The sequence below is a fragment of the Bufo bufo genome, chromosome 5 (genome assembly GCF_905171765.1).
Source record: "Bufo bufo chromosome 5, aBufBuf1.1, whole genome shotgun sequence".
Classification (NCBI taxonomy): domain Eukaryota; kingdom Metazoa; phylum Chordata; class Amphibia; order Anura; family Bufonidae; genus Bufo; species Bufo bufo.
The window spans coordinates 472,820,669-473,397,384 of record NC_053393.1 but is presented as its reverse complement, the minus strand read 5'-3'; the positions used below and the strand labels follow the sequence as shown (position 1 = coordinate 473,397,384).

The 576,716-nt window shown below is 44.6% G+C and overlaps 1 protein-coding gene across 3 annotated transcripts; it reads left to right on the top strand.

Annotated features, from left to right (window-relative positions):
* Positions 1-108,113: 108,113 nt before the first annotated feature.
* On the top strand, positions 108,114-523,181 carry PRKAG2 (protein kinase AMP-activated non-catalytic subunit gamma 2). Of its 3 annotated transcripts, XM_040434116.1 has the most exons (16): positions 108,114-108,541; positions 281,770-281,841; positions 286,032-286,314; positions 428,556-428,776; positions 444,293-444,344; positions 487,646-487,755; positions 492,877-492,958; positions 499,790-499,848; positions 504,211-504,256; positions 504,573-504,627; positions 508,815-508,941; positions 513,007-513,172; positions 515,785-515,822; positions 518,562-518,708; positions 520,139-520,232; positions 522,025-523,181. In XM_040434116.1, the coding sequence occupies exons 1-16, from the start codon at positions 108,449-108,451 to the stop codon at positions 522,054-522,056; spliced, it is 1,677 nt and encodes a 558-aa protein (XP_040290050.1). In that variant the 5' UTR covers positions 108,114-108,448; the 3' UTR covers positions 522,057-523,181. The 3 variants fall into 3 exon arrangements, with proteins under 3 accessions (XP_040290050.1, XP_040290051.1, XP_040290052.1); XM_040434117.1 differs by lacking the exons at positions 108,114-108,541; positions 281,770-281,841; positions 286,032-286,314 and adding an exon at positions 330,315-330,702; XM_040434118.1 differs by lacking the exons at positions 108,114-108,541; positions 281,770-281,841; positions 286,032-286,314 and adding an exon at positions 372,615-373,290.
* The last annotated feature ends 53,535 nt before the right edge of the window (positions 523,182-576,716 follow it).

Here is a 576,716-nt window from a genome sequence, read left to right as displayed (position 1 = left end):
ATGCAGCACTCTTAAAATTGCAAAGCTTCTGAAGCGTGATCATCGAACAATCAAGCGTTTCATTCAAAATAGTCAACAGGGTCGCAAGAAGAGTGTGGAAAAACCAAGGCGCAAAATAACTGCCCATGAACTGAGAAAAGTCAAGCGTGCAGCTGCCAAGATGCCACTTGCCACCAGTTTGGCCATATTTCAGAGCTGCAACATCACTGGAGTGCCCAAAAGCACAAGGTGTGCAATACTCAGAGACATGGCCAAGGTAAGAAAGGCTGAAAGACGACCACCACTGAACAAGACACACAAGCTGAAACGTCAAGACTGGGCCAAGAAATATCTCAAGACTGATTTTTCTAAGGTTTTATGGACTGATGAAATGAGAGTGAGTCTTGATGGGCCAGATGGATGGGCCCGTGGCTGGATTGGTAAGAGGCAGAGAGCTCCAGTCCGACTCAGACGCCAGCAAGGTGGAGGTGGAGTACTGGTTTGGGCTGGTATCATCAAAGATGAACTTGTGGGGCCTTTTCGGGTTGAGGATGGAGTCAAGCTCAACTCCCAGTCCTACTGCCAGTTTCTGGAAGACACCTTCTTCAAGCAGTGGTACAGGAAGAAGTCTGCATCCTTCAAGAAAAACATGATTTTCATGCAGGACAATGCTCCATCACACGCGTCCAAGTACTCCACAGCGTGGCTGGCAAGAAAGGGTATAAAAGAAGAAAATCTAATGACATGGTCTCCTTGTTCACCTGATCTGAACCCCATTGAGAACCTGTGGTCCATCATCAAATGTGAGATTTACAAGGAGGGAAAACAGTACACCTCTCTGAACAGTGTCTGGGAGGCTGTGGTTGCTGCTGCACGCAATGTTGATGGTGAACAGATCAAAACACTGACAGAATCCATAAATGGCAGGCTTTTGAGTGTCCTTGCAAAGAAAGGTGGCTATATTGGTCACTGATTTGTTTTTGTTTTGTTTTTGAATGTCAGACATGTATATTTGTGAATGTTGAGATGTTATATTGGTTTCACTGGTAAAAATAAATAATTTAAATGGGTATATATTTGTTTTTTGTTAAGTTACCTAATAATTATGCACAGTAATAGTCACCTGCACACACAGATATCCCCCTAAAATAGCTAAAACTAAAAACAAACTAAAAACTACTTCCAAAAATATTCAGCTTTGATATTAATTAGTTTTTTGGGTTGATTGAGAACATGGTTGTTGTTCAATAATAAAATTAATCCTCAAAAATACAACTTGCCTAATAATTCTGCACTCCCTGTATAAGGTTTTAGAGAAAATTCTACCCATGGGAATAACCCGGGAAATAAAATTTAAAGAGCCCAATAATGATTGTAGTTCTTTTAACGTACATTTAATTCTAGCCAACAATACATTGATGGAAATTTTGATATTATCGATTTTTTCAACGGGAATACTGAATTTAATTTTGGAAGTATTGATTGTGATTCCCCAAAAAGTTAACCTGTTAGTTTGAACACCGTTTTGTCATCTGCTAATGGAATATTAAAGTCACTAGTTAGTTGGAAAAATGTTTCAAGTAATAATTGACCGTTGTTAGTATCCCCTCTTCCCATGAAAAGGAAATTGTCTAAATAATGCATTATGTGACCATCAATGTGAAAAACACGAAAGGGTAAAACCCATCGGTAGAGCTCTGTCAAAGAAATATTGACCCTCAAATTGAAATCCAAGAGAGTTAAAACCTTTAGGGTGAATAGGAAGGAGTCTGAATGCTGATTTAATATCAGTTTTGGCTAACAGAGCATTCCTACCCATTTCCCTTAACTTAACAATAGCTAAATCAAAAGAAGAATAAGAAACTGAAACACTTTTGTCTATTTCGTTATTTAATGAATGATCGGGAGGAAAAGAAAGGTTATGAATTAACCCCTTAAGGACTTAGGGCGTACCGGTACGCCCTGTGTCCCGAGTCCTTAAGGATTCAGGGCGTACCCTTACGTCCTAACTTTAAATCGCGATTGCGGCGGGGGTTAATCGCAACAGGATGTCCGCTGAAATCATTCAGCGGGCATCCTGTCACAACGACGGTACGTGTCGGCAATCACTGCAAACCGCAGGTCAATTCAGACCTGCGGTTTGCGGCTTTTACCTTATCTGACGGGCGGCGGTGCCATTGGGTCCCCATGCGGCTGTAGGGGGGACCCGATGGCATGGAAGGCAGCACGATGTCTAAGGAAGGCATCGCGCTGCCTTCCGGTGATGAGCCTGTGAGATCCAGTTCCCTGGACCTCACAGGCCGGAAGCTGTATGAGTAATACACACAGTATTTACTCATACAGCCAATGCATTCCAATACAGAAGTATTGGAATGCATTGTAAAAGGGATTAGACCCCCAAAAGTTGAAGTCCCAAAGTGGGACAAAAAATAAAGTTAAAAAAAAGTTGAAAAAATAAAGTTTCCCCCCGAAAAAATTAAAAGTTTCAAGTAAAAATAAACAAAAACTGCATTTTCCCCAAATAAAGGGTGTAGTTTCTTAGATGGGGTCACTTTTATGGAGTTTCTCCTCTAGGGGTGCATCAGGGGGGCTTCAAATGGGACATGGTGTCAAAAAAAACAGTCCAGCAAAACCTGCCTTCCAAAAACCGTATGGCATTCCTTTCCTTCCGCGCCCTGCCGTGTGCCCGTACAATGGTTTACGACCACATATGGGGTGCTTCTGTAAACTACAGAATCAGGGCCATAAATATTGAGTTCTGTTTGGCTGTTAACCCTTGCTTTGTTACTGGGAAAAATTGATTAAAATGAAAAATTTGCCCAAAAAATTGAAATTCTGAAATTTCATCTCCATTTACCAATAACTCTTGTAGAACACCTAAAGGGTTAACGATGTTTGTAAAATCAGTTTTGAATACCTTGAGGTGTGTAGTTTCTTAGATGGGGTCACTTTTATGGAGTTTCTACTCTAGGGGTGCATCAGGGGGGCTTCAAATGGGACATGGTGTCAAAAAAACCAGTCCAGCAAAACCTGCCTTCCAAAAACCGTATGGCATTCCTTTCCTTCTGCGCCCTGCCGTGTGCCCGTACAGCGGTTTACGACCACATATGGGGTGTTTCTGTAAACTACAGAATCAGGGCCATAAATATTGAGTTTGGTTTGGCTGTTAACCCTTGCTTTGTTACTGGAAAAAAAAATTTAAATGGAAAATCTGCCAAAAAAAGTGAAATTTTGAAATTGTATCTCTATTTTCCATGAATTCTTGTGGAACACCTAAAGGGTTAACGACGTTTGTAAAATCAGTTTTTAATACCTTGAGGGGTGTAGTTTCTAGAATGGGCATTTTTGGGTGGTTTCTATTATGTAAGCCTCGCAAAGTGACTTCAGACCTGAACTGGTCCCTAAAAATGGGGTTTTTGAAAATTTTAAGATTTGCTTCTAAACTTCTAAGCCTTGTAACATCCCCAAAAAATAAAATATTATTCCCAAAATGATCCAAACATGAAGTAGACATATGGGGAATGTAAAGTAATAAATAATATTTTTAGAGGTATTACTATGTATTATAAAAGTAGAGAAATTGAAACTTGGAAATTTGCAATTATTTACAAATTTCTGGTAAATTTGATATTTTTTTTATAAATAAAAATTAATTTTTTTTACTTCATTTTACCAGTGTCATGAAGTACAATATGTGATGAAAAAACAATCTCAGAATGGCCTGGATAAGTCAAAGCGTTTTAAAGTTATCAGCACTTAAAGTGACACTGGTCAGATTTGCAAAAAATGGCCAAGTCCTTAAGGTGAAATAGGGCTGAGTCCTTAAGGGGTTAAACGGAAAGAGTTAGATTCTTTTTTAGGGACTAGGCCTAAAGGGGACAAATGAAAAATTTCAAATGGTGGGGCAGAGAATGGGCCAGCAACACGGCCTAGATCAATTTCTTAAAAAAAAATTTTTTTCACAATAGAAGGATTTAACTTAACGAATTTGAGGTTCTCGACCCAAAAACAACCAGTCCCTTTAAATTCAGGGAAATAGAAACCAAATGAAAAGCCACAAAATATCAACCTAGCCAGCGCTTTGTCTGGATAACATATTAACCTCACTGGAGTTGTTTCTTTTTCCTTGAGTGTCTTTTTTAGCCTAGGCTCCAGCTGAACCAAGCTTTTTGAAACACTTGAACACTGGGTGGCTTCTGCTACAAAAGGAACACTCGTGCCGATATTTGCAACTTGAGGCCCATTTGCAGTAATTTTTGTTAAATGCAAAACATAGGCCTCTCTTGCTGACGAAAATTTACATTCTTTTGCGGCAATATGAGATTTAGCCAGAAGCCAACATCCTTGGTTCCCCATTGCATGTTCGGATAAACCGACAGTTTCTGCCTGAAAGACTCATCATAAGAATTCCAAGCCAATCCACCAAAAAACTGCGATAGGCTTCCAGAATTGAATCCATATGATAAAATAATCCACAGCAGAGTTCTTGTTTACATTCTCCCAGCACTGCCGCATAAATAGAGAAAGCCTGTAACCATTTTAAAATTGATTTATTCTTTATGTTTGGGTCCTCATACTTATTATCTTTTATGACAGGGTTATTACCAGATGATGGGAGTAGGGAATATAAATCAATAAATTCCCAATTCCATATCTTGTCTTTTACAGTAAGTGACAGGTGGTATCCAAGTGGCGATACTTGGCATACTAAAGCCTCTTTAAGGCAGGATTGTTTTACACCCTCAAAATTCAGTATTTGAGGGTTAAATACCGAGACTGAATCCTTAGGCAGCCCTATAAATCTGTCAGTGCTTTTTTGAGGATTGACAGATGTCTTGTCAACCCAAACCTCAGTCAAGGATTGAGAATCCTCATTATTTGTGTTTGACATAAACGTTAAAAATTCATTAAATAAATATAATTTATCCTCAGTAAGGGCTCTTTCACACTTGCGTTCTTTTCTTCCGGCATAGAGTTCCGTCGTCGGGGCTCTATGCCGGAAGAATCCTGATCAGTTTTATCCTAATGCATTCTGAATGGAGAGAAATCCGTTCAGGATGCATCAGGATGTCTTTAGTTCCGAACCGGAAGGTTTTTTGGCCAGAGAAAATACCGCAGCATGCTGCGCTTTTTGCTCCGGCCAAAAATCCTGAACACTTGCCGCAAGGCCGGATCCGGAATTAATGCCCATTGAAAAGCATTAATCCGGATCCGGCCTTAAGCTAAACGTCGTTTCGGCGCATTGCCGGATCCGACGTTTAGCTTTTTCTGAATGGTTACCATGGCTGCCAAGACGCTAAAGTCCTGGCAGCCATGGTAAAGTGTAGTGGGGAGCGGAGAGCAGTATACTTACCGTCCGTGCGGCTCCCCGGGCGCTCCAGAGTGACGTCAGGGCGCCCCACGCGCATGGATGACGTGATCACATGGATCACGTCATCCATGCGCATGGGGCGCTCTGACGTCATTCTGGAGCGCCCCGGGAGCCGCACGGACGGTAAGTATACTGCTCCCCCGCTCCCCACTACTACTATGGCAACCAGGACTTTAATAGCGTCCTGGCTGCCATAGTAACACTGAACGCAGTCTGCAGGGTCTGTTCAAAAGATAAGTGCAGGTCCAGAGGTGGACATTATGCCTAGCGTTATGCCCCCAATGTATGAGATGGGACATCCCCTTTAACCACCTCCGGACCGCCTAACGCAGGATCGCGTTCCGGAGGTGGCAGCCCTGCGCACAGTCACGCATATACGCGTCATCTCGCGAGACGCGAGACTTCCTGTGAACGCGCGCACACAGGCGCGCGCGCTCACAGGAACGGAAGGTAAGAGAGTTGATCTCCAGCCTGCCAGCGGCGATCGTTCGCTGGCAGGCTGGAGATGTTTTTTTTAACCCCTAACAGGTATATTAGACGCTGTTTTGATAACAGCGTCTAATATACCTGCTACCTGGTCCTCTGGTGGTCCCCTTTGTTTGGATCGACCACCAGAGGACACAGGTAGCTCAGTAAAGTAGCACCAAGCACCACTACACTACACTGCACCCCCCCCGTCACTTATTAACCCCTTATTAGCCCCTGATCACCCCTAATCACCCCTGATCACCCCATATAGACTCCCTGATCACCCCCCTGTCATTGATTACCCCCCTGTCATTGATCAACCCCCTGTAAAGCTCCATTCAGACGTCCGCATGATTTTTACGGATCCACTGATAGATGGATCGGATCTGCAAAACGCATCCGGACGTCTGAATGAAGCCTTACAGGGGCGTGATCAATGACTGTGGTTATCACCCCATATAGACTCCCTGATCACCCCCCTGTCATTGATTACCCCCCTGTCATTGATTACCCCCCTGTAAAGCTCCATTCAGACGTCCGCATGATTTTTACGGATCCACTGATAGATGGATCGGATCCGCAAAACGCATCCGGACGTCTGAATGAAGCCTTACAGGGGCATGATCAATGACTGTGGTGATCACCCCATATAGACTCCCTGATCACCCCCCTGTAAAGCTCCATTCAGATGTCCGCATGATTTTTACGGATGCACTGATACATGGATCGGATCCGCAAAACGCATCCGGTCGTCTGAATGAAGCCTTACAGGGGCATGATCAATGACTGTGGTGATCACCCCCCTGTCATTGATTACCCCCCTGTAAAGCTCCATTCAGATGTCCGCATGATTTTTACGGATGCACTGATAGATGGATCGGATCCGCAAAACGCATCCGGACGTCTGAATGAAGCCTTACAGGGGCATGATCAATGACTGTGGTGATCACCCCATATAGACTCCCTGATCACCCCCCTGTCATTGATTACCCCCCTGTCATTGATTACCCCCCTGTAAAGCTCCATTCAGACGTCCGCATGATTTTTACGGATGCACTGATAGATGGATCGGATCCGCAAAACGCATCCGGACGTCTGAATGAAGCCTTACAGGGGCGTGATCAATGACTGTGGTGATCACCCCATATAGACTCCCTGATCACCCCCCTGTCATTGATTACCCCCCTGTAAAGCTCCATTCAGACGTCCGCATGATTTTTACGGATGCACTGATAGATGGATCGGATCCGCAAAACGCATCCGGACGTCTGAATGAAGCCTTACACGGGCGTGATCAATGACTGTGGTTATCACCCCATATAGACTCCCTGATCACCCCCCTGTCATTGATCACCCCCCTGTCATTGATCAACCCCCTGTCATTGATCACCCCCCTGTCATTGATCCCCCCCCTGTCATTGATCACCCCTCTGTAAGGCTCCATTCAGATATTTTTTTGGCCCAAGTTAGCGGAATTTATTTATTTTTTTCTTACAAAGTCTCATATTCCACTAACTTGTGTCAAAAAATAAAATCTCACATGAACTCACCATACCCCTCACGGAATCCAAATGCGTAAAATTTTTTAGACATTTATATTCCAGACTTCTTCTCACGCTTTAGGGCCCCTAGAATGCCAGGGCAGTATAAATACCCCACATGTGACCCCATTTCGGAAAGAAGACACCCCCAGGTATTCCGTGAGGGGCATATTGAGTCCATGAAAGATTGAAATTTTTGTCCCAAGTTAGCGGAACGGGAGACTTTGTGAGAAAAAAATTAAAAATATCAATTTCCGCTAACTTGTGCCAAAAAAAAAAAATTTCTATGAACTCGCCATGCCCCTCATTGAATACCTTGGGGTGTCTTCTTTCCAAAATGGGGTCACATGTGGGGTATTTATACTGCCCTGGCATTCTAGGGGCCCCAAAGCGTGAGAAGAAGTCTGGTATCCAAATGTCTAAAAATGCCCTCCTAAAAGGAATTTGGGCACCTTTGCGCATCTAGGCTGCAAAAAAGTGTCACACATCTGGTATCGCCGTACTCAGGAGAAGTTGGGGAATGTGTTTTGGGGTGTCATTTTACATATACCCATGCTGGGTGAGAGAAATATCTTGGTCAAATGCCAACTTTGTATAAAAAAATGGGAAAAGTTGTCTTTTGCCAAGATATTTCTCTCACCCAGCATGGGTATATGTAAAATGACACCCCAAAACACATTCCCCAACTTCTCCTGAATACGGCGATACCACATGTGTGACACTTTTTTGCAGCCTAGGTGGGCAAAGGGGCCCATATTCCAAAGAGCACCTTTAGGATTTCACAGGTCATTTACCTACTTACCACACATTAGGGCCCCTGGAAAATGCCAGGGCAGTATAACTACCCCACAAGTGACCCCATTTTGGAAAGAAGACACCCCAAGGTATTCCGTGAGGGGCATGGCGAGTTCCTAGAATTTTTTATTTTTTGTCACAAGTTAGTGGAAAATGCTTATTTTTTTTTTTATTTTTTTTTTCATACAAAGTCTCATATTCCACTAACTTGTGACAAAAAATAAAAAGTTCCATGAACTCACTATGCCCATCAGCGAATACCTTGGGGTCTCTTCTTTCCAAAATGGGGTCACTTGTGGGGTAGTTATACTGCCCTGGCATTCTAGGGGCCCAAATGTGTGGTAAGGAGTTTGAAATCAAATTCTGTAAAAAATGACCTGTGAAATCCGAAAGGTGCTCTTTTGAATATGGGCCCCTTTGCCCACCTAGGCTGCAAAAAAGTGTCACACATCTGGTATCTCCGTAATCGGGAGAAGTTGGGGAATGTGTTTTGGGGTGTCATTTTACATATACCCATGCTGGGTGAGAGAAATATCTTGGCAAAAGACAACTTTTCCCATTTTTTTATACAAAGTTGGCATTTGACCAAGATATTTATCTCACCCAGCATGGGTATATGTAAAAAGACACCCCAAAACACATTCCTCAACTTCTCCTGAATACAGAGATACCAGATGTGTGACACTTTTTTGCAGCCTAGGTGGGCAAAGGGGCCCACATTCCAAAGAGCACCTTTCGGATTTCACAGGCCATTTACCTACTTACCACACATTTGGGCCCCTAGAATGCCAGGGCAGTATAACTACCCCACAAGTGACCCCATTTTGGAAAGAAGAGACCCCAAGGTATTCGCTGATGGGCATAGTGAGTTCATGGAAGTTTTTATTTTTTGTCACAAGTTTGTGGAATATGAGACTTTGTATGAAAAAAAAAAAAAAAAAAATCATCATTTTCCACTAACTTGTGACAAAAAATAAAAAATTCTAGGAACTCGCCATGCCCCTCACGGAATACCTTGGGGTGTCTTCTTTCCAAAATGGGGTCACTTGTGGGGTAGTTATACTGCCCTGGTATTCTAGGGGCCCAAATGTGTGGTAAGGAGTTTGAAATCAAATTCAGTAAAAAATGACGAGTGAAATCCGAAAGGTGCTCTTTGGAATATGGGCCCCTTTGCCCACCTAGGCTGCAAAAAAGTGTCACACATCTGGTATCCCCGTACTCAGGAGAAGTTGAGGAATGTGTTTTGGGGTGTCTTTTTACATATACCCATGCTGGGTGAGATAAATATCTTGGTCAAATGACAACTTTGTATAAAAAAATGGGAAAAGTTGTCTTTTGCCAAGATATTTCTCTCACCCAGCATGGGTATATATAAAATGACACCCCAAAACACATTCCCCACCTTCTCCTGAGTACGGAGATACCAGATGTGTGACACTTTTTTGCAGCCTAGGTGGGCAAAGGGGCCCATATTCCAAAGAGCACCTTTCGGATTTCACAGGTCATTTTTTACAGAATTTGATTTCAAACTCCTTACCACACATTTGGGCCCCTAGAATGCCAGGGCAGTATAACTACCCCACAAGTGACCCCATTTTGGAAAGAAGAGACCCCAAGGTATTCGCTGATGGGCATAGTGAGTTCATAGAACTTTTTATTTTTTGTCACAAGTTAGTGGAATATGAGACTTTGTAAGAAAAAAAAAAAAAAATCATCATTTTCCGCTAACTTGTGACAAAAAATAAAAAGTTCTATGAACTCACTATGCCCATCAGCGAATACCTTAGGGTGTGTACTTTCAGAAATGGGGTCATTTGTGGGGTGTTTGTACTGTCTGGGCATTGTAGAACCTCAGGAAACATGACAGGTGCTCAGAAAGTCAGAGCTGCTTCAAAAAGCGGAAATTCACATTTTTGTACCACAGTTTGTAAACGCTATAACTTTTACCCAAACCATTTTTTTTTTACCCAAACATTTTTTTTTTATCAAAGACATGTAGAACTATAAATTTAGAGCAAAATTTCTATATGGATGTCGTTTTTTTTGCAAAATTTTACAACTGAAAGTGAAAAATGTCATTTTTTTGCAAAAAAATCGTTAAATTTCGATTAATAACAAAAAAAGTAAAAATGTCAGCAGCAATGAAATACCACCAAATGAAAGCTCTATTAGTGAGAAGAAAAGGAGGTAAAATTCATTTGGGTGGTAAGTTGCATGACCGAGCAATAAACGGTGAAAGTAGTGTAGGTCAGAAGTGTAAAAAGTGGCCTGGTCTTTCAGGGTGTTTAAGCACTGGGGGCTGAGGTGGTTAAGCATCCACTCTCTGAGGATATTATTCTCACTACCAAAAATAACAAGAAATGCCATCTGCCCAAAATGTTCTGTTAATAGTGTGGATACATTTCCCTGTTTTGGATATCTAGCTATATATAATGTATTACAATATCTGGACTACATAGCAGTTGAATAAACTTAGGTCTCACTTGAAGTAGGAAAAGAAGCTGGTAAGTAAGTACTTTGGCAGCCCTAGGCTGGAAATTCATACTTCAACACTGGATCCATCCTCACACCCCCACACTAAAATTATATTTGGACAAACATTATTACTTATTCGGAACAGAGTGGACATTGGTGAGGAAGAATGTAAAATAGAGAACATTTCTTTGGCAAACGGAGGATATTTATTGTAATAAAGACACATTTACATAAGAACATTTGTCTAATGGAATGGTACATTGCACAAACTTTATGGGTCAGTCCAACATTTATTTCAAAACAAGGATGACGCTGCTGAGAAATTATATGTGAAATCAGTGACAGCTAAGATGCTCCCATAAACAGTATCTGCCAACACATATCACATATGCATGGCCAGCTTAAAGGATGACTGTCATATTTTTTTTATTTGCTAGTTTATTAGAGCTAGGCATGTATACCTGAGTTAGTCTGTCAATGATTGCCAAAATAACTGTAATTACCTTATAATAACAGCTTTCATTAATGTCTCCTGTCCCTTTCCACTGCTCCCTTAAAAGACCGTTGCTATGGCTCATCTGTCTCCGGCTAGGAAGACAGAGGGGCGGTCCTTCATACTGCATGTCTAAATTAGGCTTCAGAGTGAGGAGGCGTGTCTCTCAGTAATCCAATCTGATTGGCTGGCAGGAAGTTTGTATGTGACCTGAGGGAATGCAGTTTTGGCCTCAGAGAACTGGCAGAGGAGCCATCTTGAGAAGATCCTCATAATGTAGGATTCAAAACAGCCGTAACTAAGGGGTAAACTCAAGAAAAATAGTGTTAAATTAAGAAACCAAAGATTGTTTTATGCATAATGCTGCAGCAGCAGTAACATATGCTAAAATAGATTTTTTTTAATGAAAATATGACAGTTATCCTTTAAAGGGCTTGATCACTTTTGTAATTGCATATAATTAAAAATGTTGCATAGCCACTGAGTTATTCAATACAATGTATCCGTATAGCACCACCTGCTTTTTTTTATTTTTTTATTTGTTTGTCCAGTTCACTGAGATGTACATGCTCAGTTTCATCCTTCAACTCCCTCCTGAGTTGTGTTTTCTTTATTAGTTTTTTTGTGTGTGTGGGGAGTGGAATTGGGTTTAAGGGGTTTTCCAAGAGTTTAATATTGATGGCCTAGTCTCAAAATAGGTGGGTTGAGGGTCTGTGTCCTGGCACCCCCACCGATAAGCTGTTTGAGCGGAGCAGCCTCTTCCTAGGCCAGTCCTATTCTTGTCTGTTTGGAGACAAGGACAGGCATCGTTACAATGTATCCACAAAAAATGGATGCAACACGGATGTCATCTGTTTTTTTTGCGGATCCGTGTTTTGCGGGCCGCAAAATACATATAGTCGTGTGCATGAGCCCTTAAGCTTAGCCGACAAGTTGCCTGATTACTTCCACTGGATCACCCAGTTATCTCATTTCCCTGCTTGTACATAAAGGATTGATTACAAATCCTTTGGAGACTTATGGCTTTGCTCGCAACCACATCATAAAAAGGAGGTACAATATTGATGAAATACAGACCAAAAATAACAAAAACCTCAAGCCAAAACAAATTACTTAAAAATCTGGTTCCTCAGCTCGTTTCCTCAATGGGTCTCAGTCCCAGTGTTTTAGAACAGCAGCTCTTTTGTTACAACTGCAGATGAATATTTACTCAGTGTTACAGCAACTGGTCTGTAGTGGATAGAGCCACACACATTTACACTTAAGTGAGGCTGAGAAACCTGACCAATGGTTAATGTATAATGCTGCCACAGTATAATAATCATTTATTTAGAAAGCGCCAACATTTTCTGCAGCGCCGTGCAATAAATTACAGGCTCCAGTGACGTACATTATAAACAGGTACAATGTTCAAAGAGAGAAGGCCCTGCATAAAAGCTTACAATTTATAAGTAATGGAGGTGGTACTACAGGAATGTTTGTTGCACAACTGTCCTAGCCAATATCAGCAAACAATATTTAACCCCTTCACGACCGCAATCTGTATATATACGTGATAGCTGCACATACCCCGTGCAGCTATCACGTGTATAGACGTCAAGCCAGCTCTTTAATCCAAGCACTGCAAAGCGCTTGGATTAAAGCTTCTGCCCCTGCCCTGGTGCTGTCACGGACAGCATACAGTGCAGTAATGCCGGCAAGGGACCAATCAGAGTGGCCCCTTGCCGGCAATCGATCCGATTGGTTAGTCTGTGCAGACTAACCAATCGGATCGAGGCAGTGTTAAAATGCCGGTTTCAGGCTCTGATCTGCGCTCTGCAGATCAGAGCCTGAAATCGGTAATGTGTCCTGAAGCCCCCGATCTGTGCCCCCTTCTTGTTCTTGTCCTTCTTATCCTGCCCCCGATGCGGTCCGCCCCCTCCTGCCCCGATCTGTGCCCCCTTCTTGTCCTTCTTCTTATCCTGCCCCCGATGCGGTCCGCCCCCTCCTGCCCCGATCTGTGCCCCCTTCTTGTCCTTCTTCTTATCCTGCCCCCGATGCGGTCCGCCCCCTCCTGCCCCGATCTGTAATAAGTAAAATGCTGTCCCCCCCTCCCCCGCTTCCAGCGCTGCCCCCTGCCCCCGATGCGGTCCCCCTTCTGTGTGTGATGGCGGCGGCTCCATTCCTGAGCCGCCGCCATCAGCAGCGCGTGTCAGCTCTATGCTGACACTGCTGTAACCCCATAGATGCCGCAGTAGCGGCATCCATGGGGTTAATAGAGGGAGAGTCTCCCTCTCTCAACCATCAGGGCTGCTGCGATCGCAGCGCCCGATGGTTGCCATGGCAACCGGATGCTTTGCAAAGGCATCCGGTTGCCATGGCATAGGTGTCCGGTGCTGCCACCTACAGGCATCTGATTGTATTATACTTTGCAATGCAAAAGCATTGCAAAGTATAGTACAACCATCAGCCCCACTGGATCTTCAAGATCCAAGAGGGAACTGATAAAAAAATTTTTTGAAAATAATAAAAGTAAAAATAAATAAATAAAAATGTAAAAAATAAATTTCCTTTTCCTATAAAAAAAAAAAAAACTAACAAAAACCACACATATTAGGTGTCACCGCGTCCGTAGCGACCATCTCTATAAATATATCACATCATCAACCCCGTCCAATAAACGCCATAAAAAATAAAAACGGTGTAAAAAAATAAGCCATTTTTGTCACCTTACATCACAAAAAGTGCAACACCAAGCGATCAAAAAAGGCGTATATACCCCAAAATAGTACCAATCAAACCGTTACCTCATCCCGCAAAAAAAGCCCATATTTAAGACAATCGCCCAAAAAATAAAAAAGCTATGGCTCTCAGACTATGGAGACACTAAAACATCATTTTTTTGGTTTCAGAAATGCTATTATTGTGTAAAAGTTAAATAAATAAGAAAAAGTATACATATTGGGTATTGCCACGTCCGTAACGATCTGCTCTATAAAACTGTCACATGACCTAACCCCTCAGATGAACGCTGTAAAAAAAAAAAAAAAAAACTGTTCCAAAACAGCCAATTTTTTGGCCACCTTGTCCCATAAAGTGTAATAATGAATGATCAAAAAATCCTATGTACCCAAAAATGGTACCAATAAAAACCTCAACTCTTTCTGCCCTTAATGTGTTAAAGAAAAAAATGTAATAAAATAGAAAATCTGCTAAAAAAGTGAAATTTAGAAATTTCCTCTCCATTTTCCTTTAATTCTCGTGGAACACCTAAAGGGTTAATAACGTTTGTAAAATTGGTTTTAAGTAACTTGAGGGGTCTAGTTTCTACAATGGGGTCATTTATGGGGGTATCTACTATATAGGCCCTACAAAGTGACTTCAGACCTTAACTAGTCCTTAAAAAGTGGGTTTTGGAAATTTTCTTAAAAATTTTAAGAATTGCTTCTAAACTTCTAAGCCTTGTAACGTCCTAAAATAAAATAACATTTCCAAAATGATGCCAACATAAAGTAGACATATGAGGAATGTTATGTAATAAATATTTTATGAGGTATCACTTTCTGTTTTAGAAGCAGAGAAATTGAAATTTAGAAAATTGCTAATTTTTATTTATTTTTGGTAAATTTTGGATTTTTTTCATAAATAAAGGTGATATATATTGACTCAAATTTATGACTGTCATGAAGTACAATGTGTCACGAGAAAACAATCTCAGAATGGCGTGGATAAGTAAAAGTGTTCCAAAGCTTTTACCACTTAAAGTGACGCATGTCAGATTTGTAAATTTTGACCTGGACACTGGGGCATCAATGACCTTTGGTCATGAAAGGGTTAAAGAGGACCCATTACTGTCCTGACATGTTTTAGTAAATATTTCCCATGAATTAAGAATTCTGGAGTATCTTTTCTTAGTATTTTTTTATTATGTTATTCCTCCTGGAAATGTATTGACAAGTGGTTTTACCATTCCCTTGTCAATGGGGCTTGGGGACGGGGGTACCAGCTCTTCTTAAGGAGACCTAGTGGCAATGCTCTATGGGAAGATAATATGCAAAGGGGGCCGCCTGAGCCCTCCTCATGGCTACCAGCTGGATACCTAAAGATCTAATGCTCTCAGTAGTAATTCATTCTAGGAGCATCAGGTACTTAAGTGCTCAGTTGGTGGCTTCAGATGCCCTCCTTAATTCCACTTAGCAAGCAGCATTTTGAGCTCCACTGTAGTATTTGGTTCTGTTGGGGTGGCATTTTGTGCCTATTTCTGTTGTCCCTTCCAACTTGTGTTCCCCGTCTTTTGTGAATTTGGACCCGCCTACAATATGGGGCCTCTCAGGTTTTTTTCAGGACCACTTTAAGCTCCCAGTTTGCCTCTGGGGGACTCTGTGCTGCTGGGAGCCTTAACCCTTAGGATACCAAGGTTTTTTTCATTTCTGCATTTTCATTTTTCTTCCCTATTTTCCTTGAGCCATAACTATTTTATATTTCCATTCACATAGCTCTATTTATTGCGGAACAAGTTGTACTTTCTAATGCCACTATTAATTATGGTATACAATGTAATAGAAGAGGTAAACAAATTCCAAATGCGGTGGAATTAGAAAAAAAATGCATTCTCTGGGTCAGTACCATTACAACAATACCCCATATGTATAGGTCTTTTATGTCTAAATAGTGTAAAAATTTATTTCAACTTTGAAAAAAAATATTTTTTTTTACATCACCATTTTCTGACCCCCATAACTTTTTTTTTTTATAGTTATATCTACTGAGCTGTGTGTGATGTTTTGATCACATTTTATTACATTTTTTGGGGTAAGAGAAGCAATGAAAAAATGGCAAATTGGCCATTTTGACAGTTTTTTTGTTATGCCATTCGCCGTATTGGAAAAATGTTTTATATTTTAATAGTACGGACATTTTTTGTCGCGGTGATATCCATGATGTTTATAATTTTTGTTATTTAGGTATTTCTTTTTTTATTATATGGAAAGGGGGGTGATTTAAACTTTTATATTATTAAATTTTTTATATATATATTATATTTTTTTAACTTTTTGGTAATAATTCTGAAACTTGTATTAAAGCGTACAAAATCCATTTATTTTTATTTTTAATTTTGAACAATCATGGATTTTTTAAATGCATTTATTACTGACTATTGCTCATCTGGCGGCCAAAATAAGAATTGCGGCTTCAATACCCTCAGCCTCTTCAGCGAGGCTGAGCTCATTGAAAACAATTACCAGCATCATCATTGGCCTCAGAGGATGCCGGTAAGAAGCCCGAAAGCGCGAGCCTACAGGTTTTTAACCCTTTAGATGCTGTGATCTTACTTGATCACGGCATCTAAAGGCTTTAATTACCGCGATCGGCATTATCGTGCGAGCGGGCGCCATGTTTGCCTATCGCTCCAGTGCCATACATGTACGGCACTGGTAGCAAAAGGATTAAAGGGGTTGTCCAAGATTTGTAAACCATGGCTGCTTTCTTACAAAACATCACCACCCCCTGGATTGATATTGCAGTTGGGCTCCATTGGATTCAATGGGGCAGACCTGCAATACTGCCAGGAGGTGTGCCTAGCCTAGGACAAAATGTGGGAATTTACTTGGACTACATTTTGGCCCCTTTTGTGAAGACTTTGCCGTCTTACATTAGGGACACAAGTGACCTCTTGGGTCGACTGGAAGGTGTCTGCATAGATGGGGATACTTGGCTTGCCTCTATCGATGTGGAGGTGCTATATTCCTCTATCCCACATCATCTGGGACTGAGAGCAGCAGAGACCGTCTTGTTGACCAGGGGCCGACAACATTATGCCCATAATGATCTGGTCATAAAACTTTTGGAATTCACTTTAACATGCAATTATTTCCTTTTCGATGGTGTCTTCTACCACCAGCTCAGGGGCACGGCGATGGGGAGCCCCTGTGCCCCGTTGTATGCCAACTTGTTCCTGGGCTGGCGGGAGGAGACAGTTGTATTCGGTGAATCGCTGGCCCATGTCGTCACACATGTGGGGACATGGGTCAGGTTCATCGATGACATCTTTCTGTTGTGGAATGGAGAGGCAGGCCAACTGCAACAATTTGTTGAAAGACTTAACATCAATGATGTGGGGCTACGGTTTACGTCTGAGGCCCAAAAAGACTCCCTACCCTTTTTGGATGTTGTTATAATGAGAGGGAGACAGGGCGAACTTCAAACCAAAACGTATAGAAAACCCACATCTACCAATGCTCTCCTTAGTTGGAACAGCCACCATCCCCTTCCACTCAAAAGGGGTATTCCTACTGGACAGTACTTGCGAATGAGGAGGAACTGTTCCACCATGAGAGAATTTAAACAACAGGCGGATGATTTACGTGAAAGGTTTAGGGAAAAAGGCTACCCCGAATCGACTCTTAGAACAGCTTATCAGAGGGCCTGCTCAAAGAATCGAACAGAACTATTACATCCTAACAAAATTGTGAAAGAGGAAAAACAGATTCGCCTAATTGGCACCTTTGATGGGGCCGCAAAAGAGGTACGTGAGGTTATATCCAAACATTGGAACATCCTTTTGCTTGATCCAGACATTAGGGATGTCGTTGCACCCACTGTCAATATCACGTATCGTAGGGGTCGATCTGTACGTGACCGCCTAGTACGCAGCCACTTCAGCGAGACCAACGACCGGTCAGGTGGATGGCTTAAACCACCTGCGGGTTGCTTTCGCTGCAGTGGCTGCTTTGCGTGCCCCTTTATCAATAAAGGATGTGAGTTCCAAAGTAATGTAACCGGCAAGAGCTATTTCATTAAGGGATTTTTAAATTGTAGATCTAAAGGAGTTATTTATAGAGCCACATGTCATTGTGGTATGGAATACGTGGGCAAAACCACACGGGAATTTCGAAGGAGGGTGGGGGAACATCTTGGAGACATCAGGCACAAAAGAGACACCCCATTAGCCAAACATATTGAAATCAGTCACAATGGAAACTATAGGGGTATTACCTTTATGGGCATCAAATTAATCCCTCCCCTGAAGAGAGGGGGTAACAGGGACAGGAGGATATTGCAGCGTGAGACTTGGTGGATATTTGAGCTTAAAGCTTCTAATCCTACCGGCCTTAATGAGCAGCTCTCATTTAGCTGCTTCATTGAGGAGGCAAGATCCACCCACTGATTCAGGACACTAGATTCATCCATTGACGTTGGGGTGAACCTACCTATTCAGTATACTCACCTGCAGTTCCATACCTGTCATGAATTAATCTTCCTGACAGGATAAACACACCTGTCATCTACCCAGTCTGTTGGCTACAGTATGCCCTACTCTGGTAGGATATATACACCGTTTATAGTCTCCTTAAAACAATAGCTCCATTGGACCATTTTTGGAGCTTGGTTACATCACTGTGCCCTTTATTTGAACCTTTATAAGGGCTACTAGGGTTTCATGTTGTTCATTTTATAGCGACATACCCTGGCTCTTACTCACTTGTCCATGTGTCCATATGGGATTGTTAGCTCCCAGGATCTCCTCCCCCACCTTCTTCCTCTCACTTCTTTTTCCCTTGCCCACGTATTAGTCCATATGGGACTTATTCTTTCGGTGATCATCATTGGTCAGCGATAGATATACTGTCCATTCAGTCCCCAGACATGTAAGATCTATATATATGGGGTGACTTAATTCATCTATCGATATGCATCATCTTCACACCATTGATATATACCCATCCAGCCTTTGACCATTTAAGTTGCTATTTAAATACCCTAGGTAGCGCCTCCTGTGACTGTACGGAGCGATGCACCTCTATCTGGCTATTCTAGCCGGAATACTAGGTAACTAGTGCAAGTGGAATTAGCCCACCTTCACATCGCCAGCAGTTTACCTTGGCATCCGCCCCCCTATTATTGCTGGACCTATCAGATATTGATGAGATACGGCCGCAATAGAATGGACGGCTTTCCGCCGCACCCGATCATGTGATTCCCGATAGTGACGTTACGGTATACGTCATGCGTCACGTGACTGAACATGTGCTGCGGGGGGAGGAGCCTATGCGATGCGCGAGGTTCAAAAAGGACGCCAGCGCTAGTTACCCGCTCCCACTGCCATACGCAGGAGAGGTGCGGACCGAGGATGCAAGCTAACTACCTGGCAAGCTAAGTACATCCTGATATATCGAGAGGACTGTCTTATTAATTGCCATAGCCTATAATTTAGGCTGTGACAGGCACATATTGTTTGTCACTGTTTGCCTGCGATCCTGGCATTGTTTGGTCCCCTGATGATCTGGCATCCGCCAGTGAAACGCGTAGGGACATTGTTTATTATTTTTTATTTTTTGTCTGCCTGCCCTAGCAAGTGACTGGTCTTTTTTGCTTCCGATGAAGCTGGGCAGTCAACAGATAGGTCGAAGGGCCATCTAGGGGCAGTCAGAGAGGGTTCTGTTTATAGTTAGGATACAGGGACACACTGAGGGGAAGAGACCCAGTATCTGTCTCCCTCTTATAATCTATCCCTGTTTTCTTCCTAACTCACCCTCTGAGTGAGCCAGTGTACACACCTCCTGGCTGCAATTTTTTCTCCCTACCAGTTAATCTTTGGTTGGCAGTTGTGTGCAACCTCCAAGTGAGGTATTGTTCATTTCCATTACTGTTGGGCCTATTATTTTAAAACGGTATTATTAAATAGATACATTTTAAGGCATTCCAATATTCAATTTATTTAGAATCTTTACTTTGGGCGCCATTCATATTCATTTTGTTTGACCAGCTTTAAACATAGGTTGTGTTCATCCACATCGTTTAATCCTGGCCCTGACTCCTAACCTTATGAGCAGACCCAGATGGTAGGTGGGCTCATACACAGGAACCTCGGACCCTGAGTCGCCCTGATGATCCCTGAATAAAGAAAGGTTAGGGGCTAGAGATGACCTGTTCCTCCAGAACTCAGAAGAACAGGAGTCTCACAGGCCAAGCAGCAAGGGTAAGGGAAGACAGTGAGCAGCAACTGGGTCGGCAGGTAAGAACCCAGTGAAACAACACACCGGAACAACAAGCACTTACCTGTTGCAGCAACAGGGTGGAACACCAGCACCAAGACTACCTGGACCCCCATGCGGACAGAATGCATGGTGGCCCCAGGCAGAGCTGTTCACTAACTTGTGGGTACTCCTCTGGGGAACCAAGGGACCCTCTCATCGAAGGCCCAGACAGACAGGGTAATGTCTAGCAACCATGCTGGACAACACATCAAACAGACTAGACATGGAACACAACACTAGACGTAAAAAACAAAACACACCCTGTACATAAACCCTCACCAAACATATGATAGGGAAGGAAGGGGAAAATACATGGATGACATTGGATGACCTCGATGTCTAACTAGGTGGCCCTCACACTGGACGGATGGAATATCCAGGGCAAGAGCATAGCTCCAGCACACACCAAGGCTGGAGTACTACTGACCTCACGCTCACAAGATTAAGTAGAGCCATGAGGCCACACCCAGAACACACCTAGCCAGGAAGTTAACCACTCCAGCACCAGACAGGGAAAGAACCAGAAGAAGGAGGAAAGCACAAACATGCTGCACCACAACGCGTTGCCCCAACCAGCATGCACAGCTAACGTGTCACGGCACACAACAACAAGACCGTGACACAGCCGTGACAGCTACTTTAAGGAGTTTTCCTAGAAAAATATGGTTTTAACAAGCTCCCCACTCCTTCTCCTCCAGGCCTACTGGACTCCCTCCCTGTGATCGGTAACCCTTATGTCATGACAAATGGTCACATGACACAAAGGAATCCAGTCTCTGACGCGGCCAGTGATTTGTTGTGGCGATGTCAAACTGGATGTTGAGATTAAAGGAGCCCAGCAAAGCATTGCAGGAGAAGAGGCGGGGAGCCAGAACCGAGGAGCAGGTAAGTAATTTTTCCTTTACATGTCTGGCCAAGTGGCAGAGTGCTTATCAACACCACCCCATTCTTGCACAGCCACATACAATGGGGGCATATCGCTAAGATACAAGTGCACCGTGCACACGCAGCCCCTGTTCCCATTAATTTCTATGGGGCAGACGGAAATAGCCGAGCCAGCGCTTGAAATGAATGGAGGGCGGTTGTGCATGAGCAGTGCGCTGTCACAACCAGACAGCTGAGAAGTTCTGACAGAAGCCTTTCAGAACCTCCTCCTTGAGTTTTCTTTGTTTTGGTTTTCAGTTCCTCATCTCGTTAGACTCTCTCAGCTGTCATGTAGTTGGACTGATTGCATCCCTTTAAATTCCTCCCCATAATGCATTAGTGTGCGGCTTATACAACTTCCTGGAGTGTGTGTGCATGCTGTTCCTATTCCCCAGTCTGCTACAAGATAAGTGCTGTACATTTATTTGTGATTTTCTGTTTGCTGGATCTCAGGTGACCCTGACTCCCTCCGTGTCTAGTGTAGGGAGCCGGTGGTCGTGTCCCCTCACTGTAGGGATTTCAGGTGTTATATAGTCGAGGTACGAGGATATGCGACCATCCACCTTTGTGGTGTTTGCATAGGCTGAGCAGTCAGGGAGAGTGCCAGGTCTCATGCAGGGGTCTCCCTTTTGTTCCTTAGTTTTGGATCCAGTGAGTCATAGATTCTTTTACATTGTCTTGTTTCCTGTACACCTTCCGTGACATTATAAGCCGCCCAAAACCGTCTCAAGCATGGATCAGGTTTCACTTTTGGCTGAACGCTTCCAGGGTCTTTCATTGGAGGTAGCTGATCTCCGTAAGACTTTTTCTCAGTTTCAAGTGACCGGTTCAGCTTGCGTTCATGGAGTTTGTTCTGAGCCTAAGATCTCGTTCCCGGATATGTTCTCCGGGGGTAGTGAGAATTTTGTGCGTTTTAGAGAGGCTTGCAAACTCCATTTTCGCCTTCTTCCCTATTCCTCTGGTGATGAGGAACGGAGGGTGGGGATCATTATATCGCTGCTCAGGGGTAACGCTCAGTCCTGGGCCTTTTCACTGCCGGAGGGGGCACGGCCCCTCCGTTCAGTGGATGAATTCTTTTTAGCCCTGGGTCAGATATATGATGATCCGGATCATATTGCTCTGGCTGAGTTTAGACTACGTCTGTTATGCCAGGGTAAACAATCCGCAGAGATATACTGCTCAGAATTTCGGAGATGGGCAGCTGATACTGGTTGGAATGATGCTGCACTCCGAAGTCAATTTTGCCATGGTCTTTCAGAGGGATTGAAAGATGCATTTGCCTTTCATGAGAGGCCTATCTCCTTGGACTCTGCTATGTCTCAGGCCGTTCGTATTGACAGGCGTCTTAGAGAGAGAGATCTCTCCTTCCTGTCATACTCAGTCCCGGGACAGTGCAGCGGTCTCATTCGGTGCGCAGGAATCTCAGTCGCTGTCAGCCCCTTCTGAGCAGGAGCCCATGCAGCTGGGGTTGATTGCCTCTGACAATAGAAGATTCAGCCCGCATGGGAGGGTTTGTTTTTGTTGTGGAGGTATAAATCATTTGGCAAATGTTTGTCCCTCTAGGAGATTCAGGCAGTTGATTGTCAATCTCATTGATAATCAATTTGCAATAACTCATGGTTTCCAGGTATGCACTTTTGGAAAGGATATTCCTGTTTTTGCTATTGATTCCGCTCCACTTTCTCAGAAATCATTAAAGGGCATAGTTCACAATATCCGTTTAATTGTGAGTGATGCTCATGTTGAGCATGTGTCATGTTTCGTCCTTAGCGGTTTGCCTACTCCTCTAGTGTTGGGGCTACCCTGGCTCACTAAACATAACCCCACTATTGATTGGCAAGCGAGGCAAATAAATGGTTGGAGTGACTTTTGCAGAGAGAATTGCCTCACGACATCTGTTTCTGAGGTTTCTACTAAGACTGTACCACCTTTCCTCTCTGAATTTTCGGATGTCTTCTCTGAGAGTGGAGTTCAGGATTTGCCCCCGCACAGGGAGTACGATTGCCCTATTAATCTCATCCCAGGCGCCAAGCTGCCTAAATCTCGTTTATACAATCTTTCCCAACCTGAGAGGGTCGATATGCGTGCTTATATCTCTGAGAGTCTGAGAAAAGGACACATACGACCCTCGAAGTCACCTGTTGCCGCTGTTTTTTTCTTTGTTAAGAAAAAAGATGGTTCTTTAAGACCTTGTCTGGATTTCAGGGAGCTGAACGGTATCACTATTCGTGACCCTTATCCGCTTCCTCTGATCCCGGACCTGTTTAACCAGGTTGTTGGGGCTAAAATCTTTTCCAAATTAGATCTAAGAGGGGCATACAACCTGGTCAGGGTCAGAGAAGGAGACGAATGGAAGACGGCCTTCAATACCCCTGAGGGCCATTTTGAGAATTTGGTTATGCCTTTTGGTTTGATGAATGCCCCAGCCGTTTTTCAGCATTTCGTGAACAGCATTTTTTATCATTTAATGGGAAAATTTGTATTAGTGTATTTGGATGACATTTAGATTTTTTCTCCTGATTTCAAAACTCATAAGGAACACTTACGTCAGGTCTTTCTCATCCTGCGGGAGAATAAATTATACGCGAAACTGGAAAAATGTGTGTTTGCGGTTCCAGAAATTCAATTTCTGGGGTTTCTTCTCTCCGCTTCTGGTTTTCGCATGGACCCCGAGAAGGTCCGCGCTGTGCTTGAGTGGGAGCTTCCTGAGAATCAGAAGGCGCTGATGTGTTTTTTGGGCTTTGCCAATTATTACAGGAAGTTTATTTTGAATTATTCCTCTGTTGTTAAACCACTCACTGATATGACCAGAAAGGGGATAGATTTTTCTTCCTGGTCGGTAGAGGCGCGTAAGTCCTTTTCTAATATCAAGGAGAGTTTTGCTTCCGCTCCCATCCTGGTACAACCTGATATTTCTTTACCCTTCATAGTTGAGGTTGATGCTTCTGAGGTGGGTGTGGGTGCGGTCTTGTCTCAGGGTTCCTCTCCTGCCAAATGGCGACCGTGTGCCTTTTTCTCGAAGAAACTCTCCTCCGCAGAGAGAAATTACGATGTGGGAGATAGGGAATTGTTGGCCATCAAGTTGGCTTTTGAGGAATGGCGCCATTGGCTAGAGGGAGCCAGACACCCTATAACCGTGTTTACTGACCATAAAAATCTGGCCTACTTGGAGTCAGCCAAGCGTCTGAAACCGAGACAGGCCAGATGGTCTTTGTTCTTTTCAAGGTTTAATTTTGTTGTCACGTTCCGCCCTGGGGTTAAGAATGTGAAGGCAGATGCGCTGTCACGTTGTTTTCCGGGAGGTGGGAATTTTGAAGACCCGGGTCCCATTTTGGCTGAAGGTGTGGTGGTCTCTGCTCTTTTTCCTGAATTGGAGGCAGAGGTGCAGGCAGCCCAGTCGGAGGCTCCTGATCTTTGTCATCCTGGGAGGTTGTTTGTGCCTCTCGCTTTAAGACACAAGATTTTTAAGGAACACCACGATACGGTCCTTGCTGGGCACCCGGGGGCAAGAGCCACACTGGATCTCATCGCTCGGAGATTCTGGTGGCCTGCGCTTCGTAAGTCGGTTGAGGGTTTTGTGGCAGCCTGCGAGACTTGCGCTCGTGCCAAAGTCCCTCATTCACGGCCATCAGGTCCTCTCCTTCCCTTACCCATTCCTTCCCGTCCTTGGACACATCTGTCCATGGACTTCATAACGGACCTGCCTCGTTCCTCGGGGAAGACTGTGATTCTGGTGGTGGTGGACCGTTTTAGCAAAATGGTGCATTTCATCCCTTTTCCTGGTTTGCCCAATGCTAAGACGCTGGCGCAGGCATTTATTGATCACATTGTCAAATTGCATGGTATTCCTTCAGTCATAGTCTCTGATAGTAGTGATGTCGCGAACATAAAATTTTCAGTTCGCGAACAGCGAACGCGAACTTCCGCAAATGTTCGCGAACTGGCGAACCGGGCGAACCGCCATAGACTTCAATAGACAGGCGAATTTTAAAACCCACAGGGACTCTTTCTGGCCACAATAGTGATGAGAAAGTTGTTTCAAGGGGTCTAACACCTGGACTGTGGCATGCCGGAGGGGGATCTATGGCAAAACTCCCATGGAAAATTACGTAGTGGACGCAGAGTCGGGTTTTAATCCATAAAGGGCATAAATCAACTAACATTCCTAAATTGTTTGGAATAACGTGCTTTAAAACATCCAGTGTGTGTATACGATCAGGTATGATGTTGTATCGATCAGGTAGTGTAAGGGTTACGCCCGCATCACAGACATTGACAGACCAAACTCCCCTTTTAATGCACCGCAAACAGTTCATTTGCACAACCGCAAACTCCCCATTTGCACAAGGTTGGATACCAAGCTAGCCACGTCCCGGTGATGTCATTGAAGGTTTCTTCCTCCACCCAGCCACGTACAACACCAAGGGTCCCCGAAAGGTCAATTGAATTGATTTTTCGAACGGGGAGATGGTTAAAAAAACGCTGGCTCCCTCCCCTTTGTTTTTATCCACGGTGACTGCGTCTGCGCCGTGCAATTTACTGTCACACCCGATATGAGTGGTATTTTCTGTAGTACTATTCTCATCAGTTTAATCCCTCTAACGTCCCCGACTCCCCAATCTGGGGGCCATTTATTAAACAGATTTTTCGGACGGGGAGATGGTTAAAAAAACGCTGGCTCCCTCCACTCTGTTTTAATCCACGGTGACTGCGTCTGCGCCGTGCAATTTACTGTCACACCCGATATGAGTGGTATTTTCTGTAGTACTATTCTCATCAGTTTAATCCCTCTAACGTCCCCAATCTGGGTGCCATTTATTGAATAGATTTTTCGAACGGGGAGATGGTTAAAAAAAACCTGGCTCCCTCCACTCTGTTTTAAACCACGGTGACTGCGTCTGCGCCGTGCAATTTACTGTCACACCCGATATGAGTGGTATTTTCTGTAGTACTATTCTCATCAGTTTAATCCCTCTAACGTCCCCAATCTGGGTGCCATTTATTGAATAGATTTTTCGAACGGGGAGATGGTTAAAAAAACGCTGGCTCCCTCCACTCTGTTTTAAACCACGGTGACTGCATCTGCGCCGTGCAATTTACTGTCACACCCGATATGAGTGGTATTTTCTGTAGTACTATTCTCATCAGTTTAATCCCTCTAACATCCCCAATCTGGGGGCCATTTATTAAATAGATTTTTTGAACGGGGAGATGGTTAAAAAAACGCTGGCTCCCTCCACCGATATGAGTGGTATTTTCTGTAGTATTATTCTCATCAGTTTAATCCCTGTTACGTCCCATATCAGGAATTGCCTTTTATGAAAAAAAATTTAGGCCGGGTACCTTCGACTGCCTTCACAGTGACAGACCAAACTCTCATACACTAAACTGAATTGATTTCAGGAACCGGGAGATGGAAAAAGCAGCTTGGTCGGTCCTCTTACTCCCAAATTGGGGCACTGCGCGTGCACAGAGCAATGTGCTGTGACACCCTATATGAGTGGTGTCTTAACTAGTACTATTGCTATCAGTTTAATCCCTGTTACGGACCCTATCCGGTCGAATTGATTAACCATTGTCGAATCCCCCATTGACATCCCCCTTATAAGCTGTGTAAAGCATATTTTTTAGTTTGGTTTTGAACTGCTGCATCCTTTCCGACTTTTGGTAATTTGGTAACATTTCTGCCACTTTCTGCTTATACCGGGGGTCTAGTAGCGTGGCCACCCGATCGCTTTTGGTCTGACCATAATGAAGCAACGGCCTTATCATCTGGGGTGTGGCAACATTGCCAACACACTTTTATAGAGGTGATGATGATTGCTTCATTGTGATACGCAAGCCCCTTCACCACAACAAGGTAACGATCACGAAGGGGAATTGACACTTGTATGTGCCTTTTTTTTTTGGTTTGTTTTTGCAGCCACAGTGCTGCACCATAGGACAGAAAAATTAGGCATGTACACATGCCTGAAAAATAATGGCACTGTTGCAGACGCTATTGTAGCAGCGGCCGGAAAAATTTATGTTTTCCAGGCAGAAAAGTGACTAAAACATTACGGCTTGAACCCTAGTTGGTGGTGGAGAATTCACGAAAGTCATCCGGTATGCAGACATTAAATACAGCAGCGTGGGGACCATTTTGAGGCCAAGGCATGTAATCAGGCCTTTTGTTAGTCAAACGTATCCCCCACTGTCAGTCCCTTCGGGATCCATGCCTCATTCATCTTTATGAAGGTGAGGTAATCAACACTTTTTTGACCGAGGCGACTTCTCTTGTCAGTGACAATGCCTCCTGCTGCACTGAAGCTCCTTTCTGACAGGACACTTGAAGCAGGGCAGGCCAGAAGTTCTATCGCAAACTGGGATAGCTCAGGCCACAGGTCAAGCCTGCACACCCAGTAGTGAAGGGGTTCATTGCTCCTCAGAGTGTCGATATCTGCTGTTAAGGCGAGGTAGTCTGCTACCTGTCGGTCGAGTCGTTCTCTAAGGCTGGATCCCGAAGGGCTGTGGCGATGAGTAGGACTGAAAAAGCTCCGCATGTCCTCCATCAACAACACATCTGTAAATCGTCCAGTCCTTGCCGCCGTGGTAGGAGGAGGATTACACTCACCTCTTCCCCTGTTAGATTCCCGTTGTGCTGTGACATCTCCCTTATAAGCTGTGTAAAGCATATTTTTTAGTTTGGTTTTGAACTGCTGCATCCTTTCCGACTTTCGGTAATTTTGTAACATTTCTGCCACTTTCTGCTTATACCGGGGGTCTAGTAGCGTGGTCACCCAGTACAGATCGTTCTCCTTTATCCTTTTTATACGTGGGTCCCTCAACAGACATGACAGCATGAAAGACCCCATTTGAACAAGGTTGGATGCAGAGCTTCTCATTTCCCGTTCCTCGTCCTCACTGATGTCATTGACGGTCTGTTCTTCCCCCCAGCCACGTACAACACCATGGGTCCCAGATAGGTGACAACAACGAGCACCCTGGGGTGCCTGCTGTGGTTGGTCTTCCTCCTCCTCAAAGCCGCCACATTCCTCCTCTGACTCCTCTTCCTCATACTCCTCTTCCAGCGTTGCTGCAGGTCCGGCAAGCGATGATGACAAGGCTGTTTCTGGTGGTGATGGTGACCACAACTCTTCCTCTTCCTCTTCACGCTCATCTACAGCCTGATCCAGAACTCTTCGCAGGGCACGCTCCAGGAAGAAAACAAATGGGATGAGGTCGCTGATGGTGGCTTCGGTGCGACTGACTAGGTTTGTCACCTCCTCAAAAGGACGCATAAGCCTACAGGCATTGCGCATGAGTGTCCAGTAACGTGGCAAAAAGATTCCCAGCTCCGCAGAGGCTGTCCTAGCACCCCGGTCATACAAATACTCGTTGACGGCTTTTTCTTGTTGGAGCAGGCGGTCGAACATTAGGAGTGTTGAATTCCAACGTGTCGGGCTGTCGCATATCAAGCGCCTCACTGGCATGTTGTTTCGCCGCTGAATATCGGAAAAGTGCGCCATGGCCGTGTAGGAACGCCTGAAATGGCCACACACCTTCCTGGCCTGCTTGAGGACGTCCTGTAAGCCTGGGTACTTAGACACAAAACGTTGTACGATGAGATTCAACACATGTGCCATGCACGGCACATGTGACAACTTGCCCAAATTTAATGCCGCCAACAGATTGCTTCCATTGTCACACACCACTTTGCCGATCTCCAGTTGGTGCGGGGTCAGCCACTGATCCACCTGTGCGTTCAGGGCGGACAGGAGTGCTGGTCCTGTGTGGCTCTCTGCTTTCAGGCAAGTCAACCCCAAGATAGCGTTACACTGTCGTATCCGGGATGTGGAATAGCCCCTGGGGAGCTGGGGGGAATCAGTTGATGTGCAGCCAGACGCCGCAGCAGAAGAGGACTCAGCCGAGGAGGAAATTAAAGAGGATGGAGTAGGAGTAGAGGAGGTGGCAGTAGGTCTGCCTGCAAGTCGTGGTGGTGTCACCAACTCCGCTGCAGAGCCACGCATTCCATGCTTGTCAGCCGTCAGCAGGTTGACCCAATGCGCAGTATACGTGATATACCTGCCCTGACCGTGCTTTGCAGACCAGGTATCAGTGGTCAGATGGACCCTTGCCCCAACACTGTATGCCAGAGATGCCATGACTTCCTTTTCAATGACATGGTAGAGGTTTGGGATTGCCTTTTTTGAAAAAAAAATTCGTCCGGGTACCTTCCACTGTGGTGTCCCAATAGCGACAAATTTTTTAAAGGCCTCAGACTCTACCAGCTGGTATGGTAAAAGCTGGCGGGCTAAGAGTTCCGTCAAGCCAGCTGTCAGTCGCCGGGCAAGGGGGTGACTTTGTGACATTGGCTTCTTATGCTCAAACATGTCCTTGACAGACACCTGACTGTGGGCAGATGAGCAGGAACTGCTGAAGGTGAGAGATGGAGTGGCGGGTGGTTGAGAGGGGGCAGGGAGGACAGCAGTGGTTGACGTGGCTGAAGATGCAGGACCAGGAGGAGCATGGTGGCTTTGAGTTTGTGTGCTGCTTGTACTCATGTGTTGATCCCATAGGCGTTTGTGATGTGAGATCATGTGCCTTCGCAAAGCAGTTGTACCAAGGTGGGTGTTGGACTTCCCACGACTCAGTTTCTTTTGGCACAGGTTGCAAATGGCATTGCTTTTATCAGAGGCAGACACACAAAAAAAATGCCACACTGCTGAGCTTTGCAATGACGGCATTCTAGTGGTGGCAACAGCATGCGTTGACTGGCGTGCTGTCTGGCTGACCCCAGGTGCCGATACATGCTGTCTGACTGTGCCACTAACTCCTTGCGACGACCTCCCCCTGCTTCCAACTCGTCTCCTCATTCTCTCTGTCTCCCCTTCAGAACTTTCCCCCTCTTCTTCTCTTCGAGCAGGCACCCACGTGGCATCCGTGGACACATCGTCATCATCAACCGCTTCACTTGTATCTGACACCTCAGCAAAGGAAGCAGCAGCGGGTACAACATCATCATCATCACACTGTACGTCCATGTGTGTAATCCTGCCTGACTGAGACATATCCCCGTAATCTACATCATCTGGCAATAATGGTTGCGCATCACTAATTGCATCCAACTGATGTGTAAATAACTCCTCTGACGGATCAAGTGAAGCGGCTGTGGTGGCTGTGGTGGTAGTGGCGACGGGCGGGTGCGTGGTAACTTGAGAGCAGGTGACCGAAGCTGAGTTGGAGGAGGATGGTGCGTCAAGGTTCTTAGCGGAAGCTGTTGAAGATTGGGTGTCCTGTCTAAGCCAGTCAACTACGTCCTCTGAATTTTTCGGGTTCAGGGTACGTGGCCTCTGAAAACTGGGCATTATTCCAGGGACAGTGGAAATCACAGCACCACGACCACGACGGCCCCTGCGGGGTGGCCTGCCTCTGCCTGTCATTTTTTTTTTAGATAAGTGGTACTACGCGTGCTAGGTACTGTGCCACCCGGTATGAGTGGTTGGCACTGGCAGTGGGCACACTACAGTCTGTGGAAGTGGGCCTGACACACACTGGCAGCAGGCAAGCAACTGAATTTAGACTACTGTCTAAAAATTAAATGCCTTATTTATCGGCAAGCTACTGTGCCACCCGGTATCAGTGGTTGGCACTGGCAGTGGGCACACTACAGTCAGTGGAAGAGGGCCTGACACACACTGGCAGCAGGCAAGCAACTGAAATTACACTAAAGTGTAAAAATTAAATGCCTTATTTATCGGCAAGCTACTGTGCCACCCGGTATGAATGGTTGGCACTGGCAGTGGGCACACTACAGTCAGTGGAAGAGGGCCTGACACACACTGGCAGCAGGCAAGCAACTGAATTTAGACTACTGTCTAAAAATTAAATGCCTTATTTATCGGCAAGCTACTGTGCCACCCGGTATCAGTGGTTGGCACTGGCAGTGGGCACACTACAGTCAGTGGAAGCGGGCCTGACACACACTGGCAGCAGGCAAGCAATTGAAATTACACTAAAGTGTAAAAATTAAATGCCTTATTTATCGACAAGCTACTGTGCCACCCGGTATCAGTGGTTGGCACTGGCAGTGGGCACACTACAGTCAGTGGAAGCGGGCCTGACACACACTGGCAGCAGGCAAGCAACTGAATTTAGACTACTGTCTAAAAATTAAATGCCTTATTTATCGGCAAGCTACTGTGCCACCCGGTATCAGTGGTTGGCACTGGCAGTGGGCACACTACAGTCAGTAGAAGCGGGCCTGACACACACTGGCAGCAGGCAAGCAACTGAAATTACACTAAAGTGTAAAAATTAAATGCCTTATTTATCGGCAAGCTACTGTGCCACCCGGTATGAGTGGTTGGCACTGGCAGTGGGCACACTACAGTCAGTAGAAGCGGGCCTGACACACACTGGCAGCAGGCAAGCAACTGAAATTACACTAAAGTGTAAAAATTAAATGCCTTATTTATCGGCAAGCTACTGTGCCACCCGGTATGAGTGGTTGGCACTGGCAGTGGGCACACTACAGTCAGTGGAAGAGGGCCTGACACACTGACTGGCAGCAGGCAAGCAACTGAATTTAGACTACTGTCTAAAAATTAAATGCCTTATTTATCGGCAAGCTACTGTGCCACCCGGTATCAGTGGTTGGCACTGGCAGTGGGCACACTACAGTCAGTGGAAGCGGGCCTGACACACACTGGCAGCAGGCAAGCAACTGAAATTACACTAAAGTGTAAAAATTAAATGCCTTATTTATCGGCAAGCTACTGTGCCACCCGGTATCAGTGGTTGGCACTGGCAGTGGGCACACTACAGTCAGTAGAAGCGGGCCTGACACACACTGGCAGCAGGCAAGCAACTGAAATTACACTAAAGTGTAAAAATTAAATGCCTTATTTATCGGCAAGCTACTGTGCCACCCGGTATGAGTGGTTGGCACTGGCAGTGGGCACACTACAGTCAGTGGAAGAGGGCCTGACACACTGACTGGCAGCAGGCAAGCAACTGAATTTAGACTACTGTCTAAAAATTAAATGCCTTATTTATCGGCAAGCTACTGTGCCACCCGGTATCAGTGGTTGGCACTGGCAGTGGGCACACTACAGTCAGTGGAAGCGGGCCTGACACACACTGGCAGCAGGCAAGCAACTGAAATTACACTAAAGTGTAAAAATTAAATGCCTTATTTATCGGCAAGCTACTGTGCCACCCGGTATCAGTGGTTGGCACTGGCAGTGGGCACACTACAGTCAGTGGAAGAGGGCCTGACACACACTGGCAGCAGGCAAGCAACTGAATTTAGACTACTGTCTAAAAATTAAATGCCTTATTTATCGGCAAGCTACTGTGCCACCCGGTATCAGTGGTTGGCACTGGCAGTGGGCACACTACAGTCAGTGGAAGCGGGCCTGACACACACTGGCAGCAGGCAAGCAACTGAATTTAGACTACTGTCTAAAAATTAAATGCCTTATTTATCGGCAAGCTACTGTGCCACCCGGTATCAGTGGTTGGCACTGGCAGTGGGCACACTACAGTCAGTTGAAGTCGGCCTGACACACACTAGCAGCAGGCAAGCAGCTGAAATTACACTAAAGTGTAAAAATTAAATGCCTTTTTTATGCAAAGTCCTGTGCCAGCCGGTATGAGTGGTGGGCACTGGCAGTGGGCACACTACAGTCAGTGGAAGTCAGCCTGACACACACTGGCAGGCAACTAACCTTAGATTAAAGTGTAAAAATTAAGTGCCTATTTTTTAAGCAAAGTCCTGTGCCACTCGGTATGACAGGGGTGGGCACTGGCAGTGGGCACACTACAGTCAGTTGAAGTCGGCCTGACACACACTAGCAGCAGGCAAGCAGCTGAAATTACATTAAAGTGTAAAAATTAAATGCCTTTTTTAAGCAAAGTCCTGTGCCAGCCGGTATGAGTGGTGGGCACTGGCAGTGGGCACACTACAGTCAGTGGAAGTCAGCCTGACACACACTGGCAGGCAACTAACCTTAGATTAAAGTGTAAAAATTAAGTGCCTATTTTTTAAGCAAAGTCCTGTGCCACTCGGTATGACAGGGGTGGGCACTGGCAGTGGGCACACTACAGTCAGTTGAAGTCGGCCTGACACACACTAGCAGCAGGCAAGCAGCTGAAATTACACTAAAGTGTAAAAATTAAATGCCTTTTTTATGCAAAGTCCTGTGCCAGCCGGTATGAGTGGTGGGCACTGGCAGTGGGCACACTACAGTCAGTGGAAGTCAGCCTGACACACACTGGCAGGCAACTAACCTTAGATTAAAGTGTAAAAATTAAGTGCCTATTTTTTAAGCAAAGTCCTGTGCCACTCGGTATGACAGGGGTGGGCACTGGCAGTGGGCACACTACAGTCAGTTGAAGTCGGCCTGACACACACTAGCAGCAGGCAAGCAGCTGAAATTACATTAAAGTGTAAAAATTAAATGCCTTTTTTAAGCAAAGTCCTGTGCCAGCCGGTATGAGTGGTGGGCACTGGCAGTGGGCACACTACAGTCAGTGGAAGTCAGCCTGACACACACTGGCAGGCAACTAACCTTAGATTAAAGTGTAAAAATTAAGTGCCTATTTTTTAAGCAAAGTCCTGTGCCACTCGGTATGACAGGGGTGGGCACTGGCAGTGGGCACACTACAGTCAGTTGAAGTCGGCCTGACACACACTAGCAGCAGGCAAGCAGCTGAAATTACATTAAAGTGTAAAAATTAAATGCCTTTTTTAAGCAAAGTCCTGTGCCAGCCGGTATGAGTGGTGGGCACTGGCAGTGGGCACACTACAGTCAGTGGAAGTCAGCCTGACACACACTGGCAGGCAACTAACCTTAGATTAAAGTGTAAAAATTAAGTGCCTATTTTTTAAGCAAAGTCCTGTGCCACTCGGTATGACAGGGGTGGGCACTGGCAGTGGGCACACTACAGTCAGTTGAAGTCGGCCTGACACACACTAGCAGCAGGCAAGCAGCTGAAATTACATTAAAGTGTAAAAATTAAATGCCTTTTTTAAGCAAAGTCCTGTGCCAGCCGGTATGAGTGGTGGGCACTGGCAGTGGGCACACTACAGTCAGTGGAAGTCAGCCTGACACACACTGGCAGGCAACTAACCTTAGATTAAAGTGTAAAAATTAAGTGCCTATTTTTTAAGCAAAGTCCTGTGCCACTCGGGATGACAGGGGTGGGCACTGGCAGTGGGCACACTACAGTCAGTTGAAGTCGGCCTGACACACACTGGCAGGCAACTAACCTTAGATTAAAGTGTAAAAATGAAGTGCCTTTTTTTTAAGCAAAGTCCTGTGCCACACGGGATGACAGGGGTGGGCACTGGCAGTGGGCACACTACAGTCAGTTGAAGTCGGCCTGACACACACTAGCAGCAGGCAAGCAGCTGAAATTACACTAAAGTGTAAAAATTAAATGCCTTTTTTATGCAAAGTCCTGTGCCAGCCGGTATGAGTGGTGGGCACTGGCAGTGGGCACACTACAGTCAGTGGAAGTCAGCCTGACACACACTGGCAGGCAACTAACCTTAGATTAAAGTGTAAAAATTAAGTGCCTTTTTTTAAGCAAAGTCCTGTGCCACACGGAATGACAGGGGTGAGCACTGGCAGTGGGCACACTACAGTCTGTGGGCCTGCAGCTCCTCACACACAGGCAGGCCAGGCAACTGCAATATGTATATAAAGGAAAAAAAAAAAGCAGACTAATGTTGCAGCCCTAAAAAGGGCTTTTTGGGGTGCTGTCAGGACGCTGTCCTTACAGCAGAGATCAGATGAGTCTTTCAGGACTGGAGTGGACACTGAATTCACTAGCCTAGCTATCGATTTCCCAATTAAATCAGCAGCAGTTACAGTCTCCCTCCTCTCACTAAGACTGCAGCTTCAGAATGAATCTAAAATGGATGCTGTGCAGGAGGTGGGAGGGTCTGGGAGGGAGGGTATGCTGCTGATTGGCTGGAATGTGTCTGCTGACTGTGAGGTACAGGGTCAAAGTTTGCTCAATGATGATGTATAGGGGGCGGACCGAACATCGCATGTGTTCGCCCGGCAGAGGCGAACGCGAACAAGCTATGTTCGCCGGGAACTGTTCGCCGTCGGATAGTTCGGGCCATCTCTATCTGATAGGGGCACGCAGTTTGTTTCCAGATTCTGGAAGGCTTTCTGTTCTCGGTTGGGGGTTCAGTTGTCATTCTCTTCTGCTTTCCACCCGCAGTCGAATGGCCAGACAGAGCGCGTCTGTATCTGGAGACATATCTGCGCTGTTTTGTGGCGGAGAATCAGGAGGATTGGTGTTCTTTTTTGTCCCTTGCTGAGTTTGCTTTAAATAACCGTTGTCAGGAGTCCTCTGATAAGTCACCATTTTTTGGTGCATATGGGTTTCATCCGCAGTTTGGGACTTTCTCGGGAGAGGGGTCTTCTGGTTTACCTGATGAGGACAGATTCTCCTCGTCTTTGTCATCTATTTGGCAAAAGATTCAGGATAATCTAAAGAGAATGAGTGAGAGATATAAGCGTGTGGCAGATAAGAGACGTGTGCCTGGTCCGGACCTGAATGTTGGTGATCTGGTGTGGTTGTCTACCAAGAATATCAAATTGAAGGTTCCCTCCTGGAAGTTGGGTCCTAGGTTTATTGGGCCTTACAAGATCCTGTCTGTCATCAATCCTGTTGCCTACCGTCTTGATCTTCCTCAGACTTGGAAGATCCATAATGTTTTTCATAAGTCCTTATTGAAACCTTATGTTCAACCCATTGTACCCTCGCCTTTGCCCCCTCCTCCGATTATGGTTGATGGGAATCTTGAATTTCAGGTCTCTAGGATTGTGGATTCTCGTCTTGTCTGCGGTTCTCTCCAGTACCTCGTTCATTGGGAGGGTTATGGTCCTGAGGAGAGGATGTGGGTCCCAGTGACGGACATTAAGGCCACTCGTCTCATCAGGGCTTTCCATAGGTCCCATCCTGAGAAGGTGGGCTCTGAGTGTCCGGAGTCCACTCGTAGAGGGAGGGATACTGTCACAAACAGACAGCTGAGAAGCTCTTACAGAAGCCTTTCAGAACCTCCTCCTTGAGTTTTCTTTGTTTTGGTTTTCAGTTCCTCATCTCGTTAGTCTCTCTCAGCTGTCATGTAGTTGGACTGATTGCATCCCTTTAAATTCCTCCCCATAATGCATTAGTGTGCGGCTTATACAACTTCCTGGAGTGTGTGTGCATGCTGTTCCTATTCCCCAGTCTGCTACAAGATAAGTGCTGTACATTTATTTGTGATTTTCTGTTTGCTGGATCTCAGGTGACCCTGACTCCCTCCGTGTCTAGTGTAGGGAGCCTGTGGTCGTGTCCCCTCACTATTGTAGGGATTTCAGGTGTTATATAGTCGAGGTACGAGGATATGCGACAATCCACCTTTGGGGTGTTTGCATAGGCTGAGCAGTCAGGGAGAGTGCCAGGTCTCATGCAGGGGTCTCCCTTTTGTTCCTTAGTTTTGGATCCAGTGAGTCATAGATTCTTTTACATTGTCTTGTTTCCTGTACACCTTCCGTGACATGCGCCCTCCATTTATTTTCCCAGTCCGTTCTCATTGTAGGTGCGGGTCCCACCTCTGGGACCCGCACCTATAATGAGAACGGACTGGAGAAATTATAGCGATATGCCCCCATTGCATGTGATGGCAAAACCCCTTTAACCTCTTCCGGACACATGACATACCGGTACGGCATGTTGTCCCGGTACTTAAGGACACATGACGTACCGGTACATCATGTGTATTTCCGATCACCACCGCCGCCATTGAGCAGGCACCTTGGCCGTGACCCCCCCGTGTCGACGATTTCCGCAAACCGCAGGTCAATTCAGACCTTCGGTTTGCTGCTTTTCAATGTTGCGGAGGCGGCTGGTGGCGGTGCCATCTGGTCTCCGTGGGGCTGTAGGGGGGACCCAATGGCATGGCGCTGCCTTCCTGTGACGAGCCTGTGAGATCCAGCCAATGCATTCCAATAAAGAAGTATTGGAATGCATTGTAAAAGATTAGACCCCCAAAAGTTGAAGTCCCAAAGTGGGACAAAAAATAAAGTGAAAAAAAAGTTTAAAAAATAAAGTTTTCCCCCCAAAAAATTTAAAGTTTCAAGTAAAAATAAACAAAAACGTAATTTCCCCCAAATAATTAAAAAAAAACTGGTAAAAAATAGAGGGAAAAAAAGTTGACATATTAGGCATCGCCGCGTCCATATCGACCAGCTCTATAAACATATCACATGACCTAACCCCTCAGATGAACACCGTAAAAAAATAAAAAATAAAAACTGTGCTAAATAAACAATTTTCTTGTCACCTTACATCACGAAAAGTACAACAGCAAGCGATCAAAAAGGCGTATGCCCACCAAAATAGTACCAATCTAACCGTCACCTCATCCCGCAAAAAATGAGCCCCTACCTGAGACAATCTCCCAAAAAGTAAAAAAAACTATGGCTCAGAATATGGAGACACTAAAACAAATTTTTTTTTGTTTTAAAAAAGCTGTTATTGTGTAAAACTTACATAAATAAAAAAATATATACATTTTAGGTATCGCCGCGTCTCTATAAAAATATCACATGACCTAACCCCTCAAATGAACACCGTAAAAAAATAAAAAATAATTGTGGTAAATAAACAATTTTTTGTCACCTTACATCACAAAAAGTGTAATAGCAAGCGATAAAAAAGTCATATGCACCCCAAAATAGTGCCAATTAAACCGTCGTCTCATCCAGCAAAAAATGAGACCCTACCTAAGATAATCACCCAAAAACTGAAAAAACTATGGCTCTCAGAATATGGAGACACTAAAACATGATTATTTTTTTTTTAAAACTTACATAAATAAAAAAAAAGTATACATATTAGGTATCGCCGCGTCCGTAATAACCTGCTCTATAAAAATATCACATGACCTAACCCCTCAGGTGAATACCGTAAAAAAATAAAAATAAAATTAACGGTGTAAAAAAAGCTATTTTTTGTCACCTTACATCACAAAAAGTGTAATAGCAAGTGATCAAAAAGTCACACGCACCCCAAAATAGTGCCAATCAAACCGTCATCTAATCCCGCAAAAATCATACCCTACCCAAGATAATCGCCCAAAACTAAAAAAACTATGGCTCTCAGACACTCAACATGATTTCTTTTGTTTCAAAAATGAAATCATTGTGTAAAACTTACATAAATAAAAAAAATTACACATATTAGGTATCGCCGCATCCGTGACAACCTGGTCTATAAAAAATACCACATGATCTAACCTGTCAGATGAATGTTGTAAATAACAAAAAATAAAAACGGTGCCAAAACAGCTATTTTTTTGTTACCTTGCCTCACAAAAATTGTAATATAGAACAACCAAAAATCATATGTACCCTGAAATATTACCAACAAAATTGCCACCCTATCCCGTAGTTTCTAAAATGGGGTCACTTTTTTGGAGTTTCTACTCTAGGGGTTCATCAAGGGGGCTTCAAATGGGACATGGTGTCAAAAAACCAGTCCAGCAAAATCTGCCTTCCAAAAACCGCGTTTCCTTCTGCACCCTGCGGTGTGCCCGTACAGCGGTTTACAACCACATATGGGTGTTAACAAAATATTGAGTTTTGTTTGGCTGTTAACCCTTGCTTTGTAACTGGAAAAAAATTGTAAAATGGCAAATCTGCCAAAAAAGTGAAATTTTTAAATTGTATCTCTATTTTCCATTAATTCTTGTGGAACACCTAAAGTGTTAACAAAGTTTGAAAAATCAGTTTTGAACACCTTGTGGGGTGTAGTTTCTAGAATGGGGTCCTTTCTGGGTGGTTTCTATTATGTAAGCCTCACAAAGTGACTTCAGACCTGAACTGGTTCTTGAAAAGTGGGGTTTTGAAAATTTCTGAAAAATTTCAAGATTTGCTTCTAAACTTCTAAGCCCTGTAACATCCCCAAAAAATAAAATTCATTCCCAAAATGATCCAAACATGGAGTAGACATATGTGCAATGTAAATTAATAACTATTTTTGTAGGTATTACTATGTATTATAGAAGTAGAGAAATTGAAACTTGGAAATTTACTAATTATTCAAAATTTTTGGAAAACTTGGTATTTTTTTTATAAATAAAAATTATTTCTTTTACTCCGTTTTACCAGTGTCAAGAAGTACAATATGTGACGAAAAAACAGTCTCAGAATGGCCTAGATAAGTCAAAGTGTTTTAAAGTTATCCCTACATAAAGTGACACTAGTCAGATTTTCAAAAATTGGCCTGGTCCTTAAGGTGAAAATGAGCCCGGTCCTTAAGGAGTTAAGTGTATATCTTTGACCCTCCAAAAAGTTGGGTGGTAGAGATGAGCAAACCAGTCAAGATTCGTTTAAAATTTTGAAAAATTTCGGTTCGGGCCGAACCAAAGTTTCTCCAATTGCCCTGAAAGTTGGTATATGAACCCCTCTAGCCTCCCGTGTCTCATTATTTTTTTTTAAGGAAAATGTGTTATCTCTTTTCATTTATTTTTTATGAATTTTTTTCCCTCCCTCCTCTCCAAGCTCTGGAATGCAATGACAACAATAGTAAATGATGTCTGAGTGACGCTGACATACATAGCAATGGATAGACGCACATTTGAAGGCATTAACTTACAGCGTTTAAAAACACACCGAGCATTTGTGCAGTTTTTTTCATATTCCAAAGATTCCAAAAATTGTCCTTTACCAGGGTCATATAATATTTAAACACAAATGGTGTTATGGGATAAACAAATAAAAAAATAAAAAGCATCCAAAAAGTGATGCCTTGACAGGATCGTAATGGTATGATGACAGCAGTGGCATGATGGATGGCGGCGACAGCCTCCGTACAGAACGTGATGGTTGGAAAATGTCAAAAGTGGCATGATGCAGGCCGCAGCAGTAGCCATATAGAATGTGATGGTTGGAAATTGGCATAAGTGGCATAAGTGGCATGATGCAGGCCGCAGCAGCAGTCTTACAGAGCGTGATGTTGGCATGTGGCATTAGTAGCATGATGCAGGTCGCAGCAGCTGTATAGAGCGTGATGTTTAGAAAGTAGGAAGAGTGGCATGATACAGGCCGCAGCAGCCATACAGAATGTGATGGTTGGAAAGTGGCATAAGTGACATGGTGCAAGACGCAGCAGCAGTCGTCCAGAACGTGATGGTAGGCAGACAGACAGCAACAGCAACTATTCATCGGAATCAGCTGGAGGAGTGTGAAAATGTTGTTTTTGATGCAGTAATCACGTATAAATGCAGCTTAGTTAAATTGAACCCCCCACAAAAAAAAATTTATTGCAACCATGTGGAAACTGAATAAACGATAACGGACGATTGAGATGTGACGCTCAATTTCTCAATTTCTTTAAATTTAACAATCCCCCCAAAAAAATTAAATTCCAACTGTGTGGAAATGGAATTCATGGAAATGGACGATTGATGCCTGACACAGGTAAATTGCGGCACTACCCTGTGTCTTGTAGTAATTAGGGTAGTAATTTAATTGGGTTTAATTAAATGCAACAATTTAATTGGGTTTAATTACATCCATATTGAAATGAAGTTCATGGAAACGGACCTGATGCTCAATTTCTTGTTATCACTCACAGGTAGAGATGGCCCGAATAGTTTGCCGGCGAATAGTTCCTGGCGAACATAGCTTGTTTGCGTTCGCCGTGGCGGGCGAACATATGCGATGTTCGGTCCGCCCCCTATACATCATCATTGAGTAAACTTTGACCCTGTACCTCACAGTCAGCAGACACATTCCAGCCAATCAGCAGCAGACCCTCCCTCCCAGACCCTCCCACCTCCCACCTCCTGGACAGCATCCATTTTAGATTCATTCGGAAGCTGCATTCTCAGTGAGAGGAGGGAAAGTGCTGCTGCTGCTGCTGCTGATTCAATAGGGAAAGCGTTAGCTAGGGCAGTGTTCTGTGTCCACAGACTCATTTGCTGTAAGGACAGCGTCCTGACAGCATCCCAAAAAGCCCTTTTCAGGGCTGGTACATCAGTCTGCTTTTTTATTTTTATTTTTATATATACATATATTGCAGTTGTCTGCCCGTGTATGAGAGGAGGGACAGTGCTGCTGCTGCTGCTGCTGCTGATTCAATTGGAAAGGCGTTAGCTAGGGCAGTGTTCTGTGTCCACAGACTCATCTGCTGTAAGGACAGCCTCCTGACAGCACCCCAAAAAGCCCTTTTCAGGGCTGGTATATCAGTCTGCTTTTTTTTAATATATACATATATTGCAGTTGCCTGCCCGTGTGTAAGAGGCTGCAGGCTCAGTCACAGACAGTACTGTGTGCACACCATTCATACAGGGTGTGACAGAAAATACATCGCAGATAAAAAAAATTCTATTTAATTTTTTTCTGTGATCTAATCCCATTTGCAAGCCCGTGTGTGTCAGGCCCACACAGACTGTATTGTGGCCACTGGCTAGTGGCTAGACGTCCACTTATACCGTTACAGGGTGTCATTTACTCACAAATACCTCGCAGATAAAAAAAAAATTCTATTTAATTTTTTTCTGTGATCTAAACCCATTTGCAATCCCGTGTGTGTCAGGCCCACACAGACTGTATTGTGGCCACTGGCTAGTGGCTAGACCTCCACTTATACCGTTACAGGGTGTCATTTACTCACAAATACCTTGCAGATAAAAAAAAATTCTATTTATTTACTGATGAGAATAGTACTACAGAAAATACCACTCATATCGGGTGGGGCAGTAAATTGCACGGAGTAGACGCAGTGACCGTGGCGTGGATTCAAACAAAGGGGAGGGAGCCAGCATTTTTTTAACCATCTCCCCGTTCGAAAAATCTACTTAATAAATGGACCCCAGATTGGGGACGTAACAGGGATTAAACTGATGAGAAGAGAGAACTACAGAAAATGCCACTCATATCGGGTGGGGCAGTAAATTGCACGGCACAGACGCAGTGACCGTGGATTCAAACAAAGGGGAGGGAGCCAGCGTTTTTTTAACCATCTCCCCCTTTGAAAAATCTATTCAATTCACCTTTCGGGGACCCTTGGTGTTGTACGTGGCTCGGTGGAGGAAGAAACCTTCAATGACATCAACGGGACATGGCTAGCTTGGTATCCAACCTTGAACAAATGGGGAGTTTGCGGTTGGGCAAATGGACTGTTTGCAGTGCATTAAAAGGGGAGTTTGGTCTGTCAATGTCTGTGAAGCGGGCGTAACCCTTACACTACCTGATCGATACAACATCATACCTGATCGTATACACACACTGGATGTTTTAAACCACGTTGTTAAAAAAAATTGGATTGTTAGGTGATTTATGCCCTTTATGGATTAAAATCCAACTCTGCGTCAACTATATAATTTTCCATGGGAGTTTTGCCATGGATCCCCCTCCGGCATGCCACAGTCCAGGTGTTAGTCACCTTGAAACAACTTTTCCATCACTACAGTGGCTAGAAAGAGTCCCTGTGGGTTTTAAAATTCGCCTGCCTATTGAAGTCTATGGCGGTTCGCCCGGTTCGCCCGTTCGCATTTGCAGAAATTCGCGTTCGGCGTTCGCCAACGGAAAATTTTATGTTCGCAACATCACTACTCAGAGGTAGATTGCTGCCGTACCCTGTGTCTTGCAGTAAAGGAGAAAAAGAAGTCCAACTCGATTAAAATGTTACCTTTATTTTTCAGTGCAGATTAAAAGCCAGTTACACTCCAGTCAACATGTTTCGGATCAAGGACAATAGCGATCCTTCCTGTGTCTTGCAGTAATCACATATATATGCTGGTTTAATTATATTTAACAATCCCCCAAAAAAAGTGTAAATTGCCACCGTGTGTAAACTGAATAAAAAGAAACAAATGATTGGGACTTGACGCTAAATTTCTCGTTAATACACACAGGTAGATTGCTGCTACACCTTGGGTATTGATGCAGACAGTGAGCATCAGTGGCAAGATGGGGCACCACCAGCAAGGCAAGGTCTATTCATCAGAATCAGCCGAAGGATTGTGAAAATTTCGGTATATATGCAGCTTAATTAAATTGAACCCCCCCCCCCAAAAGCACCTGCACTTCTGATAGCAGGCACAGACAGCCATAGCTCCTGTCTTCTCTCGCCCTGTCTGTCAGCTGCCTTGCTTGTCTGCCCTGATTGTCCCTATTCTACACAACACACACAATTCTTCTTTGGAATCCTAGCCTTTCCCTTTACTCTCCCTGGCAATAAGCTTGATTGATTTCTAATTGTCCCTGATTGATTTCTGACTCTCCCTGACTCCCTAAGATTGTTTTCCTGGCAGACACTAACACCTAACCACCCTCATTCACAGCCCAGCACAGAATGGCGTTCTGCTTGTTCTGCTAGGGCACCTCCCTGCCTGCTGCAGCACTGATTGGCTTATCCAGGCTGTCTGTCAGCCTGGGAGCCAATCAGGGTAAGCCCTCCCCCTACTTCCTCTCAGGGTGATGCGAGAACCCTTCTTTTTCCATCCTAGTGCTTTTTTCCCGCCAATATGTGCACCAAAATGTCTCTACCTGCTCTTTTAGTGGATTCATCCTAAACAAACCTGAAAATGTTCTGATTTTACTGCCATTCGAAAAATAGCAACGTTTGAAACTAACCCAATTTGTTCCGAACTGGTTCGCTCATCCCTGTTGGGTGGTATGCAATTGTAATTATTGTTGCATTTTCTTCGATGATTTAATGTTTAATCATTTAAAATCTGAGAGCGAATGTGACATCTGGAAGAGAAAACCTGAGATGACCTCACACTTTGAAATAAATGTTTTTCTAAATACTATGACTACCATCATCTGCGTTTGATCTAATTCCAGTTCTTATTCACCCAGAGAAGTCAACATCATTGTGCTGATAGTTATTATTTTTATTAAAAAGCTGTAAAAAAATATTACTGAAGCCCCCATAATTTTTTTTTAAAATTCTGGTTATTATAATAAATGCGGTGGATTTGGATTTGTCTGTTTCAATTTATTTTTTTGTCTGCTTTGAGAAGCTGTACGTTTGCACTACAAATGTATTTATTTTTTTAACCTTAACCTGTAATTAAAGGGTTCAAGGGTACTGCCAAATGTTTGGGTTTCTGGATGCAGTTCTGGTAACCAAAACTAGGAGTGAATAAAAATATAAATAGAAATCGTATCTGTTCTTTATACTTTCTCTACATTTATAATAAACTCCTGGTTTTGGCTTCCAAGACTGCACCAGGAAACCTGAATGTGTGCCCGTACCCTAAAATTATTGATGAGATAACCCCTTTCAGTTATCAGATGTGCACCTCAAAGTTGATATTTATACAAACCAGAAAACTCTAATGAGACTAAACTCGATACTTTCCCTTTAAGGCATAGTTTAGAATTTACACTTAGGCCTCTTGCACACGAAAATGCGGGCCGCAATGCACGAACACAATCCGTGGGGCAGCCGCAGCGGATCGCGGACCCATTCTCTTTAATGGGTCCGCGATCCGGCCATTCCGCAAAAATACAGGACATGTTCTATTTTTTGGGCGGAACGGAAGTACGGGACGAAACCCCACGGAAGCACTCCGTAGTCCCGTTCCATTCCGCATCTCCGGAATTGCAAACCCATTTAAGTGAATGGGTCCGCATCCATGATGTGGAATGCCCACGGAACGGCACCTGTGTATTGCGGATCCGCAAATGCGGTCCGCAATACGGCAACGGGAAGCACATGTTCCTGTGCAGGAGGCCTTATATAAAGTATATATGGTAAGATTTTGGGAACAACTACCCCTCCGCTATGTGCTTTGAAGGCATCCTGAGTTCTGAAAAGTAAATGTTTAATACCAAATGTAATCACATCTCACCAGAACAAAGTTAATATACAGGTGCATTAATGTACTAAGGATAAATGAACAGCTTTTGAGTTTACAGCAGCTTGAACTTGTCCTATTGAGAGGTTACTAGAGGTAAAATAGAGGTGTGCTACAGTGCCCCTTTAACCCCTTAACCCATAGCGCCATATATATAGAGCGTTATGCGTCTGCATGTGTATTAAGCAGGCCTCTGCAGCGTGCCCACTCCATACACTGTGGGTGCTGGCTGTATCATGCAGCCGGCACCTATCCGCACTGACAGGTAGCGGCGATCACACCGCCCCTGTCATTTAACCACTCAGCTGCCACGATCAACACTGATCGCGCCACCTGTGAGTGAAGGCAGAGGGATGCAGCTCCCTCTTTCTTTTGTTTGGAGCCCCAGCAGTGAAATCGCGGGGCTCCGATCAGTTGCCATGGCAGCCTGGACGCTGCTGAAGAGATCAAGGCCTGTCATGGTTTTATCCATACTGAGGTATGCATTAGGGACAGCTTAGAATGGAGAGAGTAAAAATCCTATTTACCCTAATAGATCTCTATCAGGGTGAATAGGAGAGGGGATCAAAAGATCCCATGTACTAGGAGCCTAAGGGGGCTAATAGTTAAAAAAGTGAAAAAATGTTTTTACAAAATAAATACACCAATATACTAAAAGTTTAAATCACCCCCCTTTCCCAATTTTACATATAAAAATATATAAACAATAAAAAAAATAGCATCCGAAAATGTCTGTTTTCAAATTATTAACTATTAAAATTTCCATAGCGGAAAAAAAGGAAAAACATGCGATTTGCTATTTTTTGGTCATCTTGTCCCCCCAAAAAATAAATAAGTGTAATCAAAAAGTCTTAGGCCTCTTTCACACGGGCGTTGCGGGGAAATGTGCGGGTGCGTTGCGGGAACACCCGCGATTTTTCCACGCGAGTGCAAAACATTGTAATGCGTTTTGCACTCGCGTGAGAAAAATCACGCATGTTTGGTACCCAAACCCGAACTTCTCCACAGAAGTTTGGGCTTGGGATCGGTGTTCTGTAGATTGTATTATTTCCCCTTATAACATGGTTATAAGGGAAAATAATAGCATTCTGAATACAGAATGCATAGTAAAATAGCGCTGGAGGGGTTAAAAAAAAAATTAAAAAAATTTAACTCACCTTAGTCCACTTGATAGCGCAGCCCGGCATCTCCTTCTGTATTCTTTCTTCAGGACCTGGGTAAAGGACCTTTGATGACGTCACTCCGGTCATCACATGATCCATCACCATGGTAAAAGATCATGTGACGTACCATGTGATGACCGGAGTGACGTCACCAAAGGTCCTTGACCTATAATGAATGCTCACCACAGGTCCTATTCAGTAAAGGAGACAGAAGGAGATTCCGGCATCGCGAGCAAGTGGACTAAGGTGAGTTAAATTTTTTTTTATTTTTTTTTAACCCCTCCAGCGCTGTTTTACTATGCATTCTGTATTCAGAATGCTATTATTTTTCTTATAACCATGTTATAAGGGAAAATAATAATGATCGGGTCTCCATCCCGATCGTCTCCTAGCAACCGTGCATGAAAATCGCACCGCATCCGCACTTGCTTGCGGATGCTTGCGATTTTCACGCAGCCCCATTCACTTCTATGGGACCTGCGTTGAGTGAAAAACGCAGATTATAGAGCATGCTGCAATTTTCACGCAACGCACAAGTGATGCGTGAAAATCACCGCTCATGTGAACAGCCCCATAGAAATGAATGGATCGGTATTCAGTGCGGGTGCAATGCGTTCACCTCACGCATCGCATCCGCGTGGAATACTCGCCCGTGTGAAAGGGGCCTTACATACTACAAAAATGGTACCAATAAAAACTAGTTTGTTAAGCAAAAAACAAACCCTCATACAGCTCTGTAGACCGAAATATTAAAAAGTTATGGTTGTCAGAATATGGCGATGCAAAGAAAATGTTGATTTTTCCAAAGTTTTTATTTTTTGAAAAGTAGTAGAACAAAAACAAAAAAATATTAAAGTTTGGTATTGCCGTATTTGTATTTAGCTGCAGAATAAGAACATCAGGTCATTTTTAGTACATTGTGAACGCTGTGATGTCAAAACCCCAAAAACCTTGCTGGAATTCTGTTTTCTTTTCAATTTTGCCACACAAAGAATTTTTTTCCCATTTTCTAATACAAGACATGGTAAATTAAATGGTGGCATTAAAAAATGCATCTTGTCCCGCAAAAAATAAGCCCTCATATACCGTATTTTTCGCTCCATAAGATGCACTTTCCCCCCCCCAAAAGTGGGGGGAAAATGCCCCTGCGTCTTATGGGGCGAATGCTTCCATTTTACATCGCAGTCTGCGACGCTGCAGCATCGCAGACTGCGATGTATGAGCCGGGAGAGAGGAGGGGCTGGAGTCCGTAACTTGGGGCGGGCCCGGTGCAGTCAGTGTACTCTTACACCGGGCCCCGCCGCTCACCGCAGTATTTAAAAACATGATTCCTTATCCTGTTATTAAGTTTAACTAACGCTGCGCTCTCCCATGTTCCCATTTCCCCCTGTATCCCCACAGCACTTACGAACACGCTTCCATAGCAGGCAGAGCGGACGGCACCAGTAACGTCACTCACTGACGTTGAGCGCCTGCTCCGCCCACTTTATGAATGAAGCAGGCGCGCAACGTCAGTGAGTGACGTTACTGGTGCCGTCCGCTCTGCCTGCTATGGAAGCGTGTTCGTAAGTGCTGTGGGGATACAGGGGGGAAATGGGAACATGGGAGAGCGCAGCGTTAGTTAAACTTAATAACAGGATAAGGAATCATGTTTATAGATAATTTGGTGAGCAGAGGGCCGGTGTATTTTGGGGGACACTGTTATGAGGGGGATCTGTGGATGACATATAGCAGTGTCATCCACAGATCCCCACACCATAACAGTGCCATCCACAGATCTCCCACCCCATAGCAGTACCATCCACAGATCTCCCACCCCATAACAATGCCATCCACAGATTTCCCACCCCATAGCAGTGCCATCCACAGATCCCCCATAACAGTGCCATCCACAGATCCCCCATAACAGTGCCATCCACAGATCCCCATAACAGTGCCATCCACAGATCCCCCATAACAGTGCCATCCACAGATCCCCCATAACAGTGCCATCCACAGGTCCCCCATAACAGTGCCATCCACAGATCCCCCACATGACAGTGCGTCATCCACAGATCCCCCATAATAGTGTCATGCACAGACCACCATTAATTCAAAACCCACCAAAAGCACACCTTTTGGTTAAAAATATTTTTTTCTTATTTTCCTCCTCAAAAACCTAGGTGCGTCTTATAGGCCGGTGCGTCTTATAGGGCGAAAAATACGGTAACTATGTGAACGGAAAAATAAAAAACTTATGGCTACGTGGGGAACGTGCCATGGAACGTGAGGAGGAAAAATCCTATATAAAGAAATATCACCCAGATACAGGGGAGTAGCTAAAGGCTCATGGTGGGCCCTAGTGCAAGAGTTTAGCTTGTCAATAAGGCCATGAGGCGGAGTGGCAATGGGGAGGAGAAGGAGGTGAAGCCGTCCTCCGACGGACTAGGCCAGTCCCTCTGTGTTCTGAGCACCTGATTTGCATAAGAAGGAATGCAAACCTTTTGCTGTAACAATACATCAGATTGCAGCCTTAGAGGGCTCATTTAATTCCCTGTGATCAACCCTACCAGGCAGTATACCTGGTTTAACCAGCTCCCGACCGCCTAACGCAGGGATGCGTCCTGCGGGCGGCCGGGTTATTCCTCCTGGACGCATCGGCGCGTCCTCTGGCGAGACGCGAGATTTCCTGTGAACGCGCGCACACAGGAGTGCGCGTTCACAGGATCGGAAGGTAAACGAGTTCATCTACAGCCTGCCAGCGGCGATCATTCGCTGGCAGGCTGTAGATGCGATTTTTTTAACCCCAGAAAAGTATATCAGATGCTGTTTTGTTAACAGCGTCTGATATATGTGCTACCTGGTCCTCTGGTGGTCCCTTTTGCTTGGATCGACCACCAGAGGACACAGGCAGCTCTGTAAGTAGCACCAAGCACCACACTACACTACACCCCCCCTGTCACTTATTAACCCCTTATTAACCCCTTATCACCCCATATAGACTCCCTGATCACCCCCCTGTCATTGATTACCCCCCTGTAAGGCTCCATTCAGACGTCCGCAAAACACGGACACCGGCAATGTGCTTTCCGCATTTTGAGGATCCGCACATTGCCAGAACTATATAGAAAATGCTTTTTCTTGTCCGGACAAGAATAGGACATGTTCTATAGGCTCTACAAAAAACGCAGTGTTCGCCCGGTCAGGCCTGATCTTGTGTGCACACTTGCGTTCAGTCCGCCCCACCGCAGTGACAGGATTTATTTTTTTTCTGATCACTGCAAAAACACCGTAAAATCGCTGCGGTGCTATAAAGATCACTTTTGAGGGGCATGGCAAGTTCATAGAAGATTTTTTTTTTGGCACAAGTTAGCGGAAATTTTTTCTTTTTTCTTTTTTTTTCTTACAAAGTCTCATATTCCACTAACTTGTGACAAAAAATAAAATCTCACATGAACTCACCATACCCCTCACGGAATCCAAATGCGTAAATTTTTTTTGACATTTATATTCCAGACTGCCTATACTGTGTGTGAGAAATATCTCTGTAAATGACAACTTTTTAAAAAAATTTATACAAAGTTGTCAATTTACAGAGATATTTATCTCACCCAGCATGGGTATATGTAAAAATACACCCTAAAACACATTGCCCTACTTCTTCTGAGTACGGCGATACCACATGTGTGACACTTTTTTGCAGCCTAGGTGCGCAAAGGGGCCCAAATTCCAATGAGTACTTTTAGGATTTCACAGGGCATTTTTATGCATTTGGATTCCAAACTACTTCTCACACTTTAGGGCCCCTAAAATGCAAGGGCAGTATAAAAACCCCACAAGTGACCCCATTTTAGAAAGAAGACACCTCAAGGTATTCCGTGAGGGGTATGGTGAGTTCATGTAAAATTTGATTTTTTGTCACAAGTTAGTGGAATATGAGACTTTGTAAGAAAAAAAAAAAAGAAAAATCTTTTTCCGCTAACTTGTGACAAAAAATAAAAACTTCCATGAACTCACTATGCCCATCAGCGAATACCTTAGGGTGTCTACTTTCCAAAATGGGGTCATTTGTGGGGTGTTTCTACTGTCTGGGCATTGTAGAACCTCAGGAAACATGACAGGTGCTCAGAAAGTCGAAGTGCGTAAATTCACATTTTTGCACCATAGTTTGTAAACGCTATAGCTTTTACCCAAACCAATAAATATACACTTATTGCATTTTTTTTTATCAAAGACATGTAGAACAATAAATTTAGAGAAAAATGTATATAGAAATGTAGTTTTATTTGAAAAATTTTACAACAGAAAGAGAAGAAGGTAAAATAAAAGGAGGTAAAATTCATTTGTGTGGTAAGTTGTATGACCGAGCAATAAACCGTGAAAGTAGTATAGTGCAGAATTGTAAAAAGTGGTCTGGTCATTAAGGGGGTTTAAGCTAGGGGAGCTGAGGTGGTTGATAGGGTCCATCATGGTGACTGATGCTCTTTAAATAAAGCAAAAGCTATAGCAGGAATTATTATGATATGTGCAGATGGAAGATTACTATACATCTTCATGAGGTTTGTAAAAATCTATGCAGATGCTGTAGAAACATCTTCTTTCAGATATATGGAATTGATTTTCAGTTGAAGAAATTTTTGCAACTAATCTGTGGCATGTGAAAATATCCTAACATATCTTAACTAGTGTTGCTCGAAAGTGCTCTGGTGCTCAAGTAGAACACTTTAGGATGCTCGGGTGCTCTACAGAGCACCCGAGCACAATGGAAGTCAATGGGAGAACCAGAGCATTAAACCAGGCACCCCCTGCTCTGAGGGGAGGGCGTCTGGTTCACAGGAAAAGGTCAGAAATTGATAGAAACACCACTGAAATGGTTCGGGAACAGCATGGGGAGGATGTCTGGATGCATCTTGGACTCCCAGGTCGCAGTTGGGAACTATGTTGTCCGAGTAGTACGCCACTTTTACAGACTGCCAATAATACGCACAAAACCGAATATAAAATCAATTTTAGAGGAAAAATTGTTAGGAAACATTCTTCCCTGTATATTTACTTGTATATAAAGTGCAAGTGCTGCCAAAAATTACAAGGAAGTGTAACACCCCAGACTTGTGTTACTAAACTCTTCTACCCCGCTACAATCTGTTAAGAGCATTAACATTGTCATCTGATGTAATTTTACATTATTTCCTCACAACTGTGCATTGAAAACCTTGTTGATTGTATGTTGCTGTAATTTCCATGTTCACCAGCAGGTGGCAGCAATGTTCTGGCAAGGACTTAAAGGGAACCTGTCACCTGGAAAAGACAATTTACACTAATCACAGTACCTTAAAGTATCTCTCATAGTGTGCCCAAAGATGTATTCATATCTTCTTTCTGCATTGTGCTGTCTCATAAAATCGACTTATAAAACTGTGTTTGGCACCTTTTTGAAGTCGTGCTGAAGGATATCTGTTCCGGGAACAGAAGGATACAAGCTTGAATTAACTCTTATGTATATATAGTATAAGTATTTTAGAAGTATTAAGATTATCTGTCTGTGTGAGATGTTGGCCGGGTGGTAAGTATACGGTCGCATCCCACTGTGAAATCATTCTGTTTCTATCACTGCCAACATGTAAACTTTGTTGCACGGTCTAGTCCCACAAATTACTTCCTAGTTAACACATGGATAGACAATTAGGCTAGGGTGAGTGAGAAGACACAACAGAGTCAGGAAGTTAATTCATGGCAAGGGAAAAAGTGTTTCAGTGTTTGCAATTAGAAAGGGCTTGTGTTAAACGTTCAGAAATGAACTGGTTAAGTTTTGTTGCCCTAATGATCTGTGTGTGTTTAAATAGTGACGATTTATAGTCCTAGGATTAGAGATTACAGCACTAAAAGATGGATAGTTAATGCATAAGTGTATTGATAATTGAAGTTAGAGAAATGAAATGAGCAGCATTTCTTATTTCAAGATGGAGGATTTTGAATCCTATAGAGAGAACAAAGTTGCCATGAGGCATCCCTTCCCCCACCACATTCCAAAATGTCACTTGTAGTCCTAAAAAAAAACCTTTCCTGTTTTCTCTGCAGTGTGCTCTCAGAGAGAACTCCCTCCCATCTCACCCCCCCCCCCTCTCCTGTGCTCAGGAATTCAACTAACCTACATATGGGGGTTGGGGGGGAGGGGGGCTGCTAATTGGTAATGCATGAGCAGAATGTGAAGATACTAACCTGTGTTATCTATAAGATATTCCAGACAGGGCTCCAGTATTGGATTGGATCTTTCCAAATTGTATGTTCCGATGGTTTAAAATGTGCCTGCAGTGATGGTGCTAATTGGAAGTGTCCACTCCTATCAATCTAAGGTTGCACCCATTCTAAGTCCTTATTCAGATATGAGTAAAAGTTTGAGTAACATTTGGGACAGCTGAACGTCTTGATGTATTGCTTTACTTCCCCTGTTTGAACACTCCTGAAATAAGAGACGCAAGGCAGAGGAAATGGAAGGGGTAGTTATATAGAATAAGGGGCGATGTGTATAACACTAAACCAAAAAAACTACATGGCATATAAGATGATTTGTTAATTTTAACAAAACGACTGTATGATTAACATGTATATTGTTTTACAGTGACAGACCATCAGCAATTCTGGGTGTGGTGTGAATATTTGCTTCCAGGAAAGCTGTGTTTGTCTGTGCTGCAAATTTTGGAATGTAACAAAGAAATTGTGTGATTGGGTGAAAGATACATGATTCAGTGGAATGTGAATGGGTGTGGCTCTGAGTTGTATGTACGTAGCAGAGCTGTGTGTGCAATTCATATTTTATGTGTAAAGGCGTGGTTATGAGCTGTTAATGAGAAAAAAAAGAGTACATGGAAAAATGTATATGAATGCGTATGGAGTATGATATTTATTTTTAAATATGCGCATTGAGAATTTTATTTTATTTTCTTGGAAGTTTTTGGTTTTTTATTGGTACCAACAGCATTGATCAAGCTGTACATTTTTATTTATTGAAGTCAATGAAAAGTTTTTATGGGCCCTTTGTGTGTTCATGTCTGTATTGTCAGATCTGTTTGTTTCAATGTTTGCAGTTACATGTTACATGTTCAGTGTTGTGCTTAACATCAGAGCTCTGCTCGTATGGACAGCCAGGATACTAATGGCAGAACAGAGGACGGACCAAAGCGTCCGACCAAAAGGGGTGGACTTAGGTGACTCAGAATGGGAGGAAGGAAATGTGAGCCCTCTATGGGAATAAATGGGGTACTGACAAGGACATACAGAACAGATTCCTTACCAGTAGAAACCATGGACAGGGAATACATCATGTCATGTCTTCAGCATTATACTAGATTGCCCAGTCAGCCTATTAGGGAGAGATTTGTTCATTAGGCTTGACTTGCAGGTATCAGCAAAGAATCAGGACATAAGAGTACACTCAGATCTCATTCCAGTCTCTACACCAGTGCCACTGATTCTTGCAAACATACAGGACCACCCAGAACTTAATAACATTAACCTTGCATTATGGTCCTCAAATGAATATGACACAGGATTCATAGATTGCACACCTTACAAAGCTACTGTGAAACCAGGTGTCATCTCAGTGTTCCAGAAACAATACCTGCTGTGAAAAGAGAAACTTGATGGACTTAGGCCAATGATAAAGGAATTCCTACAAAAGGGAATCCTGGCAGAGGTGATTTCACCCTACAGCATGCCCGTGAATCCAGTGACAAAGGCAGATGGTGCTGCCCGCTTTGTACAGGATTTAAGGGCCATCAACAACATCATTGTGCCTATAGCCCCTGTTGTACCTGATGTCACTCAATTACTATCTGCCATTCCAGCAGACGCTGTCTGGTTCAGTGTGATAGATCTGAAAAATGCATTCTTTTCTATCCCAGTTGATAAGATAACCAGACTACTTTTTGCTTTTTCCTTTGACAGACGTCAAACTGACTTGGTGCAGAAATGCCCCAGGGATATGCTGATTCACCTGTAGTGTACAGCATAGTCCTCCAAGCAATGTTAGAATCATGGTACCCCCCCCCCCCAAGGTTCTGTGCTGCTGCAATATGTCGATGATTTATTACTGTGTAGAATGTCAGCGGAGGCCAGCATTCAGGATGGTTTATCACTGTTATAATGGTTGTCAGGATGTGGTCACAAAGTGACACTTAAGGAAATGCAATGGTGTAAAATGCAGGTTGAATACTTGGGCTTTGTCCTCACAAAAGGTGAACGGAGAATCAGCACAGAAAGAGTCCAGTCTATTGCGGGTTTGGTCGCCCCGCACACCAGGAAAGAAATGTTATCTTTCCTTGGTATGATAAACGGTAGACAATGGATTCCTGATAGCTCCTATTATGACAATGTTTTGAGGCAAGCCACTCTGGAAGAAAATCCAGATTTGAATAAATGGTCTTCTGAAATGTACAATGCATTTGATTATCTGAAATGTTCGCTCATGTCGAGTCCAGGGCTGGGCCTCCCTGACTATAATATGCCCTTCCACATGTTTGCACGCCAAAATTGTAAAACCATGGCGGGTGTACTGACACAAGAAAACAGAGGCAAGTTGCGTCCTTGTGTGTTTTTCTCAAAGGTAATGCCCACCCCTGTTCAGGGGATGCCGGCATGTCTGTGTTCTCTTGCAGCCTGTGCTATGATGGTAGAGTTGACAAATTCTTTCACAATGTGACATTACACCATTTTGCACACCACTCATGATGTTGTAGGCCTACTCAAGGGCATCCACACTCAACACAGCAGGCAGCTGAGCTCATTGCACTCACTAGGACATGTATTCTACATACTGATAGACCTGTCACCATTTATACTGAGAGTAGGTACACACATGGGGTAGTGTGGGACCATGGTATTATCTGGCAGAGGAGAGGATTTACGGCAGCAGATGGTAAGGATCATGTCTCACAGGGCAATGCGCTGGCAGTTAAGGTGGCGAAATGAGTGGCCAAATGCAACCTCACAGGTTTGTATAACCATTGGGAGATGCCATGTTTGGCACCTCCAACCCCTGAGATGTTGCAAATGCTTACTGATCTTCAGTGGTATGCCACTGAACAGGAACAGCAAGACTGGTGTTATCCAGTATTGCAGAAAAATCCTGAGATAGGATTAGTCTGCGAAGAGGGGAAGTTATGCATTCCCCAACACAGTGCTTCCATCTTAATAGCACATTTCCACAGAGTAGGACATAAACAGCATTGAGATACTCATGGGTAGGCCTTTCCCCACACCATGGGCAAGACGCCCCCTGGTGGTGCAGGAAGGGGACTTGGACCTGATCAGGGAGGAGTATGTTAATAATCTGATCAAAGTCCTCAGTAAAACTGAAGAATAAGTTGCTTGTAAGTCTCCTTCTCTTTCACAGGAATCAACCCGTCCATTCCGGATAGGCGACCAGGTGATGATCAAGATCTTAAAGAAGGGAAAGGAACCAGGAAGCTTCACCTACGGACAACCCACCGAGGTAGTCGTGATCACCAGAACAGCAGTCCTCACTGAACAGTCGCCCACGTGGATCCACGCCACAAGGATTAAGTTGGTGAAGAAAAGAGAGGTACTAACGGGGGCAGACAGCCCTGACCTCCAACGAGGCCCAGAGGTACTAACGGAGGCAGACAGCCTTGACCTCGAAGAAGATACAGAAGGGGTACTAACGGAGGCAGACAGCCTTGACCCCCAACGAGATGACGCAGTCGGGAAATTCCTCGAGATGGCTGAGATGCAGTGCCTTAATAATTGCAGTTTTGTGTCTCCTACTTACTGTCCCATGGCTGTGGAACAGACAGATATACTTGAAAACAGAATGCAGAGGGGAAGACAGTCTATGCAAGACAAAGGAGAACTTATAGCTGTACCTGGCCAAAACTCTGAACTTATCTGACTTTTGTCTCCAAACCACTTTATCGGCATCTAACATTTTGGAGACATGTCTGGTAGCGGTCCCCACCCCACTAGATGTATGGACGGAGCTCCTACGTTCCCAATGGAATGACGCAGATATGGAGGATCATGATGTTAAATATGGATATGTAAATCCTTATCATGCTTGTTATGACTCTGCAAAGTAATATGATAGAAATAATTACAGGTCTTGTCACAGCAGCAGGAATATGTTATAACTTCACCTGTGATGAGACACTATTGCCTCCCTGCATACAAGCAAAAATGCAGAACAAGACTAAGCCAAATATTTGTGATAGAGATTTAGGTAGTTGTAAAAAAATAGTATCAGAAAAGAATATGCAATGTAATATTACAAAAACAGTACCTTCCCTAGACAAACATGTACCTCTACCAACAGGATGGGTATTGGCCTGTGGGAATACTAGTTACACATACATACCGGCCAATATTACAGAGGGACCCTGTACAATAGCTAGGTTGACATTAACAATGATACCACTATTTCCAGCAATGCAGATACGACACACGAGAGACACTTCCCTACAGTTACCAGAAAATTGTGATTATAATGTGAATCTCCTCTCTAGATTAGAATATATGAGTTTAGGGGTATCTTTGATAGGAGTACCAGGGTTGGCCATATATAACCACAGGACAATATCAAAACTTGCCTGTTATATGGTAAAACAGATAAATGTCACTAGTGCAGTTCTGCAAGATATGCTGCTGGATATACAATCGTATGAAAAGGCTATCTTGCAGAATAGGGCAACTATTGACTATTTATTGCTCCAGCATGGTGTAGGATGCTCAGCGTTCGCAGGGATGTGTTGTTTCAATTTATTAGATCACTCCCGTGGAATAAAAGATAAAATAGGCCAATTAGAGGAGATGAGAAAACATATAAAACAGGATGTTGACCAAGGTTGGTGGGACTGGCTTTTTGGCTGAGTACCTGACTTTGGTCAAATAAGATATGTTTTAGGAGTGGCACTCGCTGTGGTCGCTGCAATAGTGTGTCTCTGCTGTTGTCTGCAGTGTGTACCCTCCCTTCTTACCATATGTAAAAAATGTGGCCGAAAGAGGGGTACACTCAACATTCCTCTATACACCGGTAGAGGTAGAAGAGGTAAACCCAACCTCAACAAAGCCTTAGGATTATACTCCTGAAGGGTATATGGAATACCTAAAGGCTTACAAGCAAACCAAGGAAGAGCAGAGAAAGAACCATATAGTATATATATATATATATATATATATATATATAAGGTTCTAAGAGGGGATTTGATGGGATATATGTGACTCCATTTTGTCTTATTCAGCCATGTGTATTACATTTGGTCAGTGCACTTCCAATATCTCCCTACCCCCCCTTATGGAATGTGTGAAACTCCCTTAGCTGTTTCAAGGATACCCATACATTCCTTAGTTTGTAAGTATGAACAGTCCTAGCCATATAAGGCCATCTGGCTCAAGTGTCTGCTGGCCTATGTGTATATACCTGATTGGTCAAATGCTGTTACTATGAGTCATCTATTATGTTAATGCAGAAGTTTATGTGTGACCATACTATTGGTCAAATACTAATGCTAACATATGATTGGATGTCAAGGAAGCTCAACCCCCTCTATTATAACTGTTTGCCAGCTGTGAATAAACCAGAATGGGTTAGAAACTACACACGTTTCAGTGTTATCTTCTTCATTCTCCCGGTATCGGTTAAGACTTAATTCAAGCTGATCACTGAAATCATGTGTCAGGGACACACCGTTAGGCAAGAGAGTAAATTTTCCTAACAAGCACTACACTCAATTTATTGCAAGTGAGCCAGGATCCAGGAGTCCAGCCGAACCCAGGTAGGAGACACAGTTGACACCATTACCACTACCATACAGAGACATTACACCACTCTGGCATTCCTAACCTGGGGCGTGAGTTATAACATCCTTGAAGGGCCCTGTGACAGTACCCTGCACACGCGTCACGAACAAACTATAGACTATTATATGACTATTATACCCATATCCTGACCCACTGCATAATTTGGCGTCCATGTAACTGTACTACGGTCCTGCTCATTGCAGAAGAGGCACTCCGATACATCCTGTATATGACAAAAAGGAGGGCCTCATTCACATTGTGGTACAATTGTTCAGGTAGTGGGACTCCTACACTCATTCAAGCCTATGCACTAAGTGAAAGGGCAGGTGACCATCTAAAACATTAGGGGTGAGGGCCTGCTGCTGATCTGACCATCTAAAACAGCGGTTCTCAACCTAGGGGTCGCGACCCCTTTGGGGGTCGATCGGCCCTTTCCGGGGGGTCGCCTGAGGCTTCCTATTGTGGGTCGCCCGCACAACGGCAGCGGCCCCTTATCCTCGCGCACAGGAAGTGATGTCCTTTCACTGCCTGTGCTTGAAGGAGCCTGACGTCTGGACGGGTAAGTAGGGCCGCCTGTCTGCTGAGGTCCGAGTTTTTTCGTTAATGACACCTCCGCTGAGCACCACTGCCACCAATGATTTAATTGAGCCTGGCTAATTTTATTTTAATTATTTGGCTGAGCAAGGCTTAATTTATTTGGGGGGACATGAAGCACCGCTGATTTATTTATTTGGGGGACCCTGAGCACTTCTGATTTTTTTATTTGGGGGACCCTGAGCACCATTGATTTATTTATTTGGGGGGGGGGGGCCTGAAGCACCGCTGATTTATTTATTTGGGGGACCCTGAGCACTTCTAAATTATTTATTTGGGGGACCCTGAGCACCATTGATTTATTTATTTGGGGGAAACCTGATGCACCACTGATTTATTTATTTGGGGGAGACCTGAAGCCCCGCTGATTTATTTATTTGGGGGACCCTGAGCACTTCTGATTTATTTATTTGGGGGGGACTTGAAGCACCACTGATTTATACACCATGCTTCAATACAAAATTTCATTTATTTGTAATTAGAAATAAATATTTGACAATATATAACATTTTGTCTTTGTGATTAATTACTCTGCTTTAATTATGTTCAATATGTAGCAATAAAAATACATCCTGCATATCAGATATTTACATTACAATTCATAACAGTAGCAAAATTAGTTATGACGTAGCAAGGAAAAAAATGTAATGGTTGGGGGTCACCACAACATGAGGAACTGTATTAAGGGGTCACGGCTTTAGAAAGGTTGAGAACCACTGATCTAAAACATTAGGGGTGAGGGTCTGCTGCTGAGCTGACCCTCTAAAACATTAGGGGTGAGGGCCTGCTGGTGACCCTCTAAAACATTAAGGTGAGGATCTGCTGCTGAGCTGACCCTCTAAAACATTAGGAGCGAGGGCATCCTAATAAGCATGTTGATATGATGGAGGAGGAGGAGGGCAAGAAAAGGAAGATTGAACCATATACCCTTTTTTGTGGTGGAAGGGGTGCATGGGAATACAGTGTATTCAATACACCATAAAAGCCACATTTAAAGTGCCTTTATGTTCAGCCGCTTTCCTCTGGTGGAGTAGAGAAGTCAGGGGCAATACAGGCCTTGTTCATTTTGATAAGAGTCAACCTGTCAGCATTTTCAGTTGACAGGCGGATGCGCTTATCAGTTATTATTCCCCCAGCAGCAATACACTGCGTGCAGAATTATTAGGCAAATGAGTATTTTGACCACATCATCCTCTTTATGCATGTTGTCTTACTCCAAGCTGTATAGGCTCGAAAGCCTACTACCAATTAAGCATATTAGGTGATGTGCATCTCTGTAATGAGAAGGGGTGTGGTCTAATGACATCAACACCCTATATTAGGTGTGCATAATTATTAGGCAACTTCCTTTCCTTTGGCAAAATGGGTCAAAAGAAGGACTTGACAGGCTCAGAAAAGTCAAAAATAGTGAGATATCTTGCAGAGGGATGCAGCACTCTTAAAATTGCAAAGCTTCTGAAGCGTGATCATCGAACAATCAAGCGTTTCATTCAAAATAGTCAACAGGGTCGCAAGAAGCGTGTGGAAAAACCAAGGAGCAAAATAACTGCCCATGAACTGAGAAAAGTCAAGCGTGCAGCTGCCAAGATGCCACTTACAACCAGTTTGGCCATATTTCAGAGCTGCAACATCACTGGAGTGCCCAAAAGCACAAGGTGTGCAATACTCAGAGACATGGCCAAGGTAAGAAAGGCTGAAAGACGACCACCACTGAACAAGACACACAAGCTGAAACGTCAAGACTGGGCCAAGAAATATCTCAAGACTGATTTTTCTAAGGTTTTATGGACTGATGAAATGAGAGTGAGTCTTGATGGGCCAGATGGATGGCCCCGTGGCTGGATTGGTAAAGGGCAGAGAGCTCCAGTCCGACTCAGACGCCAGCAAGGTGGAGGTGGAGTACTGGTTTGGGCTGGTATCATCAAAGATGAGCTTGTGGGGCCTTTTCGGGTTGAGGATGGAGTCAAGCTCAACTCCCAGTCCTACTGCCAGTTTCTGGAAGACACCTTCTTCAAGCAGTGGTACAGGAAGAAATCTGCATTCTTCAAGAAAAACATGATTTTCATGCAGGACAATGCTCCATCACACGCGTCCAAGTACTCCACAGCGTGGCTGGCAAGAAAGGGTATAAAAGAAGAAAATCTAATGACATGGCCTCCTTGTTCACCTGATCTGAACCCCATTGAGAACCTGTGGTCCATCATCAAATGTGAGATTTACAAGGAGGGAAAACAGTACACCTCTCTGAACAGTGTCTGGGAGGCTGTGGTTGCTGCTGCACGCAATGTTGATGGTGAAAAGATCAAAACACTGACAGAATCCATGGATGGCAGGCTTTTGAGTGTCCTTGCAAAGAAAGGTGGCTATATTGGTCACTGATTTGTTTTTGTTTTGTTTTTGAATGTCAGAAATGTATATTTGTGAATGTTGAGATGTTATATTGGTTTCACTGGTAAAAATAAATAATTGAAATGGGTATATATTTGTTTTTTGTTAAGTTGCCTAATAATTATGCACAGTAATAGTCACCTGCACAAACAGATATCCCCCTAAAATAGCTAAAACTAAAAACAAACTAAAAACTACTTCCAAAAATATTCAGCTTTGATATTAATGAGTTTTTTGGGTTCATTGAGAACATGGTTGTTGTTCAATAATAAAATTAATCCTCAAAAATACAACTTGCCTAATAATTCTGCACTCCCTGTAAATACCAGCTCTGACAAAACGCTGACTCTTTTCCACAAGGACCTTCTTGTATTGCACCATTTTGCTAGTCCTCTCCACCACAGGAATGAGATATGAGAAGTTCTCTTTGTAGCGGGGGTCGAGAAGGGTGAACAACCAGTAATCGGTGTTGGTCAAAATGTGTATAATGCGTGGGTCACAGGAAAGGCAGTCTAACATAAAGCCAGCCATGTGTGCCAGAGTCCCATCCTCTTCCTCCTCTTCGGCCCATCCACGCTAAACAAATGGAATAAACCTGCTATGGGTACTACTCTCTGTAGCGTCTCCTGCTCCTCCTCCTAATCATCATCCAATTCGCGCTAAGAAGGCCAACTGAGGGTGGTCTAGCTATCACCCTGTGTACTGTCTTCCCCCATTTCCACCTCTTCCACATGCAAAGAGTCCGCCTTTATTGTGAGCAGCGAGCATTTCAGTAGACACAGAAGTGGGATAGTTATGCTAATAATAGCGGCATTGCCGCTCACCATCTGTGTTAATTCCTCAAAGTTGCGTAAAAACCTCACAGAGGTCAGACATCCATGCCCACTCGTCGCTTGTGAGCTGGCAATTGCAAGCGCTGCTGCAGCGTTGCCAGACCGGCGGCAGTTGTAGATGACTTTCGGAAATGAGCACACACGTGGCGCACCTTTACCAGTAGCTCAGGCAAATTGGGGTAGGTTTTAAGAAACCTCCTGAACCACTAAGTTGAACACGTGGGCTAGGCCCCAGTATGTGTGTGAGCTTGCCGAGCTCCAAAGCCGCCACCAAGTTATGGCTATTATCAGACACAACCATGCCTGGTTGTAAGTTGAGTGGCGAGAGCCACAGCGCAGTCGGGTCCCTTATCCCCTGCCACAGCTCTGCGGCGGTGTGCTGTTTGTCACCTAAGCAAATTATTTTCAGCACAGCCTGTTGCTGCTTCCCCATTGCAGTGCTACACTGCTTCCAGCTACTGACTGATGTCTGACTGGTGCTGCAAGATGAGAATTCAGAGGTGGAGGTGGAGGAGGTGGTGGAGGAGGAGAAGGAGGGGTTGCAGCCACTAATGTAGGTAGTGGCGGAAATCCTGAAGGAAGTAGGGCCCGCAATCCTTGGCGTTGGTAGCACCTGTGCCATCCCATGGTACGACTCGCTCCCGGCCTCCACACCCAGTGTGCCGTCAGGTAAATGTAGCGTCCCTGGCCAAAAGCACTTGTCCATGTGTCAGTCGTTAAGTGGACCTTCCCAATAACTGCGTTGGTCAGGGCACAGGTGATGTTAAGGGACACATGCTGGTGTAAGGCGGGGATGGCACACCGGGAAAAATAGTGGCGGCTGGGGACTGAGTAACGAACGATAGCCGCTGCCATCAGGCTGCGGAAAGTCTCAGTCTCCACAAGCCTAAATGCCAACATTTCCAGGGCCACCAATTTGGAAAGGTGCGCATTTAGTGCTATGGCCTGTGGGTGGGTGACTAGGTATTTGCGCTTTCGTTCAAAGGCCTGGGGTATGGACATATGTACGCTGAGCTGGGACACAGAAGTGTATGTGCTATCTGATGGTGCTTGCGAAGGTCTAGGTGCAGGGCGTGAGGCATCCGGGCCTGCGTCTTGGACAGGGGATTGGCCAGCACATAACACAGGGGAAGAGGAGGCAGTGGTGTGACCCACAGATACTGATTGTGGACCCAGGCGTTCGGCCCACCTATTAGGGTGCTTTGATGCCATGTGGTGGAACATGCTGGTGGTGGTGAGGTTGCTAGTGTTCACGCCCCTGCCAATTTGGTACGGCACAGGTTGCAAATGACAATTCATTTATCGTCCGCACTTTCCTCAAAAAAGCGCCAGACTGCGGAACACCTACCCCTTGGCAAGGGAGATTGCCGCAAGAGGGTGCTCTGGGGAACAGTTCCAGGCCTGTTTGGTGTGGCCTGCCTTCTCTCTTTTGCCATCCCACTGCCTCTTCCAGCCTGTTGCGGTGCTGCGGATCCCTCCCCCTCTGTACTGCTGTCCTCGCTTGGCTTGCTACCTTCCCAGATTGGGTCAGTGATTTCATCGTCCACGACCTCCTCTTCCACTTCCTCACTCTGGTCATCCTCCTGACTTGTTGACCTAACAAGAACCTCAGTTATTGACAACTGTGTCTCATCCTCATCATCAACCTCTTGAGACACTAATTGCCGTTGACTTATTGGCAACTGTGTCTCATCATCATCATTCATCTTGTGAAACACTAATTGCCGTTCCCCACCGTCATCTTCTTCTGACTGTGGATGCTCAAGAGTTTGGGAATGACGGTTTAATTGGCAATATTTTGGGGTGCATATGACTTTTTGATCGCTTGCTATTACACTTTTTGTGATGTAAGGTGACAAATAATGGCTTTTTTTACACCGTTTTTTTTTTTTTTTTACGGTGTTCACGTGAGGGTTTAGGTCATGTGATATTTTTATAGAGCAGGTTATTACAGACGCAGCGATACCTAATATGTATACTTTTTTAAATTTACTTAAGTTTTACACAATAACAGCTTTTTTAAAACAAAAAAAATGATGTTTTAGTGTCTCCATATTCTGAGCCATAGTTTTTATATTTTTTGGGTGATTGTCTTTGGTAGGGGATAATTGTTTGCGGGATGAGGTGACGGTTAGATTGGTACTATTTTGGTGGCCATTCACCCTTTTGATCGCTTGCTGTTGTACTTTTTGTGATGTAAGGTGACAAAAAAAATGGTTTATTTAGCACAGTTTTTATTTTTTATTTTTTGCGGTGTTCATCTGCGGCGGTGATCAGAAATACACTGGACGTACAGGTATGTCCTGTGTTCTTAAGTACCAGGACATCAGGGCGTACCTGCACGCCCTGTGTCCTTAAGAGGTTAAAATTATTTTTGGGTCTCTAACACCTTTCTAAACCCTGCCTGAAAAAAAAACAATTCCTGACCCTACACTATCTGTCCCTTTTGCTACAGCTCTCCCTGACTGAGCCGAACCACGTGTCATCGGGTGCTATATAGCAACCATGAATGATTGCCTGGCTGGGGAATTATAAGGATTGTAATATGGTTTTCATTAGTGTTGGGCGAGCATGCTCGGCTGAACACCATTTTGACGTCGGGCATCGTTTGTGGGGAAGTACTGGCACTCACTGTGATGCAGTAGCCATGTTGGTTACTGGCATTACAGTGATTGGCTGGTCGGAACGCGTCATCGGGTGGTATATAGCAGTGTTTCCCAACCAGTGTGCCTCCAGCTGTTGCAAAACTACAACTCCCAGCATGCCCGGACAGCCTTTGGCTACTGCATCACAGTGAGTGCCAGTACTTCCCCACAAACGATGCCCGAGTCAAAATGGTGTTCAGCCGAGCATGCTCGCCCAACACTAATGAAAACCATATTACAATCCTTATAATTCCCCAGCCAGGCAATCATTCATGGTCCAGTTCTACAGCACGGACAAGAAATTTGTAACACACCCTTACAAACTACACAAGTCAATGGTTTACTTTTCTTTACAGCATATTTCCAGACAGTGAAATGTCCACATTTGTTAAAAAGCTCATGTTGTCATCTTGTGCGTTTATGTCATGTTTCCAGGTATATTGACTTCTCTTGGAAACCCTGTAGAAGAAGCTGGTTCTGTCTTCACTTTTGTCACAATTCAGATAAACTTAGCACCATCATGTTACCAGCACCACATCTCTTTTCTTGTGCTGAAAGGGTAGATTCTGAAGGATGAGTTAAGATTAGTGTTGGGCGAGCAAGCTTCAGTGTAATTTTTTTCTTAGCCGCTGGTGACAGCGACAGTACCTGAGCTAAATCTCCTGTATAACGTTTGCGCATCATAAATCTCTGTGGCATTCAGTGTAATTTATTTCTTAGCCACTGGTGACAGCGACATTACCTGCGCTACATCTCCTGTATAACGTTTGCGCATCCTAAATATCTGTGACATTCAGTGTAATTTATTTGCGCATACTCTTACAAAACCTGCGCTACTGTACGTGTGACATACTTGCAAGCATATATACCATTTAATATGCAGAAGGCAAGCAGTAAGGGACGGGGAAGTGGCCGTGCTGCTGATGCTGCATGCAGAGGCCATGGCCCTGGGCACGGTGAAACTGTGCCTGCTGCCAGACAGTGGCGGATCCAGAGCCTGGTCTCGGGAGGGGAACTTCCAGATTATTTTCTGTCCGCCGCCACAAAACAATGGTGCTTATAGAACAGACTACACAGTGTAGAGGTATACTGTATATTGTGTGGCACCGTGTAGGCTATATGTGTATAAAAAACATATTTCACATAAAAAATTACAATTACTTGGCTTGGCCCTTGGGGATCTCGGACACCACTTCAACACTTTGGCTGGGGGGCTCGGTGGAGCTGATGTTGTGTTTTATCCTAATGAGAAAGATTTCATAATAAGGATTTGGAGAAGGGGCAGTGGGGTCGCAGAGCAGGGAGAAGCTGGTGCTGCTACTAGGGGGCTCATACCATGGGGGAGTAATAAAGCCCACCATAATGCAGTAAAAATAATTCTCCTTATAATGTGACAGTACAAAAAATACCCCCTTGTAATGCCCCCAGTTGAGCTAATGTCCCCATAGTGCCCCCATAATGTGCCAGTATAAAATACCCCTATATAGTGCCCCCAGTAAATGCCCCCATAGCACTCCTCTCCCCCCTTCCTCTTAGTGCTCTCCATAATGTACCAGTATAAAATGCCCCATATATAGTGCCCCAGTAGATGCCCTCAGTGTCCCCCATAATTTGCAAATATAAAATACCCCTTCTTAGTGCCCCCCGTAGATGACCCTATAGTACTCCTCTCCCCCCTTCCCCATAGTACCCACCATAATGTGTTCCAGTATAAAATGCTACTGTACAGAGCCCCCCATATAAAATACCCCTTCTTTGTGGCCTCAGTAGATGCCCCTATAGTTCCCACCAATAATGTGCCAGTAAGAAGTGCCCCCAATCATGTGCCAAAAAAATGTGCCCCAATCATGTGCCAGTAAAATGTGCCCCCATAGATGCCCCCCAATAATGTGCCAGTAATAAGAGCCCCCCATCATGTGCCAGTAAAATGTGCCCCCATAGATGCCCCCCAATTATGTGCCAGTAATAAGATCCCCCCATCATGTGCCAGTAATAAGCACCCCCCATCATGTGCCAGTAATAAGAGCCCCCATCATGTGCCAGTAACAAGAGCCCTTCTACATCATGTGCCAGTAACAAGAGCCCCCCCAATGTGCCAGTAACAAGAGGCCCCCCAATGTTCCAGTAACAAGAGGCCCCCCCAATGTGCCAGTAACAAAAGGCCCCCCAATGTGCCAATAACAAGAGCCCCCCCCAATGTGCCAGTAACAAGAGGCCTCCCCCAATGTGCCAATAACAAAAGCCCCCCCCCCCAATGTGGCAGTAAAACTATTGTACATATAAAAAAAAAAACACTTATACTTACCTCCATGTCAGCGAAGCGATGCAGGTCTCTTCCGGCCTGTGTCCCGCGCTGTACGGCTCAGGCGGCGGGATGACGCCATCGCGCCGCCTGCGCCGGCCTCTGATAGGCTGCGGCCTAGTGCCTGCAGCCTATCAGAGGAAGGGACACACCTCTCCCTCCCCTGCCGCAGCACAGCTATCTGTATCGCTCTCCTGAGGACAACGATACAGATGACTATGGAGATGAGCGCTTCCACAATCGAAGCGCTCATCTCCCTGTGCCCTGCGGAGGCCGCCCCCCACTTTCGAGCAGTTCGGCGGGGGGGGGGGGGGGGGGGCAATTGCCCCTTTGCCCCCCCCCCCTGCATCTGCCAGTGCTGCCAGAGCACAAGAAACACACTCATCCACGATACCTAGCTTCATGTCCCAGTTTGCAGGGCGGCGCAGGACACCAGGTGGTCGGTTGGATTGCAGCAGATAATGCTTCCAGTCGGTTAAGCACCACCCTGTCTTCCACAAAGTCCAGTCTCAGTAGCCAAGAGTCTGGTCAACAGAATCCTCACCCTGATCCTCCTTCCTCCCACCATGGAGAGTCTTGGTAAACAAGTGATCCCACACTCTGATATTCCGAGGAGCTATTTTCAGCGCCATTCTTTGATTTGGCCCTCTCGCCAAGCCCTCTTGAGGGACATGAGATCTTGTGCACTGATTCCCAAACTCTTGAGCATCCACAGTCAGAAGAAGATGATGGTGGGGAATGGCAATTAGTGTTTAACAAGGTGAATGATGATGATGAGACACAGTTGCCAATAAGTCAACGGCAATTAGTGTCTCAAGAGGTTGATGACAGTTGTCAATAAGTGAGGTTCTTGTTAGGACAACAAGTCAGGAGGATGACCAGAGTGAGGAAGTGGAAGAGGAGGTCGTGGACGATGAAATCACCGACCCAACCTGGGAAGGTGGCAAGCCGAGCGAGGACAGCAGTACAGAGGGGGAGGGATCCGCAGCACCGCAACTGGCTGGAAGAGGCAGTGGGGTGGCAAAAGGGAGAAGGCAGGCCACACCAAACAGGCCCGCAACTGTTCCCCGGAGCACCCTCTTGCGGCAATCTCCCTTGCCAAGGGGTAGGTGTTCTGCCGTCTGGCGCTTGTTTGAGGAAAGTGCGGACGATAAAAGAATTGTCATTTGCAACCTGTGCCGTACCAAATTGGGCAGGGGCGTGAACACTAGCAACCTCACCACCACCAGCATGATCCGCCACATGACATCAAAGCACCCTAATAAGTGGGCCGAACACCTGGGTCCACAATCAGTGTCTGCGGGTCACACCACTGCCTCCTCTTCCCCTATGTTACGTGCTGGCCAATCCCCTGTCCAAGACGCAGGCCCGGATGCCTCACGTCCTGCACCTGGACCTTCGCAAGCACCATCAGCTAGCACATCCACTTCTGTGTCCCGGCGCAGCATACAGATTTCCAAACCCCAGGCCTTTAAACGAAAGCGCAAATACCCAGCAACCCACCCACAGGCCATAGCACTAAATGCGCATCTTTCCAAATTGGTGGCCCTGGAAATGTTGCCATTTAGGCTTGTAGACACTGAGGCTTTCAGCAGCCTGATGGCGGCGGCCGTCCCTCGTTACTCAGTCCCCATTTTTCCCGGTGTGCCGTCCCCACCTTACACCAGCATGTGTCGCGTAACATCACCCGTGCCCTGACCAACGCAGTTTTTGGGAATGTCCACTTAACGACTGACACATGCACAAGTGCTTTTGGCCAGGGACGCTACATTTCTCTGACGGCACACTGGGTAAACATCGTAGAGGCGGGGAGCGAGTCGTACTCTGGGATGGCACAGGTGTTACCAACGCCAAGGATTGTGGGCCCTACTTCCATCAGGATTTCCTCCACCACTTACATTAATGGCTGCAACCCCCTCTTCTCCTCCTCCACTTCCACCTCTGAATTCTCATCTTGCAGCACCAGTCAGACATCAGTCAGTAGCTGGAAGCAGTGTAGCACTGCAGTGGAGAAGCGGCAACAGGCCGTGCTGAAACTAATTTGCTTAGGTGACAAACTGCACACCGCTGCAGAGCTGTGGCAGGGTTTAAGGAACAAGACTGAGCTGTGTCACTTGCCATTAAACCTACAACAAGGCATGGTTGTGTCTGATAATGGCCGTAACTTGGTGGCGGCTTTGGAGCTTGGCAAGCTCACACACATACCATGCCTAGCCCACGTGTTCAACTTAGTGGTTCAGCGGTTTCTCAAAACCTACCCCAATATGCCTGAGCTACTGGTAAAGGTGTGCCGCATGTGTGCCCATTTCCGAAAGTTATCTACAGCTGCCGCCGGTCTGGCAACATTGCAGTAGTGCTTGCAATTGCCAGCTCACCGACTGTTGTGCGACATGAGCACACGCTGGAACTCCACGTTCCACATGTTGGCCAGGCTTTGTGAGCAGCAGAGGGCAGTAGTGGAATACCAGCTGCAACATGGTCGTCGCCTTTCCAGTCAGCTTCCGCTCTTCACAAGCGACGAGTGAGCATGGATGTCTGACCTCTATGAGGTTTTTTACAACTTTGAGGAATCAACACAGATGGTGAGCGGCGATGCCGCTATTATCAGCGTAACCATCCTACTTCTGTGTCTACTGAAACACTCGCCGCTCACAATGAAGGTGGACGCTTTGCATGTGGAAGAGGTGGAAATAGGGGAAGACAGTACACAGGGTGATGGCCAGACCACCCTCAGTTCGTCTTCTCAGCACGAATTACATGATGAGGAGGAGGAGGAGCACGAGACGGTTGCCTCCGATAAAGAGGGTAGTACCCATAGCAGGTTTATTCCATGTGTTCAGCGTGGATGGGCCGAAGAGGAGGAAGAGGATGAGGAGATTGAGAGTCATCCTCCTGATGAGGACAGCGAAGTCTTGTCTGTTGGGACTCTGGCACACATGACTGACTTTATGTTAGGCTGCCTTTCCCGTGACCCTCTCGTTATACGCATTTTGGCCAACACCGATTACTGGTTGTTCACCCTTCTTGACCCCCGCTACAAAGAGAACTTCTCATCTCTCATTCTTGTGGTGGAGAGGACTAGCAAAATGGTGCAATACCAGAAGGTCCTTGTGGAAAAATTGCTCCAAAAATTTCCAGCTGACATCGCTGGCGGCAGAGTATGTAGTTCCTTGGGCAACCGAGGAGGAGAGGCGAGGGGAACACACAGCAGTTCCAACAGAGCCAGGGCAGCACTCTCCAAGGCCTGGGACAGTTTCGTGACACCCCGCCAGCACCCTCACCCTGATGCGTGGCCTAGTGTCACAAGGAGGGAAAAGTTTTGGAAGATGGTGAAGGAGTAAATCGCAGACCGTGTCAGCGTCCTCAGTGATCCCTGTGTGCCTTACAACTATTGGGTGTTCAAGCTGGAACGTGGAACGAACTGGCGCTCTACACCTTGGAGGTGCTGGCCTGCCCTGCCGCCAGCGTTTTGTCAGAGTGGGTATTTAGTGCTGCTGGGGGCATAATAACTGATAAGTGCACCTGCCTGTCAACTGATAATGCTGACCGGTTGACTCTTATAAAAATGAACAATGCCTGGATTGCCCCTGACTTCTCTACTGCACCAGAGGAAAGCGGCTGAACATAAAGGCACTTTAAATGTGGCTTTTATGGTGTATTGAATACACTGTATTCCCATGCACCCCTTCCACCACAAAAAAGGGTATATGGTTCAATCTTCCTTTTCTCATCCTCCTCCTTCTCCTCCATCATATCAACATGCTTATTTGGCTGCCCTCGCTCCTAATGTTTTAGAGGGTCAGCTAAGCAGCAGACACTCACCCAGTGGCGTAAATACCAGGGTCGCAGGGGTCGCAGTTGCGACCGGGCCCGGCACTTCAGGGGGCCCGGCCGCCTGTGGACCCCCCCAGGCCGCTGGCAGGGCCCCCACTGTACTCACATGTAATGGAGCGCTCTGATGGGGCAGAGGCAATTTCGGGCCCCATCAGATCGCTCCATGCCTCCATTACATGTATAATATGGGGGTGGGGGGGCCGGAGGGTCAAGGAAGAGGGGGGGGGGGGGAGCGCACTCACTCACTCACACGGCCGGGCAGTTCCGTTTCCATAGTGAAGCAGGGAAACCTCTCTGCTCCCTGCTTCACTGATCTGCTGGCCCCAGATCGCGCTGCTTGTTGTGGGAGGAGACCTGAAAGCACGGCAATCTGCCTCCTCTAAAAGGGAAGAAGGTAAGTATGTGTATTTTTTTTTCTAACTGCTGCAGACTAGGGGCAGGGGGTGTTTGATGGGCACAACTAGAGTGAGGGGGCACAAAAGTTGGCATCTCTACTGAGGGGCACCTAATCTGCCATAACTAATTTGAGGGGGGAACCTAATCTGCTATAACTAATTTGAGGGGGCACCTAATGTGGCATAACTACTGTGAGGGGGGCACATATAAAGGCATAACTATGAGGGGGCACATATGAAGGCATAACTACTGTGACGGGACATGTAATCTGGCATAACCAATGTGAGGGGACACATATCTGGGCATATTTACTTTGAGGGGGCACATAACCGGGCATAAATACTGTGAAGGGGCACATAATCTGGCATTACTACTGTGAGGGGACACATAATCTGGCATAACCACTCTGAGGGGGCACATATTTGGCATAACTACTATGAGGGGGCACATATCTGGGCATAATTACTGTGACAGGAACAAAGGTGGGCATAACTACTGTGAGGGGCCACAGGGTGGGCATTAGTACTGTGTGGTTGCACTTAGGGGAAATGTCCTAGATTACCCTGCTATACATTGGCATGGCTCAGTCTTACAGGCCAGCACAGCGCCCCCTGCTGGTGATTTCACAGGGGCAGTCACCATCCCTTCCTTATGTGATTATTCTTTTTTTCTCACCACAGGGACCTTGTTCTGGATCCAGCGGACATCACGCCGATACCAGCGACACCCTGGATGAGGTAGGACCAGATTGTATTAGGACTGGGTGAGTGTAGCCATGCATTGGGCTTAGGGCTCTTTAACAGGAGCGGATCCCGTGCGGGTAATCCACTGCGTGAAAGAGAGCCAAGCCCCGCTCCGGACAGCAGAGACACGGAGCATTAACATGATTGGTAATGCTCCGTGCCTCTCTGTGATCTTTTTACTACAAAATCACAGAGACATAAAGTTGTCACCGTGATTTTGTAGTAAAAAGATCACAGTCAATCATGTTAATGCTCCGTGTCTCTGCTGTCCAGAATGGGGCTGGGCACTCATTCATGCAGCGGATTACCCGCACGGAAAGAGCCCTTAGTAAGAAAATCTGCCGGTTCTTTGTAAAAATGTTTGCACTGTGGCCCATTACACTATAGTTACAACACTAGTAGGGGAGATAGTGGGGGGGGGGGGGGGGGGGGGGGGGGCGACGGGGAGGGGGCCCCCATAGATCAGTTTCGCACAGGGGCCCCATGGATTGTGTGTACGCCACTGCACTCACTTTAGAGGGTCACCAACAGGCCCTCGCCCCTAATGTTTTAGATGGTCAGATCAGCAGCAGGCCCTCACCCCTAATGTTTTATATGGTCAGATCAGAAGCAGACCCTCACTCCTAATGTTTTATATGGTCAGATCAGCAGCAGGCCCTCGCCCCTAATGTTTTATATGGTCAGATCAGCAGCAGGCCCTCACCCCTAATGTTTTATATGGTCAGATCAGCAGCAGGTCCTCACCCCTAATGTTTTATATGGTCAGATCAGCAGCAGGCCCTCGCCCCTAATGTTTTATATGGTCAGATCAGCAGCAGGCCCTCGCCCCTAATGTTTTAGAGGGTCAGCTCAGCAGCAGACCCTCGCCCCTAATGTTTTAGAGGGTCAGATCAGCAGCAGACCCTCGCCCCTAATGTTTTATATGGTCAGATCAGCAGCAGGCCCTCGCCCCTAATGTTTTATATGGTCAGATCAGCAGCAGGCCCTCGCCCCTAATGTTTTATATGGTCAGATCAGCAGCAGGCCCTCGCCCCTAATGTTTTATATGGTCAGATCAGCAGCAGGCCCTCGCCCCTAATGTTTTAGAGGGTCAGCTCAGCAGCAGACCCTCGCCCCTAATGTTTTAGAGGGTCAGATCAGCAGCAGACCCTTACCCCTAATGTTTTAGATGGTCAGATCAGCAGCAGGCCCTCGTCCCTAATGTTTTAGAGGGTCACCAACAGGCCATCAATCATAATTTTTCAAGGGTGTGTATGATGCCCTCCTTTATGTGTAATAAAGGGTGTATTGGAGTGCCGGTTCATTGTAATTTTTTGCAGCCCTTTCACTTAGTGCATAGGCTTTATGAGTGCAGGAGTCCCACCAAAGAGAGAACTCCTCATTGACATCCTTAAAACTAATGGGAGATATACACAAGGGTTGTCTTCATTGTTTGCATTATTAAGCTCTGTCTTATTTTTATATTGGCAGACAAGGCATATAGGCAAACAGACCATTCTTACATGTGGTCCTCCATTCAGTGACCAAACTTGGACAAACTAAGTAGCGCAAATTGCAATGCTCAGCTCTGCTTCATGAGACATTACTGCTGCCTTTGTTCATTTAGCTTTTTGCCTATGGTTCACCTGTTTTAAATTGCCCCCTATACTCCCAAAAGTATTCACATATTCACAGGCTACAGGGGGTTGTGCGCAGTGTATAGTCTGGAGTCCACTGACTGCTTGATGTGTGCTGATGGATTTGAGGTGCCCCATGGGTATTTCTGAAGGCACATTACGTTTTGCTGACAATAAAACCATATTGGAATATAATTTGCTCTGTTAGTGACCTATATATGAAAGATTGCCTTGTAGATTAAAAAGATGCAGTGCTATATAAGTTGTAGATCACTAGATCACTACCATATGTCAACATTATGGCCTCATGCACACGACCGTTGTTGTGTTCCGTTCCGCAAAATGGGGTTCCGTTGTTCCGTGATCCGTTTCCGTTTTTGTTTCCGTGTGTCTTCCTTTATTTTTGGAGGATCACCAGACATGAAGAAAAGTTAAAAAAAAGTCTAAGTCAAGTTTGCCATGCAAATGATAGGAAAAAAACGAACGCGGACGCGGATGACAATCTTGTGTGCCTCCGCGTTTTTTCACCGTCCCATTGACTTGAATGGGTCCGCGAACCGTTTTCCGTGAAAAAAATAGGACAGGTTATATTTTTTTGACGGACTGGACCCGCGGATCACGGACGCGGATGACAAACGGTGCATTAGCCGAGTTTTCAACGGACCCATTGAAAGTCAATGGGTCCGCAGAAAATCATGAAAAACGGAACAACGGACACGGAATAAAACAACGGTCGTGTGCATGAGGCCTATGTCTGAGCCATTATCGTCATCATCTCTAGAATCTGTGGAAACATCCACCACTACAGGGATCATTTTTAAGAATTATGGTAACCCCTCTATAGCCTGGTTAGAGTGGAGAAAGGTGCGGCACACATATGAATTGCACTGTTTAGCATCACTTCAAATGAAAGCTCCAAATACCATCCATTACAAACATAAAAATATATAACTACATGAAAGAAAGGATCAAAGAGCTACCTGCCATACTCATTGGGATGCCTGATACATCCTGGCAGCCACATGTGAGAAGAAAGGGCTGGAGATGAAAGGCAGGTGATGGACACCGCACTGGGTGTGATAACCCAGGGATATTATTATGGAGACCATACACTTGCTGCTGAGATCATTGCTTTTTTTGCTAACTGTAATTGTAGTAAAATAAAAGGTCACTAGTTCAGCGCTGCTTCCAATTTAAACTGCACCATTATTTAGCACAGATCATCTGGGATCTGGAATGTCACACCTTAAAGGTGTATTCTCATGGCACCAGAGCTCATGGTTGGGGGTGGAGGGTGTCAGACTCCAGCTGATCAGATATGGATGACCTATTTTGAGGCTAGTGTGCAGCAGGCACTGGAGGACCTCATGGTATCACAGTAGAAAGCACAGACTCCAGTGCTCCTCCATGTCCGGTCACACAACACAACATTTTTGAGTCAACTGCTGCCAAATAACATCCAGGTCATTCCACGTTTTGTACACTTTACGTTGTGGCTTATCACAACCCAACAAGGTGAGAAGAACATTACCACACAAGCCCTGTGCATTAAATGTATGGGTGCCTCCTGACTATACTACTCTATGTAGCACCCCTGGTGCTGTGTACTTTTCTTTTTCTACAAGCTATTCTGGGGATAGGTCATCCATATTAACAATACCCCATTAAAGGGGTTGTCTCACTTCAGCAAATGGCATTTATCATGTAGAGAAAGCTAATACACGGGACTTATTAATGTAGTGTGATTCTCCATATTGCTTCCTTTGCCGACTAGATTCATTTTTCCATCGCATTATATACTGCTCATATCCAGGGGTTACCACTGCCCTGTAAGGGCTCATGCACTTGGGCGTGTGTTCCCCGTGCTATGGACCATAAATAACGGTCTGTAATGCACAGGCACCATCTGTGTGCACGCTGTTTGCGGATCTGCAAGAGACGGTCCGCACTGCAAAAAAGAAATAGAACAACCCCTTTAACTTTTATGAAATCCTATAGAAATGAATGGAATTAGAGGCTCTGTTGTAGAGATAAGTGTGTGTTCCTATATGACAATGGTGTTATATCCTAGCTACATACCACCAATGTCTGAGGTGAGAAATCCCCTTTAGAGCCCTTTCACACGGGCTTTGCGGGAAAATATGCGGGTGCGTTGCGGGAACACCCGCGATTTTTCCGCGCGAGTGCAAAACATTGTAATGCGTTTTGCACTCGCTTGAGAAAAATCGCGCATGTTTGGTACCCAAACCCGAACTTCTTCAAAGAAGTTCGGGCTTGGGATCAATGTTCTGTAGATTGTATTATTTTCCCTTATAACATGGTTATAAGGGAAAATAATAGCATTCTGAATACAGAATGCAAAGTAAAACAGCGCTGGAGGGGTTAAAAAAATAATAATAATAATTTAACTCACTTTAGTCCACTTGATCGCGGCCTGGCATCTCCTTCTGTCTCCCTTGTTGAATAGGACCTGTGGTGAGCATTAAATACAGTTACAGGACCTTTGATGACATCACTCTGGTCATCACATGATCCATCGCCATAGTAAAAGATTATGTGATGTACCGGAGTGACGTCATCAAAGGTCCTGTAACTGTATTTAATGCTCACCACAGGTCCTATTCAACAAAGGAGACAGAAGAAGGAGATGTCGGCATCGCGATCAAGTGGACTAAGGTGAGTTAAATTAGAGGACCTTATAGAACTTATAGATTCTATAGAATCTTCAGATAAATGAGCCATTGGTGTAAAACTCTCAGACTTAGGTAGCCATATATTTCAAGTCCAAAATGTTTCGCTGACAACAGGCATTGATTGTAATTGTATTGTTACTCTTTATTGTTTGCCAATCGGGAATGCCCGAGGCTTTATGTTTACTGTATTTTGAAACATTCAATAAAAAACTTTTGAACCAAAAAGGTGAGTTAAATTATTATTATTATTTTTTTAAACCCTCCAGCGCTATTTTACTTTGCATTCTGTATTCAGAATGCTATTATTTTCCATTATAACCATGTTATAAGGGAAAATAATAATGTTCGGGTGTCCATCCCGATCGTCTCCTAGCAACCGTGCGTGAAAATCGCACCGCATCCGCACTTGCTTGCGATTTTCACGCAACCCCATTCACTTCTATGGGGCCTGCGTTGCGTGAAAAACGCAGAATATAGAGCATTCTGCGATTTTCACGCAACGCACAAGTGATGCGTGAAAATCATCGCTCATCTGAACAGCCCCATAGAAATGAATGGGTCGGTATTCAGTGCGGGTGCAATGCGTTCACCTCACGCATCACATCCGCGCGGAATACTCGCCCGTGTGAAAGGGGCCTTAAGCTTAGAGTGTGTTCATACATTGCATTTAGCTTGCATCTTGTGAATACCTTATACATAATACAAGTGGTTTTTATTCAATTGATAATTATCTAGCAAAGTAAGGGCTTATTCAGACAAGTAATAGGATGCCCGTGCATGTTCTGGCCGGTAGACAAGGCCAAGTTTAAATGGACCACACACAGATGGCGTCCATGTGCTGACTGTCTGTTTTTCTCGTGGACCCATTCACAGAATTACTCTTGCAGGAAAATCAGAGTTGGATGGCGAATGCTGCGATTTTCTCGGCAAGGACCTACAGTCCGTGCAGAAAATTGCTCATTTGAAAAAGCCCATTGACCTTTTGGCTTCACGGACAGCACTCAGATGGGAAAAATCATTGGTCTGAACGAGCCCTAAGAGAACGAGGAGTTTTATCAAAGCTTTTGCAAGCAGTAAGTGGAGGTGTCGCCCAGGGGCGGACCAGCCATAGACCGTACAGGGAAATTTTCCAGTGGGCCGATGTCCAGGTGGCTGCCCAAGCCCTCCTTAATGGCTGCTGGCCAGGTACCTATCAATCTGATGCTCTCAGCTTTAATTAATGCTAGGACCATCTGGTACTTTTGCACCTGGCCAGCAGCCACAGGTGCCCTCCTGAATTCAACTGTATCAATACCCTCAGTATGGTGATAGGGCGGTATTTTATGCTGCACTGTGGTGTTTGGTTCTGCAAGGGCGGTATTTTGTGCTGCACTATGTTGTTGCTGGCTCCACCTACTTCTGTTGTCGCTAATTTACTTATGGATTGTTTTGGCCCCGCCTACTTCTGTTGCCCCGCCTTCTGTTAATTTGGACTTGCCTATAACATGAGACCACTTTTCATTTTTTTCTAGGGCGATTTTAAGTTCCCAGGTCCGCCGCTGGTGTCGCCCATAGAAGACAATCACTTTCCAGCTCTCAAATTTTATTTTGGCAAATGAACGCAACAAAGTAATTGCTTGCTATTTGTGACTCTGCTATTTTCCCTTTTGACTAGACAAACCCAATGCAATTATGTATAAAATTTAAAAATGTTGTGATATTTACTCCATAACTATTCAACAGATGCTGATTCCATCTCTGGGAGCCTCACCTAATGGAAGAACAGGATTCTCATGACCCCCATTCAACGATTCATGGTGGATATTTTCCCTGTAGAAGAAAACGGGGCTTTATGACAATTATGGAAAGGGTCCTTTCCTATAACCGTTATAAGCTTCCATAGAGAGGGCCACACACTCCATTTTTCAAATAATTTTTAAGAGGAACCTAGTGTGAATGATTGACGGGTGAAGGAGGGGAGACCTATGTCATATCTTGTGGATCGGTCATTATTGTTTAAAATGGCAGTACCCCATTTAAGGCCCCTTTCACACGAGCGTGACGGATTAGGTCCGGATGCGTTCAGGGAAACTCGCACCATTTTGCAAGCAAGTTTACTCAGTTTTGTCTGCGAATGCGTTGAATTGTTCAGTTTTTTTTTCGCGCGGTTGCAATGCATTTTTCACGCGCGTGATGAAAAACGGAAGGTTTACAAACAACATCTCCTAGCAACCATCAGTGAAAAACGCCTTGCATCCGCACTTGCTTCCGCTTCACTGTAGCCCCTTTCACTTGTATGGGGCCAGGGCTGCGTGAAAAATGCAGACTATAGAACATGCTGGGTTTTTCATGCAACTCAGAACTGATGCGTGAAAAAAACCGCTCAAGTACAGAGACCCATTGGATTGAGTGGGCAAGGATTCAGTGCGGGTGCTATGTGTTCACGTCACGCATTGCACCAGTGCGGAAAACCCGCTCGTGTGAAAGGGGCCTAGGAGAGCCTGTCACCTCTCCTGGTTAGCTTCCCCATAAAATGACAATATTTTCTTGTAATCCTGCATTGCGCTGTTCTTCTGTTATTCCTCATAGAAGTGTGTGTTATTTAGATAAGGGATGTTTCTTTATACACTGTTACTGTCCAGTCTGTGCTATTAACGAGAATGGTAATACCTAGTATTCAATTTATCCCTTAACATTCAGGAAGAATAACAGAGGAACTGCACACAGCACAGTTATCTGAAAAGATGCCCCAGAATTGTTATTACATGGGGAATTAGTAAGCATTTACGAAAAAAGAGAGGTGACGGATCCTATCTGGTGTAGTAAAGAGAACGTATAAATGTGAACCATTCCGAATCTGCAGTGAACTGAATATTTACTGTATCAATTAAACGAGGCCTTATTTTTATTACACTTATTGTAGTGCTATACAATACTGCCCCCTGCTGGTCCAAAAACATTCAGTAGGAACTTTTAGTACAGTGAAGGACTCCAATGGTTTCCTGGCCAAGACCTGAAAAAACAAGATGCAAAAAACAATGAGGACCTCATGTACTTTCTGCTTGTACACCCTTATCTCACTCATCATTATACATGACCGCTCAATAAAACACCTTAAGCAAAGTAATCACATTGATTTACACCTTCAAATTTTTTTTTTTTCCCCTGCACATTTGGCTGCCTTTGTGGTCACTCAAGAAGAATATGGAACATCTCAGCAAGAAATGTATGGGTCGGGCCACATGGTCCAGTTTCCTGATGCATATTTGGAAGCCAATATCAGGAGTGAATTAACAAACAGAGAAGTTGTGACTGTCCTTAATTTGTTAAACGACATTTGTTATAATGCTAGTCTATGGTGTAACCTTGTGACATCCAACATGCTGCGACTGCGACACGAAAGTTTAAAAAAAGATGTATTTTTTGTGCGACTGTCGTGTCGCAGTCGCAGCATGTTGGATGTCACAAGGTTACACCATAGACTAGCATTATAAAATATGTTGCGCAACTTTACTGCAGCATGAATGTTGTGCGACACATGTTGCTGCGTAGTTGTACCCTATATGTCGTGTAGCCCGAGCCTTTTACTTTCTTTCCTTTTATGATCTACTCCTGATTTTGGCTTTGAGAACTGCATCAGGAAACCTGACTGTGTGGCCGTACCCTATGTGCTGCCATACAGAGGTGCTCGGCCGTAGTGTGAGACTAGTGTCATTTTATGGTGGAATTGTGGAGCGAAATGGCACATCTAAGGTGACAGCTCTTCCAAGCAAAGTTCCCCCCTTCCCACTAAGCCGCCCCCCTTTTTTTGAGCAAGTCAGGAAAAAGTGTAGAGACCCCAGCTGCGCCAATTCGCTCCCCTCTTTTGACAGATTTTAGGGCAGACATGTTGATAAATTAGGGCCTATGTGTGTACGCAGTCTAATTGATTTAATGCTGAACATTTGATACATGTGCTGCTACGCAGTTAAAAGCTATATAGTTTAATTTATATGATATTCTATATTTGGTCATATATTCCCATCTAGTGGTCATTTTTGGTATTGCACTTGTTTTTCTGTTATATCTGTGACTCATTTCTTTTCATTGCTCCACCCGTTCTTCTGTGTGCCTCACTTCCTGTTTCTTCATACTGCTCCAGGCATTTGCACAAGGTACACATGTATTCTCATGTATGCTTACAAAAGCATCATCTTTTGACCGCACAATACCAGAATCCATCTGTTCTGCTGTACTCTGTTATCTGGCTTACAGAATAAAGCAACTTACACGGATAAACTCGGTGTTGGTGAGTTCAAGCTATCTGATAAGGATTATCTGCAGTGATTATATCTGCTTATACAGGCCAGGCATAGAGGTCTCAATAGGGATAAATCGCTATTACAACAATCTGAGTCAGAATAGTCAAAAGATGATGCTTTTGTAAGCTTACATGAGAATACATGTGTACCTGTTCAATGCCTGCTGTGTATATATGTGTGCCTAATCTGCAATCAAGCTCAGTGCCATCCGCCATCTTGTGAAAGCACATGCTCGCACAAGCTTACTGCACTTCAAGTGAATGTTGAAAACTGTTTCTCTACATTGCACTGTGTTACCTCACCTGTCTAAGCTGCTGTTCGTCTTCTTAAAAAGACAGTACAATTTTTTGCTGTTCGTCTTCTTATAGAGACAGTACCATTTTTCGCTGTTTGTCTTCTTAAAGAGACAGTACCATTTTTCGCAAATCCGTAAAAAATGTTTAGACAAGGCTCTGAACACTCTTTTATGGCTGAACCAACGCAGATACATCATGCCTCTGAACCGGCAGACGTACAGGGAGCAGGTTCTGCAGATATTACCAAACAGAGTGTAAGACCCAAACGTACAATAAAACCAACATAGAAACTCAGAGAAAACTATGAAGCCATTAGAGATGAGTTCTCCAGTAATCTGTCAGACCTCTGGGACAGAACCTCACACCGCATGTCAGTTTTGTCACACTCTAATGATCAACCAGCTAAAATAAGAGACTCTATAAATCACCTATTTGCTGTGTATGTACGCTACTAGCAGCTGTCTGCAAAATACTCAGCCTTCTTGCAGGACTCTAATATAGAGGATTCTTTAGCAGAACTGACCAGGACTGATGCACTGAACCAACAAAGGGATCTCGCAGTGCAAAATGCTAAGCTTAAGGCAGAACTCCGCATAACTCAACTGCAGGAGACCAGATCTCACAGATCCACCACAACAAAGCGCACTGCACTTTCTTCCAGATTTTCTCGTTCCAGAAGATCAACATTAAGCGACAAGTTAATAGATGACCGCTCTGATGCCAAATCAAAAAAAGCGCAAAGCTCCTTTACCAGAAAGCAAGCAGAGATGGAATCTCAAATGGCAGCTCATCAAGCCAAGATGGAAGCTCAAAGCAAGGCTCTCCAAGCAGAGGCAGATTCACAAATAAAGATTGTGCAAATGGAAGGGGAGGAAGCAGCTTTCCTAGCAAGGCTGAAAGTCCTTGAACAAGCAATGGGACAAAGTACTAATTCAGACTGCCTTATCCCAGCAGAACTGAAAGATCCATCTGAACGCACCTATGAATACGTTCTAATGCATAACATCTGCAAAGATACAGAGTCATTTCCTGTACCTCCTACTAACAACACTGTTCTGATTCTCAACGCAGAGACATCTCAGCTCTATATGTCTGAGCCTCTTTAGGTCTACAACGCACGTAAATCTATGCAGCAAACAGGTGACTTCCAGTAATAAGCCGCAGCTCAAACCAAAGCCAGCACAAGCCTTAGAGACTACACCACAGTTAAACACTCATGCAACATCATTTTACCCTGGTAAACCTCACCCTACATCACCAGAGAATTTTCACACCCAAGGGGTTCCACAAGTTACTTTGACACCAAGGAGTGAGAGACCAGACATGAATGCCTTTGCCAGATACATGGTACGCCGTGAGTTCATTAACACCAGCCTCTCAAGGTTTGACGACTGTCCAGAGAGCTACAGGGCCTGGAGATCAACCTTCAAGGCTACTATTGCCAATCTCAACCTTACTGCTAAGGAAGAACTTTATTTGCTCATAAAGTGGCTGGGACCAGAATCTGCAGGTCGTGTTAAAAGACTCAGAACAGTACATGTTGATCACCCAGATGCAGGTCTTGTGGCTGTATGGTCAAGACTTGAGCAAGCCTATGGTAGCTCTGAAGCCATAGAAAGTGCTCTATTCAAGAGACTGCAAAACTTCCCAAAAATAGGGAACAAAGACTATCACAAGCTCCAAGATCTAAGTGACCTCCTCATGGTGCTAGAGTTGGCAAAGACTGACCCACATCTACCTGGACTAAGCTTCCTGGACAGCACTCATGGTGTCAACCCAGTGGTGTCTAAACTGCCATACGGCCTACAAGAGAAATGGGCACAACAGGGCTCAACATACAAAAGAGACTATAATGTATCCTTTCCTCCATTCTCATATTTCTGCAGGTTCATTAGTGGTCAAGCCTGGATGAGAAACGATACCAGCTTCCGCTTCAGTGAACCCAACCTGCCTGCTTCATCCTCACCATCATCAAGGTATGATAATACAGCAGCTAAACGTAGAGACTTAAATAGAGCTATATCTGTAAAAGGACAGACATCTCACCCTCCACAACCTCACCTACTGATCAGGGCATTGTGGATGACAGAGATAAAGACCCTAATCGTCAGTGTCCTATTCACAAGAAGCCTCACCCTCTTAAGAAATGTTGTGGGCTTAGGGCAAAGACTTTACAAGAGTGCAGGGAGATTCTCAGGAAACTTGGCATATGCTACAAGTGCTGTGCTTCTTATAGCCATTTTGCTAAAGACTGTAAAGTTGTCATCGAGTGCACAGAATGCGGTAGCGACAGACATGTGACAGTCATGCATCCTACTCCACTTCCAGACAACCCACAGCAGCTTCCTACCTCCACTCCTGTCTCAATTCATGGCAGGGAGCAACAAGGTCCTTCTTCAACCAAAGATAATGTCTCTTCTTCATGTACAGAAGTCTGTGGAGAAGGCAAGAACCACAAATGCTGTGCCAAGATATGCCTAGTCAAGATATACCCAAGGGATCATCCTGAGAAAGCTGCTAGGATGTATGCCATAATAGATGAACAGAGCAACAGATCCCTGGTTAAGCCTAAATTATTTGAGATCTTTGGCATAGAAGGTCATGCAACACCATATACTCTCACAACCTGCTCTGGTCATGTAGAGACCTTCGGCAGAAGGGTTGATGGGTTCATGGCCTCTCATATCAACGAGGAGGAGGGCATACCCACTCCAGTAGCTACATATCTACATATCACGTAGCTACATATCACCATCCTCATTTAAGGCACCTTGTTGATGAGATTCCTTGTTGATGAGATGTTGATGAGACAAGAGAGCTGAATTATTAGTCCTCTTAGGAAGGGACATTCTCAGAGTACAAAAAGTACGCGATCAGTGCGATGGGCCTGACAATGCCCCTTATGCACAAAGACTTGACCTAGGCTGGGTAATAGTGGGCGGTGTATGCTTGAACAGGATGTGTATGCCATCTGAGATCCACTCTTTCAAGACTTACATGTTGGGAAATGGATGTGCATCTTACTTCAAACAGTGCCCTCACCATTATGAAGTAAAGGAGAAGCTTTTTGACATCATCCAAGTACCCGATGATACTCATGTCATTTGTGATGACAACCTGGGCACTACAGTGTTTTGTACTACAAGTGAGGACAAAAAAATAGCCTTGTCAGTTGAAGACAGAGAATTCATCAAAATAATGGATAAGGAATTCTTTCAGGATGAGTCTAACAGTTGGGTTGCACCATTACCTCTTCGTGCTACAAGGGCCAAACTCCCAACTAATCATGAACAGTATTTATCCAGATTCAACTCACTTCAACGAACACTAAGGAACAGGCCTGAAATGAAGGACCATTTCATCGCCTTTATAAAAAGGATCTTTGACAATGATCACGCCGAACCAGCGCCACCACTTCAAAAACATGATGAGTAGAGTTGAGCGAACACCTGGATGTTCGGGTTCGAGAAGTTCGGCCGAACTTCCCGGAAATGTTCGGGTTCGGGATCCGAACCCGACCCGAACTTCGTCCCGAACCCGAACCCCATTGAAGTCAATGGGGACCCGAACTTTTCGGCACTAAAAAGGCTGTAAAACAGCCCAGGAAAGGGCTAGAGGGCTGCAAAAGGCAGTAAAATGTAGTTAAATCCCCTGCAAACAAATGTGGATAGGGAAATGAATTAAAATTAAAATAAAATAAATAAAAATTAACCAATATCAATTGGAGAGAGGTCCCATAGCAAAGAATCTGGCTTCATGTCAGCAGTGAATCAGTCTTCATGTCATAGCAGAGAATCATGCTTCACGTCACCCACCACTGGAACAGTCCATTGTCAGATATTTAGGCCCAGGCACCCAGGCAGAGGAGAGAGGTCCCATGGCAGAGAATCTGGCTTCATGTCAGCAGAGAATCAGTCTTCATGTCATAGCAGAGAATCATGCTTCACATCACCCAACATTGGAACAGTCCATTGTCATATAATTTAGGCCCCGACAGCCAGACAGAGGAGAGAGGTCCCATAACAGAGATTCAGGCTTCATGTCAGCGACTCAGCAGAGAATCAGTCTTCATGTCATAGCAGAGAATCAGTCTTCATGTCATAGCAGAGAATCAGGCTTCATGTCACCCACCACTGGAACAGGCCACTGTCAGATATTTTTAGGCCCCGGCACCCAGACAGAGGAGAGGTTCATTCAACTTTGGGTTGCCCCGCAATATAATGGTAAAATGAAAATAAAAATAGGATTGAATGAGGAAGTGCCCTGGAGTACAATAATATATGGTTAAGGGGAGGTAGTTAATGTCTAATCTGCACAAGGGATGGACAGGTCCTGTGGGATCCATGCCTGGTTCATTTTTATGAACGTCAGCTTGTCCACATTGGCTGTAGACAGGCGGCTGTGGAGTCAGTACGTGGAGGGGTGTGCACACGTACTGTTCCACCATGTTAGTGAAATGTTGCCTCCTGCTAACACGTTCCGTATCAGGTGGTGGTGCAGTTAGCTGTGGCGTGGTGACAAAACTTTTCCACATCTCTGCCATGCTAACCCTGCCCTCAGATGAGCTGGCCGTGACACAGCTGCGTTGGCGACCTCTTGCTCCTCCTCTGCCTTCGCTTGGACTTCCACTTGTTCCCCTGTGACATTTGGGAATGCTCTCAGTAGCGCGTCTACCAACGTGCGCTTGTACTCGCGCATCTTCCTATCACGCTCCAGTGCAGGAAGTAAGGTGGGCACATTGTCTTTGTACCGTGGATCCAGCAGGGTGGCAACCCAGTAGTCCGCACACGTTAAAATGTGGGCAACTCTGCTGTCGTTGCGCAGGCACTGCAGCATGTAGTCGCTCATGTGTGCCAGGCTACCGAGAGTTAAGGACAAGCTGTCCTCTGTGGGAGGTGTATCGTCATCGTCCTGCGTTTCCCCCCAGCCACGCACCAGTGATGGGCCCGAGCTGCGTTGGGTGCCACCCCGCTGTGAACATGCTTCATCCTCATCCTCCTTCACCTCCTCCTCATCCTCGTCCTCCTCGTCCTCCAGTAGTGGGCCCTGTCTGGCCACATTTGTACCTGGCCTCTGCTGTTGCAAAAAACCTCCCTCTGAGTCACTTCGAAGAGACTGGCCTGAACGTGCTAAAAATGACCCCTCTTCCTCCTCCTCCTCCTCCTCCTCCTGGGCCACCTCCTCTTCCATCATCGCCCTAAGTGTTTTCTCAAGGAGACATAGAAGTGGTATTGTAACGCTGATAACGGCGTCATCGCCACTGGCCATGTTGGTGGAGTACTCGAAACAGCGCAACAGGGCACACAGGTCTCGCATGGAGGCCCAGTCATTGGTGGTGAAGTGGTGCTGTTCCGCAGTGTGACTGACCCGTGCGTGCTGCAGCTGAAACTCCACTATGGACTGCTGCTGCTCGCACAGTCTGTCCAGCATGTGCAAGGTGGAGTTCCATCTGGTGGGCACGTTGCATATGAGGCGGTGAGCGGGAAGGCCGAAGTTACGCTGTAGCGCAGACAGGCGAGCAGTGGCAGGATGTGAACGCCGGAAGCACGAACAGACGGCCCGCACTTTATGCAGCAGCTCTGACATGTCGGGGTAGTTGCGAATGAACTTCTGCACCACCAAATTCAGCACATGCGCCAGGCAAGGGATGTGCGTCAAACCGGCTAGTCCCAGAGCTGCAACGAGATTTCGCTCATTATCGCACACCACCAGGCCGGGCTTGAGGCTCACCGGCAGCAACCACTCGTCGGTCTGTTGTTCTATACCCCGCCACAACTCCTGTGCGGTGTGGGGCCTGTCCCCCAAACATATGAGTTTCAGAATGGCCTGCTGACGTTTATCCCGGGCTGTGCTGAAGTTGGTGGTGAAGGTGTGTGGCTGACTGGATCAGCAGGTGGAAGAAGAGGAGGAGGAAGCTGAGTAGGAAGAGGAGGAGACAGGAGGCAAAGAATGTTGCCCTGCGATCCTTGGCGGCGGAAGGACGTGCGCCAAACAGCTCTCTGCCTGGGGCCCAGCCGCCACTACATTTACCCAGTGTGCAGTTAGGGAGATATAGCGTCCCTGGCCGTGCTTACTGGTCCACGTATCTGTGGTTAGGTGGACCTTGCCACAGATGGCGTTGCGCAGTGCACACTTGATTTTATCGGATAGTTGGATACTTGGAGAAGTAGTGCCGGCTGGGAACAACATACTGTGGGACAGCAAGTGACATGAGCTGTTTGAAGCTGTCTGTGTCCACCAGCCTAAATGACAGCATTTCATAGGCCAGTAGTTTAGAAATGCTGGCATTCAGGGCCAGGGATCGAGGGTGGCTAGGTGGGAATTTACGCTTTCTCTCAAATGTTTGTGAGATGGAGAGCTGAACGCTGCCGTGTGACATGGTTGAGATGCTTGGTGACGCAGGTGGTGGTGTTGGTGGTACATCCCATGTTTGCTGGGCGGCAGGTGCCAACGTTCCTCCAGAGGCGGAGGAAGAGGCCGAGGTCGGCAGCAGCAGAAGAGGCTGAGGCAGCAGCAGAAGAGGTAGCAGGGGGAGCCTGAGTGACTTCCTTGTTTTTAAGGTGTTTACTCCACTGCAGTTCATGCTTTGCATGCAGGTGCCTGGTCATGCAGGTTGTGCTAAGGTTCAGAACGTTAATGCCTCGCTTCAGGCTCTGATGGCACAGCGTGCAAACCACTCGAGTCTTGTCGTCAGCACATTGTTTGAAGAAGTGTCATGCCAGGGAACTCCTTGAAGCTGCCTTTGGGGTGCTCGGTCCCAGATGGCAGCGGTCAGTAGCAGGCGGAGTCTCTTGGCGGCGGGTGTTCTGCTTTTGCCCACTGCTCCCTCTTTTGCTACGCTGTTGGCTCGGTCTCACCACTGCCTCTTCCTCCGAACTGTGAAAGTCAGTGGCACGACCTTCATTCCATGTGGGGTCTAGGACCTCATCGTCCCCTGCATCGTCTTCATCCCTGACCTCCTGTTCAGTCTGCACACTGCAGAAAGACGCAGCAGTTGGCACCTGTGTTTCGTCATCATCAGAGACGTGCTGAGGTGGTATTCCCATGTCCTCATCATCAGGAAACATAAGTGGTTGTGCATTAGTGCATTCTATGTCTTCCACCCCTGGGGAAGGGCTAGGTGGATGCCCTTTGGAAACCCTGCCAGCAGAGTCTTCAAACAGCATAAGAGACTGCTGCATAACTTGAGGCTCAGACAGTTTCCCTGGTATGCATGGGGGTGATGTGACAGACTGATGGGCTTGGTTTTCATGCGCCATCTGTGCGCTTTCTGCAGAAGACTGGGTGGGAGATAATGTGAACGTGCTGGATCCACTGTCGGCCACCCAATTGACTAATGCCTGTACCTGCTCAGGCCTTACCATCCTTAGAACGGCATTGGGCCCCACCAAATATCCCTCTAAATTCTGGCGTCTACTGGGACCTGAGGTAGTTGGTACACTAGGACGTGTGGCTGTGGCAGAACAGCCACGTTCTCTCCCAGCACCAGAGGGTCCACTAACACCACCACGACCATGTCCGCGTCCGCGTCCCTTACTAGATGTTTTCCTCATTGTTACCGTTCACCACAATAAGAAAAATATTATTGGCCCAATGTATTGAATTCAAATTCAGGCCTTTTTTTACAGACACCTAACACTATCTGGCTATCTATTTAGGTACCGTATTACACTAAAACAGGCACAGCAGTAATGACAGATTTAGCAGAATATAAATTTGAGGCCTATTATTTAGGCGCTGGGTAACAGGTATACGTTTACGGACAGAATTAGACTTGGATATGCACAGTAGCGTGTGTGTGAAGTTATTGAGAATGACCCTATCAGCACCTTGAATCTAATATACCCTTTTAGGGATAGATTTAAAGTAGGCCTGATACAGCAGAAACCACTAATTTAGGAAATTGCTAAGTTGGGAATTGTATTTCAACCCAGAACAAAAACTGTGCTTTGACGGACACAAAATAACTTGACCAGCTACAGCAATAACCACAGATTTAGCTGAATATAAATTTGAGGCCTATTATTTAGGCGCTGGGTGACAGGTATACGTTTACGGACAGAATTAGACTTGGATATGCACAGTAGCGTGTGTGTGAAGTTATTGAGAATGACCCTATCAGAACCTTGAATCTAATATACCCTTTTAGGGATAGATTTAAAGTAGGCCTGATACAGCAGAAACCACTAATTTAGGAAATTGCTAGGTTGGGAATTGTATTTCAACCCAGAACAAAAACTGTGCTTTGACGGACACAATATAACTTGACCAGCTACAGCAATAACCACAGATTTAGCTGAATATAAATTTGAGGCCTATTATTTAGTCGCTGGGTGACAGTTATACGTTTACGGACAGAATTAGACTTGGATATGCACAGTAGCGTGTGTGTGAAGTTATTGAGAATGACCCTATCAGCACCTTGACTCTAATATACCCTTTTAGGGATAGATTTAAAGTAGGCCTGATACAGCAGAAACCACTAATTTAGGAAATTGCTAGGTTGGGAATTGTATTTCAACCCAGAACAAAAACTGTGCTTTGACGGACACAATATAACTTGACCAGCTACAGCAATAACCACACATTTAGCTGAATATAAATTTGAGGCCTATTATTTAGGCGCTGGGTGACAGGTATACGTTTACGGACAGAATTAGACTTGGATATGCACAGTAGCGTGTGTGTGAAGTTATTGAGAATGACCCTATCAGCCCCTTGAATCTAATATACCCTTTTAATGAATAGATTTAAAGTAGCCCTGATACAGCAGAAACCACTAATTTAGGAAATTGCTAAGTTGGGAATTGTATTTCAACCCAGAACAAAAATATATCCTTTGCCAGACAGCAGACAGTTTTACAATTGGCTGGCCACAGCTGAAACACCAGATTTAGGGTACTGCTATTTTGGCAATTGTATTTCACCCCTCAATAAAATAGCAAGCACAGCCAAGCCCCTGATGTAGCATATAGCCAAAAAATAACCACACTATTGATGGTTAAATGGACTTGGTGGCAGCTTGCCCCTGATGTAGGATATAGCCAAAAAATAACCACACTATTGATGGTTAAATGGACTTGGTGGCAGCTTGCCCCTGATGTAGGATATAGCCAAAAAATAACCACACTATTGATGGTTAAATGGACTTGGTGGCAGCTTGCCCCTGATGTAGGATATAGCCAAAAAAATAACCACACTATTGATGGTTAAATGGACTTGGTGGCAGCTTGCCCCTGATGTAGGATATAGCCAAAAAATAACCACACTATTGATGGTTAAATGGACTTAGTGGCAGCTTGCCCCTGATGTAGGATATAGCCAAAAAATAACCACACTATTGATGGTTAAATGAACTTGGTGGCAGCTTGCCCCTGATGTAGGATATAGCTAAAAAATAACCACACTATTGATGGTTAAATGGACTTGGTGGCAGCTTGCCCCTGATGTAGGATATAGCCAAAAAATAACCACACTATTGATGGTTAAATGGACTTGGTGACAGCTTGCCCCTGATGTAGGATATAGCAAAAAAAATAACCACACTATTGATGGTTAAATGGACTTGGTGGCAGCTTGTGCTGGCTCACCACAAGCCACAAAATGGCCGCCGATCACCCCAGAAAAAAGTGACTGAAAAACGTTCTGGGCAGCCTAAAAACAGTGAGCAATTGAATAGCAGCAGTTCAATGATCCACAGCTGTAGATCGATCACTGACTTAAGTGTGTTGGAGGAGTTAATCACTGCCTAATCTGGCCCTAACGTCGCAGCTGCAACCTCTCCCTACACTTGCAACAGCAGAGTGACGTGCAGCGATATGTGACCCAAGCTTATACTGTATAGAGGCTGGGTCACATGCTGCACTGACCAATCACAGCCATGCCAATAGTAGGCATGGCTGTGATGGCCTCTTGGGGCAAGTAGTATGACGCTTGTTGATTGGCTGCTTTGCAGCCTTTCAAAAAGCGCCAAGAAAGCGCCGAACACCGAACCCGAACCCGGACTTTTATGAAAATGTTCGGGTTCGGGTCTGTGTCACGGACACCCCAAAATTCGGTACGAACCCGAACTATACAGTTCGGGTTCGCTCATCCCTAATGATGAGTGCTGGTATATGCCTTTCTTCGGAGTGTATCATCCACGTAAGCCAAAAAAAAATCAGGATAGTATTTGACTCCAGTGCCAAGCATCAATGTGTATCCCTAAACGATGTTCTTCTCACTGGCCCGAATCTAACCAACAACCTTGTAGGCATACTTATGAGATTTAGAAGAGAACCAGTTGCCATAACTGCTGATATTGAACAGATGTTTCATTGCTTCATTGTACGCAAAGACCATAGGAACTTCCTAAGGTTTCTGTGGCACCGTGACAACAACATGGACAATGAGATTATTGAATACCGCATGAAAGTACATGTTTTCGGAAATAGTCCCTCACCCGCTGTTGCAACATATACGGTTTACGAAGAACTGCCATTGATGGAGAAAAGGAGTATGGCGCGGATGCTCGACACTTCGTTGAGAGAGACTTTTATGTTGACGATGGACTTAAAGGGGTTGTCCGAGTTATGAAAAAAAAAAATATAGCACTGAAAATCTGATGGGCAACAATATATAACTAAGCTAAGCAAGTTTCAGGCAAAAAAAAATATATGCAAGGTATGGAGAAAGAAGAGATAGGCGGCACTGCCAGACGTCACATATGTAATAATTACCCGGTCTTCAACTACCTGTCTCTTTAACACATTTTAGTGGTGCACAGCCTTGACAGCACGTATGTGAGGATATACAGAATGATAGAACAGGTGGAACTCACCAGCGTTGATAGATGGTTCCTTTATTCGTACAGAAGTTAAAAGATGAACACTTCGGGCTGGATCGTATGGTGCGGTAAGACACAGCTGGGGTCAGCAGCGACGGCCGTTTCACGCTAACTTGCACTTCGTCAGGCCAGTGACTTAGTAGCGCTCGCAGGCGCATCTTATACTTGTCACTGCGTCTGGTTGTCACAGCAACCAGGACGCTTAAACTTCCCTGCAGCCGCCAATACACTCAAGCCCAGCTGAATACAATAACATCTTTATAGCGGCAGAACTGAAGGTTAGATAAACACGCTGAGATCATTTCTATCATTGAGTCCCAAAGGACCTACGGCATCAGCTTTTATGATCCACGTGGATTCTTTCTGCAGGAGTGCACGGTGTCTGTCCCCACCTCGGGACCTGCTCTATCACTGCAAAGGAAAGACACTGCGGATTGCCTCCATGTTCATTGGGAACGTGCTCAATAAGCCTGGTACAACCCTTGCCTAATCAAGTAAACCACACAATTACTTCTGCAAGTAATGAATTGTGTGACAGGGTGCGAAACCCCACCAAAAGACAAGTATTTCTTTTGGTTGTTATAGTTGCAGAAGGAGCAATTCCCACATTTGAAATTGCCCCTGGGTCTCCTTGATGACAACCAATTTCTGGTCACTTGGTTCTTAAACCTGCTTTTTACAATTTGATCTTTTATTGTATGACATTTCTTGAAAGCTATGAGCAGTGGTGGATTACAATAGGGACGTTCGGGTCGGCAGCCCCGGGCCCAGCACCGCTGGGGGGCCCAACGCTGACCCGAACGCCCACATACTGCGGCGGGGCACGGGAGCGCATAGCTCCCTGTCTCGTCGCCGATCACCGCCATAGGCTTCAGGCCGCACAAAGGCCTGAGGCCTATGCGGTAGTGAAATCCCGGCGCAGGCGTGCGTGATGATGTCATCGCGCGCCTGTGTGGGGACGCAGCACTGCCTCATCCCGCTTTCCTCTGCGAGCCTCGCCCTGGACATAGCCTAGGTGAGTATTTAGCTTTTCATTTTTTTTCATTTTTCTTTTTTTCTTTTGATGTGCCTACTTTGGGGGACATGTGGGGGGTGGGGGACAAACAGTAGGACATATTAAGAGACATCGAGTACATGGGGAGGGGGAGAATGTGGGGGCTGTGGGGCCAAATTATTATGGGAGGGACACTACTATGTGGGACAGTGTGGGGGCAAATTATTATGGGAGGGACTACTATGTGGGGGCAAATTACTATATGGGGCAGTGTGGAGGCAAATTACTATATGGGGCAGTGTGGGGGCAAATTACTATATGGGGCAGTGTGGGGGCAAATTACTATATGGGGCAGTGTGGGGGCAAATTACTATGTGGGGGCAGTGTGGGGGAAACTATTGTGTGGGGACAGTGTGGGGGAAATTGCTATGTGGGGACAGTGTGGGGTTATTGCTATGTGGGGACAGTGTGGGAGAAATTTCTATGTGGGAACAGTGTGGGGTAATTTCTATGTGGGAACAGTGTGGGGTAATTTCTATGTGGGGACAGTGTGGGGTAATTTCTATGTGGGACAGTGTGGGGTAATTTCTATGTGGGGACAGTGTGGGGTAATTGCTATGTGGGGACAGTGTGGGGAAATTGCTATGTGGGGACAGTGTGGGGAAATTGCTATGTGTGGACAGTGTGGGGTAATTGCTATGTGGGGATAGTGTGGGGAAATTGCTATGTGGGGACAGTGTGGGGAAAATGCTGTGTGGGGAAATTGCTATGTGGGGACAGTGTGGGGTAATTGCTATGTGGGGACAGTGTGGGGAAATTGCTATGTGGGGACAGTGTGGGGTAATTTCTATGTGGGGACAGTGTGGAGTAATTGCTATGTGGGGACAGTGTGGAGTAATTGCTATGTGGGGACAGTGTGGAGTAATTGCTATGTGGGGACAGTGCGGGGTAATTGCTATGAGGGGACAGTGTGGGGTAATTGCTATGTGGGGACAGTGTGGGGAAATTGCTATGTGGGGACAGTGTGGGGAAATTGCTATGTGGGGACAGTGCGGGGTAATTGCTATGAGGGGACAGTGTGGGGTAATTGCTATGTGGGGACAGTGTGGGGAAATTGCTATGTGGGGACAGTGTGGGGAAATTGCTATGTGGGGACAGTGTGGGGTAATTGCTATGTGGGGACAGTGTGGGGAAATTGCTATGTGGGGACAGTGTGGGGTAATTTCTATGTGGGGACAGTGTGGAGTAATTGCTATGTGGGGACAGTGTGGAGTAATTGCTATGTGGGGACAGTGTGGGGTAATTGCTATGAGGGGACAGTGTGGGGTAATTGCTATGTGGGGACAGTGTGGGGTAATTGCTATGTGGGGACAGTGTGGGGTAATTTCTATGTGGGGACAGTGTGGAGTAATTGCTATGTGGGGACAGTGTGGAGTAATTGCTATGTGGGGACAGTGTGGAGTAATTGCTATGTGGGGACAGTGCGGGGTAATTGCTATGAGGGGACAGTGTGGGGTAATTGCTATGTGGGGACAGTGTGGAGTAATTGCTATGAGGGGACAGTGTGGGGTAATTGCTATGTGGGGACAGTGTGGGGTAATTTCTATGTGGGGACAGTGTGGGGTAATTTCTATGTGGGGACAGTGTGGGGTAATTTCTATGTGGGGACAGTGTGGGGTAATTTCTATGTGGGGACAGTGTGGGGAAATTGCTATGTGGGGACAGTGTGGGGAAATTGCTATGTGGAAACAAATTACTATGTGGGGGCAGTGTGGTAGAAATTACTATGTGGGGGCAGTGTGGTGGAAATTACTATGTGGGGGCAGTGTGGTGGAAATTACTATGTGGGGCAGTGTGGGATAATTGCTATGTGGGGACAGTGTGGGGTAATTGCTATGTGGGGACAGTGTGGGGAAATTGCTATGTGGGGACAGTGTGGGGAAATTGCTATGTGGGGACAGTGTGAGGAAATTGCTATGTGGGGACAGTGTGGGGTAATTGCTATGTGGGGACAGTGTGGGGAAATTGCTATGTGGGGACAGTGTGGGGAAATTGCTATGTGGGGCAAATTAATATGTGGGGGAAACTATTGTGTGGGGGCAGTGTGGGGAAAACTATTGTGTGGGGACAGTGTGGGGAAATTGCTGTGTGGGGAAAAATTACTATGTAGGGGCAGTGTGGGGGAAATTACTATGTGGGGGAAATTACTGTATGGGGACAAACTACTATATGGGGCAGTTTGGGGGAAATTACTGTGTGGGGCAAATTAGTATGTGGGGGAAACTATTGTGTGGGGGCAGTGTGGGGAAAACTATTGTGTGGGGACAGTGTGGGGAAATTGCTATGTGGGGACAGTGTGGGGTAATTGAAATGTGGGGACAGTGTGGGGAAATTGCTATGTGGGGACAGTGTGGGGTAATTTCTATGTGGGGACTGTGTGGAGTAATTGCTGTGGGGACAGTGTGGAGTAATTGCTATGTGGGGACAGTGTGGAGTAATTGCTATGTGGGGACAGTGCGGGGTAATTGCTATGAGGGGACAGTGCGGGGTAATTGCTATGTGGGGACAGTGTGGGGTAATTTCTATGTGGGGACAGTGTGGGGTAATTGCTATGTGGGGACAGGGTGGGGAAATTGCTATGTGGGGACAGTGTGGGGAAATTGCTATGTGGGGACAGTGTGGGGAAATTGCTATGTGGAAACAAATTACTATGTGGGGGCAGTGTGGTGGAAATTACTATGTGGGGGCAGTGTGGTGGAAATTACTATGTGGGGCAGTGTGGGGTAATTGCTATGTGGGGACAGTGTGGGGTAATTGCTATGTGGGGACAGTGTGGGGTAATTGCTATGTGGGGACAGTGTGGGGTAATTGCTATGTGGGGACAGTGTGGGGAAATTGCTATGTGGGGACAGTGTGGCGAAATTGCTATGTGGGGACAGTGTGGGGAAATTGCTATGTGGGGCAAATTAGTATGTGGGGGAAACTATTGTGTGGGGGCAGTGTGGGGAAAACTATTGTGTGGGGACAGTGTGGGGAAATTGCTGTGTGGGGGAAAATTACTATGTAGGGGCAGTGTGGGGGAAATTACTATGTAGGGGAAATTACTGTGTGGGGACAAACTACTATATGGGGGCAGTTTGGGGGAAATTACTGTGTGGGGGCAAATTACTATGGGGGGGATTACTATATGGGGCAGTGTGGTGGAAATTACTATATGGGGGTGTTGCTATTGGGGAGGCACTGTAGGGGCAATTCTATTATTTTTGGGGACACTATACAGGGATTATTGCCTGGAGCACAATTAGAGGGTGTTATTATTACTCGGGGCACTCTAGGGGACATTATAGCTGCTGTGGACACTATAGGAACATTTGGGGTAATTTATCAAACTGGTGTAAAGCAGAACTGGTTTAGTTGCCCATAGCAGCCAATAAGATCTCACCTTTCATATTTGACAGCTCTTTTGGAAATCCAGTTCTACTTTACACCAGTTTGATAAATGACTCTAATTATGTCTATTAGGCCTCATGCACACGACCGTTTTTTTTTACGGTCCGCAAAACTGGGGTCCGTTGGTCCGTGATCCGTGACCGTTTTTTCGTCCGTGGGTCTTCCTTGATTTTTGGAGGATCCACAGACATGAAAAAACTGTCGTTTTGGTGTCCGCCTGGCCGTGCGGAGCCAAACGGATCCGTCCTGAATTACAATGCAAGTCAATGGGGACGGATCCGTTTGACGTTGACACAATATGGTGCAATTTCAAACGGATCTGTCCCCCATTGACTTTCAATGTAAAGTCAGAAGTTAATATACCATAGGATCGGAGTTTTCTCCAATCCGATGGTATATTTTAACTTGAAGCGTCCCCATCACCATGGGAACGCCTCTATGTTAGAATATACTGTCGGATATGAGGTTACATCGTGAAACTCATATCTGACAGTATATTCTAACACAGAGGCGTTCCCATAGTGATGGGGACGCTTCTAGTTAGAATATACTTCAAACTGTGTACATGACTGCCCCATGCTGCCTGGCAGCACCCGATCTTTTACAGGGGGCTGTGATCAGCACAATTAACCCTTCAAGTGCCGCACCTGAAGGGGTTAATTGTGCGTATCATAGCCCCCTGTAAGAGATCAGGGGCTGCCAGGCAGCAGGGGGCAGACCCCCACCCTCCCCAGTTTGAATATCATTGGTGGCCAGTGTGCGGCCCCCCCACCTGCCCCCCCCTCTATTGTAATATCATTGGGGGCCAGTGTGCGGCCCCCCCTCTATTGTATTAATATCATTATTAATATCATTGGTGGCCAGTGTGCGGCCTCCCCTCCCCCGCCCCCCCTCTATTGTAATATCATTGGTGGCCAGTGTGCGGCCCCCCTCTATTGTATTAATATCATTGGTGGCCAGTGTGCGGCCTCCCCTCCCCCGCCCCCCCCTCCGTCGGCCCCCCTCTATTGTAATTTCATTGGTGGCCAGTGTGCGCCCCCCCCCCCGCCCGATCATTGGTGGCAGCGGAGATTCCGATCAGAGTCCCAGTTTATTCGCTCTGGGGCTCCGATCGGTAACCATGGCAACCAGGACGCTACTGCAGGCCTGGTTGCCATAGTTACTTAGCAATATTACAATATTAGAATCATCATACTTACCTGCTGGGCGGCTGCTGCGATGTGTGTCCGGCCGGGAGCTCCTCCTACTGGTAAGTGACAGATCAATGCGCCGCACAGACCTGTCACTTACCAGTAGGAGGAGCTCCCGGCCGGAGACAGACATCGCAGCAGCCGCCCAGCAGGTAAGTATGATGATTCTAATATTGTAATATTGCTAAGTAACCATGGCAACCAGGTCTGCAGTAGCATCCTGGTTGCTATGGTTACCGATCGGAGCCCCAGAGCGATTAAACTGGGACTCCGATCGGAATCTCCGCTGCCACCAATGATCGGGCAGATGAACACGGTCAAAAAAATAAAATAAAAACGGTACAAAAAAAGGTATTTTTTGTCACCTTACATCACAAAAATTGTAATAGCAAGCGATCAAAAAGTCATATGCCCCCCCCCCCCAAAATAGTGCCAATAAAATCGGCTAAAAACAAAAAAAAAACTGACTCTTAGACTATGGAGATACTAAAATGTTATTTTTTTTGTTTCTAAAAAAATAATATAGTGTAAAACATAAAGAAACAAAAAAAAAGTAGACAAATTAGGTATCACCGCGTCCGTAAGAATCTTCTCTATAAAAAAATGCCTCATGACCTAACCCCTTAGATCAGGCATCCTCAAACTGCGGCCCTCCAGCTGTTGCAAAACTACAACTCCCAACATGCCAGAACAGCCTACAGGTATCAGCCTACAGCAGGGCATTGTGGGAGTTGTAGTTTTACAACAGCTGGAGGGCCGCAGTTTGAAGATACCTGCCTTAGATGAACACGGTCAAAAAAATAAAATAAAAATGGTGCAAGAAAAGGTATTTTTTTGTCACCTTACATCACAAAAATTGTAATAGCAAGTGATCAAAAAGTCATATGCCCCTCAAAATAGTGCCAATAAAACCGTCCTCTCATCCCGCAAAAAATGAGTCCCTACCTAGGATAATTGGCTAAAAACAAACAAAAAAAAACTGACTCTTAGACTATGGAGATACTAAAATGTTTTTTTTTTGTTTATGAAAAGATAACATAGTGTAAAACATAAATAAATTTTAAAAATGTAGACATATTAGGTATCGCCGCGTCCGTAAGAATCTGCTCTATAAAATTACCCCATGACCTAACCCCTCAGATGTACACGGTCAAAAAAATAAAATAATACGATGCAAAAAAAGGTATTTTTTTGTCACCTTACATCGCCAATATTGTAATACCAAGCGATCAAAAAGTCATATGCCCCCCAAAATAGTGCCAATAAAACCGTCCTCTCATCCCGCAAAAAATGAGCCCCTACCTAAGATAATTGGCTAAAAAATTTAAAAAAACTGAGTCTTAGACTATGGAGATACTAAAATGTTTTTTTTTTTGTTTATGAAAAGATAATATAGTGTAAAACATAAATAAATTTAAAAAAAGTAGACATATTAGGCATCCCGCGTCCGTAAGAATCTGCTCTATAAAAAAAAAACATGACCTAACCCCTCAGATGAACACGGTCAAAAAAATAAAATAAAAACGGTGCCAAAACAGCTATTTTTTTGCAAATTTTCCATTTTAATCAGTTTTTTTTCCAGTAACAAAGCAAGGGTTAACAGCCAAACAAAACTTAATATTTATTACCCTGATTCTGCAGTTTACAGAAACACTCCATATGTGGTCGTAAACTGCTGTACGGCATGGCGCAGAAGGAAAGAAATGCCTTATGGTTTCTGGAAGGCAGATTTTGATGGTCTTTTTTTTTGGGCAAAAAAATTTCAGCTCCATTTGCCAATAACTCTTGTTCAACACCTAAAGGGTTAACAAAGTTTGTAAAATCAGTTTTGAATACCTTGAGGGGTGTAGTTTCTTAGCTGGGGTCACTTTTATGGAGTTTCTACTCTAGGGGTGCATCAGGAGGGCTTCAAATAGGACATGGTGTAAATAAACCTGTACAGCAAAATCTGCTTTCCAAAAACCACACGGCGCACCTTTCCCTCTACGCCCTACAGTGTTGCCGTACAGTACTTTACGGCCACATATGGGGTGTTTCTGAAAACCACAGAATCAGGGCAATAAATATATTGTTTTGTTTGGCTGTTAACCCTTGCTTTGCTACTGGAAAAAATAGATTAAAATGGAATATTTGCCCAAAAAATGTAATTCTCATATTTCATCTCCATTTGCCAATAACTCTTGTGCAACACCTAAAGGGTTAACAAAGTTTGTAAAATCAGTTTTGAATACCTTGAGGGGTGTAGTTTCTTAGATGGGGGTCACTTTTATGGAGTTTCTATTCTAGGGGTGCATCAGGGGGGCTTCAAATAGGACATAGTGTAAATAAACCTGTCCAGCAAAATCTGCCTTCCAAAAACTACACGGCGCACCTTTCCCTCTACGCCCTACTGTGTGCCCGTACAGTAGTTTACGGCCACATATGTGGTGTTTCTGCAAACTACAGAATCAGGGCAATAAATACAGCGTTTTGTTTGGCTGTTAACCCTTGCTTTGTAACTGGAAAAAATTGATTAAAATGGAACATTTTCCAAAAACTTCAGAAATTTTATCGCCATTTGCCATTAACTCTTGTGGAACGCCTAAAGGGTTAACGATGTTTGTAAAATCTGTTTTGAATACCTTGAGGGGTATTTTTAGGTGGTTTCTATTATGTAAGCATCACAAAGTGACTTCAGACCTGAACTGTTCCTTAAAAAGTGGGTTTTTGAAAATTTCAGAAAAATTTCAAGATTTGCTTCTAAACCTCTAAGCCTTGTAACATCCCCAAAAAATAAAATGTCATTCCCAAAATGATCCAAACATGAAGTAGACATATGGGGAATGTAAAGTAATAACGATTTTTGTAGGTATTACTATGTATTATAGAAGTAGAGAAATTGAAACTTGGAAATTTGCTAATTTTTCCAAATTTTGGGCAAATTTGGTATTTTGTTATAAATAAAAAGGAGTTTTTTTTACTCCATTTTACCAATGTCATGAAGTACAATATGTGATGAAAAAAACTATCTCAGAATGGCCTGGATAAGTCAAAGCATTTTAAAGTTATCACCACATAAAGTGACCCTGGTCAGATTTGCAAAACATGGCCTGGTCCTTAAGGTGAAATATGGCCGTGTCCTTAAGGGGTTAAGCGGCGTACCTCCACCTCAGTCTATGACTGTACCGATTGTGAATGCATGATCCAGGGGAATATACATATATCATAGGGCTCCATGACAAAAATTAGTAAGGGCCACCAACTGACATAAATTGTTCAATCTGCCCCATGCAGCTCTAAATCTCAACTTCCCTTCAAACAGCATATGAGTAAACTACCTACAGTCACCACTAGAGGGAGCTCTGTGTGTAGGAATGTATACACTTACCATTGAACTTGAAGGGCAGTTGTAAGAATCTCTTTGCTCTGAGCTCCCTCCAGAGGCAGCTGCAGGCAAAGGCAGTGGATCGATTTCAGTTCAGCAGTAGGCCTCCTGTCAAAACTGGCATCGGGCCCCATAGCACTTGTGTGGTTGGTCTCCATGGTAAGTGCACCTCTGATATAAGCCTCCCCTGCCCCACAGGCTTAGGAACCAGCTGTAGAGGAGACTTACCACCTCTGACGCCATGTCCCAATACCATTTGTATAGACTGTGAACAAAATTATGTTATGAAACCACTGAATGTTGTGCAGCGCCTATTAGAGACTGGAAATGTCAAAAAATTGTGGGGAAAATGTTCTGCAATTTTACTATACTTACCAGCTTTCTAAGTTGTCTTGAGGGACACTACAGAGTGTGGCGCGCAGAGGACCATGCAGCTTTCCTGTGTAGGCCATGTCTATTTTGTGATGCGTCATGCCCGTGTTTGTGACATGTCACACCCCTCTGGAGCAGGTATGATCACTGGGGCTGTGTCTGATGAAGTACTTTTCAGGCCTCTACGGGATTTCACCACTGGTCTGTCATCCCTGTCTCATACCCATTAAATATATATAAAATTATTATTCATTAAAAAAAAAAAAATCGCCGTATACATTAGCTAGATCTGTATGGGTATACATAGGAAAACAAATAACCGAACTTTTCACTGATTGTTCACAATATTAGGGCTCATGCACACGGGCGTACTTTCACCTGCATCTGATCTGCATTCATCTCAATGGGGCCACAAAAGATGTGGACAGCAGACCCGCGTTCGTTCTGTGGCCCTGCAAAAAAATTGAAAATGCCCTATTCTTGTCCATTTTGCAGACAAGGATAGGACATTTCTGCAGGAGTAAAAAAAATGGCGGCATGCACTCTGCCAGGATCCGCGTTTTACAGACCCGCAATTTGCGGCCCGCAAAACACTTACGGCCACATGCATGAGCCCTAACGGTATTTCTTCTTAATATTTAACTACATGCCTTGTCTGTGTGATTGGAATCCCTCTGATTCATACACAGTTCTCTGGTGATGATTGGGTTAAGGGCTCATTTAGACGGCCGTATGCTGTCTGCAAAAATGCGGATCCGTTTTTTTGTGGACAGTTCAGCATGTCCGCAAAAAACGGATTGCATTCCATATTTTTTTTACTGATCCATAGATTTCAATAGGGCCATATCCTGATTTTCACTGACAAGTATAGGACATGCTTAATTTTTTTGCTGAGCCATGGAATAGAAGAAAAGAGCCCCATAGAAGTGAATGGCACAGCATCTAATCCGCAAAAAAACGGATCTGCATTTTTGCGGACAGCATACGGCTGTCTGAAGGAGCCCTAAGGATGATGAGCAGAAAAAAAATCTTGACAGTTCATAAAACATAGTTTCTCCAGCGCCACCTGCTGACAGCATCCAGATGTGCAAGCTCGAACTGGAAGGATTTGCAGATTGCTCAGCCAATGTCACCAGCAGAGAAAATTCCGGCTTTTTATTCAGATAAGTTTCAATTACTCTCGTGATCCCGTCAGATTCTCAGACAATCTGTAGTTGTGATGAAAACACTGTAAGCAGCAGGTTCCCTTCACGTCCACTAGGTGGAGGCATTTATGGTGCAATATTATATCACAGATGCTCAGAGGCTGTATTAGTGTATCACACAGACAAGGGGGAAAAAGCTGAAAAGTCACCTGACAACACGAAAAGAGGTGCATATACCTCAAACTGATGCTGGTTATGATGATAACATTTATTTTCAGGATACAAACTATCTAGTAAGAGAACTATTAAATCGGATGTACAGGATTAGAAAAACATGGCTGTTATATTCCCAAAACAGCTCCACACCTGTCCATGGGTTGTGTCTGGCATTGAAGTGATTGGAGCTGAGCTGTAATACCGCACACAACCTGTGGACAGGTGTGGTGCTATTTTGCAAGAGAGCAGACATTTTTTTCTAGTACTGGACAAAGGGCATCTGTCAGCAGATTTGTACCTATGACACTGGCTGTTCTGGTACACGTGCGCTTGGCAGCTGAAGGCATCTGTGTTGGTCCCATGTTCCTATGTGCCTGCACTGCTGAGGGTACTTTCACACTTGCGTTTTCTTTTCCGGCATTGAGTTCCGTCCTAGGGGCTCTATACCGGAAAAGAACTGATCAGGTATATCCCCATGCATTCTGAATGGAGAGCAATCCGTTCAGGATGCATCAGGATGTCTTCAGTTCAGTCTTTTTGACTGATCAGGACAGAGTTAGGGCCCTTTCACACCTGCGTTCTTTTCTTCCGGCATAGAGTTCCGTCGTCGGGGCTCTATGCCGGAAGAATCCTGATCAGTTTTATCCTAATGCATTCTGAATGGAGAGAAATCCGTTCAGGATGCATCAGGATGTCTTCAGTTCCGGAACGGAACGTTTTTTGGCCGGAGAAAATACTGCAGCATGCTGCGCTTTTTGCTCCGGCCAAAAATCCGGAACACTTGCCGCAAGGCCGGATCCGGAATTAATGCCCATTGAAAGGCATTGATCTGGATCCGGCCTTAAGCTAAACGTCGTTTCGGCGCATTACCGGATCCAACGTTTAGCTTTTTCAGAGTGGTTACCATGGCTGCCAGGACGCTAAAGTCCTGGCAGCCATGGTAAAGTGTAGTGGGGAGCGGGGGAGCAGCATACTTACCGTCCGTGCGGCTCCATCCATGCGCATGGGGCGCTCTGACGTCATTCTGGAGCGCCCCGGGAGCCGCACGGACTGTAAGTATACTGCTCCCCCGCTCCCCACTACTACTATGGCAACCAGGACTTTAATAGCGTCCTGGCTGCCATAGTAACACTGAAAGCATTTTGAAGACGGCTCCGTCTTTAAATGCTTTCAGTACACTTGCGTTTTTCCGGATCCGGCGGGCACCTCCGGCAACGGAAGTGCACGCCGGATCCCAACAACGCAAGTGTGAAAGAGGCCATAATAGCGCAGCATGATACGGTTTTATCTCTGGACAAAAAAACTAAACACTTGCCTGAATGCCGGATCCAGCATTTTTTTCCATATGAATGTATTAGTGCCGGATCCGGCATTTAAAATACCGGAATGCTGGATCTGTCCTTCCGGTTTGCGCATACCGAAAAAAAAGGTGAAAAAAATAAATGCTGGATCCGTTTGACACCAGAAAGACGGATCCGGCATTTCAATGCATTTTTTTGACTGATCAGGCATTTTTAAGACTGATCAGGATCCTGATCAGTCTTACAAATGCCATCAGTTGGCATACGTTTTGCCGGATCCGGCATGCAGTTCCGGCGAAGGAACTGCTTGCCGGATCACTCTGCCACAAGTGTGAAAGTAGCCTTCAGAAAAATTAAGTTTTAATAAATAAGCCTCTAGGAGCAATGGGGGCGTTGCCATTACACCTAGAAGCTCTGCTCCCTCTGCACTTTATTTGATGAGGCCAGGAAGTGAAAACGTCATCATTAGAGATGAGCGAAGTTATAAAAAATTCGATTCGGCTGCTTCGCTGAAGTTCACAAAGAAATTTGACTCGTTGCCAATGACTTCATCACGAATCGCATTCCACTGTATGTAGTGGGTGCTATGATGGGAAACGACAATCACATTAAACCCCTCAGATGCCACATTCACCGTTGATCACAGCCTCTGACAGTCACATTGAGGCCTTTCAGGGGTCAAAAAAATATACATTCTCACCTCATCCATTTGCTTGCGGAGAGTCAGCACGCATGTGATTTGGCGCATTTTCTTTAATCAAGATGGCTGCAATGCCCTCTCCGCGAGAAAATGGATGAGGTATGTTTTTTTTTTCTACCGCCATTCCAGGAAAAATGTATTCATTACCACATGACTGTATTATCCTTGTATTATTATGATGCAATGTTTATAATTTCTGTATTGAGACATCACTGTAAGCATTATGATGTAGTGTTTATAATCTATGTGTGGTGACATCACTGTCATTTTTAGCCAACAGCTATGACATCACTAATTATTGAACAATCACTATGTGCGTTATCTATGTTCTGTGACATTATTGTGTAAATTACTCCCATACTATGACATCACTGTGAACAGTAACCCTTTTTCCTATAACTTCTGCCGAGCGCTGGCCCTCAGGGGAGGCGTGAGGTGGAGAGGATATGCCTGGTGATGGCTGCAGCAATAATGGTGGTGGCAGTCCTCCCAGTGGCTGCTCTAGCGCTCTCCTGGGCCGCACAGGCAGTGAACGGAGGGGTGCAACTCTTCTTCCTCTTGAGGCCCACCCTGGACTTTTGAGGTCTCCTACCTGGTGGTGGCTGGGGTGCCTTTGATGTTAAGAAGGAATGAGCAGTGGGTTTCAAGGTAGATAATGATAATCAGGTATGGAAACCACAGACCAGGGGGTCATTTATTAAGACCGGCGTTTTGGTGGTGAAGTTATTAAGAGGCGCCGGCCCCTACATAAGTTCGGCGCACCCAGTGCCAGTCTAAATGTAAGACAGCTTCCTTGCTGGCTTACATTTAGACTATTTTCTACGCCCCCAAAACTGCTGGCCCGTCCCCTTCCCCACCCATGTCACACCCACTTTTTTTTAGATCTGGCATGAGCAGTGCGGCGCAGACGGTGGAGCAAATAACCTTTGCGCTGCAATCTGCACCAGAAATACGCCTAATATAGGATTTCTGGATAATAAATGACCCCCAAAGTCTCTACTTTACTGAATAGATGACAGGGGTCACAAATGTATACAGCAGGCCCAGTCCTGAAGTCAGGGGCAGACTGGCCGATACCCATAAGGCCCCCCCAGGCCTCCTCACTGTTGCTGTCCAGGTACATACTACTGGGGGAACTATAGTGGTCATTATTAGAGGAAGCATTATTAGAGCCTCTACACCCGTATCCCTCATGATGCTGGCCTTAAAGCCATTGCGTCAGTCCTTGCCCGTACGGACAAAAGCACAGTGTTCTCTCAATTTGCACAGGAGTCCCTCCACCTGGTACTCAGTAATAATGTCTTCCAGTTTAACCGCCAATGGTACCGCCAGATACAGGGTACAGCAATGGGCACACCTGTGTCATGTGCCTTTGCCAACCTGTATCTGGCAGTATTTGAGGAGACATACGTTTTCTCCTTGGGTAATCCCTTTCTCGCATACATCCATAGGTTCCTTAGATACGTGGATGATGTGTTCCTGGTCTGGTCGGGCAGCGAAGAGCAGTGTGGGCTTTTTGTGCAGTACCTTAATGATATTAACAGTATGAACATGAAGTTCACCTTCAACTTCGGGGGCAGATGTCTGGATTTTCTTGACGTACATGTCTCCGTCGTTGATGGTCACCTGCACACAACAGGTTTCCGTAAACCCACTGCTACAAATTCGCTGCTCCACCAGGCCAGTTTCCATCCCTCTGCCGTCAAAGACGCGGTGCCCTATGGACAGTTCGTCCGGTTGCGTAGGATCAACAGCACCGACGCCGACTTTTTCAAGCAGGCACATCAACTTATGGGTAGGCTGCTGGAGAGGGGTTACCCAAGGAGGACCGTACTGGATGCATTGCATCGAGCGGCTACTCGCCCTCGATCTAGTCTCCTCAGGGATAACATAGGCGGTGATAAAGACGGAAAATTTGCTTTCGTCTTTAAATACAGCCCCGTAGCCGACATTATTAAACGGGCAGTACACAATAACTGGGACCTTCTGAAGCATGATTCATCTCTGGGCACAGTAGCTTCCAGCAAACCGCTCATTACTTTTAGGAAATGCCACACTTTAAGGGACAAATTGGTCCATAGCGCTCTTCGGCCACCTAATAGGTCCAACTGGTTACAAAGTAGAATCCCCACAGGTAACCACTAATGTGGAACTTGTTCATTTTGCCATCTGAACTCCCAAGCAAAAAGTCTGTCTCTAGGGGGCGTCACACATAAAGTTACACAGTTTATTAACTGTCGTACTCCTTTCGTGGTATACGTCATTTTATGTAGTTGCAACATGTTCTATATCGGAAAAACAATCAGGCCAATGCTTGAACGGGTACGTGAGCACATTAATTCGATCCGTACCGGACGAGGTTCTCCCCGCCTCATTGAACATGTGCGTGCAACTCATAATGGTGATCCCTCTGGCCTCTCCTTTGCTGGCATTGAGGCCGTGGGACCCATCCTTCGTGGAGGTGATCGCCACCGCCTCTTGCTGCAACGGGAGGCCAGATGGATCATCAAGACCAATGCCATGGGACCCCATGGACTCAATGACAAGAACGACATGGCTGTCTTTTTGTGACCGTATTGTCCCGCCACCTACTTAGTGCCGCTACCTCCATCACCTTACTCCAAACATTTTAGGTTATTTACACCCCCTTTTTTTGAGAATTCCCCATATAGTCTCCCCTCCATGCATACCTTCCATGCATCTAAGGTATCTGGATACTTCTTAACGTCCCTATATTTGACTCGGCTCCGGAAACTTGTTGCCCAATTTAAGAATGAATACCTTATTTTTTGCATTGTTTTGCTAATTGATACTTTTTGTACTAATGCCTTGTGTCTCTGTTTGTATTTGTTTTGCAGCTGCACACAGGGGAGGTCTGGGATCACCATAGTGACGCCAAGCATTTCTCCCTTTATAAAGGTTTATCCGTGCACCTGCACGTCATATCCGGCCTGAAGAAGCGCTATCTTTGCGCGAAACGGCCGCCGACGCACATTGTGGCCATCCCGCTCCCCTGCCTGCGCAGTATGCCGCTTCACTTGCAATAAAAGCAACCAGCAACGACCACCGGTGAGTGCGCGTCTCTCTCTACCTATTCATTGTTCATTATTAGAGGAAGTCCAGCATACTGAAGGTAGGGCTGGCTAGGTGCTGTGGCCCAAATCTCACCTCCTAAGCTCCCTGTGCCATATACATATTAGAGACAGTTGGAGGAGGACAGAACGTGGCAGCTATTGATGGCCACCACAGAGGTACAAGCTTCTGGGAAGGCATTTTGTGCTGCACTGTGGTATTTGGTTCTGTGGGATGGTATTCTGTGCTGCATTATGGTATTACTGACCCAGCCAACTTGTATTGGCCCCATCTGTTAGTTTGGACCCACCTACAACATTGGGCCACTTTTAGTTTCTTTTCCAGGGCCACTTTGTTTCCAATCCGCCCCTGCCTGAAGTATTTTACAAAGCAGGCTTTTCCCAAAAGGATGTCTATAGAAAGTGGCTATGATGGTGGTCCTCCCTGAATCTGTCTCTATAGATAGCAGCAATCTTCCCAAAAACGCATCAAAACGCATTGCACTCTCGCGGGAAAAAACTGAACAACTGAACGCAATCGCAGACAAAACTGACTGAACTTGCTGGCAAAATGGTGCGAGTTTCCCTGAACGCACCCTGAGCCAATCCGTCAGGCTCGTGTGAAAGGGGCCTTACAGGAAATCTGTTCTGGATAAGAGGTTGGTCTTCTCAAAGATGCGGTCTTTATGTCCTGCTCTAATCTGATGGCCTATTATAGGCTTGCAAGTGATCTCGGTGCACATGTTGCAGAAACGATAGGGTTAAAGCAGAGCTGATTGTTCTCCGGTAGACGGTGACGCAGCAGATGGAGGATTTTCATTGCTGGAAGTGCACAGTAATAAACTAGGATCCCAGGCTACTGCTTTCTGCATTTACTGACACGAAACTTGCATTCACTTCCTGTGTGTGGAGCCCATGGCTGAGCTGCGTGTTTTGGCGTCTGTCAGATGTAGGAAATGTGTGGCACCACCCCTCAGTGAGAGGGACGGATTTACAGGACTGTGCTGCTGATTTGTACACACTGGAAGTGACAGTCCTGAGCTGATTAGTGCATGCTGATCCCCAAGGGCTGCTTATTCCATGAACTCTCACAACTGGGTAGGGTGAGGTCCACTTGCTCCACAGAGGGGCGTGATCTGCTGCCAGCATGTTTGCATTCTCCAAAATGAAGGACTATGTACTTCTTTGCTGGTTAAGCTGCAACTAGTCACCTGGAATCTCTCGCTCTGGCATTTGATAGACCCTGGCAGTTCTCCACATCTACCGTGGTTATCAGGGGCAGCCACAAGTTGTCCAAAATTCTGTGGAGATAGATCAAAGAATGGGAAGCACAGCTATGGATACTAAGAAGAAGAAGGAGCTTTCCAAAAAGACCAGCAGCCAGAAGAGGAGGATGCTGAGGGTTCATATACCTGTAAGTATCTCCCCATGTGAGGACTCTGCATGTGTCTCCACATCTGGCCTCCTCCTTATCCTCTGGGCTTCCTTCACAGGTGGCCGCAGATCTTTTTTTTTTTTCTTACAGTTGTGTGTGACAAAAAATGTGGATCTCCCAGTTCTGAAGCATAGCATGACTCAGAAAGCAGTTTTTATGTTTGTGGAAGTTACCGACAAAACACTGTGGGCCTGTTTTGTCACATACTATCATCTTGCTGTTTATGGATCTTGTATAGAGTAACCTGCAATTCAGTCATAGAGGTTTATTAATAAAACCGCTGCCACTGGCAGAAGGGCCATACGACTGGGTATGTAGAAAGATTTTATTAAACAAAATCGGTGAATGTGTATCAGTCAATGGGCACTAGCAAATGAACCAAAATATAGTCAAATTTTGTGTCCAAAGCGTTATAGTCCAAATTCGCGCTGCTCGATATGATGACTGTCCTAAAATTCAATGAATAAGAGAATATGACCTTATCCGATAGTGAAAACGTCTGTAACAAAAATGGAAGATCCACGCTTGGATAAGGTCGTGTTTGTGGGTTCATTGAATTTTAGGACAGTCCTCATATTGAGCAGTGCGAATTTGGACTATGCAATAGGGCAGTGGTAGGCAACCTCCGGCACTCCAGCTGTTGTGAGACTACAACTCCCAGCATGCATACTTGCTCTGCTCAGAACTCTCACAGAAATGAATGTAGCATGCTTGGAATTGTAGTTTCGCAACAGCTGGAGCGGCGAAGGTTGCTGATCCCTTCGATAGGGTTTGACAGTACAGCAGGGTACCAAGGCTTTTCCTGCCAGTCTAATATGCAGGATATAGACTGCTTTATTATAGTAGTGTCTCCTTTGCAGAGTACAGACTGCTAGAAATTGCAGAACTTAGCTTGTAAGGGTACTTTCACACTAGCGTTATTCTGTTCCGGTATTGAATTCCGGTAAAGGGTCTCAATACCAGAAAAAACACATCAGTTTTGTCTAGATGCATTCTGAATGGAAAGCAATCCGTTCAGTATGCTTCAGGATGTCTTCCGTTCCGTCCCTTGTACGGTATTTGGCCGGACAAAATACAGCAGCATGCTGCGGTATTTTTTCCGGCAAAAATCCCGGAACTCTACCGCACTTACCGGAGCCGGCATTAATTTTCATTGAAATAAATAAATTGCCGCACCGCGGGATCCGGTTTTCCAGTCTGCGCATGCGCAGTTCTTTATAGCTTTAAAAAATTAAATAGCGGATCCCTCATTCCGGATGATACCGGAAAGACGGATCCGGTAATTTATTGCATAAGTCTAAAGGATCCGGAAAAAAAACCATATCTGTTTGCATACGGATTTCCAGCTCCGGCAGGCAGTTCCGGCAACGGAACTGCCTGCCGGATTCTAACAACGCTAGTGTGAAAGTAACCTTAACTGTGAATCAGGTGAATCTTAGGGAATCTGACATTCTGCAAAATGCCTGTTTTTGAATAACATCTGCTGCGAACAGAAGATTACTGTTACAATAACAATAATTGAATATAATAATATCTCATTGAAGTACTCTTTATGAAACACCCTAGGCTTTGTTCCTGGTGGCATCATTTGCTTTCCATCAAGGGTATTTTTGACAGCAAGAAAATTATAGACTACAGAGCTCTTCTTGCTGTGAAAAAAAAGTGGAACCCTAGCTAATATCTGACTGACCAATTATGGGTCAATTGGATTGGCCAGAATTGGAATCCATGTGAACATGGACCATGGTCAGGGACGTAACTACCATAGCGGCAGACCATGCGACTGCTATGGGGCCCAGGGCAAGAGGGGGCCAAGTCCTAGTTGGGATTATCTCCTCTTCAACTGGGGGTGAAAACTTGGTCAGGACTTTAACCTCTAAAGAAACAACTTTTAGCAAAGAAGGCAGTGGAAAAATGGCCCAAGGGTCATTGAAAGAGGTTTAGGCGGAAACCCTTCTGTCCTGTGTGGAGGGCCTGGTGTGATCCTTGTTATGGGGCCCTTACTTCTCTGTGTGCTCCACTGACCATGCTTATAGTGGTTATCGCACAAGTTAGGAAAACAATGTTCATAAAACCTACAGCTTGACAGTAGCATCCCCTTCTAAACCTGTAAAGCTTATATGATATGTTGTTTGCACTGATTACAACTTGTTGCATTTCTCATCGGCTTTTGACATTTACAATCATTGACAAAAAAATAAAATAAATAAGAAGTAGCTGTTGGAATCATGGAACTTTCTATTTGTGAATGTAATAATGATATATGGAAGTGATTACAATATTTCAGCAAAAGAATACATTTATTAGGGAAAACTGGACAATTGAAAGGAAGCTCTAGGCCGTCTCTAGCCTGGATACAAGATGATATACGGTTGGGCATGGAGGCATTCAGGTTCCTTATGGTATCCTGTGGCACATTTGCCCACAAATGTTGCGGCTGGGCCTGTAGATCCTGCACACTGCTAAGTTGGTTGCATGAATGCTCAGTTGGCGATAAATCTGGTGACCGGAGACATTCCTGGGAAACTCTTGCTGTGTGTGGGCGAGCATTATCCTGCTGAAAGATGCCATTTGGAACCCCAGCCATGAGAGGCACCACATGTGGTGGCAGGATGTCCTGCACATATTGCTGAGCTGGTAGTGTCCCTCGTATCACTACTAGGGGTGACCGACTGTCGTACTGTATGTGATGGCTCTCCAGATCATCACACCAGCAGTTGGGGCAGTATGTCACTCCATAACAAAGGCAGTAGTGAAGTGCTCACCACGAGGCCTCCATACTAAAACCCGACCGTTGTTAAATCTCAAACAGAACCTGGATTCGCTGCTAAAGACTATGTGGTTTCAGTCCGGGTTTCTCATTTATAACAACAATGCAAATAAAGGTGACAGTGGCTGGTTGGCAATGGCAGGAAACATGATGGGCACCATGACACCAAATTTCCTCCTGCTAAGCACCTGGAAATGGTTTGGGCAGAGACAGGGGTGTGTAATGAAGATGCCACCTGTGTCTGGATGGTGGACAACAAAACTGTGAGAGTTGCTTTGCTTGTTGGTGGATCAAACGATCCTCTCTGTTGGTGGTCTATCTGGGCCATCCGGAGTTTGTTTGCTGTGTGTACATGCCCTGCTCCCAACACCTCCTAGGTAAGAACGTCCTAGACGGGGGGCAATTAGTGGAAACAACTATCCTGCTTCTGTCAGTCTAATGATGCACCCCCTCTAAAGGTCTGTCAGCTGGGCACAATGGCTTCCAGTGTGTTGTAGAGGCATGTCTAGCAGTCAACGATCTCTCACCAAGAGGTACACTACCCAAAAGTACCTTCTGAGAGCCTTTTAATAGGGCAGTAGGGGAGGCAATTTAAAAATCTCTTGTGACAAGACCCAGTGTGTAATCAGACTACAGCTGTGATCATTTACATAACTGCATCATGCCGCGTTTTGCAGCAATTTGGCGTTTCTATCTGGGTGCATAATTTTGTTTTTGCACATTAGACTTCTGGCTGCACCCATTCTTCTCTGCAGGTTCGGCTAACAATACAATAATGTGTATGGGGACATTTAGAATATACTATAGGCATGTATACTGAAGCTCAATCATTAGAGCTCATTTAAAGGCGGCCTCCATTACCTGTCTGTAGCTGCCCCTCCACAGATTCTGGCATTGTGTTTTCTTTTTGCCAGCCTCTCCGTTCCTAAGCAATCGGAGCCTATATTTTCAGTTCCCGATATGTCATTTAGGCCATGGGAGTCAAGATCTTGAACAGGGAGAAAACCAGAGCCCTGATGCTGTGTGCGCTGATTGGACAGAGTCGCGGCTCTGGGTCACTCCATGCTGAGGATTAAGCCCCCTTGACAGTGCAGGGCCTGAACAGCATACTGAATGCTGAAAATACTAGCAGCGATTGCTTGGACACCAGGCGGCCTAGTAAAAAGAAATAACAGAACCGGAATCTGTGGATTGGTGGATACAGCCAGGCAGGGGTGGCCACCGTTTCTTCAGGACATGATATGTCCTCTGTAAATAATAGATTTGGGAATTGCACAGTAGTATAATCAGAAGAGCTTAGTTTCCTTGTGGAAGTATTCTGATGTTCTCCACTGTTGTCCTGCAGACTCCTCAGCAGACACAGGCTCTCATAAACAGCAGCCCATTGTCTGTTGATGGATCTGCAGGGCAACATGAGGAATTTTCCCTCGGCCATTCATGTTATTATTAGAACATTGCCACAATTGTTTGGGCGACGGCTACAATGTCACATTTACCTAATAATCATGTACTTTTGGCCTAGATGAATGGGTATGTTACTTCAATATGGGGGATGAGGGAGATACACATTAGACTGGCAGTTGATCCAGACAAAATTGTCACAGTCTTTCATCAAATATTTTATGTGTATTACTAGTTTAACAAGGGGTTTCCAGGGAGTGGGTGGAGGTCTTACTCCCGACACCTCTGCCGAGCAGCTGTTTGAAGAGGCCGTAGTGCTCCAGTGATTGCTGCAGCGTCTTCCCAGCCCAGTGACGTCATGTTCATTGGTCACTTCATTGGTCAAGCGAATGGGCCAAGGCTGCAATACCAAGTACAGACAGTATATATTGAATTGCGCCATGCTTGGCATGCTGTGAGGAGGCCGCCGCACTCACTGGAGCATGGTGGCCTCTTCAAACAGCTAGTCAGTGGAGGTACTGGGTGTCGGACCCCCTACCAGTCAGATGTTGATGACCTAACCTGAGGAAGAAAGAATGGAAGGCCACAGCAGCATATCCAACCAAGCTTCTTTATTGTGCGAAGTTCCAAGGCACAGAGTACAACTGACTAACCTGAAGAAGGACCACAAATATTTTCTTCCCAGAAAAACCCTTTAATATGATAACAATATTATATTAGGGATTGCTATTTAGGCAATTTCCAAAAAATCTTAAAAAACTAAAAAAAAAACATCAGTCAATTAAAAGAACCCAGCTCGAGGAGCGAGGAAAATCTGCAGCATTTTACAATAGCAACGAAGTGGATGCGATCTCAACAAATCTCATCCATGCAATACGTAAAAATGCCTCACTGAATCCATGTGGAAATTGAAATGCATTGTTAAAAGGGTTTTGATGCTTTGTACAATTCTTAAAATGGTCCCTTGACAATCAGCAGATCACAACGCGTCAGGGCTTTGCAGTGATCAGCTGTAATGTGTAGAGAATTCCGTCAGGAAGTGTTCAATTTTCCTGCAGCGCCACCACAGGGGAAATGAAGCATTACACCATGCTCACTCAAATCAAAGCACTCCCTGGAAATTCAGGAGAGAAAACTACAAAATCACATATTTTTGGGGATATTTTCTGCACTTTTTGGGATATTTTTTGCAAATGTGGGTTTTGCTTAAAAACTTTCTTCAGTATGTGAGCATTTTTGCCTCTATAGGGAGATAAATGTCTGGAAAAAACGCCCACAATTGAAACATGTTAAAGCAAAAACACCTCTAAAAACAAATGCGATATGCAAAAAAACCTGCCAGCAGTTTTCGTGGCATTTGTTTTGTGGCTAAAAAATGCCAAAGTAAATTTGTGTACCTAGAGCTTAAAGCCTCGTTCACATGGCTGTCTCCTTGATGTCTGCGACAAGATGGTCAGTGGGTTATCCGTGAAGAGTCCTTGTTTGGTCCTTGTGTCCATTTTTTGCACTTTGTGCGTCATTCACATGCGCCTCCAGGCTGAAAAGGAATTTTAAGAGCATCTCCTACCAATGGTCAATGAAAACCACTGTCAGAACACGGATGACATACAGGTTCTTCTAAAAAAATTAGCATATTGTGATAAAGTTCATTATTTTCTGTAATGTACTGATAAACATTAGACTTTCATATATTTAAGATTCATTACACACAACTGATGTAGTTCAAGCCTTTTCTTGTTTTAATATTGATGATTTTGGCATACAGCTCATGAAAACCCCAAATTCCTATCAAAAAAAATTAGCATATCATGAAAAGGTTCTCTAAACGAGCTATTAACCTAATCATCTGAATCAACTAATTAACTCTAAACACCTGCAAAAGATTCCTGAGGCTTTTAAAAACTCCCAGCCTGGTTCATTACTCAAAACCGCAATCATAGGTAAGACTGCCGACCTGACTGCTGTCCAGAAGGCCATCATTGACACCCTCAAGCAAGAGGGTAAGACACAGAAAGAAATTTCTGAACGAATAGGCTGTTCCCAGAGTGCTGTATCAAGGCACCTCAGTGGGAAGTCTGTGGGAAGGAAAAAGTGTGGCAGAAAACGCTGCACAACGAGAAGAGGTGACCGGACCCTGAGGAAGATTGTGGAGAAGGACCGATTCCAGACCTTGGGGGACCTGCGGAAGCAGTGGACTGAGTCTGGAGTAGAAACATCCAGAGCCACCGTGTACAGGCGTGTGCAGGAAATGGGCTACAGGTGCCGCATTCCCCAGGTCAAGCCACTTTTGAACCAGAAACAGCGGCAGAAGCGCCTGACCTGGGCTACAGAGAAGCAGCACTGGACTGTTGCTCAGTGGTACTTTTCTCGGATGAAAGCAAATTTTGCATGTCATTCGGAAATCAAGGTGCCAGAGTCTGGAGGAAGACTGGGGAGAGGGAAATGTCAAAATGCCTGAAGTCCAGTGTCAAGTACCCACAGTCAGTCATGGTCTGGGGTGCCATGTCAGCTGCTGGTGTTGGTCCACTGTGTTTTATCAAGGGCAGGGTAAATGCAGCTAGCTATCAGGAGATTTTGGAGCACTTCATGCTTCCATCTGCTGAAAAGCTTTATGGAGATGAAGATTTCATTTTTCAGCACGACCTGGCACCTGCTCACAGTGCCAAAACCACTGGTAAATGGTTTACTGACCATGGTATTACTGTGCTCAATTGGCCTGCCAACTCTCCTGACCTGAACCCCATAGAGAATCTGTGGGATATTGGGAAGAGAAAGTTGAGAGACGCAAGACCCAACACTCTGGATGAGCTTAAGGCCGCTATCGAAGCATCCTGGGCCTCCATAACACCTCAGCAGTGCCACAGGCTGATTGCCTCCATGCCACGCCGCATTGAAGCAGTCATTTCTGCAAAAGGATTCCCGACCAAGTATTGAGTGCATAACTGAACTTAATTATTTGAAGGTTGACTTTTTTGTATTAAAAACACTTTTCTTTTATTGGTCGGATAAAATATGCGAATTTTTTGAGATAGGAATTTTGGGTTTTCATGAGCTGTATGCCAAAATCATCAATATTAAAACAAGAAAAGGCTTGAACTACTTCAGTTGTGTGTAATGAATCTAAAATATATGAAAGTCTAATGTTTATCAGTACATTACAGAAAATAATGAACTTTATCACAATATGCTAATTTTTTGAGAAGAACCTGTATGTGTTCTGTCACCAGTTTTCCTCAAACCCATAAACTGGGCATGTTTGGTGTGTATCATTGACCACGAATTACCATTGCATCTTATGGGAGATTTAATCCGTTTTTGGAAGCCCCACATGACTTCCCCGATCTCTTCATGGGGGAGGTGTTCAGGCCCCAGGAGCACAGTGCTCTCAAAGAAAAGCTTCTCAGATGATGTGATCACAACTGACTGCGGGCTCTGAGAGGTAAAATGTATGTGATCGGTGTTATTGTCGATCACAGACATTAGCTCCAGGAGTCTGCTGTGTAAAACACCAGAGCGGGCTCCATCTTTAAAGACCCGTCATGTGCCATACATGTTCGGCACATGTTGGGAAGGGGTTACGGTAACTTATACACATAGGGGCGGCATTTTAGACCAGTTAGCCGCAGTTATGTAGAGGCGCCGGCTAGCTGTCTTACATTTAGAGTATTTTCTACACCTAAAACACCCGTCCCCTTCCCCGCCCATGCCATGCCTACTTTTTTAGAGCTGGCGTGAGCGGGGAAAAGTCGCAGATTGCAGCGCTTCAAGTCAATGGGGACGGATCCGTTTAACTCTGACACTATTTGGCACAATAGAAAATGGATCCATCCCCCATTGACTTTCAATGCCGTTCATGACGGATCCGTCTTGGCTATGTTAAAGATAATACAACCAGATCCGTTCATAACTGAGGCAGACGTTGTATTATCAGTAACGGAAGTGTTTTTGCTGAGCCCTGCCGGATCCAGCAAAAACTCTAGTGTGAACGTAGCCTTAGGCTTCGTTCTTCCTTTCCGTTCTCCTGCTCCGTTTAGGAGCAGGAGAACGGAAAGGACGGAGAAGGCACATAACTGAGCCAAACGGAGCCTAAGGACCCCATAGACTATAATGGGGTCCGTTATCTTTCCGCTCAGAAGATGATTATGGAGCGGAGACAAAAGTTGTGCGTGCAGGACTTCATCTTCTGAGCGGAAACATAACGGACCCCATTATAGTCTATGGGGTCCTAAGGGCTCCGTTTGGCTCAGTTATGTGCCTTCTCCGTCCTTTCCGTTCTCCTGCTCCTGAACGGAAAGGCTGAACGGTGATGTGAACGAAGCCTTAGCTGTGTATCTGCAGTACAAATCTATGGCAAGTTGCAACCCAGTATGCATGCCACAGTTCAGCAATCTCTTTAATATCTACCAAATATAGGCAATGTGTGTGACTGAGGGTTTGGAAACCATATTCCCATGTATTATTGTAGTTTGCTATGGATGCCTCACGTAAGCAGACAGTTCTGGGAAGACCATACAGTATAACTCTATTTCTCTGCATCAGAGCATATTGTCGGGCTGCATTCTTTCTGCATTGAGTTGGACTTTTTGGCTGTGAATGACTTATTACAATTGGAATGAGTCAATCATATTATATAACATTAGGAGCAGATTAATATAATTTAACAGGATGACAGTCGATGAAAGCCGCCAGAAACCTTATCCCTGAAAGACATTTTGCAGTTCCAGTCCAGCACAATTAGGCACAGAAAGCTCGTCTATGAGGAACTGACAAACATCAAACTTCCCTTTCTCCTGCAACTACAGAAACATCAGTTCTTTCATATTTGCAGTCAAATTATAAGAATATAATATGGATCTGGTGTATGGGTGATATCAGTAAGGCTACATGCACACGACCGTGCTGTTTTTTGCGGTCCGCAAACCGCGGATCCGTAAAAACGGACGGCCCATTGTAGACATGCCTATTCTTGTCCGCAAAACGGACAAGAACAGGACAAGCTATATTTTTTTTGCGGGACCACGGAACGGTGCAACGGATGCGGACAGCACATGGAGTGCTGTCCGCATATTTTGCGGCCCCATTGAAGTGAATGGGTCCGCATCCGAGCCGCAAAAACGGCGGCTCGGATGCGGACTAAAACAACAGTCGTGTGCATTTGGCCTAAAGATGACTTTGTAAAATTTTTATTTCATTTTGATTATTTTATTTCTACTAGAAGAATATTTTTTGTATGTGATTTGGGCCTTGAGACTGATAGAAAACAATAATCCCATGGTTTTCTGTCTTTACTGGCACAATAGGGTCAGTGTCATGGAAACCAGGATTGTTCTCATTGAGTCATTATGCAAATTATACTTAACAAGTTAAGATGTATTTTTTATGGGGACACTAAAGCCTATTCTATCTATAGTTGCTGTGCGGTCTACTACTGTGTGAACCTCCATTTCAGGCCATGGAGGACCTGACTGCCCTTCAGTACTTGTGTCACATCTTAAAGAGGGTTTTCCACACATCACATCTTAAAGAGGGTTTTCCAGGATGACAGTATTAGGCCTCATACACATGACCGTATCCATTTTGCAGGCTGCAAATTGCGGATCTGTGAAACACTGATACTGGCCAAATGCATGCCGCAATTTTTTTTTACTTTTTATTTTTTTACTCTTGTAGAAATATCCTATCCTTGTCCACAAAATGGACAAGTATAGGACATGTTCTATCTTTTTTGTGGGGCTGCGGAATGGACTGTTTACATCTTTTGAAATGAATGGGTCTGCATCTCATACGCAAAAAATGCGGATCAGATGTGGACCGAACATACGTGTGCATGAGGCCTTAACAGTATCCTTAAAGGGGTTATCCAATACTATAAGCTGCCCCCCCATATGCCGCGCCCCATTGAATATACTTACCTGGCTCCCCGCTCACTGCGTCACTCCTGGTCCCCGCACCGCCGCTGCAGCTTTTCCCCGTGTGCGGATGAAAACATCCGGGGTCGGGGGAAGTAGTTAATGGCAGACCGGGACAAGCCTCCCTAGCGTCATCCGCGATGCTAGGGAGGCTAATCCCCCTCCCGCTTGCCATTGGCTGCTCTCCCCCAACACCGGATGTTTTCATCCACGCACGGGGCGAAGCAGCAGCGGCGGTGCGGGGACCAGGAGTGGCGCGGGGAGCCAGGTAAGTAGAATCAGTGTGAGGGGCCCAGCATATGGGGGGCAGTTTATAGTATTGGATAACCCCTTTAACCCCTTGATGACCCAGGACGAGAATGCTTGTCCTCAAACGCCAGCACTTAGCGCTCGAGGACGAGCGCTCGAGGACGAGCGCTCTCGTCCTGCAGTCGTTCCTCCCCCCGCGTGCGGTCCCCCCGATCAGCAGCAGAGATCCGGCGGTTACTGACCGCCGGATCCCTGCTGCATCTACCAGCATCGGCGATAACGCCGATGCTGGTGGATTAACCTCTCATATGCCGCGGTCAGCGCTGACTGCGGCATATGGGAGGTTTGCGCTCCCTCACCTCATGCATCGAGTCCCCGCGCTGCTGTGGCGGAGACTCGATGGTTGCCATGGCAGCCCCAAGCCATTCCAAGGCTTGGGGCCTGTCATGTACGTCAACTAACAGTTCAATACAGCACAATACAGATGTATTGTGCTGTATTGAAACAAGGATCAAACCCTGTCCCATAGTGGAACAAAAAATAAAGTGAAAAAAATAAAGTTAATAAAATTAAAGTTTTACAAAAAAATTAAAAGTTTCGAGTAAAAAAAAAAAAAGCGTCCTTTTCCAAAAATAAAGTAAAAAAAATTGTAAAAAAAAGACATATAGACATATAGGGAAAAGACATATACACTGCGTGCAGAATTATTAGGCAAATGAGTATTTTGACCACATCATCCTCTTTATGCATGTTGTCTTACTCCAAGCTGTATAGGCTCGAAAGCCTACTACCAATTAAGCATATTAGGTGATGTGCATCTCTGTAATGAGAAGGGGTGTGGTCTAATGACATCAACACCCTATATTAGGTGTGCATAATTATTAGGCAACTTCCTTTCCTTTGGCAAAATGGGTCAAAAGAAGGACTTGACAGGCTCAGAAAAGTCAAAAATAGTGAGATATCTTGCAGAGGGATGCAGCACTCTTAAAATTGCAAAGCTTCTGAAGCGTGATCATCGAACAATCAAGCGTTTCATTCAAAAAGGTCAACAGGGTCGCAAGAAGCGTGTGGAAAAACCAAGGCGCAAAATAACTGCCCATGAACTGAGAAAAGTCAAGCGTGCAGCTGCCAAGATGCCACTTGCCACCAGTTTGGCCATATTTCAGAGCTGCAACATCACTGGAGTGCCCAAAAGCACAAGGTGTGCAATACTCAGAGACATGGCCAAGGTAAGAAAGGCTGAAAGACGACCACCACTGAACAAGACACACAAGCTGAAACGTCAAGACTGGGCCAAGAAATATCTCAAGACTGATTTTTCTAAGGTTTTATGGACTGATGAAATGAGAGTGAGTCTTGATGGGCCAGATGGATGGGCCCGTGGCTGGATTGGTAAAGGGCAGAGAGCTCCAGTCCGACTCAGACGCCAGCAAGGTGGAGGTGGAGTACTGGTTTGGGCTGGTATCATCAAAGATGAGCTTGTGGGGCCTTTTCGGGTTGAGGATGGAGTCAAGCTCAACTCCCAGTCCTACTGCCAGTTTCTGGAAGACACCTTCTTCAAGCAGTGGTACAGGAAGAAGTCTGCATCCTTCAAGAAAAACATGATTTTCATGCAGGACAATGCTCCATCACACGCGTCCAAGTACTCCACAGCGTGGCTGGCAAGAAAGGGTATAAAAGAAGAAAATCTAATGACATGGCCTCCTTGTTCATCTGATCTGAACCCCATTGAGAACCTGTGGTCCATCATCAAATGTGAGATTTACAAGGAGGGAAAAGAGTACACCTCTCTGAACAGTGTCTGGGAGGCTGTGGTTGCTGCTGCACGCAATGTTGATGGTGAACAGATCAAAACACTGACAGAATCCATGGATGGCAGGCTTTTGAGTGTCCTTGCAAAGAAAGGTGGCTATATTGGTCACTGATTTGTTTTTGTTTTGTTTTTGAATGTCAGAAATGTATATTTGTGAATGTTGAGATGTTATATTGGTTTCACTGGTAAAAATAAATAATTGAAATGGGTATATATTTGTTTTTTGTTAAGTTGCCTAATAATTATGCACAGTAATAGTCACCTGCACACACAGATATCCCCCTAAAATAGCTAAAACTAAAAACAAACTAAAAACTACTTCCAAAAATATTCAGCTTTGATATTAATGAGTTTTTTGGGTTCATTGAGAACATGGTTGTTGTTCAATAATAAAATGAATCCTCAAAAATACAACTTGCCTAATAATTCTGCACTCCCTGTAGAGATATTAGATATCGTCGCGTCTGTATCAACCAGCTCTATAAACATATCACATGACCTAACCCCTCAGATGAACACCGTAAAAAAAAAAAAAACTGTGCTAAATAAACAATTTTTTTGTCACCTTACATCACAAAAAGTACAACAGCAAGCGATCAAAATAGCGTACGCCCACCAAAATAGTACCAATCTAACCGTCACCTCATCCCGCAAAAAATGAGCCCCTACCTGAGACAATCGCCCAAAAAATTAAAAAAATATGGCTCAGAATATGGAGACACTAAAACATCATTTTTTTTGTTTTAAAAAAGCTGTTATTGTGTAAAACGTACATAAATAAAAAAAGGTATACATATTAGGTATCGCCGCGTCCGTATCGACCGACTCTATAAAAATATCACATGACCTAACCACTCAGATAAACACCGTAAAAAATTTAAAATAAAAACTGTGCTAAATAAACAGTTTTTTGTCACCTTGCATCACAAAAAGTGTAATAGCAAGCGATCAAAAAGTCATATGCACCCCAAAATAGCGCCAATCAAACCGTCATCTCATCCCGCAAAAATCATACCCTACCCAAGATAATCTACCAAAAAATGAAAAAACTATGGCTCTTAGACTATGGAAACACTAAAACATGTTTTTTTTTGTTACAAAAATGAAATCATTGTGTAAAACTTACATAAATAAAAAAAGTATACATATTAGGTATCGGCGCGTCCGTAAAAAAATTAAAATAAAAACGGTGTAAAAAAAGCAATTTTTTTAAATCTTACATCACAAAAAGTGTAATAGCAAACGATCAAAAAGTCATATGCACCCCAAAATAGTGCCAATCAAACCTTCATCTCATCCCACAAAAAATGAGACCCTACCTAAGATAATCGCCCAAAAACTGAAAAAACTATGGCTCTCAGACTATGGAGACACTAAAACATGATTTTTTTTGTTTCAAAAATGAAATCATTGTGTAAAACTTACATAAATAAAAAAAATTGTATACACATTAGGTATCGCCGTGTCCGTCACAACCTGCTCTATAAAAATACCACCTGATCTAACCTGTCAGATGAATGTTGTAAATAACAAAAAAACGGTGCCAAAAAAGCAATTTCTTGTTACCTTGCCTCACAAAAAGTGTAATATAGAGCAACCAAAAATCATATGTACCCTAAACTAGTACCAACAAAACTTTCACCCTATCCCGTAGTTTCTAAAATGGGGTCACTTTTTTGGAGTTTCTACTTAAGGGGTGCATCAGGGGGGCTTCAAATGGGACATGGTGTCCAAAAAAACTGTCTAGCAAAATCTGCCTTCCAAAAACCGTATGGTATTCCTTTCCTTCTGCGCCCTGCCGTGTGCCCATACAGCAGTTTATGACCACATATGGGGTGTTTCTGTAAACTACCGAATCAGGGCCATAAATAATGAGTTTTGTTTGGCTGTTAACTCTTGCTTTGTAACTAGAAAAAAAATATTAAAATGGAAAATTTGCCAAAAAATTTAAATTCTGAAATTTCATCTCTATTTGCCAATAACTCTTGTGGAACACCTAAAGGGTTAACAACGTTTGTAAGATCAGTTTTGAATACCTTGAGGGGTGTAGTTTCTAGAATGTGGTGATTTTTGGGTGGTTTCTATCATGTAAGCTTCACAAAGTGACTTCAGACCTGAACTGGTCCTTAAAAAGTTGGTTTTTGAAAATTTCTGAGAAATTTCAAGATTTACTTCTAAACTTCTAAGCCTTGTAACGTCCCCCAAAAATAAAATGTCATTCCCAAAATGATCCTAACATGAAGAAGACATATGGGAAATGTAAAGTAATAACTATTTTTGTAGGTTATAATATGTATTATAGAAGTAGAGAAATTGAAACTTGGAAATTTGCAAATCTTTCTAACTTTTTGGCAAATTTGGTATTTTTTAATAAATAAAAAATTATTTTTTTGACTCTATTTTACCAGTGTCATGAAGTACAATATGTGACGAAAAAACTATCTCAGAATGGCCTGGATAAGTCAAACCGTTTTAAAGTTATCACCACATAAAGTGACACTGGTCAGATTTGCAAAAAATGGCCTGGTCCTTAAGGTGAAAAATGGCAGGGTCCTTAAGGGGTTAAGATCAGCCATGAATATTAGATTGGTGGGGATATTGACTCTTAGCACCTCTACCGATCACCTGTTTGAAGGGGATTTGGAGTCAAGCATCTTTCAAAACAAGGAACAGATATAAAAATAAGGACTCCGTTTATATGTTTCCTATCTTTAGGATCCACTCCTGGTGTCACCGCTGTGTACAACTGGCTTAACAAACACACAATGAGAGCAGCAGTGCAGTATAGGCCTGATGTAGAGAAGATGAAGTATGCCTCAACAGATATACAATAACTTCAAGCTTCTGGGCCCCACTGCAGAATCTGTAACAAAGCCCCCCAAATATGTTAGCGGTGTGTGAATAAGACGCTAAAGGAGTTTTCTGAGACCCAAAATGCCCTTTCAAGCAACCATACAGGGCAAAATAACCAACTTACTTTGCCAAAACTGTACCGATTCTCCTTCCTGCCTGCGAGTCACACAATGCCACCAGAAAATGTTAACAGTCGACTGAACTTACTTCTTCTTCTACTGAAAACCCCTTTAAAGGGAACCTGTCACCACCATCTTGGTCTCCCGAACCTGCCAGAATACCTCACAGTTTTAGTTGTGTCCTCAATTATGTTTTTGGGTAGTTTGCCTGAAACATAAGTTTCCGCAAAACCACTTTATTCCCCCTGCGTGTTGTACGCATATAGACAATTTGCGGTCAAGGTGCCAGTGGTCTTGATGCTTCAAGTTATGCTTGCCAAGTGCTTTTCATACGTCTAAGTTAGGCCGAATGAACACGACCGTATTTTCTGTCCACAGCAGACCTGCATTTTTTGCAGATTGGATACAGACCCATTCAGTTCAATGGGGCTGCTAAAGATGCGGACAGCGCACCGTGTGTTGTCCGCATCCGTATATCCGTTCTGAGGCCCTGCAAAAAAATACATGTCCTATTCTGATCATTTTTTCAGACAAGAATAGGCATTTGTAACATAGTGCAGGAGACCTGCGGAAGGGGAAAAGGCGTGATGCACGCGGCCGGTATCAGTGTTTTGTGGATCTGTGAATTGCGAACGACAAAATGGATATGGTCGTGTGCATGAGGCCTTAGGTTGTTACTGCAGCATGTGTATGGATGTCTGCAAGCCTTATTCAGATATATGGGATTTTATAACAAATTGGTGTATCGCCACACAGTCAGGTTTCTTGATACAATTTTGGAAGCCAAAACCAGGAGTGAATTCAAAAAAGAGAAGTTGTATCTGTCCTTTTAATTTTCTTTCCTTTTATGATCCTCTCCTGATTTTGGCTTGGAAAACAGCATCAGGAAACCTGACTGTGTGACTGTATCGTAATACTGTCATTAGTATCTGATCGGCGAGGGTCTTCGGTGTCGGACCCCCACTGATGAGATACTGATGACTAGGGATGAGCGAACTTGTGTTTCTTCAAGTTTGCATACAAGGTTCGGGTTATCTAAGAATCCCGTTATGGATTCCGCTACCACAGACCATAACTTAAGGTCCAGGTAGCGGAATCCATAATGGGATTCTTAGATAACCCAAACCTTGTACGCCAAGCTTGAAACACAGGTTCGCTCAACACTACTGCAGACCTATCCTGAGGATATCAATATCTTGGAAAGCCCCTTTAAGAACCGTAGATCCCAGGAAGACTTAGCAGAAGGCCGTCTGTGACACACATTGTAATAGATGATGCCAAAGTTAGCGCACGGACTGCTTTCTGTGTCCACCCTGAGATCAGATGAAGCCAGCAGTTGTCACAGAATCAGTCAAACTGCTGTTGCAAGCACAGGCAAAACACTAGGCTTTTCAGACTCCTCTTTCCACATTTGTTGGACTCGAGCCAGATCCTGTATCTCTTGATTGGTATTGCAAAATAAATGGTGAGTGTTGAAATTTCTAGTTCTGTAAGAAGCTGCCGTCTGTGCATTTTAGTTCCTGCCACTAAACTGGTCTACAGCACAGCCCTAAAGGCACAATTACGCCGGCCGAGCAGCAGCCGATTGTCAGGAAGGAAGCGTTTCTTCCCAACAGTCGACTGCTCGCTCAGTGGAGGGGAAGAGCTGTATTTACCTGCAGCGGTCACCTCCACAGTATAAGGCCTCATGCACGCGACCGTATGTATTTTGCGGTCCGCAAAAAACAGATCCGCCACAAATACGGATGATGTCTGTGTGCATTCCGTATTTTGAAGAACGGAACAGCTGGTCCCTAATAGAACACTACTATCCTTGTCCCTAATGCGGACAATAATAGGACATGTTTTATTTATTTGGTGGAATGGAAATACAGACATATGGAAACGGAATGCACATGGAGTAACTTCCGTTTTTTTGGCGGACCCATTGAAATGAATGGTTCTGTATAAAAAATGGAACGTACACGGAATAAAATGCGTTTGTGTGCATGAGGCCTAAGGGCTCATGTACACGACTGCATGTATTCTGCTGTCTGCAAAAGACCACTGAATCAGCGGAAAGCCAGAAGGGTAAGTACTGCTGAAAGTGTATTCTCCCCACAGGTTAGCTGAAAGAGGTACAGACCAGAGAGCCTCTATATGGATGCAGTCAATTTTCATGTTCTCGCTTTTTATTCCCTGCCATAACTTTTTACTGTTACAACATTGCAATTTCCCTACCATAAGGTTTAACAGTGTTATCTCATCTTATCTAATCTCATCTTATCTTATCGTTCACGTAACCTGATATGGGCTCGTTTATTGTGGGACCAATAGTATTTTTAATGGCACCATTTAATTTACCATATCATGCATTTCAAAATGGGAAACAACTTCTTTGTGGGGGTGAGATTGAATAAAAGGAATTCTGCCTTTGTTTTTTGAAAATTTAATGACTGGAAAACACCACCATGCCATGACTACATAATACCACTAGCGAATTGAAGTCAAATTAATTGATTTATTTTCTTTTCAAAATCTGTTTGTTGTTTTCAAAGTAGGAATAAACAGCACAACAGAGGAAATAAACTCATGGTGTCAGTGCATAAGGTCATCACGGCAGAGCAAAGCCGAAAATAGTGCAAATTGGTACATTAATTAATTGTTACAATGCTCAATTAAAGTAAGCGGAGTTACGGAAATTTCGTTGTAACAGGTCTCAACACTCTAGAACTAGTAGAACACTAGAAACACTTAAGTAGAGAGAGTAGAGAAGGAAGGGATAAGAGACTTGGGGGAGATGATGGGGGGGGGGGGGCTTTGTCTCCTGGATGAGCCCTAGGAAACTGGTTTATTGGAATATCTGAGAAGGGACAACAAGGATAGTTGTGTGTGGTGCTCATATCTATTTAAAATAGGGGTATAGGTGTGAACCAATGAAGATAAGAGGGGAGCGAGCGAGGGGCTGGAGTCATAGAGAAGTCCCCTGTGGCGCGACCAAGGTACCCAAATACGGGAGAAAGCTTGATAAGACCTTGATACCCAGTGAGAAATCTCTTCAAACCTGGCTATGTGGTCTATCTTGTTTAACCAGTGTAAGATTGAGGGCATCTCTCTAGACTTCCAGTCTACAGTGTTCATTTTAGGACATGGTCAGATATCATAGTCAAGTATTAGAAAATGCCAGTGTGACACCTGACTCTGACACCTGACCCTGACCCTGATACTTGACCCTGACACCTGACTCTGACACCTGACCCTGACCCCTGACCCTGATACTTGACACTGACACCTGAGTCTGACACCTGACCCTGACCCCTGACCCTGATACTTGACACTGACACCTGAGTCTGACACCTGACCCTGACTTTGATATTTTGACTAGTCAGCGTCACAATGACTTTTAGGTTCATTGTACTTTTAATATGCTCAATCACATAGATTAAGAAAATTCTTCAGGTTGCTGTCTGAAGCTATAGCTCAATGGTTTAGAAGCTTGACTCACATGCAGTGATGAAATTTGGGGGGAGGGGTGGGGGGTGAATTTGGTTTGTAACTCTCTTTCCCATTCTCTGATGAAGTAAGGGACTGATGAGTTTTCCAGGGGAAGAGAATGTTTGTTTATGGTGGAAATTATTTTAGATGGTGTTTTCGTTTGTGTGCAAAGCCACTCAAACCAGGAGTAGGGCTGTGGCTCCCCATTTGAAATTAAATAAGGGTGAATATGTTCACATAAATATTTGTGTTGTTTCTCCTCTATTTGAGGAATATTTAATAAGTCTGCCATTTTAGTGGCAGGGAGAAAGGCGCCCTCCTGGTCAAGGAGCTTGGTGAGGAGGATGTTTACTTTCTGAAGTGCAGGGTGAACTTTCCCAGACTTAGGGCTTGTTCACACGACAGTGACGTGTTTTGTGGTTCGCAAATTGTGTATCCGCAAAACACAGATGCCGCCCGTGTGCCTTCCACAATTTGCGGAACAGAACGGGCGGCCCTTTATAGAAATGCCTATTCTTGTCCGCAAAACGGACAAGAATAGGACATGTCTTATAATTTTTGCAGGGCCACGGAACAGAGCAATGGATGCGGACAGCACACAGAGTGCTGTCCGCATCTTTTGCGGCCCCATTGAAGTGAATGGGTCCGCACCCGAGCCGCAAAAAAAATGCAGCTCGGATGCGGAACCAAACCACTGTCGTGTGGATGAGCCCTTATACTCAGTTGGTGAAAAATAGTCTTTAAGTGTAGTTAATAGGGAGGGGAATTTGGAACATGTCTTTCCATATTTTTATTGTAGCAGCGGGGAGTACTCCAATAGTTAAAGGTAATAATACTTTAGGAGACTCAGTGAGTATTAAGTGCCTCAGGTGAATCCAATCCTTGTGGCTGGGAGTGGGTCGTCTAAGCCAATTGACGATTCTAAACTAATTGATTTCAATCCGAATTTTAGGGAAAATTTGATTGGCTGCGAAGTTGAATTTCCTCGCTCTTTGTGGTAACAAATCAATTTTCCCTGAAATAGCGGTAAAAACTAAAAAGATACATACTTACCCATTTTGATTGCAGAAACTGCAAAATCTCACGAGGGGTGACACAATACTGGCGCACTGGCCAGGCACGTTGACGTCATCAGTGATGACGTCACTGCGCCCAGCGTTCTGTGTTTTCAATCAAGGTGGCCACGGCGGCCTCTATGTGAGCAATTGGATGGAGCTGAGTATGAATTTATATTATTACCATGATTAATCCCTAAAAGGCCTAAATTGTAGCATCAGATGTCGTGACCAGCGATAAATGCGGCATCTGAGGGGTTAAACTACGGGGGGCGGCGCTATCGCCGTTCCCATCATTGCACCTACTACTTACAAAGAAATGTGCTTCCTTATCATGAAGCGAATTTCTTTGTAAGTAGTAGGTGCAATGACGTCATGAATCAAAGTTTTCATAACTTCGCTCATCACAAAATCCCATGGTCCCGGTAACCAGAGAGGCCAGCAAATTTTCCTATAGAATGCAAGCACGACCACCGCTGATGGACAGGGTTGTCAACCAGAATTTTTCTTTTTTTCCGGACAATTTAACCCAAAATCATGGGCAGTCAACATTTTTAATGGATACATTGGAAAATCATAATGAATGATAAAAATTATTTGTTATGGCTCTTTCACACTTGCGTTGTTTTGTTCCGGCATAGAGTTCCGTCGTCGGGGCTCTATGCCGGAAGAATCCTAATCAGGATTATCCCCATGCATTCTGAATGGAGAGAAATCCGTTCAGGATGCATCAGGATGTCTTCAGTTCCGGACCGGAAAGTTTTTTGGCCGGAGAAAATACCGCAGCATGCTGCACTTTTTGCTCCGGCCAAAAATCCTGAACACTTGCCGCAAGGCCGGATCCGGAATTAATGCCTATTGAAAGGCATTAATCCGGATCCGGCCTTAAGCTAAACGTCGTTTCGGCGCATTACCGGATCCGACGTTTAGCTTTTTCTGAATGGTTACCATGGCTGCCAGGACGCTAAAGTCCTGTTTGCCATGGTAAAGTGTAGTGGGGAGCGGGGGAGCAGTATACTTACCGTCCATGCGGCTCCCGGGGCGCTTCAGAGTGACGTCAGGGCGCCCCACGCGCATGGATGACGTGATCGCATGGATCACGTCATCCATGCGCATGGGGCGCTCTGACGTCATTCTGGAGCGCCCCGGGAGCCGCACGGACGGTAAGTATACTGCTCCCCCGCTCCCCACTACTACTACGGCAACCAGGACTTTAATAGCGTCCTGGCTGCCATAGTAACACTGAACGCATTTTGAAGACGGATCCGTCTTTAAATGCTTTCAGTTCACTTGCGGTGTTACGGATCCGGCGGGCACTTCCGGAAAATGGAGTACACGACGCATCCGGACAACGCAAGTGTGAAAGAGGCCTTAGTAATACATGTCTATAGCTCAGTATACTGAGTGATGACACCTCATTACCTGCATTTACTGTGAGCTGTAAAATGATAGTTACTAGAGATAAGCAAATTTCATATTTTGAAATTCGTTTGCACTCTGTCTGGTGGTAAAAGCAGAATTGCGTTATGGATTCCGTTACCACGGACCATAACGCAATTCTATGCCTTTAGTGGCATTCCGTTATTCATTTTGTCATAATAAAATTCTATGGCCTGCATAACGGATCTGTCCCGTTTCCGTTATGCCGGGGAGTCCTCTCCTGCATTACAGAAATGGGACGGATCCGTTATGCAGGCCATAGACTTCTATCATGATGGAATGAAGAAGGAATGCCTCTAATGGCATTCCGTTATACATTCTGTCATAGAATTGTGTTATGGTCCGTGGTAACGTAATCCATAATGCCATTCTGCTGTTACCACCAAACGAGGCGCAAACAAATTTCATAACATGAAAAACGCTCATCCCTAATAATTACCACCAAAATAATCTAGTCAAGTATCCCAGGTAGAGATGAGCGAATCGAAGCTGACAAAGTGGAATTCGATCTGAATTTCAGGAATTATTCTATTCGCACCGAATCCAAATTTCCTTACGCTTCGTGGTTACGAATCAAATTTTTTTCCTAAAATGGCTGCTGCACATGTTAAGACATGGAGCAAGGAATTCAGGAAACAAGGGATCACCCACAATGCCATGCATGCAGCCAATCAGCAGCCAGCCAGTCCTGTGATGTCACAGCCCTATAAATAGCCTCAGCCATCTTGGATTCAGCCATATTCCAATGTACTTAGTGCAGGGAGAGACGTTAGCAGGCGCTAGGGACAGTGCTAGGAAAGACTTGAAAACTTTTATTTTGCTGAATAGAAGTTCAGGGAAAGAGCATTAGAAGTGTAGGGAAAGGATAGGGAGGAATTATTCCACAGTATTGAAGCAGAACAGGGTTCAATAGGGGTGTTTACAGCCTGGGTAATAGGAACAATCCTATTCAGGGGAGGATTAAGTGCATGATAGGCCCGGGGCTGTCTACCCAACTTGGGCCCCTCCCTCCATTTTAGTTTATTTATTTATTTTTGTATGAAGAGGCTGCAGTGCTTCATGGGCGCCAGAGTCTCTTCTTAGGCCATATGACATCTTCAGACAAAAAAAAAATACCCTAAATTGGGTCCTAAACTGAAAAATTTGGTCGCCAAATTTAAAATACATATAATTGTAATAAAAAAGACATGGAGGAGAATACAGCACCACATACCTCTTACATCCAGTGACATCTCCTGTCATGTAGACCTTCTCTTTCCTCTTCTCCTCCATTTGACCCAGACCACCATGGCAAATTCTTTCAGCCACATCTCGTCTCTACAGTTTGTAACACAGACACGTTAGATTTCTAAAATTTTCCATCAACCTCCTCATCCTGGTGTCCCCACAGTGTCATCCTGCCACCCCCAATACTGTGCCCGTTGTGCCCCCCAATGCCCCAGGTACTATACTGCTGAAAAAATAGTGACCCTAATAGACATAATTGGGGTAATTTATCAAACTGGTGTAAAGTAGAACTGGATTTCCAAAAGAGCTGTCAGATATGAAAGGTGGAATCTGATTGGCTGCTATGGGCAACTAAGCCAGTTCTGCGTTACACCAGTTTGATAAATTACCCCAAATGTTCCTATAGTGTCCACAGCAGCTATAATGTCCCCTAGAGTGCCCCCAGTAATAATAACACCCTATATTGTGCTCCAGGTAATAATCCCTGTATAGTGTCCCCAGAAATAATAGAATTGCCCCTACAGTGCCTCCCCAATAGCAAAACCCCCATATAGTAATTTCCACCACACTGCCCCCACATAGTAATCCCCCCATAGTAATTTGCTTCCACACAGTAATTTCCCCCAAACTGCCCCCATATAGTAGTTTGCCCCCACACAGTAATTTGCCCCACACTGCCCCACATAGTAATTTCCACCACACTGCCCCACATAGTAATTTGCCCCCACATAGCAATTTCCCCACACTGTCCCCACATAGCAATTTCCCCACACTGTTCCCACATAGCAAATTCCCCACACTGCTCCCACATAGCAATTTCCCCACACTGCCCCCACACAATCGTTTTCCCCACACTGCCCCCACATAGTAATTTGCCCCCACACTGCCCCATATAGTAATTTGTCTCCACATAGCAATTTCCCCACACTGTCCCCACATAGAAATTACCCCACACTGTCCCCACATAGCAATTACCCCCACACAATAGTTTCCCCCACACTGCCCCATATAGAAATTTTTCCCCACATAGTAGTCCCTCCCATAATAATTTGCCCCCCACACTGCCCCCACATAGCAATTTGCCCCCACACTGCCCCATCTAGTAATTTGCCCCCAAATAGTAGTCCCTCTCATAATAATTTGCCCCCACATAGTAATTTGCCCCCACATAGTAGTCCCTCCCATAATAATTTGCCCCCACATAGCAATTTGCCCCCACACTGCCCCAACTAGTAATTTGCCCCCACATAGTAGTCCCTCTCTAAATAATTTGCCCCCACATAGTAGTCCCTCTCATAATAATTTGCCCCCACATAGTAGTCCCTCCCATAATAATTTGCCCCCACATAGTAGTCCCTCCCATAATAATTTGCCCCCACTATGCCCCCACATAGCAATTTGCCCCCACACTGCCCCAACTAGTAATTTGCCCCCACATAGTAGTCCCTCTCATAATAATTTGCCCCCACATAGTAGTCCCACTCATAATAATTTGCCCCCACATAGTAGTCCCTCCCATAATAATTTGCCCCCACACTGCCCCCACATAGCAATTTGCCCCCACACTGCCCCAACTAGTAATTTGCTCCCACATAGTAGTCCCTCTCATAATAATTTGCCCCCATACAGCCCCCACATTCCCCCCCCATGTACTCGATTTATCTTCCCAAATATGTCCTCCTGTGTGTGCCCCCCCCCCCCAAAGTAGGCACATGAAATAAAAATAATAAAAATGAACAAAAAATGAAAAGATAAATACTCACCTATGTCCAGGGCCAGGCGCTTGCTCGCAGAGGAAGGCGGGATGAGTCAGGCGCGTCACAGGGCTGCGTCCCGGCACAGGCGCGCGATGACGTCATCACGCACGCCTGCACCGGGATTTTACTACCGCATAGGCCTCAGGCCTACAAGGCCTGAAGCCTATGGCGGTGATCGGCGACGGGACAGGGAGCTATGCGCTCCCGTGCCCCGCCGCAGTATGTGGGCGTTCGGGTCAGCGTTGGGCCCCCCATCGGTGCTGGGCCCGGGGCTGCCGACCCGAACGTCCCTATTGTAATCCGCCACTGATCCTATTACACCTTGCTGCACTGACTGCAGATCCAAATTGCAATTATACTGCTGCTCATTTCAGGTTTGCAATATCTCTGTAATTCCAGCAAACCGTTTTTGTTATTGGGGTCTTATTGGCCCTTTTGCAGTGAAGTTATATATGTGATCTAAAGCCTTTTTTTGTCGTGTATTAGTGGGGGGGGGGGGGGGGGAGAGGCTTACTAACCGTTGTGTGGTAAAGTGAAGAAATTACAGCCCTTTTTGGCGTGTATTGGTGGCAAAAAAAATATTATATGTTATATGTTCTAAAGCCTTTTTTGGCGTGTATTAGTGGGGGGAAAAATGGGCTTATTAGCCTTTGTGTGGTGAAGTGAGAAAATTACTGTCCTTTTTGGCATGTATTAATTTTCTTTTTATTTACTTATTTGATCTAACAGTATGTCAGACAGAGAAGTGACAGGCCCTGAACAAAAGGTGGGCCAGTCCTTGAGCCTGTCGGTGTCCGCCAAAGTGCACGGCAGCACTGACGTGTGGAGCTGTAACTACGGTCAAGGACAATATATGTCCTTTACGGCCCACTGGGTAAATGTGGTTCCTGCCCAGCCAAACCAGCAATTTAGCCACGTGACGCCGCTTCCGCCTCCACGTTCTCACGCCGTTGTTCCTGCAACAATGTCCGCCTCTGCCTCCTCATCCTCCATCTTGTCCTCAGCCTCCACTGCAAGGACAATTCACAATGCCCCACCAGCATACCACATGTGCAGGGCACTGCGGTGTCACGCTGTTCACACAGGGGAGGAACTGCTCCGCGTCCTTCATCAAGAAATTGAATCCTGGCTTTAACCCTGACAACTCAAAATCGGAACCATGGTGACCGACAACGGGAAGAACATGGTGTCGGCACTACGTCAAGGAGGGCTGAGCCATGCGCCCTGCATGGCGTGCATGTTCAATCTGGTTGTCAAGCGTTTCCTGAAATCTTCCACCCATCTGCAAGACATCCTAAAAATGGCCAGGAAACTTTGCATGCACTTCAGCCACCCGTACACCGCCAAGTACACCCTCCTTGAGCTACAGCGGCACAACGGCGTCCCCCAGCATAGGCTGATATGCGACGTTTCTACCCATTGGAATTCCACCCTCCATATGTTGGACCGACTGTACAAACAGAGAAAGGCCATAAACTATTTCTTGATACAGGCGGACAGAGGTACTCCCCTGTGTAACTTTGATGTTATGCCACACATCTCATGCCAAGTGCTCCTTCTTACACCCACCATCATAAGCAGGTACTGTTTGTACCACCCACCTCCCCACTCTGTCACCGGGTCACTCTGTGGTCTCCTGATGCTGCTGCCACCTCCACACTATGTCACCTTGCCACTCTGTGGTCTCCTGATGCTGCTGCCACCTCCACACTATGTCACCTTGCCACTCTGTGGTCTCCTGATGCTGCTGCCACCTCCACACTATGTCACCTTGCCACTCTGTGATTTGTATATTGGATGCAACTTTTATCCTTTTAATGCGCACATGGAGGAACAAAATGACGCGTTTCGACTCAAACACGAGTCTTTGTCAAGCTGTTGCATCCAATATAGCGAGTGCCGGCCTTCTTTGTTTTTGGATTGATGGGACGCCGACCCTGGACGCGCGCACCGCTCACTATATACACGGAGTGCCGGCTGAATTCTCTTCTGTACCCTCTCCACTCTGTCAGGGGGGCTCTACTTGTATAAGCTTTTAATAGAACAGGTTCTGTAGACATCTATGTGGAATCAGCTGACAACGCTGTAAAAGAAGTGCGCTCTTTCACGCTATAGTAGGATCTTGGGCCTCTGCACGGTTCTTTTATACCTGAGTTCACACTTTAGTTATTTGGTCAGTTTTGGCCCCATAACTGCCCAAAGAAGTGAAGTGTGCAGTAATTCTAAGAGCGACGCCTGTCATCTGCGTGTCATACTGACTCACAGTATTGTTTCACTACCACAGCAGACTCCCTATGTGTATTACTGCAAAGCACAGTGTTCTACACCACTATACAGGCTCTCTGCAGCCAGGAAACAGCTGTTTTTAACGCCATTTGACACAAATGAATTCGGATCAAATCGAATCTTTTTGGAAAATTCGGCGAACTGACCGAATCAAATTTTTGAGAAATTCACTCATCTCTAATCCCAGGCTTAAAAATAAAAAAATGTACACATCTATTTTTTTTTTCACAGACACAGGATAAAAGTTGTCTATTTTTATGGACTGTCCAGAAATTTCTCGACAGTTGGCAACCCTGCTGCTGGATTACAGGGTGGTCGTAACTCCTGGATATGAGCAGTGTATAATGTTTCCTGCCAGCAAAGGAAACATTATGGAGAATTACAATACATAAGAAAGGCTAGTTTTACACTAGCGGCAGGGCACTCCGGCAGGCTGTTCCAGCGAGTGAACCGCCTGTTGGATCTGTCCTGCCGCTAGTTCACGTGTGCCCCCGGACTGCTGCTCCGTCCCCAATGACTATAATGGGTGCGGGGCAGAGTTCCGGCGGCAGCACGGCAGCGCACGCAGAGATGCGGCCGGACTAAAAGTACTGTATGCAGCGACGGGGGACACACGGTCGTATGCAAGAGGCCTGAGAATGTAAATGTTTTCCTACCACAATGGTTTATGGGTTGTTACTAAGAAACATCACAAAACATTGATCAGCAGTGGGTCCTCACCAATGCTGATAACAGGCAGTTAAGTCCCATTTACCGTGTAATTTGGGGAACATATTGGGAGAGCTCTTCATATTGAAATGAAAGGGAGTAAAGCCTGTATTACACCAGCAGATTTTTCGGCAGATGATCGCTAAGGCCGAGTTCACACTTCAGTTATTTGGTCAGTTATTTCCATCAGTTGTTGTGAGCCAAAGCCAGGTGCGGGTCAAAGACACAGAACAGGTGCAGATCTTTTCATTATACCTGATCTCTGTGTAGGCTTCACTAATGGTTTTGGCTCACAATAAGGCCTCTTTCACACGACCGGATGGCTTTTTCAGTGTTTTGCGGTCCGTTTTAAACGGATCCGTTGTTCCGTTTTTTGTTTCCGTTGTGTTTCCGTTCTGTTTTTCCGTTCCGTTTTTCCGTATGGCATATACAGTATACAGTAATTTCATAGAAAAAAATTGGGCTGGGTATAACATTTTCAATAGACGGCTCCGCAAAAAACGGAACGGATACGGAAGACATACGGATGCATTTCCGTATGTGTTCCCTTTTTTTTGCGGACCCATTGACTTGAATGGAGCCATGGAACGTTATTTGCGGGCAATAATAGGACATGTTCTATCTTTTAACGGAACGGAAAAACGGAAATACGGAAACGGAATGCATACGGAGTACATTCCGTTTTTTTTGCGGAACCATTGAAAAGAATGGTTCCGTATACGGACCGTATACGGAACGCAAAAAACGCCGTGCAAAACGAAAAAAAAAAACCGGTCGTGTGAAAGAGGCCTAAAGGCGCATTTACACGAACGTGGTTTGGTTCCGCATCCGAACTGCATTTTTTGCGGCTTGGATGCAGACCCATTCACTTCAATGGTGCCGCAAAAAATGTGGACAGCATTCCGTGTGCTGTCCGCATCCGTTGCCCCGTTCGGTGGCCCTGCAAAAATTATAGCTCATGTCCTATTCAGACAAGAATAGGCATTTCTATAATGGGCCGCCCGCTCCGTTCCGCAAATTGCGGAAGGCACAAGGGCGGCATCTCTGTTTTGTGGATCGGTAATTTGCGGACCGCAAAACACGGCACGTTAGTGTGCATGAGCCCTAACTGATAGAAATAACTGATCAAATAACTGAAGTGTGAACTCAGCCTAAGGCCTCATGCACACCACGGTTGTTTTGGTCCGCATCCGAGCCGCCGTTCACTTCAACGGGGCCGCAAAAGATGCGGACCGCAAAAAAAATATAACATGTCCTATTCTTGTCCGTTTTGCGGACAAGAATAGGCATGTCTACAATGGGCTGCCCGTTCGGTTCCGCAAATTGCGGAAGGCACACGGGCGGCTTCAGTTTTTTGTGGATCCGCGGTTTGCGGACCGCAAAAAACAGCACTGTCGTGTACATGTAGCCTAAAGCGTTTGTAGTAATGTTCTTTAGCGATCATCTGACAGTCTAATACTGCACCCGAATGTTCATCGGGTAATCCAAATCTTTTGACGGGTTAAAAAAATCATTGTTTGGCTCTGCTTCAGTATCAGGATGAGCAATGGCATAACGATCGCTCCTCCCTATACTGAGGAGAAGATTGCTGTATGTAATAGCTAGCTAGCGAGCAGACAATTGCTGGGAAGAAACGTTTCCTTCCAGACAATCACCTGTTAAATCAGGCTGTCTAATACAGCCTTCACAGGGTCTGCTGGGTGCTTTTTGTAAGTCCCATTCATTTTAATGCAAATAATTAACCAGCAGAGAATGTCTTGAGATGGAACTCAGAGATAAGAATGAAAAACAGTAGTATCCTGAACCTAAGGGCTCATGCACACGAACCTATTTCCTTTCCCTGTCCATTCATTTCAATGGGTCCACACAAAAAAAACGGAAGCTACTCCATGTGAATTCCATTTCAGTATGTCCGTTCCGCAAAAAAATAGAACATGTCCTATTCTTGCCCGTTTGCAGACAAGGACAGGAATTGTTACAATGGATCCGCAAAAAAAGCGGATTCAACACAGACGACACACGGAAGTCATCCCTTTTTTTTTCGCACATCCGTGTTTACATACAATCGTGTGCATGAGCCCTTATTCTGCAGCAAATTTAATGCAACTCATTTTAACTCACTGTCGGCACAAATTATGGGAACTGTAAATGGTTTTTCAGTGAGCCTATCCTTTAAAGAAAATGTGTCATCAGAAAATGACCTATTGTTTAAATCAAGTTTTTATGTTAAACCGATTTTTTTTAAATAATTTTTGGGCTCATCTCTAGAACGGGGGCCCCAAAGTGAACGAGAGCGCAACGCGCATATGCAGCCTCCCTTTATTCATTTTTTCATTCAAGTCTTGACTTATTATTAGGCCTAGTGGTCAGTGGGAAAACGGCATGATTTTTATTTCCTTTAAATACAGATAGTGACATGGAAAATTAAAACAAATATAATTATGAATATAAAAAAATGTTGAACATAAAAACATGATTGAAACAATGTCACTTTCTGAAGAAGCGTTCCTTTCATGCCACAATTTTCACTTTTTTCCTCAATGTAAAAGGAATTTGTACATGAGTAAAATATAACCTGTACTGAATCTATTCACAAACCTATATATCAATCTTCCTAGCTCCTGCAGATCAGACACAATGCTCAACGTGACAGCTTCCCTTTACATTACTAATAACACTATTCACTTTTTATATGTAGAGTACATCTACGCTGACTGTGCATCCCTTATGTACTGTATGAACGACTCATAACACATTACTGAAACCAATGAAAAATCCGATTCCTCAACTTTTGAGCAGATCTACAATAGACTTACTCTATGATTTATCAAGAAAATAATGTTCATATCACCCAAAGAAAATGTATTTTTTGCAGAACTATCCGAGAGATGTGGCCAAACCTTTCTCCTCTTTTACTTACATTCCTATGCTTTCTTGAAGGGGTTGTCCGGGTTCAGCTCTCAGGCAGCCCCCCTTGACTTGAGCATCCGAGCAGTTCATGCTCCGATGCTCTCCTTTGCCCTGCGCTGAATCAGTCAGGACAAAGGCATTTTCTGGAGTTCCGGTGACGAACCGGGCTCTCCTTAGGGCTTCCAGGCGGAGGCTTCCACCCAGCAGATGGATGGGCTTTAGCGCTGCCCTAGCCTGTAAAACGGCTAGGGCAGCGCTAAAGCCCGCCCATCAGAGCCGGTGACGTCACCGAACACACTGCTGGGCGGAAGCCCCCCACCCGGCAGTGTGTTATTGTAAATAAAAGAGCCCTTGCCCTGCGCGATCCAGCTCAGAAACTGTGCTGCTCAGAAACAATGCAGCTGTATGAAGATGAGTGATAGCAGGAGCGATCGCTTGTTCTCATACTGGGGAGGTGATCAATGCATGTAAATACAACACTTCACCTCCACTAATGAGAAGGCAATTGTCAGGAAGGAACGCTTTCTTTCCCGGCGGTTGTGTACTCGATCGCTGCATGTAAATGATGCATACCATGCATAGAGCTCTATCCCATCATTACTGGTAGATAAGCAGACCACCGTTCTCCTGCAGCTGTGGCCTCCATGCACATTAGGCCTCATGCACACGACAGTTGTTTTTCTCGGCCTCCGTTCCGTTTTTTTTGCGGATAGGATGGGGACCCATTCATTTCAATAGGTCAGCAAAAAAATGCTGATAGTTCATCCGTTTGTGTTCCGCGTCCGTTGTCCGTGTTTCCCTTCAGCAAAAAAAATTGTGCATGTCCTACTTTTTTCACATTTGCGGACAAGGATAGGCATTTGTTACAAGGGATCTGTGGGGAAAAAAAACAGATCCTCCAAAAAAAACGGATGCCGCATTCGGTTTTTTAGCGGACGCACACTTTGCGGACGCAAAAAACAACTGTCGTGTGCATGAGGCCTTAGGAAGATACTATCATGTTCTCTGTTATTTTACCAATGATTTCTGTATTCCCAGCCCAGTCATTTATATTTAGTTATCATGTTACATGGACCCAAAAAGAGATGTTCTGATACATTTTTAATGTAGTGAGATTATTATTAGCTATACCGTACATAGACGCATGGAAAGGTAGCAGTGGGCTGTGCAGGACGCTTGTAGGACTTTTCATGTCCTAGATCTAATCCAGAAATTATTAATTCCGGCATTCACTTACTGTATATTATCAGTAATACGAATTCTGTGACATCCAGAATATACTATACAATATACTGTCTGACTATATATATCAAGTTACCCGTTTCCATGAACAGTTGCTTTTTATGGTAGCTTAAAGTTTGCATATGTTGTATCACCTGAAGAACTTCATAAAACAGTCTTTACCCTGCTGATAAAAGGAAGACAAGACGCGGAGTGATCAGAGGGTAAAGGCGGTATTACACTGCCAGATAGTCTACCAGAACTTCACTAACGAGCATTCATAGTAATGCTGATTAGCAATGATCTGGCAGTGTAATACTGCCGATTGTTCATCAGGCCATCCAGATTTTTAATCACACTTAAAATCATAGTTTGGTGGCAGCAGATCGTGCTGTCTAACAAAGAACTACACAGCATGGGGACGAGCCATGGCATAAAGATCGCTCCTCCCCATACTATGGAGGAGATCGCTGCAGGTAATAGCAGGATTGTTGGGAGGGAACACTTCCCTCCCAACAATCGCCAGCCGCATCGTTAAATAAAATAAAGCCCTTAAGCAGGGAAATTGGAGGCATTTAGTATTTTTTACTATGGCTACAGGGTGCTGTTTATGGTAGCCTGTAGTCTATGAATGGGATATAGAATTAACTCTAGACTCTTGAAGAAATACCTAAAGTGAGTCTGATTTTATTTCTTATTATTATGCGCGGTTTATATAATTTTTATAAAAGTTTTATAGCATTTGCAATTCTATATATGGTCCTCTTAGACTATGTGCATTTATGATACACAATCATGTATGTACCTGTAAATAATTCTAGACTATATTATGTAAAGGCAAAATCTTTCTTAGTAACTCATTTTACTTAATCAAGACAGCATTCGGGACAGTCTATTGAGAACATTCTTGGGGCTTGCAGCCAAGTTGTCTTTCTCAGGGAAACGCCCAGCATTCATATGCCTACCCTGTGCAGCCACCTGTGTAGTATGTTTGTCATTTCTTCTGGCCTACTGTGGTTTATAGAGAAATCATACAAACAAGGATCTTACAAAGTTTAGAAATTTTTAGGTATGGTTTCTGATAGGAGACATGGTGGACTTCTATATATTTGGAAGATCTGGTGCCTTCTGTTACGGGTGGTGAGGATCAAGCAGCCCCTGAAATGTGAATCATTTTTATCTTTGCTCTCTGTAATCAATGTTTTCCACTGATGAACATGTGTATTTGCTGATACCTTCTCATACCCGAGTTTGGAGCTCAAGTGGTAATTGTAGTGGTCGTAGTAGCTCTCAACAATCGGTTTAGTTTAGGTACAATAAGGCATTGTCAGTAGGCCGACAAGGAGTATGGATCGAACAATAATAGTCTTCACTCCGGAGAGGTGCAAAAGTCTACATTCACATATGCAGTTTGATCTGAAGTAGGGTTGTTTCGATACCAAAATTTTGATTCGGTTTCGATACCATAAAAAAGTATTGCGATACTCGATACCACGCAAAAAAAAGAAAACACCAAAAAAAGCTGCGTGCATTCCGCATTTTATGGAACGTCCAGCCCATAATAGAACAGTCCGATCCTATTTTTTGGGGGGACAAGGTGACAAAAAAAATGGCGAATCACGCAGTTTTTTTTAATATTTTTTCGGTTACGGCGTTCACCGCATAGGACATTTTTTTAATATTTTAATAGTTTTGACTTTTCAAACGTGGCGATATGTAATATGTTTATTTATTTATTGCTTATATATTTCATATGTAAAATTGATAAAGGGGGTGATTTATACTTCATATTTTGTTTTTTTACTTTTTATTTAATAACTATTCCCCCCCTTAAGGGCTAGAACCTTGGATCTTTTAATCCCTTGTCCTATTCACCCTAATAGAGTTCTATTAGGGTGAATAGGATCTTACACTGTCCCTGCTGCCCTATACTTTGTGCACACGGCAGCAGGGAGCTTACCATGGCAGCCAGGGCTTCAGTAGTGTCCTGGCTGCCATGGTAACCGATCAGAGCCCCAGGATTACACTGCTGGGGCTCTGATCAGAACCTGCCACTGCCACCAATGAAGAGGGGGGAGGGGACCCTGTGGCCACTGCCACTAATGATTTTAATACTGCGGGGGAGGGGGAGCACTGTGCCACCAATGATTTTAATACTAGGGGGGGTTGAGCAGAGGGGGGGCATTGCGCCACCAATGATTTTAATACTGGGGGGTTGAGAGAAGGGGGCGTACTGCACCATCAATGATTTTAATACTGGGGTGGAGGAGGGAGGGTGCACTGCGCCAGCAATGTTAATTAACATTTAATACAGGAGGCGGGTTTGGCTCCTGAGCGGTTAACTGCCTCTGATCGCAGCTCCTCGCCAGCACCCGTCTCCTGGTTTTGTATTAAACGTTTACTTTCATTGGTGGCGCAGTGCGCCCGCCCCTCTCTCCTCATTGGTCGAAGCAGCGGCACAGGGGGGAGGGAAAGAGTGCTTCCTTCTTTCCTGTGCTGCTGAGAACACGGAGCGTGCTGAGAGCAGTGCGCTCCATGTTCTCTGATACTAGACTGCGCAATAGCGAAGCCTAGTATCAAAAAAAGGCAAATCCCGGTATCGAGGTTTATACCAAACAAAAGTATCGATTGGGTATCAAAAATTCGATACCCAAAACAACCCTAATCTGGAGTCTGTATGAATGACTTTGTCCAGCCAAAAGCGAGAATTTATGCCAGAAAGTGGCCAGATCCCCTTGGATCCCATTATAGTCAATGGGAATCCGGCGGTGCGCGGCCCTATCAGGATATGGCAGATACAGTGAACTCCAGCCAGATCAGGCTGCAAGAGTTCACATTGCATATGTGAACTTAGCCTAAAGCATGGTTGGTACAGTTCACTTCACATGTAGAGGTTACAGCTCATAAAACACTTTAAGGTTACAGTTCTTGCTGATGGCGGATTTACACAGACTTCTAGGGCTTCTGAATATACTCAGATTCAGAGGGGACTAACTGCTTCAGCTTAGTGCGACAACCCCCTACACTGCTGTCCGGTGTGCTGTCCGCATCTTTTGCGGCCCCATTGAAAATGAATGGGTCCGCACCCGTTGCGCAAAATTGCGGAAAGGATGCAGACCCATTTTGCGGACATGTGAATGGGCCCTTATCTGGATCTCCTGCTTCGGAGACCTGCCAGTATATAGTACATGAACGCTGAAACTGGAAATGAGCAAAGTTTTAATAATTCGATTCGGACACTTTGGCGAAACTTTGACAAGAAATGTAGTTAATTATGAATTACTTCATCACCAATCACTTTCCGTTGTATGGATTGGGCGCTAACATCGCCCCCATCATTTAACCCCTCAGATGCAGTGTTTAATGCTGAGCGCAGCATCTTGGACTCACATTCAGCCTTTCAGGGGTTAAAAAAAATGATACTCACCTGATCCACTTGCTCGCGGAGAGCCCGTCCTCTTCTGTCTTGAATGAAGAAAACCTGCCAAAGGACCTGCACCGAGCGTGATGACGTCATCACGTGTGCCGGACATGATCAAGTGGTGAGGTCATCACCCTCACTGCAGATCCTTTGGCAGGTTTTCTTTAATCAAGACGGGAGTGGATGGGCTCTCCGTGAGCAAGTGGATGAGGTGAGTATAATTTTTTTTTATTTAGCCACCATTTTAGGAAAAATGTATTTGTTACCAGAAAGCGCTACGAAATTCGGCTTCATGACGAAACTAATTTTTCCTGAAATTCGGATCGAAGTCCACTTTGAAAACTTTGATTCGCTCAACACTAGCTGCAACCAGCGGTCTGCCGCTGAGGACATTGATTGGCTGCCGTGGTTGAATGGCGTGTCCTGACACATCACTGCTGCTGCGCTGCTTTTAAACAAAGAGTGGCAGTTAAACAGATAATGGCGCTGGAGAAAAGGATGAGTGTAATGTTTTTCATTTGAAGCCATTTTATTACTTGTCCGAGATTTTTTATGATCTTGGAGATCCCATTTAACGCATCACCTCTGTGACAAGCTTTAAAGTCTTACTGTCACCATCAAATTTACCTCTGGTTCTAAGAAATGTGACAGAACATGAAGCCGACTGTCAAATGTATACGATCCCCCTGAATATCCATTATGGTTATATCTCCTTTTAGTTCGTTACGGGCTACACATTGTAATCATTGCCTGCGCTTTTACTACTTTATAGAGCTATTTGTCATTCTGGCTCATGAAAGTGTTAAATGGTTATTCTCTTGGCTCTGGCGGCAAATAACTGATTTAATTGCAGTAAACATGTGGAATGTGCAGCAATGGAAATTTCCAGTGTCACTAAATGCAGATTCTTTGTTGGAATTTGCTTTAATATTGTACAGAATGCACCTTGTCACTTAAACAGCCAGATACTCCGGACTAAGATTTGGACTTAAAGAGGTATTCCAGTTAGTACAAGTTATCCCCTGGAGAGAGAATAAAGCTGCATGCACATGACGTATGTGTTTTGTGGTCCGCAAACCTCATATCCGCAAAACGGACATGGACTTGGAACAGACATACGAAAGCAGACAGAACACGGTGTGCTGTCTGCATTTTTGCGACCCCTTTGAAATGAATGCTTCCACGTCTGATCAGCAAACAATACAGATTGGAGGTGGAAAATGGGGGCGGATTGGCCATAGACCCTACAGGGAAATTTTCTGGTGGGCTAATGCCTAGGAGGGCCACCCAAGCCCTCCTCACAGCCACCAGCCAGGTCCATAATGATCTGATTCCCTGTTACGTACCTGGCCAGCAGCCGCAGTTGCCCTCCTGACTTCAACTGTATCGACATCCTCAGGACAGCTGTGGCGCAGGTGGTAGTATTTTGTGCTGCACTATGGTATTTAGTTCAGCTGGGGAGGTATTTTGTGCTATACTTGTCACGAGGGTGTCACAACCTATCGTTGACTCAGAAGGTCGCAGCGGGTGGCTACTCGCCCGATTTCAAGGGAACGATCCATGACCTAGTTGTGGGAATGGATTCCGGTCCAGGTGTCACGGATGAAGTTGCAGATAGCTGGAACTTATATATATATAAACGACCGACTGGCTTGATCCCAAACTAAGAAGCATATAGGTGAGCCCTATAAAACCCTAAGAGCTCTCCCTGACTGCTATGCACATGCATGGGTCTCAATGGTAGACTACTGCATGCCCACGTACCTAAGACTGTGTGACACCTGAAAACCCTATAATAGTGAGGGGACATGACCACCGGCTCCCTGCACTTAATACGGACGGAGTCAGGGTCACCTAGAATCAAGCCAGCAAGGAAACACAATAAAGGAAAAGACTTATCTTGAGCAAACAGCAGCAGCAGCCTCCAGCAGTGAACACTTCATCCAGGAAGTAGTATAAACCGCAAAGTGAGGCAGTATGGGAGGGAATATAAAGGAAGACGATTAGTCTAAATAAGTGACACCTGGCAGAAGGAAAGGAGATGACAAAGTGAAACCAAAACAAAGAACGTCATACAAGAGGTAGAGAAGAATGTCTGCCAGACCTTCTCACAGAACTGGCGGTGATACCAGGTTTTCCTGTTTTGGTTTACTATCCTTTTTGTCCTATCTAGGTATCGGTAGTTTTCCTTTCAGCTGTTCTGGGTCTGCCACTCCCAGACACTATTTAGTCTCTCTTCCTACTTCCCTTGTTGCCAGATATTGACCTTCCTTTCAGGTTATCTATTCTGACCTCAGATGGAGTTGCTGGAGCAGTTGGAACCAGTACGGTTGGATCTCCGGTCCTCTTCAGTTTGTTGTATAATGTTTGTCGTCTCCCTTCGGGGTTATATGTGGTGTTTGTGTTGTTTGTCCACTCCCTGTTGTTACCCTAGGTGTCAGTGGTAAGGACTAGTGCTCCTACCCCCCTACTCACTACCTAGGGCTTCTTCCAGGGTAAGTCAGGAACAAGGCATGTGATCAGCGTACAGGTGAGCAACCCGTCTAGGGACGTCAGGGTATCCAGGTGCCAGTGCTAGGTGAGTTAGGGGTCACCACTCCTCCCTCCCCCTTGTGTTAGGGCACCTGGTTTCCCTTCCCTCTGCGCCGCACATCTGGCACCTACCATACCAGATGTGATAATACTATAGTATTGCTGGTCCTGCCTAATTCTGTTGTCCCTTCCTAATTATGTTACATCCTGTCAATTTGGACCCACCTGCAATATAGGGCCACTGTTAGGTTTTTTCCAGGGCCACTTTTTAGTTCTCAGTCCACCTGTGGTGGAAAAAATCTATGGTCAGCTGCATGAATCCTAACTGTGGAGTTCAGCCACTGGGACCCAAACCGATCATGAGAACGGTGACCCTGTGTCCCCATTTGCATGGAGCGATGGTTGAGAATGCATGCACCAGCTGGATTCACAGCCTAGGGACTGTCTGAAATAGCTGAATGCTAAACTTGGCTAACTCCGACAGTCCCCTAGAGATGAATGGATCAGCAGTGAGCATGCTCACCCTGCTCATACAGGGAAACGGGGCTCCCGTTCTTTTCAGAATTAGGACTCCCACCATTTTAACAGATATCCCGTTTCCAGCGGACAGGCTTTACTTGTTCTAACTGGAATACCGCTTTAATCATACAAGAGAAAGGCACTGGATGCATCCAGCTGTGTAATGGTTTGCGACACCTCTTTCATGTGCTAAGCGAAATGAGTCCCTTGGCTACATTTCGACAAAAAGTAATTGTTATGAGAAGTAGAGGCATTTGCAAATAGTCAGCTGAAGAATGTCATTCAGTCAAAGTAGCGTGTTTTACATAACCATGCCACTTGACTGCAGAGTATGAACGACAGCTAGTACGGACATGATATAGCTGTGAGTGGTCACACTTACCTGAGGAGCAAGGACTAGCCGTGAATCATGTCTCTCTATAGTAACAATAGATGCTAATAGAGAGAATCTACCACAACCCTGACAGACCCCACTTGAAGTCCATGAGATGCATTAAAAACCAAAACTGTTTCCCTATACTCACTGCGTAAGCAATCCAGTATCACCTTTAGCGAAACCAATAAAGATACATAGATCAATTCCTAAATAACAAATTTTAACTCCATAGTCAATTATAGTTCAAATAATACTCAATTTTATTAATACTCACAGAGTCATAACCATTTCTGGCCCCACAGAAAATTTAAGAACATTTAAAATTACAATCAGACTGCGGGTATATGGCAATTACTGATACAAACATATAAAGTGCAAGTGCAACAATACACATGGGAGAATATAATCAGTGCATACAAGGTTTGTTATTCTGTCCACATAATATGGTCACAGAATCAGCGTTCCGATCCTGGATGCATGGGACATTGATGTCACGAGGGTGTCGAGGACCACGCCTGACTCCGTTATACCCGGGGTCAGGAAGTCGCAGCGGTTGGCTGCACGCTCTATTTAAGATAGGGCTGTTTTCCTTATGGTAGCTTTCTGGGTTTGCTTTGCAAACCCTTTTGGCTCACTCAGGGGTCCGTAGCTCCTTCTCCTCAGCTGTTCCTTGTCCAGCACTCCCAGACCTCCTTATATTCCTCTCTCACACTTCTCTGGTTGCCAGAGATAGAGCTTCCTGCCTGGACATCTATTCTGACCTTCTGGAGCTGTGTTGCTGCGTTCTCTGGTAGTTGGTCCAGAACGCTACCCTCCGGATCCCTGTTGGACCTTTGTGGTCTATTGTGGTCGCCCACCTGGGTGTATGTGTTTGTCTGTTTTGTCTGTCCTCTCCCTGGTGTTTCCCTCTTAGTGATAGTGGTGCGGACTAGCGATCCCACCGGCCCGTTCACTATCTAGGGCTCATATTAGGGAAAGCCAGGGTTTAGGCACGTGATCGCCGCACGGGTGAGGAACCCGTCTAGGGACGTCACGGCAGTCAGGTGCCAGCCGCAAGGTGAGTTAGGGGTCACCACCTTTCCCTCTCCCTTGGGCAGGGCTTTCCCTGTTTTCCTCCCTGTGCGTGACGTCTGTCATTACATTATCTCTGGCCCTTATTTTGTGTAGGTAAAAAAAAAAAAAAAATTTTTTTACCTACTTAGTATCCAGTATGGATCAAATTGCTGCTCTGTCCAAACAATTTCATGGCCTGTCTTTGGAGGTGGCAGGATTGAAGGCGTCGGTCCTCCAGCAACAGCAGCGATTGCAACTGACTGCAAGCCCAGCGGTTGCTACTGGTAACTAGGTTGTTGCGGAACCCAAGGTCCCTCTCCCTGACAGATTTTCTGGGGGAAGGGACAAGTTTTTGACATTCCGTGAGGCCTGTAAGTTATATTTTAAACTGCGCCCTTACTCATCTGGTAATGAAGATCAGCGGGTGGGGGTTGTTATTTCCCTGCTGCAGGGGGATCCGCAGTCCTGGGCGTTCTCTTTACCTACTGATTCCCAGGCTCTTCGGTCAGTGGATGAGTTTTTCGGGGCCTTGGGTCTCTTATATGACGACCCTGACCGAGTCGCACTGGCTGAATCAAGATTACGGAGACTCTTACAAGGAGAGCGGCCGGTAGAGGAGTATTGCTCTGAATTCCGTAGGTGGGCTACGGATACCCAATGGAACGACCCGGCTCTCAGGAGTCAGTTCTGCTCTGGGTTATCCGAAAGGGTTAAGGATGCGCTTGCATTATATGAGACCCCCTTTTCCCTTGATGCGGTTATGTCCCTTTCTATCCGTATAGAGAGACGCCTTAGGGACAGGTTGAAAAAACCGGAGCAATTGGTAACCCCTCCCAAGCAGCAGTTAGTCTGTATGGACTTAGACGAGCCTATGCAGCTAGGAGGAACTACTCGTCAGGTCCGTCCTCCTGAGGCTCGCCGTAGGCGTGGGGTTTTTTTTTTTTTGTGGGGAGAGGGGTCATTTCATTAATGTCTGTCCTTCTTTCCTCAGAAACAAAAGACCGTCGGAAAAACTACTAACCCCAGGCTGTGTGGAGGATGTCAGCCGGGGGGTATACGTTTCCTCCATACGTACATCGCAATTTGTGTTGCCAGCGGTTATTATTTTTGGTGATAAGACGGAGACTATTTCTTTCTTTCTAGACAGTGGAGCAGGGGTAAATTTGATAGATGCCCATTTTGCCTGCACTATGGGTTTGTCTCTCTGTACTTTACAGAGACCCATTCCCATATTCGCTATTGATTCTGCTCCCCTGTCTCAGAGAAACCTCACGCACATTGTTCATAATTTACACCTTCGGGTAGGGGACCACCATAACGAGATGCTTTCAGGTTATGTTCTGGAGGGGCTTCCCACTCCGGTAGTGCTGGGTCTTCCCTGGTTGGTAGCGCACAATCCAGTAGTGGATTGGCAGGCCAGGGAGATATTGGAGTGGAGTGAGCAGTGCAGAGAAAATTGCTTAAATAGCAATTGCTTAGTCGCCTCCATAACTACCCTACCTACATTTATTTCGGATTTTGAGGATGTTTTTTCTGAAAAGGGTTGTCAGAAGTTACCACCTCATCGTCCTTATGATTGCCCGGTTAACCTTATTCCCGGCGCAAAATTACCCAAGACCAGGTTATATAATCTTTCGGTTCCAGAGAGACAAGCCATGAAAGATTATATCTCCGAGAGCTTGGCTAAGGGACACATCAGACCCTCTTTTTAACCCGTGGCTGCAGGGTTTTTCTTCGTTAAAAAGAAAGATGGGGGCCTGCGTCCTTGCTTAGATCTTCGCGAATTAAATCGGATAACCATCCGAGACCCATACCCTCTTCCTCTCATTCCTGACCTGTTTAATCAGATTGCGGGTGCTAGGTGGTTCTCCAAACTTGATCTTAGGGGGGCCTACAATCTGATTCGTATTAAGGAGGGGGATGAGTGGAAGACAGCGTTTAACACCCCTGAGGGGCATTATGAAAATCTAGTTATGCCTTTCGGTCTGACCAATGCTCCTGCCGTCTTTCAACATTTCGTTAATGAAATTTTTAGTCATCTAATCGGCAGGTTTGTGGTAATATACCTAGATCATATTTTAATTTATTCGTCTGATCTGAGAACACATGAGGTGCATGTCAGACAAGTACTGCAGGTCCTACGGACGAATGAATTATATGCTAAAATTGAAAAATGTGTCTTCGCTGTTCAGGAGATACAATTCCTGGGTTATTTTTTATCTGCTTCAAGTTTCCGTATGGATCCTAGGAAGGTCCAGGCAATTTTAGATTGGGATCTTCCTGAGAACCTCAAAGCACTACAACGGTTCTTGGGCTTCGCAAATTTCTATAGGAAATTCATTAAAAATTATTCACTTATTGTAAAACCCCTTACTGACATGACTAGGAAGGGGACTGATTTTTCTAAATGGTCTGACGCCGCTAAAGTTGCTTTTTCCTCTCTAAAAGAGAGGTTTACCTCAGCACCTGTACTAGTCCAACCTGATGTCTCTCAGCCTTTTATTGTTAAAGTCGATGCGTCAGAGGTGGGAGTGGGGGCGGTGCTGTCTCAGGGTCCATCTCCTGGCAAATGGCGTCCTTGTGCTTTCTTTTCTAAAAAAACTATCTGCAGCAGAAAAGAACTACGATATTGGCAATAAGGAACTATTAGCTATTAAACTTGCGTTTGAGGAGTGGCGTCACTTCTTAGAGGGGGCAGTCCACCCCGTCACTGTGATTACGGACCACAAAAATCTTCTGTACCTCGAATCAGCTAAGCGTCTCACCCCTAGACAGGCTAGGTGGTCGCTATTTTTTACCAGGTTTAACTTTGTGATTACCTATCGTCCTGGGGCAAAGAACACCAAGGCTGATGCACTATCTCGTTGTTTCCCTGGAGGGGGTAATGTGAGTGATCCGGTGCCCATTCTTCAAAGAGGAGTGGTTGTTTCTGCGGTACACTCTGTTTTGGAGGGGAAGGTGTTTCAGGCCCAGGGGGACGCCCCGGTCTCTTGCCCCTCAGAGAAATTGTTTGTACCGTTGAACCTGCGTTTCGAATTATTAAAGAAACATCATAATTCGGCACTTGCTGGGCACCCGGGTAGTAAAGCAACCTTGGAGCTATTGTCTCGTCGTTTTTGGTGGCCAAGGTTGCGTCAGGATGTATTGGATTTTGTGTCTTCTTGTTCTACCTGTGCGCGCGCAAAAGTTTCACATACACGTCCTGCAGGGTCTCTATTACCACTCGTCATTCCCAATAGACCGTGGACACATCTGTCAATGGATTTTATCACTGACTTACCTTTGTCGGCGGGTAAAACAGTTATTTTGGTAGTAGTGGACAGGTTTAGCAAAATGGTACACTTCATTGCGTTACCCGCACTACCTAATGCCAAGACTCTTGCTCAGGTATTCGTCAGTGAAATCGTGAAGCTTCACGGGGTCCCCTCCGATGTTGTTTCGGATCGGGGTACCCAGTATATTTCTAAATTTTGGAAAGCTTTTTGTTCCCGTTTGGGGGTACACTTGTCCTTTTCCTCAGCTTTCCATCCTCAGTCGAATGGACAGACTGAGCGTACCAACCAAAACCTTGAGACATATCTAAGATGTTTTGTGTCTGAAAACCAAGAGTTGTGGTCATCATATTTACCGTTAGCTGAGTTTGCCATAAATAATCGTCGTCAGGAATCCACTGGCAAGTCACCATTTCTTGGTGCATATGGTTTTCATCCCCAATTCTGTACTTTCAAAGAGGGGGGGTCTTCTGGGGTTCCCGAAGAGGAACGGTTTTCGTCATCTCTTTCATCGGTATGGCAGAAGGTGCAAGCTAACTTGAAAAATATGGGAGGTAAATACAAATGCATGGCTGATAAGAGACGGTCGCCAGGTCCGGACCTAGGAGTGAATGACTATGTGTGGTTGTCTACTAGGAATATTAAATTGAAGGTTCCCTCTTGGAAACTGGGTCCTAGGTTTATTGGCCCTTACAAAATTGTAGCCATCATCAACCCCGTGGCTTTTCGCCTGGAGTTACCTCAGACTTTTAAAATTCATAATGTTTTTCATAAGTCGTTACTCAAAAAATATGTTCCACCTCTAGAACCATCACCGCTGCCACCCCCTCCTGTTGTCGAGGATGGTAATCTAGAATTTCAGATATCCAAAATTGTTAATTCTCGTCGGGTCCGCCGCTCTCTTCAATATCTGGTGCATTGGAGAGGTTACGGTCCCGAGGAAAGAATGTGGGTTCCTGCGTCTGAGGTAAACGCTGACAGGTTAGTTCGGGTTTTTCATGCCTCTCATCCTGAGAGACCTGGTCCTGAGTGTCCGGAGGCCCCTCGTAGAGAGGGGGGTACTGTCACGAGGGTATCGAGAACCACGCCTGACTCCGTTATACCCGGGGTCAGGAAGTCGCAGCGGTTGGCTGCACGCTCTATTTAATTTTTCCTTATGGTAGCTTTCTGGGTTTGCTTTGCAAACCCTTTTGGCTCACTCAGGGATCCGTAGCTCCTTCTCCTCAGCTGTTCCTTGTCCAGCACTCCCAGACCTCCTTATATTCCTCTCTCACACTTCTCTGGTTGCCAGAGACAGAGCTTCCTGCCTGGACATCTATTCTGACCTTCTGGAGCTGTGTTGCTGCGTTCTCTGGTAGTTGGTCCAGAACGCTACCCTCCGGATCCCTGTTGGACCTTTTTGGTCTATTGTGGTCGCCCACCTGGGTGTATATGTTTTGTCTGTATTGTCTGTCCTCTCCCTGGTGTTTCCCTCTTAGTGATAGTGGTGCGGACTAGCGATCCCACCGGCCCGTTCACTATCTAGGGCTCATATTAGGGAAAGCCAGGGTTTAGGCACGTGATCGCCGCACGGGTGAGAAACCCGTCTAGGGACGTCAGGGCAGTCAGGTGCCAGCCGCAAGGTGAGTTAGGGGTCACCACCTTTCCCTCTCCCTTGGGCAGGGCTTTCCCTGTTTTCCTCCCTGTGCGTGACGTCGGTCATTACAATTGATCTACCTACTGCCATAATAGAGTACATATGTCTAGCAGAAAATATTGCATACTGACCCAAAGTTTTGCCACAACCCGTCAGACTGTGCCCATGAGATGCATTAGTCACAACTACTGTAGGATTAGTCATACAAGGGATCTAGCACAGTGTTATGTCTTCCGTAATAAACTGAAGCAATGACAAAGCCTAATTTATCAGACTTGTTAACCACTGTCTGTGACATAAAACTCACATCTGTACAGAAAAAAAGTGATCATACATACAAATATCTAAATGACAAAACATAACCCAAGGTCAGAACTAAACTACAAGGAAAGCATGCAGAGCTTTAAACGGCATCTGTCAACAGATTTATGCCTATGATACATGTGCGGTTGGCAGCTGAAGACATCTGTGTTGGTCTCATGTACATATGTGCCCGCATTGCTGAGAAAAATGATGTTCTAATATATGCAAATGAGCCTCTAGGAGCAACGGGGGCGTTGTCGTTACACCTAGAGGCTCTGCTCTCTCTGCAACTGCCATGTCCTCTGCATTGTCAAAGCCAGGCAGTGCAAACAAATCTGCTGACCGATGCTATTGACATAGCATGGTGTCACGGCCTATGGTGTGCGCTGTGACACTGTTGCTACACTTGCAGTTGCCCGCGGCAACGTGTTGCTGTGTGTGCATTCGGTGGCAGTGTCTCGGCCTTCTGGGCGATTGCTGTGACATGGTTGCCACGCATGTTGTTGCCTGCGGCAACGTGTAGCTTTCCATGCTTGTGTGTGCACTTTCCCTTTAAGTGGCTTCCTCCCCTTGTCTGGTGTTGGAACGGTTAACTCCCTTCCTAGTGTTTTAACACTGGGTTTATGTGTGTGTGAGTGTGGCTGCTTGGGCTATTTAGCCTCTGCTGGATGCCTGAAGCTGAGGGGTACTCCAGCCATGGTGTATGCTGGGGTTATCCTCCTGGCATATTCCTGGTCATAGAAGATGTTAGAAGATGTTCTTGTGGTGTCTTATGTTATTGCAGCTATGGTGTCCTGGGTTCCTGTGTGGTTTGTGGTGTGTGCTGTGTCCTTTTATGTTGGTGTGGACACCAGCACTTGTGCACGGGTTCCAGTCAGTGTGTCTGTGGCAGGTAAGTGTGTTATGGGTGTCGCTTACCTGCCATCTCCATATGCTGTATGTGTTCCCCTCTCCTTGCAGCCTGGCCTCAGATAGAGACTCCTGTTCCTCCATGACTGGGATGAACAGGTTGTCTCTCCCCTGCTCCTATGTGAGGGATTACCAGGGCGACTTAGGGTTTCTAGGAATCCTGAGTGAGTCGTCCTACCATCGGGGTCCGCTCATACAGTGAGGAGTCAGGGAGAGGATTAGGGACGCGGTAGGAGGTGACCTGCTCCCTTATTACTCCTTTTGGCCAGGCTGATCCCCTTTACCCTCTGACACCGCACGGTGGGGGATTTCCCCCACTCCCCGGCTTGACAGTATGACCACAAGGGTGGCCCTCACTGGACAGATGGAATATGAAGACCAGGAGGATAGCTCCAGCATACACCATGGCTGGAGTGCCCCCCAGCTTCAGGCATCCAGCAGAGGCTAAATAGCCCAAGCAGCCGCACCCACACCCACATAAACCCAGTGTTAAAACACTAGGAAGGGAGTTAACCCTTCCAACACCAGACAGGGGGAGGAAGCCACTTAAAGGCAAAGTACACACACAAGCATGGAAAGCTACACGTTGCCGCAGGCAACAACATGCGTGGCAACCATGTCACAGCAATCGCCCAGAAGGCCGAGACACTGCCACCGCATGCACACACAGCAACACGTTGCCGCGGGCAACTGCAAGTGTAGCAACAGTGTCACAGCACACACCATAGGCCGTGACACTACCACCCCTCAAAGCCCCCCCCACCAACAAAAAAAAAAGGGGAACTAAACAGAACACCCAAAAAGACAAAAGGACACGGGGTGTAGGAGAAAGTAAGAGAATCAGTGTCAGCGCAAGCAAGTCTCCCAGAACTGCTGCCAGCCCCTGGAGCCACACACAGGAACCAGGGCGCCAGCCACCAAACAGCCAGGAGAGACCGCACTGATCACTGCGTCCACACTCAGACACGGTTCACACCAAGTTGCTGCCAGCATGCATCCCCAACCAGCATACACCAAAGCCAGTTCAACAAGGAATGCAGCCAGCCACCACAACACAAGCGACAGAACCACTGAGACATGGACGAGGGGAGACAAAACACAAGTGACGGTTCACAACTACTGCAACCTCAGTTACAGAGAACCGCACTGTTAACAGGGTTCCCCTTTCACCCTCCCTCCGGAGGATAAGCATGTGTGCCAGAAAACGGCAGGCGACACATGCTGGGCCCTCTTCCGAAGGCACCAAGCAAGGAGCCATTGTGGTCATACTGTCACGGCGGGGAGTGGGGGAAACCCCCCACCGTGCGGTATCAAAGGGATAACGGGTAGCTGCTAGGCCAGGACGCCGGGATCAGGGAACAGGTCACCTCCTAATGCGTCCCTAATTTTGACCCTGACTCCTAACCGTATGAGCCAACCCAGATGGTAGGAGGGCTCATACACCGGAACCTCGGGGCCCTACTAACCCTCAGGAAATCCCTGGACTAGGAGCAGGGTAAGACGACCTGTTGCTCCACAACACGGAGGAACAGGAGTCTCCACTGGCCAAGCTGCAAGGAGAGGGGAACACATACAGCATATGGAGATGACAGGTAAGTGAAACCAATAACACACCTACCTGCCACCGACACACTGACTGGAACCCGTGCACAAGTGCTGATGTCCACACCAACATAAAAGGACACAGCACACACCACGAACCACACAGGAACCCAGGACACCATAGCTGCAATAACGTTAGACACCACAAGAACATCTAACATCTTCTATGACCACAAGGGTGGCCCTCACTGGACAGATGGAATATGCCAGGAAGATAGCTCCAGCATACACCATGGCTGGAGTACCCTCCAGCTTCAGGCATCCAGCAGAGGCTAAATAGCCCAAGCAGCCACACCCACACACACATAAACCCAGTGTTAAAACACTAGGAAGGGAGTTAACCCTTCCAACACCAGACAAGGGGAGGGAGACACTTAAAGGGGAAGTGCACACACAAGCATGGAAAGCTACACGTTGCCGCAGGCAACAACATGCGTGGCAACCATGTCACAGCAATCACCCAGAAGGCCGAGACACTGCCACCGCGGGCAACTGCAAGTGTAGCAACAGTGTCACAGCGCACACCATAGGCCGTGACACATGGTGACATTTCAAAAGATTTTATGGGTGGGGTCTGGGCGCCGAGATCCCCATGGATCTCAAGATGGTTGAAGTGCTCACCCGAGTGCTGTCTCTAATCAGCTCGTGAAGAGACTGTCTTTCTAGTACCCATTGCTACCACAAGTTGCATACATTTCAAATAACACCTTTGTATATGTATATGTGCAGTGAGCCCCTGAGGAGCCGTTGCAGAGGATGGGAGTGGTAGTGGCCCTGATGAAGTGCTGTGTCATGGTGTACTCCCTCATGCTATAGCAAACTGGGGACCAGTGCAATGGAAATGTAATTTGAAGAATGATGCCAGAAAGGATTGTAACAGTCTTTTTTTATTACTGAAGTGCAAAATATAACTTCTGGTACATTCAATAGCAGTAGATTTCAAGTGAAGTTTCTGGCACCAGTAAAGGAGGTGTGAAGGCAGGTTGGATGGCTGCAATTTAGAATTGTAACTGGCCTAGTAGTAATCCTGTGTGATGGGTGTCTGAGCCGTAGTCCCTCACCTTCCTGTAGTGTCTGTAATGCAGTTTTCAGCTGTTCACTGTGCTGTCTTGTCTTTCAAGTGTTTTTAAGGCAGAATAAAGTTGATATCTCTGGAGAATCTGTAACAGGAGCAACAGCTCTGAAGTGTGATTCCTCTCCCTTCTGTATCTATCCAGCAACTCCCCCCTTCCCCCAGCCCTCTCTTACCAAGTGGGGAGGAGCAGAGTGGTTAGCCCTGTTTCTGCCAATCTTTTGTCATCCATATCCTTTGCTGGTATGCTTGGCCAAAACGTAAAATTGCAATGCATAAGGCTGCATTCACACGTCCGTGGTGTGTTGCGGACCCGCAAATTGCGGGTCCGCAACACACCAGCCCGGTGCCACCATAGAAATGCCTATTCTTGTCCGCAAGCTGCGGACAAGAATAGGACATGCTCTATCTTTTTGCGGAGCTGCGGACCCAAAATCGGACCCAAACAGAAAACAAAGAATAAAGGACAGATACAACTTCTCCTCTTTTCTGAATTCACCCATGAATTTGTCTTCCACAACTCCATCCATGCACATGTGACCATATTGTAAGATCCAAAAATCTCAACTTTTTAATTGCAACTTGTACTATGCACATCCATACAAGAAATTGTTTATCTCTATAAAGCCATACATTTGTTGAGTTTATGAGTGAGAACAAATATTAAGCAAATAAAATGTCCAAAGGTAGTCAGTCACGTCTTAAAACTTGGCTCCAAATCCTGGCAATCTCTGCCTTTCTGGATTATGTTTTGTTTTGGCTGTTTGGATTATTCATGTAGTAGAGGATTTTTCCCATTAACCCCTTCCTTCCCCTTCGAGCTGAACATATATATATTTCGACAGGGAGATGGCAGCTGCTTAGGAACTGTGTCAGCTGTAACAGGAGTGGGTGTCAGCTGTAACATACAGGTAACACGCGCTGCAATGGAGGAGATTGGTACGGGCACTGATCGCGGCTGTTTAACTCCTTAGGCTACATTCACACCTGCGTTAGGTGCGGATCCGTCTGGTATCTGCACAGACGGATCCGCACCTATAATGCAAACGCTTGTATCCGTTCAGAACGGATCCGTTTGCATTACCATGTTCATGATGATGCAAACAGATCCGTTTTGACTTACACTGAAAGTCAATGGGAGGCGGATCCATTTTCAATTGCACCATATTGTGTCAGTGAAAATGGATCCGTCCCCATTGACCTACATTGTAAGTCAGGACGGATCCGTTTGGCTTTGCATCGTCAGGCGGACATTAAAACGCTGCAAGCGTTTTGGTGTCCGCCTCCAGAGCGGAATGGAGGCTAAACGGAGGCAAACTGATGCATTCTGAACGGATCCTTATCCATTCAGAATGCATTGGGGCTGAACTGATCCGTTTTGGCCTTAGATGTTACAGTCAGTAGCTTATGCAGCATCTAAGAAATAATCTCTGTCCCACATCACAGGGTCTGATGGTTGCTATGGCAGGGCCTGCCATGTACTGTATGTCTAATAGGTGAGGTAGTAATTACAAACTTTAGCACTCCGATGGATATGGTGGTGATATCCTAGTATATTTTTTATTTTAATTTTTCTTATGCAAGGCAACTCAAAGTGAAAGTGTGACATTTCAGTCAATTCTGACCTTTTTCAAACACTATAATGAGACAAGATTACAAAATATATTAAGGTATTACAAACTAAACATAAATCAGTAATTATAGATATACATGAATATGTAAAGTCAAGTATCTGGCATATACACTCACCTAAAGAATTATTAGGAACACCTTACTAATACGGTGTTGGACCCCCTTTTGCCTTCAGAACTGCCTTAATTCTACGTGGCATTGATTCAACAAGGTGCTGATAGCATTCTTTAGAAATGTTGGCCCATATTGATAGGATAGCATCTTGCAGCTGATGGAGATTTGAGGGATGCACATCCAGGGCACGAAGCTCCCGTTCCACCACATCCCAAAGATGCTCTATTGCAGGGCTGGCCAACCTGTGGCTCTCCAGCTGTTGTAAAACTACAACTCCCACCATGCTTTGCTGTAGGCTGATAACTGTAGGCAGTATGAGCATGCTGGGCGTTGTAGTTTTGCAACAGCTGGAGAGCCTCAGGTTGGCCATCCCTGCTCTATTGGGTTGAGATCTGGTGACTGTAGGGGCCATTTTAGTACAATGAACTCATTGTCATGTTCAAGAAACCAATTTGAAATGATTCGAGCTTTGTGACATGGTGCATTATCCTGCTGGAAGTAGCCATCAGAGGATGGATACATGTTCTCATTCTGTTTACGCCAAATTCGGACTCTACCATTTGAATGTCTCAACAGAAATCGAGACTCATCAGACCAGGCAACATTTTTCCAGTCTTCAACAGTCCAATTTTGGTGAGATCGTGCAAATTGTAGCCTCTTTTTCTTATTTGTAGTGGAGATGAGTGGTACCCGGTGGGGTCTTCTGCTGTTGTAGCCCATTCGCCTCAAGGTTGTGCATGTTTTGGCTTCACAAATGCTTTGCTGCATACCTCGGTTGTAACGAGTGGTTATTTCAGTCAACGTTGCTCTTCTATCAGCTTGAATCAGTCGGCCCATTCTCCTCTGACCTCTAGCATCCACAAGGCATTTTTGCCCACAGGACTGCCGCATACTGGATGTTTTTCTCTTTTCACACCATTCTTTGTAAACCCTAGAAATGGTTGTGCGTGAAAACCCCAGTAACTGAGCAGATTGTGAAATACTCAGACCGGCCCGTCTGGCACCAACAACCATGCCACGCTCAAAATTGCTTAAATCACCTTTCTTTCCCATTCTGAAATTCAGTTTGGAGTTCAGGAGATTGTCTTGACCAGGACCACCCCCCTAAATGCATTGAAGCAACTGCCATGTGATTGGTTGACTAGATAATTGCATTAATGAGAAATAGAACAGGTGTTCCTAATAATTCTTTAGGTGAGTGTATATATGGATATATAGAAATCAAAGTATCAGGTATACACAATTCCTTGTACATATTAGTACGTAATAGAGAAACAATGCATTGGCGATCAAAAAAGTATCCTCATGTAATAAGGGAATATGCGAGGCAGCACAAAATGGCCCAGTATTACCACATTTGTAGGTAAGTGTGCTTTCATTGATTCTACATATTTCCGCATTCATATCTATAGTCTTAGTTAAGTATACTCAGTACATAGCAAATAAGCTGGATGCACATAAAAAATTGGAAAACAAAAGGATAAATAAAATGAAAAAATTATAAAATTGACAGACTTGATATAGTCCTGGAAAGCAAGTAAGGAACAAATATGCTGGACCAACATAGATCGGAGCCGGGTCCCCTAGAAAGAAATGTAACTTACCAAGTTGCCAATAGAAAATGGAGAGAAATCTGGGAAATTTGAAAAATCTGAGAATGAAGAAGGGCATTTATTAAAAGGAGAAGGAAGGAGAATGCGTAAAAGGAAAGAGAAAAGATATGCGAAAATGAAGGCTACAGTGGAGATGGCAAACACGGTGGGGATCCAGTCCAGATATTAATGCGTCTGTGAAATAAAAGAAAATGCGTTAGTAATCAGAATCAACATAAATATCTGCATATCAAATAAATGATGATAATTTATACTCTCTGTTCAAACCTCTAGGCTTCAAACTCTGAAGTTTGTGAATCCAGAATGCCTCGTGTTTTTTAAGAATCTGTTGCCCCCTCTTCTAGGCATAGCTACATGTTCTATCACTTGGAATTTAAGCTGGGAAATGTGGTGTTTGGCTTTGAAAAAAATGGTTTGAAACCGGAAGCAGGAGGTTTTAGCAGCATAGTGTCGATTTGTGTTGACAGACTCGATCCCTAATGCTTTTGGTGGTTTCACCCACATAGACTAGCCCACATGGACATTTCAGGAGATACACCACATAGTTTGATTCCCACGTATGGAAACCTCTAATCTGGAATTCCTCACCTGTAAGAGGATGATGGATTTTGTCTACTTTTTGGATATTGGAGTACTGGGCGCAATGCAGGCAGGGAAAAGTACCCTGTCTCAATGGGCCCAGTAAGCGCTGTTGTTTAACTGTCCTGTTAGAGCCAATGTCTACTCTGACCAATAGATCACAAAGGTTTTTGGGTCGTCTTGTACATGGTAAACAGGATGTCTGGAACTCTTCAATGTTAGGATGGGATTTTGTTAGAATGCTCCAATGTTTTCTGATAATAATAACTTTGTAGGAATAGGGGTAAAAGGTGTGTGCAAATGGTAGTGTTATTTTAGACTCTTTAGGATGCCTAATGATTGGTGACATACCTTCTTCTATTATTTTTAGTGGGTAACCTCTTTCTTGGAATTTAGTTGTCATCTCTCTTTGTCTTTTGAGTTTATCATCCTCTGTGGTAACTATCCTCTTAATACGTTTGAATTCGGATTTGGATAGTGATCTTTTGGTAGAGGGTGCATGGCAACTATTATAGTGAAGAAGGTTATTACGATCTGTGGGTTTGCAATAAAGGTCTGTAGTCAGAAAACTGTCTCTTTGTTTAGTGATTTGTGTGTCCAGAAAGCTAATGGTATGAGTGTCGTGATGTATTGTAAATTGAAGCTCAGGGTAGATGGAATTAAGGTGTTGATGAAATAGAAGAAGGCAGTCTACTCTAGGGGACCGTCCCATAGACAAAAAATGCCATCAATATACCTTTTCCAGATTTTAACATGTTTTGAAAAACAGAACATGTGGATATATGTACTCCTTTTCCACCCGGGCCATATATCCATTGGTATAGGGGGGCACTGCATGTGACCCCATTGCGGTCCCCTGTTTTTGGACATAGAAGGAGTCTTCAAACATAAAGAAATTTTCTTGTAAGACAAGTGTCAATAGATCAATATATAAGTCTGTGAGTTGAACTGGTGTGTTTGCTTCCTCTAGTAAGAGTCTAGTTGCCCTTATACCTTTGGTGTGATGTATTGACTATATAGACTATTGACATCCCAGGTGACTAGTTTACTTTAATCAGATTGAGGTCCCAATTGTCCGGTTAAATTCAGATATGTAGATGTGTCCAGTAGAAAGGATGGGGTAGTTTTAATCAGAGGAGTAAGGACTTTTTCAAGAAGAACAGACAGGGGTGATAGAGTCAGTAGAGGCAACTATAGGACGTCCAGGTGGTTTGTCAAGTGTTTTATGTGGTCTGTGTGCAGATTCCTTGCCCTTTCAGGTACTATAGTAGCAATGTTGCCACTATGAGAGGGGGAATACAGTTTGCAAAGTAGCATTTGTGAATGGTACAGTTTTTTCTCACGTATGAAAAAAACAAACAAACCCATGATCGTGGAGCTACAGCATGGGCTCACGAGATAGTATTGACTTATATATCCGATTAGGTAAAGCATGGGTAGGCTGAGCCCTAATATAATATATGGATGGGGGTTGTCACCATCAGAAAAGTCAGTTTAATGTGAACAGTGAACTAAGGAATCCAAATCATTGCAGGAGATTCCGTTTATTGCTTCAAGATGAACCACTTATTTTTAGTCTGCTCATGTACTGTGATCTTTGTAACACTTCGTCGACTGGCTACGTTTATTTTTTTCCACTGTTTATTTTAAAAGGCTTTTCTCAACTTTGTGAATCTCGTTGCTTTAACCGTCCGCTAAGAAAGCTTGTAAAATAATTAGTGTGTAATCCATGGGTTGAATCCTGTCCCCGCAGGAACCAATGTGCGTACTCATGCATCCTTGATATGTCAACTGTAATGGGATGCTGGGAATTAAAGCGCACAAGCATTTTATTATCTTAGGAGCTTTGTTTCTATATAAAACAAATCACTGCAGGTGGTTGAAACATATCAGCAGATCCTGGCCCATGCTGGGAATTCCTGTGCAGGTAGATTCCAATAGTGAGAATGAAAGGATGGGTGCTGCATGTGCGTTAAGGCTAAGGCTACTTTCACATCAGCGTTTTTTCTGGATCCGTCACGGATCAGCAAAAACACTTCCGTTACTGATAATACAACCGCCTGCATCCATTATGAACGGATCCGGTTGTATTATCTTTAACATAGCAAGGACAGATCCGTCTTGAACTCCATTGAAAGTCAAAGGGGGACGGATCAGTTTTCTATTGTGTCAGAGAAAACGGATCCGTGCCCATTGACTTATATTGTGTGTCAGGACGGATCCATCCTGCTCTGCATCACATTGCGGACAGAAAAACGCTGCTTGTAGTGTTATTCCGTCCCCGATGGGGACGCAACCAAACGAAACGGAATGTATTCTGGTGACTCCGTTTCGTTCAGTTCAGTTTTGTCCCCATTGACAATGAATGGGGACCAAACGGAAGCGTTTTGCCCCGCTATTGAGATCCTATGACTGATCTCAATAGCAGAAAGGGAAAGCGCAGGTGTGAAAGTGGCCTTAACTGAGGTTCATTCTTAACTTTGGGAAAAGTGTTTTTGACTTAAAGGGAACCTTTCACCTGTACTATGCTGGTAGCATAGTGTAGTGACAGATCCAGGGGCGTAGCTAATGGTTCATGGGCCCTGGTGCAAGAGTTCAGCTTGGGGCCCCCCTTCCCTCAGTGCTTTGTGGCCAGGGGCAGGAAGCACAAGGCCTTGGTGCTGCCCGAGGCAAAAATTGAAATGGCACCCCCTTGAGCCAGAGGTGTAACTTGACCAGCATGCACTTTCTATAATACTGGTTTCTTCTTATGCACCACAAGGGTCTTTGGGCCTCCTCAGGCTCCTGGGCCCGGTAGCAACTGCTACCTCTGCACCCCCTATAGCTACGCCCCTGCTGTCAGCTAAAAAACGCACCATAAACCACCAGCATTACCTGGCAGATGTTCTAATTACGTTTCTAAATTTAGTTTTCTCTTTGCTCTCTGATACGAGGGCGCCACAAAACTATGCGTGCTTCTGGTCCTGTTAGTGACGTATACGCGCTGCATTGTTTTGTGGTGTGCTCGTGCAAAGGTGAGCCTGCACCTGCACATTGAGCCACTTAAGACAAGTACACAGCAGCGGGGAACATTTCAGAGGCGCCGGTATCCCGACAATACAGCGCATGCGTGAAATTTCAAGCTGGATTTGTACATGAAATTAGAATGGATTCCATCAATCAAATGTGAAGGGGCATGAAGGGGGGAACGGTGAGCTGGACTTTAAAGGGAACCTGTCACCGGGATTTTGTGTATAGAGCTGAGGACATGGGTTGTTAGATGGCCGCTAGCACATCTGCAATACCCAGTCCCCATAGCTCTGTGTGCTTTTATTGTGTAAAAAAAACGATTTGATACATATGCAAATTACCCTGAGATGAGTCCTGTACGTGAGATGAGTCAAGGACAGGACTCATCTCGGGTTCATTTGCATATGTATCTGTTGAGGAACGGTTGAGATGTATGCATATATATCCATGCATGCCTGCAAACACGTGCGGGCATGTATGGTATATATGTGCATACATTAGACATAGCATCATGGGACGATGTGCACAGATGTGCCCAGCATCTGCGCACGTCTGCCCATGGTGATCCCCAGGGGCTCATGTTGGCCCCTGTGGGAAATATGTGTCCCCTGATAATGTAGGGGCTTGTTCCCCCTGATAATGTAGGGGCTTGTGCCCCCTGATAGTGTAGGGGCTTGTGCCCCCTTATAGTGTAGGGGCTTGTGCCCCCTTATCTGTGCCACCTTATATATCCCCTTATATAATCCCCCTTAGATATGATTAATGTATACATGTGTATGGATGTGCCCCAAGCATCAATACGCATGTATATTATATATATCCCCCCCCCCCCCCTCCTACAACTGAAACCAGGTGCATCAGTGTGAATGTGCCCCAAGCATTCACACCGATGCAATCTGGCTAATTACATCAGAATGACCAGACAAGGGTCCGGTCATCCTGATGGATACAAAGAGCTCAGATTCAACAGAATCTGAGCCCTTTGTTGTAATTATCCCCAGCGCCGCTGGAGATAATTACACATGATAGAAGAAGGGGAGAAGCCTCTCCTCCTTCTATTATGTGCATTCCGACAGTGCGATTACTATCGCACTGTCCGGAATGCGAGGTGCAGCAGGCGGGAGATCAAAGGCTTCTCCCGCCTGTCTGCAGCGCGTCCCCGATGTGCTGGCCGGCGCAGTGACGTCATATCACTGCGCCGGCCCACGTGGATGATGGGGGCGCGCACGCGCCCCCTGGTGGCGCGGGAGTGCGGGCCGCTGGGGGATAAATACCCGGCGGCCCCGGCACTCTGGTAGTTAGATCTGGGCCCCAACCTGGAAGAGGAGCGCGTCCTGCGCTCTGTGAGGAGAGGGCCCCCACCTTGAGAAGCGCATCGGCGCTTAGAACGCGGCCCCCACTCCGGCTCCGGACCCCCCCCCCCACCTGGTGAGCGCATCGGCGCTCAGGACAAACGCGCCCCCCCCCCCCCCCTTCCACTGACCGGACCCAGCCGCACCTACCCCCGCTGACCTGGAGAGGAGAGAGGATCGGGACAGGGCAGAGAGGAATGCAGGCAGTCCACACTAGCTGCCCTGCATTCTCCACCAGACCAGAGGAGTGGAAGACCGAGCAGTCGATCTGCTCCAGAGGAAGAATCGGGCAGTGTGCTGAGTCCTGCTCCTGCTGGATGGCTAAGTAGCACTGCCCCATTAACCCCTTCCATGCCCTGTTCTCCTGTCCTGCCCAAAACTCCTTCCCTGAGCCCCTGCTAGCATTAACCCCTTCCTGTTCCCTGATCCCCTGCTAGCATTAACCCCTTCCTGTTCCCTGATCCCCTGCTAGCATTAACCCCTTCCTGTTCCCTGATTTCCCCTGTGTGCTGGTAACCCCTGATGGACCCTGGTCCCTGCCTACTGTACACCCTGGCCCATGATCTGACCCTTGCCCCTAATTAACCCCTGGTGGTTACCCTGGTCCTCTGCAGAGCATGCCTCTGTTCTGCAAACAAATCCTTATAACCCTTCGTCATACCCCGTAGGGACAGTATATAGTCAGGTGGGGTGGATTGTTAATATACTTGTATGTGTGAACTGTCTAGTTAGTTGATGGGTGGAATTGGGAACGTGTAGTGTAGTTGAGTTCTGTATATTTAGTGCTGTATTGTAGTGTACTGCGTACGTAGTGTATTGTAGTGTACTGCGTGCGTAGTGTATTGTAGTGTACTGCGTGCGTAGTGTATTGTTAGTGTATTGTTTGGTGTAATAAATACTGTTAAACCAAGTCACGTGTTTCAGGTGTGGGAACAAAGGACACATTGCAAGGAATTGCCCTTGTGCAAGTAATTGCAATGTGTCCAACAGTATCAGCCAGGTAACAAATTGTGCAGTGGGGTCTAGTCAGCCTGGCCATAACGGGGTTACCTCTCGGCAGCATCACCAGCTGCTGAGGGGTCAGAGTGGCCAGGCTAGGCTAGGCAACATTTGACACCCCTGTACTATTTGTTACACCGTTTGTTCCCTGTGTATGTCCATGTTGTGTGTTTTTGTTATCTGTTTGTACGTTCTTCTTGATGTTGATGGTGGTAGTCCTTGTCTACGGATGTGTTCTACCATGCTGATTTATGTAGTGTTGTAAGTCCCGTCTGCTGTCTTTGTTTCATTCTGTGTCCCCTTGGAGTGGAACAGTGTTATACTGTGGATCGAGAACGTATAGGTTTGCGAGCAGATAATATCACACGGGAAATCCTGCTGGTCGGGAGAAGGCATGGACCTTCTCCATGCAGCACACAAAGGATGATGTGATATTATTCTGGGCAACCAGGGTCTCAGATCGATACGGATAACACTGTTGTGCTCAAGGTTTTCGGTAGGGCTGTGTTGCGCTGGGGACTGAGGCGGACAGACAACATTGGTGTAATCTTGTGCTGCGCACTTAATTCTAGTCCGAGCAGGCGGCACAGCTCTGATAGGGATTGGACGCAGAATGTTTAGCAGCAGAGTGTGGACTGTGTTCTTGTGTTGTGGGGTCCTGGGGAGCCGGGGCATGACTATGCCATTGGTTCTGCAGGCCTCCACAGGACGGGATCACAGGGGGAAGTCGGCCTGGGTGCACACGAGTGGACAGGGATGCGGTGCCATCAATAACAAGATGGTGCTTTGTCCACAGAACTCCAGTTATCCCAACCTAGTAGGGTGGCCATCCTTATCTGTTGGTGCAGAGGGATGTGCAGCAGAGGACTCAATCCTCTGAAGATAGGGTGTTCAGACACCAGTGTTGGGATGACGAGGGGTCCTGTGAGACAAAGGGCAGCCCAATACCTTTCTCTACCCATGGGTCAAAGGTATTGGTGCTGGAAATTTTCACATTAATTGCACTGTTAGGGGAGAAATTCCCCTGGGAGCGCCTGGTGTTTTCTTCTGCCATAGGATATGGAGCGGAAGAAAAACCTAGGAGACGCCACAGAAGAGACCAGCTATTCCCCCTGACACTGTTGTGAAGCTCCAGAGGATCCCACTGGATTTTGGCAACAAAGCGACCTCTGCCTAGAGGTGTTATAGCAATGAAGACTGCCACAATCCAGCGGGAGCATTATTTAGGCTCTGGAGGAAGACTTGGGAGACGTTCGGGTGGAAGAACTTATCACTTGTTTCACCCAGTGAAACTTCTTCTGGTTCTGGTCATCGTAATCGGAGGGTCAAGGGACTTATTGACCAAATACACCAGAACCAGACAGAACTTTACAGAACTATCCGGAGGAGGAGGCTCAGGACATAACTCAAACATTGTTCCTGTAGCCAAATATTGTAATAAATACACACTTTGTTTCCTATGAGGGTTCGGGACGTATAACTTGTACTACCCTGAAACCCCATAGCACATTGTATTGTACATGTATTGATTTTGTTTGTCGGTTGATTGCGTACCCATAGACACTCTAGGTACAAATGTGTGACAGCCTATATTCGGCTGTACACATTTGCATCCTATAGTCGTTTCCCATTGACACAGGGGTCTGCGACCTACCTGTGTCTTTGGAGGTGTAGAGATATGCCAGGTTGCATGAGTCTCTATGGGTACACACATTTAATGGAATTTGGTAGTGTTGGGAGGGATGTGACATGTATTTTGTGTGAATGCGGATAAGGTTAGGTCACGATAGGGACAGGCATCATTCATTTGCCACCTTGAACCCTGGAACGGTGAAGTTCTTAAGGGAAGGGCTGGAGGTGTAGTGTGGCGGAGGTGTTCTCCGCAGTAGAATTTAGGTACCATGACATCACCGCTTAAGAGTTTGACCTGCCTTGTAAAGACCTATTAATCTGTCCACGGGAGAACTGCACCCATCAAGATGGAAACAGACGTTGGATAGAAGAAAGTTGGGACAAAGACTGTAAGGGTGAACCCGCTCCAGAATTGGGGGGGGGGCGAAGATACCTGAAGATCGGCAGAATTACCGAGAGACTGTGGGGGTGTGGCCACTCCAAAGTGGGGGGGGGGGGGCAACACCAAGAGACTGTTATAGAAAGGTAAAGACTGTAAGGGTGAACCCGCTCCAGAATTGGGGGGGGGACGAAGATACCTGAAGATCGGCAGAATTACCGAGAGACTGTGGGGGTGTGGTCACTCCAAAGTGGGGGTGGCCGACACCAAGAGACTGTTATAGAAAGGCCAGTTAAAGACTGTAAGGGTGAACCCACTCCAGAATTGGGGGGGGGCGAAGATACCTGAAGATCGGCAGAATAACCGAGAGACTGTGGGTGTGTGGTATCCGAAAGATGTCAAGAAGAAGACGGTGTATCCTGTGGACGGAGGAGGAGGTTGCGGTGAAGGGCAGGTCGGAGGAAGCTGGATGAGGGATGTCTAAGTACCTAAAGATCAGTGTGCACTACAGTTCTTCCTGAACTTCCACCAAAGATGGGGTTGAAGGGGGGCAAATATATCTCAACCCGTTCCCCCATTATATTGTCGTATTATATTCCGACAACAGGGGGATTGTTGAGGAACGGTTGAGATGTATGCATATATATCCATGCATGCCTGCAAACACGTGCGGGCATGTATGGTATATATGTGCATACATTAGACATAGCATCATGGGACGATGTGCACAGATGTGCCCAGCATCTGCGCACGTCTGCCCATGGTGATCCCCAGGGGCTCATGTTGGCCCCTGTGGGAAATATGTGTCCCCTGATAATGTAGGGGCTTGTGCCCCCTGATAATGTAGGGGCTTGTGCCCCCTGATAGTGTAGGGGCTTGTGCCCCCTTATAGTGTAGGGGCTTGTGCCCCCTTATCTGTGCCACCTTATACACTGCGTGCAGAATTATTAGGCAAATGAGTATTTTGACCACATCATCCTCTTTATGCATGTTGTCTTACTCCAAGCTGTATAGGCTCGAAAGCCTACTACCAATTAAGCATATTAGGTGATGTGCATCTCTGTAATGAGAAGGGGTGTGGTCTAATGACATCAACACCCTATATTAGGTGTGCATAATTATTAGGCAACTTCCTTTCCTTTGGCAAAATGGGTCAAAAGAAGGACTTGACAGGCTCAGAAAAGTCAAAAATAGTGAGATATCTTGCAGAGGGATGCAGCACTCTTAAAATTGCAAAGTTTCTGAAGCGTGATCATCGAACAATCAAGCGTTTCATTCAAAATAGTCAACAGGGTCGCAAGAAGCGCGTGGAAAAACCAAGGCGCAAAATAACTGCCCATGAACTGAGAAAAGTCAAGCGTGCAGCTGCCAAGATGCCACTTGCCACCAGTTTGGCCATATTTCAGAGCTGCAACATCACTGGAGTGCCCAAAAGCACAAGGTGTGCAATACTCAGAGACATGGCCAAGGTAAGAAAGGCTGAAAGACGACCACCACTGAACAAGACACACAAGCTGAAACGTCAAGACTGGGCCAAGAAATATCTCAAGACTGATTTTTCTAAGGTTTTATGGACTGATGAAATGAGAGTGAGTCTTGATGGGCCAGATGGATGGGCCCGGCTGGATTGGTAAAGGGCAGAGAGCTCCAGTCCGACTCAGACGCCAGCAAGGTGGAGGTGGAGTACTGGTTTGGGCTGGTATCATCAAAGATGAGCTTGTGGGGCCTTTTCGGGTTGAGGATGGAGTCAAGCTCAACTCCCAGTCCTACTGCCAGTTTCTGGAAGACACCTTCTTCAAGCAGTGGTACAAGAAGAAGTCTGCATCCTTCAAGAAAAACATGATTTTCATGCAGGACAATGCTCCATCACACGCGTCCAAGTACTCCACAGCGTGGCTGGCAAGAAAGGGTATAAAAGAAGAAAATCTAATGACATGGCCTCCATGTTCACATGATCTGAACCCCATTGAGAACCTGTGGTCCATCATCAAATGTGAGATTTACAAGGAGGGAAAACAGTACACCTCTCTGAACCGTGTCTGGGAGGCTGTGGTTGCTGCTGCACGCAATGTTGATGGTGAACAGATCAAAACACTGACAGAATCCATGGATGGCAGGCTTTTGAGTGTCCTTGCAAAGAAAGGTGGCTATATTGGTCACTGATTTGTTTTTGTTTTGTTTTTGAATGTCAGAAATGTATATTTGTGAATGTTGAGATGTTATATTGGTTTCACTGGTAAAAATAAATAATTGAAATGGGTATATATTTGTTTTTTGTTAAGTTACCTAATAATTATGCACAGTAATAGTCACCTGCACACACAGATATCCCCCTAAAATAGCTAAAACTAAAAACAAACTAAAAACTACTTCCAAAAATATTCAGCTTTGATATTAATGAGTTTTTTGGGTTCATTGAGAACATGGTTGTTGTTCAATAATAAATTTAATCCTCAAAAATACAACTTGCCTAATAATTCTGCACTCCCTGTATATCCCCTTATATAATCCCCCTTAGATATGATTAATGTATACATGTGTATGGATGTGCCCCAAGCATCAATACGCATGTATATTATATATATCCCCCCCCCCCCCTCCTACAACTGAAACCAGGTGCATCAGTGTGAATGTGCCCCAAGCATTCGCACCGATGCAATCTGGCTAATTACATCAGAATGACCAGACAAGGGTCCGGTCATCCTGATGGATACAAAGAGCTCAGATTCAACAGAATCTGAGCCCTTTGTTGTAATTATCCCCAGCGCCGCTGGAGATAATTACACATGATAGAAGAAGGGGAGAAGCCTCTCCTCCTTCTATTATGTGCATTCCGACAGTGCGATTACTATCGCACTGTCCGGAATGCGAGGTGCAGCAGGCGGGAGATCAAAGGCTTCTCCCGCCTGTCTGCAGCGCGTCCCCGATGTGCTGGCCGGCGCAGTGACGTCATATCACTGCGCCGGCCCACGTGGATGATGGGGGCGCGCACGCGCCCCCTGGTGGCGCGGGAGTGCGGGCCGCTGGGGGATAAATACCCGGCGGCACTCTGGTAGTTAGATCTGGGCCCCAACCTGGAAGAGGAGCGCGTCCTGCGCTCTGTGAGGAGAGGGCCCCCACCTTGAGAAGCGCATTGGCGCTTAGAACGCGGCCCCCACTCCGGCTCCGGACCCCCCCCCCCCCCCACCTGGTGAGCGCATCGGCGCTCAGGACAAACGCGCCCCCCCCCTTCCACTGACCGGACCCAGCCGCACCTACCCCCGCTGACCTGGAGAGGAGAGAGGATCGGGACAGGGCAGAGAGGAATGCAGGCAGTCCACACTAGCTGCCCTGCATTCTCCACCAGACCAGAGGAGTGGAAGACCGAGCAGTCGATCTGCTCCAGAGGAAGAATCGGGCAGTGTGCTGAGTCCTGCTCCTGCTGGATGGCTAAGTAGCACTGCCCCATTAACCCCTTCCATGCCCTGTTCTCCTGTCCTGCCCAAAACTCCTTCCCTGAGCCCCTGCTAGCATTAACCCCTTCCTGTTCCCTGATCCCCTGCTAGCATTAACCCCTTCCTGTTCCCTGATCCCCTGCTAGCATTAACCCCTTCCTGTTCCCTGATTTCCCCTGTGTGCTGGTAACCCCTGATGGACCCTGGTCCCTGCCTACTGTACACCCTGGCCCATGATCTGACCCTTGCCCCTAATTAACCCCTGGTGGTTACCCTGGTCCTCTGCAGAGCATGCCTCTGTTCTGCAAACAAATCCTTATAACCCTTCGTCATACCCCGTAGGGACAGTATATAGTCAGGTGGGGTGGATTGTTAATATACTTGTATGTGTGAACTGTCTAGTTAGTTGATGGGTGGAATTGGGAACGTGTAGTGTAGTTGAGTTCTGTATATTTAGTGCTGTATTGTAGTGTACTGCGTACGTAGTGTATTGTAGTGTACTGCGTGCGTAGTGTATTGTAGTGTACTGCGTGCGTAGTGTATTGTTAGTGTATTGTTTGGTGTAATAAATACTGTTATATTTGTACCCTTTTGTGTAGCGTGTACTTGTTAGCGGTAGCGAGTTAGTAAGGCGCATGCAGTTAGCATAAGTGATCAGTGTAGAGCATAGCGAAAGTATTGTGTTGTTATTATATAAAGGCATAAATGGGCGGAGTTATCACTAGGTGGCTCCTCCCATTTATGAATATTAATTATCGATATTTGCATAAATATTGGTGATTAATATTCCCCCTTTACAGTATCAAATTGTTTTTTTTTGACACAATAAAAGCACACAGAGCTATAGGGACTGGGTATTGTGGATGTGCTAGCGGCCATCTAGCAGGCCGTGTCCTCAGCTCTATACCCAAAATCCAGGTGACAGGTTCCCTTTAAGCCAGAAAGCCACAGCACCCTTGACTTCAAAAACTTCATTTGCATGTGGCCTGCATGGGAATCAAGCTGTTTTTTCTGAGAGCAAAGAGAAAACCAAATTTAGAAACATGCTGAGAACATCTGTAAGGTAATGCTGGTGGTTTATGGTGTGTTTCTTAGCAGACAGCTTTCCTTTAATTTCTATACCCTAAATATATATTTATCTCTCTGCTATTTGTCAGTGATTAACCAGCTACTGGGAGATGCATAACACCTTACTGCTCGCTCTCATGTATCGTTCAGTTACCAGAGCTTCACTTGTAAAGCTTGCAGGGCATGCTGCAACAAGTAGTACTTCGAACAGCGGGAGAGAAACTGGTTGCTAGGGTCTCTGTCCAAAGAATGGAAGGACAGGCAAGCACATTCCTGAGTCTGCAGCAAGAGGGGAGATGAGAGGGGGCTTTACGGCGGCACATCTGTATTATAAAGTACTGTAGAGGGGCTAGAGGGCCCGGCGGCCGGCCAGAGGCTATTCAAAACTCACCTCGCGCCGCCAGCCACCGCACAGTCACTGCCGCCTGCCTGCTGCTTCCGAGTGTCTGACTGGGAGGGAGCCGGAGATGCGCGGAAACCACGCCTCCGGGCGGCTCCTCCTCACTCAATGTCTGCCTCCGAGGCCGCCCCCTCTGACACAGTCACGTGAGCTGCCTAATGCGCTGCGCCGTGCGCACTGCCCCCGGGCCCCGGCACTATTAGATCACATTTTGAATAGGACGGGAGGCGGTGGGGGGGCCGTGGGCCCCCCTGGCTCAGGGGCCCGGTCGCAATTGCGACCGCTGCGACCCCTGTAGCTACGCCACTGGACAGATCTGTTGATTTCAACGGTCTATCACGTTTGAGCTGGCAGTCAGTACTTTTATAGTACTGACATGCCGAACCTCACAGCACATGCCAGCACTGCAAGGGAGATGAGTCCAATGAGACTCGCTGAACCCCAACACCCCCCCTCCCCACACGCCTCTCAATGATGAGTGACATGAAAGAAACCTGACTTTCATGGTGAGGAGGCTCGGGAGGGGGGGGCAGAGGCCAGTGAGTCTCATTGGACTCATCTCCCTTACAGTGCTGGCGCATGCTGCGAGGTTTGGCATTAGAGATGAGCGAATTTTAAAAAAATTCAATTCGCCGGTTCGACAAATTTTTCTGGAAAAATTTGGTTCGATCCGAATAAATTCACAGCGAATTACATAAAAAAAAGTCTATTTCCTGGCTGCTGAGAGCCTTTATAGTGGTGTAGAACACTGTGCCTTGCAGTAACACACATAGGGAGTCTGCTGTGGTAGTGAAATATTACTGTAAGTCAGTATGACATGCAGATGACAGGCGTCGCTCTTAGAATCAGAGCATACTTCACTTATTTGGGCGGTCACGAGGGCCAAAACGGACCAAATAACTCAAGTATCAACTCAGCCTTACAGGTAGATGTTAGCGCCAAGAAGAAGTGCACTCCTTTTACACCCTCGTCTGCTGATTCCACATAGATGTCTACAGAAACTGTTCTATTTAACGCTTATACAAGTAGAGCCCCCCGGACAGAGTGGAGAGGGTGTCAGCAGTAAGTTTGTGTTGACTTCACTCATTAATTTTCCACATTCTCTGATCTGGCAGAAAAATTACCCAGAAAAAACGGATCCTGTCTGCAGAGCATACGCCTTCACTCGGTCAGCATTTGCTCAATAATCCATCAGTATTGCTAAAGTAAAAAAAAAACGGAGTGGATCTAAAACAGAGATGACACATGAATGGAATATTTGCATGTCTTCTGTGTTTTCTACCCACTCCTGCTTTTGGCTACCAAATCATAAGCCAATTGTAATGGGACCATACAGGTCTTACAGCTGCTACACAGACAGGATCCGTTGTGCATCTCGTTTTTCCTTCCTTTTGACAGATCAGAAGAAGTGTCAAATAAATGATGATGTCAGCCAAGCCGAAAGCCAAAATAGTGGACCAGTCATGAAGTGGGGAGGGTGGTAACAGCATGAGAAGTCCACAGAGTGGACCTATGACATAGTGGTGAGGTGAAAGCAGCACGAGGAGACCACAGAGTGGCCCACTGACAGGGTCTGGAGGTGACAGCAGCATGAGGAGACCACAGAGTGGAACAATGACAGAGTCTGGAGGTGGCAGCAGCATGAGGAGACCACAGAATGGCACAATGACAGATTCTGAAGGTGGCAGCAGCATCAGGAGGCCACAGAGTGGCACACTGACAGAGTCTGGAGGTGGCAGCAGCATGAGGAGATCACAGAGCAACACAATGACAGAGTCTAGAGGTGGCGGCAGCATCAGGAGGCCACAGAGTGGCAAGGTGACATACTGTGGAATTTGGTTGGCAATACCAGTACCCGCTGAAGATGGTGGGTGGAAGAAGGAGCACTTTGCATCAGATGTGTGGCATCAGGCGGGTAACAGCATCAGAATAGTAGCTGAGGCAGGTAGCCAGAAGAAACCGGTCTCTTTTGTAAAATTGTTGGTGTGGCACCATGGATGATCTAGTCTGATGCATCAGGCATTGGTGTGTGGAAATCCTGGCTGATCCACGACTGATTCATCTTGATGCAGTGTCCCACTATGTGCTATATATTTCTTGTTGGACTGAAATAGGCCACTATACGCTTTGACCAGAAAGAAAATAAAAAGTGAAGTGCGTATATATTTTTCTTGTCGTACGGAAATACGACCCTATACGCTTTCACCTCAAATAACTGCAACAGTGCAGTACATATATATTTTTTTTGCTGTACTGAAATATGACCCTATATGCTTTCACCAGAAATAACTGCAACAGTGCAGTACGTATAATATATTTTTTGCTGTACTAAAATACGCCCCTATATGCTTTCACCAGAAATAACTGCAGAAGTGAAATGCGTACATATTTTTCTTGTAGTACTGAATAAGATACTAAGACATAAGCCTCTAAGGGCTTTTCAACATAACACTTGCAGCCCAATAACAAAAAGCTGGAATGACAGAGCTGTCTAATGACTATTGGGATCCCCAAATAATCGTTCCCTGCACTTGTAAATCACTTTCCTATCAATGTCCCTAGCGCCTTCTGACGTCTCTTCTTGCACTAAGATGCTTTGAAATGATTCCTCCCTATCCTTTCCCTGCACTTAGAAATCATTTTTTCTGTCTGTTTTTTTCACAATGAGGTTTTTCCAATTGCTGTCCCTAGCGCCTTCACACGTCTGTCCCTGCACTCTGAACGCTGGAAAATGGCAGAATCTAAAAGGGCTGCCGTATTTAACCCCTTAAGGACCGGGCTCATTTTCACCTTAAGGACCAGGCCATTTTTTGCAAATCTGACCAGTGTCACTTTAAGTGCTCATAACTTTAAAACGCTTTGACTTACCCAGGCCGTTCTGAGATTGTTTTTTCGGCACATATTGTACTTCATGTCACTGCTAAAATTGGGTTAAAAAAGTTAATTATTTTGCATAAAAAAATACAATTTTTACCAAAAAATTTGAAAAATTAGCAAATTTCTAAGTTTCAGTTTCTCTACTTCTGTAATACATAGTAATACCCCCAAAAATTGTGATGACTTTACATTCCCCATATGTCTACTTCCTGTTTGTAGCATTTTGGGAATGATATTTTATTTTTTGGGGATGTTACAAGGCTTAGAAGTTTAGAAGCAAATTTTGAAATTTTCAGAAATCTTCAAAATCTTCAAAATCCCACTTTTTATGGACCAGTTCAGGTTTGAAGTCATATTGTGAGGCTTAGATAATAGAAACCTCCCAAAAATGTTTTTTTCAAACTTTATTAACCCTTTAGGTCTTCCACAAGAGTTAATGGCAGATGGAGAAACAATTTTGAAATTTCTATTTTTTGGAAAATTTTCCAATATAATCAGTTTTTTCCAGGAGTAAAACAATGGTTAACTGCCAAACAACACTCAAAATGGGTTGCCCTGATTCTGTAGTTTGCAAAAACACCCCATATGTGGTCGTAAACTATTGTTTGGCCGAACGGTAGCACATAGAAGGAGGGGAACACCATATGGGTTTTGGAAGGCAGATTTGGCAGGACTGGTTTTGTTTATACCATGTCCCATTTGAAGCCCCCTGTTGCACCCCTAGAATAGAAATTTCAAAAAAGTGACTCCATCTAAGAAAGTACACCCCTCAAGGTATTCAAAACTGGGTTTACAAACTTTGTTAACCCTTTAGGTGTTCCACAAGAGTTAATGGCAGATGGAGAAACAATTTTGAAATTTAAATTTTTTGGAAAATTTTCCAATATAATCAATTTTTTCCAGGAGTAAAACAAGGGTTAACTGCCAAACAACACTCAAAATGGGTTGCCCTGATTCTGTAGTTTGCAAAAACACCCCATATGTGGTCGTAAACTACTGTTTGGCCGAACGGTAGCACATAGAAGGAGGGGAACACCATATGGGTTTTGGGCGGTTTCAGCGGCGCCCCTAGCAACCAGACGCACCTGAAGTGGCTCCAGCCATCTGGCCACTCTTTTTGCCGATGCCCCCATGACTTGAGAAAGGAGTGATAAACTCCGAAACGCGTTGTCTACTGAACAATAAAACAGCTATTTCACCAAAAGTCTCAACTGAGGTCGTATTTTGTGCGCCAAAGAAATACCCTACTTTGTGCAAGCACACACAAACCAGCAACCATATGGGTTTTGGAAGGCAGATTTGGCAGGACTGGTTTTGTTTATACCATGTCCCATTTGAAGCCCCCTGTTGCACCCCCAGAATAGAAATTTCAAAAAAGTGACTCCATCTAAGAAAGTACACCCATCAAGGTATTCAAAACTGGGTTTACAACAAGGGTTAACTGCCAAACAACACTCAAAATGGGTTGCCCTGATTCTGTAGTTTGCAGAAACACCCCATATGTGGTCTTAAACTACTATTTGGCTAAATGGCAGGACATAGAAGAAGGGGAACACCATATGGTTTTTGGAAGGCAGATTTTGCTGGACTGGTTTATTTACACCATGTACCCTTTCATGTACCCTTGCACCCCTAGAGTAGAAACTCTATAAAAGTGACCCCATCTAGGAAACTACGGGATAAGGTGGTTGTTGTTTTGGGACTATTTTTGGGGTAAATTTGATTTTTGGTTGCTCTATTTTACTCTTTTTTGAGGCAATGTAACAAAAAAAATTAAATTCTAAAATTGTTTCTACATTCGCGATTTAGTTTTGTGGAACACCTAAAGGGTTAACATAGTTTGTAAAGTAACTTTTGAATACCTTGAGGGGTGTAGTTTCTTAGATGGGGTCACTTTTTTGGAGTTTCTAGTCTAGGCTACATCAGTGGGGGCTTCTAATGGGACTTGGTGTAAAAAAAAAAACTGTCCTTCAAAATCTGCCTTCCAGAAACCGTATGGAGTTCCCTTCGTTCTATGCCCTGCCGTGCGGCTATATAGCCATTTACGACCACATATGGGGTGTTTCTGCAAACTACAGAATCGGGGCAATAAATATTTAGTTTTGTTTGGCTGTTAACCCTTGCTTTATTACCGGCAAAATGGATTCAAATTGAAATTTTGCCCAAAAATGGGTGTTTTGCCACAGTTTTTATTTTATATTTTTAACACCGTTCATCCGAGGCGTTTGGTCAAAAGTTATTTTTATAGCGACGACTTTTACGCACGCGACGATGCCCAATATGTATGGCTCTCAGACTTTGGAAACACTAAGCAGGCATCCTAAAACTGCGGCCCTCCAGATGTTGTAAAACTACAATTCCCACCATGCCCTGCTGATGGCTGTAGGTTGTCTGGGCATGCTGGGAGTTATAGTTTTACAACATCTGGAGGGCCGCAGTTTGAGGATGCCTGCACTAAAACTAATATTTTTTGGGGAAAGAAAAATTGTTTCCGTGTCTCCAAAGTCTGAGAGCCATAGTGTTTTATGTTCTCTAGTGGACTGTTGGGGATTATAAAAATTTAGTACTCCATGGAAGTGTGATACTCCCTGAAGCAATTGATAATGCAGAGGCCCGGATGATCGGGGCACGTGTCACATTGAGTAGTGGTGTCCTTCCGTATCCCCCTCTTGTGACACACTCTGCACTTTTTTTGGGTTCGTCCCTTCTTTCCAGTATGGGGGACCACACCTGGAAAGTGTTGGCCAGGGACGATCCGGGCGCCTCCAGTTCCCGAGGTACTCCGGCCTGCTCTTTCCCGGTCCGAAAAGATCAGGGCCTTGAGGACTGCCTCATAGAACTGGAGGAATGTCCCTGTGCTGCCAGCGCTTCGGGATAGTACAAAAGAGTTGTACATGGCAACCTGTACCAAGTAGACCGCAACTTTTTTGTACCATGCCCGGGTTTTGCGCATGGCGTTATATGGCGTGAGGACTTGATCAGAGAGATCAACTCCTCCCATATACCGATTGTAGTCGACGATACAATCGGGCTTGAGGACCGTTGCCGCGGTACCTCGCACAGGGACAGGGGTGGTGCCGTTACCGTGGATTGTGGACAGCATAAGGACATCCCTCTTGTCCTTATACCTGACCAGCAACAGGTTTCCACTGGTAAGGGCACGGGTCTCACCCCTGGGGATAGGTACCTGGAGGGGGTAGGCAGGGAGGCCGCGTTGATTTTTCCGCACGGTCCCACAAGCTAACGTGGATCTGGCGGCAAGGGACCTGAACAAGGGAATGCTGATATAAAAGTTATCCACGTACAAGTGGTAACCATTATCCAGCAGTGGGTACATAAGGTCCCACACGAGTTTCCCGCTAACACCCAGAGTGGGGGGACATTCTGGGGGTTGAATACGGGAATCTCGCCCCTCGTACACACAAAATTTGTAAGTGTACCCTGAGGTACTCTCACAAATTTTGTATAGCTTCACGCCATACCTCGCCCGCTTTGTGGGAATGTATTGGCGGAAACTGAGTCTCCCCTTGAACGCAACGAGAGACTCATCAACCGCGACCTCCCTTCCAGGTACGTAGGCCTCCATGAATTTGGCCCCAAAGTGATCGATGACCGGCCGTATCTTATACAGCCGGTCATAGGCAGGATCACCTCGGGGTGGACATGCTGCATTATCGGAATAATGCAGACATTTCAGGATGGCCTCAAACCGTGTACGTGTCATGACCATACTGTACAGTGGGGTCTGGTATAGGACGTCCCCACTCCAGTATTGCCTGACACTGGGTTTTTGGACTAGACCCATATGCAGCAGGAGGCCCCAAAATGTCCTCATTTCGGCTGCACTGACCGGCTTCCAGCCACTGGGTCTAGCCAAAACTGAGCCTGGGTTTTGAGCGACGAACTGTTGGGCGTACAGATTCGTCTGCTCCACCATCAAATTCACCAGTGGGTTACTGAAAAAAAACCTAAAATAGTCTATTTCAGTAAACCCCACTGTGGGAATCTGGATTCCAGGATTGCCAGCAAAATCCGGAATCTCGGGCTCAAAGTCCACTGGGGGACACCAACTAAGTTCATCGGCAGGGGGCTCCGGTGGACTTATTTGGTGGGCCGGGAAACCAGTACGAACCCCAGGGCGGCTCGTACTAGGGTGGGCCACAGGATCCCTAGCCAGTGGGGCCCCTGGCTCCGCCTGGCGGCGTCTACGCCGCCTTGGTGGCTCATCGTCATCCGATGATGATGAGGATGATGCGGATGATAAAAGGAATGTGGGGTCATCCTCATCCTCACTGGGGCTCTCAGAGTCGGAGGCAATCTGGGCGTATGCCTCCTCGGCCGAGAACATCCGGCGGGCCATGGGTGTGTGTGAGTGTAGGTGTGCGTGTGTGTAAACCTTTATTATATGTGCGTCTGTGTGGGGGCAACGGGTGTTCGCGTACTAAAAAAGGCAAAAAAAAAAGGGCAAGTGTTAGGAAAAAAAAAAGTTAAAACTTGCTGATCAGCGGTACAACGCTGATCAGCGGTCGGTGGGGTGGTGGGGCGGGCGATGCGCTAACAGTGGACGGACGCTAAAAAGTGCCGGCCAGTCAGCGCACTCAGAAAAAAAAAAGTGGTGGTGGGGGAGAGGGAGGCTGGTGGGGGGGTGGAGGAGGCGGCAAGTGGCAGGGGGGGGGGTCTGGGTTAGGGTTAGATGGATAGATGGAAGTTTGGAATAAAAGTACTTTTTCTTTTTTTTTTTCTAACTTACTTTTCCCTTCTTTCCCTGCCTAACGGTGCCTCTCCCTCACTGACCCTAACCTACCTGGGTGGCGATGGGTGCAGGAGGGTGATGTATGCCGATTAGGGGGACGCAGGAGCTGGTGCTGGACGATGCTGCACGGTCAGGGTGCTGGACAGGAAGAGGAGGGGAGAGAGGAGCGCAGGAAGTTTGAATCTCGCGCCTCTCTCCCCTGCACCAATCAGCACCCTGGACAGCGGCGTTCAGCACCAGGGCCAGCACCGCCTCTCCAAATCCTCGGACTGCGATAGGTGGTGTATAATTACGCCACCGATCGCAGTCTTTTTCCGGTTCATCGGGTCACGGGACACCCGAATGGACCGGAAACGCAGAAAAACGCAGGTCTGAATTGACCTGCGGTTTTCTGCGATCGCCGATACGGGGGGGGGTCAAATGACCCCCCCCTGCGTTGTTACGGGATGCCGGCTGAATGATTTCCCGTCCCGTTCCGATTAACCCCCGCGGCGCCGGAATTCCGATTTTAAGTCAGGACGTACCGGTACGTCCTTGGTCCTTAAGGACTCGGGAAATAGGGCGTACCGGTACCGGGTTAAACGGCTGTGACATCACAGGGCTGGCTGGCTGCTGATTGGCTGAATGCAGGCATGTCAATCTGGGTGATCCCGCCTTCCCAGAGTTCCATGCTCCATGTCCTCAGTCCTCACACGTGTAGCTGCCATTTTAGAAAAATTGCGATTCGTTACCACGAAGCGCGAGGAAATTTGCAAATTGAATTTTTCCTGAAATTCTAAACGAATTCCACTTTGTCAGCTTCGATTCACTCAGCTCTATTCGGCATGTCAATACTATAAGTACTGACTGCCAGCTCAAAAGTGACAGTGATTGAGGGCAGCATCGTATATATATTATATATATATATATATATATATATATATGACAGGTTCCCTTTAAAAGATGTGTGTATGCATATGTATATGTATATATATATATATATACACATATAGTATAAGAAGAAGAAAACATCATATACATTCTTATGCCAATACATATTTATTATTTACAGTGGGCTATTGTGTTTCAAACAAATGATCCCCTATTTATTGGATAGGGAGAAGCTGTTACTTTGGTGGCGGTTCCAAGCCCTAAGAGCTCAGTGATCAATCACAAGAACGACGTAACCACGTCCTACGGTTGAAGAGAGTGATGGTCGAGCATGTGCAATACCACTCCATTCATATTTGTGGGTCTGCTGCAGATAGCCGACAGCACCCGACTATATCTTGCAATCTCATAGACTTTGAAGGGAGCAGTGATACTAATGCTTGACCATTGCTCCGTTCAGAGGCCAGACCCTCCACTAATCTAACAGTTATTCTGTATCCAGTTGTACTAACCTGAACACCCTATGAAGAGAAGATGATGTTCTTTGAGGGGTAATAAATGAAATTGTATGAACTACCTGTAAAATGTGGGAAGAATGAGGGCCACTGATGGCCAAATCTAGGTGTAGACTAAATGAAGTCTATGAGAGTTATGGAAACAATTAGTCCAGTATTAGGGGATTTCTGTTTTCTTGATAGGCAGGGTCCCAGGGGTGGGATTTGCACACTGTTTTATGGCTTATCCTGTGAATGGGAATCTACTATAAGCAATTACACAAATGTTATACCAGAGAAAGCAGCTGATGGTGGCTGTGCACGTCTCAGAGGAACCCACAATTTAAAATGAGCTCTGGGACCCCCACAAACATTTATCCAATCCTAAGGATGGACAATAGATGTTTGTCCCAAGGAAGAATTCTCCTACTGCCTATTTTAATTTTCCTATACCCATTCGAACAAGCCCATGTGCCTGTGTAAACAATTCCGAACATGCAGCTCCTTTGTGCTGATTGGATTAACATTTGATTACCAATCCTAAGGATAGACCATCAATGTGTGTCTGATAGAATTGCTTTAAAGAACTACAATATACCTTCTGAGGGCTCAAAGGAAGTTAGGCCTTATCCTGTAGATATGTTAGCTCTGCAGGTATAACCTTTTATGCATTGTTGAGGTTTTAATACTATGGTTTGAGTATGTAGTGGAGAAATTGTTCAATTTAGGTGCACAATCGAAACCACACAAATTGATACAACTGATTCAGTTAAAGCATTAATTAATGTAATGTTTTAGGATTAAAGGACATCTGTCAGCAGATTTGTGCCTATGACACTGGCTGACCTGTTACATGTGCGCTTGGCAGCTGGAGGCATCTGTGTTGGTCCCATTTTCATAGGTGCCCGCATTGCTGAGAAAAATGATGTTTTATTAAATAAAAATGAGCCTCTAGGAGCAACAAGGGCATTGCCGTTACACCTAGAGGCTAGGGCCAGGTGTGATGACATTTTCACTGCCTGGCCCTGTCAAACAAATACATCTAGGGGAGATCTAGGGGAAAATGCAGTATACCCAAACCTAGGGGTATGCACAATGAATATAAATAGTTTGGTATAGTTATATTATGTATTGCACTGTATTTTCATGTTATTTGGTCGCAAGAACCAGTAAGGATGGCAAATGGTTGCCAGGAACAGGGCTAACCACCCTGTTTCTCCCCTTTTGGTAGGAGTGGGCTGGTCCTGCTTCCTGCTAGGAGGGGGAGTTCCTGTTGAGATACAGTGAGGAAAGGAAGCACACTACAGAGCTCCTGCTCCTATGAAGGATTCTCGAGAGAGAACAACTAAAGTCATTTTCATTGAAAACTTGGGAAAACAGCAGAGTGAAAAGCTGAAGATCTGCATTAAAGACACAGCTGTAAGGTGAGGGACTACGGCTCAGACACCCATCACCATAACTACTACTAGGCCAGTAAAAGCTCAAGTCTAGACCATATTGTGGATATCTACACCTGCAAGAGTTAAGTTACAACCATCTAACCTGCCTCCATACTTTCTAACTGGTGCCAGAAATTCCACTTTGAATCTGCTGCTAGTAAATGTACCTGAAGTTATACTTTGCACTTAGTAAAAATAGACTGTTATACTTTCGCTTCTGGCCTCATTCTTCAAAACCATATTTCCACTGCATCGATCCCCAGGGAGCAATGGCCTGATAAAGTACATTGTGACACAACACTTCTTCAGGGCTACTACCACTCCCATCCTCTGCACAAGCTCTTCCTCTCACCACAGTAAAGTCATTATCTTTTATCAGCAAATACTTTATCCTCCAATGCTCAGCCATGTAGATTCTGAACCTTCTTGGCTCTTTCATTTCTCTCTCTTTTTTTAAGTACTGTAGATGTCAATGTTTTGCCAATTCCCAGGAGTATTGTTTTCTATTGTCAATTCCTTCCAGTCATTTGTAATTTGCAGAATAATTTATATCTCAGGTACAATATGCCTAGGATGCTTCAAAATATGCATGCCAACATTCCAAAATTCCACTGGGTGACAACTACAAATATTAAAAGACCTGTGTCTTCTGATTTTGTCAATGAATCTCCTTCAGGCGGCTTCATGGTTCTTTTAAATGATAAGAGATAAAATGAATGCAGTATTATTGTCAACCAATCATATCTGACCTTCCTTCAGTGGGCTGGAGATTGCCCACTCCCTAGGGCCTAGGAGATGCAAGCTGCTGTACATGGCACGGTTTCAGCCTCTCCTGTGCCTTAGACCTGCATCCATCGCTGAATTTGGCATCCTGCTCCAAATTTGGAATGGTCTATTATATAACAGCTTATGATAGGTGTGACCAGGCCAAACCTAAAGTTGCAATACCTGGCCCCGTCATCATGGAACAGAACAGCTGCCTACAGACAGTGATTTCTCAAGAGGGTGGATAGAAGCTAGCATAGTAGAAAACAAAAGAGTACATAAAAAAAAAAAAGAATAAATTAGGTACTAAGAATGATTTGAAGCATCTGCTGGAGACTCTCTGTGTTTCCATACGTTTGTGTAGAAGTATTTCTGTGTACTCTTAATAACAATCTACAGTAGAATATATCTATATAGTCTATTTTATCTTTTGTTCAAGCACTTCTGTATAGTGTGAGTTTTTATATTGATAGGATCTCGGGGCGGCCTTGTTGATGGAGTTGCTGAGTAGACATTGTTTTCCTGAGACATGATTCAGAGGTTGAACAGCAGGTTTAACCAGGGCTGTAAAGAAGGCAATGGCTATTCGAATAATGTGCTATAAATATATTTGTATTATATAATAATTGTTTATAGAGTGGAGGAAGAGAACAATTCAATCAGCTGTATGATGGATATTTCAGAACGTTATGGATATTCCTGTACTTGATTGGGGAAATTGTCCAGTTTTCTTATAAAAGTTTGGACAACCAGTCAATTCATGATAACTGTTGGATGCTGTAGAGACGATTTCCATTGTTCTGCTCTGTTAGAGGAACGGAATAATGGAAGAGCTCAAGTTAGCACATAACCGACATGCACAGAGCTGAACAGACCCCGTTGACTATAATGGCGTTCGTTCACCTTTCAGTTAGGGGGGTGTTTTTTTTTTTTTTTTTTTACCGGACAGAAAAGTCCTGCATGCTGGACTATTTTTGCCTGCTCTATTTGATGGAATCTGAGATGGAGGCGTGAACAAGCCCTTGTGAAATGCCAGTCTTTAGTAAATGTGCCCCATAATATATAATATATTGCTCATGCTAATGAGCAGTATAAGGTAGCAGTCAGATAAACATCTACCAGCCACAGAATATATAAAGCAATCAAAACCAAACCAGACTTAGAAAAATGATAACTAGTCTAACACATACTGTAGAGCATGTAGTGTGGATAATGACCAACAAGACAGCTGTACCCTGACATACATTTCACCAAGGTGATGCTGACTGATAACATCTGGGGTTAGGATCAAGAATCTCTATAGACCAGTCAAGTTAATCCTCACCAAAGTCATCAAAGCATTTTTTAAAATAGGATTTGCTTTTTCCATGGAACACTGCCCTAGTGAAACAGAAAGGTCCTTTTCCAAACCAATGCTGCATATTTGGAAGCTCAACATTTTCCAGAATGTCATTTTATCAGGATTAAGTTTTTCTCTCAAGAGAGTTTCAGGCCAAACCATGAAAGGAAGCTGAAGACCATTGCTCCTCCTCCATCGAACTTTACAGTTGGAAGTTGTTAATAGTAGTGGATTTTGTGAGCTTAAGGTACTTTCACACTTGCGTTAAACTTTTCCGGTATTGAGTTCTGTCCTAGGGGCTCAATACCGTAAAAAAAAAAAAAAAATCAGTTTCCGCATCCGGATCCTTCTACAAATGGTCTCCGTTTGCATACAGATTGCCGGATCTGCCTGCCGGAATCCAACAATCCAAGTGTGAAAGTACCCTTAGCCATATTTCTGTTGTAGAGCATTGTGTTTCCAATCTCAATAACAAGACCTATTGTTGACTGGAGCAAATCTACCAGAGCAGATATTTGACAAACTGACATGTTTGAAGGTAACATCCTACAGAATCTCACTCTTTCCGCTATCATTGTTTTTTCATGCTTGATTTCATGTGCCTTGTGGAACCCATTAATCCGAAGAGGTCTCCATATACTTTTGGCCATAGAAAGTTAGACCTTGAAAGGGTGCTGAGTATTGAAACAAGATTTGGTGAATTAGTAATCCTATCTCTAAGAGAGATAAGCAAAACAATAACGGTAAATTTGTCTGGCGATGAAATGCTGATGAAATATATTTTTGACAATTTGATCATTTCTACTCCATAACATATGATAGAATACACAGGCGTAAGATACACTATGGTCAGCGGACTCAAACTTTTACGAGTCCTATTTAACCACTCCAGGTGGTAGGAAACTAAGACTATAACTAGGTGTTCATTAAAGACCGATGGAAGACAGGATGGCTTTGGCTGCTAGGGACCCAGATTACATCTGCAGAGTAAGGTAGCAGATTACTGGTTCAAACTTGCCAGAAGCAGACCTCCCAGAACAACTATAGTCCGAAGTTCAGAGGCCAGAGGAAGCGCAAGGTGCTCGAAACGGCCGTCGCCAGCTGATCACTCAGCACACACGCCTGTATCCGCCCCAGCCTGCTGTTACTTTGTACTTGTCTTTCCTGGATTAAAGATATCTTTTTGCTACACCCGGGTGAGTGCCGCTATCATTTCTTCTCCATTTTTATAATAGTGCGAAGACTAGTTGACAAGCAGGGTAAAAAACAGGAGTGACAGAAAGAGCAAAATCAATGGTCGAGCTGTTAATCCAGAAAAACAGGCCTCAGTCAGATACCAAGAGTTCTAAAGAAGTAATAGTAAGAAGCACACTGTTCAAGACTCAAGACTTCAAAATAGAGAAATCACAGGCAAGTCAATTAGGAATCTGGAGTCTTAAGTCCGCCTAGCTCTGGGATTGGTCTGTCTTCCAGTCACACTGACAGATCAACCAGCCGGGACTTTGGTGATTGGCAAGGCAACCCTCCCAGCACAGCCATGCACAGGGATTTGGTTGGGTGAACTCCTAACAATATATAATTTGGGACATATAATTCATTTACTGTGTATTTGATCCAAGATTAGATTTTGTCCAAGATTAGAAAAATGTAAAAATAGTCTCTGGCCTCATTTTATGCAGATTGCACGCAGACCCATTCATTTCTATAGGGCCAAAAAAATGAGGACAGCACACGGATCTCATGCATTTGCTGTCTACATCCGTGCAGCCGAAAAATTGTAGCACATGTTCGATTCTTGTCCATTTTGAGGACAAGAATAGCCATTTCTATAACAGGGATTAAGGAACGTGCAGGACGCACACAGCTGGTGTCCATATTTTGTGGATCCAAGGTTTACAGACTGCAAAACAGCCATGGACGTGTTCACGAGGCCTTTCCTCTGTCCATGGGTTGTGTCTGATATTGCATTCAAGTGAATGGGGATGAACTACTAGACACAGTCCATGGACAGATGAAGAGCTGTTTCTCTGCACTTTGATTGACAAAGCCAGGTAAAAGATCATAACGCCTGGCTCTGTCAATCAAAGTGGAGAGGGTGTTTTAGTTGCAGAGAGAGCAGAGCCTCTAGGTGTAATGGCAACGCCCCCGTTGCTCCTAGAGGCTCATTTGCATAGGATAAAATATCATTTTTCTCAGCAATGCGGGAACCTATGAACATAGGACCAACACAGATGCCTTCAGCTGCCAAGCGCACATGTAACAGGTCAGCCAGGGTCATAGGTACAAATCTGCTGACAGATGCCGTTTAAATACACCATTGTGGTTAAACTGCTTGACCAAGACCATTAATATAGGACTTTTGACAAATCAGCCATGAAGAATGTCCTTGCCCAAGTCAAGTTATCTAAAGCAGAGTAAGTTGCCTCAGCTCATACGGCTATCTGTTTTAAAAATGGCCAAAGGCAATTAAAGTGGTTTAATCCCGAAAATTAAAGATTGTTAATTGGCGTCAGAAGTAGATTTAAGGAATCTGTCTTTGCTCATACATAGGCCATTTAACATTAAAAGGTTCAGTAATGATGACCCCCTTATTATCTTTTATTTCCTTTTCGTCAGTAATAACTATCATTGCTTCACAGTTATTTTACTATATATTAACTTTTAGGGTGGAGAAACTCAGATATCTCACAATATGTATTATTTTTTATTTTTGACAGCTTTTTAAAAAAGAAAAGAAAAAAAACTTCCCTAGAAGTTTTAGGATAACATTTAAAAAAAATGTCTTCTAGACGGTAAGGAATGAGTTCTGTACAGTGGTATACACATAGGAAAGAGTCCCTATCTAGTACTAGCACCACTGTCAGGACAAGGCGACTACCGCCACACACAAACAGGGATAGTGCAGTCTTAAAACTTCCCAGACCCACTATCCCTAACTACTTGCATGTTGACTTTGGGCAGTGACCCCACAACTGGGCAGCAGTCCCTACACTGAAATACATGCGTGGACAACAAAACAAGCAGGGAACCACACATAGACAAACAGGCAAAGAATAGTCGTTTGTTAAAGGATCAAAAACCAGACGGATGAAGAAGTACCAAAATCGCCAGAAGGAAATGAGACAACCAACACGTCAAAAAGTCAAAAACCAGGAGGTCAGTACAGTATCAAATAGCCAGAAGCCAAAGCGTCGTCATGAATTCACAAGCCAGAGGAGTCTTCAACAATACCACAAGGGAACAGCAGGGGGAGTCAGAGGACAAGAAATTCACCGGCACCTGCACAAACAGGAGCCGACCATATATTGTGCAGCTGGCAATCGCTAGCTGCTACCTGCTTCCCTGCGTGTCAAGTGGAGCTGACAGCTGAGCATGCTGATGCTCTGACGCCCTGATAGGCCCCTACATTGGCCTGAGGCTGGGAGGGCTGCCTCACCGATATGGTTCCACTGGCAATCGGACGCCACTGCTGCGCTGAGGCAGCGCCAGCCAGGGGAACTTTGACAAACAACCACCTATATGCATTGGTGCTTGTTTGTCTCCTTTCCATCACCGCACCTTTCTTTTCTAACATTGTATATTCTGTGGAGAGGAGATCTTTGCACAAGATCAATAGAACAACTTGCACAGCATGTTAGGGCTCATATACTAACATTCTACACCAGTTTTGTTCTGTAGAAAAGTAACAAATGATATTGCAAGTGCTGATTTGCAACAAAATTTGCAAATTCTTAACATTTTACAACACCCTTGCCACTTTTCCAAGAAGTGGGTAAGCTGTGGGCGGGAAGAGGCAAGCCATGGGTGTTACCTCCATAGTCCTGACTCCTTTAACACCCATGTGTACCAGAAAAATGGCACACATTACACCAGAAATCTACTCCAGTTCCTGGCTGGAATAATACTTCAGTTGTGGCATATGAACAGCAGGCAATGCAACAAATGTTTTAAGAAGAATGTGGCTCTTAGGGTACTTTCACCCTAGCGTTATTCTTTTCCGGCATTGAGTTCCGTCCTAGGGGCTCTATGCCGGAAAAGAACTGATCAGTTTTATCCCCATGCATTCTGAATGGAGAGTAATCCGTTCAGGATGCATCAGGATGTCTTCAGTTCAGTCTTTTTGACTGATCAGGACGAAGAAAATACTGCAGCATTCTGCGGTTTTATCTCCAGTCAAAAAAACTGAAGACTTGCCTGAATGCCGGATCCGAATGCATTAATTTACATTGAAGGGTATTAGTGCAGGATTAGTGCCGGCATTAAGTGTTCCAGGAAAACGCATGCGCAGACCAAAAAAAATGCAAATTAGATCTATACCGGATTCGTTTATCCAGATGACACCGGAGAGACGGATCCGGCATTTCAATGAATTTTTCAGACGGATACGCATCTGGATCCGTCTGACAAATGCCATCAGTTTGCATACGTTTTGCGACGGAACTGCCTGCCGGAATCCTCTTCCGCAAGTGTGAAAGTACCCTTAATAAATTAGGCGGATCTTCCACCAGACCATATGAAACGCCGATCTTAAATGACCCAAGTTGTGTTTATTTATATGGCCTAAACATGTCAAATAGGATGTGGCCTACTTTGTACCTCAGATTTTTGGGTATTTTATTTTATTTTTTCATTTTTACATTTATATAACGTTTTTATTTTTCTATTGACAAAGCCGTATGAGGGCTTGCTTTCTGTGGGACAAGTTTAATTTTTTAATGGTCCCATTTTGGAGTAATCTAATAGATTTCAGAAATTTTTGAAGGGTAACGGCGTGAAAAAAACACAGCAATTGTTTTTCAGGCATTGTTTTTATGGTGTTCATGCAATATAAGTGATATGATAACTTTAGTCTGCAAGAGAATGGTGTTTGAACAAGGCTGACATATAACAGAGCTACAGGATAATGTATAGTTTAATATTTCTTAAGGTTTTAGACTGAACATTTGTTTTTTTAACCACTTCCCGACCGCCCATTGACTGTAAACGTCCTTGGGCGGTCGGTTTATCTCTGAATCGTGCAGCTGCCAAGCGGGGGGCCCGCTGTCAGAGACAGCAGTGCACCCAGAGAGAAGGCAGGGACGGTTCCTCCTTTTCTAAAAATGCTCTTATTGTGTAAAATGTAAAAAAAAAAATATATATAGACATATTTGGTATCACCACGTCCGTAACAATTAGCTCTACAAAAATATCACATGATCTACCCCATCAAGTAAAGGGTGTAAAAAAAACTAAAATTATGCCAAAACGGTTTTTTTTAGTCACTTCACCTCACAGAAAACATGATATCAATCAATCAATCAAAGTCATATGTACCCCAAAATGGTAGCAATAAAAATGTCACCTCGTCCCGAAAAAAACAAGCCCTCACACAAGACTATAGCCATAAAAATGAAAGAAATATGGCTCTAAGAAAATGGCAACACAAAAACATGATTTTTTTTTCTAAAAATGTTTCTTATTGTGTAAAGTGTAAAAAAAAATAAAAAATAGACATATTTGGTATCGTTGCGTCCATAATGACCGCATCTAAAAAAAATCACATGATCTACCCCATCAAGTGAACGGTGTAAAAAAAAATTAGAAAAATGACACCAAACTGCTTATTTTGTGACTTCACCTCCCAAAAATGAGATAAAAAGCAACCAGAAAGCCAAATGTACGCCAAAATGGTGCCAATAAAAACTACAACTTGTCTCGCAAGAAATAAGCCCTCACGCAGCTCATTCAACAAAAAATAAAAAAAAGTTATTGCTCTTAAAAACCATGTCAGAAAATTCCATGTTAGAAAATCCAGATGTCACTTCCTCCCTTCTGAGCCCTGGCGTATCGCCAAATAACAGTTTACGACCACAATTGGGGTGTTACTGTATTCAGGAGAAAGTGGGTAGCAAATTGGGGGGAGGGGGGATATTCTCCTGTTATCTTTTGCAGAAAAAAAAGTTTGGGCCTAAAGCACCATTTTCTTGTAAAATAAAAAAAAATATTTTTCATTTTCACAAACAAGTATTAAAAATTCTATGAAACAGCTGTTGAGTGAAGTGCTCACTACATCCCTTAATAATTCCTTGGGTGGTGTAGTTTACAAAATGTGGTCACTTTTTGGGGGTTTTCACTGTGGGGTTACCTCAGGGCCTCTTCAAATGCAACATGCTGCCCAAAGACCATACCAGCAAAATCTGCCCTTCAAAAACCATATGGCGTTCCTTGACTTCTGTGCCCTGCCGTGTGCCCCAACAGTGGTATACGACCACATATGGGGTGTTTCTGCAAACTGCAGAATCAAGGTAATAAATTTTGAGGTTTGTTTTGTTGTTAACCCTTGATGTGTTCCAGGAAAAAATGTATTAAAATGGAAAATCTGCAAAAAAAGTGACATTTTGAAATTTCACCCCTATTTTGCTTTAATTCCTGTGGAATACCTAAAGGGTTAACAACATTTATAAGACCAGTTTTGAATAGTGTCATTTCTGAAATGGGGTCACTTATGGGTTGGTTCTATTATGTAAGCCACAAAAAGTGACTTCAGAACTGAACTGGTCCTTAAAAAAGTTGACTTTGGAAATTTTCTTAAAAATTTAAAAAATTGCTTCTAAAATTCTAAACCTTCTAGCATCCTAAAAAAATTAAATGACATTACTAAAATGATGCCAACATAAAGTAGACATATGGGGAATGTTAATTAATAAATATTTTATGAGGCATCACTGTCTTAAAAGCAGAGAGATTCAAATTTAGAAAACAGTGATTTTTTTCACATTTTTGTTAACTTTTGAATTTTTTTTATAAATAAAGGTAAAACATATTGACTCAAATTTACCATTAACATGAAGTACAATGTGTCACGAGAAAACAACCTCTGAATGGCTTGGATAAGCAAAAGCGTTCCAAAGTTATTACTACATAAAGTGACACATGTCAGATTTGCAAAATTAGGCCCCTTTCACACGAGCGTGACGGATTGGCTCCGGCTGCGTTCAGGGTGCGTTCAGTGAAACTCGCACCATTTTGCAAGCAAGTTCAGTCATTTTCGTCTGCGAATGCGTTCAGTTGTTCAGTTTTTTCCGCGCGAGTGCAATGCGTTTTGATGTGTTTTTCATGCGTGTGATAAAAAAACTGATTGTTTACAAACAACATCTCTTAGCAACCATCAGTGAAAAACGCATTGCATCCGCACTTGCTAGCGGATGCAATGCGTTATTCACGCAGCCCCATTCACTTCTATGGGGCCAGGGCTACGTGAAAAATGCAGAATATAGAACATGCTGTGATTTTCACGCAACGCAGAACAGATACGTGAAAAAAAACCTCATGTACACAGACCCATTGAAATGAATGGGTCCGGATTCAGTGCGGGTGCTATGTGTTCACGTCACTCATTGCACCCACGTGGAAAACTCGCTCGTGTGAAAGGGGTCTTAGGCCTGGTCAGGAAGTGGATAAATGGCCTGGACTAGAAGTGGTTAATGTCCTGGACAACCCCTTTTAGTGTTTGTGAAGTACTGCAGCTTGTATGTAATGCCCTATTTATTGCATAATTAACTGATTCTAAGCCATTCAGCTGTATAAACTATTCATACCTCAGGAATAAGGTCCATCATCTAAAGCGAGTGGAGTAATTTTATTCTTTTTTTTCTAATCTGCTTTTTTATCCATCATTTATCCATCTTGCTTGAGCTGCTGCTTTATAGCAGATACTTGGACACAATATACTTCCCTCAGAAAAGACTCATTGACTTCAATAGGAGAATGTTGTGGGCATGGTCTATGAGCTGGAATGGGGGGGAGGTGCACTGTGATCATCACATAGTGGATCTTGTGCTGTCTGCCTCCAACTTTATAATAGAAGTGATCCTGCCTGTGATGATAGTGAGATGACTACTGAGCTGTGATATCTACAAAACAGAAAGGGTCAGCCTATTGTGAGGCTCTGAAAAAGTGAAAACTGAGACCTTTGTTTTGGTGACAGAAATAATGACACCGTCAATAAAACAAAATCACTAAAATGCTTTTTTACTTTACAGATAGGTTTTTACATGCACAGCAGTCCTGACAATGTGTTTCTAGACACTTTTAAATGCTGACGGCAGGAGAGCAGAGGCCAGTAGGAAAATAAAAAATATAATTCGGAACTCCATATCTGCAGGACTTCTTATGTATTACTGCAGATAATAGTTCACGATCGTGGTGACAGATTCCCTTTAAAGGTTCTCTCTTTAAGTGATTTTATTTTTCTAGGCTAGTTATGAAATAACTTAAGCTTTGAGCACTTAAGTGAGGTGAAAGCTGTCAATTATAATTTCATAGATAAACTTTCCGGTGAAACTGGTCTAATGTGCCAAATATCTGACCAGCCCCTATTTATATTCAGAACAGAGAGGCGGCATTGGAGAGATTATGTAATACAAACATTTTCTGCATTCCTGTGCTGCTTCTTTCTGCTGTCACAATGATATCCTATTACTAACAATTGAATACTTACATCACAAAAAGTGTAATAGCAAGCAATAAAAAAGTCATATGCACCCCAAAATAGTGCCAATCAAACCGTCATCTCATACCGCAAAAATAATACCCTACCTAAGACAATCGCCCCCAAAAAAATAAAAAATATGGCTCTCAGACTATGGAGACACTGAAACATGATTTTATTGTGTAAAACTTAAATAAATAAAAAAAAGTATACATATTAGGTATCGCCGTGTCCGTAACGACCTGCTCTATAAAAATATCTCATGACCTAACCCCTCAGGTGAACACTGTAAAAAAAAAATTTTTTTAACGATGTCAAAAAAGCTATTTTTTTTGTCACCTTACATCACAAAAAGTGTAATACCAAGCGATCAAAAAGTCATACGCACCCCAAAATCATAGCAATGAAACCGTCATCTCATCCCGAAAAAAAATGATAACCTACCTAAGACAATCGCCCAAAAAATAAACTATGGCTCTCTGAATATGGAGACAATAAAACATGATTTTTTTTTGTTTAAAAAATGCTGTTATTAATAAATAAAATAAAGTATACATCTTAACCATCGCCGCGTTCGTAAGAACCTGCTGTATAAAAAATATCAATAACTAATCCCTCAGGTGAACACTGTAAAAAAAAATTTAAGAAAAAGTGTGTAAAAAAAAACATTTTTTGTCACCTTGCATCACAAAAAGTGTCATAGCAAGTGATCAAAAATTCATATGCACCCTAAATAGTACCAATCAAGCCGTCATCTCATAGCAAAAAAAATTAGCCCCTACATACGGATGTAGTAGGGTTAGCACACATGCTTTATGAGACATATTATCTAAACCAGTGTTTCCCAACCAGCGTGCCTCCAGCTGTTGCAAAACTACAACTCCCAGCATGTCCGGACAGCCTTTGGCTGTGCGGGCATGCTGGGAGGTGTAGTTTTGCAACAGCTGGAGGCACGCTGGTTGGGAAACACTGATCTAAACAACTAAATGCGTTAAGCAATTGCTTTTCAATGGCTTTTGTTTCAAGATAACGCGATGAGTTAAGAAATTTGAGTTAAGAGTTTATGTGTTACCCCTGCTACATCTGTAAGATAGTCACCCAAAAAATAAAAGAACTATGTAAAACTGAAACAAACAACCAAAAAAAGTAGTCATGTTTGGTATTGTCGCATCTGTAACAACCTGCTCTACCACATGATCTAACCTGTCAGATGAACATTGTAAATAACAAAAAATAAAAACGGTGCCAAAACATTTTTTGTTACCTTGCCTCACAAAAAGTGTAATATAGAACAACAAAAAATCATAAGTACCCTAAAATAGTACCAACAAAACTGCCACCTTATCCCGTAGTTTCCAAAATGGGCTAATTCTTTTGGAGTTTCTACTCTAGGGCTGCATCAGGGGGGCTTCAAATGGGACATGGTGTCAAAAAAACAGTCCAGAAAAATCTGCCTTCCAAAAACCGTATGGCATTCCTTTCCTTGTGCCCGTACAGCAGTTTACAACAACATATGGGGTGTTTCTACAAACTACAGAATCAGGGCCATAAATATTGAGTTTTGTTTGGCTGTTAACCCTTGCTTTGTAACTGGAAAAAATGGATTCATATGGAAAATTTTCTATCTCTATTTTCAATTAATTCTTGTGGAACACCTAAAGGGTTAACAAAGTTTGTAAAATCAGTTTTGAATACCTTGAGGGGTGTAGTTTGTAAAATAGGGTAATTTCTGGACGGTTTCTATTATGTAAGCCTCACAAAGTGACTTCAGACCTGAACTGGTCCTGAAAAAGTGGGTTTTAGAAATTTTCGGAAAAATTTCAAGATTTGCTTCTAAACTTCTAAGCCTTGTAACGTCCCCAAAAAATTAAATGGCATTCCCAAAATGATCCAAACATGAAGTAGACATATGGGGAATGTTAAATAATAACTATTTTTGGAGGTATTACTATCTATTATAAAAGTAGAGAAATTGAAATTTGGAAATTTGCTAATTTTTCTAAATTTTTGGTAAATTTGGTATTTTTTTTATAAATAAAAATGAATTTTTTTGACTCCATTTTACCAGTGTCATGAAGTACAATATGTGATGAAAAAACTATCTCAGAACGGCCTGGATAAGTAAAAGTGTTTTAAAGTTATTACCACATAAAGTGACACTGGTCATATTTGCAAAAAATGGCCTGGTCCGTAAGGTGAAATATGGCCATGTCCTTAAGGGGTTAAAGGAGTTTTCTGAGAGTTTAACATTGATGACCCATATTTAGGATAGGTCTTCAAAATCTGTTGGTGGCAGTCCAAATCCTGGCACCCCCCAGTCAGCTGTTTGACGAGGCCATGTTGCTCCAGCCTCCTCCTAGGTCAGTGACGTATTGGTTACATGGCCTACTTGCCGTGATTGGCCTGGACAGCAATACCAAGCACAGATACAATACAATGTAGGGCGCTGTGAGGAGGTCAAAGCATTCACCAGAGAGCCGAGGCCTCTTTAAACAAGTGATCAGCAGGGATGCCGGGAATCGGACCCCCACCCTTCAGATATATGACCTATCCTGAGTATAGTCTGTCAGTATTGAACTCATGATGAAAACCCCCTTCAAAGGCTTGTTGTACATTACTTTGCTATGTTCATGAAGCTTATAGAAAAGGGCCCTGTGCATTGATAAACTAGTAGAAGTGGTGTCTGCATGTCATGAAATAAAGTAAAAAGAAAATTGCACTTTTGAATAACAATTTTCAAGGGGATTTTAACTTTCAGTCCTTGAAAAGTTTCCATGGAAGCTGGTAAGAATAGATTTTCCATAATCATGCACAAAGTACTGCTGCTTTTATGCTTCTGTATTCTTGGTAACAAAATATGCAGCAATTCAATGTAGATGTCTCATTATATCACATTGATGCCCTGAAATGTCAGAGATGATCGCTGTACTGTTTTCTACTATCGTCTGTTTTTCAGTTGTTACTTCAAATATGCAGGCAATAAATGTCTTTTCATTGTATATGGAACATTTGTAACACAGTATTCCAACTGACCTATGGTATAAAACCTGTAATTGCTGCAACAGTGAAGTCTGTCTTGCAATGTGCTGGGGAGGAGAACGTTTATATGCCCCTGGTAAAGATGAGCAAATCGATTTATATGAATGCATTAGTCTCCTCAATCAGAGCAATGCACCTGCGAGGGGGTGTCCCTGAGGCTGAGGATGCTCTCTCTGCCACTTGATTGACAGAGCCGAACATCTCAGCTAGCCCAAACAATCTTTCACCTGAGCCGCTGTTGTGAGAAGAAGCGCAAGCGCAAAGCCTCTGCTTCTTCTACTGGAGCAGCAACCGGACATGCACTGCGACACTTCTGGGCAGAGAGAAACAAGGAGGTAGTACTGTCTGTAGCAATATCATTTACAAGGAAAGGCAGTGAGGCAGTACTATCTGTAACCAGATCATACACAGGGAAATGCAGGGAGGCAGTACTATCTGTAACCAAATCATACACAGGTAAATACAGGGAGGCAGCACTATCTGTAACCAGATCATACACAGGGAAATACAGGGAGGCAGCACTATCTGTAACCAGATCATACACAGGGAAATACAGGGAGGCAGTACTATCTGTAACCAGATCATACACAGGGAAATACAGGGAGGCAGTACCATCTGTAACCAGATCATACACAGGAAAATACAGGGAGGCAGCACTATCTGTAGCCAGATCATACACAGGGAAATACAGGGAGGCAGCACTATCTGTAGCCAGATCATACACAGGGAAATACAGGGAGGCAGCACTATCTCTAGCCAGATCATACACAGGGAAATACAGGGAGGCAGTGCTATCTGTAACCAGATCATACACAGGGAAATACAGGGGGGCAGTACTATCTATGGCCAGATCATACACAGGGAAATACAGGGAGGCAGCACTATCTGTAGCCAGATCATACACAGGGAAATACAGGGAGGCTTTACAATCTGTAGCCAGATCATACACAGGGAAATACAGGGAGGCAGTACTATCTGTAACCAGATCATACACAGGGAAATACAGGGAGGCAGCACTATCTGTAGCCAGATCATACACAGGGAAATACAGGGAGGCAGTACTATCTGTAGCCAGATCATACACAGGGAAATACAGGGAGGCAGTACTATCTGTAACCAGATCATACACAGGGAAATACAGGGAGGCAGCACTATCTGTAACCAGATCATACACAGGGAAATACAGGGAGGCAGCACTATCTGTAGCCAGATCATACACAGGGAAATACAGGGAGGCTTTACAATCTGTAGCCAGATCATACACAGGGAAATACAGGGGGGCAGTACTATCTATGGCCAGATCATATACAGGGAAATACGGGGAGGCATTACAATCTGTAGCCAGATCATACACAGGGAAATACAGGGAGGCATTACAATCTGTAGCCAGATCATACACAGGGAAATACGGCGAGGCAGTACTATCTATAACCAGTTCATATACAAGGAAAGACAGGAAGGCAGTACTATCTATAGCCAGATCATATACAAGGAAAGACAGGGAGGCAGTACTATCTGTAACCAGATCATACACAGAGAAATACAGGGAAGCATTACAATCTGTAGCCAGATCATATACAGGGAAAGAGAGTGAGGCAGTACTATCTGTAGCCAGATCATATACAGGGAAAGACAGGGAGGGAGTACTACCTATAGCCAGATCATATAGAGGGAAATACAGGGAAGCATTACTATCTGTAGCCAGATTATATACAGGGAAAGAGAGTGAGGCAGTACTATCTGTAGCCAGATTATTTACAAGGAAACACTATCTATGTTTCTTTATTTTCTAGAGAGAAAAAAAGGTAGTACTATCTGTAGCCAAATCATATACAGGGAAAAGAGGAAGACGGTACTATTTGTACTTGCATAATATACAGAGAGAAACAGGAAAGCAGATCTCTCTGCATCTAAATAATTTGTAGGGAAATATAGGGAGGCAATTCTTACATTTACAGGGAAACAGTACTATCTGTGCCTGGTGAAAACTTTGTTATAGGGTGACACAGGGAGACAGTACTATCTATATCTACATAACTTTGTATGCAAAAGGATTTACACTGAAATACTGTATCTTTCAGTATCTTTCTTTAAATGGTAAATTAAATCTTCCATGCTCCTACCCTGTTGTGCAAGAATTTATTTCATTAGGTTACCTCTGTTTAGCAGACTAAGTGGATTAGCAAAAAATGACGTGAGGCAGCAATTTAATATCTGTTCAGATGGCCGTCTCTTAAACATGCATGCTACACCCATCTTTGTGCATGTCGTCATATACACAGATCCCTTTTGCAGTAGTTAGCCTAGTCCCTATGTCTCATTAATAGACACCAGGAACCATCACACTGTGTTGTGTTCCATAGAAATGCAGTTGGCTAGAGATGAGGCTGTAACAGTATCAAAAATTGCACATCATGTTACAAGAAACTAGTATGCCGCAAGTAGCGTTTCAGATCCAACCTTAAAGGATATGGACACCTTTGTAAAAAAATAAAAATAAAATTTACACTAATTTATTTAGTGGAGAAAATCATTTCTCCAATTGGTTCTATTTATCTATCTTTTTTTGTTCTACAGCCTGCTGTGCTTCCTATGCACAGCAGGCTGCTCTCAGTGAGTTTACAAAGAATCCGTCATGTGAAGGATTTTCTGTAACTCCTCCTGTATGCACAGGGGAGCGCGCACTAAAACCCCCCCCCCCACCCCCAGTCAGGAGCGCTGTATCAGAAGCTGCCAAGTCCGGCACACATAAAGCCCTACCCATCTCCTGAGAAGCCCCGCTCCTCACAGATATCTCTGTCCCCAGGAGCAACTCCAGACTACATTGTGGTTACAGGACCTGTGGTGATGTCACAGTCATGTGATCAGCCATGTTTGTGGGAGGAGTTAGGGGAACACAGGATCCATTCTCCACCAGGACTGTGCTGGTGGAGAATGCAGAGGTACTTTATGTATGGAAGGTGTGTATAAAGCAGGGCTATGTCAGTGTAACCAGTATATTGTACAGTTTTCTGTGTGTAATGTGCACACAGTAGTTCTATCTGTGTAATGGACATGTAGTAGAGCTGTGTGTGCAATATGTATATAGTAAACTATCTGTGTAATGGGCATGTGGTAGAGCTGTGTAGGTAATATGTATATAGTAGTGTCAGGTGGGCGCTGTGTATGGCAGCGTCAGGTGGGCGCTGTGTATGGCAGCGTCAGGTGGGCGCTGTGTATGGCAGCGTCAGGTGGGCGCTGTGTATGGCAGCGTCAGGTTGGCACTGTGTATGGCAGCATCAGGTGGGTGCTGTGTATGGCAGCGTCAGGTGGGCGCTGTGTATGGCAGCGTCAGGCGGGCCCTGTGTATGGCAGCGTCAGGTGGGCCCTGTGTATGGCAGCCTCAGGCGGGCGCTGTATATTCCATCGTCAGGCGGGCACTGTGTACGGGAGCATCAGGCGGGCTCTATGTATGGCAGCGTCAGGTGGGCGCTGTGTATGGCAGCGTCAGGTGGGCACTGTGTATGGCAGCGTCAGGTGGGCGCTGTGTATGGCAGTGTCAGGTGGGTGCAGTGTATGGCAGGGTCAGGCGGGCCCTGTGTATGGCAGCGTCAGGTGGGCCCTGTGTATGGCAGCCTCAGGCGGGCGCTGTATATTCCATCGTCAGGCGGGCACTGTGTACGGGAGCATCAGGCGGGCTCTATGTATGGCAGCGTCAGGTGGGCGCTGTGTATGGCAGCGTCAGGTGGGCGCTGTGTATGGCAGTGTCAGGTGGGTGCAGTGTATGGCAGGGTCAGGTGGGCCCTGTGTATGGCAGCAGTGGTCTTATGTTTAGTGTATGATATTGTCTACATTTATTTCTGCATGGGAGACTAGCAATGGTTTCCCTGCAGAAATATCAGCCTCATAACGTTATGTTGGCCTATGCATTATATATATGAATTACCGCAAAATTTGTACTCCTGCTCGGCTAAAAATACTCCTCAAAATTGTTAAGAGGAGTATTTTTACTCTTCTGGAAAAAATGTAGTGCGACCTCTGCTGTCAGCTGTAACATACAGCTGACAGTCTGCTTCAAACTGCAGACATAACCCCTTCCATGCCATGATTTTTTTTCAACCATTTTTTTATTGTGTAAATCCAAAATAAAAAAAATAAAAAAGACATATTAGGTATAGCCGCGTCGTTACGACCTGCTCTATAAAAATAATCACATTATCTACTCTGTCAGGTGAACATTGTAAAAAAACAAAAAAATAAAAACTGCCAGAACAGTCATTTTTTGGTTACCTTGCCTCACAAAAAGAGTAATATATTTGTATATATATACACACAAACACAATGCACAACTACCCCTAGCAAAAGATTTAGATACTGCAGGAATAACCCAAATATATACTGTATACTGTATATTTATTTATGACAATGGCAGCACATCAGGCCAAATATCAATATGGAGGTGCTGGCCAATAGATCCGGCAACAAATCCAGGACAATGTAAGAATTTAAAAAAATTGCAGCACTCTCACAAAAAATGAGTTAGAAGAAAAACACTTTATTCACCCCTGTGGTCGCAACTAGGGATGAGCGAACTTGTGTTTCAAGTTTGGCGTACAAGGTTCAGGTTCGGGTTATGTAAGAATTCCGTTATGGATTCTGCTACCATGGACCATAACTAAGGGTCCATTCACACGTCCGCATAATGTTTCCGCATCCGTTCCGCCATTTTGCGGAAGGGGTGCGGACCCATTAATTTTTAATAGGGCCTCAAAAGATGCGGACAGCACCACCATGTGCTGTCCTCATCCGCACTTTAATTCCGCGGCCCCGCAAAAAAAATAGAGCATGTCCTATTCTTGTCCGCAGCCACTGACAAGAATAGGCATTTCTATCATTTTTGCGGATACGCAATTTGCGGACTGCAAAACAGTTGCGGTGGTGTGAATGGACGCTTATGATCGGTGGTAGCGGAATCCATAACGGAATTCTTAGATAACCTGAACCTTATAGAACCCAATAGGAAACAGATCCGTCATGGCTATAGAAGACAACCGGATCCATCCATGACGGATGCATGCCGTTGTATTATGGTAACGGAAGCGTTTTTGCAGATCCATGACGGATCCGCAAAAAACGCTAATATGAAAGTAGCCTAAGGTATGGGGTTATTAATTTTTAGAGCACAAAGGTGTCCATAGCCTTTAACATTCTTACATACTAGAAAGAAATCCTGTAAATCTAATATCTAAATCCTAATCTCCAGCATTTACTTACAAGTTGTAACTTGTCTAAATAGTTTCCTTAATTATTGTTTAAGGCCTCTTGCACACAAATGTATTTTCTTTCCATGTCCGTTCCATTTTTTTTGCGGACCGTATGTAAAAAAAACAGAAGTTACTCCGTGTGCATTCCGTTTCCGTATGTCCGTATTTCCGTTCCGCCAAAAAATAGAACATGTCCAATTATTGTCCGCATTACGGACAAGGATAGTACTGTTCTATGAAGGGCCAGCTGTTCCGTTCTATAAAATACGGAATGCGGTCGTGTGCAAGAGGCCTAACTCTATGACTGACTCAATTTCTGGATTGTATTTTTCGATATGGCAAAACAATCTGTTTCTGCTTTATACATCATTAAACATCAACTTGTATTATAAAAGACATGGTTTGATGTAATATGCTTGAGATTTGCTAGGTTAAAGAGTAACTAAACTTTTATAATAATGTTTAATATGTTGTCCCTAATTCCCTAAATAAAAATTTTCTAATATACTTTATTTATTAATTTTGTATTTTTACTGTACTTTTACATCCCTAAAGCTCACCATTTAGTGCGCGCTAAAAACTCAGCAGCGCAGGGAGTACGGGAAGGAGCATTTCTTGGCCGCATTACTAACACTAAGGCCTCTTTCACACGGGCGTCACGTTTTGGCTCCGGAGGCGTCCCGGGTGCAATGCGGCAAACCCGCGTGAGTAGGTACACAATTGCAGTCAGTTTTGACTGTGATTGCGTTCCGTTGTTCAGTTTTTAGTGCGCGGGTGCAATGTGTTTTGCACGCACATGATAAAAAACTGAATGTGGTACCCAGACCCGAACTTCTTCACAGAAGTTCAGGTTTGGGTTCAAGGTTGTGTAGATTGTATTATTTTCCCTTATAACATGGTTATAAGGGAAAATAATAGCATTCTTAATAGAGAATGCTTAGTACAATAGGGCTGGAGGGGTTAAAAAAAATAAAAAATAATTTAACTCACCTTAATTCACTTGTTCGCGCAGCCCGGCTTCTCTTCTGTCTTCTTCTTTGAGGAATAGGACCTTAGATGACGTCACTGCGCTCATCACATGGTCCATCACATGATCTTTGACCATGGTGATGGATCATGTGACGGACCATGTGATGAGCGTAGTGACATCACCACAGGTCCTTTTCCTGTGCACAGCAAAGAAGAAGACAGAAGAGAAGACGGCTGCGCGAACAAGTGGATTAAGGTGAGTTAAATTATTATATATTTTTTTAACCCCTCCAGCCCTATTGTACTATGCATTCTGTATTAAGAATGCTATTATTTTCCCTTATAACCATGTTATAAGGGAAAATAATAATGATCGGGTCTCCATCCCGATCGTCTCCTAGCAACCGTGAAAATCGCACCGGATCCGCACTTGCTTGCGGATGCTTGCAATTTTCACGCAGCCCTATTCACTTCTATGGGGCCTGCATTGCGTGGAAAACGCACAAAGAGGAGCATGCTGCGATTTTCACGCAACGCACAAGTGATGCGTGAAAATCACCGCTCATGTGCACAGCCCCATAGAAATGAATGGGTCCGGATTCTTGCCCGTGTGAAAGGGGCCTAACTCTTGGCTTAGTACATGTACTACAGTATGTATCCATGTACTATGTCAGTATTAGGCTACTTTCACACTGGCGTTTTTAATTCCATTTGTAAGATCCGTTTCAGGGAACTCACAAACAGTTCAAAACGGATCAGTTCAGCCCCAATGCATTCTGAATGGATAAGGATCCGTTCAGAATGCATCAGTTTGGCTCCGTTCCGTCTCCATTCCGCTCTGGATGCGGACACCAAAACGCTGCTTGCAGCGTTTTGATGTCTGCCTGGCGATGCGGAGCCAAACGGATCCGTCCTGACTTACAATGTAAGTCAATGGGGACGGATCCGTTTTCACTGACACGATATGGTGCAATTGAAAACGGATCCCTCCCCCATTGACTTTCAATGTAAGTCAGGATCCGTTTTGACTTAGACTTTTTTTTAAAAAGAATAATGCAAACGGATCCGTTCTAAACGGATACCAGCGTTTGCATTATAGGTGCGGATCCGTCTGTGCAGATACCAGACGGATCCGCACCTAACGCAGCTGTGAAGGTAGCCTTAGCTGAGCGGAGTGGGCTCCTGCTTTTGCCTGCTCTGTGAAGAGAACTGTCATGCAGAAGACACCAGGAACCATCACACCTGCCAGTACTCCCTGCGCTGCTGTGGCCCCATTCATAAAATGAGTACTCCATACACCGCTGAGCTGTCAGCAGTGTGTGGAGAAAAGAGTTTTAAGCACACACTGAATGGTGCGCTTTAGGGATGTAAAAGTACAGTAAAAATACTAAATTAAGTATATTAGAAAATTTTATTTAGGAGATTAGGGACAACATATAAAAGATTATTATAAAAGTTTAGTTACTCTTTAACTATACTAATGTACGATGAATTTATTATTTAACTTTTCTTTTCTGCTCCACGAAAACTATGAAAGGCTCTGCTCATACTTACTATGACATTTCTGTATAGCATGGAAAACTTTACACATAGCCGCCACATTCATTGTATAACAGATATCACCGGTATAAGTCTCATAGGATCCATCCAGATCTTGGTATTAAAATTTTTAAATCTAACTATCTAACTGTTAAAACCATGCAGTTTTGTACACTCGGCCTAATAATTTGTCGAGACTGTTCTGTGCAGATCACTTTTCAGCAGTCATTTCATTATCACCAAAGGCTGGATTATCAAGACAGAAATAACACAGAATCCACCCATCACAATAGGTGGTATCTACTCCTCCTTCCTGTGCAGTGACCTCTGTGCAAATGACAGACCATGTCTAGAAAATTCTCCTATAAAAGTAAATAAGTCCTCTCCAATCTATGGGGTCTATAGTCCATGTGACTGGAGAGCTTCTCCCATTCATTTCAATGGGAGCAGCACTGCATTAACCACCTCTGGCAACTACACAGTGGACACAGCTGTGTATTTCCTTTCCTTGCACCCGTGCTACTTCAGGAAAAAATTATTGGCAGAGGTGCCGGGGGATATGAAGCCCACCAATGGGATATTGATGAAGTATCCTAAGGACAAGCCATCAATATAAAAAACCTTTAAAGAAAACTAAACAGATAACCGATCCAGCTCAAGCAAGAGCAAGAACATGTAGTACTGAACCACACTGCAGAGAGGCGCATCAGTGCATGCACTTCAGTGTTGTATCAGTGAAATGTCTATTAGAACTGGCTGGATCTTCCATTCAATGAATGGGCTGCAGATTGTGCCTCAGATGGGACATATTGTATGCTGAATATGGTTTTAAGTTACAATGTCCCAGGAAAGATCATCGTATACTGAAAATATTGTAACTTGTGGGATCATTGTGTATCTGTAAATACTAATAAAAAAAAAATCAGATTATACAATTATAAAGCAAAATGAGGTTATAACAGAGGAGGTTATTTGGTATAAATAACTTATTATTGTACTGCCATGTGCGAGAAGCCAACAGATGTGTGGACAATGTATTTAGATGGAGAACATTTTGAATGTCTGGACGGGAGGATTGACATGCAGATGCAGAACAAGCTGTATTACACATGATCTGATTAAAGCTATACTCTAATTAGGGCTCAGTGGTTAGCACTGGTGCCTTGCAGTGCTGGGGTCCTGGGTTCGAATCTGACCAAGGACATCTGCATGGAGTTCTATCTTCTCCCTGTGCTTGTGTGGGTTTCCTACCACACTCTAAAGACTTGTGTTTGGGAGCAATGTCTGTGAAGCGCTGCAGTATATGTCAGCGCTATAAGTGAGTAAAATAAATACCTTTCTGTCAGTAGAAGAGCTTTAAAGTCGGAGAGAGATCTTCTGTCATGCCCGCTGTCTTGGGGCCACATTTGACTCCGATCTCTCCTTTGTTCCCCATATTCAATCACTTACACGCTCTTGTCGTCTGCACCTCAAGAATATCGCCAGAATCCGCCCTTTTCTTACGGTGCAAACGGCAAAAACTCTTGTTGTTGCCTTGATTCATTCTCGACTTGACTACTGCAACGCATTACTAATCGGTCTCCCTCTCACTAAACTCTCCCCCCTTCAGTCTGTCCTAAATGCCGCAGCCAGGCTCATCTATCCATCCAACCGCTACACTGATGCTACTAGTCTGTGGCAGTCACTTCACTGGTTGCCCATCCACCACAGAATGCAGTTCAAACTTCTCACCCTCACCCACAAAGCTCTGCACAGTGCTGTACCTCCATATATCTCCTCCCTCATCTCCATCTACCACCCTACTCGTGCTCTCTGTTCTGTTAGCGACCTAAGATTAATAACCTCCATAATTCGTACCTCTCACTCCTGTCTTCAAGACTTTTCTCGAGCTGCACCAACTCTCTGGAATACTCTGCCCCGGAATACTAGGACGTTTCACAACACATCTTTTCAGGCAGGCTTATCAAGCTACCTAAACTGACTTTTCCCAGACTAAACCTTTCCCCCACCAACTTCTCCGGCCTAAACTCAATCCTCTAGTAGTCCCAAACCCGAAGCAGATCTGCCGGCACCACTCCTGTCAGTTCAATAATGGCTCAAATCCTACTGATCACAATCAACTACCTTATGTGTCACCCCCAATTGCTCATAGATTGTAAGCTCTTGCAAGCAGGGCCCTGACTCCTAGTGTTTCAGCTGCATATTACCCAGTTACTTTTGTTTCGTACATGAACCCTATGAATTTGTAAAGCGCTGCGGAATATGGTGGCGCTATATAAATAAATTTTATTATTATATTTATTATACTGTATCAAAGGGGTTTTCTTGCTTCGGCAAATAGCATTTATCACGTATAGAAAGTTAATACAAAGCACTTACTAATGTATTGTGATTGTCCATATTGCCTCTTTTGCTGGCTGGATTCATTTTTCCATCACATTTTACCCTGCTCGTTTCCATGGGTTTCTAGATTTGAGAAAAATTATCCAATATTACATGTCTGTAAGTGGCAATAGCATGTGAACCTTTGCTTTCAGTATCTGGTGTGACCTTTTTTTGCTGCAATAACTGCAACTAAAGGCACATGACCGTGATCAGCCTGGGAAAAACAGTCGGTGTGTCTGCCAGATCTCTCAGGCTGACCACAGGTCACCTGAACTGAGCTGACTGTATCATAGTGTTTTATGATACATTCAGTTCATAACTGATTGCAGACTGTGTTTACTGGGCCGATCACGGTCATGTGCATGAGCCCTTAATGTTTCCAGTAATTGTTGATTAGTCCTGCACATCGGCTTGGAAACATTTTAGTTTATTCCTCTATACCAGGCATGCTCAACCTGCGGCCCTCCAGCTGTTGCAAAACTACAACTCCCATCATTACCTGACAGCCTACAACTATCATCCTACAGAAGGGCATTGTGGGAGTTGTAGTTTTACAACAGCTGGAGGGTCGCAGGTTCAGCATCCCTGCTCTATACGAAACTGCATCAACTCTGTTAGGATGGTGGGTTTTCTCCCATGAACTGCTCCCATCAGGTCCTTCAACAAAAGTTCTATTGGAATAAGGTCAAGACTTGGCCATTCCAAAACTTTAACTTTATCCTTCTTTAACCATTCTTTGGTAGAACGACTTGTGTGCTTAGGCTCATTGTCTTGTTGCATGACCCATGTTCTCTTGAGATTCAGCTTACAGACAGATGTTCTGACATTTTCCTTTAGAATCTGTTGGTATTCAGAATTCAGAATTGATTGTTCCTTCAATGATGGAAAGCCGTCCTGGCTCAGATGCAGCAATACAGGCCCAAACCATGATATTGCCACAACTGATTCACAGATAGGATGAAGTTTTATGCTGGAATGCAGTGTTTTTCTTTCTCCAAAAATAATGCTTCTTATAATAACATAAAAAGCTCTATTTTGGGCTCATCTGTCCACAAAGCATTGTTCCAATGGCTTCCTTGCTTGTTCAGGTGACCTTTAGCAAACTGCAGATGAGCAGCAGTGTTCTTTTTGGAGAGCAGTGGCTTTCTCCCTTGCAATCCTGCCATGCAAACCATTGTTGTTCAATGTCCTCCTGATGGTGGACTCATGAACATTAACATTAAATAATGTGAGAAAGGCCTTCAGTTGCTTACCTGGGGTTCCTTTGGGACCTCACAGCTTATTACACACCTTGCTTTTAGCGTAATATATGTTGGTTGACTTTTCCTGGGGAGGGTAATAATGGTGTTGAATTTTCTCCATTTGTACCCAATCTGTCTGTGGACTCTTTAGAGATTGTTTTGTAACCTTCTTCAGCCTGATGAGCATCAACAACTCTTTTTCTGAAGTCTTCAGTAATCTCCTTTGCTCAAGCCATGATACACTTCCACAAACATGTTGTGAAGATCAGACGTTGATAGATTCCTGTTCTTTAAATAAAGCAGGTTGCCCACTTACACCTGATTTTCATTCTACTGTATTAATTGAAAACACCCGACTCTAATTTCATTTTGAAATTATCTGCTAATCCTAAAGGTCCACATACTTTTGCAACTCACAGATTATTTTCCTCAATAAATAAATAACCAATTCTAATATTTCTTAACACATTTGTTTGATTTGATTATCTTTATGTACATTTAGGACCTGTGTGAAAATCAAAGTTAGTTTATTTTATATATTTTATTGAGTTTTTCAAATAAAATGAACATCACATACAAAGTTTCATCAAGTTGTGAGACTCCTTTTACAGAAAGAAAAATGATATTACAAGACATATCTTATACATCCACGAAATCCCCAACTCCCTTCCCTTTCCCCAGATGCTGAGGCTTTTTCCTATATTTGTGTATATAATCTTTTTCTCTTTCATGAATTTAACAACATCTTAGCTTAATGGATAGAATTCCTCTCTACGTTCTTTTATATTAGCTCATTTACTATTTCCATGGGATAGAAAGCTTGTATATAAGTTAACCATTTTGCGTGATATGTTTTGCAGGCCCTTTCCCTGCCCCTATCTGCTGCCCACTTGTCCTCCAAAAGGCATTTTTTTGTCTGTTCCATAATTTCTTGCATGGACGGCACTGTTGGGGTCAACCAATGCTTTAGAATGCTTCTCTTAGTGGCTAGTAAAACCACATGAGTCACTAATGGAGTCTGTGGTGTAGTGATGTGAAAAAGAAGTTCTTCAGGAGTCTTTGTTAATTTTGCCTTAAGCTTAACATTGAGATCCTGTAGCACCATCCCCCATAGTCCTGATATCTTAGGGCATTTCCAAATGCAATGATATGTATTGGCACCTGGTAGTGCACATTTAGGGCACTCTGTTTGTCTCTTCTACTCTAAGGAGACCCTCTTGTTCTTGATATCAAAGCCATAGATTACTCTGTGTAAGAATTTGAAGTGAGATTCCCTCCATACTTCACCAAGGACAGCTTTTAGTAAATTTTTACAACTCCTCAACATCTATTTTGGGCTTATCTGAGAGTGTAGGTGTATATCCCAACCTTTAAAAAGAGCCTTCCTGCATATTTGGTAAAGGCACTCCTTTATCTCGCCATAGATGAAAGCTATAGAGATTGAAGTGTTTGGGAATTACCACCTCATCAAGCTCATTTTGGGAGAATTCCGACGTGTTGTTTGCTAGTCTGCCTTTTAGGAAGTCTATGATTTGATGGTAAGCTAGATAGTGTTTTGAATCTAAATTAAATAAGGCACACAAGTCAGTGAAGGAGTGGTATTGTGATTTTTGTCCGTCCCATAAGTCCCTCACTGATTTGATGCCCAGTAGTTCCCACTTCTGAAATTGTTTGTTTAATGTTCCTGCCTGAAATTCTGGGTGTTTCCGTGGGCAGAGGTATTTAGAGATGAGAAAGGGTAGGCGGTATACTTTCCTGGCAGCCTTCCAGGCCGCCACCGTGGCTTTAATTAGTACACACTTCTTTAGTTCCGTGATAACGGCCGAGTACCTAGTGTGTAATAGAGCATTGAGACTCCATGGCTTTATCAGTTGAGATTCCAGATTAAAGTTAGAAAACAAGGAAGGACCCCTTATCCAATCTATGCCATGTCTCAGTAAACTGGCTATATTATAGTGGTGTATGTCAGGGAACCCCAGTCCCCCCTTTTCTCTATTCAGCATTAGTGTTGTCAGTGCTATTCTCGGCCTTTTCCCCGCCCAAATGAAGCAACGGAATGTCTTCTGCAAAACATTGATATCTGCATGCTTCAAAAGTATTGTTATTGTCTGCATCAAGTTCAGAAGTTTCGGGAAACTGACCATTTTTATTAAATGATATGACAGGGGGAGATGGCCCCATCTAATCAGTTCTGACGTTAAATGTTTGACCAGGTCAGGGTAATTTAACTGATATAAAGACTCTGGTGTTTTGCCTATATGCACTTAATAGAGTTGTGCACTAATTTCACCTGGAGCGTCTCCCATGACTTGTAGTTTTTCGACTGGGTCAGGCATAGCATCTCACATTTTGATATATTCACTTTGAAACCAGAGAAAGATCCAAAGTGTGTGAGAAGGCTGAATAATTTTATAATCAGGTCTTTTTGCGGATAAGCTAAAAACACCAAGAAATCATCTGCGAATAACGCATGCTTGACTTCGATATTCCCTATCATAACACCCCTGATTTCTTTATTTTTAGCTAAAGCTCTGGTTAGCGGCTCAATGGCCAGGTTAAAGAGTAGGGTTGACAGGGGGCATCCCTGACGAGTGCCCTTTTGCAAAGTGAATTTAGTTGATAGGTATCCTGGAGTGTATATTTGAGCTAAAGGGGAATCATATAATGCTGAAAGATACTGGTGGAAGGGCCCCAGTAAGCCCACTGAGTCCAACACTTTATTCAGCCAGCCCCAGTCTACGTTATCAAAGGCTTTCTCGGCGTCGATAGTTACTATAGCTGGGGTCTGGCCTATTTGTGTTTTGATCTTAATATCATCCAGCACTGCTAGAAGTTTCCTGATATTCATTACCGCTGCTCTGTTTTGTGTAAAGCCCGCTTGCTCCGGTAAAAGTTCAGGCATCAGCCTAGCTAACCTGCTTACTAATATCTTGGATATCAGTTTTATATCTACATTTATGAGGAATATTGGTCTGTACGAGGCTGCCAATAGAGCATATTTATCTGGTTTTGGTAATACTTTTATATGTGCGGTGCGTGCTGATTCTGACATCCCCCTCCGGAGATGTACTCATTGGACAGAGATGTCAGCAGGGGGGCAATGTTATCCTTTAGCATTTTATAAAATTCTCCCGTAAAACCGTCAGGTCCTGGAGCTTTGTTCGTTGTTAAATTTCCGATAGCATCTCTCATTTCCTCTAGTGAGATAGGGTAATTTAATGTGATCAGGTTCGCCTGTTTTATTTTGGGCATTGATGTGATAAAAAGCCATTTCTGAGCCTCATCTGTGTGTCCCATTTGACCTGTATAAAGAGCAGAGTAAAAGTCTCTCAGGACTCCATATATTTTTGAAGGTAATGTGTGAGCCCTTCCACCCTCATCCCTTAAGGCTAAAATTGGGGAGTTGTGAAAACGTCCCTTCGCCAAACGTGCCAGCACCTTCCCCGCTTTGTTCCCAAATTTAAAAAGTTGGGCTTCAAATTGAGTCTGGTAAATAATTTCTTCTTTTTTTTAACCCATTTATCATATTCTGCCTTTGCTTTAATCCAAGTTTCTTTCTGCTGGGAGTTTGGGAATGGTTGAAAGTTGGTATATGCTTCCCTAAGTGCTTTGCTGTATTTGTTTAGGACCTCTTTAGTTAGTTTTTTTTAACGTTGGAAACGTAAGCTATAATCTTGCCACGTATCAGTGCCTTTCCTGTGTTCCATAATAACTGTGGATCTTTTGTCTGGCCATTAAAATTTATATATTCCTCCCACTACTTCTTTAAGGAGGACTCAAATTCGTCGCTACCCACCAAGGCTGTTGGGAACCTCCAGATATAATCTGAGCCTCTAGGTATTGTGTCTGCTAAAGTGAGAAGAACTGGAGCATGGTCGGATATCACTAGGTCTTCTAATGATACTGTCTCAACTCTGTTTTGTAAGTTACCATAGTTGATAAAAGGAAATAGTCCAATCTGGACCATGAATGATGCGCGTTTAAATAATGAGTACTCCCTTTCCTCAGGGTGTGTTGCTCTCCAAATGTCGCATAGGGAATGTGTCTGGCAAAAACGGGGTATTGAGATGTCTATTTCTCGGTATGATTAATTTACCTTTTGTTTGGCGACGGTCTTCAGAGTGGTTTTTTACCGCATTCATATCGCCAGCTATTATTAGATTTTTATGTGTGTCACTAAGAAGTTTATGTCCTAATTCGGCATAGAATGAAGAATTCGCATCATTTAGACCATATATGTTATAAATGGTAATCACATCAGATGGGGATTGTAGGCTGACCCGTAAAATCCTGCCCTCATAATCATTAAAGCAATCCTGAACCATTGTATGCCAGGCTTTTGTGTAAAAGTGTCAGCACCCCCGCTATTGAGTTGATGGACGATGAGCACAATACTTTCCCTACCCAAATTTTTTGCATTCTTAAGCTACCTGCCTCAGTTAGATGTGTCTCTTGTAGTAGAGCCAAATATGTCCTTAATTTTTTAAGATGCCGCAATACCATCATCCTTTTTGAGGGGATTTCAGCCCCTTAACATTCCAAGTTACCACCCGCATGTATATTTTTTTGGTAAATTATAAATGCCGCTCCAGTAATTTACACTGTGTACCTGCCTCAGCCTCTGGAATGTATTAGCCCAACTCTCCCAGTTCCCCGAAAGTATTAATGTTAACCAAACGTGTTGCATATTTGAACAAAAATACATAACAACAACAAAAAAACAGAACTGGGGTATGACTAGTGACCCCATTTTACAGCCCAATGAAATTATCACCAAAGGTGACTGCTGCCATCTTGTTCAGCTGTCTGAGACTTCACTTTTTTCCACCATGGTCTCTTTCTGTGACTTCAAAAGTCCACGACTAAGCTCCACTACAACTAAGGATAAATGAGAAAAGCCAAAGCAAACTATTCAATGGTAACCCCTGATATTACGTGTCTTGTCCCACAACTCACCCCCACAATAATTGGCGACACCGGCTTTCAAGTCAGTGGTCACCGGAAGGTCCATTTTCATGTGTGATCAGTGATAGCACCAGGGGTTATTAAGTGATTTGGCGCGAGTTGAGTCCTTTAGATGTTACTGCTGCTTAACCTGGATTCGGTTCTAGATCGCCTGTCGATCCCGCGTTGTTACCGCCCGACGCATATTCCTTCTGTGGCAAGGGAGAACTTCTGCGCTGCAGGCTTGAGGTTGGTATTCCCAGACTGTCGCTTGCCTCTTTTATTGAGGTGAAAGTTGTTACAGAGCCATCCGCCTGGAAGACCTTCAACACCGCAGGTACAGGAGCGCGGTGCGTCTTTCATACAGTTCCGAACAAATAGAACTCTCGCCTTCTTCTCTGGACTTCTGCTGAATAATCTCCAAAGATCAGTATTCTGTGACCATTAATTTCCACCGCCGACCTGGTTCGTTTGTAAGATCGCAGGATCGCTGTTTTGTCTCTGAAGTCCAGGTATTTCACAATTACTGGTCTGGGGCGCCTGGACAGTGCACTTGGAGATTTTAAGTTGTTATCCTACCCTGCACTCAGGTCTGGGCCTAATTTGTGTGCTCTCTTCACTTTACATCGACTCTGTATTCCCAATTGTGCCGGTATGTCACTTTCACATATGTGCAGGAACCGACTCTGGGATGCCTATGATACGTAAATTATTTCTACGGGAGCGATTCTCCAAATCGTCCACTTTTTCGCTCAGTAATCTGTTATCCCGTCGTACTAATTCTAGGTGAGTTTTCATTTTGTGGTGTGCGTCTTCTAGAGACTGCACTCTGTGCTTCACTCCATCTATTCTGACGCCATGTTCGGCAGTAGTATCTCGGAGCGCTTGTAGTGTTGCTCCCACCGTGCTAGCCAGGGATTCCTGGTGGTCTGGGAGGAACCTGTTAGCCACCTCTATTGCTAGCTTTTTATAATTTATTTGCAGCTCCTCCCCGATAGATTCAAGGTTCTTACTTGTACGATCCGCCTGTGAACTGGATAGTTGCGAAGAGGGGATAAGCAAGTCTACCTCTGCCATATCTGTTTCACGCGCTGTGGGTTTGGCCTGTTTGCCTAGGCTTTTAGTCTTGGTTCTGCTCCCCATGGTCACTATAAAACGTTCCATAGGTGGCCACCTGTCTTGTGGTGGAGATGATCCCGGAATTTCTCCAGTATGACAGGGATGATGATTGAGTGGAGCTTCTTCTCATGGAGCCGAAGTTAGGTGCGTCTTACCATGGTGGCGCCAGAACTGGAAGTCCTAAGTTAGTTTTAGGTGATATCACTGCTCATAAAGTCCTTCTTGATCTGTGCACAGGTCACAGAGCATGCCTAAATTACTCTCCCATAGAGGTCAACGAGTCAGCCCCTGTCCATAGCGTCTAATTCCCATTGTGGTTGCAGAAAAAAAGTATAGGTGACACATTCCCTTTAAATCAGAGGCATGTGAAGGTACAGTACAGGCCACTAAATGTTTATGGGTGTCATAAAACGGAACCATACAACACGTATTAACAATATGGCTGTGTGCGTAAGACATTACTCTATCCTACCTAACTAAAACTGAGATTTCTTTCTGTTCTTTAAAGTGGATAGAAAGGAAACTTAATTTGATAAATCGACAGGACTTTTTTTTTCGTTCTGCATAACGGGAACCAGACGGATCCGTTATGATTCCCATAGACTTCTATTATGACGGAAAGCAAAACGGAATGCCTTTTAACCCCTTAGTGACCAGCCTGTTTTGGGCCTTACTGACCAAGCGTTTTTCTTCCTTTTTTCATCATCGCGTTCCAAGAGCTATAACTTTTTTATTTTTCCGTCTACATAGCTTTTTGAGGGCTTGTTTTTTGCGGGACAAATTGTAGTTTTTAATGGCGCCATTTTGGGGTACACATTACTTTCAGATTAACTTTTATTAAATCTTTCTGGAAGGGAGATGGGAAAAACAGCAACACTGCCACTGCGTTTTTAGGTTATACATTTTACGGCGTTTATTTTTCGGTATAAATAACATAATATCTTTATTCTCTGGGTCAGTACGATTACAGTGATACCAAATACATATATTTTTTTTTACGTTTTACTACTTTTTTGCAATAAAACCCCATAACTTATTTATTTTTCACAAGTAAAACCTGGATTGGACTGTATACCCTACCTGAATATGGCATCAAAAGTAATCTCTAGCAATGGTAATATTTGTATCTCAATCGATAGCAATATTTATATGACATCATGATCAATGACAATATTCATATTATTTTACTTTTCCTTTACTATTCCTGCTAGAATTTATGAACGGATCCGGTTGTGTTATCTTTAACATTGCCAAAACAGATCCGTTTTGAACTCCATTGAAAGTCAATGGAGGACGGTTCCTTTATTTATTGTGGCAGAGAAAACAGATCCATCCCCATTGACTTGCATTGGGGGTAATGCCGGATCCGTTTTTCTCAGGATGGAAAGCAAAATACAACATGTTGCAATTTGCTCTCCGGTCTGGGAACGAAACTAAATGGAATGGAATGCATTTTGGAGCACTCTGTTCTGTTCAGTTTTCTCCCCATTGACAATGAATGGGACAAAACGGAAGCGTTTTCTTCCGGTATTGAGCCCCTATGACGGAACTCAATACCGGAAAACTTTAACGCTATTGTGAAAGTATCCTTACCAGTTGGGGGTGTCCCTGCACAGTCTGACATTATCCCGTCAGTACTGTCAGTGTCAGACTGTGCAGGGACATACTCTCAACTGGTAACACCCATCTGGACCTGCATTGCAAACTGGTGCTAATCTATTCATAACTTCTAGTAGAAATAATAAAGGAATGGCAAGTCATAGAGTCATAAGATGCTCCAGAATTGTTATGACATAGGGAAGTACATGTCATTGATAAAACAGACATGTCAGGAGAGGTGACAGGTCCTCTTTAACTGGAGGATCAAGGAGATGGGCCGATTACTGCCTGTCAAATAATTTTCACCATGCAGCTGTAGTTATAATAGTTAGTGCCATGCAGGGCCGGTGTTAGGGGGGCAAACAGGGCAATTGCCCTAAATGGGGCCCCTGCTGAGCTGCCCAGACAGATGTGGAAGAGAGCTGGTGGCGGCACCTGAGAAGAGCACAGACAGCACAGCAAGGAGCGCTGGTCCCTGGTCTCCCGGCTCCATAGCAGTCAGGCAGACCTTGGCCCCTTCCTCTCTCTCTCTCTCAAGGGAGGCCCTGCACTGTGACTGTAATGGCCTCCTCTGCTCCTGTGGTGTACTGGTGAGTTCAGAATGTCACCCTCTAATGACCCGGCCCCTCTCTCCTCTCTGTGCTGCAATAAATAACAAGGGCTGTTTGTTGGCAGATATAATGTGATAGGTGCAGCCCCCGAACTAACAGGAGGAGAGGCAGCCTGCAGAGAATATACAGGACACACACACACTCACACACTCTTACACACACACACACACACACACACACACACACACACTCTCACACACACACACACACACACACACACTCTCACACACACACACACACACACACACACACACACTCTCACACACACACACTCTCACACACACACACACACACACACACTCTCACACACACACACACACACACACTCTCACACACACACACACACACACACACACACTCACACACACACACTCTCACACACACACACACACTCACACACACACACTCTCACACACACACACACACACACACACTCTCACACACACACACACACACACACACACACTCTCACACACACACACACACACACACACACACTCACACACACACTGTAGCAGTTTTTTTTTTTACTATTTGCTGCCTGGAACACAGTTGTCTAAATATAATGTAATATTTATAATGTATCTAATGCTTGTCTATCTCACAAATATCTATATTTCTGCATCCTCTATCTACCCATATACTGTATCTTTATCACCTGTATTTCTCATATCTATCTATTATCTATCTATCTATCTATCTATCTATCTATCTATCTATCTATCTATCTATTATCTATCGATCTATATATCCACTATCTATCTGTCTCTCTGTCTATCTGTCTAAACTTATGGAAGAAAGGCAGCATTCTGACTTCAGTGAAACAAGTGGATTCCTTTATTCACCCAACACTCAATGCCATTAAGTGCTTGGGTGAATAAAGAAATCCACTTTTTTTCATTTTTACATGTATTTATATATATATTTTTCATATTTCTTTCTATTCGTTATTTACTTTTTTACTTTGAATGCAGAGAACACATTATCTCCATGTCCCATGTCTCTCTAAATTCAGAGCACTGGAAACCAGTGATGGCCAGTTCGCATTGTTCGCCCGCGAACATATGCGGGCTGCCATCTTTTTTCACAAGTCCGGCGAGGCACAGGTAAGCCCTTACCTGCGCCTGTGCGCGAGCCGGTCTGATAAAACAAGTGCGGTCAGCGGGAGCAGGCAGTTCCGAGAACAGCCACCGGGGGCCTTCATCGGGCTGTTCTCGGAACTGCCTGCTCCCGGTGACTGCATTTATTTTCAGACCGGCTCGCGGCACAGGCACAGGTAAGGGATTAATGAATGGAGGTTGGACCGGCACTCAAAACACTAAGAGAGATGTGGAACCAAACACATTTATTTGAACACAATAAAATAAATCGAATCTAGGTACTGACATCAATTATACAGTCTATCGATAGAATATCGATTATAAAAAATCGATTGGGATAAATCGATCGATTAAAATCGAATCAAATAAAATACATTGAATAAAACAAACATGAAATGCAATATTCTGAATCGATTGCTACTAGATTTCTACTGGAGACCTATATATATCAGTGAAAGTCCCAGTACAAAAAATCCATATGTATGGGTAAGTCCCAATGGCAAGTATCAAGATATATGAGGCCCTCAGTCCTCATATAAAGGGCACAATTTCGCCTAAGTTTCAGGCCTGCATAGTTAATCGATACAACCAGCTTTCAGGAATAGATATATGTTTTTTGGTTACTCACAACCTTTTGCGCTGATCAAGAGATTCTTTATGTGGGAGTTATTTCAGGTGGCGTCCCACCATTCACATCCCGATCCAGCAGTGTTGGTTTCTCTTTGCAGCGACTCTCAGGATCTCGTCTCAAATCTCATGGGACTTGGTCCGTCTGTAGGTTTTCATGAGTCAAGCGAAGTTCTTTTCCTTAGTAGTAGGATTTAATACATGGCCATGTATAATTAGCAGTCGAGTTCATGCACAGGTACTCCGCCCAGACGCGTTTCGAGATAGCTTATCTCTTCCTCAGTGGGTAACCTGTGATCTGAACATCTTGACTTTTAAACTCTCCTCATCTTTCCTTAATTCTTCACACCAGCTTTCAACATGTGTTAGTAATTTTGTTAAGTGGTTGTAGTGCCCGATCTTTTCAAAATGAGGGTCTCCGAATTTTCAGAGATATCCGATTTTTTATTCATTCATTCTCTGTAGGTATTTTGCCAAATTTATCGGGTATAAAGAGGAATATAACATATAAAAAGGAAAGATATATACATAATGTCCACATTGAGGGTCATGATCATAGCTGGTTATTACAGCACACAGTTCTACATTGCAATATTTTATATTTTGTAGTTCTTGCATTATTCATGCTTCTCAAACCAATCCCTAATCGACCAATATTCTTGCCGATTAATCGAGCTCATTCGATTATTTCAATTTATTCGGATCTTCCATTTTTGACTCATATCATATTGATGCGTTTTTAATGCGTTTTTCTCGGTGTGCCTCGCTGGACTTGTGAAAAAAGATGGCAGCCCGCATATGTTCGCGGGCGAACAATGCGAACTGGCCATCACTGCTGGTAACAGTGACTATTTTCAGGTGTTTCTGATTATTTAGGAGAGTTAAGCCAGTCTCCTGGGCACACTTAGGCCTCTTTCACACGATCGTGACGGATTAGGTCCGGATGCGTTCAGGGTGCATTCAGTGAAACTCGCACCATTTTACAAACAAGTTCAGTCAGTTTTGTCTGCGATTGCGTTCAGTTCAGTTTTTTCTGTGCGGTGCAATGCGTTTTGATGCGTTTTTCACTCCTGTGATAAAAAACAGAAATCTGAAATCAACCATCAGTGAAAAACGCATTGCAATGCGTTATTCACACAGCCCCATTCATTTCTATGGAGCCAAGACGGCGTGAAAAAAGCTGAATATAGAACATGCTGCGATTTTCACGCAAAGCAGAACTGATGCGTGAAAAACAACACTTATGTACACAGACCCATTGAAATGAATGAGTCAGGATTCAGTGTGGGTGCTATGTGTTCATGTCACGCATTGCACCCGCACGGAAAACTCGCTCGTGTGAAAGGAACCTTAGGGCTCATGCACATAAACATGTGCCGGCTGTTCCGTGCGTTCCGTGCAATTTGCGGTCCCCAATACAATGGCACCATCTGTGCGGTTGCCGCAGATGTATCCAGACCCTTTCAACTTGAATAGGTCTGTGACCCGTCCACACCGCAAAAAAATGTTCAGTGCCTCCGTTCCACAGTGCTCCTTCTGGATTGCGAACCCATTAAAGTGAATGGGTCCGCAGCTATGATATGGTGAGCACACGGTCAGTGCCCATATATTGCATACGAGCAACGGCCGTCTGCATGAGCCCCTAGGCTGAGTTCACACTTCAGTTATTTCCATCAATTATTGTGAATCAAAAACATAGAACAGGAGGAAATCTTTCCATTATACCTTATCTCTGCGGAGGCTTCACTACTGGTTTGGGCTCACAATAGCTGATGGAAATAACTTACCAACTAACGGAAGTGTGAACTGGGCCTTACCTGCTTCCTGACACTGGCTCTCAGCTCCGGTGCTCTCTGATCTCTGCTCTGCTTGACAGGACTCTTGAAGGGACACAAGTTAATGATGGTTCGCCTGGAGGAACGGGCGGAAGAGACTTTCTGTGCGGGTCCCAGGTTTTGGTGACGCCCGAATTCAAAAGGGAGTTTATAGTACAGAACGATGCCTCCGAAATAGGCCTCGGTGCTGAACTGTCTCAGGAAGTCAACGGGGAGGAGCATCCCGTTGTCTTCCTCAGCCGTAAGCTCACCCCAGCCAAGACCCGGTATAGTATAGTGGAGATAGAGTGCCTGGCTATCAAGTGGGCACTAGAATCTCTCTGCTATTGTTTATTGGGGAGAAAATTCCACCTGGTGACTGACCACTCCCCTCTCAAATGGATGAGCCAGGCCAAGGACAGAAATGCCAGAGTCACCCGATGGTTTCTGTCCTTACAAAACTTTAGGTTTTCGGTGGAACACAGGGCAGGCCGGTTACAGGGAAACATGGATGCCCTGTCCCGGGTACACTGTCTGGCGTGTGTTCACCCCCTCAGGGTTGAACAAAGGAGGGGAATATGTGACACAGTGAGAGATTTGGTCTGGGAAAACAGGTATTTTCCTACCAGCATGTGCTGCTGGGCTGATTTACAGCCAGGTGAGGTCAAATACTGGACCGGATTTTGAATGCCAGTCCGAGTTTTGGCAGCACCTGGCTGTCCTTAAATAGGCAGCTGGGCTCCCATGTCTCTATGTTGGGATTTGGGAGCCTTGTGTCTGGATGAAGGCTTGCTACCTGTTTGGTGTGAAAACAGGTTGGTGCTGCTATGAGCAAGGACTCTTTGAGACAGAATTGCTGCATGGTGTGAATTACCACGAACACTGCAAAGTGACTTTTTGTTTGAATTTTGTTTTGTCACTTGCCTAAATTGTGACTAAAACACTGAACTGTTTGACTCTCTTAGGGACCGGCTCCCATAGGCAATGACTCTCTCCCGCCCATCCTGGACTTGGGACAATACGACCCCCAGACCATGTAGGCTTCCATCAGTATACAGCAGGAATGGGGTATCAAACCGCGCGTAAGCCAGGATCGGGGCATTGGTCAGCGCCTCTTTCACCGCTTCAAAGGCCTCTTGTTGCCGGGGCCCCCAGGTGACAGGGCGTTTCTTCGGGCTCCAGCCGTGCCTCTTAGCAACTCGTTTAAAGGGCCCACCAGATGAGCGAATTTGGGTATAAACCTCCTGTAGTAGCCAGCCAGTCCCACGAACGCCCGTACCTCCCGTAGCGTACTTGGCCGGGACCACTTCTGAACGGCCTCCACCTTGCTGGGGGCCGGTTTTACCCCCTCCTGGGTGACCACATGTCCTAAGTACTCTATCTGCTGTCGGAACAGCTGGCATTTTTTTGGGCTTGATCTTGAGCCCATGGTCTCGTAGCCGTCCCAAGACTTGTCGCAGCTTCTGGAGGTGATCTTCAAAGGAAGCCCCGAACACTACTATGTCATCCAGGTATATCAATACTGATTCGAAGTTGAGGTCCCCCAGACAGTGTTCCATCAATCGCTGGAATGTCCCCGGAGCATTGGAGAGGCCGAAGGGCATCCGGTTGAACTCGTAGAGTCCCATAGGTAGAATGAAGGCCATCTTGGCTTTGTCCTTCTTGGCCACCGGCACCTGCCAGTACCCACTAGCCAGGTCAAGAGTTGAGAAGAACTTTGCTTGGCTTAGGGCTGATAATGACTCCTCAATCCGCGGAAGGGGGTAGGCATCCCGGACGGTCTGAGCATTTAGCTCCCGTCTTTCTTCCGCACTAAGACTACCGGAGCAGCCCACGGACTTTGACTCTCCTGGATCACCCGGTTCTCCAACATGCTGGCCACCATATCTTTAACCTCCTGATACATCTTGGGTGGGATCTGCCGGTAGCGTTCCCTGATCGGCGCAGCATCGCCGGTTGGGATTTCATGTTCGATGGCAGTAGCACACCCAAAGTCCTCATGTCTTGAGAAGGCCTCCTGAAATTCCCATAGGGTGTCTTCCAGCAGCTTTTGTTCCCCCGGGGTCAGGGTTCTGCAGTCCACTCCCATACGGGCCATGATCACTCGACCGTTCCACTCCGCTGTCGGGGTTTCCCTTGAATGGATCTCCACAGCATAGGTCCAGGCTGATCTCCTATCCGGCTGCAGCGTGAAGCCCCTTCGTCGAGCGATACCCCCTTCGGACACATAAACTTTGGCCAGCAGGGTGTTTGCGGGGATGGTTAACTCGCAGTCCTCAACATTACAGCAGCGTATAGGCACACATCCATCCTTCACAATGGCGAGGGCCCGGGCTATCAGTGGGCGAATCTGCGTTTCTTCTTGATAAGCGGGTTCAATTAGGACCTCCAGTCCATTCAACCGTCGTCCAGCCCCCACTGGCAGCATCAATATTCGCTCTTGTTGAGGTCGGATCTTCAGCGGGGTCCTCCGGAGAACCCTCACATCTCCAATGGCCCGACCTGACAGGTTACTCTTTTGCAGGCTACAGCTCCTCACCATCTGTTGTAAGACCTTCTGGGTAGGCCTGTGTGCGGTGGCCCGTTGCCAGTACTTCAGCCCTTCCTTGGCATAGAGTTGATGGTCCAGGTCTCTCAGTATATTCATGCCCAGGGTCACGTCCATTCCTTTCCGGCACGAATGGTCCACTAGCACGACCACTTTCTTGCCGATGTCTTGCCCAAACAGCCGGACCCGCATCCAGACTATCCCTCGGACATCCATCTCTCTATTATCGGCAGCCGGCAGCCTGATGATGCTCCCGTCCTCGGGCTCCATCATATGCCCGAAGTGCCTCTCGAAGAACTCCAGAGGCATTAGGGTACACTCTGACCCTGTATCAACTAGGCAGCAGACCTTTCGGCCTTCCAACTCGGCTTCTAATACGGGGCTGCTGGCATACAAGTCACGTTCTTCATGCAGAGGGCTTAACTTCTGGTGCACCACCGCAGGACGCCCAGCTACTGCAGCGGTCGGAAGTTTAACATCGGCTCAGACGCTACCTGTTCTGGGCACTCTCTGGCCATATGGCCGTACTTTCGGCAAGCCCAACAGAGGGGCCCTCTTCTGACCGTCTCCCTCACCGGGATTGTTCTGGGTGGAGTGGCACGAGTTGCGGGGACCGTTTCCGGACGCCGGGATGGTTCTGCCTTCATCTGGGACACTTCCAGCCAAAGCTCTTTCAATTCCACCCACAGGACCTGGACCACATCCTTCAAGGACTCAGATTCTTCAGCCCCTGGCCGGTCCCTTGTAACATGCGTGCTATTCACCACTCTTGCTGCTGCAGGTATGGGCTCTTCCTCTCTCTCTACGGCGGCTAAGTAGACACTGTAGAATGTTATATCGGCCATTGTTCGGGTCATCTCTTGTAATTTATCTTGTAAGAATTTATTGGAGAGCCCCACAATGAACTGATCTCGGAGCCAGTCGACCTCCCGGAAGGCGCCCATAGCCTCAGGGTCTCGTTGTTGTATCTCATTCAGTGTCTCCTGTAGAGCATTGGAATATTGCATCAGGGTCTCGCCCTCTCGCTGGGGTCGGTTAAAAATGTGACTCCGTAACTGTACCACTTTGGCCCGCCCCCCTTGGGCTCTCTCTAGCAGGGAGAATATCTTCTCTAGGGTATCTCTCTCGGAGTCAGGCCTTACCATCACTGTCCGCCTGACGTCACCCTCTAGGGCTCCCAACGCAACCTCAGCCTGCAGTTCGGGGGTCAGTTTACACATTTTAACCGCACTTCGCACCCTTTCAGTCCAGTCCTGCAATGTCATATTGTTACCGTCATACTTTGGCAGATGACGCAGCAGCGCTCCTACAGGGATGTATCCTCCCGGGGTAGCCATATTGGGGGCAAGCTGGACTTGCGCCTGTGCACCCTGGGCTGGGTCCTGATCCGGCACCACTGGCGCCGGGGGACGATCTCCCGCCGCGTTCCCGTCCATAACGGTCGCTGTATCCTGCCGACTACGCCAAGTTGTAAGCCGTGTACTAGCTATCTAGTTTCAGGCCTAGGCTTAGTCTCTGTTTTTCAGGCGCCACTAGTGTAAAGCATGAAGTAAACGGGTATACTGACCTTCGTCCATTCTGGGCCCTAGGATGCCGCTTACCCGGGATGGCCACCAAGCTCTCAGCAACCGTGCGGCCTTGCTTGATGATGAGGCTTTCTGTCCACACACTGAAACTGGTCTTCCTGGGACAACCTCTCTTTCAAAGAACTGGATTCAGTAAGGAGACGACAGCTACTCTCCTTGCTTTGCGTGTCCATTCACTGCCGGACATCTGCAACCAGGATGGAATCGGATTCAGTCCCTCACAGCACAATCCTTCCACCATGTCAGATCAACACATCCTGGTTCACTCACAAGCGGCAGCATGAGTCATCACCTACTTTACATATGCAAATCCCAGAGTGTGCTGGTTGTAGCTGCAAAACAGTGGCCTCTAGTGCCTGGAATGCCAGTTTAAGTACACTTTAAACATAAACCTTATACAGGCAGAGCTTATTCACAATCTCACACCTCAGACACTTCTCTTTTCCCCAAGCAGTTTTATTTTCCTCCCATCCTCCTGCACACTCCTTCACGCTGCCGCCACATTTGATTAACTCCTCCTTTCCACCTCCTGTCTTCTGAATATCTCCTGCCTCCTGGAGGCCGCCAGAGGGCAGTCCTTGTACTTGTGCTTATTATCACCACACATATCACAGGTTTTAGATAATACAGGATCCACAATTCACAACAAGTGATTGTCAAAGCTCATCTACTCCATCCTGACCTCTGCACAGGTCACATAGCATGCCTAGAAAACTCTCCCATAGTAGTCAATTAAGTCTCCTCCAATCTATTGTGACTAGGATTCAGCGAATCGACCTTTGGATGATAGATACCTCGATTTTAATGCTGTTTCCATACAGCATTATGATATATTGGCTCCGTGGAGCCAAATTTCTTCTTGCCCAAAATCGTGCAAGACTTCGGTGAATTACTACTGTCTTCATACCTGCGTATTTAAAAACAATTTAAAATAGCAATCCAAAGTGGGCTTTGGTACCAAGGTACCAGTCAGTACCAAAGCCCATTTTGGATTGCTATTTTAAATGGATTTAAATTCACCAAAAATAAATAAATAAATAAATAAATAAAAATGTCATATACTTTTGCCATTCACAAATGTGATATTGGATCATTTTCATCAATAAAAAAGTCCAAGGTAATTGACTCATTGCTTTGATTTAGTTATCTTTATCTATGTTCAGGACTTTTGTGAAATATTGATGTAGTTTTAGGTCAAATTTATGCAGAAATATAGAAAATTCTTAAGGGTTTACAATTTTCAAGCACCACTGTATACAAATTGATATAATTACAAGTGGCTTGCTTAAGTACTGTTAACAAAAAAAGTGGCTGCAATCTGTAAACCCCACCAATGTACAAAGCACAGTAAAAAATCTAATAAGATCAATAAACATAGATCTATTAAGCACTGGTACCTACTGTATGTTACCCGAATAATAGTCTAATGTCCAAATGTCCTAATAGCCCATGCACGTGGGGTTGTTGCGGGTATCGAAATTTCGATACCCAATCAATACTTTTGTCCCGGTATCGATATGATACCAGGATTTCCATTTTTCTCGATACTGGGCTGCGCTGCTGCGCAGTCTAGTATCTCTGAACATGAGCGCGCTGGTTCCCTCAGCAGCACAGGGGAGAAGGAAGCAGTCTCCCCCCCCCCCCCCCCGTGCTGCTGCTGCCGCTACCACCATTGAGGAGCGGAGGAGGGGCAGGCGCACTGTGCCACCAATGATAGGACTTTTCCTGGGTCCAGACTTTAAGTACCAGGCTACACAGAGCAGCGCCCAAAGATGTCCCAGCACTTACTATTATTCCTGGGCTCCGCTCCGTTCGCCCGCTGTGCCCCATTTCTGTTTCCTGCTCCATATGCTAATTACTATTGGAGCAATGGGGAGGAGACATCAGCTTCTCTCCTGGGCGTTCCTTCTCCCTGCGCTGCACTGTTATTGGACAGCGCTACAGCCAGGGAGAAGGAACGCCCACTAGAAAAGCTGATGTCTCCTCCCCATTGCTCCGATAGTAATTAGCATATGGAGCAGGAGACAGAAATGGGGCACGGCGGGCGAACGGAGCAGCACCGAGGAAAAATAGTAAGTGCTGGGACATCTCTGGACGCCGCTCTGTGTAGCCTGCTACTTAAAGTCTGGACCCATATAAGGTCGTCTTTAACACATAATACAGGAGGCAGGTGCCGGCTGCAGAATTGCATAGCCAGCACCCTGCCTCTGACAGGGAGCTGCGATCAGCGGCAGTTAACTGACGGGTTAACTGCCGCTGATCTGCTGCCAGTACCCGCCTCCTGTATTAAGGGGTAATTATCATTGGTGGCGCAGTGCGCCCTCCCCCCCCAACCCTCCACCCCATTAAAATCATTGGTGGCTCAGTGCGCCTGCCCCTCTCAACCCCCCAGTATTAAAATCATTGGTGGCAGTGGCCACAGGGTCCCCTCCTCTTCATTGGTGGCAGTGGCAGCTTCTGATCGGAGCCCCAGCAGTGTAAGCCTGGGGCTCCGATCAGTTACCATGGCAGCCAGGATGCTACTGAAGCCCTGGCTGCCATAGTCAGCTCCCTGCTGCTGTGTGCACAAAGCACAGAGCAGCAGGGAGAGTGTTAAGTCCTATTCACCCTAATAGAGCTCTATCAGGGTGAATAGGACAAGGTACGAAAGATCCCAGGTTCTAGTCCCTAAGGGGGGAAATAGTTATTAAATAAAAAGTGTAAAAAAATTAATGTTAAAAAAAAAAAACACCAAAATATTTAGTATAAATCACCCCCTTTCCCAATTTCACATATAAAATATATAAACAATAAATAAATATATCACATATCGCCACGTCAGAAAAGTCCAAACTATTATCGCCATTTTTTAAAATGCGGAATGCACGTGGCTTTTTTGGTTTATTTTTTCATGTGGTATCGAATGGTATCGAGTATCGCAATACTTTTTTATAGTATCGAAATCTAATCAAAAATTTGGCATCGCAACAACTCTACGTGCACGTATGTAAAAAAGAACAGTCTTACTAGATCATGTAGAGTGGGTGGAAGCAGGGTTGGGTAAGGCTCGTTGATCAGGTCAAAGTGATCAGGTCACAGAAATTAGGAAAAGAAAAAAACTGCAGTTGGCACTATACAGATACATTTTATTGAATTATTCAGTGGCTATACTAAATTTTCAATTGCATGCAATTATAAAAGTATTCAGATCGGTGGTGGTTTGAAAACTGTAGAATATGTTTCGTGAGACAACCCCTTTAAGGAAGCTTACATAGAACGATTACTAGTAATTAGAAATTAGAAGGGAAATTTGTAAAGCATTTGATTAGTGTAGAATTGATTCATTGATTCAAGAATAATTTTATGAAGCACCCTGTCAGGCAACAAATATACAGAAGTAAACTCACCGATAGATGACAGGAACCAAGTGATGATGGCAAAGGATGACAGCACAAATGGATGAAGGAGATGGCAGTTAGGTAATGGAGCAGATGGAAGATGGCGATGATATACAGTCTGAGGGCACATGAGTGATGATGAACAGAAATAAATGACACTGACAGAAACTTTCCCTTTGCAATATTACCTCAACAAGAAGGATCTAGGAGCCACAAAAAAATCTAAAATCAAACTCTACACACAGCACTAGTGGAATCCATAGGAAAATAACACACCTCAATGCTAGCAGCAAAGAAGAGGGTAGAAGGACTACATGTACCAAGCTACACAGAAACAATACAAGTCTGGGCAAGAAGCAGGAATACATGGAATACTAAGGATTCTGTATATAAATGCAAAGAGCTTACACTATACCCAGCAGCTAAAGAGCAAAAAGCATGAACATTTCAAGGAAGGCAACAAATAAAGAACTCCACAGTAAGTTAACCAAGCTGAGCGAGGTGATCATCTGACTCAGAGATTATAGCAGACCATGGCAATTACTGCAAACAATGTTAGTAAACCAGAGAAGACGAGAAAAGAGGGAAATCCCTGCTGCTCGTAACAGCCATGTGCGTGAGAAAACTAAGAAGGATGTCCCAGCTATGACACTTTTCTGGACCTGGCCTTTACAGTAAAAGTTTTACATTTTAACTCGCACTTATTAATCATTATGACTACAAAAATCAGGGACGTAACTATATAAGGCCTAGCCCCATAGCAAATTTTTGAATGGGCCTCCCCCACAAGCAAATTACCTAACCCCCCCGCCACCGGTCAAGACCATCAACACTCGCCATTCGGTTGTGTAAACAATATGAAAATAAAATGCTTACTAGTGCTGGACCGGAGGGAGAGTCAGGAGTTTACTTTACAGTATGCTGCCAAGGCCCTATAAGTGCCACACACAGCAGTTATTACCCATTAGTGCTTCTTAGTAGACTGCTCCCTTAGTGCCCCCACACAGTAGAATGCTCCCTTAGTGCCTCCGCCCAATGTAGGCATTCTCCCTTAGTGACCTCACCTAGTGGAATGCCCATTGAGAGCCCCCACATACAGTAGTTATGTCCCCTTAGGGCCCAAACACAGTAGAATGCCCCTTTAGTACCCCCTTCACAGTAGTGATGCCTCCTTAGTACCCCAACACAGTAGAATGCTCCCTTAGTAATCCCCAGAGTAGTCATGCCCTGTTAGTGCCCCCACACAGTAGAATGCCCCTGTAGTGCCCACAGTAGAATGATTCCTTAGTACCTCCTTTACAGTAGTGATGTCCCCTTAGTTTCCCCACACAGTAAAATGTCCCCTTAGTGTCCCACACAGTAGTCGTGCCCCCCACACAGTAATTATGTCATGATGCAGTGATGTCATCACGCCTGCTCAGCGCAGAGGTAGAAGGATGATCCCTGGCCTATACGCCCTCCTAATCAACCCAGCAGGCAGGATGACATCACTGCATTGCGCCTACTGCTGTGGAGAGCACATGCCAGGGAATGATTCCCAGGCTGCAATGGATGACAAACACAGCAGCCAGACTCAGCCCAAATTTCGGGCCCTAGTCTAGCTGATGTGTTTGTCATCCATTATGGTCTGGGCCTCACCTGTCAGTACACACACTGTAATCACTATTGTGTGAGTGTGCTAGCAGGTGAGGTTCCGGCCTGACGGCCTGGGCCCCTGTGCCAGGATTGGCAACTGTCCAGAAATTTCTGGACAGTCCGTAAAAATAGGTGACTTTTTTCCTGTGTCCGTGAAAAAAAATAGATGTGTCCGTGATTTTTTTGAGGCTGGTGGTACTTGACTAGATTATTTTGATGGTAATTATCATCATTTTACAGTCCACACTAAAAAAACTGGTAATGAGTTGTTATCAGTATATAGACATTTATTACTTGTAATTTTTGTAAAACTATAGACATGTATTACTTATCATTAGTTATTGTTTTCTAAACTGTCCATTAAATATTGGCTGTCCGTGATTTTGGGATAAGTTGTCCGGAAAAAAGAAAAATTCTGGTTGGCAACCCTGCCCCTGCTACTGTGGTCCCTGTAGGAGCTGCTATGGCTGCTACAGTGGTAGTTCAGTCCCTGGCAAGAATTATTGCTAAAAAAGATTTCCAACTGTATTGAATGCTGAATTGGCTCAGCAGTGTGTAGGCATAATATTTTAGACAGAACTGGAAAATTTAATTTACAGTTTCATGGTTAACTGTACAAGTCAATCTTGGCTAATAGTGAAGACCAGGGTTGAGAGACAGCCAGGCAGACTAAATGGCTTCACTGCCTCTTGTCTTCATTGCAGCATTGATTTCTCAAATGATTGTGACTTTATAACAAGTTTTGCAGCCATTAATCTCTGCTGCTCAGTATATTTGCTTTTTCAACCATTAGACTGCAGGACGGAAGTGAGAGTCATAAGCGCAGTCAACAGAACTATTTCCACTTTTGTTTTGCACCACTTTTGACATTGCATGCCATTATTTAGTCCATAATCTACAAGGACACCCAAATCCTTCTCTACCCTTGACTCTCCCAGTGTTACTCCCCCTAGGACATATGATGCATTTAAATTATTTGTACCCAGATGCATAACTTTACATTAATCAAAATTGAACCTCATTTGCCAAGTTGATGCCCAAACACTCAGAGTGTCCTAGTCAGCTTGTAATTTATGGGCATCTTCCATAGACTGCACAGTACTACCTAGCTAAGGGCTCTTTCACACTTGCGTTGTCCGGATCCGTCGTGTACTCCATTTGCCGGAAGTGCCCGCCGGATCCGTAACACCGCAAGTGAACTGAAAGCATTTGAAGACTGATCTGTCTTCAAAATGCGTTCAGTGTTACTATGGCAGCCAGGACGCTATTAAAGTCCTGGTTGCCATTTTAGTAGTGGGGAGCGGGGGAGCAGTATACTTACCGTCCGTGCGGCTCCCGGGGTGCTCCAGAATGACGTCAGAGCGGCCCATGCGCATGGATGACGTGATCCATGCGATCACGTCATCCATGCGCGTGGGGCGCCCTGACGTCACTCTGAAGTGCCCCGGGAGCCGCACGGACGGTAAGTATACTGCTCCCCCGCTCCCCACTACACTTTACCATGGCAAACAGGACTTTAGCGTCCTGGCAGCCATGGTAACCATTCAGAAAAAGCTAAACGTCGGATCCGGTAATGCACCGAAACGACGTTTAGCTTAAGGCCGGATCCGGATTAATGCCTTTCAATGGGCATTAATTCCGGATCCGGCCTTGCGGCAAGTGTTCAGGATTTTTGGCCGGAGCAAAAAGCGCAGCATGCTGCAGTATTTTCTCCGGCCAAAAAACGTTCCGGTCCTGAACTGAAGACATCCTGATGCATCCTAAACGGATTTCTCTCAATTCAGAATGCATTGGGATAATCCTGATCAGGATTTTTCCGGCATAGAGCCCCGACGACGGAACTCTATGCCGGAAAAGAACAACGCAACAATAAAGGTTAAACTTACTGGTCTATAATTACCTGTGGAGGGCCTAGAGCCCTTTTTGAAAATGGGCACCACATTTGCCTTGCCCTGGCAATGTACCATATACTAGAGAATGTCTAAAAATTATGAATGGGGCTGAGCAATAACTACAGCAAGCTCCTTGAAGGGACACTAAACCCCAACAGGCAAAATAACCTCCTTATTGCAGTTGTTCTTCTCCTGTCCTATATCACAAATGCAGCCCATAAAAAATATAATATAAAATCTGTGTATTCTTTGCTCAGACTGCAGCAATGTATTTTACCCCTCCCTCTCTCCCCTCTGATGCTGATGTACGTGAGCCAGGAAGTTTAGGAGTAGGGGACAGGGTTTAGGCTTCATACATTGTCTACATAGTGAGTGTGGCTATTATATTGGAAGGAATCTCTTACCAACAGTATAAAATAAATACAGTGCCAGCCGTAATGCCAGTAGTATCAGTAGAAGTACACATAGTAACACCAGCCAGCTATGTCTCACTGGTTCACAGTGGCAGAAGCAATCTCACTGATTTCAGTGACAGAAGCAGTATACGTAATGTATACCATTGAACACACACTTATAGCATTAGGACAGCAACGTTTATGCAGCCAAATGCAACCTCAATTTCAGTTTTACAGCTTTCCAAAGCCCCTGAAAGGCAAATCTGTTAAATTATACCATTATAATGCCTGCTTCCTAAATTGCTGTGTAATTAGGCACTTTTGTCTTTTAGGATCCATTGAAAGTTCCGTAACAATAAATGTGGAGGTATGCTGGAGATGTATATTTCATTTTTGCCTTTACACTATATGTACTGTACAGTTCATTTGGAAACTTTTCAGACCCTTTCACTTTTTTCACATTTTTTTATGTTGCGGCCTTGTGCTAAAATAAAAAAAACTCAAATTTTTCCTATCATCCTACGCTAAATACCCCATAATAACAAAGCAAAATCTGAATGTTCAAAATCTTTACAAATTTATTGCAAAGTATATACTAAAATCTCGCACTGACATATCTATTCAGACCCTTTACTCAGTACTTAGTTTAAACACCTTTGGCTGTGATTAAAGTGCTCTTGGGTATGATGCCACAAGGTTTGCACACCGGGATTTGGGGATTTTCTGCAATTCTTCTTTGCAGATCCTCTCAAGCTCTGTCAGGTTGGACTGGGACCGTCAGTGTACAGTCCTTTTCAGGTCTCTGTTAAGATTTTTGAATAGGTTCAAGTAAGGGCTCTGGTTGGACTACTCTAGAATATTCACAGAGTTGTCCTTAAAGTGTAACTGCAATTCTATTTTTATTTGTGTAATGTATAGGGGCAGTGATGCTGACCATTTTTGCAATATACTTTAATTACTGAAATCTTACATTTCTATTAGAAAATAGCTGTAAAGTGGCCCATTTTGAGCCTTAGCAACGCTCCTCTGTCTTCTGTTTACATAACACAATCAATATTGAGCAAGTCTCCACTGTTATGTAAATAGAAGACAGAGAAGCGTTGCTAAGGCTCAAAATTGGCAACTTCAGAGCTATTTTTCTAATAGAAATGTACAATTTCAGTAATTAAAGTATATTACAAAAATGGTTAGTATCACTGCCCTTACACATTACAAAAATAAAAATAGAATGGAAGTTACACTTCAAGCCACTCCTGTGTTGTCTTGGCTGTGTGCTTATGGTCATTGTTTTGATGGAAGGTGAAGCTTTCGCCCAATCTGAGGTCCAGAGCATTCTGGAACAGGTTTTCATTAAAGGGGTTGTCTCATCTTAGACAATGGGGGCATATCGCTAGGATATGCTCCCATTGTCTTATAGGTGTTGTTCCCATGGCCGGGACCCGCAACTATATCGAGAACGGAGCCCCAACAGTGGTGGAGGGTGCACAATGCTGGCTCGGCTATTTCCGTCAAGCCCATACAAGTGAATGGGAGCGGTGACCCGCACCTATAAGACAATGGGGGCATATTCTAGCAATATGCCCCTTTTGTCAGAGATAAGACAATCCATTTAAGAATATCTATCCATTCAACTTTACCTCAACTGTGACTAGTCTCCCTGTCGCAGACACTGAAAAACACGGAGACAGTATGATGCTGCCACCAAGCTTCACTCTAGGGATGGTATTGGGCAGTGCCTGGTCTACTCTAAACATCATGCTAAGGGTAATTGTACACTAGAGTTTTTCTTTTCCAGTATTGAGTTCCATCCTAGGGGCTCAATACCGGAAAAAAAAACTGAACAGTTTTATCCTAATGCATTCTGAATAGAGAGCAATCCGTTCAGTATGCATCAGGATGTCTTCAGTTCAGTCACTGTATGGTTTTTGGACGGAGAAAATACCGCAATGTATTAATGCCGGATCCAGTACTAAGTGTTCCGGATGACAACCGGAAAGACGGACCCGGTATTGATATGCATTTGTCAGACGGATCCGCATCCGGATCCATCTCACAAATGCATCCGTTTGCGTCCGGATTGCCGGATCGCAGGCAGTTCCGGCGATGGAACTGCCTGCCGGAATCCTCTGCCGCAAGTGTGGAAGTAGCCTTAGAATTGAGGCCAAAAAGTTAAATCTTGGTTTTATCAGACCAGAGAATCTTGTTTTCGCAGTCTGAGAGTCCTTTAGATGTTTTTTTTTTAAACTTTTACTGAGGAGAGGCTTCTTTCTGGACACTCTGTCATAAAGCCCTGATTAGTGGAGTGCTGCAGTGATGGTTGACCTTCTGGAAGTTTCTCCCATCTACACACAGGATCTATGGAGCTCAGCCTGTGACCACTGGGTTCTTGGTCACCATTGTTTTCCCAAAACCCTTCTCCCTTCATTGCTTAGTTTGGTGGGGTGGCCAGCTCTAGGAAGAGTCCTGGTTGTTCCAAACTTCTTCCATTAACCCCTTCCCGACATGTGACGTACTATTACGTCATGGAAGTCAGTGACTTCCCGCATTTTGACGTAATAGTACGTCATGGGGTGATCGGGGGGGGGGGGGGGTGGCACTTGAGTGGTGCGCGCCTGATCACTGCAGGGTAGCCGGGTCCCTGCTGTATATGCCGGCGGATTAACCCCTTCTATGCCACGGCTGACCGCAACATAGAAGTGGTTTGTGGCAGGCGAAGGAGTGCATCGAGTCCCCGCGCTGCTGTGGCGGGGACCTGACGCATGACAAGGCAGCCCGATGCCGTGCAGAGGCTGCCCAATGCCTTGCACAGCATCGGGACCTGCCTTCTCCGGGTGCCCAGGAGATCCAGCCTCAGGCTGGGTCTCCTAGGCAATCTGTTAGTGTACTACTCAGTGTAGTACACAAACAGGCAATGCATTACAATACAGATGTATTGTAATGCATTGCAGAGGGGATCAGACCCCCAAAAGTTGAAGTCCCAGAATGGGATAGAATTAAAGTGTAAAAAAAAAAGTAAAAAAAAGTGTTTAATAAATAAAAAAAAAGTTTCGAGTAAAAAAAGGAAAAAAACGCCCCTTTCCCAGATTTCATAATAAAAAATAGAAAAAAAGGAAAAACACACACATTAGGTATCGCCGCGTCCATAACGACTGGCTCTATAAATATATCACATGATCCACACTGTCTGATAAACACCATAAAAAAGATAAACACTTTTAAAATATGCTAATGAGCCTCTAGGTGCTATGAGGGCGTTGCTTCAGCACCTAGAGGCTCAGTCCACTCACCCTTTGGCATGCCCAGGTCCCGTTGATTGACTGGCGAGTTCTCCTCTTCGTCCAGTAAATCCCATGCCTGCACCGTCCCGTTTACTATTCGGCACAGGCGCAGTGAGTGAAGGATGCGCCTGTGCCGAATACTAAATGGACCGGCGCCTGCGCAGTGAGTGAAGGCCGGCAGCAGGAGCGCGTCCTTCACTCACTGCGCCTGCGCCGAATAGTAAACGGGATGGCGCAGGCGCGGGATTTACTGGACGAAGAGGAGAACTCGCTAGTCAATCAACAGGACCTGGGCGTGCCAAAGGGTGAGTGGACCGAGCCTCTAGGTGCTGAAGCAATGCCCTCATAGCACCTAGAGGCTCATTAGCATATTTTAGTGTTTATTTTAAGAAAACAGTGGCAGGCAGAGACTTATAAAGCACACTGTTATGTACTGCTGACATTAGCCCATCTCTAATGTCAGTCAGCTACATAACGTAATTTCTGATGACAAAAACCCTTTAAGGGTTATTGAGTGCAGATTAATGGGGGAAACCCTGATTTTTTTTTAGCACAAGGCCACAAAATATGAAAAAAGTTAGAGTCTTAAGACTTTTCAAATGCACTGAAGAGAGGGTTTGTCTTTTCAAATCATGTGATATCAACTGAATGTACGACAGAGGGACTCCAATCAAAGTGCAGAAACATCTCAAAGAAGATCACGAGAAATGGGAGACCCCCAGAGCTAAATGTCAAGGTTTCTAGCAAAGGGTCTGAATACTTATACCCATGCATATACATTTGGAAAAAAATATCTAAAATTCTGTTTTCACTTTGTCATTATGAGATATTGAGTGCAAAATGATCAAGAAAACTTGATTTTTTATTTTAGCACAAGGCCACAACACAACAAATTGGAAAAAAGTGAAAGGGTTTGACTTTAAAGACTTTCCGAATGAACTGTACAAAGGTTAAAAAGCCATTTAGTACCTCTGCTATGCTATCCTAATGTTTAAGCTTAGCAAGTTGCAAATCTAGAAAATTGATATATAGATGGTATCATACGTCTCACGGACATGCTAACATTTATGAAGGGACACCATGAGTTGGCAATGGCGTAAGGATACTGCTAATGACTTGTGTTTGGTGTCAATGTACTGCATAACAATAAGACTTTTGTGGAATCAATTAAAGACTTTCTTGTTGTTGTGTAAATATGTAATAGCTTTTACACGTGTACAATGCCTTTCATCACTAGATCTACTTCTCAAGGTTACTGATTCTTCTTGTGGAGATCCAGCTGTGGAAGGGTCTTAAGGCTATATTACACTGGCTGATATTTCGGCCGATAATCGCTAACGAGTGTTCATGCGATCTTGCACACTGCCGATAGCTCATTTACTGCTAGCGTTTGCTTGTTCATTTGGCAATTCAGATTTTTGAGCATGTCTAATAGCGATCTGCCACTGGCAAACCACTAGACAGTATGGGAATGAGCGATGGCATAGCAATCGCTCCTCCCTACGCTGTAGAGGAAATCGCTGTATGTAATAGCATCAGTCTCTTCCGCTAGCTAGCAAGTGATTACCAGGAGGGAATGCTTCCCTCACGACAATGGCTTTATGATCTGCCTCTCTAATACAGGCTTTACAGGTAATGCTTCCTGGAAAAAACATGTTAACAAGTTAACTCTCCTCTGGAAGGAAGAGATCAGCCTCTCTAGCTCCTCCTATAGGCAGCTACTTTGTAATTCAATGTATGACCCATAAAGAGCCTCTGAACATAGATAACTGTTTCTGAGTTCTTGCTCCTTGTCAGTGCAGAGCAGGGTACTGATTGGATGGATGAGGTGGCTTGGATTTGGCTCTCAGAGAAACTGATTCTCCATCTGGACATCCAGCTGGTGTAGGGAGTCTTACGGGGAATGTTCCCTAGGAAAATATGCAAATTATATCTCCTTCAGAAGTAAGAAAACTGCCTTTGATTACTAGATCTAGAAGTTTCCATATGAACAGTATTGGAAATGTACAGATCCACCTTCTCTAGCTGAAAGTACTGGTGACATCCATGGCAATGTCTAGTCTTAAAACATACCACCAGTTGTAAAACGACTTTCCATAAATGAATACTAAAGGAGATTATAAGAAAGTTTGTAATATATCTTGTTAAGAATGCTTCTATCTGCTTTTATCAGGGTACTTCGCTTTTTTCTGCATTTAACATTGATGTCTATGGATAGGGGCAGACTAGACACTACAAGAGGCCCTGGAAAAAAACAAAAAGTGGCTCTATGTTGTAGGTGGGTCCAAACTGAGAGAGGGTGGGGCAACACAAGTAGGCAAGGACAACACAGGTTGGCGGGGCCAACAGAAGTTGGCAGGGCCAGAAGTACAGTAGTGCAGAGTGAAATACTGCACTAAATACCAAAATTAAATACCACAGAGCAGCACAAAATACTGCCACCCAGACCACAGTGTGAAACTGTATCACTGTCCTGAGGATGGCAATACAGTTGAATTCAGGAAGGCACCTGTGCTTGTCAGCTAGGTGCATATGTGCCTGATGCTCCTGTAATAATAAATGCTGATAGCAGATCTTTATGTACCTGGCTGGTGGAATGAGGAGCCCTTGAGTGGCCTCCTGGGCATCGGCCGACTGGGAAATTTCCCTGTAGTGTCTATGGCCAGCCTGCCCCTGTCTATGGAGAAAGGGAGGAGGAGAGGAGGAGGAGGTTGTTGGATGAGAGACACACAAACTGCAGTTTCCTAACTCTCCTATACTAAGATAAGGCTCTACCACAGTTCAGAGTGAGGTAATAAATCACTTACTAGCTGGCAGCAGCCTCCTCCTCTCTCCATAGACTTTTGTGTGTGAGGCTGGAGATGGAGACACAGAGCTACTAGAGATAAGAGGCTGAGTAAAGGGAAAAAGGACCATGAGAAGCCCATGAGAAAGCATAATTCTTTAATACGATATATTACAAAGTTTGTTATATTCACTTGTACTATTTTTTTCATTCTTCAGCTTCATACAGTATGGACAGAGCCGAAAGTAGGCTTTCTTTTACCAAAGGAAAATATTTAGTTTGCTGCCCTAGCCCTATATCTAAATATCCTTGCCAAGTTAGTTTGTTGGTTGGAGGTGTCCTCCATGCAGCATGGTGCATGCCTCCAAGCTTCCTCCAATATATGCTCCTATTCCCTGAACAATTTGTATGAAAAAAAAACCTCATCAGTCCTCAATACAGAATTAGTTACAGAGTTGGAAGAGTGTGATTTATAGATGATTGTGTGAAAACACCTGTGTAAGTGTGACCTCCTCTGTATGTAGATGCTACAGTCACTAGTGCTTTGTATTGCAGATATTGTTACTAACCACCACTAACAGACTTTGCAGCCTTGTATCATTTCCCCGGTTATTGAACTCGGTGTTGCTTAGGATCTTGTGGTTTCCTTGTTTCCTTTAACAAAGAGCTAACATAAATGAAAGTCAAATCTTTTCTTAGAAATTCTATCATGTTACTGTGTATATGTGTGCACATACTGTACATACAGTATGCATTGTTTTCTTTTATAGCAAACATTCTGTAATGGACTACTCCCCCACACTCCATGAGCTAGAGTAAAAAGCCAATGTAAGCAGCAGATCTTGCTCTGGCAGACCAATCTGTAAAGCTCCAGGTTCTCCCCTGACAGATGATGTTGGGGAATAGAAGGATCGGGTGAAGTAAGTATCTTCGGCCAATCCTTTTGTTCTCCCAGGAGATAAGCGCCCAGAGGTGCCTGGCAGCGGCTTTCTCCCCTCTCCCCACTGAATACACATACATGTTCAGCTGAACCAGGGGCATAACTACCACCGTAGCGGCTCACACAATAGCTGGGATTCCTTGCCCGCAAGCCCCGGATGGCAGGAGCAGGAAGAGGACTAATTGATTATTTATTTTATTTACCCCCATGGCATCAGGGGCCCAGGGCCTGCCATATATAGAGCAGGCATGGCCAACTTGTGGCTCTCCAGCTGTTGTAAAACTACAGCTCCCACCATGCCCTGCTGTAGGCTGATAGCTGTAGGCTGTCTGGGCATGCTGGGAGTTGTAGTTTTGCAACAGCTGGAGAGCCTCGGGTTGGCCATCACTGATATACTGTAGAGATTCTATTAAAGGGGTATTCATCTTTTTTCAGATAGTTCAGTGACGTTTTAAGTTAATTTTCTGATTGTAACCTTCAGACTACCTGCACAAAGTGCGGATTTGTATGCAGAAAATCTGCATGAAAATGGCATAAAAACCACACATAAATCCACACTTTTTATCATGGTTTTTGTACATGGTTTGTGCGGCTTTTATGCAGTTTTTGTTATGGATTTTCAGTTTATTTTAACAATCCCATTGAAGTCCATGAAGAAAAACACTCTACGTAAGGTGTGGAGTCACACAAACAACTGATATGCTGCGTATTCTAAAATCTGTATGGCAGGTGAATTTCTGTGCATACAAAATATGCAATGTGTGCAGATTTGTCAAATCTCATTCACTTTGCTGGTACTGTAGTACTCTGCTTTTATTTTCAGCATGAAAATCTGCAGGCAAAAAAACCCCGCATGTAATCTGCAAGTTGTGCAGGCAGCCTTAGGGTGGCGTCTCACTCTGAGCTCCCAACTCTGCCGCTGCATGGCCAGAATGCAGCCAAAAGCCCCATGTCTGAGCAATATGCTAATGAAATTAGAGGTAACTGGTTGTGGTTTTTTAAGCTAGGTCTACACGACAACATGTGTCGCGCGACACATAGGGCACAACTACACTGCAACATGTGTCGCACAACATTTCAAATAGATTTTTTGCGACTGTCGCGTCGCAGTGCGACACCATAGACTATAATTATAAAAATTGTCGCGCGACATTGGTGTGACAAAATGTTGCGCGACAAATGTCATCATGTAGACCTAGCCTTAACAGATTCATGTTTTTTAGGGTACCTTCACACTTGCTGCAGAGGATTCCGGCAATACAGAAGCAAACTGATGGCATTTGTCAGACGGATCCGGATGCGGATCCGTCTGACAAATGCATTGAAATACCATATCCGTCTCTCCGATGTCATCCGGAAAAACGGATCCGGTATTAATTATTTTTTTTGCATTTTTAAAGGTCTGCGCATGCGCAGACGGGAAAGCCGGATCCGTTTTGCCGGAACACTTAATGCCGGATCCGGCACTGATACACTTTAATGTAAACTAATGCCGGATCCGGCATTCCGGCAAGTGTTCAGTATTTTTGGCCGGAGAGAAAACTGCAGCATGCTGCGGTATTTTCTCCATTCAAAAAACGTAAGAGGGACTGAACTGATGCATCCTGAACGGAATGCTCTCCATTCAGAATGCATTTAAAACTGATCAGTTTTTTTTACGGTATTGAGCTCCTGTGACGGGACTCAATACTTGAAAACAAAGACGCTAGTCTGAAAGTAGCCTTAGGCAAAGCATTAGGCCATTAACAATAAGCAACAAGTTACCACTGTTTCATTGGCTAACCGTATGGACACGGCATAGTGGCTACATTTCAGCCGCGGCTCGGTAGCTGGTAAGTCGGACACTCCCCCTTACAGCACTTACCGTATACCGGACAGATTAACCCAAACTGCTACCGCAATGGTCTCCAACCTGTGGCTCTCCAGCTGTTGCAGAACTACTACTCCCAGCATACCATGACAGCTGGTAGCTGAGGTTTTGCAACAGCCGGACCATTTGGAGATCAAGTTTATAGTCACATGCAGCAGATTCTTTTTTGCAAGTGTAAGAATCCATTTCCCACTCGCCTGAATGGGGCTTGCAGAAATCTAGGCACGTGCTGCAGAAACAACCTTTTTGTAGCAGGTGCATTAGATTATTGCAAGCCCCATTCGGCTGAGTGGGAAAGTTAGAGAATCTTCCACCACAAATCTGCTGCATGTGAATATACCCTAATACCGTTTCCTATTTGCAGAAGTGGAATCGCCTGTGTTAACTTCAAACTTTTACTTTTCAGCAATCCTGTTAGGATTACAGATAGTAGCTCCTCCTAGTTCGCTTCTCGTATTTCGACTGTTAACTGATAACAGGACTAAGTGGGGGTATGTTGACGGACTTGCCTATAAGCAATATGTTCACTCTCAACACACTGTAACACTGGAGGGACGACTCGCCTAGAAGCTGTACAGTTGTACCCAGGTCTCCAGAAACTTCAGATTTGACTATGAAGCAGGTACTGTTAGACTTTGTCTACTATTCTGTCATATAGGGTTATGGGTGGTGTGGAGTTATAGGAATGGCTCACACAGATGTCTTCTAGCAATTGGCCACCTTCTCAGTAATAAGAGTTAATGTGACAGCCCGCTGTGTTGATGTAACAAGATCTTCCAGTAGCCCTGATACATTTTTGGCAGAGGAATGGCTGGTTGGAGCTGCCTGTAATATCCAGAGACACCTGAGCCGTCTACTTCCCTCTTATTTTACACTGTGAAGAGAACTAGGAAACACATGCCACATTGATGCCCATCTGCTGCAGGCACAATAATGCAAGCAGGAGCCCAAGAATACAGTGATATTACTCTTGATGATATCTCAGATCAGAAATATATATATATATTTTTTTCTTATAGTTGATTTTTATGATAGCCTAGGAGTTGCACAACTTGAGGTTGCTTCTTCACAGCTGGTCAACCAGAGGGATTGTGGTTGGTGTGACTTTCGAGGTCTCTCTGCACAAACTAGTGTAGGCGGAGGCGCGCGGCGGATTCTCTGCAGACCGAGCTACACGTGGATGTCGTGTATTTGTTCTGTATTTTTTTCAGGGACATGTGAACAATGTAGCTACTGTACACATGGCGAATTTCACATAGCGTTCCATATAGAGCAACAGGGTCAGTGGATACAACGTGATGCCTACCGGATTATATGAGAGGTGTGCGAGAACATTCTGGTCGCTTTGCAGAATGGAATAATAGGAACCAGTTCATTGCAAAATTACAAAATGTTAGAAAAGAGGAATAATTGTTGTCTTTTTCTCGATCATTTCAAAGAAAGATTAAACTATGGAGTAAACTGTGGAGCGTGCTCGCTAGGAGAAGCAGAGATGAGCAGCATGGGAAAGAGGAAATGGAGAAAGTCAATAGTAGGGTTTAATGGAGTATTCCCATCTTGTAAAGTAATGGCATATCGCCAGGATTGATCCTGAGAATGAGTTAACACTGCATTCCCCTTCACTGCTGTGCAAGGGAACAGGAACACAATTCCATTCCTTCAACCTCAGGATCGGCGGGTTTTATATTTAACATATGGAACAAATAGAGTACATCTACAGTCGTGGCCAAAAGTTTTGAGAATGACACAAATATTAGTTTTCACAAAGTTTGCTGCTAAACTGCTTTTAGATCTTTGTTTCAGTTGTTTCTGTGATGTAGTGAAATATAATTACACGCACTTCATACGTTTCAAAGGCTTTTATCGACAATTACATGACATTTATGCAAAGAGTCAGTATTTGCAGTGTTGGCCCTTCTTTTTCAGGACCTCTGCAATTCGACTGGGCATGCTCTCAATCAACTTCTGGGCCAATTCCTGACTGATAGCAACCCATTCTTTCATAATCACTTCTTGGAGTTTGTCAGAATTAGTGGGTTTTTGTTTGTCCACTCGCCTCTTGAGGATTGACCACAAGTTCTCAATGGGATTAAGATCTGGGGAGTTTCCAGGCCATGGACCCAAAATGTCAACGTTTTGGTCCCCGAGCCACTTAGTTATCACTTTTGCCTTATGGCACGGTGCTCCATAGTGCTGGAAAATGCATTGTTCTTCACCAAACTGTTGTTGGATTGTTGGAAGAAGTTGCTGTTGGAGGATGTTTTGGTACCATTCTTTATTCATGGCTGTGTTTTTGGGCAAAATTGTGAGTGAGCCCACTCCCTTGGATGAGAAGCAACCCCACACATGAATGGTCTCAGGATGCTGTACTGTTGACATGACACAGGACTGATGGTAGCGCTCACCTTTTCTTCTCTGGACAAGCCTTTTTCCAGATGCCCCAAACAATCGGAAAGAGGCTTCATCGGAGAATATGACTTTGCCCCAGTCCTCAGCAGTCCATTCACCATACTTTCTGCAGAAGATCAATCTGTCCCTGATGTTTTTTTTGGAAAGAAGTCGCTTCTTTGCTGCCCTTCTTGACACCAGGCCATCTTCCAAAAGTCTTCGCCTCACTGTGCCTGCAGATGCGCTCACACCTGCCTGCTGCCATTCCTGAGCAAGCTCTGCACTGGTGGCACTCCGATCCCGCAGCTGAATCCTCTTTAGGAGACGATCCTGGCGCCTGCTGGACTTTCTTGGATGCCCTGAAGCCTTCTTAACAAGAATTGAACCTCTTTCCTTGAAGTTTTTGATGATCCTATAAATTGTTGATTGAGGTGCAATCTTAGTAGCCACAATATCCTTGCCTGTGAAGCCATTTTTATGCAACGCAATGATGGCTGCACGCGTTTCTTTGCAGGTCACCATGGTTAACAATTGAAGAACAATGATTTCAAGCATCACCCTCCTTTTAACATGTCAAGTCTGCCATTTTAACCCAATCAGCCTGACATAATGATCTCCAGCCTTGTGCTCGTCAACATTCTCACCTGAGTTAACAAGACGATTACTGAAATGATCTCAGCAGGTCCTTTAATGACAGCAATGAAATGCAGTGGAAAGTTTTTTTTTGGAATTAAGTAAATTTTCATGGCAAAGAAGGACTATACAATTCATCTGATCACTCTTCATAACATTCTGGAGTATATGCAAATTACTATTATAAAAACTTAAGCAGCAACTTTTCCAATTTCCAATATTTATGTAATTCTCAAAACTTTTGGCCACGACTGTACATCTACAACTTAATTTGGAATAGTATCACACCGGTTAGTCTTATGAAGACAATCCTGTTTTTCTAATTAGCCCCATTAATGATCAGGCCTATAAGGGTCTTGAAGGGTTTGTCCCATCTTGCTGTTTCCATGGCGGCTGAGATGGGACTAAGCATTGTCCGGGGAATGTGGATGTTAACTCTGTAACTCCACCGCTTAGTCCCATCTCGACACGGGAACAGTTGAGATGGGACAGCCCCTTTAATGATCAGCAACATTTTGATATTGATACAGAGGGCTATCCCTAGACTACCCCAAGCTATACAAAGCCAGATACAGTACTTTATTCTATGGGACCCCACCTTTATCTGCTGGAATTCCTACGAGAGATGAGCAAAGTATTGGAAAATTCAATCCAGCTGCTTTGCCGAATTTTACCCAAAAATTTGCTTTGTGACAAATTACTTCGTGTTGGGTGCATTGACAGGGAGCGGCGATAGCGCTGCTCTCCATCATCGTACCCCTCAGATGCCGCGTTCATAGCTGATCACATCATCTGACATTAATATTGTGTAAAAAATGTTAAAAAATGTATAAAATCATACTTACCTCATCGATTTGATTGCGAAGAGCCAACCACCGCCATCATGATTGATGATCTAGAGCAAAATCTCTCATGGCCCGTGATGACATCATCGCGTCGGCCGGCGTGGTGACGTCATATGTCACCGCGCACAGGATATCGTGCGGGATCTTCAATCAAGATGGTGGCAGCCGACTCTTCAAGCTCAAACTGATGAGGTAAGTATGATTTTTATTTTATTTTTAACCCCATTTCAGCAAATTTTCCCTGAAATTCGGATCAAATTCCACTTCATCAGGTTCAATTCGCTCAACGCTCTTACCTATGCTAGGAATATTCCCAACCACTGCATAGCAACTGCAGAAGGTACCACTCTCAGGTATTCTGCAGCAGAGCTAATTCAGTGATTTACACCCGGTAGATTGCAATACTAAATATAACCAGGTTCCATCAATAGTATAACACAGCAGATATTACACTTAATGGTTTAATATGATTTAACAGCAGTCCATACAAGTTACAGTTACAGAAAGGAACAAAACAAGGAAAGGTAAAAGAAAAGGGATTACATAAAAACTAAACTCATGCCCATAAAATGTGTGGTTCAGGTATTTCTGCCAGTGGAACTTGGCATTCAGTTCTTGCCCTTTTCCCAGGGAACTGCGATTCAACTTCTGATGTTATAGCATGGCTCCACTCTCGCAGACTCTCCCTCATACATATCTACCCTACACAGGTGGGTTTTTTAAAACTTCCCGTGGGCAAACACTTTTCACAATCAGATGGTTAACAGAAACCATTGTCAGATGGGTCCTGCACTCCAGCCAATCCATTTGGTGAAACCAAAATGGGTTTTTGAGCTCATCTTCAGTCAATTCAAATAAAAGCAAGATGGAACCTAACAATCCCATAATCATCCACTAGTCTTGCCCAGACTCAGAGAATGAATGTGAGACCACAAACCAACAGGGATTGTCAACTGGTCAACACTCTACAATTTGAATTATGTGTAACTCTTTGAAACACTGAACATGAATATAAGAAACAAAAAGAGTCAATTACCAATGTCATATGTTTGTCACAAAAGATTTAACTGCAGGTACTGGAGTGTCATCTGACCCCAGCAGAAGTCACCGCTAAGCCCTTGAGATGATGGTAACAGCTCTTAGTGCAGGAGAGCTCCTGGAGCTGGCTACACTTCTCTACTGCAGCAATACCAAAGATATCGCTACAGTCTGAGGCCCTGCTCCCCCCCCACTGTCAATAGACTGTGGCTGGTAATTAAGGGGTTAACCGGGGGTCTGCCGATCATCCAATGACTTCAGGTTTGGCTGCAGGTGAAATGTAGTATTACGTGGTCCATACAATACTGAATCTACTACATAATATAGCTTTTAAAAAGGCCAAGGAAGGACATTATTCACAGCACGCGTAGCACACTGCAGCACACTTTTTGACACTAAGCCAATCCTCTAATGCTACCCAATGCCTATACACGCCCCATCCCACACAGGCTTCTTTGTCCCCACTCAGTAGTTATGCCCCCTTAGTTCTCCTACACAGTAGTTATGCCTCCTTAGTGCCCCCACACAGTAGTTATGCTCCCTTAGTGCCCCCACACAGTATCTATGCCCCTTAGTGCCCCCACACAGTAGCTATTCCCCTTAGTGCTCCCACACAGTAGCTATGCCCCTTAGTGCCCCCACACAGTAGTTATGCTCCCTTAGTGCTCCCACACAGTAGCTATGCCCCTTAGTGCCCCCACACAGTAGCTATGCCCCTTAGTGCCCCCACACAGTAGCTACGTCCCTTAGTGCCCCCACACAGTAGTTATGCCCCTTAGTGCCCAAACACAGTAGAGAAGCTCCCTTAGTGCCCCCACACAGTAGTTATGCCCCTTAGTGCCCAAACACAGTAGAGAAGCTCCCTTAGTGTCCCCACACAGTGGATATGCTCGTTTAGTGCCCAAACACAGAAGAGAAGTTCCCTTAGTGCCACCACACAGTAGCTATGCCCCTTAGTGCTCCCACACAGTAGATATTCCCCCTTAATGCCCTTTTACAGTTAATCAGTTGAATCTGATACTGTTAATAAAATAAAAACATAACACCTATCCCCGTTCCCCCAGTGAAAAGAGCTCATCCTGCTCTCCCCAGCAGCAGGCTTGATGAAGCGACATCATTGCATCTTCTGCTCTGAGTACAATACTGCATAGGCCAGGGAATGATCATCATTCCCCGGCCTGATCACTCTGTTATACAGCCCTACAGGTGCGACTAGGTTAGAATGGGACATACCTCAGGGACCAGGGGACAGCCACCATCCTGGACTATTTCCCCTGATCTGAGATGGTTGGGGGGGTATGGTCTACTAGGGTGAGAGCTGCTGTTTTCTTTAGAGGTTCTCTGGTTCTTGGATATTCGAAAATAAGTCACTATGAAATCCATATAACCTATTGAGACATATAATAGCCTTAGCTGAAAGTTTGTGGTGCTATCTGTAATATTGTTTTCATTTAAATGAAAGTCTCTACTCAGATGCATGATTTTTAGGAATTTCTCTTTGATGATCGAACTGCAGTGATGAATCATAGCCCACGTTAGGAATGATCAAGCATATTTTCTGTGCTTGTGATAAATAATCTGTTCTTATGACGCCTACAGAAATGAGAACCCTTTATTTCTTTTAGCTTATTATTTGATTCATACTAGAAAAGTAACGCAGAATAAGTTTGAAGGCTTCTGAAGGTCACACATTTCTGCTATAGCAGGACTGACAACTGACTCTCAGCCGGCCCTGAAGTGCGGTTTGCTGCAGATCATGGAGAAACACATAAGCCTTGATTTCTAAGGTTCTTTGCTTACTAAGTGCTTGTTTTTGTCCTTGGTTTGATAAATGTAAGATCTGTTTGTCTAGAATAATATTATCAACCAAAACAAATGATACATCCATTGACTTGGGTTAAACACCCGCCTTTTCACCTTTGTACAATGTTTGTACATGTGACTATTTATATTTGCAGTAATAAAATGTGGATAATCATAATACACATAATTGATCTGTTTTCTGGTAGAAGCTTTTGTTACATCACCACTCCAACACTTAAGTAGACATTACAGTATTATCAACAGATCTTGTTTTTAGTAAAAATCTGCTAATAATTCAATGTCTCCCAAGCTGTCTAAATGCTTCCATATACATTAGTGTATTGTCCGCCAAACCCACTGAGAATGGCAAGTTTGGCCAACAGTCTAATGTGTGTGGGGAGCTCCCGATTCTCCTCCAACATATAATCTTGCTTTCCCCCAAGTAATATCTCTTCTCCCACTCCCAATCATTAGCAACTTTGAGAGCTCCTGCAATTATGGCCCAGTAAATGTAGAAAAGGGATATGGTGCTGCAGGAGTAATATGTGAAGGTGATGTTCACCCTTAGTATTGACAGCAAGAATGTCCACCTGTACTGGAGAGGAGTTATGAGCCATGTGCAGCTACATTGGTCCAGCCTAGCCCCCAGCTGTTTCAGCCACAGTTCCTGCAGTGACCAAGTGGATCACTGCTAAAGAATTAATATTGAGATTTTCAGATAAAGAGTTAAGACTCAGGTTTAACTTCTTAAAATATTTACTAAGATGATATTTGTGAACTGTGAATCTCAAAATTTGATATATAGGAAGGAGATTGTTAGAATTAGCAGTCTTACTCCGGTGAGCTCTGCCAAGTACGCCATAAAGAGAAGCCGTATCCAGGAAAACACCATTCCTGAAAGTAGAAAACTACCAGAGAACGCAAGCATTATATATATATATATATATATATATATATATACTGTATATATATTATATATACAGGTGAAACTCGAAAAATTTGAATATCGGGCAAAGTTCATTAATTTCAGTAATGCAACTTAAAAGGTGAAACTAACATATGAGATAGACTTATTACATGCAAAGCGAGATATTTCAAGCCTTTATTTGTTGTAATTTGTATGATTATGGTTTACAGCTTATGAAACCCCAAAGTCTCAATTTTGAGGTACCCTTTGCTCAGGGGGTATGAATTAATTAGCTGACTAGAGTGTGACACTTTGAGCCTAGAATATTGAACCTTTTCACAAAATTCGAATTTTAAGCCGCATTAATGCAATTCCTTTTAATTTGCATTACTGAAATAAATGGACTTTTGCACGATATTCAAATTTTTCGAGTTTCACTTGCTTGAACTGAGACAGTAATGTAAACGCAATTTACTGCTTATGAAAAGGGTTAATTGCCTCCGGCGCCCACCACACTTCTGGGACGGACTAGCCTTCCAAATCTAGGTACTGCACCTCGTAGACCGGGTATTAAAGAAAGTTGCAAAGAGAATGGAATTGCACTCCTGTGGTCAATTTGGGAAAGAATGCATAGAGTATTTACTCAGCCAGGCTCAGCCAGGATTAATACCATCATTGCCATCCCCTCCTATATACAATCTGTGGGAGAATGCTGCTGTTGTATACCTCAGAACTGTACCTACTGCTTGCCTATGTACTACAACTTCCATCATCTGCTCAGAAAAGAGAGAGACTTTATGTAGTCTAACCAAATCAGCCTGATCATTGACTCCACCATCCATCCGTGGTCTCTTGCCTTCCTGCCTTGAACCCTATTACTCATCCACCCAACATCAAGGGCACCACAGCCACCACCAGACAGGAGACCCCAAAAGTCCAAGGTGTTCCCCAAGAAAAAAAGTGTGCATCCTACCTTCACTGCATGGCCCATGGAGCATCAGAGTGAGGGCTGCTACCATGGGTACAACTACTACCATCAGTGACACTACCATCACTCCTGTCCTCTGCCCTAATCCTTTCCCAGGCTCGTTGCATACCCTCATTACTGTTAGGGCTCGTTCACACAAACGTTTTTTGCATTCCGTATACGAGCCGTTTTTTGAGTTCCGTATAAGGTCCGTATACGGAACCATTCATTTCAATGGTTTCGCAAAAAAAAAAAAACAGAATGTACTCCGTATGCATTCCGTTTCCGTTTTTCCGAACATGTCCTATTCTTGCCCGCAAATCACGTTCCGTGGCTCTATTCAAGTCAATTGGTACGCAAAAAAAACTGAACACATACGGAATGTATTCCGTATGTCTTCCATATTCGTTCCCTTTTTGCGGAACCATCTATTGAAAATGTTATGCCCAGCCCAATTTTTTCTATGTAATTACTGTATTCTGTATATGCCATACGGAAAAACGGAACGGAAAAATGGAATAGAACTGGAAACACTACTGAAACAAAAAACGGATCCGTTAAAAACAGCCTACAGTGAACCATACGGTCGTGCGAACAAGCCCTTAACCTCACAGTGACTCCATAAAAGTGCAAACCACAGTATCCCTATAATTGTAAGATTCATGGAGCAGATTTGCGTAAACATAGACAGGCTATCCGGACAAGCAACAGACTAGCACAGTGGTTCAGGCTAGATGATAAATGTGCTGCATGGTGGCTAGACACGTTTGCCTAACTCTATACCAACAATTGATTGGATTAGTTTGAGACAGCATTTTACCCCAAAATTGTGGCATAATTTTGGCACTACATGTTGCATATTCGGTCATGCCTCTTTCCTAAAAAGCCACACACCTTTTTCATTAAAGAGGCTGTCTCACTTCAGTAATAGGCATTTATCATGTAGAGAAAGTTATTACAAGGCACTTACTAATGTATTGTGATTCTCCATATTCCCTCCTTTGCTGGCTGGATTCATTTTTTCATTGCATTATACACTGCTTGTTTCCATGGTTACAGACCACCCTGCAGTCCAGCAGTGGTGGCTGTGCTTGCACAATATAGGAAAAAGCACCAGCCTATGTGCACTTCCATGGTCTCGGCCACCAGAGAAGCTGATGCTTTTTCCTATAGTGTGCAAGCACGACCACCACTGATGGATTGCAGGGTGGTCGTAACATGGAAACGAGCAGTGTATAATGTAATAGAAAAATGAATCCAGCCAGCAAATGAGGCAATATGGATAATTACAATACTTTAGTAAGTGTCTTGTATTAACTTCCTCTACATGATGAATGCCACTTACTGAAGTGAGACAACCCCTTTAAGCCCCTTAGGCTAGGTGCAGATATCTTCTCTAAATCTAGATGCACCAAACTGCGCTACTTTTTGGTGCAGATTAAACCAGAATTTAGGTGCATTCACATGTAAGCAAAGGTGGATCCATATTTACATAAGAAGCCGCTAGCTGATAGGTCTAAGCTGCTGGAAGGGATACCATATATCTTCATTGAGACTTCTATGTTCACGTCGATAATATATGGTGTTATATAATGAGTGTACATAGCCTATTAGAGAAGTCTCCTACTTCTCAACCAGAAAGCAATGTATTTAGAGTGGATTGTTTTTCTGCAATCCTGTTCTCAGCAGAACAACAAGAGATAAAATCTGAAGTCATAACATAATCAGAGTGTAAATTCAGAACTTTTCATATTCATTTCTGCTTGCTCCTCGTGTAGTGTTTCTTTTTGGAAAAGAAGTATTTTTCTGAAGGCCACGGACAACAAACATGCTTTATCTAGGAATTCCTGTTTTATGTTTTCGTTGCGTGTGCCAGATACAGCCACGTAAAGACAAAAACAATGAAGGCCAACAACAAACATATTAGTGAGAATTGACAGCAAATATTCTAGTAAGAGTTATTGAACTCAAGTAGAGAGGTCGTTCGCACATTCTCATGTTATTTTCCTAAATCGGCAGTTTCTTTCTTGCTTTCTTACCACAGTGATTTTTTTTTCGTCTCTTTCTACAAACATAGATTCCTTTCATATCATGCCAAAGGTGTGTTTTTGTTTCACTGCTCCCTTAACTCTTTTTTTTTTTCTTTTTTTTTTTCCCTTTTAAGTTAATTATCTTTATTAATTAATATATCAAACGAATTACAAGACAAAAAGGAATACAGAAAAGTATTAAAATTATTATTATTTTTTTTCCCTTCCCTTTCTTTCCCCCATATCCCTATTCCCTGACCCCCCCTTCCCCCTGCCTGTGGTGCATCAAAAAAAAAAAAAACATAAAAAGCAGCAGCATTTATCACAACTAATCATGTCCTCCAACCACCCCATATCTTAGTCCACTTGTCATCAGCTCCCCTCTGTTTAAGGATGATTTTCTCATAGTTTTTAACCTTATCAGTAAGGTTTATCCATGTATTTATATCTGAAGTATGACGAGCAAACCAGGTCCGACTGACCAAAACTCTGGCCAACATCAATATCCTACCTAGAAAGATCTTTTGATATTTAGGATTATCTATATTGGAAAAATCGTTAAGCAAGAATAGTTGAGGTTCAAAAGGGATTCGTATTTTTAGTTTATACCTGATAAAATTATTGATGCTATTCCAATAGTTTATGAGTTCTGGGCAGGTCCAGATCATATGGAGATAGTCCGCTCCTAAAGTGTCACATTTAGGGCAATTAGACGTATCCCGTAGTCCACATTTGTTCATCCATAAAGGGGTAATATATAATCTGTGGCAAATATAGAAGTGTACTACAACATGGTTGAAGTTCAGGGATAGTGAACCTAAATTCCCAAAAATATTCTCCCACCCTTCTGGTTGTAACTTTGGACAGTCCACCTCCCACGCTCTTTGTCCTGGTGAGTGTATATCACTAAAACGTGCCTTGAGTAATAGCTTATATATATTGGAAATCTTTATTCTAGACAGTGTACCCCTACCCAATCATTCAAGAAGGATGAGCTATCTATATCCAACACCAGTTTATCGTCCAGACTAGATAGTGCTGAACGCAATTGAAAATATGCCTACACCATGAAAAATTTTCTGTATTATGTGTCATCTCTATAAATGGCTTAATGTCACTATCCTTAACTACCTGTGAAATATACAAAATTTTGTTCCTTTGCCAAAATGTGTCAACTGCAATATCATTTAACCTTTGTAAGTACACATTGTGCCAAAGAGGCGTGAATGTAAGTGAACCCTTTACCTTTAACCATGTCCTAGTAGTAACCCACACTTTCAGGAGTAGTTTTATAATCTCTCTGTAGCCCTGCTCATAGGTCTTCAATAGCCCGGATTCCAACAGGGCAACAGGGTAAATATATTATTATGAGCATAGCTCCCTACCAACTTCCCTAACAGTGCACTGTTTTCTGATTTGTAGCACATCAATAACTGAGCTGCAATAAAACACCCTTTAAAGTAGGGGAGATTTAAACCCCCACACTCCAATGATTTATACAAATATTCCAACTTTAATCGAACTCGTTTTCTTCCCCATATTAAATCATTAATTATTCTTTCCATGAGTTTAAAGTATTTATCTTGAATCCAAATAGGTGAATTCCTGAGCACATAGAGAAGTTGTGGTAGTATTACCATCTTGACCAGTGAAACTCGGTCAGCTCTAGATAGGGGAAGTTTCAACCAAGTCCCTATTTTAGCTCTAATCCTTGCCATTACGGGGATCAAATTAAGTTGTACAAAATCTTCCACCCGGGGTGATATAATCAAACCCAAGTATTGAAAAGTGTCAACGATGGCCAACTGTGTCGCGAGAACCTCCCCCCGTGACAGGGGGTCTATTGGCATCAAACTGGTCTTAGACCAGTTTATAAGAAGACCGGACACCTCACCAAATGCTTTAACCATTTGAATAATTCTAGGAAGAGTTATTTCCGTATGGTCTATAAAGAAAAGAACATCATCCGCATATAAGGAGATGCAGTCTTGCACTCCTAACGTACCAAATCCTTTAACCCGATCGTCCTGCCTAATAGCCATCGCAAGGGGTTCGATATAAATGTCAAATAATAATGGGGAAAGTGGGCAGCCCTGCCGCGTGCCTCTATTTAAATCAAAACTAGTAGTCAAGATCCCATTTAAACTTAGTTTTGCCCTAGGGGATCTATACAGTAGTTTGAGGATGCCTATAAATTTTTCCCCAAAGCCCATCCTTGCCAGAACCTTCCAGAGGAAGCGCCACTCCACCCTGTCGAAGGCCTTAGAGGCATCCAGTGACAAGATGGAGCGAGCGGTCCCCCCAGGGGCCTGTTTATTGGAAAAAAGCCGATGCAGATTATGATGGGTACCCTTGTTTTGAATAAAGCCATTCTGATCCGGATGGATAATAAAGGAAATAACCTTAGAAAGCCTTGTGGCGAGAACCCTCGCAAGAAGCTTTACATCTGCATTAAGCAGTGAGATTGGTCTATAAGATTCTATATCTAGTGGATCCTTTCCTTTTTTTGGAATTAATGTTATCACGGCTTCCATCATTGAGTCTGGCAGCTTCCCATCCTCCACTGATTCAGAAAAGACCTCCAGCAATCTGGGGAGAATACAGTCCCCGTATTTACTATAAAATTCATATGGAAGTCCGTCTGAACCAGGGGTGGAGTTGGCCGAGCATAGTTTAATAGCTCCCTCCAGTTCCTGAATTGAGACCTCTAGTTCAAGTGCTTTCCTTTGCGCTTCAGTAATAGTTAAGAAGGCAATCCCATCAAGATAGGAATCCATCTTATCATCTGTGATCTTAGATTCAGCTTTATATAAGTCCAGGAAATAGTCCACAAAGGCCTTTTCTATCGGACCCTGTCCACTAACCATCCTACCATTACTCAGTCGAACCTTATCTATGTATTTTTTAGACTGTTGACTTGAGATCACTCTGGACAAACTCTAGTTAACTCTAGTTCAACGTTTAAAGGGGTTTTCTGGGACTTGAACATTGATGGTCTATCCTCAGGATAGGTCATCAGGATATGATTGGTTGAGGTTTGACTCCTAGCACGCAAGTCTATCAAGTTTGAGGTCGTATCGCTAACCAACATTTGTAAATAGATAGGAATTGAGAGGCGATCTGTCATGATAATACACTGCTATATGTACCTGGAAGTACAACATATGACTGCTACAGGTCCCTACTCCTAGTAGCCTTCACGTGAATGGAAAAAGTTCTGCAGTAACATGCTCCATCCACTACACAATGTATGTATGGATCCGGCACCAATTTCTCGAGCTGGAGCTACTACAGAACAGCTGAATGGTGCTTTTTGAAGGAGTCGGACCCTCACTGATCTGATATTAATCAAACTGTCTGGCAGAGAAACACACTACCAGAGTTTAGCGCATCTGACATAGCCGGATACTGCCAGGCACTGCCTTATCTCCATTGTCTATAGTGGCATCTGATGGCTTTCGGCATAAATGCCGTCTTTCAGCCAGAAAAATACCATTGCATGCTGCAGACTTGTCCAACCGAAAGCCAGCACTTATGCTGGAGAGCTTCTGGATCCCCATCCAATACAGGCAAAGGGGATGCGGCAGTATCCAGCTATGCCAGATACAGTAAACTCCGGTGGTCTGTTCCTCTGCCGGGACAGACTACCGGAGTTTGTGCCAGTCATGTAAACCTACCCTAAGAACCCAATATTAGTGTTGATCGAGCACCATAGTGCTCGTGTGCTCGGGGGCTCGGGCCAAACACATCGGTTTAGTATAATGGAAGTCAATGGGATAACCCGAGCATTAAACTAGGCACCTCCTGCTCTGAAGAGGGGAGGGCGTCTGGTTCATAGGAAAAGGTCAGAAATTGATGGAAACACCACTGAAATGGTTCGGGAACAGCATTAGGAGGATGTCTGGATGCATCTTGGACTCCCAGGTCGCTGCTGGGAGCGATGTTGTCCGAGTAGTACGCCACTTTTACAGACTGACAATAATACGCACAAAACCAAAGACAAAATCTATTTTAGAGGAAAAATTGTTAGGAAACATTCTTTACTGTATATTTACTTATATAGAAAGTGCAAGTGCTGCCAAAAATTACAGGTAAGAGGCACTCCGATACAACCTGTATATCACATAAAGGAGGGCCTCATTCACATTGTGGTACAATTGTCCAGGTAGTGGGACTCCTAAACGCATAAAGCTTATGCACTAAGTGAAAGGGCTGCCAAAATTTACAAGGAATCGGCACTCCAATACACCCTTTATTAGACATAAAGGAGGGCATCATATGCAGCCTTGAAAAATTATGATTGATGGCCTGCTAGTGACCCCCAAAAACATTTGGAGCAAGGGCCTGCTGATCTGACCATCTAAAACATTATGGGCGAGGGGCTGCTGCTGCTTTGGTGACTCTAGATAACCTGGGCCTGATCACACGTCCATCCATTCGGATGTCTGCCCTATCAACTTTCGATGTTATTTTCAGCGCCAACCACAGTAACCACAGGTAACAGGGCTTGATTCCGGAGAGGGAGCCTGAGAAACAGCTACAGCTACCACTTCCAAGCAAGGCAGCATGCGCGCAAATTACCTATTAGGTATAATCAGGTGAGGGCCTGCAGGTGAGCTGACCCTCTAAAAGATTGTAGGTGAGGGACTGCTGGTGAGCTGACCCTCTAAAAAATTATATGCGAGGGCCTGCAGCTGAGCTGACCCTCTAAAATATTATGGTTGAGTGCCTGCTGCTGAGCTGACCATTTAAAAAATTATGGGAGATATGGTGTTCAAAGCAGGCCGGGTCATCTGAATATTTCAGCTAGGAATAATGGAATAGGACTCCAGGTTCTATTTTGTTGGTTTTCGGAACTGGGGCCATGATTAAGAGGGACGGCCGGGGCATCCGTATTGCGCCGCTAGAGGTGAAATTCTTGGATCAGCGCAAGACGAACCAAAGCGAAAGCATTTGGCAAGAATGTTTTCATTAATCAAAAACGAAAGTCAGAGGTTCAAAGACGATCAGATACCGTCGTAGTTCCGACCATAAACGATGACGACCGGCGATCCGCCCATGACCCGCCGAGCAGCTTCCAGGAAACCAAAGTCTTTGGGTCTTGGGGGGAGTATGGTTGCAAAGCTGAAACTTAAAGGAATTGACGGAAGGGCACCACCAAGAGTGGAGCCTGTGGCTTAATTTGACTCAACACGGGAAACCTCACCCGGCCCGGACATGGAAAGGATTGACAGATTAATAGCTCTTTCTCGATTCTGTGGGTGGGGGTGCATGGACGCTCTTAGTTGGTGGAGCGATTTGTCTGGTTAAATCCGATAATGAACGAGACTCCTCTGTGATAACAAGTTACTCAACCCCGGCTGTGAGGATTGTGTTGACCAGACTCTTGGATAGTGAGACTGGACTTGTAGGTGAGGGCCTGCTAGTGAGCTGACCCTCTAAAAAATTATATGCGAGGGTCTGCAGGTGAGCTGAATCTGTAAAAGATTTTAGGTGCAGGCCTGCTGGTGAGCTGAATCTGTAAAAGATTTTAGGTGCGGGCCTACTGGTGAGCTGACCCTCTAAAAGATTTTAGGTGTGGCCCTGCTGATGAGATGACCCTGTAAAACATTATATGCGAGGGCCTTCTGGTGATCTGCCCCTGTAAAAGATTTTTGGTGCGGGCCTGCTTGTGAGCTGAGCCTGTAAAAGATTTTAGGTGCGGCCCTGCTGGTGAGCTGACCCTGTAAAACATTATATGCGACGAATAAGCATGTTGATATGATGGAAGAGGAGGAGGAGGAGGAGAAAAGGAAGATTCAACCATATACCCTTGTTTGTGGTGGAAGGGGTGCATGGTAATACAGTGTATTCAGTACATTATAAACAACACATTTAAAGTGCCTTTATGTTCAGCCGCTTTCCTCTGGTGGAGTCGAGAAGTCATGGTCAATCCAGGCCTTGTTCATTTTTATAAGAGTCAACCTGTCAGCATTTTCAGTTGACAGGCGGATACGCTTATCTGTTATAATGCCACCAGCAGCACTAAATACCCGCTCAGACAAAATGCTGGTGGCACAGCAGACCAGCACCTCCAAGGCGTAGAGTGCCAGTTTGTGCCACGTGTCCAGCTTGGACATCCAATAGTTGTAAGGCACTGAGGGATCATTGAGGACGCTGACACGGTCTGCTACTGTATGTACGCCTTCACCGTCTTCCAAAAATTTTCCCTCCTTGTGACACTAGGCCACACATCAGGGTGAGGGTGCTGGCGGGGTGTCATGAAACTGTCCCAGGCTTTGGATAATGTTGCCCTGCCTCTGTTGGTACTGCTGTGTGTTCCCCTTGTCTCCCCTCCTCGGTTGGCCAAGGAAGTACAGACTCTGCCGCCAGCGTTGTCAGATGGAAATTTTTGGAGCAATTTTTCAACAAGGATCTTCTGGTATTGCACCATTTAGATCGTCCTCTCCACCGGAGGAATGAGAGATGAGAAGTTCTCTTTGTAGCGGGGGTCGAGAATGGTGAACAATCAGTAATCCGTGTTGTCTAAAATGCGTATAACGCGCGGGTCTCTGTCAAGGCAGCCTAACATGAAGTCAGCCATGTGTGCCAGAGTACCAACAGGCAAGACTTCGCTGTCGTCATCAGGAGGATCACTCTCAATCTCCTCATCCTCTCCCTCCTCTTCTGCCCACCCATGCTGAACAGATGGAATTAAACTTCCATGGGTACTACCCTCTGTAGAGGAGGCAACCATCTCCTGCTCCTCCTCCTCCTCTTCATCGTCCAATTCGCGCTGAGAAGACGAACTGAGAGTGGTCTGGCTATCACCCTGTGTAATGTCTTCCGGCATTTCCACCTCTTCCACATGCAAAGCGTCGTTCTTAATTGTGAGCAGCGAGCTTTTGAGTAGACACAGAAGTTTGATGGTTACGCTGATTATAGCGTTATCGCCGCTCACCATCTGTGTTAATTCCTCAAAGTTTCTTAAAACCTTACAGAGGTCAGACATCCATGCCCACTCCTTGCTTGTGAATAGCGGAAGCTGACTGGAAAGGCGACGACCATGTAGCAGCTGGTATTCCACTACTGCCATCTGCTGCTCACAAAGCCTGGCCAACATGTGGAACGTGGAGTTCCAGCGCGTGCTCACGTCGAACAACAGCCGGTGAGCTGGCAATTTCAAGCGCTGCTGCAGCGTTGACAGACCGGCTGAAGCTGTCGACGACTTGCAGAAATGTGCACACGCGCGGCACACCTTCACCAGTAGCTCAGGCAAATTGGGGTAGGTTTTGAGAAACCGCTGAACCATTAAGTTTAAGATGTGGGCTAAGCATGGGATGTGTGTGAGCTTGCCGAGCTCCAAAGCCGCCACCAAGTTACGGCCATTATCATACTCAACCATGCCTGGTTCTAGGTTGAGTGGCTAGAGCCACAGCTCAGTCTGGTCTCTTATCCCCTGCCACAGCTCTGCGGCGGTGTGCTGTTTGTCCCTTAATCATATCAGCTTCAGCACAGCCTGTTACTGCTTCCCCACTGCAGTGCTACACTGCTTCCAGCTACCGACTGATGACTAACTGGTGCTGCACGCGGATAATTCGGAGGTGGAAGAGGAGGCGGAGGAGGAGAAGTGGGGGTTGGTGCCACTAACGTAGGTGCTGGCGGAAACCCTGATGGAAGTAGGGCCCGCAATCCTTGGCGTCGGTAGCACCTATGCCATCCCAGTAGCAAAAATCGAACAGGAAAAATCCAGCTTCCCAGATGTGGATCCTTACTCATGACAACGAACACCTGACTTAAATAGAAGCAAATAGTATTAAATTGTATTCACCTGACTTAAATAGAAGCAAAAGTAACAGTGTCAGGTGTAAGCAATTAACACAAACTACACCTCAGCAACTGTTTCCAAGTAACAGCATTAAAGAAAAAAGAAAACACATATATTGCACTTAAAAATACAAGAGAAACAGAGTAAGAATCAGTAATGTAATATAAGATCATGTTTGCGATTAAGACCTTTTGGAACTCTAGAATCCATACTAAAAATCCAAAAGGATTCCCTATTTAGAAGTAGCCTTCTGTGGTCCCCGCCTCGTTTAGGGAAGTTAACCCTTTCCAAACCCTGTACTTGTAGACCCATAGTGTCTCCATCATGACATACCGCATAGTGTAGACTGACTGCTGATACATTTCTAGTTCTAGGATGTGGAATATTATAATATCAGAAAATAGACTTGGACTGACTTCCTGATAATTGGTGCACGACGGGCAGTACATTTAACCCTTAAAAGTTCAATATCTGTCCACTGTTCATCAGCACAAAGTACAGGTAAATGCTTTTTAATAATATGACAGATTTGTGGATACTCAAGGCTATAATTCGTGACAAAAACCGGAGTGGATTGTTTTTCTCTTCTATTGCCATAAACAGCTTCACTCTTCGTGATTTTAGGAAAGATCAAATCCACACGTGGTTTAGATGAAACATATTTCTTAGCCTGATTTAAAGACCGGCCTGAATAATATTGCAATAAAAAACGGTTGGCAACAGCATTCCTCTCTTTTGAAAAAGCCCTATCATCAGAACAATTGCGTCTAGCGCTTATCTACTCACCCATGGGTATGTTATGAATAACATGTGGGGGATGACATGATGTTGCAAGAAGAGTGGTGTTGCCGGCGGTTTCCTTGCAATATGTGTGAGTAATCACCTTAGATGTACTTACGTCACCTGTGAGAAGAAGATCTAGAAACGGGATGGTGGAAGCATCAAAATGCGGAGCGAAATTGCGGACGTGTGAATGGAGCCTAAGTGTGTTATTATTGTGATATTCTCCAAACAGTGGTATAGTCGGCTGTTCTCCTGACCATATAAATAACAAGTCGTCAATATAACAACCGTACCACTGCAGGGACGCTCCCCAAGGATTGTCAGAAGAGAACAAATCATTGTGCTCCCACCATGCCATGTAAATATTTGCCATGGAGGGCGAGAATTTTGCCCCCATAGATACACCGGTGCTCTGCAAGAAGAAACGGGGATTAAACATAAAAACATTATGCTTAAGCAAGAAAAAAGCCACATTCAAAATGTAATCCTGAAAAGCAGGACTAAAATCAGAATATATGTTAAGAAACCACTTTAGGGAAACAATAGCTAGATTATGAGGAATATATAGAGAGGTTACATCTGCTGTGATCCAAACAAACCCAGGCTGCCATACAAAATGATAAAAAGACTGTAAAACTGTTCTGGTATCCAAAAGGAAACCTGGAATCGCTTGGACCAAGGGCTGCAAAATACTATCGACCCATGCAGATAGTCTCTCAGTGAAAGACCCAATACCTGCCACAATAGGACGCATGGATGGTGGAAAACCACCCTTATGAACTTTTGGCAATGAATGGAAAATGGGAATAATAGGATGAGGAACATAAATATCATCCACCTGCTTTTGATTCATAAAACCGTTTTCTATGCCAAAGGACGAAAGGGATAGTAATTCTTGTTGGTATTGTAAAGTTGGGTCATGGTTCAGTTCAAAATAAGTGTCAGTATCCTCCAACATACAGTAGAAAGATTCTGAGACCTATATATTACCCGATCCATAACAACAACTGACCCGCCTTTATCGACCTGCTTAATTATAACATCATTCATATTCTCCAATTCCATAAGCGCAATTGTTATGCGGCTTGTTCGGACTTGACGTTCGCACTGCGTTATCCAATCGCAGGTAAACGCGATTGAACAGGATAAGTCACATTTCTTCAGAGATTGGACGGAATTGCTGAATATAAGAAATATTCATAAGTTCCTGGAAGGAAAAAGAGGCCACATTAAGATACAATGATGTAGAGCACGAATTAGAAGAAGGAACATGTACATCATCTGACATATCAGCATTAGAAAAATGCTTTTTTAGGGTAAGATTACGGGCTATTCTATTGACATCAATGATGGTATGATTAAAATCACTCGCTCCCGGCCTCCACAACATTCACCCAGTGTGCCGTCCCTGGCAGAATGCACTTGTCCATGTGTCTGTGGTTAAGTGGATCTTCCCAGTAACTGCGTTGGTCAGGGCAGGTGTGATGTTACGGGACACATGTTGGTGTAAGGCGGGCACGGCACACCTTGCAAAATAGTGGCGGCTGGGGACTGCGTAACGCGGGACGGCCGCTGACATGAGGCTGCAGAAGGCCTCAGTGTCCACAAGCTTAAATGGCAATATTTCCAGGGCCAGTTTTTTGGAAAGCTGCGCATTTAGTGCTATGGCCTGTGGGTGGGTGGCAGGGTATTTGCGCTTGCGTTCAAATGCCTGGGGTAAGGACATTTGTATGCTGCTCTGGGACATGGAAGTGGACGTGGTCGTTGATGGTGCTTGCGAAGGTCCAGGTGCAGGGCGGGAGGCATCTGAGACTGCGCCTTTGACACGGGGTTGGCCAGCACGTAACACAGGGGAAGAGGAGGCAGTGGTGTGACCCGCAGACACAGATTGTGGACCCAGGCATTCGGTCCACCTATTACGGTGCTTTGATGCCATGTGGCGGATCATGCTGGTGGTGGTGAGGTTGCTAGTGTTCATGCCCCTGCTCATTTTTGTATGGCACAGGTTGCAAATTACAATACTTTTGTCGTCTGCACTTTCCTAAAAAAAGCGCCAGACTGCGGAACACCTACCCCTTGGCAAGGGAGATTTCCACAAGGGTGTGCTCCAGGGAACAGTTGCAGGCCTGTTTGGTGTGGCCCGCCTACTCCCTTTTGCCACCCCACTGCCTCTTCCAGCCTGTTGCGGTGCAGCAGATCCTTCCCCCTCTGTATTGCTGTCTTCGCTCGGCTTTCCACCTTCCCAGGTTGGGTCAGTGACTTCATCGTCCACCACCTCCTCTTTCACTTCTTCACTCTGCTCCTCCTCCTGACTTGTTGACCTAACCACTGCCTCAGTGAACGACAACTGTGTCTCATCTTCTTCATCAACCTCTTGAGAAAGTTATTGCCATTGAGCAATTGGCAACTGTGTCTCATCATCATCCACCTCATTAAACAGTAATTGCCGTTCCCCACCGTCATCTTCTTGTGATTGTGAATGCTCAAGAGTTTGGGAATCAGGGCACAAGATCTGTCCCTCTTCAAGCGTGCTTGGCGAGAGGGCCAAATCAAGGAATGGCGCTGAAAAGAGCTCCTCGGAATATCCGAGTGTGGGATCACTTGTTTGCCCAAACTCTCCATGGTGGGAGGAAAGAGGATCAGGGTGAGGATTGGGTTGAGCAGACTCTTGGCTACTGAGACTGGACTTGGTGGAAGACAGGGTGGTGCTTAAGCGACTGGAAGCATTATCTGCTGCAATCCAACCGACCACCTGGTCGCACTGGTATGACTTCAAGAGTGGTGTCCTGCGGCTCCCTGCAAACTGGGACATGAAGCTAGGTATCGTGGATGATTGTTTATCTTGTGCTCTGGCAGCAGGCACAGTTTCACCGCTCCCAGGGCCACAGCCTCTGCATGCACCATCAGCATCACGGCCACTGTGCCATCCCTTACTGCTCGCCTTTATCATATTAAATGTTATATATGATTGAAAGTCTGTCACACGTACAGTAGCGTAGGATTTGTAAGTGTATGCAAAAACAAATTTAAAAAGGTATTGGTGATATGGAAACATCACACAGGAGATATCCCGCAGATAATGTCAATGCTGTCACCAGCGGCTAATGAAAAATTACAGTGAATGTCACAGGTGTTTGGGATGAGGAAACATACGGGAGAGGTACCACCAGTAATGTCACTGTCCACAGCGTCTACGCAAAAAAGTACACTGTATGTCACTAATAAAATATTTTAGCGCACACGTTACACTGCAGATGTGGCCCTGGTAAGGTCACTGTCAGAAGCGGACACCGTCTATTGAAAAAGTACACTGTATGTCACAGATATTTTTTGGATGCGCACACTTTACACTGGAGATGTGGCGCGGATAATTTAACTGTCCGCAGCAGACACCGTCTATGGAAAAAGTACACTGGATGTCACTGATATTTCCAGTCAGAAAACCAGTCAGTATCTGGTGTGGCCACCATTTCTCACGCAGTGCAACACATCTCATCGCATAGAGTTGATCAGGTTGTTGATTGTGGCCTGTGAAATGTTGGTCCACTCCTCTTCAATCGCTGTGCGAAGTTGCATAATTTTGGCAGGAACTGGAACACGCTGTCGTATACGCCGATCCAGAGCATCCCAAACATGCTCAATGGGTGACATGTCCGGTGAGTATGCTGGCCATGCAAGAACTGGGATGTATTCAGCTTCCAGGAATTGTGTACAGATCCTTGCAATATGGGGCCTTGCATTATCATGCTGCAACATGAGGTGATGGTCGTGGATGAATGGCACAACAGTGGGCCTCAGGATCTCATCACGGTATCTCTGTACATTCAAAATGGCATCAATAAAATGCAACTGTGTTCTAGTCCGTAACATATGCCTGCCCATACCATAACCGCACTGCCACCATCGGCCACTCGATCCACAACATTGACATCAGCAAACCGCTCACCCACACACGCTGTCATCTGCCCTGAACAATGAAAACCGGGACTCATCCGTGAACAGAACGCCTCTCCAATGTGCCAGACGCCATCGAATGTGAGCATTTGCCCACTCAAGTCGGTTACGACGATGAACTGCAGTCAGGTCCAGACCCCGATGAGGACGACGAGCATGCAGATGAGCTTCCCTGAGACGGTTTCTGACAGTTTGTGCAGAAATTCTTTGGTTATGCAAACCAATTGTTGCTGCAGCTGTCCAGGTGGCTGGTCTCAGATGATCATGGAGGTGAACAAGCTGGATGTGGAGGTCCTGGACTGGGGTGGTTACACGTGGTCTGCGGTTGTGAGGCCGGTTCGATGTACTGGCAAATTCTCTGAAACGCCTTTGGAGACGCTTATGGTAGAGAAATGAACATTCATTGCATGGCAACAGCTCTGGTAGACATTCCTGCAGTCAGCATGCCAATTGCACGCTCCCTCAAATGTTGCGACATCTGTGGCATTGTGCTGTGTGATCAAACTGCACATTTCAGAGTGGACTTTTATTGTGGGAAGTCTAAGGCACACGTGCAATATTCATGCTGTCTAATAAGCACCTTGATATGCCACACCTGTAAGGTGGGATGCATTATCTCGGCAAAGGAGAAGTGCCCACTAACACAGATTTAGACAGATTTGTGAACAATATTTGAGAGTAATGGGTCTTTTGTGTATGTAGAAAATGTTTCAGAGCTTTGAGTTCAGCTCATGCAAAATGGGAGCAAAACCAAAAGTGTTGCGTTTATATTTTTGCTCAGTGTAATATATTATATATTCTAAATATACAAACCGGATTCCAAAAAAGTTGGGACACTATACAAATCGTGAATAAAAACTGAATGCAATGATGTGGAGGTGACAACTTCTAATATTTTATTCAGAATAGAACATAAATCACGGAACAAAAGTTTAAACTGAGAAAATGTACCATTTTAAGGGAAAAATATGTTGAATTAGAATTTCATGGTGTCAACAAATCCCCAAAAAGTTGGGACAAGGCCATTTTCACCACTGCGTGGCATCTCCCCTTCTTCTTACAACACTCAACAGACGTCTGGGGACCGAGGAGACCAGTTTCTCAAGTTTAGAGATAGGAATGCTCTCCCATTCTTGTCTAATACAGGCCTCTAACTGTTCAATCGTCTTGGGCCTTCTTTGTTGCACCTTCCTCTTTATGATGCGCCAAATGTTCTCTATAGGTGAAAGATCTGGACTGCAGACTGGCCATTTCAGTACCCGGATCCTTCTCCTACGCAGCCATGATGTTGTGATTGATGCAGAATGTGGTCTGGCATTATCTTGTTGAAAAATGCAGGGTCTTCCCTGAAAGAGATGACGTCTGGATGGGAGCATATGTTGTTCTAGAACCTGAATATATTTTTCTGCATTGATGGTGCCTTTCCAGACATGCAAGCTGCCCATGCCACACGCACTCATGCAACCCCATACCATCAGAGATGCAGGCTTCTAAACTGAGCGTTGATAACAACTTGGGTTGTCCTTGTCCTCTTTGGTCCGGATGACATGGCGTCCCAGATTTCCAAAAAGAACTTTGAATCGTGACTCGTCTGACCACAGAACAGTCTTCCATTTTGCCACACTCCATTTTAAATGATCCCTGGCCCAGTGAAAACGCCTGAGCTTGTGGATCTTGCTTAGAAATGGCTTCTTCTTTGCACTGTAGAGTTTCAGCTGGCAACGGCGGATGGCACGGTGGATTGTGTTCACTGACAATGGTTTCTGGAAGTATTCCTGAGCCCATTCTGTGATTTCCTTTACAGTAGCATTCCTGTTTGTGGTGCAGTGTCGTTTAAGGGCCCGGAGATCACGGGCATCCAGTATTGTTTTACGGCCTTGACCCTTACGCACAGAGATTGTTCCAGATTCTCTGAATCTTCGGATGATGTTATGCACAGTTGATGATGATAGATGCAAAGTCTTTGCAATTTTTCGCTGGGTAACACCTTTCTGATATTGCTCCACTATCTTTCTGCGCAACATTGTGGGAATTGGTGATCCTCTACCCATCTTGGCTTCTGAGAAACACTGCCACTCTGAGAAGCTCTTTTTATACCCAATCATGTTGCCAATTGACCTAATTAGTGTTAATTGGTCTTCCAGCTCTTCGTTATGCTCAAATTTACTTTTTCCAGCCTCTTATTGCTACTTGTCCCAACTTTTTGGGGATTTGTTGACACCGTGAAAATTGGAATCAACATATTTTTCCTTTAAAATGATACATTAACTCGGATTAAACGTTTGATCTGTCATCTACGTTCTATTACAAATAAAATATTGACATTTGCCATCTCCACATCATTGCATTCAGTTTTTATTCACAATTTGTTTAGTGTCCCAACTTTTTTGGAATCCAGTTTGTATAATAATATATGTAAATATATTATGGCTAAAAACTTAAATATATATATATATATATATATTTAAAATAAATGTAGCCTCTATTTCTGAAAAGTTTCTGCTGGGATTTAAACTCATAACCTACATTCGAGCCAAGAACCTTAACCACTACGCTATACAGCTACATGTTAACCTGCAGTGAAATATGAAATTATACTTCTGCTCTATAGGAATACTAACTACATGACAAGCTACTATGAGGTTTTTCTGATACAGCTTATCAATCAGCTTTATGGCTGAGTGGTTAAAGTCCTTGCCTCTAATGTAGAAGGGTGTGAGTTCAAATCCTGGCATAAACTTTTCAGAAATAGAGGCTAAATTGGATTTAAATACACTGACTCAAGCATCACACACGAGGTATTCAGCCGAACACTGCGATGTGCTGAGCATCGTGATGCTTGAGCCAAACTGGTGTTCGGCCAAGCATGCTCTCTCAACACTAGTAGAGAGTTAATAGTTTGACTGAAGGAGAGCTTGTCCTTCCAATAACACAACACTTTATTTGGGCCAGGTGACAGTATGGCTGGGATCCAGGACATTGAGGCCGGTGTTTGCTACTAAGGTCTCATGCACACGAACGTGTGTATTTTGCGATTCGCAAAAAATACAGATGACATCCGTGTGCATTACGTATTTTTCAGAACGGAACAGCTGGCCCCTAATAGTACAGTACTATCCTTGTCCGTAATGCGGACAATAATAGGACATGTTCTATTTTTTAGAAAACAAATATGGACATATGGAAACGGAATGCACACAGAATAACTTTAGTTTTTTTTTGCGGATCCATTGAAGTAAATGGTTCCATATACGGTCCACAAAAAAAACTGAATGGCCAGGGAAAGAAAATACGTTCGTGTGCATGAGGCCTAGGGGTCCATGCACACGTTCAGGATTCATCCGCAGGTGTTCGCAGGCAAATCCGTGTGGTCAATCCGCATCAATTGGTGCAGATTTGCATGTGAATTTGGGGCAGATTTTCCGCATGCGGATTTTACTAAGTGAATGGAGAAAGTCCGGTCAGGAAAAATAAAATAAATTGACATGCTCCGAATTTTAAAATCCACACCTCAGTTCAAAATCCGCGTGGAAAAAAATCTGCATCGTGGGCATTGAGAATTTCAAATTCTCATAGAATAAAATGTACATGACCTACAGTGCGGATTTTCCGCACGCAAACCCGCGCAGAAAATCCGCACGCAATCCTGATCGTGTGCATTTAGCCTAACAGAACAAAGTTTAGGAATTTGGTGAAAGCAGACCTGCATGCTAATAGCACCATTAATGTAACAAACCTTTAGGCCTCTTTCACACGGGCGTTGCGGGAAAATGTGCGGGTGCGTTACGGGAACACCCGCGATTTTTCCGCGCGAGTGCAAAACATTGTAATGCGTTTTGCACTCGCGTGAGAAAAATCGCGCATGTTTGGTACCCAAACCCGAACTTCTTCACAGAAGTTCGGGCTTGGGTTAGGTGTTCTGTAGATTGTATTATTTTCCCTTATAACATAGTTATAAGGGAAAATAATAGCATTCTGAATACAAAATGCATAGTAAAATAGCGCTGGAGGGGTTAAAAAATAAATAAATAATAATTTAACTCACCTTAGTCCACTTGATCGCGATGCCCCGGCATCTCCTTCTGTCTCCTTTACTGAACAGGACCTGTGGTGAGCATTCATTACAGGTCAAGGACCTGTGGTGACGTCACTCCGGTCATCATATGATCCATCACCATGGTAAAAGATCATGTGATGGATCATGTGATGACCGGAGTGACATCACCACAGGTCCTTGACCTGTAATGAATGCTCACCACAGGTCCTGTTCAGTAAAGGAGACAGAAGGAGATGCCGGGCATCGCGATCAAGTGAACTTAAGGTGAGTTAAATAATTTTATTTATTTTTTTTAACCCCTCCAGCGCTATTTTACTATGCATTCTGTAATCAGAATGCTATTATTTTCCCTTATAACCATGTTATAAGGGAAAATAATAATGATCGGGTCTCCATCCCGATCGTCTCCTAGCAACCGTGCGTGAAAATCGCACCGCATCCGCACTTGCTTGCGGATGCTTGCGATTTTCATGCAACCCCATTCACTTCTATGGGGCCTGCGTTGCGTGAAAAACGCAGAATATAGAGCATGCTGCGATTTTCACGCAATGCACAAGTGATGCGTGATGCGGTATTCAGTGCGGGTGCAATGCGTTCAACTCACGCATCGCATCCGGGCGGAATACTCGCCCGTGTGAAATGGGCCTTACTCCTGTACTGCGCACGTTTCCCGATTGTTATTGTCTGGAGCACTAGGATGCATTGTTTGAGGTGTTACTGGCTGGCACCTTCTAAATGCTAATTAAACACAACGGGGCTGATTTATTAATCCTGTAGGAAGTCGAATGTTGTGCCAAATTTATCACAGTGACTCAGGCTGGATGGTAAATTTCGTGCACATCAAAACACCGACTAAATACTTTGCTCAAAAATTTTGGAACAGTTTTGTTGCATAATGTCACATCTTAAGGCTACTTTCACACTAGCGTTGTTTAAATCCGGCGTTCAATTCCAACACCGGAACTGCCCGCCGGATCCGGAAAAAAGTGTGAAAACGGATTACATTTGAATCCTGATCAGGATTTTGATCACAATGAAAAAATGCATTGGAAAAAACGGATCCGCCATTTATGGACTTTAACTTTTTTTTTCACATTTTTCGGGTTTAACATGCAAAAGCCGGATCCGGTTTGACTGAACACACAGCGCCGGATCCGGCGTTAATGCAAGTCAATGGGAAAAAGACCGGATCCGGCGTTCGGTCAAAGTGTTCATGATTTTTGGCCGGAGGTAAAAATACAACATGCTACGGTTTTCTGAAAAGCCTGATCAGTCAAAAGACTGAACTGAAGACATCCTGATGCATCCTGAACGGATTACTCTCCATTCAGAGTTTATTAGGATAAAACTGATCAGTTCTTTTCCGGATTTGAGCCCCTAGGACGGAACCCAGCGCCGGAAAAGAAAAACGCTAGTGTGAAAGTACCCTAAGCCGTGCGTCAATTCTGCTAAACCCTGTGCCCTTGTTGAACTGGAAAACTGAAACAGGCGAGCTAGCTACAGCGGATTGTTTGCTGTGGCTCTTTGCATAAACTCGATACAACATCATGATCCAGAAATGTGCCAAATCAAGGTCTAGGTGTTATCACACTAGCTTAATTAAAGGGGAGCTGTCCCCTCTCCTGACATATCTGTTTTAGTAACAACTGGCATTCCCCATGTGATAACAATTCTGGAGCATCTATTCTTATGGCTATATGTTGTGCCATCCCTTTATTATTCCTGCTAGAAGTTATGAACGAATTAGTAGCAGTTTGCAATGAATGTCCAGAAGGGTGTTACCAGTTGGGGGTGTTTCCCTGCATAGTCTACCACTAACCAACTAGTGCTGCAAATGTCAGACTGTGCAAGGACACATCCCCATCTGGTAACACCCTTCTGGACCTTCATTGCAAACTTCTAGCACTGCATTCATAACTTCTTGCAGGAATAATAAAGGAATGGCATATCACATAGTCATAAGAATAGATGCCCCAGAATTGTTATTACATGGGGAATGCAAGTAGTTACTAAAACAGACATGTCAGGAGAAGTTACAGGTCCCGTTTTAAGTCTGCCTAACATTTTAAAATTTTTATTTAACCACCTCAGCCCCCAGTGCTTAAACACCCTGAAAGACCAGGCCACTTTTTACACTTCTGACCTACACTACTTTCACCGTTTATTGCTCGGTCATGCAACTTACCACCCAAATGAATTTTACCTCCTTTTCTTCTCACTAATAGAGCTTTCATTTGGTGGTATTTCATTGCTGCTGACATTTTTACTTTTTTTGTTATTAATCGAAATTTAACGATTTTTTTGCAAAAAAATGACATTTTTCACTTTCAGTTGTAAAATTTTGCAAAAAAAACGACATCCATATATAAATTTTGCTCTAAATTTATTGTTCTACATGTCTTTGATTAAAAAAAAATGTTTGGGTAAAAAAAAAATGGTTTGGGTAAAAGTTATAGCGTTTACAAACTATGGTACAAAAATGTGAATTTCCGCTTTTTGAAGCAGCTCTGACTTTCTGAGCACCTGTCATGTTTCCTGAGGTTCTACAATGGCCAGACAGTACAAACACCCCACAAATGACCCCATTTCGGAAAATACACACCCTAAGGTATTCGCTGATGGGCATAGTGAGTTCATAGAACTTTTTATTTTTTGTCACAAGTTAGCGGAAAATGATGATTTTTTTTTTTTTTTTTTTTTTTTCTTACAAAGTCTCATATTCCACTAACTTGTGACAAAAAATAAAAACTTCCATGAACTCACTATGCCCATCACGAAATACCTTGGGGTCTCTTCTTTCCAAAATGGGGTCACTTGTGGGGTAGTTATACTGCCCTGGCATTCTAGGGGCCCAAATGTGTGGTAAGGAGTTTGAAATCAAATTCTGTAAAAAATGACGAGTGAAATCCGAAAGGTGCTCTTTGGAATGTGGGCCCCTTTGCCCACCTAGGCTGCAAAAAAGTGTCACACATCTGGTATCTCCGTATTCAGTAGAAGTTGGGGAATGTGTTTTGGGGTGTCATTTTACATATACCCATGCTGGGTGAGATAAATATCTTGGTCAAATGCCAACTTTGTATAAAAAAATGGGAAAAGTTGTCTTTTGCCAAGATATTTCTCTCACCCAGCATGGGTATATGTAAAAAGACACCCCAAAACACATTCCCCACCTTCTCCTGAGTACGGAGATACCAGATGTGTGACACTTTTTTGCAGCCTAGATGGGCAAAGGGGCCCACATTCCAAAGAGCACCTTTCGAATTTCACTCGTCATTTTTTACAGAATTTGATTTCAAACTCCTTACCACACATTTGGGCCCCTAGAATGCCAGGGCAGTATAACTACCCCACAAGTGACCCCATTTTGGAAAGAAGAGACCCCAGGGTATTCGCTGATGGGCATAGTGAGTTCATGGAAGTTTTTATTTTTTGTCACAAGTTAGTGGAATATGAGACTTTGTATGAAAAAAAAAAAAAAAAAAAATCATCATTTTCCACTAACTTGTGACAAAAAATAAAAAATTCTAGGAACTCGCCATGCCCCTCACGGAATACCTTGGGGTGTCTTCTTTCCAAAATGGGGTCACTTGTGGGGTAGTTATACTGCCCTGGCATTTTCCAGGGGCCCTAATGTGTGGTAAGTAGGTAAATGACCAGTGAAATCCGAAAGGTGCTCTTTGGAATGTGGGCCCCTTTGCCCACCTAGGCTGCAAAAAAGTGTCACACATCTGGTATCGCCGTATTCAGGAGACGTTGGGGAATGTGTTTTGGGGTGTCTTTTTACATATACCCATGCTGGGTGAGATAAATATCTTGGTCAAATGCCAACTTTGTATAAAAAAATGGGAAAAGTTGTCTTTTGCCAAGATATTTCTCTCACCCAGCATGGGTATATGTAAAATGACACCCCAAAACACATTCTCCACCTTCTCCTGAGTACGGAGATACCAGATGTGTGACACTTTTTTGCAGCCTAGGTGGGCAAAGGGGCCCATATTCCAAAGAGCACCTTTCGGATTTCACTCGTCATTTTTTTACAGAATTTGATTTCAAACTCCTTACCACACATTTGGGCCCCTAGAATGCCAGGGCAGTATAACTACCCCACAAGTGACCCCATTTTGGAAAGAAGAGACCCCAGGGTATTCGCTGATGGGCATAGTGAGTTCATGGAAGTTTTTATTTTTTGTCACAAGTTAGTGGAATATGAGACTTTGTATGAAAAAAAAAAAAAAAAAAAAAATCATCATTTTCCACTAACTTGTGACAAAAAATAAAAATTCTAGGAACTCGCCATGCCCCTCACGGAATACCTTGGGGTGTCTTCTTTCCAAAATGGGGTCACTTGTGGGGTAGTTATACTGCCCTGGCATTTTCCAGGGGCCCTAATGTGTGGTAAGTAGGTAAATGACCAGTGAAATCCGAAAGGTGCTCTTTGGAATGTGGGCCCCTTTGCCCACCTAGGCTGCAAAAAAGTGTCACACATCTGGTATCGCCGTATTCAGGAGACGTTGGGGAATGTGTTTTGGGGTGTCTTTTTACATATACCCATGCTGGGTGAGAGAAATATCTTGGCAAAAGACAACTTTTTCCATTTTTTTATACAAAGTTGGCATTTGACCAAGATATTTATCTCACCCAGCATGGGTATATGTAAAATGACACCCCAAAACACATTCCCCAACTTCTCCTGAGTACGGCGATACCAGATGTGTGACACTTTTTTGCAGCCTAGATGCGCAAAGGGGCCCAAATTCCTTTTAGGAGGGCATTTTTAGACATTTGGATACCAGACTTCTTCTCACGCTTTGGGGCCCCTAGAATGCCAGGGCAGTATAAATACCCCACATGTGACCCCATTTTGGAAAGAAGACACCCCAAGGTATTCAATGAGGGGCATGGCGAGTTCATAGAAATTTTTTTTTTTTGGCACAAGTTAGCGGAAATTGATATTTTTTATTTTTTTCTCACAAAGTCTCCCGTTCCGCTAACTTGGGACAAAAATTTCAATCTTTCATGGACTCAATATGCCCCTCACGGAATACCTGGGGGTGTCTTCTTTCCGAAATGGGGTCACATGTGGGGTATTTATACTGCCCTGGCATTCTAGGGGCCCTAAAGCGTGAGAAGAAGTCTGGAATATAAATGTCTAAAAAATTTTACGCATTTGGATTCCGTGAGGGGTATGGTGAGTTCATGTGAGATTTTATTTTTTGTCACAAGTTAGTGGAATATGTGACTTTGTAAGAAAAAAAAAAAAATTCCGCTAACTTGGGCCAAAAAAAAGACTGAATGCAGCCTTACAGAGGGGGGGGGGGGGGGGGGATCAATGACAGGGGGGTGATCAATGACAGGGGGGGTGATCAATGACAGGGGGGTGATCAGGGAGTCTATATGGGGTGATCACCCAACTGTCATTGATCACCCCCCTGTAAGGCTGCATTCAGACGTCCGTATGATTTTTACGGATCCGATCAGTCTATCAGTGGATCCGTAAAAATCATGCGGACATCTGAATGGAGCTTTACAGGGGGGTGATCAATGACAGAGGGGTAATCAATGACAGGGGGGTGATCAGGGAGTCTATATGGGGTGATCACCACAGTCATTGATCACTCCCCTGTAAGGCTGCATTCAGACGTCCGTATGATTTTTACGGATCCGATCAGTCTATCAGTGGATCCGTAAAAATCATGCGGACATCTGAATGGAGCTTTACAGGGGGGTGATCAATGACAGAGGGGTAATCAATGACAGGGGGGTGATCAGGGAGTCTATATGGGGTGATCACCACAGTCATTGATCACTCCCCTGTAAGGCTGCATTCAGACGTCCGTATGATTTTTACGGATCCGATCAGTCTATCAGTGGATCCGTAAAAATCATGCGGACATCTGAATGGAGCTTTACAGGGGGGTGATCAATGACAGAGGGGTAATCAATGACAGGGGGGTGATCAGGGAGTCTATATGGGGTGATCACCACAGTCATTGATCACTCCCCTGTAAGGCTGCATTCAGACGTCCGTATGATTTTTACGGATCCGATCAGTCTATCAGTGGATCCGTAAAAATCATGCGGACATCTGAATGGAGCTTTACAGGGGGGTGATCAATGACAGAGGGGTAATCAATGACAGGGGGGTGATCAGGGAGTCTATATGGGGTGATCACCACAGTCATTGATCACTCCCCTGTAAGGCTGCATTCAGACGTCCGTATGATTTTTACGGATCCGATCAGTCTATCAGTGGATCCGTAAAAATCATGCGGACATCTGAATGGAGCTTTACAGGGGGGTGATCAATGACAGGGGGGTAATCAATGACAGGGGGGTGATCAGGGAGTCTATATGGGGTGATCACCACAGTCATTGATCACTCCCCTGTAAGGCTCCATTCAGACGTCCGTATGATTTTTACGGATCCGATCAGTCTATCAGTGGATCCGTAAAAATCATGCGGACATCTGAATGGAGCTTTACAGGGGGGTGATCAATGACAGAGGGGTAATCAATGACAGGGGGGTGATCAGGGAGTCTATATGGGGTGATCACCACAGTCATTGATCACTCCCCTGTAAGGCTGCATTCAGACGTCCGTATGATTTTTACGGATCCGATCAGTCTATCAGTGGATCCGTAAAAATCATGCGGACATCTGAATGGAGCTTTACAGGGGGGTGATCAATGACAGGGGGGTGATCAGGGAGTCTATATGGGGTGATCACCTCCGTCATTTATCACTCCCCTGTAAGGCTGCATTCAGACGTCCGTATGATTTTTACGGATCCGATCAGTCTATCAGTGGATCCGTAAAAATCATGCGGACATCTGAATGGAGCTTTACAGGGGGTTGATCAATGACAGGGGGGTAATCAATGACAGGGGGGTGATCAGGGAGTCTATATGGGGTGATCAGGGGTGATCAAGGGCTAATAAGGGGTTAATAAGTGACGGGGGGGGGGGGGTGTAGTGTAGTGGTGCTTGGTGCAACATATTACTGAGCTGCCTGTGTCCTCTGGTGGTCGATCCAAACAAAGGGGACCACCAGAGGACCAGGTAGCAGGTATATTAGACGCTGTTATCAAAACAGCGTCTAATATACCTGTTAGGGGTTAAAAAAATCACATCTCCAGCCTGCCAGCGAACGATCGCCGCTGGCAGGCTGGAGATCCACTCGCTTACCTTCCGATCCTGTGAACGCGCGCGCCTGTGTGCGCGCGTTCACAGGAAATCTCGCGTCTCGCGAGAGGACGCACCGGCGCGTCCACCCAGAACAACAGGACCGCCGCAAAGACGCAATCCTGCGTACGGCGGTCCTGAGGTGGTTAAAGCTATTGTAAAGCATATACTGTATTTTTCACGTTATAAGACACACTTTTACCCCAAAAAAAGTGTGTGTGGGGGGGGGGGTGGCCGCGCGTCTTATAAAGCGAATACTAGTGAGCGCTTCCATATGGAAGCGGTCACTAATATCCATTAGGTGCTGGGAACGGGGAGCGAAGCGCCGCAAGCGCTTGTATTACTCACCCTCCCCGTCTTCATTCCTGCGGCCGGCGCTTCACTGTCCTGACCGCGTACAGTGTCAGGACATAGTGCGTGCACTATTATCTGACGCTGCACACAGTCAATTGACAGAGCAGCGCAGGCCGGGAAAACGGGGAGCGCGACTTCTGCCGGAGGTGGAGAGGAGCAACGGCGCAGGATAGGTAAGAGGAGTTTTTTATTTTAATCTGATTTGAAGTCTGATGGGGGTCTGACAAGGTGGGCTAATCCTAGGTCTGATGGGGTCTGACAGGGTGGGCTGATCTGAGGTCTGATGGGGGTCTGACATAGAGGGCTAATGTGATATCCTGATAAGGGTGTCAGATGTGATGTCCTGATATGGGGGCCTGATCTGATGTCCTGATATTTATGGGGGTCTAATCTGACCGTGTTTAATATGAGGTCTGATGAAAAAAAAAAAAATCTTATTTTCCTCCCCTTAAACCTGGAGTGCGTCTTATCATCGGGTGCATCTTATAAAGTGAAAAATGTGGTAATTTATTTTTGTAATATACTTTTTCCCCATTTTGCTTACTAAATTGGCACTGGAAGTTCAGGTGTCTATAGTGCCCTGGAATCCATACACTAGTATATGTCAGCACTGTACTGGTGTATGGATTCCACTGCTGGGCCGCCGTGAGTGCTGTACTGGTGTATGGATTCCACTGCTGGGCCGCAGTGAGTGCTGTACTGGTGTATGGATTCCACTGCTGGGCCGCAGTGAGTGCTGTACTGGTGTATGGATTCCACTGCTGGGCCGCAGTGAGTGCTGTACTGGTGTATGGATTCCACTGCTGGGCCGCCGTGAGTGCTGTACTGGTGTATGGATTCCACTGCTGGGCCGCAGTGAGTGCTGTACTGGTGTATGGATTCCACTGCTGGGCCGCCGTGAGTGCTGTACTGGTGTATGGATTCCACTGCTGGGCCGCAGTGAGTGCTGTACTGGTGTATGGATTCCACTGCTGGGCCGCCGTGAGTGCTGTACTGGTGTATGGATTCCACTGCTGGGCCGCCGTGAGTGCTGTACTGGTGTATGGATTCCACTGCTGGGCCGCAGTGAGTGCTGTACTGGTGTATGGATTCCACTGCTGGGCCGCAGTGAGTGCTGTACTGGTGTATGGATTCCACTGCTGGGCCGCCGTGAGTGCTGTACTGGCGTATGGATTCCACTGCTGGGCCGCAGTGAGTGCTGTACTGGTGTATGGATTCCACTGCTGGGCCGCAGTGAGTGCTGTACTGGTGTATGGATTCCACTGCTGGGCCGCCGTGAGTGCTGTACTGGTGTATGGATTCCACTGCTGGGCCGCCGTGAGTGCTGTACTGGTGTATGGATTCCACTGCTGGGCCGCCGTGAGTGCTGTACTGGTGTATGGATTCCACTGCTGGGCCGCCGTGAGTGCTGTACTGGTGTATGGATTCCACTGCTGGGCCGCAGTGAGTGCTGTACTGGTGTATGGATTCCACTGCTGGGCCGCAGTGAGTGCTGTACTGGTGTATGGATTCCACTGCTGGGCCGCAGTGAGTGCTGTACTGGTGTATGGATTCCACTGCTGGGCCGCAGTGAGTGCTGTACTGGTGTATGGATTCCACTGCTGGGCCGCAGTGAGTGCTGTACTGGTGTATGGATTCCACTGCTGGGCCGCAGTAAGTGTTGTACTGGTGTATGGATTCCACTGCTGGGCCGCAGTGAGTGCTGTACTGGTGTATGGATTCCACTGCTGGGCCGCAGTGAGTGCTGTACTGGTGTATGGATTCCACTGCTGGGCCGCAGTAAGTGCTGTACTGGTGTATGGAGTTTTTTTTTTAAATTCTTTTTATTGAGCATATAAATACATCAGGTGTATGGAGTTTAATCGCAGGTAGAGCGTCACAGCCAGGGAGAAAAAAAGCTCACCTTCTCCCTGGCTGTGACTCTGCTGTGATTGGACCGTGCTACAGCCAGGGAGAAGGAGACGCCCACTGAGAAACAGGGCAGTCTCCTTCCATGTACCGATGCTATTCATTAGCATACCAGGCGGCAAAAGTGAACAGGGGACACAGCGGGCGAACGGAGCTGCGCCCAGACAAACTAGTAAGCGATATTACATTCCTGCACTATGCCCTACATAACCTGCTAGTTATTTCATAATGTCCAGACCCATGAAAGGTCCTCTTTAACGTTTATTGATAATACAGGGGTGGGTCCTCGAGAATAATTTATTGTGGGGGGCCCATTGAACCCAAGTCCGACACTGAGTCCGGGTAGCATGATATAGAGTAGGAGGAGATGAGCAAATTTTAAAATTTGTAATTTATACTAAGGATGAGCAAATCGATTCTACTGGTTTGGAATTGATCCTAAATTCCCAAAAAGTTCAGATTCTAACTAACCCAAATTTGCTGTGATTTGTTTTGGGAGAGAGAGAGCCTAGTATGTGTAGTACGCATGCATTTTGGCCGGTCAATGCCACCCGAGGTTTCCAGGAAAGGTATTCAAATTAGCTTTGAATGAGGAAGCATACCCTCCAGGCCAGTGTTCTTCAACCCCAGTCCTCAGGGCCCACCTGACAATCATGATTTGAGAATATCCCACAGAATGAATGCCTGTGGTCCGTCCTGCTCCATTGATATAGCCTGCTTAATACTAAGGAAATCCTGAAAACACGACCTGCAGGTGGGCTTTGAGAACTGGAGTTGAGGAACACTACCCCAGACAACGCATTGTTTAAAAAATTCAGCAAACCTGAAATCTTAAAAAGTTAACTCATCTGTAATTTATTCATTTAAATCACTGTTCTTTCTGAACTCAGTTGTGTCCATGGGAGGTGTTATCAGTGATTAAAAGCATTCTCTTTGTAAGTGTGTATACAAAGATCACCTAAAACATATATCAATCTGGTCAGCACCTCCTGCATGCCACCTTCAGATGGACCTGCATTTTTGTTGGGGACCGGTTCTTTTTCAAAAAAATCCCTAAAATAGTCTGGTAAATGAGCCTGCACCTCCTTTTACCACCATGACATTTACAAGTCTAATATAGCTCCTAGCTCAATGCTTACTTATTTACTTATTTGCCCCAGTTCAAGCACAAGTCCTCCCAGCATATGTACTAGGACTGGGAGCCATTTTATGGTTGCTCCTGGCATTATAGTTAGATCTCCCAACCCCCATACCCACCGCCACCCCCCTCCTGCACTTTTCTATCTCAAGCATCTGTTTTATGTAAAGAGGTTCTCCAGCTGACCATTTGGACTGGTGGCAGACTCTTCCTCTCAAGTCCTGACCAGATGTCTACCTGAGTCTTCCTGTTCAGCTGCATACTGTAAATGCAGCTGAACAGGAAGACTCAGGAACACATCTGGTGCAGTAACCACTTCTGTCTACTACATAGTGGACATAGCTGTGTAGTTCTGGTGCCTACTTCTGGAAAAAAAAAGCTACTAAGGAACAGCTTGAATATGGCTGATGGACAAGAGTGGTGCTGTTTTTGGAAAAGTCCTTTTTCTTCTAATCCTGGACAGCCCCTGTAATTCAAAGTCACTATAGGTTGCAACATTATGGACAAAATGTTGATCTTTTGCTTTGGACTTCCCTTTGTTTCTAAGCCACATTGTTAAATGGAAGCGGAAACACAATTATAAATAGTGAGAGGCTTGCACTATGGGAAAAAAAGCAAAGGTCAAAAAGAGTTGACTGCATAAAGTATCTGTTCATTACTTTCCTTGCAAGTCAAAGCTTGTATTAGGTTAGAAGCATCCTAGGGACCTCGTTCTTCTAGTTGTATTTTACAAGAACACAAGGAAGTATGATAGAAGGGAGTAGAGAGACATTGTGTTATTTTATCATAATCACATACATCATGTTCCCACATGATACAAAAATATGAAAGAAGCCGTGGCAGAGGATTATGTGATGCTATAAACACAAATCTTGCAACACAAGTCTGCCCAGGATTATGGATCTTACGTACTTCTAATGTGTCTTTTGACCAAAATATGTTTATGAAATAATATCATATGTCAATTGTTATACATTAGAGATGAGTTAATCGAAGCCGACGAAATGGAATTCGTTCCGAATTTCAGGAAAAGTTCGATATGCACAAAATGCGAATTTCCTCGCGCTTCGTGGTAACGAATCACATTTTTTCCTAAAATGGCTGCTGCACGTGTGAGGACATGGAGAAAGGAACTCTGGGAAGGCGGGATCACCCATAATGCCATGCATGCAGCCAATCAGTGGCCAGCCAGTCCTGTGATGTCACAGTCCTATAAATAGCGGCAGCCATCTTAGATTCTGCCATTTACCAGTGTACTTAACGCAGAGACAGACGTCTGCAGGCGCTAGGGACAGTGATAGAAAAAATGTCATTGTGCTAAAAAAAAAAGATTTACAAGTGCAGGGAAAGATTATTCAAGGTGTAGGGAAAGGATAGGGAGGAATCATTCCACAGCATTTCTGTTGAACAGGGTTCATTAGGGGAGGTGACAGCCTGGGTAATAGGAACATTCCTATTACACCTTGCTGCACTGACTGGGGATTACATGCACAGTTGTGAAGACATGAGCAAAATCATATCAGATGACAATGTAAAGGCTCTTAGCAGATAGTAGCAGGGTATTGGCGTGTAGTAACGCAACTCTGGGGTGTTACAACAGGAGTTGGACCGCCTCCTCCATCTGGTATTGATGACCTATCCTGAGGATAGGCCATCAATATCAAAATCCCAGGGTCACCAACTACGAAAACATGTTTATGGGATAATATCGTACATCAGTTGTTGTGCTTCATGCAATAGTACTCGCATTTCATAATACTGTCACACAGTGACTTAGCTATATTATTAGATAATTACAGGGCATTATTCCTTGATCAGAATTTGTAGTAGTAATAATAGTAAAAACGAACAATAAATACTATGCATAGATAAGCTGTTTCTTTTCTTAAAGGGGTATTTCAGTCTTACCAAGTGACGGCTTGTCACTAAAATATTTTCTCTCTTGCTGATCAATTGGGGTACCAGAGGTTAGTACATTGCTAGAAGGATGTAGAGCACCATGACTCCTTCTAATAATCAGTACAGTAGTGCATATCACATAAGTAAATATATCTAGCTTATGGTAGAGGGGTTTAATGCCTGGAGACATTAACACGGGAATAGTGCAAATAGATACAAGATTTAGAAAGCTTGATCTCACGTGACGTTTGGGCAATACATTCGGCAGGACCTTCTGCATCGCTGTACTTATGCATCCGTGTGCCATTTACTGACATTGAAGAAAAAATAATACCATGGTTATGTTGAAAAAGATACTCAACTGTGTTTTTAAACGCAGTCGAGGTAAAGATATCCCTATATATCTGCCAAACCTGCCAAATGGGCACTCGGTTGGTATACAGTATGTTTAGCTAATGATAGCCTATGGCCAAACATGTACGGTATGTCAGCAAAAATGTTCCAGTATATACTGTACATGGAGGCACAATGTGAACCTAGCTGTTACGCTAGGTCTACACGACGACATTTGTCGCGCGACATTTTGTTGCACTAATGTCGCGCGACAATTTTTATAATGGCAGTCTATGGTGTCGCACTGCAACATGCAACATGCTGCGACGCAACAGTCGCAGAAAATCCATTCGAGATGGATTTTTCTGCGACTGTTGCGTCGCAGTCGCAGCATGTTGCAGTGCGACACCATAGACTGCCATTATAGAAATTGTTGCGCGACAAATGTTGCAGTGTAGTTGTGCCCTATCTGTCGCTCGACAAATGTCGTCGTGTAGACCTAGCCTTAAGGAAAAGATTTAAAGAACCTTTAAAAGGGTTGCTTACCCCTGCAGGCCTTTGTGATAGACACCCCAGCGTGACCAGAACTACGAGTGACTCATACTTACCTGATCTCTGCCGCTGGGTTCCAGCTCTTTCGCTCCCAACCTGCCTCTGCAGATTGTCAATCTTCCCACATCACCATCCAGTTTGATGCGGGTCACGTGGCTGATGCAGCCAATGACTGGCCGCAGCAATGAAGTGTTCACCTGGGATCAATACTGAATAATCCACAATAAGGTGTATCATATGGTATGCATCATGTGACCCAGAGACATGACTCATGAGGGACATATCCCTGCTGTGGCCAGTCACTCACTGCAGCGGGCCCATGATCCCCGTAAAACCAGACACTGACAGTGAAAATATAATCACATCTGGCCCTGTCAAGCAAAGTGGAGAGGGCGCGGCAGTTGCCAAGAGAGCAGAACAGATGCCTTCAGCTGCCAAGCGCACATGTAACAGGTCAGTCAGTTTCATAGGTACAAATCTGCTGACAGATGCCCTTTAGGGTCCATTGACACATCCGCAAGTGTTTTGCAGTCCGCCAATTGCGGATCTGCAAAACACGGACACTGGCCATGTGTGTTCTGCATTTTGCGGATCGCGCATGGACGGTCCTGTGATAGTAATGTCTAGTCTTGTCCAAGAATAGGACATGCTCTATCTTTTTTGCGGGGCCACGGTACTACGGATGCAGACAACACACAGTGTGCTGTCCGCATCTTTTGCGAAATGGATGCGGACCCATTCATACAGATGTGTGAATTAACCCTTAAACAGGCGTGTACATAGCTCACATCTTCTACTGTGACACTCACTTCTTCAGTATTCTACCCTTCCAGTGCAGAAGCCCCAGCAGCCTGTCCTGGATCTGCAGGGGATTGAACCAATGAATATTAGTTTATTTGTTATTTTACATCTTTGACTTCCCCTCTTTTTCAGAGTGATGCACAGCCCCTTTAAGGCTAATAACAGTATTTTATTAATTTTTTCCCAGGATCTCAGCTCTTTTGCTATGCCCTTTCTGGATGGAGATTTGGACAGTTCTGAGAAAAATGCTCCCCGCAAGGTATGTTCATTCCAAAGATAGATTTATTTATAATGACCCCTAAATAATACTGAAAACAAACTTTAGCACTTGCTGACTGTTTCCTCATATTGATTGGTTATTGCACAAATATGTAACTTACCCCAGGAATAGGAAGAAGTTTATATGGGTACAAAGCACAGCACAATACAATGGATGTGCTCCGACTAGGCATTTCCTCAGTCTGTGTAGTTGCCAGCAGCTTAATGCAGTGCCAAGAAAAAAGAAAACCACAAACTAGGAAGAAACAGAAGATATTCATGTAAATTAGATACTGTATCATATATTTTGCATTATCCTGTTTTTTCAATAGAGATCTCCAGGAAAAATGTACAGTCAGGTCCATAAATATTGGGACATCAACACAATTCTAACATTTTTGGCTCTATACACCACCACAATGGATTTGAAATGAAACGAACAAGATGTGCTTTAACTGCAGACTGTCAGCTTTACTGTATTTTTCCCTGTTATGGGGGGGATCTGTGGATGACGGACACTGTTATGGGGGGATCTGTGGATGACGGACACTGTTATGGGGGGATCTGTGGATGACGGACACTGTTATGGGGGATCTGTGGATGACGGACACTGTTATGGGGGGATCTGTGAATGACGGACACTGTTATGGACGGGATCTGTGGATGACGGACACTGTTATGGGGGATCTGTGGATGACGGACACTTATGGGGGGATCTGTGGATGACGGACACTTATGGGGGGATCTGTGGATGACGGACACTTATGGGGGGATCTGTGGATGACGGACACTTATGGGGGGATCTGTGGATGACGGACACTTATGGGGGGATCTGTGGATGACGGACACTTATGGGGGGATCTGTGGATGACAGACACTGTTAAAGGGGGGGGGATCTGTGGCTGGCACTGTTACAGGGGGGGGATCTGTGGATGGCAGTGTTATATATGTGCCATCCACAGACCCCCCACCCCATAACAGTGCCATCCACAGTGCCCCCCCAGCCCATAACAGTGCCATCCACAGACCCCCACCCCTTAACTTTGCCATCCACAGATTCCGTGTAAACCCCCCCCCCCCCCCGCCGCCGTATACAAATTTAAAATGTATTATTGAATTAAAAGTTATTAAACATGCCCCCCTCACTCCTAATTGTACCGTATATCCTAATTGCTTGTGTATAATGCCGGCAGGCAGGACGGGCGGCCGGCGCGTCACTCACTGACGTCACTTGCCTGCGCCGCCTGCTTCATTCATAAAGGAGGCGGTGCAGGCACGTGACATCAGGGAGTTACGCTGCCGCCCGCCCGGCCTGCCTGCCGGCATTATACACAAGCAATTAGGATATACGGTACTATTAGGAGTGAGGGGGGCATGTTTAATAACGTTTAATTCAATAATACATTTTATATTACAATACCGGAGCGGTGGGGCGGGGCTATAGTACAGTGACCGCACCGCCCCACCGCTATTGCCGGCCCCCAGCTCCTCCTCCTAGTCCCTCCCCCGGCCCCCGCTCCGTACATCGCATCCAGCAATGTAAAACTGCCAGCATTCGCCCCATAAGACGCAGGGGCATTTTCCTCCCATTTTTGGGGAGGAAAAAGTGCGTCTTATGGGGCGAAAAATTGAGGGTATTTACATCCAAATTAGGTGAATGGTGTAGGAATTACAACAGTTTGCTTATGTGCCTCCCACTTGTTAAGGAACTGAAAGTAATGGGACAGAATAATAATCATAAATAAAACTTTCACTTTTTAATACTTGGTTGCAAATCCTTTGCAGTCATTTACAGCCTGAAGTCTGGAACGCATAGACATCACCAGACGCTGGGTTTCATCCCTGGTGATGCTCTGCCAGGCCTCTACTGCAACTGTCTTCAGTTCCTGCTTGTTCTTGGGGCATTTTCCCTTCAGTTTTGTCTTCAGCAAGTGAAATGCATCCTCAATCGGATTCAGGACAGGTGATTGACTTGGCCATTGCATAACATTCCACTTCTTTCCCTTAAAAAACTCTTTGGTTGCTTTTGCAGTATGCTTTGGGTCATTGTCCATCTGCACTGTGAAGCGCTGTCCAATGAGTTCTGAAGCATTTGGCTGAATATGAGCAGATAATATTGCCCGAAACACTTCAGAATTCATCCTGTTGCTTTTGTCAGCAGTTACTTCATCAATAAATACAAGAGAAACAGTTCCATTGCAGCCATACATGCCCACGCCATGACACTACCACCACCATGCTTCACTGATGAGGTGGTATGCTTAGGATCATGAGCAGTTCCTTTACTTCTCCATACTCTTCTCTTCCCATCACTCTGGTACAAGTTGATCTTGGTCTCATCTGTCCATAGAATGTTGTTCCAGAACTGTGAAGGCTTTTTGAGATGTCGTTTGGCAAACTCTAATCTGGCCTTCCTGTTTTTGAGGATCACCAATGGTTTACATCTTGTGGTGAACCCTCTGTATTCACACTGTCTTGTCTTGATTGTTGACTTTGACACACATACACCTACCTCCTGGAGAGTGTTCTTGATCTGGCCAACTGTTGTGAAGGGTGTTTTTTTCACCAGGGAAATAATTTTTCGGTCATCCACCACAGTTGTTTTCCGTGGTCTTCCAGGTCTTTTGGTGTTGCTGAGCTCACCGATGCGTTCCTTCTTTTTAAGAATGTTCCAAACAGTTGTTTTGGCCACGCCTAATGTTTTTGCTATCTCTCTGATGGGTTTGTTGTGTTTTTTCAGCCTAATGATGGCTTGCTTCACTGATAGTGACAGGTCTTGGGATCTCATCTTGAGAGTTGACAGCAACAGATTCCAAATGTAAATAGCACACTTGAACTCTGGACCTTTTATCGTCTCATTGTAATTGGGATAATGAGGGAATAACACACACCTGGCCATGGAACAGCTGTGAAGCCAATTGTCCCATTACTTTTGGTCACTTAACAAGTGGGAGGCACATGTGCAAACTGTTTTAATTCCTACACCGTTCACCTGATTTGGATGTAAATACCCTCAAATTAAAGCTGACAGTCTGCAGTTAAAGCACATCTTGTTCATTTCAATTCAAATCCATTGTGGTTGTGTATAGAGCCAAAAATGTTAGAATTGTTTCAATGTCCCAATATTTATGGACCTGACTGTATATGCCATGTTATGTCTAGTATAGGACTCACGGGCTGTTCATGACACAGTTATTCCTATTGTAACGGAGAAAGAGTCCATGCTGTGCCCCATCAGGTCCTCAACTAAACGTAATGCAGAGTATCTGTGTTCTCCGAAGTTTTTCTTTAAGTCAAACCCGTCATCTCTGGATGGATGTATTACTCACACAGGCTATTGATTTCATTGTGTAATGGGATTTGATCATTTGCTGCCAGGCTCCTGGGGAGTTTATCATGGGACATGGAACCCCATGCAATCAGCTTCTTGCCAAGGGACCCTCCTGAGTCCTAACACAAAGCAATTGCTAAAACATCAATACAAGCGTAAAAGGAAGGAATATGAATGAATGCTTAAAGAGCACCTGTCAGAAGGATCAAACCTATTAAACCAGGCATACTACCAGGTTGATCCCACTGATTAAAATGATACCCATCTTAAGAAAATCGGTTGTAGCATTTTCAAGAAAAAAACACTTTTATTCTTCATGCAAATTAGGGCTTCGGTGCACCTCAGCTTTCCAGTGCTGGCCATGCCCCCTCGGTGCACTGAATCCCTAATTTCTCTGGATTGTCACATCTGATTATCACAAGGCAGGTATCATTTTAATCAGCAGGATTAACTCTGCCAGGAAGTATCTCTGACCTAACAGGGTTGATTCTGCTGATAAGCAATCTTTAAGTCAGTTGTCTGGTTTATTAGAACATTTCTCCAAAGCCCCTAAATTGTCAAAATAAGAAAAGATTGTATACTCACCACTCAGTCCTGCAGCAGTCTCATACCGTATACCACTGAGGCCAATGATTGGCAGCAGCTGTCACTTGCTGTATGAGGCTACATCACTGCTGCAGCCTGTGCAAGAGAGAAGAGGTGAGGACCACTGCTGGGAAACTGCAGGGCATTAAGTGCTGAGTATAGGATCTTTTATTATTTTAACACACTTAGTGGCTTTAGGGAGATTTTCAAATAAGTTGTGTGACCTCCTTTAATAATTCATTCCAGTTTTATGATTTTTTTCCCCCCTGCATTAGACAGAAGAACCCCATAGTACAGGAAGCCCTTCAAAAAGCTTCTTCCCAAGAGCTCTACAAAACCGACCATCTAGTCCACTATCTGCACCAGTCAAATCAAAATACAGCCCTGGATCCCCAAAGACTGTGTTTCCATTCCCACAACAGGAGTCACCTCCTCGCTCAGCTCGGCGTATGAGCTTCAGTGGCATCTTCAGATCCTCCTCCAAAGACTCTACATCATCCAATTCTAACCAATCTACCTCACCTGGTGGCATTAAATTCTTCACGCGATCAAGAAAAGGTAAGATCGCAAAAGGATTGGGGCAGCATCATGCTCTAGATCACTATATACTATAGCGGATAAATGGCCGCTCATGATATTGACAGTGCTGTAGCCCCTTTGAATCTTTCCCCTTCGCAGCGGTGCTCCTGACCAACTGCAGCACACTTCAGTTCGGGTGCCTGTACAGTTGGTGGACGGCAGTGCTTCTGTGCAGGGAAAAACGATGAAGGGGTCACAGCACTAAACCAATTCAGCAGCCATATGTTCTCAGGATCGTTGGGGCCCGGCAGACAGACCACCACTGATGAGAAAATGATGACATATCCTAGATGTACAACAGGTATATATTATAGTTCCTTATGTTTTTATTATTACAGCCACATGCCATATATATGGCAGGTGACTCTGCGTGTGATAAAGAACATGACATTAGTGCTATTTTATGGTTGGTTTTGCTATTGTTTTTCTTTATTTGCTCAACGCTGTCTTTCTTTTTGACCTTTTGAAGTAATATTTCGATGCACACCAACTGCCATTCCTACGGATATTACTAGGACATGTTCCAGTGCAGATTGAGTAGGCTCCCCTTCCCTATCGTCCCTTGCCACGTTGTTTCTACAGACATTACCATCTTTCTGTGCTAGCATTGACAGCATTCCCTACTTACTGACCAGAGTGGTATCAGACTATGTAGGCCTGGGCAACCCTGAAACTTTACTGGGAATATCAGGATTTACTACAACAGACATGTCAGGAGAGCGACCAACGAAAGTAGAGGCATCACTCCAAGAATTCCAAAAAGATGTGTAAATTGAATCACCCATAGTTGTTTTGGCTCCTCCATGGAACCATTTTCAAGTTGTCAGAATAGGAGACAGCTCCTCTATATACCCAATGATTCACAGGTAATGTCTCTAATTGTAGATGTTCGTTGTCCTTCATGACAACTGCAAAGTTTTCTGCTGAGATATCTTTGGCTCTTGGCATGTGCACCCATCACCAGTCTCTATAGAAACAGGTAGAAATTCAGTCCACAGAACTAATACTGACCAAGGAACAAATACAGTCTCCCTTAACAAATAAAGACCCTGGAAAAGACCCTTTAAATCAACACGGACCTCCAAACCAAACCCTCTAAATACAGACCAAGAACCAACCCCAAAGTAAACTCAGACCCCATATCTCCTAAATATAAACTCAGGGAAGACTCTCTAAATCAATTCAGACCCCCTAAACTATTACAGCCCCACAACCAGACACCTTAAATAAATACAAACCTCCAAACTAGACCCCCTACATAAAAACCTAGGACAGACCCCCTAAAAAAGTTAAATAGCTGAGATCCCAAACCTAAAGTGTGTCTGCTCATGGTACAAAGCAGTTTTCTTGCACGTCTTTGCAGAAATTTGTATCAAAAACCACAATGAAACTGCAATGTTCATCTAGTCTTTGGACAGGGATCACTGTACAAAGCAGATTTGTTGGAGTTTTTGCAGTGATTTGTAGTAATAAATGCTATAAATCTGCAAAGTCCTTGGCCACTTTGGGTGGACGTGGCTCCCCAGGGAGCCTTGGGTCCTAGGTGGCCTCCTAAACTACATATATTTTTATTCAGCCGTGACATGTTTACATGGCACAGGTTTACCATGGGCAAATCTGGCATAGATTTTTTAGAAAATCTGCAGCACAAATACTGTATGAAGCTAAAAATCTGGATTTCTGCCATGAATTGTCAAGCTGTTCCACATGGAAATGTGTGAACTTGGCCTTTATAGACAGCTGTGAGAATGATAAGCTATTGTGTAGGTGGGCTCTTTATGGTGCGCTGTGTGTGTTGGTTTCTGTTTTGTACACAGTTTGGGTGCAGAAATTAGCAAACTTCCGTTTTTGAATTTTGGGATTACGGTGAATTGAGTTATGGATTCCGTTACCACAGAACATAACGCAATTCAATGACGGAATGCATAACAAAATGGTTTCCGTTATGCAGGAGTCCTCTCACCGTAAACCCGAACCCGAACTTCAAAAACGAAAGTTCGCTCATCCCTATTTGGGTGTTTTTGAGACTCAAATACAACAGAGATTAGAAGTATATAAAGTATTTTTTATGGTATTATTCATATAAGGATACATTTTTCATAAACTTTGAGTGTGGGTATGTGTTATATTCTTGTGTGTTATGTGTTATATTCTTGTATCTACACTGCATTGTACAGGCTTTTGTTTTTCACTGTATTCCAATCCGCCTCTCTTCACAAAGCCTGTCACTAACTTTAACGTAACTTATAATTATTTGTTTAGTGCACCCTCAAGAATCTTTTGCAGAAAATTTTTGTATGTGCAAAGGAGTCTAAGGCGTCTGCTTGTGTAAATGAAAGCAATTTAAATTTAGAGCCTTGTAGGCTGAAGCTTTATTGAGGAATTTGACCAATGATGTGAATTGTTCTCTGGTGGGTCAGTATGTAGAGGAGACTCAAGAGGGATGGATAGAGGTGGAACCACAAATGAATATTTATTTTCAGGCTGTTTTGGGGGCAATCAAGACCAAGATTGTAGCTATAGTGGGTGCAGAGGTAGACCCTAGTTCCTGAGGATGCCCAAAGGTCCTTCAATCACATAAGAAGATACAAATAGGTGCTCTTAAAGATTTTATATTTATTCTCAGAACCTTGGACAGATGTTGGGGCGAATACAAAAAGGCAGACTTGAGAAAGACTCGGCACAATGGCTATTTATGTAAGTCCCTGATTTATTAATTTAATTTTCTCAGAAGAAGGAGGTTCAGTGTAATGAGAGAGCATGGTATATAAATAGAAGTAGCATTGCAGAGAGCTTTGATGGTGCTACCAATAATAGATGCCGGAGGCTAGTAACTTCAGCTAGCTGGATGTTTTCTTGGGCTTCTGCTTAGTCAGCAGTTCAATCCTGGGAGAAAAATAAAAGATATGACGAAAACCTAATACCTTTGCTCAATGGGATGAAATGGGAATGTTCATACAGCACATTCCTGACAGCCTATTTATACCAGGAGGATGAATACAGCCACTCATGTAGACTATGTGCGGTCTGGCTCTTGTATGACATTCACTGTGTAGTGTTGTATTAGCTTACTTTGTCTCACTTGTTAGCACGTGAAAAGTGTAAAATAATAACATCTTAGTTGACGCTATGGCTTCTCTTATATTACAGAGCTATCCTGTAAGGTATTAGGCCTGGAAAACATACACCTCTCAAATGAACATACTGTATAAAACACCCCCTAGAACACAAAAAAAATATTGTAAAAAATGCGTTTTATAAATATATAATTGAAAATTACTTACATATAATAGACATTAAAATAAAATTGAGGGGGGGTATTGTACAATAGGTTCCTATATCTATAGCAGGGATGGCCAAACTGAGGCTCTCCAGCTGTTGCAAAGCTACAACTCCCATCATGCCCGGACAGTCTACAGCTATCAGTCTACAGCAGGGCATGGTGGGAGTTGTAGTTTTACAACAGCTGGAGAGCCGCAGGTTGGCCATGCCTGATCTGTAGCACCATCATAACTAATGCATAATGACAGCTTTTCCAGAACATTTTTATTATTTGAGGATACATCAATAGGGGGTACTTGGCTTAGGAATATTGAGAAACACTTAATAAGATCAACATCAGATGCATCAAAACAGATACTGATCATGGGCAATGTCAATACCGCATGTAGGGTCGGACTGGCCCACCCAAGGATTCTCCAGTAGGACCAGGCTCTTATTTATCCAGATTGGAGCTCATTTAAAACCAATCAATTGCCTTTACTGTGTATTTCTTATGGGGTGATCCAAAAATAACTTATTAGACCTTATTGATTATAAGAACGGTGGCTCCAAATACTCTGGTTTACTCCAAAGATATACTGATACGGAATTTAAATTGTGAGCCCCATTGGGGGACAGCAATCGATGATAATGTCGGTAATGCACTGCGGAATATGTCAGTGCTATACAAGTGAGTAAAAAAAATATATATATGTTGGGCAAAGTCTGTATAGACTATAAATAATTTCTTTGGTGGACCAAGGAACCCCCGTCCAATACTGGCTACTTGGTTGCGCTTGCTCAGAGCAGTTCTCCTATCCAGACAGCATAGAGGGAAAATTAAAATGTGCCCTAGTTATATGAAAATATCCTCGATGCCCCCAAATATAATAAAATGATTAAAAAAACATATGTTTAAGGCCGCTGTTTCCAGCACTGCCGCTCCGGTCCTCACCTCCTGTTTCTTTTTAAAGGCTGCAGTGGTGATGTAGCTGTGTATGGCATATGACCACTGCAGCCAATCACTAGTCATATGCCATACAAAGCTACATCACCACTACAGAAACGGAAGGTAAGGACTGGAACGGCAGCATGGAACGGTGGGGGACTAAGTGGTGAGTATATGTTCTTTTCTAATTTTGCCACATTTACATGCACTGGGGACTGGGAGATATTCAAGTAACTCCGACTTGGATTTCCTCTTGTGTAATGGTCCTGCATAGACACCGAGGCCCTGATTTATCAAGACCGGCATCTGCTGCACTGGTCTTGACAGCCTGTGCTGCTGGAGGAGGCATGTAATTTAAGACAAGGTGTAGGCCTCATCATAAATCACATGGCTCCTTTGACAGTCCATGCGCCATAATGATATCTACGGCAGCTTGGAGTATCTGTAGATTTAAGTCATTATTTATGTCAGTTTCTGGCGTAAATAATGACGAATATGCCAGGGCCAATGGCCCCGTCCACGTCATACTGTCACCACACCCCATTATTGTAAACCTGGAGAGAGCAGCATAAAATGCCAGTTCTAAAAAAGTCCCAATGGTATTGAAATAGCTGCAAAACTGAGGTTTTGGAACTTTTCTAAGCCAAAAAATGGAGTAGGGGAAATGAACAATTTCCCCCGAGTGCATTTCTTTATAAATACACAGTATGTAATTAACTTCTTTTTAATAATATAAGAGGGTCTGCTCCGCTGGGGGCTTATTATCAGCTGGTTGGTGCATCACTCAGTCCTTAGTGATCCATAGAGACGTGTTGACCCTTAAAGAGGTTACTTCAAGAATAAGGCTACTTTCACACCAGTGTTTTTGCTGGATCCGGCAGGGTTCAGCAAAAACGCTTCCTTTACTGATAATACAACCGCCTGCATCCGTTATGAATGGATCCGGTTGTATTATCTTTAACATAGCCAAGACAGATCCGTCATGAACTCCACTGAAAGTCAATGAGACCCGTTTTCTATTGTGCCAGATTGTGTCAGAGAAAACGGATCCGTCCCTATTGACTTGCATTCTCAGGACGGAAAGCAAACCGCAGCATGCTTTGGTTTGCTCCCCGGTATGAGAACGGAACGGAATGCATTTTGGAGCATTCCGTTCTGTTCAATTACGTTTTGTCCCCATTGACAATGAATGGGGACAAAACTGAAGATTTTTTTTCCAGTATTTAGACCCTATGACGGATCTTAATACGAGAAAATATTAACGCTAGTGTGAAAGTAGCCTTAGGCTACTTTTACATCTGTGTTTTTGCTATGAACGGATCCGGTTGTAGTATCTCTAGAATAGCCATGATGGATCCATCACTAAAACGATTGTAAGTCAGTGATTGATGGATCTGTTTTCTTTTGTGTCCAAGAAAAATGATCCGGCACCATTGATTTACATTGTGTGTCATAGCGTATCCGTCTTGCTCTGCATCCCATGCCGGACAGAAAGGCGTTGCCAGAGAAGTGGCCTTGGTTGGTTGGATCTGAGTCTGAGACATTGTATGTTGAGTCTAGTTTCAACTTACGATGGCCCAGAAAAGACCACTGTATTTTGAAAATATTGTATCCTAAGGCCATTGTATCTTGAGGGATCACTGTACATTCTGGTGCATTCCATTCCGTTCAGTTCAGTTTTGTCCTCATAGACAATGAATAGGGACAAAACAGAGGCGTTTTCCTCCGGTATTGAGATCCTATGATGAATCTCAATACCGGAAAGGAAAACGCTGATGTGAAAGTAGCATAAAACTTCTTTTTTAATTTGAGATGATTGGCTGATTGCCGTGGATCAGTCTTCAGAAGCTGCAGCATATATTGGCTAGTGCAGGGGAAATACAGTATACACTGCGTGCAGAATTATTAGGCAAATGAGTATTTTGACCACATCATCCTCTTTATGCATGTTGTCTTACTCCAAGGTGTATAGGCTCGAAAGCCTACTACCAATTAAGCATATTAGGTGATGTGCATCTCTGTAATGAGAAGGGGTGTGGTCTAATGACATCAACACCCTATATCAGGTATGCATAATTATTAGGCAACTTCCTTTCCTTTGGCAAAATGGGTCAAAAGAAGGACTTGACAGGCTCAGAAAAGTCAAAAATAGTGAGATATCTTGCAGAGAGATGCAGCACTCTTAAAATTGCAAAGCTTCTGAAGCGTGATCATCGAACAATCAAGCGTTTCATTCAAAATAGTCAACAGGGTCGCAAGAAGCGTGTGGAAAAACCAAGGCGCAAAATAACTGCCCATGAACTGAGAAAAGTCAAGCGTGCAGCTGCCAAGATGCCACTTGCCACCAGTTTGGCCATTTTTCAGAGCTGCAACATCACTGGAGTGCCCAAAAGCACAAGGTGTGCAATACTCAGAGACATGGCCAAGGTAAGAAAGGCTGAAAGACGACCACCACTGAACAAGACACACAAGCTGAAACGTCAAGACTGGGCCAAGAAATATCTCAAGACTGATTTTTCTAAGGTTTTACGGACTGATGAAATGAGAGTGAGTCTTGATGGGCCAGATGGATGGGCCCATGGCTGGATTGGTAAAGGGCAGAGAGCTCCAGTCCGACTCAGACGCCAGCAAGGTGGAGGTGGAGTACTGGTTTGGGCTGGTATCATCAAAGATGAGCTTGTGGGGCCTTTTCGGGTTGAGGATGGAGTCAAGCTCAACTCCCAGTCCTACTGCCAGTTTCTGGAAGACACCTTCTTCAAGCAGTGGTACAGGAAGAAGTCTGCATCCTTCAAGAAAAACATGATTTTCATGCAGGACAATGCTCCATCACACGCGTCCAAGTACTCCACAGCGTGGCTGGCAAGAAAGGGTATAAAAGAAGAAAATCTAATGACATGGCCTCCTTGTTCACCTGATCTGAACCCCATTGAGAACCTGTGGTCCATCATCAAATGTGAGATTTACAAGGAGGGAAAACAGTACACCTCTCTGAACAGTGTCTGGGAGGCTGTGGTTGCTGCTGCACGCAATGTTGATGGTGAACAGATCAAAACACTGACAGAATCCATGGATGGCAGGCTTTTGAGTGTCCTTGCAAAGAAAGGTGGCTATATTGGTCACTGATTTGTTTTTGTTTTGTCTTTGAATGTCAGAAATGTATATTTGTGAATGTTGAGATGTTATATTGGTTTCACTGGTAAAAATAAATAATTGAAATGGGTATATAATTGTTTTTTGTTAAGTTGCCTAATAATTATGCACAGTAATAGTCACCTGCACACACAGATATCCCCCTAAAATAGCTAAAACTAAAAACAAACTAAAAACTACTTCCAAAAATATTCAGCTTTGATATTAATGAGTTTTTTGGGTTCATTGAGAACATGGTTGTTGTTCAATAATAAAATTAATCCTCAAAAATACAACTTGCCTAATAATTCTGCACTCCCTGTATATTACTGATCTGCCATGTAACACATGGATGATCCAGTTTCTCGGGAGTTATCCCACTCATTGACCTTCATATGACCTGACCTATAGTTGTCTGCATGGGACAGCAACCAGTTATACCTATTCCCTAATGAAAGCCAAGGAAAAAAACATGATTCTGATATAATGAATTTTGGATTAATGAATAATTACTGAAGAGATTAACTGTAACTCTAACAAGGTATAAATCACAGTGGAACAGAGGCGACCTGAACCCTTTGAAATTTAGTCTGTTCTTTTTAATCGGATCTTATGTTTAATCAGATTCAACTTCACCTAATGAAGAATTAGGGACTCTGTGGGAACAATAATATTAATTATTAAATAAGACATCTAGTTTCTTTCACACTCATTAATTAAACTCTTAAAGTGGACCTACACCTACGAGAGTGGGAACATCTTTACAAAATTATTTTGTAATATGCATCGGACATTGTGTTGGAAATGGCTAGATGAAGGTTGGTGTAGGCCCAAAGACAACTGATGACATCTTATGGGTATTATATATATACATTGTGGTGACTCGCTCTGGTAGACAGGATTAGCAGACGCAGTATAGAGGCAACAACAAGTTCTTTGGATCAAACAGTTCAGTGTTTTATTCACACTTTTGGCAAGTGACAAAGCAAACAGTCATATTCAAACAAAAAGTCACCGTGCGATGTTGGTTGTAATTCACACCATGCAGCAATTCTGCCTCAAAGAGTCCTTGCTGATAGCAGCACCAACCTGTTTTTACACCAAACAGGTAGCAAACCTTCATCCAGACACAAGGTTCCCAGATCCCAACACAGAGACCTGGCTTCTGAGCCCAGCTGCCTATTTGGGCTGGGTAACGTACACAATGACACTTTTATGTGGAGTGGGTTGTTGTTCCCACGCCTCTTTGGCCACGTCCAAGAGACCGCGAGGGTGTCTGCCATATAGCAGTTCGAAGGGCGAGAACCCAGTACAGGCCTGGGGTACTTCTCACACTGCGAACATGAGATAGGGCAGAAGGAGGTCCCAGTCCTTCCCATCTTTAGACACTAACTTTTTCAACATATTTTTTAATGTTTGGTTAAACCGTTTTACCAGACTGCCCATTTGCGGATAGTAAACGGACGTCCGTAGTTGTTTTATGTGCAGCAACTTAAAGAGTTCCCTCATCACCTTGGACATAAAAGGGGTCCCTTGGTCGGTCAGAACCTCTTTAGGAAGTCCTACTCGGGAAAACATCTCCATTAACTCCTTAGCTATGAGTTTGGCCGAGGTATGTCGCAGTGGCACCGCCTCCGGGTACTGAGTGGCGTAGTCTAAATTCTAAGATGTGTTGATGCCCTCTAGCAGACTTCGGTACTGGGCCTATGAGGTCCATAGCTTTTCGGTCAAACAGTAGTTTGATAATCGCAAGAGGTACTAGGGGACTACGGAAATGTGACTGGGGGCTAGTTATCTGGCATGTCGGGCAAGACTTACAAAACTCTTCCACTTCTTTGAATATGCTGGGCCGGTAAAACCGCTGTAGAATACTGTAGCAGATTACGTTTGACTACAATGGATGTTTCAACTGGACTGTTGATTTGATTTGCAATGTTAGGTTTAATTCCCTATGGTTCATTACTTGTAAGACAAAAAGTAATCAGTAACCTGCTGAGCATTCGTCTGCTTGTGCGGTAGAAACACAATGGCAACAATGTATGTCTCAACTGGACTGTTGATTGAATTACTTCTCAGGCTGAGGGGAGGGGATGTGTGGGCTGTAACGTCTGTGATTTAAGAATGGATAATGTTCTGTAGGTGTCTCCCTTGCATGGGAGAGTGGCATAAAAGTAGGGTATGTGTCATTAAACAGGGTCCTGCTCCTGATTCTGTGTGTCGTCCAGTTATTGGGAAGAGTGATGGGATATTCGTGGATGGTTTTGTTTACTACTGATGCTGTGCTTCCTGTGCTAATAACCTGATCCTGAAGTAACCCTTGGGATACCAGCGGAGAAAGCCTATGTCGCACTAGCGCTCTGCTACAAATACAATCCTGAGTTTTCTGAAGCCCCACATGACCCCCGAGAACTTGTTGGTGGGTTAGATCTAACACAAGCTTGCGATAAGCCTTGGGGACCACCAACTGTTCAATAGGTTCACCCCATAGTTGGTTTACCCAATACAACATATCTTGATGAACCACAAAATGGGGAAATACTGACTCTGCCCCAGGTTGTTGTGGTTCACCATCTACTATTAACACATTTTCCCAGCCGCGGGATAGGGTTGGGTCCTGATGTTGGGCGGTACCAAAATTATCCCCGGAGACATTGAGATCTGCCAATTCAGGACCTGGTGGCAAGTCCTCCACGTCTCCCACCATTACACTTAGCGGGTTGTCTCCCCCCCTCTTCCACCGAAGTGGGGGTCACCCCTACCACTGGCCCTACAATCTAAGGTTCCCAGGGTTCTGTTCTCCCCCCTGAGCCGGGCCACTCTGCTAGGGTTACCCATGGGTATCAGTCACTCTCATAGCAGGCCACAGTGCCGGTAAGCCCAGGAAGTCTCTCCCTATTATGAGTTCATAATGTAAATTGGTGGCGACGGCCACCTCATGGGTCCACCTTCTGTCCACCATGGACAGAGACACCAGGGCGGTGGGATAGTCCTTTAAGTCTCCATGGATGCACACAACCCCGACTTTTCAGCCAGTATACTTGGCGGGCTGCACCAGGGAAGCTCTTACCAGGGACACCAGACTCCAGCAGAGCTACCGCCAGAGTGTTTCCCACTTCCACCTGGCACAGGTGGCTATTGTCTATAGTCTGTGGGGTACCTGTTGCACACAGCTTCCTGGCATACAAGAAGTGGTGGTAGCCATAGTTAGTATCCATGGGTTCGCCCCGATGGGGACAGTCGGCCCTTATGTGGCCAGGCTCCTGACACCGCCAGCAGACTAACGGAGCTAGGTCTGTAGGGGGTATATTCCGGGCGGATTTTGCTGGCACCAGTCGCCGTGTCTGGGATGGAGATTTCCGGGGTTTGACGGCCCCCCTCCCAAAAGAACCCCCCTGTAAAGTCCTGGTAGCCTCATAGTGCTCCACCACGTCAACCATCTGAAGGGCATTACCAGGAGACACCTGGCCGATCCAGTGCTGGAGAGGGTATGGCAAAGCCCTCCAGAATACATCAGCCAACAGATTGTCCAGCATAGCAGTGGAACTCATCACGTCAGGCTGAAGCCATTTTTGCAACCGATGTAACAGATCATAATACTCAGGTCTCGCGGGTTCAGCCGGGTTAAACTCCCACCGATGCACCCGCTGGGCCCGGACCAACACATTCACACCCGGTCTTGGCAGAATCTCACCCTTTACTGTTGTGTAATTGGCCGCTTGATCATCTGGTAAGTCAAAAAACAACTGCTGGGGTCCAGATGCCAGGAACAGAGCGACGACCTCAGCCCACTGATCTCGGGGTAGTCTCTCCCTCACGGCCACCTTTTCGAACAATGCCAGATAGGTCTTTAAGTCATCTGAGGGGGTCATCTTAGGGATCGCTGCACGGACCGCTTTTCAGGCATTGTGGACGCTCTGGGATGCTCCTGCCGCTTGTAAAGCCATCACATGCTGCAATAGCAGCTGGTTGGTTTCCTGCTGCTGCTTATTAGCCTCCTGCTGTTGCAAGTTAGCCTCCACAAGGGCTTTAACGACAGCTCCAATTTTGTCGAGTGACACGGGTTGTAATCTCGCTGGTTTGATGTAAGACACAACCGTGCCCGGAAAAACAAAAACATTTCGACCTTCATGCCAGCCTTACTGCACGTGCTCGCATCCTCTACCAATTGTGGGGACTCGCTCTGGTAGACAGGATTAGCGGACGCAGTATAGATGCAACAACAAGTTCTTTGGATCAAACAGTTCAGACTTTATTCACACTTTAGGCAAGTGACAAAACAAACAGTCATATTCAAACAAAAAGTCACCTTGCAGTGTTGGTGGTAATTCACACCATGTGGCAATTCTGCATCAAAGAGTCCTTGCTGATCGCAGCACCAACCTGTTTTTACGCCAAACAGGTAGCAAACCTTCATCCAGACACAAGGCTCCCAGATCCCAACACAGAGACCTGACTTCTGAGCCCAGCTGCCTATTTAAGGACAGCCAGGTGCTGCCAAAACCCAGATCGGCATTTAAATTCCGGTCCGGTATTTGACCTCACCTGGCTATAAATCAGCCCAGCAGCACATGCTGGGAGGAAAATACCCGTTTTCCAAGACCAAACGTCTCACTGTGTCACAATATATATTGTGGGGATTTGCTCTGGTAGACAGGCTTGCGGACACATTATAGAGGCAACGACAACGTCTTTAACTTAAACAGTTCAGTGTTTTTTTCACACATAAGGAAAATGACAACAAAAAGTCAGTTTCAAGGAAAAAAACTGTCACCTTGAATCTGGTGTTTGTTCACACCAGGCAGCAACACATAAGTCCTTGGGTGAAACAGAAGTCCACGTGCTTTCATCCAAACAAAATAGCAGGCCATTATCCCAGCCCAAACTCTCAGGCCCCAACACAGAGACTGGCAAAGCTCCACTGTCAGATGGAGGATAATCAACCCACAGCTGAGACTGCTGGCTGGGTTTTATATCCCTAACCAAAACCTGGCCTTGAAAGTGGGGAACAGCCACCCACCCTGCACTTTGGCTGCTCCCAGTAAGAGCCGGCCCGGATCGGCTTTACAGCCACACTAAATAACCAATACTGTCAGTCAGCACTAGCTGCCGCTGACAATTAAATTTACCGTCTCTTACCTCACCAAGGCCAGGAACCTCGGTGACACATATATTCCGTCAATGACGGCCCCTTGCGCTTTCCTACATACCTCCCCCCTTTGTTCAACCCTGAGGGGGTGAACACCTTCCAGACAGTGTACCTGGGACAGGGCATCTGCATTTCCCTGTAATCTGCCTGCCCTATGTTCCATGGAAAACAAAGTTCTGTAGAGACAAAAACCACCTGGTGACCCAAGCATTCCTCTCTTTGGCTTGGCTCATCCACTTGAGAGGGGAATGGTCGGTTACCAGACGGAACTTTCTACCCAACAGATAATAGCGGAGAGACTCAAGTGCCCACTTGATGGCCAGGCACTCTCTCTCTACTATACTGTACCTAGTCTCGGCTGAGGTAACTTTGAGGGTCAGGAAAACAATGGGATGTTCCTTCCCGTTGATGTCCTGAGAGAGTACAGCTTTGAGGCCTACTTCAGAGGCATCTGTCTGTACCACAAACTCCCTCTTGTAGTCGGGCGTAACCACCACATAGGGGATCCACACAGGGCCGACTTCAGAGCGGAGAAAGCCTTTTCTGCCTACTCATTCCACTACTGGACCGTCACTGACTTGCGTCCCTTCAAAAGGCCTGTCAATGGTGCAGCGACTGTAGCAAATTGGGGACAAACGTCATATAGTATCCCACCATTCCCAGGAACGACTTTACTTGCCGAGTAGTGACCGGTCGTGGCCAATTCCGAATTGCCTCAATTTTGTTTACCTGAGGTTTAATAATTCTGCGCCCAATTACATACCCCAGGTACTTGGTCTCTTCTAACCCTATTGCACACTTTTTTGGGTTAGCAGTTAAGCCAGCCTTTCTAAGGGAGTCCATTACAGCCTGTACTTTAGGTAGGTGACTTTCCCAGTCGGTGCTGTGGATAACGATATCTTCCAGGTACACCGAAGTGTACCGACGATGTGGACGGAGTACAATGTCCATTAGCCTTTTGAAACGTGGCGGGAGCGCCATGTAGACCAAAGGATAATACCTTGTACTGATACAGCCCCTCTGGCGTGATGAAAGCCGTTTTTTCCTTGGCAGCCTTCATCAAGGTTTCCCGCCAGTACACTTTGGTGAGGTCCAACACAGAAAAATACCGGGCTTGGCCTAACTTCTCAATAAGCTCATCTACTCGGGGCATGGTATATGCGTCAAACTTGGACACCTCATTCAGTTTGCGGAAGTCAGTTACAGAAGCGCAATGTCCCATCCAGCTTGGGTATTAAGACTATCAGACTGGCCCATTCACTTTTTGACTTCTCGATGACACCTAGCTGTAGCATTAGCTGCACTTCCTCCGCGATGGCTTGTCGCCGAGCCTCAGGTACCCGGTATGGTTTTAACCGGACTTTTGTCTAAGGCTCAGTGATAATATCATGTCGGATTATGGAAGTGCGTCCCGGAAGGTCCGAGAACACATCCATGTTCTGACTAATGAACTCCCTGGCTTCCTGAGCCTGTTTAGAGGAAAGGCTGTCAGCAATTTTCACTGTGGCAGCCACTTCCCTTGCTTCAGACAGAGGCACCAAATCCGCTTCTCCTAGAAACCCTGGACGTGGACTGTCTTCCGTACAGGTTTCCCTATCTTTCCAGGGTTTGAGCAGATTAACATGGTACACCTGCTCCGGCTTTTGCCTCCCCAGCTGATGTACATTGTAATCTACCTTTCCAATTTTTTCAAGTACCTGGTAGGGCCCCTGCCACCTAGCTAGGAACTTACTGTCTACGGTTGGTACCAGCACCAATACCCGATCACCCGGGTTAATGTTCCGGACCCGAGCCTGCCAATTATAGACCCTACTCTGGGCTCGCTGCGCTGCCTCCATATGCTCCCTAACCAGAGGTATGTAACACTGTTTCCATCCGTCCTTGCATCTGGCTGACATACTCAACAACACTTTTGTGCAGTATGGGTTGTTGTTCCCATGCCTCTTTGGCCACGTCCAATAGACCGCGAGGGTGTCTGCCGTATAGCAGTTCGAAGGGCGAGAACCCAGTAGAGGCCTGGGGCACCTCTCGCACTGCGAACATGAGATAGGGCAGAAGAAGATCCCAGTCCCTCCCATCCTTAGACACCACTCTTTTTAACATAATTTTTAATGTTTGATTAAACCTCTTCACCCGGCCGTCCGTTCGCGGGTGATAGACGGACGTCCGCAACTGTTTTATGTGGAGCAAATTACAGAGTTCTCTCATGACCTTGGACATAAAAGGGGTCCTTTGGTCAGTCAGAACCTCTTTAGGCAGACCCACTCGGGAAAACATCTCCATTAACTCCTTAGCTATGAGTTTGGCTGATGTATGATGCAGTGGCACCGCCTCCGGGTACCGAGTGGCGTAGTCGAGGATGATCAAGATGTGTTGGTGCACTCTAGCGGACTTCGATACTGTGCCTATAAGATCCATAGCGATCCGCTCGAATGGAACCTCAATAATCGGGAGAGGGACCAGGGAACTATGGAAATGTGGCTGGGGGCTGGTTATCTGGCAGGTTGGGAAAGACTTGCAATACTCTTACACCTCTCTGAACACACTGGCCCAGTAGAACCGCTGTAGAATCCGGTCCTGCATTTTCTGCTGGCCCAGGTGTCCCCCAAGAACATGTTGGTGGTCTAACTCCAACACGAGCTTGCGATACGCCTTGGGCACGACCAGCTGTTCAATATGTTCACCCCGTAGTTGATTTATCCGGTACAGCATCTCCTGTTGAACCACAAAACAGGGGAACATAGACTTGGCCCCCAGTTGTTGTGGCTCACCCTCAACTATTACCACATTTTCCCAGGCTTGAGAAAGAGTCGGGTCCTGGTGCTGTGTTGTACCAAAATTATCCCCAGAGACATTGAGGTCTGCCAGCTCAGGACCCGGTGGTAGGTCCTCCACATCTCCCACCATCACGCTTAGCGGGGTTGTCTCCCCCTCTTCCACCAAAGTGGCAGTCACTCCTACTGCTGGCCCTTCTGGCTCAGGTTCCCAGGGTTCTGGTCTCCCCCCTGAGCCGGGCCACTCTGCTAGGGTTACATATGTCTCCCGAGTATCGGTAACTTTCGTATCCGGTCATAGATCCGGGAAACCGGGGAAGTCTCTCCCAATTATTAACACATACGGTAACTTTGTGGCAACGGCCACCTCATGCGTCCACCGGCCGGTCACCATTGACAGAGAGACCAGGGCAGTGGGATAGTTCTTTAAGTCCCCATGAATGCAGACAACGCTGACTTTTCGGCCAGTATACTTGGTGGGCCGCACCAGGGCAGCTCTTACCAGGGACACCAGGCTCCCTGAATCCAGCAGTGCCACCGCAGAGTGTCCCCCACTTCCACCTGGCACAGGTGACTATTGTCTACAATCTCGGAGGTACCTGTGGCACACAGCTTTCTGGCATACAATGAATGGCGGTAGCCATAGTTGGTCACCCCGATGGGGACAGTCAGCTTTTATATGTCCAGGCTCGTGACACCGCTAGCAGACCACCGGGGATGGGTCTGCAGGGGGTACGTCCCGGGAGGGATTGGCTGGCACCAGCTGCCCTGTTTGGAGTGGAGATTTCCGGGGTTTGACTGGCCCCCTCCCAAAAGAACACCTCTGCAGATTTCTGGTGGCCTCGTAGCGCTCCACCAGGTCGACCATCTCCAAAGCATTATCCGGACACACCTGGCCGATCCAGTGCTGGAGAGGGTACAGCAAAGCCCTCCAAAACACATCCGCCAACAGCCAATCCAACATAGAAGTGGGAGTCAATATGTAAGTCTGCAGCCATTTTTGCAATCGGTGCAGCAGATCATAATATTGTGATCTGGCGGGTTCAGCCAGGTAAAATTCCCACTGATGCACCCGCTTGGCCCGGACCAATACATTCACCCCGAGTCCCGCCAGGATCTCACCTTTTACTGTCGGGTAGTCGGCCGCTTGATCATCAGGGAGATCAAAAAATACTTGCTGGGGACCAGACGCCAGGAACAGAGCGACGACCACAGCCCACTGTTCTCGGGGTAACTTTTCCCTCACAGCCACCTTTTCGAAGACCGCCAGATAGGTCTCGACGTCATCTGAGGGGGTTATCTTAGGATAGCTTTCTGGGCATCGTGGACATTCTGGGACGCTCCTGCCACTTGCAGTGCCATTATATGTTGTAATAGCAGCTACTTAGTTTCTTGTTGCTGCTTGTTAGCCTCCCGCTGCTGCAAGTTAGCCTCCACGAGGTCTCTTACGACCGCCCTCCATTTTGTCAGGGGACACGGGTCGTAACCTTGCCGGCTTAATGTAGGACATGCACTTGTGCCGGGAAAAAAAAAAAATGTTCCGGCCTTTAGGCCTGCCTCACTGCATTTGCCCGCATCCTCCACCAATTGTGGGGATTTTGCTCTGGTAGACAGGCTTGAGGACGCAGTATAAAGGCAATGACAACGTCTTTAACTTAAACAGTTCAGTGTTTTATTCACACATAAGGAAAGTGACAACAAAAAGTCAGTTTTAAGGAAAAAACTGTCACCTTGAATCTGGTGTTTGTTCACATCAGGCAGCAACACATAAGTCCTTGGTTGAAACAGAAGTCCACGTGCTTTCCTCCAAACAAAATAGCAGGCCTGAGACTGCTGGCTGGGTTTTATATCCCTAACCAAAACCTGGCCTGGAACATGGGGAACAGCCACCCACCCTGCACTTTGGCTGCTCCCAGTAAGAGCCGGCCCGGATCGGCTTTACAGCCATACTAAATAACCAATAGTGTCAGTCAGCACTAGCTGCCGCTGACACTTAAAATTACTGGCTCTTACCTCACCGAGGCCAGGAACCTCAGTGACACATATCTTCCGTCAATGACGGCCCCTTGCACATTCCGACTATATATATATATATATATATATATATATATATGTATATATTGGTGCCTCCCAGTACTAATCAGTTAAAGTAAGAGTAGCTAGAAATTGTTGTAAAGGAATGAATCGATGCCTACAGTATATGTACTACTACTGAGGTTTCATAGAGCTCAAAAGCTCAGGCTATGAAGACAACGAAGGTCTTTACATGAAGATTTTCCAACATTTGTAGCAAGTTTGATAATGCTTCAAGAATAATTTCCTCTATAAATCATCAGGGCAAGGAATCAATATAATAAATAAGGGTGACTCACACAGACACAAAGACATACCGCCAGGGAGCAGAGCTCCTACTCAGGCAGACAACAAAATAAGACTGACCACAGGCTCCAACACACCAACATATAAAGAGGCCTGAGGTCACACCCACCACACCTAGGAGACACACCTAAATTAACCCTGTGACAACCAAAACGGGGAATGTACCAAATAAAGGAAAGTGTACATGCAAACAGAAAACTACACGTTGCCCCCGGCAACCAGTCTGCACGCACCAACGTCACAGTCAACATAAATTGGCCGTGACACTTGCTTCCTGTCTGCCACTGGGTCTCTGGAGACACCTTTTCATCCGTGGTGTAGGATGAATGGGTGGTCTCTGCCCTGTCATTAGGCCTAGGGCGTTACAGGGATAGTAGGGTCCTAGGTTCGTGAGCATGAGCCCCGTTACCATCTGAGGCGGCTCATGCGCTAGGAGTCCAGGGAGAGCTCAGGGTTACTTTAGGTGGTGACCAGCTCCCTGTGCCCTGCTATCTGGCGTTGCAGCCACTGTCATTGCACGGTGGGGGGTTTTCACAGGAGATAGGAATGAATTATGCCTTCTCTGTCCCTCATCCACTTCTCTTTCTGTAGCTCCCAGTAGTGCAGTTTAGTGTCATTTTAGAAGAAAATCTCATTATTTCCATACATGACTGAATGTCCATAAATGCTACAATATTTTGAGAAGTCTCATTTTCATACTTAGGGTCGTGTTGGCACATGTGTGAGGCCCTCCAACAACCTGCCCTTTTGTAGAGCACAAAATGCTCTCAACTGTCCTTCTATAGGAAACAAAAAGCCAAGCTGTGGCCCAGATGTATCATGTATGGCAAGCTTTGTGTTAAGCATACTCTATCCATTTTTATATCTTGATTTGATGATAAGGCATGAAATAGTTGATTTATAGAGAAAATTATTCTTGAAGCATTATCAAACTTGCTACAAATGTTGGAAAATCTTCATGTAAAGACCTTCGTTGTCTTCATAGCCTGAGCTTTTGAGCTCTATGAAACCTCAGTAGTAGTACATATACTGTAGGCAACGATTCATTCCTTTACGACAATTTATAGCTACTCTTACTTTAACTGATTAGTACTGGGAGGCACCAATATATACATATATATATATATATATATATATATATATATAGATAGTAGGAATGTGCAAGGGGCCGTCATTGACGGAAGATAAATTGGCCGTGACAGTGACCTAACAATAACTCTATAGCTGCAAAAATGGCTTGGATATTTCCTGCATCTACAAGTGGTAGGAGAACCAGAGGTATCATTTACTGAAAAACACAGGGGGTCAATTATGATTAGATACATGCCACTTTGTGACGTATATATGATTCGGCCAAATCTGCGACCTCTTCCCCATTCACACCACGTACACCAGTTCTAAAAATGGGGCTGTGGTGTGAGTGGGGAAGATGGCAGCCAGCCCATTTCATTTATCATTTTCTACGCCTGTTTTAGGCATAGAAAATTATCTAAATCTATGCCAGCAATGGAGCAGGCGTAGATTTAGGATGGCGGTGGATGCACTTAAGTTATACCTCTACATAACCTAGGAGCATCAAGCGCCAGTGCAGGGGAATTAAGACCGGTGTCTAAAGTGCTGGTCTTAATAAATTACCCCAACAGGGTGCAGTTATAGAACCGTTCTCAGCATAGCTGATACATGATCTACATGAAGTCCATGGTGGGCCGCTACACGTGAATTTAAGCCTATTGTAAATTAGGTTAATCCATATGCGGATCTGCAGCATGGGAAACTACAAATCTGCAGCAGAAATCCAAGCACCAGCCTTGGATTCCTGCAAATAAATCCACAACAGACTTTTCCGAAAGAAAAATCTGCTGTATGAACATACCCTTAAATTATGTATTCCAGTTTAATCAAATACAGTAAATAATATAGTTTGTATGATGAAACATTCTGTGGGTTTCCAGTATCACTTTGTATCAATTCTTCACGGTTTTTAAAATTTCTTCTTGCTGTCATTCAAGAGAAACCTTTACTGTTTACTTCCAGGGGGTATAAATTTGTTTTGAATTTATTTCAATAACCTGGATACACTGACCCTCAGGCTGAGCAGAATATACTCCAATTTTTATTAGAGATATGAGTGAGGTCACATCATGTAAATCATTAACAAGGTTAGAGCATTAACTTTGATGTTATCTGTATTTCCTTGATTAAATAAAACATTAAACATTGAAATATAAAGAAAACATGAATGAAGACCGAGGACTGGATAAACTTCATGATATGTATTTCGCACATAAATTCTTCTGCGGGTGAACACAGTTAGTATGGCTAAGGCTACTTTCACATTAGCGTTGTTTGAATCCGGCGTTCAATTCCGTCTCCGGAACTGCCCGCCGGATCTGGAAAAACGTGTGAAAACGGATTACATTTGAATCCTGATCAGGATTTTGATCACAATGAAAAAATGCATTGGAAAAAACGGATCCGCCATTTATGGACTTTAACTTTTTTTTCACATTTTTCGGGTTTAACATGCAAAAGCCGGATCCGGTTTGACTGAACACACGGCGCCGGATCCGGCGTTAATGCAAGTCAATGGGAAAAAGGCCGGATCCGGCGTTCAGTCAAAGTGTTGCGGAGTTTTGGCCGGAGGTAAAAATACAACATGCTACGGTTTTCTGAAAAGCCTGATCAGTCAAAAAGACTGAACTGAAGACATCCTGATGCATCCTGAACGGATTACTCTCCATTCAGAATGCATGGGGATAAAACTGATCAGTTCTTTTCCGGATTTGAGCCCCTAGGACGAAACTCAGCGCCGGAAAAGAAAAACGCTAGTGTGAAAGTACCCTTAGTATGATTTTACTGTGGTGAACATGCATCATAGTGTTTTTATTTTCAGAATTTTAACTGCAATTATGCCTCTCGGCAGTAGTATCCCCAACACCCTGTTTACCCAATTTTAAAATTTGAATATACCTTTTCCCACAACAGCAGCCATATCATTAACGCAGCCATTTAGGAAGCGTCGGACTGGGATGGCTAGGGCCCAGCAGTAAAATTAAAATTAACCCTGGGGTCCGATTTACAGCTACATGCAAATACTACCAACTCACACAGTAGTAGGCAGCAGCAAGACACTCAAGATGATTGATTATGTGGGTCCCTGCATGACACTAGGCTATTTTTGGCAGTCCCATAGAAAGGAGGGGGGGGATCCACCAGTATGCCACCTATGTGTGAGATGGGCCAACCCCTTTAATGAGTGATTTCCAAATGTGTTATTATCTTTATGGCACTGCAGCGCTGTTCTGCGAGGAAAACGAGAAGCAGGCACGTTAACAATATTTGTCAGTCAGACAAGGGTTTTACTACTATAATGATTGATATAAATGAGCTGATCATTATTCTTATAATTCATTTTACTGCACTATTTTCATCTTTACCTATTCTCATTATGATGAACCATGAATACAAGTAGTAACAGAAGACTACTAACGGTATTGTAAGATAATTATTGTACAGTCTTACTCCACTGCATTAACTATGGGTTTATTTGTTAGTTTAGATTGTCTAGCAATCACATTCCTATCTGGGTGACTACTGGTCAAACTCATATAGCTAATGAAGTGGTTACTTTACCGGGGTTTGCAGCGTCCCACAAACAGTATGTGTGTAAAAGGGACACTTTAAACATCTGCCTATGTATTTGAATTGTATGGTATTTCCTATTATCAGGCTGGCATTGTCATTTCACCCATTCGCCCCTGGGCACCGATGGTATGGCATTGGTGGGGGATCGGTGAGGAGCGTATAAGATCCTTTATTTTTTCAACCATGTGCAGGCCAAGGAACATTGTTTCAATGTGTTTAATGACAGGATAAAAGCAGAACTATTGTTTTTTAGTAATTGCAAAATATGTAATGTTGCAAAATCTCTTATATATATATATAAAAATTAGTTTCTGTCTGTCTGTCTGTTCTTTATGCGCGACCAAAAGACTGAACCGATCTTCACCAAATTTGGCACACAGGTACATCAGGTGTCACGGAAGGTTTTAGACCGGGTCTCAGCTCTCTAGGATGTACCGTTCCTGAGATATTCCCCAAAAATGACCCACATTAGCCAATACAAGCCTGCAAGTCTTTCTCTTCAAATCCCAACTGCCATAAACACAGTTTTACTCCAGGTTTCCATAACAACCCAGCCATTTTTCTTTACTGCTTAAAGGGGCGGGCACTGTGGAGGTCACTATTTTTAAAGGTGCGGGCACAGTGGAGGTCACTGTTATTAAAGGGGCGGGCACTGTGAAGGTCACTGTTATTAAATGAGCGGGCACTGTGGAGGTCACTGTTATTAAAGGAGCGGGTGCTATGAAGGTCCCTGTTAAAGGGGCGGTCACTGTGAAAGTCACTGTTAAAGGGGCGGCCACTGTTAAAGGGGCAGTCACTGTGAAAGTCACTGTTAAAGGGGCGGTCACTGTGAAAGTCACAGTTAAAAGGGCGGTCACTGTGAAAGTCACTGTTAAAGGGACGGTCACTGTGAAAATCACTTTTAAAGGGGCAGGCACTGTGGATGTCACTGTTAAAAGGGTGGTCAATGCTAAAGGGGCGGTCACTTAAAGGGGCGGGCACTGTGGAGGTCACTGTTAAAGGGGCAGGCACTGTTAAAGGGGCGGGCACTGTGAAGGTCATTGTTAAAGGGGCGGGCACTGTGGAGGTCAATGTTAAAGGGGTGGGCACTGTGGAGGTCATTGTTAAAGGGGCGGGTACTGTAGAGGTCACTGTTATGGGGGAAACTGTCAATATCTTTTTACGACACACGGAAACATAAAATGAAATAGATTAAATATACCCGTGCAAAGCAGGATCCTTCTGCTAGTAAATTATAATAATCACAAAACAATCCATTATAAAAGAAAAACAATTTAAGTGATGGAATCGCTGTTTCCATTAAATGATAAAAAAGAATGCCACCTGACCGACCCCACTGACTATAATGGGATCTGGTTTAGAATACCTGCCATTTTACCAGACAAGAAAGAGCAGCAAGTTCTGCTAATCTGTCTCCTATTTTTGTCAGAATCTGCAAAAGAGGCTCTTGGTGGATCCTCCAATACAGATGTGGGCGAAATCTAACATGGACTGCTGTGCATGTATTCATGCCGCAATCAGTCAAAGCATACTTGCACTCTGGTTGTCATATTTGTGGTCTTTTTTTTTCCCCAGAAAAGGATTGACAAGATGAGGACTCATCTATTTAATGCCATGAGGGGGAGCTCAGTGTGAAGAGATTATTACAGTAACTGTAGTAATTCCTATGTATTGAGCTCCCCTTCTGGTGGCTGCAGGCAGCCACTTTTATAATATATTATGTGAAGGGAAGCATTGATATAGGAGCTAAATGGGGGAGATTTATCAATGTATGTATGTATGCCATTTGTCTGGTGTAAATACATTTAGAAATATGCTGTTCAGAATTATTGCCATACTTTTAAGCAACAGTCAAAAATACATTTGGATCAGCTCACCTCCATGCAGGTAGATCTCCACAGCATGATGCTGCCACCACCATGCTTCACTGCAGGAATAGTTTTGGGCAGTGCCTGATTTCCTCCTAACATGACTCTTAGAATTGAGGCCAAAAAATTCAATCTTGGTTTTATCTTGTTTCTCACAGTCTGAGAGTCCCTTAGGTGATTTTTCGCAAACTCCAGGTGGCTTTAATGTGTCTTTTACTGAGGAGAGGCTTCTTTCTAGTCACTCTGTCATAAAGCCCAGATTGGTGGAGTTCTGCAGTGAAGATTGACCTTCTGAAAGTTTCTGGATCTTGGGAGCCAGAGTGACAATTGGTTTTATTGTCACCCATCTTAGCAATGCCCTTCTCCCCTGATTGCCTAGTTTGGTAGGGAAGCCAGCTCTAGGAAGTGTTCTAGTTGTTCCAAACGTCTGCTATGGAGACCTCTGTGCTCTTGACACTTTTTTTGGTTTTTTTGTATCCATCTCAATATCTGTACCTTCACCCAATCTTGTTCCTGAACTCTACAGGCAGTTATATCCTCCAAATGGCTCGGTTTTGCTGTTATATGCATTTTTTGTGCCAAAAATGTAAAAACAAATCTGTGTAACATAAAAACATGAATTAAACAAAAGGTTCTGATGAGGTTCTGATGACACATTCCTTTTTTAACTGGTGGCATGAATGAGGCAATATTACCCAGTGATTGCAACTCACATCAACATTTGTAAAATCGATACTAGGAAGTCGGCTCTAATTATTATTTAGGCCACAATGGCCCTTTCAGCAGATGCTAATACGCAAGTGTAGGTCACCGTGTGGTCATAGTTTGGTTTTACTGGAAAAAGACTGTTACCTTGGAGATTGAGAAGCAGCTCTCATCAGTGTCGGATTGGAATGCCTAGGGCCCACCAGTAAAATTCATTCTGGGGGCCCACTGTACAGCAACCTGAAAATATTACCTGCCTACACAGAGGCAGACAGCAACAAGACACTACAAGATGATTGATTATGGGGGTCTCTGCAACAACTTCAAAAAGTGGATCCCAGGAAAGAGGGGAAACTGGCTGGCCTGCCTCTGTTCCTAGAGGCCATTTTAACCTTCCGATGCATCTATAATAATAAACTGGATAGTCTACCCAGTTTTTTATATGGATATAGGTTATTTGAGATGCTGTGCTGGTGGACTGGGGGACCACTTTTCTCAGGGGGCCCACCGGGGGATTCCCCTGTGGGCCAGTCCGAGCCTGGCTCTCATTGTTTGAACACTGTTTGTTGTGTGTGGATTAAGTTAAATGATCGGGACTGATATTCTGCTGTTTGGCCACAAGAGGTCGCTGTTTCTTTAACACAGCTAATAGACTGCAGATATTATTCAAAGGAGGTGGAGTTTGAGAACTTGCTAGAAGAAGCTGCAGCGATCTTAGAAGCGAGCTGAGAGCTGAGGAACTGTGTGTGAGCAGAGAAACTGATCGACCCCTTAGTGACCACAGCTGGAGCTGAGTGAAGCTAATTGTTGTCCAAGACCTAGATCCTGTCCAGGGAAAGGAGGATTGTTTCCAGGAAGGCTGACAAGAGCTAAGGAACAAAGCTGCATACCCTGTGGGACCTCATGTCTGCTGGAGAGACTGGTTGTTCGGTTCAGAGTTATCAGTGGATAAAGAGCAGACCCGGGTGGGTAAGATCGTGTACGCATCTCATTGCAGTGTTGGCGCTTAGACTGAGACCAGGCCTGTAGTTAGCTAGTTAGGGTCTCTGCTTTGTGTCAGGTCTAAAGTGTTGCTACTGGTAATACAAGGACTCCATTACTTAAAGGGACATTGCACATTTGAGACCTGATAAACACCCCCACGAACTGTATCCAGTTCAGTGTTTTGCTCAGGAGTAATAATCAGGCACGTGCTACCGGACTAGTTATGGGAGGGGGAATACAATAGAGCACGGTAAGATTGTAAACTGTTGTGTTGCACTGCAGACTAGCCCGTACTAAGCACCCAAACAATTGTTTGTGTTTGCTTTAGGGTAATAATAGGTACGGCGATTCAGTTTTAGTTGTGCCCGCCAGTAGGCAGGGCCGTCTTTAATACTGATTGGACCCTGGGCAAGAATTTACTTGGGCCCCCTGGATCCTGCCTTCCCATACCCTAGCATGCAGTCACGCCCTCCACCACAACACACACACAAAAGAAAAAATCTGTGAATAAGCCCAAAATTGCTGCACCTGTTTACCATGGACAATGATTGGCAACCTTTGCACGATCTAACAATTAGTTTTACATGATAATCATCCTGCTTAAAAGAGCCTTAGGCTGGGTCAGGGGACACATGAGATGTGGTTTATAAATCTGAACCAGATTGTCTGTTATAGGCAGTTTTTATGACCATGCTAATACATGATACCATTTTTATAGAATAATTCACACTCTTCACAATCAGCTATTTGGATTTTGGGAAAACAATATGCTCCGAGTTAGTATCTAAATCCCATTATCCATTGTATCTCTACATAACCTGATAATACAAAAAGAGAGTGTTTACATTAAAAGCAGAACATTGTGTGCATAGTGGATCGCAGGACTTAGTCATTTTGAGCCTAAATTACAATAAATGTTATTTTTTGGCAGCTCGAGAAAGGTTCTTGATGCTTTCAGTCTGGAAGTGTCTTTGTGGTGAAATTATTTTTTAATGATTTTCATGCTGTAAGACGCTCACAGCGGCTGTGGGGTTATTTGTGTACACCTCTCACACACTGCCAACTTTCCAGGATTACTACATTTAATAAGCCTTCATGTTCATCACTGAGGACAGGACCAGGGTTGACTTCACTGGCATCTGTGCAATTTCATAAGGGTAATACCACTGCAAGGATCAATCTGTGGCATATCATTTAAAAGGTATTACAATGGCGCTGCACTGTCTGCCACGGGAATGTGCCAAGAACAGTGTAGGAATTCTTGAAACATGTTTTCACCTTATAATGTACGTTGGGAGATCCAAAAATCCCATAGCATATAGAAACAAGTGTTACTGCTGAGTGTTGCTTCATGTTTAATGTTGAGACTTTTGATATTGTCTCTTTTTGGAAGAATCAAGCATCAGGCATTAATCCATAATTTGAGATCATTGGGCTAGGGAATAGTGCCGTGAACCCTCAGGGGAAGAGGAAAGGAGTGGTAGTTGTGGCACTGATAAGAGTGGTAGTGGTTCACGTTAGCTGTCCTTACTCTAATGCCTCTGGGGCCATGTAGTGAAAGAAGGGTGCAACCTTTCTTCCCTGGTATTGGGTCTCCTGCCTTATGGTGGCTGGGGTGCCCTTGATGTTAAATGTTTGTGGTCATGAGCTGCAAATCAGGAGGGTAGGTGCAGGGTCAGTGGATGGTTGAAAGAGTGAATGAACAGGCCCATTTGCTGAGTTTAGTTGTTTTCTGGCAGCTTTGTAGTCTCTGGAATGGTGTTTCTTGGATGAGGCTTATCTTTGGGCCTACTTGGCAGGAGCTCGCACATGCAAGTCTTGTACTTAGCTTTGCTCAAGTAAGACTTCCACCTAGCAGTGTTCCCAGTGATGTCACCGGCCGGCACTAATGGACGGGCTTTAGCGCTGCCCTAGCCGCCACCAGGCTCACTGCTAGGCAGAAGCCTCAACTTAGCTTACACATGGAGAGCCCGGTACATCACCGGATCTCCAGAAAAAGCCTTTGACATGCTTGATTCAGCACAGGGCAAAGCAGGGCATCAGGGGGGCTGCCTTGGTGAAGAAGGGGGATATGTTCCCTCTCAGAACCGGATAACCCCTTCAAATCCATTTGCTGTATCCTCTTCAGTAATGAAAGACTAAATGGTAGCCCAATCTAAGTCTGCCTGTCGTCCACCAACCTACAGTATACCTTTCAGGCATATGAAAAAGGAGTTACCCATAAAGTACAACAACAATCAGTATATGCTACAGGTAGATCCATTTTATAGGATAACTGGCCTGACCAAATAAAAGGAAGTGGCTATGACAGTAATAAAACAGTTCCAATGCCAAGCTCAAATTTAACTGTGGAAGAGGAAGAAACCCAGGAGAAGTATTATACATAAGGAATATACGCTTTATTTATGAGGTGGATCTATACAGGGGCACAGACACTGCAGTTACATCTGAACCCTGTAGCCTATTCATTGTCTTTGTCACCTGAAGAATGGGCCTACGTGCCCAGAAACCTGTTGCATATGAAATAGTAACATAGTTTTAAGGCTTAAAAAAGACGTCCATCCAATTCAGCCTGTTATCCTGCAAGTTGAGCCAGAGGAAGGAAAAAAATCCATAAAGTAGAAGCCAAATTTCCATATTTTATGGTGAAAAATTCCTTCCCTGTCACGGGGAGCCGACGGCAGGTTCCCCCTATTCACAGCCGTCAGCGCTCTGCGGTTCATACGGAACAAGGACGTGCGCTACGCCCTCGTCTCCACAGCAACGAGAGAGGGGGAGGATCTGGCCGCGCGTATCCCCTTGGCGCAGTCAGCGTCCTTTGCGTCCATGACAACTGCAGTAAGCCTGAGCGCCGAGCTGATCACTCGGTGCTCGGCTGGATTCAGGAGAATGAGTCATGTGACGCTGGCCACGTCACATGACTCCTCTTCTCCACTATTTAACAGACAGCCTGCTGGCCACAGGTTGCCAGTGAATTCAGTCTCTTTCTGAACTTGTTCAGCGTGACATGCGGCTAGATTCCTGGCTCCGTTCCCGACTTCGTCCCCTGTTGCTCCCTGCATTTATTGGCTTCTCCTAGTTTGACCTTTGGCGTGGACTTGACTTCTCTTTGATTATTCTTTTGTACTTTAGCGACCTCCTGGTTCTGACTCGGCTTGCTGACATATCTGTTGTTTGTCTTGTATGTCCCTCCGCACTTACCCAGGCTAGGGAACGTCGTCCAGTTGTACCTCGTTGCCTAGGAAGAGTAGTGCAAGTAGGCAGGGACAGGGGTGTGGGTGGAGCCAGTGGTGACTACCCTCTACCCCTCTTTGTGACATTTCCGACTACAATCAGGCAATCAGAATAACTCCCTGGATCCACAACCTCTCCAGAAATCGAATACCTATAACCTGTAATATTATTACCCTCCTGTTCTGCCTCTCCAGTCTAAGCATTGAAAGTGTGATCTCTGTAACTTACAGTTGTGGTGAGATAGCAGTAACCATCAATCTTAGTTGAATTGGCTGACAGTGATTCGATCCAAACGACACCTTGTAGATCATGAAGTAGTTTATTCAAAACTGTGCAGAACAAATGGATAGGTCAAAAAATCATGGTGTGAGCAGCTAACAGGATACATGTGGCTGAGATGAAGAGTGAAGCCAGAATGCAAGGGAGAGAGGGGAGGAGACAATAGAGAGACCACAGCAGGAGGGGAAGAGAGAAGGGACACACAGGCTCAGCATGGTCTCTCTCAAACTCCTTCTACAGTCGTGGCCAAAAGTTTTGAGAATGACACAAATATTAGTTTTCACAAAGTTTGCTGCTTTTAGATCTTTGTTTCAGTTGTTTCTGTGATATAGTGAAATATAATTACATGCACTTCATACGTTTCAAAGGCTTTTATCGACAATTACATGACATTTATGCAAAGAGTCAGGACCTTCTTTTTCAGGACCTCTGCAATTCGACTGGGCATGCTCTCAATCAACTTCTGGGCCAATTCCTGACTGATAGCAACCCATTCTTTCATAATCACTTCTTGGAGTTTTTACTTCTTGGAGTTTGTCAGAATTAGTGGGTTTTTATTTGTCCACCCACCTCTTGAGGATTGACCACAAGTTCTCAATGGGATTAAGATCTGGGGAGTTTCCAGGCCATGGACCCAAAATATCAACGTTTTGGTCCCCGAGCCACTTAGTTATCACTTTTGCCTTATGGCACGGTGCTCAATCGTGCTGGAAAATGCATTGTTCTTCACCAAACTGTTGTTGGATTGTTGGAAGAAGTTGCTGTTGGAGGGTGTTTTGGTACCATTCTTTATTCATGGCTGTGTTTTTGGGCAAAATTGTGAGTGAGCCCACTCCCTTGGATGAGAAGCAACATGAATAGTCTCAGGATGCTTTACTGTTGGCATGACACAGGACTGATGGTAGCGCTCACCTTTTTTTCTCTGGACAAGCCTTTTTCCAGATGCCCCAAACAATCGGAAAGAGGCTTCATCAGAGAATATGACTTTGCCCTAGTCCTCAGCAGTCCATTCACCAAACTTTCTGCAGAAGATCAATCTGTCCTTGATGGGGTTTTTTTGGAGAGAAGTGGCTTTTTTGCTGCCCTTCTTGACACCAGGCCATCTTCCAAAAGTCTTTGCCTCACTGTGCGTGCAGATGTGCTCACACCTGCCTGCTGCCATTCCTGAGCAAGCTCTGCACTGGTGGCACTCCGATCCAGCAGCTGAATCCTCTTAAGTAGACGATCCTGGCGCTTGCTGGACTTTCTTGGACGCCCTGAAGCCTTCTTAACAAGAATTGAACCTCTTTCCTTGAAGTTCTTGATGATCCTATAAATTGTTGATTGAGGTGCAATCTTAGTAGCCACAATATCCTTGCCTGTGAAGCCATTTTTATGCAACGCAATGATGGCTGCACGCGTTATTTTGCAGGTCACCATGGTTAACAATGGAAGAACAATGATTTCAAGCATCACCCTCCTTTTAACATGTCAAGTCTGCCATTTTAACCCAATCAGCCTGACATAATGATCTCCAGCCTTGTGCTCGTCAACATTCTCACCTGAGTTAACAAGACGATTACTGAAATGATCTAAGCATGTATTTTAATGACAGCAATGAAATGCAGTGGAAAGTTTTTTTTGGGATTAAGTTAATTTTCATGGCAAAGAAGGACTATGCAATTCATCTGATCACTCTTCATAACATTCTGGAGTATATGCAAATTGCTATTATAAAAACTTAAGCAGCAACTTTTCCAATTTCCAATATTTATGTAATTCTCAAAACTTTTGGCCACGACTGTACATAAAGTCAACAAAATGTTTCTTCACCTCCGGTTTCCGGTTCAGGTTCTGCTCTAAAGAGATGAACCGTAAATCTGCATGTTGTCTATTATTTGGAATTATCTTCCTTGGGGTGCAAAATGGTAGCGGTGCCACCCAGCTGTTGGAATCATCTTGGTAGAACTCTTTACTCATGATTCTCAAGAATTATTTGTCTTCCATCGTGGCTGCTAACTCGTTGTCTTTTGTGGTTACCTCAAACACTGTGTTACCAATGTTGTCATCCCAGAAGATAAATGCTTTCCTATCATCTAATATGATGTGCTTTTGTGTACCTTTGTCACACAGCCTTTCTTCCACACTGTAGTGATGTTGTGGTCGTGGAAAACAAGTAGTGCGTCCATTTGGCAGAACGTGTGTTTTAAAGGAAAAAACTGAGAAAGGTTTTCTGACGTTGCCAAGGCAGACGTTGCCTATGATGATCCAGCCCAGACCCAGACGCTGGGAGTAAGGTGCATCATGTGGGCCGTTGATGGCGAACCTTGTGCACCCTTAAAATGTCTCTCCCGAGTAACAGTAGGATATCAACATTTTTTATCAAAGGCTGGTATTTGGTTAGCTATGTCCTTCAAGTGAAAATGGTGCAAGGCAGCTTCAGGAGTGGGGATCTCATCCTTGTTAGGTGGGATCTTATTACACTCGGTGATAGTAGGCAAGGGTATTTCCATGTTGCTATTGAGAGGAGCAACTACGAGGCCACTGGCTCTTCTACCCAAGTCTGTAATGATGGCACAAGTACCTAGGGTATAAGGTAGAGCATCTCCTGCTATGCCTAACAGATCAAAGAACATTGTACTTGCAAGAGATCGGTTACTCTGATCGTCAAGAATGGTATACAGTCTTATGGCACTTTCTGGCTGGCCCTTTGTGTATACACGAACCAAGCATATCTTTGCACAGGATTTCTCACAAAGTCCTTTCCCACAGACTTCAGTGCATGGAGAGAATACTGGGGTGGAGGCAGCTGTTTTTTCAGTGTGCTTCCCGCCATGCTTTGCCCCGGGAAGGATGTCTGTGGATGGAGTAGAGCTGCGTTGGTACAGATAATGGGCTTGTACGTGGTTGTCACTACCATATTTCATGCATTTAATGACAGCCTTACAGTCTTTTGCAAGGTGTTCTGTGGAGGCACAGCATCTGAAACAAACTCCAAATCCCTTTAAAAAGTTCCTTGCCTTGTTGTAGAGGTTTCTTTCTGAAGCCGATGCATTTGTTAACTGGATGTGGCTGATACTGGGCCCCTGCGGTCTCTGTGCGTTATACGTGTGTTTGAAAGTCCTGGAGGAGGTGGACTGAGAGGGTTACAGTCACCATAGAAGAAACGGGTCATTCTTTGAGTCCGCAATTTCCCTTATAAAGTCACAGAAGTAGGTAAAAGGAGGAAAGGCAACTTCATATTTTTTCTTGTAAGTTGATCCCTGACTAACCCATTTTTCTTGAATGTCATATGGTAGCTTAAGGACAATAGGGTTGATGCCACGAGGGGTGTCGAGGTAACTAAGTCCAGGTAGGAGGGTGTCAGCCTTTAGCTAGTTGAAGTTCTAGTAGAAGATCACTGAGTTCTTGAAGCTTTAGATTGTCTTTAACTGTAATCCTTGGGAAGCCTTTGCACCTTTTGAATAAGGCACCTTTGATGGCCTCAGAGCTGCAAGACTGTCCCAAGCAGCGTTGAGACCTGCAACAGGATTGGAAGTGTAAACTGTTTTGAGTCTCTTGATACGTTTAGCAGACTGGAGACCTAGCCACCTGATGAGTAGATCCAGTTCTTCTGCAGCAGTGATGTCTAACTCGCTGATTGTGGCTTTAAAGGTGAATTTCCAGCCTCTGTAATTTTCAGGGCTTTTCATCAAATGTGATGAGGGCCTTCCTAGTGAGTTCTCTGCGAAGCATGTATTTAGCAAACTGTGACATGTCTGTGATTTCAGACTTTGGGTATACAGTTGCAGCAGGGACAGAGTTAGTTGCAGTGGCTGGTACACTGATGTTGAGTGACTTGGGCACATAGGTAGGTGCTAAGGCGTTCAACACTGGATCTGGTGTGCAGTCCAAGGGTGTGTTGGTTTGTAACTGTATAGTAGTGGGTTTGTTAGGAGGTAGCTGGTTAGTGCCATAGTAAGGTAGAAAGTGTATTCTATCCGTACCAGTTTCCGCCGCTTGAGAAAGTGCAATAGGTACAGCGAAAACACCTTGGTTGAGTGCTTTGGCTGCTATGACAGAGTGATGGAGTTCTGAGGAGGTCAGTGATGAATCTGATGCATAAGATGTAACAGAGTGACTGCTACACCTCTTTCATTATCACTTATGGCCTGCTCTAAGACTCTTAGTTTTGCCATGTCTTTGGCGTGCTCACATTGTTTTTCCAAAACTTCCATCTGTGCGTCCTTCCGAAGCTTCAGCTTCTATCTCTGCTTTCTTCCGTGCAGCTTCAGCTTCCATCACTGCTTTCTCTTGGGCGAAGGCTGCCTACTTTTTAGAAGCTTCTACATCAGCGCGGGCCTTGATGAGTTGTTGGCTGAGGGTAGAAGATGTTGATCTTAAGGATTTGGAAGATCGTGTGGAGTGCTTAGAAGTTGTGGAGAGATGGGATCTGGATTCATGGAGATGTGTGATTTTTACTTCTGCTTTTGTCTAAATCGTCTCTTGCAAGATTGAGCTCATTCAATTCCTTTAATTCTTGTAAGGAATCTTCTGTGTTGTACCGCTTTTAGAGATCAGCATATTTGGCAGACAGTCTTTGATAGTTCTCATAAGCAGCATTTAATTGCTTAACAGCGCCCTCTAGGTGCAATACCTCATGAGTTGGTTGAGACAAAGCTGACATGCATTCAACGGTGTTAGACCATAAGTGAATGATGTTACACAGCAGTTCCTCTTTGTCAGCCTCATAGTTCTGTTGAACTTTCCAGGTTGGTTTTACTAAACGTTTTTGTTTTATGTGGCTTATAAGATCTAACTGTATTAGGTTCCTTAAATTGTACATTGCCTTGCTGGTGCATTGTGATGATAAGCAGAGGGTTAAATTCAGTGGCGTAGCTAGAGGGGTCGCAGCGGTCGCAGTTGCGGGGCCCCCCAGACGAGATGGAGTGAAGCCCTGGCCCCTGGTTTACAGTACTTGCCCGCGGCTAACTTCACAGGGGGGGGGGGGGGGCGGAGGCAGAGCGGTGCGTGCAGCCGTGCAGGCGCAGGCTCAGCCAGGAGAGGGAGTGGTCCTGTCTGGCAGTACTGGCCGGAAGTGGAGCGGCGGAGGAGAAGATGCGTGCTGTCCGAGTGAGTGAGGTGAGGGCGGCCGCGGCGACGTGACTAGCAGAGACTCGGAGACAGTCTCTGCTCTGGCAGTTGGGTGCTTGCTAGTAGCTAGAGTACACTAGCATCACATAGGATAGCAGGAGTGGGTCCTCTTACTAGTACCGTTCTAGCCACATGTGCAGCTGCAAACAAGCTCTGCAAGTAAGAGGACCCACTACTGCTATCCTACAAGTACTGGTAGATGTCACAGCAGAGTTCTATGACTCATGTGATGGTCTATGGCCCATAGACCATCACATTCATAGCACAAGCGGCAGCTAAATCATCATCATCAATGCTTCATCATATGCCAGCAGGGTTATTAAAGAGGACCTTTCACTGATCCTGACATTGTGAACTAAGTATACAGACATGGAGAGCGGCGCCCGGGGATCTCACTGCACTTACTATTATCCCCGGGCGCCGCTCCGTTCTCCCGCTATGCCCTCCAGTATCTTCGGTCACTAAGTTATGGTAGGCGGAGACTAAGTTATGGTAGGCGGAGTCTGCCCTTGTTCTGCTGTAGCGCTGGCCAATCGCAGCGCAGAGCTCACAGCCTGAGAGGTTCTTTTCTCCCAGGCTGTGAGCTCTGCGCTGCGATTGGCCAGCGCTACAGCAGAACAAGGGCAGACTCCGCCTACCATAACTTTGTGTCGGAGATACCGGATGGCATAGCGGGAGAACGGAGCGGCTGCCAGGGATAATAGTAAGTGCAGTGAGATCCCCGGGCGCCGCTCTCCATTCTGTATACTTAGTTCACAATGTCAGGATCAGTGAAAGGTCCTCTTTAACATCGCCGCCAAGCCCGCCATCATTGCTCACACAGGGCTGGTCAGCACTGGAAATATGGGATTGCAACTGTAACCCCTATGGGTGCATTGACTGTCACCATATTGCCGTGAGTGACTGATTCCAGCACAAGTGGCAGCTATATCATCAGTCACTCACAGCAATATGGTGACAGTCACTGCATCCATAGGGGTTGCAGTTGCAATCCCATATTTCCAGTGCTGACCAGCCCTGTGTGAGCAATAATGGCGGGCTTGGCGGTGATGTTAATTGCCCTGCTAGCATATGATGAAGCAAACTGAAAGGATAAGTGAAGGAAAATTAGGAACTATGTACCTCCCATGCTGCAGAATGACACATATAGGCCGAATGCACACGGTCCGTGGTATCCCAGCCTGGATTCCTGCTGACAGCAGGAGCGCACGGCGTCATTGGTTGCTATGACGCCGTGCGCTTCATGCCGCCACTGTACTACAGTAATACACTCGTATGATCTATACGAGTGTATTACTGTAGTACAGCGGCGGCATAAAGCGCACGGCATCAGTGCGGACCGTTCACAGCCGTGTGCATTCGGCCATAGACTGATTCCAGCACAAGCGGCAGCTATATCATCATCATCAATATGGGCATGGGCACGGTGGGTAGGGGGGGGGCTAAACTGAATTCTTGCACCAGGGCCAATGAGCCTACAGCTACGCCCCTGGTTAAATTACAAGGTATGTGTTTGCATAGAAATGTATCAATGTTCTGGCTAGAGGATTGGGTTTCCTAGGCAACCAGTGGGGAGAGGAGCAAGAGGGAATAGTATAGTAATGGCTGCTGCAAAGTTATTTTTCGTTTGCATACAGAACTTAGATTCACTTGCAGGTAGAAATGCATGTGGCAATACACAGACAGTGTAGAAGCTGATTATAAAACAGTTGCATGAACAGTTCTTGCAATCAATCTGTGCTGAAAACTGATGAATCATATGCTGAGATTTGCTTGCTGGCTGGAGTATGCAGGCTTGCGCTGTGCTTTGCTGCTATATTCCAGTGTCTATATACATCTAACTATACAAGCATAGCTAGCAAGGATCCTTTGAAAGATATTTGGCTGATCTTCTAAGATCCTTTCACAGATTTTTTGAATGTTCTGCCTCTCCAGTCTAAGCATTGAAAGTGTGATCTCTGTAACTTACAGTTATGATGAGATAGCGGTAACCATCAATCTTAGTTGAAATGGCTGACAGTGACTCGATCCAAACGACACCTTGTAGATCATAAAGGAGTTTATTCTAAACTGTGCAGATCATACACCGATGAACAAATGGATAGGTCAAAAAATCATGGTGTGAGCAGCTAATAGGATACATGTGGCTGAGATGAAGAGTGAAGCCAGAATGCAAGGGAGAGAGGGGAGGAGACTTTACAGAGAGCATAGCAGGAGGGGAAGAGAGAAGGGACACACCGAGTAAAGATGTAAACCATGCATGTGTAACATAACACCTCCAGAAATACATCCAGGCCCCTCTTGAATTCACCTCCTCCTCAGGCAGAGAGCTCCATAGTCTCACTGCTCTTACCATAAAGAATCCTCTTCTATGTTTTTGTAGAAACCTTCTTTCCTCCAGACGCAGAGGGTGTCCCCTCGTCACAGTCACAGTCCTGGGGATAAATAGATGATGGGAGAGCTCTCTGTACTAACCCCTGATATATTTATACATAGTTATTAGATCTCCCCTCAGTCGTCTTTTTTTCTAAAGTGAATAAACCTAATTTTGATAATCTTCCAAGGTACTATAGTCCACCCATTCCAGTTATTACTTTAGTTGCCCTCGTCTGAACCCTCTATAGCTCTGCTATGTCTGCCTTGTTCACAGAAGCCCAGAACTGTACACAGTACTCCATGTGAGGACTAATTTACCTGGTTGTTGTTTCTTGTGTGGTGCGGTTTTTAAAAAGGGGTCTTTTTTTTTTGAAACTGCAACACTATTGTCCATGGGTTGTGTATGGTATTGCAGCCCAGCCCTTTTTCACTCGAATGGGGGCAAGTACAATACTAGATAACAGACAAGTAGAAAGGTGTTGCCTGTAGCAGTGAATTGTCATGAGGTTAGTCACTGCAGAGACTACAGATGTAGCAATCCTCATCTTCATTCCTTATGATTTAAAGGAGTTACCGTATCTGAGATGAAAACAGACCTCCAGACATGAGAGGCCCACAGTGGTGATGATACTCACCTGGTCCCCACCTCTGGATTTGGTCTGTGTGGCTTTGGGACCGACACTTCCGCTCCCCTATGTGCCGACATCAACATACGTCAAAGGGGAAACATGTGACTACTGAAGCCAATCACTGGCCACTCTGACCCAGGAAGAAGTGCAGCAGCGTCTTAAAAAGAATAAAATAGACAAATCACTGGGTCCAGATGGCATACACCCCCACATTCTAATGCCATAGACAGACTCTTATTTGTGATATTTAAGGACTCTATATGGACAATCCACAGGATTGGCACATAGGAAATATGGTGCCAATATTGAAAAAGGGTCCAAATAAAGAGCCCGGAAACAATAGGCCAGTAAGTTTAACATCTGTCGTGGGTAAACTGTTTGAAGGTTTTCTAAGAGATGCTATCTTGGAGAGCCTCAATGAAAATAAGTTAATAACACCATAAATGTGCCCCAAGGACAGACCATGGGGCACATTTATTAAGGCCGTCATTTTCTACACTGATCTTACTAAAGGCTCTGCGCTGGCAGTGGATCCGCCGAATGAAGAGGCGCCGACCTCTTCATAACTTCAGCGCATCCAGCACCAGTTCTATATGTGAGACCGCTTCCTTGCTGTCTTACATTTAGACCATTTTCTATGCCTAAAACAGGCGCAGAAAATGATGAATGACAATTGAATGCCCACAATTTTAGACTTGGCGCGAGCGGGGAAAAGTTGTAGATGGCGGTGCAACTGACCATTGCACTGCCATCTTCACCTGAAATAGGCCTAATTTAGGCAAATTTTAGATTAGTAAATGACTCCCTATGTCCGAAAAATGCAGACCACTGACCCATTGAAAACAATTTGGACAGAATACGGACCACATATGTATTTCACAAAACGGATACTGTTGCGTGCATGGGGCCAGTGGCGTAACCAGAAATGACTGGGCTCCACAGAAAATTTTTGAATGCCCCCCTTCCCCAAAAACTTATTCGCAACCCCCTCCTCCGGTACAACCCCCTCTCCTGTGGCTAGTCAAGATCAGTCTCTCAGATGTGGTCCGGCAGCCGCTCCATCCATTTTCTACAGTGTCACTATATATAATGTCATTGTATAATACTGTTGAGGGGGCCTTGACAATAAAATTTTTTAGTTCTCCTCCTGGGTGGGACCCTACTGAGTTCGGGCCCCAAAGCAGCCGCTTCCCCTATAGCAGTGATGGCTAACCTCCGGCACTCCAGCTGTGGTGAAACTATGACTCCCAGCATGCTCCATTCATTTCTATGGAGTTCTATGGAGTTTTACCATAGCTGGTGGGCCGGAGGTCAGCCATCACAGCCCTATAGGCCCCTGCATGGGCCCTAACATTTACTTAAGTAATTATCTGACAGTTTTCTCTTTTACCACAAGAGGGCAGTATCTCTAAAGTTATTCAGAGAGAGAGAGCGGCACAGTTCCTCTAGTTTAAATTTTCAATCTGTTCTTCGCCACAACAAAAAAGATGATTGAAGGCTGAAGAACGTAGTGGTGAGAACCTGTGACTGTACGCATACCGCTATGCAGTGGGACCTCTCTACCGCACATGCCTACTGTTCTCTTATGGAGGTATTTTCCTTATGGAAGTATGGACTGGATAGTTTTTCATGAAGTCCAGATGTATCTGAAATACATCACTATCTGTGTAATGGTAGAATCGCTTCGCTTTTTTTTCACACTTAGTTCATCAAGAACCAATTCAACTCATTTGTATTGATTGCAAACTGACAAATAGTCTGCGTCTTTAATAAGGATCAATCCAATCTTAAGTAAATAGAGCTTAAAGGGGTATTCTGGTTAGACACAGTATAAAGGACAACTGTCAGATTGGTGGAGGTCTGAGCTCTGAAACGAGGGCACTATGCCCCTAATGGCTTGTTGAGCACGGGCACTGCCACTACACTCATTCTCTATGGGACTACTGGAGATAGCCGAGCACTGTACCCTGGCAGTCCCATAGAGAATGAATGGAGTGGCAGTGCACATTTTTGTGGCTAGCACACTTACCCATTCATTTCTAGGGGGCCATGCACACTTCCATGTGTTTTGCAAATCCACGTCGCAAATTATGGTACATGTCCTATTCTGGTCCGTATTGTGGATAGTACTTTCTATTGATGGGAGCGATAAAAATCTGGAATGCAAACAGTAGGTATGCGGATGTTGCAGATCCATTGTTTTGTGGACCAAATTCAGACCTGTGTGCAAAATTGTGATTTAGATGTATTAAACGTCAATTATTTACCACACAAGACTTTAGTAAAGTGTTAGAAAAATAAAAATATCTCAATAATGGCAAATTTTTATTTTAGTTTATTATTATAATTTTTTTGCTTTTGGTAATTGGCTATGGGATTTGTAGAGCAGGACTGCTAGGGTTTCTGCACAAGTTCTTCTCTCAGTAGTGCTATACTTCAAGCATCCACTAGGGGGTGCTTTACCGCTACCGTTTTATAGATCAATCCATACCGTACATCGGCTATAGTTACAGAACACATTTACTCAGCAGCTTGTTGGAGAATCTGTTATTCCTGGTGAATAGAAAGTGAAGGACTTTGACAGGATGGATCAGAAATGTATCACCATATGGTGCGAACCCATAGGGGAAGTTCAGAGGAGAGGTTGGGAGTGGAGGCTATGTTGGTGGTAGTGGTACTCACAGTTCACGGTGGCAGTCCTCACTCTGGGGCTCCCTGGGACTGTGCAGTTAATGGAGAGCACACCCTTTTTTTCCCCTCGGTGGGGTGTCCTTGATGTAAGGAGTTTGACAGGGTGCAAGGCAGGAGGATAGAAGCAGGAGTCAGCAGATGATGAATTCAATGACCAGGCCCAGTTTAGTGATAACAAAGAACAATTTCTTTACTGCAGATGATGAGGGTTGCGGTACAAACAGCAGCAACAGGCACAGTGCTGAGATTTATTACAGTGTAATTTTCTCCCACTAGCTATGTATATACATCAATAATGATGGTAGTAGTAGTCCCTGAGCGCTTTCTAAACACTTAGCAATTTTCCAAATTGACCGCAACGTTCCAAATTCTGATGAACTCTTTCTACAATTCCTGTGCTGAAGGGTGCACATAATCAAACGGACGGCCAATCCGTTATAAAAGTGTGGTGGGCACCGAGCCATCATACCCTCTCCACAAACGGATTCTTTGCTGTCTGAAGCATTCACGGCCTGGACGGTTCTGGACCTTCTAAGATGGCTTAGCTATTTCTCTCATGGGTACTCTGGAAGAGGAGTTGCTTCCTAGGACAGCTGAAGTCTCAGAGACAGAGGTTCTCTGTTTTTGGGCCTAGTAGTGCAGAAGCTTTCACACACATGTCTTCTCTCGTGCTCTGCTGAGAATAGACTCCTCAAATTAGACAGGGGGCAGACGTAGTCCATCACCCTGATAACATAAAGTCTGCCAATTTGTTAATCATATGGTTGCCTATACATTGCTGTGAAGTACATATAAAACACAATACATCACAACATTCAACTCAACAACACTGCATTAACCCTTTTAGCACTAGTTAACCATTTGCTGTAGTGTTCTGGGGTACTGCACATACTATATAGTAGGAATCTGAGCTGTCTTGGTGTCCACATATCATTATCCAGTGCAGATGAAGATGAACTTTGATTTGGTGATAATGGCATTGCCCTGTGATACGATATTTCCTTGAAGATTCACCTCCACTAATGGTGCATCCTACAGTACGTCTCCCACATCACTTTTGACATAATGATTAGAAGTCCCCTATTAAAACTCCATGCTTTATACTAGGGCATCTATAAGGTGGTCACAAAATTAAACCAGCGAGTGTGTGGAATGCCTTCTGTACAGTACCCAAATCAGAGTTTGGGATGCTGAAGCTAGACCGGCTATCAGCTGACCCCCAGGCTGGCTTCAGTCTTGAGACAACTCTTGAAATTGTGATAGTAATGCTTTAAAAATAATTTCCACTCCACTTCCATTTAACGGAGTTGGTCCACAGGATAGGTGAAAAAGGTATGATATGGGGGCATGACCACTTGGGCTCCCACAGAAGGTCCCACCAATAGATGGTCATTAAGGGGCTATTATACATACTGGGGGTACTATGGTGGCTACTGTATTACAGATACTGGGGTTACTTAGAGGGCCATTATATATACTGAGGGCACTTAAGGGGTTGGGAGTTAAAAAAAAAAATAATAAAAGCCTATGAAATGTATACATTCATAATGCTTGTTTTTTAATGGCTGTTAAAAACGGATGAAGATCCAGAAAATAGATGCACACACAAAAACTAACAGTGTGTCCATTTTTAGCAGCCATTATTTTCTCATAGCCTATCCTCCGGGTAGGACATACATATCTGCAGTATCTCAGTCATCAGAAGTTGGCTCTGGAAATAGATGCCTCCAAGCTGCTCCCACTGAAGCAAATCCACTCCAGTAACCAGCTCCGTCCAGTACACAATGGACTGACCTGTGTATATCTGTGTAATTCTGGTCCAGATTTCCGGAGCCGGAGCTACTCCAAAACAGCTAATCAACAGGGGTGTGTGATGTCTGACCCTCCCCTCCTGCTATCAGACATTGATGGCGCATCGTGGACAACCCCTTTAAATGCTTTAGCTCTTACCAATTCCTAAGATGCCCCTGCATTTACTTCTTGCACTGAGACATAGAAAGGGATGTTGGTGCCACAGTCAGTTAAAGGGGTATTCCCTACACTGACATTTACACTGTAGCACGTACAGTACAGACCAAAAGTTTGGACACACCTTCTCATTCAAAGAGTTTTCTTTATTTTCATGACTATGGCCTCTTTCACACTTGCGTTGTCCGGATCCGGCGTGTACTCCACTTGCCGGAATTACACTCCGGATCCGGAAAAACGCAAGTGTACTGAAAGCATTTGAAGACGGAACCGTCTTCCAAATGCTTTCAGTGTTACTATGGCACCCAGGACGCTATTAAAGTCCTGGTTGCCATAGTAAGAGCGGGGAGCGGGGGAGCGGTATACTTACAGTCCGTGCGGCTCCCGGGGCGCTCCAGAATGACGTCAGAGCGCCCCATGCGCATGGATGACGTGATCCATGCGATCACGTGATCCATGCGCTTGGGGCGCCCTGACGTCACTCTGGAGCGCCCGGGGAGCCGCACGGACGGTAAGTACACTGCTCCCCCGCTCCCCGCTACACTTACCATGGCTGTCAGGACTTTAGCGTCCCGGCAGCCATGGTAACCACTCTGAAAAAGCTAAATGTCGGCTCCGGCAATGCGCCGAAACGACGTTTAGCTTAAGGCCGGATCCGGATCAATGCCTTCCAATGGGCATTAATTCCGGATCCGGCCTTGCGGCAAGTGTTCCGGATTTTTGGCCGGAGCAAAAAGCGCAGCATGCTGCGGTATTTTCTCCGGCCAACAAACGTTCCGTACCGGAACTGAAGACATCCTGATGCATCCTGAACGGATTACTCTCCATTCAGAATGCATTAGGATAATCCTGATCAGGATTCTTCCGGCATAGAGCCCCGACGACGGAACTCTATGCCGGAAGACAATAACGCAGGTGTGAAAGAGCCCTTAGAAGGGATCAAAACTATGAATTAACACATGTGAAATTATATACATAACAAACAAGTGTGAAACAACTGAAAATATGTCATATTCTAGGTTCTTCAAAGTAGCCACCTTTTGCTTTGATTACTGCTTTGCACACTCTTGGCATTCTCCTGATGAGCTTCAAGAGGTAGTCCCCTGAAATGGTTTTCACTTCATAGGTGTGCCCTGTCAGGTTTAATAAGTGGGATTTCTTGCCTTATAAATGGGGTTGGGACCATCAGTTGCGTTGAGGAGAAGTCAGGTGGATGCACAGCTGATAGTCCTACTGAATAGACTGATAGAATTTGTATTATGGCAAGAAAAAAGCAGCTAAGTAAAGAAAAACGAGTGGCCATCATTACTTTAGGAAATTAAGGTCAGTCAGTCAGCCGAAAAATTGGGAAAACTTTGAAAGTAAGGGCTATTTGACCATGAAGGAGAGTGATGAGGTGCTGCGCCAGATGACCTGGCCTCCACAGTCACCGGACCTGAACCCAATCGAGATGGTTTGGGGTGAGCTGGACCGCAGAGTGAAGGCAAAAGGGCCAACAAGTGCTAAGCATCTCTGGGAACTCCTTCAAGACTGTTGGAAGACCATTTAAGGGGACTACCTCTTGAAGATCATCAAGAGAATGCCAAGAGTGTGCAAAGCAGTAATCAAAGCAAAAGGTGGCTACTTTGAAGAACCTAGAATATGACATATTTTCAGTTGTTTCACACTTGTTTGTTATGTATATAATTCCACATGTGTTAATTCATAGTTTTGATGCCTTCATAGTCATGAAAATAAAGAAAACTCTTTGAATGAGAAGGTGTGTCCAAACTTTTGGTCTGTACTGTACATATGATACGCCAAAAATCTTTTGTTTTGATCTCTGGGTTAAATGTCTACTTGCCTTTGTCTAGTCTTCATTTTCTATTATTTTAGTTTAGTTTTGGTGCTTCGGAATCAAACTCTAGATTTCCATGTGTGATACGACCATCTTGATTGGGCATGGGCTGGAGGAGGCATGTCATTTATGACGAGGAGCCATACATTACCTTCCTCCTCCGTAAATCTGAGGCAGCTTGAAGCTAGATTCTGGTGTAAATAATGATGACTCGGCCGTGGCTGCTGGCCCTGCCCTTGACAAGCCCTCACTCTGCATTCACCTTTTCGTAGACTTGGCGAGGGCGGAAAGGTCGCAAATGCATTGAAAAGTCGCAAATACGGTGGATTTTTTTACTTTTCTACACCAAAAAGAGGCGTAAGGGGAATAATGTTTTATTACTATCGTAACTTGAGGGACCACTGACCTAGCACAATGCACACATACCTCCATATACAAGGGTGCTTGTGCAGTGCCCATGCCACTTGTTTCTTATATGATTTATGGGCTGTGGGTATACGAGTGTGATTACCAGTGAAGTTTTTGTAATCCCCTTTCCTAAAAAATTACTATTAGGGCTCATGCGCACGGCTGTTGCCCGTCGTTGGCCTTAGCATCAAGATACCTTTCCGATCTTATACCTACTATTCCCAGAACCCTTTGCTGTTTTGGTGTAATGAACAGAGCTCCTTTCATAGAATTAGGACACGACAGAGGCTCGGGTATATTTCAGTAGCTCTTACTATATAAGAGTTCCATGCAGTTTTTGGACTTTGGCCTTCATTTTTCAGATTTTTCGTTTGTATCCAAATCACTATGTTTCTATTTATTGGGAAAGAGTACATGCCGTACTTTAACCTGCTGGACATGCCAACGTACAATGATTTTTTTTCTTTCTTTCAAAAATAAAACATGGATTGTGACATTGAGGGCATTGGATGAAATATCAATATAACCTTTAAAACGTCAAACACAGGCGGATGGCAGCTCATGAAAGCAGGACCACGTGGTCTGGGGTGATTTTGTCTTAGTAGCGTGCAGAACATTTTATTCCTTTCAGGTTAGTTATACTAGACAGGTCAGGTACCCCGTCCCAGGGATGTCCATCAACATCTTCATCAAACTCTAGAAGACTCATTTTCAAGTGTGGGTCTCCCAGCCACACCAATTTTGAAAGAGCATCTAGAAAAAAAAAACAGGATTTGCTGTATGATTTCTACAATAATCGTAAACTAGAGTCTTCCCCAAAAATGGTCATCCTATTGCTCTGCCTGAAGGCTGTCATGGTATAGAATGTATCCTGCTGGAATGATGGAATGCTGAAGTATCGCTCGTACAGAGATAGGATTCTGGGCTTCAAGCCAGCAATGAGAATCGCTCACAACAGCCTAGGAACAGCCATGGAACGGAATGCCGTCAAACGTATGTAGTGTATACAATCGCTCACATATATCCCTTGTGTACAGTGGCATAGCGTGGGTTGCCAGCACCCGGGGCAAGCCATGTATTGCACCCCCTCTAAACCTGTGGACACCCCCCTTTTTACCGATAATGTAGTAGATGTCACCTGCAGAGATGGGTGTGAGGCCCCAGAATTCAGAACACGCACAGTGTGACCTGAAGTCTGGGGCCAGGATGCGGCAGGGTGGGCTATATTCTCAATCCACCCCCCAACCCTACCGTGAAACAAATATGTGGATGGATATTATTATATACAGGAGAATACAGCACCACATACCTCATCCATCCAGTGACATCTCCTGTGATGTAGACTTTCCTCAACGTCTTCATTCGGAGATAGGACCGCCATGACACCTTCTTTCAGCCGCGTCTCGTCTCTACAAAGTTTCACAGAAAACATTTTTAGATTCCTCACTTTACTATCATCCTCTACTATCCTCTACTATTATTACACACAGGGGGCAATTATATATTATAATGATACAGAGGGGGGCATTATATATTATAATAATACAGAGGGGCCATTATATATTATAATAATTCAGAGGTGCCATTATATATTATAATAATACAGACGGGACCATTATATATATTAACAATACAGAGGGGCCATTATATATTATAATAATAGAAAGGGGCCATTATATATTATAATAAATCAGATGGGCCATTATATATTATAATAATACAGATGGTCCATTATATATTATAATAATACAGACGGGACCATTATATATTAACAATACCGAGGGGCCATTATATATTATAATAATACAGAGGGGCCATTATATATTATAATAATACAGAGGGGCCATTATATATACTAATAATACAGATAGACCATTATATATACTAATAATACAGATAGACCATTATATATACTAATAATACAGAGGGGCCATTATATATTATAATAATACAGATGGGCCATTATATATACTAATAATATAGATAGACCATTATATATACTAATAATACAGAGGCAGCCATTATACACTGCTCAAAAAAATAAAGGGAACACAAAAATAACACATCCTAGATCTGAATTAATTAAATATTCTTTTGAAATACTTTGTTCTTTACATAGTTGAATGTGCTGACAACAAAATCACACAAAAATAAAAAAATGGAAATCAAATTTTTCAACCCATGGAGGTCTGGATTTGGAGTCACACTCAAAATTAAAGTGGAAAAACACACTACAGACTGATCCAACTTTGATGTAATGTCCTTAAAACAAGTCAAAATGAGGCTCAGTAGTGTGTGTGGCCTCCACGTGCCTGTATGACCTCCCTACAACGCCTGTGCATGCTCCTGATGAGGTGGCGGACGGTCTCCTGAGGGATCTCCTCCCAGACCTGGACTAAAGCATCTGCCAACTCCTGGACAGTCTGTGGTGCAACGTGACGTTGGTGGATAGAGCGAGACATGATGTCCCAGATGTGCTCAATTGGATTCAGGTCTGGGGAACGGGCGGGCCAGTCCATAGCATCAATGCCTTCGTCTTGCAGGAACTGCTGACACACTCCAGCCACATGAGGTCTAGCATTGTCTTGCATTAGGAGGAACCCAGGGCCAACCGCACCAGCATATGGTCTCACAAGGGGTCTGAGGATCTCATCTAGGTACCTAATGGCAGTCAGGCTACCTCTGGCGAGCACATGGAGGGCTGTGCGGCCCTCCAAAGAAATGCCACCCCACACCATTACTGACCCAATGCCAAACCGGTCATGCTGGAGGATGTTGCAGGCAGCAGAACGTTATCCACGGCGTCTCAAGACTCTGTCACGTCTGTCACATGTGTTCAGTGTGAACCTGCTTTCCTCTGTGAAGAGCACAGGGCGCAGTGGCGAATTTGCCAATCTTGGTGTTCTCTGGCAAATGCCAAACGTCCTGCACGGTGTTGGGCTGTAAGCACAACCCCCACCTGTGGACGTCGGGCCCTCATATCACCCTCATGGAGTCTGTTTCTGACCCTTTGAGCAGACACATGCACATTTGTGGCCTGCTGGAGGTCATTTTGCAGGGCTCTGGCAGTGCTCCTCCTGTTCCTCCTTGCACAAAGTCGGAGGTAGCGGTCCTGCTGCTGGGTTGTTGCCCTCCTACGGCCTCCTCCACGTCTCCTGATGTACTGGCCTGTCTCCTGGTAGCGCCTCCATGCTCTGGACACTACGCTGACAGACACAGCAAACCTTCTTGCCACAGCTCGCATTGATGTGCCATCCTGGATAAGCTGCACTACCTGAGCCACTTGTGTGGGTTGTAGACTCCGTCTCATGCTACCACTAGAGTGAAAGCACCGCCACCATTCAAAAGTGACCAAAACATCAGCCAGGAAGCATAGGAACTGAGAAGTGGTCTGTGGTCACCACCTGCAGAACCACTCCTTTATTGGGGGTGTCTTGCTAATTGCCTATAATTTCCACCTGTTGTCTATCCCATTTGCACAACAGCATGTGAAATTGATTGTCACTCAGTGTTGCTTCCTAAGTGGACAGTTTGATTTCACAGAAGTGCGATTGACTTGGAGTTACATTGTGTTGTTTAAGTGTTCCCTTTATTTTTTTGAGCAGTGTATATCCTAATATTACACAGGGGCCATTATATATACTAATAATACAGAGGGGGCCATTATGTATTATAATAATACAGAGGGGGCTATTATATATACTAATAATACAGAGGCAGCCATTATATATACTAATATTACACAGGGGCCATTATATATTATAATTATGAAGAGGGGCCATTATTCTGGCCCCCTCTGTATAATGTGGCCCCTCTGTATAATATATAACTGCCTTCTTAGTTTTTTCTTCTATTTAGACTGATAATGCCCCCCACCTCCATAGTGCCCCCAGTATGGCCCACCTTAGGGTATTTACACAAAAAAAAAAATAATACTAACTCACCTCTCTTCCTCACTCCATCACTGCTTGTGCCGTCCCGGCACAGGCGGTCAAGAACGCCTCACTGTGACTTCCCGCACCGCGTCATCCCGTCATCTTGCGAGACCCGACACAGGAGGTCACGGTGAGGTAATCGCGATCTTCTGCTCCATTCTACTGCCCCCGGGCCTGAAGCCTATGAGGCAGAACGGAGGGGACGGGAGCCATAGGCTCCCGTGGCCCTCTGTGAAATTCCTGCTGCCTGGCGCCCCCTGCAATATGGCGCCCCCCCCCCCCCCCCCCACGCTACGCCACTGCTTGTGTACACATGAACAGGGGAATTAAATACAATCCTAAAGGGGAAAAAAAAGTTTATATGTCTGTTTATGCACTTAAAAGTTATTTTTGTTGGCAATTTTATAATGTTAAGATGTTCTGTACCTCACTTGGAGTATTGTGCGCAGTACTGGAGGCCATATCTCCAGAAGGATATAGATACTCTAGAGAGAGTTCAGAGAAGAGCTACTAAACTAGTACATGGATTGCAGGATAAAACTTACCAGGAAAGGTTAAAGGACCTTAACATGTATAGCTGGGAAGAAAGACGAGACAGAGGGGATATGATAGAAACTTTCAAATACATAAAGGGAATCAACTCGGTAAAGGAAGAGAGCATATTTAAAAGAAGAAAAACTACCACAAGAGGACACAGTTTTAAATTAGAGGGGCAAAGGTTTAAAAGTAATATAAGGAAGTATTACTTTACTGAGAGAGTAGTGGATGCATGGAATAGCCTTCCTGCAGAAGTGGTAGCTGCAAATACAGTGAAGGGGTTTAAGCATGCATGGGATAGGCATAAGGCCATCCTTCATATAAGATAGGGCCGGGGGCTATCCATAGTATTCAGTATATTGGGCAGACTAGATGGGCCAAATGGTTCTTATCTGCCGACACATTCTATGTTTCTATGTTTCTGCATCAAGTTCTGAGGTGATGGACCTGTGTACTGGGTTCCCTGTGTCACAACTTACTATCTACTTTGTAGCCTGATACTCTGATATATTGCTTTATACTGGACATTTTTATCTTTGATATTTATACTACAAATGGTGATCATTTTTTTTACTATATTATGTCAATTTTGGATTTGAATACTGGTGAGTGTTCCTGTCAGGCTGCTCAGATATGATGGCATATCATATGCAGGATTGCATCATTACCATCTATTTTAGAGCAGTGTGGAGCACCCCCCTAGCCAGCTCTGCAAGTGGAGGCAATCATTCCTATTCACATTTTAGCTGGCTATTTTAAATCTTGGAGAACCCCTTTAATATGAATTAATATAGCTGCTGATTATTAAATTCTACTAATTTTGTCTATACTGACATATAATGAAATTTCCAGTCCACTGTGATCATGTCTTATGACTGTATTTTTTAGGTATAACCGCATTATGTCTCATCCCTTTGATAGGAGTTGTTTTTCTAGATCATATGGTATGACGACTTGGATCATACCATACTAAGCTAATCTTATCTCCAGTACCTGCACAGCAGCAGGTCACATAAGGATATTTTGCTGCAAGTAATTTATTTAGGAAGGCTTTATGCAGGTGACTATTTGAAGTTATGGGTTTCTACCACCGGAAATACTGTTATGTAGCTGACTGATATAGCGATGCGCTAATGTCAGCACTACATAACAGTATGTTTCTAACATTAGTCCCTGCAGCAGTTTTTGTAAAAAAAGCACTTTTATTATATGCTAATGAGCCTCTAGGTGCTATGTGGGCGTAAAATCAGTACCTAGAGGCTCCGTCCACTCACGCTTTATCCCGCCCAGGTCCCCTGTTCTGCCCGCCCCGCTCCTCTTGATTGATGGCACAGTCCACCGCATCGTTGATGAAATCCCGCGCCTGTGCCGTTCATTTCTGTCTTCGGCGCCGGCGCAGTGAGTGAATGATGCGCTCCTGGTGCCGGACTCCTCACTGCGCCTGCGCCGACTACGTCACAGTGAGGAAGTCGGCATCAGGAGAGCGGCCTTCACTCACTGCGCCTACGCCGAAGACAGAAGTGAACGGAAGTCGGCACAGGCGAGGGATTTCGTCAACGATGCGGCGGACCGTGCCATCAATCAAGAGGAGCTGGGCGGGCACAACACTGGACCTGGGCGGGATAAAGCGTGAGTAGACGGAGCCTCTAGGTGCTGATTTTACGCCCACATAGCACCTAGAAGCTCATTAGCATATAATAAAAGTGCTTTTTTTTACAAAAACAGCTGCAGGGTCTAATGTTAGAAACATACTGTTATGTAGTGCTGACATTAGCGCATCGCTATATCAGTCAGCTACATAACAGTATTTCTGGTGGTAGAAACCGTTTTAAGGTGATATAAAAAATAATGCGTGAATAATTAAATATGTGAAAGAAGGCTTAATATATGACCTTAAAGTGAGAGTCCAACCAAAGTAGGGCTGCAGCTAATGATTATTTGAATAATCGATTAGTTGTCGATAATTTAATCGATTAATCGGGAAAAAACACCAAAATTTCAAAAAAAGAGGTTTATATGATTTTACTTGAAAAATTATGTTCAAAGGCCATATTAAAACAAATTGTGGATGGCACTGTTATGGGGGATCTGTGGATGGCGCTGTTATTGGGGGGATCAGTGGATGGCACTGTTATGGGGGATCTGTGGATGGCACTGTTATGGGGGATCTGTGGATGGCACTGTTATGGGGGATCTGTGGGTGGCACTGTTATGGAGGGGATCTGTGGGTGGCACTGTTATGGAGGGGATCTGTGGGTGGCACTGTTATGGAGGGGATCTATGGGTGGCACTGTTATGGAGGGGATCTGTGGGTGGCACTGTTATGGGGAGGGGGATCTGTGGGTGGCACTGTTATGGGGAGGGGGATCTCTGCACTGTTATGGGGAGGGGGATCTGTGCACTGTTATGGGGAGGGGGATCTGTGGATGGCACTGTTATGGGGGATCTGTGGGTGGCACTGTTATGGAGGGGATCTATGGGTGGCACTGTTATGGAGGGGATCTGTGGGTGGCACTGTTATAGAGGGGATCTGTGGGTGGCACTGTTATGGAGGGGATCTGTGGGTGGCACTGTTATGGGGAGGGGGATCTGTGCACTGTTATGGGAGGGGGATCTGTGCACTGTTATGAGGAGGGGGATCTGTGCACTGTTATGGGGAGGGGGATCTGTGCACTGTTATGGGGAGGGGGATCTGTGCACTGTTATGGGGAGGGGGATCTGTGGATGACACTATATAGCATCTTATGCTATATGTGTCATCCACAGATCCCCCTCCCCATAACAGTGCACAGATCCCCCTCCCCATAACAGCCCCGGCCCCGCTGCTCACAGCAGACTATTCCGGCAGTAACTTTTACTCAGCGTCAGCGCATCTTTATTACCCTACAATGAAGCTCAGGTAACAGGCAGAGCGGGTGGTGGCGTAACGTCACTCACTCACGTGACGCAACTGCTCTGCCCACTTTATGAATGAAGGAAGCGGAGCAGGCGCGTCACGCGAGTAAGTGACGTTACGCCGCCGTCCGCTCTGCCTGTTACTGGAGCTTCATTGTAAGGTAAAATAAAGATGCAGTGATTTAAAGTAAACCGCCCGCCCGCATAGCAACGAATCGGCGATTATCCCGTTATCGAATATTATCGATAAAGTCGATTAGTCGTTGCAGCCCTAAACCAAAGTGGCCTTCTAATATGGCATAAAGAAATGTTGGTGGATATGTTACCTCAGATTTCCAGAACTATGAAATGTTTAAACCACCCCAGCACCAAAACCCTGATACAAGATACATACAGTCAAATGAGATGATCCTAACAGCGTGACATAAATTGTAAGGCTGAAATATGACATATGTCCGGTGCATGTGCAGTACAGGAAGGAGGCTCAGAGTGCAGAAGAGAACTGCTGGCGAGACTCTTCCCTGTACTGTCCTGAGGCTTTAGGAGAAGTCAGGGGCAGGCAGAGGGAGCTGAGCCTCTAGGTGTAACAGCAACACCCCTGTTGCTCCTAGAGGCTCATTTGTATATAATAAAACATAATTTTTCTCAGCAATATGGGCACATATGAACATGGGACCAGCACAGAATAGATGCCTTCAGCTGCCAACTGCACATGTAACAGGTCAGCCAGTTTCATAGGTACAAATCTGCTGACAGATGCCCTTTAAATGCCATTTTGTGTTTATATAGCAGACTAGCAGAAGGACCCGTCTTTGCACAGGTATATTTCCACTATTTTCATTTAATGTTAGTGTGTGTCGTTATAAGATAGACAATGTCCCCCATAACAGTGACCTCTACCTCACCCCGCCCCCTTAACAGTGACCTCCATAGCACCCCACCGCTCAACACCGACCCCCCACAGTGCCCCACTCCCTTAAAATGTGACCTCCACAACACCCCACCTGCCCCCCTAACAAAGACCTCCACAGCGGCCCTCCCACTTAACAGTGACTCTCCACAGTGATCTACCCCGTAACCTCCTCAGGACCGCCGTACGCAGGATTGCGTCTTTGCGGCGGTCCTGTTACTCTGGGTGGACGCATATACGCGTCCTCTCGCGATAGCCGAGATTTCCTGTGAACGCGCGCACACAGGCGCGCGCGTTCACAGGAACGGAAGGTAAGCGAGTGGATCTCCAGCCTGCCAGCGGCGATCGTCCGCTTGCAGGCTGGAGATGTGATTTTTTTAACCCCTAACAGGTATATTAGACGCTGTTTCGATAACAGCGTCTAATATACCTGCTACCTGGTCCTCTGGTGGTCCCTTTTGCTTGGATCGACCACCAGAGGACACAGGCAGCTCAGTAAAGTAGCACCAAACACCACTACACTACACTACACTACACCCCCCCCCCCCCCGTCACTTATTAACCCCTTATGAACCACTGATCACCCCTGATCACCCCATATAGACTCCCTGATCACCCCCCTGTCATTGATCACCCCCCTGTCTTTGATCACCCCCCTGTCATTGATCACCCCCCTGTAAGGCTCCATTCAAGCGTCCGTATGATTTTTACGGATCCACGGATACATGGATCGGATCCGCAAAACACATACGGACATCTTAATGGAGCCTTACAGGGGGGTGATCAATTACAGGGGGGTGATCACCTCATATACACTCCCTGATCACCCCCTGTCATTGATCACCCCCCTGTAAGGCTCCAGAGGTCCGTATGATTTTTACGGATCCACGGATACATGGATCGGATCCGCAAAACACATACGGACGTCTGAATGGAGCCTTACAGGGGGGTGATCACCCATATAGACTCCCTGATCACTCCCCTGTCATTGATCACCCCCCTGTCATTGATCACCCCCCTGTAAGGCTCCATTCAGACGTCCGTATGATTTTTACGGATCCACGGATACATGGATCGGATCCGCAAAACACATAGGGACGTCTGAATGGAGCCTTATAGGGGGGGTGATCAATGACAGGGGGGTGATCACCCCATATAGACTCCCTGATCACCCCCCTGTCATTGATCACCCCCCTGTCATTGATTACCCCCCTGTAAGGCTCCATTCAGACGTCCGTATGATTTTTACGGATACATGGATCAGATCCGCAAAACACATACGGACGTCTGAATGGAGCCTTACAGGGGGGTGATCACCCATATAGACTCCCTGATCACCCCCCTGTCATTGATCACCCCCCTGTCATTGATCACCCCCCTGTTAAGGCTAGATTCAGACGTCCGTATGATTTTTACAGATCCACGGATACATGGATCGGATCTGCAAAACACATACGGACATCTGAATGGAGCCTTATAGGGGGGTGATCAATGACAGGGGGGTGATCACCCCATATAGACTCCCTGATCACCCCCCTGTCATTGATCACCCCCCTGTCATTGATCACCCCCCTGTAAGGCTCCATTCAGACGTCCGTATGATTTTTACGGATCCACGGATACATGGATCGGATCCGCAAAACACATACGGACGTCTGAATGGAGCCTTACAGGGGGGTGATCAATGAAAGGGGCGTGATCACCTCATATAGACTCCCTGATCACCCCCCTGTCATTGATCACCCCCCTGTAAGGCTCCATTCAGACGTCCGTATGATTTTTACGGATCCACGGATACATGGATCGGATCCGCAAAACATATACGGACATCTGAATGGAGCCTTATAGGGGGGTGATCAATGACAGGGGGGTGATCACCCCATATAGACTCCCTGATCACCCCCCTGTCATTGATCACCCCCCTGTAAGGCTCCATTCAGACATTTTTTTGGCCCAAGTTAGCGGAATTTTTATTTTATTTTTCTTACAAAGTCTCATATTCCACTAACTTGTGTAAAAAAATAAAATCTCACATGAACTCACCATACCCCTCACGGAATCCAAATGCGTAAAATTTTTTAGACATTTATATTCCAGACTTCTTCTCACGCTTTAGGGCCCCTAGAAAGCCAGGGCAGTATAAATACCCCACATGTGACCCCATTTTGGAAAGAAGACACCCCAAGGTATTCCGTGAGGGGCATATTGAGTCCATGAAAGATTGAAATTTGTGAGACTTTGTGAGAAAAAAAAATAAAAAATCAATTTCCGCTAACTTGTGCCAAAAAAAAAAAATGCTATGAACTCGCCATGCCCCTCATTGAATACCTTGGGGTGTCTTCTTTCCAAAATGGGGTCACATGTGGGGTATTTATACTGCCCTGGCATTTTAGGGGCCCTAAAGCGTGAGAAGAAGTCTGGGATCCAAATGTCTAAAAATGCCCTCATAAAAGGAATGTGGGCCCCTTTGCGCATCTAGGCTGCAAAAAAGTGTCCCACATCTGGTATCGCCGTACTCAGGAGAAGTTGGGCAATGTGTTTTGGGGTGTCATTTTACATATACCCATGCTGGGTGAGATAAATATCTTGGTCAAATGCCAACTTTGTATGAAAAATGGGAAAAGTTGTCTTTTGCCGAGATATTTCTCTCACCCAGCATGAGTATATGTAAAAAGACACCCTAAAACACATTGCCCAACTTCTCCTGAATACGGCGATACCACATGTGTGACACTTTTTTGCAGCCTAGGTGGGCAAAGGGTCCCACATTCCAAAGTGCACCTTTAGGATTTCACAGGACATTTACCTACTTACCACACATTAGGGCCCCTAGAATTCCAGGGCAGTATAACTACCCCACAAGTGACCCCATTTTGGAAAGAAGACACCCCAAGGTATTCCGTGAGGGGCATGGCGAGTTCCTAGAATTTTTTATTTTTTGTCACAAGTTAGCAGAAAATTATGTTTTTGTTTTTTTTTCCTTACAAAGTCTCATATTCCACTAACTTGTGACAAAAAATAAAAACTTCAATGAACTCACTATGCCCATCACGAAATACCTTGGGGTGTCTTCTTTCCAAAATGGGGTCACTTGTGGGGTAGTTATACTGCCCTGGCATTTTAGGGGCCCGAATGCGTGAGAAGTGGTTTGAAATCAAAATCTGTAAAAAATGGCCGGTGAAATCCGAAAGGTGCTCTTTGGAATGTGGGCCCCTTTGCCCACCTAGGCTGCAAAAAAGTGTCACACATGTGGTATCGCCGTACTCAGGAGAAGTTGGGCAATGTGTTTTGGGGTGTCATTTTACATATACCCTTGCTGGGTGAGATAAATATCTTGGTCAAATGCCAACTTTGTATAAAAAAATGGGAAAAGTTGTCTTTTGCCAAGATATTTCTCTCACCTAGCATGGGCCTGGACGGGCACTGTGCTGTCTGAGCGTAAGCTGCAGGAAGAAAGTCACCCTTCCTTCCACTCCTGCAGCTGACAGAAGTTGATTTTTACCTTCATTTTTTCAATCCCCGTGGGCTGCGGAGTGGGTGGGGGCATGGCCCAACTGGGTAGAGGCGTGGCTTAGCTGGGTTTTAAGTCCATCTTAACTGCCCCCCTAACTGTGACCTCCACAGCACTCTGCTCCCTTAACAGTGTCATCCACAGCGCCCTGCCCCTTTAAAGCTGACCTACAGCAGTGAAGAAAAATGGCTGGGTTGTGATCGAAACCTGGTGTAAAACTGTGTGTATGTGGAGACTAAGCACCTGTGAGCTTCTATTGGCTGATAAGGGTCATGTGACCAGGCTTCTATTGGCTAATGCATTTTTGGGGGATATCTCAGGAATGGTACGTCCTAGAGAGCTGAGACCCGATCTAAAACCTTCCCGGACACCTGATGTACCTGTGTGACAAATTTTGTGATTGTAAATGCGACGGTGCAGATTCCTTTAGCAGACATACACAAATACATACACTCAGCTTTATATATTAGATATTGCGATTATATTATTGCCTTATTTTAAATAAAATCTTCTCCTCACACCACTGATCCACCCTGATAAACCAAATGATTGCATAGTAATAGGATTATACTTCTACCCTTCTGCACATGGATATCCAGATTATTATTGTTGTTATTATTTCTTCTTTTTGTAGCATCTGAAATTGAAACATCTGACTCTTTTTGTCCGTTGTAACTGACATCTCATGTCATTATTCTCGATTTCATGAAGGATTGAAACTACAAAAGCTTTTCACTGCAGCAACATACTGATTTCTTGAAAGACACTCTTTTGTTTAGGGCCCTCACCTCTTATCCAAAGTGAAGAGTGGTAAAAAAAAAAAAGAAGGGAGTGCCTCACGCTGTGGAGGACTGTATTACACAGACAACCCACTGATTTTAATGGGATTGGAGAAATGCTCTATTTCCCCTGTGGTGGAACTGCAATAAAAGTGAACTTTTGTATCCTAGGATCTGCAAATAAATATGAAGCACAATTGATACTGTTTCACAGTCTATTGGATATTTGCATTAAAATGTATTATTACTCTGACAGCTAGACAGTTGAGGGAACAGGTGATTTATCATTATATCTATGGTCACGTTACAATTACTCCGGCAGGAATGTCATAGAAAGAGCTTCCCTGCTCCAAATCCATCTCTAGTAGCCAGATCATAGAGAACAATATTGTGCATGGTCCTCAATAGCACAATACTCTTTTAATGGGTTTTCCAGGTAAATGATAAAGGATCCAACTTCTGGCACCGCTACCGATCAAAGCTTTATTGTGTCATTTCTAAAATAGGAATCAGAGACTAACACTCAAGTGTCGAGTGTATCAGGGTAGAGTGTCGCCCCTCAATATGGGGGAAGAACATACGTCCTATAGATTCTGTTTCCCAGTCCCACAATTACTTAGTGGAGTAAAGGAAGGTGTATTGTTCAACACTCTATAAATATAGTAGCACTGATAATATTAGTATCAACACCAGTGCTGCTATAGGGCATGGATCAAGGTGCCTACTATAGTGACAGGCATACACCCTAAAATATTAGCACTGATAATGTTGATATTGACATCAGTGCTACTAGAGGATATGGGTCAAGGTACCTCCTATAGTGTCAGGTACACATCTTATACATTGTCCACATCACAAAAATTCCAAAATAAAAGAGATAAAAAATAAAGACAAAACAGAATAAAAGAAATAAAAGAATATTAATAAAAAAAAAAAAAAAGAACGCCACTAGACCGTAGCTTCTAGCCCTGTCCCAAGCAACCATAAATTATACATCCCATATGTCAAAATGATTATAACAGAAAGGTGGCATTATTATATATTTTTTTTAAGTATTTAGTTGCACTTTGTGCTACAAAATACAAACAAACAACATTAAAATAAAAATTACATACATTATCTAAACAACAGAATGGGGAAAAAAAGTTATGGCTATCGAAGGTTCATGTATTTTTTTTAAAAATATGAAAACTTTTCTAGTCGGGAACAGAGTGGGGGTAAATCCCCTGGTCTTTCACTGGTTAAAAAAACACTGCATTGGAACAGTGCAAGTAGCCCTAGAGATTTGATGTGTGTGCCTTTTGGGCTGCATCATCTTCTTGACTGCTTAGCAGAAAATTAATTATTAAATTGTTCCCTGGTCACTGGTTTTAGTGTTATTTCTGAATAACCTGATCATCTGGTCATTCAGCCTTATCATCTAGTCAAAACCAGATCTATGAGTCCACATAATTTAGGACTTGTTAGTAATGATTTAAAAGGGACTTTACTTGTAACAATTTAAATTTGTGCTTTGATGCATTTGTAAACTACAAGATTGAATCATTTCCTTGCATCTATACTACTTTAACCAGAGATGATGTGGACATAGAAGTGGAGAAATGAGAATAGTTTACACATTATTCCCTTGATCCTGGACCATTACAAGTATTAGTAATTTTGGAGATCCAGTCTATACCCAAGGTTTGCTCACTTCGTCATTTGTCTATATTTTACCAATTCTCAATGGTCGAAATTATTGAGTGATACATTAATCCTAATTTTTCAGGCAGCAAAACTACTGAACTTTGACCAGTTCTTGACGGAGACTAGAAAAACATGTCTGCTTTCTTCCAGAAACTGCATCTCTCTTGTCCATTTCTGGTTCTACAGACACAATCCATGATACAAATAGAAAAAATAAAAGGAAGAAGAAATATATGGAGCTGCAGATTTGTAAAAAGAGGAAATATGTTAAAATCAAAGTTCACCGGAAGCCAGCTATCGAGGAACAGTTCTAACTACAACAAAACAAATGGCCACAGTGATGATAGTTTATGCAAAAATCCTAGAAACCATAGACACTCAAAGCAAAAATCTACATTTTAGGTTTTGTAGGAAGTCACAAGCGACCATCGTTGATGGTAGATATGTGTCACCGAGGTTCCTGGCCTTGGTGAAGTAAGAGCCAGTATTTCATGTGTCAACGGCAGTAGCTGGTTGACATTTTGTTATTTAGTATAACTGTAAATAGCTGATCCGGGACGGCTCTTACTGGGAGTAGTCATAGTGCTGGGTGGGTGACTACTCCCAATGTTCCAGGCCGGGTCTTGACTGGTCTACAAAAAACAGCCAGCAGTGTCAGGTGGGGGTGATTTACCTCTCTGACTGTGGAGTTCTGTGGTGGATCAGAGTCTGAGCTGGAGAAAGACTGAGGACAAAGCGAGGTCCACATACACCCCGTGGGGTTACGGTACTGTGCAAAACCATACCTGTGTGATACAGGACTTTATTGTTTCTCTAACGCCAGCTGGAGCAAGCCGGTCACTGTCGTTTACTGCCTTATTGTTTTGTCAAGAATAAAAGACAACTGTTGCTTTGCTTTTACCGCTAAAAGGCTGCTGTGTTCTAATCCGAAGGCTACCATTGGGGCAGATCCCTACAATTGGTGGAGGATGCGGCCAAAGCAATTGTTGCGAGGAGCAACAGCAAGTTAAAGGGCCGGAAGCCGAATTGTTTGTGTTGGACATTTAAAGGGCCAGTAGCCTAAGTTACTGAACTGATCATTTGAAAGAAAATTTTTGTCACTGGATGTCCTGGGTTAAGGCTGCTATTAGAATAATAGACCAAGTAGATAAAATGGAGGATCTTGGGAAGCACCTCGTGCAGGCCAGCACCCAACAGAAGTAAGCACAACAGGAGACCAACAAGCTCCTCATAAAGCAAATGGCCATATTGGCGGAAGCCATCCGGGTCAAAGAGACCCCAGCTTCCCATAGTAATAAGGAATGCCAGCGAGCACGGTGGACAGTACAAGAAGCCATGCAAAAAATGACCACAGAGCATGATGTAGAAGCCTTCCTCACAGTCTTTGAGTGGGTAGCTGAGCGTGAGAGACTACCAGCTGAGCAATGGGCAGAGGTTTTGGCCCCATTTCTCTCAGGCAAACCCCAGAAGTCTTATTATGACTTGTCACTGCAGGATGTGCGGGAATACCCAAACTAAAAGCGGAGATCTTGGCACGTCTGGGGGTAACCGTCACAGTCCGGGCACAGAGGGCATTAATGGGGGTTTAGGAGAGGCAATCCCCCGAGGTCCCGAATGTTTGACCTACTGCACCTCATCCAGAAATGGCTACAGCCGGATGTCTGTTCCTCAGTCAAAATGGTGGAGCGGGTCTTAATGGACCGCTTCATGCACGCTCTCTCCAAGCCAGTGCAGTGCTGGGTTGCACTACGCTTGGTAGAGAGATATTATGCAGTGGAGAACACCATAGCTGACTCGGGGTCCCTGACCTCCCCATACTGGAATGCACGGAGTGACTCTGAAGGTCAGAGGAAGGGACTACAAACACCTCTGGAAGGACATTCTAAGGCCACGAGCATATCAGAGGCAACGCCAAGACCTTCCCTAAGAGAGATCATCTGCTGGAGATGCCCTGCCTCGGGACATATGGTGGCCCAGTGCCCCCTCAGTTCGCACCAAATGGACTGTTCCGTGGGGAGACAGAGCTCCATGTTTGCATTTAGTGCTGTTCCAAACTCTGGGGAGGGACTTCCACTCTGTTCAATCAGTGTTAATGACACCCCCACAACGGGACTTCTGGACTCGAGGAGCCCGGTCATATCCCTCATAGGTTGGTCCCTAGGAAAACCTTGGGGGTCACTTGCATTCATGGCGATACCAAAGTTTACCCAGTGGCCCAGGTCATCTTAAAGACAGAGGAGGGTATGGTGTACCATCAGGTAAGGGTTGTGCAAGGGCTGATGCACGAGATGATTATTGGCCGGGATTGTCCTTTGCTCTGGAATCTTTGGGCCAGGGCGGTACCGCAACAACGCCCTGCGTGCAAAGACAGCCCCGTTCGCATTGACCTGGAGGTCGTCCTTGAATTTCTATTTTTGGCCATGGTAGGTGAAAATGAAGAGGAGTCTGCCCTTGAGGAGACGGTCCCTGACTTAGAAGATGAGACTTTAAACGGGGCCTTAAATAATGTGGGGGTAGTTAATGCGGCATCTCAAGAGCCAGGGGCAAACGAAAGGTACCCTCACTTTGCCATGAAGGGAAACTTGTTGTACAGGGTGACTAAAATCCATGAAGAATTTGTGGAACAGCTCTTGGTTCCCAAGCCATATTGATGCATGGTAATGGACCTGGCACATGGCCATGTCTTAGGGGGACACTTGGAGGCAGATAAGACCCTTGAAAGGGTTTTACAAAGGTTTTATTGGCCAGGGTGTTGCAGAGAAATTAGGGATCATTGCCAGTCCTGCCGTATGTGTCAAGTAACATCCCTAGTTACAAACTTCCTCAACCCTCTAATAGCATTGTCTATTATTGAGGTCCCATTTGAGAGAATAGCAATGGATTTGGAAGTTCGCTATGGGGCACCAATATATATTAGTTGTAATGGATTATGCCACCCGGTACCCTGAGGCAGTGCTCTTGAGAAAGGCCTCCTCAAAGGTTATCGTCAGAGAGCTGTTTCAGATTTTTTCCAGAACAGGGCTGCCCAAGGAGATCCTGACCGACCAGGGGACCCCGTTCATGTCAAGGGTAATGCAGGATCTCTGTAAAGTACTGAAAGTTACCCAGTTAAACACCGCTGTTTACCACCCACAGACAGATGGCTTGGTAAAACGTTTTAACAAAATCTTGAAGGCCATGTTGAAGAAAGTAGTTAAAAAGGATAGCTGAGATTGGGATTACCTCTTGCCTTACCTACTGTTCTCAATCAGAGATCCCTACAGTTTTTATACTGTAATATTTTAACAGCTCAGATGAATAGTAGAACTACTTCCTAACCTACAGATACTATTCAGTATATGATCACATCAGTACTGTCTGTATGCAACTAGTTTGGATTAAATTGCAATTGTAAAGAAATAGCACATGACAGATTCGTAAGAATAGATGCTCTGCAGTTGTTATTACATGGAAAATGCAAGTAGTTACTAAAACAGGCATGTCAGGAGAGGTTATGGGTAGTGTTGATCGAGCACCAAAGTGCTCGAATAGAACACCTCGGGATGCTCTGGTGCTCTACCGAGCACCCGAGCACAATGGAAATCAATGGGAGAACCCGAGCATTAAACCACAGACACCCCCTGCTCTGAAGAGGGGAGGGTGTCTGGTTCACATGAAAAGGTCAGAAATTGATGGAAACACCACTGAAATGGTGTGGGAACAGCATGGGGATGATGTCTGGATGCATATTGGACTCCCAGGTCACTGCTGGGAACGATGTTGTCCGAGTAGTACGGCAATTTTTACAGACTGACAATAATATGCACAAAACCAAAGAAAAAATGGATTTTAGAGGAAAAATTGTTAGGAAACATTTTTCCTGTAGATTTACTTGTATATAAAGTGCAAGTGCTGCAAAAAATTACAAGGAAGAGGCACTCCGATACAACCTGTATATCACATAAAGGAGGGCCTCATTCACATTGTAGTACAATTGTTCAGGTAGTGGGACTCCTGCACTCTTAAAGCCTATGCACTAAGTGCAAGGGCTGGCAAAAATTACTAGGAACCGGCACTCCAATACACCCTTTATTACACATAAAGGAGGGAATCATACACCCTTGAAAAATTATGATTGATGGCCTGCTGGTGACCCTCTAAAACATTAGGGGCGAGGGCCTGCTGCTGATCTGACCATCTAAAAAATTAGGGGTGAGGGTCTGCTGCTGAGATGACCATCTAAAACATTAGGGGCGAGTGCCTGCTGCTGAGCTAACGATCTAAAACATTAGGGGCGAGTGCCTGCTGCTGAGCTGACCATCAAAAAAATTATGGTTGAGGGCCTGCTTCTGAGCTGACCATCGAAAAAATTATGGTTGAAGGCCTTCTGCTGAGCTGACCCTCTAAAACATTTGGGGGGCGAGGGCCTGCTGCTGATCTGACCATCTAAAACATTATGGGCAAGGGCCTGCTGGTGACCCTCTAAAACATTAGGGGTGAGGGTCTGCTGCTGCTGCTGAGCGAGGGTGGCCTAATAAGCATGTTGATATGATGGAGGAGAAGGAGGAGGATGAGAAAAGGGAGATTTAACCATATACCCTTTTTTGTGGTGGAAGGGGTGCATGGGAATACAGTGTATTCAATACACCATAAAAGCCACATTTAAAGTGCCTTTATGTTCAGCCGCTTTCCCTCTGGTGGAGTAGAGAAGTCAGGGGCAATACAGGCCTTGTTTATTTTTATAAGAGTCAACCGGTCAGCATTTTCAGTTGACAGGCGGATGCGCTAATCAGTTATTATGCCCCCAGCAGCACTAAATACACGCTCTGACAAAACACTGGCGGTTGGGCAGGCCAGCACCTCCAAGGCGTAGAGCGCCAGTTCATGCCACGTGTCCAGCTTGGACACTAAATAGTTGTAAGGCACACAGGGATCACTGAGGACGCTGACACAGTCTGCTACATACTCCTTCACCATCTTCCAAAACTTTTCTCTCCTTGTGACACTAGGCCACGCATCAGGGTAAGGGTGCTGGTGGGGTGTCATGAAACTGTCCCAGGCCTTGGAGAGTGTTGCCCTGCCTCTGTTGGAACTGCTGTGTGTTCCCCTTGTCTCCCCTGCTCGGTTGCCCAAGGAACTACGTACTCTGCATCCAGCATTGTCAGCTGGAAATTTTTGGAGCAATTTTTCCACAAGGACCTTTTGGTATTGCACCATTTTGATAGTCCTCTCCACCACAGGAATGAGAAATGGGAAGTTCTCTTTGTAGCGGGGGTCGAGAAGGGTGAACAACCAGTAATCAGTGTTGGCCAAAATGCGTATAACGCGAGGGTCACGGGAAAGGCAGCATAACAGAAAGTCAGCCATGTGTGCCAGAGTCCCAACAGACAAAACTTTGCTGTCCTCATCAGGAGGATGACTCTCAATCTCCTCATCCTCTTCCTCCTCTTTGGCCCATCCACGCTGAACAGATGGAATAAACCTGCTGTGGGTACTACCCTGTGTAGCAGAAGCAACCGTCTCCTGCTCCTCCTCCTCATCATCATCCAATTTGCTCTGAGAAGACAAACTGAGGGAGGTCTGGCTATCACCCTGTGTACTGTTTTCCTCCATTTCCACCTCTTCCACATGCAAAGCGTCCGCCTTCATTGTGAGCAGCGGACACAGAAGTGGGATGGTTACGCTGATAATAGCGGCATCACCGCTCACCATCTGTGTTGATTCCTCAAAGTTGCGTAAAACCTCACAGAGGTCAGACATCCATGCCCACTCGTCACTTGTGAAGTGCGTAAGCTGACAGGAAAGGCGACGACCATGTTGCAGCTGGTATTCCACTACTGCCTTCTGCTGCTCACAAAGCCTGGCCAACATGTGGAATGTGGAGTTCCAGCTCATGCTCACGTCGCACAACAGTCAGTGAGCTGGCAATTGCAAGCGCTGCTGCAGCGTTGCCAGACCGGTGGAAGCTGTAGATGACTTTTGGAAATGGGCACACACGCGGCGCACCTTCACCAGTAGCTCAGGCAAATTGGGGTAGGTTTTGAGAAACCGCTGAACCACTAAGTTAAAGACGTGGGCTAGGCATAGGATGTGTGTGAGCTTGCCGAGCTCCAAAGTGGCCACCAAGTTACGGCAATTATCAGACACAACCATGCCTGGTTCTAGGTTGAGTGGCGATAGCCACAGCTCAGTCTGATCCCTTATACCCTGCCACAGCTCTGCGGTGGTGTGCTGTTTGTCACCTAAACATATTAGTTTAAGCACGGCCTGTTTCCGCTTCCCCACTGCAGTGCTACACTGCTTCCAGCTACTGATTGATGGCTGACTGGTGCTGCAAGATGAGAATTCAGGTGGAGGAGGATAAGGGGGGATTGCAGGTGGCGGAAATCCTGATGGAAGTAGGGCCCGCAATCCTTAGCGTCGGTAGCACCTGTGCCATCCCAGGGTACGACTCGCACAACGTTCACCCAGTGTGCCGTCAGGGAAATGTAGCGTCCCTGGCCACAAGCACTTGTCCATGTGTCAGTCGTTAAGTGTACCTTCCCAATAACTGCATTGGTCAGGGCACGGGTGGTGTTACGGGTCACATGCTGGTGTAAGGCGGGGACGGCACACCGGGAAAAATAGTGTTGGCTGGGGACTGAGTATCGAGGGACCACCGCTGCAATCAGTCCACAAGCCAAAATGGCAACATTTCCAGGGCCAGCAATTTGGAAAGGTGCACATTTAGTGCTATGGCCTGTGGGTGGATGGCTGGGTATTTACACTGTCGTTCAAAGGCCTGGGGTATGGACATCTGTATGCTGCACTGGGACACAGAAGTGGATGTGATAGCTGATGGTGCTTGCGAAGGTCCAGGTGCAAGGCGGGAAACATCCGGGCCTGCGTCTTGGACAGGGGATTGGTCAGCACGAAACACAGGGGAAGAGGAGGCAGTGGTGTAATCCGCAGACACTGATTGTGGACCCAGGCGTTCGGCTCACCTATGGCGGATCATGCTGGTGGTGGTGAGGTTGCTAGTGTTCACACCCCTGGTCATTTTGGCCAGGCACAGGTTGCAAATGACAATTCTTTTATCCTCTGCACTTTCCTCGAAAAAGTGCCACACTGCGGAACACCTAGCCCCTGGCAAGGGAGATTGCCGCAAGGGGGTGCTCCGGGTAACAGTTGCAGGCCTGTTTGGTGTGGCCCGCCTACTCCCTTTTGCCACCCCACTGCCTCTTCCAGCCTGTTGCGGTGCTGCAGATCCCTCCCCCTCTGTAATGCTGTCCTCGCTCGGCTTGCCACCTTCCCAGGTTGGGTCAGTGATTTCATCGTCCACCAACTCCTCTTCCACTTCCTCACTCTGGTCCTCCTCCTGACATGTTGACCTAACAACAACCTCACTTATTGACAACTGTGTCTCATCCTCATCATGAACCTCTTGAGACACTAATTGCCGTTGACTTATTGGCAACTGTGTCTCATTATCATCATCCACCTCGTGAAACACTAATTGCCGTTCCCCACCGTCATCTTCTTGTGACTGTGGATGCTCAAGACTTTGGATATCAGTGCACATGATCTCCTCATGTCCCTCTTCAAGCGGGCTTGGCGAGAGGCCCAAATCAAGGAATAGCAATGAAAAGAGCTCCTCGGAATATCCGAGTGTGGGATCCCTTGTTTGCCAAGGCTCTCCATGTTGGGAGGAAGGAGGATCAGGGTGAGGATTCTGTTAACCAGACTCTTGGCTACTGAGACTCGACTTTGTGGAAGACAGGGTGGTGCTTAACCGACTGGAAGCATTATCTGCTTCAATCCAACCGACCAACTGGTCGCACTGGTGTGACTTCGAGAGTGGTGTCCTGCGCCGCCCTGCAAACTGGGACATGAAGCTAGGTATTGTGTAGGAGTGTGTTTCTTGCGCTCTGGCAGCAGGCACAGTTTCACCGCGCTGAGGACCACGGCCTCTGTGCGCACCATCAGCAGCACGGCCACTTCCCCGTCCCTTACTGCTCACCTTCGGCATATTAAATGGTATATATGCTTGCAAGTATGTCACACTTACAGTAGCGCAGATTTTGTAAGTGTATGTGCAAATAAATTAAACCTCCCCTTACAGCTTACAAATCCTATAAAAGGAATCCTAAGATCAATCACTGCTAACCACTGAGGAAGGAGCATCTGAGCTCCGAAACGCGTTTAGTGAATAGCAGTGTAAAGAACAAAGCATCAACCTCTTATTAAGGCCGCATGCAAACGACCATTGTGTGTTTTGCGGTCCGCAAATTGCGGATCCGCAAGACACGGGTGCCATCCGTGTGCGTTTCGCAATTTGCGGAACGGCACGGACAGCCATTGATATAACTGCCTATTCTTGTCTGCAAAACGGACAAGAATAGGACAGGTTATATTTTTTTTGCAGACCACGGAATGGAGAAACGGATGCGGACAGCACACGGAGTGCTGTTTACATCTTTTGCAGCCCCATTGAAGTGAATAGTTCCGCATCCAAGCCGCAAAAACTGCGGCTTGGATACAGACCAAAACAACGGTCGTGTGCATGAGGCCTAACACAGAAAGGATATTAATCCCCTGCTTTTTCTGCACTTTGATGCACTGTCCTCACAAAAGAACCGCTTTCTCATAGCCCGGATAACAGGACCTACCAGAAACCAACCTGGGGGACGCCACGTGGAGTTCAGACCACGTGGGACGCCACGCTGATTCCTGTAAAGAAAGATAAGCAGGCACGGTTATAAGCGGTACGGACGATTGCTGCATACGGCAATACACTGGGACTACAGGACTGGTAAAGTACCCCTACGCCTTTATGCTATAACTGAAGAATATGTGTATAGTTATACATAAATATAGAGGTTGACTCAAGGGAAGTGCTATATATACAGACTAAATGAAAGGCTCCCAGCATGAACGTGAATTGAGATATCGAGCGCTCTCACAGAAGTGTGTCAACTAGGGAAATGTACTACAACCAGGAGTCTACTTTAAGATACATTGTTTGAACCTCACATTACCCTTATAAACTGAACTAATTGACAATTAAAAAGCAGCACCATCTCAGGCTAATAAATATCAACGGAACCTAGAGACTATATATCGCTAACCCAAGGGGTCCATATAGAAAACATTATATATTCCCCATGTAATTTATTGGATGACATTCCTCATTTTTATTATTGTATAATTTATGTTTTTTATTCATTTTATATTGTATACTCTATGCATTTTTTATAAGGCAGGGTGGATGATTGACTTACGTGACCACGTTATTCAACACCCACCTATCACGTTGAAGGGATTTTTTGTATTGATTGTTTTTTTAATAAATCTTTGATTATTATTTTTAAGAAATATTCTGTCTTAAAACTTTTAGTCGTCCATACATATCCAGAAGTTTGAGTGCCCCTCAATCTATCTTACATTTGATTATTTCTTCTTTTACGACACTGGGTGAGTCGCGGGGAGTGCACCAACTAACCCTGAGGTACAGTCAGGTCCATAAATATTGGGACATCAACACAATTCTAACATTTTTGGCTCTATACACCACCATAATGGATTTGAAATGAAACAAACAAGATATGCTTTAACTGCAGACTGTCAGCTTTAATTTGAGGGTATTTACATCCAAATCAGCTGAACGGTGTAGGAATTACAACAGTTTGCATATGTGCATTCCACTTGTTAAGGGACCAAAAGTAATGGGACAATTGGCATCTCAGCTGTTCCATGGCCAGGTGTGTGTTATTCCCTCATTATCCCAATTACAATGAGCAGATAAAAGGTCCATAGTTCATTTCAAGTGTGCTATTTGCATTTGGAATCTGTTGCTGTCAACTCTCAAGATGAGATCCAAAGAGCTGTCACTATCAGTGAAGCAAGCCATCAATAGGCTGAAAAAACAAAACAAACCCATCAGAGAGATAGCAAAAACATTAGGCGTGGCCAAAACAACTGTTTGGAACATTCTTAAAAAGAAGGAACGCATCGGTGAACTCAGCAACACCAAAAGACCCGGAAGACCACGGAAAACAACTGTGGTGGATGACCAAAGAGTTATTTTCCTGGTGAAGAAAACACCCTTCACAACAGTTGGCCAGATCAAGAACACTCTCCAGGAGGTAGGTGTATGTGTGTCAAAGTCAACAATCAAGAGAAGACTTCACCAGAGTGAATACAAAGGGTTCACTACAAGATGTAAACCATTGGTGAGCCTCAAAAACAGGAAAGCCAGATTAGAGTTTGTCAAACGACATCTAAAAAAGCCTTCACAGTTTTGTAACAACATCCTATAGACAGATAAGACCCAGATCAACTTGTACCAGAGTGATGGGAAGAGAAGAGTATGGAGAAGGAAAGGAACTGCTCATGATCCTAAGCACACCACCTCATCAGTGAAGCATGGTGGTGGTAGTGTCATGGCGTGGGCATGTATGGCTGCCAATGAAACTGGTTCTATTGTTTTTATTGATAATGTGACTGTTGACAAAAGCAGCAGGATGAATTCTGGAGTGTTTCGGGCAATATTATCTGCTCATATTTAGCCAAATGCTTCGGAACTCATTGGACGGCGCTTCACAGTGCAGATGGACAATGACCCAAAGCATACTGCAAAAGCAACCAAAGATTTTTTTAAGGGAAAGAAGTGGAATGTTATGAAATGGCCAAGTCAATCACCTGACCTGAATCCGATTGAGCATGCATTTCACTTGCTGAAGACAAAACTGAAGAGAAAATGCCCCAAGAACAAGCAGGAACTGAAGACAGTTGCAGTAGAGGCCTGGCAGAGCATCACCAGGGATGAAACCCAGTGTCTGGTGATGTCTATGCGTTCCAGACTTCAGGCTGTAATTGACTGCAAAGGATTTGCAACCAAGTATTAAAAAGTGAAAGTTTGATTTATGATTATTATTTTCTGTCCCATTACTTTTGGTTCCTAAACAAGTGGGAGGCACATATGCAAACTGTTGTAATTCCTGCACCGTTCACCTGATTTGGATGTAAATACCCTCAAATTAAAGCTGACAGTCTGCAGTTAAAGCACATCTTGTTTGTTTCATTTCAAATCCATTGTGGTGGTGTATAGAGCCAAAAATGTTAGAATTTTGTTGATGTCCCAATATTTATGGGCCTGACTGTATATTCGGTGAAGCCACTAATTCATTTATTTGTACATCTATGTTCCAGACATAGCCTAAAAGATATTTAATTTTCTCTTTCATTTCTGAAATATACGGGTGTCCTGAGACTTTTGACCCAACCTGTATTTACTTGACTTCTTTACAGTTTGCAAGCCAGATAATGGAGAGCACGTACACTGCAGTTTTGCCCCCCTGGTATTTTACAGCAGGTATCATATCATTATTTCCTTGCCAAGGATGATGCCATTAAATATAGAGGTGGCTGCTTCTGTGCATAGCTCTCTCCATTCCAGGCTATGAAGGTTATGAAAATATTCAGGCATGCCTGCTTGGCTCTCTATGTAACTACTATAGAATTGAATGGAGAGAGTATCGTGTATGAGGTTGAGGCTGAATGTGACCCCAGGACGGGAGTCTGTGGTTCTGTGTTTTCCAGATAAAACTCAAACCCCTTTAAACATTTACATTGGCTTGTAAATGAAATGCGTGACTCTATGTCCCAGAATCCAGTTTCCTTTAGAAGAAGAGGAGTCGTCAGGCTGGTGTGAACAGACAAGGTTTTTGAATCATTGATTTTAATTGTTTCTGTTAATGTTTCTTTAAACAATTGCAGCAGAACAACATTAGCTGAAGAGAACAGCGAGCCATTAGTAAAAGGTCATTGGGCTCGCTAGAAACCAAGAGCACTTATTTTCTCCTGCGGGTATGTGCTAGCGAGTTAAGTGTAAAATCATTAAAGCTCCTTCTACTATGAGACTACAAAGTAAGTCCGTTCCCAGACGTGCTCTGGTTCTAACTCAACAGATCATCAATTTTTAATCCTTGGTTTTGGTTAAAGTCCTTTTTCCTTCCTGTCATTAAGGGTATATATCAATGGAACGGGGCGGATTAACTAATTCTGCCTAATATTTAGAGTTAGATAGTGTAACCTTAGACCAGACAGTCTAAAACTGCGCCACGTTTATCACGGTGAATGATGCTATTCAAAAAATGTCTAAGGCCAGTATTACATTAAGCGATCATCCAGGCGATTGTTCCAGGCGTTCCTTCCCGGCAATCGCCTGCTCGTCAGCGGAGAAGATGCTGCTATTACATGAAGCGATCTCCTCCATAGTATGGGGAGGAGCGATCGTTATGCCATCACTTGTCCCCATACTGACTAGTTGTTTGCCAGCAGCAGATCGTGATCTTCTGCCGGCAAACAATGATTTTTAACGGTCCTTAATAATCTAGATTTCTCAAATGTGGTGGCTTATTACACACCAGATCATCGCTAACAAGCGTACCTAGGAACCGATGATCTGGCCGACAACCGGCCAGTGTAATACTGCCTTAAGGATACCGCCACACGGCACAGCCGAGACACAGTTGTGTGAGACAGAGAACCACTTGTCCATGCAACTTGTGGCCTTAGACACATGAGCCTCCATTACACCTAAATGCTCTGCCCTCTCTGCAACTAACATGCCTTCTCCACTTTGATTGACAGGGCCAGGCAGGGAAAACATTATAATGCCTGGCCTGTCAATCAAAGTGCAGAGGGAGCCGCAGTTGCAGAGAGAGCTGAGCCTCTAGGTGTAACGGTAACGCCCCCATTGCTCCTAGAGGCTCATTTGCATATATTACAACTTCATTTTTCTCAGCAGTGCGGGCACATATGAACATGGGACCAACACAGATGCCTTCAGCTGCCAAGAGCACATGTAACAGGTCAGCCAGTTTAATAGGTACAAATCTGCTGACAGATGCCCTTTAAAGGCATTATCCAAGACTAATAAAGAGCTCCCAGTGTGGCCGCCCCACGGTGGTCATCATACTTACATTGTCCCTGCCACTGGGTTTGGTCTCTGTTGCTTTCAGGCCGGCTCTTCCGTTCCCTTTAGCGCTGAAAACAACATCCATCCATGGGGAAGGGGGACCACCTGCCCACTGCAGCGGTAACCTACTACTCTTGCGTAACATGACCAGTTGTCATGGCGCAATAGGAGCAGGTCACCGCTGCAACCAGTGATTGGCTGCAGTGGTCACTTGTCGATGGATGTTGTTTTCAGAGCTGTAAGGAGAGGAAGAGCTGGCTCAGGAGTGACAGATAGCAGTGGTGACAAGGTTAATTTTATCACCACCGTGGCTCGGCCACTCTGGGAGGTTTGCATTACTCTTGGATAATCCATTTAAAACCAGGGCACTCTATCACATATGTCTGTTAGAGTTTCATTCAGGTCTTTCAGGAATTATTTTGGGATGTCGTATAAAGATGACTGAGTGGCTTGTGGCTATGCTTCTTGGTAGAGTGCTGGGGAAGGCATAGTTGTCATGTCATGATGTGTGGCAGCAGAAGGCACACCAAATTGTCAACTCCCCCCGATCCTGCAGGGGGAGGAAGGGGTGATCAGGGGCATCAAAGATGGTGGACAGCCTTCAGTTGTTGTGGTCCGTATTGACCATAGCATCTGAAGGGTTAAATGCCCACAATCAGTCAGTAGACTGATCGTGGACATTGCAGCTGGGACTTGGCTGAGCAGGCGCCATCTTTACCTTAATGACGCATGATACGATATATATATACAGTACAGACCAAAAGTTTGGACACACCTTCTCATTCAAAGAGTTTTCTTTATTTTCATGACTATGAAGGCATCAAAACTATGAATTAACACATGTGGAATTATATACATAACAAACAAGTGTGAAACAACTGAGAATATGTCATATTCTAGGTTCTTAAAAGTAGACACCTTTTGCTTTGATTACTGCTTTGCACACTTTTGGCATTCTCTTGATGAGCTTCAAGAGGTAGTCCCCTGAAATGGTCTTCCAACAGTCTTGAAGGAGTTCCCAGAGATGCTTAGCACTTGTTGGCCCTTTTGCCTTCACTCTGCGGTCTAGCTCACCCCAAACCATCTCGATTGGGTTCAGGTCCAGTGACTGTGGAGGCCAGGTCATCTGGCGCAGCACCCCATCACTCTCCTTCATGGTCAAAAAGCCCTTACTTTCAAAGTTTTCCCAATTTTTCGGCTGACTGACTGACCTTCATTTCTTAAAGTAATGATGGCCACTCGTTTTTCTTTACTTAGCTGCTTTTTTCTTGCCATAATACAAATTCTAACAGTCTATTCAGTAGGACTATCAGCTGTGTATCCACCTGACTTCTCCTCAACGCCACTGATGGTCCCAACCCCATTTATAAGGCAAGAAATCCCACTTATTAAACCTGACAGGGCACACCTGTGAAGTGAAAACCATTTCAGGGAACTACCTCTTGAAGCTCATCAAGAGAATGCCAAGAGTGTGCAAAGCAGTAATCAAAGCAAAAGGTGGCTACTTTGAAGAACCTAGAATATGACATATTTTCAGTTGTTTCACACTTGTTTGTTATGTATATAATTCCACATGTGTTAATTCATAGTTTTGATGCCTTCAGTGTGAATCTACAATTTTCATAGTCATGAAAATAAAGAAAACTCTTTGAATGAGAAGGTGTGTCCAAACTTTTGGTCTGTACTGTATATGTCCAAATACGTGCGTCCTCTTAGTCATTTTCACATTTCCTTTGTAGGCAGTTATAACTACGAAGTGGTGCCCACCTGTCAGTCACCAATGTGTAATTATTTAATTAGGTGAAATGCCAGCATGTGACAGCCAACTGGATCAGTGGGACACTGGAAAGAATATTATTTCCATTCTATTTATATTGCAGCCTCTGATTGATCAGGTCCTATTACCCAGGTATCATAAGACATTGGCCGAAGCCCATATCATCAAGTGACACATGGCACAGCTCCCCGGGCTCAGATTATACAGCTCATATCATTTTTTACAAGGTAGATTTTATAGCACATCTCATGTCTTACGGGGGCTATAACTTCACAATGTAGCTGGTGGTCTGATGGCAGCGAAATATTACAATGAATTTTACATTGCTTGAATGTTTTCCATAACTGAAAGGCCCCTTTCACACGAGCGAGTTTTACACGCGGGTGCATTGCGTGACGTGAACGCATAGCACCGGCACTGAATCCTGACCCATTCATTACAATGGGTCTGTGTACATAAGCGTTTTTTTTCACGCATCACTTCTGCGTTGCGTGAAAAACGCAGCATGATCTGTATTCTGCATTTTTCACGCAGCCCTGGCCCCATAGAAGTGAATGGGGCTTCAGTGAAAAACGCATTGAATCCGGAAGCAAGTGCGGGTGCGATGAGTTTTTCACTGATGGTTGCTAAGAGATGTTGTTTGTAAACCTTCAGGTTTTTTTATCACACGCATGAAAAACACATCAAAACGCATTGCACCCGCGCGGAAAAAACTGAAGGTAATCGCAGACAAAACTGACTGAACTTGCTTGCAAGATGGTGCGAGTTTCACTGAACGCACCCCAAACACATCCGGACCTAATCCGTCACGCTCGTGTGAAAAAGGCCAAACAGTCTTTCCTTCAGCAGTTTGTCTCACATGTATCCTTCACGTTACATTGTGTATAATTTACTGCCTGTCATATATCATTGTCATATATAATTCATTGTTTGTCATTTATGGCATGTATATTATAGCACCCGGTGTGTGTGTGTATATTGTGGGGTTCGCTCTGGTAGACAGGCTAGCGGACGCAGTATAGAGGCAATCACAAAGGCTTTAACTTAAAGAGTTCAGTGTTTATTCACACAGAAGAAAAAATATATATGACCGTTCACAGTCTTGGTGTTTGTTCACACCATGCAATGTCCATAGAACAAAATCTTCACCTGGTTAGCAGTTTTCCACCCGCAGTCCACAGCAGGCTTTAGGGGCCTGTTTTCCGGCATGCGGCTCTCAGCCCTTTAGCACGGCACAACTTCACAGGTCCCAAAACACAGAGACTCCCCAGCTCCTCTGTCAGATGGAGGATAAAACCACACACAGCTGAGACTGCTGGCTGGGTTTTATATAGGCCAAAAAGATCCGGCCTGGAGTGTGGGGAGCAGCCATCCACCCAGCACTTTAGCTACTCCCAGTAAGAGCCGGCCCGGATCGGCTTTACAGCCACACTAACAACAAACAGTGTCAGCCAGCACTAGCTGCCGCTGACACTTAAAACTACCGGCTCTTACCTCACCGAGGCCAGGAATCTCGGTGACACATACATTCCATCAATGACCGCCCCTTGCGCCTTCCTACAATATATATAACTTTCTTGACAGGTAGTCTCTACAAAAGGAATCCAAAAGCAAAATACCGTATATACTCGAGTATAAGACGAGTTTTTTGGGCACATATTTTTGTGCTCAAAAAGCCCCCTCGTCTTATACTCGAGTCTAGGTCTGTATTATGGCAACTTACATTGCCATAATACAGACCAACAGTGGCGTAGCTATAGAGGTCGCAGCGGTCGCAATTGCGACCGGGCCCCTAAGTCAGGGGGGCCCACGGGGCCCCCCAGGAGATAATGAGTAAAGCCCTGGATTATTTATTTGGATATCTTACTTTGTCTTAGCTCCGGTAATAGCAGGCAGTGCGGGGGGGGGCGGCGCTCACTCACTGACGTCACGCGCCTGCTCCTCCCACTAGGCGGCGCAGGCGCCTGACGTCAGTGAGTGAGCGCCTCCCGCCCGCACTGCCTGCTATTACCGGAGCGAAGACAAAGTAAGATATCCAAATAATCCGAGTAAAGAGCTCAGCAATGAGCAATGATTAAAGTTAAAGTAGTTACTGATTAGTTTATAAATATACTGCTGTAAGCGTCGGGGAGGGGGATCTGTGGATGGCACTGTAGGGGCATCTGTGGATGGCAGTGCCATCCACAGATCCCCCTACAGTGCCATCCACAGATCCCCCCTCCCCTAAACAGTGCCATCCACAGATCTCCCCCCTAAACAGTGCCATCCACAGATCCCCCCTAAACAGTGCCATCCACAGATCCCCCCTCCCCTAAACAGTGCCATCCACAGATCCCCCCTCCCCTAAACAGTGCCATCCACAGATCTCCCCCCTAAACAGTGCCATCCACAGATCCCCCCTAAACAGTGCCATCCACAGATCCCCCCTCCCCTAAACAGTGCCATCCACAGATCCCCCCTAAACAGTGCCATCCACAGATCCCCCCTCCCCTAAACAGTGCCATGATGGCACTGTTTAGGGGAGGGGGGATCTGTGGATGGCACTGTTTAGGGGGGATCTGTGGATGGCACTGTTTAGGGGGGATCTGTGGATGGCACTGTTTAGGGGGGATCTGTGGATGGCACTGTTTAGGGGGGAGATCTGTGGATGGCACTGTTTAGGGGGGAGATCTGTGGATGGCTCCCTGTATTTAATGCAGAGTGTGTGTGTATATAATGCACACACTCTGCATTAATTACAGGGAGTCAGAGTCAGACTCCCATCAATCTGAGTCACCCTCTTGCAGATGTGTGTATATAATGTAGAGTGTGTGCATTATATACACATACACTCTGCATTATAGCTGCATTTCCCACCCTAGTCTTGTACTCGAGTCAATATTTTTTCCCATTTTTTGGGGGTAAAATTAGGGGCCTTGGCTTATATTCGGGCCGGCTTATACTCGAGTATATACGGTAAGTCTTATGTAAAAATGGAAATTCAATAAGGAACTACGGTCATTCCTATGTACTTCTCTATTAAAGGGAATGTAGGTTTCTGAGAAATGACATTTATTTATTCAGACCACTATAGTCCATTAGTTTATACAGACTACAACTACATTATACATTTAGTTGGATTAGTCAGATTGCGTTTGGGACCAGTGCCCTGCAGCTGTGGTTTGCAGTAAAATAAAGCGCTTTTTGGAAGCTGCATTACGTGAGCATCACACCATAGAAGTCAATGGAAACTGCGACCACAAGTAGATTTTCATTGACTTCTATAGAGAGAAAAATAAAGTTGCTCTGCAGGAATCACGTGACATTGTGCTGCATCAGTTCAGGTTGTGCAACACTTCTGCATCTCACAAGCAGCCATGCAGCCCTAAGAATGGGAATGTGCCTTAGTGTCCGAGTATGAGTAGTGCTCACAGAAGAGGTGACTTGGCTTTCCACACTATCTCTTACATAATCCTTCCGTACAAGTGCATTGTCCCCACTGCAAGTGGCTAAAGTGTTAATGTCACTGTATTTCATGTATGACTTGTCCCATAGGTTGTGTATGGTGTGGGACATTCCCTAGTGGCTGGGCAGGGCTGACGTTACCCCCTCCTCTCTACGAGGAAGTGAGTTAGTATAGTTTCAGCTGCAGACAGTCCAGCAACTAAGGAGCAGTGCTGTACAGGAGAGCTTCCTTTCCCCTGTGGATTACATAAGCAAACATGACAATTTATGTGCCACTGCCAGTCCTTGAAGGGAAGAAATCTTACAGAACATACACTATGGCAGCTACTAAAGGGGCCTGCAGAATATTTGTCAGAGAAAGGTAACACACTTAGGCCTCATGCACACGACCGTTGTGTGCATCCGCGGCCGCTGTTCCGTTTTTTTTTCGCGGACCCATTGACTTTCAATGGGTCCGTGGAAAAATCGGAAAATGCACCATTTGGCTTCCGCGTCCGTGATCCGTTTTTCCAGTCCGTGAAAAAAATATGACCTGTCCTATTTTTTTTCACGGACAACGGTTCACGGACCCATTCAAGTCAATGGGTCCGTGAAAAATCACGGATGCACACAAGATAGTCATCCGCGTCCGTGATCCGTGTCCGTTTTTCCAATAATTTTCAATGCAAACTTGACTTCACTTTTCATGTCCGTGGATCCTCCAAAAATCAAGGAAGACCCACTGAAGAAAAAACGGCCACGGATCACGGAACAACGGAAATCTGTTTTGCGGACCGCCAAAAAAAAACGGTCGTGTGCATGAGGCCTTACATTGAAGCTATAGACTTCACTGCCTGTGGTGGGAGGAATAAGCTTCAGGCTTCGCATTATCCTAAAAGAACAGAGACTGTCCACTGTTGCATAAGAACCATGAGTACTACTACTCGCATTTGGCCACACGCTCACGCACGCCTCCGCGGCATGCTGTACAAAGTTGAAAATGAGTTAAGTGTACCCTAAAACCAGTCCACATATCCACACGATGTGCTGCCACCACTCATTGTCGTGGCCAACAAGATACCCACCCTAGAACGCACAAGTACACACTGGCGTGCCCTGGGAACTCTAGCATCGAGCAGTTCAATGTTTAGCACACTGGCATTCAAAGGGGTTAATAGAGCTAAGCGATACTTTTCCTCTTGGAGGTTGTGGGCACATCAGAGTGTCAAGGACATATTAAATTTTTAAGATATAATATTAATGTAATATACAATACACAATAACACAGTACTAAACTACTAAAACGAGTTAAAATGCAAAAACGAAATATTATATAGCATACACATATAGGCAAAACAGTTATAAAAAATAAAAAGGGATAAAATAAAGTATACTAGATTTCTTGCTAAGGTATCTTGGTTGCATCTCGACTTTGACTAACTCTGACATTTGTAAAGGGTCTTAGCCAGAACCTCCCTTTCATGCCGCTCTACAGAGCACTAGTGAGACCTCATTTGGAGTATTGTGCTCAGTACTGGAGACCATATCTCCAGAAGGATATTGATACTTTGGAGAGAGTTCAGAGAAGAGCTACTAAACTAGTACATGGATTGCAGGATAAAACTTACCAGGAAAGATTAAAGGACCTTAATATGTATAGCTTGGAAGAAAGACGAGACAGAGGGGATATGATAGAGACTTTTAAATACATAAAGGGAATCAACAAGGTAAAAGAGGAGAGAATATTTAAAAGAAGAAAAACTGCTACAAGAGGACATAGTTTTAAATTAGAGGGGCAAAGGTTTAAAAGTAATATCAGGAAGTATTACTTTACTGAGAGAGTAGTGGATGCATGGAATAGCCTTCCTGCAGAAGTGGTAGCTGCAAATACAGTGAAGGAGTTTAAGCATGCATGGGATAGGCATAAGGCCATCCTTCATATAAGATAGGGCCGGGGGCTATCCATAGTATTCAGTATATTGGGCAGACTAGATGGGCCAAATGGTTCTTATCTGCCGACACATTCTATGTTTCTATGTTTCTCTTACCTCATGAGGAAAACTAATCATATGCAAGGAACCACAGTCCTAGCGAGATAATATGACTGACAAATTCCAAAACATATGTTTACCCATCTAGGCATGCCAAACATAAATATGAAATATTAATAATTTCAACCAATATGATTTTCCAAAAATGCTGGCACTTGAGTCAAGAGAAGCATCTGAGTTCCGTAATCCTATTCATGTAGGCTGATTATTTTAAAACATTGATTATGACAGTGGTGGCTTTGACATGTATTGTATGTTATAGAGGACTTCAGCAGTTTACAGATAACGATGTGAGCTGTAGACAGCCCATCTCACGTCAGGGCATTCATCTTGTTAGCACCTCCGTATAAATTATACAACATGCACATCTAGTCTTCTGCACAGTAGATCACTTATGTCTACAGAGGTTCAATATATATATTTATTTCAGTAATGCAATGTAAAAGGAATTGCATTAATGCAGTTTAAAATTAGAATTTTGTGAAAAGGTTCAATATTCTAGGCTCAAAGTGTCACACTCTAGTCAGCTAATTAACCCATACCCCCTGAGCAAAGGGTACCTGAGATTGTGACTTTGGGGTTTCATAAGCTGTAACCCATAATTATCCAAATTATAACAAATAAAGGCTTGAAATATCTCGCTTTGCATGTAATGAGTCTATCTCATATGTTAGTTTCACCTTCTAAGTTGCATTACTGAAATAAATGAACTTTGCACGATATTCAAATTTTTGGAGTTTCACCTGTATAGTTTCCATTAAAGGGTTTCTGTCACTAGAATTTTCACTATTAAACTGGTTGACATTAGCGATGTGCTAATGTCAGCTGAACCTAACCGCTATTCATGTGATTATTCATGCCCCCGTTACTGCAGAATTTTTACTTTTATAATATGCCAATTAGCCCCTAGGAGCAGGGGGGGTGGGCGTTGCTCCTGCACTTAGAGGCTCCGTTCTCCCACCTAATTACACGCCCTCCAAGTCTTGATTGACAGGGCCGGGCAGCGTTTGCATCCTCCTGCAGCACTGGGGAAATCTCGCGCCTTTCAGTATTCGGCGCAGGCGCAGTGAGGAAGCTGGCAGCCGGCGAGCGTCCTTCCCTCACCGCGCCTGTGCCGAATACTTAACGGCGTGAGATTTCCCCAGCACACAGGGGCTACAGGAGGATGCGCACCTGCGAGCATCACTGCCACTATCTTCTGCTGATCATTGGGGATCCTAGGGGTAGATCACCACCCAATAATTCAGTGATGGCAATTAAAGGGGCTATCCCATGATTAATGTAAAAAATGAAAATCAGACATCATATAGTAAATGACAATCTCTTTCTAACAAAGCTACAACCAGCCCTGTACCTCACATGGATCCAGAGATCTCCCCATTCATTGCTCCAATTCTGCTAGATTTATTTCATGCTGGCAACTCAGGGGATGTGTCCTTTCTAAAGAGGGGCATGTCCTTTCTGCTGCAGCTAAATTAGAGAAATTAGAAAAAGGCCAAACAACAGGAAGGGGGGGGGGGACAGATAGATTTCAGTGAATAACTGAATACATGCAATTCGAAAAGTATTCAGATCCAGGTGCTGGTTTGAAAACTGTAGAATATTATTCATGGGAAAACCACTTTAAGGCAATTCTGTTTATGACTGTGCTGTCATAAAGGGGTTTTCCAATTGCACTTGGATTCTACTATCTGGTCTCCGGCCTCGGAGTATCTACCGTGGCAAATCTATATCTGGACTGGACCCCATACAGCATTCATGTTACGCCTACTACCGGCTAGCATTGGGGGTTCAGTGTATATTGTCTGTACAGTACCCACACACTGGTGCACCTTTGCATCTTTCATTTTTTATCCACAAGTAACTCATCAGTATTAGTTTGGTGGGGGCCGCCTACTGGCACGTCCATCGATCAGCTGTTTGGAAGGTCTGCCTCATACATATGGGCGCTGTGGCCTTCTCCCTGCTCACCAAGCACAGCATTGTATGTTGGATGGCAGCTCAGGCTCATTCATTCGAATGGGACTTAGCTGCACATAGGCCATGTGTTTGATGAACATGACGTCATTAGCCTAGAAAGAGGCCACAATGCTTAGTGGAGTACCACGGCCTCCTCAAGAAGCCGATAGGTGGGGGCACCAGGAGCCGGACCCCCACTGATATTGATGACCTTAATAGGAAAACCCCTTTAAATTTTACGATTAAAAATGTGTTAGTGATATAAACATTTCTCTAAAAATACTATAAAAGGCGTTAAATCATGTAAACCCCATCAGGAACAGTATAGGGCAGTTCAGGTAAGGCTACCTTCTGGCTTAGCAGATATGAAAGTGTCCTGGGACACCCTTTTCTGACCAGTGAGAGATTACGGATGGCCCATGGCTGGTCCAAGGTCACCTAACAGTTGCGTGTGCAGAAATCCCAATTCTGCCATTTCACAATGCTACTGTTTGCCTGTTCTAAAGGAATCGTTAATTTCTAACGATAATTTGTTTTCCCTTAGTCCTAACAGCAGCACAGATGGGGTTAACTGCCCCTGTGGACTGGTAGGACCGGCGGAATTTTTTATGAGCCCAAGAACCAATAAACGATCTTCAGCTCCCTGAAAGGGAGGCGATCACCCCCCAGCCCACCGTGTTTTTAACAAGCATAATGTATTTAGGGTGGGATATTTGTGTGCTGCTGTTAGGACTAAGGGAAAAAAATTATTGTTAGAAATTAATGATCCCCTTACGTCCTACCAGCAGCACAGATGGGGAGATAGCAAGAAGAATCCCCTAGGGAGGGTCCTCATGCCTGGCAGAACTAAGAACTGTCTGCCCAAAAGCCGAAAACTCTGCCATCCTAGCATCTATCCTATAATGGGAGATGAAGGTTGACTCAGAGCTCCAGGAGGCCGCCTTACAGATCAACTCTAAGGGGAGAAGTCTTCTCTCCGCAACAGAGGTGGAGACGAAGGCTTCCCTAATGGCCTCCTTGATCCAGCGACTAATGGTGGCTTTAGACGCTTTATGGCCTTTAGACTTACCGGCAAACAGGATAAGGAGATTCTCCTCTATCTTGAACTCTCTGGATCTATCCACATAGACCTGGAGGCATCTTGAAATATCCAGCGGGTCTCTTGCTGGAGTATCAGAGGAGGAGGCTGAAAACAAAACTGGTAAAGAGATTACCTGGTTGATATTTTGGAAGGTAGGCACCTTAGGCCTGAAGTAGGGTAAAAACTTCAGGAGTACTCTGTCCTGTAAGAAGATAATATACGGGTCAATTGCAGAGAAAGCCTGCAATTCAGAGATTCTTTTGGCTGAAGCTACAGCCAGAAGAAAAACCATCTTTAAAGTCAAAAATTTGAATTCCACCTCCTCCAAAGGCTCGAAGGGGGGAGATGCTAGCCCCCTGAGCACTACTGAAAGATCCCACTGGGGGATAGGTTTCAGTATAGTAGGCTTTAGTCTTTCAGCTCCCTTCAGGAAGCGTTTGATGAGTGGGTCCCGAGAATGTGGCCTGTTGAGACAGGCCGAGATGGCACAAATCTGTACCTTCAAGGTAGCTGGAGATAGGCCCCTATCTAATCCATCTTGAAGGAATTGTAGTATCGCAGGAAGGGGCGAATCTGCGGACGCCACTTGTTTGGAATCACACCATGCCACAAAGATTCTCATGATCCTGGAGTAGGCCATCTTTGTAGACTCTGCTCTGGAATGCGACAAAGTTCTCAGGACCGACTCGGAAAGCCCTTCTATATTGGGAAGAGACTGGTCAACCTCCAGGCTGTCAGGTTGAACCTGTGCAGATCTGGGCAGAGGTGAGTGTCCCACGACACCAGGGTCTGCTCCGGGGGGAGTCTCCAGTATTGTCCCCGACTCATCTGAATGAGCTGGGTAAACCAGGATCTCCTGGGCCAGAACGGTATGATGGCTATTACCGAGGCCTGATCCTGACGAATTTTCGTCAATACCCTCGGTATCATGGAAAACGGAGGGAAGATGTAAGCCAGCCTGAACCTCCATGGTATCGACAGAGCATCTATCGCCAGGGGGTTGTCCTCCCTGTACAGGCAACAGAACCTCAGCACCTTGGCGTTGAACCTGGTTGCCATGAGATCCATCTCTGGCATACCCCATCTGTGAACTAACTGCCTGAAGATCTCCGGATGCAGAGACCACTCCATGGTCGGTAATCCCCGACTTAAAGAGGACCTTTCACCTGGAAAAACATTGTGAACGAAGTATGCTGACATGGAGAGCGGCGCCCGGGGATCTCACTGCACTTACTATTATCCCCGGGCGCTGCTCCGTTCTCCCGTTATGCCCTCCGGTATCTTCTCTCTTTAAGTTATAGTAGGCGGTGTCTGCCCTTGTCCTGTGGGCGTCTCCTTCTCCTAGGCTGCAGCTCTGGCCAATCGCAGTGCAGAGCTCACAGCCTGGGAGGTTTTTTTCTCCCAGGCTGTGAGCTGTGCGCTGCGATTGGCCAGCGCTGCAGCCTAGGAGAAGGAGACGCCCACAGGACAAGGGCAGACACCGCCTACTATAACTTAAAGAGAGAAGATACCGGAGGGCATAACGGGAGAACGGAGCGGCGCCCAGGGATAATAGTAACTGCAGTGAGATCCCCGGGCGCCGCTCTCCATGTCAGCATACTTCGTTCACAATGTTTTTCCAGGTGAAAGGTCCTCTTTAAGCGGTCCGCTATCATATTGAGGGAACCTCGAATATGAGTGGCAGATAGATGGGAAAGGTTCGTCTCTGCCCACCGAAGAATTACCCCGATCTCTGACAGAAGGGGCAATGATCTTGTGCCTCCCTGCTTGTTTATATAGAGAACCGCAGTCATATTGTCTGACTGGACTTTCACTGCTTTGCCCTGGATCTGAGGGGCGAAGTGAAGGAGGGCTAGCCGGATAGCTCGCATCTCGCGAAAATTGGAAGAAAGACGCCACTCCAGAGGAGACCAAGATCCCTGTACTGGGGATCCGTCCAGGTGAGTGCCCCAGCCTACAAGGGACGCATCTGTAGTCAATATGACCCAAGCTGGTTGGGTCATAGACTTCCCTGCTGGTAGCTGAAACCACCATCTGAGGGAATTCCGGGTTTGACCGGACAGGGAGCACAGGGAATCTAGCCCCGCAGGGCTGCCGTTTCATAAGTGTAAGACCTCCGACTGAAGAGGACGGAGGTGCCATAGTGCCCAAGGGACTGCGTCCGCAGCCGCTGACATGAGCCCCAGCATCTTCATGAGAGTCCGGATAGAGACTCGACGAGGGACAAAAAGGACTCTTGCTAGGTCCTGAATCCGCACTCTCCTTTCTAGAGTCAACCGGAGGGACATCTCCACAGAGTCGACCACGAATCCTAAATAATGGATTGAAGTCGATGGGCTCACATTCGACTTCTGCCAGTTGATAATCCAGCCCAGGCGGAGGAGAAAGGAGATTGCGATCTGAAGATGGTGGGTAAGAACCGGAACTGAAGAGGCTATGAAGAGCCAATCGTCCAGATAAGGAATAATAGTCAGTCCTTGAAGTCTCAAAGCTGCCACCACCGACACCACCACCTTGGTGAAGATAAGGGGGGCAGAAGAGATTCCGAAGGGAAGCGCGGTGAACTGAAAGTGCCTGCGAACCCCTAAAATCTGGACCACAATCCTGAGGAATTTCCGTGAAGCGGAATGGATCGGGATGTGAAGATACGCATCCTTGAGGTCCAGAGTAGCCATGACGTCTCCAGGGTTGAGGATATGGCTGACTGACCTTATGGTTTCCATACGAAACCTGGTTTTCCTTATAAATCGATTGAGGAATCTCAAGTCGATGATCATCCGGAGATCTCCCGTCTTCTTGGGAACCAGGAACACTGGAGAATAAATCCCTAGGCCTCTCTCCCCTGCCGGCACCTCCTCTAGGGCTCCCTTGGAGATATAGTCCTGAATATAAGTTTCTAGGATTCTTTGTTTGGCAGACCCGAAGTTTCGCGTGGCGATGAATCTCTCTGGGGGGAGGGAGATAAGATCTACCCGGTACCCGGCAGAAATTATGTCCTGAACCCAGGGGTCTGCGATCAAATGGGCCCAAGGGTCTTTGAAATGGGAGAGACGGCCCCCCACGGGAATCTGGGGGAGGGGTACGGGAAAGTCTAGAGGAGATATTGCAGGGGCAGCAGGGCTTATCCAAGAGCCTCGAGGAGGCCCATAGTCAGGAGGGTTTTGCCTCCCTGGTGGGTTTGCGGGAGCGTCTCGAATATTTACGAGACGCCCCCCCCCAATCTCAGCGCCTAGTCTGCTGCCCTGGACGGCCTCCGCCTTTCTTCTCTTGTCTGGGGCGTCCCCGAAAGGGCTGCTGGGGGAGGCTCTTCCCTTTCTTGTCGGAGAGTCCCTCCATGATCCTGTCCAATTCGGACCCGAACAGCCTATCCGGCTCAAAGGGGAGCCCACAAAGGTTGAATTTGGACGCGTTGTCCGCGATCCATGGCATCAGCCAAAGTGGTCTGCGGGCAGCTGAAACTAGGGCCATAGTTTTGGCAGCCAGCTTCAGCTGCATCTGGGTGGAATCGACCAGGAAATCCATCGCCAGATTGGCAGATTTGAAGGCTGCCAAGATGTCATCTCTCGAAACGCTCTGGTCCACGTCCGTCTGGATCTGGTTGAGCTTAGAACGTAGAAAGGAGGCTACTTCAGTGGCCGCAATTGAAGTTGATGCGGAGGCAGCCGCCGCCACGTAACCCCTTCTGAGGGTGCACTCTGCCCGCCGGTCTAGAGGGTCCTGCAGACTAGACCCATCGTCTGCAGGGACCAGAGTGCGCCTGGACAACTTGGCTATAGCCATGTCCACCTTGGGAACGGAACCCCACGATTCCACCAAGGGTTTAGCCATCGGGTACATGAGCGTAAATTTCCTGGTGAGGACTGGGCCTTTCTCAGGCTTTCTCCACTCTGTACGCATTACAGAGAGAAGGGTCTCATCCGCTCTAAAGACACGCTGTGTCGGAGGACTCCCCCATGTCAACATCCTGGTCCCCCGACCTGATGGACTTCAGCAACTTCTGCGTTTTCTCTGGAGGAAAAAAGCAAGAAGTTAATTCTTCCTCCTCAGAAGAAGACCCCATGGAACAGGGGGTAGGTCTCTCGACCGGTGCAACAACTTCCATGGGAGTCTGAGAGGATCCTGGTAGCCTCTCATTAAGCAGACGCACCACTCCCCTAATGGAATCATCCACGTAAGTCTTTGTCCACTGAAACATCTCTTGCATCGTGGGTTCCGTGGATGCCTGTGTGCGGCAACTCTCGCACCTCGAGTAAGGGCAGTTGTCGTCCAAAGGTGTGTTACACTCGTAACAGGCCAAATGCTTCCTTTTGGCCCCGGACTTCCGCTGATCCGCATCTTTAGGGCAAGCCATAACTGTAAGAAGAAGAAACAGGTCAAAACACCTACAAACACAAAGTGGAGGTGAAACAAGACCATATGGGCGCCCACCAGCACAGAAGAAACTAGAGCTGTGAAGAAAAAAAACCAAGGCAAGCAATATATCACTAGAATATATGAAGCACAAGGAACTCTGGAGCTAGCTTGTGAAAGCGGTGCAACCAGAGCACTGAATGACAGGCTCTGGGCGCTTAAAAGGAGGAAGCCCCGCCCCCTGGGCGGGGTCTCAATCGGATAAGCCCAGAGAAGAAAATAGAGCCTATACCAGGCTCAAATCAACCCTATGTGTCTCCCCAGGCTACCTGAACCTTAGAGACGTTTATAAGGAGCCAAAAAAAAACCAGAGCGGTGAGATTTACCAAACCCCACCGCATCGGACGAAAAACCGGAAGTGACGTAGCGCACAGGGTGCGCGTCACTTCCGGAAGATGGCGGCGCCCACGGCGCCGCACACCTGCGTCAAGGAGAGGTACCGGACACCGCAGAGACGCCGAATCAAGGCGGAAGAAGAGAGGGGAGCCACCCCTCCCCCGACGGTACCCCTAATAAGATAAGTGTATCCGCGATACCGCCTAAAATAAAGGCATTACAATAAAAGGGGCAATTTTCCATAGGGAAAAAAAAAAGAGAGCCCCTCAAGCACTCTTCAGCTCCCTGAGAGGGAGCGATACGCTGAAGATCGTTTATTGGTTCTTGGGCTCATTAAAAATTCCGCCGGTCCTACCAGTCCATAGGGGGAGTTAACCCCATCTGTGCTGCTGGTAGGACGTAAGGGAATAACTGAATCGCACCTTGAGCACACAAGTACCTGCAGAAAAACAAAAGGGAAGGAAAAACAATGAACAAGGGCAGTAATGCGCCCCCCCCCCCCCCCCCCCCGGTGCTCAATGGGTTAACAGTTGTGCGACTGCTAGCTGCACAAGTGGCATTCTCAGTTAAGCCCCAGGCCTTTCACTTTCGGAGGTAGAGCGTTTTCTATTTTGAATGATCATGCTGTTGTGACACGCGGCTCTGCTAGTGACCGGGGAGCACTTGACATCAGCCCGTAACCAGCAGATGCTTTCCTGCTTCAGCAAAGGCCCCAGAGCACGAGTCAAAATAGCTGCGTGATGTCACATTATAATGAGAATGTGCTCCGGCCAATTGGTGCCAAGAATTGTCTGGACAAGGGTGGATTCCTTTTACAGCCTTAGTAAAGAGACATTATTGAGAACCGCACATGACAATCCCCTGCCCGGCTTTTCCTGATGTGGAATTTTATATAAGGAGCCTTATCAGTCACTGCTGACCTTCCCCGAGCAGGAAGATCTTGTGCGGTGTCTGCAGCCTGTTCCACCACTTAAGGAGAAGAATTCAGCGTGCGAGTTGCAGATCTATAGCAGAGCTTGCAATGCAGCTAGCCCGGGCGATTCTCTACGACAGCCCCTAGATTTTAAGAAATCAATCAACAAGTGGATTTCTCCAGAATCTCCAGTCTTCTCTTTTTCTTCATTTATATAAGCCGTTCATTTTGGACCTTTTTTTTTTATTATTATTTTTATTTTTTACGGTGTTTTTCATTTTTACCAATTCTCTTTGGTTTGTTGTGGATATGATCTGCTGAAGCGGCATTACTTACTGCCCCTGATGAAGCGCTTTGGCAGCCTCAGAGGTAGCAAGAAAAGAAAGGGTCAGGGTCAGGGGAACGAAAGACGACAATCAGAACCTCATGGACTCCTAGGTAGGACGTGTACACCTTGTCGTGGTAAAGGTTTTGCATATACAAATTTGCTTTCCCTGATGTGTTCAGTCACTGCTTCCTATGTGTACTCTAATTTGCTAATTCAAGTCACCCTGTTTTCAATACAATACGCATTTCACACATGTATTCAGGATATTTCAGTGAAAATGAATGGCTCTTGCATATAATAATACTACCTTATATATTATCGATTGTGATCGTTTTACCAGAAAGTTAATGCTGACTATGAAATCAATGTGCGTTATACATACTGGTCACATCATTGTGCAAAATGCAATGTGAGAGATAGATATATAATATATCTGTTACATAGTAGAGCAATTATATAGTATAGCAGTTTTATAGTAAATCAAATATATAGCATAGTAGCAAAATAGTATAGAAATTATATAGTATTGCAGTTTTATAGTAAAGCAAATATATAGCATAGTAGCAATATAGTATAGACGTTATATAGTATAGCAGTTATGTAGTTAAACAATTACTGTATATAGCATAGTACAGTAGCTATATAGTATAGCAATTAGATAGTATTGCAGCTTCAGTATATAGCAAAGCAATTATATAGTATAGGGGTTATCTAGCATAATATAGTACAACAGTTATATAGTATAGCAGTTATATAGTATAGCAGTTATATAGTATAGCAGTTATATAGTATAGCAGTTATATAGTAAAGAAATTATATAGTATAGCAGTTATATAGTATAGCAGTTATATAGTATAGCAGTTATATAGTAAAATAATTACCGGTATATAGTATAGCAGTTGTATAGCATAGGAATTGTATAGTAAAGCAATTATATAGTATAGCAGTTACATAGTATAGCAATTATATAGTGAAGAAATTATATAGTATAGCAGCAATATCGTATAGAAGTTATATAGTATAGCGCTTATACAGTATAGCTGCAGTTATATAGTATAGCGCTTATACAGTATAGCTGCAGTTATATAGTATAGCGCTTATACAGTATAGCTGCAGTTAGATAGTATAGCGCTTATACAGTATAGCTGCAGTTATATAGTATAGCGCTTATACAGTATAGCTGCAGTTATATAGTATAGCGCTTATACAGTATAGCTGCAGTTATATAGTATAGCGCTTATACAGTATAGCTGCAGACGCAGTTAGATAGTATAGCGCTTATACAGTATAGCTGCAGTTAGATAGTATAGCGCTTATACAGTATAGCTGCAGTTAGATAGTATAGCGCTTATACAGTATAGCTGCAGTTAGATAGTATAGCGCTTATACAGTATAGCTGCAGTTAGATAGTATAGCGCTTATACAGTATAGCTGCAGTTATATAGTATAGCGCTTATACAGTATAGCTGCAGTTATATAGTATAGCGCTTATACAGTATAGCTGCAGTTAGATAGTATAGCGCTTATACAGTATAGCTGCAGTTATATAGTATAGCGCTTATACAGTATAGCTGCAGTTAGATAGTATAGCGCTTATACAGTATAGCTGCAGTTATATAGTATAGCGCTTATACAGTATAGCTGCAGTTATATAGTATAGCGCTTATACAGTATAGCTGCAGTTATATAGTATAGCGCTTATACAGTATAGCTGCAGACGCAGTTAGATAGTATAGCGCTTATACAGTATAGCTGCAGTTAGATAGTATAGCGCTTATACAGTATAGCTGCAGTTAGATAGTATAGCGCTTATACAGTATAGCTGCAGTTAGATAGTATAGCGCTTATACAGTATAGCTGCAGTTAGATAGTATAGCGCTTATACAGTATAGCTGCAGTTATATAGTATAGCGCTTATACAGTATAGCTGCAGTTATATAGTATAGCGCTTATACAGTATAGCTGCAGTTATATAGTATAGCGCTTATACAGTATAGCTGCAGTTATATAGTATAGCGCTTATACAGTATAGCTGCAGTTAGATAGTATAGCGCTTATACAGTATAGCTGCAGTTAGATAGTATAGCGCTTATACAGTATAGCTGCAGTTAGATAGTATAGCGCTTATACAGTATAGCTGCAGTTAGATAGTATAGCGCTTATACAGTATAGCTGCAGTTAGATAGTATAGCGCTTATACAGTATAGCTGCAGTTATATAGTATAGCGCTTATACAGTATAGCTGCAGTTATATAGTATAGCGCTTATACAGTATAGCTGCAGTTATATAGTATAGCGCTTATACAGTATAGCTGCAGTTAGATAGTATAGCGCTTATACAGTATAGCTGCAGTTAGATAGTATAGCGCTTATACAGTATAGCTGCAGTTAGATAGTATAGCGCTTATACAGTATAGCTGCAGTTATATAGTATAGCGCTTATACAGTATAGCTGCAGTTATATAGTATAGCGCTTATACAGTATAGCTGCAGTTATATAGTATAGCGCTTATACAGTATAGCTGCAGTTAGATAGTATAGCGCTTATACAGTATAGCTGCAGTTAGATAGTATAGCTTTTTGACCAGTGGCCAGGAGTTATTATTTACTGAAGTCCAGGCAATGGTTAACTATGTGAGGAAGCGGTGTAGTTTGCAGAGTCAGAATGGTCCACCCGAGTACTAGAGGATCAGTCGGTGGACACAGGCTTTGACATTATGATAGGCCCTAAAGATCTGGCATAAGAAAACCCCATTTTGAGCCAATCGCTTGCCACTAGTATCTATTCCTCATTAGTTTTTTTCACAAATAGCGTATTACATTTTTATTGATGATATGTACAATGATGACAACAAAGGCTACAACGTAGTAAAAAGTGGATGGAGGGTGCAGAATAGTTTCCTATGCTAGCCTGAAGGAACTCCTGTTAGGCCTTGTTCACATTTGCATTGGAGGCTTTATTCAGGGTCTCTGTCATAGATTCCGTCAAAAAGACCAGACAAGTCTTGTATGGAGGACTTTTTTGTCTGGTAAAAAACAGGAGCCTGAATGGAAACTGAATGGACTCCATTGCAGTCAATAGAGTCTGTTCAGGTCCATTTGCGTCAGTTATGTGGCAAATCGGGCACTTACCTTATTTTCTTTGGTCTGTTCTTATAATGGAGCAGAACAATGGAAATACACTCACCTAAAGAATTATTAGGAACACCTGTTCTATTTCTCATTAATGCAATTATCTAGTCAACCAATCACATGGCAGTTGCTTCAATGCATTTAGGGGGGTGGTCCTGGTCAAGACAATCTCCTGAACTCCAAACTGAATGTCAGAATGGGAAAGAAAGGTGATTTAAGCAATTTTGAGCGTGGCATGGTTGTTGGTGCCAGACGGGCCGGTCTGAGTATTTCACAATCTGCTCAGTTACTGGGATTTTCACGCACAACCATTTCTATGGTTTACAAAGAATGGTGTGAAAAGGGAAAAACATCCAGTATGCGGCAGTCCTGTGGGCAAAAATGCCTTGTGGATGCTAGAGGTCAGAGGAGAATGGGCCGACTGATTCAAGCTGATAGAAGAGCAACGTTGACTGAAATAACCACTCGTTACAACCGAGGTATGCAGCAAAGCATTTGTGAAGCCACAACACGCACAACCTTGAGGCGGATGGGCTACAACAGCAGAAGACCCCACCGGGTACCACTCATCTCCACTACAAATAGGAAAAAGAGGCTACAATTTGCACGAGCTCACCAAAATTGGACTGTTGAAGACTGGAAAAATGTTGCCTGGTCTGATGAGTCTCGATTTCTGTTGAGACATTCAAATGGTAGAGTCCGAATTTGGCGTAAACAGAATGAGAACATGTATCCATCATGCCTTGTTACCACTGTACAGGCTGGTGGTGGTGGTGTAATGGTGTTGGGGATGTTTTCTGGGCACACTTTAGGCCCCTTAGTGACAATTGGTCATCGTTTAAATGCCACGGGCTACCTAAGCATTGTTTCTGACCATGTCCATCCCTTCATGACCACCATGTACCCATCGTCTGATGGCTACTTCCAGCAGGATAATGCACCATGTCACAAAGCTCGAATCATTTCAAATTGGTTTCTTGAACATGACAATGAGTTCACTGTACTAAAATGGCCCCCACAGTCACCAGATCTCAACCCAATAGAGCATCTTTGGGATGTGGTGGAACGGGAGCTTCGTGCCCTGGATGTGCATCCCTCAAATCTCCATCAACTGCAAGATGCTATCCTATCAATATGGGCCAACATTTCTAAAGAATGCTATCAGCACCTTGTTGAATCAAGGCCACGTAGAATTAAGGCAGTTCTGAAGGCAAAAGGGGGTCCAACACCGTATTAGTATGGTGTTCCTAATAATTCTTTAGGTGAGTGTATATATCAGTGATGTGAAATCTCCCTTTGCTAAAATCTTAGAACTTATTCAACCTAAGGTGTTTTTCATTTTCAATTCCTCTTTAATATAAGGAGGAATGATTATTTCAAAATGAATTCCAAGTATAATAATACTGGCAGTGCTGGACTAGGAAATGAAATTCAGCCCTGGCATTTTAAAACAGTTAGGCCCACCTGCTGTGTGGTGAATGTGTAATATGTTTGTGGGCACCCCACCCCAGTGCAAATTTTGATGAACATTAAATTCAGCATTACATACCTATTATATGCAATGACATCTACTCCAATGTAGATGTTATATTTCCTCATCTTCTCCATTGGAAACAGACCACCATGATGACTTCTTTCAGCTATGTCTCATCTCTGCAGAGTTTGGCACACTGTCATATTACATTCCTCACTTTTCCCCCTCCTGGTGCCCCAACAGTGTTATCCTGCTCCTACCCCCAATACTGTGCCTGCTGTGCTCCCTGATGACCCCAAACACTATACTAAAGGAATAAAAGTAACATAAAGATAGTCCCCACATACTAATAGTGCTCTCATGAATTATAATTCTCTCCTGGAGTTCCCTTATCATTAATAGTACCCCCTACAGTGATGTTGCTCCCTGAGAGTGCCTGTCAGTAGTAGTGCCATCCATATTATGGCCAATAATAATGCCACAGTACCACTAGTAGAGAAATTTCCCCATAGTGCCCTCAGTAATGATAAAGCTACCCAAAGTGCCCTTGGTAGTAATAAGACCACCAACCACAGTTCCACTAGTAGAGAAAATGCCCCATGCTGCCCTCAGTAGTGATACCTTAAGTGTCCTTAGTAGTAATAAGACCACCTAAAGTGGTGTCAATATGTTAATAGTAATAAGGCACCCCATGGTGCCTCCAGTAGTAATAAGGCCCCTTTATAGTGCCCATACACTGCGTGCAGAATTATTAGGCAAATGAGTATTTTGACCACATCATCCTCTTTATGCATGTTGTCTTACTCCAAGCTGTATAGGCTCGAAAGCCTACTACCAATTAAGCATATTAGGTGATGTGCATCTCTGTAATGAGAAGGGGTGTGGTCTAATGACATCAACACCCTATATTAGGTGTGCATAATTATTAGGCAACTTCCTTTCCTTTGGCAAAATGGGTCAAAAGAAGGACTTGACAGGCTCAGAAAAGTCAAAAATAGTGAGATATCTTGCAGAGGGATGCAGCATTCTTAAAATTGCAAAGCTTCTGAAGCGTGATCATCGAACAAGCAAGTGTTTCATTCAAAATAGTCAACAGGGTCGCAAGAAGCGTGTGGAAAAACCAAGGCGCAAAATAACTGCCCATGAACTGAGAAAAGTCAAGCGTGCAGCTGCCAAGATGCCACTTGCCACCAGTTTGGCCATATTTCAGAGCTGCAACATCACTGGAGTGCCCAAAAGCACAAGATGTGCAATACTCAGAGACATGGCCAAGGTAAGAAAGGATGAAAGACGACCACCACTGAACAAGACACACAAGCTGAAACGTCAAGACTGGGCCAAGAAATATCTCAAGACTGATTTTTCGAAGGTTTTATGGACTGATGAAATGAGAGTGAGTCTTGATGGGCCAGATGGATGGGCCCCTGGCTGGATTGGTAAAGGGCAGAGAGCTCCAGTCCGACTCAGACGCCAGCAAGGTGGAGGTGGAGTACTGGTTTGGGCTGGTATCATCAAAGATGAGCTTGTGGGGCCTTTTCGGGTTGAGGATGGAGTCAAGCTCAACTCCCAGTCCTACTGCCAGTTTCTGGAAGACACCTTCTTCAAGCAGTGGTACAGGAAGAAGTCTGCATCCTTCAAGAAAAACATGATTTTCATGCAGGACAATGCTCCATCACACGCGTCCAAGTACTCCACAGCGTGGCTGGCAAGAAAGGGTATAAAAGAAGAAAATCTAATGACATGGCCTCCTTGTTCACCTGATCTGAACCCCATTGAGAACCTGTGGTCCATCATCAAATGTGAGATTTACAAGGAGGGAAAACAGTACATCTCTCTGAACAGTGTCTGGGAGGCTGTAGTTGCTGCAGCACGCAATGTTGATGGTGAACAGATCAAAACACTGACAGAATCCATGGATGGCAGGCTTTTGAGTGTCCTTGCAAAGAAAGGTGGCTATATTGGTCACTGATTTGTTTTTGTTTTGTTTTTGAATGTCAGAAATGTATATTTGTGAATGTTGAGATGTTATATTGGTTTCACTGATAAAAATAAATAATTGAAATGGGTATATATTTGTTTTTTGTTAAGTTGTCTTATAATTATGCACAGTAATAGTCACCTGCACACACAGATATCCCCCTAAAATAGCTAAAACTAAAAACAAACTAAAAACTACTTCCAAAAATATTCAGCTTTGATATTAATGAGTTTTTTGGGTTCATTGAGAACATGGTTGTTGTTCAATAATAAAATTAATCCTCAAAAATACAACTTGCCTAATAATTCTGTACTCCCTGTATAGTCATAATGTCCCCTTGTAGTGGCCCCAGTAGTTAAAATGTCCCCCTGTAGTGTCCCTAGTAGTTGTACTAACCCCCCCCCCCCCCCCCCCCCCCCCCCCCCCCCCCCCGTGATACCCCGAGGGTGACAAAGAAAAAAATTTAATACTCACCTAAATCCTGTGCTATGGATTCAATAAATTAAGCAGGCCAAAGGCCTCTTCCAGCGTGCAGCCTAAGTTGCCTGCGTTCTGGTGCAAGGTGGTTGCTGTGAAGTCACTGATGACGATGACGTCATCATGATCACCTGAGACCGGCGCAGGTGGTTGTTGAGATGATGTCATTATTTCGCAACCACCTACAGTGCTGCATAGGCATCAGGCCTAGTGGCCAGTGGCTTATGAGAGTGAACGATGGGGCTGCCCACTCCTTCACCGGCATTTGCCCAAATAGCCAGGTGGGCTTTCCGGCCCTGGATACTAGGATAAGGGACAGGAGCTCATTTAAGTTTTCCGTGCAGTGATGCAAAATGATGCACTGTCTGGCTATATAGCTTTCATTTCATATGTTTGTTCATGTAAGAGCTGCATTGACAATTAGAACATTTTTATTGTCCCAGTGAAGTAGTAAAGTGCTTTAGTGTTGCAGCATCATTAGTAGACTGTGAATAATAGATATCAGCATTTTCAAATGAAAAACACACACCACACTTGAGTAATGCAATTCACTTTATATTAACCCCTTCCCCCTGTATGCATTTGGGGCCTTAGTGATCAAGCATTTCTTTCATATTTTCCTGTCAATGTAGCCATATGAAGGCTTGTTTTTTGCAAGACAAGTTGCGGTTTTTAATGGTACCATTTTAGGGTCCACATAAATTACTGGTTAACTTTTATTAACTCTTTCAGGGGAGGAAAGGAAAAACAGCAATATAAACACTGAGTTTTTGTTATAAATTTGCTGCATAATTAACATGATAGCTTTATTCTCTGGAGCAGTACAATTACAATGATAGCAAACACATAGTTTTTCTTAATTTTTACTACTTTTGCAGAATAAAATACACAACATTTTATTTTTTTCTTTAAAGAAAATGTTTTTGCATTGGCGCATTTCAAGACCCTGTGCGAGGGCTTGATTTTTGTGAGACGATTTGCTGTTTTAATTGGTACCATTTTGAGATACATAATATTTTTTTATTTCCTTTTATTCATTTTTTTTGTGGTGAATAAGCAAAAAACAGCAATGCTGCCACAGTTTTTTTACAGTATTTTCATGCACGATAAATTACATGATAATTATATAGTGCAGGTTGTTACGGACGCAGCAATACTAAATATGTGAATAGCCATTTCTTGTTTTAACTTAGAGATTTATTTTATTTAATAAAACTCTCACTTTTACTAGTCCCACAAGCGGACTTTAACGGGTGATCTTTTGATCGCTTCTATAATACACTGTACTGTATATACAGTACAGTGTATTACACAGTCAGTGCTATACTGATAGGCACCATCAGGGCGTGCCAAACAGACACAATCTAATGGGCATATACTGCAGGTAGGCCTGAGGCCTTCATTAGGCCCCAGGTTGCCATGTTTGCCATGCGAAGTCATTGGCATCGAATTGACTGTGGCATCTAAGGGATTAAACATTGGTGGTTCTGCTGGACTGGGCTGTTAGAGCAGGAGGCCAGCTATCATGTGAAAGCTGAGCCCCTGCTCTCGACTGCACAGAGACCCGTGCAGCTCTTATTCTACGGCGCTGATGAAACACACAGCTTAGAATAAAACCCAGTAATGAGCTCTGTAGAACCTCGTATCGGCAGTCATTAAGTTAACTATAAAAAAATAATCTCCGGAACATTGCAATCAGTTTTCACAAGACACGTATCATTTTAATCAATAAGATCAAACCTACCAAGCGGTATACCTGGATTAATAGATTTGGTCCTTCTGACAGCTGCACTTTTATTCAGCAGATCAAAAGGAAACTATTTTTTATTTTTATTTTTTAAAACCCTCCCCATGTGGTTCCACCACATTTTAGGTTGTTTTAAGACTTTTGAAAATATACCCCTGTTTGTCACCAGTAGGGAGGTGTCCTACACCATATGGAATCGAGGCCTGAAGTGTGTGCTGGGTGTCAACAATACATGGAGGTGTGTAAGATCTTCATCTGTAACCCATCCCCTCTTTCCATGGTGTGAATGACACCTCCTGCATCATCCATGGCCAACTCTAAATCTAGCGCTTGCTCTGTACTGCAGTGAACTAGCGCATGATACTGGGGGCTCTCTGTTGTGGGCGGAGGCTTTGATTCCCCCAAAGCAGAATATACACTGAGCAGACACTTCAGGCTTATATCGATATGATGCTGGACATTTTAAGACTAACTGGGTTACATTTACAGATCTTTACATGGCCTAGAGGGGATCTGGACTACTTGGGTGGGGGTGAGGGTTTAACAACTGGTGGAAATTCCCTACGTGTAATGCCGGTTTGAGCCTACAATTCAACTAGTGTTGAGCGAACTTCTGTTTTAAGTTCGGCGTCTAAAGTTCGGCTTCCGGTTAGCGGAGAATCCCGATATGGATTCCGAATTCCGTTGTGGTCCGTGGTAGCGGAATCAATAATGGCCGATTATTAATTCCGCTACCACGGACCACAACGGAATTCGGAATCCATATCGGGAATCTCCGCTAACCGGAAGCCGAACTTTAGACGCCGAACTTAAAACAGAAGTTCGCTCAACACTAGTTACAACTTATAATATCCCAAGACTACATGGAGAGGCAGAAACCACACTGGGAGTCATCTATTATAGCTCTATGTACATTTTCTGGCATAGAAAAGTGAAATATTTTGTGACTTTTTCACTTTTTCCAACACGCCACCCACTTTTCCAAAAAGTGGGTGGCGTGTTGACAGGGCATGGGCGGGATCTTTGCCACTTGACTCATTTTACAACATGTGCACAGGAAAACTGATGCACATTACACCAGAAATCTACTCCAGCTCCTGGCGTGCACCTCCTTAAACCTTGGCTGGAAATGCAAAGTGAAATGCAGGTCTTTAGTAAATAACCCCCATTGTTCTCAAAGAGTGATGACTTCTGTCCATACATAAAATATACACAGAAGCCGAGAGAACCCCCTTTACATCATTATGTACTGATAAATCACGGAGACAGAAGAAAACAAGTGCTTATAGCAAATATAGGGAACTCTAATACCATGGTGGGGGCCTTCCATATCCATTCAGTCCCCTACCTGCCCAAGGAATGTAATTTAGCCATCAAAGGCCGAGCTGTTTTATACACAAAGCTTTGATCTTGACTTTTTCAAATGACTGTTTTTATTCTAAGCTTCTAAGGTATAATCTTTTGGGAGATTGTATTTTATATTAAAGAAATGATAGACACAGGAGGTGCATTGCTGCGGAGGGCAGACACAACTAACTGGGAGATGTAAATGTACTGTCTATGGGGCGCACAGAACTGTAGTGCAGATCCGTATCATGGATATAAAGATATTTTGTGGGCTGCCATTTGGGCTCTCCATAAGGCACCCTATTCTCCTATATGAGCTATGCTCAAGAGGAGAATAAATCCATAATATGAACATGTCAAGATTTTTTCAAGTATGGGTCGGTGAGAAGAAACCTTGTTTTATAGATGGGAATCGTATAATGAATATGTGCAATACAAATCGGGATCACAGCAACGTGCATGAGCCTTAGGGCAAATTGCGGTCCACGATGCACGGGCACCAATTGTGTGCCCACCGTCTGTTTAGGCAGACCCATTAACTTGAATGGGGTCCTCAATCCGCATACGACGGTCCGCAATGCAAAAAGGTAGGGCATGCATTGCAGAGTCACGGACAGAAAACCCACGAAACCACTCCGTAGTGCTTCCATGGGGCCTTCGTTCCACACCGCACCTTCCGGATTGTAGACCCATTCAACCAAATGGGTCCGCATCTGTGATGCAGTGCAAAAAAATGGCCGGTGCCCGTACACTGCGGACCCGATGCCAATAACAGTCGTGAGCATGAGCCCTTAAAGGGATTGTCCCATGAAAAATTCTGCAGTTTTCAATCCAGCAGCTGGACCGAAGCACTTTTGTAATTGCATGTAACTAAACATTTTGTATAGCCACTGAGTTATTCAATAAAATGTCCCATACCTTTGTCTACCTTGCTGAGGTGGATGCACATGCTCACTTCCATCCTTCAACCGCCTCCTAAGCTGTGATAGGGAGAGAGCTGCACCAGAAATGACACACCCCCTGAGGTGCGGCAGACAGGACACGCCCCCTGAGCTATTAGCTTGATATAAATCTAGCAGAGCCATCGGTGCAATGAATGGCGAGATCTCTGGATCCATGTGAGGTACAGGGCTGGTTCTAGCTTTGTTAGAAAGAGATTGTCATGTACTATGTGGTGTCAGATTTTCATGTTTGATATCAATCATGGGATAATCCCTTTAAATATTTTTACAGGCAGCTTCACTAAAAGCATTGGGTAGAGAAAAGATAAAATAAAAATACTTTTAGGCCTCCGACACACGAACGTGTGCTGCCTGTTGCCGTATTGCGGACCGCATTTGCGGATCCGCAATACACGGGCGCCGTTCCGTGTGCATTCCGCATCACGGATGGATGTGGACCCATTCACTTCAATGGGTCCGCAAATCCGGAGATGCAGAATGGTGCGGAACGGAAGCACGGAACGGAACCCGACGGAGTGCTTCCGTGGGGTTTCGTCCCGTACTTCCGTTCCGCAAAAAGATAGAACATGTCTTATCTTTTTGCGGAACGGCCGTATCGCGGACCCATTAAAGTGAATGGATCAGCGATCCGCTGCGGCCTCAGGGCGCACACGTTCGTGTTCAGGAGGCCTTATGGAGGACCTGTCACCGCTCCTGACATGTCTGTTTTAGTAACCACCTGCATTCCCCATGTAATAACAACTGTATGTTGTGCTGTTCCTCTGTTATTCTGGCTAGAAGTTTATGAATAAATGTACTACTGGGTGTTACCAGTTGTGGGTGTGCCCCTGCACCGTCAGACACTGTCCGATAAGGGCTGCCAGTGGATTACTGTGCAGCTACAGCCCCCTCCAACTGGTAATACCCAATATAACTTCTAGCAGGAATAACAGAGGGACAGCACAGCACAGAGTTATGAGAATGAATGCTTTAGAATTGTCATTTCAGATAGGATACAATTATTTACTATTCACAAAAGATGACAGGTCTTATTAAAGTGCAATAAAATCTAAATGGTCTGTTCTTAACTGGTTAAAGGGGCTTATAGACAGGGTCTCGCTCCCTCTCCCAAGATGCCCCTGTAATAGGTACAGCTAGCTAGTGCAGTTTTTCGGCCGTGCCAGATTTCAAATCTCTGTTGACAACCTGCGTCGATACAAAGCTTCTTGTTAGGATCTACATGCAATTCCCAGTGCCTTACACTTAGGCTCTCCAGGGGCTAACATGACACAATGCAGCTGCCAGTAGTGCTAAGTCTGGTGCACCGGCTTTAGATCATTGTGGAGCCAGTCACTTCTAAAATACTTTAAAGTAGAACTCCATCTTTGACACCATTCTAAATAATACATTATAGAACTGCATGAATAGATCACAGTGCCATTTTAGCCCAGGGAATGCAGTGAAGAATGCCCCAGTATTACCCTGAACACGCATTGTGTTCTGTGCTGGTATTTCTAGTTGCTGTTTTGTGGGACAGGCCCCTATGTAGTCAGCGGCACGGATCCTTCCCATTGTTTGACACCTGTGTAACCAATGGAGGAAGTGCATTGTAGAGGCCCACAGTGGTACACTAGGGCGCTATGCACACACGTCACTCTGTGGACTTTTAACTTTTCCCTTCTTACCACAAGCCAATATGTTCTCCCAAGAATAGGATATTGTGCTCTCTGGAAGCTTGTAGTATTAAGTAATGGGAGAATATACTTCTAGCAGCATTATATTATGTCTGTGTATTATGGCATTGTGTTTAAATCACATTTTTACATCAAACATTCAGTTATTTAAAAAAAAAAAAATGCAGTTTTCACTCTGGCCACTAGGGCTCATCACTGATACTTCCTATTCTGTAGAGATAATTTCTCAGCCATCTCATTATCATCACAGTCAGGATTACAATGAATGATTACACAAGATCCACCATTCATAATAGGTGATGGTCATAGTTTATCTACTCCCCCTCCCTGTAGAGTGACCCATGTCACAGAGCATGTTTAGAATACTCTGCCATAGAAGTCAATGAACATTCCCAGTCTATTGTGGCCTATGGTCTACATGGCTGCTGTAGAGTTCTTAATGCTGTTAACAGCTGTTCAGGCAAGATGGCTACCCCCATAGTCATAATTAAATAGAATTAAAACATCGGAAAATAAAAACAAATTAGAACAAGGAATATGTTTCACTACCTGGTTTTTAATTATAGGTGATGCAGTCCCCTTAAACTTGGAAATATTTGCTGTATGACTACTACACAGTTTTCACTTCATAATAATGATACATAAACTGAGCAGAGATGAGCCAATTTCTTCAAAATTCAATTCAGGCCCAATTTGGCCAAATCGCCTGATGTCATTCAGGTCTCTATAGATTCAACTAGAATTAATTGTGTCCAAATTACCTGGAAAAGTTTTTTTTTCCTTGCTCTCTCTCTCTCTCTCTATATTACTTTCCCTCTCTCTTCTCTTTATTCTCCCAAACTGAATCACACAAAATTAGGATTAGTTAGAATCCGAATTTATTTTTTAAAGTTGGGTCAAATTTCCAAATTTTAGAATCAATTTGTTTGTCTCTAAAAATTAGCAAAGTAAGAAAAGTGGAGGAGATACCCATAACAACCAGTTTGGTTGCTCCTTTTATTTCCTAAGCGCCTGTAGGAAATAGTTGTACATTAAAGGGGCTTTCAAGGAACAAGTAGTTTTTAACTAATGCCCACAGCCTGCTTTAATAAGCAAAAGAGTCATACTTACCTGCTCCCTGCAGCTCCGGTCCTCTGTACTGGTTCTGGTGTGTGCATTTGGCACGTCAACACTGAAGCCGGTCATTGGCTGCAGCACAGCATGTGACCACTTCCATACTGCATCGGAAGTAGACAAGCGGGGACCGGAACGCGGACAAACCAGAGCCAGCACAGAGGACTGGAGCAGCAGGGAGCAGGTAAGTATGGATTTTTTGTTCACTGAGGCAGGCTGCGGGCATTAGCTAAAAACTGCTTATTCCCGGAAAACCCCTTTAAATCCTCTATTTCGGTACTGCTTTACTGTCCAGATGCGAGCTGAGGAGCTATGCATACCTAGGCCGGCAATCTCAAGGCTACGTTTGTATTGACCAGTAGTCATATAGTGACATTTAGCACAACCACATGCTAAAAATACCCCACCTTTACCATGAGAAATCAGAGAGAACATTTGGGTGGAGGCCCTTTGTGAAGGACTTTCGGGTGCAATGCCAGCTGACTCTGATTATTTACTGTAGATAGAAAACACTGTATGGGGAGAAGATTAAAGGGGTTCTCCAGCACATAAAGGCTATGGAAGTGAGAACATTACTTGCCCAAGAACAGTTACCACAAGCAGTGAAGTATCTGTTTACATTCAGGAGCGGTGGGAATGTATAGAAACTAATGAAACGGGAATAAGGAGTTGCCAATAGCAACCAAGCTGATTTTTGGGTCATCATTTTGACACCCTTAAAGAGTTCTTCCAGGCTTCTGATACTGAAGACCTATCCTCGGGATAGGTTATTCATATCCAATCAGTGAAGGTCAAGCACTCCCCAACCCCACCGATTCGCTATTTCCTGCAGCCTCCGGCACTGGAACTGGCACTTTGAATGGAACAGGAAGCACAGCACCATTCAAATGGAAGATAAGCTGCAGTACCCCAGCACGGCCACTACACTTTGAACGGAGCTGTGCTTCCTGTTCCATTGAAAGTGTGAGTTCCAGCACCAGAGGCTGCAGCGAACAGCTGATCAGTGGTGGGGCAGGGTGTCAGATATTATCTGAGGATAGAGCATCAGAAAACCCCCTTAACTTTCAGATCTCTTGTGTTACCAGCTGATCTCTACTTATGTTGCTGGCACAAACAGAAGGGACAGTGGCGAGCTGTGGCCAATGTGAAGAGTCAAATAGACTCATGTAATGCATATGGAGCAGGAGATCCTTCAGGAGATCGGAGGGCTAATTAGTTGATGCCCTTGCACTTACGGACTCATCTTTAGCAGGCCATCTTAGGGTAAGGCCACACTTTCAGGTTTCTTGATTTGGAAGCAAAATTAAAAATTGTATCATAAAAGGAGAGAGAATATAAATGACAGACACAACTTCTCTTCTTTTTAGAATTCGCTCCTGGTTTTGGCATCCAAAACTGCATGAAGACACCTGAACGTGTGACCTTACTCAAATGGCCTATAACGTAGGGCACTGCCAGGTGACTGATGCCTTAGGGCAATTAAGGTGACTATAATTTGGGGGTAGCTACAGAAGAGCCAACCATACAATTACTAAAGAACCCAGAAGCCTTGTTGGCTCATGACAGCACTTCATTCATCAGCAATATAGCAGGCTTTCCTTCACCTCCTAGGGCATATATTCAGTTTACTACCCTAGCCTGGTATCTAAATACCTGGCAAAGGCAGACTGGTTAAAATTTTGCTCACGAAAAACCTTCCCTTCTTGAGGAACTTCTTAGATAACATAACATCATTAGCCAGCATGAGATACATGATTGGACATTATTGTCTTGGAGAATAATTAGCTTCAATCTAATAATATATTTGAAAAAAAAAGAAAAAGGAGACAAAATTCTCTCTGGATGGGTGTAATTATGAGTCACTTCCCCTTCTTGTCGACTACATATCAGTATCTAAAGGCTCTTCTTCCATAAGTGGAGCTGGAACTGGAGACCAGATACGGTAATCAGCAGAATGGATAACAGTTTAAATAATTACATTGTAACTCTCTCCTCTTACAGATCCAGAGTCGTGATTAAATGGAACACGTCTGGTGGGAGAATTGCTTATTGCAACACCTGGGTCATGTGTGCCAGTTTTAATAGTAATCTAATAACTCCGGGACCTGCTGTGAATTACAGTCAACCAGTGATATACTACTTCAGCCTGAAATGTAGGGCGTTATCCTGTTAAACGTATTAAGCAGCCACAATTTTTGCATGGCACAGCAAGCAAATTTTAACTCCACTGCATAATAGATTCTGGATAACTGCTCCTTCTCCATCTGGCCTAGCTGCTTCACTCTCCCCATCCACATCACCTCTACGTTCTCACTCCTCTCATCTCACACTCTAATCAATAAAAAAAACCTCCATAAAACTCCCAAGAGATAGTATGCCCCATGTGTAATGAGGATTCATAGCTCCCTATGTTTTATATATAGCATCTAAATAGAAGATCTAGCTTGTTCCATATTATATACCTAAAGAGGCTCTGTCAGCTTGATCAACCCTATTAAACCAGACATACTACCTGGTAGGGCTCATCGTGCTGATTAAAACCATACCTTTCTTTTGTCTGTAAGCTAAACAACTGCAGAGATATCTGTGTTTTTATTAATATGCAAATGAGCGCGTTGGAACATTGGAGCACCAGGGGGCAGGGCTGAATCCTTGGAGCACTGCTTTTGTAACAACCTATGTGCTCTGCAGACTCCCCCCTCCCTTGATTGACAGGCCTCTACATCAGCATACAGCTCACCCTGAATTTACGTAGTCCAGACACTCCCATAATGTGAAGGAAAAGGCAGCACGGATTAATTCCCCAGATCTGGGGTCATGAGAAACTTTAGTAACAAATTTTCAATGGGTCCAGTGCCTTGGAATTTAAGATAAAATGAAGCGTTTATGTACATGATTAAAAAAACCTTATGGTGTCCTCGGTGGGGATGCGTTTCGCACAGATCGCACTTCATCAAACCTTGGCAGGGGTCTGAGTCCCACCACCCCCACTGATTAGGTGTTACAGGGAGCCGCTGTGCTCAGGGGCGGATTGGGAACTTAAAGTGGCCCTGGAAAAAATACTAAAAGTGGCCCCGTTTTGTAGTCGGGTCAAAATTGATGGAAGGCAGGGCCAACACAAGTAGGCGGGGGCAGCAATATCATATTGCGGTACATCAGAGCCAAATACCACAGTCCCTCACAAAATACTTCCCCAATCAGCACAAAATACATCCCCCAAAATTTCCAATGGCCGGCCATGAGGAGGGCTCAGGAGGCCATTTGGGCATCAGCCCCCCGGGTAATTTCCCTGTAAGGTCTATGGCCAATCCGCCCCTGGCTGTGCTCACCAGAGCTCTAGTAAGCACAGCTCCGTACATCGTATATAGCGACAGTGCTTGGTATTGCAGCTCAGATCCATTGCCGTGAATAAGGCTGAGCTGCAACTAAGCCACGTGACCGAAATATGTTGAGGTTACTGGCCTAGGAAGAGGCCACTGTGCTCACAGAGTGCCTGGCCTCTTCTAACAGCTGATCGGCGGAGATCCCGGGTGTCCTATCCGGTCAATGAAAGGTATCTCTATACACCTACATAATGTTTGTTCTTTTCTTTATTTCCTGACCACCTCATTGAGGTGGTCGGATATGCTCAGTTTAAATCTTCAACTGCCACCAGCCATATCTTCTGTTAGAGGCTGTGGCAGTTACAGGGAAAGAGCTGCAGCGAAAAAAGGACATGCCCCTGGTGAAAGGCCACTTCCCCTGAGCTGGGAGCCTAAAATAAATCTAGCAAAACAATTGGAACAATGAATGGGGAGATCTCTGGATCCATGTGAGGTGCAAGGCTGGTTCTGGCTTTGTTAGAAAGAAACGACTGTCATGTCCTATATGATGTCTGGTTTTCATTTTTTACTTCAGTCATGGCATAACCCCTTTAAAACAACTTATTTATATCAAGAGGAAATATCTTGGAATGAATAACAACGCATAAAGTGATATCATGGATTTGAGGTTGCCATTTCAGATGTATTACAAAAATTCACTTTGTTACTTTCCAAAAACATAATTAAAAAATAATGATCCGGTTATTTTTTTCAGCTCTTAAAGTATATTACTGCTAATGGAAATCAATAAAGAGAAATTAGATTGCCAATTTTCGCTGGCAGGCTCGGCTCTGCTTTAAAACAACCATTTTATGTAATGTAGAAGAACCAGGAAGATAACGCATTCTGCTTCTACTGCAGAGCTAAGGTGACAACTGGTTTTGCCTTGAAAGCATCTTAGTTATTCTTTCCAATAACATATCATAAATAACCTTCTTCTCTATAAGACATCATAAGTAAGAACTAAGCAGGGACCTGTTGTCACAATGCCAACATTAAATATTTAAAGCCCAACTCCAGCTAAAATAATATTGTATTCAATATGAAAAGATGTTACTTAAGGATCCAATTTTTTCCACTGTTAATCGAGACTAAAGGTTCACTGAGTTTTTAAAAAACTTGATATTTTATAGAGGCGTATCAACAGTTTTGATCGGTGAGAAACCCACCGATGTCTCTAGAACGTGATGAGAGAAACTCTTGCATATCGAGACAGGCCCAAAGACTTCTACTGAGCCCTTCTCCTGCAGCAAGGAGAGAACGCAATATACGGGCGCTTCTCTCTACCTGTTCTAGGAATCAGTGGAGGTCTCCGCACTCAAAACCCCACAAGTCTCTATGACATATCAAAAGTTTTTTGAAAACTCAGTGATCCTTCAAAGGATCCCAGTTTGAGCATTAAGATTAAATGGATTGTGCCACCCATTGACTTGAATGAGTTCGCAATCCGCAAGATACGGCAAAAGATAGAACATGTCCTATCATTTGCGGTGTGGAGGCATGGACCCGACCATGGAAGGGCTTCAAGTCGATGCGGAGGTTACATGGCACGGCGACCATAAGGTCATGTGAATGAGCCCTTTCAGGAAGAGAGATGTAACAGAAAGGATGTCCCCTGAGCTGTGATAGGGAGAGAGCTGCAATAGAGAGGACTCACCCCCTGATAAAGAACATGTCCCCTGAGCTGTGATAGGGTAGAAAATTGTAGCAGAAAGGGCATGCTCACTGAGCTGTGACAAGGAAAGAGCTGAGGTAGAAAGCACATGCCCCCTAAGCTGTGACAAGAAGAGAGATCTAGTATGAGGACTTGCCCCCTGAGATGTGACAGGCAGAGCTACAGCAGAAAGGACATGTCTCCTGAGAATGGCCACGTAACTTCTCCATCGAATTACTGGCTGCAGAAGTTATGTGTCCTACATGCGTCATGTGATCCAGTGACAGGGCACTGCTGTGGCCAGTCATTGGCTGCAGTAGCCTTGCGATCTGGGTCAAACTAGATGTTGATGCGGGGTGACCAGATTGCTGCAGCGATGTATGGGGGGAAGGAAGGAGCCAGAACCCAGTGGTGAGAATGAAGTAAGTATGATCCCCTCCTTATGTCCAGCCCCGCTAGGGGTATGCCCAAAATAACCCATTAAACAACCCCTTTAAGCACCAATAAAGCTTGGGTTACACTAAAAATCTTTTGTAGAGCTGCTGATTGATCAAAGCTGCAGGAAAGGGAATACATTAGGCTGTATACAATCTGTATACCACCAATTAGCTGGCTTTCTTTGCACCAGAATTTTGGCAAAAATCTCTGCCAAAATTGTGGTGCATATCAAGCCATGCCCCATTCCCTCCAGACCATACCCCCTTTTGGTACTGAGTGGTACATTTGCAATAGCAAAATTGCCCCATGTTTTTTTTTTTAGTTTGGCACAACTCGTTATATCACAATGAATTATTAAGAATTTTAGGACTACTTTATGCCAAATTCAGCTCCGCTACATATCACCTATCATATCACTCTGTGTTCATCGCAGATGTCCATCCTGGGGTTTTGATGACCTAACTGCAGACTTATATGAAAGAGATGTAATTAAGCCATATCCATTGTGCTGATTGATAGGGACGATAAGTCTTTATAATGACCATGTGTATTGAATTTAACATTATACCATGCGTTTTCCTATACTATCTCTAATTACAATCCATCAAAGCAAAAGACAACACAACTGTCTGTGATCTCTGATGTTCTCTCTTACATTTTTTCTGTTCCGTCACTGATTTATTTGCTCTCCAAAGCAATTTTCCATCTCAGTTCAGCCGTTCTCAATAAGATGCTTCCATAGTCAGTCGAAAAGTGTTCCCTGTTCAGGAATCAATGAGCAGCTTCATAGGTTCCTAACATCTGCTTATAGGTGGTCACTGGTCCAAAAACTAAACAGAAAAATGGCAATACCTTTTCCAAAGAAACATCCATGGGATAAGTATCTGATTGGTGGGGGTATGACTGCTGGGACCCCCACAAGAACAGGGGTCCTGTATCCCAGCTTGAAAAGAGTAGCACCTGTCCACTCCATTCATTCTTTATAGGACTCAAATGGGATTGGAATACAGTGCTCAGATACCTTCGTCAGAACTATAGAAAATGAATGGAGTGGCAGCGGACATATGCGACTGCTGCACCATTCATACAGGGACACAGCACCTCCCTTATCATGTTCGGTGGAGGTTCTACTGCAGATTTTTATGCTCATTGGCAGTAACAGTGCTTCAGCGAAAGATAAGAGACGTGTCAATTTACTCAGCAAGATCAACCCTACCAGGCATTATGCCTGGTTTAATAGGGTTGATCCCGCTGATTGATGCCTTTTAAGGAAAATATATACTGCATGGTATCTATGACCTGTACTGGCCAAATATATGCCAAAAGAACAGCCTTTTGGCTTAAAGGGGTTCTCAGTGCTTTGCATATTGATTACCTATCCTCAGGATAGGCACCTGTCACGATCAGTGTGGGGGAAACTCCACACTGAACACAGGAGGGAAGGGGAACAGTAACTGGGCCTGGAAACTTTTCTCTGTACATGACTGAGATTCTCTAATAGAGGGATCAGATTTTTATCTCTGCTCTGTCAGTCAGCTAATCTGACAGACTCCTTATCTCTGCCCTCTGACATTATAAACACTCATTTTAACTCAGTTCTTATCTCAATCATTCACACAGCCTTTGTGACATAATGGCTCAATATTTTTTTTTATAAAGACCAATTGAAAAAGTGATTTTTATCCCAAAATGAGTGAAATGCAATCATAAATAAAAATCACCTCTGAAGGTGTACATAGCCTTTAACCTCTTAAGGACACATGACGTACCGGTACGTCATGATGTCCTGGTACTTAAGGACACATGACGTACCGGTACGTCATGTGTTGTTCCGATCACTGCCGCCCGGCCGGCAGTGATCGGAACCCGGTGCCTGCTCAAATCATCGAGCAGGCACCTAGGCTAAATGCGCGGGGGGGTCCCGTGACCCCCCCATGTCGGCGATCGCGGCAAACCGCAGGTCAATTCAGACCTGCGGTTTGCTGCGATTTCTGCAGTTTCTGATCCCTGCGGTCCCTGACCGCGGGGATCATAAACTTTAGTATTCCTAAAATAGATCTGTATCCCTCCCCCTGCACCCCCCGAGTGATTTTAGCCCGGTGGGTTGCGGGCAGTGTGGGCGGTGCGGGAGGCGGGCGGTGCGGCAGGCGGGATCGCGATCCCCCGCCCGCCTCCCCTTGTATAATCGTTGGTTTCTAGTGGGGATACCAGGGTGCCAGCACATTGCTGGCACCCTGGTATAAACGGCTGACATCTGCGATGCGATGTCAGCCGTTAACCCTTTCCATACAGCGGTCCGTACGGACCGCTGTATGGAAAAGGTTAACAGCGCAGGGAGCTCCCTCCCTCTCCCATCGGGGGGCTGCTGTGCCTTTGCAGCCCCCCGATGGGAGAGGGAGAGAGCCCCCAGAGAGCCCCCCTCAGCCCTGTGCTTACCCTTCCCCGTCTGCGCAGTTCTGAGCAGACGGGGAAGGTTCCCATGGCAACAGGACGCCTCTCAGGCGTCCTGCTGTCCATGGTGCTGAACAGATCTGTGCTAAAAGCATAGATCTGTTCAGTGTAAGTAAAATACAGTACAGAACAATATATATTGTACTGTACTGTATTATACAGACATCAGACCCACTGGATCTTCAAGAACCAAGTGGGTCTGGGTCAAAAAAAAGTTAAAAAAAGTGAAAAAAAAGTAAAAATCAAAAAACACATTTATCACTGATTAAAAATGAAAAAAATAAAATTCCCTACACATGTTTGGTATCGCCGCGTCCGTAACGACCTGATCTATAAAACGGTTATGTTACTTTACCCGAACGGTTAACGCCATAAAAATAAAAAATAAAAAACTAGGATGAAATTGAAATTTTGCCCACCTTACTTCCCAAAAAAGGTAATAAAAGTGATCAAAAAAGTCGCATGTACGCCAAAATAGTACCAATCAAACCGTCATCTCATCCTGCAAAAATCATACCCTACCCAAGATAATCGCCCAAAAACTGAAAAAACTATGGCTCTTAGACTATGGAAACACTAAAACATGATTTTTTTTGTTTCAAAAATGAAATCATTGTGTAAAACTTACATAAATAAAAAAAAGTATACATATTAGGTATCGCCGCGTCCGTATCGACCGGCTCTATAAAAATATCACATGATCTAACCCCTCAGATGAACACCGTAAAAAAATTAAAATAAAAACGGTGTAAAAAAAGCCATTTTTTGTCATCTTACGTCACAAAAAGTGTAATAGCAAGCAATCAAAAAGTCATATGCACCCCAAAATAGATGCCAATCAAACCGTCATTTCATCCCGCAAAAAATGAGACCCTACTTAAGATAATCGCCCAAAAACTGAAAAAACTATGGCTCTTAGACTATGGAGACACTAAAACATTTTTTTGGTTTTAAAAATGAAATCATTGTGTAAAACTTACATAAATAAAAAAAATAGTATACATATTAGGTATCGCCGCGTCCGTGACAACCTGCTCTATAAAATTACCACATGATCTAACCTGTCAGATGAATGTTGTCAATAACAAAAAATAAAAACGTGCCAAAAAATCTATTTCTTGTTACCTTGCCGCACAAAAAGTGTAATATAGAGCAACCAAAAATCATATGTACCCTAAACTAGTACCAACAAAACTGCCACCCTATCCCGTAGTTTCTAAAATGGGGTCACTTTTTTGGAGTTTCTACTCTAGGGGTGCATCAGGGGGGCTTCAAATGGGACATGGTGTCAAAAAAAACTGTCCAGCAAAATCTGCCTTCCAAAAACCGTATGGCGTTCCTTTCCTTCTGCGCCCTGCCGTGTGCCCGTACAGCAGTTTACGACCACATATGGGGTGTTTCTGTAAACTACAGAATCAGGGCCATAAATAATGAGTTTTGTTTGGCTGTTAACCCTTGCTTTGTAACTGGAAAAAAAATATTAAAATGGAAAATCTGCCAAAAAAGTGAAATTTTGAAATTGTATCTCTATTTTCCATTAAATCTTGTGCAACACCTAAAGGGTTAACAAAGTTTGTAAAATCAGTTTTGAATACCTTGAGGGGTGTAGTTTCTTAGATGGGGTCACTTTTATGGAGTTTCTACTCCAGGGGTGCATCAGGGAGGCTTCAAATGGGACATGGTGCCAAAAAAACAGTCCAGCAAAATCAGCCTTCCAAAAACCAAACGGCGCACCTTTCACTCTACGCCCCGCTGTGTGCCCGTACAGTAGTTTACGGCCACATATGGGGTGTTTCTGTAAACAGCAGAGTCAGGGCAATAAAGATACAGTCTTGTTTGGCTGTTAACCCTTGCTTTGTTAGTGGAAAAAATGGGTTAAAATGGAAAATTAGGCAAAAAAATGAAATTCTCAAATTTCATCGCCATTTGCCAATAACTCCTGTGCAACACCTAAAGGGTTAACGATGTATGTAAAATCAGTTTTGAATAGCTTGAGGGGTGTAGTTTCTTAGATGGGGTCACTTTTAGGGAGTTTCTCCTCTAGGGGTGCATCAGGGGGCTTCAAATGGGACATGGTGTAAATAAACCAGTCCATAAAAATCAGCCCTCCAAAAACCATACGGCGCACCTTTCACTCTACGCCCCGCTGTGTGGCCGTACAGTAGTTTACGGCCACATATTGGGTGTTTCTGTAAACGGCAGAGTCAGGGCAATAAAGATACAGTCTTGTTTGGCTGTTAACCCTTGATTTGTTAGTGGAAAAAATGGGTTAAAATGAAAATTTAGACAAAAAAATGAAATTCTCAAATTTCCTCCCCATTTGCCAATAACTCTTGTGCAACACCTAAAGGGTTAACAACGTATGCAAAATCAGTTTTGAATACCTTGAGGGGTGTAGTTTCTTAGATGGGGTCATTTTTGGGTGGTTTCTATAATGTAAGCCTCGCAAAGTGACTTGAGACCTGAACTGGTCCCTAAAAATTGAGTTTTTGTAAATTTCTGAAAAATTTCAAGATTTGCTTCTAAACTTCTAAGCCTTATAACATCCCCAAAAAATAAAATATCATTCCCAAATCAATTCTAACAAGAAGTAGACATATGGGGAATGTAAAGTCATCACAATTTTTTGGGGTATTACCATGTATTACAGAAGTAGAGAAACTGAAACTTTGAAATTTGCAAATTTTTCCAAATTTTTTGTTAAATTAGGTATTTTTTGGTGCAAAAAAAATAATTTTTTTGACTTCATTTTACCAGTGTCATGAAGTACAATATGTGACGAAAAAACAATCTCAGAACGGCCTGGATAAGTCAAAGCGTTTTAAAGTTATCAGCACTTAAAGGGACTCTGGTCAGATTTTCAAAAAATGGCCTGGTCCTAAGGTGTAAAAAGGCTGTGTCCTTAAGGGGTTAAGCAAAGCCATTGAAATCTATTGGCTGAATAACCTAAGTGACCTTTTTTTTTACTCCGAAGTTCATTCCTCAGTTTTGGTTACTCTTACCAAAACTGTGCCATAGGGTCTCTGTGTAGAAAGCTCCATGTATGGATAATAATTACGTTATAGATACTACAAGAACCACTGTGGTAGACCCTTTGACTTTATACGAAAGGCTTGGACAAGCGTTAGATATGGACGATGACCACATATTACTTAAAAGGCAGTATAATCTGTCTTTCTGCAAACTGAATTTAATGGGGCTGAATAAATTTGCTTTTGAATATTTATGTAATGCCCTTTTAAAAGAAAGATGTGTTCATTTCATTTCTTCTGTTTCATCTTCAGAGTTGTATTTTGTGCTATTCATTTTTTTCAGCAATGTGAAAATACTTCAGTTCAGATTCTACCCTATTAAGAGTTGTCCAACATAACTGAAAACCTACAGACAGGCAGACAAGTGTGTGCAAAAAATTAATAACACCATCCACTTTTTGAAAGACTAGATCAGAAGCAGTTTAACACTGCCCGGCTGGACATAAATTGTGGAAGAAAAGGGAGAGGCGCTCATAGGGTAATAGTTTTGTTGTGGATGACCGACAGAGTAAATATAATCAGTTATGCTCACCTTTACGTGTTGTGCATTCATAGGCACAACACTAGTGTAGGCATATAGTTATAATTATAAGGTAGTCGGTGCTGCCAGTACTGTTCGCTTCTCATTTGTAGGGTTGCCAGTCCTCTGGAGCAGCGATGGAGAGAAAATGTAGGGGTGTGGAGTGGTTATGGTCCACTGTTTTCTGGTACTTCTTGGTGCAAACACACGACCTCAGGAGGTTATGAATAAATCCTTTATTGTTTGTGTATGACAACATGTTTCGGAGTTGTAGACACTCCTTTTTCAAGTCTAAAAGGTAGTCAAGTTCCATAAAACATAAAGTAAGATTAAGTACATGGGTAGGTAAAAGATTGGGAATCTATGTGACGGGCCAGGGATAGTACATGAGATATAATATGTAAACATTTAAATCAATAGAACAGATAAGAAAATATATATAAATGAATAAAATCTATAAATAACCTTGTATGTAAATACATACACATAAATTGCAAAAAAATTAATGTTGATATTTGGTAATATAATGGATAAAATATGAGATGTACAGTATGTAATGTGGGTTAGCTGCCTTCAGTGCCTGTAATTGCATGTATTCACATAGACCAGCGTTTGATATAGTTGGCTGTATAGTGACCAAAAGATAGTTCTCTCCCAATTGCTAATCTTGCGAGGGAGTGCAAGTATAATTCAGATTGTGACATAGTGTAACATTGCAGTGGGCCAAACTGTATTTAATGAAGATGATGATGATGATGATTTACCTGAATTCAAACAACGATGTCCTCTGTGCAGACAGCGCGTCTTTTCTCAGCGCGCAGGAGAGAAAAAGGCGCGCTGTATAAGAGGTCAGGGGGAGGAGGGGACTGTGATTGACGCGCTGGGAGATGGAGCGCTGTGTGTGGGTGGCAGAGGGGATGTGCAGCGAGCGCTTGCTGGGTCAGCGCTGCGTGTGTGAGGACTACACACGGGCTGGGGCTGTGTGTGCATAGGGCTGGGAGTGGATGAGGGGAAGCGCAGCGCCGGGATGCCTAAACACCTCCTGACCCATTGCGCTGGTCAGGAGGTGCCGAGTGCAGTGTAGAGGCGGATAGAGGGTGCGGCGATGACAGGAGGAATGTCAAATGACAGCGCAGGGTCCGAGCGCTGGCACCTGAAGTTGAATAGAGGTTGAGGGTTGTCTGCTGCAAGTGGCAGATTTGGATTGGGGCTGATGGTAGATGTCAGGGAAGGATGGGAACGGTGTAAACTTGGGATAATATGTGGATAGGTTGATCATGGTAGATGTGGGATATGGGATGGACGGACATGGATGCTGATGGGAAAGATAAGGGATGAGAGGGGAGGGAGGACTAGATTGGGTGTAATTTGATGATGGTTTAGGGATAAAGGTAATAATGATGTAATGGTGATGAATATAGGGCTGACATGGGATGGAAGTTGCATATGGAGGGGGAGGTGGGGGGGAAAGATGTTTGAGACTGATTAGTACTGGATGAACGTAGCTTAAAGGATAACTGTCACACTTAGACCCTAATTTCAATTTTCATATATGTAGTTACTAATAACAGGATATTCCAGAAGCAGTTACTATTAGACTGACTTACCCCATATTTAATAGGATTCAGCCCTTAGCAACCAGTCTGCATAAAACTGCAATTTCACTATTCAGTTAAGATGGCCGCCACTGCCCTCACCTTAAGGCTAATCCTGCCTGCCCTCACTAGCCAGTAACAATAGCCCCCCCAAAAGTGTCAGTAACCAGAGCCCTCCCCCTAAAGGGTTAATCTCCTGCAGCACAAAGGGGTCCTCTTACCACATGTTGCTTTCATTTATACACTGAGCAGATGGCAGATCTCCCTTCCCTGTTGTGCACTGGTTCAACTCTGCTTTCTCCAGCTCTGCTGAGTGAGGGAGCGTCTGCCAAGCGCAGGGACAGGGAGAAGTGCACACAGCCCAGGCACTGTTATCAGCTGCTGGGGAGGACCTGGCTTTAATCATTTACTTATAGTCCCTGGCTGTCAGTAATCTGACCTTGCTTCTGCGTCCTCCGTCCTTCAATAGATAGACGGAACATGCCTAGCAACCCTATTTTAAGCACAGGTAAAAGTAGGCAGTACAGGGAACAAAACTGTGGAATTAAGGGGTAATTGAATACACAGTGAAAAGTTGAAATAGGGCCACCAAGGAGATATTAATCACTACAATACAATACTCCAAAAAAGAAAAATATGACAGTTATACTTTAGATGGGGAAGAGGGTGGTATCGGACAGTAAATAATGGACCATGTGGCAGTGGGAATGGAGAGAACTGATGAGGTGGTGACTTGAATATGTGGGAATCTATGAGGGGGTGGATAAGATGTAGGGGGTAGGATATGAATGAATGGTGAAGAGTCGATAATGGCAACAAGGTGATCTTATATGTTTTTTTGGGGAGGATAGATTATGAGGGGTGGTCCTATAAATGAATAAAATCTATAAATAACCTTGTATGTAAATGCAATAAAATTCATGTTGATATTGATATCCTGACAAAAAAGGAGAAAGAATATATCACTGTAAATCACCCGAACCTATCCCTATTTTACCACTTACCAAAGATACATAAAGTCTGGGGAGACCAATCATATCCGGCATTTCTTCACTAACATGCAATTTGTCACATTATGTGGACATTCTACTACAGAAAGATGTGATTGAACTACCATCCTACTTAAAAGATTCACCAAACCTAATATCGCTTCTCAAAGATATCGAATAGCAGGATTCATATACCTGGATGACGCTGGACGTCTCCGCCCTACACTCGAATATTCAACATCTAGCAGGTAGAGAAGCAGTAAAATATTTCCTTTAACAAGATGCAATCATACCCACCTCACAAAGCCATTTTGTCCTGGAAGCAATAGACTTCATATTGACCCATAATACCTTTACGTTCAAAAAGAAGATATACAAGCAGACTAAGGGTACCGCTATGGGTACGCGTTTTGCTCTGAGTTTCGCGAATTTGTACATGGGACTCTTCGAAAAACAATATATCTATAACAAGTATGCTTGGACCGATAAGATAATACTATACAAGCGGTATATCGACGACATGATATTCATTTGGAACGGTAATGCAAATGAGGCTATGGAATTCGCCACACATCTGAACAACAACACATTCAATCTTGCATTCACAGCTAATTACTCTACCACCGTCATCGAATAACTTGATCTAATCATCTTCTCTAAAGACAAAACAGTCCAAACGAAAACCTTTTTCAAAAAAGGAATGTATTAGTGCCGGATCAAAATACCGGAATGCCGGATCTGCGCAGACCGAAAAAAAGGTGAAAAAAATAAATGCCGGATCCGTTTTGTCGGATGACACCGGAAAGACGGATCCGGCATTTCAATGCATTTTTCTGACTGATCAGGCATTTTTAAGACTGATCAGGATCCTGATCAGTCTTACAAATGCCATCAGTTGGCATACATTTTGCCGGATCCGGCAGGCAGTTCCAGCGACGGAACTGCTTGCCGGATCACTCTGCCACAAGTGTGAAAGTAGCCTAAGGCACAGGACGGTAGATAGACTGACCACAAGCCCCACAGCTCACAGATAGATATAGCTACATAAGGAGGGCACCTGGTAAGCCACACCCAGGAACAGACCAGGAAGTTAACTACATCAGAACCAAACAGGGAGGGGAGCCTGCATGAACAGAGAACACTCAGGCTGCCGTTCAGGATGTTGCCCATGGCAACCAGCATACACGGAGACCACCGCAGCCAGTACGCCAGAGCAGAAAGAAGCCGAGTAACAGTGACACAACAGAAATGCATACATACTCAGACCCTGTTCACACACAAGGCCGCAGCCAGCACGCATCGCAGAACCAGAATACATGGGTACACTAACAGACAGTTCACAAAGCACATGCAGCCAGCCTGCACGGCACCAGAGACAGGAACCACAGATATGCAGACACAGAACCCACAAACACAGGCCACAGTTCACACACACACACACACACACACACCACTGCAGCCAGCACGCAGTCCCAAGCAACCAGCAACACAGGAGGCATCCTGCAGCCAGTATGTGAGAGGGCATGCAGCCAGCCTACACGGCCCAAACTGTCACAGTGAACCGCACAGTGACAACTTTCTCTACATGATAAATGTAGTTTGCTGAAGAGAGACAATCCCTTTAAGGCCCTGTCTGGTCTTCAAGTTCTGATAATATGCTTCGCTATGATTTATTGGTAGTTGGTCGCAAAACTTCAGACCTCATTTTCCCCTTGTCACAGACATGGATTCTTTACAGTAAGAGCAGTGACATTCTGAAACTGGATCGTTTGATAGTTGATTCATTTTGTTTATTTTTCTTTAAAGGCATATTATGTTATGTTATCTGTACTAGGTCTCATATGATAGGCAGTTACCTCCTGCCATATTCAGGAAGAAATTTTCTCCTTACATAAGCATACTGTACTTACTAACATTCACATCCCAAATTAGTTAAAAAATTTTAACACTTAGGCTACCAGAGTTTTTTTTTCGTTTTTGCGTTTTCGTTTTTCTTCCCTATTTACCTTCAGCAATAACCTTTTTATATTTCCGGTCACATAGCTTTATGAGAGGTTATTTTTTTAAGGACAGGTTGTACTTTCTATTTCCACCATTAATTATGGCATAAAATGTAGTGGAAAGCGGTAAAAAAAATTCCAAATGGGGTGGAATTGAAAAAAAAACGCAATTCCTCCACCGTTTTACAGGTTTTGTTCCCACGGCATTTTGTTTATGGCACAACTGACCCATGCCCTCTATTCTATGGATCAGTACGATTACAACGATACCCCATATAGGGGGTATAGGTTTTTATAAAAAAAATATATTTTTTACATCACCATATTATGACCACAAATAACTTTTTTATACTTATTTCTACTGAGCTGTTTAGGGGCTCATTTTTTGTGGAACAATCTGTCGTTTTTATTAATACCATTTTGGAGTGTGCATGACTTTTTGATCACATTTTATTAAATTTTTGGGGGTAAGAGAAGCAATGAAAAAATGGCAAATTGGTCATTTTGACCCTTTTTTCCGTTACACCATTCGCCAATTGAAATCTTTTTACAATGTTTTAATAGTATGGGCGTTTTCAGTCGTGATGATACCCATGATGTTTATATTTATTGTTATTTAGGTATTTATTTTTTAATTATACGGAAAGAGGGGTGATTTAAACTTTTATATTTTTTATATACAGTATTTTTTACCATTTTTTATTTTATTTTTGTGATGATTTTGAAGATCATATATGAGCCTATAAATAATGTTTTTTAAATTTTTGATTTTGTTCTATCAGGGATTTTTAAAATTACATTTAAACTAGAAGTTGCTCATTTCTTATCCTGGTCTGCCATCTGGTGGCCAAAATAAGAATTTCAGCATGAACACTTAAAGGCTTACAGTTTTCAGCGCAACTACAAATGCCCACATTGACTGAAAAAGGGCATCGGTAGGAAGTTTTTGCGCATTTAGATGTCATGATCTCGCTTGATCACGGCATCTAAAGCCTTTAATTACCGCAATCTGCATTATTGCCGGTCACTGTAATTAGCCGCAGGTCTCTGCTGTATGAAACAGCAGAGACCTGCCGGCCATGGCATCCGCTGCACATGCGAGCGGGCGCCACGTTTACACATCGCTCCAGCGCTGTACATGTACGGAGCTGGTAGTGAACGGGTTAAGCCATGTACTGGTCTACTCAGGAACAGCAGAGAATAACTCTCTTTCAAATTGGCTTAAACCATACTCTTGTAGTCCACCAAAATTGGGACTGTTGTGTATGCCAATTGGGACTTGCATGTTATGCCAACTATGCAATTCATTCACACATAGATTTTTGTGGTAGCTTTGTTTGTTTTTTTTGCCAAAATAAGAAGTGGGTTGGAAAGGAATGAGAAAAATAAAGGAATGACGTCTCCTCCCTGCTGGATCCACCATTATAAGAGTTCTTCATTTGTCTTCTTCTGGATAAAGGCTAAATGTTAGTTTGGTCTGTGAGGATAGTTTACACTTGATGGACCTTAAGTTAACTGACTATATTACTGTCTACGATATCATATTAGTTATGTTAGGCACCACTGTAGATGTTATGTCTGCCCGTGATAATTTGAGATAATTTTAGGTTAACTTAGGTTATAAACATATTTCACTACTGAGATGTACCCACAGTAGTCATCCTTAGTCGTTTCTAATAAGTTAGCAATGACAGACTCACAGATTTCTGGGTTAAAAGCAATGAACCCAGCAGTTACATCTGGTTTCGTCCCAGGCTAGGGGGATACCTTGTACTGGAGGGTGGGAGGGAATGGCATGTCCCACTACCAACTTACATGCCATTCCATTAAAATCTAGCCCATAAAATAACTTAAAGGGGCTATCCAAAGTCTAAAACATGCCCCAATGTCCGAGCCCCTCATATATATTATCTACCTACTCCCCGACACCCGCGCCGCTCCTAATCCCTGCAAGGCTGCCGCTCCATCTCCCCGTCGTGCAAATCAAAATATCCAGCTACGGGGTAACAGCCAATAGCAAGGCCATGACAGGGACGAGCCTCCCTAACCTCAGCAAACTATGCTTTGCTGAAACAACACAGCTTTCTGGATTCTTTTACCTCCCCCATCTGAGCATTCTGGATGAGATACACACCCCCCTCCAGTACTTTACCATACACAGTGTTACAGTATTTATTATAAATTATAATAACTACAGCATCTGGCAGCCCCAATAAAAAAACTTGTGTGTGACTGTCGTACATCACATCTTCTGGAGCCAGTAATATCCCGGCCACGTGGACAACGTACATTGATAAAGTTCATTTTCAGCAGTTCACATGGTGCGAGTGTAGGAAATAAAGATCTGTCATACCTCACCTGCATTCTCAAGTCTCTTTCCTAAACACATGGTGCCCGTTACAGGGCACATGGCCAGTGGTTTCCTAAAATCACATTACACACAGCACATGACATGAACTTACAGGCTTCCCTGTTCCTGTTGCGTTTCTTTCCTGGCTCCGGGACAGCCCTGCTAGTCACACATTGATGTTAAAGCTGCTGGCTCAGTCTGCTCACCCTCACTTACCATATGTGGTGTCAAAAACGCGTCGGGTGCAAATAGTGTATCAAGTGAATTACTTCAGAGGAATTACAGTTAGCATGCAAGTATCTAGAGAGTATGATAAGACGCACAAGTACGTACATTACAGATAGTTTAGTCGTATACCGTATATTTCAATTGAATTTATTATTTTTCTGTTTATATCGTTTCTGCTAAATGTGCATTGACATCAACCTCCTAAGTAAAGAAAATGATGCACATATTTACCAGTTAGGATATATGTACACTACTTTTGCCATGTACCGTTGGTTTGGCGTATACTGTACACTGTGAAAAACTCCTAACGTGCCAAATGTGTAGGTCAATTTCTATGGACTTGATGTATGCCAGAAGCATGTACTTTGGGCACTTTTACCCGATGCCTATGCTGAACGTACAGTGTAAATGCAGTGTGAATAAAGCCCAATATGTTTGCTTTGTGCACAGCAGCAAATTTCCGAAGACTCCATTAAAAGATAAAAATTTAACAGAGATGCTGCTAAATAGAAACAAAATAAAGCAGGTGAATTTTATTTGTATTGATATACTTATTAATACATTTGGGCTGTACACCGCTGTGACTACTTGGGTTTATATTCATGGGCCAATAAAAATCCAGGCAGATGTTGGCCAGCAGGATACCTTAAGGCCCCATTCACACGGAGGAATCTGCAAAGGCAGTGGGGTTTCTGCTGTGGTTTTTCAATGTGAATGCCGCAGACTCACTTTTGGTTTATCCTGAACGGACACCTGCCAAGGTTTACAGCAGTTTCCATCTGGATACCACATCAAGAATGGACATTACCTTTCTTGTAGAGATCATGGCTAAAGACTGCAGCCGCATGATGTGCAGCTCCTATTGAAAACAATGGGAGGCAGATTCAGCGCAGTTGCCAGTTTCGTTTTTTGTTTTTATGAAAACCAGGATTGGATTTAAAAAAAGAAGAGAAGTAGTATCTGTCCTTAATACTTTCACTTTTTCTCTTCTTTTATGGTCCTCTCCTGATTTTGCCTTTAAATACTGCATAAAAAATCACAACGTGTGGCCGCACCTTTAAATTGATGTGAAGCAACAGTGCTACTGAAGAAGCGCGTGGTTGCGCAAAACGGTCGTCGCCGCTACGATGTGTGGGAGGATTTCGTGCCGCCCGGTCTGCTGTATTGAAGTTTATCTCGCACTAATAAAGGAGTATTATTAATGTATCCACAGTGGTGAGTGTCGTCTTATAGAAATGAACTTTGGGGATAGGAGCAGGACCTATCTGACATTGGTGGCATATCCTAGTGATGTGAGAACCAATGTGTGAGGTAAGACAGCCCCTTTAACAATCTGTTCATATCTGACAATGAGATTTTACAAGATGGTTTGTACAATTCACGCCAAACATGTGAAGCACGGTCCGCCTATACCCTAGAAAAACCCTTCCTATACCGGTGTGCCCAAAGACTTCAGTGGTCAAAAGTTGTCATTTTAGTATACATTTGGCCAGATTACATCAGGGTCCCTTAGCCACTACTACACTGAAAAGTGTAGTGACTATACAGTTGCAAGAAAAAGTATGTGAACCCTTTGGAATGATATGGATTTCTGCACAAATTGATCATAAAATGTGATCTGATCTTCATCTAAGTCACAACAATAGACAATCACAGTCTGCTTAAACTAAAAAAACACACAAAGAATTAAATGTTACCATGTTTTTATTGAACACACCATGTAAACATTCACAGTGCATGTGGTTAACTGGTTGAACCTCCTTTGGCAGCAATAACTTCAACCAAACGTTTCCTGTAGTTGCAGATCAGACGTGCACAACGGTCAGGAGTAATTCTTGACCATTCCTCTTTACAGAACTGTTTCAGTTCAGCAATATTCTTGGGATATCTGGTGTGAATCACTTTCTTGAGGTCATGCTACAGCATCTCAATCTGGTTGAGGTCAGGACTCTGACTGGGCCACTCCAGAAGGCGTATTTTCTTCTGTTTAAGCCATTCTGTTGTTGATTTACTTCTATGCTTTGGGTCGTTGTCCTGTTGCAACACCCATCTTCTGATTAGCTTCAGCTGGTGTACAGATGGCCTTAAGTTATCCTGCAAAATGTCTTGATAAACTTGGGAATTCATTTTTCCTTCGATGATAGCAATCCATTCAGGCCCTGACGCAGCAAAGCAGCCCCAAACCATAATGCCCCCACCACCATACTTCACAGTTGGGATGAGGTTTTGATGTTGGTGTGCTGTGCCTCTTTTTCTCCACACATAGTGTTGTGTGTTTCTTCCAAACAACTCAACTTTGGTTTTATCTGTCCACAGAATATTTTGCCAGTACTGCTGTGGAACATCCAGGTGCTCTTGTGCAAACTGTAAACGTGCAGCAATGTTTTTTTTGGACAGCAGTGGCTTCCTCTGTGGTATCCTCCCATGAAATCCATTCTTGTTTAGTGTTTTACGTATGGTAGATTCGCTAACAGAGATGTTAGCATATGCCAGATACTTTTGTAAGTCGTTATCTGACACTCTAGGATTCTTCTTCACCTTATTGAGCAGTCTGCGCTGTGCTCTTGCAGTCATCTTTACAGGATGGCCACTCCTAGGGAGAGTAGTAGCAGTGCTGAACTTTCTCCATTTATAGACAATTTGTCTTACCGTGGACTGATGATCAGCAAGGCTTTTGGAGATACTTTTATAACCCTTTCCAGCTTTATGCAAGTCAACAATTCTTAATCGTAGGTCTTCTGAGAGCTCTTTTGTGCGAGGCATCATTCGCATCAGGCAATGCTTCTTGCGAAAAGCAAACCCAGAACTGGTGTGTGTTTTTTATTGGGCAGGGCAGCTGTAACCAACACCTCCAATCTCATCTCATTGATTGGACTCCAGTTGGCTGACACCTCACTCCAATTAGCTCTTGGAGATGACATTATTCTAGGGGTTCACATACCTTTTCCACCTGCACTGTGAATGTTTACATGGTGTGTTCAATAAAAACATGGTTACATTTAATTCTTTGTGTGTTATTAGTTTAAGCAGACTGTGATTGTCTATTGTTGTGACTTAGATTAAGTCTAAAATAACTACAAATACCACATGGTATATGCATTTTTTTTCTAATAGAGCACCTATGAAATTGTGTACTGTACGTCTGACCTTATGCTCAGCAGGTCTGTTTCTGACTAGGACACATGTCTGTCCCTGCATACAATCTTCTAGAGCATGTTTGTGAAGGGTTTGCTGGTCCAGGCAACAGAATTAGGCTGCTTCAATACGGCAGTGTGTGATCTGTGAGGGTACGGTCATGCAGTCAGGTTTCCTGATGCAGTTCTGGATACCAAAATCAGGAGTGGATCTGGTCTTCCAAAACGTCATTAGAAAACCTGATTGTGTGTCCGTACCCTAAAATGCGTCCCATGCGGCAGCAGCATGCTCACGATTAATTTGCTAGCTTTATATCAAGCTGACAGCTCAAGGGGAGTGTCTTTTCTGCTGCAGCTCAGGGGGGCGTGTCTCAGCTCTACCTATCACAGCTCAGGGGGGCGTGTCTCAGCTCTCCCTATCACAGCTCAGAGGGGCGTGTCTTAGCTCTCCCTATCACAACTCAGGAGGCAGTTGAAGGATGAAACTGAGCATGTGCGGCCATCTCAGTGAGCTGGACAAAGAAATAAGAAATAAAACAGTAGGTGGCGCTACACAGATGCATTTTATGGAATAACTCAGTGGCTATGCCTTATTTTTAATTACATGCAATTAAAAAAGAATTTAGATCCAGGCGCTGGTTTGAAAACTGTAGAATATTTTTCGCAAGACAACCCCTTTAAGATTATCCAGTACAAACCTGCCGAGAGACAGATGATATTGCCAAGGATATTAAGGTAATGATCCATGATCATTTCCACTGTATCCAAAGCATCTAAATGGGTGGCACAATGTTCTAGTCCTAATTGCTAAAACCCTTACATATTTGGCATTTTCTTTCTGCAATCACATTTTCCGCCCTTGCTCTAGGATTTGTCTATTTGTTCATATCAAGTTCTAAACAGTTTGTCCCAAGCAAACTAAGAATCTGGAATAATCATTCAGTTGGAAGGCAATTACACCAGCCTAATGTGCCAGCTTTCTCAGGCTTCTATGTATAGCTTACTGTGTGACACTATTACTGTCAGTCTACTGTGCTGGAAAATGCTTGGCACAGAAGGTGTTAACAACTTATAATGTATGATGAGTTTAATGGCTTTTCAGATTTAGACTGTGTTAAAGATCATGGCCTAGAAGTACAAAGACATTCGCTGTACGTTGTCAGCCAAACCTCTGATTTCAATTCACGAGAGGAGGCAGATAATAGTAAATGAATACCCGGGCATCACTTAGATTCTTCTGCTGATAGAAGGAGCTTCCTAGTCATGCCTTTTCCGTCACACTGGATGGACCCAGTAAAACTCATCTTCAACTTGTTCTGGTAATGGTAGGAGGGTGTGCTCAGTTCAGAATCCCCATCAATTTACCAGATCACAAAGTGGCGTCAAAGAGCTTCTCCCACTTTGGAGGACTCGGCACGTTAGTGTCTTATATGGACAGACCCACTGTTTTAATTGGGCACTGTGTAATACCCCATTTCCCCAGTGGTGGAGCTGCAGATTCCTCCTGAGATTACCTCCAGGGTTAGACTGGCCCACCAGAGTACCAGAGGATACTCTGGTGGGCTCTAATACCTTAGTGGGCCCCAAAGGTCCAGTAGAAAAAACAACATTTTGAGCAAATCACTTGCCACTACGTTCTTTTTCTTTGAATCAAAACCTATTAGACTTTATTGATGATATGGGGGTTGAGCCCCAAGAATAATTTCCTCTGGTGGACCCATGGAACCCCAGTCGGACCCTGATTACCTCTGATTTCTAGGATTCTTGCAACCTAAGCCTTAAGACACCTAGTGATCAGTTTATCATTGAAAGACCCTTCTAGCAGGAAGGGATTATCCAAGGTGACCAGACCTTTAATATTTTTGTGTGTGCATTACAAAGGCAGACTATTCATTTCAAGGGGAACTGCTTTATTTTCCTGTGGTGGCTGCCTGGGTCCATCACATATTATAGCTGATTGTGGGTGTTTGTAGGGGGCGCTCACTGCATACCAATCTATTATTGACCTCAATGGGAGCTGTATGAATCCCTATGTACTAAGCTTACCCTAGTGGTGTTTTCAGATGGACAGAACTTCATCAACTAACTGGAGGGATATATGAAGGAAAGAAGAGACTTGAGGCTCGGCAACAGTAAAAAGAGGAATTATTATTAAATAAAGAATAACTATAGGTACACTTTTCTACCCCAGACCATCATTATTAACCATCCTAAACCACCAGATGTTTATAGGGGATATCTCCAGCATTCCTATGGAGGTAAGTGGAGAGGCAGCAATCATGCACAACCTGCCACTGTGATCATTCGGGGGAACGCTACCACTATTCTTGTGATTGGTGATGTATGATAGTTATCTCATGTCTTGTGGATAAGGAATAACCTTAGAACTTGGCACATTCCGTTCAGCCTCTTCACCACCATAGGCAATCAGTTATAGACAGGAACCACTAAATCCCTCTAGACCACCAGGAATACTATCATCTCCCTTCGTACAATGTGTGATGAAGTACACAAAGAACATTGGCAACGTGAGAGCAATTGGGAGAATTATGCGTTCTCCATTCTGGGCACTTGTTTCTTACAAGAGATATACAGGGAGTGCAGAATTATTAGGAAAGTTGTATTTTTGAGGATTAATTTTATTATTGAACAACAACCATGTTCTCAATGAACCCAAAAAACTCATTAATATCAAAGCTGAATATTTTTGGAAGTAGTTTTTAGTTTGTTTTTAGTTTTAGCTATTTTAGGGGGATATCTGTGTGTGCAGGTGACTATTACTGTGCATAATTATTAGGCAACTTAACAAAAAACAAATATATACCCATTTCAATTATTTATTTTTACCAGTGAAACCAATATAACATCTCAACATTCACAAATATACATTTCTGACATTCAAAAACAAAACAAAAACAAATCAGTGACCAATATAGCCACCTTTCTTTGCAAGGACACTCAAAAGCCTGCCATCCATGGATTCTGTCAGTGTTTTGATCTGTTCACCATCAACATTGCGTGCAGCAGCAACCACAGCCTCCCAGACACTGTTCAGAGAGGTGTACTGTTTTCCCTCCTTGTAAATCTCACATTTGATGATGGACCACAGGTTCTCAATGGGGTTCAGATCAGGTGAACAAGGAGGCCATGTCATTAGATTTTCTTCTTTTATACCCTTTCTTGCCAGCCACGCTGTAGAGTACTTGGACGCGTGTGATGGAGCATTGTCCTGCATGAAAATCATGTTTTTCTTGAAGGATGCAGACTTCTTCCTGTACCACTGCTTGAAGAAGGTGTCTTCCAGAAACTGGCAGTAGGACTGGGAGTTGAGCTTGACTCCATCCTCAACCCGAAAAGGCCCCACAAGCTCATCTTTGATGATACCAGCCCAAACCAGTACTCCACCTCCACCTTGCTGGCGTCTGAGTCGGACTGGAGCTCTCTGCCCTTTACCAATCCAGCCACGGGCCCATCCATCTGGCCCATCAAGACTCACTCTCATTTCATCAGTCCATAAAACCTTAGAAAAATCAGTCTTGAGATATTTCTTGGCCCAGTCTTGACGTTTCAGCTTGTGTGTCTTGTTCAGTGGTGGTCGTCTTTCAGCCTTTCTTACCTTGGACATGTCTCTGAGTATTGCACACCTTGTGCTTTTGGGCACTCCAGTGATGTTGCAGCTCTGAAATATGGCCAAACTGGTGGCAAGTGGCATCTTGGCAGCTGCACGCTTGACTTTTCTCAGTTCATGGGCAGTTATTTTGTGCCTTGGCTTTTTCACACACTTCTTGCGACCCTGTTGACTATTTTGAATGAAACGCTTGATTGTTTTAAGAGTGCTGCATCCCTCTGCAAGATATCTCACTATTTTTGACTTTTCTGAGCCTGTCAAGTCCTTCTTTTGACCCATTTTGCCAAAGGAAAGGAAGTTGCCTAATAATTATGCACACCTAATATAGGGTGTTGATGTCATTAGACCACACCCCTTCTCATTACAGAGATGCACATCACCTAATATACTTAATTGGTAGTAGGCTTTCGAGCCTATACAGCTTGGAGTAAGACAACATGCATAAAGAGGATGATGTGGTCAAAATACTCATTTGCCTAATAATTCTGCACGCAGTGTATATTATATATGTATATCTCAGACCTTACAATGATAATAAGTGTCTCTGGTCTGTCAGTTCAAATTCTGTTGATCACGTCAGAGCCAATAGATTGGAGTCACATCAAAAAGTTTAAAACATCTTTCAAAATCTTTGTTTTCATCTCTTAATCATCCATTTCTACTTGTCTTATTTTATCAAGATTAATTCTGTGAAGTCCATGAGAATGAAATGTAGCTGAGACATAACCCTTTAATCTGTTTAAGGTTAAAAATACAATATCTGTCTGAACCAACTGCAAATAGTTTACTGTGCATATTGCTTTAATAGGATATTTACATGTCCACAATGGATGGGAGGCATACAAGACTTCTTATGGACGTGTTGCAGGTCAAGTACAGTCTGATGGATGCAGTGTAGGGAAGAAAATCCAATCTACATGAGAACATTCAAAGAGTGGTCCATCCCTAGGGACCTTTTCTGCACACCCCCCAGCATGGCTGTACCCGTGGTGGCAATCATACTTGCCTGATCCCCGCTCCTGGGTTCTGGCTCCATAGATGCAATGACTTTGTCATGTCACTGAGTCAAGTGATGCATGGGGGACACATCCCCACTGCAGCCGGTGACTGGAGAGTCGGCAGAAAATGTTCCCAGGGTTGGACAACCTTTTCAAAGGGTTTGTCTGGCTTCAGCAAAAAAATAAAAATAAACAAAAAACAGACATTACTTGAGAAAAGGCTGCAATAAACTGAACAGTACTTACCTAGTACATCCGGCACCACTTTGTTTTCCCTGGGTGGGCTTTGTTTACCCGGCAGTGATGTCATGTGAACAACATGGGACTGCTGCAGCCAATCACCGGCCTCAGTGGTGCGCCACAAAGGCAAGTGTTGGTGCTGGCTAGTAACCCTTCATCTGGAACAGGAGGTTCCTGATCTTCTTTTCTATAGTAGACAAAGTTGGTATGAACCTCTCACTATTACCCCTTCCACTTGGTTGGCAATGACACCATTATTGTAGACTAAGGGAGCCCTGCAAAAGTGCAGCAATGACTACCTCTTTGTACAAGTGGGTACACTTTCACTCTTTCACGTCGTTAGTGTAATAGCTTTTAACATATTATCTTCTTATCTTCTGTACTGGCCGCTGTGCCAAGTTCACCGCCATCAGCGCTCTGCGGTTCATACGGAGCAAGGACATGCGCTACGCCCTCGTCTCCACAGCAACAAGGGACGGGGAGGATCTGGCCGCGCGTATTCCTTTGGTGCAGTCAGCGTCCTTCGCGTCCATGGCAACTGCGGTAAGCCTGAGTGCCGAGCTGATCACTCGGTGCTCGGCTGGATTCAGGAGAATGAGTCATGTGACGCTGGCCATGTCACATGACTCCTCTTCTCCACTATTTACCCGGCAGCCTGCTGGCCACAGGTTGCCTGTGAATTCAGTCTCTTCCTGAACTTGTTCTGTGTGACATGCGGCTAGATTCCCGGCTCTGTTCCCGACTTCGTCCCCGGTTGCTCCCTGCATTTATTGACTTCTCCTGGTTTGACCTTTGGTGTGGTCTTGACTTCTCTTTGATTATCCTTTTGTACTTTAGCGACATCCTGGTTCTGACTCGGCTTGCTGACATATCTGTTGTTTGTCTTGTATGTCCCTCCGCACTTACCAGGCTAGGGAACGTCGTCCAGTTGTACCTCGTTGCCTAGGACGAGTGGTGCAAGTAGACAGGGACAGGGGTGTGGGTGGAGCCAGCGGTCACTACCCTCTACCCCTCTTTGTGACAAAGAATCAGCCGCAGTTTTTATTATAGCTAGCTTCATTTAAAGAGGTTGTCCGATCTGGATATTTATGACATATCAGTAAGATCCCCGTGTTTGCGTGGGCTTCCTCCAGGTCCTCTGGTTTCCTCGCACACTCCAAAGACATACTGATAGGGAACTTAGACTGTGAGCCCCATTGGGGACAGCTTGTTGCTAATGTTTGTAAAGCGCTGCGGAATATTGTAGCCTATATAAGTGCATAAAATAAATATAAAATTCGTATTAGAGTTAAGTGAACCTGCCTTTTGGCAGGTTCGGGTTCGGGGTTTAAGTTCTCACGGAATCCATCACGTAATTCAATGCCGGCATGCCACATTATGCAAGTGTATGGCCATTCCCGAGGCTTCCGTTCTGCTGGCCATACACTTGTATTATGATGGCATGCAAAACGGAATGTCGTTTGGCATGCCGGCATTGAATTACGTGATGGATTCCGTGAGAACGGAATCCATTACGTAATTCACTAAAACCCTGAACTCGAACCGGCCAAAAGGCAGGTTCGCTCAACTCTAGTTCCTATCTCGAGAATGGGTCCCTGCCTTCAAATGGAGAGTACCCTGCGCATGTGCCATGTCCTCTCCATTCACTGCTATGGGACCTACTAAAATAGCCATGCATGCTCACTCAGATATTTTTGTAAGGTTTTGAAGTGCTCTCCATTCATGGTGGAGCACCGTCCTTGAAGTAAAAGTGGGTACCAGAGGAGGGCCCCCCATCTATTGGAAATTTATGGCATATCCCATCGCTTTGCAATAAATGTCCAAATTGGAAAAACTGATTTAAAAGGGTTTTCCAATGAACAACCTTTAAATGATGATAAATTTAAAACCTCTTTAAGGTCGTATCTGTGTTGTTCAGAGCCATAACGGGGTACTCACGGCAGCGCATGGGGCCTTACTGTACCTCTATATACCTCCAATTTCACATGACGTATTATGGATCTATTCTCTGTACTATCGAGCACCGGGAAATTTCACATTCTGCTATACGCATGGGTCCTAACAGGGTATATTCACACGCTGCAGACATTTCTGCAACTGTCCCGTCCATCAGAATGGAACTTGCAGAAATCAATGCGCTTGCTGCTAAATCAACATCATTCAGGTGAATGGAACTGATTAACAGTTGCAGAAATTTCGGCAACAAATCTGGCGCATGGGAATTTACCTGTACTGGGTCTTGCTTGCAGCTCCTTTGCATTGGGTGCAACCAGGCACAGACCCATAGTCTGCATACATGCCATTTTTGGATTAAAGTGTAGTGCACAGATCTGTCACTCCGCATCTACAGACTGTAATTAAGCTTTTTCAGACTTTGAATCTCGTTTTGGCTAATGCGCTTTCGATGATTGTTTTGCTTTAAGAAATTATTGCGCAGCAGCTGAAAGAGCGCTTCAAAGTTAATTGCGAGCTTTGTGCGAGCACTTAGCCTATACGCCCATATGTTTATGAATTCCAGCCAATTTACATTTCCTCTCTCTCTGCGTAAAACAGCCGGTGGAGGTGAACATTTTTATGGCATTTCCTGTGTCCCCAAGACATTTCAATAAGTGACATTAAACACGAGGCTGCAGAGCATAAAGTGCTTCGCTAAGGGTCTAAATGGCAGGTGCTGTGAGCGGAGTAAATATAGAAATGGAGCTGTAAGCACAGGTTTCTCACAGTATCCAGATCCGTCCAGCAGGAGTGGAAAACACACAAAATGATCTATGTCTTGTGATTTAACACTTGACTGGTATAAAACTTCACTCAAGGATTCTTAAAGTGAACCTTAATGTAGTTGGAGCAGTTCTGAGCTGGACGGCTATTTCTAAGAATGAAGCCCGCTAGTTGATCAGATTGCTGACACAAGGATCCTAAGGGCTCACGCACATCAACGTGTGCGCTCTATATCACGGATTCACTTGAATGGATACGCAATCCACAAGATATGGAGCGGTAGGGAGGCCTGGAGTGGAAGCCTACAGAAGCACTGCGGAGCGTTTCCGTGGGATTTCGGTCCATGGCTCTGCACCACAAAAAAAATAGAACATGATCTACTCTTTTGCGGTGTGGACTGAATCTTGCAGATCGCAGACCCATTCAAGTGAATGGGTACTCATCCGAAAACGGCGGGCACACGGCCGGTGCCCGTGCGTTGTGAACCGCAAATAGCGGCCGGCGGTGCAGAGCACAAACATTTGTGTGCATGAACCCTAACAGAGATGAGCGAATTGCTCAAAATTTGATTCAGTTTTATTTGGCCGAATAAGTCGACCAATCTGATTGGGGTCTGAATGGAGTCTACCTGACTCGAAAGTGCTCCAATTGGCCTGTAAATCTGTGTATGAGGCCTCCTAAGACCTCTCTCTTACTTCTCACTTTTTACATTTTTTGAAAACACGTAAATGGATTTGGGTAGCAATATGTATACAAAATGGTACTGCACACCATTTCTTCATAGAGGTGCTGAACGAAAGGATTCTTCTATCCATATAAGATCATAGAACTGCAGCACACCAGGTTATGGTATGGCGTCCGATCATCACTACTGGGATGTGGCGCCCAATATACAACTGAAGCAGTGGATTACAAAGGAGGGAGCTAGCTGCAGTCATTTCTCAAATGGGAGAAATTCTTCACTACTGTGACCTTGTCCTATTTAAGGGCTACATACACTAGTGACAGAGACCATGACTGAAGCACTAGGTCACTTTTTTAAAAAACTTTTTTTGTTGTTTTCTTTAAATCCCTATTAAATAGCTTTAGCGCAAGTCAAGCACTGAGTCCACTCAATACAAAGCTCAAGCTCAGGAGTCCTGATGTTCATGAAGTCCCAACTCTTCATTCCTGATTGGGATCTTTCTTCCTATACACACTATATGAAAAGAGTTGTCAGTCATGCACCAGAGGGTGGGGAGGCGGCAGCTCATGAATATTGGGACTTCAGCTTCTCACTAGGGATTTTATTAAAATAACTGGGCCAAATAGTAACTTTTCAGTTGGGTTCTTTGTCACCAGCTTATGTTGCCCTCATATCAGAGCATCATAAATCTGGTGACACTAACTGTCCAGGGGGCGGTGGGCTCTAACCAGCCCACCTCTGGTCTGGATTATAAACTTTATAGGGGGTATTCCCATTTTAGCTGTTCATGTTTTCTTAACTTAAGCCACCCTGGTCACCATATTGGACGGGTATTCCAATCTAAGCCATGAATAGCTTCCACACCTTCACAAGTGATGGCTATCCTCAGGTCAAGCTATAAATATCTCATTGGGCGGGGAGGGGGAAGGGGGGTTCTGAGATGCAACAACCATTACGGTCAGCTGTTCTGCAGTAGTGCTGGAGACAGAAGTTGGTGCCAACTCCGTTGTTCAGTGGACGGAGCTGGTTACTGCAGCGTTGTTCCCACTGACCTCTTTAAAGGGGTATTCCCATCACAGACAATGGGGAAATATTGCTAGGATATACCCCCATTGTCTGATACCCCAAGAATGGAGTGGGGAGATTGGTGGCTGGAGGACCTCGGGTTTCCCAGGGTCCGGCCCCGCCAACTGCTCTCCCCATACAAGTGAATAGGAGCGCACCGTGGCCACACTGCTCCCATAAATTTTTATTGGAACGACGGAAATTTTGGTAGACCCATAGAAATGAATGGAGGGCGGCTGCGCATGCGCAGTGCGCCCTCCACCCCCTTTCCCTGCTCCGTTCTCGGTGTAGGTGCGGGTCCCAGAGGTGAGACTTGCACCTTTCAGACAATGGGGGAATATACTATCAGTATGCCCCGATTGTCTGACAGGTTGATTATAATAAGTTTTTGATATGAGTGCTGATTCCTTAGACGTCATCGATGACCTTCAAGGTTGTACTTTAAATCTGAATAAAGTCAATAAGTTTCATGAGTCCTAAAAAACTGGCAGCTCTTCAATCTGCACACTGCTACTTATATAATGCTGAGGAATTTCCGCCATAAAATAGAACATTTCAGATAAAGGGATAAGAAGGTTATTCTGAATGTGTTCCTTGCAAAACGCAGATTAGGACGTGTCTCAGACTCCACTTATGAATGCAGCAGCCACGGGCCGTCTTATTTTCTGTTCAACTGGCAAGAAATTGCTTTTCTAAATGCAAAAGAATAATTTCAAGGGTTATTAACGTCTCATAGTTATTCATTATTAGTCTGCACTGTACGTGCTTTTGTGCTTGAGGTAACAAAAACAATATGGGGATAACAGCATTACATACAAGGATAACTGGAAGCTTTGTACAAGATTTAATGCTGGCTGCCCCGACATCAGCATCTCCGTACAGGGTCGATTTATTACAGCAGCTAATTACTAATAAGCAAGGTGCTCAATATTAGAACAGAAATGTGACCCAGGCTATATGTAGGGGTTTAGTTATTATCAAGAGTAATACATAGTTGATAATAGTCCTGAATTTGCCTAGGATTGTCCCAAATTTTCAGAGCCAATCCTGACAAATTTGTCTTGTCCAGGGGCGGACTGGCCATAAACCCTACAGGGAAATTACCCGGAGGGCGCCAACAGGGTGCATACGATACCCACAGCATTAATTAGTGCTAGGAGCAAGTGTAAGACCCCAGAGTTGTGTTACCACTCCTTCACCCTGCTACTGTCTTTAATGGGCTAACACAATGTCATCTGTGTGTTTCTATCCAGGTTCTTTATATTGTGCAACGTTAATATCTTTATGCAACTGTTATAAATGTAATGTGCCTGATTCACCAGCAGGTGGCATAAAACACAGCAAAGCTGTACTTAGATAGAATGGAACTTACCATTGATTCTAACCCCCTATGGAGAGAAATGGGCCAGCCCTACTTCCTGCAGTAAGGGTGGGGACCAGTTAGTTCCAGTCTAGTCTTCCCTAGGCAGGGGAAGGGTGTGCAGGGGCACGTCTCTGCTGGACGTGCCCATCCCAGACAGAGCACCTTAAGCTCTGCTGGCCATGGAGGCCAAAGTTTAAAGCCTCAGGAGGAAAGTTCCCTGGCATAACCTAGAGTCAGACTACAGAGAAGAAGTGCAGCATACAGAAGAAGCTGAGTTATACAGCCAGCCTGTCAGTACAGCAGGGTCAAAAAGAAAGATTTAGCTGAGTTGAATCTGCCTGCCAGTTATATGCTAAAGCCTGTTGGAACCAAGACAAAGCCTGTAACGTTTATTCAAGTAAAGCTGCTGTTGAACTTCATCTCAGGGTCTGGACTGAAGTTCTTTCCAATCCCTCAATTATTCCCCCTTTTCATTGCTTCGTAGCCAAATCCTGGGGTCAAGCAGCGTCCAGGTAGGAGCACCGTGACACGCATAGAGAGACATTTAGGCCGCACCACTCGGCATTTTCTACACCTGGGACGCGATAGGGCCCTGGGGGGAGGCAGGTTGCACATGAGGTACGGATCCGCTCTTCTGCCCATAGACTTGTATTATGACGGAATGCAAAACGGGAGCCTTTAAAAGGCATTCCGTTTTCTTTCCGTCCTAATAGAAGTCTGAGGGAAAGCATAACGGATCTGCCTGCGTCCCGTTATGCAAGATGGAAAACAAAGTCACAGGACTTTGTTTTCCATCTTGCATAACGGGACCCAGACTGATCCGTTTTTGATTCCCATAGACTTCTATTAGGACGGAGAACAAACGGAATGCCTTTTAAAGGCTTCCGTTTTGCATTCCGTCATAATACAAGTCTGAGGGCAGAAGAACAGATCCGTTCTTCTGTCTTATGGACAGTATCCCTAACGCTAGTGTGAACCCACCCTAATTTACTATTTGTGATTGCTGCTGCACATGGACTTTGAGATGCACTTCTTCTGAGCATAAAATAAATATAACTAATACCTATAACATTATTCCTATGCAAGCTTATAACCAGAATATGGAGCTATGTACTGTATGGTCTCTAAGGTACAGAAACCAATTAGAACATTTCCAAAGTATAGGCCTCCTCATGGATCTGGAGATCTTCTGCCAGGTCAACCCTGAAACCTGCTGCTTTGGGTGCATTTGCCAACCGGGGAATGTGTGTTCTATGTAAGTTAAGGCGTACACAGGACTTTGCCAAGAGTTCACTACGTGCTGTGGACATGAAGAGGATGTCCTCAAACTACCTATACTTCACTGTGCAGACCTCTTGCATGTTTCTCATGTGAAGTCATACTGTAATATTATGCTCCAGTCCTAATTTTAGGAGGTGTGTTTTACTAGAAGGTAATAACATGAAAGGTTATCTTGACAATCTCATAAGGATAAGGTCCATGGCTAGGCGTCCTGGCAATAAAGCCTCACCATTCATGTTCCAGCTTTTATAGTAATTTCCTAATAGGCTTATAATAGCAAATATGCTACAGTGTGTGCCTGTACTGAGCTCGGAGGCAGGGCCGGTGCAAGGATTTTTGCCAACACAAGCGAAGCTACATTTTGGCGCCCCCCCTCCCTCGCAGCTTACCTGGCCCTGGTCCCGTCTGCAGTAGCTGGTTCCTCCTCTGTGTGGTGCTGGTATCTTCTCTATGCTTCAGACAATCTCTGGTTTGAGTACCGTATTTTTCGCCCTCTAAGACGCATCCAGGATTTAGAAGAGGATAATAAGAAAAAAATATTTTCCATTGCACCTCAGGTCAGACCAGCAATCAGACCCCCAATGTAAATCAGACCTCAGCTCACAGCCCCAATCAGACCCCCAATGTTAATCAGACCTCAGATCAGACCCCCAATGCCTCAGAACAGCCCCCCATGTCAGCCATCAGCCCCCCATGTCAGCCATCAGCCCCCCATGTCAGCCATCAGCCCCCATGTCAGCCATCATGCCCCCATGTCAGCCATCAGCCCCCCATGTCAGCCATCATGCCCGCATGTCAGCCATTAACCCCCCATGTCAGCCATCATGCCCCCCAGGTCAGCCATCAACCCCCCATGTCAGCCATCAACCCCCTATGTCAGCCATCATGCCCCCATCTCAGCCATCATGCCCCCCTATGTCAGCCATCATGCCCCCCATGTCAGCCATCATGTCCCCCCATGTCAGCCTTCAGCTCAAATAAAATAAAATAAAAATAACTTACCTCTCCTGCTCCTGGACACCGCCGCTCCTCACCACCAGCGCTCTCTCTCTTCTTCCTGGTTCTCGGCTGCGTACAGTGAGGCCACATGGTGCAGAAGCCCTTTACAGCAGACAGCCGAGCGGAGGACCAGAAAGCGGTGAGTACAGATCCTTCACTGCTTCCCGCTTTTCCGATACTAATGAAGCGCTTCATTAGTATTCGCCCCATAAGACCCAGGGTTGAAAAAGACGACCCCCCTCCCCCCGTCTCTGCGCCCTAAGGCAGTCGCTTGGTCTGCCTTATTATAGCACCGGCCCTGCTCGGAGGCCACTACTATCCATCTACTACCAACTATAATCAATGCCAATTTTATGGTATCATGTAGTTGTGGCCCCATTAATTAACTAGATACTACTGCAAACTACTGGCTCCGATTCTGAGCAGGTTTCACCCATTAGGTATACAAATGGGAGGAGGGAGGGTGGAGTTGATCTCTTTGGGTATGGCCCAAAGTCCACACAAGGCAGCCAATGTCTGCACGATTCTGCAGCAAAATTATTCATTCGTTATTGGCACTGGAGAGTGAGGCACTGGAGACTTTTTGTAGAATTTATTCTGAGCTCTCCATAGGGACTGCTAGGTGAAGGCTTCCGCCCAGCAGTGAGCCCGATGACATCACTGGCATTAATGGGTGGGCTTTAGTTCTGCCCTAGCCTGTAAAACAGCTAGGGGAGCGCTAAAGCCGACCCATCAGAGCTGGTGACGTCACCAGAAACGCTGCTAGGTGGAACCCCCCAGCCTAGCAGTGTACTATTGTAAACAAAAAAGCCCTTGCCCTACGTGATCCAGTGCAGGACAAGGGAGAGCATCGGCACATGAAATGTCAGGGGGGGCGGAGGGGTGAAGATAGGGATATGTCTGGGTTCAGCTCTGAACCCGGACAACCCCTTTAAAATCAATTAAAACTGCTACAAAATGTCTACGTGTAGCCCCAGCCTTTAGGGTGTCGTCACATATTTGTTTTTTTTTATGCTATTTTTGAAGCCAAAATCTGGTGTGGATCATAAAAGGAGAGAAATTATAAAAGGCAGATACAACTTGAATCCACCCCTTGTTTTGACTTCAAAAATTGCATCCAAAGAACTTGAACGTGGGGCAGCATTATGTTATTGTTTTTTTTTTTCAATTCTGGACTTTCTTTTAATAGCATGTTTAAAACTTTCAGAGCTCTTCCATACTGCACTTACATAATCAGCGTGTGAAAGTGCAGCGTGCCAGACCGCAGGGGAAGACACGTGAGGCTCACGGTGGGCCGATGGGGGTAGTAGTTCATGTACTCACAGTTAGCAGAGCCTCCCTGGGCCGACGTACAGTGGATGGGAAGACAACACTAAATCATCCGGGGCACTCTCGGTTGCAGGGAACACCAGCCAGATGGAAGTTGAGGGGCCCTTGATGGTTTAGGTGTTTAAGATGCTTTGGTGGCTGGGCCCCTGTTTCGTGACGCCAGCACCGTTAGGTGCAAATGTTAAGTGTAGTAGTGGAAATGATGAGGAGTCAGTTATTATCAAACAGTTGAACATTTACTAAGTCAATTGTCTTCAGGTAGTCAGTACAGACACAGTTTATTTGTATGAGTGATGACTCACAAATAAGCTAAATTGTATTCCACTTATCAGGTTTAGGCAATTGTCAGTTGAGGAGTTCTCTTTAACGTTGACACTTTACAGGCAAGACTTCTGTAATTATTCTAAGTCCAAACTATAGCACCCTGGTACTAAATATGCTGTTTTCTACTTATCTTGAGGTATCCAATAAGAGCATTCTCCCTCGTGGCAGGCATCAGTCTTCTGCTACATTATTTGCAGGATGCTTTCCTGAAGTAATCAGGTTTTTAGGTTTTCCACTATATCCCAGAAGACTTCTAGTGAATAAGGACAATTCTGGAGATCAATTATCCATTCGTGTCCCGGCACTTGGAAAGTTACTCTCAGGCACTTGTGCTGATGAGGTCCATAAGCTAGATTCAGCTGTAACCCTCACTAGGCTTGCTTCAAATTTAGACATAGACTTACTGTCTGGTGCTTTGCTGCTGTAGATAAATGTTAGGTGTACTCCCTTAGCCTGGCCATGACCAAGGGGTAGAAATAGCAGGCTACATGGTGGACGATGCCTGTTTCTCTCCTCCATGAACTTGCTTTTCCTCCTCTCGCTAACTACTAACGTCAACCAACTTTATTAATACACCCAAAGCTATATATAGTGTGGTGCCAGCACCACCTAGGGGCGAATGGGTGAAATGACAATGCCGGACTGATAGGAAATACCATACAGTGCAAATAAATACATTAATAGGCAGATGTTTAAAGTGTCCTATTTACACACATATGTGGGACGCTGAAAAAGAAGCAATGGAGAACGATAGACGACTTTATTATCAATATGCGCCACCAACACATCTGAAGTTCAACAGAGGACAACATTTGTTTCCACAGAAACATGCAGGCACCTGGTTGTCACTGTACAGAGGTGCACCTGTTGCTTAACAAACTGTGCGGATAATAAAATTATTATAAGCGTAGCTCTTAGGGTGAGTTCATATCACCCATGACATAAGATCAAAACAACAGAAACAATAGAAGTGCCGGATCCGGCAGAGAATTGACACGGAGCTGAACATACTCTTGACTACAATGGAGTCCGTTCAGTTTCTGTTCGGGAACCTGTGTTTTTTCTTACCAGATTGCGTCCTGCAATCCCAGCTCCTTTGCTCCCCGTCTTAGGCTGCCTCGCGGGTGTCCCCAGCTGTCAGCATCCGCTTTGACGCCGCTGCAGCCAAACACTGCGTCAGGTCAATTGGTCATGTGCTGCAAGAGGGGAGGGTCACTGCCTCCGCCAGTCTTTGGCTGCAGTGGTGTCAAAGCAGAGGATGACACTGGGGGACCTGAGTGAAGCAGCCAAGGACTCGGAGTGAAGGAGGCAAGAACCAATGACAGAGAGCAGGTAGGTATGCTTCCCTTTTGCAGTCTTGGAAGGAGAGGGAATTTGTCAAAAACCCCACAATAGGTGGCCAACCCCTTTACGGATTTACAGGTTATAGTTAATGTAATAGAGATGGACTGTAACTAATTATCTTTCTGAGCATCTAGGAAATCATTCCTGTTACAACAATGGATGATTGTTCTCTTGCTTAGAAGCAAAGTACAGTGGAAAAAAAAATCAGACGCTCGCTCATTCTTTGAGGGTCATTCCACATGTTATGATGGAAAATATTCCATTGTACTTTTAGACATAAAATGTAAGCACCTCCTGGTACCCAAATTGTATCTGCACTGCAGCCAGTCATAATACAAGTTCAGTTTTAATCATGGTTATGTTTCTCCAAGTCAGAAGACAAATAAATGCTAAAATTGCCTCTAGAGTTGAGGAGAAAGGTTACAGTAACGTGCATCTGAATATGTGTGTAAGACTGTAGAGTAAAGGAATTTCCTAGTGTTGATTCACATTTTCTTTGTGTTACTGTCACGGCACGGTGTGGGTGGTAAACTCCACACCGAACACAGGAGGGAAGAGAAGAGGTACTAGGCCTGGAAATTAGGCAAAGGGGAAAGGTCACCACCTAGTGAATCCCTAAACCGAGCCCTGACTACTATCAGCAGGGCTTTTTTTCTCAGAGAAAAGGTGGTGGAACTCACCCCCCCTCCCCTGGCCACGCCCCTACCCAACCCTAGGACCGCCCCATACCCGCCCCTAAGACCGCCCCCTACCCACCCCTAGGACCGCCCCCCTACCCACCCCTAGGACCGCCTCCCCCTCCACCCCATAACAGTGCCATCCACAGACCCCCCCATCCTATAACAGTGCCATCCACAGACCCCCCTCCACCCCATAACAGTGCCATCCACAGACCCCCCCCACCCCATAACAGTGCCATCCACAGACCCCCCCCACCCCATAACAGTGCCATCCACAGACCCCCCCACCCCATAACAGTGCCATCCACAGACCCCCCCACCCCATAACAGTGTCATCCACAGACCCCCCATTGCCGCTCCAGTACAGTTATAAAATGTGTAATTAAATGAATAATGATTCATGCTGCCCCCTCTGTAGTATAACTTTCAATATATTGTACTCACAGGGCTACTGTTATCGTAATGCAGGCCGGCCGGGCAGACGAGCGGCAGCGTCACTGACTGACGTCGCCTGCCTGCGCCGCCTACTTCAATCATAAACTGACTATCAGTATGAACAGACCTCGATGGTAGGAATGTTCATACGCAGGAACCTAGAGCCCTTGGAAATATAAGAAAACTTAATCCAGCTCACCTCCGTGGTAGAATGTATAGTCCCGGCTCCAGAGGCCCTAGGGGAGTGTTCCCATAGCAGGCTGCAGGTAAATAAAAAAAAGAAGGTCCCGGAGACTCCATTTGTCTCCGGGACCTTCTTTTTTTATTTACCTGCAATCTAGAGCCCTATCTGACCCTAATGTGCCCTGCAAATAGTGTCAGGACAAAAGATGACATGTTCCTTCCCAGCTGAAGGAACAGAAGACTCCCTCAGGCCTAATACTAAAAGATCCCCTATACAACAAACTAGAAATAGGAAAAGACACTTAACTCCGAAGTACGCGGACGAGCGGGAACTCAGAGGAGAACCAAACACCAGCACTTCCACAACCAGAAAGGAGCTATCAACCGCATAGTATGATGGGTGAGACCAGACTAAATAGAGGAGTTGGAATGACCACTAAAGCTACACCTGAGACAACAGGTGTGGTCATAAATAGCAACAACACAGAAACAAGTAAAACCAAAGAGGCTGTCAGATCACATCACGTGCAGCCAGTCTCTTAGATCTTCCAACCCCTGTCACAGGAAAGACCGTGACAGTTACTCTTTTAAAAAGATTTTATTGTTTTGTCTTATAAATATGACTAATTAAAGAACAATTTTCCTGTGTCTAGACATTGCAGTTACATAGTTGTTTGTGTTCTTCAGATTCTCTTCACCTTATGTGTTAAACTTAAAGGGGTTGTCCGGATTCAGGACAGCTGGACAACACGGTGGATCCACTCGCTGTGCCGCTGCGGTTCTCCCAGCTGGAATCTGTTTACCCGGCTTTAGTGGTGATGTCATGTCAACACTCACTGGCCTCTTCAGTACACCACTGAGGACAACGATTGGCTGCAGCAGTCATGTTTTGTCGACATGGCATCACAACTGCAGCCAGCTAAACAGTGATCGCATCTTTATTGCAGGCAGATCCCCAGTGTTACCCCACAATTACATGTCATATTCATTGTATAGATCATAAATAATGGAGCATATTTGTCATTTATATGCTGTTAAAAATACATCCAGTGACATTTACATTTACAGTATGGCGGTTAAAGTGTACCGCAAATGTGCATGTTCTTCTATTGAGCTGAGTGCTGCTGGTCAGGTATGCCCAGTCACTATTCAGCTTCAGAGCTAAGAGACACTATGAAATGGTCACTATAATTTCAAAAAGATTTGTATAAATCAATAGCACAGATGAATATAAGAAACTTTGTAATACAGGTGAAACTCGAAAAATTAGAATATCGTGCAAAATTGTATTTCATTTATTTCAGTAACGCAAATTAAAAGGAATTGCATTAATGCAACTTAAAATTTGAATTTTGTGAAAAGGTTCAATATTCTAGGCTCAAAGTGTCACACTCTAGTCAGCTAATTAATCCATACCCCCTGAGCAAAGAGTACCTCAAAATTGTGACTTTGGGGTTTCATAAGCTGTAAGCCATAATCATCCAAATTATAACAAATAAAGGCTTGAAATATCTCACTTTGCATGTAATCGGTCTGTCTCATATGTTAGTTTCACCTTTTAAGTTGCATTACTGAAAGAAAGGAACTTTGCACGATATTCTAATTTTTCGAGTTTCACCTGTATATTTATCAAAGAAAAATGCCCCTCCCTCCTAAAATAGCATTCTCTGTTGAACCTGTCTTGTGAGAGGAGACAGATTTGTTAGCTGACTGAAGGATCATTTTACGTGCTGGCCATAGGAGGCTATGTATGTATGGAGGTGGAAAGAGGAATGAGCTTGTAGAGGAAGAAAGAGGCATTTTTCTCTAATGAGATATCTAACAAAGTTTCTTATCTTCCCCTGTACTAGATTTATTCAAAACTTGTAAACAGGACAGTGACCATTTCAAGGTCAGCTCTCCTCACATGTCTATTTTGATGAATACCTATATTCTTCATGAAATAACAATTCTGGAAAATCCTTTTCTTTGAATTCTGTGTTCCTTTGTTATTCCTCCTAGAAATTTATGATAATATTGTTGTCAATATATATTCATAAATATTCAGGAGGAATAAAAGAGGAATGACACAACACAGAGCTATGAGAAAAGTTGCTCTATAATTATTATTTTACGGGGAATGCCAGCATTTACTAAAACAGACAGGTCATGAGAGGTGACGGTAAGGCCGAATGCACACGGACGTGGAACACGGACGTGAGCGGTCCGTGGTATCCCGGCCTGGCATCCCGCTGACAGCAGGAGCGCACGGCGTCATTGGTTGCTAAGAGAAGTCTGTGACTGCAGTGTTCCCTTCATGTCAGTGGGAGAGCTCAGCTTCCTGGAGCTCTGTGAACTTGACTTGGACGGGATGAATACACCATTAGATTACAGGGTATAATGTGGGACATTGGGCACTTTTAGGGCTTGTGTTATGATAAAACTAATTATCTTTTGATATTCTGCAGCCTCCGGATTGTCTTCTTCCCCATCCACTCCCACACAAGTGACCAAGCAGCCCAATTTCCCTCTGGAATCCTACAAACATGAACCAGAACGGCTAGAGGCCAGGCTCCGTTCCTTCTCCTCTCCACCGGACACTGGGCAGAGGTTTTCAATATCACATCTACCGATAACTGTGACTAAATCTTCTCTGGCGTCTTCAACGCTGAGCGCTACCTCAAAAACAGTAAGTAATCTCTGGACCTTACTGAGCGTTACCTCGTGCTGTTTAGCTGGTTACTACAGGTATCTAGCAGCAGTTATGTTACATATACTGTAAGTGCCTTTCAAAATTTCATAATGAATCTACTTAGGCCTCATCTACCTTAGGCCCATGTCACGGGCTGTCTTCTTCAGACTTCTGGTCCCTGCTTGGGCCTGCGCTGCTACAGCCAACAACAGCCCTCACCGGTGACGTGTCCCTAAGCAGCACATCACTGCTGGGTCACTGTTGGAGACATTTGGAAAAACTAAATTAATCCTCAACAACTCCTTTAACCCCTTAAGGACTCAGCCCTATTTCACCTTAAGGACTTGGCCATTTTTTGCAAATCTGACCAGTGTCATTTTAAGTGCTGATAACTTGAAATCGCTTTGACTTACCCAGGCCGTTCTGAGATTGTTTTTTCGTCACATATTGTACTTCATGACACTGCTAAAATTGGGTCAAAAAAGTTGATTTTTTTGCACCAAAAAATACCAAAGTTACCAAAAATTTGGAAAAATTAGCAAATTTCTAAGTTTCAGTTTCTCTACTTCTGTAATACATAGTAATACCCCCAAAAATTGTGATGACTTTGCATTCCCCATATGTCTACTTCATGTTTGTATTATTTTGGGAATGCCATTTTATTTTTTGGGGATGTTACATAGCTTAGAAGTTTAGAAGCAAATTTTGAAATTTTTCTGAAATTTTCCAAATCCCACTTTATATGGACCAGTTCAGGTCTGAAGTCACTTTGTGAGGCTTACATAATAGAAACCACCCAAAAATGACCCCATTTTAGAAACGACACCCCTCAAGGTATTCAAAACTGATTTTACAAACTTTGTTAACCCTTTAGGTCTTCCACAAGACTTCATGGCAAATGGACATAAAATTTAAGAATTTCGATTTTTTGGGAAAATTTTCCAATATAATTCATTTTTTGCAGTAATAAAGTAAGGGTAAACTGCCAAACAAAACTCAATATGGGTTGCCCTGATTCTGTAGTTAGCAGAAGCATCCCATATGTGGTCGTAAACTACTATTTGGCTAAACGGCAGGACATAGAAGAAGGGGAACGCCATATGGTTTTTGGAAGGCAGATTTTGTTGGACTGGTTTATTTACACCATGTACCCTTTCAAGCCCCCCTGATGCACCCCTAGGGTAGAAACTCCAAAAAAGTGACCCCATCTAGGAAACTATGGGATAAGGTGGTTGTTGTTTTGGGACTATTTTAGGGTAAATATGATTTTTGGTTGCTCTATATTACACTTTTTTGAGGCAAGGTAACAAAAAACAATTCTAAAATTGTTTCTACATTCGCTATTAAGTTTTGTGGAACACCTAAAGGGTTAACAAAGTTTGTAAAGTAACTTTTGAATACCTTGAGGGTTGTAGTTTCTTAGATGGCGTCACTTTTTTGGAGTTTCTAGTCTAGGCTACATCAGGGGGGGCTTCTAATGGGACATGGTGTAAATAAACCAGTCCATCAAAATCTGCCTTCCAGAAACCAGAAGGCGTTCCCTTCGTTCTATGCCCTGCCGTGTGGCTGTATAAGTAAAAGTAAAACAAAACAAAACAATAAAGGAGGAGGTTAGGAAGACCTTTAGACAAGGAATATCCCACTCAAAAGGCGCCAACGGTGATAGGACTATTAGTGAATTATTAATGTATAGGTCTCTAAGAAGAAAAGAAAAAAACAACAACAATAGGGGAGCCTCCTGAAAAATAGCGTTAGCAACAGGCTAAACGCTTTAATCGTCAGAAGGATAAAAATAAAATAAAAATACGCATATAAGATTTGGTCTATAGTGTTATTGACCTTCTTACTCAACAGCTACACAGACAGCGCCTAATCCCCACAGACATCGATGATAAAAATCAATAAAAATGTTTTGATATATCTCTATACAGTACTTTTAAAATCATTAACGTCATAAATGGCGAATTTATATTATAAAGCCATCCACACTTAAGAAGTTGCTATTCACTTCACTGGGGGGCTGTCAGACAGGTTATACTCAAGACACCTGAGACAGTAACCCCCCCGGCCAAGGTCGCTTAAAGAATCTGAAACGTTGGAGTCAGCACGCGAAATCCTAAAAGGACACACACTTTGGAAAATTACTACTCACTTCACTGGGGGGCTGTCAAACAGGTTCAGCCCAAGACGCCTGAGACAGTAACCCCCCCGGCCAGGTTCGCTTGTAGTGTATCAGAGGTTGAAGTCAGCGCACACATCCAGGGCTTCTCTTCACTCTCTCTTTAATTAACAAACAATTTTTAAGTGGCAGGGGTGGGTCTAGGGTCTCACAGCTAGAAACAATAAATCAGGTAAAGTTTATTTTTTTTGTTTTTTTCCTAACTAACTCTCCCTTCTATCCCTGCCTAATCGTGCCTCTCCCTCACTGACCCTAACCTACCTGGAGGGTGATGGGTGCAGGAGGGTGATGGGTGCCGACGGGGGGAATCGCAGGAGCTGGTGAGGGCGGTGATGGACGGTGCAGGTGCAGAAACAGGAAGAGGAGGGGAGAGAGGAGCGCCGGGAGTTTGAATTTCCCGCCTCTCTCCAGGACCAATCAGCACCATGGACAGTAGCCATCAGCACCACGGCCAGCACTGCCGCCCCCAAATGCTCGGACTGTGATTGATGGTGTGTAATCCTTTTCACCGGAGACCCGAATTGACCGGAAACGCAGCAAACCGCAGGTCTAAATTGACCTGCGGTTTGCTGCGATCGCCGATGCCCCCCCCCCCCCCCCTGGCGTTGTGACAGGATGCCCGCTGAATGATTTCAGCGGACATCCTGTTCCGATTAACCCCCGCCGCACCGCAATCGCGTTTTAATGTTAGGACGTACCGGTACGTCCTGAGTCCCTAAGGGGTTAAGGATAGGGCTACACTATTCGTACGACAGCTGTCGCAGCCATAATGGCAGATTAGCGGTGATCCCATAGAAATTAATGGAATCGCCGCGTGAGTCACAAGAAATACGACATGGCTGGATTTCTTGCGACTAGTGCAGTGATCCCATTTTATTATGGGATCACCGCTACTCTGCGATTCTTGTCGCTTTACCATTGTCGTCGTGTAGCCCTAGCCTTAAAGGGGTTGTCTCACTTCAGCACATGGCACTTATCACGTACAGAAAGTTAATACAAGGCACTTACTAATGTATTGTGATTGTGCATATTGCCTCCTTTGCTGGCTGGATTCATTTTTCCATCACATTATACACTGCTTGTTTCCATGGTTACGAGTGCCCTGCAATCCATCAGCGACGGTCGTGCTTAAAGACTACAGAAAAAAAGAACCGGCCTATGTGCTCCCATGGTCCCGGCCACCAGAGAGGCAGGCACTTTTTCCAATAATGTGCAAGCACGGCCACTGCTGATGGATTGCAGGTGGCCGTAACCATGGAAACGAGCAGTGTATAATGTGATGGAAAAATGAATCCAGCCAGCAAAGGAAGCAATATGGAGAATCACAATACATTAATAAGTGTCTTGTATTAACTTTCTCTACATGATAAGTGCTATGTGCTGAAGTGAGACAACCCTTTAATGTCCAGCAAATTGCAGCATCTTGTCTGTGAGAACAACATGTCAACCAATGCAGGATACCATACACTCAAGTAATGTGACTACAGACACTTACATGTCTAGTCTGCAGCCTCTCGCATGACATGAAAGCAGCACTGTAAGTAATAAGAATAGAAGGTACTTGTACTCAAGTAACCCCCAACATTAATCTAATACAACACTCATTTATTAAAACGATCAAATCACTGAAACGATCATCCAAATGAAAACCACAATAAGGCTACATGCACCCGAACGTGGTTTGATTCCGCATCCGAGCCGCATTTTTTGTGGCTCGGGTGTGGATCCATTCACTTCAATGGGGCCGCAAAAGATGCGGACAGCGCTCCGTGTGCTGCCCGCATCCGTTGCTCCGTTCCGTAGCCCCGCAAAAAAAATAAGAACATGTCCTATTCTTGTCCGTTTTGCGGACAAGGATAGGCATTGTCAAAATGGATCCGCAAAACAAAACGGATGCCAAACGGATGTCATCCGTTTTTTTTTTTGCGGATCCGCAATTTGCGGACCGCAAAACACATACGGTCGTGTGCATCTAGCCTAAAGTATTGAAAATGTAGAATCCCACATGAATGATATGGAATGAGTCAGGGCCTGTTCAGGTAGAACTGATGGTTTTGCATGCAGGTTAAGGCTCCATTCACACGTCCGTGGTGTGTTGCGGACCCGCAAATTGCGGATCCGCAACACACCCGCCCGGCACCCCTATAGAAATGCCTATTCTTGTCCGCAAGCTGTGGACAAGAATAGGACATGTTCTATCTTTTGCGGAGCTGCGGACCTGAAGATCGGGGCCGGGCTCCGCAAATGCGGATGCGGACAGCACACTGTGTGCTGTCCGCATCCATTCCGTCCCCATAGAAAATTAATGGGTCCGCACCCGTTCCACAAAATTGCGGAACGGACGCGGACCCATTTGCGGACATGTGAATGGAGCCTTAGGCCTCTTTCACACGACCGTATGGCTATTTCAGTGTTTTGCGGTCCGTTTTTCCTTTTTTTTGTTACCGTTGTGTTTCCGTTCCATTTTTCCGTATGGCATATACAGTATACAGTAATTACATAGAAAAAATTTGGCTAGGCATAACATTTTCAATAGATGGTTCCGCAAAAACTGATTTTTTTTGCGGACCCATTGACTTGAATGGAGCCATGGAACGTGATTTGCGGGCAATAATAGGACATGTTCTATCTTTCAGCGGAACGGAAAAACTGAAATACGGAAACGGAATGCATACGGAGTACATTCTGTTTTTTTGCGGAACCATTAAAATGAATGGTTCCGTATACGGACTGCATACAGAATGCAAAAAACGGCCCGCAAAACGAAAAAAAAAAACGTGTTCTGCACTTGCAGGACTTTTGTCTCCGCTCCAAAATCATCTTCTGAGCGGAAACCTAACGGACCCCATTATAGTCTATGGGGGTCTATGAGGTCCGTAGGCTCCGTTCGGCTCAGTTATGAGCTAAATCCGTCCTTTCCGTTTTCCTGCTCCTATTACGGAGCAGGAGAACGGAAAGGCTGAACGCTGATGTGAACAAGGCCTTAGATGAACGGAACTGAGTATCAGTCACCGAAATTCCTGCAACAAAATCTGCCGCATGTGATGGCACCTTAACCCCTTCAGTAGATATACAGATATATTGTACATGTTATTCACGATTTATCAGCCATATGGCACAGTGCTGGTTTATTATATCATTATACTGTTGAGTTTTTAGCTGTAGCTTTTTAGCACATCATTTATAGGCCGAATGCACACGGCCGTGTTCCGCGCACGGCGTCATAGCAACCAATGACGCCGTGCGCTCCTGCTCTGAACAGGAATCCAGCCCGGCATACCACGGACCCCTCTCGGACGCGAAACACGGCCGTGTGCATTCGGCCATAGTCAAATATGCTAGATAAAATGTGTGAGGCTCCAAAGTGCAAGTGCAGAACACATTTTTCAACACTAGGTGGTGCTGTTTGTGACTGTCAGTACACTCAAGAGGTTGCTTGTAAATACATAGTAACATAGTAAGGGTGGGTTCACACTAGCGTTATGGAGTTCGTTATGGCAACAGGGCTACAAAGGAACATAACGGAATCCATAGGATGGAATGCAAAACGGGCGCCTTTAAGAGGCATTCCGTTTTTCTCCGTCCTAATAGAAGTCTATGGGAATCATAACGGATCCGTCTGGGTCCAGTTATGCAAGACGAAAAACAAAGTCACTTTGTTTTCCGTCTTGCATAACGGGAACCAGACGGATCCGTTTTGATTCCCATAGACTTTTATTAGGATGGAGCAAAACGGAATGCCTTTTAAAGGCGCCCGTTTTGCATTCCGTCATAATGCAAGTCTATGGGCAGCAAAACGGATCCGTCCTTCCGTCCTATGGATTCCGTTATAGCCCTGTTATAACGGAAAGCCATAACTGACTCCATAACTCTAGTGTGAACCCACCCTAACATAGTATATAAGGCCGAAAAAAGACATTTGTCCATCCAGTTCAGCCTGTTATCCTGCAAGTTGATCCAAATAAATGATCCAAAATTCAGTATGGGATTCTTTTTAGCATATATTAGCCGTTCACTTATTACAAATAGAATTCTCCCTCTTCTATAGCCAACTTTTTGCTCATCTTTTTTTTGCTACCTCAGTTTTTAGTATTTTCATAAAAACACATCTGTTCACCAGTTTCAAAAAGCGTGTTAGGGCTCATTCAGATAGCCATATGTTGCTTTCTGCATCTGATCCACAATTTTGCGGATTAGATGCGCACCCATTCACTTCTCCTGGGCCCTAAAAGATGCGGACAGCCACCGTGTGCTTTTCTTCCGTTCCACGGCCCCACAAAACAAATAAAACATGTCCTATACTTGTCAGTGAAAATCAGGATGTGGCTCCATCAAAGTCGATGGGTCCGCAAAAATGCGGAATCCAATCATTTTTTATTTTTATCATTTGAGACATGCTGAACTGTCCGCAAAAAAACTGATCCACATTTTTGCGGACAGAAAATAACATACGGCTCTCTGGATGAGCCCTTTAAGGGGTTGTCTAAGTTAAATAAAAATTTGAGCAACAGCCGTAAATGGCCTGAAATAACAAAAGAAGCCATGCTCACATTTTTTCCACCCTTTCACTTCCTGTTTTGTGCTCTTATCCTCCCCGTCCCGGTATGTTTTCCAGGCTGCACACGGGTCATTGTGAAGCCAATGAGTGGCCTTAGCAGTGATGTCCTGTATACACCGATGACCAGTAATGGACTGCATAGGGCCCTGTGTGCACTGATCAGTAATCTAGTTAAATTGCTAGACTGTCTATGGCCATCTATAAGGCCTTTTTATACGGGCCGAGTATCGGGGCAATTATGAGCAACCTTATAATTTCCTCAAGTAAAGGTACTGCCGATCACCCAATGTACAATCATTACCACATCTTTAATGGGACACATAAAATAACTGCTTGCCAGCAGCACATTGCCCTGTGTAAGCAGGGATGTGGGACCAGCAAACAATGAATCTGTATGGGGACAAACAATTGCAGTAATGGATCACCCCTTCTCTACAAACAGGCAGTTATTGGGAGCGATTGGTTCGCTCCCCATAACTGCCTGTGCAGTAGCAGGTGAATAAGGACCTTAAAGGGGCTGTCCGAGTTAAATGAAAGCTTAGGCAGCACCTGTACATGGCCTAAAATTAACAAAAGAAGTCTCCAGTCCTGCAACCAGTACAGATGACGGCCAGGGAGAAAAGTGGTGCTAAAACAAATCACTTTCCCACATTAATCTGCATTCAATACCCCATAATGAGAAAGTGAAAGCTGAATTTTAGAAATGTTTTCAACTTTATTAAAAAACTAAAATTTAGTGTGGACATAAGTATTCAGACTCTAAGGACTTCCCATTTCTATTGATCATCTTTTAGATGATTCTGCACCTTGATTAGAGTCCACCGGCGGTAAATTCAGTTGAGGATAGGTCATCAGGATTGAAATCCCAGAAAACCTCTTTAAGGGGACTAGGTCCATTGTTTTTGTGATCGATGGGGAACTCAGTGGTCACACCCCACAAAGTAACTTTCATCAACTCTGCCCTGGCTAGGTGATAAATATTCGTGGCTTGAATATCATTTAAAAAACTTTTTTAGTTTTGGGTCTACAGCTTCAGTGCAGACCTATGTGTCTCTATGGTACTCTGTGTAGTCTGAGTATGGTTATTTGTGAGTGAAATGAACTGCAGGCATTTCTCACCCTTACAAAGTATTTTGGTATGTATAAAATGTGAAGCATGATTTGTTAATGTTGTAAGCACTGAAACAGATTAAAGGGGTATTCCGGTTGGTTAAAGTTATTCCTATCCACAGGATAGGGGATAACTATCAGATCAGTAGGGGTCCTATCGCTGCGACCGCCAACAATTATCAGAACAGGGGCCCTGTACCCCTTGTAGCTCCCCTGAGATGACTGAAGGGACCGGTCACAAATGCGCGTGACCTCTCCATTCATTTCTATGGGAGTTCCAGAGATACAGTGCTCGGCTATCTCCAGATCTCTCATAGAAATGAATGCAGCACATGCCCGACCAGCCACTCTGGTCATTTCAGGGGAGCTGCAGGGGGTACGGGGCCCCCCGTTCTCGTGATCGGTGGGAGTCACAACAGTAGGATCCCCACTGATCTGATATTATCTCCTATCTTGTGAGTAGGGGATCATTTTAACCACTTCCCGACCACCCATTCACTATAAATGTCCTGGGCGGTCAGGTTTATCTCTGATCGGACGTTTCTGAACGTCCTTTCAGAGATGGCTAATCGTGCAGTTGCCGAGCCGGGGGCCCGCTGTCAGTGACAGCAGGGCACCCCAGAGAGAAGGCAGGGACTATTCCTGGGTGTCCCTGCCTTCTAGATCGCTGTATACACAGTGCTCAACGGCTCAGTGGTCATGCGACCGCCGGGGCCGTGGGAGTGCAGGAGCTGTCAGGTCTTCCACAGATCAGCCCTGCAGTGAGGCTGTACAGCGCAGCATTATACAGCCTCTCTGGGGGGTGTATTTCCACTGTAACTGGGGCTACGATGTCAGCCCCAGTTACAGGAGAAACCAATAGTTAAAAAAATAATAATAATAATGAAGTTAAATATCCCGCAGAGGTCTTGTATGACCTTACGTGTTTTGAAAAAAAAAAAAAGTTTCAATTTTAAAAAAAATGTAAATACCCCCCAAATCTGTTATTTAAAAAATGTTAAAAATAGAAAAAAAAATATATATATACATATTTGGTATCTCCACGTCCGCAACGACCAGCTCTATAATAATATCATATGATCTACCCCAGGGATACCCAACCTGCAGCCCTCCAGCTGTTGCAAAACTGCAACTCCCAGCATGCTCGGACAGCCTACAGCTATCAGCCTATAGCAGGGCATGGTGGGAGTAGTAGGTTTACAACAGCTGGAGGGCCGCAGGTTAAGAATCCCTGATCTAACCCATCAGATGAATGCCGTTAAAAAAAAATAAACATTACGCCAAAACAGATTTTTTTTAGTGAGCTCACCTCCCAAAAAACATAATGTTATATGTACCCCAAAATGATAGCAATGAAAATGTCACCTCATCCCGCAAAAAATCAGCCCCCACACAAGACCATAGCCAGAAAAATAAAAAAAATATGGCTCTAAGAAAATTGCAACACAAAAACATGATTTATTTTCCTAAAAATGCTCTTATTGTGTAAAACGTAAAAACTAAATAAAAAAAATAGACATATTTGGTATCGCCGCGTCCATAACAATTGGCTCTACAGAAATATCACATGATCTACCCCATAAAGTAAATGGTGTAAAAAAAACTAATAAAAATTATGCCAAAACAGCTTTTCTTTAGTCATCTCACCTCACAAAAAATATATCAATCAATCAAAAAGTCGTATGTACCCCAAAATGGTGCCAATAAAAACTACAGCTTGTCTCACATACAATAAGCTCTCACGCAGCTCATTCAACAACAAAAAAAGCTCTCTCTCTTAAAAACCCTGACAGAAAATTCCATGTTAGAAAATCCAGATGCCGCTCCCTACCTTCTGAGCCCTGGCATATCCCCAAATAACAGTTTACGACCACAGGTGGGGTGTTACTGTATTCAGGAGAAAGTGGGTAGCAAATTGGAGGGGTATATTCTCCTGTTATCTTTTGTAAAAAAGAAAGTTTAGGCCTAAAGCACCATTTTCTTGTAAAATAAAAAAACGTAATTTTTTATTTTCACACCAAAGTATTAAAAATCCTATGAAACACCTGTTGAGTGAACTTCTTGCTACACCCCTTAAAAATTTCTTGGGTGATGTAGTTTACGAAATGTGGTCACTTTTTGCGGGTTTTGACTGTGGGGGATTCTTAGGGTCTTTTCAAATGCAACATGGTGCCCAAAGACCATACCAGCAAAATCTGCCCTCCAAAAACCATATGGAGCTCCTTTCCTTCTGCGCCCTGCCGTGTGCCCGTACAGCAGTTTACGACCACATATGGGGTGTTTCTGTAAACTGCAGAATCAGGGTAATAAATATTGAGGTGTGTTTTGTTGTTAACCCTTGATGTGTTCCAGGAAAAAAATTATTAAAATGAAAAATCTGCAAAAGAAAGTGACATTTTGAAATGTCGCCTCTATTTTGCTTTAATTCCTATGGAATACCTAAAGGGTTAACAACATTTCTAAAAACAGTTTTGAATAGTTTGAGGGGTGTCTTTTCTAAAATGGGGTCATGTATGGGTTGGTTCTATTATGTAAGCCCCACAAAGTGACTTCAGAACTGAACTGGTCCTTAAAAAAGTTGACTTTGGAAATTTTCCTAAATATTTCAAAAAAATTGCTTAGAAAATTCTAAACCTTCTAACGTCCTAAAAGAATAAAATTACATTACCAAAATGATTCCAACATAAAGTAGACATATGGGGAATGTTAATTAATGTATATTTTATGAGGCATCACTATCTGTCTTAACAGCAGAGAGATTCAAATTTAGAAAACAGTGAATTTGTTCACATTTTTGTTAACTTTTGGATTTTTTTATAGATAAAGGTAAAACATATTGACTCAAATTTACCATTAACATGAAGTACAATGTGTCATTCTCTGAATGACTTGGATAAGTAAAAGTGTTCCAAAGTTATTACCAGATAAAGTGACACATGTCAGATTTGGAAAATTAGGCCTGGTCAGGAAGAGGGTAAATGGCCCGGTCTGGAAGTGGTTAACAAACTGGAAAATTCCTTTAATATTGCAATATTATTTTAAAGTGCGCTGTTTGATGTCTTGGCATCTTATGTACTCCAGGCACTGCCTAGCGCCCACAATAATAGCTGGCAAACTGGTGCCTGAACCTTGTTGCAATTTCCTATGCTAGTTGATGATACCAGGAATGGAGTTCCACAATGTTATCCTGCAGAAGGAGGAGGTGTCAGCCAGAAGGCCATATTGTCCAGGTGCCTTAACGGTCCATAGTGTGGCACCTCAGCAGCAGTTATTGGTGGGATGGAGGTTCATCTTGTTGGGGAGTATGTGCAGTGAGCATATGAGAGTCAAGGGGCCTGCTGAAAGACTGAGTGGAGGTCTGATCCTTGCCGGCTACTGAGGAGCATGCTGGTGGCTGGGGCAGAGTGAGAGCCATAGAAGTCTGAGGAGGAGTGAGGCCCGAGACACTGCAGTGCGAGATGGTCAGAGAGAGGGAGATGGGACTTGGAATAGAAAGCCCCAGGAGGAGACACTCTGGAGAGAGATGCAGAGGCTCGAATGTCAGAGAGACTGCTGCTAGACAAGGAGCAATTCAGCAATGTATTTAGGAATAGCTGCCAAAGGGCTGGACAAAGGCTATACTGAGACAGGGAGACAACGTGCGCGAGAGGAGAAGGAAGACAAGGTGGCTCTTCCAGTGGGACACTACATCGTAACCAGAGTTTGTAGTAACCCTCCTCCTGCAAATATAATGGTTCAGAGGAATCAGTGTGACCAAAAATTTGAACTGTGAACCGTTCTTGCAAGTTAACGTGGTGCTCTTTAAAGGGGTTTTCCAGGATTACCATGGTTTTTAACAGATATGTTCATGTAGGTGCCTATTTTGTGTACATCTTCCCCACTCTTTTTTTTTTTTTTCAATTTAGACTCTCCTGACCCAATCACTCTGGTTGTGTAACGCCTGTAGGTAGGGACAGACATGGAAAATGAGCCCTGACCTAGAACCCATATAAATCACAGAAAAAATGCACCAAACGGATATGCCACTGACTATACTAGCTAGTCATAAATTCAGATATTAAAAGCTGAGACTTTCGCCAATATATTCCTGTCAGGAAAATATCGGAGCCCATCATGCACCACGTCACGGTCACTCAGCATGGCAAAGGGTCCTACCACTACGCTAACTATGGTGTGAACAAGGTCTGAAGGTGATGTAATCCATCTCACAGCCAAGCTTCCACACAACCGCATAGCAGGACAACTAGTGCAATGTGAACAAAGCCAGACTGTAAGCCACACCAGCCTGCTTTTCCTATCTACTTGTAGTACAAGCCCTAGGTAGCAAGACCGCAACTGGTCGACAGTCCCTGTGCCACTTACTTGCTGAGACAAACACCAAGAGACAAAACAACACTAAAACAGGGTCGTAAATAAATGGGTCAGAACTAAACAGGCTATGCAGAACCAAATGAGATACAGAGATTGGTCAGAAGACAAGCCGGGGTCAGAGAAATGAGCAATCCAATAAGCACAGGAACCAGAAACACAGATTGTCTCTGACACACTATCAGTGGCACTAGTATAAGGCCAGGAAGGGGTTTACGGAGAACACAGAGTTCCAGGATCAGAATCTGATAGGTCATGACTCGGCGCTCCATTAGTCACAAACACTAGCGCACAGGAATAGAGCCCACTGCTAGTCTTCTCCAGCACACGCCCGCTGTGGGGAGAAACAGAGCATTGCCTTCTGTTGCTAAGGATGCTGTTACGTCACCAGGGGAAGTGGCTTAGCAGCGTGTCTCTCCCGACTCGGCCGCGCTGAAGACAGAAATCGCGCCGCTGGAGCCCGGAAAGGTAAGTTTGTGACAGCTTCAGGTTGGTGTCCATCCTGTATGTAGAACTTCCTGTTGCTGTATCCAACCAAACCCATGATGCACTTCTCCTTTCTCCACCACAGCTCCAGCAGCGCCCATAACAACGCCCAGCTAGTCTATAGCTTCTCCCACCCAGATAGTTACATAGACACTCCCCTAAAACCTGCCCTGTTTCTGCTTTGACATGCCCACGGACATAACATTGCAGAGCCGCATGGACATGGTCATGTGACCACAGCCCAGAACGGAAGATAGGAGCAATAAAGGTAACAGAAATACATCACAAAATTACAGCTGCCTTCATGAATATTTATTTTAAAGGATGCGGAAACAAACCGGAAAACCCCTTTACTAAACTGTGGGCTTAAACTGTAATGGCTATGCAGTGGTTAGGGGCTGCTTTCATATTTATAAAGCACGTGTTATAGCAGGCATGCACTATGCAATATTTGGTGCTTCTTGCTAGAAGTTAGACACTTTTTTTTATTTTTTATTATTGCATTGTACTCATTTTGAGCTAAAAAATCATTAAATGCAGTAAGGGTACAGAGGGGAGGTAACCAGTTGGGGGGGGGGGGGGGGTTACATGCACAGTCTGAAAATGGCAGCACTGATTGGATAGAGTCAGACTGTGCAGGGACACACCCCCAACTGGTAACACCCCTCTGTACCCTTACTGCAGACTGCTGGCAATTCATTCATAACTTCTAGTAGAGATAATACAGGAATGGCACAACATAGAGCCATAAGAATAGATGCTCCAGAATTGTTAGTATATGGGGAATGCATGAAGCTATTATAACAGACATGTCAGGAGGGGTGAGAGGTCCTCCTTAGGCCCCTTTCACACGGGCGAGTATTCCGCGCGGATGCGATGCGTGAGTTGAACGCATTTCACCCGCACTGAATTCATTTCAATGGGGCTGTTCACATGAGCGGTGATTTTCGCGCATCACTTGTGCGTTTGCGTGAAAATCGCAGCATGCTCTATATTCTGCGTTTTTCACGCAACGCAGGCCCCATAGAAGTAAATGGGCCTGCGTGAAAATCGCAAGCATCCGCAAGCAAGTGTGGATGCGGTGCGATTTTCATGCACGGTTGCTAGGAGACGATCGGGATGGAGACCCGATCATTATTATTTTCCCTTATAACATGGTTATAAGGGGAAATGATAGCATTCTGAATACAGAATGCATAGTACAATAGCGCTGGAGGGGTTAAAAAATAATAATAATAATTTAACTCACCTTAGTCCACTTGATCGCGCAGTCGGCATCTCCTTCTGTCTTCATCTTAGCTGTGTGCAGCAATAGGACCTGTGGTGACGTCACTCCGGTCATCACATGATCCATCACCATGGTAAAAGATCATGTGATGACCGGAGTGACGTCACCACAGGTCCTGTTCCTACAATCAGCTAAGATGAAGACAGAAGGAGATGCCGACTGCGCGATCAAGTGGACTAAGGTGAGTTAAATTATTATTTTTTTTTAACCCCTCCAGCGCTATTTTACTATGCATTCTGTATTCAGAATGCTATTATTTTCCCTTATAACCATGTTATAAGGGAAAATAATACAATCTACAGAACACCGATCCCAAGCCCGAACGTCTGTGAAGAAGTTCGGGTTTGGGTACCAAACATCCGCGATTTTTTTCACGTGAGTGCAAAACGCATTACAATGTTTTGCACTCGCGCGAAAAAATCGTGCATGTTCCCGCAACGCACCCGCACCTTTTCCCGCAACGGCCCGTCTGAAAGAGGCCTTAAGGCTATGTTCACATTTGCATCTGGAGCCTCCATTACAGATTCATGCCGACACAACACTGGAACCCGACAGATCCCTGGTAGGTCAGTGCGGTCTGTCGGTCGCCGGTAGCGTGTCAGGCTCTCTTTTACGGTTTCCATTTTTGACAAAAACCACAACACAGATGTGAACAGAACGTAGCACGGTGCAGAAAACATTTAACCCTGTGTTGGGTGTATTCTCTGGGAAAAGCTTACAGCCTCTATGTCAAACATAACCAGGGGCTTCATTTACCCACCAGAGGCCAAGACAGCGTCCTTCCGGCCTCCATTGGGGCGGTCTACCTTTTTCATACTGTATAGGAAAGCACAGTGGGTCAGTATTGCAATAAGCCATCTATGCCCTTGGAAAGTCCCCCACCATGTACCGCCATAGTCTGCACAGAGACTTAGTGTTGTGTGCGTCTTTAGACAGCAAGAAAAGCATTGCATGCTGCGCCATTCTTGTCGTACAATCCTCTGATGGCAGAAGTAACTTCTTCAAAGAGGTTAAAAAACCGTGAAAGAAAACTGCTTTGTAAAATAATGCGATTTTCCACAGAAGTAATCAGTTATCTCTGTGCAGTGCGGCTTTCTGCTGCAACCCAAGGAATAAACCTGTGCAGTGACACAAAGCTCCTTCACAGTGCCAGGTGACAGCAGGCACACATGGCAGGGGCACTGACAGCCGACACCCCAGGGTGGAGCCGCCATACGACGAGATCACAGCTTAGAGAATGACCCCCACCAGGTCCCCATAGTAACAGCCGGCAGCGGCTCTTGTTTGTGCGCTGCAGAAAATGGGCGTGGCATCGATCAGCTCTCCCATCCATTGGTCAACGCAGTTTATGCCGCCAACCAATCAGAGTTCTATTCCCTTGACAGCCCTATAAGCGTCAACGTGGGAACAGGAGGCCCCGCCCCCGTCCAGACAGGGCTGTCCTGTGTGTAGAGGGAGAGTAGACTTGGTGCGGCGGCTCCTGTATGACTGCTCACCCCCTCTCTCTGCCTTCTCCCCACACAGGCTCAAGGCACCGCTGAAGGCATGCTGGAGAAACTGGAGCTGGACGATGAAGGTAGGAGCCTCCCCATTCCTGTGCGCCTCACCTGGCTGCTGCAGCCTGTCATCGCCGGCTCTCAGCCTGATGGATCTGCTCTGGGGCAGCAGCTGCTGGGTCCTAGTACCGGCCCTAGTGTGTTCCTATAGGATTGCAGGAGGCCCTGCAGCGAGGATGTGTAATAACAGCATTCAGATCCAGGGGCCTGTAGATCACAGGGTGAATGGCCTCAGTACTGCTCCCAGGATCCCCTGTAATTGCAGCCTTGGTGGCCCATAGTGTGTGGGGCCATCTGATAACTCCCCACCTGTCACTAGAGGGTCGCTCCCATAGATGCAGCTCAGTTCAAATCGGAGATCTGTGCACTGATCAGAAAATAGAATTATTAAAAAACCTCATCCCTCCTAGTCCAGATGCCATGTAGTGCTGTGGGTGCAGAGCAGATGGCCAAATATTCTGCTATACAGAGCTGCCGTATACAGGTGTGCAGTGGACGTGATGCCAGTCTACAGGTGTGCAGTGGAGGAGATGCCAGTATACAGGTGTGCAGTGGAGGTGATGGCAGTCTACAGGTGTGCAGTGGAGGTGATGCCAGTCTACAGGTGTGCAGTGGAGGTGATGCCAGTCTACAGGTGTGCAGTGGAGGTGATGCCAGTCTACAGGTGTGCAGTGGAGGTGATGCCAGTCTACAGGTGTGCAGTGGAGGTGATACCAGTCTACAGGTGTGCAGTGGAGGTGATGCCAGTCTACAGGTGTGCAGTGGAGGTGATGCCAGTCTACAGGTGTGCAGTGGAGGAGATGCCAGTCTACAGGTGTGCAGTGGAGGTGATGCCAGTCTACAGGTGTGCAGTGGAGGTGATGCCAGTCTACAGGTGTGCAGTGGAGGTAATGCCAATCTACAGGTGTGCAGTGGAGGTGATGCCAGTCTACAGGTGTGCAGTGGAGGTGATGCCAGTCTACAGGTGTGCAGTGGAGGTGATGCCAGTCTACAGGTGTGCAGTGGAGGTGATGCCAGTCTACAGGTGTGCAGTGGAGGTGATGCCAATCTACAGGTGTGCAGTGGAGGTGATGCCAGTCTACAGGTGTGCAGTGGAGGTGATGCCAGTCTACAGGTGTGCAGTGGAGGTGATGCCAGTCTACAGGTGTGCAGTGGAGGTGATGCCAGTCTACAGGTGTGCAGTGGAGGTTATGCCAGTCTACAGGTGGGCAGTGGAGGTGATGCCAGTCTACAGGTGGGCAGTGGAGGTGATGCCAGTCTACAGGTGGGCAGTGATGCCAGTATACAGGTGGGCAGTGGAGGTGGTGCCAGTATACAGGTGGGCAGTGGTGCCAGTATACAGGTGTGCAGTGGAGGTGAGGCCAGTCTACAGGTGTGCAGTGGAGATGATGCCAGTCTACAGGTGTGCAGTGGAGGTGATGCCAGTCTACAGGTGGGCAGTGATGCCAGTCTACAGGTGGGCAGTGGAGGTGATGCCAGTATACAGGTGGGCAGTGGAGGTGGTGCCAGTATACAGGTGGGCAGTGGTGCCAGTATACAGGTGGGCAGTGGACGTGATGCCAGTATACAGGTGGGCAGTGGACCATGCTGCATGAAGATGTTTCCTTATCTCCCTTTCAGTATAATGGAAAGTGACTGTGCATCCATGGGAATGGAGGACTGAGCAGCCCCCTCGTACCAGCTGTGACTCCCCAATGATGTAGCATTTACGGCATGAAATATCTATAGTTGGAAAGCCTACATGATGTATCCGTTACCTGATCAGACATTTATATTCCCAAACTCTGCCCTATACAGCTACGGGTGAAAAAGCAAGTTAGGCTACTTTCACACTAGCGTTTTTGTTGGCTCCGTCCTGGATCAGCAAAAACCGCTTCCATTCTGATAATACAACGTCTGCATCCGTTATGAACGGATCTGGTTGTATTTTCCTTAAAGGGAACCTGTCATCACCTTTATGCTGCCCATACTAATGCCAGTATAAAAAGTAGAGACAGGCGGGTTGATTTCAGCGGTCGGTCATTTATAAGTTAAAAGTAAGTGGTTGCCGAGAACCAACATCACAATCATTGCAGACTGGGCCTGGAAAAGAGTCCCGGCCACCTAAGAAGAGTCCTGGTCATTCATGAAGTCCTTCTCTCCCTGCCACCTGCTGATGACTGACAGTCTAAGGCCTCATGCACACGAACGTTGTTTGTTTCCGTGTCCGTCCAGTTTTTTTTTGCAGATAGGATATGGACCCATTCATTTCAATGGGTCCGCAAAAACCGCGGACAGCACACCGTGTGCTGTCCGCGTCAGTATGTCCGTTCCGTTGCCCCGCTAAAAAAATAGTGCATGTCCTATTTTTTCTAGTTTGCGGACAAGGATAGGCATTATTACAATGGATCCACAAAAAAAAAAACTGCCATACGGAACGTCATCCGTTTTTTTTTTTGGTGGATCCGCAATTTGCGTGACGCAAAACACATACGGTCATGTGCATGTAGCCTAATACCGAGTTTTTTCCCTTTCTGTCTAGGAGAGAAGGTGAGAGCGCAGGAGATTATGAATAAGACTAGGGCTACACTGCGACATTGATGTCGCACCAAACTCGCGCGACAATTTTTATAATGATATTCTATGGTTTCTGTAAACTGTGTCCTCGTTACATTACATTACATTACCTGCGCTACATCTCCTGTATAAAGTTTGTGTATCTGAAATATCAGTGACATTAATTCAGTGTAATTTTTTATTAGGCGGTGGTGACGGTGACATTACTTGCGCTATACCTCCTGTTTAACATGAGCGCATCCTAAATATCTGACATTCTGCGTACTTTATTTGCGCATACACTTACAAAACCTGCGCTACTGTACGTGTGACATAGTTGCAAGCATATATACCATTTAATATGCGCAAGGTGAGCAGTAAGGGACGGGGAAGTGGCTGTGCTGCTGATGGTGCACGCAGAGGCCGTGGCCCTGGGTCCGGTGTAGCTGTGCCTGCTGCCAGAGCACAAGAAACACACTCATCCACGATACCTAGCTTCATGTCCCAGTTTGCAGGGAGGCGCAGAACACCACTCTCTAAGTCAGACCAGTGCAACCAGGTGGTCGGTTGGATTGCAGCAGATAATGCTTCCAGTCGGTTAAGCACCACCCTGTCGTCCAAAAAGTCCAGTCTCGGTAGCCAAGAGTCTCATCAACAGAATCCTCACCCTGATACTCCTTCCACCCTCCATGGAGCATCTTGGCAAACAAATGACCCCACAATTAGTGTGTCACGAGGTGGATGATGATGATGAGACACAGTTGCCGATAAGTCAACCGCAATTAGTGTCTCAAGAGGTTCATGATGAGGATGAGATACAGTTGTCAATAACTGAGGTTATTAGGGTCAACAAGTCAGGAGGATGACCAGAGTGAGTAAGTGGAAGAGGAGCTGCTGGAACGATGAAGTCACTGACCCAACCTGGGAAGGTGGCAAGGACATCAGTACAGAGGGGGAGGCATCCTCAGCACCGCAACAGGCTGGAAGAGGCAGTGGGGTGGCAAAAGGGAGAAGGCGGGCCCCACCAAACAGGCCCTCAACTGTTCCCCGGAGCACCCCCTTGCGGCAATCTCCCTTGCCAAGGGGTAGGTGTTCCACAGTCTGGCGCTTTTTTGAGGAAAGTGCGGACGATAAAAGAATTGTCATTTGCAACCTGTGCCGTACCAAAATGAGCAGGGGCGTGAACACTAGCAACCACCAGCATGATCCGCCACATGGCATCAAAGCATCCTAATAGGTGGGCCGAACGCCTGGGTCCACAACCAGTGTCAGCAGGTCACACCACTACCTCCTCTTTCCCTGTGTTATGTGCTGGCCAATCCCCTGTCCAAGCCGCAGGCCTGGATGCCTCCCGCCATGCACCTGGACCATCGCAAGCACCATCAGCTAGCACATACACTTCTGTGTACACTTCTGTGTCCCAGCTCAGCGTACAGATGTCTATACCCCAGGCCTTTGAACGAAAGCGCAACTACCCAGCCACCCACCCACAGACTTGTGGACACTGAGGCTTTCTGCAGCCAATATTTTTCACGGTGTGAAGTCCCAGCCTTGCACCAGCATGTGTCCCGTAACATCACCCGTGCCCTGACCAATGCAGTTATTGGGAAGGTCCACTTAACGACTGACACATGGACAAGTGCTTTTGGCCAAGGACGCTACATTTTCTTGACTGCACACTGGGTGAACTTCGTGGAGGCCGGGAGCGAGTCGTTCCCAGTGATGGCACAAGTGCTACCGACGCCAAGGATTGCGGGCCATACTTCCATCAGCCGTAGAGCTGTGGCAGGGTATAAGGGACCAGACTGAGCTGTGGCTCTTGCCACTCAACCTACAACCAGGCATGGTTGTGTCTGATAATAGCCGTAACTTGGTGGCGGCTTTGGAGCTCGGCAAGCTCACACACATCCCATGCCCACGTGTTCAACCTAGTGGTTCAGCGGTTTCTCAAAACCTACCCCAATTTGCCTAAGCTACTAGTAAAGGTGCGCCATGTGTGTGCCCATTTCCGCAAGTCATCGATAGCTTCCGCCGGTCTGGCAACGCTGCAGCAATTGCCAGCTCACCGACTGTTGTGCAACGTGAGCACGCTCTGGAACTCCACGTTCCACATGTTGGCCAGGCTTTGTGAGCAGCAGAGGGCAGTAGTGGAATACCAGCTGTAACATGGTTGTCTCCTTTCCGGTCAACTTCCGCTCTTCACAAGCGACGAGTGGGCATTGATGTTTTATGGATCTTTGAGGAATCAACACAGATGGTGAGCGGCGATAACGCTATTATCAGCGTAACCATCCTACTTCTGTGTCTACTCAAATGCTCGCTGCTCACAATTAAGGCGGACGCTTTGCATGTGGAAGAGTGGAAATAAGGGAAGAATGTACACAGGGTGATAGCCAGACGACCCTCTGTTCGTCTTCTCAGCATGAATTGGATGATGATGAGGAGGAGCAGGAGACTGTTGCCTCTGCTACAGAGGGTAGTACCCATGGATGTTTTATTCCATCTATTCAGCGTGGGTGGGCAGAAGAGGATGAGGAGATTGAGAGTCATCCTCCTGATGAGGACAGCGAAGTCTTGTCTGTTGGGACTCTTGCACACATGGCTGACTTTGTTACGCTGCCTTTCCCGTGACCCACGCATTATACACATTTTGACTAACACCGATTACTGGTTGTTCACCCTTCTCGACCCCCGCTACAAAGAGAACTTCTCATCTCTCATTCCTGTGGTGGAGAGTAGGGATCGACCAATTATCGGTTTTACCGATATTATCGGCCGATATTCAGGATTTTGACAGTTATCAGTATCTGCATCTATTTTGCCGATATTCCGATAACGTATTGGGAACACAGAACGCGCTGCTGTCAGCGCTCTCTGTGTTCCCTCAGCAGCACAGGGGAGAAGGAAGCAGTGTCTCCCTCCCCCTGTGCTGCTGCTGCCGCCAATTAGAGGAGAGAGGACAAAAGAAGGGGAGGGACTGTGACTACCGCTCCACCAATGAAGATAAGTCTTTCATTAATTCATATACAGGAGGCGGGAGCTGGCTGCAGAATCACATAGCCGGCTCCCGACCTCTATGAGCGGTAGCTGCGATCTGTGGTAGTTAACCTTTTAGGTGCCGCGGATCGCAGGTACCGCTCATAGAGGTCGGGAGCCGGCTATGTGATTCTGCAGCCAGCTCCCGCCTCCTGTATATGAATTAATGAAAGACTTATCTTCATTGGTGGCGCAGTGCGCCCCCCCAAGCCCCCCAGTATGAATCATTAGTGGCGCAGTGCGCCCCCCCACCCCCATTCCAGTATTAAAAACGTTGGTGGCGCAGTGGGCCCCCCACCCAAGCCCCCGCCCCAGTATTAATCATTGGTGGCAGTGGCCACAGGATCCCCTCTCCCCTGCTCCTCCGATTGGAGCCCCAGCTGTGTAAGCCTGGGGCTCCGATCGGTTACCATGGCAGCCAGGACGCTACTGAAGCCTTGGCTGCCATGTTCAGCTCCATGCTGCTGTGTGCACAAAGCACAGAGCAGCAGGGATAGTGTGAGATCCTATTCACCCTGATAGAGCTCTATCAGGGTGAATAGGACAAGGGTTCTAGTCCCTAAGGGGGCTAAAAGTTAGTAAAAAAAAAAAATTAGAAAAAAAATAAATATTAAGTATAAATGAAAGAAAGATTTACAAAAAAAAATAAAAAATACACGTTAACAATAAACATAAATTTTCAGCAGAATTGTGTAGGAATTTTTTTTTTTTTTTTTTTTTTTTTAAATGAAAATTCCCAGAATATCGGTATAAATGATCGGCTATCGGCCTGAAAGTTCACAAATTATCGGTATCGGTATCTGCCCTAAAAAATCAATATCTGTCGATCCCTAGCAAAATGGTGCAATACCAGAAGGTCCTTGTGGAAAAACTGCTCCAAAAATTTTCAGCTGACAACGCTGGCGGCAGAGTCCGTAGTTCCTTGGCCAACTAAAGAGGGGAGATGAGGGGAACACACAGCAGTACCAACAGAGGCAGGGCAACGCTCTCCAAGGCCTGGGACAGTTTTATGACACCCCGCCAGCACCCTTAACCTGATGTGCAGCCTAGTGTCACAAGGAGGGAAACCTTTTGGAAGATGGTGAAGGAGTACATAGCAGACCGTGTCAGCGTCCTCAGTGATCCCTCAGTGCCTTACAACTACTGAGTGTCCAAGCTGGACACGTGGCATGAACTGGCGCTCTACGCCTTGGAGGTGCTGGCCTGCCCTGCAGCCAGCGTTTTGTCAGAGTAGATTTATTGCTGCTGGGGGCATAATAACTGATAAGTGCACCTGCCTGTCAACTGAAAATGCTGACCGGTCAACTCTTATAAAAATGAAGGCCTGGATTGCCCCTGACTTCTCTACTCCACCAGAGGAAAGCGGCTGGACATAAAGGCACTCTAAATGTGGCTTTTATAGTGTATTGAATACACTGTATTCCCATGCACCCCTTCCACCACAAAAAAGGGTATATGGTTCAATCTCACATCCTCCTCCTCCTCCTCCTCCTCCTCCTCCTCCTTCCTCCTCCTCCTCCTCCCTCTTCCTCCTCCCTCTTCCTCTTCCTCTTCCTCTTCCTCTTCCTCCAATCATCAATCATCATCCTTCTCCTCCTCCTCCAATCATCAATCATCATCCTCATGTTTTTAGAGGGTCAGCTCAGCAGTAGACCCTCACTCCAAAATTTTTAGATGGGCAGCAGGCCCTCGCTCCTAATGTTTTTGAGGGTCACCAGCAGGCCATCAATCCAAATTTTTCAAGGGTGTGTATGATGCCCTCCTTTATGTGTAATAAAGGGTGTATTGGAGTGCCGGTTCCTTGTAATTTTTGGCAGCCCTGTCACTTAGTGCATAGGCTTTATGAGTGCAGGAGTCCCACTACCTGAACAATTGTACCACAATGTGAATGAGGCCCTCCTTTATGTGATATACAGGTTGTATCGGAGTGCCTCTTACCTGTAATTTTTGGCAGCACTTGCACTTTATATACAAGTAAATATACAGGAAAGAATGTTTCCTAACAGTTTTTCCCCTAAAATCGATTTTATCTTCGGTTTTGTGCGTATTATTGTCAGTCTGTAAAAGTGGCGTACTACTCGGACAACATCGTTCCCAGCAGCGACCTGGGAGTCCAAGATGCATCCAGACATCCTCCCCATGCTGTTCCCGAACCATTTCAGTGGTGTTTCCATCAATTTCTGACCTTTTCCTGTGAACCAGACACCATCCCCTCTTCAGAGCAGGGGGCGCCTGGTTTAATGCTCGGGTTCTCCCATTGACTTCCATTGTGCTCGGTAGAGCACCCGAGCATCCCCGAGGTGTTCTACTCGAGCACCCGAGCATTTTGGTGCTCGACCAGCACTACATGGCGCCTTTTTTTTATCTCGTCTAGAAGAAAGCCCTATTCCTGTCTGCAACACAGACAAGAATAGGACATGTTTATCTTTCTTGCGGGGACTCGGTATGGACATACAGTGTGCTGTCCTAGTCTTTTGCGGCCCCGACAGACCCCAACAATGTTCGACAGACCCCAGTGACCTATAATGGGTGCTGCCGAGCTGCCATGTGTTGATGGAAAAAGTTTCACAGCATGTAGCGTTCTTTACTGCCGGGTGTGATCACAGCGCCCTTTTGTATGAACCGCTTCAGTTTGTCAGATGTAGCACCGTTATGTCACTATATCAGGGAGAGGAAACCAACTACGGTATCTTAATAATCCTCTATTTACACATGAAGCGGCTCTCAAAGAGTTAAATGAGAAGTTCGGCTCTGCTACATCTGTATTTGAATGTGACACTTCAGCAGAGGGGAGCATGAGGCAAGTATCTCGGCATAACGCCATACGTCAGACATTCCTGTGCCGAGGATCCTGCAGGCGAGATGACATGGCGGTTTTAGTTTCATCCAGTCTGTGGCGGGTAGAAGAATAATGCACAGCGCCCCTCTCCACCGCCCCAATCACCTGCGGCCGAGACTTAGTGGCCAACTTGTCTAAACTGCATCTCGTGCAGTGACGTCATCGACAAAGCTGGAAACGCCAGCAGTCGTTCAGCCTTCGGGGAGTTCTGCTCCGGCTGCTTACGGGGTGACATAGGAAGTAAAGTAGGGAAATGTCACTGCTATTTTAGCTTCATGACGCATGCTGTACCGTGCAGACAGGCACCTCTCATTCATTGTGTACTCTGTACGTTATTTGACAGCTCTGCCAGGGTGATATCATCATATCGGCGCTATATGCGCGGGTGCTGAACAGGCTGGGGGCATCTGGGCACTGTTAGTACACATCCTGTGATGGCACATTTTCCATGATCATTTGGCCTTTAAGCTGTAGGTATGCGGCTGCCGCAGTAATAGACAATTGCTAGGAGTGCAATTCCGTCATATACCATGCAGAGCCCCTCCATAGTCACATATAGGTTTCAGGGCATTTTTCTGCACTTCTGCATTTTTAGTGGTATGTTTTACAGTAAAAACACCACCAACTTAACTGAAGGTCTATGCAAAATGAGGATTTAAAAAAAAAAAAATTCTCCGTCTTCATTTAAAAAAGCACAGTATGCTGGAGCTCTTGGAGGTTTTTTTTTTTTTTTCAGGCATTTTCACATAGTCTTTTCTATAGGGAAAAACAGCTGTGACAAAATTTTGGTGCAGCTAGGGTTTCTAATAATTTTTTATTTTTTAAATATTTTTTTGTGAATTGCTCAAAAAGGAGACAAGGCTCAGCAGGAAGGGGCAGAGCTTTGTGGGAAAGGGAGTGTGGGCTAAGATGCGCCATTTGGCATTAATACTGTGCTACAGTTCTCGTGCAAAATTTTGTCTCACACTAAGACTACATGCACACGACCGTATGTGTTTTGCGGTCCGCAAATTGCGGATCTGCAAAAAAAAGGATGACGTTCCGTATGGCATCCGTTTTTTTTTTTGCGGATCCATTGTAATAATGCCTATCCTTGTCCGCAAACTAGAAAAAATTAGGACATGCACTATTTTTTTTTGCAGAGCAATGGAACAGACATACTGATGTGGACAGCACACTGTTTTTTGCGGACCCATTGAAATGAATGGGTCCGCATGCTATCCGCAAAAAAAACGGATCGGACACGGAAACAAAATACGGTCGTGTGCATGAGGCCTAAGTCAATACCCAATAACCAATAATTAGTATAGCGCGGTGATGAGCGAAGTGATTTGTCTCATCTACCAAAGTTCTGCTCTTGCGAGAGTAGTGTCCCCGAAGCTGAAGGCGCTCCCCCTGCCGCTTCATCTCGACCGGCCCTTACAATATTGTTACTGCCCAGCTGCTCTGAGTAGAGAAGCAAGTACAGAGGCCCTGCTTCCGCTTCTGAAGCAGCGACTGTTCCTGTGCAACTACCTGGCGCATACACAGTTGCTGCTTTTGCATCAGAAGCAGGGCCTCTGTACTTGCACCGCTACTGCAGCGGGCACAAGATTGTCAGGGCCGGTCAAGATGTCCGACCCGGTCAGTGAAGCGGCAGGGGGAGCGCCTTCAGCTTCGGGGACACCTCGAACTCGTGGAAGCAGAACTGTGGTTGATGAGACAAATCGATTTGCTCATCTCTAGTATAGAAGTGGAGCTAGACAGAAGTGTCCGTCCCTGTGTCACGTTTATCCTCCAGCCTGAGCCCCTGTGATAGGAGCAGAGATAGACAGTCTAAGCTTACACCATCTATAGAGTCCGTAGAAAACGCAGGTGATCCCCCCCCCCCCCCCCCCCCCCCCAAAAGAAAAAGAAAAGAAAAAAAAAAGTATGTGGTTATTCTGGTGTTTTCTTAGTGGTAAAGACAGATACAATTTGTGTGTCAGGAGCCTTGTGGATTAGACACCTACCTGAGGCAATGCCCTGTGTCCACGGATGTCTGGTTGCTGTGTATGACCGGGCGTCTCCTTTCCATGCGCTGCTTTCCTTCTGCCTCGCTGTACAATGCTGTAGTTGTAGGGCTGACACTTTTGGGCCTTGTGTCAGGAGTGTCTGTAAAATGAGGGCGAGTACCATAAGCGTGCCCTATTTCCTTCATCCTCTGCTGCAGTGAGAGCTGAGCTGGCACCATGTCAGATGCTGACTGTGGTATTAATGACATTATCATGAACCTCTTAAAGGGGTCTTCTGAAATGTACTATGGTTTTTAACAGATCTGCTCATGTAGTTGCTTACATCAGTCCCATGCTTTTTTTCAATGTAAACTCCTCTGACCCATTTTCACCATGTCAACCAATCCCTCTGGTTTGTTTCCATCCTGTATGTAGCACTTCCTGTTGCTGCATCCAACCAAACCCATGATGCACTTCTCCTTACTCTGCCCCTAACAATGTCCATCTAGTGTATAGCTCCTCCCTCTCATTTACATACTCTCCTGTCACTGCCCCTAACAGCAATGCCTAGTTATTTTATAGCTCCTCCCACCCAGTTACATACACTCCCCCATCACTGCCCGTGTAGACGCTTTGACACGCCCCTGGACATGACATCACAGGAAATAGAAAAGAGCTGCATGGACATGGTCATGTGACCACAGCGCAGAACAGGAGATAAATACCGAAATTACAGCTACCTTCATAAGGAAGGATGTTAATGCAACCTGGAAAACCCCCAGGATCAATTTGATTTATCAAACGGGTGTAAAGTAGAACTGGCTTAGTTGTCCAGAGCAACCAGATTTTATATTTTTTTATTTTTATTTTTAGGCAAAACGATTCAACCTCTAGATGTTAGCTGTACGTTTATAGGAATTCTGAAACGCAGTACAAACAGGCAATTTCGTAGTGTTTTTGTCTTCACTTGCGAGGCGTCTTATTTTGGATCGATGGCATTTATTTAACCTGCTTCCTCCTTCTTCCTCTTGACTGACAGGGCCAGGCGAGATTACTAGAGGAAGCAGGGGGAGCATGGGTGCACAGAGTGACTGGGGCCCGCCTTCAGTGCACTTAACTGCTCATTTATATATGGAATAAAAGTAATTAGTGTCCAGAATGCAACAGCGGCTCTGCAAGTGAAAGGTATCATTACATTCAGTTGAGGTGATCCTACAAGGCACTGGGGGCCATTTCTAAAGACCGGTGTTTTCTGCGCTGGTCATGCTATCCCCCTGTGCCTCCAGAAGGTGCGCCGCGGCGTACACTAGCCATCCCCCGGCAGTCTGTCTGCCCAGAATCTCCTAGCTGGTGGAGATTTCAGTCCTGCACCCCAGAAAGCTGACATTAAAGAAGATAAATCTGTCGGCCACACACTTGCACAGTCATTTTTGCGCAAATGGCATTTAAAGGGCCCAAACCTAAGGTTTGTAATTTTTTAATGCCAGAATGGGCTTGATAAATGACCCCCGTTGTGCCTGGTTGAGCAGTTTTGCTGGTGTCCTAGAACTCTATAGTCGGAGATCAGCAACCTCCGGCACTACAACTCCCAGCCTGCAAAGTACGTGCTCTTCTAACTCCCATAGAAGTGAGTGAAGCATTCTGGGAGTTGTAGTTTCTGAACAGCTGGAGTGCCGGAGGTTGCTGATCCCTGCTATAGGTAAATGCAGTATCCGGGGCTCGCGTCCAGACATGTCGGCACACTTACTGCTAAGAGCGGTAAATGCTTTCTTGCTCGTTTGAATGAGATTTTATTAAGTGTCTCTAAAATGCTCGGGAGGGTTTTTTGGTAATTAAAGAAAACCCAGCGCTCCTGGGCTTAGAAACGTTGAAGGAAGGCCCCCAGAATTCTCTAATGAAGGTGTAAAATCCTTCGCTGAAGACAAGGAGTGCCAGAGGACAATAACCACTTGTGGAGGGCATCTGTGTATAAGGGGTGTTTATATGGGCGCAGGGAGTGGAGATGGCACGCTAAAGAACTGGTGCAGATAGAAAGCATCGGCGTTGCCTGTAGCAACCAGAGTGGGTTTGATAATTATTTTTGTTGTTGCTAAGGGCAACGCTTCCCCTTCTTGTCAAGTCTTTGTACTTGAGACCCAGTGGGGGAGATTTATCAAAACTGGTGTAAAGGAAAACTGGACTAGTTCCCATGGCAACCAATCAGATTCCATTTTTCAGAGCTCTTTTGGAAAATCGAAAATAAGTTTGAATCTGGTTGCTATGGGCAACTAAGTCAGTTCTACTTTATACCAGTTTGATCAATCTCCCCTAGTGTCTAAGATGGGATAACCCCTTTAAGCCCTTAGTTAAAGGGAATGTCCAATAAAAATGGTCTAATAAAAAATTAGGCAGCAATACTAAAAGATGTATTCCACATCGCTGATGGGACCTGCACCTATCGGACAGTGGGGGGGCATATCCTAGCGATATGCCCCCATTGTCTGTGATGGGAATACCCCTTTAAGTTCCCAATCCGCCCCTGTATTCATAAATCGGACTATGACTGTGTTATCAGCCATCTCGGACTTGTTCGCGGTCTCAGATTTCCTGCTGTATCCATAATAGTTTTGCTTTTCTGTTTCAACCTAAACATTGTTAAAAATAATAAAAATGATATTTTGAAAAAAAAAGCAGGACCCGTCAAGGGAAGCGTACTAACCCACCCCTGACGCTCTGTCGGTCCAACTCTTTCTTTACTTTGCTTTGACTCGCACCTATAAACCTCCTCCATGCACTGGGATCACCTGCGCCACCGCAGTCAATGACTGGTCACAGAGGTGACATGTCCCCAAGCCGCTGCAGCCAGTCGTCGGCTGTATCTGTGCATGTGACCCCCGTCTGTGCTGGAAGATTACATAGGTAGACTGAAGCGCAGGTAAGGAGGTTCCCTTTAGGGTACACGCACAAGTTCAGGATTCATGTGCGGAGAATCCGTATCCACTGGTGCGGATTCAGATCCCGGATCTCCCTGTGTCAACATCTAGTCATGTGACCTAGTGAAATGACGCATGGGTGACACATCACCGCTGTAGCGTCAAACCGGATGTTAACCCCCGCCAATCTGATATTGATGGCCTAGCCTGCGGAAGATCCCTCTAAGTCTTGTCCCTTTAAATTCTGCCTGATGTTCCCTAAGAGGAGTCTGTGCCCTAGTGAACGCCGAATGTCTTATTTCATTAATGGCTATAGGTGCGCAATGCAGCTCATCAATATGCCGGTGCGGATTCACGTCCAGGGAACGCCTGGAGCGTCCTCGCTCGTGTTGCGCTGACTTAGGTGAAAATGCAGTCTTAGTTATGGACTCGTCAATATACATAAATCCTCTGCCGGGGATAATAGGCACATAAATAGTAGGCTTTTATGTGTAATCGGTGGAATAGAAGAGGCCGCATTATGAAGCAGAGATCCCCATAGTCATGCACGTAAAGTGCTCCCGCTGAACGCTGCCTGTTTAATTTATTAGGTATGAAGGACACTGCTGAAACACTGTGGCAGCACTCCAGCTGCTGGCCGGATCAGAGTCTTAGCAGTATACAGCAGTGGATGGTGCCGAGCAGCTGACAACCATGTCGGCATGTTGCTGGGCACGCTTTTCGCTTTTTAAGCTGATTTTTAGTGTCCACGCGTTTTTGCTAAAGTGTATTAAATTATCTTTTTATTTTCGGCAAGTAGGGGGCTTGTCTGAGATTTTTACTTATCTTGGACAGCCCCTTTAAAGGGAATCTGTCAGCACATGCCTCAGTATTATTCCGTTCCGTTTCTTGCTTTCCGTATACGGTACCATTCATTTCAATGGATCCGCAAAAAAAACGGAAGGTACTCCGTATGCCTTCTGTTTCTGTATTTCCGTTTTTCCGTTCCGTTCAAAGATAGAACATGTCCTATTATTGTCCGCATAACGGACAAGGAAAGTACTTTTCTATTAGGAACAAGATGTTCCGTTCCGCAAAAAACAGAATGCACACGGACATCACCCGTATTTTTTGTGGACCGAAAAATACTGAAAAAGCCATATGGTCATATCCAAGAGGCATTAGGCACGGTATTAGTTTCTGTTTCTGTGCCGCTGGTCACTGGGGTTTGCCATCCATCACATGGCCATTGCTGCCCACCAAAGTTGCGTCTTTGTAGATGAGCTCTCAGGTGGGTATGTCGTGCCACCGGGGCTGTTGGTAGACTCTGAAGAGACCTGAGGCACTGGCGGAGCTGGACACAGGCACAGTGGGTGGTAGTGCATGCTGCTGCCAAGGGCACAAGCGAAGACTCGGACACATGCATCGCACCGCCACAGTCACATGTTGTGGATCTGGATGATGTCATCACGCAGTGATGACCACTGATCTAGGGTGCAGCAACCTTTGGCACTCCAGCGCTGCTGTGAAACTACAACTCCCAGCATGCACACTTGCTCAGCTGTTCTTGTAACTCCCAAAGAAGTGAAATAAGGATACTGGGAGTTGTTCTTGCTATAAAGGGGAGTTTGTCTTCCATGACCAGGTTGCCCTATCTCATGCCACAAAATTTCCACCACCGCTGTGGTTATTGATTATACAGTCTTAGAGCGAAGACTTCATGCGCTTGGCAGAGGGACTGTATGTCCTGGAGGCTGCAAATGGCCACATGCAGTCCTTGTAGCACCATGTACCGCCATGCAGCGCCACATTACAGAAGAAATCCCTATAGCACCCAATATCTCTAGTTCAGCGTCTGATGGAACATGCTGCAATGAATCCTTGATGGATTCATAAGAAAGCTGACAGGTGACATAGAGGTCTACAGGTGACAGGTCTGTCAGTTATGGAGGTTGTATGGAGGTCTCCTGTTGGCATGTCCAGCGCTGGGACCCCCGCTGACCTCCATAAGCAGGAGTCTGAAGCGCTCAGCCACTTTTCCTCACTGCTGAGCGCGGTAGTGAAGACGGTCCCCTAGACCTTCTATTGAGGCCGTCTTCACTACCACGCTCAGCAGGGAGGAGAGACAGCGTTCTGCTGAGCGCTTCAGACTCATCATTAGAGAGGAAAACAAGGCGCTCAGATCCGGGACCCCACTATATTTCACAACAAGCCCACTTACCCCGCGAGTGAGGATCGCGCGCCTCCTTCCTCACGTCAAAGCGGTTTGCCATAAGCTCCGGCAGCCCGCTCAAACTGACCAATAACAAAGCTCCTTACTGTAAGGAGCCTTGTTATTGGTTGTTTCAGGCAGCAGCAGCATCGCTGCGCTGCCTGTGCCGTTCACAGCGCTCACTGCACTTATGAATGGCAGCGAAAAGTCTAAGGCGTATCGGTACGCCTTAGACTTTTTCCAGGGAGTAAAATGGCCTATGACGCTTGTGCAGGCGTTATTGTGACCTCTGCTGACCAGTGACATCCCAAATGTGCTTGATGGGAGATAAGTCTGTAGATGTTGCAGGCCGTGGTAGCACGTTTAGGCCATGCAGGTTGCTTACAGTAACTTAAGCAACATGTGGCCTGATGTATTCCTGTTGAAAAACTGGGACACTTTGGAAAAATTGCTGTACCACTGTCATGCCAAGCTGTTGGTGTACCTGAAATTAAGACTAGAGGAATCCAGCTACCATAATTTTGCCATTTTACACCAACATTCCTGGAGTAGGACTGGTGTGACGTTCCCTTATGGAGGCCTCTTCATGGGGTTGCCCATGTGGTCTGAAGACCAATCTCTGCTATCATTGCATCAAAGGCAAAAGTGGGACTTATCACTGAAGAGGACAGACCTCCATTCCAGCCTCCATTGACATCTTGCTGTGCACAATGATAGTCGATAAATGGCACGTTGATGAACAACCTTGCACAATCATCTCACACAACTTGATCTGATTTGAGGTTTCATGTGGCAAAAAAAAAATCATTCTGGCTTTTATGCCTCTCCCACATGCCACAGATTGGAGCTAGGTGCTTGAAATTATGATCATCAGCAGATCCTAGTGACACCTGCTACTTCCTCCATTTGCATAATCTTACGGCTTGTCCTTCTTGGTGTTGCAATTTCAGTGTTGAGGTGTGTGTGATCTAAAAGGACAGTAACCCCCTTGAATGGCAGATGTTATTTGGCAAAAAAAAAGGATCGGGCATGTTGGATTCCAACATTCCTGTTCCTTATTTTCCTGCAGTAGATAAGAGGGGTCTGACAGCAGCTTGTTTCCCTCTTCCCAGTACAAAATGATGTCAGTAGGAAGAGTGTTCGGCCAACAACTATCTTTAGCGGGAGGGGACCTTATGTCCAGGTTAATTTAAGATCTTGGATGGTGAGAGCGATGACATTTATTTCTTGGAGTTACAAGTTATTTTATATGATGTCATCTTTCTGCCTAAATGCAGTACTTCTTGCTGGATTAATGGCACTTTTAAATGGTTAATATGAATTTGAGGCTCAAGGTGCTCATGGCAGATGGATTTGCTCAGAAATGAGGTTTTTGTTCACTTAGCAATAATTGCAGGCACGTATCATGTCCTGCATGTCTTCACAAGTCTATGATTTGGTCATGCATGAGTATAGTACATGAATGTGGTGGATCTGTTGGGAACATGATTTCTTATGCACTTTGCTCAAGTGAAGGAGCCTTTGGGCTTGGTTAGGGATTATTCACATGTAGCAGTTAAGGTGCTGTTAAAACCATATCTAAACCACATAGGAAAAAAATACACGTCAGCCGCTACTTGTGAATATACCCTCGGGTGTGCTAGTTAGATTTTATTAGGCCAGGGCTATTTAATGAGAGTAAGCCCAGATTGGGCGGACTCGACGTGGCCTGGTCCACGTGGTAACCTGCAGAACTGCACCCACTGAGTAACCAATCCGCTTCTAATGAGCCAGTAGAGTACCGCAGCAACTTGCAAGGCTATGTGATTATTGGTCACAGTGGCCGCATCACAGCCGCCCTGTCTGGCCATACCTTGACTTTCAGGTGAGCCTTTGTGCTCCATTTGAAGCTGGAGAACAGTTGCACCTATGGGTGCTGTCAGACATAGGTGCCATGATGTGACGAGGCTTGCTAATTTTGGAAGTGTCAACACCTTACTGTTTGTTTAAGGGGTTGTCTAGGTTCTAAATTTTGATGGACCTAGCCTTAGGAATAGGTCATCAATATCAGATCGGTGGTGGTCCAAAACCTGGTACCTTCACCGATCAACGGTTCTAGAAGTAACACAAGATGGAGCTCCACAAACCGTGTAGTGTCCGGTTACTGCAACTCGGCCCCCGTTCAAGTCTGGATCCAGACCTCAACATGGTAAACTGAGAAGATAAAATGAATGACATCCGTTAAAAAGAGCAATGTAAAAATGGCCTTCAGTTCATTCCACTTGACCGGAAGGATGATGAGAACGCTGTCCGTGCCCAAGATCATTAGCAAGACCTCAGAAGCCATAGTATAGTCATGGAGTTGGTGGGATTGCAGCCCTATATCACGTCGATAGATGTTGCCGGCCCAGTCCTTTTCTTCTAAAACTCTGAGCAATATAGAGAGTTAATTGATTTATTTCTTTAGTTTGGCAATGCTGGTTGGAGCAGGCGACGGGACAGAAGATGGCATCTTCAGTACAGGCCTTGTAAACCTTTATTCTGTATGATCACTTTCTAAAATTCCCTTTCACCTCGGCTTGAACAGTGATGTGCTGACAGGTTGCTGCCACTTTGAATAATTTAAACCGTGTATGGGTGCCCCTCATATTGTGCTGTGGATTTACTGCCCGAATTGCACGGCAGTGGGGTTAACCTGCGTGTGGTTAGCCTGCAGTGGTTTCCGCATATGGAAATTCAACCAGGTTAACATACCCTAAGGGCCATGACATGTTTGCCTGCTTTTTTCGGAAAGCGAGGCTGAAATGCAGAGGCGTCCACAACATGTGAAGAAACCCTTAGTGTCATGAAGAAAATGTTGGAGAGATGGCCCTTCCTTTTAAGAGGTATATTCTATTTTGGGATTATAGGTGCACTCCCAGGGCTTATTGGTGTGGAATCTATACATGTACAGTTCAGGTTCTTCACCAGTCAGAGGTAAGGTTCAGACTACACAGAGTTACTTTGTAGTCTGTTACCATGGAGATATAGAGGTCTCCGTAGGATTTACAGAGAAAAAACAATAGTCTTTATTAGAAATCTCCATTTTGTATTCAATTTTTTTTATTTAATCAGCTGAAAAACACATAATAAGCAGCACAAAACCGCTGCACATCCAGAATAAGGGGATGAAGATTTTCATGCAACGAAGCAGATTTTTTTTTTTTTTTTTTTTACGGAGCCAGTTTTAGGAAATTGTCTTACAATTGCTTCTATGGAAGACCGCATCATTGTGTGCTGTTTGTAGAAAACGGGATTTTGTTTTCACTGGATCCATAAATCTGAACAATAATCAAAAAGAGAAAAAAAAAACAAATGCAGAAATATGGCCACAGCAGAGAATAGCGCAGACTCAGGAATAGTGAAGAGAAATGCATTCAACAAGCCGGAAGTAAAGCGGTAAGTAAAAGTACCGTGTGACCTCTGATGCAAGACGAGACTCTGCTGTGCTGGTTCTGCTGGATTCCTAAGCTCTGGTGAAGGCAGCAGACTTTCATAAATGTGTTCCTATCGTGTTTCTATCCAGAGAGATCCAGTGTCCTGTCGTGATGGACGTCGTAATAAATCTACAGCTCTGAACTGTTCTGGTTACGAAATCAATGGGTCTCCTTCATACAGGAATAGAGCTAAATATTATTATGGCTGCCTACAGTCAAAAAATACCTCCGTTATAGAGGGGGATCACATAAAACTTAATTTTTACAGCAAATCTATTTAAAATATATAATGCACAAAGGCGCCACCAAAAGTATACAAAAACACTGGTATAAACCAAAATTGAAGACCGTATACTAGTAAAAAATGATAAACAGAACGGTCTTACCAATTCTTTGCCATAGAAAGTTCTTCTATAGTTCGGTAAGTATCTGTGTCCTGCGGTCACCACTAGGGGAGCGCACTGCTGACAGACTTAAAGGGGTATTTCTATGACCTAGAGCTAAGATATGCCGTCAATGTCGGATAGGTGCTGGGACCCACTTCTATCTCTATAACTGGGCCCGAATTGAAGGGTATGAGCTCTGCGCGAGAGCTGCAACCCTCCTTTCTCCACTATGGGACTTCTGAAAATAGCTGAGCGCTGGCTCTGTTATTTCTAGCAGTCCCATAGCGGTGAATGAGAGGTGACCGAGCATGCATGGCATACACTTTGGGGGTGCCACATTCTGGAGGTGTGGTGGGACCCACATCTATCTGACACTGGTGGCATATCCTAGCAGAGCTGGAGAGGGTTCAGAGGAGGGCAACTAAAGTAGTAACTGGTATGGATGGACTACAGTACCCAGAAAAATTATCAAAATTAGGGTAATTCACTTCAGAAAACAGACGACTGAGGGGAAATCTAATAACTGTATAAATATATTGGGGGTCAGTACAGAGATCTCTCCCATCATCTACAGTCCTGATCAAAAGTTAAGACCACTTGAAAAATGGCAAAAAATCATATGTAGCATGGCTGGATCTTAACAAGGTTCCAAGTAGAGCTTCAACATGCAACAAGAAGAAATTGGAGTGAGACAAAACCTTTTTTGAGCATTCAATTTAATGAAAACAACAAATAAACTGAAACAGGCTGTTTTTCAGCTGATCAAAAGTTTAGGCCCACACCTCCAAAAAAAAACTAAACCCCCCCCCCCCCCCCCAAAACAGAAATCCAACCTCCAAACATGAACTCAGTAATGAGTAGCTCCGCCGTTATTGTTTATCACTTCAAAAATTCATTTTGGCATGCTTGATGCAAGCCTTTCCATGAGGTGAGTGGGAATATTTCTCCAAGTGGTGAAGACGGCCGCACAAAGGCCATCTACTGTCTGGAACTGTTGTCCATTTTTGTAAACTTCCCTTGCCATCCATCCCCAAAGGTTCTCAATTGGATTTAGATCAGGGGAACATGCAGGATGGGCCAAAAGAGTGATGTTATTCTCCTGGAAGAAGTCCCTTGTCCTGCGGGCATTGTGTACTGTAGCGTTGTCCTGTTGAAATACCCAGTCGTTACCACACAGATGAGGGCCCTCAGTCATGAGGAATGCTCTCTGCAACATCTGGACATAGCCAGCGGCCGTTTGACGCCCCTGCACTTCCTGAAGCTCCATTGTTCCACTGACGGAAAAAGCACCCAAGACCATTATGGCGCCCCCTCCACTGTAGCGCGTAGAAAACATCTCAGGTGGGATCTACTTGTCATGCCAGTAACATTGGAAACCATCAGGACCATCAAGGTTAAATCTTTTCTCATCAGAGAATAAAACTTTCTTCCACCTTTGAATGTCCCATGTTTGGTGCTCTCTTGCAAAGTCCAAACGAGCAGTTCTGTGGCGTTCAAGGAGACGAGGTCTTTGAAGACGTTTTTTGTTTTTGAAGCCCTTCAGTCTCAGATGTCGTCTGATGGTTATGGTGCTGCAGTCAGCACCAGTAAGGGCCTTAATTTTGGGTCGAGGATCGTCCAGTGTCTTGACGGACAGCCAATTGGATCCTCCGGCTCAGTGCTGATGAAATTTTTTGGGGTCTTCCACTTGACTTTTTTGTTCCATCACCCTCAGGATAATTTAAGAAATTCCAAATGACTGTCTTACTGCGTCCCAACTCAGCAGCGATGGCGCGCTGTGAGAGACCCTGCTTATGCAGTTCAACAACCCGACCACGTTCAAAAAGGGAGAGTGTTTTTGCCTTTGCCATAACAACGTGTGACTACCTGACAGAAAATGACAATGAATCCACATCTTTGCACAGATTTGGCCTTTTAAAGGCGTGTGGTCCTAAAATTTTGATCAGCTGACAAACAGCCTGTTTCAGTGTATTCGTTGTTTTCATTAAATTGAATGCTCAAAAAATGTGTTGTTGCATGTTGAAGCTCTACTCGGAACCTTGTTAAGACCCAGCCATGCTAAATATGATTTTTTTTGCCATTTTTCAAATGGTCTTAAACTTTTGATCAGGACTGTATTTATCCCCAGGACTGTGACTGTGACGAGGGGACATCCTCTGCGTCTGGAGGAAAGAAGGTTTGTACACAAACATAGAAGAGTATTCTTTACGGTAAGAGCAGTGAGACTATGGAACTCTCTGCCTGAGGAGGTGGTGATGGTGAGTTCACTAAGAGTTCAAGAGGACCCTGGATGTATTTCTGGAGTGTAATAATATTACAGACTATAGCTACTAGAGGGGTCGTTGATCCAGGGAGTTATTCTGATTGGAGCCGGGAGGGAAAACCCTTTTGAAGGGCTCATGCATATGACCGTTGGCAAATTGCGGATCCACAAAACACTGATACCAGCCATGTGCATTCTGCCCAATGGAACGTTCGGCCACTAATAGAACAGTGCTGTCCTTTTCCGTAATGCGGACAAGAGGACATATTCTATAATTTTGCAGACTGCACAGAATGGACATGCCGATGCGGACAGCACACGGAAGAGGGTGGCATAAAAGACATTTGTGACTTTTTTTAAGTTGCATCTAAAAGGTCAGACACAGCTTGTGGGGGAGATGATAAATCTCCCACGTTGACTCCTGCGGCAGGGTAAGTGCAGGGTTGTGTGGGGGCCAGCAGCCATGTCTCTGGTCACTCGCCCCATTCATATGATTGATCAGCGCGGACTCTGTGGTAGACGCTGAGCCGTTTTCTACTTTCTCTATTCATGTAGCTTTATAAAGACGCTTTCTTTCTATGGTATAAATATAGCTCTTCAGCTAAACACGTGGACTGTTATATTCACAGACTTGAGAGGCCTGCCTAATGGTTTGAGGAAAATTAGATGTGTGAGGCATAAACCTTCCTGCTAAAATATGTAGAAAAAGAAAAGGACATTGACCCCCACCTTCTAGAAACCAGTCAGTATAATGTAGCATTTTTCCAATTCTTCATTTGCCAAGATAGCTTTGATTGGAGGCCCACAAATGGAAAGGGTTTCCTGTCTTGTGATGTTCCAGATTAATTTCCTTTTCTATGGCCTTCGTACCATAGTTTTAGGACTCCTGGACCATCAGATGCTCGACTAGATGGGGCATATGGATTGGTGCAAGGGGGCTCCACTCCAGCACCAAGAGAAAATGAGGAGTCCGGTCTGGAGAAGATGGTGTGACCATGTAGCACATAGCCATGAAGTCATGTGTGGGAAATCTTTTGCTTATTAATTTTTACCAGTTTGTGGGAGGCCCTTTCCTGTTCCAGGAGGAGTTCAGCCCAGTACACAAACTGAGGCCCATAAAGACATCAAGGTGATCCCACCCATCCCATCAAACCCCTTTGGGGTGAACTGGGACATTGATTGCGAGCTGGACCTTCTCTTCCATCATCGGTGTCTAACCTCACAAATGGTCTTTTAGCTGATGGCCACACATTCCCACAGACACAGTCCAAAATATTGCAGAAAGAGTTATTGCCAAAAAAAGTGGCACAATTCTATATTTGTAGGGTTTTCCTACCTTGGAGCTGACAACCTCTGGGTTCCTCCCTCTGATCATAAAAACCGCCACTCCCCTGTCCATGGTCCTGCTGCTGGTCTATTCCTGGGCACTTTTGGTCCCCGCAGCTCAAGGAAGCAGCTTGGTCCCGTAACTGCTGCAGCCAATCAGAAGCCTCAGCAGCTTGAAAGTGATCTAGCGCTCAAGCTGCCGTGACCACTGAGGGGGACAGGGGAGGACCCCAGGGGTTGGCTGCTCAAAGGCCGGACACCCCTTTAACTCTCGTGGGTTTGGAATGGGATGCCTAACAAACAGGTGTCAACGTACTTTCGGCCTTAAGTTAAGAGCTGAGGGGCCCAAAGCAAATCTAAATCCGGGAATGGGGAGGATTTACTAGCCGGAAACTGAGGAGAAGTCCATAACAACTAAAGCTTAGAAAAGTAAGAGAATCGAATAGTAAAAGTGTTGCCCTTAGCAACCAAATCTGCAGACGTTATTTCTCATAGCAACCAATTCCGTGTCGGCTTTTATTTTTCAGAGCAGGTTTTGAATAATGTGTGTGGTCTGTCCTGTTCTATGGACAGCAGTGACCCTTTTTGCACAAGGCCCAGCATGCGCCCACTAGTCCTAAACCCCCGCAGAGGTTGTGTAATGCATACATGGGTTAGTAGAGATGTGGCTTCGTACTGCCGCACTGTGCCTTCGCCTCCCCCTTGCTGCTCTAGTTCCTGTGTAGACAGTCATTAGCTATTTATATGTGTGTTTCTTGGAACGACATTTTGGTATTTTTTTTATTCTCGACTTCTATAATTATTCCTCATTATTGACAATGGACCCGGAGAGAAAAGCACAAAGAACTGGAGCTGCAGCTTCCGATGAAAATGCATCGGTTAGGATGAGAGGAACCCCATATAATTTCTGCTGCCCCGGGCCGCACACATGCCTTAAATCAGTCTCTGCGAATAGCTTCTGTAAAGGGCATCTGTCAACAGTTTTGTATCTATGTAACTAGCTGACCTGTTGCATGTGCACTTGGCAGCTGAAGACATCTGTGTTGGTCCTATGTTCATATGTGCCCGCATTGCTGAAAAAAAAATAATATAATGAATACTTGCAAATGAGCCCCTAGGAGCAATGCGGGTGTGCCATTACACCTAGAGGCTCTGCCCTCTCTGCAACTGGCACGCCCTCTCCACTCTGACAGCGCCAGGAGTGGTGATGTTTTCCCTACCTGGACCTGTCAATAAAGTCCAGAGGGCGCGGCAGTTGCAGCGAGAGCAGAGCCTCTAGGTGTAACGGCAACGCCCCCATTGCTCCTAGAGGCTCATTTGCATATATTAAAGCATCATCATTTTTCTCAGCAATGCGGGCACATATGAACATGGGACCAACACAGATGTTGCCCATGTAACAGGTCAGCCAGTTTCATATGTAAAAATCTGCTCTGGCAGTGGCTTATCTCCCGGGAAAACAAAAGGATTGGGAGAAAATAATAATGATCTGCCGAGGGATAATTGGGATCTCCCCATACAGATTTACCACTGAGGGTGATAATGCCCGTCTCCTCACATGTGCCTGCAGGATTCCTGAATACGCAGTGACAGCCCTGTGTATGGTTATAGTGGTGTAAAGGAAGCCTACTGTCACGGTCCCGCCTGTGACTGGGACTAGAAGATCAAGGAGACTGGCTGCACGTGATTGACATCCTCTTTGGTTTCACCTTTCTGTGTTGTTGCTGGGGATGACCACACCTCTTGTCTCAGGTGTAGCTTAAGAGGTCATTCCTTCTCCTCTATTTAGGCCGGCCTCACCCATCATGCTATGCGCTTGATAGCTCCTTGTTTGTGAAAGTCCTGGTGTTGGTTCTCTGAGTTCCTGCTCGTCTGCATACTTTTGCAAGTTAAAGAGGACCTTTCACTAGAATAAAAAATCTAAACTAAGTATACAGACATGGAGAGCGGCGCCCAGGGATCTCCCTGCACTTACTATTATCCCTGGGCGCCGCTCCATTCTCCCGCTATAGGCTCCGGTATCTTCATATGTTCGGCTCAACTGGGTGGAGCCTGCCAACGTCTCCTTCTCCCAGGCTGTAGCGCTGGCCAATCGCAGCGCTCAGCTCATAGCCTGAGTTTTTTTTTTTCTCTCTCAGGCTATGAGCTGAGCGCTGAGATTGGCCAGCACTCCAGCCTGGGAGAAGGAGAAGCCGGCAGGCTCCACCCAGTTGAGCCGAACATATGAAGATACCGGAGCCTATAGCGGGAGAACGGAGCGGCGCCCAGGGATAATAGTAAGTGCAGGGAGATCCCTGGGCGCCGCTCTCCATGTCTGTATACTTAGTTGAGATTTTTTATTCTAGTGAAAGGTCCTCTAAGTTTATCTTGTTTATTGTTTTCCCCTACCTGCTGATATTAGGCCTGAGGGGGAAGGAATAGGCCATCCGCGTCCTGACACTATCTGCAGGGCCCTGTTAGGGTTAGATAGGACTTGGGTTCCTGCGTATGAACATTCCTACCATCAGGGTCTGTTCATTCTGATGGCAGTTAGGGCTCGGCATAGTGACTCACTAGGTGTGACCATTTCCCTAGGTTCCAGGCCTAATACCTTTTCCCTTCCCTTCTGTGTTCAGTGTGGAGTGTATTTACCATACTGCGCCTTGACACCTACCTCTTTAATGACAGGACTGTCACGGATAAAATGCGTTGGTGCCTCCAATAGTGGAGCATTATACTCTCCTCACAGGCACAGCAGGCTCCACGCTGTTCTCACCCAAAGTTAGTCATTGTGTGAAAAGCATTAAATATTTAATGTATTTATGTAGGAAAAGGGACACGTGTTGCTGGATGTGCGCTATCTTCTTTCATGGTTTATCAGCCATTCAAAAGTACAAAAAGGTTTCCTGCATACTAGGTTTATATTTGGGTCATATTAAGCAAGTAATTTTTTAGCAGTTTTGTCCCATAGACATCCATTTATTTTTTATTTTTTCCTTTTCTGCTTGAGAGCAAAATGCAAGTGGCAGTGTGCGTTAGGCTACTTTCACACTTGCGGCATAGTGATCCGGCAAGCAGTTCCGTCGCCAGAACTGCCTGCTGGATCCGGCAAAACGTATGCTAACTAATGGCAGTCTGAAAAATGCCTGATCAGTCAGACAAACGCATTGAAATGCTGGATCCGTCTTTCCGGCATTTATTTTTTTTTTTTTCACCTTTTTCTTTTTAGTCTGCACATGCGCCTTTTTCCTGCGCATGCACAGACCGGAAGGACGGATCTGGCATTCCGGTATTTTGAATACATTCCTATGTAAAAAAAATGGCGGATACGGCATTCAGGCAAATCTTCAGTTTTTTTGGGCTGGAGATAAAACCGTAGCATGCTGCGGTATTATCTCCGTCCTGATCAGTCGAAAAGACTGAACTGAAGACATCCTGATGCATCCTGAACGGATTGCTCTCCATTCACAATGCATGGGGATAAAACTGATCAGTTCTTTTCCGGTATAGAGCCCCTACGACGGAACTCTATGCCAGAAAAGAAAAACGCAAGTGTGAAAGAAGTACCCTTACACGTGTAGCGGCTTTTTTCATGCTGCTTTACTAGGGAAGTGACATTGCGGGGGGGGGGGGGGGGGGGGGGGGGGTACATACTTTCCTATATAAAAATTGCAAGGCTTAGGAAAATAAGTGTTTTTCAAGACTTTACTACTGATAAGATATCCTCTGGGTCATAAGTATCTGATTGGTGGGGAAGAAACCAACGCTCGCAGTAGTACTGCAGCCCCATACATTGTATAGCGGCTGTGCCTGGTACCACAACTTCTATGTGTCTGAGCTGCGCCTAGGCCACGTGACTGATGAACGTGTCGTCGCTGGGCCTAGAAAAAGCAGAGAGAAGGCCACAGGGGTCCCCACCGATTTGAATACTGATGACCTATCCCACCCAGAAAATCTCTTCAATGGGGAAATTCTTCATCCACACCATCAGTGACTTCACAATTTCTCTAGTCTGGGCTAGTATATCGGCACTGTGCTCAGTCAATGGGGGAGATTTATCAAAACTAATGTAAAGTAAAACTGGCTTAGTTGCCCATAGCAACCAATCAGATTCCACCTTTCATTTTTCACAGCTTCTTTATGAAGTCTGGTTGCTAGGGGCAACTAAGCTGGGTTTCCTTTACACCAGTTTGATAAAGGTGTATTTGCAATTTCAGTAGACGAATGACCAGTTACGCCATGCTCTTTATATCAAGTCTTTATGATTTTCGAGATCTCTGCTTGCTGTTTTTCAATGGCTGACTTCCAGTGAGGAAGAACCTGTCCTGGTCATGTGATGGACACACGGGTGGCAGTGATCAGAGCTGAGCACCTGGGCCCACGTCCATGACCAGGACTGGAGGTCAGCCATGAAGGTTCCTTCTGAATGACAAGGAGCAGAGACCTTTTATAACCATGAGGAATTGGCACAGAAAGCATATTGGTAAATTGTCTAACTTTTAATTATACAGTAAATGTGTTTTTGTTAACTCCTTTAATTCCCATTACAAACACTTTAATTTATTTTGTAAGCCATAACTTTGTATAGACTTGGGACCAATAGTGACAGACACTCGTCAGCCTGTCCACTTGCTTCGGCTGCACTATAACTTTCTGCTCTAAAGGACTGGCAGGTTGTCCGTTCTCCACATCTACGACAGGTTGACTCTGAGGCTGGGGGACGATTGGATGCGTTTCTGGCCGCACGACTTCTAGGTTAGTAGAGCTTCCCTGGGCTGATCAGGCAGCTGGCATATAAGGCATATCATAGATCGGGCCGTGTGGGGTATGATTTATGCTTCTGTGTATATATAATATAATAATAAATCATCTGCACTCCCCATCGCTGGTCTTAACCTAGTTTGTATGATGCATATATTATTTAGAACTGGAACATCCAGATATATGATCTTCCGTCCCTAGTTGATATTCTTCAGATGAACGCTGTACATAATGCATGGAAGCGAGGGAACCCTTTGTAACCAACCCTTTGCAGTCCACAGATCTAAAAAATACAGATGTGGCCCGTGTGCCATCTGCATTTATTTATTTTTTGGCGGACCTACTGATGTCTGTGGACCTCATTTTGCAGACTTATTGGATCTTTTTGTGGAACAGACACACGGATGCAGAAGGCACATGGATGATCCGTGTATCTGTTCCAGAAAGGGATAGAACATGTCTGCACTGAGGTCCGCAGGAAAAAAAAAATGTGGACCACGTATGGGTCTGCAAAAAATGCAGATACGATATCTGCATTTCATGGATCCGCAATCTGTAAACCGAAAAATACATATGGTCGTGTGCATGAGGCCTAAGATGGGTTGTCCCATCGGAACATATATGGCTACGCATGTAGCACCCTGTTCTTCCGATAGGGACTCGAACCTATTGGACATTTATGGCCTATTCTATCAATGTGCCGTAAATGTCCAAGTGGAACAAGTTCTTTAAAGGGGTTGTGTACCTCTTGTGGAATTTTTGGCAAACCACCCCCTCTTGGGCAGACTGGAAAAGCATACTTACCCTGCTCCTTCTATTCCCAGCCTCAGCTATTCCGCTGTGCTCCCACAAAATTTGCTACACTGGTCAATTTCTGCTGTGGATGAGATCTGCAGTATTTGTCACATGTATTTACCCGAAGGCCTCTTTCAGACGGGCGTGTCCTATGCGGAAATCGCACTCCGTTTTGTGAGTGATTTCCCGTTATGGACACCGCTCTTTTCACAGGAGCACAAGGCGTTATGCTGGTTTATAAAACTGTGTGTCTCTGCATGACCTTGCATCTACTGAATTACACAGACCGCATTATGTCAGTACAATTCAGTAGATGCAAGATCACACAGCATTTTAAATCGGTATAATGCCAAGCGCTCCTGCGAAACGAGCGGTGTCCATAACTGGAAACCACAAACTGTTGTTTCCGCACAGGACATGCTCATCTGAAATTAGCCTGCTCACCAGACTTGTCTCCAGTAAGAAGTACTTGTATTCCACATAAAATAACTATTTTGGAGCGTCTTTTCTTAGTACCCTACATTGTGACATTCCTCTTTTATTCCTCTTTAAAATTAGTAAACACATTAACAAACTTTTCCCGTGTCAGTAGGGTGTATCGCCTTGCCCAAAGTCTGACCATTATAGCTGGTAGATAGGCAAAAGTGAAAGTCAGCCATCAGAGTTATTGCTGGGCTAAAAATGAAGACCACTGTGTGCACTGCTTTGGTTAAACCCCAAAAAGACCAATTACACATACAGGTGAAACTTGAAAAATTTGAATATCGTGTAAAAGTTTATTTATTTCGGTAATGTAACTGAAAAGGTGAAACTAATATATGAGATAGACTCATTACATGCAAAGCGAGATATTTCAAGCCTTTATTTGTTATAATTTGGATGATTATGGTTTACAGCTTATGAAACCCCAAAGTCACAATCTCAGAAAATTAGAATATTACATGAAATCAATATAAAAAAAAATGTTAAATAGAAAAATGTAGGACCTCTGAAAAGTATAATCATGCATATGTACTCAGTACTTGGTTTGGGCCCCTCAATGTGGCATGGCATGGATGCTATCAGCCTATGGCACTGCTGAGGTGTTATGGAAGACCATGATGCTTCAATAGCACCCTTCAGCTCTTCTACATTGTTCGGTCTCATGTCTCTCATCTTTCTCTTGGCAATGCCCCATAGATTCTCTATGGGGTTCAGGTCAGGCGCGGTAATCCCATGGTCATTGAACCAGGTTTTGGTACTTTTGGCAGTGTGGGCAGGTGCCAAGTCCTTCTGGAAAATGAAGTCACCATCTCCATAAAGCTAGTCTGTGGAAGGAAACATGAAGTGCTCCAAAATCTCCTGGTAGACGGCTGCGTTGACTCTGGACTTAATGAAGCACAGTGGACCAACACCAGCAGATGACATGGCTCCCCAAATCAACACAGACTCTGGCAACTTCACACTGGACTTCAAGCATCTTGCATTGTGCGCCTCTCCATTCTTCCTCCAGACTCTGGGTCCTTGGTTTCCAAATGAAATGCAAAAGTTGCTCTCATCAGAAAAGAGACTTTGGACCACTGAGCAACAGACCAGTTCTTTTTTTCTTTAGCCCTGGCAAGACGCTTCTGACATTGTTTGTTGTTCAGGAGAGGCTTGACAAGAGGAATCCGACATTTGAAGCCCATGTCCAGCATCCGTCTGTTTGTGGTGGCTCTTGATGCACTAACTCCAGCCTCAGTTCACTCCTTGTGAATGTCCCCAACACTTTTGAATGGCCTTTTCCTGACAATCCTCTCTAGGCTGCGGTCATCCCTGCTGCTTGTGCACCTTTTTCTTCCACACTTTTCCCTTCCACATAACTTTCTATTAATGTGCTTGAATACGGCACTTTGGGAACATCCAACTTCTTTTGCAATTACCTTTTGAGGCTTTCCCTCCTTATGGAGGGTGTCAATTAGGGATCGACCGATTATCGGCCGAATATTATCTATTCCCTCGGCAACACAGTGGAGAAGGAGTCACGCTCTCCCTCTCCCCGTGCCGCGCTGCCAATGAGGAGAGACGGGAGGAGGGGCGGGCGCACTGCACCACCAATGATAATTAACGTCTACTACAAATACAGGAGGCGGTTCCCAGCCTATATGACAGGAAGCTGCAATCAGGGGCAGTTAACCCCTCAAGTGCCGCACCTGAGGGGTTAACTGCGTGAGCTGATCGCAGCTCCCTGTCAGAGGCAGGGTGCCGGCTATGTGATTCTGCGACCCGACCCACCAGCCTCCTGTATTAAACGTTAATTATCATTGGTGGCTCAGTGCACCTTCCCCAGTATTCAAATGATTGGTGGCGTAGTGCACCCCCCAGTATTAAAATCATTGGTGGCGCAGTGCACACCCCCCCCCCCCCCCCAGTATTAAAGTCATTGATGGCAGTGGCCACAAGGTTCCCTCCCATCCTCTTCAGCAGTGACAGCTTCTGATCGGAGCCCCAGCAGTGTAATCTTGGGGCTCCGATCGGTTACCATGGCAGCCAGGACGCTACTGAACCCTGGCTGCCATGGTAACCTCCCTGCTGCTGTGTGTACTATGCACAGGGCAGCAGGGAGAGTGTGAGATCCTATTCACCCTAATAGAGCGAATAAGACAAGGAATTAAGAGCCCAGGTTCTAGCCCCTAAGGGGGAAAATAGTTATTAAATAAGTTTTTTTTTAAAAAGTAACAAAAACAAACGCCAAAATATTAAGTATAAATCACCCCATTTCCCAATTTTACATATAAAATATATAAACAATAAATAAATATATTACTTATCGCCACGTCCGAAAAGTCCAAATTATTAAAATATTTTTAAAAAATCTCCTATGTGGTGAACGCCGTGAACAGAAAAACATTATTTTTTTCAAAAATGAAAATGCACAGAATATCGGTATAAGTTATCGGCTATCTGCCTGAAAGTTCACAGGTTATTGGTATCGGCTCTAAAAAAAAAAAAATATTGGTCGATCCCTAGTGTCCATGATGGTTTTCTACACAACTGTCAGGTCAGAAGTCTTTCCCATGATTGTGATTCCTACTGAACCAGAATGAGAGACAATTTAAAGGCTCAGGTACTCTTTGCTCAGGGGGTATGGATTAATTGGCTGACTAGAGTGTGACACTTTGAGCCTAGAATATTGAACCTTTTGACAAAATTCTAATTTTCTGAGATTGTGACTGGAATTTTTATAATAAGCCATAATCCATCCAAATTATAACAAAGGCTTGAAATATCTCGCTTTGCATGTAATGAGTCTGTCTCATATATTAGTTTCACCTTTTAAGTTGCATTACTGAAATAAATAAACTTTTACACGATATTCTAATTTTTCAAGTTTCACCTGTATAACCGGCTCTCATCGCAGTGGCGGATCCAGAGCCTGGTCTCGGGAGGGGCACTTCCAGATTATTTTCTGTCCGCCGCCACAAGACTACACAGTGTAGAGGTATACTGTATATTGTGTGGCACAGTATAGGCTATATGTGTATAACAAACATATTACACATGAAAACATACAATTACTTGGCTTGGCCCTTGGGGATCTCGAACACCATTTTAACACTTTGGCTGGGGGGCTCGGCGGAGCTGATGTTGTGTTTTATCCTAATGAGAAATATTTCATAATAAGGATTTGGAGAAGGAGCAGAGGGAGAGCAGAGCAGGGAGATGCTGGTGCTGCTACTAGGGGGTCAAACCATGGGGGAGTAATAAAGCCCACCATAATGCCCCCCCAGTAGTAATAATTCTCCTTATAATGTGACAGTGCAAAAAATACCCACTTGTAATGTCCCCATAGTGCCCCCATAATGTGCCAGTATAAAATACCCCTATATAGTGCCCCCAGTAAATGCCCCCATAGTGCTCCTCTCCCCTCTTCCTCCTCATGCCCCCATAATGTACCAGTATAAAATGCCCCATATATAGTACCCCAGTAGATGCCCTCAGTGTCCCCCTAATTTGCAAGTATAAAATACCCCTTCCTAGTGCCCCCGTAGATGATCCCATAGTAATCCTCTTCCCCCTTCCCCATAGTACCCACCATAATGTGTCCCTGTATAAAATGCTACTGTAAAGAGCCCCCCATATAAAATACCCCTTCGTTGTGGCCTCAGTAGATGCCCCTATAGTGCCCCCAATAATGTGCCAGTAATAGGTGCCCCCAATAATGTGCCAGTAATAGGTGCCCCCAATAATGTGCCAGTAATAGGTGCCCCCAATAATGTGCCAGTAATAGGGGCCCCCAATAATGTGCCAGTAACTAGGGGCCCCCCCATCATGTGCCAGTAACGAGGCCCCCCCCATCATGTGCCAGTAACGAGGCCCCCCCCATCATGTGCCAGTAACGAGGCCCCCCCCCATCATGTGCCAGTAACGAGGCCCCCCCCATCATGTGCCAGTAACGAGGCCCCCCCCCATCATGTGCCAGTAACGAGGCCCCCCCCCCATCATGTGCCAGTAACGAGGCCCCCCCATCATGTGCCAGTAACGAGGCCCCCCCCCCATCATGTGCCAGTAACGAGGCCCCCCCCCCATCATGTGCCAGTAACGAGGCCCCCCCATCATGTGCCAGTAACTAGGCCCCCCCATCATGTGCCAGTAACTAGGCCCCCCCATCATGTGCCAGTAACTAGGCCCCCCCCATCATGTGCCAGTAACAAGAGGCGCCCCCCCCCATCATGTGCCAGTAACAAGAGGCGCCCCCCCCCCATCATGTGCCAGTAACAAGAGGCGCCCCCCCCCATCATGTGCCAGTAACAAGAGGCGCCCCCCCCCATCATGTGCCAGTAACAAGAGGCGCCCCCCCCCCCCCCATCATGTGCCAGTAACAAGAGGCGCCCCCCCCCCATCATGTGCCAGTAACAAGAGGCGCCCCCCCCCCCATCATGTGCCAGTAACAAGAGGCGCCCCCCCCCATCATGTGCCAGTAACAAGAGGCGCCCCCCCCCTCATGTGCCAGTAACAAGAGGCGCCCCCCCCCCCCATCATGTGCCAGTAACAAGAGGCGCCCCCCCCCCCATCATGTGCCAGTAACAAGAGGGGCCCCCCCCCCCCATCATGTGCCAGTAACAAGAGGCCCCCCCACCAGGCATATGAGGTCGGCGATGAGTGAATAAATTAGCAGTGGGTCGGTGCTGGGCTCAAGGAGAAGGGGTTCGGCTGGGCTCCAACAGACAGAGGGACAGCCCCTTGGGCTCCTTATTTAGGTAATATGCATAGTAATAAAAGCGATTTTATAGACAAATTACAAGACACAGCGCAGTAATACTAGTATATTGTAATATAAATCATGGAGACTGATGTGGTCATGTTAACAGCTCAGTAAGTGAAATCCTGGTGACAGAATCCCTTTAAAATTAAGCAAATTAAATGGCGACTATAATTTCTTTTATTAAAGGGGTTGTCCCATTAAGACAACATATCCCCTATTCACAGGGTCACAAGAGCAGGGTCGAATGGAGTGGCGGACAGGCATGTGTGTTTACCACTCCATTCAATTCTATAGGACCGCCAGAGATGGCCCTCAGCTATATACGGCAGCCCAATACCGCGGCAGCGCACATGCATAACAGCTGCTCCATTCAAATGGGGGGAGCACAGGCCCTCATTCTGGTGAATGGTGGGGGCCCCAGTGGTCGGACTTTAAGCTGAACCCACACTTATCAGGGGATCAGTTGTCCTAATGGGACAACCCCTATAAGCCTCCTGTCTTCACGTCTTCCCACGATTTATCATTATGTAATCTTGTGATTAGCAATGTCTTTGCAAGTAACTGACCTTGTAATGCCCGGTGCCCTCCATGATCCGGCCTCTACACAGATTCCTTGCTGTCCATTGTTGGTAGAAATCTCTATACTGCTCTGCTCTTTGTGTATACGGATTTCTATCTCCTCCCTGACTTTGGACTAAACCTAAGGGCGTTATCATGGCGGCCCCCTGGTGTTCAGCCCCTATACAGGGAACTGGCCGCTACCTCTTGGAATAGTCCCGAGGTGGTTGGGTGCTAACTAGGGATGAGCGAATCGACTCAGAATGAAACATCCAAAGTCGATTCGCACAAAACTTTGTTTGAATACTGTACGAAGCGAGTTCGGGAAAAGGTTTTTACCAGTAGAGATACATTTTTGAAGTCATTACACAAAGTCTCGTGCGAAGTAATTTCGGCTCATCTGAGCCAATACATTCTAATACTGTACGGAGTGCTCGCTCCGTACACAGGGCTCCAGACAAAAAAAATATCAAGGAGCCAATGGCTCCTAACCTGAAAAATTTTGTTGCCAAATTTAAAATACATATGATTATGGAGTATAATAAAAAAAAGACATGTCTTACCTAGGGTTGTCACGATACCACAATTTTGACTCTATTTCGATACCATAAAAAAGTATTGCGATATTCGATACCACGTGAAAAAAATAACACCAAAAAAGCCGCGTGCATTCCACATTTTATGGAACGTCTGCACCATAATAGAACAGTCCGATCCTGATTTTTGTCGGGACAAGGTGACAAAAATGGCAAGTTGTTTATTTTATTTTTTTCTGTTACGGCATTCACCGCGTAGGAGATATTTTAAAATATTTTAATAGTTTGCACTTTTTTGGGTGTGGCGATATGTAATATTGATTTGTTTATATATTTTATTTGTAAAATTGTGATTTAAACGTAATATTTTGGCGTTATATTTTTATTTTATTTTTTTTACTAAGGGGGGAAATAACTATTTCCCCCCTTAGGGGCCAGAACCCTTGTCCTATTCACTCTAATAGAGATCTGCGCCACCAGTGATTCTACTTTTATAATACTGGGGTTAAGGGGGGGGGGGGGGGGGGCACTGCGCCACCAATGAATATAGTTTATGCCTGAATACAAACGCAGGCTGCGGGTGCCGGCCATATCCCATACCCGGCCTCCATGACTGCGCGCTGCGATCCGCCGCAATTGACCCCTCAGGTGCCGCACCTGACGGGTTAATAGCGGCGGATCGCAGCGCGCGGTCATAGTGGCTAGAGGCCGGGTATGGGATAGGGCCGACACCCGCAGCCTGCGTTTGTATTCAGGCATAAACTATATTCATTGGTGGCGCAGTGGCCACAGCCCCTCCCCTCCTCCTCCCTGCTATCAGTCCATTGGTAGCAGCGGCGGTACAGGGGGGAGGGACTGCCCTCCTTCCCCCCTGTGCTGCTGAGAAGAACATGGCACGCACTGACAGCAGCGCGTGCCATGTCAGTTTAACTCGTGTGTGAGAGGCAGAGCAGCGGAGGGTCTAGGCGCAAATGGCGACAAGACTACAAAGTCTTGTTGCCATTTTGCAATTCTAAATGGCATTGGCGACCATTTTGGTCGCCATCTGGAGCCCTGGTACAGTATTCAAACAAAGTTTTATGTGAATTGTTTCATCTGAAGTCGATTCGCTCCTCCCTAGTGGTAACCCATAGGGCTCAGAGACACTGGTGCGTGGCACCAAGAGAACAAGCAATACACTTGGTCAGAAAACAGGCAGAGGTCAGTAATGCTAGATCTACAGAGACCTTAGTGCTCAGGCAAGGAAGTGAGGTCAGAGGAACGGCTATACGGGTGAGATGATCAGCTCATTAGTCAAGCAGTTGAGAACGGAGTCAGAAAGGGCAGTAACTCCTGCAGTGCGATAGGGGAAAGCCTCGCTTGAGTTTTGGCTACACCTCGATCTTGGTCGCATGACAGCTGTCATGTCCAAGGAGGCTGTGCGATTATAGAAATGAATGGGGTCGCAGCACGGATACTGCAACCCTAGAAGCGCAAAAAAGCACTCAGTGTGGATTCAATTTTTGCAATTCTGGGATCGTGGCAAGCGCGAGTCCTGCTGCGACCCCATTAATTTCTATGCTAGCACTGCTACTCTGTGATCCCGCTGCGAGCCTAGGGCGCCGATCCTTAATGCTCACACAGGAACAGGGCTTGCAGCATGGGACACAGAAGTATGACGGCCAGACAGAAGCTAAGTGAGGGATGTGGTGCCCATGCCCACCTCGATAACGGGAAGGAGGTGGGCACATGGCGCCCCCACATCTACATTGTAATGCTGCACCCTCAGAGCACAAGGGCTTTGTGATGAGAAATAGTGGCAGGCAGAGATGATAGACGAGGAAAGTGGGACTTTGCTGGTGAAGGAGGCACTGCTGAGCTGGATTGGATGCCATCAATGTCACAGATGGGAACACTCTAACTCTATCTGTACAACACAAGGGCTGCACATCACTGTAAATGCGTTTTGGGCCTGGCAGAGTCTGATTGTTATATATGGTTTCTTATGTTTTTACATCATTTTGGGTGGTTTTTATGTCGTTTAATGTTGTAATTGTCATATCTATTTATGCATTACCAGATAATTCCCTGTAACAGCAGAGTGAACCTAGATTGTAAGGACATTGTGTTTTGCCTGATCCATTAGCAGTAAATAATAAAATACTTTCTTCCCTGTTTTGAGATGCATCGAGATCCTGCTATACGGGTAAAAGTGCTGCAGTGTTTGCCGCAGCAGCCAGTCTCGCCCGTTCTACTGATCGCTGTTCATTGCCCACTCCAATAAATTACTATCGCACTCGGCCAAGTTCAGGTTTAAACACAATGGGATTACATAGTTGCATTATTTTTTTCATCGTGGGATATTTGCTATTGGAGAAATGTGAGGAATTTGAAGCTGGTAGCTGCTGGTTGAACAGATGGCGGTGGTGACAGAATCCTCTGTGTAACCACAAGTGGCCCTTTCTGTGACATGATGGCATAGATGAGATTCTTATTTTGGATGGGCAGCCTGTCACAGCGAAGAACGCTTGTCAGTTCTTTGGACTGTTTCCTTGTGCTTTGCAGATTTCATGCATTGAAGGGGGGAGATCGGTGTCCTAAGTGACGTGCTGCAGAAATCCACGGCTTTGAAAGCTCCATCTACGTGTATTGTACTGGACTGCGTTGCAGAGTCAGAACCACGGGTGGATTCAGCCTAAGGCCTCATGCACACGGACGGATCTTCTTTCCGTGTCTCCGTTACGCTTTTTTTTGCGGACCGTATGAAAAAGATAGTACTTTTCTATTAGGGGCCAGCTGTTCCATTCCGCAAAATACTGAATGCACACGGACGTTATCCCTGTTTTGCAGACTGCAACATACATATGGTCATAAGCCCTAATGTTGCAGATTTCACCCTTCTGCAATGAATCCACAACACAATCCGCAGGAACATGGGACAAATGCAGGTTTTGCTGTGCAATCGCTTCTCATTCACATTTAAATCTTCATTGGATTTCATTTGCTACATCTGGACCTACCCACCGTAGTATTACACACTTAAAGGGGTATTCTCATCTTAATGATCACTGTTAAATCTGTTAATGATTTGACAGTGATCATTTTTCTAAATACATGTTATTAGCCAATTCCCACCCTTTTTTAGAAAATAAGTCCCCTCTTACCTGATGTTGTCTTTGGTCTCCCCTGGTTATGGCCACCTCTCCTGTCGAATCCCGCTGGGCCGCGCTTGCGCAGAAGACTGAAGATTTTCTCCCGGCCGGTCAATGTCCTGAACGCGCACACGCCATGGTGTCTTATTACTGGCCTGTATAGTACAGAGCTGCGAAAACGCGCACGCCGGCTCTGTACTATACAGGCCAGGAATAAGTCACCATGGCGCATGCGTGTTCAGGACATTGACCGGCCGGGAGAAAATCTTCAGTCTTCTGCGCAAGAGCGGCCCGGCCGGGAGAAGAATCTAGGAAGTGAACGTCGCACTCAAGGAAGGTAAGTATGAAAAGGGAAGATGAGAATACCCTTTTAAAGATATTGTCTCATTCTGGGCCGATGCAAGGATTTTTGCCAACACAAGCGAAGCTACATTTTGGCGACCCCCTCGGTGGGAGTGATATAACATAGAGGGGGAGAAAAGTGACATGGGGGGGGTGATGTGACATGGGGTGGGATGAGACATGTGACATAGAAGGGGGAGAAATGTGACATGGGGTGGGATGAGAAATTCGACATTTCTCCCCCTCTGTCACCCCCCCCCCCCTCCCCTCCTATTAATGTTGTGTAAAAACACATTATGCTCACCTGGCCCTGGTCCCATCTGCAGCAGCTCCCCTTCTCCTCTGTGTGGTCCTGGTATCTTCTCTCTGGGCTCCCAACAAGTTTGAGGGCCTTTCCCACTCAGCCTTTCCCACTTGTGTTTGGTTCTCTGCGGAGTTCCTGGTGCTACGAAAGCTTTATTGAAAATAAGTGTAGCCTAAGGGAGACTCCTGTCCGTCATTCCCTTTTGGAGGAACAGGTAGACTCAGTCCTGACATAATTTCCAGGGTCCTATAGGGTGAGATAGGATTCTAGGTATCCGGTGTATGAACTTGCCTACATTTGGGGCCTGTTCATACTGGGAGTCTGTCAGGACTGGAGTAAGGGTTTTCTCTAGGAGGTGTCCATCTTCCTTTCCTAGTTTCCAGGCCTTGTTGCGGTATCCCCTTTCCCTCCTATGCTCGGTGTGGTGTTTTCCTCCCACACACGAGTGTGACAAAATAGCATTTATCATGTAGAGAAAGTTAATACAAGGCACTTACTAATGTATTGTGGTTGTCCATATTGCCTCCTTTGCTGGCTGGATTCATTTTTCCATCACATTATGCACTGTGCGTTTCCATGGTTATGACCAACCTGCAGTCCATCAGTGGTGGCCGTGCTTGCACACTATTGGTAAAGGCACTTGTCTATGTGTGCTACCACTGTCCCGGCCACCAGAGAAGCTGACACTTTTTCCTATTGTGTGCAAGCACGGCCACCGCTGATGGACTGCAGGGTGGTAGTAGCCATGGAAATGAGCAGTGTATAATGCGATGGAAAAATGAATCCAGCCAGCAAAGGAGGCAATATGGATTATTGGATATATTAGTAAGTAGCTTGTATTAAAGGGGTTGTCCTTTTTTATTGTGCTTTGTATGTTTCTAACTAATCAAATATAAAGGATTTTTAATTCACTTCCTTCATCAGCAGTGACTCCTTTCTCAGATTTCACTGAGGGTCACATGACCTGTGATGTCAGCTTCTCTCCCTGCTCTGATGTTTGGTGCACAAGCCTGAGAGATCTGTACACCAGACGTCATAGTGCTGGCCACGCCCCCCTGCACTGCCAGCTGCTGCTGTCTGCCCTCTCCCTGGATTCTTCAGGAAACCCCTTCTGCAGCAAACACTCAGAGCTCAAGGCACAGGATCTGCCCTCCTCATCCTGCAGACACAGAGCTGACAGACTGGAGGAGTTCTGCAGAGCATTGCACAAGAACAGGTAGGGGGAAGATCCTGTGTATTAGCAGGGTCATTGTATAGCTGGGACTTGTAGTCCTACACATACAACATGCTGCTGAGTCTCCAAGCAGTCAGACATGTCACTCAGGGCAGCACTTGTATTCACTCTCTTTGCAGAGCAGCGGAAGGGGCACAAATATTAATGAGGAAAACTCAGAGATTGTTGTTATTGCAGGTAAACAAAGGGCCTGAAGAGAACCACAGAAATGAGGAAATACAAGTTTTCTTTGCCTAAAACTTGCTTAGCTTATGTATATATTGCTGACCATCAGATTGACAGTGCTATATATATATATATATATATATATATATATATATATATATATATATATATATATATATCTATATATATATATATCTATTATTATTATTTTTTTTTTTACATAACTGACAACCCCTTTAATTTCTCTACATGATAAATGCCACTTGCTGAAGTGAGAAAACCCCCCTATAAATGGTCACTGTACAGTGAACAAACTTTTCATGAATCAATAGTGCAGGTGAATATTAGAAACATTTTAATACATCTAAGGGTGGGTTCACACTAGCGTTATGGAGTCCATTATGGCTTTCCGTTATAACGGAAAATAATGGAATCCATAGGACGGAAGGACGGATCCGTTTTGCTGCCCATAGACTTGCATTATGACGGAATGCAAAACGGAAACCTTTAAGAGGCGTTCCATTCTGCTCCGTCTATGGGAATCGAAACGGATCCGTCTGGTTCCCGTTATGCAAGACGGAAAACAAAGTCCTGTCGACAGGACTTTGTTTTTCGTCTTGCATAACTGGACCCAGACGGATCCGTTATGATTCCCATAGACTTCTATTAGGACGGAGCAAAACGGAACGCCTCTTAAAGGTTTCCGTTTTGCATTCCATCCTATGGATTCCGTTATGTTCCGTTATAACCCTGTTATAACGGAAAGCCATAACGGACTCCATAACGCTAGTGTGAACCCACCCTTCTCAGAGAAATGCCTTTTTCTATTCAGCTCATTCTGAATTTGGTCTTAAAGGACATCTGTCAGCAGATTTGTACCCATGACACAGGCTGACCTGTTACATGTGCTCTTGGCAGCTGAAGGCATCTGTGTTGGTCCCATGTTCATATGTGTCCATATGGCTGAGAAAAATTATGATGTAACATATGCAAATGAGCCTCTAGGAGCAATGGGGGCGTTGTCGTTACTCCTAGAGGCTCTGCTGTTTGAAATTGACACGCCCCCATTGCTCCTAGAGGCTCATTTGCATATGTTAAAACATCCTTTTTCCCTGTAATACAGACACACATGAACATGGGACCAGCACAGATGCCTTCAGCTGCCAAGCGCACATGTAACAGGTCAGCCAGCTTCAGTTATGTCGGATACGGTGAACTCCTGCAAGCTGTCCCCCTGCCGGAAAACCGCAGATGTGAAAGTAACCGAAGCTGAAGATTCATACTTACCTGCTCCGCGCTGCCTCAGTCAGTGTTCCGGTCCCCAGCGCAGCATGGTCAGTTACTCCACAGCGTTAACATGCTGACCATCCCATATGGACATACCCTTAAAAATGAAGTCTTTCCACACAAGGGGACTGTGTCCCATATGTCCTGTACCATGGACGCAGAATACATTTGTTTTTAGAGATCTCTGGGGAACAGATTTGCAGCAGGCGCTGTATCTGGAAATACGTTGCAGATTTCCTTTTTCAGCTAGTCCGAAATCAAATCGTGTGTTTCTTAGAGCAGATTCTCTGGGCAGGCGGAAATATCCTGGGAACAAAACTAATTATCTTAATTGCCAAAAAGTATGGTAATTATAGGAAAGCAAAGCATCTGTGGATTAAGATTTTTTTTTTCCCATCGCAAATTCCTTGTCATAATGAAGAATGTTTGTTTTATTTTTTCCTCCTTTTTTCTGCACTTGTTCTTATTAGCATTTTAGTACCAGATGAAATAGCTGCGCTAGCCTGTAATGACTGACGGCGGAGACCCGACATCTAGTAACCCAGAAGCTGCAGCACGTACTCATGGCTGGACATTGGGCATAAAGGCCCACAAGACCAGTGATGCCCAACCTACGGCCCTCCAGCTGTTGTAAAACTACAACTCCCACCATGCCTTGCTGTAGGCTGACAGCAGTAAGCCGCCTGGGCATGCTGGGAGTTGTAGTTTTGCAACAGCTGGAGGGCCGCAGGTTGAGCATCCCTGCACAAGACCATTGTTGGGATCCAAGCCCGATCCTCAAAAAATGCACACAGACCCATTCATTTCTGTGGGTCCATAATAGAATGGATGTCACCCGGGTGCTGTCCTCATCCGTGCAGCTGTTCCATAAATTATAGAACGTGTCCTTTTTGCGGACAAGAATAGGCAGTTCTGTTAGGAAAATGGGCCATGCACTGGACCCGTATCCGTATTTGGCAGATCCACGCTATACAGACTGCAGAATCCATACGTTCATGTGCATGAGGTCTAAGACTGGTGTATAAAATTTTAAGTAGTACAATTATGTACTATACAAAAGAAAGTAGTCCTTGATTGCTTCTGTTATGTCCTCTGTTATGCTTCCCTGTCTGTGAACCAACAAGCAATGCCTTTTATCTGTAGAATTAAAGGGCTTTTCCGATTAAAGCCGCACATGCTCAGTTTCAGCTGCTTCTTGAGCTGTGATAGAGATGGAGCTGCCGCAGACAGGGCACGCCCCCTGAGCTGCCGCAGACAGGGCACGCCCCCTGAGCTGCCGCAGACAGGGCACGCCCCCTGAGCTGCCGCAGACAGGGCACGCCCCCTGAGCTGCCGCAGACAGGGCACGCCCCCTGAGCTGCCGCAGACAGGGCACGCCCCCTGAGCTGCCGCAGACAGGGCACGCCCCCTGAGCTGCCGCAGACAGGGCACGCCCCCTGAGCTGCCGCAGACAGGGCACGCCCCCTGAGCTGCCGCAGACAGGGCACGCCCCCTGAGCTGCCGCAGACAGGGCACGCCCCCTGAGCTGCCGCAGACAGGGCACGCCCCCTGAGCTGCCGCAGACAGGGCACGCCCCCTGAGCTGCCGCAGACAGGGCACGCCCCCTGAGCTGCCGCAGACAGGGCACGCCCCCTCATGGGGAGATCTCTGGATCCATGTGAGGTACAGGACTTCTGGGCTTTGTTAGAAAAAGGTTGTCATGTACTATATGGTGTCTGATTTTCATTTTTTAAATTAGTCATCAACCCCTTTAAGAAAGTGCGTTTCATTCCCGATCCATGCACCGAGGAGCGAGGATGTCGTTGTATGCCGACTGGTGTGGTCTTCTGTAGGGAATCGGGCAGGAAGTGAACCATGCAGAGTTGGGAGACCCTTCAAACATGATGTGAAGAGACTTGATTAGATGGATGGATATTCTAAAAACTATAAGCGTTTTTATATATGAGACCTAAAGTGTCTTGTGTCACAGCGCCCCCCACAGATCTAAGTATCATGCACAGAAAATAATGATGAAACCAGTTGTCCTACCCCCCAAGAACAGATGATATGGATTGTGTGTACAGTACTAACAGTGACTTGTATCTTCTAGCTGTTGAAGAATCGGAGGGTGACATATACATGCGCTTCATGAAATCCCACAAGTGTTACGACATTGTGCCCACCAGCTCCAAGCTCGTCGTGTTTGACACTACCTTACAAGTGAGTTCTCATCCGTATAATGTCTACCTTGTATATCAGACGTGATCTGTTGAATTGTGACAAAATTCGGGATTATTCATTGGTTCTCCAGATGCATGAATAAGATGGGGTGCAGCTGGCCTATTGGGGCATATGCCTGCCATGGAGGGTGGTCCACTGTATGAAGCAGTGCCCTCTGGCAGACTATAGCCAGCCATGTAAGACTACACTTCCACCTCTGCGGAGAGCAGGACCTGCAGGCTATACTTCTGTACCGTTATGAACACATATGGTTCGCGGTTGGGCGGTGATATTTAGTTGTTCATGTCTGTTGTAGTTGATTATTCCCCTTCAGCGTCTAGTATTGACCTCAACTGTCCTCAGATACCGTCTGATGATTGCGACATGTAGTTTTTGTGGTCGGTGGTAGATTGACAGACAATTTGCGGTATATTTTGAGATTTATCAGTGGATCAGTTGACATCCAGCCAATCAGGTCAGTTAGCGGTGGTCGGTGCCTGTGTATGTTTTAGCCAAGTCGCGCACGAGTATGTATAGGGGTGTCAGGAGGAATAGCTTTGGCCAAAGGAGTGTCCAGCTGACACCGACCTAGTGTGTGGCCGACAGGTTTCTCTCCTGACTCCCCCATTCACATACACATTCGGTTTGGTCGAAACTTGTATGTGTATTCAAGGGGAGAGGGGAGAAAGCTGCAGACAGTCGCTTATCTCCTGGAAGAACAAAAGGATTAGGTGAAGAAATCCATTTCACCCGATCCTTCTCTACCGAACATCTGTTGGCGGAGAGCAGGGAGCTCTTTAGCGCCTCCGGGAAGGGGGGGTCGGTCTCCTACTTTTTGACTACAAGTTTATTTGGATTTGTTCATTGTTTTTGCTTTAAGATGTGTTTACTTTGTACATGAAAGATTTATTCTTGTCAGGGATTTCTCATTCAAAGCCGGCATCCTTCCTGTTATTCTCTCAAATCTTCAAGGAACGGAATTCCCTTTGCTGGGTCTTCAAAGCCAGTTCTAGACTTGTTGCTGCACTGCCTTCTGTCTCTTTTATGCAGTTTTTTTTTGTTAATTCTCATGTTTTGTTCGGTTTGTAGGTCAGAGTTTATGTTGTGTCTTGTGCTGACTTGACCACAAAATGTTTTCTTATCCGTTATTAACTGCAGCTTCATTTCTGTTGATGTGGTGTAGAGAACATCCCTCATCTAGATTATTAGCTCATCAGTCTGCAGTGATGTCATTAGATCCTCGTGGATTAATTGGCTGGATCTTCTTGTAGAACCTAAAGAGGACCTCTCACCACTCCTGACATGCCTGTTATAATAGCTTCATGCATTCCCCATGTAATAACAATTCTGGAGCCTCTATTCTTATGGCTCTATGTTGTGCCATTCCTGTATTATTCCTACTAGAAGTTATGAATTAATTACTAGCAGTCTGCAGTAAGGGTACAGAGGGGAGGTAACCAGTTGGGGGGGAGGGGGGTGTACCCGCACAGTCTGAAAATGGCAGCGCTGATTGGATAAAGTGAGTCCCACCCCCAACTGGTTACCTCCCCTCTGTACCCTTACTGCAGACTGCTAGCAATTCATTCATAACTTCTAGTAGAAATAATACAGGAATAGCACAACATAGAGCCATAAGAATAGATGCTCCAGAATTGTTATTACATGGGGAATGTATGAAGCTATTATAACAGACATGTCAGGAGCGGGGCAGGTCCTCTTTAATTGGGTTGGACACATTACTGTATACTTGAAGAGCTAATCACTACTGGAAAGAAATATTTTAGAACCAAAAATAAGAAGTCCCCAAGACCCCTAAGGGTCCATTCGCTAAACACTGACAGCGGCAATGTGCGTTTCGCATTTTGCAGACCGCACATTGCCGGCACTAAGAGAATATGCCTATTCTTGTCCGCTATTGCGGAGAAGAATAAGACATGTTCTATATTTTTTTCAGGATTGGAATTGCGGACCCGGAAGTGCGGGTCCGCAATTCCGGTTTGGGGCCGCACGTTGTGCAGCCCTGTAGAAATGTATGGGTCCGCAATTCCGTTCCGCAAAATGCGGAATGGAATTGTGGATGTGTGAATGGACCCTAATAGACATAACAAAGTTGGGCGTCAATAGCTAATTTCTAGGAACATTGGGCAACTGGCTGTAGCCTCCATTTAGGCCAGTTTCAGAAGCCGGAGTATTAGTCCATTTTAGCATTCATATTATGGAACCAATGGCTGGACCTCCAGTAGTTCTAAAAGGACAGGGGCTGACTTCATGAGACAGACTGTTTAATAGATAAGGAAACTGCAAGCTCTGCTCGCTAGTTATCCCTGCCATCTCGTAATACTGGGTTCATGGGTTCACCTCCGACTTGGTCAGTACCGTTCCGCATATGTACTGATATGTTATCCCGATGCTTGCATGAAATTGCTAGCACATTCCAAAAAAGTAGTCAGGTTATCTTAAGAAGGCTTAAAGGAAACCTGTCATGTGGGTATTTGTATATAATGAGTTATATTATAATCATTAACTATTAAAAAGTACCTTAGATGTATTCACTTACTGGTGTGACAGATGGTTACCTCATAATATACACACAAAGATGCCACATGCCACATGCTAATGAGCTGATTTGAGTCCAGCGTGATGTCTAACTTTGATAGAAGTCCAGCATTTTTTTTCATTCAGCGTTGTAGCCACTCCCCTATTCACTTGTTCAGAAGCTCAAAATCCCGCGCATGCGCGCTGTCTGATCAGTGTAATGACGCACATTCATAGCTGAAAGTAAACTGGGCGTGCGTCAGCTCATCCTCACTTCCGGTGGAGCAGCACAAGCAGGAGTTATTTGGCGGGTAAGCGTTCTCCTGCTTGACTTGTACTGTGCAGTGGGTGGGCAGCGGCCAGCCTCGCTGTTCACTCTCCCTGCTGCCCCACACCTTATTTGGTTTTGCATTTAGAACATTACACTAATCAGACAGCGCGCATGCGCGGGATTTGAGACTAGAATTCGTGGCCAGAAAAACAAAAAAAAGCTGTAGATGATAAAAGGGACGTGGTTTATTACGTCATTCATTCATTTCATTTTAATAATTGGCGGGAAAATGAATAACCGGGAATGCAAAGGTACTAAAAAAAAGGGGGAGGAATATACTATTGAAATTAGTAATTATAATAAGGGCTAGTTTGTTCCTGGGGTGATAAACACATGACAGGTTCCCGTTAAATATGTGTAAGATAAGGAAATTAGCACCATTAAATCCATACTTGTGGCTTGCCGATAAAAAATAAATAAAAAAGATCTGATACCCACCTTGGCGATACCACTGCCGTTCCAACATCACCTTGGTCCCCTCTGCGCTCCACTTCCTGCTTTTGTAACTGACATGGCGCTGAGTGGCTTTCCCAGTCATTTCCTGCAGTGCAAAGCATAGGAAGTGGAGAGCAGCGGGGTCCCAGGCACCATTAAAATAGCAGTGGCGGGGGATATAGGCGAGGTGAGTATAAGCACCTTTACCGTTTCGAACCATTGGCAGGCCATGGAGTATGGTTTTAATTGCACTGGTTTTGTCACGGATGGTGTAACAGAAAACTAGAAGACACAAATGAAGATCCGACTGACTTGATCCAAAACTAAGGAACCAACGGGTAAGCCCTGTAAGCCCTAGCTCTCTCCCTTAGCTGCTCAGCCTATGCAAAAATCTCAATGGTAGAAATTTGCATACCCTCGTTCCTCGACTGTATGACACCTGAACACCCTATAATAGTGAGGGGACACGACCACCGGCTCCCTACACTTAATACGGAGGGAGCAGGGTCACCTCGGATCAAGCAAACAGGAAAACAAAGATAAATGAACAGACTTATCTGTAGAAGCATCAGTTGTAGCATCCAGCATGCACACACTCCAGAAAGTTGTATAAACCGCAAAGTGATGCACTATGGGAGGGATTTAAAGGGATGCAATCAGTGCAACTAGATAACAGCTGAGAGAGGGAAACGAGATGACAAAACGAAAGCAAAACAAAAGAACCTCAAGCAGGAGGTTCTAAAGAACGTCTGTCAGAGTTTCACAGATGTCTGGCGGTGACAGGTTTACTGCGTTAAGCTGGGCATACAAGTTAAAGTAACATTGGCCATCTGACCATCTAATGTGTATTAAAGGGATACTACCATCAGATTGTTGTTTATGACCTATTAACGGCCTATATGTGAATCTTCTATGTCATGTGTTTGTTTTTCTGAATAGTGCAATGCTGTACTGTGCGCATCTTTATCTAGGTCTACCAAGAGAACAATAATGCTGTCATACGATTAACCAAATTCTACTAATCTACTATTATACTAACAGCATCTTCCCTTCACTGCAGCAGTAAACTGACAATGGGTTACTTATCTGTATAGGAGTTTTATCTCTATGCAGAAGAACAATATTTTGTATTTTATTTTTAGTCTACTGCTGAAATGAAATTTTTTTTAAAAAAAATTCTTAAAAAAAACCCCTTTCTAATGGAAGTGTTCCTTTCATCTCCAGATTTGGGGGTGGAATCAGGCAAGTTGAATTTTTATCAGACCTCCTCCTCTGTTCTGAAGGAAGATTTCTCCTCTCCAGACAGACAGATTGTCTATGCGTTTGGGGATGGAGGGGATCAGGAGGAATAACTATGGGGTGAACCTCTACAGTTCGAGGGACACAGGGTGCACAGATGTATGGACATGTTAGAGGTTTTCTGGGTGTTTAATATTAATGACCCCTGACACCCCTGCAGATTAGCTGCTTGTGGAGGCAGTGGCCCCCTCTTGTCTTACCAAGTACCACTCTGTCGTTTGGATAGTGGCTATGCATTGTATTGCAGCTCAGGTCCATTCACTTGAATAGGACTGAGCTGCTCCTAGGCCATGTAACTGATGAATGTGCCGTCACTGGCCTAGGAAGAGGATCGGAGGGGATCCCGGGAGTTGGACCTCTACCGATCAGATGTTGATGACCTCTCCTGGGGACAGGCCATCAGAGTTAAACACCCAGAAAACCCCTTTTAATGCTGTATAAATGATGTGGATTGCTTTTAACGACTATTCGTAATTAAGAACGTCCCAGTGTTGCTAAATCTCAGTTTATTCCCTCTGCAGGTAAAGAAGGCCTTTTTCGCACTGGTAGCTAATGGCGTAAGAGCTGCTCCGTTATGGGAGACGAAAAACCAGAGTTTTGTAGGTGAGCTCCAGTCCAGCATTCTCCTTTTGGCTGCAGTTATATCCGTTCTGCATTAGTTCTTTCTTTGGACAAATTTTTTTTTACTTTTCTTTTTCTTTTTTTTTTTTTTATAAATTTTTTTGCACGTAAGTTGAACTAATGATGCACAGAAGAATTTTCTTGGCATAATAACTGGATCGTTCTGTGACAATTTATCACACTTGATGCGCTGACACTCAGCCTTAGGCCCCATTCAAACGAATTTATTTTTGGTCTGCATCTGATCCGCATTTTTTTGTGGACTAGGTGCAGACCCATTCATTTCAATTGGGCTGTTAAAAAAAAAAAAAAAAATACGGACAGCACACCATGTGCACTCTGCATCCATATGTCCATTCTGCAATCCCGCGAAGAAGATAGAACGTGTCCTATTCTTGTCCGTTAGGCATTTTTGCAATGGGTCTGTAAAAAACAAACAAAGAAAAATGGATGCAACACGGACATCACACGAATGTCATCCATATTTTTTGCTGACCGCAAAATACATACGGATGCGTGAATGAACCCTAAGCCTTTTTTTCCCACGTGCCCTGGCACAACGCCTGAAAGGCATACAGCTGAGTGCACGGCACCACAGGGTAAAAATGTCTTGCTTACTGATCATATTTCCGTGTTAAAGAAAAGCTTTTGTGCCGGTTTTTATACATGATGATAATTGGACGATCATCCTCTTTAGCTGACATTTTCTATAATGGTACTAAATAATAATATGGCTTTTTTTCTGTTACTGGCTGTTTTTGGAGGGCCCATAACTGGGTTTTGGGGTCTGGCGGCTGTTTATCAGGGGCTCTTCTGGGATTGGACACCGTGCAGCAGTTATTTCTCCAGAAAGATTTTGTCTTGCGGATCTGAATCCGAGGCTGCAGTTCAGTGTAGTGTGACCTTTGCTTTAAGGCAAGGCTTTTCTCTCTGCCTTTTTTGGGCACATTTAGTTTACAGAGGAGGAGGCAGGTCCCATACTGTCCCACTAACGACGAGAGCTGTGTACACCGGAGAGACGCAGAAACGATACAAGCGCACCAGGGGGGCTTCCAGAAGCCAAGCTGTCCTAAATCAGCTCGAAGGGAAGCCTGCAATGGGAAACCAGCTTCCCCTGTGTAATAGTGCAGAACAATGGTAAAAAATATCTTCTCCTCATTATTGAAGTTATTGGGCCGAGCATGGGTTTCATCAAGAGGTCTTTCAGTTTCCTCACAGAACTATATAGAAAGTTACCAGGCCAAAGTGAGGAGCTGCTAATTTCATATGTCGCTGCACATCTGTGGGGTGTAAACTGCTGCTATGGAGACCGAGTTAAATACCGCTCTCCTCTGATCTGGAATGTAGGTTTGGAGAGGTCCTTGGAAAAAGATGTTGATAAAAGACGTCTATATAAAAATAACTCCCTCTCAAAGGCCAAGACGGCTCACATAGTATAGCATATAGTTAGTTGTCTTTTACCCTGAGGCTTGGAGCGTGCAACCCCCTGGCTCAGGCTTGGAGCGTGCAACCCCCTGGCTCAGGCTTGGAGCGTGCAACCCCCTGGCTCAGGCTTGGAGCGTGCAACCCCCTGGCTCAGGCTTGGAGCGTGCAACCCCCTGGCTCAGGCTTGGAGCGTGCAACCCCCTGGCTCAGGCTTGGAGCGTGCAACCCCCTGGCTCAGGCTTGGAGCGTGCAACCCCCTGGCTCAGGCTTGGAGCGTGCACCCCGCCCCCCCCCCCCCCGCCCCCCCGACTCAGGCTCAGAGCTTGCCTGATACCCTGCCCCACTGATAGTAAGCAGTGCCTTATCTCTGTGCAGGATAAGGCCTCCTTAGGCTAGGGCTAAAAGACCCTAAACTGTACTGTTGTGGCATATCAATCTGTAAATATCACCAGTCCTGCCCCCTGCTGCTGCGGAGGCCCCCGGCGGCTCATGTATGGGCTATGTAAATACTCCATATCCACGGTCTCCATATCCATAGGATGCAGGATGGCGATGGTCGTGTGATTTAGCCAATGCTTTCTCTCGCTGTTGCCAACCACATCCTTTTGAACAGTAACATGCGCAGATACAGTTGGGTTATTTTTGCATCAAGTAAAAAGGTTGGATACAGTCAGGGATACACTAGTTTCTTTTCATTGTAGTGTAAAAATGCCCGTACACTAATGAGTAAAGTCGGCCAAACCTGACTATTTTGGCTGGACTGGCAGACTATCTTATGTGTGTGGGGGCGTGATGTTGGATGGGGACTGATGGATCGGTCATGCAAAATTTCTGCGACTGATCCTTTTGATCACAAGGGAGATAAGCCACTGCCAGAGCCCCTTAGGTTCCGATGTTCAGGCAGGACAAGCGCCGATCAACACCATCCGTGATAGTCGGCGCCCATTACACAGGTCGATACATAGGGAATGGGGAAGAAAGCATTGTTACTGCAGTCGTTCTTCCCCCCCATTCAGGTCTATTGATTATTGGCAGGACGTTCCTGATTACACAGAGAGATATGCTGCCGATATTCGGGCATCTGTCGTCCTGAAGGATGCAAATCAGAGCTTGCTCGTTTATCGGCTGATTGGAGGCACAATTATATTGGCTAATTCTAGGGAATGAGCACCCTATGAACACTCCCCAACAATTGGCCCCGAAAATCATCCAGTATAATAGCACCTTTACTCCCCATTGAGCCATGTGTGCATGTATATGGGGCAGGTGGAAGGAATAGTGGTCAGTGGACAGCCAGTGATTGTTTAGGGTCATGTTTAGGCCTCAGAGGGGCCATTAGTCAAAGTGTTAATTAATCTTATTTCCATAATTGGCCTCAGTTCTAGTGCTTGGCAAGAGGAATACAACATTGTATTTTGAGGTTTCGTTATGTCGAACATCTAGACCCTGTGTTGTTGACGAACATGTTAGATTACATAGGTATGAAGCCAAGTATATACATTGACCACGGGATAGCATGAACTGTACAGAACATGAACAAGACCTCCACTAGTCAGTACAGCCCTGAACTTTACAGCTGAGATGCTGAATTAAAGGGAACCTTTCACATTTAAAGGGGTTGTCTCACTTCAGCAAATGGTGTTTATCATGTAGAGAAAGTTAGTACAAAGCACTTACTAATTTGTTGCGATTGTCCATATTGTTTCTTTTGCTGACTAAATTAATTTTTTTCATCACACTATACACCAATTGCTTCCATGGTTAGGACCACCCTACAATCCAGCAGTGGTGGCTGTGCTTGCACACTATAGGAAAAAGCGCTGGATTATGCACACTTCTGCCGCCCCAGCCACCAGAGAAGCCGATGCTTTTCCTATAGTATGCAAGCACGACCACCGTTGCTGGATTGCAGGGTGGTCGTAACCCCTGGATAATGTGATAGAAAAGTTAATCCAGCCAGCAAAGGAGACAATATGGGCAATCACAGTACATTAGAAAGTGGCTTGTATTAACTTTTTCAATATTCAAAGTGCCATTTGCTGATGTGAGACAACCCCTTTAACATGCTGATTGACCGTCAGGCAGCGTGATGCAGAGCAGGACGAGCGAAGAAGATTGAAATATAAAATACAGTACAGACCAAAATTTTGGACACACCTTCTCATTCAAAGAGTTTTCTTTATTTTCATGACTATGAAGGCATCAAAACTATGAATTAACACATGTGGAATTATATACATAACAAACAAGTGTGAAACAACTGAAAATATGTAATATTCTAGGTTCTTCAAAGTAGCCACCTTTTGCTTTGATTACTGCTCTGCACACTCTTGGCATTCTCTTGATGAGCTTCAAGAGGTAGTCCCCTGAAATGGTCTTCCAACAGTCTTGAAGGAGTTCCCAGAGATGCTTAGCACTTGTTGGCCCTTTTGCCTTCACTCTGCGGTCCAGCTCACCCCAAACCATCTCGATTGGGTTCAGGTCCGGTGACTGTGGAGGCCAGGTCATCTGGCGCAGCACCCCATCACTCTCCTTCATGGTCAAATAGCCCTTACTTTCAAAGTTTTCCCAATTTTTCGGCTGACTGACTGACCTTCATTTCTTAAAGTAATGATGGGCACTCGTTTTTCTTTACTTAGCTGCTTTTTTCTTGCCATAATACCAATTCTAACAGTCTATTCAGTAGGACTATCAGCTGTGTATCCAACTGACCTCTCCTCAACGCAACTGATGGTCCCAACCCCATTTATAAGGCAAGAAATCCCACTTATTAAACCTGACAGGGCACACCTGTGAAGTGAAAACCATTTCAGGGGACTACCTCTTGAAGCTCATCAAGAGAATGCCAAGAGTGTGCAAAGCAGTAATCAAAGCAAAAGGTGGCTACTTTGAAGAACCTAGAATATGACATATTTTCAGTTGTTTCACACTTGTTTGTTATGTATATAATTCCACATGTGTTAATTCATAGTTTTGATGCCTTCAGTGTGAATCTACAATTTTCATAGTCATGAAAATAAAAAAAACTCTTTGAATGAGAAGGTGTGTCCAAACTTTTGGTCTGTACTGTGTGTGTGTGTGTGTGTGTGTGTATATATAATATATATATATATATATATATATATGTATATATATATAGAGAACAAAGAAGTAGGACTGCACTCCAAGATAGTGATAAAATCAGCAAGTGGTTTATTCACCCATAATATGGCAAGTCTTGCGACGTTTCGGCTCACAAGAGCCTTCCTCAAGCATGGTAACAGTGAAAGTGAGAGCATTATAAAGGCATTTACAAAGTGTCCAACCCATAAGGGTGTGGTTACAATCAATTACAATTGCAAACATACGATGCATAGCAATACAAATAAAGTGCATGTGCATAAAGTGAGCAGTGGTATACAATTCATGACTAAGGGATGCCATCCCTACAAAGTGTATTAAAATGTATGTGATACTTCATCTAAGCTAAAATCACAATTATATAGGTGATAATATGATGAAGGTGGATCACAGAAGTCAAACCGTAGGAAGCAATGGGGCCCGCACATACCATGGCGCTCTTTGTGCGTCTCCAGGTCCTCATTGCGCATGACCACACTGACATCATCCGATGCATCACAGTGTAAAGGTCAAGCGCTCGCGCTCTGCCTGGGTCGACATGAGAGCGCCATTTTACATAAGGGAAATACACCTAAAGGTTACGTACAGGTTATCTATTTAACTGTTGTCCACACGGAACAATCATATCTCCGACCGCTGCAGGGATCTCCTACATATATCAGCAAATGGACAGGGGTCCCGTCCAAATGGGCGGGACACCTGACCAAGGCGCCACTACAAGCACAATTGCCAAAAAAATAGCAGTCGTAGAGGGATGATCCCTCGATCGTACCAACATCCTTATCTTGTTAAAATATAATGACATATCTGGAGTAACGCATTAATAAAAGAACGCTGATGTCCACCTCGGGTCGCATAGCTTCCAAAGGGTCTGATTCTAGGATCCACATCCAATTTAGTGAAAATATAAAATCCTAAAAAGCAGAGAAAAAATATTTTAGTTTCAAAATAGATCTTTTTCATAATTGTAGATAAATCTTTCACGGTTATCAAGCACCAATATACAAAAATGAGAAAGACAAAGCGCAAACATGCCAAGGGACCGGGGGTCAGCCACAGATCCTAGGTCTCTCACCTGAACTCAATATTGAGACCCCTGGGATGCAGGCTATCCAGATCATATATCCAGCGTAACTCTCTTTTCTTCAAGAGTGTCAGGCGATCACCACCTCTTCTAGGAAGCCTGACCTGATCAATGATCCAGCATCTTAGATCACGCTCGGAGTGTCCGAGGGATCCAAAATGTCTGGACACTGGTAGGTCAGTACGTTTCTTCCTTATTGAATTCATGTGGTTATTCAACCTTACTTTCAATTCTGTGGAAGTTTCCCCGACATATAATAGGTTACAGGGACAAGCCAACACATAAACTACATATGACGAGGAACAGTTTAGATGGAACTTTATCGGATACTCTTTGTTGGTAAGCGGGTGTGTGAAAGATCTAGTTTTACATATATATCGACAATTGACACAACCGAGACACGGATAACATCCAAGTCCCGGCTGTGTCAATGTCCGCTGTATGCTGGTTTTCTTTGGACCTGCATCCGCTCTGACCAAGTGGTCTTTAAGATTTTTGTTTTTACGGTACGATAAAAGGGGCGGAAGCTTAAACTCTGGTACATCTTTAATAGACCTGCTGAGGATACTCCAGTTGTCCTTCAGGATACGTCCTATCTCCATACTACATCCAGAATAAGTGGACATAAATGGTATCCTCTGAGTTTTTTTAGAGGTGGTATGTGTTATTTCAGTATTTATATGTAGGATTTTGTTCTTATGTGCATCTAATAATCTGCGAGGATAACCCGTTACCCTACGTTGGACCTTGCACCCACATGCTGGCTGGTGCTCCCACTGGACTTTTTCTTCTCTATGTATATATATATATATATATATATATATATATATATATATATATATTATAATTTAAAAAAAAAAAAAAATTTTTTGTAAAGATTCAGCATAACATAAAAATTATTGATCTAAAATTGTGCTTTTTTGGATTTAGGAGTCCAGTGGGCAGTCTGATTCACTCATTCATAATGTTCCCTGTGTGACTTTGCACATAAGAGATCGCGTTCAGTTACGGAATACAGTAGGCTCGTCCACTGGACTATATAGCAATCTTCTCATTGCCCTATCTCACTGCCCTATAACATGCCGCCTGCAGAAAAGACTACATTTTCCATGTGTCTCCCTTTAATGTGTCTCCCTTTAAATGGGAAAAGAGGTTCCGCTAATTCATATTGTGCTTTATTTCAGGTATGTTAACAATTACAGACTTCATCAATATATTGCATCGATACTACAAGTCTCCAATGGTAAGTACCATCCCTTGCTCTATTTAGTGGCTCGCCCCCACCCCAGCTCATAGCAGTGCTCTTGGATTTTAAAGCGTTTTGAGAAATTCGAGCTTTTATACAACCTGTGATAGGAAGATTGTCACCACTACTGACCATTCAATCGCACCACAGATTCCGCAGTCTTCTACACTGGAGCAGATCCTCTTGAAACATCAGTGGAAGAGCCTGCAGCCAGTCAGCTGGTCTTGTTAGCACAACCCAGATTGCGGAATCGGCAGCGCAACAGAGTTGAAAGTAGTTGTGAAAGTCATTCTTCCACAAGTTGTTTGACAGCTAGAATTTAGTCAGAGCCCTGGGGAGCCTAAAAGCAAAGTAGCTTCCTGCTAGTCAAGCCATATGATTGCAGGTTTCACTCATCTGCTTCTGTAACTTCCATAGAACTGTATGTAGGAGCATCATGTACTCCTCACTGCAGCTGTGTTGGTAGTGGGATTGGGGTTTCTCGTTCTAGCAATTGGTCCACTGATCCATTGGAAAGGTGATAAGATAGGCTACATGACTGGGTGAGAGCATCTCCAAAATAGCAGGTCTTGCGGGGGTGTCCCTAGTATGCATTCGTTATTACTTAAGGTGCCCATGGTAAATTGATGTATATGGAGAGCAAAGGTTGACCACATGGTCTAATCCCTCAGAAGAGCTAGTATAGCATAAATTGCTAAAAAAAAAAGTTACTGCTGCCTATGATAGAAGGGTGTCAGATCAGACAGGGCATCACTACTTGCGTAGCCAGAGATGGGTCAGAGTGCCCATGCTGACCCCTGTCCGCTACCTAAAGCTCCTACAAATGGGCAAGTATCAGAATTGGACCATGGATCAATGGAAGATGGTGGCCTGGTCTGATGGATTATGTTTTCTTTTACATCATGTGGACGGCAGGGTGTGTGTTGCTTATTTGGGAAGAGATGGCACCAGGATGGGAAGAAGACAGGTTGGTGGAGGCAGAGTATTGCCCTTGGTATTGTTACATAGTAACATAGTACATAAGGCCGAAAAAAGACATTTGTCCATCCAGTTCGGCCTGTCATCCTGCAAGTTGATCCAGAGGAAGGCAAAAAAAAAAACTGAGGTAGAAGCCAATTTTCCCCACTTTAGGGGAATAAAAAATTCCTTCTCGATGACAATCAGAATAACTCCCTGGATCAACGACCCCTCTCTAGTAGCAATAGCCTGTAATATTATTACACTCCAGAAATACATCCAGGCCCCTCTTGAATTCCTTTATTGTACTCACCATCACCAGCTCCTCAGGCAGAGAGTTCCATAGTCTAACTGCTCTTACCGTAAAGAATCCTTCTCTATGTTTGTGTACAAACCTTCTTTCCTCCAGACGCAGAGGATGTCCCCTCGTCACAGTCCTGGGAATAAATAGATGATGGGAGAGATCTCTGTACTGACCCCTGATATATTTATACATAGTAATTAGATCTCCCCTCAGTCGTCTTTTTTTCTAAAGTGAATAACCCTAATTTTGATAATCTTTCAGGGTACTGTAGGTGCCCCATTCCAGTTATTACTTTAGTTGCCCTCCTCTGGACCCTCTCCAGCTCTGCTATGTCTACCTTGTTCACAGTAGCCGAGAACTGTACACAGTACTCCATGTGTGGTCTGACTAGTGATTTGTAAAGTAGTAGGACTATGTTCTCCTCACGGGCATCTATGCCCCCTTTGATGAAACCCATTATCTTATTGGCCTTGGCAGCAGCTGCCTGACACTGTTTTTTGCAGCTTAGTTTGCTGTTTATTAAAATTCCTAGATCCTTTTCCAGGTCAGTGTTACCAAGTGTTTTACCATTTAGTATGTACGGGTGACTTGCATTATTCCTTTCCATGTGCATAACTTTACATTTGTCAGTGTTAAACCTCATCTGCCACTTATCTGCCCAAGCCTCCAATCTATCCAGATCCCTCTGTAGCAGTATACTGTCCTCTTCCGTGTCAATTACTTTACACAGTTTAGTGTCATCTGCGAAAATTGATACTTTACTATGCAAGCCTTCTACAAGATCATTAATAAATATATTGAAGAGAATAGGGCCCAATACTGACCGCTGAGGTACTCCACTAGTGACAGTGACCCAATCTGAGTGTGTACTGTTAATAACCACCCTCTGTTTTCTATCATTGAGCCAGTTACTTACCCACATACAGACGTTTTCTCCCAGTCCGAGCATTCTCATTTTATATACTAACCTTTTATGTGGTACAGTGTCAAATGCTTTGGAGAAGTCCAGATATACGACATCCATTGAGTCGCCGCGGTCAAGTCTAGAACTTACCTCCTCATAGAAACTGATTAAATAGTTTGACATGACCGATCCCTTATGAAGCCATGCTGATATGGCGTTATTTGCTTATTTCCGTTGAGATGCTCCAACATAGCATCTCTCCGAAAACTTTCAAACAGTTTACCCACAACAGATGTTACTTACCGGCCTATAGTATCCAGGCTCTGTTTTTGGACCCTTTTTGAATATTGGCACCACATTTGCTATGCACCAATCCTGTGGGACACTCCCTGTCAATATAGAGTCCGCAAATATCAGAAATAAGGGTCTGGCTATGACATTACTTAATTCCCTCAGGATACAGGGGTGTATGCCATCCGGTCCTGGGGATTTGTCTATTACAAGTCACTGATGTACTTCTTCCTGGGTCAGACAGGACACTTTTAATGGGGAATTTATTTTTACATTCTGCATGTCATCTGACAGTTTATTTTCCTCTGAATACATTGGAGAAAAAAATATTTAACAGCTTTGCTTTCTCCTCGTCGCTCTTTGCGACTCCCCCCTCATTACTCTTTAAAGGGCCGACACCTTCAGAGTTAGACTTTTTAACATTTATATAATTGAAGAACATTTTAGGGTTAGTTTTACTCTTTTTGGCAATTAATCTCTCGGTCTCTAGTTTGGCCGTTTTTATTTGTTTTTTACATGTAATATTTTTTTCCTTATAGTTTTTCAGTGCTTCCGTGCTACCCTCCTGTTTTAGTTATTTATATGCTTTCTTTTTGTCATTTATTGCTTTCTTTACAGTTCTGTTTATCCACATTGGTTTCTTTTTGTTCCTTAACCTTTTATTCCCATACGGTATGTACCTCTCACAATGAGCTTTTAGGATGCTTTTAAAGATATCCCATTTTGTGGCTGTATTTTCTATTTTTGAGGACTTTGTCCCAGTTAGTTAGGCCTATGGCCTCTCTTAGTTGGCAAAATTTAGCTTTTTTGAAGTTTGGTATTTTTGTTCCTCCCTGTAGAAACGCTCTTTTGAATGATAATTGGAAGGTTATTACTTTATGGTCACTATTTCCCAGGTGTCCACCAACCTGCACATCTGTTGTTCTGTCAGGCCTATTGGTTAATACTAAGTCCAGTATGGCCGTCCCTCTAGTCGGGTCCTGAACCAGTTGGGAAAGGTAATTGTCTTTGGTTATTGCCAAGAACCTGTTATATACAGGTTTCAGTTTCCCAGTCTATATCTGGGTAGTTGAAGTCCCCCATAATAACCACCTCATTATGATTTGCCACCTCGTCTTATCTCGTTTAGTAGCAGATTTTCTGTGGACTCTGGTATATTAGGTGGTTTATAGTAAACTCCTATTAGTAATTTATTATTGTTTTTACCTCCATGTATCTCTACCCACAGTGACTCCACATGTTCATGTCCCTTAGTTATATATTCCCGGAGTGTTCTTTTAGGTAAACCTAGGTCCTGAAATGAATGTGAATGTGACTTTTATGTGTACCACGTACCTAATCATTGTACAGGCCAAGTACACCCCATGATGAAAGTGGCCTCTTTCAGCAGGATAATGCACCTTGCAAACATTATTCAGGAATGGTTTGAGGAACAAGAGTTTAAGGTGTTGACTTGGCCTTCAAATTCCCCAGATCTCCATCTAATCTAGCGTCTGTGGGAAGTGCTGGTAAAAAAAAAAGTTTTGAACCATGGTGGCACCACCTCACAGCGTCTTGTGGAATCCACGCATCAGAGCTTTATTTGGTGGCACAAGGACGTACACAATATTAGGCAGGTGGTCTTTGCTATGGCTGGTGTAAGTGAAACCAAAGAGTCATTGTACTTTATACATTCATTTTATTTTATTTGGTTCTTTTCATTGAGATCACATATAATTATTGGAAATCTCCCCATCACGGTCTCCAGACCTGTCACATTTGCACCTGTGAACTTGTGCCTCTGGGACTAGTACACGAGGGGAAGACGTGTTGTTGAATGGTTTGTCTGTACAGCCGTGCAGAACATGATGCTACTGTATAGACTGGAAGTGAATTTGCATCTGTCACGTGTTTCTCACTACAGGTACAGATATATGAATTAGAGGAGCACAAGATAGAGACCTGGAGGGGTAAGGACATTGTCATCATTAACTCTCTCAATTTGTTGTTGACTTTTTTTTTTTTTGCTTTTAATCTTGTAATGTGATTCCTTCTGCATTTATATCTAATCAAAAGACTATTTGAACAAGCACGTCCCTCGCACTGCATTTATTAACACATTTAGTGAATATAATTGCAGTAACCGCAAAATAAGTGTGAAAAAAGAAGTGTTTAATGAGTAATGTCTATAAAGGAGGATTCTTCCACTGTAAAGTATACTGTGATCATCTAGATAGTGCCCGGCCATTCATTGTGTTTGTTTCTAACTTTACCTTGTTTCTGCAGAATTGTATTTGCAAGAAACCTTCAAGCCTTTGGTGAATATAACTCCAGATGCAAGGTAGGGCTGTAGATGAATGGGATTGCAGTTGTGCAGGTGTCTTCGAGGACATGCACGCTGTCATTTTGCCTGTACCAGTGTTACTGGTGCCGGTTATCAGCGTCACACAGATACCAGTTCTGATGGGCTATAAAGTGACAGCCCCTATGAATGCCATGTCCTACACTGACAGAGTCTGTCAGCAGTCTTGAGATGCCAAACTGCTGACATGACTGTATAGGTGATTGATAGAGCAGTGCACAAATGCATAGTGATCTTCTTGCAGGTTGCATGACTGAGAAGTCCATGTTTTCTTCCCCCTCGGTGCCACATTGCTTCCAAGCCACGCCCCCTCTGCTGTGAGTGACAGCTCTAGCATCCAATCAGGAGGTCGCTAGACCTGTTATGTAGAGAGCCCAGGACACCAAACATGAAGGGGCTGCTTCTTTTTTAAATTTGGCAAAGGTCAATTAAAACCTAAAAGTGCATTTTAGATGACTTGCTAGACCACTTCGGCGTCATGTCTTAGTAAAAACCCCACTGGGGGAAGATCCGACTAATTTATAAAGGGGCGCAGCATCTTCTGCTGTCCTTGTGCTAGAAAGGAAATCTCCAGCCTGTAGATGGACTAGATTTTCATGTTGTTAACTGAGCTGGGCCCGGGAGGTCCTGTTAGTGGTCCACCTCCTCCTGGCCACTTCTTTTTTGGAAAGTTAGCAAGTGTGTTGGAGAAAAAGCTCAAAGATCACAAAGTTTGCAATGAAATTAGCGACTTTTCTTGACGTAGAGCCATAATAAATTACCCCCTTATAGTTAAATACAGTGCAGTTCCCCGTCGTAGCCATAGAAGTCAATGTATTATCTAGTGTGTGATATCTGGAGTTTCACGTTAATGTCCATACTCGAGTACTTTATTTGTTATAACTTACAAAGGTTCCAAATTCTGTACTGCTTAAAGGGGTTGTCTCACTTCAGAAAAACAGAGCTTGAACTTAAAATACATTTTATATAAAGAAGTTAAAAGGAGTTGTTCCACTTCAGCAAATGGCATTCATCATGTAGAGAAGGTTAATACAAGGCACTTGCTAATGTATTGTGATTCTCCATATTGCCTCCTTTGCTGGCAGGATTCATTTTTACATCACATTATACACTGCCTAAATCCATGGTTTATGACCACCCTGCAATCCAGCAGTGGTGCTCGCAACACTATAGGAAAAAGCGCCCGTCTCTCTGGTGGACGGGACCATGGGAGTGCCGACACTCTTTTCTATAGTGTGCAAGCACGGCCACCGCTGATTGCAGGGTTGTCGTAACCATGGAAACGAGCCGTGTATAATGAAATGGAAAAATTAATCCAGCCAGCAAAGCAGGGAATATGGACAAACACAACACATTAGTAAGTGGCTTGTATCAACTTTCTCTACATGATAAATACCATTTGCTAAAGTGAGACAACCCCTTTTAACTTCTTAATATAAATGTATTTAAGTTAAAGTTCTGTTTTTCTGAAACAGAACTCAAAATCTCCTGCATAGGCATATACAGGTCCTTCTCAAAAAATTAGCATATTGTGATAAAGTTCATTATTTTCTGTAATGTACTGATAAACATTAGACTTTCAGATATTTTAGATTCATTACACACAACTGAAGTAGTTCAAGCCTTTTCTTGTTTTAATATTGATGATTTTGGCATACAGCTCATGAAAACCCCAAATTCCTATCTCAAAAAATTAGCATATTTCATCCGACCAATAAAAGAAAAGTGTTTTTAATACAAAAAAAGTCAACCTTCAAATAATTAAGTTCAGTTATGCACTCAATACTTGGTCGGGAATGCTTTTGCAGAAATGACTGCTTCAATGCGGCGTGGCATGGAGGCAATCGGCCTGTGGCACTGCTGAGGTGTTATGGAGGCCCAGGATGCTTCGATAGCGGCCTTAAGCTCATCCAGAGTGTTGGGTCTTGCGTCTCTCAACTTTCTCTTCCCAATATCCCACAGATTCTCTATGGGGTTCAGGTCAGGAGAGTTGGCAGGCCAATTGAGCACAGTAATACCATGGTCAGTAAACCATTTACCAGTGGTTTTGGCACTGTGAGCAGGTGCCAGGTCGTGCTGAAAAATGAAATCTTCATCTCCATAAAGCTTTTCAGCAGATAGAAGCATGAAGTGCTCCAAAATCTCCTGATAGCTAGCTGCATTGACCCTGCCCTTGATAAAACACAGTGGACCAACACCAGCAGCTGACATGGCACCCCAGACCATCACTGACTGTGGGTACTTGACACTGGACTTCAGGCATTTTGGCATTTCCCTCTCCCCAGTCTTCCTCCAGACTCTGATCTTTCATCCGAAAAAAGTACTTTGGACCACTGAGCAACAGTCCAGTGCTGCTTCTCTGTAGCCCAGGTCAGGCTCTTCTGCCGCTGTTTCTGGTTCAAAAGTGGCTTGACCTGGGGAATGCGGCACCTGTAGCCCATTTCCTGCACACGCCTGTACACGGTGGCTCTGGATGTTTCTACTCCTGACTCAGTCCACTGCTTCCGCAGGTCCCCCAAGGTCTGGAATCGGTCCTTCTCCACAATCTTCCTCAGGGTCCGGTCACCTCTTCTCGTTGTGCAGCGTTTTCTGCCACACTTTTTCCTTCCCACAGACTTCCCACTGAGGTGCCTTGATACAGCACTCTGGGAACAGCCTATTTGTTCAGAAATTTCTTTCTGTGTCTTACCCTCTTGCTTGAGGGTGTCAATGATGGCCTTCTGGACAGCAGTCAGGTCGGCAGTCTTACCCTTGATTGCGGTTTTGAGTAATGAACCAGGCTGGGAGTTTTTAAAAGCCTGAGGAATCTTTTGCAGGTGTTTAGAGTTAATTAGTTGATTCAGATGATTAGGTTAATAGCTCGTTTAGAGAACCTTTTCATGATATGCTAATTTTTTGAGATAGGAATTTTGGGTTGTTATGAGCTGTATGCCAAAATCATCAATATTAAAACAAGAAAACGCTTGAACTACTTCAGTTGTGTGTAATGAATCTAAAATATATGAAAGTCTAATATTTATCAGTACATTACAGAAAATAATTAACTTTTTATCACAATATGCTAATTTTTTGAGAATGACCTGTATTTAAATTCTACCACCACTGCATGCTGTCTATACATTGCACTCATAATAACGCAGTATGCAGTGAGCTCCCTCTAGTGGCAGGAGTGGACTATCAGAATATTCTGATTCAAATCTGTCTATTCAGGGGTTTTGGAGCTTTGTATTAATCCGTTGCATTAAGCTAAAATGCATCCATTTAAAGTGTTTTTCCTGGTGTTTAATATTTATGACCTATCCTCAATATATGTCAACAATACCTGATTAGTGGGGGTCCTACACCTGACACCCCCATAAACTAGCTGTTTGAAGAGGCCTTGGTACTGTGCTTGGTATTAACTTAAAGAGAACCTGTCACCATGAAATTGCAATGCAAGCTACAGGCAGAATGTTAGAGCAGAGCAAATTAATAAATAGTTTTATAAGAGAAGATTCTTTAAAACTTGTAATTTATACATTTAAATTCCTGCTCATTCTGGGCTTTGATGTCAGGGAGGCGGTCCTATCAGTGATTGACAGCCTACCCTCTATGAGGAGGCGGTCCTATCAATGACTGACAGCCTTCCCTCTCTGACTGTGTATACACATAGCTGTCAATCACTGATAGGACCGCCTCCTGGACTTCAAGGCCCAGAATGAGCAGGAAATTAAATGAATAAATTACAAGTTTTACTGAATCTTTTCCCAAAAATCTGTATATCAATCTTCTCAGCTCCTCCTGCTCTTTTACATCATGCCTGCAGCTCAAACACCATGTTCAATGTGACAGGTTCCCTTTAAATGGGACTGAGCTGAACTTGGGCCAAGTGACTGATAAACATGATGTCACTGGCCTGGTAAGAGGTGTTGTGGTATCTTCAAACAGCTGATCTGCGGGACTGTTGGGAGTCGGACCTCTGCCGATCTGAAATTGACGACCTATCCTCAGGAGGGGGTCTTTAATATTAAACACCTGGATGACCCCTTTAATGAATCATGTTAAACCTACTCATGCCATTGACTGTAAAGGTGTCCGTGTGTCCTCTAACCAGGATCATTATGTAAGGTAGTGCACATGTTGCTCTTGCCGCTAATACAATTTAATGGTGTTTGTTTCTCGCTCAGCCTGTACGACGCAGTGTATTCACTCATCAAAAACAAAATCCACCGGTTACCGGTAATTGACCCAGTCAGCGGGAATGCACTTTATATACTCACCCACAAGAGGATCCTCAAGTTTCTTCAGCTTTTTGTAAGTACTGAAGACAGCCATGTTCCCCTCCTATGTCATTGTCTATTTATAAGTGGGAACCATCTGCAGTTATGGCTTCGAACGTCATCAGTCAGGACACATAACTCTACCTCAGCTGGAGACCTCTCTGCCCTCTCACAGACTTGACCATGAATGTCCTGGGAATCCACTGCCGTTCAAGAAAATACTTTCCAATTCCCGTTCTGTGTCCTATTAGCCCGCTCATGTCCCAAGCCCATTTTACAGTTCATATTTAGATTTAATCTACATAAGTTGAGCAGCTTTGGAAAAAGACCTAGACTGGCTATACACATCAGAACTGTTGGAGGAAAGCGGTCTCTCAGATCCTCCCATAGCTATGCAGGCTCTGCCGAGCATGCATGTGTAGTGTATCGGAAGAGGGGAGAAAGCGAATGTGCTCCATCCTCAGATTCCCCTGACCTCAGATGACCAGAGGAACCCTACAAATTAAATGGTCAGCCAAACCCCAAAAAATCTAACTAATATGTATGTCCATCTTTAAAGGGGTTGTCCCATAATGAACACTTATCCACAGGCTACATGATCTCTGTACACTTGAGGGTCCCATTGATTAGGTGAACCCTGGTCCCATGTCCACCTTTTTCAATGAAGTAGTGGTCATGCATGTGCACTGTAGTTTAATTCATAATCTATGCATCGTGAACTCCCAGCCGCTAATCCATTTAAACGGGAGACATGGGACCCTCCCTTATTCTTGTGTTCAGTGGGGGTACTGTGATAGACCCTTATCACCTACAGACATGATGGGTAATTGTGTTCCCTATAGGACAACTCCTTTTAATCATTTTGTATGTGTCCTGTATAACCTGTATTATAGTCCAGAGCTGAATTTCCATTTCTGCAGTTGTTAGACAGGGATGTCTGTCAACAAGCTTGCTGACTGTTTCAAAGCAACTCCTAAAATGTAGTAGAAGAGAGTGCTTTTCTCTTTCTTTTATGGCGGATGGAGTAATAAGGGATCTCTGAATATCCATTAGTTCCTACAATCTCATCATTTAACACTGTGTATGGTAGTTCTACCACTAGTATCACCGAGACTTAGAGGGGTTGTCCAGACACTAGATCTTGATGACCTACCCTAAGGTAGATAATAAACATGAGATTGGAAGAGGTCCAGGTGCCGGAAATAACGGAGAGAAGGGAGCTACAAGCACAAGAGCCCAAAGAGTGGAAGCGGAGCTGCAGTAACCGCAGTATATGGAGCTACTGTGTTATTCCAGCTCCTACCACGGTGTTATTTTTTTGGTGCTGGCGGCTGCCCAAGACAACCTTTTGGTGGGGGGCTGCCCTACCAACCTTATATGGATGGCTTATGCTAAGGATAGGTCATCAATATCAAGACCCTGGACAGCCCCTGTAAATCCATGTCTTACCCATCAGTTTACATTTCCACCTGGTCCTGTTCTCCGCACTCTAGGCTACGTTACATACCATACCATCTGTAGAACTGTTCAACGAGCACTTTATTATCGAGGAGATAAAGAGGGAAATATTCTACACAGATCTGATAGATGAATATGATTCGGGAACACTGAGGAGAATACGTGGTCATGTAGTTCGGGCTCTTGTCTTGTCAGATGTTGGAAGGACCGGGCTTCCTGAATTATATCTGACGAGTGGTGCAGAGAGTGAATCACTGCTCCCAGTCTTCTCATGGTTAATGCTGTAATGTGATAATAGAGGTATTAATGAGTGGGAATGCTGACCTATTTTCGTGATGTCATTGGCATCATTTTCTTATACCTAAAGGGGCTGGGACTGTATAGTACAGCTTATGTACTCACCCTTTTGAGCACACCGTGGTGGAGCATATAAACATTTGAATCCCTGTTTTTGGGACAGTTTTAATCTCTGCGCCAATCCACCCAGGAATGGCCACAAAACCTCCCAGGAACTCCCATATTTAGGTATTCACAGAAGGGATTCCAAAAGATGGCCTCTTTAAGAAGATCACCCCCTTATCTAGACTTTCAGTTCCACCATATATTATATATACCAGACAACTTCTTTAGGTCTTGGGGCTTATTCTTAGTCTGATTTTTCCATCCACAGAAAATGGGGTCTATGAAAAGACAGACTAGAATAGGACATTCACTGAGTTTTTCAGATCAAGCACATGGATCCATTAAAGTTTTTTTTTTTTTTTTTTTTTTGGGGGGGGGGATTTTAATATTAATGGCCTGTTGGGATATGTCATCAGTATCTTATCGGTGGGGTTTCGACTCCTTGGATCCCTGCCGATCAGCTGTTTGAAGAGGCTTTGCCAAGCACAGCGCCGTACATTGTATAGCGGTTGCGTTTGGTATTGCAGCCAACTTGAAAGGGACTGAACTGCAAATAGGTCATGTGACCAATGAACCCATTGCCACTGTCCTGGGAAGATCCCGTGGCCTGATTGACGGCGGTGCTGGGAGTGAGACTCCCACCGATCAGATATCGATGACCTATCCTGTGGCTAGGCTATCAGTATTAGGGCTCTTGCACATGACCGTATGTATTTTGCAGTCGTGTGACGTCCGTGTTGCAGCTTTTTTATTTTTTTTGCGGATCCATTGAAACTATGCCTGTCCTAGTCCACAAAACTTACCAGAATAGGACATGCTCTATTTTTTTTGCAGAATGGACTTGCGGACATACAGATACGGAATACACACAGACATTTCAGTTTAGTTTTTTTTTTTGCGGCCCCATTAGAAAAATATATATGAATGGACACAGACATAAAATACGTTCCGGCCCATGAGCCCTTTAAAGAAAACGGATATGGGTCCATGTGCTGTCTGTTTTTAATATGGACAGCACAAGGAAGAGAAAAACACTCATTTGAGGAAGACCTAAGGCTTCATCCACATGGCCGTGTCCGTATTTTGGTCCATGGATCCACAAAATGGGAATACATTCCTTGTGCATCCCATATTCTCCTGACTCATCAATATAAAGTACTATTCTCTCTCCACACTATGGACCAGAATAGGATATGTACTATAATTTTGCCTAACGGCCACAGAAATTTACGGACGTGTGCACAGCCCCTTAGAAATGCATGGGTTAGTGTGCTATCGCAGACAATTGGAAAATACGAATGTGTATGAAACCTTAGGAAGACCACTCCACCCAGAAGCCCACTTTTTAATGATGTTGCACTGTATCAGCCTAATCTCCATCCCATAAGGCAGTGTTCCTCAGCTCCAGTCCTCAGGGCCCACCTGCCAGTCATGGTTTGAGAAGATCCCACAGAATGAATACCTGTGGTCAGTTCTGATACATTGACTCTAATTCTATCACCTGCTCAATACTAAGGAAATCCTAAAAACATGACCGGCAGGTGGACCCCGAGGACTGGAGTTAGGGATGGATGAGGGGACTTCTCAAAACTAGTGCTAACATTATTTTTTTTTAATAAGCTTTTAAAAAAAAAAAAGATCTGATTGAATGTGTTGCCTTACAGTCCTAAGCTCTGGTAATGGGACCCACGTACAAGAGTTGCTGTGAGCCATGGAACGTATCCCCAGGCAAGCAATGTATGGGCTCCTTATAGACCAGGCTCAGAGCTCCGGGGGTGAAATGCACCTCAAATGGGAAAGATTTCATCAAAACATGGGCAGAATAAAAAATAAAAAAGCCGACAACTGCAATGGATTGAGTGGCTGCGTACATTTTCTTTTCAAGAAATTGAGATGCCCAAGTTTTAATAAAGTTCTCAAAGTTTCTGTTACAAAGCGAGAGCACAAATTGCTCTTTTTAAAGCGAAAACCCACCTTGTGCCCACACACGTGAAATGATTACTGCCCATGTCTCTTACAACCCCAGCAGATTTGTCATGGTTCCTGATTTTTTATTTTTTTTGAATTGGGCTAATGGATACCACAAAAAATAAACCTGTATACTACTAGCCTAGGCCTTCCGGGGACTTCTGCTCAGTTCTCCTTAACTCTATTACAATTTTATCTAAATATGATTGCTCTATGACTGTCTTTATAGGCTTCAGGTAATTAAATGGTTTTAATTGCTTTCTCATTCTAGGTGTCAGAAATGCCAAAGCCTGCCTTCATGAAGAAAAACCTAGATGAACTTGGGATAGGGACTTACCACAACATTGCCTTCATACATCCCCACACTCCCATCATCAAAGCTTTGAACATATTTGTAGAAAGACGAGTGTCTGCATTGCCAGTTGTGGACGAGTCGGGTAAGGTCCCATCAGTACATCCTCATCATTGCATACTACTGTCAAATATGCAGTTATACAGTACACATACGTTAAAGAGGACCTCTCACCACTCCTGACAGGCCTGTTTTAATAGCTTCATACATTCCCCATGTAATAACAATTCTGGAGCATCTATTCTTATGGCTCTATGTTGTGCCATTCCTGTATTATTCCTGCTAGAAGTTATGGATTAATTGCCAGCAGTCTGCAGTAAGGGTACAGAGGAGAGGTAACCAGTTGGGGAGGGGGGTTGTACCCGCACAGCCTGAAAATGGCAGCACTGATTGGATAGAGTGAGTCCCACCCCCAACTGGTTACCTCCCCTCTGTACCCTTACTGCAGACTGCTAGCAATTCATCCATAACTTCTAGTAGGTATAATACAGGAATGGCACAACATAGAGCCATAAGAATAGATGCTCCAGAATTATTACACAAGGAATATATGTGGTTATTAAAACTTTTATGTCAGGAGAGATGACAGGTCCTCTTTAAATTTGTGGTCCATTGTATTTCTCTTTATTGGTTAGAATTTATTAAAATGATCTCTGCTAATGCTGTTACCGATCTAAAAATAATAAAAGGGTTAAAAAAAAGAATCTGGAAATGTAATGGTGAGAAGGGGACACTTGAAGAATACAATATTTTTCATATTTCAGGGCCAGTTCACACAGTTTTCTGGCACTGATTTTTGGAGCATTTCTGCCTCCAAAATCCGCTAACACCTCAAAACAGCCTCCCATTCATTTCAATGGGGAGCAGCACTTGCTTATTTTTTACGCATAGAAGCCTCACGTCCTACCTTGGGGCAGAATCGGCGCTGAATCTCCCATTGGAATAAATAGAAAGCAGAAAAAACTGCTCCATGAAAGTCCATGCGTTTGTTTTTCTTTTGTTTTTTTGTTTTTTTTTGCGTTTTTCATGTGAACTGGCCCTTTAAAAGGGTTTGTGCAGTGCTGCTGTTGACCTATCCACCCCCGGTGATTAGCTGCTTGAAGGAGTCGTGGCCCTTGTGTGACCGCTGCGTCCTCGCCGCAGTTTAAGTGTACGCAGTCTAGCTTGTAGCGGCGCGGCAGTGTGATTTTTGTCCCATTCAAATGCGCAAACTACACAGCACACAGCGAGCAGTGGAAAGGAAGCGGGGCTCAAACCGCCGACCAGTAGGAATCTGGGAATTCCGTCCCCGCTGATCTGATATTGATGACCTATCCTGAGGATAGATCATCAATATCCTCACCCTGCAGAACACTAAATATCCTATATATACGACAGACAGACAGACTGGTCAGTGTGATCAGGATTTGCATCAATGTCCTCACTGAATTAAGGGATGTACCAAGCAGGGTCTGCGGGGATTTTCTGCTGAAGATGTCACCCTCTGCTATGTAAAGGGTAATATTCGCTGTGCCAGTCTATGGCATTTCCGCAGCAGAATGGGCACGCAGGTTTTTTTCCGCTATTTGTGGATGAGGTTGTATAAACCCCTCCACATACACTGTTGTCAGGCAGTTCATGGATGCTTTCCGGCTTTGTTGTCGGCCTATCGTTTTAACAAGCCTGTGACGTGTCTTGGTGACGTGTCGCCCTTTGTTTCTGATCGCTGTGCTTGGTTACCCTTAAAGAACTGTGCAAGCAGCCAGCAGAGTCACTGCTTGCTAGGAGGGCTGGATAGAAATGAATGGGCTCGCGCTAGAACTCATCTGCCTCCTCGTTTTAGTGATCATTGAACCCAGGCATCCACTGATCGAAACTGCTGCCGTGTCACTGTGAAAATCAGTTACCCCTTAAACCTGCCATTAAGGGTTGTGTAGTTTCCTTTTGATTTTAAAGGGGTGGTCCCGGGAAGAATATTGTTTAACCCTTTAAGGGCCTTCTTTATTTTATTTTTTATTTTTGCATAGCCTGTTTGTATTTTTTTTTGTGTGGGACAAGTTGTATTTTCTAAAGGCACCATGTAATATTGTATACAACGTAGTGGGAAGCTGGAATAAAATTCCAAACTGGGTGGTATTGGAAAAATACACATTTCTGGCATAGTGTTATGGGATTTGGTTTTTACAGATTTTTCTATTAGGTAAAACAGACCTCTTACCTCCATTCTCTGGGGCAGTATTATTACAGCGATGCCATATTTATATAGTTTTTGTTTTAATACTTAAAACGCACCTGACAGCAGATTTGTACCTATGACACTGGTCCCATGTTCATATGTGCCTGCATTGCTGAGAAAAATGAAGTTTTATTATATGCAAATGAGCCTCTGGGAGCAACGGGGGCGTTGCTGTTACACCTAGAGGCTCTGCTCTCTCTACAACTGTTGCGCCCTCTGCACTTTAATTGGCAGGGCCAGACGTGATGATGATTACACTGCCAGGTCCTGTCAGTCAAAGTAGACGGGGTGCGGCAGATGCAGAGTTCATTGTGACAGTTAAAACTAACTTTAAACCATAAAGCAGCCTAAAAAGCCATTAGATTTCCTGTAATCTGCGCAGTCAAATAACAGTAATTTTGAGGACTTTGTATCCGTTTTGAGAATACTGTTGAACATGACTTGTTTTATCTGCATCTTAACCCGTTCTTTTTTCATTCCAGGGAAAGTTGTAGATATTTATTCCAAGTTTGATGTCATTGTAAGTATATATTGTATATCATTCTTCTGTGGATGGGTTTAACTCCTATTTTTATCCAAAATATACTTATAACTCCTATTTAATGCCCGTTCAGTATATTGTTGTACAGTAGCAGAAGAGTGACCTCTTCTGGACACTTTGTGTAACAGCATCCAAGTATAGGAAGCAGTTATTTAAAGTGTACCTCTAGCTATAAACGACTTTCCATAAATCAATAGAGCAAGCAAAGATGGTCAGGAAGAAAGCACTCCTTCCCGACGGTCAACAGGGGTGAAGTGCTGTATTTACAGGCAGCCACCACCTCCACAGTATGAGGACGAGGGATGGCTATTGCTACCCCTCGTCCTCATACAGCTGTATTGTTTCGCTATTTAGACAGCACGATCTGCTGCCCAGAAATAATTTGGATGCCTGCATGAACGACAGGATCACTCGATGAACGAGCATCTCTTCCCGATGACTGCACAGTGTAAATCCACCTTTAGCTTATTAGAGAAAATTGCCCTTGACTCCACTTACCAGTCTCTTCCTCCTCCCCCCCCCCCTTCCCTGAATTCACTAATCAAATCCATTTCAAAAGAAAAGATGGCTTTTCAGCTTCACTGAGAGATCAGGTTATAGCTGCCCATAGAAGCCAATAAGGGTATGATAGAAAGGAAGGAGTAGGAGTAGAAGCCCCGCTTCTATGATGTCTCCCATACACAGCACACATATAGAAGAGGGGATCCTGCTCTCCTATTACTCTGTAGCGCACCCTCAATTGAAGCTTCAGTCTGGAGGACATTGTACAGACAATACTATCAGATCAGAGCCAGCAGAAGCGTTCGTGTGGCGCTACCTTTTCCACTCTGCAGCTGCTTCCTCCTCTTCTCTCCATAGACTTCTATGGACCGCATGTAACCTGATCTCTCGGTGATGCTGAAAAGCCATCTTCTGTCTTTGATCAGTAAATTCAGGGTGAGCGAACATTTAAGGTGGAAAGGGATGAGGAAAGGTGCCTGATAAGTAACAAAAGGGGCATTTTTCTATAATAAGTTGTATTACAAAGTTTTTTTTTTCATCTTCACATGCATTATTGATTCATGGGAATGTGTCTATAATTGGGGACTCTTGACATTTTTAAGGCCTAGTGGCCTGTGTAAAATTTGCAGGATTACGGTATATAATATTTTTTTTAAATATAGCGACATGGAAAAAAAATTAAAACCCCCTCAATTCTAAAAAAGAATCATGTTTATCATAAAAACGTGATTTAAGCAATATGTCACTTTAACATGTGAAATATTGTAACGTCGAATTTTAGAAGTGGACTGTTCCTTTAATTATCTGAGCAGTGCTTGTTCCTCCAGGGTGGAGGTGATGTCTTCAGTTACCATGTGCTTGTTAAATAGCCGGCCTAATTAAAGATATTTCACGCCTTTCCACTACACAACTTGTTTTTTTTTAAGAAGAATCAGTTACAGTTGTCAAGGTTTTCGCAGACGTCACTTTTATCTAACGCTGGTGACATAATCGTTAGGTGGTTGAAAACCGAAGGGATTAAATTAGAATAATCCCCCGGGATCTCCTTGGATACCTCGGTGTACGCTCTGAATGTCGCTGCTATACTCTGCCACTTCCATTTTCTGCTGGTCACCTTAAAGGGTTTGTCGGCTGCAGACAACTGTATTTTGTGAGAACAGTCCTGGATAGAAAACTAATTACGGGGACTCCCAGCAATCAGCCATAGTCTGCAAGGAAGCCAAGCGGCAAGTGTTCAAATTCCCTGCAGCGCCACCACAGGTTAAATGGAGGATTGCACGGTGCCCATTGAAATAAGTGGGCTGTCCATTTAATGCACACAGGTCCTGGCTCCTTCAGACAGAGTGATGCTCTCTGAAGCTAATTAAAGGGGTAACTAAGCAGAGCTCCTGGCTGTTTCCTATACTCCAATAGAGTTTAAATAGAGCTGCATCTCGCATGCTCATTCACCCCTCCGTCAAACCCAGATTTGCCTTGGTCATGCGGCTTAGGGGGCTCAAACCAACATTTTATCACCCAGTAAGTGGATAGGTGACATGTTTTTCGCTGTAATATCCCTTTAATTTAGATCCCCAAGAAGGAATTCTCCGATTCTACTCACTGGATTTTTAAAAATGGGATTTGTAAACCAAGCAACCCCTTTAACGCGACCAATCCTCAGAAGACTAGAGTATTGTATGTAGCATATTCCCAAAACGTCACGTTAGGATAATGTGTCCAATATACCAGTAACATAACATTGACCCAGTGACAAAGACTGATCAAAGTGACAATATTGGCTAAATAAGACGGAATACTGGCATGTGAGCTTAAAGGGGTTCTCCAGGATTTTATTTTTCATTCCATCCACTCATCCAGCAGGACCTGTGCAGAGATCTGAACTTACCTGATCTTCACCTCTGAAGCCAATCCTTGACTACAGCGGTGGACATGACCACGTCCATACACAAGTTACTAGGCGGAGACCAGAAGATTTCTTCACAGGTCATGCTGGGTTGATGGGAAGGGGGTTAACAAAATTTTGGACTACCCCTTTGAGTCCTCGTTCTTCTGTGTAAAAATCTTTCCACTAACTGGTCACAGACTGGGTGCCATGGCTACAGAGGGTCAGTATTTGGTTTCCCCAGTGGATGTGCCGTCTGTCATGTGCTCTGGCCTGCCTTCATCTCCTTATAATTAACCGTACTTTTGATTGACAGATGCATAATTCATTTTCAGAACCTTGCTGCTGAGAAAACCTATAATAATTTAGACATCACGGTGACGCAGGCTCTGGAACACCGCTCGCAGTATTTCGAAGGTGTAGTAAAATGCAGTAAGCTAGAAACACTGGAGACGATTGTGGACCGAATAGTCAAGGCAGAGGTAAGGACTATGTGCCCAACCTGCTGTACTCTTATGGGATATCAGTCAGCAATACCAGTTGCCAATTTTTTAGCTCACCACTTGGACCTTCAGATCAGCCACCGATAGTGGGGGCAGGGAGGAGTATCCTGATTTGGAAACCAGCACCGTAGTGAAAATTCAAATAGATGTGCTCCAGCACTCCAAAAATCTTCTGTATTTTATTTAATTTTCTAAGAAAAACAGGATTAAAAAAAGCTTATGCGTTTCGAACTATGTAAGTGGCTGAGTAAGAACTTGTCATACGTAGTTCGAAATGCGTAAGCGTCTTTTGTACCATGTTTGAGATGTTGAGTAAGAACAGGTCATACATGGTTCGAAATGCATAAGCGTTTTTTTTTTTTGTTTTTTTTTGAAGATGAAATAAAATAAAAGATTTTATGGAGTTTTGGAACACATCTTTATTTGCATATGGCGGCATGTGACCTTCTAACCTGTAGGTGTTGCCTATTAAGACAACATGATAAGGGGATAGGTGTCTGATTGGTAGGAGTTCAACTGCTTGGGCCCCCAACGATAACTAGAACGGAGTGCCCGAGCTCCCTGTTTGAAAGGAGGCGCTGCTCCATTTAACTCTATGGCAGTGCCGGAGATAGCGGAGTACAAGCACAAGCTATCTATGGCATCCACATAGAGCTGAATGGAGGGGTAGCCTGCAGGCGTTACCGCCACCTCATTCAAACTGAGGAGCACTGGCCCCCGTTTTTATGATTGACGGGAGTCCAATTAATGGGGCACTCAGACACTTATTCCCTATGTTCTGGATAATCATGTTTGGCCTTAAACAGTGAATATGGGATTTGATTGTGATGCCCTTTTCAGTATACAGTCATATAAATAAAAAATGTGGGCGACGTGTACCATCAGTGTCACAGATTCCCTGCACCGCTCCTGGTCCCCGCAATGCCACAGCCGTTTATCTCCATGGGCGGATGGAAACGTCCAGTGTCAGGGGGGCTGACAATGGCAGGCGGTGACTGGGACGAGCCTCCCTAGTATCGCGGGTGACCTATGGAGGCTTGTCCCTGTCTGCAACCCCAACCCCCCCTTCCCCCCCACACAGCAGCTGCGGGGACCAGGAGCGGTGCGGGGAGCCAGGTAAGTAGAATCAGTGTGAGGGGCCCGGCATATGGGGGAGCATTTGTTAGTGTCGTATAACCACTTTAAAGAGGTTTTTCCATTAAGACAACCCCTGATGTCATGTTCTGGGCATATACACGTCATAGGGAGTTCTCTACCGGGAACCCTTCTCTGTTAGAAAGGATCTAGCACATCCATGCATGTCTTTGCATTTGAATCCTTGTCATGTAATACTATATTTCTCTTGCACTGGCCAGAGAAATAAGAACATTTGTGTATAGAATTTTATGCGTGTACCATTGTTTTTTTAGGTCCATAGACTGGTAGTTGTGAATGAAGCACATAGCATTGTTGGAATTATCTCTCTCTCAGATATTCTGCAAGCACTGGTTCTGTCTCCTGCAGGTGGGTAAAAGACCCGTCCCCTATTTATTACACAATTGAAATGGTAATTGTGGCTTTTATTTCCTGGATTGCAGGGACTAAAGGTGGATTTAGACTGCCCGATTTTCGACAATCTGCCCATCTAGATGTGCCACCCATCACCCAATGAACAAGTGAAAAGCTTGTTCATCGGGTGATCCTATTGTTCTCGTAGCAGATAGCAGTATGAATAATATGCACAGTCGAGTCATATTATTATGACCAGCAGCTAATACCCAGAGTAACCTCTGTGGACAGCAGCTAGATAGGACTGGGAATGACTCGATAAGGTCCTAGTAGGTTGTGACTGGTATCTGGAGCCATGCTGACTGCAGTGCATCCCACAGCTGCTGGAGGATATGTAGAGCGAGCACGGTGATCAAGGTGGTCTCACAAATGCCAAATTGAGTTCAACTCTGGGCAATTAGTTGGCCAGGGTAGTTTTTGGAAGTATTGGTCATGCTCTTCCAACCAATGTTCTAGCCATGTGACATGTTGCCTTGTCTTGCTGGAAGATCCCATCCGCGCCAAAAGAAGACAATCGGCACATATGGGTGTACGTGATCTGCAAGGATGAATTCATACTCAAATCAGTTGAGTGTGCCTTTCACATGGATCAGTGGGCGCAGAGAATGTCACAAAAACATTCCCCAGCCCATAGCGCTGCCTCCACCAGCTTGTGTTCTTTCAGCAATGGTTGCAGGAAGACACGCCAACGTCCAGTTGTTCGATAAGGCTGAAATATGTGACTCTTCGGAGAAGGCTACCCTTTGCCAATTGGCAGAGGACCAGTTCTGATACAGCTGCACAAATGAAAGCCTTTTTTCTGCCGATGCAACTTTCTTAGCAGAGGTGCAGTGACCATCCGTCTGCTTCGGAGACCCATACACTGTAGGATTCGTTGAACTGTTTTAGACACACGGCTGGTGGTGAGCTGCTCCACTGTAGAGTATCCGTCTGCCTTCTTACACCTTTCGTAGCCGACGTTCACCTCTCACATCATACCACATGGTGCTTCACAGTTTTCCTGTCACTTATTCGCAGTGGTGCCATTCGTCCACTCACAGAAGCTGTGAACTGTTCAAAACTGAGCAGTTTCAGGAATATTGCCGCCCTTGGCCTGAAGGCTAATAACCATTCCTTTTTTACAACTTCATGAAAACAATGACGGATATGTGTGCAGACAGTCTATCACACACCTTATATACCCTCCAAACCGCTCATGACTTCCTTCATGAGCTACACACGGCTGATGTTGAAAGTGGTCATAATAATGTGACTCGACTGTTTATGATGGAGCTGAAAATCTGGTCTGGATAAGGGGGTGGTCTTTCCAAAGAGGTGGTTTTCTGCAGAGGTTTTATTGTATATAAAATGTACTTGTAATGGTAGAGTTAAATGGTCTTCTCCTTGAACTCTACGTACCATGTACTTATGTATTATAGAGGTAGCTGGCTCCCATGGGGACCAGCTTGGGTATTGTATACTCGAGGAAGAAGCTATCAGAGGAAACTTATATTCTTCTTTTTTTTTTTTCTCCCAACGCAGTGAAATTTGTTGATGCAACCAAAATTTTTATTTATTTTTTTAGTGATTCTGGGGTCACAGTCATGACAACTTGTGAGTCATGCTGCAAACCCATTCAGTTCAATGGCTGTACCGCTACACAGCAATCTTTGGTCATGGCATGGGTGTTGTGGCCAAAATTGCTGTGTAGCCCCAGCCTAAAGAAATTTCAACTATTTATGACTTTCATTGTTTTCATCTCCTGCAGGTGCCAAAAGGAAGGAAAGTGAGGCAGACTGATCCACCCAAACCTATGATCCCATTTTCTCTAGGAAAAAAAAAAACAACTTGAATGATGTTTTTGTGTCAAACTAGCCTTGGAAACACTGACTGCAATAGATGGGTGGAAGATTTCTATGAAGAGTTATGGCATGGCACTATGGCTTCCTTTCTAGCCATGTCTCAATACTGCGCTGGCAGGGAGATATCAGATGGTGATACAGTAGATCGATTGTTACTTTGCTCATTGTTTTTCTTCTTTAGTTTGACATATCAAAATAGACACTTACCTGCTTTCAAAAAAAATCTTGACCTTCGGGTTCTTGAAAAGTTTGATGCTAAGGCATGGTCCTAAGCTAGTGTGCAGTGTATATATATAAATAATGCAGGAGCCTCCCCTGAATGCAATGGACATGGTGGTGCAAAGTCAGACACTGTATTATATGTGAATGTCAATGAGATTTCTATACCAGTGACTGTTGGAGATGCATGGAACAAGGTGCCAAAGACCATCCTAGCACCAAAATCGGATACTGTCCACTCCCCCCATCACCTTGCTGTTTAACTAGGCCAAGCATATACTGTAGGCTTCTTGAGGTATGTATACCAAACCCATATTTAAGAGATACATCTTTAGCCTCCCACAGAACCATATGGTGAAGGAGCATGGTTCCCAGCTGCCTGAAGGACCATAAGGAAATCCTCCTCCTACTTATGTCTGAGCTGCAGCAATATACATCTTTCATTTTTCCTGCTCACCTGAAAGCAAAGTGACTTATACTTTAATCTACATCTGACACCTAAACCTCTCAGTCCCACCATTGCTGTGTAGATACAAATATGCGTCCATCCTGCAGTGATGACCTCTAATGTCCCACAGATGTACGAGACACTGAACAAAAAAAAATAATCTAGGTTTATTTATTTTTTACATTCAATTTTAAAAAATTACACCAAACCGGTGAATAGTAAATGATTTCACCATATCAATAAACCATTGATTGTTAAAAAAAAGTGCACATTGTTTTATCATTGCTGCAAAAACTGATATTCTGTACTGTAATGTAAATACCTAGTTCTCGAAGAAAAAGAAGAACCAGAGAAACTTATCTATATATAAATATATTTTTTGTGTAAACTGTAAAATCATGTTTGTAATTTTATTTTATTTTTTTGGTATATTTCCAGATGGGTTGGCAGTGAGTGTGCACATTTTATTTTAGGGTCGGGGAGGACTAAGGGGAATCACATTTAGCTTGCAATCAATTTTAATGTTATGGAGGGTGCACATACTTTTACACAGGGCAATAAAAATGCATTGTTTATTGTAATCTCCACGGCATCATCTTTGCACTTGCTGCTGTCTAAAAAGAATGTACTCCATGTTTTTGGGTTCTTTTTTAGCTTTTTTTCAGGTGTATTCACAATAATATTAGACGTGTTGGAATATTTTTATAAAAATAGTGTGAGGACCATGAATGGAGTATAAACCAGAGTTATAGGGAAAGATTTGAAGATGGAAAGGAGTAGGGCCAGGTGATCCGGGGTGTGAAATTGAAGCCTCTCTGCTGGGTCGCTGAAGGTCAGAGGCACCAAGATGGCTGACACCAGAAGACTAAGTACACAAACTTACAATCTGCAATACTGAATATGGAAGGGCAGTAAGATAACCAGAGACCAAGAAAATACCCAATATATATATCTGATACTTTCCAAAAGTGGAGAAAGGGCACTTAGGTTGGAAGAAATCAGGCTCCAAAAGGCAACAATCTGCTTAGGCTCACCATTGTCTGATTTTTACTTTATATTGCCAAGGAAGTTAAGGGGTATTCTGATGCAACAATTTTAAATAAAAATGGGGTCAGAGAAAGCAAAAAAGAATAAATGGTTACTACTCCCCTTACTAATCTACTGCTGTTCAGCTGCTTCTCTGGTCCGCACTCCTCTCTACTTCCTCTTGGGCCTGACGTGCTAGAAACTGCTTGGAGTACATGTTCAGCAAATCACTACCAAAGGTGGGTCACCACTGTGGCTGGTGACTGGCTGAGCAGGCAGGTCAGGCATTCCTATGTCCTAATAGGGTATTTGAAAATGGGTTTTGTAGACCAGACAACCCTTTAAAGGAAACCTTTTGTGTTGTACATGCAGGCCTGTCTTTGGGTAGCATGTTGTAGAGCAGGAGGAACATAATATATATAACGCCAATCGGCTGTTTGAGAAGGCACTGGTGCTCTTGCCTTCTCACAGCTTACCAAGCACAGTGCCATACTTTGTGTAGCGGCTGTTCTTGGACTCACAGCTCAGCTCCATTAACATGAATGGGACTGAGCCGCGCCTTGGCCACATGACCAATGAACATGATGTCACTGACCTAGGGAAAGCTGCGAGAAGGCGGAGTGCCAGTGCCTTCTCAAACAGCTGATCATCGGGGGTCCTTGAGGTCGGACCCCCACCGATCAGATACTGATGAACTTTCTCTGAAAACCCCTCTAAATGGATAAATTACAAGATATACTGAATATATATTGTGAAGTAATCTGCTCAGCTCCTGCTGCTCTATAACCTGGGTCCTGCAGTTCAGACACCACATTGAACATGACCGGTTCCTTTTAAGGTCTTGAATTCTATCTTTTACCATGTAAATGAAAATAAAGTCAAATTGCTGTCTGAAACATTTGTTTTTAAGCAATGCGCATCGGATATTGAATACTATAGCATGATAATCTATAATAAATTGAACATTTGCACTGTGCCTTGTTTCTGTCCCAAAAGTGTACTTTTTGTAGGTGGAAAATTTGTTCACCTGAAACTTTCATTTGCTGGAGTCTGTAGGCAGCACACCATGGGTTAATTCTTCCAAAAGTTAGAGAAAGCAACGGGATGGCACTACTCACCACAGAGGCTGTCACAGCGCGGTGTAGGAGGATAACTCCACACCGAATACAAGAGGGAAGGGAAAAGGTCCCCACCTAGTAAATCCCTAACCCGAGCCCTGATTACTATAAGTATGAACAGAAATACTCATATCCTGTAACCTAGGGCCCTATCTGACCCTAAAGAACCCTGGAAATAGTGTCAGGGCAAGAGATGACCTGTGCCTTCCCAGCTGAAGGAAAAGGAGACTCCCTCAGGCCTAATATCAAAAGGTAGGGGAAAACCACGAACAAGAAATAGGGAAAAAGACACTTAACTCCAATATATGCAGACAAGCAGGATCTCAGAGGAGAACCCAATCACCAGCTCTTCACAACCAAAAGGAGCTATAAACCGCATAGCTTGATGGGTGAGGTCAGACTAAATAGAGAAGTAGTAATGACCACTTAAGCTACACCCGAGACCAGAGGTGTGGTCAAACCCAGCAACAACACAGAAGATTGAAACCAGAGAGCCTGTCAGATCACATCACGTGCAGCCAGTCTCCTAGATCTTTTGAGCCCTGTCACAGGAGAGACTGTGACACCAACCTTCTGAAACGGTTTCATAGGAGATATCGACTCTGCCCAGGTATATGCTGTGATTAGTGCTCTGCCCTTCTTATATAGTCCATGAAATGTGCACAAGTAGATCCAGAAAAATAGGCGGCACTCGCCAGCTTGCTTGAGAGTAATCCTTCACTTTAATGATGGCAAAATACAAGGAATCCACATTTACCGAAGGTAGGGGCGGACACATACCACAATCACACAAGTCCAAAGCGGCGACGGCCGTTTCACACTTACGTACTGCCTCAGGCTTCTACGTCATTCTTAGATATACCTACATCTAAAAAAGGTAAAGAAGCCATATGATGGGGCGCAAGAAGTCCCCATCATGGTGCCCCTCAGCTGGTGGTAGATCTTGTTAAAGGTGAAGTAATTCCTAGTAAAAGTGAACTCGAGGCTGTGGGTGCAGTATTGACAACCCTGAGATATGTTTATTTTGTGCTCTTTTTAATCTGTAAAAGTTAAGTTTTAATATTACATTCCCACTCCATCCTGTGGAGGCCTGTTCTTCATACAACAAAACACACAATAAGACAAATTCCATATTTTGTCAACTCGCCCACCCTACAACAGAAAAGAGAGAGAGAAAAAAAAAACCTTTAAAACCCTCCCTCAAGTCTTGTTGCTATCCAATGTTTCTTTGAGAACTGGGTATTCTTTTCCATCTTTCTTTTTATTTATTTTATGTGCCTATATAGCGCTGCTATATTCCACTTCATCAATAAACCAATACTTTAGGAACTTCCACTAATTTATAAAGTCTCTGATCCTCAGCTTTATATGCATTCACAAATTTCAGATCATAAAACAAAGCTCCAGGACCTAGATTATATTTTCCATTTAAACTGTCCCAATCCAGTTACACTTTCTCCCCCGACATGTTGTCCAAATAAATAAAATCTTGTAAATGAGCATTCTTCCACACTGGTGTAATCTTTTGCCAGACATTATATAACTACAGTACACCAAAGTTGTACACATAATTAATGGCACTGATAGAAACATACCCATGTCCAATTGCTATTGATTATTATACACTTTAACGCCCCCTTATCAATGAATGAATCATTGTTAATCAGCAGTTTATCCCATCCTGCTATATGTTTCAGCTAGTGTGCCAAATAATACCCCCTAAAGGTGGCTATACATATACAGTTGCAAGAAAAAGTATGTGAACCCTTTGGAATGATATGTATTTCTGCACAAATTGGTCATAAAATGTGATCTGATCTTCATCTAAGTCATAACAATAGACCATCACAGTCTGCTTAAACTAATAACACACAATTAAATGTTACCATGTTTTTATTGAAGACACCATGTAAACATTCACAGTGCAGGTGGAAAAAGTATGTGAACCCCTAGACTAATGACCTCTCCAAGAGCTAATTGATGTGAGGTGTCAGCCAACTGGAGTCCAATCAATAAGATGAGATTGGAGGTGTTGGTTACAGCTGCCCTGCCCTATAAAAAACACACACCAGTTCTGGGTTTGCTTTTCACAAGAAGCATTGCCTGGTGTGAATGATGCCTCGCACAAAAGAGCTCCCAGAAGACCTACGATTAAGAATTGTTGACTTGCATAAAGCTAGAAAGGGTTATAAAAGTATCTCCAAAAGCCTTGCTGTTCATCAGTCCACGGTAAGACAAATTATCTATAAATGGAGAAAGTTCAGCACGGCTGCTACTCTCCCTAGGAGTGGCCGTCCTGTAAAGATGACTGCAAGAGCACAGCGCAGACTGCTCAATGAGGTGAAGAAGAATCCTAGAGTGTCAGCTAAAGACTTACAAAAGTCTCTGGCATATGCTAACATCCCTGTTAGCGAATCTACGATACGTAAAACACTAAACAAGAATGGATTTCATGGGAGGATACCACAAAGGAAGCCACTGCTGTCCAAAAAAAACATTGCTGCACGTTTACAGTTTGCACAAGAGCACCTGGATGTTCCACAGCAGTACTGGCAAAATATTCTGTGGACAGATGAAACCAAAGTTGAGTTGTTTGGAAGAAACAAACAACACTATGTGTGGAGAAAAAGAGGCACAGTACACCAACATCAAAACCTCCTCCCAACTGTGAAGTATGGTGGTGGGGGCATCATGGTTCGGGGCTGCTTTGCTGCGTCAGGGCCTGGACGGATTGCTATCATTGAAAGAAAAATGAATTCCCAAGTTTATCAAGACATTTTTCAGGAGAACTTAAAGGGAACCTGTCACCAGTTTTATAGTGTCCTAACTAAGGGCAACATAAATAAGTGACTGATTCTCTTAGGAAAATGCTGGGTCACTTTCTTTAACTGACCCAGTCAATCTGCCAACATCTTGTATTGAAAAGCTCCAGCTGATAATGATGAGTCATGAATATTCATGAGCTCCTGACTCTCCCCGCCCACCTGCTGCTGAATGACAGTTTGTTTCCATATGAACCAGGAGCAGGGGAGTGGCTATAGCTCTGATTTAAATATACGCTGGACTCCATGACATCACGCCGGACTCAAATCAGCACATTAGCATGCGGCATCTTTGTGTGTATATTATGAGATAACCATCTGTCACACCAGTAAGTGAATACATCTAAGGTACTTTTTAGTAGTTAATGATTGTATATAATTAGTTAGATTATAATCAAATATCCACATGACAGGTTCCCTTTAAGGCCATCTATCCACCAGCTGAAGCTCAACAGAAGATAGGTGTTGCAACAGGACAACGACCCAAAGCATAGAAGTAAATCAACAACAGAATGGCTTAAACAGAAGAAAATACGCCTTCTGGAGTGGCCCAGTCAGAGTCCTGACTTCAACCCGATTGAGATGCTGTGACATGACCTCAAGAAAGCGATTCACACCAGACATCCCAAGAATATTGCTGAACTGAAACAGTTCTGTAAAGAGGAATGGTCAAGAATTACTCCTGACCGTTGTGCACGTCTGATCTGCAACTACAGGAAACGTTTGGTTGAAGTTATTGCTGCCAAAGGAGGTTCAACCAGTTATTAAATCCAAGGGTTCACATACTTTTTCCACCTGCACTGTGATTGTTTACATGATGTGTTCAATAAAAACATGGTAACATTTAATTATTTGTGTGTTATTAGTTTAAGCAGACTGTGATTGTCTATTGTTGTGACTTAGATGAAGATCAGATCACATTTTATAACCAATGCAGAAATCCATATCATTCCAAAGGGTTCACATACTTTTTCTTGCAACTGTAAGTCTGAAGTTGATTAAAATAGATTATTTTAACCAAAACAATCATTTTAGCCAACCGATGACAGACCATTATCATTTGAAAAGAATTTAGCAATATGTTCAATATTTTTTTCCAACAGTCAGGACGAAAGATCTTTCTTTGAAAGAACGTTCCCAGAAAGATCTTTTGGCCATTGAACACAAAAGACTGTTTGAACAGCTGTAATGACAAATGTGAACCAAAATGTGTATGGCCGTGTCTGTGAAAAGACTGTTCACCAGACGTTTGTTCAACTACTGTTCAACCATCAACCAACTTCTATCTGTTCTATATGGCCTTAAGATCTGGAAGGGATAAACATTTAAGCGTCATGTAAAATTGTCTTCCTCTCCACATTAACTCTTTAAAAACCTTTTCTGATATTGTCCCAGGTGAGTTGCCTATGATATACAATATTTGCAGCAGTAAAGACATCTTAATTAAAGTTTTTTTTCCGAGATTTTGATACTGATGACCTATCCTCAGAATAGGTCATTAATATCTGATGGATGGGTGTCTTGACACCCGGGATCCCCGACGATCAGCTGTCTGAGAAGGCATCAGACCTCTAGTGAACACAGCGGCGTTCTTGCAGCTTACCAAGCACAATGCCATACATTGTATAGTGGCTGTGTTTGATATCACGCTCAGCCCCATTCACTTTAATGGGGCTGAGCGCAATACCAAGCACAGTCGCTATACAATGTACGACGCTGTGCTTGATAAGCTGCAAGAAGGCCTTCTCAAATGACTGATTGGCGGGGGTCCCTGGTATCGGACCACCACCGATCAGATACTGATGACCTATCCTGATGACAGGTCATCAGTATCAAAATCTCGGAAAACCCCTTTAAGGCTATTCTCCCAGGCATGGATAGTGGCAATTTTTTCCAAAGAATAACTTTTTTCCTAACCTTACCCAATAAAGGGGATACATGGAGCTCTACAAGTGCATCTCAATAAATTAGAATATCATCGAAAAGTTAATTTATTTCAGTAATTCAAATCAAAAAGTGAAATTCATATATTCTATAGATTCATTACACACCCGAGTTATCTATTTCAAGTGTTTATTTCTTTTAATGTTGATGATTATGGCTTACAGCTAAAGAAAATCCAAAAGTCAGTATATCAGAAAATTAGAATATTGTAAAAAAAAAGTATCTAAGCATATTAATGCTGAGGCTATGTTTTAGGGTGATAGTCTGTGAGTAATTAGTTTTTTGATATACCACTTGTGTCAATGAAACCTTCTGACAGGTTATTGTCTGAGCTGTGATAATACAAGCATATTAATGGAAAGTTGAGTGGAAGGAAAAGATGCAAAAGCAACAGGGATAACCGCCGCCTTGAGAGTGGACTGTGTCGGGAGTCAGTGCTTCAAGAGCCACACAGACGTATCCAGTACATGGGCTACAACTGTCGCATTCCTCGTGTCAAGCCACTCATGACCCAGAGATGTCAGAAGCGTCTTACCTGAGCTAAGGAGAAAGCTAAGGACTGGACTGTTGCTCAGAGGTCCAAAGTCATGTTTTCAGATGAAAGTAAATTTTGCATTTCATTTGGAGATAAGGTTTCAGAGTCAGGAGGAAGACAGCACAATCCAAATTGCTTGGGGTCCAGTGTGAAGTTTCCTGCTGATGTTGATCCACTGTCAGGGGAGGGCTGGCAGCCTTAGTCCTGGGGGGCAAATCCAGTCAAGTGGCCCATTTTTAGCCCCGCCCATTGTTAAAAGCCCCTCCTACATTTAATAGGCCACTCCCAACACACACTGTACAGCTGACATTCTATAGTTGCGGCCTGTCTCTACACCATACGGAGGGGAGGACCTGTCCTGGCTGCACTGCCTGCTTATACAACAAGCTACAGCCAGGAAGCCCCTCCGCTCTCCTCCCTCCCCAGATCCTGCTCAAGGCCTGTGGTTCCCCCCCACTATCTGTCACCCGCCCGTGGCCTGCTGCCCCCTTTGGCCGTCCTCACCCAGCTCTAAATCCTCCTTCTGCAAATGGCAGGGGGAGGAGCCGGAGCATCTCCTCTCCTACATAGCACCACATACCTCTTACATCCAGTGATGTCACCTTTGTTGTAGACGTTCTCTTTCCTCATCTTCTCCATTCAGACCAGACCGCCATGATGATTTTTCAGCCATCTCCTGTCTCTGCAGAGATTGAGAAACAGACATTAGTTTCCTGCCACCCCCAATACTATACTGCAGAAACAGTCCCCCTGGAAATACTACTACCACACAGATAGTGCCCCCTTAAACAATTATTGGCACACAGTGCTCTAAAAAATAACTGCGCTCAGATACTAATAGTATAAAGATAATGTCCCCCAAAAATAATTGTGCTAAGCTGATACTATGCCAGGGTGCCCCCAAAGTAACAGTGCCCCCCAAAATCCCACCAATAGAAATAATTCTCTGCCAGAGCACACTTACAGGGAGTGCAGAATTATTAGGCAAGTTGTATTTTTGAGGATTAATTTTATTATTGAACAACAACCATGTTCTCAATGAACCCAAAAAACTTATTAATATTAAAGCTGAATATTTTTGGAAGTAGTTTTTAGTTTGTTTTTAGTTTTAGCTATTTTAGGGGGATATCTGTGTGTGCAGGTGACTATTGCTGTGCATAATTATTAGGCAACTTAACAAAAAACAAATATATACCCATTTCAATTATTTATTTTTACCAGTGAAACCAATATAACATCTCAACATTCACAAATATACATTTCTGACATTCAAAAACAAAACAAAAACAAATCAGTGACCAATATAGCCACCTTTCTTTGCAAGGACACTCAAAAGCCTGCCATCTATTAATTCTGTCAGTGTTTTGATCTGTTCACCATCAACATTGCATGCAGCAGCAACCACAGCCTCCCAGACACTGTTCAGAGAGGTGTACTGTTTTCCCTCCTTGTAAATCTCACATTTGATGATGGACCACAGGTTCTCAATGGGGTTCAGATCAGGTGAACAAGGAGGCCATGTCATTAGATTTTCTTCTTTTATACCCTTTCTTGCCAGCCACGCTGTGGAGTACTTGGACGCGTGTGATGGAGCATTGTCCTGCATGAAAATCATGTTTTTCTTGAAGGATGCAGACTTCTTCCTGTACCACTGCTTGAAGAAGGTGTCTTCCAGAAACTGGCAGTAGGACTGGGAGTTGAGCTTGACTCCATCCTCAACCCGAAAAGGCCCCACAAGCTCATCTTTGATGATACCAGCCCAAACCAGTACTCCACCTCCACCTTGCTGGCGTCTGAGTCGGACTGGAGCTCTCTGCCCTTTACCAATCCAGCCACGGGCCCATCCATCTGGCCCATCAAGACTCACTCTCATTTCATCAGTCCATAAAACCTTAGAAAAATCAGTCTTGAGATATTTCTTGGCCCAGTCTTGACGTTTCAGCTTGTGTGTCTTGTTCAGTGGTGGTCGTCTTTCAGCCTTTCTTACCTTGGCCATGTCTCTGAGTATTGCACACCTTGTGCTTTTGGGCACTCCAGTGATGTTGCAGCTCTGAAATATGGCCAAACTGGTGGCAAGTGGCATCTTGGCAGGTGCACGCTTGACTTTTCTCAGTTCATGGGCAGTTATTTTGCGCCTTGGTTTTTCCACACGCTTCTTGCGACCCTGTTGACTATTTTGAATTAAACGCTTGATTGTTCGATGATCACGCTTCAGAAGCTTTGCAATTTTAAGAGTGCTGCATCCCTCTGCAAGATATCTCACTATTTTTGACTTTTCTGAGCCTGTCAAGTCCTTCTTTTGACCCATTTTGCCAAAGGAAAGGAAGTTGCCTAATAATTATGCACACCTGATATAGGGTGTTGATGTCATTAGACCACACCCCTTCTCATTACAGAGATGCACATCACCTAATATGCTTAATTGGTAGTAGGCTTTCGAGCCTATACAGCTTGGAGTAAGACAACATGCATAAAGAGGATGATGTGGTCAAAATACTCATTTGCCTAATAATTCTGCACGCAGTGTAGTAGTAATAATGCCCCTATAGTGCCCTAGTAATCATGTTCCTCATAGACCCCCAGTAGTAGTAAAGCTCCCCATAATACCCCCTAGTAGTACTAATTTTCCCTATAATATGACAGTACATGAAATACCCCCGCTTAGTGCCCGCAGTTGAGCTAATGTCCCCATAATGTATGCCAGTATAAAATACCCCTATATAGTGCCCCAGTAAATGCACTCATACTGCTCCTCTCCCCCTTCCCCATAGTGTCCCCCATAATATGCCAGTAAAAAAATGCCCCTTAGTACCCCCAGCAGATGCCCCTATAGTGCTCCTCTCCCCCACAATGTGCCAGTAAAAAAATTCCCCTTCTTAGTGCCACCATATGCCCCAATAGTGCTCCACTCCCCCATAGTGCCCCCAAATAATGCCCCATAGTGCCGCTCTCCCCTATAGTGCCTGCCATAATGTGCCAGTAAAAAATGCCCCCTTAGTGCTACCAAATGCCATAGTGCCCCCCATAATGTTCCAATACAAAAGGCCCCTTTAGAGCCCCCACTTCCCCATAGTGCCCCCAAATAATGCCCCTATAGTAACACCAGATGCCCCATAGTGCTGCTCTCCCCTATAGTGCCCCCCAGAATGTGCCAATAATAATAAAAAAGCCCCTTTAGAGCCCCCAGATACCCCCATAGTGCTCCTCTCCCCCATGGTGCCCCCCCATAATGTGCCAGCAAGAAATGCCCCCATAGTGCCAGCTCCTCCAATAGTGCCAGCTCCCCTCATAGTGCCAGCTCCCCCCATAGTGCCAGCTCCCCTCATAGTGCCAGCTTTCCCCCCCATAGTGCCATCCCCCTTATAGTGGCAGTTCCCCCATAGTGCCAGTTCCCCCATAGTGCCAGCCCCCTTATAGTGCCAGCCCCCCCCCCATAGTGCCAGCCCCCCCCCATAGTGCCATCCCCTTATAGTGCCAGTTCCCCCATAGTGCCAGCCCCCTTATAGTGCCAGCTCCCCCATAGTGCCAGCCCCCCCATAGTGCCAGCCCCCCCATAGTGCTAGCTCCCCCTATAGTGCAAGCCCCCCCATAGTGCCAGCTCCTCCCCCATAGTGCCAGCCCCCCCATAGTGCCAGCCCCTCCCCCATAGTACCAGCCCCTCCCCCATAGTACCAGCCCCCCCATAGTGCCAGCCCCCCCCCATAGTGCCAGCTCCCCCTATAGTGCCAGCCAAAGTGTTTCTGCCCAGACAACACCATAGTTCTATTTGCTTGATCCAATTAGACTTTTTTTTATACGCTTCTTGAGCCCTCAACCATTTTTTCCTTGTTTTGAAGAGTAGGGTTAGCCAAAAATTTGCATGTATCATTTTCCAGCCTACTTACTACATTATCTTCCAATGTGCTCACCTTTTTTTATATTTATGGTTTCCCTTAAATGCAACCCCCTCAAATACACTTTCCTAGCATCCCATACCACCTGAGGTGTAGGTGTGCCAATATTCTCTGTGAAATAATCCATCTTTAGAGAAATCTCCTTATGACAATCTATCATCTAGAACCACACTATACTTATCCTAAATCTAGTCCTCTTACCCCCAATTCTAAGTGTCATTCTTTTCTTATTCCTGCTCGAAGTTTATGTATATAGGTACAGATGGGAGCTAGCGGCTGGGGGTGTGTCCCTCGATAGTCTGACACTAGCAGCACTGATTGGATAGTGTCAGACTGGTAGCAACCATCTGTACCTATAACCATAAACTTCTTGCAGGAATAGTAGAACGGCATAACATAGAGCCATAAGAATAGATGCTCCAGAATTGTTATGACATGGGGAATGCAAGTAGTTACTAAAACAGACATATCAGAGGCAGAGGCAGTGACAGGTTCTTTTTAAGTTTGGCTGGAAATATCCTAGCATATTTAAAAGGATTAGCCAATAGTACTGCAGTGGCTGGGTTTGGGGTGGCCCCAATGCTATGCTGGGTCCCCTGTACACTGTTGAGGTCTCACCATGTGTTGCTGCTCTCTGGAAAATATTGTAAGTCCAGAGAGTCAGGGTCTGCAGTTAACTAGCGTGCTTCTTTACTGGAGGAATTCAGGTGCAAAACAATACAGGCTGGCTTCTCCAATCTCCTCCCTGGCAGAAGAAGGCTTTGATGCTGAGGAAAGGCCTGAGCTAGCTGTCCCTCCCCCTCTCTCTCTCAGAAGGCTGGTTTCCTGCCCACGATTTGTAGCTCAGTAGTCCGAGTGGCTCCTTGGTCACAGGGCTGGCTCAGCGTCTTCTTCTGGTCACTCATGCAGACTGGCATAAATCTCTCCCTCCAAGCACTGAGCCCTAACTGCAGAACACTAGGGGATCTGACTGTTCTGCTTATATACCCTTTTTTTTTAGCTAGGCTGGAACTTTCCTAGTGGAAGGGGTGGAGTGGAGGATCTCCGCAGAAACAGATATATTGTTACAACTCCTGTCATAGACTTACATTAGAGCTTCAATGATAATGGCAATGACTCAGCAGTTATGCCAGACAAAAACAAGTTTCCAGACATAACAACATAGCTAAACCAGACATTCAAAAGGTCAGTCTGTCTGGTATTGGTGGTAAACAAGTCTGACTTTTTCCCTCCAAAATATGCTCTTCTTTAAACCCTATGGCAGCTGTGGAAAATTACCAGCTTCTTATTCAAAGTCCCAAAAGTCTCTCGGTATTCCGGATATATATAAAACATACATCTAAAATGTATGTTTTATTAGTATTAAATAGCATAAGCAATTGCAAGTTAACCTTTTCAAGTGAAATAAAGTAAGAAGTTTATAACTTTGCATAGGGGAAATAGGCAAATGTCCACAAATGTCCAAATTCAAAGTACCACTGCTCCAGGGCAGTACAGTACAAATACCCCCACAATTCCCTGGCCCCTCCCATAGATGATACCTGTCGTGCGGTTCAAAACATCCAACAACGGTGACTAGCTTCCTTAGTGTCACCCACGATGCATCGGTGGCCATGCAAGGATCCGGAGGGATGCAGATGCTGGGAACTGGGTGAGTATCATTTACAGGAGGGGCCTGGGCATTGTGGTCTATTTGTATTATTGGATAACCTCTTTAACATCATGTTGTCTTAGTCTCTTCTTTATTTCCGCAAATTTAGCTTGGTATTTTTTTTTTATCTTTATTAATAAATGTATAAAACATTACAGTTAAAAGGCAGTATCTTTATTTTCCATTATTCCATTGCAATACCCTCCCACCTCCCTTACTTAAGGGCTGCCGTGCTGGAGAGAAAAAGAGAAGAAAAAAAAAAATTATAAAGAGTCATTAGTTAGGATCCCAATCAGACCAGACATACAATCTCCACATAGAGATTTTCCCTCTCATTTTAGAGATTAAAGGCATCAAATTAAGGTGAGTATAATCGTGTATATTCGCAGATATATTAATGCCCAGATACCTGAATGATTCAGATGTACTCAAAACTTTTATCCCCATCTCTACTGGCACCTGTATTCTATCCAATGGAAAGAGGACAGTCTTAGCTCAATTAATCTCTAGACCTGACATATAACCAAATTCGTCCACAATATAGATAATTCTTGGCAGCGAGGTTTCTGTATCGCTAATATCCCACTCTCCTGTATAATGGTAATAGCAAGCGGTTCTATAAATAAGTTGAAGAGCAGTCAGGAGAGGGGACATCCTTTGGCGAGTACCTCTATAAAATTTAGCTGGTTCTTGCTGTGCTTCCATAATACTCTGACTTTTCTCAGCACCATTTCACTGTCTTTTCATGAGGGCATTTTAATAAGAATTGTTCTGGGCCTAACACCCGGAGTAGCGGGACCGGGAGTGCTCTTTCAATAAAGTTACCACATGAAAATTACTCTACTTTAAACCTTTCCAGCATCCATTCTTTAATAAACAATACTAGAAATTTATCCACTGCTCCTTCAGGGATACTACCTCTCAAATTGGGTACTGGCACTCAAGCAACCCACAACATGAATGTAATAAAATACTATATAAAAAAAAAAGACCAAATCACTGTTTGAGACAACAATCTGTATAAAAAAAACACAATAAAAACCATATAAAATCCAAATTATACACCCCATTAAACCCTAAGTAGTATGATCCTGGTCTAGTATGTAAATGAATAAATGTTATGTGCCGTGGGCAGGGCTGCTACCTGGTATACTCTGTTAACATTTTAGGAACATTATGAACTTGTGTTGTTGGCTGAAAATTCAATCTTTTGAGAGTGAGTCATGTGAGTGGACACACATCACGCTTGGCCTTGTCCCCCTCTGCAGCCCAATGCCGGTCTATGGAGCGTGACCTGGTATTCCACATGTTGGTGCCTTGAGTCGTGTCCAGAGCTCCAGGGAAGATCAAGTATCCGCGATCCATATCCTGTTACCGAGTTCCCTGTGAGGACAAGTATATTGAACGAAACTGCTTCTGCCCAAGAAGGGGCTGTGGCTCTAGTAGAATGTGCTTTGATTACTGAAGGAAGGTTAACTCCCTCCAGTTTGTAACACTCTTTAACTGTATTCTTAATCTATCTTGGAAGCTTTGCTATATCTACAACCAGCTTTAGGGCCAGCAAACTGAAGGAACAGAGAGTCAGACTTCCTGAAAGATGCTGATCTGTCAAGGTAACTGTCATGTTCCGGGGTCAGGAAAACCCTTGAACATAGCACAAGCCTACAGAAAACGGAAAGATCCAGGAGTAGGCCAAAAGGAATGACCAGGCACAAACAATCACGAAAAAAGAGAAATATAGGGCGGCTCTCCCTCTGGTTGGGGATGGCAAGGTGCTCCAAACTGATGTTGTACTCTGTTCACCAAGAATATAATCGAAAGGAAATGAGTGGGCACCCAGACAAGACTGCTGAACAAGGGTTTGAAATTCGCACAAACATTAAAGCTGAATAAATTTGATACATACGTGGGGGTGGAGAAGTTTGTGAGGAAACTCTGTCTAAAAAATTTTTTTTTTTTAAATCCCATTACAGTGAATACATGTGAATATAGGGAGGTAGAATATAAACATACAGAATTAAAACCAAAGTCAAAGAAATTTCCAAGACAGGAAATTAGTGCAGAAATAGCTACTTTTCAAAGGAATATAGAAACTGAATTGAGAAGAATACCAGATAAATCTATGAGGAGAAATAATCTAACTACACAAGAGATACGTGCAATTAAAGAATTACAAACTCAGAACAATCTTACTATCCGCCCAGCGGATAAGGGAGGAGTGATCGTCCTCTTAGAAACAGTTAAATACAATGCGGAATGTCTAAAACAACTCTCAGATAACACAACATACAGGAAACAAGAATTTACAGAAATATTGACTCAATACTGTAAGAAAGGCCTTGAACATGGGCTACTAACTAAACAAGAATTTTATTTTATTTTAGGGACTCAACAGAGGTTACCTATTTTTTATTGCCTGCCAAAAATACACAAAAACATGATAGACCCACCAGGACGCCCGATTATATCAGGCATAGACTCATTGACATCAAATCTGTCCCAATACATCGACCAACTAATCCAACCAACGGTGAAGAAAACTCATGCCTATATCAAAGATACCACACAAATCGTCCAAATTTTGGAAAATTTGAAAGTGGAACCACACTGGTTGATAGGCACTCTAGATGTACAATCACTCTACACCATTATCAATCATGAACAGGATATAGATAATATGAGAGCACAACTGAAAAATCATGGTGACCTAAATGACAAACAAATAGAATTTTTGGCAGAAGGTGTGAGGCACATATTGACGCACAATTATTTCTTTTTTGAGGGTGTCTATTACCTGCAGATTTGAGGTACCGCCATGGGCACCAGATTCGCCCCCCAGCTATGCCAACCTATTTATGGCACAATGGGAACAGGAGACCATCATACCCAAGCTGGGGTCGGATCTGGTGCTCTGGCAACGGTACATCGACGATGTCATCTTTATCTGGCAGGGAGGAGAAACACGACTACACACCTTCTTAGAAGAAATGAATCATAACTCATATAACCTTAATTTTTCTTCTAATATTAACCAAGACTGCACAGAGTTTTTAGATATACTTATCACCACCCAATCAGATCAATATATATGCAATACTTACCAGAAAACGGTGGCAAGAAATAGCTTTATCCTCTTCTCCAGCTGTCATTTACCCTCCTGGCTGCTGAATTAACCTGCAGGGCAGTTCCGCAGAATCCAGAGGAACTGTACCAGTGGAGAAAAGTTTGAAGAGGAAGCTATTAAAATGAAAAAACATTTTCAGTCCAAAAACTATCCGGATACGGTGATTGAAAATGCATTGCAAGAAGTTAGGGAAATGGACAGGAATCTGTTTTTTACAGCTATTCTGACTGATAAGAAGAAACAAGGAGAAGATAGATTTCGCATAATACTGCTGTATAATGCCCAATACAAAAAAATCAAGCTAATCATAAAAAAACACTGGCATCTGATTCAGAAGGACAAGACCATAGGTCCTTTAGTCCCTATAGACCCAGAGATAGTCTACACCAAGGCTCCTAACTTGGGCCTGAAAATAGCCCCCTCTATTAAACGCCATACAAAAAATAACGTATCCATCAATAAATGGCTTAAAAGAAGTGGGTTCCATAGGTGCGAATGTTGTATTAACTGCAAAAACACATCATTCTCTAAGAAGACTACACAGATTAATTCAACACAAAATACATTCTCTTTTGAAATTAGAAACCTTCTTACCTGCAATAGCTCTAATGTTATTTACATAATTGAATGTACATGTGCCGAACAATACATCGGCAGAACTAAAAGACCTCTCAAAATCAGAATAGCTGAACATATAAACAATATAAAAAAAAGGATATGAAGAACACTCCCTATCCAAACATTTTAAACTAATCCATAACCAAGATCCTAAAGACCTAACATTTGCAGCATTTGAACAGATAGAACGCCATTGGAGGGGAGGCAATCATATTGCACGAATGTCCAGAGCTGAATCCAGAGAGATATTCGAATTCGGCAGTCTGGCACCAGGGGGGCTAAAAGCCGAATTGGAAATATTCGGGTTTCTATAATGGGGTGGATGCCTTCGGCTCACGAGGGGTCCCAGTCAGGCTGTTTACCAGCACTATGCCCCCCCCTGGCCTGGGGGCCTCCACCCCCATTAAACCCATTCCACCTATTCTCTTGATATCACCTGATAGTAATCTGAGGGATATACTCACGACACTTCATAGAACTAATATGTGAATGACATACTATAGAAAACAACTTTCAAAACATCCACAAAGAAGATACATTCCATTCTATTCTATATATGACAGTGAAAAGCAGCTATGACTAGATAACTATGAGCTACTATGAGAAGTAATATAGCCATGATTCTGCAAACTCATAGAAAGATATCTTCCCTTTTATATATTGCCTTTTATATTGTGGTGGCACTGGTGTCGCAAATCGATATACTTTACTAACTGGATATATACTTATATTTATTTATTTTTTATTATCTTTATTTTTATTTATATCTAATTTTTTATATATCTTTTTTGCATATTTGCTATATATCTTGTACAACTGCTCACACCGAATGACAGTGCAACGAGCTTTATCTAAAATAATCCATAGAAAGCTTCCCTCAAAAGCAAGAGATGCCTATTAACAGAAAACGCACCAATGCTGAAAAGACGCATGGATTTATTATAGAGCCCTTCTGGAAGATAGAGAGATAAAAGCCGGTCAGCCAGAGAGATCAAATATAGCCACTGAGGAAGGAGGCAGTATAGCCTTCGAAACGCGTCTGGCGTGGAGGAGAAGATTTGTATCTGGCAACAACCGGCAAATGGAAAATTAGCATCGCTCTCCCAGTTGATGTTAAAGAAAGCGCTTTCATTCAAAAGAAGTCCAGATATCACGGCAGTGTCGGGCGTGCTACAGGAAGTAGCAGGAAGCTAACGAAGTCTCATTACCTGCATAGGTACTGCCGGAGACACAAGGGACGCCCGAGACATATAGGGAACCATACCATAAGCTGATTCTGGGACAACTAGAGAAGCACCTCTGACCTACAGCAGGATTTGTCCACCAGTCACAACAGACTGCATCTGCATCAATGAGGTATTACTGAAACCCTCTATTCACAACAGATAAAAGCCAGAGGTAAGCTTACCCCTCACTCACTCCACATGGGACGCCACAAATTGGATACCATTTCCATATATATGTGAGTACTGGACTATCTTCTGACAAACAGCACTGTTTAATACGGAACTTTTTTTCTCGATCACATTGTGAATTGAATGTCCCAGACTGCAACATTGTATATGAATATGAAATAACAATAACAAGCTACATTCCCTAGAGAACTACCAGATATATATCTTAGGGAAGCGATCTGGCTACCACTATTGCAGAGTTCCCTCAGACTGTGGGCAATATATGATCCATCACTTTGACCAAATATATTTTTTCTTTTGAGATATATATATATATATATATATATATATATATATATATATATATATATATATAAATTTCTCTTTGTGAGCACGTTTGCACTTTAAAGTTTACAACTAGGGATGAGCGAACCCGAACTGTATAGTTCGGGTTCGTACCGAATTTTGGGGTGTCCGTGACACGGACCCGAACATTTTCGTAAAAGTTCGGGTTCGGTGTTCGGCGCTTTCTTGGCGCTTTTTGAAAGGCTGCAAAGCAGCCAATCAACAAGCATCATACTACTTGCCCCAAGAGGCCATCACAGCCATGCCTACTATTGGCATGGCTGTGATTGGCCAGTGCAGCATGTGACCCAGCCTCTATATAAGCTGGAGTCACGTAGCGCTGCACGTCACTCTGCTGATACAAGTGTAGGGAGAGGTTGCAGCTGCGACGTTAGGGCGAGATTAGGCAGTGATTAACTCCTCCAAAAGACTTAATTCAGTGATCGATCTACAGCTGTGGATCATTGAACTGCTGCTATTCAATTGCTCACAGTTTTTAGGCTGCCCAAAGCGTTTTTCATTCACTTTTTTCTGGGTTGATCGGCGCCCATTTTGTGGCTTGTGGTGCACCAGCACAAGCTGCCACCAAGTACATTTAACCATCGATAGTGTGGTTATTTTTTGCTATATCCTACATCAGGGTCAAGCTGTCATCAAGTGCATTTAACCATCAATAGTGTGGTTATTTTATGGCCATATACTACATCAGGGGCAAGCTGAGCCTGTCACCAAGTTGTTCTCAATAACTTCACACACACGCTACTGTGCAGATCCAAGTCTAATTCTGTCCGTAAACGTATACCTGTCACCCAGCGCCTAAATAATAGGCCTCACATTTATATTCATCCAAATCTGTCATTACTGCTTTAGCTGGTCAAGTTATTTAGTGTCCGTCAAAGCAGTTTTTGTTCTGGGTTGAAATACAATTCCCAATTTTGCAATTCTCTAAATTAGTGGTTTCTGCTGTATCAGGCCTACTTTAAATCTATCCCTAAAAGGGTATATTAGATTCAAGGTGCTGATAGGGTAATTCCCAATAACTTCCACACACGCTACAGTGCAGATCCAAGTCTAATTCTGTGATTAAACATATACCTGTCACCCAGCGCCTAAAAAATAGGCCTCACATTTATATTCATCCAAATCTGTCATTACTGCTTTAGCTGGTCAAGTTATTTAGTGTCCGTCAAAGCACAGTTTTTGTTCTGGGTTGAAATACAATTCCCAATTTAGCAAATGTCTAAATTAGTGGTTTCTGCTGTATCAGGCCTACTTTAAATCTATCCCTAAAAGGGTATATTAGATTCAAGGTGCTGATAGGGTAATTCCCAATAACTTCACACACACGCTACTGTGCAGATCCAAGTCTAATTCTGTGATTAAACGTATACCTGTCACCCAGCGCCTAAATAATAGGCCTCACATTTATATTCATCCATATCTGTCATTACTGCTTTAGCTGGTCAAGTTATTTAGTGTCCGTCAAAGCACAGTTTTTGTTCTGGGTTGAAATACAATTCCCAATTTTGCAATTCTCTAAATTAGTGGTTTCTGCTGTATCAGGCCTACTTTAAATCTATCCCTAAAAGGGTATATTAGATTCAAGGTGCTGATAGGGTAATTCTCAATAACTTCACACACACGCTACTGTGCAGATCCAAGTCTAATTCTGTCCGTAAACGTATACCTGTCACCCAGCGCCTAAATAATAGGCCTCAAATTTATATTCAGCTAAATCTGTCATTACTGGTGTGCCTGTATTAGTGTAATACGGTACCTAAATAGATAGCCAGATAGTGTTAGGTGTCTGTAAAAAAAGGCCTGAATTTGAATTCAATACATTGGCCCGAATAATATTTTTCTTATTGTGGTGAACGGTAACAATGAGGAAAACATGTAGTAAGGGACGCGGACGCGGACATGGTCGTGGTGGTGTTAGTGGACCCTCTGGTGCTGGGAGAGGACGTGGCCGTTCTGCCACAGCCACACGTCCTAGTGTACCAACTACCTCAGGTCCCAGTAGCCGCCAGAATTTACAGCCATATTTGGTGGGGCCCAATGCCGTTCTAAGGATGGTAAGGCCTGAGCAGGTACAGGCATTAGTCAATTGGGTGGCCGACAGTGGATCCAGCACGTTCACATTATCTCCCACCCAGTCTTCTGCAGAAAGCGCACAGATGGCGCATGAAAACCAAGCCCATCAGTCTGTCACATCACCCCCATGCATATCAGGGAAACTGTCTGAGACTCAAGGTATGCAGCAGTCTCATATGCTGTTTGAAGACTCTGCTGGCAGGGTTTCCCAAGGGCATCCACCTAGCCCTTCCCCAGGGGTGGAAGAGATAGAATGCACTAACGCACAACCACTTATGTTTCCTGATGATGAGGACATGGGAATACCACCTCAGCACGTCTCTGATGATGACGAAACACAGGTGCCAACTGCTGCGTCTTTCTGCAGTGTGCAGACTGAACAGGAGGTCAGGGATCAAAACTGGGTGGAAGACGATTCAGGGGACGATGAGGTCCTAGACCCCACATGGAATGAAGGTCGTGCCACTGACTTTCACAGTTCGGAGGAAGAGGCAGTGGTGAGACCGAGCCAACAGCGTAGCAAAAGACAAAGAGGGAGCAGTGGGCAAAAGCAGAACACCCGCCGCCAAGAGACTCCGCCTGCTACTGACCGCCGCCATCTGGGACCGAGCACCCCAAAGGCAGCTTCAAGGAGTTCCCTGGCATGGCACTTCTTCAAACAATGTGCTGACCCGAGTGGTTTGCACGCTGTGCCATCAGAGCCTGAAGCGAGGCATTAACGTTCTGAACCTTAGCACAACCTGCATGACCAGGCACCTGCATGCAAAGCATGAACTGCAGTGGAGTAAACACCTTAAAAACAAGGAACTCACTCAGGCTCCCCCTGCTACCTCTTCTGCTGCTGCCACCTCGGCCTCTTCTGCTGCTGCCGCCGCCTCGGCCTCTTCCTCCGCCTCTGGAGTAACGTTGGCACCTGCTGCCCAGCAAACATGGGCTGTACCACCAACACCACCACCTGCGTCACCAAGCATCTCAACCATGTCACACGGCAGCGTTCAGCTCTCCATCTCACAAACATTTGAGAGAAAGCGTAAATTCCCACCCAGCCACCCTCGATCCCTGGCCCTGAATGCCATCATTTCTAAACTACTGGCCTATGAAATGCTGTCATTTAGGCTGGTGGACACAGACAGCTTCAAACAGCTCATGTCGCTTGCTGTCCCACAGTATGTTGTTCCCAGCCGCCACTACTTCTCCAAGAGAGCCGTGCCTTCCCTGCACAACCAAGTATCCAATAAAATCAAGTGTGCACTGTGCATTGCCATCTGTGGCAAGGTCCACCTAACCACAGATACGTGGACCAGTAAGCACGGCCAGGGACGCTATATCTCCCTAACTGCACACTGGGTAAATGTAGTGGCGGCTGGGCCCCAGGCGGAGAGCTGTTTGGCGGACGTCCTTCCGCCGCCAAGGATCGCAGGGCAACATTCTTTGCCTCCTGTCTCCTCCTCCTCCTACTCAGCTTCCTCCTCCTCTTCTTCCACCTGCTCATCCAGTCAGTCACACACCTTCACCACCAACTTCAGCACAGCCCGGGGTAAACGTCAGCAGGCCATTCTGAAACTCATATGTTTGGGGGACAGGCCCCACACCGCACAGGAGTTGTGGGGGGTATAGAACAACAGACCGACGAGTGGTTGCTGCCGGTGAGCCTCAAGCCCGGCCTGGTGGTGTGCGATAATGGGCGAAATCTCGTTGCAGCTCTGGGACTAGCCGAATTGATGCACATCCCTTGCATGGCGCATGTGCTGAATTTGGTGGTGCAGAAGTTCATTCGCAACTACCCTGACATGTCAGAGCTGCTGCATAAAGTGCGGGCCGTCTGTTCGCGCTTCCGGCGTTCACATCCTGCCGCTGTTCGCCTGCCTGCGCTACAGCGTAACTTCGGCCTTCCCGCTCACCGCCTCATATGCGACGTACCCACCAGGTGGAACTCCACCTTGCACATGCTGGACAGACTGTGCGAGCAGCAGCAGGCCATAGTGGAGTTTCAGCTGCAGCACGCACGGGTCAGTCGCATTGCGGAACAGCACCACTTCACCACCAATGACTGGGCTTCCATGCGAGACATGTGTGCCCTGTTGCGCTGTTTCGAGTACTCCACTAACATGGCCAGTGGCGATGATGCCGTTATCAGCGTTACAATACCACTTCTATGTCTCCTTGAGAAAACACTTAGGGCGATGATGGAAGAGGAGGTGGCCCAGGAGGAGGAGGGGTCATTTTTAGCACTTTCAGGCCAGTCTCTTCGAAGTGACTCAGAGGGAGGTTTTTTGCAACAGCAGAGGCCAGGTACAAATGTGGCCAGACAGGGCCCACTACTGGAGGACGAGGATGAGGAGGAGGTGGAGGAGGAGGAGGATGAAGCATGTTCACAGCGGGGTGGCACCCAACGCAGCTCGGGCCCATCACTGGTGCGTGGCTGGGGGGAAATGCAGGACGATGACGATACGCCTCCCACAGAGGACAGCTTGTCCTTACCTCTGGGCAGCCTGGCACACATGAGCGACTACATGCTGCAGTGCCTGCGCAACGACAGCAGAGTTGCTCACATTTTAACGTGTGCAGAGTACTGGGTTGCCACCCTGCTGGATCCACGGTACAAAGACAATGTGCCCACCTTACTTCCTGCACTGGAGCGTGATAGGAAGATGCGCGAGTACAAGCGCACGTTGGTAGACGCGCTACTGAGAGCATTCCCAAATGTCACAGGGGAACAAGTGGAAGCCCAAGGCGAAGGCAGAGGAGGAGCAAGAGGTCGCCAACGCAGCTGTGTCACGGCCAGCTCCTCTGAGGGTAGGGTTAGCATGGCAGAGATGTGGAAAAGTTTTGTCACCACGCCACAGCTAACTGCACCACCACCTGATACAGAACGTGTTAGCAGGAGGCAACATTTCACTAACATGGTGGAACAGTACCTGTGCACACCCCTCCACGTACTGAATGATGGTTCGGCCCCATTCAACTTCTGGGTCTCCAAATTGTCCACGTGGCCAGAGCTAGCCTTTTATGCCTTGGAGGTGCTGGCCTACCCGGCGGCCAGCGTTTTGTCTGAACGTGTATTCAGCACGGCAGGGGGCGTCATTACAGACAAACGCAGCCGCCTGTCTACAGCCAATGTGGACAAGCTGACGTTCATAAAAATGAACCAGGCATGGATCCCACAGGACCTGTCCATCCCTTGTGCAGATTAGACATTAACTACCTCCCCTTAACCATATATTATTGTACTCCAGGGCACTTCCTCATTCAATCCTATTTTTATTTTCATTTTACCATTATATTGCGGGGCAACCCAAAGTTGAATGAACCTCTCCTCTGTCTGGGTGCCGGGGCCTAAAAATATCTGACAGTGGCCTGTTCCAGTGGTGGGTGACATGAAACCTGATTCTCTGCTATGACATGAAGACTGATTCTCTGCTGACATGAAGCCAGATTCTCTGCTATGGGACCTCTCTCCTCTGCCTGGGTGCCTGGGCCTAAATATGTGACAATGGACTGTTCCAGTGGTGGGTGACGTGAAGCCTGATTCTCTGCTATGACATGAAGACTGATTCTCAGCTGACATGAAGCCTGAATCTCTGTTATGGGACCTCTCTCCTCTGTCTGGGTGCCGGGGCCTAAAAATATCTGACAGTGGCCTGTTCCAGTGGTGGGTGACATGAAGCCTGATTCTCTGCTATGACATGAAGACTGATTCTCTGCTGAGTCGCTGACATGAAGCCTGAATCTCTGTTATGGGACCTCTCTCCTCTGTCTGGGTGCCGGGGCCTAAAAATATCTGACAGTGGCCTGTTCCAGTGGTGGGTGACATGAAGCCTGATTCTCTGCTATGACATGAAGACTGATTCTCTGCTGAGTTGCTGACATGAAGCCTGAATCTCTGTTATGGGACCTCTCTCCTCTGTCTGGGTGCCGGGGCCTAAAAATATCTGACAGTGGCCTGTTCCAGTGGTGGGTGACATGAAGCCTGATTCTCTGCTATGACATGAAGACTAATTCTCTGCTGAGTTGCTGACATGAAGCCTGAATCTCTGTTATGGGACCTCTCTCCTCTGTCTGGGTGCCGGGGCCTAAAAATATCTGACAGTGGCCTGTTCCAGTGGTGGGTGACATGAAGCCTGATTCTCTGCTATGACATGAAGACTGATTCTCAGCTGACATGAAGCCTGAATCTCTGTTATGGGACCTCTCTCCTCTGTCTGGGTGCCGGGGCCTAAAAATATCTGACAGTGGCCTGTTCCAGTGGTGGGTGACATGAAGCCTGATTCTCTGCTATGACATGAAGACTGATTCTCAGCTGACATGAAGCCTGAATCTCTGTTATGGGACCTCTCTCCTCTGTCTGGGTGCCGGGGCCTAAAAATATCTGACAGTGGCCTGTTCCAGTGGTGGGTGACATGAAGCCTGATTCTCTGCTATGACATGAAGACTGATTCTCAGCTGACATGAAACCTGAATCTCTGTTATGGGACCTCTCTCCTCTGTCTGGGTGCCGGGGCCTAAAAATATCTGACAGTGGCCTGTTCCAGTGGTGGGTGACATGAAGCCTGATTCTCTGCTATGACATGAAGACTGATTCTCTGCTGAGTCGCTGACATGAAGCCTGAATCTCTGTTATGGGACCTCTCTCCTCTGTCTGGGTGCCGGGGCCTAAAAATATCTGACAGTGGCCTGTTCTAGCGGTGGGTGACATGAAGCCTGATTCTCTGCTATGACATGAAGACTGATTCTCTGCTGAGTCGCTGACATGAAGCCTGAATCTCTGTTATGGGACCTCTCTCCTCTGTCTGGGTGCCGGGGCCTAAAAATATCTGACAGTGGCCTGTTCCAGTGGTGGGTGACATGAAGCCTGATTCTCTGCTATGACATGAAGACTAATTCTCTGCTGAGTCGCTGACATGAAGCCTGAATCTCTGTTATGGGACCTCTCTCCTCTGTCTGGGTGCCGGGGCCTAAAAATATCTGACAGTGGCCTGTTCCAGTGGTGGGTGACATGAAGCCTGATTCTCTGCTATGACATGAAGACTGATTCTCAGCTGACATGAAGCCTGAATCTCTGTTATGGGACCTCTCTCCTCTGTCTGGGTGCCGGGGCCTAAAAATATCTGACAGTGGCCTGTTCCAGTGGTGGGTGACATGAAGCCTGATTCTCTGCTATGACATGAAGACTGATTCTCAGCTGACATGAAGACTGAATCTCTGTTATGGGACCTCTCTCCTCTGTCTGGGTGTCGGGGCCTAAAAATATCTGACAGTGGCCTGTTCCAGAGGTGGGTGACATGAAGCCTGATTCTCTGCTATGACATGAAGACTGATTCTCAGCTGACATGAAGCCTGAATCTCTGTTATGGGACCTCTCTCCTCTGTCTGGGTGCCGGGGAATAAAAATATCTGACAGTGGCCTGTTCCAGTGGTGGGTGACATGAAGCCTGATTCTCTGCTATGACATGAAGACTGATTCTCTGCTGAGTCGCTGACATGAAGCCTGAATCTCTGTTATGGGACCTCTCTCCTCTGTCTGGGTGCCGGGGCCTAAAAATATCTGACAGTGGCCTGTTCCAGTGGTGGGTGACATGAAGCCTGATTCTCTGCTATGACATGAAGACTGATTCTCTGCTGACATGAAGCCAGATTCTCTGCTATGGGACCTCTCTCCTCTGCCTGGGCCTAAATATGTGACAATGGACTGTTCCAGTGGTTATTTTTATTCATTTCCCTATCCACATTTGTTTGCAGGGGATTTAACTACATTTTGCTGCCTTTTGCAGCCCTCTAGCTCTTTCCTAGGCTGTTTTACAGCCTTTTTAGTGCCGAAAAGTTCGGGTCCTCATTGACTTCAATGGGGTTCGGGTTCGGGTTCGGGACGAAGTTCGGGTCGGGTTCGGATGCCGAACCCGAACATTTCCGGGAAGTTCGCCGAACTTCTCGAACCCGAACATCCAGGTGTTCGCTCAACTCTATTTACAACTTCTATTTTTGCTCCACGCCCACCCTCTTTTTCATCTTTTTGCATATTTTTTCACATTATTATATAGACTTCACACAGACTTGGATTTCTTTGCCTACAGTTCACAGTTTTGAATTGGATTTTTTCAGACACATTTTCAAATCTGTGTATTGCAATATAGGATGATTCATTCACTTCTGCCTGAGATTGGAATGAACTCTACTTGGATTTCAAAACTTGTATCCCAGCGGCTACTTTATAAGTTTTAAACTGATATGCACATTTTATTATATCTCTTTTGAATATTCGCAGTACTGCTAATCCTACATATGACGTCTTGTTTTTGAGATATTTGTTTTATTACATTTAAAGATATCTGTACGGATAGCTATTCATATTATATATTTTATATTTCTATATCTCCAGTTAACAATATAACAAAACAATAACAAACATAGGTGCACTCTGCAGTCTCACTAATTCTCAAACTGATTTTAAAATTGAGAGATTAGTCAACATGTCCTACGGTGTAGAACATGTCTTAAGCCCGGACACCACGACAAGGTTTCTCAAGTAGCCCGGGACCCTACACTCTCCTACCTGAGCCATATGGGCAATACCAGGAGCCAGTGGGCAAATTACAGGAGCATAGGGCCGACTCGCAAACAACTCACCAGTTACCTCCAGCATGTGGCCATGCTTGCAATGGGAGGAGGGAGGAGTCTGTGAGTCCCACTCAAGACTTGCTGATATAGCCCAGGCTTCACAGGTGCACCTAAATGTGACCTGTAGATGGAAAACAGGCACATTTAAATAGGAGTTTATACACCTCCAGGAATCTATATATACAAACTAAGAAGACAGGTTGGCATCAGCAGGAGCTGCTCAAACCCACATGCAGTTGTGCATATATATAGGGGAGCAAATCCTGCACTTGTGGCCCGTTGCTAATGGCAATCCCCAGCAAAATGCATACAATGGAGGATGCCCGCGGCGAACCACAAGTACCACAATAGACATCCTACACAAGGTAACAAGTGCGGATGTGATAATTAATATAACAATATAACAAAACAATAACAAACATAGGTGCACTCTGCAGTCTCACTAATTCTCAAACTGATTTTAAAATTGAGAGATTAGTCAACATGTCCTACGGTGTAGAACATGTCTTAAGCCCGGACACCACGACAAGGTTTCTCAAGTAGCCCGGGACCCTACACTCTCCTACCTGAGCCATATGGGCAATACCAGGAGCCAGTGGGCAAATTACAGGAGCATAGGGCCGACTCGCAAACAACTCACCAGTTACCTCCAGCATGTGGCCATGCTTGCAATGGGAGGAGGGAGGAGTCTGTGAGTCCCACTCAAGACTTGCTGATATAGCCCAGGCTTCACAGGTGAACCTAAATGTGACCTGTAGATGGAAAACAGGCACATTTAAATAGGAGTTTATACACCTCCAGGAATCTATATATACAAACTAAGAAGACAGGTTGGCATCAGCAGGAGCTGCTCAAACCCACATGCAGTTGTGCATATATATAGGGGAGCAAATCCTGCACTTGTGGCCCGTTGCTAATGGCAATCCCCAGCAAAATGCATACAATGGAGGATGCCCGCGGCGAACCACAAGTACCACAATAGACATCCTACACAAGGTAACAAGTGCGGATGTGATAATTAATATAACAATATAACAAAACAATAACAAACATAGGTGCACTCTGCAGTCTCACTAATTCTCAAACTGATTTTAAAATTGAGAGATTAGTCAACATGTCCTACGGTGTAGAACATGTCTTAAGCCCGGACACCACGACAAGGTTTCTCAAGTAGCCCGGGACCCTACACTCTCCTACCTGAGCCATATGGGCAATACCAGGAGCCAGTGGGCAAATTACAGGAGCATAGGGCCGACTCGCAAACAACTCACCAGTTACCTCCAGCATGTGGCCATGCTTGCAATGGGAGGAGGGAGGAGTCTGTGAGTCCCACTCAAGACTTGCTGATATAGCCCAGGCTTCACAGGTGAACCTAAATGTGACCTGTAGATGGAAAACAGGCACATTTAAATAGGAGTTTATACACCTCCAGGAATCTATATATACAAACTAAGAAGACAGGTTGGCATCAGCAGGAGCTGCTCAAACCCACATGCAGTTGTGCATATATATAGGGGAGCAAATCCTGCACTTGTGGCCCGTTGCTAATGGCAATCCCCAGCAAAATGCATACAATGGAGGATGCCCGCGGCGAACCACAAGTACCACAATAGACATCCTACACAAGGTAACAAGTGCGGATGTGATAATTAATATAACAATATAACAAAACAATAACAAACATAGGTGCACTCTGAAGTCTCACTAATTCTCAAACTGATTTTAAAATTGAGAGATTAGTCAACATGTCCTACGGTGTAGAACATGTCTTAAGCCCGGACACCACGACAAGGTTTCTCAAGTAGCCCGGGACCCTACACTCTCCTACCTGAGCCATATGGGCAATACCAGGAGGACATGTTGACTAATCTCTCAATTTTAAAATCAGTTTGAGAATTAGTGAGACTGCAGAGTGCACCTATGTTTGTTATTGTTTTGTTATATTGTTATATTAATTATCACATCCGCACTTGTTACCTTGTGTAGGATGTCTATTGTGGTACTTGTGGTTCGCCGCGGGCATCCTCCATTGTATGCATTTTGCTGGGGATTGCCATTAGCAACGGGCCACAAGTGCAGGATTTGCTCCCCTATATATATGCACAACTGCATGTGGGTTTGAGCAGCTCCTGCTGATGCCAACCTGTCTTCTTAGTTTGTATATATAGATTCCTGGAGGTGTATAAACTCCTATTTAAATGTGCCTGTTTTCCATCTACAGGTCACATTTAGGTGCACCTGTGAAGCCTGGGCTATATCAGCAAGTCTTGAGTGGGACTCACAGACTCCTCCCTCCTCCCATTGCAAGCATGGCCACATGCTGGAGGTAACTGGTGAGTTGTTTGCGAGTCGGCCCTATGCTCCTGTAATTTGCCCACTGGCTCCTGGTATTGCCCATATGGCTCAGGTAGGAGAGTGTAGGGTCCCGGGCTACTTGAGAAACCTTGTCGTGGTGTCCGGGCTTAAGACATGTTCTACACCGTAGGACATGTTGACTAATCTCTCAATTTTAAAATCAGTTTGAGAATTAGTGAGACTGCAGAGTGCACCTATGTTTGTTATTGTTTTGTTATATTGTTATATTAATTATCACATCCGCACTTGTTACCTTGTGTAGGATGTCTATTGTGGTACTTGTGGTTCGCCGCGGGCATCCTCCATTGTATGCATTTTGCTGGGGATTGCCATTAGCAACGGGCCACAAGTGCAGGATTTGCTCCCCTATATATATGCACAACTGCATGTGGGTTTGAGCAGCTCCTGCTGATGCCAACCTGTCTTCTTAGTTTGTATATATAGATTCCTGGAGGTGTATAAACTCCTATTTAAATGTGCCTGTTTTCCATCTACAGGTCACATTTAGGTGCACCTGTGAGGCCTGGGCTATATCAGCAAGTCTTGAGTGGGACTCACAGACTCCTCCCTCCTCCCATTGCAAGCATGGCCACATGCTGGAGGTAACTGGTGAGTTGTTTGCGAGTCGGCCCTATGCTCCTGTAATTTGCCCACTGGCTCCTGGTATTGCCCATATGGCTCAGGTAGGAGAGTGTAGGGTCCCGGGCTACTTGAGAAACCTTGTCGTGGTGTCCGGGCTTAAGACATGTTCTACACCGTAGGACATGTTGACTAATCTCTCAATTTTAAAATCAGTTTGAGAATTAGTGAGACTGCAGAGTGCACCTATGTTTGTTATTGTTTTGTTATATTGTTATATTAATTATCACATCCGCACTTGTTACCTTGTGTAGGATGTCTATTGTGGTACTTGTGGTTCGCCGCGGGCATCCTCCATTGTATGCATTTTGCTGGGGATTGCCATTAGCAACGGGCCACAAGTGCAGGATTTGCTCCCCTATATATATGCACAACTGCATGTGGGTTTGAGCAGCTCCTGCTGATGCCAACCTGTCTTCTTAGTTTGTATATATAGATTCCTGGAGGTGTATAAACTCCTATTTAAATGTGCCTGTTTTCCATCTACAGGTCACATTTAGGTGCACCTGTGAGGCCTGGGCTATATCAGCAAGTCTTGAGTGGGACTCACAGACTCCTCCCTCCTCCCATTGCAAGCATGGCCACATGCTGGAGGTAACTGGTGAGTTGTTTGCGAGTCGGCCCTATGCTCCTGTAATTTGCCCACTGGCTCCTGGTATTGCCCATATGGCTCAGGTAGGAGAGTGTAGGGTCCCGGGCTACTTGAGAAACCTTGTCGTGGTGTCCGGGCTTAAGACATGTTCTACACCGTAGGACATGTTGACTAATCTCTCAATTTTAAAATCAGTTTGAGAATTAGTGAGACTGCAGAGTGCACCTATGTTTGTTATTGTTTTGTTATATTGTTATATTAATTATCACATCCGCACTTGTTACCTTGTGTAGGATGTCTATTGTGGTACTTGTGGTTCGCCGCGGGCATCCTCCATTGTATGCATTTTGCTGGGGATTGCCATTAGCAACGGGCCACAAGTGCAGGATTTGCTCCCCTATATATATGCACAACTGCATGTGGGTTTGAGCAGCTCCTGCTGATGCCAACCTGTCTTCTTAGTTTGTATATCTCCAGTTACCTTTGATACATCATCTACATAATAAATTAATTTAGTGATGCTATATTGAGTCTATGTGTGTCCAGATATAAGAGTGCCCACTCATTTCCTTTTGATTACAAACATAATCACACTAACAGGCCAGGAAGGAACTATAGCAATGAAGAACAGCGGGTTACATAGCTGAACAAGCTATTATGGAACAGGTGCATCAGTGGAAGAAGTTAACACTGTGCCAAGTGACCGGTTTGACTTAGGGCCAAACCCAAGGGGCGTTATTCTGGTGCCCTACTGGTTTTCACCCTTTAACCCCTATACAGGGATCTGGTCTTCGCTGCAGGGTAGTGACCGGACCACTACCTTCTAGGATGGTCCCAGTCACTTGGCAACTGACCTGCATGGAACAGACGCTGGTGTAAGACAAAACATAAAACCAGGATCACAGGCAAATAAGCAGGAACCCAAACAAACGTGGCGGTCACAGATGGACATATAAAATACTGATTAATAGATGTAAAGTTAACTTTGAGAGTATTAGGTTTTACATTTTTTTGAAATCCCCCCCCTAAATGAACGGAAGAATTGAAGGAAGAAAATACGGTAATTATTTATTGGAAGTACACCAAGATCCATAGATGTTCTCAGGGCGGACTGGGAGATAAAAGTGGCCCCATTTCATAGGTTGGTCCAAATTAATAGAAGATAGAGCCAACAAAAGTAGGTGGGGCCAACACAAGTAGGCAGAGCCAGCAATACCATTTTACGGCACAAAATTCCACCCCAGCAGAGCCAAATACCACAGTGCACCACAAAATAATGCCCGAGAAGCATTTCCCTCCTGGCTTTGGTACAGCTAACACACACTGAGTCCTTTGATGAAAATGGGTCTGGAGTCAAAGATCCTGACTTTTCTGACTCACAGTTTTCTTCTAGAAGGGAAGTGACTGATTTTGTTTATTTTTAAACTACGGTACCTTTGTCTAGTGGCAAAATCAGTCTTTTTGTTATACTTAGGAGATCTTGTATTTTGAAAACGGAAATTAGGTTTGTAGGAAATTTTCTTCTTAGTTTGAGGGAAAGCTACACCTTTACCTTCACTGAGAGATTCAAGAACCACATCTAATTGAGGCCCAAAAAGAGATGCATGTTGAGAAGGAAGTGCACTGAAATTATTCATAGAGAGGACATCACCAGACCACTGTTTAATCCAAAACGATCTTTTAGCAGAATCAATAGGCTGATCACAAGGAAACTTTAAAGCACACTTAAAGAGGACCTTTCATGGATCTATATGTTAGAAACTGGTATGCTTATGATATAGGGTGGCTCCTACAGATGCGAGCACTTTTTTTTTCTAAAATACCCCTCCGTTCAGGCGCTGTGTTCCCCACTGTTTTTCGTGCCCTGTATGTTAATTTAGAGTATTGGTACAGAGAGGAGGAGACGTCTGGGTTTCTCAATGGGCGTCTCCTTCTCCCTGGCTGTAGCGCCGTGGTTGTGATGCTCTATGCTGCGATTTCACTTGGAACCCCATCCTTCAAATCCTGAGAAAGCTACAGTATTTTTCGCTTTATAAGACGCACCTAATGATAAGACCCACCTAGGTTTTTGTGGAGGAAATTAAGAAAAGAAAATATTTTGAACCAAATGGTGTACTTTTGGTAGGTTTTGAACTAATGGGAGGTCTGTGGATGGCGCACTGTTATGGGGGATCTGTAGATGATTCTGTTATGGAGGGGATCTGACCTCATTACATTGGTCCCCAGTTATAGCAGCCCAGCCATCACATATAAAGTGAATGAAGTGGGCGGGGCCGCAGAGTGAGTGAGTGACGTGCGCTGCCGGCCTGTCCGCTGCGTGCATAGTGAGTACTGCAGATGAGCGATTACAGCTAGTTTAGCAAAGCAGCACTTGTAGGGGCTGCTGCATACACTTTATATGTGATGGCTGCTCTGACCGGGGCCCGGCTTAATGAAGTTCAGTGACTGCGCCAGGCCCCGCTACTACCCTGATAGCGCCCCTGTTTACATGATACTGGCACATCGCAGGCCGCTATGCCTATGCAGCAAAGCACGGCCTCCGATGTGCTGGCCATGTAATAGTGCTCTATTTGCTTTATAAGACGCACGGCCACATTCCCACCACTTTTGGGGGAAAAAAGTGTGCCTTATAAAGTGAAAAATACAGTAACTTAGCCAGATTCATCAAGCTCGTGCTACAGGACCTGACGTTAAAACAAAAATTTACTCACCAAAATTTTTGTTTCCTGGAGTCCGTAGGCAGCACACACCAAAGGGTTAACTCCCCTAGGTACAATTAGAAATAGAGACCAATTAGCAAGCCATAGATTGTCAATTAGCATTGTTTCTTCCAGTATAAAGCCTCACAGAACACACAGATCCATGTATTGTATGCAGCAATAATTTATTTATGGGTGGGTATATTGTGCTGCCTACGGACTCTAGGAAACAAAAATTTTGGTGAGTAAATTTTCGTTTTCCTGATCGTCCTTGGCAGCACTCAGAGGGATGGAGCACTGGCCGCCAACTGTAACACTTGTTTGCCAAAAGAAGCCTCTTCTGCTGCCCGGATGTCTAGCCTGTAATGTCTAATGAAGGTTGATGAAGTAGACCAAGTTGCAGGCCTGCAGATTTGTTCCAATGGGACTTGTGCCAGCTCAGCCCAGGATGAAACTATAGATCTTGTCAAATGAGCATTTAACAGTAACAGACACTGTAATCAGGTTATTGACTATGTAGGGCTACCAAACCACAGGGGAAAACACGTGAGGCTCACGGTGGGCCGATGGGTGCAATAGTTCAAGTACTCACGGTTAGCAGATGCCTCCCTGGGCTGGCGTAGAGTGGAAGGGAAGACAGCACAAAATCCTCCAGGGCACTCTCGGTTGCAGGGAACACCAGCCAGATGGAAGTTGAGGTGCCCTTAATGGTAATTGGGTGTGAGGTGCTTTTGCGTCTGGGCCTGTGTTCGTGACGCCAGCACCGTTAGGTGCAAATGTTGAGAGTAGTAGTAAGAATGAGGAGTTGGTTGTTGTAAACCAGTTGAACATTTACTAAATCAATAGTCTCTGGACAGTTGGTACAGTTCATCAATGAAAAGCATTTTGTATAGCAATAATAAGTTTACTGGTAATCCTATTATCAGGCAATGCCAGTTGTCAGTGGAGGAATTCTTCTAATGCTGATACTTTACCGGCAAGGATCCTGGTGGTAATCCCGAGTTCACTCTTTACAGCACTCTGGCACTAAAGATGCTATTATCTATTTATTTAGGAGTTATCCTTTAAGGGCGTTCCCCTCGCGGCAGCAAACACATCTGCTTCATTATTTGGCAGGAAACTCTTCAAGAAAGGTTTTTCCACTATGACCCGGAAGGCTTGTGTAGTGGATAAGGACGATTATGGCCTTAATCATCCAGTTGTGTCCAGGCATTCAGAAAGCTACTCCTGGTCACTTGTGCTAATGAGGTCCATAAGCTAAGTTTAGCTAGGCTCTCTGCATTTTGGTGTATAGACTTACTGTCTGGTGCTTGGTTTCTGTGGTTATCTTCTCCAGGCTTGATCAGGGCCCAGAGGAAAGGAAAACAGCTATAAGCTCTAAGCTAGACACACACCAACTATATATTATGTGGTGCCAGCACAACCTGGGGGCAAATGGATGAAAATGAACTTGTCAGCCAGATAATAAAGAATACCATACATTGCAATTCAAAAGATATACAGTACAGACCAAAAGTTTGGACACACCTTCTCATTCAAAGAGTTTTCTTTATTTTCATGACTATGAAGGCATCAAAACTATGAATTAACACATGTGGAATTATATACATAACAAACAAGTGTGAAACAACTGAAAATATGTCATATTCTAGGTTCTTCAAAGTAGCCACCTTTTGCTTTGATTACTGCTTTGCACACTCTTGGCATTCTCTTGATGAGCTTCAAGAGGTAGTCCCCTGAAATGGTCTTCCAACAGTCTTGAAGGAGTTCCCAGAGATGCTTAGCACTTGTTGGCCCTTTTGCCTTCACTCTACGGTCCAGCTCACCCCAAATCATCTTGATTGGGTTCAGGTCCGGTGACTGTGGACGCCAGGTCATCTGGCGCAGGACCCCATCACTCTCCTTCATGGTCAAATAGCCCTCACTTTCAAAGTTTTCCCAATTTTTCAGCTGACTGACTGACCTTCATTTCTTAAAGTAATGATGGCCACTCGTTTTTCTTTAATTAGCTGCTTTTTTCTTGCCATAATACAAATTCTAACAGTCTATTCAGTAGGACTATCAGCTGTGTATACACCTGACTTCTCCTCAACGCAACTGATGGTCCCAACCCCATTTATAAGGCAAGAAATCCCACTTATTAAAACTGACAGGGCACACCTGTGAAGTGAAAACCATTTCAAAGGTCTACCTCTTGAAGCTCATCAAGAGAATGGCAAGAGTGTGCAAAGCAGTAATCAAAGCAAAAGGTGGCTACTTTGAAGAACCTAGAATATGACATATTTTCAGTTGTTTCACACTTGTTTGTTATGTATATAATTCCACATGTGTTAATTCTTAATTTTGATGCCTTCAGTGTGAATCTACAATTTTCATAGTCATGAAAATAAAGAAAACTCTTTGAATGAGAAGGTGTGTCCAAACTTTTGGTCTGTACTGTAGGTGAACTAAAGAGTCCGGCTCAGTCTCACGGCCATCAATTTGAGGCTGTCTGGGTTCGGATGGAGAAGACCATCCTGACTAAGGAGATCCAGCAGGGACGGAATTTACCAAATTCTCCATTTTTATAGAAGAAGAGCCATGGAGAGCCATGGGGAACCACGTTCTCTGTGGCCAGTAAGGCAGGATTGCAATTGCTTCCTGAGCATCAGACCCTTCTTCAAGCTGATTGATAATTCATCGATGGCATGTGCTCGAGCAGAACGGTAGCTGGAACAGAACATCTCAGTCTTGTTGTTCTGTTCTGTCGCCATAACATCTGTATGAGTTTTCCCCCACCGATTTACGATTTCCACAAATACAGCTGGATTAAGACTCCATTCTCCCGGGTAAATTTTTCTCCGACTGAGCAGGTCGGCTGTTATGTTCAGTTAACCCTTTATGTGGACTGCTGATATTTCTTTGGTCCGTTTTTTGCCCCATTCCATGAGTAGACTGCATTCCCTGGAGAGATCGCTGTTTCTTGTTCCCACCTGCTTCTTTATATAGCAAACTGTGGGAACATTGTCTGACCGGATTAAAATGCTGTGGTCTTTCAGTTGGTCCTCAAAATGAAATAATGCTAGGCGTACTGCTCTCAGCTCCCTCCAGTTGGAAGATCTCTTGGAGTCTGTGATGCTCCACTTGTTTTGTACCCACTGATCGTTGACATGAGCCCCCCGTCCTAGGACGAGGCATCCATAGTGAATAACTCTGCTATTCTAATGATTAGCCGTGCCCCTGTTACTGTAGAATTCTCACTTTTATAATATGTAAATGAGCTTCTAGGAGCAGGGGGGGCGTTGCTCCTGCACCTAGAGGCTCCCGTCTCCCACCTGAAGTCACGCCTTCCAAGTGTTGATTGACAGGGTCAGGCATTGTTCGCATCCTTCTGCCTGCCCCGTGCCCTGGGGAAATTTTGCGCCGTTCGGTATTCTGCGCAGGCGCAGAGAGGAAGCTGGCAGCTTGCGAGCGTCCTTCCCTCACCGCGCGCGAGATTTTGCAACAGTTGGAGGGCCGCAGGTTGAGCATGCCTGCTCTAGGTCATGGGACAGTTGGGAAAGCCAGATCCGTAGAGATCTTGCAACTGGTACAGAGGCTAAGGCAGGCATACAGGAAGATGAAGTGAACGCATATGCTTTTTTAAGGAGGGACTCTGCCTTTTTATCAATAGGATCCTTGAATAAGGAAGCTTCTTCAGAGGGAAAGACTGCTTTTTTAGACAATCTGGCCACCGGGAGATCTACTTTAGGGACCGACATCCATTCTTTACATGTATAGTTCGTTATTTTATAAGTATATTTGAATCTGGAACTTGGGTCTGGCTTTTTATCTGGTCTGTACCAATCCTGCTTTAGCCGATCATTTAGTAACAGGTGCTCTGGAAACACTTTACCTCCCGTTTTGGGAAAATAAAATAATTTACAACATTTTGACTTAATAGTATCCTTGACTGCCTTGAGAATACCCCCTAGCTTCTCTTTACGGAATAGCATGGCATACTCCATATCTTCAGAACCTGAGTCAATTTCTCCCTCAGACAAGGAGCTGTCAGATGATGACAAGATATACTGTGGCGGAGTAGATTTATGAGATGTTTTTACTTTCTTATTTGAGGCTCTGATTTAACCACCTCAGCTCCCCTAGCTTAAACACCCTTAATGACCAGACCACTTTTTACAATTCTGCACTACACTACTTTCACGGTTTATTGCTCGGTCATATTACCACCCAAATGAATTTTACCTCTTTTTTTTCTTACTAATAGAGCTTTCATTTGGTGGTATTTCATTGCTGCTGAAATTTTTACTTTTTTTTATATTAATCAAAATTGACCGAAATTTTTGCCAAAAAATGACATTTTTCACTTTCTGTTGTAAAATTTTTCAAATAAAACTACATTTCTATATAAATTTTTCTCTAAATGTATTGTTCTACATGTCTTTGATTAAAAAAAATGCAATAAGTGTATATTTATAGGTTTGGGTAAAAGTTATAGCGTTTACAAACTATGGTGCAAAAAAATTAATTTACGCACTTTGACTTTCTGAGCACCTGTCATGTTTCCTGAGGTTCTACAATGCCCAGACAGTAGAAACACGCCACAAATGACCCCATTTCGGAAAGTAGACACCCTAAGGTATTCGCTGATGGGCATAGTGAGTTCATGGAAGTTTTTATTTTTTGTCACAAGTTAGCGGAAAATGATATATATATTTTTTTTCTTACAAAGTCTCATATTCCACTAACTTGTGACAAAAAATAGAATTTTACATGAACTCGCCATGCCCCTCACGAAATACCTTGGGGTGTCTTCTTTCCAAAATGGGGTCACTTGTGGGGTATTTATACTGCCCTGGCATTTTAGGGGACCTAAAGCATGAGAAGTAGTTTGGAATCCAAATGCGTAAAAAATGCCCTGTGAAATCCTAAAGGTACTTATTGGAATTTGGGCCCCTTTGCGCACCTAGGCTGCAAAAAAGTGTCACACATGTGGTTTCGCCGTACTCACGAGAAGTAGGGCAATGTGTTTTGGGGTGTATTTTTACATATACCCATGCTGGGTGAGATAAATATCTCTGTAAAAGACAACTTTTCCCATTTTTTTATACAAAGTTGTCATTTTACAGAGATATTTCTCTCACCCGGCATGGGTATATGTAAAAAGACACCCCAAAACACATTGCCCTACTTCTCCTGAGTACGGCGATACCACATGTGTGACAATTTTTTGCAGCCAAGATGCGCAAAGGGGCCGAAAGTCCAACGAGTACCTTTTAGGAGGGCATTTTTAGGCATTTGGATTTCAGACTTCTTCTCACGCTTTAGGGCCCCTAAAATGCCAGGGCAGTATAAATACCCCACAAGTGACCCCATTTTGGAAAGAAGACACCCCAAGGTAATACATGAGGGGCATGGACGAGTTGATAGAAGATTTTTTTTTGGGCACAAGTTAGCGGAAATTGATTTTTTATATTTTTTTTCTCACAAAGTCTCCCTTTCCGCTAACTTGTGACAAAAAGTTCAATCTTTCATGGACTCAATATGCCCCTCAGCGAATACCTTGGGGTGTCTTCTTTCCAAAATGGGGTCAGTAGGGTGTTTGCACTGCCCTGGCATTTGAGGGTCTCCGCAATCATTACATGTATGGCCAGCATTAGGAGTTTCTGCTATTCTCCTTAGGCCTCATGCACACGACTGTTGTTTGGGTCCGCATCCGAGCCGCCGTTTTGGCGGCTCGGATGCGGACCCATTCATTTCAATGGGGCCGCAAAAGATGCGGACAGCACTCCGTGTGCTGTCCGCATCTGTGGAACCGTTCCGCGGCCCCGCAAAAAAAATATAACATGTCCTATTCTTGTCCGCACTTTGCGGACAAGAATAGGCATTTATATTGCCGGCGCCCGTTCCGTTCCGCAAATTGCGGAAGTCAACACGGGCACCTTCCGTTTTTTGCGCATCCGCGGTTTGCGGACCGCAAAAAACGGCACGGTCGTGTGCATGAGGCCTTATATTGAGCATACGGGTAGTGAGATTTTTTTTTTTCGTTCAGCCTCTGGGCTGAAAGAAAAAATGAACGGCACAGATTTTTTCATTCGCATCGATCAATGTGGATGAAAAAATCTCTGCCAAAAAATGTGCAAAAAAAAAAAAAGCTGCGATCGCTAATAAAGATCCAAAAAGCTCAAAAGTTATCTTTATAGCGCCGCAGCGATTTTACAGTGTTTTTGCAGCGATCAGAAAAAAAAACATTTCTGTCACTGCGGTGGCTGAACGCAAGTGTGCGCACAAGATTAGGCCTGATCGGGCGAACACTGCGTTTTTTGTAGAGCCTAAGGTGACCCTAATGTACTGATATAGATCTGATTGCGATCAGTCTTGATCACTTACAGATACTATATAGTACTAGTGCTGATTCGCGACAGCGATGACGCTAATCAGCGACTAATCAGTGACTGCGGTGGGCGCTAACTACCTAACAAGTTGCTAACTAACTGGCGGTGATAAGGGACCCTTAGGCCCCATTCACACGTCCGCAATTCTGTTCCGCATTTTGCGGAACGGAATTGCGGACCCATTCATTTCTATGGGGACAGACTTTGTCCCGCTCGGATCCGGAATTGCGGATCTGCACTTCCGGGTCCGCACTTCCGTTCCGCAAAAATATAGAACATGTCCTATTCTTGTCCGCAATTGCAGACAAGAAAAGGCATTTTCTATATAGTTCTGGCAATGTGCGGATCCGCAAAATGTGGAAAGCACATTGCCGGTGTCCGTGTTTTGTGGATCCGCGAATCCGCAAAACACATACGGACGTCTGAATGGAGCCTTACAGGGGGGTGATCAATGACAGGGGGGTTAACAAAACAGCGTCTGATATACCTTTCTGGGGTTAAAAAAATCGGATCTACAGCCTGCCAGCGACAGATCGCCGCTGGCAGGTTGTAGATCAGCTCGTTTACCTTCCGATCCTGTGAACGCGCGCTCCTGTGTGCGCGCGTTCACAGGAAATCTCGCGTCTCGCGAGATGACGCGCTGATGCGTCTACGAGGAACAAACCGACCGCCCGCAGGACGCATCCCTGCGTTAGGCGGTCGGGAGGCGGTTAATCAAAGATAGAAGATAATTATTCCCTAAACCAGCCCAAAAAGCTACTGTTCTGAGAAGGAGGAGACTCAGATGCCATATGCAGCATCCCACTCAAGTAACCGTGGGCCCCGCAAACGTGTTTTTATCATGTATTAATGTCATGTGATATGCCTGTATTTTGTATTTTATCTCCTGCCATATTCTCCATGTCACAATGTGATTTTACATGCAAATATCCTTTATACAGGCCTAGTCAGGGTGCACTACACTCGATTCTCCACAGGATGGAGCAGTGTCGGTGTGTATAAATAGCTTAGCTCAGACCTAAGTTAGGCTGTGTGTGCAGTCCTGTGCCGTGTGTGCAGTCCTGTGCCGTGTGTGCAGTCCTGTGCCGTGTGTGCAGTCCTGTGCAGTCATGTGCCGTGTGTGCAGTCCTGTGCAGTCATATGCAGTCATGTGCCGTGTGTGCAGTCATGTGCCGTGTGTGCAGTCCTGTGCAGTCATGTGCCGTGTGTGCAGTCCTGTGCAGTCATGTGCCGTGTGTGCAGTCCTGTGCAGTCATGTGCCGTGTGTGCAGTCCTGTGCAGTCATGTGCCGTGTGTGCAGTCCTGTGCAGTCATGTGCAGTCCTGTGCAGTCATGTGCCGTGTGTGCAGTCCTGTGCAGTCATGTGCCGTGTGTGCAGTCCTGTGCAGTCATGTGCCGTGTGTGCAGTCATGTGCCGTGTGTGCAGTCCTGTGCAGTCCTGTGCAGTCATGTGCCGTGTGTGCAGTCCTGTGCAGTCATGTGCCGTGTGTGCAGTCCTGTGCCGTGTGTGCAGTCCTGTGCAGTCATGTGCCGTGTGTGCAGTCCTATGCAGTCATGTGCCGTGTGTGCAGTCATGTGCCGTGTGTGCAGTCCTGTGCCGTGTGTGCAGTCATGTGCCGTGTGTGCAGTCATGTGCCGTGTGTGCAGTCCTATGCAGTCATGTGCCGTGTGTGCAGTCCTGTGCAGTGTGTGCAGTCATGTGCCGTGTGTGCAGTCCTGTGCAGTCATGTGCCGTGTGTGCAGTCCTATGCAGTCATGTGCCGTGTGTGCAGTCATGTGCCGTGTGTGCAGTCCTGTGCCGTGTGTGCAGTCATGTGCCGTGTGTGCAGTCATGTGCCGTGTGTGCAGTCCTATGCAGTCATGTGCCGTGTGTGCAGTCCTGTGCAGTGTGTGCAGTCATGTGCCGTGTGTGCAGTCCTGTGCAGTTGTGTGATGTGTTGCAGTTCAGTTCCTGGTTGAGGTCAATCCAGACCAGTTCAGATGAGTTCAGGTAAATCCAAGTGAGAGTTCAGTTGAATGCAGTTCTCTCATGAACCTTCAAGAAAGCAACAGCCATGTAGCTGACTATCTGGAGGGAGGCATATTCCTAGCCTCTCTACTCTGTCGGCTCCTCAGCCCAGCGTTAAAGCCTGCAAATATTCTACCTAGAGGTGAGCAATCCTCTCACTGATGCCAAAGTCCGAAATTTACAAGAAAGAATTGCCAGACTAGAGGTACATCTAGAAGACCTACGTAACCTTGCAGCACTCAAGACAGACCAGACTCGACATGGTGAGTGTGAACAAATGCAGTCACATGAGAAAAACCGCACTCCTATGGACTCTGCTACATCAGAGCCAATTGACACTGTACCTTTAAATACCAAAGCTGTCCCTGATTAGCATATGATTTTAGCATCTGCAAGAAAATTATCCTATGCTACCAGCAGGATCCATCTACCAAAAGCACCTGCCCCACAACCTAAAGAACCAATGCAATGGGTAGGTCCTTTTTACCAATTTACTTACCAGCAAATGCCATTACAAAGGTTAACCCTTTATTTGATCCAAATTACCGACCACAGCTAAAAACAGAGCCTGAATTCACCATCTTTGATGACCAAGGAGGAATGGATACTTATTTGTGAATAGGCCTGCTCACTTAATCCAATTTGGCATGACTTTTCCAGTTTGGGATTTCCATTGTTGCTACAATGTTTAGCTGCTGCCAGTTCACCACGGCTAGTGACAAGTTCCTGAAGTCACTCTTTTGATCCAATGCCACATTGTGCCTGTTTCAGGATTCCCTACTGAACACTACAATAATTTTTATCACCATTGTGCCTGTTTATTTTTGCACGTTTTTCCCTTTTAACCCCCTTTTTAGGTTGATTAGGGATTTTTGCAATGGACCATGTTTTATAATGTTTTAAGCCAAATGCCCAGAAAGACATTTTCTGTGATTATTGAACTAAACTATTTCTTAAAAGTTTTATATGCTATAATATTATATTTGCACTTTGATATATGCCAATGCTTCTAAGGACTCTTTATTGTCTGCCATGGACTCTTTTATTGCTCTTACTTATGATCTTCGCCCATATTTCCCCGTCAAGCACTGAAAGATATCAACGCCCATTATTCACCCAACCTACTGATATGTATTATGTGACATATTTGCCTATAATGTATTTGTATTACATTTGCAAAGTCAACATTTTATATTTGCTCTGTTTTTGAAAGTGATTGTATATGGCGTAAGTATTGGTGTTTTTCAGATGACCGTCTTCCTACTACTGGATGTGTCAGGGGCGACACATGTTATACTACGGAGGTATGCAGCGTCCCACTCAAGTAACCGTGGGCCCCGCAAACGTGTTTTTACCATGTATTAATGTCATGAGATATGCCTGTATATTGTATTTTATCTCCTGTCATATTCTCCATGTCACAATGTGATTTTACATGCAAGTATCCCTTATACAGGCCTAGTCAGGGTGCACTACACTCGATTCTCCACAGGATGGAGCAGTGTCAGTGTGTATAAATAGCTTAGCTCAGACCTAAGTTAGGCTGTGTGTGCAGTCATGTGCAGTTGTGTGATGTGTTGCAGTTCAGTTCCTGGTTGAGGAAAATCCAATCCAGTGCAGATGAGCTCAGGTAAATCCAAGTGAGAGTTCAGTTGAATGCAGTTCTCTCATGAGCCTTCAAGAAAGCAACAGCGATGTAGCTGAATATCTGGAGGGAGGCCCCTTCCTAGCCTCTCTACTCTGTCTATGTCGGTTCCATAACCCAGGCTTAAGGCCTACAAGTATTCTTCCTAGAGGTGAGCAATCCACTCCTATAGATCGCTCTTCCAGGGTGACCAATGTCTAAACTTCATGCAGCCGAGTATATAAGGAATTATCACGTTTATGCAAGACAAAGGATTAGCAAGATAGTCATAACCTGAGGACTTATTAAGCACCTTTGTAATAGGTGTAGGAGATAGCTTGAAGCATCTATATCTCCAGTTTAAATCCTGAGGACAGTCAGGCCAACTGTCAGAACAACATTGGAATAGAAGTTTCAGGATTCAGAAAAGCACCTTTTTATTCAAGGATTAGGATCAGGCCGGAGTTGTTAACAGTGTAAGACTTTCATTATTACCAGCCTAGTCTGAGCAGTAGTTTCTTATGTATTACAAGAGCCTGTACTTCATTGAGAATTTGCATTTCCCTTTCCCCACATGCATGGGAGATTGGGCCTAATGCCGGATTATATCAAGAGACTGTTTAATGCCTATGGATGTATTGTTATCAAGAGTCATCATCAGTAAAGTGCCATTTGGCAGTTCCTCTATTAACACTATAGTAAATGGTTGTACCTCCATCCAAAAGGTACTGGCGTCACGATTACAAGGGACATTGTCACTGGCACATTAATACAGACCATCAAGGGGACCTCGAACCACCATCTGGCCAGTGTCCCTTACACCAGAGTGTGCCCCAGAGAATCCTTGTGCCGTTCTCCTCTTCACTTATGCGAGCCTGCCCAGGGACGACATAACCGTGAGTAACCAGAACTGTATTTACCTCGTCCCACCTATTGCTCCCCCCGTGACCTCACACATAATTCCCCTGCAAGGTCTGGCATACCGCACATAGAGGTGCAACCCTGACATAAATCATAAGGAGCATCATCTGGCATAGGTTGCTGGCAATTTCCGCAGCAGCAGTGTCTAGACTTCCTTTTCCTCTGAGATTCCTCCCGAGAGGCAGACATCTGAGTAAAAATAATAAGGCGGTAACAGAAAACAGGAATCACATCCCCAATAACACCGAAAGTGTGTGCCAGAGGGAGGAGACAGACCGCATCCCAAGCCTATGCCAGATCTTGCCGAATGGCCATGGCAATACATGGCATATGCTTACCAAAACACATAATAAAATGTTCTAACTACCACATTAATGAAATAAAAGACCAGACTAGAGAGTTTATATATTAAAGAGAGTGCTCTTTAATATATAAACAAAATATTAACCATATAAAAACCATGAGCCTAGTCATAAATTCAGACTGTATCACACCAAAGCCCCTATTCCACTACGATCACCATATATCAAGACCTCCATTGAAAAATATCTTGAATATCAGCGATCATACACAGTATTTGAATAGATTGTTTTATATGTATAATAAACATTGAATACTATACACAAGGAAGCCTCTGTGTGTGTATGTATATACATATATATACTTTCATATGAGGTGTGCACAACCAATCTACATTTTATATCTATTTTCTCCTTTATAGACGGGGTGTGTCTATACCGGTTGGAGCACCCGCCCCAACGAGGTGAGCCGTCACAACCCAATATACATAAATTCTGACTCGTTTAAACCATCAATACATCAGAGTCCAAACCATCCCGGGATGACTATATCAACCACCCACCCGGCCCGCAGTGCCTTCAAGAAGGCAGCAAAGGACCCACCCCACCCACAGCTATCTCAACCATAGCCTGCAGGTTGAGGTTGAAAATATCATAACCGATATCTGACATGTATATACCATCACTGAAAAACAGGCCTGCCTCTCCACTCTCCAAATCCACATGTCTGAAGGAAAAACCCCATAATAAAGGCATGAACTTTGACATAGCGTGGTTAATCCGCTTCCGGACCTTGTCTTTAAAGAGGACCTTTCACTAGAATAAAACATCTAAACTAACTATACAGACATGGAGAGCGGCGCCCAGGGATCCCCCTGCACTTACTGTTATCCCCGGGCGCCGCTCCGTTCTCCCGTTATAGCCTCCGGTATCTTCATAGTTAGGCTCCACCCAAGGGAACCTGCCGCGTCTCATTCTCCCAATGCTGTAGCACTGGCCAATCGCAGCGCTCAGCTCATAGCTTGAGAGAAAAAAAAGCCTCTCAGGCTATGAGCTGAGCGCTGCGATTGGCCAGCGCTACAGCATGGGAGAATGAGACGCCGGCAGGTTCCCCTGGGTGGAGCCTAACTATGAAGATACCGGAGAACTGAGCGGCGCCCAGGTATAACAGTAAGTGCAGGGAGATCCCTGGGCGCCCGCTCTACATGCCTGTATAGTTAGTTTAGATGTTTTATTCTAGTGAAAGGTCCTCTTTAAACCTTAAGGCAGGATAACCCCTCCAACACCACCTAGAGATGATTTCAGAGAAAATGAGCCTTGTTTTAGGGAAGAGGCGACGCAGATCTGCCATGGACTTCTTCATTTGAAAAATCAGATCCATGGTGTCTCCGCCACCTACATCATTGCCACCTAGATGAATAATGACAATGTCCGGGTTAGGAAACACATCATGCAGGTGTAAAATTAGATCGATCAAACCTGATCACCGAAGACCCCGAACTCCAGTCCAGCAGATCTTGACAGAATCTGTAGGTAACGATAAATTTAGTCCGTAGCAGCGCTCTGCGGCCCTCCTATTCGCCCAGAGGACATAAGAATGGCCCAGAATCTATACCGTATGACCTGTAAAAACTAAAAACATATTAATCAATCAGCAAATGGGGTCTGACATACAGTTGATATCTATTAGACGACCATCTCCCTATCCGTCTAATGACCGACTCATCTAAACCTGCAAGAGCAGCAGAAGTTGCTGCTCCAATCCTAAAAGAATGGGAAGAAAAGAAATGCGCACTCAAACCAAGTCTATCCAGACATTTAGCTAGAACTGCCCTAAACTGAAATTGAGACAAAAGAGACAGATCCTGGTGCAAGAGAAAATTTGCGTTGTTAACCCTGGGACGGATAACCAAATAATTCAAGACCGCATTAACAGGACATATCCTTTTATCAACAATAGAACCAATTCTTAAATAATAACCTCTACCCGCCTGATCAGTTTTAGACCTCTCAATAAAAATAGACAATATAGAACCTCTAACGGAGACATGCCTCAAACTTAAACCAGACTGGTCAAAACGAGAACGAGGCAACAAGTCACCAATCCTCAGGGCACAAAAAAATAACAAAGTAAACGCTGTGCAAAATAACGAAGTTTCAAAGCTAGAAAAACAAAACAGAGCTGGTAACTTTACACAATTGAATCAATAACTCCGGAGAGATAGGACACCTACCATCCGGTAGATATCCAATAGAGTTGTAACCTTTTGTTTAATCCAAAAGAAATCTGAAAACGACCTAGAACCAAATAGCTTCAGAAAAAAGGAAACACCAGTTAAAATCCTAGACACTGAGCTATGTGCCAGCTTTTCCTCAAATAATTTCAAACAAAATGACAAAGCTAAAGACTCGTCTACTAGCAAAGGCGATACGGATAAACCAGTTGCCAAATGATCCCAGCGTAACCAGGCTGACATATAACTGTCACGACGGGGAGTGGGGGAAACCCCCCACCGTGCAGTGTCAGAGGGTAAAGGGGATGAGCCTGGCCAAAAGGAGTAATAAGGGAGCAGGTCACCTCCTACCGCGTCCCTAATCCTCTCCCTGACTCCTCACTGTATGAGCGGACCCCGATGGTAGGACGACTCACTCAGGATTCCTAGAAACCCTAAGTCGCCCTGGTAATATCCCTCACATAGGAGCAGGGGAGAGACAACCTGTTCATCCCAGTAATGGAGGAACAGGAGTCTCTATCTGAGGCCAGACTGCAAGGAGAGGGGAACACATACAGCTATAAGGAGATGGCAGGTAAGCGAGACCAGTAACACACTTATCTGCCACAGACACACTGACTGGAACCCGTGCACAAGTGCTGGTGTCCACACAAACATTAAAGGGACACTGACAGGCGAAATCAGCATATATAGTTAGATATATCACATTACAGGTCTTATAGAGTCTTTTAAAAGCATATAACTATCCCCCCTGTCCACCTTATAAAGAGCTAAATATAAAGTTTTATAACCTGCTTCTCCGTTCAGCAATCTGCCCAAGGGGCGGCGTTTCATGTGAAAATGCGCCCAGCCAGCCTTCCCAACTGCCGTTCTTAAGCCCCGCCCAGCTCATCATTATTCACTTCGCTGGGCGGGGCTAGAACTCTCCCCAGTCCCGATCCTGCGCCTGCGCAATTCAATCCTCCGGGCATCGTTCATGCCCAATCTTCTGCGCCTGCGCCCTGCCGTGCCGTCGGATGCACTATAATTAACCCCTTATATGATGTGAGTGAGCAGCGCTCTGAAGCGCTGCTCTGAACAGTGAAAACGAAAACAATCCATCTGAAAACGTGACAAGGCGTCAGCAATGTCATTATTACAACCAGGAATATGGACTGCCTTAATCCAAATATTTAATTTTAAACAAAGTAACACCAGATGCCTTAAGAGCTTCACCACCAATGTTTTTTTAGATGACAAGCAATTTACAGCAAATAACACCCCTTTATTGTCTGTATGCAAACTAATCAGTTTATTCTGAAAAAATCTGCCCCACAAAGCCAATGCTACTACTACCGGGAAAAGCTCCAACAAAACCAGATTCCTCAATACAGCATTCGCAGCCCAGGATTCATGCCAAGCAGCAGCACACCAATGCCCGTCCCAGTATGCACCAAAACTAACACTATCTGCCGCATCCGTGAACAAATTTAACTGAGCAGCATCAATAAATTCCTCTTGCCACATAGACTTACCATTAAATTCCTGCAGAAAACTCAACCAAACTATAGAAACATAGAATGTGTTGGCAGATAAGAACCATTTGGCCCATCTAGTCTGCCCAATATACTGAGTACTATGGATAGCCCCTGGCCCTATCTTATATGAAACATAGAAACATAGAATGTGTCGGCAGATAAGAACCATTTGGCCCATCTAGTCTGCCCAATATATCTGAATCCTATGAATAGTCCCTGGCCCTATCTTATATGAAGGATAGCCTTATGCCTATCCCATGCATGCTTAAACCCCTTCACTGTATTTGCAGCTACCACTTCTACAGGAAGGCTATTCCATGCATCCACTACTCTCTCAGTAAAGTAATACTTCCTTATATTACTTTTAAACCTTTGCCCCTCTAATTTAAAACTGTGTCCTCTTGTGGTAGTTTTTCTTCTTTTAAATATGCTCTCTTCCTTTACCGAGTTGATTCCCTTTATGTATTTAAAAGTTTCTATCATATCCCCTCTGTCTCTTCTTTCTTCCAAGCTATACATATTAAGGTCCTTTAACCTTTCCTGGTAAGTTTTATCCTGCAATCCATGTACTAGTTTAGTAGCTCTTCTCTGAACTCTCTCTAGAGTATCTATATCCTTCTGGAGATATGGCCTCCAGTACTGCGCACAATACTCCAAGTGAGGTCTCACCAGTGTTCTGTACAGCGGCATAAGCACTTCACTCTTTCTACTGCTTATACCTCTCCCTATACATCCAAGCATTCTGCTGGCATTTCGTGCTGCTCTATTACATTGTCTTCCCACCTTTAAGTCTTCTGAAATAATTACTCCTAAATCCCTTTCCTCAGATACTGAGGTCAGGACTGTGTCAAATATTCTATATTCTGCCCTTGGGTTTTTACGCCCCAGGTGCATTATCTTGCACTTATCCACATTAAATTTCAGTTGCCAGAGTTCTGACCATTCTTCTAGTTTTCCTAAATCCTTTTCCATTTGGCGTTTCCCTCCAGGAACATCAACCCTGTTACATATCTTTGTGTCATCAGCAAAAAGACAAACCTTACCATCGAGGCCTTTTGCAATATCACTTATGAAGATATTAAACAAAATTGGTCCCAGTACAGATCCCTGTGGAACCCCACTGGTAACATGACCTTGTTTTGAATGTTCTCCATTGACTACAACCCTCTGTTGTCTGTCACTCAGCCACTGCCTAATCCACTCAACAATATGGGAGTCCATGCTCAATGACTGCAGTTTATTGATAAGTCTTCTATGTGGGACAGTGTCAAAAGCCTTACTAAAATCTAGATATGCGATGTCTACTGCACCTCCACCGTCTATTATTTTAGTCACCCAGTCAAAAAAATCTATAAGATTTGTTTGACATGATCTCCCTGAAGTAAACCCATGTTGTTTTTCATCTTGCAATCCATGGATTTTAGATGTTCCACAATCCTATCCTTTAATAGGGTTTCCATTAATTTGCCTACTATTGATGTCAGACTCACTGGTCTATAGTTGCTCGATTCCTCCCTACTACCTTTCTTGTGAATGGGCACGACATTAGCCAATTTCCAATCTTCCAGGACGACTCCTGTTACTAATGATTGGTTAAATAAATCTGTTAACGGTTTTGCCAGCTCACCACTAAGCTCTTTTAATAATTTTGGGTGTATCTCATCAGGCCCCTGTGACTTATTTGTCTTCACCTTAGACAGCAAACTTAGAACATCTTCCTCTGTAAAGATACATGCATCAAACGATTTATTAGTCATCCTTTCTAGTGGAGGTCCTTCTCCTTTTTCTTTTGTAAAAACTGAACAGAAGTATTCATTAAGGCAGTCGGCTAGCCCTTTATTCTCTTCTACATACCTTCCGTCCTTTGTTTTTAATTTAGTTATTCCTTGTTTTAATTTCCTTTTTTCATTTATATATCTGAAGAATGTCTTATCCCCTTTTTTCATAGACTGAGCTAGTTTTTCTTCTGCCTGCGCTTTAGAAGTTCTTATAACTTGCTTGGCCTCTCTCTGCCTAATCTTGTAGATTTCCTTATCTTCATTGCTCTGGTTTTTTTTATAATTACAAAATGCTAGCTTTTTATTTTTAATGATTTGGGCCACTGTAACGGTCGCGTACACACACACACAGGGGAAAGGGAAGTGACCACTGCGCTCCACCCTTACCCCTGGCCCTGCCTACTTGCCTCGCGAGTCCTAATGACAGGGGACAACTGGACGGCAATCCCTAACTTGGAGTAAGTGCAGGGATGACAGACAGACAAACAACAGGACATGAACGGACCGAGTCAATACCAGGAAAGCTGCAAAGTACAAATGGAGCAAGCAGAGAATTGTCAGGAGAAGCCGGGGTCATAAATACCAGGAGAGCAGAGAAGTACAAGAGGAGTCCTAAGAGAGTAGTCAGGTGGGAGCCGAGGTCACAATACCAGGACGGATGCGCAGTACAGGAGGATCAGGCAAAAGGATGGTCAAGGAACAGGATCAGGTAAGTATTCAGCAGTCCAACAAATAGCCAGGAACCTAGAAATTAACAGGCAACCTGTGGCCAGCAGGTTGCCTGTATTTATAGTGGGGAGTGAGGGTCATGTGACGTGGCCAGCGTCACATGACCGACAGACCAACCAGTCGAGCACCGAGTGATCAGCTCGGCGCTCAAGGCAGACTTAGGAGCAAGGAGCCACCCAGCTAGTAAAGCCGCCCTGGGAATGAGGTCAAACACAGAACCTCATTCCAAAAGCTAAGCAACAGTTCTGCGGGCAATGGGGGACCGAGTGCACCTTCGGAACCCCGTGACAGTACCCCCCCTTTTACGAGGGGCCACCGGACCCAAGACTTCAGGCGATGGCTTTTCAGGGTGTTCTAAATGAAATTTACGAACAAGTCTAGGAGCATGAACCTCCCTGGCAGGTACCCAAGATCTCTCTTCAGGTCCATACCCCTTCCAGTGAATCAGGTACTGCAAGGAATTATGCACCTTCCTGACATCCACTATTTTAGACACCACATACTCGACAGCATCATTAACAAGAACTGGCGGAGGCGAGGCTTTTGATGGTACTACCGGTTCAAAATATTTTTTAAGCAGAGATTTATGGAACACATTATGAATGTGGAATGACTCAGGCAGCTCCAACCTAAAAGATACCGGGTTAATCACTTCCGTGATCTTATATGGTCCAATAAAACGAGGAGCAAATTTTTTAGAAGTTACCTTGAGAGATAGATTTTTGGAGGACAACCATACTTTATCCCCAACCTGAAAGTTTACCCCCCTTGAACGTCTCCTATCGGCCTTGAGTTTTTGAGAACATTGAGCCTTTTCTAGGTTCGATTGAACCCGGGCCCAAACTGTGCACAGTTCGGAGGAGAGTTTATCAGCTTCAGGGTTAGAGGAGGAGACGGACGACCCAGAATGAAAACGGGGATGAAAACCATGGTTACAAAAGAAAGGGGAGACCCCAGCAGAAGAATTGACACGGTTATTCAGAGCAAATTCAGCCAACGGAAGGAATTTGACCCATAATTGCTGGTCCTCAGCAACATACAACCTCAGGAATTGTTCCACAGACTGATTAAGGCGTTCAGTCTGCCCATTACTCTCAGGATGGTAGGCGGAAGAAAAAGACAACGAAATTTTACATCTTTGACAGAAGGCCCTCCAGAATTTGGACACAAACTGCTCACCCCTGTCCGAAACAATATTTTCCGGGATACCATGCAATCGAACAATTTCTTTCACAAAAATAGACGCCAGGGTTTTGGCATTCGGGAGTTTAGACAGGGGAAAGAAATGGACCATCTTGCTAAACCTTTCCACCACTACCCACACTACAGTCTTACCCTCCGCCAGCGGTAGGTCAGTTATAAAGTCCATCGAGATATGGGACCAGGGTCTACTGGGAATGGGTAGGGGTCGTAGGTTACCAGCAGGGCGAGTCCTAGGTGTCTTGGACCTGGCACAAACCTCACAGGCTGACACATAGGACTTGACATCCCTAGTTAGAGTGGGCCACCAATAAGATCTAGAAACCAGATCCTTAGTGCCCTCAACACCCGGATGTCCACAAAAGGCAGAATCGTGACACTCACCCAACAGCTGGAGACGAAATTGTACGGGAACAAACAACTTATCTGTTGGGGTGGATACCGGTGCCAGATGTTGTTCCGACCTAATGCGAGCCGAGATATCCTGGGTAAGAGCTGCTAAGAAGATTTTTGCTGGTAGGATGGATTCAGGTGGTACCTCAGTAGGTTGAAAAGCCTGGAAGCTCCGAGATAATGCGTCCGCCTTCACATTTTTACTTCCCGGCCTGACGTGATGGAAAAATCAAAACGAGTAAAAAACAGAGCCCATCTGGCTTGACGGGGATTCAACCTCTTAGCAGACTCGAGAAACATAAGGTTTTTATGGTCAGTGACAACAGTTACACAATGCCTTGCCCCCTCCAGAAAATGCCTCCACTCCTCAAATGCCCATTTAATGGCCAGCAGCTCCCTATTCCCTATGTCGTAGTTTCTCTCCGTGGGAGAGAATTTCCTGGAGAAGAAGGCACATGGTCTCAGATTAGTGAGGCTGGCAGGACCTTGTGAAAGGACTGCTCCTGCGCCGTCCTCGGACGCATCCACCTCCACAATAAAAGGTTTCTCCTGATCAGGCTGGATCAGAATGGGAGCGCTACTGAATGCCTTTTTTAATTTTTCAAATGAAGAAATGGCCTCAGTAGACCAATTCTCCAAATCCGCCCCTTTCTTAGTAAGGTCGGTCAACAGTTTAGCAATTACGGAAAAATTCATAATAAATTTACGATAGTAATTGGCGAAACTAAGAACCGTTGTAAGGCCTTTAAGGATGAAGGTCTTACCCATTCCTTAATTGCTAGTACCTTACCAGGATCCATCTTGAAGGCTGTGAGGAGTCAGAACATGCCCTAGAAACAGAATCTCCTGCACACCAAAGACACATTCTCTTGTTTAGCGGATAGCTGATTCTCCCTCAACACCTCTAATACTTGTCTAACATGAGACACATGGGATTCGAAGTCAGGAGAGAATATCAAAATGTCGTCAAGATAGACAATAACAAATTTACCTAAGAACTCCCTAAGAATGTCATTCATGAAGTTTTGGAACACAGCTGGGGCATTGCTGAGTCCAAAAGGCATCACCTGATATTCAAAGTGTCCTACCGAGTATTGAACGCCGTCTTCCATTCGTCTCCCTCCTTGATTCGGATTAGATTGTATGCCCCTTTCAGGTCAATTTTGGAAAACCAGGTTGCCCCAGGACCTGGTTAAATAAATCCGGAATCAATGGGAGGGAGTATCTATTCTGGACAGTGATTTTATTTAATCTCCGGTAATCGATACATGGCCTAAGACCACCATCTTTTTTCTTAACGAAGAAAAACCCCGCCCCCATAGGAGAGACAGAAGGTCTAATATGCCCTTTACCAAGGCTCTCCTTAATATAATCTTCCATGGCCTTGCGT

Excerpts from the sequence above, each read along its gene's own strand:
- PRKAG2 (XM_040434116.1), top strand. The coding sequence starts at position 108,449 with ATGGGAAGCACAGCTATGGATACTAAGAAGAAGAAGGAGCTTTCCAAA. Across the intron at positions 487,756-492,876 it reads TGTTTGACACTACCTTACAA|GTAAAGAAGGCCTTTTTCGC; the intron begins GTGAGTTCTCAT and ends TTCCCTCTGCAG. Across the intron at positions 504,257-504,572 it reads CAAGATAGAGACCTGGAGGG|AATTGTATTTGCAAGAAACC; the intron begins GTAAGGACATTG and ends TTGTTTCTGCAG.